The sequence below is a fragment of the Vulpes lagopus genome, chromosome 23 (genome assembly GCF_018345385.1).
Source record: "Vulpes lagopus strain Blue_001 chromosome 23, ASM1834538v1, whole genome shotgun sequence".
NCBI classification, from domain to species: domain Eukaryota; kingdom Metazoa; phylum Chordata; class Mammalia; order Carnivora; family Canidae; genus Vulpes; species Vulpes lagopus.
Genome location: NC_054846.1, coordinates 47,404,532 through 47,891,685, shown reverse-complemented (window position 1 = coordinate 47,891,685; position 487,154 = coordinate 47,404,532). Strand labels below are relative to the sequence as shown.

The 487,154-nt window shown below is 47.1% G+C and overlaps 12 protein-coding genes, 1 long non-coding RNA gene and 2 pseudogenes across 36 annotated transcripts; 4 read left to right on the top strand and 11 right to left on the bottom strand.

The window, feature by feature from the left end:
* Positions 1-12,269: 12,269 nt before the first annotated feature.
* Positions 12,270-13,274, top strand: LOC121481035 (annotated as a pseudogene).
* Positions 13,275-50,855: 37,581 nt separating this feature from the next.
* KLF17 (Kruppel like factor 17) lies at positions 50,856-55,226 on the bottom strand. Its single transcript, XM_041738000.1, has 3 exons — positions 55,215-55,226; positions 51,452-52,310; positions 50,856-51,100 (listed from the first exon to the last, which is right to left on the bottom strand). Exons 1-3 carry the CDS (start codon positions 55,224-55,226, stop codon positions 50,856-50,858), a joined length of 1,116 nt encoding a protein of 371 aa, XP_041593934.1.
* Position 55,227: 1 nt separating this feature from the next.
* Positions 55,228-55,503, bottom strand: LOC121480892 (small nuclear ribonucleoprotein E-like). The gene has a single exon (XM_041737785.1). It carries the CDS (start codon positions 55,501-55,503, stop codon positions 55,228-55,230), a length of 276 nt encoding a protein of 91 aa, XP_041593719.1.
* An 80,019-nt stretch (positions 55,504-135,522) lies between these two features.
* SLC6A9 (solute carrier family 6 member 9) lies at positions 135,523-167,321 on the top strand. 9 transcript variants are annotated; one of them, XM_041738547.1, is made up of 15 exons: positions 146,871-147,028; positions 148,838-148,851; positions 152,366-152,463; positions 153,115-153,329; positions 153,919-154,050; positions 154,418-154,688; positions 161,158-161,290; positions 161,499-161,633; positions 161,719-161,822; positions 162,160-162,397; positions 162,811-162,945; positions 163,038-163,137; positions 163,235-163,335; positions 165,764-165,934; positions 166,033-167,321. In XM_041738547.1, the coding sequence occupies exons 1-15, from the start codon at positions 146,920-146,922 to the stop codon at positions 166,222-166,224; spliced, it is 2,148 nt and encodes a 715-aa protein (XP_041594481.1). In that variant the 5' UTR covers positions 146,871-146,919; the 3' UTR covers positions 166,225-167,321. The 9 variants fall into 9 exon arrangements, with proteins under 9 accessions (XP_041594478.1, XP_041594474.1, XP_041594476.1 ...); XM_041738544.1 differs by lacking the exons at positions 146,871-147,028; positions 148,838-148,851; positions 152,366-152,463 and adding exons at positions 135,523-135,741; positions 141,188-141,304 and having other exon boundaries at positions 153,173-153,246; XM_041738540.1 differs by lacking the exons at positions 146,871-147,028; positions 148,838-148,851; positions 152,366-152,463 and adding exons at positions 135,523-135,741; positions 141,188-141,304 and having other exon boundaries at positions 153,173-153,329.
* Positions 135,823-137,379, bottom strand: LOC121481033 (translation initiation factor IF-2-like). Its single transcript, XM_041737999.1, has 3 exons — positions 137,370-137,379; positions 136,537-136,715; positions 135,823-136,407 (listed from the first exon to the last, which is right to left on the bottom strand). Exons 1-3 carry the CDS (start codon positions 137,377-137,379, stop codon positions 135,823-135,825), a joined length of 774 nt encoding a protein of 257 aa, XP_041593933.1.
* On the bottom strand, positions 167,305-171,284 carry CCDC24 (coiled-coil domain containing 24). 2 transcript variants are annotated; one of them, XM_041738551.1, is made up of 9 exons: positions 170,981-171,284; positions 170,451-170,623; positions 170,063-170,238; positions 169,818-169,928; positions 169,255-169,329; positions 168,706-168,760; positions 168,142-168,211; positions 167,951-168,029; positions 167,305-167,868 (listed from the first exon to the last, which is right to left on the bottom strand). In XM_041738551.1, the coding sequence occupies exons 2-9, from the start codon at positions 170,574-170,576 to the stop codon at positions 167,631-167,633; spliced, it is 930 nt and encodes a 309-aa protein (XP_041594485.1). In that variant the 5' UTR covers positions 170,577-170,623; positions 170,981-171,284; the 3' UTR covers positions 167,305-167,630. The 2 variants fall into 2 exon arrangements, with proteins under 2 accessions (XP_041594485.1, XP_041594486.1); XM_041738552.1 differs by lacking the exons at positions 170,063-170,238; positions 170,451-170,623; positions 170,981-171,284 and having other exon boundaries at positions 167,447-167,868; positions 169,255-169,381; positions 169,818-169,893.
* A 153-nt stretch (positions 171,285-171,437) lies between these two features.
* Positions 171,438-181,786, bottom strand: B4GALT2 (beta-1,4-galactosyltransferase 2). Of its 3 annotated transcripts, none has more exons than XM_041738548.1 (7): positions 181,507-181,782; positions 179,634-179,989; positions 179,167-179,402; positions 175,463-175,653; positions 175,157-175,279; positions 174,935-175,039; positions 171,438-172,326 (listed from the first exon to the last, which is right to left on the bottom strand). In XM_041738548.1, exons 2-7 carry the CDS (start codon positions 179,935-179,937, stop codon positions 172,176-172,178), a joined length of 1,110 nt encoding a protein of 369 aa, XP_041594482.1. In that variant the 5' UTR covers positions 179,938-179,989; positions 181,507-181,782; the 3' UTR covers positions 171,438-172,175. The 3 variants fall into 3 exon arrangements, with proteins under 3 accessions (XP_041594482.1, XP_041594483.1, XP_041594484.1); XM_041738549.1 differs by lacking the exon at positions 181,507-181,782 and adding an exon at positions 181,014-181,155; XM_041738550.1 differs by lacking the exon at positions 171,438-172,326 and adding an exon at positions 172,701-172,846 and having other exon boundaries at positions 181,507-181,786.
* Positions 181,787-182,629: 843 nt separating this feature from the next.
* Positions 182,630-185,936, bottom strand: ATP6V0B (ATPase H+ transporting V0 subunit b). The gene is made up of 8 exons (XM_041739227.1): positions 185,759-185,936; positions 184,993-185,041; positions 184,685-184,768; positions 184,498-184,575; positions 184,218-184,287; positions 184,040-184,091; positions 183,637-183,827; positions 182,630-182,940 (listed from the first exon to the last, which is right to left on the bottom strand). The coding sequence occupies exons 1-8, from the start codon at positions 185,823-185,825 to the stop codon at positions 182,914-182,916; spliced, it is 618 nt and encodes a 205-aa protein (XP_041595161.1). The 5' UTR covers positions 185,826-185,936; the 3' UTR covers positions 182,630-182,913.
* Positions 185,937-188,540: 2,604 nt separating this feature from the next.
* DPH2 (diphthamide biosynthesis 2) lies at positions 188,541-191,379 on the bottom strand. Of its 2 annotated transcripts, XM_041738531.1 has the most exons (6): positions 190,903-191,379; positions 190,587-190,699; positions 190,100-190,323; positions 189,226-189,903; positions 188,966-189,142; positions 188,541-188,884 (listed from the first exon to the last, which is right to left on the bottom strand). In XM_041738531.1, exons 1-6 carry the CDS (start codon positions 191,047-191,049, stop codon positions 188,760-188,762), a joined length of 1,464 nt encoding a protein of 487 aa, XP_041594465.1. In that variant the 5' UTR covers positions 191,050-191,379; the 3' UTR covers positions 188,541-188,759. The 2 variants fall into 2 exon arrangements, with proteins under 2 accessions (XP_041594465.1, XP_041594466.1); XM_041738532.1 differs by lacking the exons at positions 190,100-190,323; positions 190,903-191,379 and having other exon boundaries at positions 190,587-190,665.
* A 2,077-nt stretch (positions 191,380-193,456) lies between these two features.
* On the bottom strand, positions 193,457-213,916 carry IPO13 (importin 13). The gene is made up of 20 exons (XM_041738530.1): positions 213,094-213,916; positions 210,623-211,359; positions 204,960-205,100; positions 204,712-204,853; positions 204,458-204,624; positions 204,129-204,249; positions 203,901-204,048; positions 203,286-203,467; positions 203,153-203,179; positions 202,838-202,972; positions 202,494-202,637; positions 201,074-201,154; positions 200,141-200,278; positions 199,870-199,966; positions 196,894-196,946; positions 194,602-194,668; positions 194,455-194,513; positions 194,212-194,301; positions 193,723-193,904; positions 193,457-193,631 (listed from the first exon to the last, which is right to left on the bottom strand). Exons 1-20 carry the CDS (start codon positions 213,175-213,177, stop codon positions 193,535-193,537), a joined length of 2,892 nt encoding a protein of 963 aa, XP_041594464.1. The 5' UTR covers positions 213,178-213,916; the 3' UTR covers positions 193,457-193,534.
* A 257-nt stretch (positions 213,917-214,173) lies between these two features.
* Positions 214,174-245,492, top strand: LOC121481116. Its single transcript, XR_005985190.1, has 3 exons — positions 214,174-214,314; positions 241,364-241,508; positions 243,024-245,492. It is a non-coding gene; the product is annotated as an uncharacterized LOC121481116 (long non-coding RNA).
* On the bottom strand, positions 216,295-222,151 carry ARTN (artemin). 4 transcript variants are annotated; one of them, XM_041738153.1, is made up of 7 exons: positions 221,486-222,151; positions 221,138-221,286; positions 220,882-221,045; positions 220,396-220,499; positions 219,744-219,954; positions 219,218-219,356; positions 216,295-219,128 (listed from the first exon to the last, which is right to left on the bottom strand). In XM_041738153.1, the coding sequence occupies exons 5-7, from the start codon at positions 219,801-219,803 to the stop codon at positions 218,677-218,679; spliced, it is 651 nt and encodes a 216-aa protein (XP_041594087.1). In that variant the 5' UTR covers positions 219,804-219,954; positions 220,396-220,499; positions 220,882-221,045; positions 221,138-221,286; positions 221,486-222,151; the 3' UTR covers positions 216,295-218,676. The 4 variants fall into 4 exon arrangements, with proteins under 4 accessions (XP_041594087.1, XP_041594086.1, XP_041594089.1 ...); XM_041738152.1 differs by lacking the exon at positions 220,396-220,499 and having other exon boundaries at positions 219,744-219,981; XM_041738155.1 differs by lacking the exons at positions 220,396-220,499; positions 220,882-221,045 and having other exon boundaries at positions 219,744-219,981.
* Positions 224,978-421,085, bottom strand: ST3GAL3 (ST3 beta-galactoside alpha-2,3-sialyltransferase 3). 2 transcript variants are annotated; one of them, XM_041738151.1, is made up of 13 exons: positions 398,352-398,464; positions 393,167-393,269; positions 382,177-382,234; positions 342,244-342,291; positions 323,571-323,613; positions 300,052-300,144; positions 250,630-250,724; positions 247,705-247,768; positions 246,744-246,839; positions 246,247-246,433; positions 230,637-230,783; positions 230,299-230,445; positions 224,978-225,210 (listed from the first exon to the last, which is right to left on the bottom strand). In XM_041738151.1, the coding sequence occupies exons 3-13, from the start codon at positions 382,193-382,195 to the stop codon at positions 225,121-225,123; spliced, it is 1,029 nt and encodes a 342-aa protein (XP_041594085.1). In that variant the 5' UTR covers positions 382,196-382,234; positions 393,167-393,269; positions 398,352-398,464; the 3' UTR covers positions 224,978-225,120. The 2 variants fall into 2 exon arrangements, with proteins under 2 accessions (XP_041594085.1, XP_041594084.1); XM_041738150.1 differs by lacking the exons at positions 382,177-382,234; positions 393,167-393,269 and adding an exon at positions 420,952-421,085 and having other exon boundaries at positions 398,352-398,496.
* LOC121481723 lies at positions 361,038-361,153 on the top strand (annotated as a pseudogene).
* Positions 421,086-422,953: 1,868 nt separating the features above from the next.
* On the bottom strand, positions 422,954-471,764 carry KDM4A (lysine demethylase 4A). 8 transcript variants are annotated; one of them, XM_041738145.1, is made up of 22 exons: positions 471,649-471,764; positions 468,950-469,126; positions 468,098-468,273; positions 463,714-463,828; positions 462,275-462,468; positions 459,604-459,653; positions 458,543-458,646; positions 458,001-458,138; positions 456,886-457,133; positions 455,851-456,050; positions 454,353-454,729; positions 441,661-441,781; positions 436,148-436,329; positions 434,524-434,728; positions 433,978-434,054; positions 433,018-433,073; positions 431,008-431,116; positions 430,500-430,685; positions 427,113-427,283; positions 424,781-424,900; positions 424,401-424,493; positions 422,954-424,269 (listed from the first exon to the last, which is right to left on the bottom strand). In XM_041738145.1, the coding sequence occupies exons 2-22, from the start codon at positions 469,085-469,087 to the stop codon at positions 424,129-424,131; spliced, it is 3,201 nt and encodes a 1,066-aa protein (XP_041594079.1). In that variant the 5' UTR covers positions 469,088-469,126; positions 471,649-471,764; the 3' UTR covers positions 422,954-424,128. The 8 variants fall into 8 exon arrangements, 7 of the variants coding, with proteins under 7 accessions (XP_041594079.1, XP_041594078.1, XP_041594081.1 ...); XM_041738144.1 differs by having other exon boundaries at positions 471,618-471,745; XM_041738147.1 differs by lacking the exon at positions 471,649-471,764 and adding an exon at positions 471,352-471,465.
* Positions 471,765-487,154: the final 15,390 nt, after the last annotated feature.

Below are 487,154 nucleotides of genomic sequence, written 5' to 3'. Positions count from 1 at the left end.
GCCTGGCCTCGGGCTCTGTGCTGGTCATGGAGCCTGCTTAAGATTCTCTCTCTCTCCCTCTGCACCTCCCCCTGTCTGCTGCTGCATGCACTCAGGCACTCTCTCAAAAAATTATTTAAAAAAAAATAATGAATATGTATCAATCTAAATTATATTAATCATTTTAAATGTTTAAATATGATGGTTTTAATAAATTCAATACCCCTTAGTGATCTAACGGAAAAAAGTCTCCTAGCAAACTAGGAAAAGAATAGCCTTAATTTGATACATTATTTATTTCTAATGAAACAATGATAAAAACCTACAGCAAATGGGGCACCTGGATGGCACAGTTAGTTAAGCATCTGCCTCTTGGTTTTGGCTCAGGTCATGATCTCAGGGTCATGAGATCAAGTCCCCTGTCTAGCTCTGCACTCAGCATACAGTCTGCTTGGGATGCCCCTCCCTCTCACTTGCCTGCTTTTTCTCTTTCTCTTTCTCTCTGTCTCTCTAAAAATAGATAAAATCTTTAAAAACAACAACTACTCCACAGCAAATGCCACACTTACTGGTGAAACAATAGATACATTCCAATTGAAGTCAGGAATAGGACAAGAATGACCTTTATCACCATTACTATTTAAAATGGTGTCAGATGTTCTAATTGAAGAAAGGAAGAAAAGCAATAAGAGGTATAAACATTAGAAAAGAAAGAGGCAAATTGTGATTATTTTCAGATGACACTATTGCTTACGTAGAAAAACCTAAAAAAAAAAATCAATTGACAAATTATTAGAACGAATAAGAGAATTTACCAAGGTAACTACATACAAGATCAAAGTGCAAAAATCAATAGCTTTCCTATATACCAGCAATAACCAATTAGAAAATGTAATAGCAAATAAAATTACATTCAGAATTGCAACAAAATCTATTAACCACCTAAGAATAAACCTAAAAAATAGAATTTATCTCAGGCCAATAAAGGGAGTACAAAATTAGAAAATCCATCAACCCAATTAATGACATTAATAAAATCAAATTCAAAGTTATACAATTATATAGCAGCTGAGGAAATTCAAGAACCATTTCTGGAAAAAACACCAAGTAAAACAAAAGACACAGGACATTCCCTAACTATGATAAATAGTCAATTTTCCTTTTCCAAGAAACAAAGAGCAAACATCATATTAAGTGGCTAAATGCACTGCCATTAAAGTCAGGAACAGGAAGGCAGCAATTATCACTGCCCCTCAAAATTTGTTTTGTGTAAAAGTGAAACAGAATTTGAAAATGGGAGTAACAGGAGAGCCTAGGTGGCTCAGTCGGTTGAGCATCCAACCGACTGGAGGGTTCAGGTCATGATCTCATTGGTTTGGGGATCAAGCCCTGTGATGAGCTTCATGCTCAGTGGGGAGTCTGCTTGAGATTCTCTCCCTCTGCCCCTCCCCACACACACATGTGCCCTCTCTCTCAAATAAATAAATATATCTAAAAAAGAAAGAAAGAAAGAAAGAAAGAAAGAAAGAAAGAAAGAAAGAGAAAGAAAAAAAAGAAAGAAAGAAGAAAGAAAAAAAGAAAGAAAGAAAAAGAAAGAAGAAAGAAAGAAAGAAAGAAAGAAAGAAAGAAAGAAAGAAAGAAAATGGGAGTAACAACCTAACCAGATCTCATTCCAGAGTCTGACAAAATATACAGGGGAATGCCCCCTTTGTAAACAAGACTACTTTGGTTTCATATTATACAAATAGGATGTAAGTTGAAATCACACTCAGATATAGATACTGATCAAAAGAGTCTTACTTTCTTTTTTTTTTTTTATTTTTTTACTTTTTAAAAAGATTTTATATTTGAGAGAGTGAGCATGTGAGCAAGAAGAGGGGCAGAGGAGCAGGGAGCCTAACACAGGGCTTGATTCCAAAACCCTGGGATCATGACCTGAGCTGAAGGCAGACACTTAACCAACTGAGCCACCCAGGTGCCCCCAAAGGGTCTTATTTTCTTTTCTTTTCTTTTTTTTTTTTTTTACCTATCAAAGCCATTGCCAAGTACTATCCAGATTTTATTCAGACTGTCCCTATCCTCTGCTTGAGGGAGAGATTTAAGACCCAGAGCTGGTTTTGGCAATGGGGAAATGGGGGCAATGAACTAATAATGGGGGCTGGTGGCACAAAGGAGGGTCTGAGGGACAGCCACACCCTAAGGGCACAAATGCTGTCATACCAATGGCTCTGGCATCTTTCACTACTCTCCTCATGCTCAGAAGTGTTGGCATCTTTTGATATCCTATCTCAATTTTACCTTGTTTTAGATACTGAAAAGTCTAGGTTTATTCCTTTTTAAAAAATTTTTAGACAAGACAGAGAGAGTGGGGTGGAGGAGGCAGAGGGAGAGAGAGAGAGAGAGAATCTTTTTTTTTTTTAATTTTTTTTTAAATTTATTTATGATAGTCACAGAGAGAGAGGCAGAGACACAGGCAGAGGGAGAAGCAGGCTCCATGCACTGGGAGCCCGATGTGGGATTCGATCCCGGGTCTCCAGGATCGCGCCCTGGGCCAAAGGCAGGCGCCAAACCGCTGTGCCACCCAGGGATCCCGAGAGAGAGAATCTTAAACAGGTTCCAGGCTGAGCACAGAGCCCATTGCAGGACTCTACCTCACAACCTTGAGATCATGACCTGAGCTGAAATCAAGAGTCAGACAACTGACTGAGCCACTGTGCCCCAATTCCTTTTTTTTAAAGAAGAAAGGAAACCCCACCCAGATGAGTTCTAAAGAAAGTTGTGGTTTAGCTTTCTCTAAGAAAGAGCAAACACAGGTTATTTTAGAGCAAATGAGCAGAGTAAGTTGGAGGTGTGATGAGGGGCTGTTTTGAGTCTCTGCCTCTCTCCTCATAAAAACAGTACTATTAAGGTCCTTGAGAAGCATACTCTGGAACAGAGATATTATATCTCCTAGATTGTACTCTTGGTACCAATATCTGTAGAGGGAAAGGGGAAAAGCAGGTTTGGGCTTTTCTATTATTAATATTATTGTACTAGTCTGAGGGAGAAGTTGGACTATGATAAAATCCCAGCAAGTCCTCAGCTGGCACATGAGGTGCTCTGAAGGTGAGATGACCCTTCAGAGTTGTCTCTAGATGGAGTGAGGAGACCAGGCCTTTGTATTCCCATTCCAACCAGTCATCAGATGTGGGCTATCCTGGGGAGGGGATTGACCTTGAGTGAAGCCAGAAGACTAAATTACTTATAAATTTTTAAAAATCAGGTTTTTTAAAAAAGATTTTGTTTATTCATTCATGAGAGACATAGAGAGAGAGGCAGAGACACAGGCAGAGGGAGAAGCAGGCTCCATGCAGGGAGCCCAACGTGGGACTTGATCCCGGGTCTCCAGGATCAGGCCCTGGGCTGAAGGCAGTGCTAAACCACTGAGCCACCCAGGAATCCCAGGATATCAGTTTTGCATCAATGTTTTCATCAAAACACTTCATACCAGAAGATAATAAAGTAATAACCTTAAAATACTCAAGAAAATATGGACCAAACATTTTATATCCAGCTAACATGACCAGAAAGTATAAATGCCATAGACAAGTTGTTATGAACATGTGAAAACTCAGCAAATGTTGTTCCCATGAGATCAATCCTGAGGAATCTACTAGAGAATGGACTTCAACCAAAAAGAGAGAGAGAGAGAGAGAGAGAGAGAGCATGGACTTCATATAACTGTGAAATAATTAGAAAAGCTTCAACACAGGGTTGGCAGTAAACACTGAATGTATTTAGTTGTAGAACTAAAAGCAAATGTCGAGAGTAAGGATGATAGAACAGCATGTAGTTGTTATGTGCTCTGATGACGTATGTAAAGTGCAATATCAAAAATGGGGGAAAGGGGGCACCAGAGTGGCTCAGTGGTTGAGTGACTGCCTTTGGCTCAGGGCATGATCCCAGGGTCCTGGGATGGAGTCCTGCATCAGACTCCCCACAGGAAGTCTGCTTCTCCCTCTGCCTGTGTCTCTGCCTCTCTCTGTGTGTCTCTCATGAATAAATAAATAAAATCCTTTCCAAAAATGGGGGAAAGGGAGAATATATGAAAAATGGGATAAACTCACCAATTGCCTTATAGTTATTAAGAGTGAATAATAATGTATCACTTTAACTAGATGTCAGGCAGAGGGAGCAGAATGTGAAAAACGTGTTGCTTATTAACTTTAATATTGCTCAAAGAAGAAGACCAGTGGACTATTACCTAAAAAAAGAAGGACATAGTATTTTGCAAAGGTATTATTATGAAAATAACAGGACAAAATGTAGAACTCCCTAAATTCCAAAAGAAATATTTTTTGAAGCTCAAGAGAGAGAGAGAAAGAGAGAAAACAGGTGACAATATAGTGAAATATTTTAAATTAAAAAAGATGTCAGTCTTTATCAATAATATAAATGAGGCAAACTCACTTATTGAATGAAAGTATTTTCAAATCATCAAATCATCAAACAAAGCAAAGTCTAACCCTGTTCTGTAGAAGACACCTGAAAACAAAGATACTGAGACTGTTTAAAAATAAAAGAATGGGGATCCCTGGGTGGTGCAGCGGTTTGGCGCCTGTCTTTGGCCCAGGGCGCGATCCTGGAGACCCGGGATCGAATCCCACATCGGGCTCCCGGTGCATGGAGCCTGCTTCTCCCTCTGCCTGTGTCTCTGCCTCTCTCTCTCTCTCTCTGTGACTATCATATATAAAATAAATAAATAAAAAATAAAAATAAAAGAATGGACAGGCAAATATATACCAGGCAAAATATAAAACACAGAAAATGCAAGGGTCAGGTTAGAATTCTGACCTCCACCTATCTATCAGGTTAGAATTCTGACCAAGAAGCATTAAAAAGAAAAAGAAGGGCTTTTTATAATGCTACTGGCTGAATTTAACAATGGATACATATATCTGTTTCACAACCCAGCAAGACAAAACTACAGGAGATGCAGATGAACTAGAAACACATCAATAAGAGGAAAGTTTAACACATTACTCTCAGTTGAAGACAAGTCAAGTGGACGAAGAAATGAATAAGGATTTAGGAAACCTAATCCAGTGCCACCAAAAATGTGGTTAGAGACAGCTTCGAGTTCATGAACAGTGGTTACCAGATGCAGTCAGATAGGAAGCTTGCCCCAGAATATAAATCAACACACCACTTCCTTCATAAAGTCTTGCCACCAAAGCAGGGGGATCAGCTGAACTGTTATGTGCTTATGGAGACACAGTAGACTGGCCACTTTGAGCCGCATTGACCTAACGACATAATCAATCAATACATACCAAATTCTGAATCCCAATACTAGGGAATATGCCTCATTTTGAAGTGCACTTGGAATGTTCATATGGATGTGTCAGGCCATAAAGAAAAACTGCAATAAAATGCAAATAACACAACAGTGCTGTCTGACTACAATGCTAGGAACTGATAGAGCTGATAATCAAGTTTCTTCCACTCGAATTTTTTAATGCACATACTTTTAAGTATTTCCTGCAAAAAAAGGGAAAATGAAAAAGTAGAACTCTTGGAAATACTACTACTAATAAGGAAATCATCACATCTGAATAAGCAATCTACAGTAAAAATCATCAGAGGGAAATTCATACACTAGATATCTATATCAATGAAATGAAGGTAAACAAATGAAATATTTGATTGAAAAAGATCAAAGGAGGGCAGCCTCAGTAGCCCAGTGGTTTAGCGCTGCCTTAACCCCGGGGCGTGATTCTGGAGACCCGGAATCGAGTTCCGCGTTGGGCTTCCCTGCGTGGAGCCTGCTTCTCCCTCTGCCTGTGAATTTGCATCTCTCTCTCTCGGTGCCTCTCATGAATAAATAAAATGAAATCTTTAAAAAAAAAAAAAAAAAGAAAGAAAAGAAAAAGATAAAAGGAAAGCATAAGGAAGGAATTGTTAAGATAAGAGTGAAAAATTAGTGAATTAAAAAAACAAACAGGGTAAAAGTAGTACATACATAAGAAGGCTTATTATTTGAAAACACTAATAATATACACAAACTATTAGATAACTTTTTCTTTAAGAGAGAAAGTACAAATATACAAGCTAAATGATAAGGGATAGTGGCCACCAAAACATAGTTTACTAAGTTGTATAATTTTATGCAAATAAAGATGAAAGTCTCAATGAAATGGATAACTTGGGATCCCTGGGTGGCGCAGCAGTTTGGCGCCTGCCTTTGGCCTGGGGCGCGATCCTGGAGACTCAGGATCGAATCCCACGTCGGGCTCCCGGTGCATGGAGCCTGCTTCTCCCTCTGCCTGTGTCTCTGCCTCTCTCTCTCTCTCTCTCTCGCTGTGACTATCATAAGTAAATAAAAATTAAAAAAATAAATAAAGAAACAGAACCTATTTAAGTCTCTTTTAAGGGATCCCTGGGTGGCGCAGCAGTTTGGTGCCTCTCTTTGGCCCAGGGCCCGATCCTGGAGACCTGGGATCGAATCCCATGTCCGGCTCTCGGTGCATGGAGCCTGCTTCTCCCTCTGCCTGTGTCTCTGCCCACCCCCCCTCTCTGTGTGTGTGTGTGTGTGTGACTATCATAAATAAATAAAAATTTAAAAAAATAAATCTCTTTAAAAAAAATGAAATGGATAACTTTCTAGGTAAATATAATTTACCAAAATTGAACCCAGTAGAGACATAGTATGTCTCATATGTAGAACTACAAATTTGTAAAACAGAAACCCAACAAAAAGTTATCAGACCAAGGCACCTGGGTGGCTCAGTTAGTTAAGCATCTATCTGCCTTCCACTCAGGTCATGATCCGAGAGTCCTGGGATCAAGCTCCTTGCTCAGTGTGGAGTCTGCTTCTCCCTCTTCCCCTCACTCTGTTCATGCTTTCTCTATCTTTTTTTTTTAAGATTTTATTTATTTATTCATGAGAGATACAGAGAGAGAGAGAGAGAGAGAAAGAGAGAAAGAGCGGCAGAGGGAGAAGCAGGCTCCATGTAGGGAGCCTGACATGGGACTTGATCCCAGGTCTCCAGGGTCAGGTCCTGGGCTGAAGGCAGCGCTAAACCGCTGAGCCACCGGGCTGCCCTGCTTTCTCTATCTTGTCTTTCTCTCTCTCCCTCAAAAAAAAAAAAAAAAAAAAGTATCAGATCAACATGACTTCACAGAGGATTTATACTAAATCTTTAAAGCAAAGATCATCTGAATGTTACTTCAACAATTCTAGAGCATAGAAGGTGAAGAAATACTTCCAATTTATTTTTTGTGAAACAAAGTATAACATTGATAGTAAATTAATAAAAAGGGTAAAACATTAGCAAACATAACTCAGCACATTTAAATAAATACATTAGTAGGGTTTATTTCAGGAATACAAAGATCATTTAACATCAGGAAATCTGTTAACATAATGTATCAAATTTATACATGTAATGAGTAAATGAACTGATCAACTCCACAGACCCTGAAAAGGTATTTGACAAATCCAAAGCCCATACATGTTAAAGACTCAATGAAACAGAAATTGAGGGATACTTCCATTATATATCTTGATTCCAAATTTGGCATCAATATTAATGGGCAAACACTAGAGTCTTCCCTGTTTGTGATCTAATAAAAAATAAATTTGGTGTTTTTCCCAGGTTCCTGGTACAGAGCTTCAAAAAACCTTGAAATTTCCCGAATGATAGGAATGTCTTGTTATTCATGAATCTCTTGATAGTTGAGTTTATAAACTCAATACTTTATAAGCTCAGTACTTGAGTTTATGAGGATGAGATGATTCGTGGTAATGATTGATGGGGGGGGATGGGTTTGATAGCTTCAGAATGGGGGCTAGGGCCAGAGGAACCAACCATGTGATTAGAGGGTTGGAAAATCTCAGCAACCTGCCATCCAACATACACATACACCAACTTGAGGAAAGGGAGAGGGACTGGATATAAGTCATGAAGACAATGACTTTTTTTAAAAGATTTATTTATTTATGATAGACATAGAGAGAGGGAGAGAGAGAGAGAGAGGCAGAAACACAGGAGGAGGGAGAAGCAGGCTCCGTGCCAGGAGCCGGACGCGGGACTCGATCCCAGGACTCCAGGGTCGTGCCCTGGGCCAAAGGCAGGCACCAAACCGCTGAGCCACCCAGGGATACCCATGAAAACAATGATTTAATAATCCTGGACCATAAGGGAGCTTCCCCAGTTGCTAAATACTTTGATAGGCTCAGAGGGTAGCAGGCTTAGATTCTGTAAGGACAGGGCATGGGAACTCTGGTCAAGCCCTTCCCTTCAAGATCTTGCCCTATTCCTCATTTGGCTGTTCAATAGTATCCTTTATAATCAAATGATAACTGTAAATAGTGAATTACCAATCTGAGGAGGTTTTAAGAAGCCTCCAGTTTGTAGTCAGCAAGGCAGAAGCACAAATGGCTTAAGAACACCATCTAGGATTTTCTTTTTTAAAGATTTGATTTATTTATTCATGAGAGACATAGAGAGAGGCAGAGACACAGGCAGAGGGAGAACCAGGCTCCTCGCGGGAGCCCGATGTGGGACTTGATCCCGGGACCCCAGGATCATGCCCTGAGCCAAAGGCAGACACCCAACCACTGAGCCACCCAGGTGTCCCACCATCCAGGATTTTCAGCCAGCTTCTGATGCAGGGCCATGATGCTGCATGTGCTATCATGACAGAGAATTTTAACCTGTCGGGTCTTCACAGACCCCCTGTAGGTAGTTACTGTCAAAACTGAACTGAATTGTAGGACACTCAGTATCAGATAATTGGTGTTGGAATTCACTGCAAAAATCAGAAACAAGACAAGGGTGGCCACTATTTTAATACAAAAAAAAGCAATTAGAGGCATAAGAATTTAAAAAGACAAGATAAAATTACATACATGTGCAGATGATATGTTTCTAGGAAACCTAAAATGACAACCTCCTATGAATAGTAAAACCATTTTGTAAAGTAGCAAGATATAAAATTAACATATAGAAATAGTTTTCATAACCACTTAGAAGAAACAGTAACCACTTGGAAGAAATAACGGAAAAGATCCCAGATCCCATTTACAATAGCAGAAGCAAAATAAAACAAAATGTAGGCACAAGTTTTTTTTTTTTTTTTAAAGATTTATTTATTCATGAGAGAGAGAGAGAGAGAAAGAGAGAGAGACAGAGACAGAGACAGGCAGAGGGAGGAGCAGGCTCCCTGCAAGGAGCCCAACATGGGACTCAATCCCCAGACCCCAGGGTCACGCCGTGGGCCAAAGGCAAGCGCTAAACCTTTGAGTGTAAGTGCAAATTTAATGAGAATTGTGTAAAACCTACATGAGAAAAACTGTAAAACATTCTTACAGGACAAAAAGTAGACTTGAACAAATGGGAAAAGATGCCATGTTTTTTATCAGAAGAATCAATATCGGAAAGATATCAACTTTCTCCAAGTTAAAATTTACAAACTTAATGGGATTCCAATAAAAATATCCAAGTTAAGAAAAAAAATATCCAAGTTATTAATTTTTTTCTGGAGCTAGATAAGTTGATTATTATTTATTTTGGAAAATAAATGCAAGACTAGCCAGGAATCTCCCCCTACCCCAAAAAAATAGCAATGGGGGGACTACCTACACATTGAAACATTTATAAAGCCCCTGTAATTAAAACATTATGCTATTGGTACATAAATAGACAAATGGCTAATGGAAGAGAACATAAAATCCATAGACTCCAAAGGCATATGGAAATTTAGTGTTTGATAAACAAATAGTGTTGGAACAACTGATAGCCATGTGGATAAAGATAAAATTGGATTCATTCTTCACACCTTACACTAGGATAAATGCCAAATGGATCAGATACCTGACTGTAAAAAATAATGAGTCATACAAATACTAGAGGAAAATATAGGTCAATTTCTTTACGACCTAGGAAGGAGGAGGACTTTCCTAACTGTGATTCTATATCTGGAATCAATAAAGGAAAATGGGAAAATTTGTCTGTCTAAAATTCTTTTTAAAATTTAAATGCCAAAAAAAAATAAAATAAAATAAAATTTAAATGCCTACCCAACATACCATCAAGAATATATGTATTAAAAAAAGAATATCAAAAGTTAAATTAAAAAATGGGACAAAATTGTAATTAATATCACAAAGGGCCAATATCCTTAATATACCCAAATTTTCTAAATATTGAAAAGAAACTCAAATCCTAGTCTAACAACCCAGTAGAAAAATGTAAAAATTATAGAAAAATAAATGCTAATAGCTCTTAAATATGTGGAAAAATGCTTAACTTTGCTCATAATAAGACAATTGCACATTAAAACTAAACTGAGATCCATTACTTACCTATCAGATTGGCAAAAATCCCAAACTTGACAATGCACCAAGTTGGTAAGAATGCAGAGAAGCATGTGCTTTCCTGTGTTGCTGATGGGGATGAAAATGGTACGACCCAGGACAGGGATTTGACAATAGCTAGCAAGATTACCTGTGCATTTACCCTTTGCCCAAGCAACCTCCTTTCTAGGTAAATATACTTGAGATACAATGGTAAAACCTTGAAATGATGGAAGCTTAAGGTTATTTATTGTAGCACATTTTGTAATAATAAAAGGCTGCAAACAGTCAGCATTATCTTTCTTTTTTTCTTTAAAGTAGGCTTCCCATCCAACCTGGGGCTTGAACTCACAGCCCCAAGGCTAAAAGTCCCATGCTCTACCAACTGCCAGCCAGGCGCCCCCTGCATGTCTTTCCATAGAGGATGGGACAGGTGAATAAACCATGGGACATACATGACCTGGAATACTATTAAACTCTAAAAAGAATGAAGAATATCTCTCTATATTGCTGAAGAGTGATCTCTAGAATAAAGGTGAAAAAAGTAACATGCGAAAAAGGTGTGTGTAGTATTATATTTTTTATGTAATAATGAAAGGAAAATAAAAGTATATAAATATATTATACATACCTTTATATATAATTTTTTAAAGATTTTATTTATTCATGAGAGACATAGAGAGAGGCAGAGACACAGGCAGAGGGAGAAGCAGTCTTCACATGGGGAGCCCGATGTGGGACTGGATCCCAGGACCCTGGGATCACGCCCTGAGCCAAAGACGCTCAACCACTGAGCCACCCAGGCGTCCCTTATATACAATTTTACATACAATTTCAGCATCAAGAAAACTATTGACTACAAAGAATAAAAACACATGGAATATATAAACATCCATGAGTTCATAATGATAATAATTTTTTGAAACATCATTGCTACATGCTAACCCTTTGTCTCATACCTACTGCTGCATAATAAGCCCACCTCAAAATGTGATGGCTTAAAAAAACAAAACCTCGTTGATCACCCCTGGACGTTGCTAGAGTATGATCTCATTATTCTGAAAGTTGGTTTTTTTTTAAGATTTTATTTATTTATTCATGAGAGACACAGAGAGAGAGACAGAGACAGAGACACAGGCAGAGGGAGGAGCAGGCTCCCTGAAGGGAGCTGATGTGGGACTCGATTCCAGGACCCCGGGATCACGACCTGAGCTGAAGGCAGGCGCTGAACTGCTGAGCCACCCAGGTGTCCTGTTAATTTTTTTTTTTTTAAGGAAAAGATCCAGGTGCCTTTCCTGCATGTCTTGTATTTCAAACTATCAGAATCAATGGTGAGAGAAAATAATTTACAGAAAAACCACAGCTAACAAACGCAAAAAAAAAAAAAAAAAAAAAGGTGGAAACAGAAAAATCACTACTTTGCACTCCTTTATGAAATAATGGATCTACGCAATCATCATCAATTATTATTAAAATTTTGGGGTGGAAAGTTGATGACAAACTTTAAACCAGGCTGGAAACTCCTGAACCCACTGATTAATCTCAACATCACTACAAATTGGACCACGCCCTGATCTGATGCAGTGGAGCCTAGAGAGCACTGCTCACAAAGTATTGAGTGACAAAAACAAAAATTATCAAGCCTCTAGATGCAGTTATCAGTTTATAAAGAATATGGAGGTTAGAAAAATGTTAAATGACATCACAAGATTACAAACCCAAATCCATAATGTGAGAAATCCCACATGACAAATTACCCAGTTACTTCAATAAATCAATGGCATAAAACAAAACCAAAATGAAACCAGTAACAAAGACAGAGTAGCCACTCTACTGATTGAGAGAGACTTAAAAGTGGCAAAGTTCAGGCCCAGCAAGATGGTGGCTGCCTTGGAGCTCAGCTGCTGGGGAAGTGGGGGGAGGCTCCCATTGTACACAGTGGTGTAACCTGGTGGTGATGGTTTAGGCCAAATTTTCTGATGCACTCTTGGACATCAGTGTCATAGATAATATGCTGAGAGGTTCAAGAGGAGCGGTACCAACATGATTTCTCAGCTGACAAAAACACTAAATTTTTTAAGAACGCAAATATAGGGGCACCTGGGTGGCTCAGTCGGTTAAGCATCTGCCTCCAGCTCAGGGCATGATCCCCAAGTCCTGGGATCAAGTGCCTCATCATGCTCCAGGCCCAGTGGGGGACTGCTTCTCCCTCTCCCTCTCCCTCTGCCCTGCTCATGCTTCTCTCTCCTTCTGTCTCAAACAAATAAATAAAATATTTAAAAAAAAAAAAAGGGGGGGGGGACGCCTGAGTGGCTCAGCAGTTAAGCATCTGCCTTCATTTCAGGTGGTGATCCTAGGGTCCTGGGATCAAGTCCCACATGGGCTCTCCAAATGGAAACTGCTCCTCCCTCTGCCTGTCTCTGCCTCTCTCTCTTATGAATAAGTAAATAAAATCTTTAAAATAATTAATTTTTTAAAATTCAAAAAATTAAAAAAGAACACAAGTACAGTTCTGACTATGAATTCTTGGCAAAACAGATACACTGGCTTACATTGCTCTCCTAGAAAAGGCATTTGATTGAGAGGCACAAATTCTTTACTGTGACAAAATTATTGGGTTTGCTTCACGAATTCCTTTTCTCTTTGGTTTGATCCTGCCTCGAAGGATGTCTTAAGGAGCACTGAACATAATTTTCTCCTGATGGGAGGAGAATCTCCCCTCTGAGAAGTGGAAGCACATACACACAGACATGCCAGGGGGTTCCTAAGCCTTCTGGCAAACAGACTGGGGACACGTCCATTTTCCTTTGGAGATATGCCTACTTTGGATGCCTGTGTGTTTGGTTTTCCTGCACCTCTTAATAAAGTGCACTCTTCTAAAGTTTGGTTATAAGAACATTTGAAACAGCTCTCCATCCTATGTTGCTTTTGTGAGGACATCCTAAAGTTATTTTAGATGTGGCCCCTTGGAGACGGATGACAATCTCCGCCAAAGCCTTCCACTTCCTCCTCGGTGTGCGCGAGTGGCTTCTCCCACAGGAAGAAAGCAGTTCCATACAATGACAGTCACCCTGCTCGGTGCCCAAGTGTTTGCCTTGGAGTCACACGATTGTGCAGTAATATCTTACACTAAGTATGTGAAGGCAAAAAGGAAACCCTGCTGATATGTACAAGGAGGACTTTTTTTTGTACAAGATTTAAACCAAAGAGAAGGGATCCCTGAGTGGCGCAGCGGTTTGGCGCCTGCCTTTGGCCCAGGGCGCGATCCTGAAGACCCGGGATCGAATCCCACGTCGGGCTCCCGGTGCATGGAGCCCGCTTCTTCCTCTGCCTATGTCTCTGCCTCTCTCTCTCTCTGTATGACTATCATAAATAAATAATAAAAAAAATAAACCAAAGAGAATTTTCTATGCCATCTTTCTTTAATTGCATTAAATATTTGTTAAATTTGTTTTCAAAGATTTTATTTATTTATTTGAGAGAGAGAGAATGAACATGAGGCAGAGGGAGAGGGAGAAGCAGATTACCTGCTGAGCAGGGAGCAAGGTCAGGGCTCGACCCCAGGACCCTGAGATCATGACCCCAGCCGAAGGCAGCAGCATAACTGACTGAGCTACCCAGGGGCCCCATATCTGTTAAATTTTTAAACTGTATTTAAAAGCTTGTGGGACAATAGCCAAACTGTGGAAGGAGCCTTGGTGTCCATCGAAAGATGAATGGATAAAGAAGATGTGGTTTATGTATACAATGGAATATTCCTCGGCCATTAGAAATGACAAATACCCACCATTTGCTTCAACATGGATGGAACTGGAGGGTATTATGCTGAGTGAAATGAGTCAATCAGAGAAGGACAAACATTATATGTTCTCATTCATTTGGGGAATATAAATAATAGTGAAAGGGAATAGAGGGGAAGGGAGAAGATTGTCAATCAGAGAAGGACAAACATTATATGTTCTCATTCATTTGGGGAATATAAATAATAGTGAAAGGGAATAGAGGGGAAGGGAGAAGAAATGTGTGGGAAATATCAGAAAGGGAGACAGAACATAAAGACTCCTAACTCTGGGAAATGAACTAGGGGTGGTGGAAGGGGAGGAGGGCGGGGGGTGGGGGAAATGGGTGACGGCACTGAGGGGGGCACTTGACAGGATGAGCACTGGGCGTTATTCTGTATGTTGGTAAATTGAACACCAATAAAAAATAAATCTATTTAAAAATAAATAAATAAATAAAAGCTTGTGGGAAGGCAGCCTGGGTGGCTCAGCAGTTTAGTGCTACCTTCAGTCTGGGGTGTGATCCTGGAGACCCGGGATCGAGTCCCACGTCGGGCTCCCTGCACAGAGTCTGCTTCTCCCTCTGCCTGTGTCTCTGCCTCTCTCTCTCAAGAATGAATAAATAAATAAAAAATCTTTAAAAAAATAAAATAAAATAAAATAAAATAAAATAAAATAAAAAAATAAAATAAAATAAAAGCTTGTGGGATCCCTGGGTGGCCCAGTGGTTTAGCGCCTGCCTTCGGCCCAGGGCGTGATCCTAGAGTCCTGGGATCGAGTCCCACATCGGGCTCCCTGCATGGAGCTTCTCCTTCTGCCTGTATCTCTGCCTCTCTCTCTCTCTCTCTGTCTCTTGAATAAATAAATAAAATCTTTTTAAAAAAATAAAAGCTTGTATTCACACTATATAATATAAAGATGAACACAACATGAACTTGGAGGGAAAAAAATAAAACATGTAGTGTTGTATATGTTTTTAAAAAATAAAAGACATTTCCTCTTCAAGGAGATGGCCTTGTGGCAGACACAGAGTTGCAGATCTTTGTGAAGACCCTCACCGACAAGACCATGACCCTCGAGGTCGAGCCCAGGGACACCACTGAGAATGCCAAAGCCAAAATCCAAGACAAGGAAGGCATCCTGCCGGCCCAGCAGCATCTGATTTTTGCTGGCCAACAGTCAGAGGACAGCCCCATTGTCTCAGACAACAATAGCCAGAAAAAGTCCATCCTGCACTGGGTGCTTCACCTGAGAGGGGGCATCATTGAGCCTTCCCTCCGCCAGCTGGCCCAGAAATACAACTGCGACATGATTGGCCACAAGTGTTAGGCTCAGTGCACCCCGGCACTGTCACCTGCCAAGTAGTGCAGCCCCACCAACTACCTGGCCCCAGGAAGGTCGAATAAGGCTCCCGCACCAGCTCTTCCTTGGCTGGGGGTGGCCTCCTGCCAGAGCCCCAAGGCCCTGGGGCCTTGGTAAAGCTTTCCTCTCATTGACTGGAGCAGTAAAAGAAAAATAAATAAGTAACAATAAGAAACCTGCCTTAATCTTGGCAGATTTTTGCCTTTGGTTCGGGTGTCTCTAACTAAAGGCTACGGTTCTGTTGTGAAAGTTCACCTTAATGTATTCAAATTCATTTATTCTTATCAGTTTTCTTGGGCCAGTCTGAATGTCTCATACATGGCTCTTCAGCTAAGGCTTTTTTGTTGGGTTTAGAAATGTGATGTCTATTTTAGGAAACAGGAAGAAATATAAATTACTTCAGCAGAAAGCCTGTATTTAACTTTTTTAAAAGAGAAAGAGGCTAAAGATACCTACCAACCAAATGCAATATGTAGATTATGTTTAGATCTTGATTTAAATCAGCCAACTATAAAAAGGCATTTTGAGACAACTGGGGAAAACTGAACACGGACTGATTTTTAGATGAATTAGGAATTATTAATTTTGCTGGGTATGATAATAAAGTTATGGTTATGTTATGGCTATAAAAATTTGTATGTGTTAAGAGATTTTTATTGAAGTATTTACAAGTGAAATGATATGATGTCTTGGATTGTTTTAAAATACTCTAGCAAAAGAAAAAAAACTCGTGGTGGGAAGGACAAAATATAAATAAGAGGAACAGAGTGTTGATAATCACTGAAGCTGGGCGATGGGTGTATAGAGGCTTAAGATTCCATTCTCTCTATGTATGTTTGAAACTTTCCATAATAAAAAGGTATGAATTCCCTCACTCACATCTCCCCTGGTGAAGCCATTGAACTCAAAAGAGCAAGATAAAGTGTTAGATCGAATAAAAGTTTTATAATATAAATTGCTTTCTTTAAGTTGCTTTCTTTGGTCTTGAAAGGCTTTTAACAGATAGAAGTTAAAATATTATGGAAAAATAAAAGACTATTGTCACAGTCTGTTAATCCCATATGCTTCCCATGAGAAGGATAAATACTTATATGGCAGTTTTATGGGATCCAGAGCCCAATATAGGAAAATTTCCCAAAGGGCTCTCTAACCCTCCATACTTTATTTCTTCCTCATTTTTTTTTTTTAATCAGTAGGTAGGAGGAGCAAGTGGGAGAAAATTTGAGGTATAAAATAATCTCTTATTTGACCAGTTAGAGCAAAGCAAAGATGGGGGCTCTTTGGTTTGAGATACACTGGTATGATAGAAACATATGTACATTAAGGCCAGCAGGATAAGCATTTGAAATTGCCAGGTGAAGCTAGCTTTGCCCTAACAGAGTATCATTGAGAAAGCATTTCTTCAGCAAATGGCTCTTTTGAGAAGCTACTGAACTCCAGGACAGTATAAAAACACTCAGCCATGAAATACTTGGTGACTCCACAGCCCAAACTGATCCCAAACCATAAAATAGAGAGTACATCACCCATTAATTACAAGTGGTACTTATAAGACCAGGCTCAAGTCTAACTATATAAGTAAGCCACATGAGCTGCTTCCATTCCCAGTATGTCTACTCCTATCTTGTGTCATCCATGCTCAGCCTATGCCTAGGACCTCACGGAGAGCTTCCTATGATCAGTGAGCTAAGAGGGAAAGCTTTTAGCCTTTATAGGCTACTAGGAGACTGGCAGTGGTGAAAAGTATACTGTTATACTGTATGTGCCATTATATTATATTCTGTAGAGAAGAAAATTCCTTCTAGTGGGTAGAACTTCAGGTAGCACATCTTGTTGTCCACTTTCCCTATTAGGGGAGCTGGGTTGAGATAAGGTCCCACAGTGACACAAAAAAAGGAGGCCAATTGTTAGCTGTATGGTCAGGGACTTGGAAGGGGCAAGGTAAGAAAATAGATGACAAGGAATATAAGAGATATGTGGATAGATTTAAGATCCTCTTAAATTGGGTCTAGACTATGAAAGTATTTATGCATCTTGTGAATCTTCAAAATGAAGGAGACTTTCTACCATCTGGACCTATTCTGTGAGTGCTGGTCAGCTTCCTCCCCCCATCACCCCAGAACTTGCTCAATGGATTCATAAATAAAATGGGCTCAATGACATGGATTTCCCCTTACTAATGTGCTTACTGACATCACTATTACCCGATGTACCAGCAAAGTGGCTAATCTTTAGCCACATGCACTTGGGGACAGCCAGGCACCTTGGGGCAGGTTGATCATACCATAAAGTGGTACTGACCTGCCTCCAATGCAATAGACACTCATTCTGATGTTGATTTGTTTCCCCTGCTCACCATGTCTCTGGAAGCATCACCAACTAAGGCTTGTTAAGTGCTGTATGTAGTTCTGGTATCTCATACTTACGGATAATGTTAATTTAAATACAAAAAAATTTTTTTGAATATAGAATTCCATTAGTCATAGATTTGTCTTATTTCTCTTATTCTTATTCATGAAAGGAAAAGAGAACATATCTAATCATACCCAGTAAAAAGTACATCTGTGAAATTGTAGTATGTCTGGAATTCTCGAAAATAGCTGTTTCTTGGCTCTTATAGATATTATTCCCATGCAGAGATATTATGTTCCAGGTAGTGGACTCAGGGCATCAAAACTGTAATTTTTTTTTTTTTTTTCAAAAAAGCAGTATGGCTTGTTTAGGCTTTACAGGAAAGACAGTTGTTCTTTTGCAGGCATCTACTGAAGGAAGAGCAATAGATCATCATTATGTTGAATGAGACTAAGCAATCAGGAAACATGATATTATTTAAACCTTTTAAAATCATTTGGTAAAATACATAGGCCTTGGAATGTCTTTTACGTAGGTTGGAGCAAAGAAGGTAGAATCAAGCTATATAAGTTATTATAAAATACTTAGCAGTAATTGGCATGTTGGACAGTGTTGTGGCTGAATTAGGGGCAACTGGAAATGAAGGCAGTAAGATTTCATTAAGAGAGTAGAAATATTGAATTAAAATATAAGTATTTTTACTAACTTTGTGGCCTTCCTACAAAGTATCCAGGTACAGAAAGGCTCTTGTTGGATGTCTGTTTGTTAAAAGTGATATAGTTATAGAAGGGATACCTTCTTCTGCTTCTTGATGCAAAGGATATATATTGGTTTGCTAGGGCTGCCACAGACTGAGTGGCTTAAACAATAGAAGTTTATTTTCTCATAGTTCTAGAAGCTAGAAGGCTGAGATCAAGGTGTTGTCAGGATTGGTTTCTTTTGAAACCTCTCTCCTTGGCTTGTAGATGTCTCTGTTCTCCTTGGGTCTTCCCACGGTCTTCTCTGTATATCTGTCTGTGTCAAAATCTCCTTGTCTTATAAAGATAACTGTCAGATTGGATTAAGGTTCATCCTAATGTCCTCATTTTAATTTAATTACCTCTTTAAAGACCTAATCTCCAAATACAGTCATATTCTAAGGCCAACTAGGCGTTAGGAATTCAGCATACGAATTTGGGGGAAAAGCAATTCAGCCCGTAACAGGTACTTTGAGAAAAGATTCATCTGCAAGAAGTGGTCACTGCAGGGCTTCCCCCCACCCACCCATGTTCTCAGTTCCCACTTATCAGCTTTGTACACCCTTCCTCCAGCTTCTGCACGCTCTGCTGCTACAAGCTTACACTCACTTGCAGCTTTCTGAGGATTGCCCTTGAGCATTGGACTCCTGCTGCTCCTCGCCTTCCCCCACCCCCACACACCATTGAACTCCACCTCACAGTGCAGAGGGTTGGAAGTGCCTGGGAGTATTACAAATCCACTTGACCTCCCACCCCAGCCCTTGAGCAGTCATTGGCTAGGAGTACAAAAGCCTCTGTCTTTAGGACAGGACAAACTCTGAAGCCTAATTGTTACCCTAGAGCTCCCAGCAGGTCCAGGTGTGTCTGGGGCATCACACGCAATCTGACTCTGGTTCCTGCCCCTTTGGGAAACTGCCTCACCACTCCCTCACTTGTTCTCCTGAGGATTTCCTTACTAAGCCACTTCCATATGGGTCCTTGCCTCAGAGAGGGCTTCTGGAAGGATCCTACACAAAACCTATTTTAACTGGTAAAACAGAACAAATAATTCAACCTAATATGTCAAGACCAGAAGGAAAGAGGCACAGAAGGAGGAGTTCTTGTTGTTTAAAGGTCATTGAAATAGGATTTTCAGAAGTAGACACTGGAAATTTAGTCAGAGTTACTAACACAGAAGTTCCTGCCCTGTGGGTGTGGTGTGTCTTCTAGAAATTCTCCACCAGGTCACCTGATGGAGATTCTTTTGTTTTAAGATTTTATTTATTCATTCATGAGAGACACATAGAGAAAGGCAAAGACATAGGCAGGAGAGGCAGAGTCCCCACTGAGCAGGGAGCCTGATGCAGGACTCGGTCCCAGGACCCCGGGATCATGACCTGAGTCAAAGGCAGACGCTCAACCACTGAGCCGCCCAGGCATCTCCAATGGAGATTTTTAAAGGGAATTATGACTCAATAGGTTGATAGTAAAGGAAGGATTTAATTAAAAGCAGAATGGGAAAAAAAAAAAAAAAAAAAAGCAAAATAGCCCTAAGGTAATATTTGCATTGGGAGAGGTAGAAGTCACAATTTATTTTTTTTAATTTTATTTATTTGTTCATGAGAGACACAGACATAGACAGAGACAGAGACACAGGTAGAGGGAGAAGCAGGCCCCACGCAGGGAGCCTGATATAGGACTCCATCCCAGGACTCCAGGATCACATCCTGAGCCAAAGGCAGATGCCCAACAGCTGGGCCACCCAGGTGTCCCCAGAAATCACAATTTAATTAGAAATTCCCATAGCATTAAAATTTTCTGAAGAGGGATGCCTGGGTGGCTCAATCAGTTAAGTGTCTACCTTCACCTCATGTCATGATCCCATAGTGCTGGGACTGAGCTCCACATTGGGCTCCCCGCTCAGTCGGGAGTCTGCTCCTCCTTCTCCCTCTTCCTCTCCCTTAGCTTGTGTTCTCTCCTCTCTTGCTCGCTTTCTCTCTCTAATAAATAAATCTTTAAAAAAGCTTTTTTCTGAAGAGACACCTGTCAAAACTTATCAGAAATGGAACATGAGGATAGACCCTTGACTTGGGTGCCACCTAGTATATGAAAGACATGAAAAAAAAAAAAAAGAAAGACATGAAGACCAGAGTGACCTAGGGTTCTTGCCATGTGGAAATAACCTTTCAAATAAGCAGATCCAGGGATGTCTGGGTGGCTCAGCCGTTGAGCATCTGCCTTCAGCTCAGGGCTTGATCCTGGAGTCCCAGGATCAAGTCCCACATCAGGCTCCCTGCATGGAGCCTGCTTCTTTATCCCTCTGCCTATGTCCCTCTCTCTCTCTCTCTCTCTCTCTCTCTCTCTGTCTCTCTCTCTCTTTCTGTCTCTCATGAATAAATAAATAAATAAATAAATAAATAAATAAATAAATTTTAAAAAGGCAGATCCAACACATCCATAATTTTTTTTAAGATTTTAATTATTTATTTGAGAAAGATAGTAAGGGCAAGCAAGGGGAGGAGCAGAGGGAGAGGGACAAGCAGACTCTGTGCTGAGCCTGAAGGCCAACATGAAGCTCAATCCCACGATCCCAAGATTATGACTTGAGCCAAAATCAAGAGTCAGACACTTAACTGAAAGAGCCACCCAGGCAGCCCTCATTTATGATTTTAAAAAATATATTCAGGATAGAAATATTATCACACATCCCATCCTGAACTTAAAAAAAACCAACTATATACTTTATCCATGAATTTTCCTCTAGAATAGGTAGTTTCCTAATGATGAAGAAAGGCAATGTGCTTCTTGCCAATAGGTTTCCCTCTGACATAAATCAAAGATCCACTTTGGTTTACCTGTAGTCTGCTAAAGCATCTGACATGATAATTTAATTTTAGTTCTTATAAGGAAGAACCCTCAAATTAATGATCAGTAGAATTTTACCATATGATGGTGGATGCTGCCTAGAACTGATATTTGCCACATCTCCTTCTAACCATCAAATAGAAAATTGAGAGCAAATAAAAACACCCAGAACTTATTCTCATAGTATAATTCACAAACAGGAAAGACTGCACATTCCAATTCAAGAGAAAAGGAGGGAGATAAATGCCAGAGACTAGCAGAACTGGGGCTGGAGCCCAAATAGATGTGGCTGTGCAAGAGTGGAGAATGTGGGTGGTCCTACCAGTGGCAGAACATAGGTAATATCAACAAGATCCACCCCTCAAAGGAAAGGAACCCATCCTGAAGGGAACTACTGAGAGCAGATCTGAGACTGATGTGTTAAAGCACTAGCAATAGAGAAGTCACAGGAAGTGGCTTGGAAAGTGCCTGTGACCTTTGGAAGTACTACTTCTATGGGAAAAAAGGGAGGCACCCTGAAAGATAGCAGTGGCCCCAAAAGGTTTCCATAGATGATGAAGAAAAGGAAAGAAGTAGCTCAGAATAAGGATTTTTCTTAAATAGATGAGATCAGAGAAAGCTTGACTAGAAATAAAGGTATCCTACATTAAAGAAACAGCCCGGGATCCCTGGGTGGCGCAGCGGTTTGGTGCCTGCCTTTGGCCCAGGGCGCGATCCTGGAGACCCAGGATCGAATCCCACGTCGGGCTCCCGGTGCATGGAGCCTGCCTCTCCCTCTGCCTGTGTCTCTGCCTTTCTCTCTCTCTGTGACTATCATAAATAAATAAAAAATTTAAAAAAAAAATAAAGAAACAGCCCTACAATGTGGCAACAGAAGAGGGAACTCTTGAACTGAGCATTAGTAAAAATACTTAAACCTTCCCTCTTTACCCTCCAGAAATTCCTCCTTCAAATGATTAATCCAGAAAAAAACAACACATTCCAAATACGAACAAAAAAATTAAAATCAAGCATCAAAGATATAAGTGTTAAAAATGAGAATCAATTATGTTTGTCAGATGAAAACACTCAGAAAAATTCCTATCATGAGGCAAGGGAAAATTGCAAAATAATGATCCAACCTGAATTTAGAATACTTGAAAAAGCAATTGTAGATATGGCCAGGGGGTGGGGGTGGGGGTGTTGTTGGATCACAAGAAACAAAAATGCAAAAATAGAGAACAGACCAAACCAGAAGATGATGGAAAATGTAGCTGATAAGTTTAGGAAAGAGACTGAAAAAGGTAAAATTATCTCAGAAATGAAGGTTAAATTACCAATGCCCAAGGGAGAATAAATTAGCTGAAAATACAGTAAAGGATACAGAGAATATAAGTGAAAGAAGCCAAGAAAATGATTCAAAAATAAGGAGTTTTTTTTTTCAAAGATCATAAAGCAATAGATACAGAAAATAGGCAAGGAGGATCAACGGATGTATAATTGGAGTCTCTGAGAAAGAAAAGCAAAACAGTGGAATGGAACTAATTTTTAAATTCCAATTCAAAAAAGTGTTTTGAAATTAAATAGGATCCAAGCATGCATATTTTATTATCTTTTAAAAGCACCACATTTGCCTGGAGAAATCAACTCAGGACAGGTAGAATTTTCAGTCTTTAAAGATTAAAAAAATTCTTAGGGACTCTAAGCAGAAAGACCAAGTCACTTAACAAGGGGAAAATCAGTACAACATTGTATTCCTGACATAAACATTCAGTACAAGAAACAGTGTAATAGCATCTACAAAAGGAGTTGTGGGACACTTTACCTATAATACCAAGGCTGTAGGAAAGCAAGTTCAAACATGCCCCCAACTCAGGCAATATCGTTCTTGCCAGCTCTTTCTGAAAGAGGAATAGAGTTGCATAGGAGCTCAGTTTGTATATGCTATTGAAGTTAAGCTGGCATAAATTCAAATTAGAGCATTAAAATTTTGAGATGTGAAAGATAGTCCCTATGGTAGCCACAAAGAAAATACCTAAACAATATAAGCAAAAGGAAACCAGAAAGAAATGAAAACCTACAAAAAACCAACTAAATACAAAAGAAGACAGTAGTGCAGGAGATGAGGGGGGAAGTCCTATAAGGCATATAGAAAACAAATGGCAAAACGGTAGAATTAAATCCTTTCTTGTCAGTAATTACATTAAATGTAAATGGATTAAACTCTCCAAAGACAAAGATTAGTAGAATGGATTTAAAACACATGATCCAACACATGCTGTTTATAAAAAACTTTCACTTTGATCCAAAGACCCAAATAGGTTGAAAGTGAAAGAATAGGAAAAAGACATTCCATACAAGTGGTAGCCAAGATGGAGGAGAAGTTGCTAAACTAATACCAGACAAAACAGTTACAAAATGGGATGCCTGAGTGGCTCAGTCAGTTGGGTGTCCAACACTTGATCTCAGCTCAGCCCTTGATCTCAGGGTCACGAGTTCAAGCCTACTTTGGGCTCCATGGTTACAACAGACAAAGAAGGATGTTGTGCCTTAATAAAAGTTTTGATACACCAAGAAAATATAACAATTATAAACATCTGTGTATGTAATAACAAAGATTCATAAAGCAAAAACTGAAAAATTGAAAAGAGAAATAGAATTTTACAGTAATTGTTGGGAGACTTTAATACCCCACTCTCAATAAACAACCAGAGAATAAGTGAGAGGACTTGAACAACACACACTAAAAAACAGTTCTAACTATCAAACTTTTCACCCAACAACAAAATATATGTCTTTTTCAAGTGCCCGTGGGACATTCTCCAACATAGACCCTATATTAAGCCACAAATCAATTCTTAATAAATTTTTAAAAAGTAAATATCTTCAAAGCATTTTCTCTGACCTTGACAGGATGAAGTTAGAAATCAAGAACAGAAGGGAAGTTTTAAAATTCACAAATTTGTGGAAATCAAACAACACATTCTATTTTTTTAAGTCATGTAAAGTCAATCCATGTCTTAAAATCATTACCTTAAAATAGTGCATCTTTGGGGCACCTGGGTGGCGTGGTCGGTTAAATATCTGCCTTTGGCTCAGGTCATGGTCCCAGGGGCTGGGGATCCAGCCTCACCTCTGGCTTCCAGCTCAGTGGGAATCTGCTTCTCCCTCTCCTCCTTGCTGGTGTGCTCTCTCTTGCTATCTCTCTCCTTCTCAAATAAAATCTTTGAAAAAAAATAGTGCATCTTTGCATTAGCTTTATTATTTATAAGAACCAACTGGTGAGCTTATTAAAATACAGATTCTGGGGCCCACCTCCAGAGATTCTGATTCAGTAGGTCTCGGGTAGGCCTGGAGAACCTGAACTTAACACACTCTGACATGATGCTGCTTCTGTCAACCAATAGACTATTTTGTGTAACTCTGTCCCAGAACAAAACATAGTAGTTAATTTTGTTTAAAAACAATTTAAAGTTCTGGGATGCCTGGGTGGCTCAGCAGCTGAGTGTCTGCCTTCAGCTCACAGGATCCAGGATCGAGTCCCATATCGGGCTCCCTGTGGGAAGCCTGCTTCTCCCTCTGCCTGTGTCTTTGCCTCTCTCTCTCTCTGTGTCTCTCATGAATAAATAAATCATTAAAAAAAAAAAACAGTTTAAAGCTTTGAATAATATCTTTATTTCAAACCTATTGTTTGACGTGACTGTATAAATACACACAGACATACATATACAACTGTCAATGTATAATGAAGTTAGAAATTATAAGAAATGTATGAAAGAGAGAGATTGGTAGCTCAAATGAAAAAGAATTGGACTCTGGGTACAGAACTGGTGCTCAAAACTTGGTAGAAAAATGCTCTTTGGCTTTCATCTCTCCTGCCTTGACCTTACCCAAGTACCTCTCCTAGCCTCAAGCGTGTTGCCATCTGGACTGACTGGCATGACATTTTTGGATAGTCCAACTTGAGACATTGGTGAAAGAAGAAGGCTTCTCCTGCTTGAAAGAGTGGAAGTGTCTAATGATCTTGTCACTTTCTGCCTGGATATAATAAACATTGATGTGACGAATAACACGGGCAAGGGTATAGCCATTCCTCAGTCACCTTTACTCTCTGTTGTGAAGTTGTGAACTGGCCTTTTTTTTCTTGGTGACTTTTCTTTATCCAGGCTCTCTTTTGCTTCCAGATTATTTTTTGCCCGTGCCCCCTGCCTAGACAGTCACTGAATATTACCAAAAGTTTGCTCCTCCTCTTGCTTGGGTGTCCTAAGGCAATGTCTCCTCAAAAACATTTTAGAAAAAAAAAAAATGTGTTTTTAGAAGAAAAAAATTGCTTTGCTCCTAATTCTTCTGGTGTTGTTCAACAATGCAGCAAAAACTGCCTTGTTTGCCATTTCCACAACGTGGGGAAAACTGTCAGGGCAAAGAGATAAAGTCCCACATTACCATAATGTAATTTCCACCCCAAAGAGAAATAAGTCATGTTCATACCGCGTACCTCTGATAGGGCACTTCCCCTCTGTGATCTTCTCAGCACAGAAGTCTGATTGAGATTCTCTCTCTCCCTCTGCCCTTTTCCCTGCTTGCAGACTTTCCCCTTCTCTAAAAAAATAAATGAATAAATCCTAAAAAATAACACAACAAAATTTATGCTATTAGTATAGTTAGCATTATTCCATAGGCTCACATAATTTTCATTTTTTGTCTGAGATTTACAAGGATAAACTTTATAAAGATACCAGTTTTGCTTTAAGTATATAATTGACACACAATGTTGCATTAGTTTCTAGTGTACAACATAGTGATTCAGCATCTCTATACATTATGCTATCCTCACCACGAAGTGTAGCTACCAGCTCTCCCCATACCTATTACAGTATCATCCACCATATTTCCTGTGCTGTGACTCATTCCTGTGACTCATTCATTCCAAAACTTGGAAGCCTGCATCCCCCACTCCTCTTCACCTATTTGGCTCCACCCCTCACTTCAGCCAGGGTAACCCCTCTGGTAACCAACCACCAGTTCTCTGTATTGATGGATCTGATTCTGCTTTGGGGTTTGTTCATTTGTTTTTTAGATTCCACATATAAGTGAAATCATATGGTATCTGTCTTTCTCTGACTTATTTAACTTAGCATAATATTTTCTGGACCCATTCAGTTTGTCACAAAGGTCAAGATCTTTTTTTTTTTAAGATCTTTTAAAAAAAAAATCTTTTTTTAATGGCTAGTAATATTCCATTGTATGCATATGCCACATCTTCTTTACCCATTCATCTATGATGCACACTCAGGTTGCTTCCATATAAACGTACTGTCTATTTAAGTTATAATTCAACGTAATTGTACACCTGTGTTTACATTTAGGATTCTTACATATTAGTGTAAATAATAATAAGCTATTTGCCTCACAAGGCAATTTTAAAGAATTTAGGTGATTCTTTTAATCTAGCCTTTTGATTGAAATCAAATAGAGTCTTACATAAATCAGGCTGTTTGCATGTTTATTTACACGCAGTTGAAATCTAGGAGTCATACAGCCATCCTTTAAACCCCAGACTCTCCAGTTTAACTTATCAAAGAGTTTGCCTTGATTGAATATATTTAATTAATAGTGATGAAATTTTGATTACCTTGATTTCATTCACTTCCTGAATCTCAATTAAAAGTCTTAGTAGAAGGGCGCCTGCCTGACCGGCTCAGTCGGTAGAGCATGGGACTTTGATCTCAAGGTTGTGAATTTAAGCCTCACATTTGGTCTGGAGCTTACTTTTAAAAAAAAAAGTCTTAGTACAAAAGACTTTCTTAAAACCTTTCTTATGACTCGTAATTGTTGATCTGATATCAACTTGCACATCTTCACTCTGTATTTCCAACCCAGCAGTGACATGAGCGCCAAAGGCGGCTTAACTTTTCTTATCAGACACATTCTTCAGGCAAAGGAATTAGGTGAATACTATTTAACATGTTTCTAATAACTTTGTTGTTTACACGGTTATTTACATGAAGTTCCAAATTTTTATTAGAATGTGATGTTTACCTTTTAAACAAAGTTTTATTTATTTACTTTTAAAAGATTTATCCATTTGGCAGAGAGAGAGAGAGAGAGAGAGAGCAGGGGGAGGGGCAGAGGGAGAAGCTGGCTCCTGCTGAGCAGGGAGCCCAACCCAGGGCTCCAACCAGGACCCTGGGACCATGACCTGAGCCAAAGGCAGACACCCAACTGACTAAGCCACCTTTTGGGTAAAAGTGCCCCTTACCCAAAGTTTTAGAACTCATTCTAGTCCAATTTACTTTTTTCACTTGCCTGGGACTTTTTTTTTTTTTTTTTTTTTCTGAAACAGAAAATCGCCTTAGGATTCAAAGTACTAGAGATTAACTTCTTCAAACTATTTGCTGCACTCCTTTAATAGATCAATACGAATTCAATCAGCGACAACAAATTTGAGGGGTTTACACCCTTGACTTTCCAGGCATCTATGAGGGTAGACTGGCCTCCCTTATCCAACGGTAATTTCCCAACTTCTTCGAAGGTAACCTCCAGAGGAACCGCCTTTCCTCTGCCTTGGTGGTTGTGCTCACACCAAACGCTTCCCTACTTGCCTTGCTTCAGAATCAGAGAAGCCAGTCTCTCTCGTGAGGGCCCTGAGACCCCTTGGAGGCCCCTCCTCATTTCTACAAAGGGCAAGAGCAGCAGTTAAAAGGCTAATTCCCTATTCACATGAATGGATGTCAAGACCTAACATCCCGTGAAAAAAGGCAAATTTCTGAATAAGTGGTGAATAATGACACTTCTATGTATTTAACAGCACATAAAAACATTAATATCGTGGGAGAGAGCAGATTAGTAGTTGCCTGGGGACGGAGCGGTGGAAGTGAGAAATCAGTAGGGATTACAAATGTACCCCACGGTGGCAGCTCCTGGGGCGGCCTTCCAGCAGCCGAGAGCCCCAGCCAGGGTCTGGGTGGGAGTCCCTGCTGCTCCTCTCCCCGCACCTCTCAACCCATCCCAAGCCCCAGGCAAAGGGGCGTGGGCCACTTGGATCAAAAATTTTAGAGACCTGAGGCTGGAGGGGGTGGGGGTGGCCCTAGGGCGGGACTTTCTGGGGATCGCTAAAGCCCCAAGGCTAGTTGGTGACAGTTAGGCCTTCGGTGGTGGGGGCCAAGCGGAGACCTAGCGGCGAGTTTCGGGGGGGGGGGGGTCAGGAGGTCAGGAGTCACTCGTGCGACCCCAGACGTGCGTCCCTTGGCTGGGGGCGAAGCCGTCCCCGGGATCTGAGGAGTGGAGGAAGGAAGATGGGCCTCGAGAATGCCATTACCATTCCCAGGCGACCTGATGGAACCCGTTGAGTTTTACCCTGGAAGTAATCTGATTAAATCCACAGCAACGAGACGGCCTCTGCGGGCCCGAGCGGCTGATGGGATCTAGGACCGAGGCCCCGTAGGCCCAGGCGCGGATTCCCAGCTCGGAGTCGATCCTCGGAGTCGAAGGCCCGGGCCTCGGCTCCGGGATCGTCCGGCCGCGGCCAACCACTCGCCTGAACGTCTCGGAGCTCCAGTTCTCACGTCGCAAGACCCACCTCGGGCCCGCCGCGGGGTGAGGGGGCCGGGGCGCGCCACGCGCCGGGCGCCGGGTGGCGCCGCGGGGGCCGCCTCGCAGGTAACGCGATGGGCCGCGGTCGCGAGAGGTCGAGCGCACAGGTGGCGGGATGCGCCCCGGCTCCGCCCCGAGGGGCGTGGCCGGCCGAGGGCGCGAAGCTAAGGGCGCGGCGCATCCGGCGGGCCGCACATGGAGCCAGGCCGCGCTGCGGGCGCCTCGGAGCCGCCGCGCCCGGCCTCGCCCCGCGTCCTCGCGCCGGAGCCGCCGATGGTGAGGTCCGGGGGGTGCGGGGGAGCCCCGGGCCCCCAGGTGGGCCGTCGAGAGCCGCAGCCCCGCGTGCGGAGGCGGGGGCCGGGCCTCCGAGAGGGCTCCTTCCCTCGAGGGCGTGTTCGGGGCGCCCCCAGCCCCCCGCCCCGTGCCCGGCCTGCCCCGGGGGCGCCCCCCTCCCGGGGACGCGGCCTGCAGCGGGGGCACCGAGGGCTGGGCCTGCTGCTCGTCCGTCCGCGGCTCTCGAGGGCCTGGCCGCTGCCTGCCCGGAGCCCCCCGGGGGCCCGCGGCCCTGGGCCCGGCCACGCAGACGTCGCGGGAGGGACCGCGGGGGCGGGGGGGGCGGGGGGGCAGGGGGGGCAGGCGAGGCCGGGGGCCGGGCGGGCCCGGCTGGCCCTGCTACAAACCAGCCATCTGCAGCCGGACCTGGAGCCGGGGACGCGCTCCTTCCTCCTCTCCCTCCTTTCCCGCCATCCTTCCTTCCCCCTTTTTTTTTCTTTTCTTTTTTTTTTTTTCGGAAAAGTCTCTTTCTTTTCCTCCCCTGGCCTCATCGAGGTGAACTGACAACCGCCCAGGCGTTTGAAGCGGACGGCAGGGTAATTTGATGTGTGTACAGGTTGTGGATGAGCCCTGCCATCAGGGTAATTAGCACATCTATCACTCACGTGGTCCCCTTAGTTGTGTAGGTGAGGATGCTTGCGACCTACTCACTCTCTTGGGAAATTTCAAGCCCACCTACCGCGATCTCGAGCCCAGTCACCTTCTCGGAGCTTATCCCCTCCAGTTGGTGCCCTGGGACCGACCTCTCCCGCTCCCCTCCTCTCGGACTCCTCTGCGTTTGGACTTCTCTTTTCTTATGTTCCACGTAGAAGTGATACAGTATTTGTCTTCCTCTGGCCGATTTCCCGTAGCATGATGCCCTTCAGGTTCACCCCTGCTGTCAGGAATGCTAGAATTTCCATCTTTTTAGTGGCGCAATAATATTCCCTCGTATGCACACACACCCCCATTCTCTTCCTTTAGCCATTCGCCCTGGTCACAGACCCTCGGGTTGTTTCCATATCTTAGCTCCAGTGAACGTGGATGTGCAGATATCTCCCGAGATCCTGATTTTATTTCCTGCAGATAAATACGCAGAAAAGGAATGACTAGGTGGTAGCTCCACTATTTCTTTTTTGAGGAACTTCCATACCATTTTCCACAATGACTGTCCCGGTTTAGGAATTCCAACAACAGTGTGCAGGGATGGGCGGCGGGGGGGGGGGGGGGGGGGGGGGGGGGGGGGGGGGGGCGGTGCCTGTGTGGCTCAGTCCATCCAACATGGGCTTTCGGCTCAGGTAAAAGATTCCCAGGTCTTGGGATTTGGGGGATCGAGCTCTATATGGGGCTCCCTACTCAGCGGGGAGTCTGCTTCTCCCCCTGCCCCTCACCCTACTCATGTTCTCTACCTCTCTCTCTCTCTCAAATAAATAAGTAAACAGAGTGCATAAGGATTCCCTTTTCTCCACATCCTCCCCCAAGTGTGTTATCTCTTATCTTTTTTGATAATAGCAGTTCCAGCAGTTAATGAGGTGCTGCCTCATTGTGGTTTATATTTGCATTTCCCTGATGATTAGTGATGATCAACACCTTTTCCTATAATACCTGTCGGCCATTCTGTGTATCTTCTTTGGAAAAACGTCTTTTCAAGTCTTCTATTTTTCAATTGAATTGTTTGTCTTTTTGCTATTAAGTTGTATGACTTTTCCATATATTTAGATATTAACCCCTTATCAGACAAATGGCTTGTAGATATTTTCTCCCATTCCACAGGTGGCTTATTACTTTGTTCATTATTTCCTTTGCTGTATAGAAGTGTCTCCCTTTGATATGATCCCACTTGTTTATTTTTGCTTTCGGTGCTTGAGCTTTTGGTATCAAAAAAGTTGTTGCCGAGACCAATGTTAAGGGGCTTTTTCACTATGCTTTCTTCTATTTTTTAAAAGATTTTATTTATTCATGAGAGGCACAGAGAGAGAGAGAGAAGCAGAGACAGTCAGAGGTAGAAGCAGGCTCCCCTCCAGGAGCTGGATGTGGGACCTGATCCCTGAACCTCAGGATCACGCCCTGAGAGGAAAGCAGAGCTTAACTGCTGAGCCATCCAGGCGTCCCTCAAGTAAATTTTTTTTTTTTTTAAGATTTTATTTATTCATTAATGAGTACACACACACACAGAGGGAGAGGCAGAGACACAGGCAGAGGGAGAAGCAGGCTCCACGCAGGGAGCCCAATGTGGGACTTGATCCCGGGTCTCCAGGATCACACCCTGGGCCAAAGGCAGCCACCCAGGGATCCCTCAAGTAAATTTTTAAAACAGATTTTGTTTATTTGGCAGAGAGAGAGAGAGCAGAAGGAGGGGAGCAGCAGGCAGAGGGAGAGGAAGAAGCGGGCTCCCCTCTGATCTGGGAACCCGATGTGGGGCTCAGTCCCAGGACTCTGGGATTATGACCTGAGCAGAAGGCAGATGCTTAACTGACTGAGCCACCCACGCACCCCATTTCAAGTAAATTTTTGGACGTGGTGTAAGAAAAGGGTCTAGCGTTGTTCTTTGGCGTGTGCATACCCAGTTTTCCCACCATTATGGAAGAAACCATCCTTTCCCCCATTGTGTGTTCTTGGCACCGTTGTCAAAGATTAGTTGACCTATAGGTGTGGGTTTAGCTCTGTGTTTTCAATTCTGATTTCTTGCTCTGTGTCTGTTTTTATGGCAGTACCGTGTTATTTTGATTGCTAAAGCTTTTTGACATAATTTGAAATCAGGAATGGTGACGCCTCCAGCTTTGTTCTTCTTTCTCAAGATTGCTTTTGTTATTTTGAATCTTTTTTTCTATTTTTGTGAAAAATGACATTGGAATTTTTCCAATGTCATTGGAATGACATAGAGATTACTTTGAATCTATAGATCCTTTGAGATAGTATGGACATTATAACAATAATCCAGGAGCAGTCAATGGCTTTCTGTTTGTGTCTTCTTCTGTTTCTTCCTTCAATGTCATACGGTTTTCAGGGTACAAGTTTTTCACCTTTGGTTTAATTTATTCCCAAGAATTTTATTGTTTGTGAGGTTTTTGTAAATGGGATTGTTTTTTAAATTTTTTCTTTCAGTAGTTTGTTGCTTGTGTATAGAAACACAACTGAGGGGATCCCTGGGTGGCGCAGCAGTTTGGCGCCTGCCTTTGGCCCAGGGCGCGATCCTGGAGACCCGGGATCGAATCCCACGTCGGGCTCCCGGTGCATGGAGCCTGCTTCTCCCTCTGCCTGTGTCTCTGCCTCTCTCTCTCTCTCTGTGACTATCATAAATAAATAAAAAATTAAAAAAAAAAAGAAACACAACTGATTTTTGTGTATTGATTTTGTATCCTGCAACTTGATTGAATTTGTTTATTAGTTCTAGCAGTTTTTTGGTGGAGTCTTTAGGGTTTTCTGTATATAAGATCATCATCTGTACAAAGAAATTTTTACTTCTTCCCTTCTGAATTGGGTGCAATTTATTTCTTTTTCTTGCCTAATTGCTCTGAGTAAGACTTCCAGTACAGTGATGAATAGGAGTGGTGAGAATGAGCACCCTTGTCTTGTTCTTAATCTTTGAGAAAAAGCTTTCAACCTTTCATCATTCAGTATGATGTTAGCCATGGGCTTGTCATACAGGGCCTTTGTTATGTTGTGGCATATTCCTTCTTTTTTTTTCAGATTTTATTTATTTATTAATGAGAGACACACAAAGAGAGGCAGAGACATAGGCAGAGGGAGAAGCAGGTTCTCCACTGAACAGGGAGCCCAATGTGGGACTCCATCATAGGACCTCAGGATCATGACCTGAGTGGAAGGCAGATGCTCAGCCACTTAGGACGCCACCCAGGTGTCCCTATATTCCTTCTTATTTCAGACTCAGGAAGACCAATTGAGAGGCAACTGCAGGGATGCCTGGTGGCTCAGCGGTTTGGCGCCTGCCTTTGGCCCAGGGTGTGATCCTGGAGACCCAGGATCGAATCCTGAGTCGGGCTCCCTGCGTAGAGCCTGCTTCTCTCTCTCTGCCTGTCTCTCTGTATCTCTCATTAATAAATAAATAAAATCTTAAAAAAAAAAAGAGAGAGAGGCAACTGCAGGCTTTTAGGCAAGAGATGATGGTGGGGCAGACTAGGGTAGAATCAGCACAGATGGAGAGGAAGGTATGTGGAATTGGGACTCAGTAAGGTAAGAACCCTGAACTTCTAACTTTTTTTCCAGGATCCTATGACTGAAGATCTAGTTCAGTCATCCTGCAACAGCAGAGAGACTTCCATGGACTCTTTGCCTCAAACAATTGAGGAAATTGAGGAATTTCTCAAGGAAGTCTCTGAGTCCTATAAGGCAAGAACCGCAGCTGCACCAGAACCACAGACACCTCTGACTGCCTATGGTGAGGACAACCAAAATGAGTCAGCCCAGAGGGTGATGACTCCTTTGAAGTCCACAATGATGATTTCTGCATGTTCTAACAACCCTGGGACAGTCCTTGTTCAGAACTCAACAACACCCACCGTTAAAGCCCTTGATATGCCCCCTGGAGACCTAAGTGAAATTGTTTTCATGAACCGAAAGGTGATGTTTGATGAGCGAAAACCCACAACAACCTCCTGGATGACAGATATTACTGACAACCCAAAAACATTCACCGATTGCCAAAAGATAACTATCACTGCAAACAAGATGGCAATCCCCAATGAAGGCAGCCAGATGAAGATGATGACCAGTGATGACCAGATCCTCTATGAAAGACAGGTAATAACTCTTAAAGAGGGCTACATGATGACCTTTAGTGGTAACCAGACCTTCACTGAGGACCGTAAAATTACTTCCAGTAGTAACTATACCCTGAACTGGAACCAGATGGCAACCCTGTGTGAAGAGCAGATAATGACCCTCAGTGATGACCAGACCTTCTATAGAGACCAGATAACCTTCAGTGGGGGCCAGACCCTCAATGGGGGTCAGATGGAGACCTACATTGGTGACCAGACCCTCTATGGAGGCCAAATGACCTTCAGTGGGGACCAGACCCTGTATGGGGGCCAGATGAATACTCTTAATGATCAGACCCTTTATGGAGAACAGATGACCTTCAGGGGAGACCAGGTCCCCTATGGAGGTCAGATGAAGACCCCTAGTGGTGACCAGACCCCCTGTGGAGGCCAGATGACAACTCTTAAAGGGGGCTATACGATGACCTTCATTGGTGACCAGACCTTCCCTGGGGGGCAGATGACAACATGCAGTGGTGTCCAGACCCCCTATGGAAGTCAGATGATGATGTATAAGGGAGATCATATGAGAACCTTCACTGATGACTACAACCTATATGGAGATGGAGGCCATATGATGCCACATCAATCCTCACCACAGCCATACCCGGGATTCGTGTACTTTTCAAGTTCCCATTTGACCCATGGACAATACCTAGAAGAGCAGAAATGCAACATCAAGACCCAGAAAAGTAAATTCCAGAAGAAGCCTGACATTTTGAAGACCTACACTTGCACATACCAGGACTGTGGGAAATCCTATACCAAGCCTTCCCACCTCCGAATCCATGAACGCAAACATACTGGTGAGTGAGGGCTGAGGGATAGGGATGTGCTTTTATAAAACTTTGGGATCATTGAGATTGTTGACACCTCTCTCTAAGCCTGGGAGCTCAGAAGACTAGAAAAGGCTGACCTGTTTGAAAGGGTGGATAAAGCAGTTCTAGAAGGAGAACTATATAGTTCTGGGGGAGAGCCAACCTGGCTGCAGCCTTTTGTGTTGTTAACTGTGCTGAGATGATGGGAATAAGTGGAAGGGTTTTGACCTTCTAAGGCTGGTCTTGACTCTACCTCTCCTGGGACTGACCTTTCATGGACCTCTCCTAAGGCCCAACAGATGCCCACTCCCGACCTCATTTATTCCCCCACTGACTTTCCTGCTGACCCTTGCTTTTCCTATTTCTCTTTTTCTCTTCCTTTCCCTCCTTCACAATTTTTCTTTCATCCTTCCAAGCTGCGCTGCCTTTCTAGTCTTCCTCTTTCACTCACCACCTCCAGTCTCCTCTCCTCTGGCTTTCCATCTCCTACTCCAACATGCTTAAACCCTTTATCTTCTCTGTTCACTTTCAGCTTCCCTGTCCCATGCTACCCAGAAGCATGACAAATTTCTCTTTTTCTGATCCAGGGGAGAAGCCATACAAATGCAATGTGAAAGGATGCACATGGAGATTCCCCCGTTCGGATGAGCTCAACAGACACAAGAGAAAGCATAGTGGGGAGCGGCCGTACCTGTGTACTAAATGCAACAGGAATTTTGCACGATCTGATCACTTGAAGCAGCATCAAAGAATCCACAGATAATGTTCACCCGTGACTACGTACTCATCAGGCTATGAAAAACGGGTACAGCTGAACAATTCTGTCTACTAAGCCTTTGTTTGCTCTGTACCTAGCACGGTCACAGCCTATAATAAGTGCTTAATATTATCTGTAAGGTTTTTGTTTATTTTTTTCTGAAACACACAAGGAACACATATATGCATTTCAATAGAATCAGAAGCACTTTTCATTCATTCCCCACTCCAACTTTAACTTTTTATCCTGTGCTATCAATCCTTCTAGATCTTGCTCTGCATTTGCCTCTATGTGTACATGTAAAAGTGGACATATGTAGGTGATGAAATTTATACACAGTTCAGATGTGTAAAGAATGTAACATTCTGTATCTGAGCTCATATTTCTCTGGGTATCCATTTTAATGTGGTTAAGAGAAGGGAGACCCTTGGTCACTTCTAGTGTAAGATGGTCTACAATTAAATGAAATTCATTTGGATGAGTACTAAATCTATTCAAAAGTTGAATCTCCTGTCATGACTGTTTCTTCTTTCAGGCAAAGTGTCTCTTTTGCCCCCTACCTTCTCCATATTCTGTCAGGATACAGGGAGTGACAGCTTTGGAACAGGGGTGGTCATGTGGTGGCTATCCTTGCCACTGGGCCTTGGGCCCTTTGGTTCATTGCTTCTGCAGGTGGGGTGACCTGCAGTCTGTATTTCTCTGTGTGGGCATGATTTGATAACTGCTTCAGAGAAGCTCTGTCATTTTCCCTACTGACTAGTCCTTTTCCAGCTCTTAAAGTTTCTGCGCTCTTAGGGCTTGACTCCCAGCTTATAGAATATCCCCCTGGCAAAAAGGTCTGGGTAAAGTCAAGGATGTGATATTATCCCACTCCTTATTTCCAAAAGGAGCACTTTGAAAAGCACTTTCTACCCAGAGCCCTAAAAGGGAAGTGGACCACAAATCCCCCATGGCTTCCGATTGGCCCTGCTGCGTTTTTTAAAAAGACTTTATTTATTTATTTATTCATGAGGGACAGAGAGGCAGAGACAAAGGCAGAGGGAGAAGCAGGGTCCCTACAGGAAGCCCGATGTGACACACTCGATCCTGGGACTCCAGGATCATGCCCTGAGCCAAAGGCAGGTGCTCAACCACTGAGCCACCCAGACATCCCAGCCCTGCTGTATTTGAGGTGCTTCTTCGTTCACCCACTTTCACCTCACCCCCAGACACTAGATCCCTGAGTCTTTAAGGGACTCGGACATCATTTTTGAAGTTATATCTTAATGTTGTGTTTGGTATTATATGAAATAACATATGTAAGTTGTAAGTATAAAGTATAAAAAAAGTGAACATCTGTGAGAGCCCATCACCCAGTGGTATGCAGTCAGGTGTCAAGCTGGCCAATTAGGACGAGCCAAACTGAAAGTAACAAAAAGTTGCTTACTTCCTGCTACAGAGAAAGAAAGATGCAAAAAGACAAGGTGTCAGCTCTCCAGTGTCCCATCTTTCCCCATGAAACAGCACCGGACAAGGGCTAAGGGATATGCAGCACAGATGGGGGTAATTCTCTCACTGCCCTAAACAAAAAGATTCTCCTACCTTTTTCTGGAAGGGGTAATAGAGGAAGAGAGGAAAGTGCTAGGGTTGGAAAAGTAATGAGCCAGATGGGGAAAAAAAGTACCTCAGCAGGTCCCCCAGTAAGGAGACTTCTGAATAGAGATGCCCAGGTTTGGAATCCAGATATGCCTAGGAGCAGGCCTGGCCTGTGTAGTGACTTCTTGACAACAGCTCCCTTCAGAAAATTGTAGTCCACCTGCTGTGCACCAAGTCTGGTGTGGGGAGGGCAGCCAAGGTCTTATAATTATCTATGGTTAGACCTGAAAGGTCACAAATAGGATGTTAGCCTTAGACTGGACTCCTCAGCTGCACCCCTTGATCTTTCAGGGCCCTAGTGGGAAGCATAGACTATAACGGACTAAGCATAGTCCGTTATAGACTCAAATGAGCCAGACATTGCAAGAAGTCTGGTTAATCAGTCTGAGGGCCATGATCAAAGTCCCTCTAAGTAGCATATCAGCCCTGCCCAGAGGAGTGAATAGCTCCAGCCCCAATAGCTGCCAAGCCAGAAAAAGATACATAGCTCATTAGCATCTACCCTAGAGAGCCAAGAGGCCTTCTGTCTAAGCCACCTAATGTTCTGTTTTGCCAGATTTGTTGATCCAAATGTTGGTAATTACACAGACCCTCCTTGACTAGCCAGCAGAAAGCCGAAGGCGGTGTGGTTAGCCAACACTACTTGGGCCGATGAGTTGAGGTTGAGATCTTATGAGTAATAATCTTAACGAGGAGCAAGGACAGATAGTATATAACCTTTTCTAATTGGAGGACAGTGAGAATAACCACACAGCCTATATAGGGCAGGAGTGAGTAGAGAGAAGAAGGCCACCGCCACTGTAGACAAAATAACTCTGATAGCAGATCCTGCACTTCTCTCCCAGATGTTCTTGTTGCCTCCTTCTCTGACAGGAGTGAGTTTACATTTAGAGAGGTATTTTGCTCCTGTAGAATCCAGTCGTAGCAATGTATCATGTCCACATTAATAAGGCTGGTGCAGTTGAGGTACCAGAAAGACCCTAACCAACCAATAATTGCTTCTCAAAGAGTGTGTACCTTTCAGCCATCTCCAGGAGTTTATGGATTCAGAAACCAAGTGGTGTGACTAGCCCATGGCACTGTTCTGCCATAGGCTGTCATCAGTGAGCTCAGAGTTTGCTGAGACCTGTAACTCAAAGGTAAATGTGGATCCATGGGGCCTAAGGGAGGGTCAACTAGGGTGGCCCACTGGAGGGCCTCTAGGTATCTTGTTAAAGGCCCTACTCTAAGGTAGCGTTCTTTCTGGTAACCAGTAGATGGATGCCACCAAGATCCCTACATTGGTTATGTGAGAGCACCATTAGTTATGTATCTTTTTCTGGCTTGGCAGCTGTTGGGATTCATGGCTATATTCACTCCTCTAGGCAGGCCTGATACACTACTTAGAGTGACTTTGATCACTAATCACTAGGTCTCCTTTATGTTTGTCAGGGCAATCATCTCTGGATTGAGACATGACACCCTCTCCCAGATAACACTTACCGTTGGGTACTAGATCATTGTGCCTTGCCTGTGTTAATGACCTCTGCTTGTGTTTTTACATGTTGCTCAATAGGGTATCCAGTTCTTGGGGGTGGTGCCCTTATGTGGGCCCACTAGGAGGATGTTTTCGATATAACAAAGGCGAGTACTCCTTCCAGGAGCAGGACTTTTTTCCAGATCACATTGATGGCAGAGAGCTGGAGAATTTAGGCAGCCTTGTAATAGAACATTAAAAGTGTATTGCAATGTGTTGCACACAAAGACGAATTTGATCTGGATCATCTGGGTGGAGAGAGGGTGCTAGAAAAAGTGTTTTCTAGAAAAAGTGGTTGCTGCATACCAAGTTTCTTCAGCTTGGGCAGTAGCCTCTGTGACAATCATGATACCAGGTACTTCCAGGACTGGCACTGAACCTCTTCTAATCAATGATGAGTCTCCAGATACCTGAGGCCTTATGTACAGGCCAAACTGATTTATTGAATGAAGAAATCATCTCACGGAATTTTGGCTTCCCTGAGATCGGCAATGTGGGTGGTTTATTTTTCTCCTTCATGCAGCCAGTATTGTCTTGGACAGACAGTGGTACTAGGCACTGGTTGGTAATTGGGTAAGTTCATTCACATGCCCCACTAAAATGCAGCAGTTCTTATCAGGGATTTGGGGCAAAGGCAAATCATCTATAGACATAGACAACACCTAGACAATACTTCTATACTGATAATACATTCACTAGTGAGTCATATAGCAAAGGAAGTTTGTAGGGACCCAAAAGGACCCACCCATAGCTAGGCTTGGACAAGGGTCCCAGTAGTAGAGCTTTATGTTTCCCCCTTATCCTGGAGCTAAGATTTTGGGGATCACAGTCACCTGTTCACCAACATCCAAAGACCCAAGAACTTTCCCCCACATCCCTATTGAACCTTGACCTTGGTGTAGGGCCTCTGATCCCTCATGGAAAGAGAGGGTCCTTGGACTGTCCCAAAGTCTTGTTAATTTTGAATGCCAAGAGATCTGGGTAAGATTCGTGGCACTTCCCCATTCATCTCTAGGCTCACTGGGAGGAAGCTGCTAATCAAGTACCCCATAGGCCCTGAACTCCTTGCCCTATCAATTTCCTCCTTTGAGACTGTCACAAAGTAACCAAATTCAGAGATCTTTCTGGGAAGGCCTTGCCCAGGCTGTCCAGGAGAGGGCGCTAGGTTATTATTCTTATGCCACTCTCCTGGTTAATCTTTGCTTTCTAGCCCCTGGCTGCTTTTTCCATGTCCAGGAATTTGTCAGTTAAGACTTGGACTATATCATGGGTGAACTGACCTGATCTCATGAAGAGGTTTAACTAGCCCTGGTGACCAGTGCCAGCAGGGGTAGCATGGACAAACTTGGAAATTTGAGTCTGGCTAAAAATCTGACCATCTACTGTCCTTAGTCCCTCATTGCAAATAGAAGCACAAAAATGGTTTGCAGGGACATTAGAGCCTCTGCAAGTGTGGTCCAAACAAGGAACTTATAATGAGTGGGACAATCTGTTGGAGCCAAATAGTACCCATTGAGGAAGGAAGTCTCGGATGTTTGCCCACTGTTAGGATACTTCAAAAGACCAGTCTGTGGCAATGCACCCCACAAGGCACCACTCTCCATCACTAAGTTTAACAAGATGATTTGTTCATTGTGGAGGCTAACTAACCAAGTCTCTAGATGTCTGAGCCACAGAGCAAAGGCCTCTACACTCTCACTTGAAAGCATGAGTCTCTATAACACACTACACTGCAGAATGTCCCTTGGCATCAGCAATCTGCTTAGAGCCTATAGTTATCAGGTGCAATTCAGCATGTATGTTCTCTGACAGTTTTTAGTCCTATTTCTGAAGGACCATGAACAGTAGCTTGGGAACAGATTCCCTAGCTTTCCTAGAGTTCCCTTTGTTGAATTTCAAATTTGTGGGCAAGTCCAGCCAGAGAGTGGAGGGCTAAAAGGGACCAATGATTTCCCCTTAAAACTGAAAATTTTCTGTAAATAATCCACTAGCACCCCCAAGTCCTATTGGTATGGCCACAGAAGTGCCCATGGGACCCTCAGTGTTTTATTCTTCCAGAAAGGCTTTGTGCTCAGTCGGCCATCCATCTTGCTGCATCAATTTGTTGAATTGCCAAGGTGCCAAGATGGTTAATCAGGATAATGAGACAAACTGCAGGTAAAAATCAAGGCTTTATTTACTTACTGTGATAGTGCAAGCAAGAGGTGGAAAGGAGAGGTGCTGACTACCTAAAGCTCCCAAGTAAAGTCAGTTGGATACAGACAGGAGAATTAACTCACTGCCGAGGAGCCCCACACTGAAAGGTTCCTGCCTTTTAATGGATCTGGGGAATCTGAGGGAGGAAGGGGAGGAGGGCTTGGAGTGGAAAAGTACTGAGTCAGATCACTAGCACCCCATAAGGAAGCCTCTGAATGGAGGCCACTGGGCTAGAAATACATATGCACATGGGCATGTGTGGCCCATTACCAACACACTGGGGTGTGAAAGGAAGAGACCAAAGAGCTATGAAAGTGTACTTGGATCTTATGTTAAATGCATTTGCTGGAAATGGTACTTTACACCTCTGTGGTCTTCCTCCTAAAAACACATCATTTACCTCTAGCCAAATCATGCAAAACAACCCAGATCCCAACCAAGGAACATTCTACAAAATATCTGACTAGTGCTTTTCAAAACTGTCAAGGTTGCCAAAAACAAGGCAAGTGGGAGAAACTGTCACTGCCAAGAGGATGCAAAGGAAACGTGATAACTAAATGTAATGTGCTTTCCTGGATAGGATCCAGAACAGAAAAAGGACATTAGGGGGACGCCTGGGTGGCTCAGCAGTTGATTGTCTGCCTTTGGCTCAGGGTGTGATCCTGGAGTCCTGGGATTGAGTCCCACATCGGGCTTCCTGCAGGGAGCCTGCTTCTCCCTTTGCCTGTGTCTCTGCCTCTCTGTCTCTCTCTCTCTGTGTGTCTCTCATGAATAAATAAAATCTTTTTAAAAAGAGAGAGAGAGAAAAAAGACATTAGGAAATCTAAATAAAGTATAGCCTTTAGTTAATAAACATGTATCAGTATTGGTTTATCAGTTGTAACAAATATATCATACTAATATAAGATGTTAATAAGGAAAACTAGGTATGGCATATAGGAGAACTCTAGATACTATCATTCTAATTTTTCTAAAACTGCTCTAAAATAGGGGCACCTGGGTGACTCGGTTAAGTGAGTTGGCCCAGTTGAGTATCCGACTCAATTTCAGCTCAGGTCATGATCTTAGGGGTCATGAAATTGAGCCCCGAGTAGGACTCCACACTGGACATGTAGCCTGCTTAAGATTCTCACTCTCCAGGGGTGCCAGGGTGCCTCAGTCAGTAAAGTATCTGCCTTTGGCTTAGATCATGATCCCAGAATCCTGGGATGGAGGCTGGCATCAGGCTCCCTGCTCTGCAGGAACCTGCTTCTCCTTCTGCCACTGCCCCTTGCTTGTGCTCGCTCTCTCTCTGTCAGATAAATAAAATCTAAAAAAAAAAAAAAAAAAAAGATTCTCTCCTTTCTCTCCTTTCCCTCTCCCCCCATGCCCTGCACAAGCTCTCTCTCAAAAATAAGTAAATAAAACTGCTCTAAAATAGTTTATTTAATGCTCTCCAAAAGGCAATAGAATAAATCCATAAGACCAAATATTTATATAATTGCAATGGTAATACATTTATCTATTAAAAGAAAAAAAACAACTTTCTCAAGATTATAGCATTGTTTCGTGGCAAATGAGCTGAACATCCTGCAGTAGAAGATGGATGAAATAAATATGGTACATCCATACAATGGAATTCTATGCATCCATTTAAAAGATTCTAGTAGTTCTCTATTTGCTTACACAAAAGTCTCCAAGATGTACTGGTACGTGAAGACAGCAAGAGAGCCAACAGTGTGAATAATCCGCTGTTTATGTATTACAGATTGGTCTGGAAGACACATAACCAAAAGTAGCATCACTTCCAAGGAGAGAGGCTCAAGAGCAGTAGGAGGATTTTTCACTAAATAATATGTTCTACCTTTTGAATTTTGTACTTACATGTACATATTATCTATTTAAAATGTTTTTTATGAACCAGGCAAAGGAAAAGGAGGAAGGAAAGAGGAAACTGAAAGTTAGAGGCCCTGTTTATCTTTTATCTCAACACTTAACACAAGTATGATTCATTGCTTGAGGTATGAGTCAGCAAGGGAGACTTGAGTGAATGAATGAACACCTGAAAGCCAAAAGAAAAAATTTATTGGAAAAGCCACTCTTATCTTGCTATGTCACATGGGAATAGATGTGCCACTGTTTTCTAAAAGCCTGTTTACGTGTCATCCCTCCTATCACTTCCCCACCTGACCTCTCACACCTTTTCTGTACCCACTCAGGGCTTCATTTTGCAGGAGGCTCCCATCCCCATTGCCCCAGAACCTAGGAGTCTCTTTAAAAATTGTATCCCCAGTCTGCAGAGGGTGGCTGAATTTACGTCAACCCAGAGGTAGGAGGGTGCGTTCTCCTTTGGACCCAAGCCGCACCCAGGAAAGTTGCCTTTGGGAAGGCATTAGCTACAGCCCCAGAGCCTCAAGCCAGGCATCCCCAGCACCTTCCTGACAAAAGCAGGACCATCATCAAATGCACCCAAGGGCAGGAGGAGTTGTCAGTACAGCCAGCCACCAGCAGTTGTGGCGGGGGTGGGGGTTGGGAGGTGACCTATAGAATGAAGTCAGAAGTTCTTTTCAGCTCATGTACCTTATATCCCAACCAGTTCTCAATAATCTGCTTACCTGTGCAAACCACTATCCTCCACCTTCCCCAAATGCAAATAATGCTCTTCAACCCAAATAATGCTCTTCAACCCAGAATAATCCATTCATTCTCCACCCAAGACAAACAAGATGGGCCTTCCAAATGCAATTGTAATCATCTGTTTGAGTCAGTGTTTCCTGCAATTAGCTTAGAGCTCCAGGAGGAGCGAAGATCCAGTTGACCATTTTGGCCACAGTATCCCCATCACTGAGGCCCCTGGGCACCCAGTAGACACCCAATAAATTTGATGAATGAAAGAGAGTGAATACAATGCAAGTTCTAACAGTGTGCAAGGACAGTGTCCCAAAGACCTTTGGAAAGCCTTCCCCCATCTTATTTTTTTATTTCCCATCCTTCCCAAACTAGCCCACTATACTCTCTGAAATTCGTCCATAATCTGGGAACTCCCCTACATCCTCCTCCTCCTCAGAGAAGCTATCTCTTCTGCTTGCCTCCATATCCTGCCACCTTGTGAAGACATCCCAACCCATCCCACTTACCTTAGGAATTATTCTCCCATCCCATCTACTTTAGGATCTCTCATTACAGTGCTACTTAAAAAAAAAAAATGGATTATTCTCCCAGATATTTGCAAATTATATATCTAATAAAGGGTTAATATCCAATATATAAAGAACTTATACAACTCAACACTGGGAAACACAAATAATCGAAGAATGGGCAGAGGACCTGAATGGACATTTTCCTAAAGAAGATAACACAAATGGCCAATAGACACATGAAAGACACTCAACATTACTAATCAGAATGGCTGGAATCAAAAAGACAAAAAAAAAAAAAACTAGTGTTGATGAGGTTGTGGGAATGTAAATTGGTACAACCACTGCAGAAGACAGCATGGAGTTTCCTCAAAAAATTAAAAATAAAAATACCATATGATCCAGTAATTCCACTACTGAGCATTTACCTAAAGAAAATGAAAACATTAACTTGAAAGATATATGCACTGCTATGTTTATTGCAGCATTATTTACATAGTCAAGATATGGAAGTCATCCAAGTGTCCATTGATAAATGAATGAATAAAGAAAATGCAGTGTATATATATATATATATATATATACAATGGAATATTACTCAGTCATTGAAAAAATTGAGATTTTGCCACCCGCAAAAACATGGATGGATGGACCTAGAAGGTATTATGTTAAGTGAAATATGTCCAACACAAGAGACAAATACCGTATGATTTCATATGTGGGATGTAAAAAGCAAAACAGAAGCAGAAACAGTTCCATAAGTAGAATGATCTGACTGGGGCGGTGGGGGGAGGCGGTTGATGTGGAGAACAAAGGGCTCAGCGGTTGAGCGGGCGTCTGCGTTTGGCTTGGGGCATGATCCCCGAGTCCGGGATCGAGTCCCTCATCGGGCTTACCTGCATGGAACCTCCCTCTCCCTCTGCCTGTGTCTCCGCCTCTCTCTCTCTGTCTCTCATGAATAAATAAAATCTTTAAAAAAAAATAACTCATGGAGATGAAAGGTACAGCATAAAGAATATAGTCAGTGGTATTGTAATAGCATTGTGTGGTGACAGATGGTAGCTACACTTGTAGTGAGCATAGTGTAATGTATAGACTTGTCAAATCACAATGTTGTACACCTGAAACTAATGTAACATTGTGTATCAACTATACTTTCAATTAAAAAAAAAAAATGAGAAGAGCCTGGGTGGCTCAGTCAGTTAAGCATTGGACTCTTGGTTTTGACTCAGGTCACCATCTCAGATCAAGCCCTATGTCAGCCTTCGTCTATTAATCAAGGAGCTTACTTGGGATTCTCTCTTTCTCTCTGCCCGTACCCTCTTACCCCTGCTCATGCTCTCTCTAAAAAAAAAAAAAAAGAAAAGAAAAAAAATTAAGGGCGCCTGTGTGGCTCAAGATCCAGAGAGGTGTCGTGTCCTTTTGAGTCTTCGACTAAGTACTGATCAAGCATGAGAAGATTTTACTCAAGGCTAGAGGGGGAAAACACTGAAAAGTAAGCAGAACTATTCCTGGATCTCACACAGAATGGGAAATAGTCTGTTTTTTTTTTTTTAAGATTTTATTTATTTATTCGTGAGAGACACAGACAGAGAGAGAGAGGCAGAGACACAGGCAGAGGGAGAAGCTGCCTGAATGTCCCCCTGACACGGGACTCAATCCCGGGTCTCCAGGATCCCACCCAGGGTGGAAGGCAGCGCTAAACCGCTGAGCCACCGGGGCTGCCCGAAATAGTCTGTTTTCACCGACCAGAAAGCAAAAACATACAATATAGACCAGGAAATATCCTTAGAATGTTGCCTTAGTGATGGGGTTAAATTAGCCCTAGAAAAAAAATGTAGTTCTGGGATGGTCCTAAAGAATCTTAAACTGTGAGTCTCATATAAATAAAAATTCCCGAAGTAAAAAAAAAAAAAAAAAAAAGTAATCCTCAGAGAGATCCAACTAGAAAGTAAAATGCATGCCAGAAATAGAAATCAACAATATGTAAAGGAATAAAACAAAATCCAGCAACCAACAATGTAAATTCACAGTTGTCTGGCGTCCAGTATAATTTTTTCTTAAAGATTTTATTTATTGGGGATCCCTGGGTGGCTCAGCAGTTTAGCGCCTGCCTTTGGCCCAGGGCACAATCCTGGAGCCCCGGGATCGAGTCCCACGTCGGGCTCCCTCCATGGGGCCTGCTTCTCCCTCTGCCTTTGTCTCTGCCTCTCTCTCTCTCTATATATATATATATCTTTCATAAATAAATAAAGTCTTAAAAAAAAAGATTTTATTTATTTATTCATGAGAGGGGCAGAGATACAGGCAGAGGGAGAAGCAGGCTCCCTGCAGGGAGCCCAATGTGGGACTAGATCCCGGGACTCCAGGATCATGCCCTTGGCCAGAGACAGAAGCTCAACCGCGGAGCCACCCAGGCGTCCCACCCAGTACAAAATTATCAGCTATTCAAAGAAGCAGGAAAATAAAGACAATTATCAAGAGAAAAATCCATTACTACAGACTCAGAAATGACAAACATGATGGAATTAGCATAGGAGGACATAAAACAGGTATTTTAACTATACTTCATATGTTCAAGGGAGAGAAAAACAGGAGCATTATAAGGAGAGAATCAGAAGATTTTAAAAAGATCCAGATGGAATTTTTAGAGACAAATTACAGTATCTGAAAAACTGAGAGCAGATTATCTTGCAGAAGAAAAGATGACTTAGCATGAAGATGTCTAATATGAGAAGGAAAAGATAGAAAAAAATGGACATAGCATCAGTGGCCTGTGGGATTATAGCAAACAGACTATCATATGGGCAGATTGCATGTCAGGAGGAAAAGGGGAGGAGGATAAAAAAATTAACAAAACATGGCCAAAAAACTCTAAATTTTATGAGAACTATAAACTTTTTGATTGAAGACGCTCAATGAACCCCCAACAGAATAAACAAAGTTCAAAAGCACATAAAATAAAATACGGTCCAAGAATATATACATAGGGTAAAAACAAAGAAAGCAAACACAAATTAACCAAAATTCAGGTTAGTGGTCACCTCTGTGGAGGATGAGGAATGTGGTCAGAGGGGAGCACAAGGCTTCAAATGTATTAGTATGTGCTTTTTTTTTGAAGTGGCATAAAGGGTAAATACGTTACTACTTCAAACTGTATATGAGCCAAACTATTTTTTGCAAATGATGGACATTAGCAATAAAAAAAAAAAAGGAAAAATTAATGACTTCATCCATTCTGTCTGTGTCACTTAGAACCAAGCTATAAACCTGGGAGTTATCCTTGACCACTCCCTCACCAACCCAATCTAGCTATCAGCAGGGTTGATTTTATCTCTTAAATCTTTCTGCTACTCTCCACCTACACTGCCACACCCCATCCAAGCCACCTTCCACTCTCACCCAGAGCACTCCCTGTCTCTGAAGCAGAAGAAACCGTTTTGAAATGTGACTAATTCTCTCTTCAGCTTGAAGGTGTCAATCTTGCCGGCTTGCCCTCTGACACAGAGATAAGCAAATTGCCCAAGGCCACATGGCCAGGAAATGGCAGAGGCGGGATTCAAAATCTATTAGTCCTACTTGGGAGCCCACAAGGTCTGACCCCACCCACTATCCTGCCTGGTGTTGAACAATACTGGGGAAGGCTTAGCCATGGCCTGCCATAAGGTAACCTCTAAAGGATAGACATTATCATGTGATCTCACTCATGTGGCATTTAAGAAACAAAACAGAACATCATGGGGGAAGACAGGAAAAAAATAAAACAAGATGAAATCAGAGAGGGAGACAACCGTAATAAGAGACTCTTAATCATAGGAAACAAACAAATCATAGAAAAAACAAAAAGAGTCGCTGGAGGGGAAAAGGGTGGGGGATGGGGCAAGTGGGTAATGGCATTAAGAAGGGCACGTGATGTAATGAGCACTGGGTGTTATAAAGAATGATGAGTCACTGACCTCTACCTCTGAAACCAGAGGTAACATTATGTTAATTGAACTTAAAAATGAAACACACAAATATTTGTGATTTATATATACTTTGTTTGAATAAGCAATACACAAATATTTACGATTATATATAGTTTGTTTAAAATAAATATTAGACAAATTTTTTTAAACACAAAAAATATAATAAAGCATAGACTGACTTTTTCTCTTCAATAACTTCCTTAACCTCCTTATCTGCCTAACTCCCAGTTAGTCCTCACCTCTGAGCTCAAACCTTATGTCCTGAGGAAATGCCTTCCTAACCCCCTTGTCCTATTACAGCAAGTCCCTGATATTTGTCCTCACTGCACTCTACATATTTCTAGTGTCCTTCCTCCACTAGATTGTGATCCCCACAAGGGCAGGGGCCTGTGTTGCCCACCACTGTAAGGCATGCGGCACACCCCTTGCCCACTCTGGCTCCTCCCAGTTCCAGTCCTTGGTGAAAGTAATGAGTCACCAACAGACCTCTCTCTTATGTCCCAACAAGCAATCTGGCCTTCTGACCCTACCAGCAGGGATGTGTGTGAGCAGGTAGGGCAGGGGATGGAGACCAGTGCTGGCGCATCAAGCTTGAGATGTCCTGCTTCACAGGAGGGCCCTAGTGCCCAGGTGGGAATGAAAGAGACCTTGGGCCACTCATTGGGTCACAATATAGTACCCCCTGCCCTTATTTATCATCTCAACTCCCCTCGGAGTTTAGGTGGGAAGGCACTTGAATGCCTGCCCAGGTACACTGGGGCCACTAGGGGAACAGACCAAGATGGCCATGCAGGAGAGGGTGAGGGTAAGGGATGGGGGTGACAGGTCATCAAATCTGTGGGACTTTCACAATGCCCAGAATAAATGAGCTCCCCAGAAGTTTGGCTCCTCTTCTTGGCAACACTGAGCGCTTTCAGAATATTTGTCTGTGGTCTTAATGGACAGACCAAGGCATTGTTATGCTCTAAGTCCTTAGTGTCCAACACCGGATATGACCAAGGGTAGACTTCCAGGAAATGGAGGTCTGATTAACCCCCATGAGTCCTTCAGCTCTGACTCAAGCACCTCCTTAAGAAGTCTTTCTTCCCTGACAAACCCTTCCATTGTCCTTGCCCCCCACCCCAGGAGTCCCCACAACTGTGATGCTTTTTGTAGTGGGCTCAAAGAACATTTGTCGAATGAATGGAAGCTTCCTGGTTGACTCTCTTCTGAGCAGTTGTGTTTACTCTGCAATCTGTCTGGAATTCTTTCCTCTTCATTCACCTGCTCAGTTTATCCCAACATTTAAGGGGTTACTAGATGTTACATATACTCACTTAGCTCAAGGGTGACCTCCCCCAGAAAACCTTTCTGACCTTCCCTTTAGGTGCTTCCTCCTCTCCATGACCACCACACCTAGGTGGACTTCTCAGCCCCTAGACCAAGATGATCCCTTAGCCATAGGAACTGGACCTGATTCATCTCTCCGTGGCCATCACCTGGCAGTGCTTGGTAACACCTGCAGAAGGTATCATTTCTAGAAAATATTCTGGTTGAAATCCCAGCTCTACCACCTGAGTTTAGGCAAGTTCCTTTCTATTACTTTGCTGGTCAGTGGAATGGCTGGCTGAGACAGAAGTACAGGAAGGAGATTCAAAACTACCTGATTACCCAGGATAGTCATCACGCTCTCAACCCTAGGGAAGGATCAGGGCAGAACAGGACCTTTAGTACCTGGTATTTGGTAGTACAGATACCTGGGCTCAGTTAAGGGAGGAGAGAAAGTTACAATAGGCTTTGTCCTTCTCTGCCCCAGTCTAATGTCCTCCACCACCAAGTCACCTAGAAAACAGAGCCTACAACAAGAACTAAGTACTGAAGTTTTATTTGAGAGTTACAAACCCAGGGCACTGGGTGAGAAAAGGGAAGAAGGGCAGGGAAGAACTGGCAGTAATGCAAAGTGATAGCAGTTGGGTCCTGCTTCAGGACAAGCCTTGAAGAAACACAGTAGTTGTATCCAATGGCTACCTGGGTGATCTCCCCATTGGTGGAACTGTTTGGAGAAACAGTGCCTTGCAGTAATTGAGGAAAAGGAGGGAAGAAGGAATTTATCTCCCTGACTTTCTCCCTCTCCTATTAGTCAAACATTACCCCAGGAGCATTAACTCCCCTACACTTCTGGGTTGCTAATAGCAACTTGAGATGCCAGATTCCATGCCCGACAGACTTGGCATTCCATCCAAGTCTGGAAGATACAGGAGAGACAATCTCTAGGAATGTGACTGATGAGTGCCAGAGAGAATCTGATTCAGTACATAAGATGTGTCCAAAACAGTCCAATACTTTTTCTCATTTACCAGATGAAGAAACATGGCATAGTTATTATCAAGGATCTTTCTCAAGGTCACATGGCTAATAAGTGGTAAATTCAGGATTTGAACAGTCTGGCTCTGGAAACTATATAAGTTGAAGATAAGGAAGTTGGATTTTATGTAGCAGGCAAAGGAGAGTCAATTAAGAGTTTCAAACTGGGGAGAGACACAAGACAAACAGCTTTTTGATAAAGCTCCCAATCTCTACTTGCCTCCATTTTCCCATGTGGCTAAACTTGGCAAAAGTTGGCAGCCCCAGAGAGGCAAGGGGATGCAAGACAGTTTTGAGGAGCCTCTGACTGGGTCCAGAGCTCATGTAGGCTTTAACACCACCTCACAATCTTTCTCTGTCTTCATCTAAGCCTGCACCTACCAAAGACTAGCTGGTCAGAGGCAGGCAAGATCTGGGTAGAGAAGCCAAGATGCGAAGAGGAGATTGGCCTAAAGACCAGGAGCAGGAGGACCAGCCATCTGTCCATTGTTGTCCTGTGGGTCTGGGGGTCCTGGCACCCGTAGATGAGTCTTTTGGTGTTGCCGGAGATGGTCAGATCTCATGAATTGTCGGCCGCACTGATCACATCTATGTGGTCGATATCCGGTGTGTATCCGCATATGTCGTCCAAGCTCATCAGAACGGAAGAAAGACCATGTACAACCTTCCCACATGCATTTATAGGGCCTCTCACCTGGGGGGGGGGGGACAAGGAACAGAAGAAATTAAGTAGAAGAATATGCCAGCAGGTGCATTGAAAGGGGTCTGACTCTATTAAAGAAGAGCAGTCAAGGTTGAGAAACTAAAAGAAAACCAAGGGAAAGTAGTGAGGAGGCAAAACAATCAGCAATCCCCATGATTTTGGCATGGTTGCACTAGATGGTGGGAAAGTAAATATTGGGGCCAATGTATCTTTACCCCAAGCTTGAAGGATGATAAACTAGTCCCAAGCCATTACAAACCCGTGGTCCAGCACAAATCTAAAACCCAGAAACTCCTCTACCCTACCCAATCCTATCCCACTTATCTTTGACACCTTATTCACCTGTGTGTTTGCGTTGGTGACTCACAAGGTGGGAGCGCTTAGTATAAGCTTTTCCACAGCTCTCATATTGACAGCAGTAAGGCCTTGAAACAGGGAATCTTCTCCTGGAAGCCCTTTCCTGGGCCCTGGAGTACCGCTCTGCTTTCTGTGAAGCACGCATGGACTGCTGGGGTAGGAAGGGGTCTTCCTGGGATCCTGGCTGGCTGAGAAAGTCCTGGGATTCTAAAGCCAGAAATGATGGGGACCCAGCTGGGTTCATCTTAAAGTCACGGGGGTTTTTAGGCGGCAGCATCTGACTCAAAGAAGGGAGCATTGCCTGGGCCTCAGTAGAAGGCACGGTGGGGGCCAATAACATTTTAGGTGTTAAAGAGTCTCTATTAGAAGGTACCATTGGGGGGCCAGAATAAGGCATTGCTGGCACATTGATGTGGGATGTCATTGAGATTCCACTGGGAGCTGAGACTGGCAGCCCACTGGGGGGCATCCTTAGATTCCTACCAAAGGTGATGTCCACCCCTGGAATACTGGGCTCTCCTAAGGGCATCATCTGGGGCCCCTTGAAAATCATCATTCCTGGCTGGGAGGGAGCCATTCCCTCACAGTAAATCATCTGGGAAGGAGTGTGAGTCACTTGGGGGCAGTAGCTCACACCATGCTCAGGCAGCGACATACTGAACTGTGGCCCCATTTCACTTGCATTCTGACTGGGTGCCTCAGCTAAGGCCAAGGGGACCCTCGCCAGCTCTGTGCACTGGTGGAAGTGTTGAATGCCTGGTGCGCCATCATTCCAAGAGGTGTGCACTCCACTGTGTCTAGGAGATGGAGACATGTCCAAGACGAACACTGACTTCTCAGTATCCTTGAAGAGAGAGAGAGAGTCAGGTGAAATTCACCCTAGTTCAAATTCCAGTTCCACACGTCCCTCCTTCCCATCTCTAGACCCCACCCTAATCCAGCCTCCAATATATCTTCCCTGAATTGTCCTGCCTCCAGGCCATTCGGTTCAGGCTTTCTAGGATGCAGGTCTGGTTGATAGGAGCATAATGGATGCCTAGATGTGACTCATGCCATGTTTCCTCCTTGCCATGTTTTTGTTTATTTCATAAAAAGCAACCAAGGGAGCAAATAAAATATTCGACAACCTTCACCTTCAGTAAAACTCTGAGAAAACCTTCAAAGATTATCTTTAAGCATGAGGGTGAAAAGACATCCAAAATCAGCCTAAGTGCAGAAAGTCACAAAAGTAGGAAGGATTAAGGTTTCAAAGAGTCATGGCTCTGCAAATATTTACTTACTTAGAGGGTCTCGGTTGAGTTGGAACTACTGTGGACGAGTCTGAGATCAAGTATTGGAGGAGGTGAGGAAGAGAGACAGACTTTTAACAAGGGGGGTAGATTGGCTTGGAAGTCAGAGGCAGTATTCCTGGATGACTAACTGGTGTGAAGCGAAGTGAGGAAGAGATTGGTAGTAGAACTTCTTGAAACAGGACAGGATCCAAGAATCATATTTTTTAAAGCTGTCCAGTACTGTAGCATCAGAGAGAGCTCTTGAGCTGAGAAACTGAGAAAGCGAACCCATAACCTCCCATCTGCTCTTCCACTGTGACAGTTCAGAAAAGACCAATCCATTCAAATATGAAAACCAAAATGTAAGTAAAAAATACAGTATCCATGAAAGATACTATGACACCAAAACAGAAATTGAAGATTGCAATCTCAAAAAACAAAAACAAAAACAAAAACAACAACCACAACCAAAAAAAACCTCAGGGTTCCTGGGTGACTCAGTTGGTTAAGTGTCTGCCTTCAGCTCAGGTCATGACCTCGGGATCCTGGGATCAAGCCCTGCATCAGGCTCCAGGGAGCCTGCTTCTCCCTATCCCTCAGCCCCTCCCCACTGCTCATGCTTTCTCTTTCACATGTACTCTGTCTCAAATAAATAAAATCTTTAAAAAAAATTTCACCAGTAAAAATGTTGCCACAGATCAAGGAAAAATGAGCAACATTCATACACACACACACAAACACACAAAAAGAAAGCAAACTTAAAGCAATGTCAGCTTTTACACCAACTACAGAAATATCACAGAGCAGAAATAGAGGAATTCAAAGAAGTTGCGTCCAGATTACAGGCTACAGCTTATATTAGAAAGGAGGGAGGGAAGCATAAGGGGCCCTGAAAGAGCTTCTGTGGTAGTGGCAATGTTTCATAGATCTTCACTTTGTAGTAATTCATTAGGCTGTACATTTATATTCGCTTCTCTGAGTGTTATTTTTCACTAAAATAGTTTCAAAATAATATTGTGAAAGATCACGATTTTTAGCAAGTGAAAAATTCTATCATAAAAATCAGAGTAAAAGTCAGTAAAAGTCATGGTGAATTTAAATAGGAAACATTCTGTACATTTTCCCTAAGAGGGAATTTATAGCTGTAAATACTTATAATAAAAAAAAAAAAATCTCAAATCCACAACTTAGCTTTGCACCTTAAGGAACTAGAAAAAGAAGAATGGCTGATCCCAAAGCTAGCAGAAGGAAGGAAATATTAGAAAAATATATCCATAAAACCAAAAGCTGGCTCTTTGGAGAGATTAACAAAATTGCCAAAACTTTAGCTAGATTGATCAAGAAAAATATGAAAGTGAGGACATTTCTACCAATTTTACATAAATGAAAAAGATTATGAGAGTACTATGAACAATTTCATGCCAATAATTTGGATAACCTAAATAAAATGGATAAATTCTTAAAAAGACAAAAGCCTACCAAAACCGAATCATGAATTAATAGAAGATCTGTACAGACCCATAACTAGTAAAGAGACTGAATCAGTAATCAAAAGGCTCTAGGACAAAGAAAAACCCTGAACTTGATGGCTTAATGGCTTAATTATAAACATTTAAAGAAGAATATCAATGCTTCTCAAATTCTTCCAAAATATTGAAGAGGAGGGTATACTTGCTAACTTACTCTAGCATTGCCTTGATACCAAACCCAAAGACACAAATAAAGCAAAGACACCAACATCTTTCATGCATCTTTCACGATGCAAAAAAATACTAAAAAAAAAAAAAAAAAAGCAAACCAAATCCACCAGCATATTAAACAGATTATACAACATGACCAAGTGGGATTTATCCCAGGAATAAACAAGCCTGATTCAGCATCTGCAAATCAAAGCAAAATAAGGGGGTAAAAAAGCAGAAAAAAAGCATTTGAAACAATATCCTTTCATGATTAAAAAAAAAAAAAAACTAAAAAAACAAAGAATAGAAAAAAACTTCCAAATTGATAAAGGGTATTTATGAAAAACCCATAGCTTACATCATACTCATGATGAAAGACTAAAGACTTTTCCTAAGATCAAGAAGACAGGGATGCCCACTTTTACCATTTTTATTCAACATTGTATTGAAAGTCTTAACCAGAGCAAGAATAAGAAAATAGAAAATAAGAAAAAGTATAATAACTGTAAAAAGTACCTGTAGCAGGGGAAAAAGGTAAACTATGTTTCCAGGTAATACAATCTTATATGTAGAAACCCTAAGGATTACACATACACACACACGTGTTAGAACTAATAAATTCAGAAAAAGTAGTAGGATTCACCTTATTTTTAAATAAAAACAATCCCACAGCATTTATTGTCCTCTGGTAATAACATAAAGGTAATCAAAACAATACAAATAAGGGTTTTAGAACTATATTCCCAACAAAGGACATCTAAAAAAACAAGCTACACGGCCTATTCAAGAATTTCTCACTTCATTGATCATTCTAGTTGGAGACACTTTGGAGCAGGGTAATATCTCCTTCTAGCATGATCCGACTCAGTTGTTTTCTTGACTTTGTTTTAGAATGAATCCCTTTGGCATCATCTAATACAAGGTTCATGTACTCATCAAAACCAATGATACAGCCCTCTATCCTCATGTTTACTCGCTCATAAAGCCACACCTGAATCCGAGATCTATTTTGCAAGTATCTGAAGATGAGGTTGATTGGCTGAACTATCACCGTCTGCACTTTTTGGCCTTGACCACAGTACACCATGGTGGAAGCTGACAAAGACCGCATGGTAAGATTGATTGATTGATTGATTTTAAGATTTGTTTTTTAAAAATATTTTATTTGAGAGAGAGTGCACTTGTGTGAGCAGCAGGGAGAGGGAGAGAATCTCAAGCACTGAAGAGGAGCCCAACTCAGGGCTTCATCCCATGACCCTGAGATCATGACCTGAGCGGAAACCTAGAGGCAGATTCTTAACCAACTGAGCCACCCCACTACCCTAAAAGTAGTAAGATTCAAATTCAAGAAATGAATACTTTTCCAAAAAAGACATCCAGAGTGCTAACAGACACATGAAAAGATGCTCAATATCACTCATTATCAGGAAATACAAATCAAAACCATGATGAGATACCGCCTCGCACCTGTCCGAATGGCTAAAATTTACCACAGAAGAAGCAGCAGGTGTTGGCGGGGATGTGGAGAAAGGGGAACCCTTTTGCACTGTTGGTGGGAATGCAAACTGGTGCAGCTACTCTGGAGAACAGTATGAAGTTTCCTCAAAAAATTAAAAATAGAACTACTCTATGATCCAGCAATTGCACTACTTGGCCTTTACCCAAGAATATAAAAATACAGATTTGAAGGGGTACATGCACCCTGATGTTTATAGCATCATCATCAACAGTAGCCAAACTATAGAGAGAGTCCAAACGTCCATCGACTGATGAATAGATAAAGATGTGGTATATATATATATATATATATATATATATATATATATATATATATTCGGGCATCAAAAAGAATGAAATCTTGGGGGTACCTGTGTGGCTCAGTCAGTTAAGTGAATGACTTAATTTTGGCTCAAGTCATGATCTAACAGTCATGAGATCAAGCCACACATTGGGCTGGGTGTGGAACCTGCTTAAGATTTTCTATTTCCCAAAAAAAATAAAAAAATAAAAAAATAAAAAAATAAAAAAAATAAAAAAAAAAGATTTTCTATTTCCCTCTCCTTCTCTTAAAAAAAAAAAAAAAAATCTTGCCATTTGCAACGATGTGGATGGAGCTAGAGTGCACTATGTTAAGTGGAATTAGAGAAAGACAAATACCATATGATCTCACTCATAGGTGGAATTTAAGAAAGAAAACAGATGAACATATGGGAATGGGGTGGGGGAAGGAGAGAGGAAAACAAACCATAAGAGAATCTTAAAGATACAGAACAAACTTAAGGCTGATGGAGGGGAGGTGGGGGGGGTTGGGTTAGATGGGTGATGGGGATTAAGGAGGGCACTTGTGATGAGCACTGGGTGTTGCATGTAAGTGATGAACCACTGAATTATACTCCTGAAACCAATATCGCACTGTATGTTAACTAAAATTTAAATTAAAAAAAAAAAAGATTCAAATCAGACACACAAAAATCAGTTGTTTCTATACATTGACAATGAGCTATATGTAAAAGAAATTAGAAAAACAATTCAAGGGGATCCCTGGGTGGCGCAGCGGTTTGGCGCCTGCCTTTGGCCCAGGGCGCGATCCTGGAGACCCGGGATCGAATCCCACATCGGGCTCCCGGTGCATGGAGCCTGCTTCTCCCTCTGCCTGTGTCTCTGCCTCTCTCTCTCTCTCTCTCTCTCTCTCTCTGTGACTATCATAAATAAATTAAAAAAAAAAAAAAGAAAAACAATTCAATTTACAATAGCATCAAGAAGAAATACTTAGAAATAACCCAAGAGGTTAACTTAATCACCAAAAACTACAAAATATTACTGAAGGAAATTAAAGACATAATAAATGGAGAGACATTTTAACGTTCATGGATTGGAAGACTTTAATAGTTATGATGTCAATGCTATCCAAAGTGATCTACAAATTCCATACAACCCCTATCAATATACATTTCCTGCAAGAATAGAGAAATTAGGGATGACTGGGTGGGTCAGCAATTGAGCATCTGCCTTAGGCCCAGGGCATGATCCTGGAGTCCCGGGATCAATCGGGCTCCCGGATCAATCGGGCTTCCAGCATAAAGCCTGCCTCTCTCCGTGTCTCTCATGAATAAATAAATAAAATCTTTAAAAAAAAAAAAAAAAAAAGAAAAGAAAAGAAAAGAAATCTACCCCCTAAAATTCATATGGAATTTCAAAGGTCAAAGAGCCAAAAACAGTCTTGAAAAAGAACAAAATTGGAAAATTTACACTTCGTGATTCGAAATTTACAAAGCTAAATCATCAAAACAGTGTAATATTGTCATTAAGCATAGACCTAATTCACCAACAGAAAGGAATAGAGCCCAGAGATAAACCCCCACACATACGGTCAAGTGATTTTCAACAAGGGTGCCAAGATTGTTCAACGGGGGAAAGGTCAGCCGTTTCAATAAATCGTGCTGGTATACACATGCAAAAGAATGAAGGGCCCTCACTTAATATCACATACAAAAATCAATTCAAAATGGATCAAAGAAAAAAACAAAAAACAAAAAAACAAAATGGATCAAAGACCTAAACATATGAACTAAACTATAATACTCTTAGAAGAAAACAAGGGAAAAGCTTCAAGACATTGGATTTGGCAATGATTTCTCAGATATGACACCAAAGGCACAGGCAACAAAAGAAAAAAGACAAAGTTGGGCTTCATCAAATTAAAATCTTCTGTGCATCAAAAGACACCACTAGCAGAATATAAAGGCAACCCACAGGATGGGAGAAAACCTTTGCAGATCACATATCTAATGGAAATACCCAGAAAATATAGAGAGCTCCTAAAACTTAACATAAAAACAAACAACTTGATTCAAAAATGGGCAAGGGACTTTACTAGACTTTTCTCCAAAGATACACAAATGGCCAATAAGCAAATGAAAGATGCTCAACATAACTAATTAGGGAAATGCAAATCAAATCCACAATGTGATACCACTTCACATCCATTTAAAATGATTGTTATCAAAACAACAACAGAAACAACCAAAGGGTTGGCAAGATACGGAGAAATTGGAATCCTTGTACAATTCCACTTCTGGTATCTACCTATAGAACCGAAAGCAGGGACTGAAACAGATATTTGTGTACCCGTGTTCAGAGCAGCATCACTCACAGTAGCCAAAATGTGGAAGCAACCCAAGTGTCCATCAACCGATGAATGGATGAACAAAATGTGGCATATACCTACATTGGAATGTTATTCGGCCTTACAAAAAAAAGGGAGGAAATTCGGACACATACTGCAACATGAATGAGTCTGGGAGATATTAAGCTAAGTCAAATAAGCTAGTCCCAAAAACAAATAATGTATGATTCCATTCATATGAGGTATCCGAGGAAGTCAAATTCACAGACAGAAAGTAGAATGGTGATTGCCTGCCAGGGGTTTGAGGAGATGGAATTGAGAAGTTACTTTTTATTGGTTAAAGAATTTCAATCAGGCAAGATGAAAAAAGTTGCAGAGATTAATAGTGGGGATGGTTGCATAGTAATGTGAATATGATTAATGCCACTAATTATATACTTAGAACGGTTATAATATTTTTGTTATATGGATTTTACTACACTTTTTTTAAATGTCTAAAAAAAGGACACAGAAGGGGTTCCCACCACTGGGCACCTGAGTGTCTCAGTTGGTTTAAGTCCCTGCCTTTGGCTCAGGTCATGATCCCAGGAACAGAGTTCCACATCCGGTTCCCTGCTTGGGTGGAGAGTTAGCACTCTCCATCCCCGGACTCGAGGATCGCACCCTGGGCTGAAGGCAGGCGCTAAACCGCTGAGCCACCCAGGGATCCCCTCTATGACACATTTTTACCAACAATCAGGAATACAGTGAAGCAGGACACCTGGGTGGCTCAGTGTTTGAACATCTGCTTCAGCTCAGGTCATGATCCCAGGGTCCCGAGATCAAGTCCCACATTGGGCTCCCCACAGGGAGCCTGCTTCTCCCTCTGCCTATGTCTCTGTCTCTGTGTCTCTCATGAACAAATAAATAAATAAAACCTTAATTTAAAAAAAGGAATACAATAAAGCTTTAAGGTCTAACACCAGTTTAGAAGTAATACAAGAGCCAGAAGCTAAATTATACCGTAAGAACACAATGTGATGAATCCAGAAGAAGGAATGATCTACTAGACAACTTAGGATCATGGATCATGAAAAATGGAAAGTCAGTTGGGAAAAAAAGAAAAATATTCTAATTTCAAAAAAGGTCAAGATGTAACAATCAGATGCAGCTGCGAGCTTAGATCAGATCCTGGTTTGGACATATTAGCGTAAAGAACATTTTAGTGACAACTAGGGGAATCTGAATAAGAATGACATTTAAGATGATGTTAATTAGAATTTTGGTAGGTCTGAAAATGTTCTGATTATGGAAGAAAATTTTCCTTCACCCTAGGAGGACTGGGGAGATCCTATCTGCTGTATTCACCACTCCATGAAGTAGCATGAAGTAGGCACACAACAGGCTCTAGATAACTGTCGGTCGGATGGGTCTTTCCAGGTGACCCAGCTCCTCCTACCTCTGTCTCAGTGATGGCCCTATTTTCCTGATCCTTCACAAGCAATTTCTTTGGAGATGTCTAGAATATACCCCTTCACCACTACCGTATCTAATTATCCCCCCAAATTCAATCTGGCCCCCATTTCTCCGCAGAAACAGCTTTCATAAAACTCATCAACGACCTTCTTGTCACTTAAGTCCAAACACTTGTCAGACCCCTTCTTGCTTGACTTCTCAGGAGCTCTGGAGATGACTAACCACATTCTTCTTGAAACATCTTCTTCCTTTGCCCTCAGGAACACGTTGTCACACTTGCTTGCCTTTTCTCCTTCCCTTCTCCCTGGGAGAGCCTCTGCCTCCTCTACAGTTTCCCCTTACTTGCACTTACTAGGCAATCTTTCTCATGCTAATGATCCATTTCAGTTTATATTCCACCTTTTCTTAAACCAGTAGCTCCAGGGTAGACTTCTGAATCTTCCAGCTGCCTACTGCTCAGTCCATTTGGATAGCCCAAAGGCACTTCAACGGATTGTATCTAAAAGTCCTGCTCATCCTTACTCGCCCACCCACAGGAGTAAAAAACAAGCCTGTTCCTTGTCATCCTTTGCTGTCTCACAAAATGTCACTCTTCTTGCCCAATTGTGCAAGCCAGAAATCTGGGAAGGTGTCCTGGCTGGCTCTCACCACCTACTTGTAGGTTAATTACCCATTCTTGTGGTGTCTACCTCCAAAACACATCCAAGATCACCAGTTGGTGGTCACCATGCTCACCTCCCTAGTTAGGCTGCTGTCTTAGTTCTCACCAAATGAGACCCCAATACCTTCCCAACAAATCGCCTTGATTTCTGCTCACTTCTATCAGGGCACTCTTGACTCAAAGCAAATCTAATCATAACTCGTGGTATTTAAATTCCTCAGTGGCTTACTACTGGAGCCGGGAAATCCCTGTCTCTCTCCCCTGGGGCCACTCACTCTCCCATCAGGCTCTTGGCCTTAGTTCTAGGTCCATCTTTCGCTTCCTCCAAGGGAGATGCTTACTGTGTCCGGCCTCAGGTCCTGCAAACGGTTCACCCAGCCAGTTCTCAAGTCCCTCGACACGGCGTTACCTGGGCCCTTTTTACCCCCAGAGCCCAGCACAGGTTCTCAGGCTCGGTGAATATTCATTGCATAAACGACACCTGATTTATGTCCTCGATTTGCCACCCCTCCCCTTCCCAAACCTGTCCCTCACACTTCTGAAACCCGCATTTCTGCTTCCCTCTGCCAGCCTGCACCCACCCCGCCCCGAGCCCCCCACGCCCGTCCCAAGGGCTGACTTCTGGACTCACCTGCACCAGCTGGGGCTGCCCCTGCTGCCCCTGGCTGAGCCTCCGGGCCTCCTGCTCCATCTCAGCCTGGGATGGGCTGCACATCGGGACCGCGTGGGGGTCCAGGCCCACACCGGAGCACAGCTGAGCCGCTGGGCGTCGCAGGTCTCGAGTACTGACACCACCACGCCGCAGTCACAATTGCCTCGCTCACCTTCTACTTCCCACCCTGCGGGGGGCGGAGCCAAGGGCCGCACCCACCGCCCCGCCCACAGCAGCGGGCCCCCCCCCCCCCCCCCCCCCCCCCCCCCCCCCCCCGGCCCCGCACCCGGGTCCTGCCCAGCCACCGCAGGGTCATTAACAGGGGGCCTCAGACCTTCAGCACATCTTGGGTCTTACATCTGCCCCCCCCCCCCCCCCCCATGAGGCCATCCACCCTTCAGTCAGAGCATCTCTGTCTGGCCCAGATAGGGGTAAGGACACCGGGGTTTCGGACCCCAGGCCTTGTAGACCTCAGGGTGGAAAATCCAGGGCAGGAGGCCCAAGGCAGCCACAGACAAGGGGGTAGGTGACAAAAGAGCCTCCACCGCCACCCCACCAGGTCAGGGTCCTTTGCCATGAGCTCCCAGAGGCCTGGATCTTCTCTGCTATAAACCAGGTACCTCTGCCCCGTGTTCGAACCGGATACTTGGGAGCTCCGTGGCACGGGGCCTTTATTCCAGGTACTCACTAAGTACCTCCTGGGTGTCTGCACTGCTTTTTGGAACTAGGGATTCAATGGCAAACAGGACAGAACTAAGGGTCTTCGCTCTCAAGGAATTTTCATCCAAAATAGGCAAGTGGATATAATCAAGTCAAGTTAATATAATTTTCTTTGGTGGTGAGTGCCACAGAGAAAACGAAATACGAAATGGGAAAATGTGAGCTGAGAACTGAGTGGCTGGAAGAGACCTCCTCATAGGAAGATTGGAGGGATCTGGGACAGGAGAGGGCTTGGCCCGCTAGAGGAAAAGTAGAGGGACCAGTGACCTCCACCAGGGGAGCACAGTGGAGAGTGGAATGACGTGATAGGGATGGTCTTGGAGACCTTGGCCAGTAGTTTGAACTTTATCCCAAGTGTGATGGGAAGCCACTGAAGGATTTTAAATAGGAAATTGATATGATCTAATTTTTTAAATCAATCATTAGGCTCCTTTGAGATTTATGGATTATAGGAGATGAGATCAAAGAGGAGACATCAGTCACAAAGCTAAAGGAGCTCTCCAAGAAAAAGCTGTTAGTATTTGTGGGGCATGGTGATGGCGATTAGAGAATATTTTAGGATTAAAAAGGGAAAGGACTCGGTAATGGATTGGGATAGTAAACGGCTGAGAGGAAAAGAGGAATCAAAGATGACCCCTATGTTACTGGCTTGAGCAATTGAGTGATGACTGCACCATTCTGGAATATGGAAAGATAAGAAGAAAAGCAGATTTGGAGGCAGCTAAAACAATCCAATTTTAGACATACTGACTTTGAATTGCCTACTAAACGTGCTCAGAGAGAGGTTAGGGCTGTAAATGTAAATTTGGATGTCGTCTGCACAGAGATGGTGGTTATAAGGCCAGTAGAGTGAATGATGTCAACTAGGGAGCTGGTTAGGGAAAGGGACTGGGGACAGAACCTGAGGACCTCCTACATTTAAGGTTTAGCAGAACAGAAAGTTCACCCAAGGAGACTGAGAAGTAACAGATGGAGAAGTAGGGGGAAAGTCAGGAGATTGTATTTCAAGAAGCCAAGAGAAGCGTGCATTCAAAAGAGGCAACTACATCAAATGTTGCTGAGATAAGAATCAGGATTTGACAAGATGAAGGTCATTGGTGACTGACAAAAGTGGGTAGAGGGCAGCCCAGGTGGCTCAGGAGTTTAGCGCCTTTTTAGCGCCTACCTTTGGCCCAGGGTGTGATCCTGGAGACCCAGGATCGAGTCCCATGTCGGGCTCCCTGCATGGAGCCTGCTTCTCCCTCTGCCTGTGTCTTTGCCTCTCTCTCTCTGTGTGTTTCTCATGAATAAATAAATAGAATCTTTAAAAACAAAACAACAACAAAAAAAAGTGGGTAGAGCCTGGGCCTTCTGATCTTGGAGTCAGGAGTTCAAGCCCCATGTTGGGCATAGAGTTTACTAAAAAAATAAAAATTGTAAAAATACGTGTATATATAATATTTAAAAATATAAGTATATATAACACATATATTTTTTTAAAGTTTAGCTATAATTGAGAGCAGAGAAATGAGATGGTAGGAGGATTATAGAGGCTGAATGAGGATCCACCAATAAACAGAAACTTATATTGAAGGAGATAGCTTAATGATAAGAGCAACATTGATAATTCAAGTAAAGACAGGACCCAGAGTACAAATGGACAAGTAGGACTTTGGTGAGAGTAGGGACTTTTGTTCCATTGTAACAGGTAGGATAACAAGAGTTTAAGTATCAAAAAAAAAAAAAAAAAAAAAGTCTTAAGTATCTTAGTGTCTCCAGCTCCTAGTATGTGGTGGAGCTGAGAGCAGGCCCTTGAGAATTAGCCGCTGTGCCTCTAACACGAGCTCAGGTTTCAGCTCAGGGGTCACTGCCTTCTGAGGCCATCTCTGACTCCTATGTGATGCCTCTTTCATTATCAGAAAGTGGTGTTTCTCCCAACATGGCATCTAGAATATGTCTGTGGGGGCACCTGGGTGGCTCAGTTGGTTAAGCATCTGCCTTTGGCTCAGGTCTTGATCTCGGGGTCCTGGGATCGAGTCCCGTGTGGGGCTTTCTACTCAGTGGGGAGCCTGCTTCTCCTCCCTCTGCCTGCAGTTCTACCTGCTTGTGCTCTCTCTGTGTGTTAAATAAATAAATGAAATCTTAATTAAAAAAAAAAAAAAAAAGAAGAATATGTTGGGGCACCTGTGTGGCTCAGTCAGTTGGGCCTGGGATCAAGCCCCATATCAGGCTCCCTACTCAGTGCGGAGTCTGCTCCTCCCTCCTGCCTGTGCTGTCTCTCACTATCTCTCTCACTCTCAAATAAATCAAGTCTAAAAAAAAAATAGAATATGTCTGTGGAGTGAATCATATTTGACACATGGAGCAGACTGTTTATTAACCTCATCCACTATAAGATAGAATTATTTTCATAATTCAAATTTCATATTTTCAAGTCCCCATAAAATTAAAATAATAATATGCAGCAAAGAAATGCAGGAGTGAAAATTTTCTTTTACAAGGTTTATATGCATATTCATGCCAGTAAAACAAATACATATATACAATTAATATTTTGGTACAAAAAAATGAAATAAGTACAGCTGTTTACTTCAATCATTTTCACATCAACCTGTTTGAATTTTGATCCTTTCATTACTTATGTAAATGATCATTCAGTAACTAACAAGTGATTTTAATAAAACCAAAACTGAAAAAAAAAACAAAACAAAAACCAAAACTGCTAAATTGTACCACTGATGTAACATTTACTTCCCTGATTCATCTTTCATTTTATTTTATTTTATTTTATTTTATTTTAAAGATTTAATTTATTTTATTTTTTTAATATATATATTTATTTTTATATATTTTTTATTTTTTAAATGTATTTATGATAGTCACACAAAGAGAGAGAGAGAGAGGCAGAGACACAGGCAGAGGGAGAAGCAGGCTACATGCACCAGGAGCCCAACGTGGGATTCGATCCCGGGTCTCCAGGATCGCGCCCCGGGCCAAAGGCAGGCGCCAAACTGCTGCGCCACCCAGGGATCCCAGATTTAATTTATTTATTCATGAGAGACACAGAGAGAAGCAGAGGGAGACCAGGCTTCCTGTGGGGAACCTGATGCAGGACTCAGTACCAGAACCCCGGGATCACAACCTGAGCCACCCAGGTGCCTCTCATCTTTCATTTTAAAACAGCTAATAATTTTTTAAAAATAAATTTCCATTTTATAAGTATGATTTAAATTCAGTAAAATATTTCATGTGTAAACTAAAATTTGCTTTTAACCAGGGGCACCTGGGTGGCTCAGTCAGTTGGGTGTCTGGTTTTGGCTCAGGTCATGGTCCCAGGGTCATGGGATTGAGCCCTGAGTGAGGCTCCCTGCTCAGTGGGGAGTAAGCTTCTCCCTCTCCCCACTAGTGCTTTCTCTCTCTCTCTCTCTCTCTCTCTCTCTCTCAAATAAATAAAAATTAAAGGAAAATTTGCAGTTAACCAAACCAAAGTATTTTTCCTCTCCTTTACATTGTTTCACTGTTCTAAATTTTAACTCAAAACTCCAACTGGTTACATTGAAAGATAGAATTGAAGTAAATCAAGTTCTGTTTCTTTGCCTTTATAATCATCGACTATAAATCTTTTGAAGCCAATGTGTAAACACAGGCATATCTAATACCACAAGCGTTGGAGACATGACCCATGCCTAAAGTGAGTTCCAAACACATATAACTGTGCGCTCTCTGTATTAACTTCCACATTGAATGCAATGTTTCTTAAAAGCTCTGTAATAGGAGCGCCTGGGTGGCTCAGTAGGTTTAGCACCTGACTTTTGGTTTTGGCTCAGGTCATGATCTCAAGATCTTGACATGGGGCCCCCACGTCGGGCTCCTGGGCTCAGCACAGTCTGCTTGTCCCTCTCCCTCTCCCTCTGCTCCTTCCCCTCCCTACCTCTCTTTCTCTCTCAAATAAATAAATAAATAAATAAATAATAAATATTTTTAGACACCTGTAATAAAAATATGCTTATGTAAACTTATATGATTTTTATGAGTTTTTTTCTTTTTTATTGAGATATAATTGACATATAACATTATATTAGTCTCAGGTGTTGCAACGTAATGATTTGACATTTATATATATCGTGAAATGATGACCACAAGAAGTGTAATCAACATCTATCACCACCACTACAATTTTTTTGTGTGCGACAAGAACTTTAAGATCTATTCTCTCAACAACTTTCAAATATACAATACAACGTTACTAACTATAGTCACTATGCTGTACGTTATATCCCCAGGACTTATTTTTCTTACAACTGGAAGTGTGTACCTTTTGAAGACCTTCACCCATTTTGCCCAGCCGACTCCTCCTTACCGCCTCCCCCTGACTTTTGACAACCACCAATCTATTCTATCTATGAGTTCAGGGCCTTGTTTTGCTTTGTTCTGTTTAGAATCCTCATATAAGTGATATCATATTTGTCTTTCCCTGCCTGACTTGGTTCATGTACATACTGCCTTCAAATTCCATCCACGTTGACACAAATGGCAGGATTTCTTTCTTTTTTATGGCTGAATAATGTTCCATTGTGTGTATCTGTATGTACATTGGATACACCTGTATATATACAGCAGTGACCAATGTTTTGTAAACTTCCTGGTTACTTTTTTCTTTACATACAAATATACATGTTATATCTCTAATGTTTGTGCTACAAATAAAAAGGAGTCATTTTCAGACAAAACAAAAATCAGGACAATTTTCTAAAAGCATCATCTGGTTAAGAGGTGATATCTGGAGTCAGGGCCTGGGTTTCAATCCTGGCAATGGCTCTGGTTCTGAGATTTGGAATGTGTGATTTAATTTTCCTGATTCTCCTGAGGGACACCTGGTTGGCTCAGTCAGAAGAACATGAGACTCTTGATCCCAGTGTTGTAAATTCAAGCCTCATGTTGGGTGGGGAGATTACCTAAAAATAAAATCTTTAAAAGGAAAAAAGAAAAAAGCCAGCACCTGAGAGGATAAGCTTTGTGACTTATCAATGTTCCATTAGTGCATTATATCCTATCAACAGCCCCTCAAGGCAAGGCAGGGCAGGACAGAGCCAGCACCACCCTTTAGCTTTTTATTTAGAGCCTGTTTTTGTTGTGAACATCTAGAAGACCAGAGACTTGTGGGAAAGAGGCACTTACTCTGGGGGTCCTGCTTCCTGCCCCAACCTCAAACTACACCCCATCATTGGCTGACTGTCCCGGAGTCCTGCCCCTCTGATTTCCTTATCACCCCTCAAAATCTGGGTTATTCTAGGCTTCAGTCTTGAGTTAATGAGCTGTGACCCAACCCACTGTACCCCACCGCCTGAGGCAGCTCTGATTCTTGTGCGTATGTACCCCCTTACGTACAACACAGCATGGGCCAAATGTCAGGCTCTATTGTAGGCACTTTTCATGGCTTCTGTTCTGTCATTTAAAGAAAGGATTAGCAGATCCACCTTACACATGTGGAAATGGATGCTGACTCGGAGAAAAGCAGCCCCTCAAATCATAAGAAAGGTAACTCCCAAACCATATGCTATTTAATGCCTCCAGAACCTGTTTCTCTGCTGGGAGCGCCCTGCCCACTGGTCACCAGAGCTTTCTTAACTGGACTAACTCCTACCTCCTATAAGTTAGCCTATCCTGATACACTGGGTTAGGGGGTCTCCTCTATGCTCCCACTGCCTGGCACAGATAACCTATTGCTTTTGTTGTTGACAGTGTGGTTGGTATTTTGGCTCAAGAATCTTTTCTGTCTTTTCCTTCCCATCTCTGAGGCCTACAGATGCACACCCTGTTCTGCACTTAACCTCTCTCTTCTGTGCTCCCAAAGAGCAGGTCTTGGGTGACCCCAGTTTGCAAACTTAACCAGTCTGCAGCGAGATAGGTTACAGAAATTGAGTGGAACATTTAAAAATTTTCGGGCAGCCTGGGTGCCTCAGTGGTTTAGCACCACCTTCTGCCCAGGTCATGATCCTAGAGACCTGGGATGGGATCCCTGCAAGGAGCCTGCTTCTCCCTCTGCCTGTGTCTCTGCCTCTCTCTCTCTGTGTCTCTCATAAATAAATAAATAAAATCTTTTAAAAAAATTGTAAATGCTAAGATTTGGCAAACCTGGGAACCAAGTACATGATAGTCGTTATTGGGGTTTTTTTGAGAAAGGAAAGGAAAGGAAAAAAAGACTAGGGGGCTTTCTGGATTGTCAAATTATATAACTATAGAGCATATATTAATTTCTCAGGAATGTCGTCTCAACCCCAGATTCATGCTAATTCTATCATAGAATTTTTTAAAAGTTTTTTTTCAAAGTAGAATTTTTAAAATGTTAACTCATTAATCAGAAGGTTTGGAAAGCTGATTCAAAGGGCATTTTAGGAACAGAGATTTACATGATTTCATAGGAAGGGGATACTTTAGTAAGTTTGCTAAATGAGAGACTGTTGTGGACTGAATGTGATCCCCCAAAATTCATATATTGAAAGGTGATGGTATTAGGAGTTGGAACCTTTGGGGAGGTAATTAGGTCATGAGCCTGAATGGGATTAGTGCCCTTATAAAAAGTACCTCAGCAAGCTCCCTCACTTGATTTCTCACCAGAATCTGGCTGTGCTGGCACCCTGACCCTAGACTTCCAACCTTTAAGTTCCTTTTTTTTTTTTTTTTTTAAGATTTTATTTATTCATTCATGAGAGACACAGAGAGAGAGAGAGAGAGGCAGAGACACAGGCAGAGGGAGAAGCAGGCCCCATGCAGAAAGCCCAATGTGGGACTCGATCCCAGGACCCCAGGATCATGCCCTGAGCCAAAGGCAGGCACTAAACGGCTGAGTCACCCAGGGATCCTGGAAATTTTAGTTCTTTATAAGCCACCTAGTCTAGGGTACTCTGTTATAGCAGCCCAACCTGCTAAGACAGAAATGAAGCTAGTTAATGAAGCCCAGAGAATTAAAAACAAATATCAACAGATCTAAAGGAGAAATAAGCAACAATACAATTGTGGGAGAATTCAATATCCCACTTTCAACAATGGACAGACTCTCCAGATAGAAAATCAGTAAGTAAACATTAGACTTAAACTGCACTTTAGACCAAATGGAACCAATAGACATATGCGAAGCATTCCATCCAACAATACACAATACACAGAATCCACACACGCACACACACACATATTATATGGTGCATATATGTTATTATGTATATTATCACATGTAATTTGTTATTATTATGTAACATTATATATGTTATGTATATTAGCCATAAAAAAGGAATTCTTGCCATTTGCAACATGGCTAGATCTTGAGGGCATTCTGCTAAGTGAAGTAAGTCAAACAGAGAAAGACAAATACCGTATGATCTCATTTGTATGTGGAATCTACAAGCTGAACTCAGAGTGGAATGGTGGTTGCAATGGCCTTGGGTGGGGTGGAGGTGGGGAGAAGTGGAGAGAAGTCGGTCAAAGGGTACAAAGTTTCAGTTATAAGATGACTGAGTTCTGGGGATCTAATATACAGCTTGGTGACTACAGTTAACAATAGTTAATTATACATTTAAATTGCACTGAAACTAAATCTTAATGTTTTCATCACAGACACACACAAAGGTAATTAATTATGTGAGGTGACTGAGGTGTTAATACAGTGGTTGCAATCATTTTGCAATATCAAATTATCATGTTTATTTTTTTAATTTTTTTAAAATTATCATGTTTATACCTGAAACTTATACAATGTGGTGTGTCAATTATATCTCAATAAAGCTGGGGAAAAATAGAAAGTTGAAGAAAAGAAATAATGAAAAAGTCAGAAATAATGAAACAGAGAAAAAGCATAAAACAATGGAAAGCAACAAGCCCAAACTGATGTTTCAAAATGATTAATAAAAAAATTTGGGGAGGGGGGGGAAGCCTGGGTGGTTCAGTGGTTTAACATCTGCCTTTGGCTCAGGATGTGATCCCAGGGGCCTGGGATGGAGTAACACATGGGGCTCCCTGTGGGGAGCCTGCTTCTCCCTCTGCCGGTGTCTCTGCCTCTCTCTGCATCTCTCATGAATAAATAAATAAAATCTTAAAAATTAAATTTTTTATTAATAAAATTGATCAACCCTGAGGAACCTAGCTGGTTCAGTGGAATATGTGACTCTTGATCTCGGGATTGTGAGTTCAAACCCCATGTTGGGTGTACAGATTGCTTAAATAAATTAATTTTAAAAAAAGAATTGATCAACCCTTAGAAAAACCAATCAAGAAAAGATAACTGAGAATGTTATTCTATATGTGCAATTAAAACTTAAGGAAGTGTATGGAATTATAAAAGCCACCTTAAAGGGGTTAATAATGTTTTCTGGATTTATAAATAGAATAATAAGAAATTAGAGTGATATGAATTTAAATGTAATTATATGAATATGAAATAATAGAAAAATTTTAAAAGAATAATATAATCAGTAAATGAAATAGAAGCTTGAGGAAGAACTGGGCTACTTATCATTATAGCTTTCAAGAATAAAATATTAACTTTAAAAAAACTAAAAAAAAATGTACTTGGTTACATAAGCTATTAACCTTGTGAGATGCTGGGTGACAGGTATATGAGAACACTTTGCACTATAACTGAAACTCTCTGAAAATTGAAAATTATTTCAAAATAAGAGGTTTAAGGGAAAACTTTTTTTTTTAATTTTTTTTTTAATTTATTTATTATAGTCACAGAGAGAGAGAGAGAGAGAGGCAGAGACACAGGCAGAGGGAGAAGCAGGCTCCATGCACTGGGAGCCTGACGTGGGATTCGATCCCGGGTCTCCAGGATCGTGCCCTGGGCCAAAGGCAGGCGCCAAACCGCTGCGCCACCCAGGGATCCCAAGGAAAAACTTTTTAAAAAAATATTTTATTTATTTATTCATGAGAGACAGAGAGAGAGAGAGGCAGAGATACAGGCAGAGGGAGAAGCAGGCTCCATGCAGGGAGCCTGACTGGGACTTGATCCCAGGTCTCCAGGATCACACCCTGGGCTGAAGACGGCACTAAACCACTGAGCCACCAGGGCTGCCCAGGAAAAAATTTTTAAAAAGATATGTAGTCATCCTTTTGCCTTATTACCAATTTGATATGATTTTTCCTAACCCCTGTTGTGATCATAACTGTTCTCCAAAGATTATTCTTGATCATGGCAAAACTCTGGCCTTACAGTGTTTGGCCTGATTCATTTACGTCAAGCAGCAGTAAGCCTTCTTGTAGCCTTGTCAACAGATCTAGGGCAACATGATACTGAGCAACTACTCAGGCCAGCGAAGTTACCTTTGTCCAGAGATTTCATAAAGAACCTAGGATTCAACTTTTAAAGACTTTTATTATTTGCTCTTCCATTGCATGGCTAGGAAACCCCCAAAATTTATTTCTGCTATGTTTTACCTATAGTAGCTATCAATATGGTGAATCCCTTCTTTTCGGGGTTCCCTAAATATGCTGAGGCTTGCTATGGCAGGAAGTGACCTTCCTTGCTACCTAAAAGGCTGTAACACTATAAACCATAGCGCAGGTAAGATGCTTCTTCAGGATCCTGGGATGGCTTTATGGGATTTGCTTACACATAAGAAATGAAACCCTTGCTCCTTAATCAGGTTTGCCCAACGAAATGAGACTGATTCTCAAGTATAATATTCTAGGGATGGGTATCACTGAGCAATAGATTTTTCCAATTACATGCTGGTAAAAAGGAGGACAGATGCATATGGAACCATACCAACAGCACTGCCGTATGATATTTAAAATTAATAAAAGCAGGACTGACTCAGAGAGATGCCTGTACATTGTTGATGTTCATAGCAGTTATTCACCTTACCCAAAAGGATGAAAACAACCCAAGCATCCATCAAAGGATGGATAGATAAGCAATGTGATATGCGTGCAATGGGATATTATTCAGCCATAAAAATGGAATAAATTTTTTTCTTTCTTTCTTTCTTTCTTTCTTTCTTTCTTTCTTTCTTTCTTTCTTTCTTTCTTTCTTTCTTTCTTCTTTCTTTTTCTTTCCTTCTTCTTTCTTTGTTTTCTTTTCTTTCTTCTTCTTCTTCTTCTTCTTCTTCTTCTTCTTCTTCTTCTTCTTCTTCTTCTTCTTCTTTCTTCTTCTTTCTTCTCCTTCTTTTTGGTGGGCAGCAAAACAAAGTTTATTCCGTGATAGTAAAGTTTATTGAATGATGGAGTACAAATCTCCCGAAGAGGGAGGGGAGCCAAGAGGGTTGTCCAAAAGAAATAAATTCTGATACTTGCTACAACATAAATGAACCTTGAAAACATTATAAGTAAAAGAAACCAAACCCAAAAGGACAAATGTTGCATGCTTCCACTTATATATCTAATATAGGCAATGTCATACTGATAGAAAGTAGACCAGATGCTACCTGGGGCTGGGGTTGAAGGGGAATGGGAAATTGCTGCTTAACAGTTACAGTCTTTTGAGGGACTGATAAAAATTGTGGACATAGTGCTGATGATTAAACAACATTGTGAATGCAATTAATGCCACTGAATTGTACATTTTAAAAATGTGCATAAAAATGGCAATTCATATGTTAGATATATTTTACCACAATTTAAAATAATTAATAATGTAATATACCTAAACCATTGAATCGTATACCTTAAATGGGTGAGTTGCACGGTACCAACAAAGCTGTCTTTATTTTTTTTAATTTAAAAAAAGTTAAAAATAAATAAAAAATAAATTAATTAATTAAAAAAAATTTTTTTCAAGTAGTCTCCAAACCCAGCCTGGAGCCCTCACCACAGAGCCCGAAATGAGGTTTGAACTCATGACCCTGAGATCCAAACCTGAGCTGAGACCAAGAACTGGATGCTTAGTGAGCTACCCAGATGCCCTTCAACAAAGCTGGAAAGCTGGTTTTTTTTGTTGTTGTTGTTGAAGATTTTATTTATTTATTCATGAGAGACACACAGAGAGAAACAGAGACACAGGCAGAGGGAGAAGTAGGCTCCATGCAGGGAGCTGACATGGGACATGATTCCTGGTCTCCAGGACCACACCCTGGGCTGAAGGCGGCGCCAAACCGCTGAGCCACCTGGGCTGCCCAACAAAGCTGTTTTTAAAAAGGATTTCTTTTTTAATTTTTTTTTTAAATTTATTTATGATAGTCACACACAGAGAGAGAGAGAGAGAGGCAGAGACACAGGCAGAGGGAGAAGCAGGCTCCATGCACCGGGAGCCCGACGTGGGATTCGATCCTGAGTCTCCAGGATCACGCCCTGGGCCAAAGGCAGGCGCTAAACCACTGCGCCACCCAGGGATCCCAGGATTTTAAAAACATGAAATAATATGTTCCATTAAATTGAAGTACAATTCTGACAAACTTTTGGATATCAACAGTAATTAGGTTCTGTAATATGTCCACTTAAATAAAATTCCCAAGATCCTTAGTTAACTCCAAAACCAAGGATAAATATTAAGTAATGATTTTTAGATGCCTGGATAATTTCTAAGTAAGATAGAATGCTCAAACATTGGTCACCAAGTATAGTATATACCTAGCTTTGTTTCTTATTTTTGTTACACAGCAGTTAAATCTTTGGGTCATTTTAATGATCATTTTAAGAAGATGTAGAACGGAGGTGTATGGCAGTGGGGGATTATTTCATGTGTTCATACAAACTCTGTTGGCTTGTGTGATGCTATGATTTACAGTAAAAAAATATATATATTTGGTTTTCCTCCTACTTGTGACCTAGAGGTCCTAAAACCCTTGGAATTTCTTAACTAAAGGAAGTGATCGAGGTGTCTTTGTTATGTTAATAAAGCAGCTTTTGTAAAAGCCCCTAGACCACCTAAGGATGGGGGCTGGTCCTCGAGGAAACAACCATTGTGGTCAGAGGGTTGAAACTTTCAGTTCCATCCCCCTGACTTCCTGGAAGGGGACCGAGCCTGGAGGTTGACTCAATCACCAATGGCCAATGATTTAATCACTTATGCCTATGTAATGAGTCCTCTATAAAACTCCAAAAGGCCTGGGCTCAGAGAGCTTCTGGGTTGGCAAACATGGATATTTGGAGAAAGCAGCATGCCTGGAGAGGGCATGGAAGCTCGCCCTATGCATCTTTTCCATCTGGGCTCTTCCTGAGTTTTTATCTTTTTTACAATACACTGGTGATCTGGTGAGTAAAATGCTTTCCTCTAAGTTCTGTGAGCCATTCTAGCAAATTAATTGAACCCAGGGAAGGGATTGTGGGACTTCTGATTTATAGCTAGTCTGTCAGAAGTACAGGGAACCATTATGGACTTGGCAACTGGCCTCTCAGGTTGGGGTTGGGGGATAATCTTGTAGGACTAAATCCCTAACCTGTGTAATCTGATGCTGCTACCTTTGGGTAGATAGTATCAGAAATTCAGTTGAATTTTTGGACATCCTGCTGGTGCCCAATAATTCCTTGTTGGTTTAGGGAAGCTGTCCTCCACCCCCTACACACAGAAGTATTGGAATTGGGTCCAGGCACCTGAAAGAATTGATAAAATACTTGTATTTCAGGATTTCTTTTCTTTTAGTGCCTACAGTTCTTGGTCACACTGCTTTGATGAATGAAGAGGTAGACCAGATGAAAAGGGATGGGCATTTATTGAGCAATAGTACAAAGCTCCCAAAGAAGGAGCAGACCCAAAAGGGTTGCCACTGGAATTTCAAGTCTACTGGTTTGGTTTCTATGAGAATGTTGGTGGGCTGTTTTAATCTGATTAACCCTCCATGAACCTGTCACCTCATCAGGTTTTTGTCCACGTGCTCATGTGCCTACCAGGTGGTTGTTCATGTGGGAAAGGGTGGAGGGCTCCTTCCAGGGTGGTGTACAATAGCTATAATGGGATGGGGACTTTTTCTTTCTAAGGGTAGTTTCCTTTTAGGACAGGACCCTTTGCCCCTGCCTGCCTTTCTTCCTACTCTCCTCCATTATTTGTAAATGATGGATGGTACTCAGTGTCCTGCCTCCCTGTTCCCTCTCTGAAGCAGGACCTAGATACTCCATAAAAGTAAAAGTAATAATAAAGATGATTGAGGCTATACCAGGAACAACAGTGACAGAGGGATGTTCAGCCCACCAATTGTCTTCCTGAGAAAATGAAAACGAATCTTAAAAATTAAACTAGGAAAAAAAAAAAAGAAACAAACAAACTAAGGGTGCCTGGGTGGCTCAGTCGGTTGAGCATTCAACTCTTGGTTTCAGCTCTGGTCATGATCTTGGGGTCATGGAATTGAGCCCAGCTTTGGGCTCTGTGGTCAGTGGGGAGTCTTCTTGAGATTCTCTCTCTCTCTCCTTCTGCCCCTGGCCCCATTTGCAGCATATGCACACATTCTCGCTCTCTTAAATCTTAAAAAAAAAAAAAAAAAAAAAATCAAATAAACTAAAATGCATGTTTATATTATATTCTACACTGGTAAAAATCAGGAAAAAGACAAAAAAAAATTTAAAATATTTTATATATTGGGCAGTCCCGGTGGCTCAGCGGTTTAGCGCTGCCTTCAGTCCAGGGCGTGATCCTGGAGACCCAGGATCGAGTCCCACATCGGGCTCCCTGAGTGGAGCCTGCTTCTCCCTCTGCCTGCGTCTCTGACTCTCTCTTTGTGTCTCTCATGAATAAATAAATTCTTTAAAAAAATAAATAAATAAAATAAAATAAAATAAAATAAAATAAAATAAAATATTTTATATATTTGAGGGCAGCCCGGTGGCGCAGCAGTTTAGCGCTGCTTGCAGCCTGGGGTCTGATCCTGGAGACCTGAGATCGAGTCCCACCTCAGGCTTCCTGTATGGAGCCTGCTTCTCCCTCTGCCTGTGTCTCTGCCTGTCTCTCATTCTCTCTCTCTGTGCATGTCTCTATGAATAAATAAACAAAATCTTTAAAAAAAAAGATTTAATATATTTGAGAAAGAATGTGAGAAAGAGAGAGGGCATAAGCAGGGGGAGGGGCATAGGAAGAGGGTAAAGTAGACTCCCCACTGAGCAGGACCTGGGTAAGGGACTGGGTCCCAGGACCCTTGGGATCACCACCTGAGCTGAAAGCAGTTGCATAACCGACTGAGCCACACAGGAGCCCCCAAAGACAAATTTTTTAAGGTAAAATTTCAGGTCAGTCTGACTTGTCCAAGCATTCAACCTTCCTCCATTGCATAAACTTGGATTTTGCATAAAATTGCTTCTGAGGCAGCAGTTTCTATGAGAAAAGGTTTTGTTTTGTTTAACCCATTTAAAATATTAGAAGTTCAGTTTCTTTGTTTTCAGGGGGTTTAAGAAATATTGGATTTATGTAAGCTCTTATTAGTCTTTATAAACCAATCAGAACAAATGTCCTTTAATTTGAGTCTTTATAATCTAATTTGTTAATACCCTTAGGACATAGGAAAATAATCCACACCCACACAATGGGATTTAAGGCTTTTCTCATTTGTAAGCCTACAGACATGGAGAGTTTGCAGCTTCAGCTTTACCTGTCACTAGTCAGAGTAGACACAGAACCACAATAACTCACCAGTCCTGGTCTCAAAGGGCTCTTCTCTTTCCCAGTGGGCACGAACTATTTTAAGTGACTTGATCTCACAAATAAACTCTCAAGACCAACAAACCAGATTCTCTGTTATCTCTCATCCAACAGAAAGAGCATCAGTGCATCCCGTGGGGAAAATGCACCACCCCTGCACAATCAGACTCTTGTGTACGCACTGCGCTCTCAGGGATGCCGTCCAGCTTGGCCTAGGGGTCTGATACCTTCTGCTTATGGACCAGCTATGAAAAGGGACAGAGCCCCAAAACAAGCTAGACAAGTCGCAAACAGACCTGGCCAATAATCAGAAAGAAAAACAAAGAGTCAAAAGTTAAAAAAGAGAGAGAGACAGCAAAAGTGAAGTCTCAAGGCCTCTTGGAGTTCACTCCAGGAGTCATGAAAATATATGATTAGGCTTAACCCATGGGTTTTTACTGCTAAATTCCCAACACGAATATAAGGGAAGAAACCTTTTAGCATCTCTGAGCAAGGCTTTCCTAGTATGGGTTTATCTGACTCTTGAAACCTCCAAGCTCACTCTTAGGTAAGGTCAGAAGAACACACAGCAGGGTCTTGGGAAAAGAGGCTCTAAACAGTGTTAACCTTAAAAATAAAACCGTGGGGACCCCTGGGTGGCTCAGCGGTTAAACCTCTGCCTTTGGCTCAGGGCATGATCCCTCAGTCCCTGGATCGAGTTCCTCATGGGGCTCCCTGCATGGAGCCTGCTTCTCTCTCTGCCTCTGTTTCTGCCTCGCTCTTTCATGAATAAATACATAAAACCTAAAAAATATAAAAACAAAATAAGTTTACTCTTTAAAAAATAAAATAATAAAATAAAATAAAATAAAATAAATAAAATTAAATAAAATTAAAAAACTGCCAAGGGGTGCCTAGGTGGCTCAGTGGGTTAAGCATCCAACTCTTGATCTCAGCTCAGGTCTTGATCTCAGAGGCAATGAGTTCAAGCCCCATGTTGAACTCCTCACCAAGTGTGGAGACTACTTAAAAAAAAAATTAAAAATAAAAATAAGTAAATTGATAAAACTGGCAAAAATGGGTTTATTTGGGAATAGCAGAGAATTGCAGTCCAGGACAAACGAGCTACCATATACAACCACAGGCAAGGCCAGAGAACCAAATGGAGGAACACTCTCACAGGGGAGAGGAAGGCTGTTGGAATAAACTGGGAGTTCAGAGTATATGGTGGCTCTTCATTGGCTGTGTTGTGAGTCTTTCATTGGCCGGGCTGTTGTCAGGGAAGGAGGAAACCTTTCTTCCTCCTTCTAGAATAGTCAAGTGGCAGCTAAAGAAGTGCAGACTTGCAAGGTGCACCTCTCCCTGTTGGGTCTGCTATGGACCGAGGCGGACTCCCAATCCGGTGAGTGAGAGCTCCCCCTTCTGGTCTCTCAACTCCCCTCTAGAGGAGGTTTCCCTTTATTAATTTTCACAGCAGGTAACTGGCTGGTTGGATGGTCTGAAACTCACTCAGGGTACAAACATAAAACTGTTTTATTATTTTCTAATCACTGCCTTCTACTTTACTTGTCACATTTCCCTTTCCAGTGCCTTAACAATATCTTGAGCAGGCTCGTTAGCTTCCAGTCATTCAGTATAATTTAAAACTCTAGACTCATATTCGTCAACCCATCACCATCATCGTTACAGTTCCACCTCTGTTCCCATCTCCATCATGCCCCACCCTTCTTCCTTTTCTGCATAAAGAGGATCATCTCTGCGGCCAGATAAATCAGAAGTAATTGTCCATTTCCAGCTCCTTTCTTCTGCTTCATTAGAATAAAAAAGCCATGCTGCACAGATAAAGGATTGAATGAAGGTGCAGACCACACCTTTCCCCTTCTCTAAGTATCTGTGGTGAAATCTGACCTGTGGGGGGAGAGTGGGAGGAATGGGAAAGAGGTTCAGATTGACTGGACCTGAGCTGTTACTCCTAATTTTTTACTTTTCTGCCTCTTCTGGTCTCTCACCTCACCTTAGCTTCTCTCTTTGTGTTTAATCCTCGTGTCTCCCCCAAGGTTCCTTTATTTCCCTTCTACTCTCCATCCCAGGCTCTATAATCACCTTGAATGGTGGACAAGTCCTATCCAGAATCTAACTTGAGTGACTTCTTTTGAAGTTTCATACTTGGAACTGGGAGGTAGGGGGGATTTGTATAGAGGGTCATCAACCTTGATAGTCTGTAACATTTCCCCAAACTTAGAGTTCTTTGTGAATCTTCCTCAACTTTTACCCTGGAAGAAGGTGAGGATGGAAAGGAATCTGAAAAAAGAAAAAAAGAAAAGAAAGAAAAGAAAAGGAATCTGAAGGATAGGGATGGGGGGTTTTGAGAATAGGATGAAAATAGTAATGAGGATCAAGGGGCACCCAGGTGGGGATTGGGATGGGACAGGAACAAACACTGGGAAGAGAGGCTGGTGATAAAGACGGATGGGAATGGAGATCAGAATGAAAATGGAGATGATGGAATGGAGACCAGTTGGGCATGGGCATGGGATAGAAGCAGAGGATGGACAGGAGAATGGAGAGGGGGATAGGAATGGAGATAGAGGGTAGTCCGGGTGGCCCAATAGTTTAGCACCTGCCTTTGGCCCGGGGGCGTGATCCTGGAGACCCGAAATCGAGTCCCATGTCGGGCTCCCTGCATGGAGCCTGCTTCTCCCCCTGCCTGTGTCTCTGCCTCTCTCTCTGTGTGTGTGTCTCTAATGAATAAATAAGTAAAATCTTAAAAAAAAAAAAAAAAAAGGAATGGAGATAGAATGGAAGTGGAAATGGGAATAGGATGGAATCATGAAGTGTGTGGCATCAGGTTGGAGATAATGATTCAAATGAGTCAGTAGCTTCAATTTAGTTATCTTCCTTGGTAGCCACTGACCTACAGGTAACTCCAAATCGTGGGAGTACATGGTGCACTCCTTGGTAGCACCCTCTTGTTACCCTGCCATCTCTCTAATCTGCTTTCTTTCTGTTCAACTAAACCCAGATGGCTTACCAAATCCATGGCATGTGCAGCATGGGATACCAGTCTCCTTGTGATCACTTCCAATATCTCTATTGATGATCCTTGGCCACTCCCCCTTGGGGAAGGGTATGAAATCTCCTCCTCCTCCCCCTCCCTCCACCACCACATGAAAGGGATAAAAAAGCCATAGCTCTTCTCCCTACACCACTCACAACTCACATCTCTAATTCCCCTTTCCCTCTCTCCTTTCTCCCTTTTCTTCTGCTTATGTGGAGAGGGGTGTTCGGAATGATGGTTAGGAGTAGTAGAGCTAGTTTGGTTACCCCTCAAGTCCTCAAAGGGGTGGCTCACCCTTAACTATTGGAGCACCTGCTGCTGCTTTGTCCTCAGTTTTGGTCCTAAGGGTCCCTCTAGAATAACAGAATCCCTTTCAACACGCTTTTATAACCATGGTCGTTGAATTGGTTGAGTTGAGATAGTTACATCAGATTTAGCTGAGATGTTCTTTTCTCCTCATAGATGTGGTTTTTTGTTTGTTTGTTTGTTTTCCAGCATGAACTGAGAATTCATCAGAACAAGGTATGCTCTCGTGAGTACAGTCATGGGTAAAGCCCTATTGACTCAGTCTCAGTGTGCTCCTTGTAGAAACTGAGTTACTAAATCGCCTAGGACAATGTCCCCAGAGGCTTGTAGCCTGAGGCATTCTTTCAGCTTTCATTAAGGGTACTTCTTCCAGCCATTGCTACACTTGAAGGAGACTCTGGCTCCAGACTTTGGAGATTAACACTTCTGAGGAAGGTAATGATTTATACGAGGAGATGCCCAAGGCTGACTAGTCCTCTTGACTAATGGGTAGGTATGTGCTTCCTTTGTGCAAACCCATACTTTTGCTGTGGCCAGTTCCTGCATCAATATCACACTGACTTGGGGCACCTGGGTGGCTCAGTGGTTGGGCATCTGCCTTTGGCTCAGGGTGTGATCCTGGGGTCTTGGGATCAAGTCCCACATTGGGGACTCGAGTCTCTGCCTCTTTCTGTGTGTCTCTCATGAATAAATAAATAAAATCTTTAAAAAAAAATACCATACTGACTTAATTACAATAGATTTATAATAAGCACCCGTTCCCTGGTAGTATATGACATACACATTGTTTTTCTCAGGTAGTAATTGGTAATCCTTTTTTTTTTTTTTTAAGATTTTACTTCTTTATTCATGAGACACACACATACACAGAAGCAGAGACACAGACAGTGGGAGAAGCAGGCTCCTCACAAGGAGCCCGATGTGGGACTCGATCCCCGATTCCAGGATCACGCCCTGAGCCAAAGGCAGACGCTCAACTGCTGAGCCACCCAGGCATCCCAGTAATTGGTAATTCTTAATAAAAATAATCCTTTTTATTTCCACACATATTTTACAGTATTCTTGTCATGTTGGGAATTTTTTTTTGCAATGAATTGTAGTGAATCCATAAATCCACTTGGAGAAACTTGATACATTTACACTATTGACTCTTCCAATCCATATTATGTCTTCCATTTATTTAGATCCCCTATAATTACAACAGATAACTCTAAACAGAGTTTTAGAATTTTACATGAAAAGGTCTTACACATATTTTGTAGACTTATTCCTAGGACTTCTTCTTCTTCTTCTTCTTTTTTTTTTTTAAAGATTTTATTTATTTATTCACAGACACACACACACACACACACACACAGAGGCAGAGACACAGGCAGAGGGAGAAGTAGGCTCCATGCAGGGAGCCCGACGTGGGTCTCGATCCTGGGTCTCCAGGATCATATCCTGGGCCGAAGGCAGACACTCAAGGGCTGAGCCACCAGGCACCCCAGACTTCATCTTTTTTAATGTTATTTCAACTTCAATTCTGGTTTCTTGCAAAAATGTAGAAATGCAATTGATTTTTATGTTGATTTCGTCTCTAGCAACTATGCTGAATTACAATTGTGTATTTTGAGATTATTTAAGGTTTTTAAATACAGATAATCATAGCATTCTGTGAATAATGCTGGTTTTATTTCTTCCTTTCCAATCTTTTACCTTTAATTTAATTTTTTTCCCTTTTTATACCTCACAGGCTATGACCTCAAGCACAATGTTGAATTGAAGTAATGATTTTAGGCACCCACGGCGTGTTTCCATCTCAAAAATACGTTTTGTTGCTTGCTACAGGATTTTTGTAAATAGCTTTTATCAGGTTAAAGAAATGTCATTTTATTCTTAGTTTGCTAGAAGTTTTCATGAATACATATTACATTTTATCATATGTTTTTTCTGGCTATTGATATAGTGTAGTAATGAGGATAACATTTTTGTCTCTGTGTTTATGGGTGAGATTGGCCTATTATTTTCCTTCTTCAAAGTGTGCTTGTCAGGTTTTGTTATCAAAGTTATGTTGGCCTCATAAAATGACTAATGGAGAGCATTCCCTCTTCATTAGTTCAATGGAAACATAAGATTGTAATTGTGTCTTCTTGGATGTTTGGTGGCATTCACTGGTGGCAGTCAGTCTGCCATCTTGAATCTGTTTGGTAGGCTTAACAGCTGCACTGATGCAAGCTTCCTCCTACAGTGGCTGTTCTCCTAAAAGCCTCCTAAAAGCTAGCAGTAACATCCCCTAACACCCAGAAAATCAGATATGAAATCTCTCTTCTTATAATCTTATGATCCTTAAAAAAATCCCTCTGTTAAATCCAGCCTGTTTTCAGTTCCAATAATGAGAGAAGCTCATGATAGCTTTGAAGTCGTTACCAATTTAATAACATTTTCTGTTCATTTCTCCCCAAATACCAATCTTGACAGGTCAGTGAGATTCTCCTGGCAAGTTCCACATAGGAAGTTTTGGTTTCAGCAGGAGGTTGTAAAGAGGTTCCCTCTGCCTTACACTGTGCACAAGAAAATTGAACTTGCTAGCCTTGCTCTAGCTTATTCCTTTGCTGCTTATGAATCTGTTATGATTTATATTTATTCTTTTTTCTACTTAAAGTGATGCATAGGGATGCCTGGGTGGCTCAGGGGTTGAGCGTCTGCCTTCAGCTCAGGTCATGATCCCAAGGTCCTGGGATCGAGCCCCACGTGGGGCTCCCTGCTCAGTGGAAGCTCTGCTTCTCCCTCTCTCTCTTCCCTTTCCTCCCCCCACTTGTTCTCTCTCTCTCTCTCTCTCTCAAATAAATAAATAAATAAAATCTTAAACAAACAAAAAATAAACCCACTTTAAATATAATGACACATATGGGGCACCTGGGTAGCTCAGTCGGTTAATTAAGTGTCTGCCTTCTGCTCGGTCCTGATCTCGGAATCCTGGGATCTAGCAACACGTTAGGATCCCTGCTCTGTGGGGATCCTGCTTCTCCCTCTTCCTCAGCTGCTCCCCCGCTTGTGTATTCTCCTTCTCTCTCAAATAAAAATAAATAGATAAATCCTCATAAAAGAATAAATCCCTTAATAGCACTATTTGTTTTAAAAACTCTTTTATTGTGAAATGTAACAGATACATAAAAGTGCATAAAATATGAATGTAAAGTACAAGGACTAATTCTAATGTGAACATGCATTTAACTACCACCCAAATAAAAAAAAAATTTGAATTTACCTAGAATCCTCAAAAGCAGCTCCTCATCCTTACAAGATTCTTTCCAGATCACATGACCCTTTCTATCCTTAGAGGTAACTATGATCCTGAATTTTATGTGGATTACTTGCTTGTTTTTCTTTTAGTTTATGTTACGTTTTCTTTTAGTTTAGTTACGTACGTATATGTCTCTAAACAATATAGTTTAGTTTGGCTTGTTTTTTGAACTCTATATAAATGGAATCATGTATAAAGTGCTTTATGCAGTCAATCTGTAAGATTCATTTGTGGTATTGTGTTTCATTTTATTGCTGAATAATTTTCCATAAGAATATGAATATATTTATCTTCTGCTGTTGATGTACAATAGGGTTGTTGAAGTTATTGTCAAAATGCTATCATGACTGGTTTTATACAAATATTCTGGTGAACATGTGCACAAATCCTCTATGGAAGTGATTCCAAATTAATTTCTCACTCACCCCTAAAGACTTGAAAAATGTATTCATTCTCTCACACATTTTTAAAACATTTTTATTTATTCATGAGAGACACAGAGAGAGAGGTAGAGACATTGGCAGAGGGAGAAGCAGGGAACCCGATATGGGACTCAATCCTGGGATCCTGGGATCACAACCTGAGCCAAAGGCATATGCTCGACCCCTGAGCCACCCAGGTGCCTCACACATTTTTTAATAGACTTTATTTTTTAGAGCAGTTTTAAACTCACACACACACACACAAAAATTGAGCAGAGAGTAGAGTTCCCATATACTTCCTGCCCCTACACATGTACAACCTCCTCCACTATAAACATCCCAAACCAGTGATAACATTTGTTACGACTGATGTACCTCCATTGACACATCATTATCACCCAAAGTCCGTAATTTACATTAGGGTTCACTCCTGGTGTTGCATGGTGTATGAGTCTTGACAAATGTATAATGACATGTAACTAGTATCGTAGTATAGAGAATGGTTTCACTATCTTAAAAAATGTCACATATTTTTAAGTTGATATCAGAAATGTTCATGGTAAGTTAAATAGTTGCAAATGATTTAATTTTTGAAGTACTACAAACATTGATATTTTTTAAAAAGCTATTATAGCACTCTTTTTTTGAAAGATTTTATTTATTTATTTGACAAGCAGGGGAAGCTGCAGAGGGAAAGGGAGAAGCAGGCTCTCCACTGAGCAGGGAGCCTAACATGGGTCTCCATCCCAGGACCTTGGGATCATGACCTGAGCTGAAGGCAGACTCTTAACCTAATGAACCACCCAGGTATCTCTTATAGCCACCCCCCTTTTTAAAAAATATTTTACTTATTTATTCATGGGAGACACAGAGAGAGAGGCAGAGACATAGGTAGAGGGAGAAGCAGGCTCCTCGTGGGGAGCCCCATGTGGGACTTGATCCCAGGACTCCAGGATCACGCCCTGAGCCAAAGGCAGATGCTCAACCATTAAGCCACCCAGGCATCCCTATAGCCCCCCCCTTTTTTTTTAAAACACCATCTAAATACCCGTAAACTAAACACTATTGCAATTTTTTATTTTTTATTTTCAAATAATTTCATATTTACAAAAAAAAAGTTGCAAGAACAATGCAAAGAATGCCTATATACCCTTTACTCAGATTTTTCAGACATTAACACCATTTGCTTTAACTATCTATCCCTAAATACTTTAGTGTATATTTCCTAAAGATTAAGGACATTCTCATATATAATTACAATATAAATATCATAATAAGGAAATTAATACTGAAACAATACTAAATGGCCCTGTTCCAATTTTACCAATTATCCAAATAATATTCATCAGAAGCAAAGAAAATCTGGGACCGTGAACCACAATTTAGTTGTTATGCTGCAAAGCCTTGTTCTGGATCAATTCCTCAGTCTTTCTTTGTCCTTTATGCTCTTAACATTTTTCAAGAATACAATCGTTACTCTGTGGAATGTCCTTTAATGCGGGTTCCTTTGATGTTTCTTCGTAATTAGGGTTATGCATTTTTTGGCAGGAATACCAGGTAAGAAATGTGCCCTTCTCACTGCATCATATCAGTAGATATCTATTTGTCCTTTTACTAGAGGTGTTAATGTAATCATACATTTCTCCACCATAAAGATAAAAAATAAGAATATAATTTTATTGATATACCAAAAAATATTTTGATTGATATACTAAGAAAGGGGAGAAAATGAAATCACTTAAAGTGCTCAGTAAAACCACACAGGGCAAAAAAAAGTGGAAGACAAAAATAGGAACAAAGAACAAGGGTGATGTATAGAAAACAGTAACAAAGATGGTAGATACAGGGACGCCTGGGTGGCTCAGCGGTTTGGCACCTGCCTTCGGCCCAGGGCGTGATCCTCAGGTCCTGGGATCGAGTCCTATGTTGGGCTCCCTGCATGGAGCCTGCTTCTCCCTCTGCCTCTCTGTGTCTCTGCCTCTCTCTCTCTCTCTCTCTCTCTCTCTCTCTGTCTCTCGTGAATAAATAAAATCTTTTAAAAACCCCACAAAGATGGTAGATATTAATCCAACTATGTCAATGGTCTAAATATATCAAAAGAGATCATCAGACTGGATGGAAAAAAACGAGCCCTACCTATACACTTCTCTAAGAAAGCCACTTTATCTTTTCATGGTATATAATACTTTCATTTTAGCAAGAGAAAAGAAGTGTGAAAACTTTTGAAGAAGGTCAGAAGTTCTGTTCTGTACTCTAGCTTCGTTTGCTCCAACTGGAGGGTATTAAGAAACCCACTCTGAATATAATGACACACATGGGGCGCCTGGGTGGCTCAGTCAGTTAAGCATCTGCCTTAGGCTCAGGTGATGACCCCAGGGTCTTGGGATCGAGCCGCACACATGTTGGGCTCCCTGATCAGTGGGGAGTCTGCTTCTCCCTCTCCCTCTGCTCCTCCCTCCTGCTTGTGCTTTCTCTCAAATAAATAAAATCTTTTAACAAAATAAATATGATGACACATGTAGATTAAAAGTAAAGGGGTAGAGAAAGATCTACCATGGGAACACTAAACAAAAATCTGGAGCAGCTACATTAGTTTCAGACACAGGAGACTTTAGAGCAAGAAAAATTATCATGGATAAAGAGGGGCATTACATAATTATAAAAGGGTCAGTTCTCTAAGATGACGTAACAATCCTTAATGCTTACGCATCTAACAACAGAACCTAATAGGTGGGGCAAAATATAACTGATAGAACCGCAATGAGACTAACTGAATCCGCTACTATAGTTGGAAACTTCCATACTCCGCAATGAGAGTAACTGAATCCGCCACTAAAGTTGGAAACTTCGATACTTCTTTATTAGAAATGGACAGGTCAGCAGGCAGTGAGGACATAGTTGAACTCAACAGCACCATCCATCAACTGCATATAATTGACATCCTATAGACTATTTCACCCAACAGTAGCAGAAAAGAGATTCTTCTCAAGTTCACATGGAACAAGACAGACCACTTTCTAGGCCGTAAAACACACTTTCACGAATTTAAAAGACTAGAAATCTTAGAATATCTGCCCTCAGACAACAATGGAATCAAACTAGAAAGCAATAACAGAAGCATAGCTGGAAAATCCCCAAATACTTGGAGATTAAAGTTACTATTTTTTCTTTTCACAATCATTAAGTATTTTGTGGGGAGAATTTTTGAGACTATGCTAATTCACCCACTAGTTTTAGTATCCATCTGTGATTCCTGCCTGAATCAATTGTTACTAGTAGTTGCTAGACAGTAATTTCCTTTTTTTTTTTTTTTTAAGATTTTATTTATTTATTCATGAGAGACACAGAGACACAGGCAGAGGGAGAAACAGGCTCCATGCAGGGAGCCTGACATGGGACTCGATCCCAGGTCTCCAGGATCATGTCCTAGGCTGAAGGCAGCACTAAACCACTGAGCCACTGGGGCTGCCCTAGACAGTAATTTCCTAATCCTATGTTTATTTATTATTGGCATCCTACTGTATGGAAGAGCTTCCCTTTCTGCCTTGTTTATTTATCTGTAATGGTATAGACATTTCCATCTGACTCAATGGATTATAACCCATACTCATTATGTTTTTTAAATATTTTGTTTATTTATTCATGAGAGATTATAGAGAGACATAGACAGAGACATAGGCAGAGGGAGAAGCAGGCTCCCTGTGGGGAGCCTGATACAGGACTCCATCCCAGGACCCTGGGATCATGACCTAAGCCAAAGGCAGATGCTCAACCACTGAATCACACAGGCCCCCAATTCATACTCATTATTCATTTTCATACTCAACTGGTCCCAGATTTGGCCAGGAAGAGCCACTTCAGTCTACCACCTATGTGACCTTTTGACATGTCACCATTTTTCTTTGGGTACTAACCTTAATTTCTGTTACAAGATATTCCTACCTCATGTACATTTTCCCAATCTAGCCTTAGAGCCTTGGTTTCTTTTTAGTATGAATTTAAAAACCAAGATCTAGACACTAGAAGAACACATTGCTATTTAAGTATTATTCTTTTCAGACCCTCTCAGTGGCCCGAGCTAAGAAATAGGAATATACCTATACACATGCATGCATGAGTACAAAGTATGAGTTATGTTAACATTTCCAATTCTAATCCAGTTCCACAGGGTTCATCCCAGCCTTCCCTCTTGCCATGTTTGTAACTTCCTTGTCCAACAGTGATAAACCTGACTCATAGTTTCAGTCCTGGAATACATAGGGGGGGCGGGGAAAAAAAGAAAAATCTAACTTATACCATTGCAAAAAACAAACCGGATCTCAATATTAAGCAGACCTCAATATTTCTGTTTTTCTTTCACTGGAGAGAGTACTCACATACTTCTGCATTCAAGAGTGATTTGAATTGGCTCTTCCCCTCCCTTCAGTGTGGTTGGTTATGTTTTCCATTTGAAATACGCTTCGTTTCATTTGTTTCTTTATATTCATTCCACTGTAGGCTTCCCTCATTCTTGTTTTTTTTTTCTTTTTTGTTTTACTGTATAAAGCATTAGCATGATTCTGAAACTCAAACTCAGACCAAGGTGGCTCAGCAGTTGGGCATCTGCCTTTGGCTCGGGTCGTGATCCTGGGATCTGGGATCAAATCCCACATCCGGCTCCTGTGAGGAGCCTGCTTCTCGCTCTGCCTGTGTCTCTGCCTCTCTCTCTCTTTCAGTGTCTCTCATGAATAAATAAATGAATCTTTAAATAAATAAATAAGTAAATAAATAAATAAATAAATAAATAAAATAATAAAACTCAGAACTGTACAAAGGTCTACTCAGCAAAACATCTCTCGCCTTTCCCGTTCTCGGTACCCCACTTCCATCCTCCATCCTTTCCACCCCAACCTACTCAGTGTGGGTTAGTCTCATTTATTTCTGATCTCCATTCTGTGCTGCTTTTGCACAAATGAACAGATGCATGTGTTATTTTCTTATTTTCTCTTCCTTCTTACATAAAAGGTAGCATATTGTAGTTGCTCTTTTGCACTTTGATTATATTTTATTTCCTTAACAATATATACTGCAAATCACTCGGCATCTGTTTACATAGATTCTTTCTTACAGTGCATAGTACTCATGTGTATGGATGTACCACAGTTCATTCACCTCCTGTATCTGCCATTGAGGTTGCTTCCAATGATTTGCAATTACAAACAATGGTGCAATGAATAACTTTGTCCATAAGTATTTTTGTATTATTGGAGGCATATCTTCTGGAAGTGGGATAGATGGATCAGGAGATAAATGCCTATGCAACTTTGACAGATATTGCTAAATTCCCCTCCAAGAAGTTTGTGCCACTTGTGTTCTCACCAGCCATGCGAGAGAGGGTCTGTTTCCCCACAGCCTCGCTTCACCAACAGAAGGCGTCACAATTTAAAATTTTTACCCATCTGATGGGTGAAAAATGGCGTATCAGAGTAAATTTACTTTGCTTTTTTTTCTTACTATGTGTGGGGTTAGACATCTTTTCATATGTTTAAGGACATTTTTATATCTTTTTTGTGAATTGTCTGTTGATGTCTCTTGCACATATTTCTGACAGGTTTTGGTCTTATTTCCTTAAATTCGTTTTCAGAAAAAAAATGCATTTACTTTCTAATAAGATGTTAATGATAACTACCATAGAAACCAATGTTTCAAAAAAAAAAAAAAAGAAACCAATGTTTCTCCTCTGATTCATCTTCATTTCATTTTAGATGAAATGTATTTAAGTTTTCAGATTTAGTAAATTATTATAAAGTTAAAATAACTATTTCCAACTGCATATTGTGATTTACAATAAGAAATATATATTTGGTCTTCATCATAGTTCTATCACTGAGTGCCCTTGGAATTTCCCAAGTGATGAGACCAGAAAAGGTCTTTTGTTAGGTTAATGAGGTGATTTATGGACTGCTCCTACCAGTGGGGAATGGTTGTCTGAAGGACCAATCATGAGATTAGAGGGTTTGAAACCTTCAGTTCCATCCCCCTGACCTCCAGGAAGGGGTCATCCCTGGCCAATGATTTAATCACTCCTGCATATGTAATGAAGCCTCCATAAAACCTCAGAAGGACTGGGTTCAGAGAGCTTCCAGATTGGTGAACACGTGGAGGTTCTGGGAGAGTGGTGCACCTGGAGAGGGCATGAAATTCCAAGCCTTTTCCCTCTATATTCCTTGCCTAATGCACATTTCCCAAATGACTGTTCCTTCCTGAGTTACATTCTTTTACAACAAACCAGAGATCTAGTAAGTAGAATGTTTCCCTGAGTTCTTGGAGCTGTTCTAGCAAATTAATCAAACCCAAGTTGGGGTTCATGAGAACCTCGGATTTATAGCGTCAGTACCAGTAACAACCTGTAGGAACTTCTAATGCATTGCTGGTCGATCAGAAGCACAGGTGATAATCTTGGTTTGTAATTGGGGTCTTGAGTGTGGGGTAGGGGGGACAGTCTTGCAAGACTGACCCCTTCACCTGTGGAATCTGATGCTAACTCTGGACAGATAGTGTCAGAATGAGGTTAAACTGTAGGACACCCAGCTGGTGTCCAGAGAATTACTTGGTGGTGCTGTGATGGGGAGCTCCCCTCTCACCCACAGTGGAATTGGGTCCAGAACCTAATTTGCCAACTTAAGTCTATGAAACATTTTATTATCAAAAAAATATTTTAAAATGCTTGGGATAATATGTTTGGAGAGGAGTGATCAGTAACAAAGTCAATGCAGTGACAAAAGTTCTTCAGAGAAAACTGTGAAACTGGTCATTCCTTCAAATAATAGCATAACTTCTGTATCAGAGAGATTGAAATGAGGAAAGAAAGAAGAAGAAAGAAAGAAAAAGAAAGAAAGAAAGAAAGAAAGAAAAGAAAGAAAGAAAGAAAGAAAGAAAGAAAGAAAGAAAGAAAGAAAGAAAGAAAAGGAAGAAAGAAAGAAAGAAAGAAAGAAAGAAAGAAAGAAAGAAAGAAAGAAAGAAACTAACTACAGGGCACCCGGCTGAATCAGTCGGAAGGAGTGTGCAACTCTTGATCTCAGGGTTGTGGGTTCAAGCCCCATGTTGGGTGTGGAGATTACTTAAAAATTAAATCATTTTTAAAATTATTTTTAAAAAGATTTTATTTATTTATTCGTGAGAGACACACAGAGAGAGAGGCAGAGACACAGGCAGAGGGAGAAGCAGGCTCCAGGCAGGGAGCCCGATGTGGGACTTGATCCCAGGTCTCCAGGATCAGGCCCTGGGCTGAAGGTGGCGCTAAACCGCTGAGCCACCCGGGGTGCCCAAAAAAATAAAATCTTTTAAAAGAAAAAAAAAAAAACATACACACATGGGCACCCACCTCACTCCCACTACAGCAATTTTCTCTTCTTCATTTTGATTCCAAAATGCTTCAAAAGAAAATCTGCAGACTTACCCAATCTCCTTTGCCAACATCTTTTGTGTCTTCTTTACAACCTGACTTACTTTTTTTTTTTTTTTTTAAGTAGTCTCCACACCCAATGTAGGTCTTGAATCAACAACTTTGAGATCAGGAGTCACATGCTCCACCAACTGAGCCAGCTGGTCGCCCTCTGACTTGCTGACTTCTCCCAACATTGTGTAAGCGCCCTCTGCCAACTGTCAGTCACGGGCAGGGTACTGGTACCAGAGCGTGCGTCAGCAAGCCTTCTAATACTTTGTCAAGGAAGAGTACAAGCACATGGCTACCAAGGCAACCGGGAATTCAGATAACACAATTTTTGTTTTTTCTCTTAAAGACTTAGCTTGGCATACACAGGTTAAAACTGTGACAATCTTTCTCTCTTTCCAGACCTAGCCAAGCAGGGGGTGCCATCATGGGAGTGGACACCCGCTTGATATGGGAACGAAATGGCATTGTTGGTGATCAGGATGGTGTTATTATTAATAATAGCACTTCAGTAAGCCACGATGAATTTGGTAGACCTTCAGTTTCCATATTTCATCCAGCACCCTACAAAATGTGTGTGTAGGAAACAAAGTTCTTACTTTAACATATGGCAAAATATGAAAGACGAACAGAGATGACTCCCATCTCTTTCTCCCAACTCTTTCTAGTTGCATATATGTGTACACATATAAACGTGTCCTCAATTTCTCTTTCAGGGACAGAATATGGGACACTTGCTGATTAAACCAAGTGCTTTTGGAAACTAGGTACCAGTGATGTTGCTGCTGCTCCCCTCTAGTCATTTAGACACTCGGTTTGCAAGCCACTTTTTGCCTGAGACTGTGTGCACTCTGACCTTTAGCTGCAAGCCAGGCATCAGCTTCCCAAAGAATAGCATTAGTGGGAATCAGGAAATAAGAGGCTTAGTTTCCATTAAATATGTCCAGGAAGGGACACCTGGGTGGCCTCAGTGGTTGAGTGTCTGCCTTTGGCTCAGGTCATAATCCTGGGGTCTTGGGATTGAGTGTCGCATTGGGCTCCCCTCAGGGAGCCTACTTCCCCCTCTGCCTATGTCTCTGACTCTCTCTCTATGACTGTCATGAATAAATAAATAAAATCTTAAAATATATATATATATGCATGTTTGGGAAATAGAGATTGAACAATTGCACCATAGTTTGTATAGAGAACAATTTGATGTTCTTGCTAGCTGGTTTTGTCATTGACTTTAACTTGTGCATACATATTTATATTATTGCTCAGTAACTTATTTTTAAATTTTTCCATAAATCCTTTCAACAGCAATGACTTTTTAAAAAGTGCATGTTTCATAAAAATTCATGTATTTCATTTCTGGAAAAAGTTTATGTAGATGTGTAAATTGCACAAAATGTCTGCTGACATTTACCATTCACTTTGGAGGATATAGTGAAATCACTGGCTGCATAAAAAACTAAGACATTAGCAGCTACATTTAAAAAATGGTCAGATTGGGGCACCTGGGTGGCTCAGTCAGCTAAGCATCCGACTCTTAATTTCAGCTCAAGTCATGATCTCACAGATCATGGATCTTGAGTGAGATTGAGCCCCAGGTCAGGCTCTGTGCTCTTGGGGAGTCTGCTTGAAATTCTCTCCCTCAGCCTCTTCCCCAACTCGAGCTCTTGAGTTTGCACATGTGCACACTCTTTCTCTCTCAAAAATAAATAAATATATTTTTTAAATCATCAGATTTAACTTGGGTCACTGCAGAAGGTGATTTAAAAATCATTCTGGGGATCCCTGGGTGGCGCAGCGGTTTGGCGCCTGCCTTTGGCCCAGGGCGCGATCCTGGAGGCCCGGGATCGAATCCCACGTCAGGCTCCTGGTGCATGGAGCCTGCCTCTCCCTCTGCCTGTGTCTCTGCCTCTCTCTCTCTCTGTGTGACTATCATGAATAAATAAAAATTAAAAAAAAAAAATCATTCTGTTAGGGACACCTGGGTCGCTCAGTGGTTGAGCATCTGCCTTCAGGTCAGGGCGTGATCCTGGGGTTCGGGATCCAGTCCCACAACAGGCTCCCTGCATGGAGCCTGCTTCTCCCTCTGCCTGTGTCTCTGCCTCTCTCTGCCTCTGTCTCTCGTAAATAAATAAATAAAATCTTTTAAAAAACAACAACAGGGCAGCCCTAGTGGCTCAGTGGTTTAGTGCTGCCTTCGGCCCAGGGCATAATCCTGAAGACCCGGGATCCAGTCCCACATTGGGCTCCCTGCATGGAGCCTGCTTCTCCCTCTGCCTGTGTCTCTGCCTCTCTCTCCTTCTGTGTCTCTCATGAATAAATAAATAAAATCTTTAGAGAACAACAACAACGTGATTTTAATCTGGGTCAAATGCTTGTTCTCAATTTCTCTTGTTTCAATTTTTTCAGTTTTCTTGTGCAAAGCAACAGTTTTTAGGTGTTAAAGTGTTGGCTCCACCAGTAAAAGAAGTATAACAACAGTGTAAATTATGCCAATTTGATATCAGCATCATATGCATCAAAGAGAAAATCAGTGATATAAATGTCAATAATGGGTAGATTATTTTCATTCAATTCATTATTAAAGAAAAACTTTTGAATGGTCCTACTCTTAAAGGTTAAATACCTGACTTTCCCATTAGAGCCCTGTAAATTCAGTTGAAGAATTTAACACTGGAGGCATATTTATTTGCTTTTGTATTAACAACACAAGTATAAATTTAGTAGAGTACACATTAGGCTAAAAACATTGTTTTTTACTAAATTAATAAACTTATATAACAGATTAAAAAAAAAACAACAAAACCATGTCTACCTCAATCCATAAATCTGCCACAGTTTCTCTGCATTAATTTCACTATGATTCTTCAATGACATCAGATGCTAAATTACTCTGAAAGCTCTGGCTTATCTATCACAACTAAAATTCAGAAGTGATTTGCTGAAACAAATAAAATACATAAGTTAAAGCTATCTTGTCAGATTATAAAACCTGTCTATCAAAACCATAGGACTTGGGATCCCTGGGTGGTGCAGTGGTTTGGCGCCTGCCTTTGGCTCAGGGCATGATCCTGGAGACCCGGGATCAAATCCCACATTGGGCTCCCAGTGCATGGAGCCTGCTTCTCCCTCTGCCTGTGTCTCTGCCTCTCTCTCTCTCTCTGTGTGTGACTATCATAAATAAATAAAAATTAAAAAAAAAAAACATAGGACTCTTGGGGCACTTGGGTGGCTCAGTTAAGTGTTGGACTCTTGTTTGTTTTTAAAGATTTTATTTATTTGTTCATGAGAGACCCAGAGAGAGAGTCAGAGACATAGGCGGAGGGAGAAGCAGGATCCTTGCAGGGAGCCTGATGTGGGACTCATCCCAGGACCCCGGGATCACGACCTGAGCCGAAGGCAGACGCTCAACCACTTAGCCACCCAGGCATCCCAAGTGTTAGACTCTTGATTTTCACCCAGATCATGATCTCAAGGTCTGGAGATCAAGCCCTGTGTTGGGCTTTGCACTGGGCCTGTAGCCTGCTTAAGATTCTCTCCCTCTCCTCTCACTCTCTCTCTCTAAAACACACACACACACACACACACACACACACACACAGAAATGTTAATAGGAAAGACACAAAATAAATCAACGAATTACAAATCTTATTGATTTTTTAAAAATTTCAAGTAACATCTACACCCAACCTGGGGCTCGAACTCACAATCCTGAAATCAAGAGCTGCAAGCTCCACCAACTGAGCCAGCTACCCCTAAATCATAATGATTTTAGAAATTACGCATTGCCTGCAAAAGTAATCCAGTCTTATCTTAATTAGAGAGATCTAAGGAATGTGTTTCTTTTTTTTTTTGCGTGTGTGTTTTTTTCCTAAAAGATTTTATTTATGTATTTATTCATGAGAGACACAGAGAGAGAGAGAGAGAGAGGCAGAGACACAGGCAGAGGGAAAAGCAGGCTCCATGCAGGGAACCTGATGTGGGACTCGATCCCAGGACTCCCTAAGGCAAGCACTCAACCCCTGAGCCACCCAGGGGTCCCTCAAAATGTGTTTCAATTGATTTTAATTACTGATAGACTTACCGCCTCCTCATACGTTTCCAGCCTGTTTTTACATGTTTATTTTTCTTATTTTTTTATGTCTATTTTTCCATAGGAACTTTAGTACCAACTTGTTGACAGTTTGGGGGTCACAATTAGATTTATAAGCTAACCTAGGGAGAACTGACATGTAATTATGTTGAATCATCCTGTACAAAAATAAGGGGCATCTTCCCATTTCCTTATGTCTATTTTTGTGTGTTTCAGGAGTGTTTTCAAATTTTCCTCAGCTTTTGCACATTTCTTTTTATTTTATTTTATTATTTTATTTTATTTATTCATGAGAGACGAGGCAGGGGCAGAGATACATACAGAGGGAGAAGCAGGCTTCCCTCGGGGAGATTGATGTGGGACTCAATCCCAGGATCATGACCTGAACCAAAGGTAGATGCTCAACTGCTAAGCCACCCAGATGCCCCTAGACTTTGCACATTTCTTAAATTTATTCCTAAGTGTCCTCTCTGTTGTAAATTGGCTTTTTCTCTACCATCATATCTACTGATTATGAGTTACATACCTGACAGCTATTTACTTCTGCCTGTTAATTTTGTACCCTGCTATTTTATTGAATTCTTTCACCGAGTGAATTTTATTATTCTGTTTTCATATATAATTTAATATTAAATATTGATAGAGGTAACCCCATACAAAGCTCTTTAGGGTACTCAATTTTTTTTTAACTAACATATAGCTGACACACATGTTACATTCATCCCAGGTGTACACTCTAGTGATTCAACATCTCTCTACTTTATGTTGTGCTCACAAGTGTAGCTACCATCTGTCACCATACAACACAATTACACCATTACCTATGTTCCTTATGCTGTATCTTTCATTCCTGCGACTTATTCATCCCATAGCTGGAATCCTGTACTTTCCATTTGCCTTCTTCCATTTTGCCCTATACCTACTCCCCTCCCCTCTGGCAAACACCAGTTAGTTCTCTGTATGTGGGTCTGTGTCTGCTTTTGTTTGTTTTATTTTTCAGATTCCATATATAAGTGAAATGATATCATATTGGTCTTTCTCTGACTTATTTCACTTAGCACAATACTTTCTAGGTCCATCCATGTTGCTATCTAGAATATGAAAAGATTCAGATTTGGGCAACCCCTACTAACCTTGACAACCTAGATTTCATATTATTTGGTAGGGGTTTTTATATTTGCCAAAATAAAATACAGGTGTCCTCATGGTAGACGCAGAGAGGCAGCACTCAGATGCCTCTGCAGGGAGAGCTGGTTTTCCTTTAGGATGTTAACTAAAGACTTATTGTAGTGATCACTCTGAAATACATACAAATATCAAGTCACATAGTATATCTGAAACTAATATGTTATATGTCAACTATACCACATAAAAAATGAAGAAGAAGAGGCACCAGAGAGCTCTCTCTCCTCTGTGTCCATACATGTGGGAGAGGCAATGTGAGGACACAGCAAGAAGGCGATTGTTTGCAAGCCAGGAAGAGAGGCTTCACCAGAAACCAACCCTGCCGGCACTTTGATTTTGGACTCCCATCCTCCGGAAGTGTGCACGGAAAATGTCTGTTGTTGAAGTCACCCAATCTGTAGGATCTTGATAAGGCAGCCTGAGCTAATGCACCTCCTTAACCTGGTAACATTTCAGGATTAATCACAATGAACCACTGCAAATGCTCTCAACTCCCTGGGCCAGATCTCAATCTGTATTACTGGCTTGGCAAAACCCAGACCTTGGCTACTCCACATCTGCGTCAACGCTGCGGAAAAACATGGCTGAAAAAAAGCTGTGTTGACCAGACTACTTCACACTCATGACCACTTAACCTCCAGGAGGCACTTAACTTCCTAGCAATTATTCTACATTTGTCTAGTCCATTAACTCTCTTACTCTCATAATTATTTTCCATCTTTTCCTCCCTCTTCATCCCTAACTCCCTGTGATGACCTTGCCCTTTGGCTCAGCAATAGAGGCCACTAGGAGAGAATCCCACAGCTCGGGCTAGCCGATCTGCCAGCATCTCTCCCCAGGAACTCTGTCTTCTCTCCTTCTGGTTGTGCCCTCACTTTGCTCCCACAATTTCCTTACAGCATTAATTTTTACTTGCTAGTGGATGATTGCCCCCCCCCCATTCAGAGATGCTGCATTATCTTCCAACCTCCCCCCAGAACCAGAACACAGTAAGGTAGAGACTTCCCTTTACCTATTATGCTGTCTCTCTGCTCCCTGTCAGAGCAAAATCCCTCAAAATAATGGTCTATTCTTATGGTTTCTAATTTCTCTCCATCTGTTCTCCCCTGAAGCCATGTTAGGCAGGTTTTCACCCCTGTTGCTCCTCCAGAGTTGGCCCTCTCCCTGCCTTCCTCTTACTCAACTACCAAGCAGCATTTGGCAGAGCTGGTTACCATCTCCTTTCTGAACACATTTTCTTTACTTGATTTCCAGAACAACATGGTCTCCTGTTTACCCTTCTACCTCGGAAGAACTTCTACTGTTCCTCATCTCCTTTTATGTCCTTCTGGCTTTATTCAAAGGTCTCCTTCCCTGCGAAGCCTTGCCTGGCTACCCTATCTAAAATTGCAATCCGGGATCCCTGGGTGGCACGACAGTTTGGCGCCTGCCTTCGGCCTAGGGCATGATCCTGGAGTCCCTGGATCGAGTCCCACATCAGGCTCCCTGCGTGGAGTCTGCTTCTCCTTCTGCCTGTGTCTCTGCCTCTCTCTCTCTCCCTGTGTCTCTCATGCATAAATAAATAAAATCTTAAAAAAAAAAATAAAGTAAAATTGCAATCCTTTTCCAACCTACCACATACATACTTTTTATCCTCTTTCCTTGTTTCATTTGTCTCATTAGCATTAAGTACATCTAACATAATCTATTTTACCTTCATACTGTCTTTGCTTTCCGTCTTCCCACTAGAATGTGAGCTCCATGGAGAAGGGGAAGGAATTTTTGCCTTTCCTTATTCACCACTTTATCCCCAGGTTCTAGAATCGTGTCTGGGGATCCCTGGGTGGCTCAGCAGTTTAGCGCCTGCCTTTGGCCCAGGGCATGATCCTGGAGTCCTGGGATCGAGTCCCACATTGGGCTTCCTGCATGGAGCCTGCTTCTCCCTCTGCCTCCCTCTCTCTCTGTCTCTCATGAATAAATAAATAATATCTTAAAAAGAAATTCTTAGAATCGTGTCTGGTATGTAGCAGGTACTCAATAAATATTCATTGAATGACAGTAAAGCCAACTTGCCCATAAATATGAGTTGCTCATCTTCCACCACAAGGACATTTGTAAATATTTAGGTTTCTACCTAGGCCAAGAAATGTTGTTCATGTGATTATGTCTTGGTAATTCAAGTATGTTTTTAGCAACGACCAAAGTCTTACACAGTCACCATTCATCAAAGACTTCTAAAGAGCTCCTTTCCCAGGTTGAGGCAATTTTATCCTTCAGCTGTGATCGGGTCAAACTGTAAAGTGGGCAAAGCCTCACTGAAACTAATACTTGCACTGCTCACATCACCCACAATTAGCTCAGGTGGTAGAGAGCCAAAATGGGGTTTCAAAAAGGAAATTAGCCAAAATGTACAGACCAAATGGTCAGGTCTGGCCCATAAGTCTCAAGATCGTAAAAACTATAGCCAACAGAAGAACTAGATAGGCTCATAAAACTTCTTGTTGCCCTTCCAGTGGCCATCCACTTGAAAAATGTTTATGTATTCAATGGCATTTTGGTACATTCTTACAAAGCACTACTGAGGTGTGTCAGAACTTCTATTCCCAGGAACAAGAGGCCTGAAAGATCACCCTGGTGAAACTGAACTGTAATCGGGGCACCTGGGTGGCTCAGTGATTGAGCATCTAACTTCGGCTCAGGTCGTGATCCCAAGATCCTGGAATTGAATCTCGCATCAGGCTCCTTGCAGGGAGCCTGCTTCTCCCTCTGCCTGTATCTCTGCCTCTCTCTGTGTGTCTCTCATGAATAAGTAAATAAAATCTTAAAAAAGAAAAGAAACTGAACTATAATCTACAAACTGAAGATTGAATATACTTTAAGATGCATCAGAGGAAAGAAGCATCACTCTAACTTCCCTGGAGGGAACCATCCTAGCTTGTACTTATCACCCACATATCCTGCTCCAGTCTTCCCACTTCAAGAAGACATCCAAGCAAAAGTCTTAACCTTAAGAACAACTTGGTGGGGATGCCTGGGTGGCTCAGTGGTTGAGCATCTGCCTTTGGCCCAGGATGTGATTCCGGGTCCAGGGATTGAGTCCCACATTGGGCTTCCTGCAGGGAGCCTGTTTCTCCCTCTGCCTGTGTCTCTCATGAATAAATAAATTAAATCTTAAAAAAAAAAAAAAAAAAGTAAAGACACAGTGAGTGTAGTCCCCTCTCTTTTGACCAAGAGATCAAATGATGAAGTCAGTTCTGCTAGGTCACCACGGCAGTGGTCCCACAGTCCCTTCTGAACACTCAGGTTTGGTTTGGGTTCTTGCTCATACAGTACAGAATATGTGCCATTCCAAAGTGAAAAGGATGTTCCCCTCCAGAGGGAAAAGGGCTATCTAAAAGATTAGAAAAAAAATACAAAGTCATTGATGGGCCTTTGTCTGACTATTGTTGTCTGGCTTTGGTATGTCAAAATCCAGAAATAAAAATACTATACTTTGCTTAAAACTGATCTTTCTATTCATAAAGAAACTTCATATCTCCAAGTATTGGGTCAGTTCTCCTGGGATACCCAGGATACTGACGCCCCTCCTCTAAGAAGACTTTTGAAGTCTAGGGATGCAAAATAGTTGTGTTTGATTGCTACAGGAATAGGACCAATAAAGCCCTCCAAATGCACTGTCCTCAAGTGTAATTTCCCCTACTTCGATACTCTTTCCACAAATAGCCATCACCATTAAAGTGTTTCAATGTTTCATTCAAAATGGATTAGTTCCTGTGGCCAGTGGCCAATGTAATGATAATGAATGTTGTATTAATCCTTATGATATTTCCCTGAATTCAATACATCACTGTATCTTAATCTTCCGCTATTCAGTTGCTCAATTGCCCAATTAGACTGTCGGTGATCATTTATTGGTGCTTATTTCATCTGTGGTACATGAGCTGACTTTTGGCATCCAAGGAATTGGTCTGGCGTACGTGATTATGGGGATATTATCCTGGTTATGCACCACTTCTAGTCTCTCCCTTAAGCAAAATTATAGAATCTCAGAGAAATAAGTGAAACGGAAAGGCTTTGGACATTAACTTTCCAAATATATGGTGTTGCCAGGTCCATTAAGAAAAATTATCCAAGATTTTAGAACAAGTTGGTAATGTCACATATAATAACACTCTGAAAGGTATTAGAACAAAAAGACTTCTGCCATCAGTAGTATGGTTCACTGGAAGATGACCTTCTGTGTAAAAACACTGATACAGATACATTTCAACAAATAGATATTCATACACTTCACTAGGACTTCAAGACACCAAGGAAAACCTCCAGGGGCCTGAAACAGATAGAGATTGCTGGAATTGGTGATAGGCCAACATAGAAGCTAGGTTATCATGGGGAAAGTATCAATATCAGAAACCTAAAGCTTTGGGGGGTAAAGAAACATTATGGGGAATAGGAGATAAAGTTTGGGGCTCGTATAAGACAGGGCAATAAAATAACAAGAGAGAAAAAACTGTTTCTGTTGTGACTCTGAGTGAAAATAATAATAATAGCCTATCCAGAGTTCTAACCATGAACCTGCCCTCTCATAAGTCTGGGGTTCAAATTTTATCATTTAATCTTACAGATTGTTTAGCCCAATACAAGCAAGCAATTAAAAAAGAAAATCCACCACATGAGGAAATAAGCCACCATGAGATAGAGCCAGCAGAAATAGAAACAATAAAATAGTTTAGAGTTTAACATTTTTAAAAGATTTATTTATTTTGGTAATCTCTACATCCAAGGTGTGGCTTGAACTCACAACCCCAAGAGATCAAGAATCACATGCTCCACTGACTAAGCCAGCCAGGGGCCCCCAGAGTTTAACATTTAAAAAGCAATCAATGTGGGACACCTGGGTGGCTCAGCAGTTGGGCGCCTGCTTTCAGCTCAGGGTGTGATCCTGGAGTCCTGGGATCCAGTCCCACATTGGGCTCCCTGCATGGAGCCTGCTTCTCCCTCTGCCTGTGTCTCTGCCTCTCTCTCTCTGTCTCTGTGTGTGTGTGTGTGTGTGTCTCTCAGGAATAAATAAATAAAATCTTAAAAAAAAAAAAAAAGCAATCAATGTGATTTGCCATAGATGAAAGAAGAAAATTTAAGATTATCTCATAAAAAGTAGAAAAAAAAAACATTTGATAAAAAGCCAACATAATTTTGAAGAAAATGATAGTTGTGGAAGGACATGCTTTACTAGATACCAACACGTATTATGAGATATGATTAAGACATGAATGCATTAGTACAGGTACAGACAAACAGAAAAATGGGGCAAAACATACATCCTAGAAACAGACACACCCAGGGACTGTCGCTCTATGACAGAGTTGTCACCAAAGAGCAATGGAGGAAAAGAAGTCTTTTTGCTAAATGGTGCCAAGACAATTGGCTATCTGTATGGAAAAAGTGAATTTGGGCTCCTGTCTCATATCATATACTAAATGATTTCTAGGAAGACTAAATACTTTGTCAATCAGGATCCGGTCAGGCAAAAGAAACCACATGAGTTATGTGAACAGGAAATTTTTAATATAAAAAATTACTAACTCTTTACAAGGGGATTAACTGCTTAAAGGAGTAGAGAATTACAAATAATGCAGGCATAGCAGATGCAGGGAGCAGCCCCACCTCTCTGGTTACAGAGCACCCAAGAGAGGAACACATTTGGAAGAGTGTCCTCTCCCCACCCCCAGGCTAAGTTGCAGACCTCATTGGAGAAGATGTCCATTGATTGAGAGAGAAGGTGCCTCAGGCTGGCTGGCCCCCCCCCGTGGGCAGGAAACAGCCCACGGGGGGGGGGGGGGGGTGCTGGCCAAACTGGCTAGGAAATCACCTCTGGGGTACCAGCAAAACTCAGTGAGAAGCATCCAATGCCATGGAAGCCACTTACTGGCAGCCATGCCTTTGGAACCAGAAGAGAGAGCCCCAGGACCAGGAAAGGTCCCCTCCTCTTGCAGTGTCTCTCCAGCATCCTCTTCTGGCAAGATTCAGCATTGTGTCAGAGGACAAGGGGGAACCATTCAGAAGGTCCAGCTCCATGATTACAAAGTGGGACCAAAGAGGGTGGATTTCAATAGTCAAACTGTGGAAGGACCCAAGATGTCCTTCGCCAGATGAATGGATAAAGAAGATGTGGTCTATATACACGATGGAATATCACTCAGCCATCAGAAAGGATGAATACCCACCATTTGCTTCGTTGTGGATGGAACTGGAGGGTGTGATGCTGAGTGAAGTAAGTCAACCAGAGAAGGACAATCATCATATGGTTTCACTCATATGGGGAATATAAGAAATAGTGAAAGGGACCATATGGGAAAGAAGGGGAACTGAGTGGGAAAAATTAGAGAGGGAGACAATCCATGAGAGACTCCTGACTCTGGGAAATGAACAAGGGGTAGTGGAAGGGGAGGGTGGGGAGGAGGTTGGGGTAACTGGGTGACAGGCACTGAGGAGGGCACTTGATGGGATGAGCACTGGGTGTTATACTATATGTTGGCAAATTGAACTTCAATTAAAACAAAAAATAAAAAAGCAAAGAGGGTGGATTTGAGCTGAGCACTAATAAATCGATAACTGTGTAAATATATAAACATGAAAAGCAAAATCATAAAGCATTTAGAAGATACTATAAACTAAGAGCTTCATGGCCTCAGTGTCCCGGGGGCATTTACACAGCAACCATAAAGGAAAAGATCTATCATTTGGCTAAATTAAAATACTACTCAACAAAAAAATAAATAAATAAAATAAAATAAAATAAAATAAAATAAAGTAAAATAAAATACTACTCAACAAAAGATACCATTGAGACAGTGTAAAACGAATCCTCAGAGTGGCAGCACATGTCTGCAGCATATATAATCAATAAAGGACAAGTATCTAGAAAATGTAAAGCACTCCTGTGCATGCCAAATGGATTTTCCAAAGATACTATCTCCCATCTGTGTGCTCTTATACAGTCTAGTTTCTAATCCTCCAGTAGTTAAGTGAAACATCTTACAGATGAATAATAAAAAGAAAAAGGACATACCATCCAATAGCACATTGGATAAAAGTATCAAATGGGTGCTTCACCAATGAGGAAATACAATGGCCAATAAACGTGTGAAAAGTTGGTTAACATCATTGGATTCAGGAAAATGCAAATTAGAACCACAGTGAGATACATCCAACGGAGTGGCATATTTGTTTAAAGTCTGACAATCTCAAGAGTTGGTGAGGAAGTAAGTAATGAAAATGTTCTTAGCCTGGACCGTCTAGAAAGCAGAGCCTGAGACAAAGATTAAGACAAGGACTAATGTTCTTTTTTAGATGTGCCAGCTGAGGGCAGCGAGGTGAGGAGGGAAGGCAAGGAAAGCTAGGATGCGGTGTGATGCTTTACTGACCACCACTGATAATGCTGCCAGAAACTTGGTTTCTGTGACCTGGCTCACATGTGTGCAGATTTTTGATTAGTGCTTTGCAACCAACTTCAAAGAGACACAGTAGATTGTTCGTTAAACCTGGTCATTCGTCATGTGAGAAAGATTACAAGATGAACTAAGAAGCTTCAGAAGAGAGAAAGAAGGCTCTTGGCTCCTGGATTTTCTTGTTTCTGTTAATCAAGGTTTATGTCACATAGAGCTACTCCCCTGCACTCCCAGGCTGCTTCCCAGGGCTCTTGGGCCGAGCTCTGCGGTGTGGATTTCAGCCAAATCTGGAATTGGCCAGGTGACTAGGGCAGTTTGAGTGCTCAGGAAGAGAAAGGGGGGAAAGGAGGCATTTGAGGGAATCTGAAGGCCCACAAGGTTTGTGTTGTCACAGTAAAAGATACTCGCATACACTGCTGATGGAGTATTGAATGGGCACAACCACTTTAGCAGTAAAGTTTACGACACATGTATCCTACAGCCTACCAATGCTCAGGGTCATACCTTTTTGAAATCTGTGCACATGTGAACCAGATCACACAAACAGAAATGTTTATAGCAGCATAGTTTGTAGTAGTCATAATCTGGAAGTAACTAAAAAAATGCCCATCAGCAGGAGAATGAGCAAATAGATGGTTGTTTGTTCTTACTGTGTCATACCACACACCCTGAAAAATGAACAAACTGTGATTACACATAGCCATATGGATAAACTCAAGAACAAAACGTGAATTGAAACAAGTAAACCACTGAAGTATAACATGCATTATGAAGCCCTTCATGTAATACTCAAAGATTCATAAAATATATTTATTTATTTATTTTTAATTTTTAAAAAAATTTTTAGATTTTATTTATTTATTCATGAGAGAGAGAAAGAAAAAGCAGAGACACAGGCAGAGGGAGAAGCAGGCTCCATGCAGGGAACCCGACGCAGGACACAATTCCAGGTCTCCAGGATCACGCCCTGGGCTGAAGACCACTGAGTGTAAACCACTGAGCCACCAAGGGCTTCCCAGATTCATAAACTTTAATAACACACTCTTTAAGGTCACGTACATAATCTGTAATAAAATGATAACAAAAAGCAAAGAGTTCATATCCACAAAATTGAGAATATCCATTATCCCTGCAGAGGAGGGAGAGGAATGCAATGGGAAGGATCTTCTAAAAGGCTTCAAAACTAGGATGAGGCTCTACTCCTCAAGCCGATGATGGGCACCCAGGTGTTCATTTATGCCAAATAGTCCACATACATTACCATTCCCTATGGTGTTCTTATTTGTTGCATTACTCTTTGGGATGCGAAAAATAATTTGCTTTATGATTTATAAGAAAATAAAATGTGTCAGTCTGAAGGGTCTTGGTTAGTACGGACCTCAAACAAAATAGGATTCTCAGAGGTGAGAGTTACACGGCGATGGTTACCCATTATGTAGAAGAGAAATTGACTTGGTCATGGCGTCCATGTGCTTGATCTATGGCAATAGGTCCCTACTTGAGGAACATTTATTTAATCCTGAGTCAAATAAACATTCTTATATGTTAAATTTATATACAACAGTAATGGCAGGAAATTCCACCATGATGTTTACAAAATCACATGTCTCTTGATTTTATTCTAGCCAAGAAAAAGGGGTTTGTGTGCTCATTGGTAAAGAACACTAATATACAGGGTGTGCCCGAGTCTCTAAATCAGTTAGGCTTCTGACACTTGATTTCAGCTCAGGTCATGATCTCAGGGTCCTTCATTGCAGAGTCTGCTTGAGACTCTCTCCCCCCTCCCTTCCTCCACCCTCAAGTAAATAAATAATTTTTTTAAAGATTTTATTTATTTATTCATGAGAGACACAGAGAGAGGCAGAGACACAGGCAGAGGGAGATCCAGGCTCCCTGCAGGGACCCCAAAGTGGGACTTGATCACGGATCCTGGGATCATGCCCTGAGCCGAAGGCAGATGCTCAACCACTGAGCCACCCAGGTGTCCCTAAATAAATCTTTCTTTTTACAAAAAGTATTAAGCACCAGATTGAGAATTATGAATTATGATCTTGGGCTGGTATCTTACTAAAAAATCTAGGAATAAAATTACATAAGGAATCATAATTATATCAGAAATAATAGTATTATTAATATGTGACAGTAACTAGTTATATAGTAAGTAATTTTAATAATATATAATTATTATAGTATCTCTATATTATATACAAGCATACCTCAGAGATATGGCAGGTTCAGTTCCAGACCAATGCAAAAAAGCAAAAATAGCAATAAAGTTAGTTAAATGAAATTGTTTCCCAGTGCATAGAAGAGATATGTTGACATATAGTCTATTAAGTGTGTAACAGCATTATGTCTAAAAAAAACAATGTACATATCTTAATTTTTATATACTTTATTGATTAAAAAAATGCTAACCATCATCTGGGCTTTCAGTAAGTCATCATCTTTTTGCTGGTAGAGGGTCTTGCCCTGATGTCGATGGCTGAAGCCTGGTCAGAGTGGTGGGTGCTGAAGGCTGGGGTGGCTGTGGCGATTTCTTAAAATAGGACAACAAGGAAGTTTGCCACACTGATTGATTCTTCCTCTCACAAACGATTTCTCTGTAGCATGTGATGCTGTTTGATTGCATTTTACCCACAGCAGAACTTCTTTATTTTTTTTTAAAGATTTTATTTATTTGTTCGTGAGACACAGAGGGAGAGAGAGGCAGAGACACAGGCAGAGGGAGAAGCAGGCTCCATGCAGGGAGCCCGATGTGAAGCTTGATCCCAGGATTCCAAGATCACACCCTGGGCTGAAGGCAGGCACTCAACCGCTGAGCCACCCAGACGTCCAGAACTTCTTTCAAAATTGGAGTCAATTCTCTCAAATCCTGTAGCTGCTTTAGCAACTAAGTTTATGTAATATTCTGAATTCTTCATTATTTCAACAATCTTCACAGCATCTTTTACCAGGAGTAGATTCTATCTCAAGAAACCACTTTCTTGGGGGCACCTGGGTGGCTCAGTGGTTGAGCGTCTGCCTTTGGCTCAGGTCCTGATCCCAAGGTCCTTTGTTCATTCATATATTGTAACTCCTCATCTGTTCAGTTTTTATCATGAAATTGCAGCATTTCAGCTGCATCTTCAGATTCCACTTTATTTAGAACTATAGAACTTTATATAGAACTACTAGAACCTAGTAGTTCTCTTGCTCTTTCCATCCCATCTGTAGTTACTTCCTCCACTGAAGTGTTGAACCTGTCAAAGTCATCCATGGAGGTTGGAACCAACTTCTTCCAAATTCCTGGTCATCATAATATTTTGACCTCTTCCCGTGAATCATGATTATCCTTAATGGCATCTAGGATGGTGAATCCTTTGCAGAAGGCTTTCAATTTACATTGCCCAGGTCCACAGGGGAATCACTATGGCAGCTATAGCCTTAATAAAGACTTAGTAAAAGTCTTATTTTTTAGATAATAAGACTTGGAAATCAAAATTAAACTTTGATCCATGGGCTGCAGAATGGATTTTGTGTTAACAGGCATGAAAACAACATTAATCTCATCCTATGTCTCCATCAGAGCTCTTGAATGACCAACTGCTTTGTCAAGGAGCAGTAATATTTTGAAAGGAATATTTTTTCTGAGCAGTTTTCAATAAGAGGCTATTCAGTAAAGTATGTTGTGAACAGATGTGTGTCACCCAGGCTTTGTTGTTCCTTTGATAGAACACAGGCAGAATAGATTTAGCATAATTGTTAAGAGCCCTCGGCTTGGAATGGTAAAGGAGCATGGACTTCAACTTAGCCACCAACTGCACTAGCCCCTAGCAGGAGAGCAGGCCTGTCCTTAGAAGCTCTGAAGCCAAGCATTGGCTTCTCTGTAGCTATCAAAGTCCTAAACCACATCTCCTTCCGGTATAAGACTGTTTTGTCGATGTTGAAAATCTGTTGTTCAGTGTAGCCACCTTCATGAGTTATCTTATAGCCAGACCTTCTGGATAACTTGCTGCAGCTTCTACATCAGCTTTTGCTGCTTCACCTTGCACTTTTATGTTATGGGGATGACTTCTTTCCTCCAGCCTCATGACCCCACCTCTGCTAGCTTCCAACTTTCCTTCTACAGCTTCCTCACCTCTCTCGGCCTTCATAAAATTGAAGAGAGTTAGAGCTTTCCTCTGAGTTAGGGAATGTTCCGATCTTCTATTCAGACCACTAAGACTTTCTGACTTTCTCCATATCAGCAATAAAGTTGTTTTGCTTTTTTTTTTTTTTTTAATCATTCATATGTTCACTGGAGTAGCACTTTTAATTTCCTTCAAAAACTTTTCCTCTGCAGTCACAACTTGGTTGTTTGGCTCAAGGGACCTAGCTTCAGGCCTATCTTGGCTTTCCACATGCCTTCCTCACTAAGCTTTAATCATTTCACGTTTTGGATTTAAGTAAGAGACATGTGGTTCTTCCTTTCACTTGAACACTCAGAAGCCATTGTAGGATTATTAATTGGTCTTATTTCAGTACTGTTGTGTCTTAGGGAATAGGGAGCCTGAGGAGAGGGAGAGAAATGGGGGAATGGCCTGTCAGTGAAATAATGAGAACACACATAATATTCATTGATTACGTTTGCCATCTTCTGTGGGTGCAGATCATGGTTCCCCCAAGCAATTATAATAGTAACATCAAAGATCACTGAGCATGGATGGCTCAGTCAGTTAAGTGTTTGCCTTCAGCTCAGATCATGATCGCAGGGTCCTGGGATTGAGCTGCATGGAGTCCCTGCTCAGCGGGGAGTCTACTCGCCACCCCCCCCCCCCCCCCCCCCCCCGCTCCTCCCCCACCAGCTCCTGCTCATTCTCTCTCTCTAGCTCTGCTCTCTTTCAAATTAAAAAAAAAAAAAAATGTTGGGATGCTTGAAGGGCTCAGCAGTTGAGCGTCTGCCTTTGGCTCAGGGCGTGGTCCCGGATCAGGGATGAGGTCCCACATTGGGACTCCCCTGGGGGGAGTCTCCTTCTCCCTCTACCTGTTTCTCTGCCTCTCTCTCTCTCTGTCTCTCATGAATAAATAAATAAAATCTTTTTTTAAAAAATCCTAAAAAAATATTACTGATCACAAATCACTATAAATATAATAGTAATGAAAAAGTTTGAAATATTTTGAGAATTACCAAAATGTGACACAGACACACAAAGTGAGCAAATGCTATTGGAAAAGTGGCTCAACATGGGGTTGCCACAAACCTTCAATTGGTTTTTGAAAAATGCAGTATTCGAGAAGTACAATAAAGCCAGGTACGCCTGTAATTAATTCATTCATTAATTTTAATATATACATATTTTGGTCCAGCCTTGATGACAAGGAAATTCTAGGTCACAAATTGGGATGAGGGGAAAGACTTATAAAACAAAAGTCTCAAGAAGCCAGAAATTTAAAAAAAATAATTAAAAAAAAGAAAAATAAAAAAAAAGAAGCCAGAAATACTGTGTTTTTTCAGGTGCTGGGCTGATAATTTCTCTTGAAGTTAAAGGAAGACAAAGTACTTACAACCCAGTGAGTGATACAAAAAGGTTTGTTAGGGATCCCTGGGTGGCGCAGCGGTTTGGCGCTTGTCTTTGGCCCAGGGCGCGATCCTGGAGACCCAGGATCGAATCCCACATCGGGCTCCCGGTGCATGGAGCCTGCTTCTCCCTCTGCCTGTGTCTCTGCCTCTCTCTCTCTCTGTGTGTGACTATCATAAATAAATAAAAATTAAAAAAAAAAAAAAAAAGATTTAAAAGGGAAAAAACTAAAAAAAAAAAAAAAAAAAAAAAAAGGTTTGTTAGCTGACTAGTCAGTCTGGGGCAGAGACCAGAGTGCCGAGCAAGATTCAATTGGAATTGCTCTGTTTTTTTATCCTTACTTACAGACATTCTCAGAAATTAAGGGAGGGAAAAGCCCTCTGACAAGTCATATTGTTTTTACCACAGAGTTTGGCTTAATCTCTCAGGCTCAGAACCCCTTAGTCCGAAGGCTTGTGATAACGCCAATATTTGTAAAACATGTTCTAGAAAATTTCATTCAGAAAGTCATGTATTATGCCTGCTGTGGGGAATAATGCTAGTTTGTAAGACAGGCTTGTTAATATTTATCTAAGTCACTCTGAGAAAGAATTCATCAGTCTCTCTTCCCACAGACTTGTATTAACCACGGCCCTGGCGATCCAACCAGGGCGAGGAAGTGGGTTGGGTGGTGATGGTGTTGGCAGAAGGGAATGGGGGAGAAACAGTGATGGAGGCAGAGACCCCGTGTTGGTGGCAAGAGAATGAAATGGGAGTGGGGGGAGCAGAGAGGGTATAGGCAGTGGAAACCCGGATGGGGGTAGCCTTAGTGATGGGATCAGGATGAGGAACCCAACTGGGTAGGGCTAGAGCTGAGACTGGGGTCTGAAGGGGAATTAAGATGGGGAGGGGTGGAGGAAATCAGACCTGGAGGAGGCGGGGTACACATTGGATGGGGGAACGATGGCATGGGGCAGACAGGGGTGACAATGGACACGGGACTGAATGTGTTCCTGGGTGAATGGGGGAAGACATATGGGTTACAGAAGAATGGAATAAAAATAAGAATGGAGTGAGAATTGAGTATGGACATCGGGAAAGTTTCACTTGTTGACTTGTTCCTTCATGCTCAACTGTTTATTGGGCACCTACCGTGCAAGCCACTGTTCTGGGTGCTAAGAATACAAGGGTGAACAAGACCAAGTCTCTTCCCACATGGAGCTTATATCCTAGTGAGGAAGATGGAAAATAAACCAATGTGTTTTATATAATATGATTATGAGAAGTGCTCCAGATAAAAGCAAAGCAAGATGAGAGGATAGAGTGATGGGTGGCACTTTTCCAGAAGAGTGGTCAGGAAAGGCTTCTCCAAGGAGCAGACATTTGAGCAGAGTGAGGGGAGAGAAGAAGCCATGTGAACAGCTAGCAGGAGCTGATGTCCAAGGCCAACCTCTCTGCTGTCAATAGGTCCCTTCCTCTCTCAGCCCCTCAGGATTCCGTTCTTCCAACATTTCCCTCTTCTTTCATCAATATTTTCCCATCTACAGGATCAATCTCCTAAACCAAATGATATAATGTGCTGTTATTTTTCCCATCTTTAAAAAAAAAAAAAAAAGCCTCTCATGTCCCTAACCCACCCTCCAGCTAGCACCCACTTTACCTTTCTACAGCACAATTCCTTCAAAGAACGGTCTATCCACCTGACTCCCACCCTTCTCTGTTCTTTCCCAGACACGCTGCCCTAAGCTTTCACCCACACCATTTCCTGAACTGCTCTTGTCAGCGACATCAGTGACCTTCCTGTTATGAAATCCAGTGGTTGATTCTCAGACCTCTACTTATTTGACCTTTGACACAGTTGACCGCTCCCTCCTCCATCAAATCCCTTTTCCACTAGGCTTCCAGGGTGCAGCACCCTCTCACTTTTCCTCCTACATATCTTTTCCTTCTGAAGCTCATCTATCTGCTCTCTTAATGTTGGGAACCGTTGTGCCCCCTCTATTTTCAATCTACTTTACATCTTCAGTGTTCTCATGGAGTCTCGTGGTTTTGTTTATTTATTTATTAATTTTTTACTTATTTGAGAGAGAGCGTGCAACAGAGAGCACGAGCAGTGGTGGGGACAGGGCAGGGATGGGGAGGGAGGCAGAGGGAGACTCCCCGCTGAGCTGGAAGCTGGATTCAGGACTGGATCCCAGGACCCTGGGATCATGACCAGAGCCAAAGGCAGATGCTCAGCCGACTGAGCCACTGAGGCATCCCCACACTATTTCTTTGCAGTGTCGCTCTTCCTTGTTGGTGCCTCCAGCACATGCCTGGTTTGTCCACTTTGTGACCCAGCAGTGTTTGGCTCTGACCCAGACAGGACAGAAAGGAGAACACGGAGCACGATGTGTGGTGGAAACAGAGTGGGGCCATTTTTTTTTTTTTTTTAATGAGGGAAGTTTTTGCATGTTGCTAGGCTACAGATAGAAACCCATATTCTTGAAGGCTAAAAATGCAGGAAGGGCTAATCAATAAATCAAGAGGGTTTAAGGTGGCAGGATCTGGAGCACAGGAAAGACAGCTGAGGAAGTAGAGTCCCCACCCAGGTGCTACCAAGGCAGGGTGAGCCCCTGCCTGCAGTGGCCACAGCTGTGAGGGGCCATGGGGCACTGGGTCTGAAGGAGGGGACAGGCATTGACAAAACAGGCCAAGAGCCAGGAAAGAGAAACGGGGAAGTCAGTGCCTTTGGGGTTGGAGTAATTGGACCCTGACCCACCCAAGCAGTGGGGCTAAAAAGAGATGCAGGTTTTCCCCAGGCACCCTCAAGATGAGAGCAGGCTAAGGGGAAAAGGAGAGACCAGCCTGGGAAGAGCCTGCTGAGCCTCCTCTGGCCAAGACCCCTCCGGGAAAGCTCTCCCTCCCTACCCAGGCCCCCATCCCACGCCCACCTACCAAGATGCCCCCTATCCAGCAGCAGGAAGGATGGGAGGACAGAAAGTCTCCCACCCAGGCCTGTCTCAGCCTCTGAATTTCTGCCACTAGGGTGTGCTGGCTCTGACTTTTTGTGTAAATGCTGCTAAAATACACATCTCTGCTAGAGATGGGGCCCTGGGCACTGAGAGGAGGGCCTGCTCCTAGGGGAGGGAGGATTGAAATGTGTGCAGAAGGCACGGGTGAGGCCACTCGGTTCGTGACATCACAGCAGTGACCCCAGAATGTATAAACAGAAGGGCAGAGGGTGGCATTTGTGCTGAAAAGGGGGGTTGGCCAGGGGACACACTATCTTTCCCCTAGATGAGGTGTTTCTCGGATGGATGGAAATGAGAAGTGTCTACAGCCCTCTACCAGGCTTCCTTTGGTGCCTCCCTGGAGAAAACAATTTTCAGAACCCCAGGTATCTGGCCTTGGGGAATCATGCTGGCAGATCAGGAGTTAATGCCCTTGGGTTTGCCCTTCAATGAGGCCAGAATGTTCCACTCCAGACTGAGACAAGAAGCTTGGGAAAAAACTGCCCATCACCCAATGAATCAGATATCACATTGAATCCAGTGCTGCTGGAGCCGGAGGTCAAGGAGAAGGCCCGGGTGGGGTGTAGGGGAGCAGATCGCTAGGAGAGAAGCCTGCCTGTCCAGATGGAAGAGAGGTTACTCTCTCTGCCTGAGTAACTGGGAGGGCGACAGTGACGACTGGGGGGAGGGGGTGCTGCTCTGGGGACTCCTCAGCCTGGTTCCCAGGGGAGCATTGGAACATGAATCGTACCATAGAATACCATAGGTCAGGGGCTGCTGGAGCCGGAGGTCAAGGAGAAGGCCCGGGTGGGGTGTAGGGGAGCAGTTCGCTGGGAGAGAAGCCTTCCATGTCCAGATGGAAGAGAGGTTACTCTATCTGCCTGAGTAACTGGGAGGGCGACAGTGACGACTGGGGGGAGGGGGTGATGGTGTGCTTGGGCCTCACTGGAATGAAAACCTAAGGAGAGAGCTTAGCCTATCTTTCCATGTCCGGATGGAAGAGAGGTCCCTGCTGCATGAGGCCAAGGCCCCAGGGTCTTAAGGAACCCAGGGCTGATACTTCCAAGGTACAGAGATGCCCCCTGCTGTTCCCCCCACCCCAGCTCACTGCCCTCCTCCCCCCACCACCTCATCCTAATCTGGTCCCACATAACTCCCCTTTCCCAGTGAGCTTTGGGTTGGCATTGGGTCACTGTAGTGCTGTACCCTGGTCCATGCACCCAGCCCTCGTTGCTGTGAGAGCTGGTTGCTTCTTCTCTAAATAATATCCCTCAGCTACGTGGGAATCAGCTTCCCCTGAGGTTAGGCACCCTCCCTGGGGTGCAAAGGGCTGTCCTGTCCCACTTGCCTGAAATAGGAGCCAATTCGATGGTACGATTCATGTTCCAATGCTCCCCTGGGAACCAGGCTGAGGAGTCCCCAGAGGAGACCATGTCCACATCCTTGCTCAACTTTCTCCCTCTGACCTCTTCTGTTCCTCTCACCTTGTCCCACATGAACACATCCAAGAAATCACTTAAACAGAGATCTCCATGCCAGACTTTGTTCTAGGGACTCCAGCCAGTCTAGAAAGCCCCATATCGTTCATAACCAGCATCACCCAAGACCCCATCTCAGCCGCAACCCATTGTCTCTCAAAATTCAGCTTCACCTACTACCTTATACCTTGTAATAAGTCCCTTCCTGTTTAAACTGAATATTGCAGATTCTGCAACTTTGACCAATACAGTGATTCACATGAGAAGGGATTAACACAATTATGCTCAAGGGACCAGGGAGTCTGGTCTAGGGGTAGGATTGGTCATTGGTCATCTGACCTGGTTGGGGTTTTAAGGCAATGAAGACCCTTAAAAAAAAAAAAGTTTTATTTAATTATTCATGAGAGACACAGAGAGAGGCAGAGACATAAGCAGAGGGAGAAGCAGGCTCCATATAGGGAGCCTGATGCAGGACTCATCTCAGGACCCCGGGGTCATGACCTGAGCCAAAGACAGATGCTCAATCACTGAACCACCCAGGCAGCCCAGCAATGAAGATCCTATTAGTAAGAGAAGATGAGATACTGAGGATTATTTATCTATTGTTATTATTTTTTAAATAATATAATGAACACCCATGAGTTGAACACTCATCCAAAGTTACAATATTATCAGTAACTTAGATCTGCCAATGTGCTCCTCAGGACCCGTGTCACTACTCTCTGAGGGTTTTACCAAATATGTGGATGGCTAAGTAAGATACTGTTTTTGCTTTATTTGTCTTTGAACTTTATGAAAAGTATAGTCATTTGAAACTTGCTTTTTCACTCAGAATAATGCTACTCAGGTTTACCCGTGTTGTGGCCTATAAAGGAATATCATTCATTTTTACTGCTGTACAGTATTCCACGTGTGAATACACCACAATTGATTCATTCTGGTCGCTAGGCATTTCAATTGTTCAATTTTTTTTGTTCTTACACAAAGTGCTACTGGCAACGTTCTTGTCACATGTCTTCTGATGTACGTGGCAAAAATTTCTCTTGGGTATATACCTAAGAGTTGAATTTCTAGGTATATGATTATTCAATAGCATAAAATGAAACCAAATTGCTTTCCAAGTAGTTATTCAATTTGCACACCTATCATCAATATGTCAGAGATCTCATTAATGAATGTTTTCTTCAGAAAGTACTGTTCTGGGGCACCTGGGTGGCTTAGTCATTGGGTGTCTGCCCTCAGCTCGGGTCATGATCCCAGGGTCCTGCGATTGAGCCCTGTGTTGGGCTCCCTGCTCAGTGGGGAGTCTGCTTCTCCCTCTCCCTCTGCCCCTTGCCGCTCCCCCAGCTCATGCGCTCTCTCTCTCTCTCTCTCTCTCTCCCTCAAACAAATAATAAATTAAATCGTAAAAAAAAAGAAAGTATTATTCTTAATTTTTGTCAACTGGCTGTATATAAAATGATATCTCATTCTGGTCTTGATTTCCTGATTATTAATAAAGTTAAACATTTTTCATCAATTTATTGACCATACATGTTTTCTTCCCTAAGAATGTCTTTTGTCCATTTTTTCACTGAATTCCTTCTGTTTTTTTTTTTAAGATTTATTTATTTATTTAAGAGAGAGAGAGAGAGAGAGCACCCACAAACACAAGTGAGTGAGGGGAGGGGCAGAGGGAGAAAGTCCTGAGCAGACTCCCTGCTGAGCACAGAGCCTGACTTAGGGCTTGATCTCACAACCCTGCTATCAGGACTTAAGCCAAAACCAGGAGTCAGAGGCTTAACCAACTGAGCTACCCAGGCGTTCCCTGCCGACCCCCTTTTTAAAGATCTATTTATTTATTTGAGGGGGAGGGGGTACACAAGTGTGCCTTCTCTTTTTCTTATTGTTTTATAATAGTTATTTACAGACACTAGATATTAATCTTTTGTTGGTTATGTATGCTATAATTATCTTCTTTGCTGTGGCTTATATTTTTATTTCTTCTGAGGTGTCTTTTTATTAAATGAAAGTAGTACAGCTGGTAAAGATTATTTTGATTAAAGTTATGGATACTATTGGAACTCTCTAAAATTGGGATTATGATAAAATCTGATCACTAGTTCCTGATTTGTATTATTTAAATTGTTATAAACAGTTCTAGACTTTTTATTTTATTTTATTTATTTATGATAGGCACACAGTGAGAGAGAGAGAGGGGCAGAGACACAGGCAGAGGGAGAAGCAGGCTCTATGCATCGGGAGCCTGACGTGGGATTCGATCCCGGGCCTTCAGGATCGCGCCCCGGGCCAAAGGCAGGCGCCAAACCGCTGCGCCACCCAGGGATCCCTTAGACTTTAAAATAATATAAAGCTTGGAGCACCTGGCTGGCTCAGTCAGTGGAGCATGCTACTCTTGGTCTGGGGGTCATGTTGGGTGTAGAAATTATTTAGAAATAAAATTTTTAACCCCCAAATAAATAATTCAGTTAAGAAATGGGCAGAAGACAGGAATATAGACATTTTCCCAAAGACACAGATGGCCAACAGACATGTGAAAAGATGCTCAACACCACTGATCATCAAGGAAGTACAAATCAAGGGGCACCTGGGGAGCTCAGTGGTTGAGCGTCTGCCTTTGGTTCAGGTCATGATCCTGGGGTCCTGGGATTGAGTCCCATTTCGGGCTTCATGCAGGGAGTCTGCTTCTCCCTCTGCCTGTGTCTCTGCCTCTCTTTGTGTGTTTCTCATGAATAAATAAATAAAATCTAAAAAAAAAGGAAATACAAACTAGACCACAATGAGATACCACCTCACACCTGTCAGAATGGCTAAGATTAACAACACAGGAAACAACAGGTGTTGGTGAGGATGCGGAGAAAATGGAACCCTCTTGCACTGTTGGTGGGAATGCAAACTGCTGCAGCCGCTCTGGAAACAGTATAAAGGTTCCTCAAAAAGTTGAAAATAGAACCACCCTACCATCCAGCAATTGTATTACCCAGTATTTACAAAGGATACAAAAATACTGATTTGAAGGGGCACATGCACCCTAATGTTTATAGCAACATCATCAACAATAGCCAAATTTTGGAAAGAGCCCATATGTCCCCTGATGAATGGATAAAGAAGATGTGGGGGATATATACACAGTGGAATACTACTCAGCCATAAAAAAGAATGAAATCTTGCCATTTGCAACAATGTGGATGGAGCCAGAGGTATTATGCTAAGCGAAATAAGTCAGTCAGAGAAAGACAAATGCCATATGATCTCACTCACATGTGGAATTCAAGAAACAAATGAGCATAGGGGAAAGAAAAACAAAGAAGGTGGCAAACTATAAGAGACTTTTCTTATAAAATATTTTTTTTATTTATTTGAGAGAGAGGAGAGCATGAGTGGGAGGAAGGGCAGAGGAGGAGGGAGGCACAGACTCCGCACTAAGCAGGATCCTAACCCCAGGACCCTGGGATCATGACCTGAGCTGAAGGCAGATGCTTAACTGACTTAGCCACCCAGGTGCCCTACAATAAACAGACTTTTTTCTCCATAACAGACTCTTAACAATAGAGAATGAACTGAGGGTCGCGGGAAAAGAGGTGGGCAGGGGATGGGCTAGATGGGTGATGGGTATTAAGAAGGGCATTTGTTGTGATGAGCACCGGGTGTTGTATGTGATGAATCACTAAATTCTACTCCTGAAACTAATATCACACTATTTTTTAACTAACTAGAATTTTAAATAAAAACTTGAGACATTAGGGATCCCTGGGTGGCGCAGCGGTTTGGCGCCTGTCTTTGGCCCAGGGCGCGATCCTGGAGACCGGGATCCAGTCCCACGTCGGGCTTCTGGTGCCTGCAGCCTGCTTCTCCCTCTGCCTGTGTCTTTGCCTCTCTCTCTCTCTCTGTGTGGCTATCATAAATAAATTAATTAATTAATTAAAAAAAAAACTTGAGACATTAAAAATAAAGAAATAGGATCTTTAAAAAATAATATAATAATAATAATACAAAGTTCTTCCTAAAGGCATCCAGTTAACACACTTTTTCTTGAAAATTGCATTAACTGTTAATCTACTTCCATATTTAATTAATTGAAAGTTCTTAGTCATTGCTTGTGTACAATTAGCAGCTTTCAAATCATCAATTATTACAGCATTTTACTCATGAAATATTAAATATACATTTGTACTTCAACTGGCTGATAGAATTTCAGCATCTAAAGCAAAGAAGGCTATTTTCACCAAGTTGCATCTGGAATGGCTATCCGTATTTGAAAGCAAATATTCAGATATTAATAATAAACCCAAATAACATGGCTTACTTACATTTGCAAACATTGTTACCTTGATAAGGTGTGATGGAAGTCATGATCGTGGACCACACATAAGTTCAAAGACGTCAGAAATGATGCTGAAGTGTTTGGCTAGTCAACTTTCTGAGAGTTCAGGCCAAAATCACAGCCGAATAGCACATATGAGCCAAAAACCCAGCCTGCAGCTGATCGCTGGCACAATTCTAACACAAAATTATTTTACATTGTATGTCATTAAATGATTTCCATCTAACCTTCTCTATATATTGTGTAGAAAGTTGCTCAAATGATGATCAACCACGGTTGAAGATAATTATTTTGGGGTAGTGGCATTTGGGGTAATTAAGAACCCTCCCTGCCTGGGATGGCCCCCAGGTTCCTTTGGGGTACATTTCTCCCTGCTGCAGCAAACCAAGGAAACCTGCCTCGGATGAACTGCTGGTGTGCTCCTGGTGGTCTTTTGCTCGCGGATCTTGACACAGCACACAACCTATGGCCGAAGGAGAGAAGACTGCAAATTAAAAGCAAGTATTATTATTCTCAAGCTGTGTCTAAACCGCATAAGCAAAGAGCCAGAATACATCTAAGTGATGATTTTTTTAAATGCCATTTAAAAAAGTGGCAGCTGCCAAATCTTATGATTAATGAACTCCGGAACCGCCTAAATGAAAAGTACACCCAAATATAATTTTTAATGATTTTATTTATTTATTCACGAGAGACACAGAGAGAGAGAGAGGCAGAGAGAGACATAGGCAGAGGGAGAAGCAGGCTCCATGCAGGGAGCCTGATGTGGGACTGGATCCCAGGTCTCCAGGATCACAACCTGAGCCGAAGGCAATCGCTTAACCACTGAGCCACCCAGGTGTCCCAGTACACCCAAATATTGCGGAAGAAACAGCTTGGTTCTCAGGCACCTGGGTGGCTCAGTTGGTTGAGCATCTGACTTGGGCTTGAGTTGTGACCTCGGAGTCCTGGGATCAAGTCCTGCATCAGGATCCCTACAGGGAGCCTTTTCTTCCTCTGCCTGTCTCTGCCTCTCTCTGTGTCTCTCATGCACAAAAAAATACAATCTTAAAAAAAAAAGAAGAAACCAGAGACAGTGTTCTCTCTCCCGTGTTCGCACTTCCTCTCTCCTCCCCTCTCTCTCTACAGTAAAGAGAGGCCAACTTCTGGAAGCCAGGAAGAGAGCTCTCACCAAGAACTGATCTTGGACCAATCTTGGATCACCAGGCTTGATCTTGGACTTTTCGGCCTCTGGAACCATGAGAAATAAATGTCTGAAGTTTGACCCATCTAGTCTACGGTATTTTATTACAGCAGCATGAGCTGACTAAAACAATTAAGTTTACACAGAAGTGTTCAAGTTGAAATGATGTGTTATTTATTTATGATTTATGAATTTTTCTATGTGAGTTATTTCAATTAAAGGGTTATTAAGCTAATGCATTCAAGCATTATTTGCACGTGTAAAACCAAAAATCTTATTATCAGAATAAATTAACTTTCCAACATTTCTAATTCAAAGATAAGTCTTACTGTATTCATAAATTAAACAAACTATACTTCAGCCAAACCCACGGAGACCATTTCAGCAAAGAGAAATTCAGGCTCACCTTGAGGCCATTATTTACATACTTAAGAGAAGCCATTCAAGCAAAAAAGAATCTTTTCCCCATCCCCCAATACTAACTTTTAACCAACTAGTGCTAAATCCAATCATACCAAAGAAAAGTTTCTGGTTCAAAAAACAGAATGTGGTACCTTCTCAGAAGGAGAAGTCAAACACAGTTATCAAGACAAGGCGTTCTCCATTAAGGAGAAGCCTCTAGCTTGTCTGCCCTTATCTGCTTTCCCCCCAAACCTTTCCATTCCCCCCATTCTGACAAAAACATCCCTTTATTACAGGGTAGCTGTGATACCTCTGCTCCCCCACCCCCCCATCTGTTCTGGGTGAACCAAGGGAATCGGTGGAACCAGAGCATTTCTCAGTTTAACTGACATCCAGAATCACCCCAGGCAGGGGGCCAATTCTGTTGGAAAGTTACTGGCTGGGCCTTCTTTTCTTATTTAAATCACCGTACTTGGTCTACTTTAGGAAAGGGGAAAAGTTCCTATCTCCACAGCCTTTGGTTTTTCTCACATTTTTAAATAAAATCTTTGGACCCTTGCCAGGAGCTACTCCCACATTTTTCCTCTAGAGCCGTTTCCTGACGTCTGCACGGTGAGGTTAGGGGAAGACACACAGCCTCCAACACACACACGCACAGGGGCTTTGGGGGCCTGCTTTCCAATCCCCCCTGGAGCCACCCCCTGGTAAATCCTCCTGTCTTGGACGAGGGGAGCTGCAGGCCTAACCCGCACCTCGGAATCTGAGACCGCTTAAATTCCCGAAGTGTCCACTGGAGGGCACCACGACTCCACCTGTGGCGCCCTGTGCGGCCGCCTGGCCCCCGGGATTCCTCTTCCTCTCCTCCAGCCGCCCCCCCCCGCCCCCACCTGCGTGCTCCTTGTACTCAACTCCTTAGAAGGAACTAGGTGGAGTGAATAAGAAAGCAATGCAGCACCATCTCTCTGTTCTTGAGCCCTTGGTCCCAAGGCAGGACACGCTCACACCAGCCGGTCATTCTCTCCCCTCAAAATGTATGTGACTGACAGGTGCAGGTGTGTTATGAGCGCAGGTGATTTCACAGTGCTGGACCCCTGTCAATGCTCCAGGAGAAGTCAAAGGGTTGAGCTGGCTCTAGGGTCATTATGCAAACGTAAGGGACACCCAGGTGGCTCGGTGGTTGAGCACCTGCCTTGGGCTCAGGTCTTGATCCCGGAGTCCTGGGATCCAGGCCTGCATCAGGCTCCCTGCAGGGGAGCTCCTGCCTCTGTCTCTGCCTCTCTCTCTCTCTCTTTCTGTGTCTCTCATGAAAAAGTAAATGAAATCTTAAAAAATAATTTTTTTTTGATCATAAAAGATAAGTCAACATTATCGGCAGGCCTACCTCATGACCAGGCTGTTTCCTATCTAGACCTAGCTCTCCTCCTGGTCACCCCCACCTGCTTCCCCTCCTCCCTCTTACCTGACCCTTTGTCCCAGCACCAGCTGTTTCCTCTCCCCAAGGTTGTTATATCAAAAGTCAGGGGGCAGCCCGAGTGGCTCAGCGATTTAGCACCACCTTCATCCCTGGGCCTGATCCTGGAGATCCCGGATTGAGTCCCATGTCAGGTTCCTTGCTTCTCCCTCTGCCTGTGTCTCTGCCTCTCCCTGTCAGTGTGTGTCTCTCATAAATAAATAAATAAAATCTCTTAAAAAAAAAAAAGTCAGGACTAATCTCTCATTAGCTCCCCCCCCCCCAAGGGAATGGGTGGCTTAATGCTATTTGCACAAGTACGTTATCTTAGAAGAAACAAAACTGAGCAAACTTTTGTGTTGAAAACATTTTTTTAAAGATTTTATTTATTTATTCATGAGAGACACACAGAGAGAGAGAGGCAGAGACACAGGCAGAGGGAGAAGCAGGCCCCATGCAGGGAGCCCAACGTGGGACTCGATCCTGGGTTTCCAGAATCACGCCCTGGGCCGAAGGCTGGCGCTAAACTGCTGAGCCACCTGGGCTGCCCTTGTTGAAAACATTTCTATGGCTGAGCCTCCACAATGAGACATTACTTCTTCTTGTACGATTTGACAAAAATGGACATGTTTAAGCAGAAATGTATTCAAGCTTGGTGGCTCTCTTGAGGGCATGTTTTTAAACCAGCTCAAAGGCTTGAGTTGGTCAAGTCCTACGGTTTGCTATGGCCTAGCCATGTGGACTTGGGCAAGTGACTTCACCTCCATGCATCAGTTTCCTCTTCCTGTTGAAAGAGGAAGGTAAGAGTGCCCACCTACTCCACATTGGTGGTGTGAAGATGACAAGAGTTCGTGTTGTTCCTCGAGTGGTCACATGATCCCAGCTAGGCCAACGAGAGCTATCCTTGGGGATTTAGGAGTAGTAAAGCAGGGAAAACTTATCTCTGTTCCTCTGACACCACTAAGCCCATGTGATATAAGGCCTGAGCTGCTTTTGGCCATGTGGTTTCCTGCCATGGAAGTTTCCTGAAGTAGAAGCTGTAATGAGAAAGGGTGAGAATATCTGAGTCCCTGAGTCTAGATCTACTCTGTTCTCACTGGGCACAAGTCAATGAGCAAGACTCACTGAGTGCCAGGCGCTATTATGAATGCTGTCCGAGTTCGGGTTCGGTAATCCCAATAACCTCAGGAGCTCCATGTTAGAGATGAGGAAACTTGCCCAAGGTCGCAGACTGCAAGAGCTGGGATTTCAGCCTGGGCAGCCGTTGCTCTGTGTGTGAGCCCAGTAACTCTTTTTTTTTTTTTTTTTTTTAAGATTTTATTTATTTATTCATGAGACACACACACACACACACAGAGTGAGAGAGAGAGAGAGAGAGGCAGCGACACAGGCAGAGGGAGAAGCAGGCTTCATGCGGAGAGCCCAACGTGGGACTCGATCCTGCAACTCCAGGATCATGTCCTGGGCCAAGGGCAGGTGCTCAACCATTGAGCCACCCAGGCATCCCCAGCCCGGTAACCCTTTGTTGTGGAGGACTGCGGGGTGCATTGGGGGATGTCCAGCAGCACCCCTAGATGCTTAGCATACCTTCCTTCCGGTTGTGACAACCCAAACTGTCTCCAGACATAGACAATTGCCCCCGGTTGAGAACCACTGCTGCCACTCCTACTGCCTCCCAAATTCTTTCCGAATGGCTACCATAGCATCACCCAGGTCTTGTGTCAACCACAGCTCAGCGCCACCCCCCAAGGCAAGTGTCAAACACAAGCAATCTGATTTCCCTCAAACCCTGGGTCACCCACAACACATGGCCACCTAGACCCCCTTGTTGTCTAAAACCTCATGTCACACACACACAAAAATTAAAAATAATAAATAAATAAATAAATAAATAAATAAATAAATAAATAAATAAATAAAACCTCATGTCACCCAACAGTCTGTGTCCCCAAAACTCCCTGTCACCAGTCCTGTCGCTGAGTTCAGTGGAACCCATGACCTAGTACCCTCTGTCCTCAAGCAGAGTTTCACCGGGTCAGGGCCCCAGAGCTCTTCACAGAGACAAGGCACAAAATACACATCGAGACAGAGACAAGGAGATGGCAACACAAATGCACAACACAAGGCAGGAAGAGGCAGAGACGCTCCCAGAGACAGAGGCCCTCCAGGAGAGCCAGAGCTGGTCATGCTAAATGGGTCACCAGGGGCCCACCAGAGCCCTTCCCCCCACCTCAGGATTAGAGCTGGGGGTGAGGAGGCTAGATTCTGGGGGTAAGGAGCTTAGACTCAGTGTGACAGCTAATCGCCCACATGAGACCTCTGTCTAGGTCACCAGCCCTGAGCAGCCCCCGCCTCCACAGTCACTCCCTTGTCCCCCACCCCCCACCCTCAGGTACTCGAGTGACAAGATCTCACCCCTGAAACATCACAGCCCAGGAAGGCAGAGACAAGCGGTCAGAGCCTCCAGCCTCCCCTCCAGCTCTGCTACCAGAGTGCCAGGGGGCGGCAAGATCCACCAGCATCTGGAGCTTTGAGGGCTGGGGGCTGCACACAGAGCTTGGGTTTCCCACTGGGGTTGTCCCAGGCAGGACCTGGCGGGGTGCAGAGAAACGTGTTTCTGAGTTGAGAGACCTGGTGGGGGGCAGATGGTTCCTCCTATTCCTGACCCCTTAGCCACAGGGCCCCTGAGGATAACCAAATGAAAGAATCAGGCCTAATAAAAGTCTTTAAAGCAGCCCCACCCACACACTGGCCTAGCCTGGTTGCCATGGTGATACCCCAGTTGCTCCAGAGGCGGCTGCCAGTCCTTGAAGTGGGGACAGTGGGGGCAGCGGATCTTCGAACTGCAGCGGGTTGGGGTGAGAGGTCAGTGCTCTCTGGGAACATTTCTGACCGTGGCTGGGGGCTGCGTGCCCAGGTTTGTCCCCATCCCGGCTCGCTCAGCTCAGGCCCCATCCCCAGCCTCCGGCCCCTCTTCCTCGGCTGCTCCCTAAAATGGGCTCTCTCAGAGGCCAAATCCACCTGTAGTTCATCAAGTGCAGTTGTGAGGGCTGACCGGTGGGCTCAGGTATGAGGCTTGGGTGAGGAGCTCAAGCATGTTGCCCCAGGGTAAGGGCTCAGAGAGGTTCAGGTGGAAAAGAGAGGGTGTGAAGGCTCAGCATAAAGGTTCTGGAAACAATCCAGGCAAGACACAGGTGCAAGAGTTCAGGCTTGGGGCAAACATGTCCTAAATATGACAGGGGACTTCCGTGGAGGCTCAGGGACATGGACCCAGATGTGAGGGCTCCAACAGGGCTCAGGGGAGGATCTGTACTGATGTCTCCCTTCCGTAGTAGCTTGTTACTAAAAATAATTGTTAAAGCACTAAACTTCAAATGAATCTTTTTGAATGTATAAATTAAAAGGGACAGGGATCCCTGGGGGGCTCAGCAGTTTAGCGCCTGCCTTCCGCCCAGGGCGTGATCCTGGAGTCCTGGGATCGAGTCCCACACCGGGCTGCCTGCATGGAGCCTGTTTCTCCCTCTGCCTGTGTCTCTGCCTCTCTGTGTGTGTGTGTCTCTCATGAATAAATAAATAAATTTAAAAAAAAAGGGACATACATTATAAAATGTATAATATATATATACAATGGAATATTATTCCTCCATAAAAAAAGAATGAAATCTTGCCCTTTGCAACAACAGGGATAGAACGTCAGGGTATTATACTAAGTGAAATAAAGACAAATACCATATACTCTCACTCATACGTGCAATTTAGGAAACACAACAAATGAGCCTGAAGTGGGGGCGGGGAGAGAGAAATCCAGAAACAGACTCTTAACTCTATAGGAAAGGAACTGGTGGGTACCAGAGGGGGAGGGACGGGGGGGGTGGCGGTGAAATAGGGGGTGCCCTGGTGATGAATGATTTCAAAATGATTTTGAAGAAATTCTTGTGTTTGTTGGTTGTTTAAAAAGGGACTTAAATTGAGTTCCATTCCTAGAGGCTCCCCCTTAACCTTTCTGAGGCTGAGTTTTCTTATCTGTAAAATAGGAAGAATAGTATCTGGCTCGTGGAGTCATTGTCAGGACCAAATGGAAAGTGAATGTAAAGTTCTTACAGAGTGTCCTCAATAAATAATCGCGTTAAAAAAAAAAATGCGCTTAGAGACGGAAGAACCCAGGTGAAGCAAGAACACCGGGAATCACGCAGAACATTCTTCTGCTCATTCAGGGAGGCCAGGGGTGGAGGGTTGGGAAGAAGGGGCGCCCTGCAAGCGGGTGAGGGGTGCTGCCAACCACATCAGGAACATACTGGAAATCTGTAACTGATGTGCTTTGTAATGTAAGCAGTCAAATGAGCTGGCTTGCCAAGAGCACACTAATTATAAAGGTCTAGGGCAAAAGAGGGGGCTGTTTTTTTTTTTTTAAATCAAAATACAATTGACATATAACATTGTGTACATTTAAGGCAAACAACAAATTGATTTGCTATATTTATACTGCAAAGTGATTGCCATTAGGGCTTTAGCTAACCTCTCCCCGTCCCGTCATTAACATTTCTTCTAGCTCTGGGAACAATCACGGTCTAGTTGCTGAGCAATTTTAATGTTTATAATACAATTTTGCGGTCTTTTTTTTTTTTTCATAATAAAACTCCAGGGGCACCTGGGGGGCTCCGTCAGTTAAGCGTCTGCCTCGTGGCTTTGGTTCGGGTCATGATCTCCTGGCCTGTGGGATGTGGGCCCTGAGCCCAGTAGGGCTCTATGCTCAGCAGGGAGTCTGCTTGAGATGCTCCCTTCCTCCCTCTGGCCCTCCCCCTACTGATGTTCTCTGCACCCCCCCCAAATAACTAAATAAATCTTTTTTAAAAAATAAAAATAAAAATAAAACTCCAGGGGATCCCTGGGTGGCTCAGTGGTTTAGCACTTGCCTTTAGCTCAGGGCATGATCCTGGAGTCCTGGGATCAAGTCCCGCATCAGGCTCCCTGCATGGAGCCTGCTTCTCCTGCTTCTCCTGCTTCTCCCTCTGTCTGTGTCTCTGCCTCTCTCTCTCTCTCTCTCTCTCTCTCTCTCTGTGTCTCTCATGAACAAATAAGGTCTTTAAAAATAAATAAATAAATAAAACTCCAATTCAGTGGTTCTCAAACTTTTTTTTTTAAGATTTATTTATGATAGACAGAGAGAGAGAGAGAGAAAGAGGCAGAAACACAAGAGGAGGGAGAAGCAGGCTCCATGCCAGGAGCCCGACGCAGGACTCAATCCCGGGACTCCAGGATCGCGCCCTGGGCCAAAGGCAGGTGCTAAACCACTGAGCCACCCAGGGATCCCCTCAAACTTTTTTTTAATCTCAGGACCTCTTTGTACTTTGAAAAATAACTGAGGACCCCAAAAAGGTTTATTTAAGTGGGTTTTATCTATTGATATTCACTGTATTCAAAGTTAAAACTGAGAGACATTTAAAATACGTATTAATTCAAAATAACAGTATCAGGACTCCTGGGTGGCTCCGCGGTTGAGCGTCTGCCTTCGGCTCTGGTTGTGACCCTGGAGACCCTGGGTCGAGTTCCGCATTGGGCTCCCTGCATGGGGCCTGCTTTTCCCTCTGCCTGTGTCTCTGCCTCTCTCTCTGTGTGTCTCATGAATAAATCTTTTTAAAAACAAAACAAAATAACAATACCAACGTTCTGTTAACATGTTAACAGAAAAAATATGTCTATGAAAAATAGCTATGCATTTTCCAAAACAAAAACTTTAGTGAGAACAGTGACATAATTTTACATTTTTGTAAATGTCTTTAACAGTCTGACTTGATAGAAGACTGCTGGATGTGTTTTTTTTAAATCAGGAGTTTTTTAGTTAAAATCCAGATTTTAAAAAATATTTTTATTTATTTATTCATGAGAGACACAGAAAGAGAAGCAGAGACACAGGCAGAGGGAGAAGCAGGCTCCATGCAGGGAGCCCGATACAGGACTTGATCCCAGGACCCGAGCACCACTCCCTGAGCCAAAGGCAGATGCTCAACCGCTGAGCCACCCAGGTGTCCCAACTGCTGGATTCTTTTTTTTTTTTTTTTTTTTTTTTATGATAGTCACAGAGAGAGAGAGAGGCAGAGTCACAGGCAGAGTCACAGGCAGAGGGAGAAGCAGGCTCCATGCACCGGGAGCCCGACGTGGGATTCGATCCCGGGTCTCCAAGATCGTGCCCTGGGCCAAAGGCAGGCGCCAAACCGCTGCGCCACCCAGGGATCCCGCCAACTGCTGGATTCTTATATCTGTTTCTGCATTCAACTTTTTGCCATATGTGGGTTTGGCTGAAATATGTAAAGGAAATTCAGGCTCATAATGTATATAGTTGGAAAAGGGAAGCATTTGAATAGCCTTTTTGTTATGGATATTCTTCTTTGATACTACACCAAAACTCAACTGGTGTAGTTTCTTCTCTTTTTTTTTTTTTAAATTAAAGATTTTATTTATTTATTCATTCATGAGAGACAGGCAGAGGGAGAAGCAGGGTCCACACAGGGAGCCCGATGTGGGACTCGATCCTGGGTCTCCGGGATCATGCCCTAGGCTGAAGGCAGCGCTAAACCACTGAGCCACCCAGGCTGCCCAGGGACTGGTGTAGTTTCTTAAAGGTTCTTTGCAGTGAGGAATCTGAAACTCTATTAATGAGCTTTTCATACTCTGTTACGTGAAAACCCATTGGTCTGTCCCGCACCTTGAATGGATCTTTTATCCATGCATGATTTTTTAACATCACAAACTGGTCTCTTGGAAGATATTGGTTCACTGAGTTAGGCAGCTCTTCCAAATATTGACACATTTTATTATACAATACAAACAAGCACACAGAAAACCTCCACACATTCATTGATGTCATAACCAACCTTGTCAAAATTGATTTCAAACTCACGGTAGCAGATAGATATTTTCCAAATTCTAATTTTCACTAGAAAGCTCCAATTTTATCACTGGCGACAAGCCCTAAGAAGTTGTTTCCCTTGAAGTGACAGGCTCGTTTCATTCACTTTGGAGAAAGTGTATGCCAAATACCCAAGTCTGAATAACTATTTTTTGTCATTTGTTCTTTTAAGTAAAACCAGTGAGAAAAGTGAGTTTCAGCTCATAAGTCAATTGCATAAGTGCTTTTCCCCAAGATAACTATCATACGTCAGAATGCAGAAGATATGGGATCCCTGGGTGGCTCAGCAGTTTAACACCTGCCTTTGGCCCAGGATGTGATCCTGGGGTCCTGGAATCGAGTCCCATGTCGGGCTTCCCGCATGGAGCCTGCTTCTCCCTCTGCCTGTGTCTTTACCTCTCTCTCTCCATGTCTCTTATGAATACATAAATAAAAAATTAAAAAAAAAAGAATGCAGAAGACGTGCTTTATGTATGCTTCCCATGTGTCACAAAAGTATTGAAAAGACATGTGAGGGTTGAAAGTTTAAAGAAATTAATAATTTTACTGCTTCATCAAGTAATTTTTAAAAGATTTTATTTATTAGAGAGAGAGAGAGAGAGCACAAGCAGGGGGAAGGGCAGAGGGAGAAGGAGAAGTAGGCTCCCCAAGAAGCAGGGAGTCAGATGCGAGACTCGATCCCAGGACCCTGGGATCATGACCTGAGCCAAAGGCAGATGCTTAACTGACTGAGCCACCCAGGTGGCTCATCAAGACATTTTTAAGTGAAGTTGCCCCTTTCTTTCCTTTTTCCTCTTTTTTTTTTCCTGTGTATGTGTAGTGGCAGACAAAATACAAAGATGGGAGACACCCCCTGATTCCTACTTGGGCTCCAGGTTAGACCTGCCCACTGCTGCCCTTGCATCACCAACGTGAGTATCAATGTAGTGAAAATGGCAAATAATAATCGGTATTATTATGAAAATTGTTTTGGTCTTGTGGATCCCCTATAAGGGTCTTGGAGACCCCCAGAGGTCTTCGAACAACACCTTGAGAATCGGCGCTTAAATTCAAATTAAAGAATTCGAGTAGCTGTATTCACTTTTCTTTTTAAATGACTTTTTTTTGAGATATCATTCAAAGGTTTGTAAAAGGCTCTCTCAAATATCCCATGGAAAAAATGAAAGTCCATTCCATTTGTGGTACTATTTGCTTTACTTCCTCCAAAAAGGGGCGGGGAGAGGAATCAGAAGCGGGTTGGCCCATGGGAGTGTACCAGGCATGTGAAGTCATCCATCATGTGTGTCATGGTGAGCAAGACACAGTCCTGGGACTGCAAAAGCAGACGGTGCTGGGAACTCAGGGCCCTCTGTCACCTTCCCCCACATAGTCTCAGTAACCTAACCACCCATGCCTCCACAACACACACACGCACACACACACACACACACATGCACACACACACACGGGAGGACGAGCCACATGTTTTGCCATGGCTGATTTCACACAACATAAATGACAAGCCCGACCATGGTTATGCTCACACAATGCAATCAGCCACATCGAAGCCACACAAAATGTCCCAATAAGTCAATCACCCAACCTTATTGTTCTCAAAACCAATTCATGTTTTATATTCACAGTTGGAGAACTTCAATGGCCCTACACCCAATCGTGCTTACACTCAAACTGTGTAACTAAAAAACATCTCCGGTTGCCATGCAACTCTGTGTGGATATTGTTCACAAGGTGAGAGGGTAGGTTTGGGAGACAGGACAACGTGGGCTCAAGCTCAAGTTCAGCCATTTACTGATTCTGTAAACTTGGGCGAATTATTTAACCTTCCTGAGCCTGAATTCTAGAAAATGAGGGCAATTGCCACCTTGTAAACTTGAGGTGAGGACGACACAAAATAACCAGACAAGCGACAGCAGCACCTGGTCTGGCCAGATGTGCCCCGGGGAATCCAGCTGTAACTGCCGTGTATGGCTTTTGTCACCAGAGGGCACCAGGTCTCCAAGGTGTCCGTGGGGGGTGCAGGAAGAAACCAGGCCAGAAAGGCCGGGATGCCTGGGAACGATTCCTGAGGCAGGTGCAGACTAGGGAGGTGTGGGGGTGTGGCCAGGGATGCTTATGGGCCCTTAGGGCCCCCAAGTCCCAGACCCCAGCGAGGCCCGGGCCACCAGAATGTGCTGCCAGGTAAGATGGGCACCTCCTGGGAGGATCCTGGTGTCATCTAGGAAGGAGGATGAGCACTCACTGTATACCAGGCGCTCGTCACACATAAGTAACCCTCATAATATTATGATTGATCGTCACTACTACTAGTATCCTTTTTTTTAAAGATTTTATTTTATTTATTTATTCATGAGAGACACACACAGAGAGAGAGAGAGAGAGAGAGAGGCAGAGACACAGGCAGAGGGAGAAGCAGGCTCCATGCAGGGAGCCTGATGTGGGACTCAATCCCTGGTCTCCAGGATCATGCCCTGGGCCGAAGGTAGGCACTAAACCGCTGAGCCCCCCCGGGCCTCCCACTACCAGTATTCTTGTTGAGGATATTCTAGAAACTGAAGGCTCACCTTCCCCACATAGTAAGCTGGAGAGCTGGCTTCAGAATCTGGGTTTCTAACCACAGCTCTTCAATGGTCTCCCAGGGACCCCTCCCCTCCTCCTCCTGGGGCTCTTCCAGGACTCCCTGACCCCTGCCGTCTGTCCTGGAGCTCAGCCAGACCCAGCTGACCCTTTCCCCTCTTCCAGCCTCTCCCTGCCTGCTCCCTGGGCCTGCCCTGGTAAGAGGCTTATCAGGCATGTGGGGGGAACAGATAAGGCAAGGCCCCGAACACGGCTTTATCTGATCCCGCCATCCCCAGCTGCTGGGAGTTGGGGGAGCTGCCAGCAGATGGAACCCCACCCACCCAGGCAGCCGGACAGCACCCACACCCAGAGCCTTGTGTCCCTCCCTGCCATGTCATAGCTCCCTGTGATGTCATCATTTGCAGTGACATCATTGCTCCTTCCCTCCTTCAAGTCTAAGGGGGCCACTGAGATGCGAGTTGGGGAAGCAGAGTCCGACAAGAGTCCTAGCCAGGCTCCAGGTCAGCAGGGTGGGTTGGGCTGGTCTGGGAAGAGAGGGTGGTGTCCCAGGATCCTCCTGAGGGTGGGTGGCTATTTTTGGCATTGGCTGCTTCACTTATAGCCACCCCTCTTCCTGCCTTCTCGATCCAGACAGGCTCTGGGTCCAGCAGGGGCGGGAGCAGTGGGGGCAATCTCTAGGCCCACTGCAGGGTGGCTCTGGGTATCACCTCTAGCTCTCCCCCAGCGCCCTGCTCCCCACAGGGAGGCCTGCTCGTGGGGCACAGGGACCTTGCATCACTTCCCTTGGGCAGCAGTGAGGCAGGGAGGGACTGTAACGGATGGCCAGACAGACAGACATAGCCAGCCCCAGTTCTGAGAGTCACCTGCTGACACAGTTTATGTTCACAGCCTCTCACCAACACCATGACATGCCGACAGCTGTCGCATCTCACAGCCATGCCCTCAGCCACATGGGCCACAGATGGTGACCCACACCAACGCACTGGCACAAGCACATCGTCATACATCCCATATCGAGAGCAGGGACCCCTTTTCTCTCATGACTCTATTCCTAGAGATTAGCCAGTTCCCAGAGGATGCACACTCCTATGTGGTGAGTAAATGGACACTGGATTATATAGGCCCTGTGACTGGGAAAGCCATCCCTCCTGCTGTCCCTCTTGACCTCTCCAGACCCAAGATGGGGGCATCAGGGAAGCATTACTGCTGTTTCCACCACCACTGATGGCCCCAACTTCAGTGACAGCCACTCCCCAGGTTATACCCGTCTCTGGAGGGCCCTGGGCCATGTAGGCCCACTGCTCCTCCCCTTTGGGTGTGTTCCGGTGGGTTGGGACATTGGCGCTCAAAATTGGATATTAGGAATGTTGGGTGGTCTAGATGTTGGGTACCCTGGGCTGAGACCCCCTGGGTATTGGACCCACGAGGCTCTGGGAATTGAGAACTCTGAGTTTGGGTTCTCTATGGTGTTGGGAGCTCCGGCACCCTTGGCATTGGGGATTCTGAATTTGGGGAGCTCTATGGTGTTTCAGAATCAGAGCTTTGCATGCTCTGGACATTGGGGCTACCCCCCAGACAGGGCCAAAGCCAACGTTTCCAATCTATAGGCCTAATTTCACCCAGAGCTGCTATGATCCAGCCTGGCACCCTGCTCTGAGCCCATGATTGGCTCGTACTGCCCCCATGGACCAGGGCCAGAGGCAGCACAACAGAACAGTCTGAGGGACACATGGAACCCCACAGACATGGATCCCCCCTGGATCGGGAACCAATTTGGAGGTGCCAGGCACCGACCACTGGGCTCCAAGTTCAAGGGAGAAAGAATCTGAGAGCAGAGCCCATGCAGGCCACTCCCAGTAATCCTGCCCTGCCTCTGAGGCTGGGACTCCAAGGAGGTGGAGGCCAATGGTCGGGCCAGGCTGCAGCTCAAAACAGTGTCCACCCTCCCCCGACGTCTCGGCAGGGCCCCTCTGCACCCCTCCACCAACTCCCCAATGCCACCAGCTCCTTCAGTGCCCTTCAGAAGTGGCCCAAGTGTGGCCTTATTCCTGTCGCCGCACACATACACCTAAGCCAACTCTGTGTGTCCCGACAGAGGCCTTGATCCTGCGGGCTGACGACAACAAAGGAGGAAACCAGCCAGCACTGGGGGATCTGACGCTGGGTGCAGCCCTCCCAGGAAATGGCACAATAACTGGAGGCTTGGGAGACACACCTTAGCCCACAGTGGGTGGGGCCCTCTGCCGCCTGCCCTCTTGCCGCCCTGGCCCCGGAAGAAGCAGGTCAGCAGGTCCTCTGACCCCTTCGGTCCTCCTGTCTGTCCCAGGCCTGATTCCCCACTCTCCTGACAGCGGCCCAGGCTTAGCCATGCCCTTCCCACTTTGTGGACCAGCTGCCCCGGGCCAGGAGCTCACAGCCAGGGACAAGGCCATCCCAGTTTCTGACCTGGGCTCAGCCCAGACCTGTCTCCCTTGGGGCCTCATTCTAGTTGGAAAAAAAAAAAAAGCCAAAAAAAAAAAAAAAAAAACCAACAATAGCCGCTCTCCTCCCTGTCTCACGGAGCTGGTTTTTTTTTTTTTTTTTTTTTTTTTTAGCTGGCTTTTCAAACCAAAATCTTTCTCAAGTTTCTCCTCCGGATTCAACTCACTGTATAGCTGCCTGAAGTCCTTTCTAGATCAAGGCGGGTAAAATGTACACATCCATGAATCTCTCTACATGTGTACAAATATATTTTGTGTTATGTCATCTCTGTCTAGCAAAACCCTCAAGAGCAAATTTCCAACTTCCCTAAACACCCCAGGGAAAATCTTTTCTCCCCAACCCATGGACTAAGGTGATGACTGCCTCCTTGCCTTGGATTCATGCCAAACTATCTTCCAGATAAGGCCTCAGAGAGCTAAACCCTGAGCACCCCACCCTCCCCTGCCCCCAGCCCCCAGGGCCCCGGGGCTTCCTGGGCATCTGGCTCTGAGTATCCCGACCTCCCTTCACATGGATGCCTTAGTGTGAGGTAAGAAGTCCCGGTTTCCTTGGGTCACAATAATCATCAGAAACTTCAGATAGGCTTGGGCTTCTCTTCCTGTGCCCCTTTACCCTCTGTCTATTGCTTCAAGAGAGAAGGAGGCCATCGTCCTGCCCTCTCACACACTTCCTTGTCCCCACTCCCTACCGGTGGCCTTTTCTTTCTTTTCTTTTTTTTTTTAAGATTTTATTTATTTATTTATTTATTTATTTATTTATTTATTTATTCATTCATGAGAGAGAGAGGCAGAGGGAGAAGCAGGCTCCCAGCAGGGAGCCCAATGCAGGACTGGATCCCAGGACCCCGGGATCACGACCAGAGCCAAAGGCAGATACTCAACCACTGAGACACCCAGGTGCCCCTGGGGGCTTCTTCCAAGAGTCTCCACTCTGCCTTCCCCAACTGGTGGCCCTTTTTGACAAGCTTCAGGGGAGAGGGAGGGAGACCAGAAACAGAATTTGTCCTAGGCCAGAGGGTCAAGGAGGGCTTGGATTAGATGTGCCCGTCCCCGGAGTTGGGGACACCCCCACACTGCTACACAGAGCTGCTGCAGTGTGCCCACAGACACTTCTCCAGAAACACAGATCCACCTGCACAAATCCACAGGGGCAGGGGCATGACGACTGCCCCGGTAGAGGCACACTCAGCACACACACACACAAGACACTTGCGATTCGTTCATGGGAGAGTATAACTCCCAAACATGCTATACCTGCTAGGTTTGCGAACAAAGTAAAAAAGCAAATAATCTTGTGATGAGATAGTCTTTCCAGATCTAATCAGGTCTCCCAATGTAAATAGGTTGTAAGTTCAGAGCCTAGGGCCCTGGGGAAAGTCTGTGAAATGGGCTGTGTGCAGCCTGAGAGCGCTCCTGTGGTCAGGAAATGTCTGTGCCTGATACCTATTATCTTGCTCAGTGCCTCTGATTGTAAATTAATAAAGTGGAATCTCACTTCTGTGACTTTGGCGTGTGTGCATCAGCTTCTTGGAGGCTGACTGTCCCCAGGGAATAAAGCCAGTCTCCTGACCAGACAACAGTGAGGAATCAAGTCCAGGTACAGAGGGGGCACTATCTCTCCGGGCTGGGCCCCTTCCAGGCAGATGCCTCACTCAGGCTGGGCCAATACCTGTTTCTCTGACAGCCAGCACCAACTAGTGGCTCTTGCTACACTACGTAAGCAAACTCTGCGCCAACTGCCAGGCATTGCTGCCCAGGGAGGCGTCTGGAACAACGTGTCTTAGCTCATCCTCTCCATTTCACAGGGGAGGAAACTGAGGCTCAGCACACTGCTTTTGGCAAAGTCTCCTTTATCTAGTATTGGAACCCGGGTCTGTCCCCTCAGGGAGGGAATAAGGGACCCAGGTTGGTGTCTGCAGCCCCGTAACACAGCAGCAGAGTAGGGCTGCCCAAACCAGCGGTCCAAGGAGCATCCCTGGAGGAAGGATTACCCCCTAGACCTCCAGTTCCTAGGATCAGGACCGGGGCCTTACCCAGCTGTGCCCAGAGTCCCTAGAGGCACCGCTCCAAAGGGAATGGAATTTGCTCTGGCTTCTCCCCGGGGGCAACGCAGGCGCAGAAGCCCAGGGGCCTGGAGGGCCAGCTCCAGCCCCAGCCCCCCGAAGTGCCCCAGGTCTTCTGGCGTCACTCCAGCCTAGTCCGAAGTGGGCAACGACAACTGCTTCCTCCAAGGGCCCCAGGCGGCGGGCAGCAAGGCCAGGGCGAAGAAGGGGGGGTTCCTTTGCGGAGCCCACTCCCAGGGGTTCCTGGGGATCAATCATCCGAAAGCTGGAGAGCCTTGTAATTTTATTCCCTGGGAGGAGGAGCCTGAGAAGTCGGCCAGCGGGGTGGGGATGAAACGGGGAAGGGGGGGGGGAGCAGCCAGGGGAGCCGTTCAGGGAGGGGAGGGACTTGGCTAGGTCTCCCAAGCCTTCTCCACTCTCCAAACTTTCACCAAACTCTTGGCCCCCGCCTCCCCGAAACCAAAACACAACAAGCTCCGGAGGAGCCTCGAGCGGCGCGGCGGGGCGGGCGGACTCGCGGCGGCTGAGCCTCGGGAGGCTGATGCAACTTTCCCTTTAAGAAAGCCACCTGGGCGCACCGCGGTGCGGACCCAGCGCGCCCGGCCGGGGGCTGCAGCATGGTAAGGGGCTCGGGGAGGGCCGCGCCGAGCCCGCGCCTCTGTCGGTCCCGCCGTCCGTCTGGGTTCGGTGGCTCCGCGGGGCTAAGCCCCGGGAGCAGCGGGCAGCAGTGTGTGCGTGTGTCTGTGTGTGCGATCGCGCTTGCACGCGGGCATCCGCGGGGGAGAGTGTGGGCGCACGCACGAGGGTGTCTGTCTCGCCGCAGAGATCGGGGTAGGTGCGCGCGTCTGGGTGTCACCGCTGTCACCAAGGAGCTCCAGCGGGCGAGACGGGGGGGGCGCTCCCGAAGCGGGGGGGCGCTGCGTGCCGACGCCGGGGCGGTCGGGGGCGGCGGGCGCGGGCTGTGCGGGCAGCGCGGGAGCCGCGCCGCCGCGGTCCGTCTGGGGCGCCAGCGGGTCTGCGCGCCGGGGGCTGCGGCCGGCTCTGCGCCCCCGTGCGGGCTCCCGCTCCGCCCGTCCGCGCCCCGCAGGCCCCGCCGCCTCTCTGGCCCCTCCGGCCGGCCTGCCTCCCTTCCCGCCCGCCCACCCGCCCGCCGGGTCCGGGTTCCCGCGCGCCCGCGGTGCCGGGGAGCCGCGCAGGGGTCCCGGCGCCTCGGGATCTCTGTCCGCGCCCCCCCCCGGGCCCCCGCGTTGGGCAGGGACTGCGGCCGTGGAGTTCCTTGGGGGCGGCTACTCCGGGGAAAATCCGCGCCCTCCCTGCCCAGCCTCCACTCGGGCGCGTGCGGGGCGGGCCCGGGCGGCCACAGGTGAGGCCGGGGGCCCGCAGCCGGGCGCGCACCCCCAGCCGGCGCCCCGCACCCCGCAGCCGCCGCGGGCGCTGGAAGGCGGCGGGGCCCGCGCGGGCCGGGAGGGGGCTAGCGGGGCGGGCCGGGAGGGGCCGGAGCCGGCCTGGGGGCGGGGCGAGGGGGCGGGGACCTCGGCGCCCCGGTACTTTTCCACCGCTGGGGCCGGGGGCGGGGCCGCCGCCTCCACACCAGCTGAGAGGCCCACACGTGGCGGCTGATGTAACACCGCCCCCAACACCTCGCACCCCGATAAAAGCGGGCGCACCCCGCTTCGAGGAACCGGGGTGCTACGGGCGGTGCCGCAGCTCCAAAGGCGACCGCGCCCCTGCCGGCCGGCCGGGGGCCCCCTCGCGGTCCGCCGGCTGCTTCTTAAAGGAGCCGCGCCCCCTTTCGGGCCTGCTCCCCCAGGCCACGCCCCCTCGCCGCTCACTCTTAAAGGAGCCGCGTCCCCGGCTCTGACAGCTCCAAGCACAAAGCCCGGCTCTATTTCTATGCTGGAACAAGCTTGAGGCTGCGGTTGCTAGAAGATAAAGGCTGGGGTGGAGGTGGGGGGCCCGGGGGCAGGGCCGGGGAGTGGAAAAGGAAAGAAGGACGTGAGAAGTCCAGAGTGAGGGTGCATCGGAAGGTTGGAGAATAGTGGGTGAGGGAACTGGTTCTAGGAAGGGACCAATGGGCGGCACTGAGCATGCCCGAGTGTTTCCAAGGACCGCAGAGAAAACGCCCCCTTACTCGGCCTACACTGCGACTGCGGCGGTGCCCGCTCAGTGCCCAGCCCCGGGGACAGAGAAGAATCTCACGTTTGCCCTGGAAGAGCTCTCCAGGGCGTGGGGAGCCAGATCTGGGCACCGATGACCATGCCGCAACACTGTATGTGACGGGCGTGTTAATCAGATGTACTCAGCGTGCTTTGGGGGTACGGGGGCAAGGTGACAGCAATTGGAGGAGGAAGGTAGGCTTCTTGAAGAGAATGCCATTGGGACGTGACATTGAAGCTGGGTAGGATATGTACAGATGGAAATGGGGGCAAGGATGCTCAAGGAAGAGGGAGCCTCCTGCACAAACGCGGAGGCAAGAAGCCCTGGGAATGCTGGAGAGTCCCGCATGGCCACAGGTGGCTGCAGGTAGCTGACCTGGGCTCCAGGCAAAACTAGAAGCCCTCCCCTGCTCCCACAGCCCCTCCACTCCCTCGGTCACAGTGAAAAGAGTGTATGCTTCCTCCCCTCTCTTTCTCCTTAACTGTGAGGTCCTTTTTTTTTTTTTTTTTTTCTTAACTGTGAGGTCCTTGAAGACAGGGGAAGAGCCTGTCATCTTTCCATTCCCAGAGAGGACCCCAGGGCTTGGCTCAGATGGACCCTTACAATTGACTGACAGCCCTGTTTGGGAGAAGGAAGGACAGAGCAATGAGAGGGTAGAGGTAGTGGGGGTCCTGCGCATCCCCTCTCACCATCCACCCTTGAGCGGCTTGCAGGCCAGCTCACGCCCAGCTGGCTCTCTCCTCACTCCAAACCTGTTGCACCCCCACACTCCTGTCCTTGGGCCTGGCCCTGGCTTCTTCCTGTTGCACCAGCAGAAACCAGACACCCCTGTTTGTCCCTCACCTCTTGTGCTGCTCATCACGGAGTCCTGCCAGTGTTGCCTTCTCTATTTTTCTCAGGTCTGTATACCTCTCCCCATCCTATGGCCACCTTCCCGGTCTCTACCTTCTCCTCGCCGGCCTGGCCTCTTCCTGACTGACTTCTTTTCCACTAACCCCTCCCTCCAGTCCTTTCTCCACACTGTGTCTAGGGTGATGTTTTCAAAATGTGCATTCCACCAGTTGCTCCTGCCAGGTACAACTCTGCCTTAAAGCCTTTGATCACGGCCATTGCCCTCAGGATAAAAACCAAAATCCAGGTCCCAAAGGCCCTGACCCTGCTTATCTGTCCACCTTCATCTTTAGTCACTTTCTCCCTGGTGATCTGAACTCAGCCTCAGGGTCTTTGCACATACTACTTCATTTGCTTGGATCTCCCTTCCTGTTCTCTTCCTCACTATTGCCACTTTGCCTAGAGTAGTCCCTCTGACCCTATAACATTGCTTCCTCAGGAAAGCCCTCTGTGGCTATCAGACAAGGCCAGGTCCCCCTGCTCTAGACTCTCATAGAAGGATCTTTCTCCTTCACACCCTTTATCTCAGTCTTTGATTGTCTGCCTCTGAGTCATGAGTTTCCCCCAGCCTGTAAGATGCAGGAGGGTAGAGACCAATGACTTCTTGCTGCCCAGCACCAGTCTGGCCCAGAGCAAGCCTGAAATAAATATTTGTGGAATAAATGAATTGTGGCCAGCCTTAAATGCCTGCTAAACAATCTAGGCCATGTCCTGTTGTCTGTGGAGAACAATGGGGGGGAATTGGGGCCTTAGGGCTTTGGGAAAATTAATGGACTGGGAGGTAGGGACTTGCAGGAGAGTCCAAAATAAAGCAGAAACTTCAGAATTTACAAAGGAAGTGTTACTAGCCCCATCTTCCAGATTGAGTAAACTGAGGCTCGGAGAAGTTAAGTAACTTGCTTGAAGTCACATACAGAGTGAGCGGCAGAAGCAGAATTCCAGGCCAGGCCTACCAGAGCCCAGAGCCCAAGCTCTCTGTCACATGCTGAACCCACAGCTTGCCAGTGGTAGTCCGTATGGGGACCACTTTTGAACGGTTGGATGGGGCCATTTAACAGAAATGGCAGAGGCAGGAGAGGCAGCAAAGCTTTATACCCAACTCATTCGTTCTCCTGGAGGCCACCACCAGGCAGTCTTTGGGTCACTAACCAGTAAACGCTTTAAGCACAAGGACTGTATTTGCAGTAAGTATTCAGGGATAACCTGAGTGAGAACACTCTGGAGCCTAAGTCCTGGGCAGAGTGCCCTCAGTTTACTTACCTAACCAGGGGGCATAACAGTGACCAATCCACGAGGTGGCTCTTAAAAATGCCATCTGCTGTTATTACTGTTTGTTGGCTGAAGAGGGACAGCTTTGGGGAAGTCACATGGAGAGTTTACGGCTTAGGGAGAGGTGCAGTGAGTGAAGATAAGACTGTGATCTTCTAAGGGAGCACAACGTCCCCCCTTCTCCTGGCTGCCCCCAGGAGACCAAAACCATGTGCAGGGACCTCTTTAGGAGGACCCCTTTGAGAGTCAGAGAGGCCAACCTGGGTGAGTGACAAAAGGGAAATGGTTACAGGTCACATCTGCGCCTGCCTCTGCCCCGGGGAGAGGGACCCTGAGTGGCCAGGGCTAAGTCCTAAGGAAGCCAAGTGCTGATTTTCATAGGCGAGGTGCTCCTTCCTGGTCTCTTCTGGCCTTCTACTACCTTCCTGGACCTAGAGGAGAGAGGCGGCCCTTTACAGGAGGCCGTGGGTGGGGCAGAGTGGCACAGAACAGCCTTTGGAGTAGAGTCTGCTCCCTGGGAGGGGAGAGAAGGCCTCAGAAGACGAGCCCAGTCCCTCCAGGGACCAGGCACAATGGAAGTTGAACAACCTTGTCCACCGAATGCAGGGTTTCCCTCCCATGAGAGAATTCTTTGAGGCTCCCTGAAGGTGGAATCCTCTCCTGAGGCCTGTCAAAAACTACCCTCTATTCCATCTGGGTCTGACATTAAACCTGGATACAACAGCTTGGTGGTGCGGCCACTCCTTCCATTTGTCTGTGGCCTTCTCCAGCTCGGCAGGCCCACACTACCTCTCAGAAGCTTCCCACAAGATCTCTGGCTGACCTGGACCATCATTCCAGGACCTCAGTCTTACCCATTACCCTTCGAGTCAAGTCAAGCAAGACTTCCTGAAAGCACATACGGGGCAAGGTGCAGGCGTAGAGGGTAAATGAAACACGGACCCAACCCTCAACTCGCAGACTCATGGTTGATGGACATAAGCAAATAAGTCTAGAATGAGTTGATAAGGACACTAGTAGAAATCTGCCAAAAAAAAGAAAGGAGGAAGCAATTTGTTCACGCCAGCTGGGGAGAGTGCCAGGAAAGGCCACAGAGAAGAGGTGACATTTAAGCATGGTCCTAAAGGATTTGCAGAACTTTACAGGGTGAGCAGGAGGAAAGATGTTGCTGGCAGGGGACAGCCTGAGCCAACGGAAGGGGGGGCAGTCCTGTGCACGGTGTGTTTGGTGTTCACAGGACTTATGGTCCAGATTAGTGACAAAACAACATGTCCAGATGCCCTGGAGCCCAAGCCGAGCGGCGTCAGGATGAGGAAGCACTGTCCTGGCTGCCCGGCTGGGGTGATGATGGGGAGCGTGCACTGACCCCAATGGACTCCCCTTCAGGAGAAAGGTTGAAGCCATCCACATAGATGATGAAGGAATTGGACCCTGTCCCAGTTCTGTGTTCATTTTTTAATCTTTTATAGAATTGGGCATCTGGAGAGTCAAAAATAGACCTTTGCCCATTGGGACAGGAAGCCTGGAGACCAAGGGATCCAGGGGAAGGGTTGGAAGAAGGGCTATGAGGGAGCTGATTGAGGGGCATCCAAAGAGGACAAAGATGGGAAAGCCCCTGGCAGAGGGTGGGCTGGCCTGGGTGGGGCAGGAGCCCGGCAGGGACTGTCCTGGAGCACCCTGAGGGCCACACCTGGCCTGCCCTCACCTTCCCCGGCCAGATTCCCACCCTGCTCTCTGCTCTCTCTACAGCTCTTGAGATCTGTGGTCTGAAAGGTGCTGGAAGCAGAGTCTGTGAGTGCGGTCCAGGACTCCAGAGTCCCCCAGCCTGCTGCTGCCATGGTAGGAAAAGGTGCCAAAGGGATGCTGGTGAGTACAGGAACCAGACTGCAGGGAGGAAGGGGGGATGGTGAGCACCGCCCCTCTGAGGCCTTCTGCCGGCTGCTTGCCGAGGTAGGAGGGCCTAGGAGGCTTCTTGGGGCCCTGAGTCTGGCTCTGCCCGGGCTCCTGAGTGCTGAGGCTGTCCCAGGCCCCAGGCAGGCAGCCCCTTGCCCAGCAGGTTAGATGGTGCTGCAGCTTGGAGCCCAGAACGGGGCAGAGTCTGCTCCAGAGCCCACAGAGGCCACAGGGGCAGGAGCACACTCCCCAACGCCATCACAAGAGATGCTCGGGAGAGGCTGCAACTGGTCCTGCTGGGAGGCCAGTAGGACCCATGGTTGGCACCCTGGCACACCCCCCTGCACCCCATGCTCTGCCTGCAGCAGGAGGTATTCAGTACTTGCTAATCAAGGGGTCTCCAAACCTGTCTGGTTCTCCTCTACTTCCCTGGTTCCTTCTCAATCTGAAAAGTAACATTTCCTCCTCTGAGGCCTCGGAAAACTTCCCTCTCCCCCTTCCCCAAGCCATGGCCCTTCCTTTGCCCACTGCCCCGGAGCACAGGAGAGTTGGTAGAGAGGCACCGTTAGGAGCAGAGGGCAAGAGCCGGGCCTGGTCAGGGCTTGAAGGAGGAAGACTCCCTGACGGACAGAGCGGGTTGGCACTGGAAGCAGGAACCGGGACATAGATGTCAGATCCTATCCCAAGAGCAGTGGTTGTATTTCTTCTCTTGGGATCTTGCCTCAGGGACAAGCTAGGCCGGGCAGCTGTCAGGGGAGGAAGCCAGTGACCACACGGCCCTTGCCTGGGCACCTCTCTTGCCCACATCAATTCCTTCTGTTGCATTTCTCATTCTGTTAAGGATTGTTTGGGCCGGGATCTCTGCTGAGCTCCCCCACCCCCTAAATAGGCCCCGTCTCTCACCAAGGATTTCTGGAACTCAGAGTACTTGGTCCAAAGGAATGGTTTGGGAGAGGGAGATGGAAGATTTTGCTCCAGGGTAAGGACCCCCTATCCTGCCCCGTCCTGAACTTGTAGCATTCCGCCCCTCGGGCCTGCTCTGGCCCAGCTCCTACCTGGTTGGAACGAGCCTGAGTGAGCCAAGCTTCGGGAAGTATTCCTGAGCCAACCTGAACTCCGAGTGCTCATAAATGGGCAGAGGTAGACATCCCATGATCTGAACACTTGCTAGAGGTGATGCCGCAACACGGCCAAAAATGGGCTCCCTGTTCCCAGGGGAGGCTGGGAATCGCCACGGGCCTGTCGTCCGTGGGAAGCGGGGTGTGGCTCTGCCCACGCTACGTGGACAGTCTGAGCCCCATGAAACCCAAGAAACCCCCGAGTATTCCCTGGCTGCTCTTCTTCCTCGGGAGCGACCCGGGAAGGACTGGCACAGGCAAGCGGCCGAGGTGGGGAGCGTGGGGGCCACAGGGGGAGCGTGAATCACGAGGTCCGGTGACCCGGCCGGGGCTCCGCTTCCCGGACTTGGGCTCTGCGGGGCCAGCCTGTGTGCGGAAGGCAGCGCTGCCTTGGGACGCGCGTTCCCAGCCCCAGGATGTGCCTAAAGATAGCCGGGGCTTGGTTTCCTCCGTGCCCTCTGCCCTTTGGCTTCTGCCCGCCACTGCTTGTTTGAGGCCCATAACATCTGTCCCCTGGGCCCCCCCCCCCCCCCCCAGTGGTTGCTGGAGATTCTATTCCTGCCTCTTTCTCGGTTCTGCTGATGACCTTGGGCTACTCTATTCTCCGGCCCCAGTTTGGAACTGGAGCCACCTCCATTCAGTGCTCGTCTCTAGGAAACGGGCTCAGAGGAGTGCTAGCCCTCCTGGCTAACCTAGGCAGCTGAGCCAGCACTTTGTGAGGTGCCTGTGCCCCCCTAAAGGCAAAGCGCTGAGGACACTCCTTCCAGATATGCCCTTCTCTCCGTGCCACGGTGGGGGTAGAAGAGAGGGTACTTGAGGGCCATGCATATAAGCCACACGGACAGTCCAGGGCCTGTGGCTTCTTTGGCCATTTGTGCCCTGGTGTGTGGGGAGCGGACCGCTAGTCCCTGCCCTGGGCTGTCCCCTGCTCCCCGGGCTCTCTTGAGCATCCCCAGACACACTGCGTCCATCTCGGAGCTCTTGCCCTGCTCTTCATGTGGCAGGCACCCCATGGAGAAGCGAGCCCCTTTGCAGCACGTGCCCAGGCCCACATGCCCGCTGCACATGTCCCTCCCCCCACTGCCGGCCCAGATGGTCTCCGCCAGGCCAGCTCAGCTGCCTCCCTCACGCCTCAGCAGCTCCTAGGACAGGGCCATGCAAGAACCCAGCTGGCCGGGGTGCCTCCAAGCCTGGGAGCAGCTGGGATGCTGGGGGGCACCAGGGGTGGGTGGGGTGATACTTCTCTACACGTGTGGAGTGGGGCTGCCTGAGGCTCGGAGGCCAGGGTGCTGGAGGAGAGGAGCCCAGGGCCGGAGAGCCCCACTGGGTCAGCTTTAACCACACGGCCTCACAGCAAGGTCACAGGCTGGCTGATTCCCCTTCCCATGCCCGCTCCTCACCGGCAACAGAGTCTGGGGCAACAGAGGCCTTGGTGAGCCTCACTGGCCTCTCCCCATATTTTTGAGGACGCTGGTTGCTTCTGCCGTTGGGAAACCTTGTGATGAATAAGAGCAGAGTCACCTGGGCTAGGGCCCTGAGCGCCAGAGCATCTAAATCATCCCAGAAGGCTTTGCAAGCACCACAGGCCACCCCAGGCTGCCCCACCCTGACCTGTTGTATTACACTCTGATAGGAGGATGTGTACCCTCCTCTTATCTGCACCATCCATTGCAGGGCCTGGCACACAGTGGGTGCTCACCCAGCCCACATCCTGGCAAGTGGCAAGTGCTCAACTAGTATGGGCTTGGCCATACTGGGAGCTCAACAAGCACAGGGTTTGGCACACACTGGGCACTTCGCAGGTGAAGAGCCTGTCGATTATCAGGCACTCACCTAGCACAAGCCCCAGCACATGAGAAGTGATCAACTAGTGCAGACTTGCATACGTTGGGCACTCCCTTAGTGTAGAGCCTGTCACACATCGGGCACTGGTCTATCACAGGGCCAGGCAAACAGCGGGTGCTCACCCAGCTCCAGGCTGGGGATTCGTTGGGTCTTCACCTGGCACAGAATTTGGCATATGTCGGCTGCTCATCTAGTGCAGGACCTAGCACACTGCAGGGGCTCACTGGCATTGGGCTGATACAAAGTGGGTGCCGTCTTAACACGAGCCCAGCACACTCAGACTTTGTGCACAGTGGGCACTCTGCTAACTCAGGTCCCCGCACCCTGTGGGAGCTTTCCAAACCCCAGTCCTGGTAGTACAGTGGGTGCTTTCCTAGCACAGAGTCTGGCACACAACAGATTCTCTCCTAGCTCAGGGACCAGCACACAGTGGGCACTCTCGCTGTATAAGGCCTAGCACAGAAGAGGGGCTCCCTCAGCCGGGACAGCCTGAGCAATGACCTAGGTGACCAGCCAGGTGATTGGAGATGCACTACTACACCCTCCCAGTGAAAGGGACAATATCTAGATCCAGAGAAGGCCCAGCATTCTCAGACCTCCTCTCTGGACCTGAGACCGTGCCCTCCCTTCCTCTTTGGTCCCCATCCCCTCCTCACCTTCCCTGGAGCACACCTGCTCAGTCCTGTGCCCTCACCTCCCCTCACTCAGCTTCCCTGCAGGCCCCACCCCCCTCGGTTCTAGCTCAGCAGGACCTCCCCCCCTGGAGCCACAGGGCACAACAAAGCAACTAGATTCCTTGCCCCTCTGGAGGCATGCTCACTCTTATTAAGAAAAGTCAGAGGCGGGGGCTCGGGGAGTCGGCCTCCCAGAGTGGGGCTAGAGCAGCTGGATCCCACTAATGAGGCCTCATTACGGCCAGGGCCCAGCTGGGCTGCTGCCGCCTCCTGTCCCCATGGCCAGAGCCAGAGAAAGCCGTCCAGCCAGGGCTGCCTGTTCTGGGCACCCTGCCCAGGCCAGGGCAGTCAGAGCCCAGAGCCCACCCTGGGTGGAAGTGAGCATTTGGGCATCATGGGTGACTGGGCCTTCCTGAAGCCAGTGGCCCAGCCAGGGCCTTGGCCCACAGTCTGTGCGCACAGGAAGTCAGCGGAGCGTGTCTGGGGACCTGGCTGCATGAGGCTGGCCCGGTGAGAGGCTGAGTCAGTGGGGTCTGAGACCATTCCTAGGAGACTTGCTTGGGCCAAGGCTGATCTCCGTCTAACCCCAAAATGAGGATGATAATGTATCTACGTCAAGGCATTTGGGGGGGGAGGATTAAATGAATTAATATGCATAAAGTGTTTAGGACAGTGTCTGGCTCATAGTAAGCACTTAATATGTATTATTAATATGTATTACTATTACTGCTGATTCTCACTAGAGTCGATGATGGGTGATACCCTTATTTGAGAGACGAAGAAACTAAGACCAGACACGTTATGTGATTTGTCTAAGGCTTACATGGTGAGAAACTGGCAGTGCTGGGGTTTAAACCAGGCCTATCTGACTCTAGAGCCTGTGCCTTTTTTTTTTTTTTTAAGTCATCCTAAAAAAAAAAAAGCCATCCTGCCATGTTCCTTTTGAGTTCATCATACTTAACCAAACTAGTAGAAAACCAAGCTTTACATCAGAATTCATGCATGCTTCCCACTGGTGGATGCTTACTAAGACCCTACCACGTACCAGGGCCTCCACCCATCTATTCATTTCCGGAATATTCATGCCCACCTTCCTGACTGCTGGTCTGTGGTATCTCAGCACCTGCTGGAGACCCGACTGGTGAGCGGGGCCTCGGAGAAGTGGGACTGGATGGGTCTGAGCGCCATCTCGCCCCAGTTATGGTGACACCTGCTGGTCTGAACCCAGCCCTGGGCCATGCAGTACAGATCTCCAGGGGTCCTATTCCATGGCTGCGCCTCTGCCATCTGTGGTGACTCCGTGGTGACCGCTCTCTTAGCTCGTGACATCTTTCTTAGGCCAGGTGACAGTGCCATTCACCAGGCCAGGGCTTTCTTGCATGGTCAGCCACATTCTTCAGCGAGGGCATTCAATCATCGTGGCTGGCTGTGGCTCTCCAGCTCTTGTGAGGGGGCCGGGGACAGTTCCAGGGCCCACCGTCCCCCTGCCCGCACCTCTTTGAGCAGTCGAGGATGCTTTGGTGTTACCCTGTGGACTCTGCCCCCACCCTCTTCCTGTCCTGTCTCATGTCTGGTGCCCAATGGCACCCAACCACCCTACCAGGAGCCCACCAAGTGCCAGGCCCGTGAGCTCAGAAGCATCTGGGCCCCGAGGCCGCTCGCTCTCTTCCGCGCTCGCTCTGCCTCACTCTGTGGTTGTGAGTCTGTGTGTGTGTGTGTGTGTTTTCTGTTCCAGTAACTTGCTGGGAACAAGGGAAAAACACAACAAACCCCATGCCTCACTGTAGCTCGGAGCACCCGCGCTGGGCTGCATGGGGCCGGGCCGGAGGGGGAGGGCCGGGGAGGGGTAGGCAGAGCTTCGGGAGGAGATGAGGTGAAAGTAATTGTCGCTGGCCGCCACTGAGAGAGGCAGGGGATGCATCAGTGTCGCCGGGAGCTGGCAGAGGTGTGAATGAGCAGCAGGGACACGCGCTTCGCTCTGGGTGCTCATCCTGGGATGGCCTCGGCTCAAGGACCTGTGGCCCCCTCCTCCCCAGAGCAGGTCAGTCACCTTCCAGAACGTTGAGCCCCCTCCCTGGAGCCAGGCGGTCCCAGAGGCTGGGCTGGGGGTGGGGAGAGGGGCTGAGTGGTCTGTGCCAGGGAGGGGCAGGGCCGGCCAGCCAGGGAGACGGACACCAGCAGAAGTGACCCAGAAAGTCGCAACTGTGCGAAGGAGCGCAGGAAGAGTTAGCTGTGTGGTGGGGGCCTGGGGGAAGAGAGTGGGGGGGTGAGGGCTCCCCCAGCCCAAGGACCTGCTGAGAATCTGCTCTGTGTATCAAAGCTGCATTGTCCCAGCTCCCGGGGAGACGGGCCGGAGGTGCCCAGGAATTGTACTAATCAATACAGCCCTATTGTCCTTGCCACGGCAGTTACTCCTATGGGGAGAGTGAGTGAGGGGGCAGGGGGACGTGGTACATGGACTGGGCAGGCACGGTGGGGGAACAGGATGGGATGGGGGTCTCAGCTGGGAGGACAGAGACCCCAGACGACGTTCAGCAGTGTCCGCGGCAAGTGCCCGGACGGGGTGGGCACCAGTGGGGCTTCGTCCCTAGAAGCTGGGGATGTGGAAGGATGTCGGGGACCACGGGGCTGAGGGCAGCAAGCAAGGGTGAGGGGACAGGGAAAGCCATCCTCCCCACCCTGTAGAGCATCCCGATTTGACCTTCCGAAGGCACGAGAAGGAATGTCTCTGGGGAGACATGGGTTGGGTTTGGGAGAAGCATTATGCAGGGCTGCCCTCAAACCTCAGAACTGCCAGGGTCACAAACTGAAGCCACTTCCCCGAGTGCCAGCCCCACTGCCAACTGACTGGGGTAGAGGCTGCCCACAGCTGCTGCAGAATGAGGCAGGGCTGCCGGGCTTCTCCAGGGCAGAGGCAGGGCCCACCCGGTGTTCCCCATCACTGCTCCCCAGGGCCTGGAGCGGAGCCTGGCACGCCTGGGAGTGCCTCCTCGGTCTCCTCTCCACCGTGTTGGCAGGTCTCTTCTCTTTGCACCAACCAGGGCTCTGGATGAAACAGCACGGGGCATGCCCTTGCCTCTCGCACCTGCTACGTGAAGGTTTGGACTCCTAACAGGTGCCCAGAGCCTGCTCTGAAGTTTTCCTTGAGGCAAGAGGCGCTAAGAGCCCCTGGGTACTGCTCGGGCCTAGGGTGGACTTTCCCATGGTCTCGCTCCTCCACCTCTGGCCCCTGACTCTTTCCCATATCTGGATAAGCGAGGCCAGATGAAGGATGGAGGGCTCTGTCGCTGCAGGGCGGGGGGCTACCTAAGGGCCAGCCTGGCTCCCGGGGAGACAACTCGGGGGAGCAAGAATGTAGGGGTGCGAGGAGGTCGTGAGGTCTTTTGAGGCAGCCACAATTTACTGTAATGGCTCTTCTGCCTCAATTCCCCTATGGGGCTCAGAGAAAGTTGCCAGTGATCTGGATTTGGCTCAAGGTCAGTCTGGGGTGTGGGGTCTTGTCTGTCCTCCTCCATAAAGTTTGTCTTGGATGGGACTTCATCCCATGAGCAAACCCTGGGGTTGCAGAATCCTGAACAAGAGGCCTGCTGGATCCCAGTGGGGCCTGCCCAGCCGGGGCAGCCCCAGGATTCTTCAGCGTCCACTGAGAGCAGGAGGAGGGAGCTCACAATTCACGAAAATATCCAGTGGCCACTGGTCTTGGGAGGGTGGGAGTCAGGAACCAGAGGAGAGCCGGAGCCAGAGCCGGGGCTAGAAATGCGGGCTCTCTCTGAGTCTGGGCACAGGAAAGGAGGGGGTGCCTCCTGCGGTGCTGGTTACCTCGGGGAGGGGGCTTTGCAGCTTTGTTTCCTCTGTACTCTCCAGCGCAGGCTCCCGTTTTTTGGTGATAAGCTTATAATGCTTTTATAATTAGAGGAAAAACAATAACTTTTTTTTTTAACGATAACATTTTTAAAAGGCGTTTGGAAACTTAGTGGGAACTAATGGAGGCCACAGGAAAGAGTCGGAAGTAGGAAAATCCCAGGCAAGCAGAACCACAGATCAAATCAGTAGGCCTGCTGAGGTTGTCTAGCCTGTCCACTGACTTCACAGTCAAGGACGCGGCGTTGCAGGGAGTGGAAATGACTTGCCCGGAGTCGCTGGGGGCGCGGGCTCTAGAATGCCGGGGTTCTCACTCCCAGTGCAGGGTCCCGCCTGGCCCAGCTCAAGGTGTGCTTGGGGGGGATCTGGGTTCTGGCTGAACACCCCTCATCCCCCCATCCTGGGAGCTCATCCAGAGCAGGGAATAAGCAAGCCCGGTTCAGGGCGACGTAAAGGACTCCTGAGATTGCTCCCTAGGGCTCACCCGGCTAGGCGGGCTCGGGGTGGGAGGTCACCAGTGCTTGTGTGGGCCTGGCCTCCTGCCCCAAAGACTTCTCCTGAGGGGAAGGGGCATCTGTGCCTTGCTGGTCTTGTGGGAGGGGCTTATGCATGTGTGTCTGTGTGTGTGGGGGGCGTCATGAGGGTAATCAGCCAGCTGCCCCCCTCAACCAAGGAAAGAAAACCCCAGAGCCTTCATTCTAGCCCCTTGGGGAGTGCAGGCACAGGGCAGGGCTGTCCCTGTCCTGGAGAGCACCTGTCAGGCCGGGGCTGTGGAGTCACAGGTGAGGGTGGGCGCTCTCGGGGGAGCCCGGGGAGGAGGCACCAGGCCACCGTGGTTTTATTCATCACGGAGGTGTGAGCAGGGGAGGAAGGGAGAGCAGCGAGGGGCAGAGTGGAGGAGGATGGGTGACGGGCAGGAGACGGCTGGAGTCCGGCCAGTCGGCAGGGCAGAGCTGGGTGAGCCAGACGGGCATCCAGTCTGGGGGAAGCTGCGAGCACAAAGGGGTTCTTTCGTGGGCACCTGAGAGCCGACGTCCACGCGGGGACAGGTCTTATGGGTGACACGTGTGTCTACCCAGCAGATCAAGAAAATGAGAGGCTTAGGCTGGGGAAGAGGATGCAAGGAAAACATCTCAGGCAGGATGGCAGGAAAGGGCTCACCAGCTGTGGGCCTGGCTGCCCAGGAAGGCAGCGCAGGGAGTGCCCGACGGAGGGCAGAGAGGGGCACTGGAGCCCCCAGACGCCCCGAAGAGCATTTGGGGCTCCTTTCCGCTTGAGTACCTGGAGCAAGGTGGGCTCGCTCTGTCCTCTGAAGGGGGCCTGGCCCTCCCCAACCAAGTGCTGGGACTGAAGTCGGAGTCCAGCCGTGGCTCCCGGGTCACCCGGCTGCCGCTGTGGGAGTCGGCCCCCCAGTGCTGAGATGCAGGCTGGGGAGCCAGAGCCAGTGCTGCTTCCGCTGGGCGCTTCTCCCGCTGGCTGAGTGTCGCTGACCTCCAGCTCGCCCTGAACCCTTCCCCGAGAGCCCCGTCGCCACCTCTCCGTCCGCAGGCCTCTGTCCCAGGGCTCCCACCTCCCTGAGTTGTGGGGTGTGGCGCAGTGGCCCAAGCGGTCAGCGCGAGCCCAGCGGTGTGCCACTCGGTAACTGGGCCCCTGAGGACTCAAGTGGCCACCTGCGGTGCGGGGCTGGGGGAGTCCCCACCCTCACTGCCCCCTTGATGCCAGGGAAGGAGCAGACCTCAGAAATCCGACTCTGGTGCTGCTCCACTTGGTTGGGGGCCCAGGGCCAGGACAGAAGCCCCAGATTTCAAGCCTTGGGGACTTCAGTCCCTGCAAGGAGCCTTGCCTTTGCCCTGCCCAGGAAACCATCCTGGATGGTTGGGTGTCTCTTTGACAGCTGGAAGCACTGCTTTGTGACCCCACCCATGTTCTCTGCAGCTGTCACAGTCTCCCATTGTGCCCCTAAGTAAACAAGCCTTGGACAGAATAAAACTGTTATTGTAGGGTCAACATATAGGAGCCCTATTTGGCCGGGATTTGTTTGGGAATGCAGAGACTGCCCCAAGCAGGCCTCACACCCTCTGAAAAAATGCCCCCCTGGACCGTGTAGAATTGCTAGGCTTGTCCCAGAGAAGGTGGTGACAACCTGCAGCAAGATTCTATATGGGCCTGTCCCAGGGGGCACCCGGGGCTGTGAGCCACCCTCTCCCAGGGCCAGACTGGGCCTCAAGCCCCTTGGTCAGGGAAGCCTTCCTGACCTCACCCTGCGTGCCCCTACCCCCCCACCTGGCCTCCCTCCGTATTCTTATGACTTGAGAACCTCTGCTTTGTGGTCACTTTGCGGCTGCGATATAAAAATCCTGTATTTATTTCATCAGTGGCCTGCTGCTCCCCCAGATTTTGAGCTGCGGGTGCATAGGGGTGTCTGTTTAGTTCACTGCTGGATTTCCAACACCTGATGCAGGGCCGGGCGTGCAGCAGGTGTTCCTAAATCCCCATGCTTGCATGAATGAACGTACGCAGCCTCTTTCAGCCTGTCAGTTTGCTCTGGGTGCTCCTTGATGTGGACCAGACCACTGGACACCGCTCTTGGGCCTGCGCCCCCAAACCTCCCCAGAGGGGATGACAGTCGGTGTCTCCTCTGGGGCGATGCCTGACTGGGTGTGCAGGATGGTTGCTTCACAAGGGTGGCTGTGCGTAGTGCCACGGCACACGGCTAGAGCCTCTACTGGGCCCTGGTGCCTCCTGTGTCTGCATTCCTAAATGGGCCTTTCTGGAAGGGTCTCAATGAAGCCATTCCTCTCCTCTGCATTTGTCGGGTCAGTGTCAGGATCCGACAACATTTCGAAGCACCAGAACTCTTTGTTCATTGGCCAGTGTGACTGCTGTCCTTGAGTATGTCTCTTTCAAGCTAAGGGTCGGTGTCACTTCAGCAACGTCCCTCAGAAACCATGCTGCTCCGTCCCTCATCCTGGTGTCCTCCAGGGACCCCTGTCCGTTTCTCTCAAGGGAAGAACCATCTCTAAGAGGCTGTCCCTGTCACTTCTCTCTTGGTGATTCTCAGGGTCCCCATGTGTCTGAGTGAGGACCCCCCACCCCCACCCCTCAGGCTCTCGCTCAGGGTGGCTTGAGGGCCATGGCATGAGGAAGGGGCACAGTTACACTTTTTTTTTTTTAAAGATTTTATTTATTTATTCATGAGAGACACAGAGAGAGAGGCAGAGACATAGGGGGAGAAGCAGGCTCCCTGCAGGAAGCCCGATGCGGGACTCGATCTCAGGACCCCGGGATCATGACCTGAGCCAAAGGCAGATGCTCAGCTGCTGAGCCACCCAGGTGTCCCCAGTTACACTTATAAAGGGACTTGCCGAGCCAGTTCCAACTGTGGGGTCGGGGTTCAAACGGGGCTGTCCTCAGTGGGGCCTCAGGCCACCCGGCCCAACCCCGCAGCTCCCCCAGGCAGGCCTGGCTTCCTTCCTTTGGGGCAGATCCCCTCCTGGCTGGCCCCCTCCTCCGTAGCCCCCCGCCCCCCAGCTCAGAGACCTTTCTCCGAGTGCCTCCCTCTGTTTCCCCTAGCAGAGTCTGTCCCTCAAGTCTGGCGTGGTGCCTACAACTCTAGTCTCCTCCCCCACTCATGGCCAGCACCACCCCATCCATGTCAGCTCCAGGACCCGGGACCCCCAGCTATGGGCAATGTAGAGGCTCCCCCGGGCCCTCCCATCCTGAGTCCCAGGACCCCTCCCCGAGGCTGGCCCAGCTCGGTCGCTCCCCCCCAACACCTCCAGCCCTGGCTGTCCTGTGCCCCCCAGGAACGGGCCTTGGGCGGGGGAGGGGTCGGGCATGCCCTGCTCCCCGCACTGCCTGCCCGTGGGCAGCGTGCTCAGCCTGGTGATGCGGTAGCGGCGGGTGGGGGGGGCCGTCTGGACACAGGCCCCTTTGTGCCCAGCCCGACTTGGCTGCTTGGTATGAGGCTCAGCTGCTCCCAGATCCTCACCCAGAGGGGAGAGGGGAGGCTTTGGAGGGGCTGGGGCTGGGGGGCTCTGGGCCCGAGCTCCCCCTGTGCGTCCCACCTCTCAGATGTTGGCAGTGGCTCCTCAGGTGGGCTGGTACCCCTGGCCCAGGGCGGGGGACCCGGTGACAGACGTCCTGCTTGGCACCCTCTGGCCGCCACTCCTCCCTTCTCCCCTTCTCTGCCAGGGCGGCCAGTGCTCCTGCCAGCAGAGGGGAAGCCCGGGTGGGGGTGGGGGCTTGCAGGGTCCACGGTTGCCCTGCTGGGCGAGGCCCAGAGGGCCAGGCACGGGAGCACAACTGCCTTTCTGATGGTAGCTTCTCTCCTGTCCCCACAGAATGGTGCTGTGCCCAGCGAGGCCACCAAGAGGGACCAGAACCTCAAACGAGGCAACTGGGGCAACCAGATCGAGTTTGTACTGACGAGCGTGGGCTATGCCGTGGGCCTGGGCAATGTTTGGCGCTTCCCATACCTCTGCTATCGCAACGGGGGAGGTACCCAGCGGGCACAGGGCAGGGACCACCCACTTGGATAAAGCCTACCCACTAAGGCCCCGGCTACCCCGTCCCTGGCACGGTCCCCACCCCAGACAGGCTGGCCTCTGGCTCTCAGCTCCCCCGCCCCAGTCCCTGGCTTAGGTACCCTTTACCTAAGGCTCAGCTCACCCCTCGACCCTGGCTGTCTGCTGTCTGGGCCCGACCCTGCTAGCCTGCTCCTGTGGGGTCGAGAGAGGGAGAGAAAGGCACTCCAGCCTCCCGAGGTTGTTCCCTGTCTGATACCCACTGTGTGTTGACAGCCCCCTAAATGGTTCAGGGAATTTGAGGATCCCAGCGACTTCTGTTTGTGAATTTGCTGGGTTAAGCCATCAAATCCCGCCCTAACATGGTGGGTCTGGGGCCTGGGTTCTGCTTGGGGAGCGTCTGTCAAATTCAGAGACACACTGTGGGTAGGATACCTCAGACCCAGGCTCCTGCTCAGTGCGTGGTCTCAGCCGATCGCAAAGGTTTTGCTGTTGGGTTCTCAGCAGGAAGAGGGGGGGACCCCCCAGGCCCGCCCTGAGCCAGCCCTTTCCCTGCCTGCCAGGCGCCTTCATGTTTCCCTACTTCATCATGCTGATATTCTGTGGGATCCCTCTCTTCTTCATGGAGCTCTCCTTTGGCCAGTTTGCAAGTCAAGGCTGCCTGGGGGTCTGGAGGATCAGCCCCATGTTCAAAGGTGAGGCCTGGATGGGGTACACGCCTCCCTACACACACAGCACGCACGCGCGCTCGGGCCTCTGGGGGCCTACTCACCCATCTGTACAAACACTGCCAACCCCCACGGAGCCCTAGTGCTCCCCTCAAGCCCTCCATCAATGGCCAAGGCCACGGATGCATGCTGAGCCCCCTGTTTACTTGGCCTCCACTCTCCCCACCTACCATGTGTATATACAAAAGCCCTGGGCCCTCCAGCTCACCCCTGCTAAGGCCTTGACTTGTCATCTCTACGGGCCTCCCTAAAGCCTGCCCCGTGAGCCCTTCACAGTTAACCCTGCCTTCTCCAGCTAGAGGTCTGAGGCCGCTCCCCCGCCCTCCCCCCACAGGTGTGGGCTACGGCATGATGGTGGTGTCCACGTACATCGGCATCTACTACAACGTGGTCATCTGCATCGCCTTCTACTACTTCTTCTCGTCCATGACGCACGTGCTGCCCTGGGCCTACTGCAATAACCCCTGGAACACGCCCGACTGCGCTGGGGTGCTGGATGCCTCCAACCTCACCAACGGCTCCCGGCCTGCCACCCTGCCCAGCAACCTTTCCCACCTGCTCAACCACTCCCTCCAGAGGACCAGCCCCAGCGAGGAGTACTGGAGGTGAGGCCCCACTGGCCCGGGCTGGGGGGACACCGGGTGCCAAGCCGCAGCTCTCCCCCTAGCCATCAGGCAAGTCTGTGCTGCCCAGGTGGGGTGCCGGGAACAAGCACAGGGGCGCAAAGGTGCACAAGGAGTTTGCAGAGGAGCTCAGAAGAGGCTGACACCGTGGGGCCGTGGAGGGCAGGACGCTGAGTGAGGGGCCTTGCAAGGGGTGGCGAGGGAGCTCCCCTCCAGCAGTCGGGCAAGTCAGCAGAGCAGAGCCAGGGGGTGGGGGGATGGGGAGCAGGGTGGCCTCCTGGTGAGGTCAGTGGGAGCGGAGGCCTTAGGTCCCAGAGGAGCAGAGCCGGTCCTGACACAGGGCAAGCTGTTCTGATGAGACTCTCCGGTGTGTGGGAAGCTCATGGAGGCTCACGGCAGTGGGAGGGGGCCTAGGAGGGGCCCCCGGCCTTCGAGGAGAAGGCACATGAATTGAGCTTCGACTTAGCAGCAGAGCAGAGGGAACCGTAGATGCCTCCTGAGCCCAGAAGCTTTCCATCATCAAGCTTCGGAAAGACAGCCTGGCCCTACTGTGCTCTGTGGTGACAGACACTGGAGTCTCAGGGCTGGCTGCCCACAAGGTGCCGCTGGAGGTGTTCTGGAACACCTTGTCCCAACGGGCCGGGCGTGAGGGCAGAGTGGGGCTTCCCAAAGGAAACTCATGTCCTGTTGGGCAACCTGTGGGAAGAGAGTGTTGGGGGCCCGAGGGTAGGCCGCATGGATGCGTTCCATATCCACATGGTCTGCTCTGAGAGGCCCCGTGTGCCCATGGGGTCTGAAGAGCCTGGAGCCCCCTAGCCTGAGGAGTTCACAGTCCTGAGGGGGGGTCATATTAGGGCAGGTGCGTAGGTGCCCTGATGCCTGATGCTCAGGTGTGTGGTAGGGACACAAAGAGGAGGTGGCCACTTCTGAGTGGACGGGGCCAAGAGGAGGTGGCCCAGAGGGCTGCCCTAAGGAGGGAGGAGGGAGGCATAGCAGGGCTGGGAGAGACACCTGGGCAGGTGAGCCATGGCTGGGAGCAAAGTGGAGACGAGTGGAACAGGAGCCACGCCAGGCCGAGGTTCGACGTTTCACCACCACGTGGTAGAGAGCCGGGGGTGAGATGGCCAGCGTCCCGGGGAGCCTGGAGTCCTAGCAGGTCAGTAGCCTCCAAGCCCGGTGCCAGTGCTCCGACCCCACAGGGCCCAGTGTCCCTGTGCCAGCCTCTGGGCTGTGCCACAACCATCCAAAGACAGCTGAGATGTGGTCACTACCCACAGGGCTGGTGGTGTAGACAACAGCGCTGCTGCCTCCCAGCGAGGGGCAGGCACAGTGACCTCCAGGCCGACTCAGTCACTCAGTCACTGGACAGATCATTTCTTGAGCACCTAGTGGATACCAGACACTGCACTCAGAGGGGAGACAGCGTGAGGAGACTCACGGATCCTTCCCTCGTGGAGGTCCCGTCTACTGAGAGGACTAAGCAAATTCCTGCCCAGTTAGGTATTCAGCTACGTCTCAGGCATGGTGTGGGCAGGGCAATGTGATGTACACCAGGGACGGGGGTGAACCTGGGGAGGGCAAGGCCTCACCCACACCCAGGGGCGGCTTTAGAAGTTCCCACCCCAGGGGCTGTGGGTCAGGGAGTCCCAGCTGGCTAGGACCAGTCAGGGCAAAGTTCCTCAGATTTTACCCAGTGCGATCAGAGGGGAATAGCCCTCAAAGAGAACTGGTCATGGGTTGGGGGGCCCACTGGGGGACCCACTGAACTCTCCTCCACCGGCCTAACTAGGGGCAGTCCCAAGGGACTCCTTCCCTGCAGGATGGCTCCCTGCTGCCCCCTCCTGGGAAACCTGGGGAAATGACCCTTGAGAGGCCTGCCCAGGTTGGCTTTGGGCAAAGGAAGGGAGGAGAGCAAGCCCCCCCCATCTCCAGGGCACCCACTGTGTGCCAGGCCTATTGCCTATTTTCTCCTATAATATTATCCCTATTTTTCAGATTCAGGGACTGATGTTCAGAGGTTAAGGAACTAGGCAGCTGTCCCGGGGCAGGATATGTGCGTCCACTGTGCCTGGCCCGGGTACGAATTAGGCCAATGATGCTCTGCAGGTGCTCTTGGTCCACACTCTCCAAACCCCTTTGGAAAGCTGTGTGATCGCATTCGAGCCCCACAACAGCCTTGCTCGCTAGCTCGTGCAGGCAGTATGAAAGAGTCCCCTTTTACAAACGAGGGAAGCAAGTCAGAAAAAAGATTGAGAGACTCCTCTAAAGCAAGAGAAGCACGGGAGACAGATTTTGGAGCCCCAGTCTGCCCCCTGCTCACCCTCTGGCCCACGGTCTCCTTTCTCCCAGCAGCCCTGTGGCCTTGTTTTATGGTCATCTGTGTGCTGGTCTGATTCTGGCCCGGAGGCCCTAAGTAACGACCGCGTCCTCACCTCCACAGTGGTGCACAGTGAGACTCGGGGCCCCCCAGCCCGCTCCCCGTGTCTTCACGGCGGCTCTGGAGTTGCACAGACCCCTCTCACACCATGGCTCTGTGGCTTATCAGCTGTCTGGCCACGGGAGATCACCAAACCTAAGTCATAGCCTTTCATCCATTAAAATGGGGGAGGGGGGTTGAAACAAGCCAGATGCTTGTTGTTATGAAGAGGACATGAGATCACACAGCATCGCCACCAAGAACAGTGATGGGAGCCCAGGAAGCACAGTGATGTAGCCGCTGCTGAGATGCAAAGAAACAGATTAAGCTGTTCTATTCACGAGGAGTTGATCACTGGTTTGGGGCAATTAAAAAAATGATACGGAATAATTCCAGAGACATTATGCCTCAAGAACCAACTTGCAAATATGTTGGGTTCTAAGAGTTCTTAGGTTAATTGACCTCAAAAAGCAGGTAGTCCCAAAACAAAACGAAAAACTAAATACGGTGCCATAAAAAGAGGAGGAATTCAGGACTTGGTGACCAGGTTAGCATTCTAAACTTTTAACCACCCCCACCCCGGTTTTGTGATGCTGTGCCCTTGCAAATAATAGAAATGATTAAAAATAATCATAGAGGGGCACCTGGGTAGCTCAGTCAGTTAAAGGCCTGCCTTCGGCTCAGGTCACAAGCCCAGGGTCCTGGGTTCGAGCCCCACATCGGGCTCTCTGCTCAGCGAGGAGTCCGCTTCTCCCTCTCCCTGCCATTCTACCTCCTTCTATGCACGTTTGCTCCTCTGTGTCAAAAAAATAAATAAAATCTTAAAAAAAAAACACCCATAAAAAACACTACCAGTTTAGGGACGCCTGGGTGGCTCAGCGATTGAGCACCTGCCTTTGGCCCAGGGAGTGACCCCAGGGTCCTGGGATTGAGTCCTGTGTCGGGCTCCCTGCAGGGAGCCTGCTTCTCCCTCTGCCTGTGTCTCTGCCTCCCTCTTTGTGTCTCTCATGAATAAATAAGTAAATAAATATCTTTAAGCAAGCAAACAAAACTACTACCAGTTTAACATATATAATTAGACAAAGTTAAAAACAAATCCCTTGAATGAGAAATGGTCTCTACGTTGAATACCGTTGCTTGAGGTAAAGCAGCTCTGCGTAGCCACAGTAGCCACAGCTGTGGGGGCAGCGCTGGCCAGGGGGTACCCGGGGGTACCTGGTCGGCAGCCTGGAGTCCCCAACACGGTGACCTGGTCTGCTTACCCCAATGGCCCTAAGATGCTTTCTCTGTGTGCTCTGAAGGAAAAAAGATTGGAAGGCACTGTTGAAGGGGAGCAGGTGACCCTTCTGGGTGGTCCCAGGGCTCCTGAACTTCTGCTATCCCCTGGCCTTTGGCTCCCCCACTGACTAAGAGCCCAGAGGGGGTATAACGCAGGGCCAGGCGCTGAGGCCTGTTCAACGAGGGTGTCAGTGCTAGGAGTTGGGCAGGAGAGGGGCGTGTTGGACGGTGCCCTCTGTGGGTCCCTGTGCAAAGGGCGGCCTCGAGGGAAGGTAGGAGGCGGAGAGGAGGCAGCCCCCAAGCCAGCACCAGATCCCAGGCCTGGCAACATTGTCCCATGACGCAACAGAGAAACATCGCATCACAAGGTGTTAAAAATATTGCCATGAGGTTTGAGAACTGACTTGCAAAAGATAGAGCAGCTGAGAATGATAGAGGACGGCCTGCGAGCTCTCCCGAGAGGGCCTAGCCGTAAGAGGACACAGAAGGAAGCCTGTAGATACCTAACTCCATCTACACATTATGCTAGGTTGGTGTTATTGTGCCCATTTTACAGATGAGGAAGCTGAGGCTCAAGAGCTAGTAGTCTCTTGTTCATCACTTCCAGCCTGGACAGCGGCAACAGCCAGGCTGGCCCCCAAGGTTCTCTCCTTTCCACCTCCGGATCCATTTACCACAATGTTCACTTAATCACTCATTCATTCATTCATTTGTTCAAGAAATACCTATTGAGTACTGCTCTGTGCCAGGCACTTGGCTTGGCACTGGGGGCACTGGGTACTCCTGCCTTCCTAGAAAATGGATGGCAGGCAAAATAAATAGGTTAAAAGACAGAAAAAGGAGACGTGTGCGTGTGCTACCCCTTTCTAGCAAAGAAGGGGGTAAGGAGTGCTGGGCTGCAGTTTTAAGCAGGGTTGCCAGAAAAGGCCCCTTTGCAAGGAGGGTACCTGCAACAAGTACCTGAGGGAGAGGGGGGAGGATGCCATGCTTGACAAACCCGGCTGCCTCGTGTGTGGGGCCCAGTGTGAAATGTTCGAGTGTATTAAGAATTTCAAGATGTCACTGGCAGAGCGGCAAGCCCAGCGCAGGACCCTCCTAAGCCTGGGGCCCTGGGTGACTGCACACTTGTCCCCACCCCCCCACCTGTGTACATATGGATGTTCGGGGAAAGGGCACTCCCAGTGGCTGGGTGTGATGAAGGACCTACAAGGGGCCCCTGCGAAGCTGGAGCAGTGGGCGGTGCAGAGGGAGGCCAGGAGAGCAGAGGGGGGCAGGTAGAGGGCCACAGGTCACCCACAGCCTTGCAGCCACAGTGAGGACTCAGACTTTGCGTGCTGAGACCAGGGACCCGCTGCAAAGTTTTGAGCAAAGCAAGACCTTGAAAGGGCTCTTAGAAAAACCCATCAGGGGGGCCCCTGGGTGGCTCAGTGGATGAAGCTCTGCTTTCAGCTCAGGTCATGATCCCAAGGTCCCAGGATCCCTGCGGGGAGCCTGCTTCTCCCTCTGCTCCTCATCCCGCTTGTTCGCTCTCTCTCTCAAATAAATAAATAAAATCTCTAAAAAAAAAAAAAAAGGAAAAGAAATGAAAGAAAGCAAAAGAAAGAAAGAAGGAAGGAAGGAAGAAGAAAGAACGAAAGAAAGAAAAGAAAGAGAAAGAAAGAAGAAAGAAAAAGAAGAAAGAAAGAAAGAAAGAAAGAAAGAAAGAAAGAAAGAAAGAAAAAGGAAGGAAGGAAGGAAGGAAGGAAGGAAGAAGGAAGGAAGGAAGGAAGGAAGGAAGGAAGAAAAAGAAGAAAGCCTTCAGAAGCTTCCCATTGCTCTTAGGATAAAATTCAAACTTAGCAGCCTTGCCTTCGTGGCTTCTTATAATCTGGCTTCTCCCCACCCTTCATCCTTCTCTCTTCCAGCCTTGCCGAGCCCCCCACCAGCCCGGGCTGGGCCGCATTATTCCATGATGCCCTGGCCTGCTGCATGCTGTTGCCTCAGCCTGCCACCCGCTTCCCCTTCTCTTCACCCTCCTGCTCCCCTTTCCTCAAACCTGAGCTCAAGCCTCACCTCCTCCAGGAAGCCTTCCAGTGTGCCCCTCCGCCCGGGATTGAGATGCCCTTCCAGCGGTGCCCGCATGCCTGATTCAGGTCTCTGTGCCCAGCACCTGGCTCAGAACCTGCCACATAAGTGTCCGGTTGATTGAAAAGGCTGTTGGGGCGGCGAAGGGGGCCAGATAGAGCTGCACACACGTAGGAGAGGAATTCAGGTTGGAGCCCAGGCCTGCGTGCTCTGGAGCCTCCAGTCCTTCCTCGACGCTCCAACACCTCCCTCGGTTCGTCGGAGATGGAGAAGACTAATGTGGGTGAAAAGTTCACAAAAGGCTTCCTGGAGGAGGTGCCACTGGATAGGATGTGCCCCGTCTAGAGGAGAGGGCGTTACTAAGGGAGAGATTCACAACCCGGGGCCTGATGGGCCCGCGTAGAGACAGGGAGACCTGCACAGCCACAGGCCGGAGGAGGCTGGCCCAGGCCCTGCGTGTCACCTCCAGGTGCCCTTGAGGTCCTGGAAGAAGCTGCAAGCAGCGGAGTCTCAGGGCAGCAGGCAGAGGGGTGCGCTGGGGCCAGCCGGGCCCAGGGCCTCACCAGGCACCCTTCTTACGCATGCTGGGACCTCACGAGAAAGAAGGGACCTGCCAGGCCGCGCCCTGGGCCTTGGGAATCAGGTGCTGGGCGTCAGGGCCCGGCCCTTACTGACGAGCATCCCTCTCCCCAGGCTCTACGTGCTCAAGCTCTCAGACGACATTGGGAACTTTGGGGAGGTGCGACTGCCCCTCCTCGGCTGCCTCGGTGTCTCTTGGGTGGTAGTCTTCCTCTGCCTCATCCGGGGGGTCAAGTCTTCAGGGAAAGTAAGTACCCCTCCCCCGGCAGGGTCTGCACCCTCCCTGGGAGATCCGGCCTCCCTGCGGGGCGTGGGAGTGGGAGCTGGGACAGGCGGCGATGAGGGGGCACAGAGGGGAGGAGGGTCCGGAGGGCCCGTGGGGGTGTCAGGGAGGGGGCGCCAGGGCCCCCCCCAGGGAGAGCTCGGAGGAGTCCAACGGAGCCGGTCTCGTGCAGGTGGTGTACTTCACGGCCACCTTCCCCTACGTGGTGCTGACCATCCTGTTCGTCCGAGGTGTGACCCTGGATGGAGCCTTCACGGGCATCATGTACTACCTGACCCCGCAGTGGGACAAGATCCTGGAGGCCAAGGTGGGCCGTGGAGAGTGGCCTGGAGGGGTGGGAAGGGCCGAGGGGCGCTGCCTCTGACGCCTGCCACGCGCCTCCTGCCCCACAGGTGTGGGGCGATGCTGCCTCCCAGATATTTTACTCGCTGGGCTGCGCGTGGGGGGGCCTCATCACCATGGCTTCCTACAACAAGTTCCACAACAACTGCTACCGGTGAGCCTCTCCCTGCCAGCCCCCGGCTGCCCCTCTACCCTGCAGCTGCTCCCCAGCTTCCCCGGAGCCCCGGATCCAGTGCGGCCTCCGGGACCTCCCTCCAGGGCCCTGGGTTCCACTCGTGGCCTTGAGGTTCTGGGCGCCCTGGGTCTGGATCCGGTCACTGGAGAACAGAGAGAAGAGGGTGGGGAACAGTGATGCCCAGGGGTCTGAGGCTCAGCCCACTGAAAAAGGCCCTAGAAAAGAGGTGGGGGGTGAGGGGGAAGCTCTGTTCCTAGAACTTTCCATCTCAGGTCTTCTCTCTGCCCGCCTTGAACCCTGTTTTCCTCCCTGTCAGGGACAGCATTATCATCAGCATCACTAACTGTGCCACCAGTGTCTATGCGGGCTTTGTCATCTTCTCCATCCTGGGCTTCATGGCCAACCACCTGGGCGTGGACGTGTCCCGCGTGGCTGACCACGGCCCGGGCCTGGCCTTCGTGGCTTACCCCGAGGCCCTCACACTGCTGCCCATCTCCCCACTCTGGTCCCTGCTCTTCTTCTTCATGCTCATCTTGCTGGGGCTGGGCACTCAGGTAGGGGTGCTGGGGCTGGGCACTCAGGGTACGGGCATGGGCACTCAGGTAGGGGTGCGGGTATGGGCGCTCAGGTAGGGTTGCGGGCATGGGCACTCAGGTAGGGGGTGCTGGGGCTGGGCACTCAAGTAGGGGTGCTGGGGCTGGGCACTCAGGTAGGGGTGCAGGCATGGGCACTCAGGGGTGTGGGTATGGGCGCTCAGGTAAGGGTGCAGGCGTGGGCACTCAGGTGGGGGTGCTGGTGCTGGGCACTCAGATAGGGGGTGCTGGGGCTGGGCATTCAGGTAGGGGTGCGGGTGTGGGTGCTCAGGTAGGGGTGCTGGGGCTGGGCACTCAGGTAGGGGTGCGGGCATGGGCGGCCTGCTGGGGGAGCAGGTGGGTGGGAGGCCAGGCTCTGACGGCCACTCCTGCAGTTCTGTCTCCTGGAGACACTGGTCACGGCCATTGTGGATGAAGTGGGAAATGAGTGGATCCTGCAGAAAAAGACCTACGTGACCCTGGGTGTGGCTGTGGCTGGCTTCCTGCTGGGTGTCCCCCTCACCAGCCAGGTAAGACCTGGAGGAGAGGCTGGGTGGGAGGTCCGGGGGTGGGGGAGCCTGGCCCCGGGGGTCCCCCCAACTCAGCTGCCCACGGCCCACAGGCAGGCATCTACTGGCTGCTCTTGATGGACAACTATGCGGCCAGCTTCTCCCTGGTCATCATCTCCTGCATCATGTGCGTGTCCATCATGTACATCTACGGTGAGTGCACGTCCCCCGCGTCCCCACGTCCCTGCGTCCCCCGCCCCTGGTCCAGCGGCGCTTGCTCGGCCGGGCCGGCTGACCCCCCTCTCTCCAGGGCACCGCAACTACTTCCAGGACATCCAGATGATGCTGGGGTTCCCGCCGCCCCTCTTCTTCCAGATTTGCTGGCGCTTTGTCTCTCCAGCCATCATCTTTGTAAGTTCCCGGGCCGGCGCCCCCTGGCAGGCGTCCTCGTCTCCCCACAGGCGTCTGCACCCACAGCTCTGGCCGGGGGGAGTCAGAGCCATTGCGCAGACGCAGGCGGGGCTCAGAGGCGGCTTAGAGCCCCGTCCTGGAGCTGCCCGCCAGCTCCCCCAGAGGGACGCAGGGACAATTAGCCAGATGGGCGTCAGCCTCCTGTCTCCAGTCCCTTAGCCCAGGTACTCGGGGCGCGGGGTACGCCACGCAATTGCACGTTCCAGAAGCGGGTGGTACAAGTGCTATATCAGCTCCGGGGATGGAGGCAGTCTCCTAAGCCTTCCAGGCCCTGGAGTGGCCCGGCTCCCCCCAGGGAAGGCTCCCCAACAGGGAAGGCTTCCGCCCCACGACATTCAGACATTCAGCCCCCGGGAGCTCCCAGGGGGACCCCCCCACCCGCCCGGCACCAGGCGCTTTCTGCACGTGGCTCATGTATCAGCTCTCGGGATAGGACTCTCCACGGGGTGTCCTCACTCCCGCTTCAAGGAGGAGGAGACAGGAGGTCACAGACCCAAGTTTCCGCGGCTCATAAATGACAGAGGCCCCGCTGGCGGCAAGGGGGTCCAGGGTGGAGCCTGCGTGCGGCCCGGGCTCCACCAGAAACGCCGCAGGAAGCAGGACTGGTCCGTGGACTAATCACCCGAGTTTGCTCCTCTGTGCTCAGGGCGGGAGCAGAGCCACAAAGCGTTCCTCGGGGTAACGGAGGCTCCAGGGGAAGAGGAGAGGCCAGGCCGTCTGAGGGACGGAGGGGCCAGCCTAGTGGTAAGGGCAGCGTCCTGTCATGTTCCTGTCACGCCCAGCTTCTCTGGGCCACACGAAGCTCAGCACCGGATTTCCACGTTGGCTCCTGTTTCTGGGGGGGGGGGGGAGGCCCCCCCAGGGCTGAGGCAGCCACCACCTGGGCAGTGGGGTCTTCCCCGAGGCTGGCACAGACCCCAGCTCTGGCCACTGGCCCAGCTTTGAACAGGAGCAGCAGAAGCGTTGTGTAGGTGGAGGGAGGCCAGGCCAGGCCTGGGCCTCTGGGGGTGCGGCCAAGGCCCGGGGCCCTTCGGAGGGAGCTCACCCTCCAGAGCCCCAAAGAGTCTGCCCCCCGGGCAGAGACCTGGGGTACCAGCCCAGGCAGAGCGGGAGGCGGGAATGAGGCAGGTACAGGGGGACTCGCAGGGGCAGCTTGGCCTGGCTCCCGAGTTTCCGCGCGATGGAGGCTGCGTGGGCAGCGGCCTCTCCGCGCTCAGAGAGCCAGGCCGGAGTCTCCGAAGCTCACGACTCCAGGCCCCGTGGCCCCGTGTTTCTGGAATGTTGTGTCTTTTGGGGGGGGGCTTTACCTCTTTAGATTTCTGCAAAGCTCTTTTGGACAAACCATCTTTCTGTCCGCTGGAAAAAGGGATCTGTTTACGACTTGGTCAGCATCTAGTTCCACTCAGGAAACTTGTTTCACGTGCAGCATCCCAGGAGGGGCCCCTAGTGCGTGTGGGTCTTGCCCTCCTGAATTTGGTCACGAAGGAGACGCAGCTGAGGGCTCAGGAGGCGGACACAGAGCCCTCCTGGGGAGCGCTGCACACGCCAGGCCCCTGGGTGGCCCGTGAGCCACCGGCCCGTCTTTCTGCTTCCTGAGTTTGCTGCTGTCGCTGTGGCCCCGGGCTTCATTTCCCGTCCCACTCCTGTCTTTCCGAAACGGCTCTGGGTCCCCAGCCTCCCCTGTGGCTCCACAGCCAGACAGGCGGGGCCTTGCCCTCTCCTCTCCCGCATCACTCCCACCTCTCTGCACAGGCCTATTCACATCAGCCCATGAGACTGAGACCCTGCTGCAGCCCCAGGAGGTCACGGCCTGTGGGAAATGTTTAGCGGGTAGAAAATGCCCTGGAGAGGCCTTTTGGGAAGAGGGATGAGAAATCTGGAGAGGCTTCTTGAAGGAGGTGGCATTTGCATAGGGTTTGACAGAGGAAAGTGTAGAGGGTTCTCCAAAATTGATGAAGAGGAAGGAGAGACCAGAGGGCTAAGTGAGGTGCAGTGTGCAATGCTAACAGCCCTGAGGCCAGGGATTTGGCTTTACTTACTTCAGCCTTGGTCAGTGGGGAGGAGGGAGCCCTTGTGAGTCTTTGAGCAGGACCGACTGACCTCAGAGGTGACGTCAGTTGCTCCCGGGCTGGCTCAGGATTACAGCAAAGACAGACCTCCCTGCCCACCAGGCTCTGGACCCCTGGCTCCGTCTGTTCTTTCCACTCCCCAACCTTGACATTGCCCCAACCTGCCCACGATGCTGCCTTGTAGCCCTGGAGACTGGAGAGGAAGGGACGGGGTGCTGGGAGGAGGACGGGACCCGGGGAAGGGCGGCTGGGGTGGTCCTGGGCAGGCCTCAAGCGCGCTCATCCCCTGCCCCCTGCAGTTCATTCTTATCTTCACGGTGATCCAGTACCGGCCAATCACCTACAACCACTACCAGTACCCGGGCTGGGCCGTGGCCATCGGCTTCCTTATGGCTCTGTCGTCTGTCATTTGCATCCCTCTCTATGCCCTGTTCCAGCTCTGCCGCACAGATGGGGACACCCTCCTCCAGGTGAGGGGTAGGTGCACCCAGCGGGAGGGGGCAGGTGGATAGGGCTCCCCGGCTCCCTCCTGAAGTGCCCCCCACCCCCATGTCTGCCTCTCCCACAGCGTTTGAAAAATGCCACAAAGCCAAGCAGAGACTGGGGCCCTGCCCTCCTGGAGCACCAGACTGGGCGCTATGCCCCCACCATACCGCCGTCTCCCGAAGATGGGCTTGAGGTCCAGCCGCTGCACCCGGACAAGGCCCAGCTCCCCATGGTGGGCAGCAATGGGAGCCGTCTGCAGGACTCCCGGATATGAGCACAGCTGGCCCGGGGAGTGCCCGCCCCGCCGGTGCTCCCACCACAGAGACTGGGGAGGCAGGCGATGGGTGTCATCACCTGCCCCTGCCACGCCCTGGCCAGGGCGGCTGCTGTCCCCTTGGTCGCCACTGGTAGCGTGGTCATTTGTGCTCGTGTCCCCAGTGTTTACAGGTCCTTTGGATGCCAAGACGGCAGCTGGGGATGGGTGTGGGCGATGGGGGGGTGGCCGGGGGGGCGGGGGGCGCTCAAAGCACTTTGGAGGGGGGTCTCAGGCCAGGTCCCCAGAGATCTGCTGGGCTTTACATGGCCTCTGATGCCCCCACACTCTGCCCTGAGCTGAGGTTCTAGGTGGGCCCCTACCTGTTCCCCTCCTTGGGCCTCCACCTCCTGACCAGTGTTCCTGCCCTCAGAGCAGACCCCGGCCTCCACCCGGGCAGATTTGGGTCTTCCTATCTGGGGCCAGGGTGAGGGGCTGAGGGGGCTGTACAGTATTACTTGTCAGGCCGTGCCACCCAGCCCTGTTTGTCTGTGTAATTATTTTTGTAAAAATCGTATTCTCTGTGATTGCCATTCCCATGCCCCCAGCCGTGAGCCCCGTTTGTCTTCCAGGCCTGCCTGCACCTCACTCGGCTGCCCTGGGGTCTCTGCGCCTCATTCCAGCCCTGGCTGTCAGGCCCAGCCAGCAGAGGCCCATGACCCAGCAGCCTGCCCAAAGCACTAGTTTCTGGGGGGTAGGGGTGGGATGCTCCTCAGCAGGAGGTTTGAGCCCAGAGCCCCGGGGAAGGGGACCTTACATGAAACCCCCTTGCCCTCCCTCCACCAGGCAAAAGGCCCAGGATTCCCAAACTGGGCTGTTCATGTGCCAAATGGCCCCAGCCCGCGTGCCCCATCCCCTCTCTGGAGCCCGAGCTCATTCCCCCCAAGCCCTGCAGTGTCCGTTTGTCCGTCCTCTGTGCCCCTCTGTGCCATGACAGCCCCGGAAGAGCCGCCTCTAATCCTCTGTAGCAATAACGGTGCACCACCCGCCCCTACCCATCCGTGTGCACCACTAGGATTTTAAAGTCCATAGATTTTAATGAAATTTCTATTCCTGTCTCTGAGCTGCTGCTGTGCTTTGTCTGAGTCCCCCAGGGGGACAAGAGTCGGGGCTGGGATGAGACCTCTGCCTGCCAGGCCTTTGTGGAGAGCTGGGAGAAGGAGGGCCAAAGGCTCTGATTGTCAGAACCAGGCACTAGGGACTTGGCGAGGGGGGTGGGGGGCAAGGGCCAGACAGACAGACAGTGTCGGTGTCCTTGCAAGCGTCCATCCGAGACCAGATCTGAAGCAGGCTGGGCCATAGCGGCGGAGAGGCGGCAGCTGGCGTGAGGTCCAGCAGAAGCCGAAGCCTCCCTCGTGACCAGCCCCTCAGGTGGGGGCCTGGGCTGCTGCGCTGGACACTGGAGCAGAAGCTGGCTTTGTCCACGGGCCGCACTGAAGCTGCCGTCCCCAGCGGCAGGCAGTGGCCAGGCCTCGGGGTTGGGGGTGGCGCCCCGGAGGAGGAGCGGGCCGGCAGCACTGGAGAGGCCCAGCCCAAGCTCCTGAAGCTCCATGGAGGCGAGGCATGGGCCCGAGACCCCAGCTGGAGGACCCCATGGGCTGCTGCCTGGACGGAAAGAGCAGCGGTGAGCCAGCAGCGGCCTGAGCCTCAGCCCACCCTGTCCAGCCAGCCAGGTGCTCTGGTTTACCTACGGCTGGAGGAGGCACAGGGGGGCCTCAGAGGTGCCTGCAGCTCCTGTTGCATGGCTGCCTTCTGTTCCTTTAGCTCTGCAGCAGAGAAGTATCTCTGAGACACAACTCGTAGCAGTTCCAGGGCGTGTACAAGTGTGGGGTGGACAGTAGGAGGCTGGGTGCTCTGGGGCCTACGTGGGGTCCTCACCTGCCAGGGTGGGCTCTAGGGTTGCCTCAGAGGGCTGGGGTGCCCCTGTATACTCCTCTTCCAGGCAGCGCTGCAGGGAGAGCTGGCTCAGTGCCCCAGCCTTGGATGCAGAGGCCAAGATCCCCATGGCAGGACCCCAAAGTCTCTGCGGGAAGCACCAGTCCCCCCGCCCCCCTGAAAAGCCCCGCTGGGTGAGGTGGTGGCTGGCTTGGCAGTCTCTGGGGGGAGCATCAGTCCCCCCGCCCCCCTGAAAAGCCCTGCTGGGTGAGGTGGTGGCTGGCTTGGACTCAGACTTAGGGCAGGTAAGGAGGCAAAGACGGGGCAAGTTCAGCAAATTAATCTAAAGTGCTGACCTTGGACTTAGGGGCTCACCAGAATATTCTGGATTCATACACACAATAGGGACTATGCACATGTGAGAAATGGCCTCAGGACTCACACACCTTTACATGCACATATGCACACAGACACACATGTATGTGGGCCTCACACACCAGTGAGAGGCAGCTGCGTCTACACTCAGCAGAAAGCCTCTGGGCAGGGCAGCCCACGGCTGCAGCTCACCTGCAGGATGGGGACCATCCTCTCCAAGGTGTGACACTCCTCCTCCAGGAGGCTCCTGGGACACACGCAAGTGTGGCAGCCGGGACCAGCACCGCAGGACCCAGCCCCACCCCCACCAGGCCCTCCTGCCTCACCCACCCTGCTCTCGGCCCCAGCCTTCCACCCCCCACCAGCCTCTTCTAGGGCAGGATGTGTCCTCCCTGCACCTCCCACACAGCACCCACCATCCTCTCTTCTTATTGCAGGGGCCTCCTCTGGCCTCCCTCCTCCCCCACATCACAGCCCTTCCTCTGCTTGAAACCCTCCCACGGTGCCTCCCCTCAGGATAAAAATCCTCAGGCTGGCTCCCTGGCTTGACCACTTCCTGGCAGCAGCCACTGAGGCCCTGCAGCAACCTGCCCTTTCCACCTCTCAGCCTCCCCGTCCTGGCCTCCCACCAGGTGTGTGGCCTCCTTCCCCTCTCCCTGAAGCTCAGTCTCAGTACTTCAAGACCTGCCCCAGCCCCATCCTCCCTGTGTCCACCCCCCATGTACACTCGGGGGGCCTCACCGCAGGTGTCCAGCAACCTGGTCAATGCTGGACACGTTCAGCTGGTCCTTGATGACGCTGAGGTCCCTCTGACCGCTGCTGGCAGAGGAGGTCAACATCACTCTCCCCAGGTTGCCTCACCCCAGGCCTTCGGGACACAAATGCCACTCCTAGACAGTTCTGTTTCTTTTCTCGAAAAGGCAACATATAGAGCGCAAAGGAGAGGAGTCCTGGAGCCTGGGTTTGCAAATGGGCTCCCTCACCCTTCAATGTGTGTGACCTTGGGCAAGTTGGTTACCCGTTCTGAGTTTTAGTTTCCTTCTCAGTAAAAGGGTGCTGTCACTCCCTCAAAGGGTTGTGTGAGAACCAGAACTAAGTGGCTGCTGCCATTCGCTTAGGAACACCCTCATTTGTCTCATTCGGTCCCCTGGGCTCTCTAGCCCAGCTCCTGTTGACCCTCACATGTGGTTATAGGGGGTCCAGCTCCAGGCCAGGAGCTTCTCCATGGAGCCAGGTGGAAGCCACCAGCTGGCTGGGCCCCTGCCAAGTAGGGAGAGATCCCTCCTCTTCTACCACCACTTCACCTGGGTTCACTCCTCATCTGGATTTTCTGTTCTAGCAAATCACACCTAGGCTCCTCCAAGGCAAAGCGCAGGACTCTGGGGCTGTACTGGACCCAAGCCTGGGTCTGGTCCCTGCGGAAGGTGCACAGGAAAGTCAGGGGCTCCTTCCTGGGGACCACCGAAGGCAATCCTGGCCCCTTTTCAGGCACAGGGCAAGCCCCCCTTAGCCCCGCTCCGGGGCCTCGCCCTAGGTCCGAGGTTCCCACCTGCCCTCGCGGATGGCCTTCTGGCGGAGACTCAGGAGCAGCTGCCTCAGCTCCTGGCGCACGAGGTCTCTTAGGAGGGGCGGCGGTGCCAGAAGCGAGGAGGGCTCAGAGGTGGGGCGGGAGCCCGAGGCTCGGGAGGCTCGAGCCTCCCGGAGCAGGGCCTGTAGCGTCACCACCTGCAAGGAGAGCTGGCACACCTTGCGACGGGGAGAGCAGGGACGGGAGTGGAGGGGGCTGGGGGACCTCATGAGGGGCAGAGCGCAGTCTAGAGGGCTGGGCGGCCGGACCTCGGGAGTTCTCGGGCAGGACGGGGGGCCCGAGGGGAGGTGGGGAAATCACCCGAGTCTTGGGACAGGCCTGGAGTGTGGCCCCTCCGCCCACGCCCCACCTCTGCCCGCAGCTCCAGGCTCAGGTCCACCGTCGTCTCCCCCAGAAGCCTCTTCACTTCGGGCCGCTCCGGGAGCGGAACGTGCTCCTCCACCAGCTCCCACAGCGACGGGGAGTCCCGGAGCATGGCCCGCCCGCGCCGCCGCCCCCCGGCGAGCGGCCCCAGGCTCGCACCTGCGGGACAGCGGGGGCCCCCGCAGCGTTACCGGGAGAAGGCGGGTGGCCGGGGCTGGCCCCGCCCCTCCCGGACCCCAGAGCCCCGCCCCCTCCCGGCCTCCGGGCCCCGCCCCTCCCGGGCCGCGCCCCTCCCCCGGACCCCGCCCCTCCCGGCCTCCGAGCCCCGCCCCCTCCCGGCCTCCGGGCCACGCCCCTCCCCGGCCCCCGCCCCTCCCGGCCTCCCGGCCCGCGCCCCTCCCCCGGACCCCGCCCATCCCGGCCTCCAGAGCTCCACCCCTCCCCGGACCCCCAGGGCCCCGCCCCTCCCCGGGCCCCGCCCCCGTCCCGTCGCGCTCCCCGGCGTCTCCCAAGTACCCCAGCTCCGCCGCCAGTCTCGGCGACTGGAATCGCCGGGCCCGGAGCCGCCTGTCCCTGGCGCTGTCCCTGCTGCCCCGCTTCGGCCGACTCTCGCGGGCAGCGGCTCCCGGTCACCGCTCGCCCTGGCCCCGCCTCCTCCGCGCGGCCGTCACCCGGGAAACCGCGCCGCTCCGGGCCCCGCCCCCAGTCGGCCCAGGCGGGTGGGCGTGGCCAGCCTGCGGGTGGGCGTGGCCAGCCTGCGGGGAGCTCCGCCGCCAGGCGCTCCCGGCTCCTCTCCCGGCAGCTTTGGGGCGGGTGGGAAGAACCGAGAAGCCGGGGCCCACTGGGGGGACTGCTCGCTGCCTCTCCGGGCCCGGCCCGCCCGACGGCCTAGGCCAGTGGCCCTCCCGCCGCACACGCGGGGTCTGGGACCCGGGACCCAGCTTCCCCAGCGCCAAGCAGACAAAGGGGCTGCTCCATTCACGTTTTTTACTAAAGCACCCACACAAGTTTCTGTGCAATGTACAAACACCGAGCCGGCCCTGGGGCTGCTGCCTTCTCTCTGAGATAGGGAGGCGGGGACCAGACTGACGGATCCAGGCCCCCTCCCCCGCCCCCCATGCAAAGCCCAGCCCCAAGATCCCAGGCAGCGACACAGCACCCCCTCTGGTCCCCTCCTGGGGCTTCTCCTCAGCAGGGGGCGCACCAGAGTTTGCCCCTACAATGTTGAATGAAAAAGGTTTCCCCTCCCCTGGGAGCGTGGGGGATCCCCAGGTCTGAGAATTCCCCCTGGAAGCCACACTGCCCCCTAGTTGTACCTCCTACTCTTCCAGGCCCTAGGGGACTCGAGGGGGGAGAAACTGAGGCACAGAGAGGTGGAGTGACCTAGCCCGGGCCACTCGGTGAGGCAGTGCAGGGGCTGGGCCGACCCTGACAGTGATGGAGGGCTGGGCTGGAGAGGGAGGAACGGGACGAAGAGTTGACCCCAGAGAGGGCCACACTGGAGGGGCTCGCCCAGGTTGGAAGTCCCCCAAAGTAGGTTCTGAAACTTCCAGGTGCAGCTGGGGGGGCCTGTGGAAGACCCTCCGAAAGCAGAGCCCACAGTCTGAGTCCTGGGGGATCCCCCACAGAGTAGCTGCCAGCCAGGCTATATAGTATATAGGTCAGTCCTCTGGCAGACAATCCTTGGCACTGGGAGCCTTTACCCATTAGCTCAGCCCCGAGGGGGCCATGACGGGGGCCGCCCAATGTCCACTGTGATATTGGTGAAGAGTGGTTGCCGAGACACCTCCAAGACCTGGTACCGCACTGACCCGATGCCATCCCGCTTCATGGTCAGCTTCGTGTTTTGGATCTTGGTAAACCTAGATAGGATGGAAGTGGGTCCAGATCAGGGCTACCCAATAAACCCAGTATGGGGTCTCTGGGGGTAAGGCTCAAGCCACCCTGGCTTCTTCCAGGGATGACTCAGTTCTCCTCACCAAACCCTCTGCCCGTTACCTGCTTGGAGCCCTTTTGCTCTGGCATCTGCCTTTAAAACAGAGATCTCCCCTCGAGTCCAGAATTGGACACCCTCACAAACCTCTCTCTGATCTCAGGCTCTTCTCAGCCTTAGACCCAGACACGGGCATCCCATAGGCACCTCAAAGGCAACTTGTCCTGCGTCGGGTCATCATCTGTGCTCCCCAAGCCCCTCTTCTCTCTTCTTCTCCCCAAGCTATCTCCTCCGTCCCTCACCACTTACTTACTGAGCAGTCTCCCCAGTGCCAGGCTCTGCTCGCAAGTACTAGGGACACAGTCAGGGACAGGGCACTAAGTCCTTCCTCTCATGGCAAGTCTGTTCCACCAGGGAGACAGGCAACCGACAAGGGACGCATCAGAGTGCTAAGGGAGACAGGGGAGGGAGATGAAGACGGCTGCCTTGGAAGGGGTGAGCCTGTGACACCAAGCTGACAGCAGGGGGGAGAGCATTCCAAGCAGAGGTCAGCACACGCTGACCCTAACCTGGAAATGAGAAGTTGCACAGCCAGTGGTTAGAGCTTCATGGGCCAAGGGCTTAAGAACAGCTTGGAGGCTAGAGCATGTCAGGGTGGTCAGGGTGGGGCTCTGTAAGTCAGAGGATGCAGGTTTTTTATTCGAGGAGTGAGAAGAGAGGGATTTTTTGCCCAGTGGGAGGCCAGCGGGGACAGCCAGAGGACACCAGCCACAGGAGGACAATGACGAGGAAAACAGGGAAACTAGTGAGAGGCCACTGCAGCAGTCCCGACAGGATGACAGAGGCTGTACTAGGACAGAGGTGGTGAAGGGAAAAGCAGATGGGCTCAGATCTGTTTTGGGAGTGGCACTGACACCACCTGCTGGTGGTATAGACATGTAGGGTCAAAGAAGAATCCAGGAGAACTAGATTTGGGGCAAAGGCGCCTAGGTGGATGGAACCAGCACCCAGAGAGTTCTTCAAGCTAGAAATGTCTTGCCGTCTGGCCACTTCCTCACCCAAGGCAGATATCACTAACTCATGATGACACCTTGGCATGTGCTTCTAGAGCTCCACTCCCACCCTCATCCCAAGTGTTCTGATCCTCCCAGTCCTTCTGAGCTCGGCTCAGATCTTCCCCCCACCCCCCAGGAGCCATCCCAACACTGAGCACGCTCCCTCAGATGCCCTGCAGCCCCTCTTCTCCCTGCTCTGCTCACCTCGGTTTCTATCTGAACTGCTTTTTCATCAGCTCCCTGGATGCCCAGGGCTTCGTGCTCCTGCCAAATGCCGGTCCTCCGCTGCTGCTGCAGCCCACCTCCCCACCCTTACACACTGTTCCATCCGGGGACACGGCAGCCTCACACCCAGCACACCCCAGGGCCCCCAATTCCATCAAGCCTGGTCAGCTTCCTTCCAGGCCCACCAGCCCTTCACCTTCTTCGCACTCACAGGGTGGTCCTTTCAAACCCAAATCTGATCCTTCTCCTTCCCTGCTCAAAGTCCTTCCACGACTCCCCGGTGCCCTGGGCACAAAAGTAAAACTCCCAACCTGGGGTTTGACACCCCAACAGCCAGCACTGACCCCTCTACGGTCACCCCCAGCCTTCAGTGACTGTAAAACAGAGTTTCAGACTCTCAGCGTATAGATCATGCAAGTTCACATTCCAGACTCCTGCAAATACTATGCCTTTTCTCCAAACTGGCCTCCTCCACTAGCCTGGTGAATACAGCACTGTGCCCCAGGCTGGTGGGTGACAAATACTTGTCCAGTGGATCATCTTCCAAAGTCTAGTTTACCATCACCTCCTCCAGGAGGGCCTTCCACCATCACTCCCTCTTCTGCGAGGACAGCACCTTGCCCTGATCACCTTGTGCTACAACTGCCTGTCTCCCTCTCTGGAGTGAACCTCACCGTGGGATGTCCTGCAGGGACTGGCTCCTGGCTCCCCTCATCCCCCACCTAGGTTAGAGCAGTGCCAGGAAGCCCTGGTCTACACTGCACATGCCCCAGGTGCTTCTTCCAGCCAGCACCGGACACCAAATGTTGCTACACCCCCAGGGACAGAGCGGCCTACTCTGGTCTCAGAGGGCTCAGCACTGTCTTTCGGCGCCCAGCCCCATGCCACTCAAGGCCACCTCTGTTGGGTCCCCAGGCCCTGGAGCTGTGCCCAGTGTCTGCTAGCTCTTGTCCTATCTGCTCTGGCACGAGGGAGGTCTGTGAGGACACTGACAGGAATGTCATTGACTCGTGATGATTTGAACCCTTACATTGGTTCAATGTAACCTAGAGGTTACATTGTTGTCACCTCTAGGAATGAGGCCAAGGATGATAGAAGTCTGGGGTGAGGCTGAGCTAGGGGCTGGGGAACAGGGAGCAGGGGCGTGGGGGCCATCTCTAGGAGTCAAGGGTCAGGGGCCTTGGGATCACGTCTGGGGATCAGTGGCACCGGGGAGTCACTTCTAAGGAGCAAGGGAATAGGGGCGCTTGGGGTCACCTCTGCGGGTTGGGCTCGTTATGCTTGTCCCGGTCGTGCTTGATCATGCGGTAGCGGCCTATGCGGATGTCTGGGCGCGAGATCTTCATCCCAGTCAGGGAGATCCTGGGGATGGGGACAGATGGGCTGGAGCAGGCACCAGGAAGGGCAAGGAGCCTCGCCCAGTCTGTGCTGCACCTTCTGCACCGGGTCGACTCCCCGCCCCAGCCCACCCCTACTCACCGGTTGAATATGTCGTCATCCTCGCCACCCCAGCCCCAGTACTCATTGGGGAAGCCGTTGATTCTCAGAAACTGGGCTTTACTCAGGCCTGACACGCCTCCAAAGTAGCCAGCATAGGGCAGCCTGTGGCAGGGGAGGGCAGGTGTCAGTGAGTGGCCTGAGGGGACTCCAGAGGGAAGGCCAGAGATGGGGGGGTGTGGGGGAGAGTGTGCTACAGGGGCCGGAGGCAAGGGGGCACTGGGTGTGGCCGGGGCGGGGGTGGTGGCGGCAGGGGAGTCTGGATCTAGCTGAGAAGGGAGCCCTCACCGAAAACCAAACTTGTCCATGGCAATGGCAAAGTGGCGGGGTTGGTCACCACAGCGGTACAGGTTGCGGTCATCCATGGGGACCAGGTCCACGTCACTGAAGATGAAGCAGTCGTAGGTGGCATCCTCCTTCAGCGCCTCTAGGAAGCCTACGTTGAGCAGCTTGGCCCGGTTGAAGGTGTCCTCACCGTGCTGGGGTCGGTGCAGGGGACAGGTCAGCTCTGGGCCTGTGACTGGCAGGCACCTGCCACTTTAGCACTGTCCAGAGTGGTCCCCAAGGGCCTGCCACTCCCCTGCCTTCCCCACCCCACTCTGAGTGGCTCCCCTAAGTCCCGCCTGCTAAGGCCTTCCATGGCTTGGCTCCAGTCTCCTCTCCCGCCATCGCCCTCAGACTCCAGGGCCCAGCTGCGCTATGTTCCTCAGCTGCTCTGGAACATGTCAGGCTCCTTCCTGCCGTGAGACCCTGGTGTTAGCTCTGGAATGCTCTCCTCTGATTTGATCATCAAGTTTATGTCTGGACAGGCATCCCTGACCTCCCTGCCTCCAGGTCATCATTCACTCTGTCCTGTGAGCTTCACTTATGCCAGAGTCCGGTTAAGCTGGGACTCAGAGTGCTCCTGTCGCTCATTTTTTCACCCCTTCTTTCCAGCGTGCCTTGTAGCCGTGTCCCTTGTGCCAGGAAGAGCAGCCCTGAGACGCTGTATCCCCGCTGGGCACTCACAAAATGAGATGAACGATGCACACCCCAATGCCCAGTGTCCAAGATCAAGAACCATGGGGATGATGGGATCCCTGGGTGGCGCAGCGGTTTGGCGCCTGCCTTTGGCCCAGGGCGCGATCCTGGAGACCCGGGATCGAATCCCACATCAGGCTCCCGGTGCATGGAGCCTGCTTCTCCCTCTGCCTGTGTCTCTGCGTCTCTCTCTCTCTCTCTCTGTGACTATCATAAATAAATAAAAATTAAAAAAAAAAAAAAAAAAAAGAACCATGGGGATGAGCCACCGAGCCTCAGCCACCTAGCCCTCTGGCTCATCTGGACCCACATCCAACTCCCTGGGCAGCCTCTGAGACCGGGACAGGATGGGGACAGGAACAGGACAGGATCTGGCTAGATTCACTTGTCTCCCCAGGTGTACAGGCAGTCGCAGTCCAGTGAGCCTGGGGTCCCCTTAGAAAAGGGGCTGCAGGGCCAGGCCTCCTTGAGGCTGGGTTCCTGGCCACGCATGCCCAAGCTCCAAATTCTAGCCAGGGCAAGGAGGATCTCATGGAAAGAGCTGGGCCCTCTGTCCCAACCCACCATCTCCAGGCTGGAGCTGGCCAGGCCCTTGAAGGGGTCTTGAGGCATGCCCCTCCCACCCACCAGGCAGCCTGGGCCCAGGCGAATGGGAGCTGCTCCCCTAAACTGCCCAGCCCTTGGGATCCCTGGGTGGCGCAGCGGTTTGGCGCCTGCCTTTGGCCCAGGGCGCGATCCGGAAGACCCTGGATCGAATTCCACGTCGGGCTCCCGGTGCATGGAGCCTGCTTCTTCCTCTGCCTGTGTCTCTGCCTCTCTCTCTCTGTGACTATCATAAATAAATAAAAAATTAAAAAAAAAAACAAAACTGCCCAGCCCTACTTGCTCTCTCTCCTCCCTGCCCTGCACCTTCTCTCCCACCAGCCCTTGCAGCAGTTGTGTACTTTCTCCTGCCTCATCGGCTCTCCTTTCTGACCTTTCTCCCCAGCCAGGAGCCTCGAGTTTCTCCCACACGGCTCATGAACATGCCCAATTTTACTCCATCTGAAAAATAAACCTCTCTAGCCACCGCCCTACCTTTGCCTCCCCTTCTCGGCAGAGATTTTTCTTTTTTTTTTAAGAGTTGCCTCCAATTGGCTATTTCCATTTTGTCAAATCTGATTCCTTCTTCAACCCACTGCAATCTGCTTCCGCCCCCACCATGCCCCTGAAATGGTTCTTGCTGGGCCCACCTTGTTACTAAATCCACTGGACGCTTCTTGGTCCATATCCCTACTCCCCCAGCAGTGCTCACGTAGCTGCCGTGCTTCCTTCTGGACACTTATTCCTGGGCTTCTGGACACCACCCTCTCCCAGGACTCCTTGAGCCTTTCTGGCCAACCTGCGCAGTGTGTGCTGCTGTCCCTCTCTCCACCTGTCCCTTACGCGCTGGCTTTCTCCTCTCGGGTCCTGTGCTCCCTGGGCAGCCTGGACACTGTTGGGCTTAGGGCCCACCTGCATGCCGGTGGCTCCCAGATGCCTCTCCGCACCTCAGACCTCATTGCTCGCTGGACTCATTGGTCCAACTGCCGGCTGAACACTCCTCTCATACTTCACCCGGACACTCAAACTCATCACATGCAAAAAAGAATTCCGAGTCACGCTCTCCCCCAGCCCTGGCCGGGCTCCTGTGTTCCCATCTCATTCACAGGCACAGCCAACCACACGGCAGATGGCCAAGGAGAAACCCTCGAGGTGTCCCCGTGTCTCCCTCTCCCTACTCCCTACTCTGTCACATCCCCCTTCGTGGCCACAACCGCTACTGACTCACATGCAGGTTCACTCTTTTCCTGAACATTGTAGCCTCTTCCCAACTGGTCACCCCACAAGTCTCCCCCTCCAGCCCCTCCCCCACATGCAACCAGAGCCATCTTCCCAAAAAGCAAACGTACATGCTACTCCTCAGTTAGAACCTTCGAGTGGTGCCCCACCACCTCCAGGCTGGAATTCAACTGCCTGACATGCCTCCAGAGACCCTTCTGGATTTGGGCTCTGCCAGCAACTCCAGATTCATCTTTGCCTGCTTGCTGGATGCTGGACACCACACCTCGGCCACCAGTTCCCAAATACACGAGATGGTTCTCTCGACCCCTAGGGCCTCCAGCCAGTTAGCCGGCTGATGACTGTTCATCCCTCAAGACCCATCTCTAGGGGATCCCTGGGTCGCGCAGCGGTTTAGTGCCTGCCTTTGGCCCAGGGCACGATCCTGGAGACCCAGGATCAAATCCCACGTCGGGCTCCCGGTGCATGGAGCCTGCTTCTCCCTCTGCCTGTGTCTCTGCCTCTCTCTCTCTCTTTCTCTCTCTCTGTGACTATCATAAATAAAAAATTAAAAAAAAAAAAAAAAAAAAAGACCCATCTCTACCGCCACTTCTCAACTCCCGGGCTGGCAAGGCCCTCTGTGGCCAACTAGTCCCCGGCCCCAAGTCAGCCTGCACCATCAGCCCAGAGGTGGGGATCTAGTTCCCATACTTAGGAGGCCCAAGTCCCACAGCAGATCCTCCCTGGGGCCCAACAGCCAGGCCTTGCCAAGCTCATGGCAAGGCTTAGACATGGAGCTGAGTTCCCAGGCCTCTGCGGTGGCTGTGGCCCTCAAGCAAGCTTCATCCCTCTTTCAGGCTCTACCTCTCTCTCCTCACCCCGGTCTCCACCCCCATGGGGAGGGGTCTCTAGGGAGCGACAATGGGGCCCATCCCGAGGCCATGCACACACCCATCAGTGCAGCCAACACCCGCGTGCACATACTCCCCTATATGGGCATGCAAGCCCTCCTGGGTGCACATGGATATCACGCAGCCTGGGGCTGTGCATCCACACAACCGGCGGCAGACAAGATCCCGCAAATGCTCCCAACCCCACGTGGGTGCCCATACCCACAGGTGCTCAGGGGTCCCCCGGCAGCTAGAGCCAGCCCGGGGCCACCGGCAGCGCACCTGGTTGATGACGTAGACGCCGTAGCGCAGCCTCTGTCGCCGCAGGATGGGGTGCAGATAGTGGAGCCAATAGCGGAGGTGGTGCTCCCGGTGTCGAAAGGGGATGATGACCGCCACCGTCTGGGCAGGCGTGCAGTCGGGGGGCGCATAGCGGCCGCCCAGGAGCACGCCCGGGTTCTCCCTCTGCACCCGCTCCAGCGGCATGGGCGTGGTGAACTCGATCAGCAGCCGGCCCACTGCAGGCAGGGCGGTAGCAGGCATCAGGCCCTCGCCACCATCCAGGGGCACTAGCCCTCTCCCTCAGCACCCCCCCCCTCCCAGGCAGGCCCCGGGTGGGCCGATGGCCCCAGGAGCGCCCTCTCGCAACCGGCCCAGACCCCTGCACCCCCAGGGCTCCTTCCATAAGTCAAAGCAGCCGGTGGGGTCTTCCACTCACCCCTAGGGGCAGGCCCTCCCCCCAGGCTCACCAAGACCAGGCGGCAAGTCGGGACAGGGAGGCAGGACGGGAGCTGTGGGGCCGGGCCGGGCGCTGGGAGCCTCGGGGAGCCCCGAGCTGGGGGCCGTGGCGTTGGGCCGGGAGAAGTTGGTGCTGCTGCTGGCAGCTGGGTGGAGGGCGCGGGCAGGGCCACGGGCGCTGAAGCGGCTGAAGAAGGCCAGGTGCTGGGCGTAGACGTCAAAGTAGAGGATGACGGCCACGAGAAAGTGCAGCAGGCAGAGAAGGAGCACGGCCTTGCACACGCGCTCCAGCGTCCCCCCAAGCAGTCTGCTCATCCCGCAGGCGGCCGCCGGCCCGCCCAACGGGCCCGGGCATCCGGCTGCCGGCCTGGGCAGGGGAAGAGAGAGACAGACCCAGCAGGTCAGGGCCGGCGGGGTGAGGCTACCCGCCCACCCCTCTCCTGCGGCTGCTCACACTTATTACCTGCTCATCCCCCGTGATGCTCGCAGACTCCCAATCTACCTGCTAATGGACACGCAGACACAGTCCTTGGCCATTCACTACTCACACATCTTCACGCACCTGAGGACTAACCACGTATGCAGACATTCCTCCTCCTTGCTCACACACACACACAAGTGCAACCTCATGCACCCGGCACTCAAGGTGCACGCCTGTGTATCCTCAGAAACACCAACACAGACCTCTGATCACAGTGGTTTATAACTCCAAATGGAAGCACGTTTACCTGCAGACCCACACGTGTACCTGTGCCCCAGAGAACAGACACCCCGCAGGGCAGCATCCTCAACCCAGGGCTGGGGAGGGGAGACCACTGACTGAGTACCTACCATACAGGAGCGCTTGGTACTCATGACTTCAGTTAGTCCTCCCAGGAACATGGTGGGCACTGGTTTGGTTGGACAGGTACCAGTGACAAGTAGGCCAGGCCAACTAGGACCAGGCTGGGAAGTGGCCCTCAGCACCCAGGAGGCCCAAATATGATCAAGATGTTTATGGGATTCCTTCTGGTTGGAGCAAGAGGTCAAAATATAGGGTGGGGCAGAGGATGCCCCTCCTCTAAGACCTCAAGGATTGGCATGAACTTTCTGGAGCCTGCCCAGCACTCCTGGTCCTGGTTCCCCGGGAAGAAGGAAGGTCCGGGCCCTGGACACTGCTCCCGCATCGGCAAGGCAGGCGCGGGTCCTTCCTGGGCCACGGCTCCAGCTGCGGTTCCAGCAGCGCCCCAGGGAGCAGGCTGGGTCTCACTCAGATACAGGGCACCACACGGCAACCACAGACACCCCGGGTCCCAGCTGAAGTCACCTGCACTCAGACACCCCAGGAACTACGTACAGAGTCGCAGACACGCCCCAGTGACAGTAACAGTAACGCAGAGTCACACACTCACAAACAAAGCGGCGGCTCCTCGAGGTGCACAGCCACGCATGCAGGCTCCCGGGCGGGCGCGCAGACGCCGGGCCCCACGTGCAAACATCCCTCCCGCCGCCCTCCCAGCCGGGCTTCTGGGTCAGGCCGAGGTGCGTTAGGGCGGGGCCGACACGCAGGCCGGCGGGGCACGTGGCTCCCGGGACGGGGGCGGCCCGAGGACCCGGTGGGTGTGGAGCCGGGGAGCGTCCGTGGGCCGGGGGCGGGGGCCGGGCCGCGGGGAGCGTGAGTGGGGCGCGCCTGCCGCGCGCGAGGACAATAAGGGCGGCCGGCGGGGGGGCGCGGGGGGCGCGGGGGGCGCGGGGGGGGCGCGGGCGGGGGGCGGGGGCAGCCCCGGGCCGGGTCCGGCCGCCCGCGCCTCTCACCGGCTCCGGGGCGGGGATCGCGGGGCCGCGCTCGGGGCGCTGCTCGCGGGCCGGGGTCTGGAATGTCGGGGCGCTGGGCGGGGGGCTCACCCGGCGCTCGGGGCTCAGCAGGGGGCGCCGCTCCGGCTCGGGCTGCGTTCCCGGCTCCCGTGGCTGCGGCCGGCTCCGTCCCCCATGGCCCGGCCCCGCCGCCTCCCGCCGCCCGGTCAGCGGCCCCCGCGGCCCCCGGGCCGCCTCCCGCCGCCGCCGCGGGCCATGGAGCCGAGCCGCCCCGGGGGGCAGGGCGGGGCCGGGCGGCCGGCAGACCCACGGACCGCGGACCGACGGACCACAGCGCCGCCTCCCTCCCGCGCTACGGCGCCTCGGAGGGGCAGGCCTGGCCGGCGCGCCCGCGCCCGCGCGCGCCCCCGCGGCCCCCGCCTCCAGCGCGCCCGCGCCCGCCGCGCGCCTCCGCCGCCCGCCCCTGCCGGCGGCCCAGCGCGGCGCACGGGGGCCGGGGCCGGGGCCGGGGCCGGGGCCGGGGCCCGGGCCGGCGAGGGGAGGCGCACCCGGGGGCTGGCCTCGGGGTGCGGACTGGGGAGGGCGCGGGTGGGGGCTGGGGCGCCAACTCCGCCAAAGAAGGGCGCCTGGAAGTTAGGCGACTCCAGCGGGGAGGTTAGGGATGTGTGAGCTCGTTGATGGGCACAGGATTGTCTGCCCGCGGCCGCGGACAGGGCCGCCAGCTTAAAGGCATGAAGAGGGATGTGGCCGGGGCTTCTAGGGTAATAGGAGGTTGGCAAAAGATGGCACGGAAGTGGGAGGAGCTGGACGGGGCCCCGGGAACAAGCGCTCAGGTTAGGTACTGGCAGGGCAAGTGATGGGCTCCAAGCCCCACAGGGCTGGAGGCTGATGGATGCCACGTAGTAGAGCCAGAGCCAGATAGGAGATGTGGCCCATCCGGGCTTAGCAGACAGAACCTTGAAGAAGCCAGGGGAGGAGAACAGCCCCCTCCCCTGCACAAACACCTGGGTCCATATCCCCAGACTCTCTTGTTCCCTCCAGGAAAGATGTTCAGCATCCTTCCTCTCCAACCCAGGAACCAGCTCTGTCCAGAGCAGAGACAATGTGTATGAGACAGAAATGTGCCAAGAGGGTGGCATAAGGTTGAGGCCTACAGGCCCGTTTACCCTCCCTCCATGAAAGAAAGTAGCAAAGAAGGGCAACAGAAGCAGCATTGACCCAGACGAAAACCACGTTTATTTCACAAACACTGGGAAGATGGGTTGGGGGCAGAGGTGGGACACCGGTACACAGGTGCACGCGGCCATCAGTGGCCCACTCCCCACACTGAGGGTCCAGCCAGGCAGTGCCTCCAAGTTGACAGGCAGCGTGCGCAGCAAGTGCAGGTGGGGCCCTGAACACCAAGCCCCCTGAAAGGCCAAGGATGACAGCTCCAGCTGTCCCGGGAAAACCACAAATAAATAAAGAGTGGGACACGGCCCCACCCAAACAGATCATCTAGTCACCCATCTTCACTCTGGAGGTCTGCAAAAGAAGAACAGGAGAAATCAGGCAGAGACAGAGGAACAGATTAAGACAGGGACAAATGACAGATCAGCTCTAGCAAACCCATGGTGGGATGGGCAGACCACAACAGATGGATGACTGGACCAAGATGGACATGGTGTGACAAACACAGGGACAGTCAGACAACTGCAGAGTCAGGCTGTGGGACACAGAGACGGAGAAGTGGCAATATGGACAGGACCAGTTACCAAGTGTCAACCCCACTTAGCACACAGTCACGTTCAGACCATCAGGTTGATCCTCAGCCTCCCTTACACACTGTTGGACAAGACACACACAATACAGACATGCTGTCCTACTGACAGCACACATGCACACAGACCCTGAGATACACAGTCACATCGAGACAAACTGACACAAGACAAGATCCCAACCTCGTCTAGACTACAAACAGAAACAAGAACTAATGGAACAAAAAGCCTCAACGGAAGACCTATAGGCACAGAACAACAGGAAAATACACATTACACTTGTCAACAATACCAGATTGGAAAGCTTCAAAAGGAAAAAACAAAAAAAAAATGGGAATGAAGTGGTGGGAGCTGTTCAGGGGTTCTCTGGTTACAGATGGAGAAGGGAACACAGTGGCTCCTCTGAAAGGAGGGTGAGGCTGGGATAGGGACAAGGACAGAGACTCCCCAGGGGATTCATCACCTGAAGGATTGCAACAATGACCCCAAAGAGGCCAATGGCACTGCCAAAGATCTCCACGATGAGAATCTTTACAAAGAGGCTTGGGTTCTGTGCATCCGCCAGGGCGGCTCCACTGCCCACGATGCCCACGCAGACTCCACAGAAGAGGTTAGACAGGCCTACTGTGAGGCCAGCTCCGAACATGGAGTAGCCTGAGAGGATAAAGAGTATTGAGGCCAAGCCAGGCACAGGGGGAGAGAAGGACAAGGGCCCAACATGGACTAATGGGGATAGTCAGCACTCCAACTAGGCCAAGCAGGCCAAACAAAGGGAGTGAATATTGAAATAATGAGTCTAAGCTGAGGCATGCAAGTGGGGAAGCAGATGTGAAGCCCCAACCTTTTTCCTTCACACATCTACCTACCTGCGTGGTAGTTTCGATGTCCAATGGCTTGGGGGTCAGTGGCACTGAAAGGCTGCAGGAGGCAGAGAAATAATCAGAATCCCCCCTCCCCCTTATGCCACTCCCTCTCCTCCAGCCTCACTAAGCACTGAATAGAACACATTGGAAGAGATGCCCACACCACCCTGGTTCTCCGTACCTCAGCCATGTTGCTAATCACAATTGCCATGATGATGCCATAGATGGCCACAGCCTCACAGAAGATGATGCTGGTAGTGGTAGTGGTGGGCATCAGGGGTGGAGAGGAGAAAAAAATGAGAAAGAAATCAACCTTCCTCCCCAGAGTCCTCAGTCACCATTTCCCCCACTGACATCTCACCCCACCAGGAGGCTGGTCAGCAGCAGCATTATCAGTTCAAACAAATAGGCAGCTCCCAATGCAGCTGCTTCTGACAACCCTCCAAAGGCCCTACATTTACCTGACCAGGTTCTTGGTCTTGATTCTGGGGGCCTTCACTCCTCCCCCAATGATAGAAGAGCCAGTAATATAGATACCCCTGGTGGAAAGGTAAGAAACGGATGAGCAGAGCCTGTCACTGCCCCCAGGATGACTAAGGACCCAGTGACACCTGCTATGACTCACACCCCCCCCCCCCCAACACTCACCATGCTGCCCCAACCACAGACAGGGAGATAGCTAGACCAATGCCCAAGTTTGACCACATGAAGGGGGAAGTCTCAGTCAGGAACCTGGTGTGGAAATAGGGAAGAAAGCAATTTCAGCTTTGGTGGAGAAGGGAGCACAAAATCCGTCCTCCGACCCTCCAAGCCAGTCCTGGATGCTGAGATAAAACACGTCACATCTCCCAAAGGTCTACACCGCAGACAGCTGGGGATGGGGCGGAGTAGGGGCTTAGATCAGTGAAGAGGAGCTGCAAAGTTCTTAGGGGAATCCTCTCTCCGCTCTCCCTTACCAGGCCACATCAAAGCGGAACCCCAAGTCAAAAATGGTGTAGCAGATTCCTGCAGCGGTGAGGCAAAAAAAAAAAAAAAAAAAAAAAAAAAAAAGAGTTAGAGGCGGCTCTCTACAAAGAAACTTCCGAACTTCGTGGAGAAACTGCTGCTCGGCTGACATGCCCGTCCCCAAAGGCCCGCCACGCTAAGTCAAGGGAGACTCCTCGGCCGGCCTCCGTGCGGAAGCGCGGTATCTATTCAGGCTCCTCTGCTCAGACCTCCATTTTCCCCACTACCTCAGTAACCGCCCCCCCCCCCCGCCCCAGGTCACCACCTCCCAGCCCGAGCCCCAGCCCAACCCCCCCCCCCCCCCGCGGCCAGGCTCGTGGGCCTGAATCCCCTGGAGCCCGGGAGGGTGCACCGGACCCCACCAGCCCAGGCTGAGCTGCTGTTTACCCAACAAGCTGAGAGGGGGGGGGAAGGGCAAAGGACCCGGTAAAGAGGAACCGGAACAGCCGGCTCGTGACCCAAGCGGGCCCCTCTGGAAGGAGCGACGGACCGCGGCAGTGAGACGGGGGAGGGGCTGCTCTCGGCCCCCTCCCCGCCATCCGCGCTCCGCGCCACGGGGCCAGAGACCCGGGTCTCCCCCGGCAGAGTCACAAGAGCCGCCGGGCCGGAGGCCACGTCCCGAAGCCCCGGGCACAGGGCCCGCGCTGGGGCCCAGCACTCCTGGGACCCCGCTGCTCCCGCGGCGTTGCAGCCCCGCCCGCCAGGGCCCGGCCTCACCCACGACGACCATGCAAGCCCAGAAGGCCACGAAGACCCCGGAATAGAGCAGCGCTAGCCCCGTCATGGCGGCGACGACGGCGGGGCTCGGGTCAGTGGGGCCACAGCTAAACCCGCGTCGCTGCGTCCACCGTCCGCCCCGCAGTCTGTCCGCCCGCCCCGCAGCGTCACCTGACTCACCCACGTGACGCGCCGGCACCACGTGACCCCAGGCCAGGCCTGGCGTCGCGCCGCTGCCACCCGGCCAGAACTCGGCGACGCCGGAACTGGAGCCTGGAGGATTGTGGTTGTTGTAGTCTCGCGCTTCCCGAGAGGCTCCGGCGTCCTTCGGCCCCCGACCTCTGCCTGGTCACCCGCGCTCCTCGTCTGCCCCGCAGCCAGCCCCCCTTGGGCCCACCAGCCCTGCTTCACACGGAGCCCGCCCGCGGGCCTCCCTAGCTTAGCCTCCAGCCCCGTGCTATTCCGTGGGCCTCCTCCGTTGCTGTCCTTCCCAGTCCAGCCAGGGGACTCTCCCTCACTGTGCTCTTGCTGTTTCCTCTCCCTGAAGCATCTTCGTGCTCACCCCGTTGCCCAGCTAACGCCCATTGGTCCCCAGAAAGCACTCCTCCAGGGATCCCTCCCTAACGCAGAGGCAGATGATGGGCCTGCTCTGGGCTAACCCTGCTGCCCTGGTGATCCTTATGAAACTTAAGATCATGTCACTCTGGTTTAAAATGCCATTTCGGGCAGCCCCGGTGGTGCAGTGGTTTAGCGCCGCCTGCAGCCTGGGGTGTCATCCTGGAGACCCCGGATCGAGTCCCACGTCGGGCTCCCTGCAAGCAGTCTGCTTCTCCCTCTGCCTGTGTCTCTCTGAATAAACAAAACCTTAAAAAAAAAAAAAAAGCCATTTCATTCAGAATAAAAGCTAAAGTCCTAATAATGGCCAACGAGGTCTCTTCCGATGTGGCTTCCCATGCCCCTGACCTGACTTCATCTAATACACCCCTACCAACTGCACTGGCCTCCTTGCTATTTCTTGAACACACCAGCCATACCCCCACTACGTCACCCTTGCACTCGTTCCCTCTGCATCTACTCATCCATGTGGCTCACTCCATCACTCCCTTTCAGTCTTTGCTCACCCTCTTCACAAGGCCGTCCCTAGCCGACTTGTTCAATATGGCAATCCACTCTCCTCCCTTACACTCCCTCCCAGCTTTATAGCTCTCCGTAGTACTTGCTTATTACTATTGGGCATACTAATTGTTTTACTTTGTCCATCTCTTCCCCCACCCCCCAAGGGAATGTAAGCACTAGGAAACGGTTTCTGTTGAGCTTACTATTTTATGTTCAGTGACTGGCACACAGTGGCTGCTCCATACCTATTTGTAAAATAGACGATTGGTGTCCACTTTGTCTGCTGCCAGAGTTAGTTTACAGATCTGCCTCTACCAATAGACTGGGCACTCCCTGAGAGCCCGGACCTCATAGCTCCCTGTGTACCTGCTTCTTCAACACCTTGGACAGGGCGAGTATGCCAAGATTCTCTGCAAACGTGGAGATGTACGCCCTGGGGGCTTCCCTCCTCACGGAAAGTACCATTTCACTGTGTGGTAATTGCTTATATAATTGCCTCTTCCTAACTACACTGTGAGGACGGGAATCCAATTAAATACAATTCAGATCTCCACTCAGGACCTGTAGTGTTTGATGAATAAAAAGAAACAGAAGGAAAAAATGTATCTAGTTTATTTAAGTTTCCCCCCTCTCCCTGAGAAACAAAGTTATAGTCCGTGTAGACCAGCACTGTTCAATACAACTTTGTGCAATAATGGAAATGTCCTATAGATACACTGTCCTCTCCTGTGGCCAAACGAGCACCAAAATGTGACTAGTGTGACTGAGAAACTGAGTTTTTATTTTTAAAGGTTTGTGTTGTTTTTTTTTTGTCATCTTTTTTGTTGTTTTTGTTTTGTTTTGTTTGTTTTTTTTAGTAATCTCTATACCCATCATGGGGCTTGAACTCATGACTCAGATCAAGAATTGCATGAGCTGGCCAGGCACCCTGAGAAACTGAGTTTTTCAAATTGAATTTAAATTAAAAAAAAAAAAGTAAACGAGCAAACAAAAACAAATTGAATTTGGGACACCTGGGTGGCTCAGCGGTTGAACATCTGCCTTTGGCTCAGGGTGTGATCCCGGAGACCAGGGATTGAGTCCCACATCAGGCTTCCTGCATGGAGCCTGCTTCTCTCTCTGCCTGTGTCTCTCTCTCTCTCTGTGTCTCTCATGAATAAATAAAAAATCTTAAAAAAAAAAAAACAAATTGAATTTAAAATAATAAAAAAAGAAACCGTTTTTAATTTTAACTAATTTAAATTCATGCTTAAATAGCTATATGTGTCGAGTGGTTACTTTTTGGAGAACACAAGTCTAGACTAATGGTTCTCAACTAGGGGCAGTTTTGCCCCCATTGGAGACATTTGTCAATGTCTGGAGGCATTTTTGGTAATCACAATTGGGAAGGGGTATGTTGGGGGGGGGGGGCATCTAGTGGGCAGAAACCACAGACGATGCTAAACATACTACAGTGCACAGGACAACCCCTCACAGCAAAGAATTCCGTGGCCCAAAATGTCAATAGAACCAAAGTTGAGAAACCCTGGTCTAGACCACGTAGAACCTTTGACAAGGGTAAACTGTCAATTGCACATCAGAAACTGGGACTGGCCAGAGGTCCTGGGCTGTTCCCAGGAGGACAGATGAGCCAATAAACCTTCAGGAAAGCCTCAAATCAATCCCATCAGTCCAAAAGGCATTTATTAAGCCACTATATGCTAAGCCCTGTGCCGGTGCCAGGACAGGACAGAGCTGGACTCCCTTCCTCAGTGAGGGGCTATCTGCCCTTCCCTGCAGCCAGGCTCTTTCAAGGTTCCTGGCAAGGAGTGAGGTTGATGCAGGGAACATTAAAGGTCTTTGCATCAATTCTTAAGTCCATCTGTGTCTCTGGCCTCACATGGTATCAGCTGTTTCCCTCATCCTCATAGGCGATGGCAATCCCTCGTCTTCCGCTCACAGCTCCTGTCACCGGTGTCTGACCCAGGCGGGGCTCCAAGCCTCGCCAGCTCCGGGAACTAAGGAACAAGGCTGCAGAGAGAGGGGACTGAGGCCAAGTGGGCCAAATCTGGGGAAAGAGTTCAGCTGGGAACAGAGACTTGGCACACTTACCTGCAGGGCTGCTCTCAGCCAGCTCTAGCTGGGGCCGCAAGTTCAGGTCCAAACATCCAGGATCATTTGATGGCTTCCATGCAGGTTGGGGTCGGAGTTCCCCAGTAATGAGTGACACATCTGGGATGTCCCACAGTTCTGAGTCAGGTGGTGGGAGGGGCACATGGAAGGGAGAGCCTAGGAGGGAAAAAAAGGGGATCCATACCGGCTCAATTCCATGCCCCAAGTGTTTCTACCTCAGCCAGTACCCCAGTACTCACCAGGCAATAAATCTGCATAATGTGTGAGGTAGGGAGCCAGGCCTGAAGGTGGCCAGGCGGGGTTGCAGGCAGCTTCTAGCTCACACGGTGCCAAGATAGGCCGGAAGAGGCCACCAGGAGGCTGTGGAGCTAAAGCACCAAGAGGGCAGGCCAATAGCACAAAGACATCCACCTCAGGGAAGTTGGCGAGCTTGGGAGGCGTGGGTCGCCCCAGGGCCAACACATAGCTACGCTTGCCTGCAGCCCGAGTCAGGTTCCGCAAGTGTGCCAGTGCCTCACGGTGTCGGGCCACACCCAATGTGCCTGCCAAGAGCCCCACCACACGGGCATCTCTGGCCCTCTCTACCAGATAGTGTCTACGTGCCTTGAGCCGCCCAGCCCGGACACCTTCATCCTGAGTCTGCCCTGTATCCGGGCAGCAGGTGAAGAAAGGCTGCCCTGGTGCCCAGCCCAAAAGCAGCCGGCTCAGGTCCGGGTCTAGGTCAGCACTGGCTTCAGAGCCCCCCACGTAGAAGGCACCATATTCTTCCAGACACCTCCCTGGAGCAAGGGGGAAGCGGCGGCCAAAACGCTCTAGGGGCTCAGGCTCTGGACTACAGGAGCCCTCTGGCAAGGGAAGAGCTGGGCTGGAGACAAGCAGGTCCAGGTACCGTGGGCGCAGGAGAGTGGCCAAAGCCTCTGGAAGGAGGAGGTGGTGTCAGAGTTGGGGTCTGCCTAAACAGGAACCCCTTCATCCCCAAGAGACTGAATGTGACCCAAAAGACTGGGATCAAGCCCATATCCCGAGATTTCTCTGGGAGTGTACTGAAGCGGGACTATCGAGGAACAAAGTAGTTGGCCTACCCTTCCTGCATGCACAGGCAAAAACCCTCACCCAAAGCGTGGGCACAGGCCGGCTCACTTAGCAGCACCACCGGAGCTTTGGGGTCTGGGTTCTCGGCCTCAAAGGCCTTGGCGCAGAGCTCCAAGTGCACAGGACGCTGACCGAGGACAAAGGCCACAGGCAGTGGGCGGGCTGGAGGGCTTAAGCAGGCAGGGCCAAAGTGTACAAGGGCCTGAGCTCCAGCTTGCTCGGCGCCCAGCACATCCACACAGCAGCTGCAGGGAAAATACAGTGAGAAGAGTTCACCGTCCTTCTTGGAAGTGTGAAATGTCAGTGGGGAAAACGACGTTAGAAAAAGAAGACACTGTCTGTCATCCGGCAGAGCAAGTATCAGAAGAGGAGGGAGGCATTATCAAGGTAAAACACAGCCACTGGGGGCACACAAGGTCATAGAAGGGAAACACCCAGAGCCTTGGGTCACTAGACCTACACCCTCCCCCCACCCCCCACCCCCCAGTCCTCCAGCTCAAATCCACACCTGCCGTAGGCCGTGTCGCCCAGAATGAACATCTTCGACCCCGTGGTCCCCTCCAGTCGTGCAGCCACGGCCCCAGCATCTCCCAGTAGCTGGTCAGGGAACTGCAAGGCCACCTGTAGGCACAAGCCACGGAGTCAGGAACAGCCTCTCCTCCAGAGCGCCTCTTCAAGAAAACCTTCCCCGAGTCCCTACCTAGCCTTCAAAGCCCCTCCTCTCAGAGGAACAACGCCCCCGCCCCCCCCGCCCCATAAAGTTACCCCAAGATCCGGCTTCCCGACTGCCCATCCCGAGGGGAGCCACCCTTCCCTGCCCTCACCCGCTGACACCCCAGGTCGCGGACAAATCCAGCGACTCGCTCCAGCTCGTACACGCGGTCCAGGTCCTCGGGGGGCGTGAGCAGCCCCGGGGCGCCCGCCTCCCGCTGCAGCGCAGCCTCAGAGGGGCTGCTGAACGTAGACTCCATGAGGCACAGCCGGGGTGGCGGGAAGCAGCGGGGACGTCCCTCGGTCAGCTTCAGGCCCCGCGTCCTCGAAAGCAGCCCTCGCTGAGTCACAGTCACCCAGTGAGGGCAGCCCTCGGACCTCGCCTGCACGGGTCCAAGCTCACATTTCTCCGCTACGAAGGTGCCCACGCGCCCCGGGATCACTTCCGGGTTCTTGAGGCGGGGTCGGCGGCAGCCTCGCCAATCGTAAGCCAGCACTGCTCCCGCCCTCCAATCCCCGCCCGGCCTACCACAGAGAACCAATGACGTGCCTCGGAGCCCGAGTCCTTCCCCAGAGGAAGGCGCGGAGCCTTGTGGGTGTTGTAGTTCCCCGGGCCTTCTTCTCCAGCCTCTCGTGTCCTGGTTCAACCCCCCCCCCCCCCCCCCCACGCTTCCAAGCGACTCTCCGGGCGTCTGGCTGGCTCCGTCAGAAGAGTATGACTCTTGACTGCAGGGTTGTGAATTGGAGCCCCACGTTGGGGGTTGAGATTAAGTTAATCAACTTAAAAAAAAAGCAGAAAAAAAAAAACACGACTAAGTATAGTCGTTTGAGCTCTCATCTGCCGTACACTGTTAAGCGCTTCACGTGCACTGCATAATTTTCAACTCAGGTGCCGAAGTGCCTGGCTTTGGAAATTGTGCTTACTATTTACTCAACATCTCTGTGGCTCTTTCCTCATCTGCAGGGTGGGGGTTGTAACAATAACATTCCTAGGATTGCTGTAGGATTGCTGGATCGGGTTAATCTAGATATAAAACTTCACAAAGTAAGTCTTCGAATATCATGTATACTGAAAGCATTTGCTGTTATCCTCACAGCAGTCGGTCAATCAGGCGAATATTGAGCACTTACTGTTCACCAGGTACTACATTCTTAAAGTTAACAGTCTTTGGAATAAGAATTGTCCCAGAAGCACCTGGCTGGTTGTCGGTAGAGGGTGTGTGACTCTTAATCTCAGGGTTGTGGGTTTGCACCCCACAGTGGGTGTAGAAATTACTTTTTAAAAAATCTAAAAAAAATTTTGTCTTATTTTACGATGAGGACACTGAAGTCCTGGTGAGACACAGCAAGTCAGTGGCACAATCAATATCAAACCCAGATCTGACTTCAGAAAGTAGGCTTCAGCTCCCTCGTTCTTCTAGCTTACATATGCCACATTTGATCATAGGGGATGGGGGAGGAAGAAGACGCTTGGATACCATATAGTAAGAGTAAAGGACTCAAAAGAAACATTTCCACATACTCCAGAAGTGAGAAATCAAGGATAAGGTGAGAATGGGACCAAGGAGGGGCAGGGAAAAGGGACAGAGTGGCCTCAGGGGTGATATATGGTATATAAAAGAGGGACTGATGCTGGCTGACATGGGGGGAAAAATGAATGTTCCTCCATTTTTGTGCAAAGATTGGGAAGTGAACAGGGAAAGAGACAAACGTGGGAGTAACCAGTTTTCCTGTCCCCACCAAGAAGATGCAAGGTTCAGGAATGGAAATGGGGAGATCCGAGTCCTGCTCTTCAGATCTTACTGAGGAGAAAGCTGGGATGGATAAGAGGCAACAGCGGTGGAGTTATGGCTAAGGAGACGGAAAGGAGGGAACCCTGCTCAGGGAGGGAGAGCAACAGCCATCCAGGAGCTGTCCCTGGTCCTGACTGAGCTCCAACCAAGAGCGGGTCAGGTACCACAGAGGTGGGCAGCCCTGGGTATGAAGACAGTTCTAGATCCTGCGTTCCTCTTCCTCTGGGGGCTGCCACGGTTCCTCTCACACATGTTCAGCCCCACTTTCTATACCTTTCCCCAACCCTGTGCAAGTTTGGTCTCCAGAACCCCACACAAGAAACCCATCCTGGGACTTAAAACCACTCATCATTTCTTCCCTCCTAGCTGGATCCCGCCCCACCTCATTTCTGGCCAAAAGTCCCAAGTCCTCTACCTAGGAAACCTTCCATTTCCATCAGAAATGAAAGTTCCTCCATGCATCCTTCCCTTACTGGTCCCATCCTCCGAGTTTAACATGGTGGCTATGGACTAGATCAGCCTTTGTTCAGACAGAACAAAGCAAGGCAGAACTAGGGGGCTAACACTCAGCATTGTTGAATGTCACATAAATCAATGTATGCATGCATGGATGCTGGGACTAATTTAATGGGTGGCAGTAGGGGAGGAGGTGGCTGATACTACTGCAGTCCCACTCCAACCCAACGGCAATGGCAGTATTATGAATGGCTCCAGCCTAGTAGGCTTGGCTACAGGGAACCCCTTCCACTCTAGGATCTAGAAGTTGGCCCCGTAACTCCCTATTAAGGCCTGGATCTAAAAATCCTTCCATCCTTCCCCCAGACCTTCCCACAGTTATGTGACGGTGGCAGAGGAAAGGAAGCAGAGACAGCAATGCAGTGAAGATCCAGGTTTACTCTTTGGGGATAGGGAGGGGTGAGGAGGAGGTGTGGGTGGGACAGGGGGGTGCCCCTCAGTAGTCAGCTGTATAATCTGTGCCATGTAGCCCCCGGCACAGCAGTGTGAATTCCTTCACCATCTCCTTCACCCGCCTCTTGTTCACTCGCTCACTGAAGAAGGGAAGGGAGATCAGGTTAGTACCATCCACCAGCACCACCCCCTCCTCTGCACCCAAGCCCAGGCCCCGCCAGCTCTGCTCACCGAAGGATCTGCTGGCTGAAGGTATCCTTCTGTTCAGGACTGAGGCGGGCAGAGGGAAAACCAGGTGGCTGCAGTGCCTCCTTGATCCACATGCTCAGGAGGCTGAAGCAGTGTTTGTTCAGAGCAAATAGGATGTCGGCAAAGCAGTCCATGAGGCTGCGGGAGGCCTGGCCCCCAATGGCCTGAGGGAGATGGGTTCTCAGTATACCAGGGCCTTGCCCCTTTTGCAGCAAAGGTGCCTAGCCACACCCCACCCACTCCTGGACAGTTCCTCAGCCAAACTGCACATGGCAAGTGAGTGCTGTTTTCTGAGAGCCAGCTGATCCTCACAGCAACCCTAACAACTGTCAGCTATTTAACTGATGAAGAAACAGAATCAGAGAGAGTTTAGGGAACCAAAGGTTCAAGCTTCCCAGAAGGGCAGCTGCCTCAGCAGTGAGGGCTACCCCACCCCCCTCAAGCCCCCACCAAACACTGGCTCCATCTCACCTCCAGCACTGCTATGAGCAGCATACGGCCATCCTCCTGAACCACTTTCCCCACAGGTTCTACTTCCCCACACCGAGGCAGCAGCTCTGTCTACAGAGGATGGAGAGGCCAGTCAGCCTCAGCTCTTCCCCCATTCTCCCTGGGGACAAGACCTGCACACCACACCCCTACCCTCTGGAGTCCTGAGCAGGGCAGGGCTGGGTATAGGGGTGGTGGGGGCTCAGGACTCAGCATGGGACTCACAAAGAAGCCACAGGAGGCCTTGACAGTAGGTGCCTCGGGGAACTTGAGGGCCAGCACAGCTGTGGGAGAGGCAGAGGCAGATCAGATGGGGCCTAAGGATCCTTCTGAGGGGGCCCCAGGCCCTCCTGTCCACCTGACCCCACTTACCACACTGGAACACAGCTTTGACATCCAATCGTTCACACAGGAACAAATCTGGCTTCCGCTTCAGAGCCTGCAGGAGGTGGAGCTGGTAAGCCCAGCCCCAACCAGCTCCAAGGACCATCCCCCCTACCCCCCACTCACCTGCCACCCCAGGCCCCAACTTCACGCACCATAGGTACAGGCTGCCAAAATCAGCCACCCAGCCATCTCTGGGAGACCCAAACCACCCCACAGTTCAGTCAGCCAGGAGGGGAGCAGCCAGGGGATGCTATGTACATGTATGTGTACATGAATGCACAAGTGTGTGTGAGAGGTTGGAGAGGGTGTCACAATACAGAAAGCTTGGGTCCCAAGTCACTCCCTGAGAAAACACTTTTATTTTCCCCTCCATCAAGGCCAGACCTCCTGCAGGCTCCAGATAGCCAGCAGTGACTGCTTTGATTCAGAGGCAGTCAAAGCCCTCTGGATTTGTTAACAGGACAGCAGGAAGAAGAGATGGCAGCTGGATGCGGAGCCCAGTCCAAAAGCCCCCCTCCCACATCCCGCCTGCATTCCTCAGACACCCTCCAGCTTAGGAAGAGGAAAAGTAGGGTAGGAGCCTTGGAGCCACGGCCCCACCATTCAACCAGGATACCCTGTGTCCAGGCCCTTCTCAGCCACACCCAGCCCAGGAGTCAATGCTGCCATGTGGGGGGAATGGAAGGAGTACAGGGGGCAGAGAGCCCACCCCAAGTGGTACCAGGACACGAATGGCACATCCTCAGGTCACAGGAGATGCTCTGCACAGCTCCAGCAGTCATCAAACACTGCTGCTCCCCAGCAGCCCCCCAATGCCATAGCATGTAGACCCCTAACCGTCCAGCCCCTTACATACCTTCCACTCCCCCATGTTCACTCATGCGCAAACACCGCCACAAGCACTCTCTCTGGAAACACCCTACTTACCCTCTAACACACCTCTATCACATCCTTTATACATACTTTCCCACATTCGCAACACACTCTGCTACATATTCAGGTCCCCAAACCTCCCCAATCCCCCAGCCACATCCACATGCCGACACCTTCAGACTACCCAGCTCTCCAGCACATGTACTCTCCCGACACACCCATCCACAAACACACACGTCAACGCCCTCACCCCTAAAGATGCACCTTCACAGATACCCACACACGTGTCCATCCAGGCCCAGAACATACTCCCTATTCTCCCCTCCTCCTGCACCCCATCCCCCCACTAGACTATAAGTTCTAAGAGAGTAAGAACTGTGCCTGCCTTTGCTTACCATTACATCCTCAGCATCTAGCAGATACCAAACATGTATTACACACCCAATAAATATTTGTGGAATGATTAAGCAAAAAACACATCATTTACCCCAACCCACAGGAACCCCCCATTGTCCCCCCACTAACCCCATGGCCCCACAGCTCAACACATGTATCTTCCACAACATACAACCTCTAATACAGACATAGTGATACCGTAATATATACTCCTCCACCAAAATACACACTCCCACAGTCCAATACACACACCTCCAACACATATCACTGTTCAAGCCCCATTAATGCCTAGTGCACATCAACATACAACATTCATCAATGCACGTGCCCACACTTAACACATTTATCCCAATACAACACACATGCCACTTAGAGCAGCTACATGATTTGTTTCCAGACCAAACTAAACTCAAAACACAAATAAGGTCCAACACACTTAAACACACACCAAACACAAACACATCCCAACGCAGTCTCACAATGGAGCCAGCACCCTGCCCCCCAGCAGCAGCAAACCCATCTGACAGCCCGACTCAGGGCTCCACCCCAGCACATTCATCTTCAGCCCCTCCCTTCAGAGCTCCTCCTGGCCACCTCTTCAGAGCAGGCTGGGGGCACTGAGGCAGGCAGTTCCCGGCAGGAGCACGGGGACAATGAACCCCAGGCCCTTCAACTCCAATCTTACCCCTGAACTTCTCGGGCACCCCAACTGCACAGGAGCTGCTGGGCACAGTTACTCCCCCTCCCCCGCCCAGGCCAGCCCAGCTCCCTCCCTTCGGGATGGCCTCTCCCTGGTCTTGGTGGAAGAATGAGCTAGTTGAGGCAAAGGGGCACTAAAGGAGGATGTTGGGTTGTCAACTTCCACGGAAACAGATGAAGAAACTCTATTCAACTGAACAGAAAAAAAATTTGTCAACAGAAAGCTAAAAATAGGCTTAAATTGAATTTCAACATAAGAGAAAGAGAAAGAGAGAGAACAGAACGTGAATGAATAAAACTAAAACACACCTGTGCCAGGAGTTGCATAAATGAATCAACAATATCAGGATGATCCCTGGGCCCTAAAATATAATAAAGATGGAACTTAAGAAAAAATTATACAAACAGCAACTCAACCTCATATAGTTATGTGGGACTGAGAGCCTGCAGGGAGACAGCGTGGGGGCACATGAGCAGCAGGAAGCAAGATAAAGAAACAAAACATACAAAAACCATGAACTGGGAGAAGCCCAACAGAAAGAGACGGCAAAGTGAAGGACGGGCCTGCCCCAGCTCCCTCCCAAGGGGCCTTCCACCTACTCCCCACTCCTCCTCAGGCCAGTCCCCCAAGTGATCCTTTGGTGCTGGAGCAATGTTGGACTCCACAGAGCTGAAGAGACAACCCCTACACTCTTGCTGCAGCCTCTGGCTGGCTGGGGTGCCCCTATACTGCCTCCTGGCACTTATCTCCCCAACACTAGCCATCAAAGAGGAGAGCAGGATGGTGGGAGGCAGTCCTTGGTAACTCCCTCGGACGCCCCACTCGCCTGAAAAGGTGAGGTCATTAGGGCCTGAGCACGTGCCCTCTCGCTTTGATGGCCTTAGGGCTCTTGGTCTGGCCAGGGAAAGGAGTCACTTGGGTCCACTTAAACCAGAGGACTCCTCTCTGGCTAGGCAGAGCCCAATATGCGGTGGGGATGGTTGGGCAAGCTGCCGGCAGGGCCTAGGGGAAGAAACTGTATCATGAGGCCAAAAATGAGAGCCCCACCCAGCAAAGTCCCTCCACATGAACACCGACTCAGCAGAGAGCCAGGCTCAGGGTTGAAGACCAGCTCCCCCAATCTGGACACACAAAGAAAGAGGGAAACCAGTCAACATATCACCCCATGATGTAGTGGGAGGGCAGAGGCTGAGAAAGGAATGGGAAGACTGGGACAGCATAACAGGTAAGGGGGCCATCCTGTCCTGCAAGACAACCAACAAGCCCAACAAATATGATTGCTGTTGGACACTACTCTGCCTCCAGTGCTGTTGACACTTGCAGCAAGGACAAGGTATGTGTCTGGAGCTCCTGCTTGGGCTGTTCCACTTTCAGGAGGAGGCGCTGCACAAATATCTGTCTGAAACACCACTAAGGAGCTGTGTGATCTTGTGCAAGCCACAAATGCCCAGTTTCCCCAACTGTAGATAATGATCTCTTTCCTGCTTCCTTCTCCAGGCTATGAGGAGCCACTGATAAAGCCCATCTCCTTCACATCTGAGCCCTGAGTTACTCAAGTCCTGGAGAGTGAGGCCCAATGTGCCCCATGCCTGGGGTCCCCCTGTGGACAGCATGTTTGATGTCCAGCAGTCACCCTGCTCGCAGTGGGCCCCAGACGGTGAGGAAGAAAGGTTCTGAGGGCAGAGGCCTCACTCTCCTCTCTTCAACAGCGTCTGATATCTGCTCTATGCTGCCCCTGTTCTGGGTACCGAGGATGCAGAAAGAAGAGACTCAATCCTGCCTTTGAGGGGCTTAGTCTAGGGAGAGAGACAAACACATGAAAGCTAATTACTGAGTATGATTGGTGCTATATCAGCAGGGCGTATGTGATGCAGTTTCAGCACGAAGTCGGTAGCACCCAATTTGGCCCCAGAGAAGCCTCTCAGGGCTGATGCATGGGTAAGGCATGGAGGAGTGAGAGCTCACCCATTAAAGGGCACAGGGCATTCCAGTCAGAGGATCAAATGGGACACAGGAAAGGAGAAGTCAGTGTGGCTGGACTGCTGGTATCTTGGGGATGCTGGCAGAAGACACTGAGGAGTATGCAGGAGCTGCATCATGTGGGTGGGAGTGGGATGAGAACCTGAGGCAATGGAGAACAATGAAAGGGTTTCCAGCCAGGGAGGGAAAATACTCAGATGTGTGTAGTCTAAAGATCATTACACCTGCAGGGTGCAGAATGGCCTGGGGAGAAGGGCAGATGTCAGAGAAAGCAGTTAGAGGACGGCTGAGGTGATCCAGACACGCTACACGGAGGTGTGGTCATGGAGGGAGGGGAGAGGTAGGCAGATGGAGGGATAATCAGAAGCCAGAACCATCCAGACTTGCTCCTGACTGAGTATGAGGAGTGGGAGGGGTGGAGTTAAGGATGGCCACATCCGGTTTCTGGCTCAAGTTTCTGCCCACTTTGCACCTACCCATGGCCCACTGGAGCAGAGGCCAACATCATGGGACCACACACTTGAGGACAGAAGCAGAGAGCACTCTGGCTCCAGCTGAAATCCCTGGTAAACTCCCAACCCATGACTACAAATCCAGGCAAGACTCATGAGGCTGGTGAAGTAGCGCCATTTCTTTTCCAAGTTAGAAGCCTGGAGCCCCCTGCTCCCAGCTCTCTCAGGCAGAGGGCCACAGAAAATAGAGTGCTGGGGCCTTAGCCATAGGGTGTTAGCCTAGAATGTACGGAAAGGAACCAGCACTCCCTGAACACTTCATGTGCAAAAACCCCAAGCCAGGGGACCAAAAAAAACGCTACTTTTATACCTATCACAATTCTATCACGTACATGAAATCTCCATTTCATAGACATGGAAACGAAGGCTCTGCAAAGGTAAGTGACTTGCCCAAGGTCACACAACTAGTTGGTGGTGATGAGCTTAAAATCTAGGTCTATCTGACTCCAAAGCCCATGCTCTTTCCAGTTTCATTATATCCCAAAGAAAAGGAGCCAGCCTAGTTCCCCAAGTCCCTCAGAGCTCTGGCCCCACCTTCCCCCACATCAAGACTGGCCCTGAGTCCAGGAGGCCAGTAGAAGACATCATTCACTCTCTTATCCACTTCAACCTAAGGTGTCAGCTATTTGTAGGGTGACAGTTGTGCTGTGCTTGATCCCGTAAGTTTCCCACCAAGTCCCATGTGCAACTCAGGGGACAGAGGAGAACAGAGTGGGCAGCTTTGGCTCCCCAGTCAGGGAAGCAGAGGCAGTGGCAGTGGCGGCAGCAGCAGAGACCCTGGTCAGGACCTACCTTGCTGGAAGAGAGTGAGTGTGACGGAGGTGACGAGCAGGAAGAGGGCCTCGATTGGGGGAAAGTGGGCAGGTTCATGAGCAAAGATGTGGACCAGCTACAACAAAGCAGGGAATGCTGGTCAGCTGAGGCCCTGTCTCATCAAGAACTGGCCAGCATCCCTGGAATGCAGGTCAGCCCTTCACCCCACTCTACCCACCCACCCATCCCCGGGTCAGATCTCTAACTAGGATGAAATCTAGAACACTGCTGCCTCAGTCAGAAGGCCTACCTGTCGAGTGAGGTCAAGAGCAGAGGCCTGGGGTATGGTGCTGTACATCCGGCCCAGCATCTCACACAGCTGTGGCACCATGGGGGCAAAGTCATCCAGCAGCGTCTTAACGGACTTCTCAAAGATAGCGCACACCGCCTTGGGAAGGAAGCAAAGGGACAAATGAGATAAACAACACTATTACGATCATCAAACTTGCCAAGAGACTAGATCTTAATTATTCCAACCACTAAAAAGAAATTATAATTGTGTGACTTGATAGGGGTGTTAATTATCATACAGCGGTAATCATATTATAATGTAGAATTGCATCAAATCCACATACTGTACACCTTGAATTTAAACAATGTTAAACATCAGATACATTTCAATTGAAAAAAAAAAAAATAAAGAGAAAAGGAAGAAAGCAAAGGGACCTTGGTTAGCAGGTCCTAATCAGCTGGAATAGAACTGAGGCCCTGCACAGAGGAGGCCTAAGGAGGAACCCTTACCTATAACCCTGGCCTGACCCTGAAAGGTAAACAAGTCTGACCCTCACCCTGAAAGGCAGGAGGCAAAAATGCCCTTCTCACAGCGGCACAGGATAGAACTTTGCAATTCAAGTCTTGCTACTTACATCTCCACCATTTCCTCTCAGAGAGCGGCAAAAGCAAGAAAATCCTGAATTGAAAAGGGACCAAAGGCAGGTCTCTGATTACAAAGCGGACCCCTGACTGTCATAGACCCAACATCACAGTTCTTCAGTGAAGCATTTCTTGTGATATTGGGAAGTTCTGAATGTCTTCCCAAAAGATTCCTTGTACCTGTAGGGCAGGATTCACTTCCTTTATTTTCTCCAGACCATTGCAAGCCAAGCTGGAGCAGCAACACCTTCGTCCTGCTCCATATCTAAGCAAAGTCACCATGAGGACAGAGAGCAGGACTGAGGCTTACCTCCACCACCTGGGCATCATTCAGCCATTTGCTCAGCACCTTCTGGATAAGCTGGAAGACCTGCTGCAACACCACAACCACCTGAAGACACAGAATAAGTGAGATGCCCCCGCCATCACTCTCACCTACCCATGATGGACCTGATAATACGAAGCAGGCCAGAAGTTCAAACCTATTACCCTAGACTGGACATTGGGGACTCAATGGATGGGACCTTGGGGGAAGGAGTGGTTTGTTGAAATCCTCATGAATGAAAGAGGATATTCTGAATTCTAGGGATCATTTTATAGGAAGCGTCAAAGTGCAAAGCAGGGATACTATGAGGGCTTCAGAAAATTACCAAAACTGTAACCTTTAAAAAAAATCACTCCCTATCCATTTCTGCTCAGAAAAATCCTTTTAGTGCCAAAAGCCTTTGGGTTAGCCCCTGAAGAAGTAGAGATGCTGTGTCATCTAGAGACCCTAGGCCTAAGGTGGAGAGTCCAAAGGGATGCACACATATGGTAGCACATATATGGTAGCACATATATGGTAGAGGGAGCAGAGAGCAGACTGAGGTCCTAGGAGGTGAGGGAAGGCAGGACAATGACTACCATGGAAGGAGAAGGGGCTCTGTTGGGAGGACGCTGGCCCAAGTTTGGTCTAGAGCCAAAAGGGCACGTGAAACTAAGGTGAGGAGTCGAGGAGAGGAGCCAGGATACTGTGGCTTCCTTTTCTCTAGGAGAAACTGTGGGAACAGTGATCCAAACAGTCTCTCACTTTTCTACAGAACTTTACAGTGTGCCAAGTACTTTCACTCAAGACCACATATGCCATCCAGCATAGTTCTACGAGATGAACAAGCCAGCCAGTCTGACATTCATAGTTTTGAAAGGGAAGCTGAGGCTTGCCCCGGATCAAACAGCTTGTAAGTGGCCACCCCAACACCCCTGTGCTTGAGCTTACCACAGTTCTTATCACATTGCTTTGTGACAATCTGTTTATATGTATTTTCCTCTAGACAGGGAGCAACTCAAAGGCAAGAACTATTACATGTAGAGCATGTAAGCATTCCCAGTGCCTGCTGGGGACAGTGAATAGTGAAGTAGAAGTAGGGGGTTAAACAGGGGCCCATAATTACATCACTTAGGAGGCTGAAGGAAAATGCCAGTGTCTCCCATGGGGTGGAGAAACCACAATGACATTACCCTGGTTGGACTGGGGACAAAGACCATATCATCCACAGGGTTGGATGAGACAATGACATCACTCCCTATAAAGTAAGTGGCAATGATAAGGTCATTCAGGGGTCAGAGGACTAAATGTATCATGCCCCATGGGGCCAAGGGAACAATGACAATATTACCCATAACGTTGGGGAGAAACAATGACATTCCCACAGGGTGTGTGGTGGGGGTGGGACAATGGCAACATCACCCACGGGATTGGGTCCCTGCGGCACTGGCAGCTTCCGGAGCTCAGAGCCTTCATGATCATCTTCATGATGACTGACATCCAGTGTGGTGAAGAGGTTGGAGAGAAGCCCCAAGATGTGGACAATGGCCAGCTTGTTGGAAGGATTAGGCTATGGGGAAAATCAAACCAAGCTCTGGATCTCCCGGCCCCAGCTTGGCCCCTGACCCCAGCCCTGACTGCCAACTCCAACCCTATGCCCTGACAGCCACAGCCCACACAAAGGGGAGCCCACCCCTGCCCTCTGGTGACACATACACACACACACACACACACACACACACACACACACACACACCCCAGCTCACTCACTATCTCCTCTGCCAGCTTCTCCAGTTGCTGGATATAGGGCGAGATAAGTGAGTGCAGATTCTTAAGGATCTCCTCCACCTGCAGGGCTGACAGCAGGAAGCCCAGTGCCTGCATCAGCCACATGCACTGGCTTGTCTGTGGAGCAGAACATGGAGAGTCAATCCTGGACACATCTCGTCATGGGTAGGAAGAATGAACCTCTTGAGGGAAGGTTCCAAGAACAGAATAAAAGACAAGGGGTAGAAAAAGGCAGAAAAGGATTTCCGCAGATTTCCATAATATCCCCAAGGATCCTCTAGAAACTTTTGGGCTCACCTTGTGGATCTGTTTCATCAGCACATCCTGGAGGTAAACAAAAGGAATATGGTACCAGTGGAGTCAGGAGAGGAGCCCTGACTCCACATGACAATGTGCCCTGAGACCCAGCCCCACCGCAGCCCCTGCATACCTGGGAGACAGCCACGATGTTAGCAGCATAGGGTGGCAGGTCATACTTGCATTCTCGGCAGATCTTCTTGAGGGTGGATACAGAAGAGACAGAGAGCTCAGGATTGCCTAGGGCATGCAGTACGAGGGGCAGAACACTGTTGATCATGACAGGGTGGTCAGCCAGCCATTCAGACAAAGCTCCTGGAGGAAGAAGGAAGATGGGAGATATTTGAGGCAGGCCAGGCTGGCTTTGTACTATGTCCCTGTGAGGTAGGCAGAGCTTCTGGCAGGATCAAGTTATAGCCCTCGTACTGAATAGGGAGATATGCATGCACATGCTTAAATAGGAGCCTTATAGCTGAGAAGCAGGAATGAGTTACTCAGAAGAGACCTAGTGCTGCTGTTCCATTGACAGCAAACCAGCCTCACTGAATTGCAGCTCAGAACACTGTGGGAAGGACCCCTAGATGTGCCAGGACAGTCAGTTGGCTGCCATGCTGATTGTGTGTGTGTGTGTGTGTGTGTGGGCATGTGTGTCTTTCCCATTTTGGACAGGAACCAGCAGGCTGACTGTGGCTGGGGATGGGTGCCTGTGGCTCTGGAAATGTGCTCATGGGTATGTGCCAGGTCTCACCAATGGTGAACATGACAGTATCCGCCAGCTGCACGTTGCTGATACTGATCCGTGGAATGAGGCCAATGAGCCCAGGCACCACATCAGAATAATTGACATCGATGGTCTCTGCGATGGATTGGAAGCCATAGAGCAGGGCCTCTGTGTGCTGAGGAAAGAGGGTGCCACTGGCTTGCCTGAGGAAGGGCAGTTTGGGGGAGGGCTAAGGGAATCAGGCTTGGGAAATACCTGCCAGGAGTAGGGCTCCTCTGAGCTGGTGAGCAAACGGCCTAGCTTCTCATAGAGGTTGCTGAGCAGCTCGGCCCCCAGCATCTCATACACATACATGAGCGTATCTGAGATGTCCACCCTAAGAAGTAGATGAAGACCTTATATAATGCCCGGATCCTGCCCCCAAGCCCAGGAGCCCACCCAGTTCCCTCACAACCCTGTAAAAGTGCCTAGAGAATAGGGAAAGGAGCCCCAGGATTCAGGAAGCCTGGCCTTGGGCTCCTCCTCTTATTGACTTCATTATTTCAGGATTCTATTTAGAGGTAGGACTGGCCTGCTACCATCACCTGTAAATTCGGAACTGCTCCTTCTCGTCTGAGGACCAGAATCCGTATTCCTCATCAGAAGGGAACTGAGCCTTGTGCAGAAGTACATCCACCAGCTGGAAGTAGACTGGCCGGTACACCTGCTGGTACACAGCCTGCTTCTCTGCCTCGAAAGACAGAATGTCATCCTGAGAGAGCCAGGGAAGGAAGTTAGCCATCGAGGCACTAGGCCCTATCATTACAGCTTAATCCTACTAGAGCTCACACAGACACACCTGCAGCGTGTACCAGAAGGTGAGGGTCAGGGAACTGGTGGTCTCGTTGACAGGATAGTGGCCAGGGATGCCAGTACAGAACATAATCATGTTGACAAGGGCTAGGAAGCTCTGCCAGTGCTCCACTTGGTCCAGCAAGGCCCTTGGAAGGAGGAGGTATAGTAAGGTCATTCCACCTCCCCCAGTAGGACTCCATAACTCTACCTCTTAGAGGACCCTATCCCACCCTCAGCTGCCCCACTCCTTACCGGGAGTGGTTCTCGCCCAGGGCCACAGCAATGCGACAGATGCCATGGGAGGTCTCCATGTCCCCATTCTGCACTGCCTGTCGCAATTGATCTTGCAGTCCCAGCACCAGTGGGATGAGTTTCAGGAGTGTATTCACATACCTGGAGGCATGAGGTAAGGAGACTCATCAGAGCCCTCTGCCTATCCCCCACCAGCTTTGAGAGAGAGGCACGTTCTCTGTCTGCCAGCAAAGCACCCACCCCACATTAAACCCAAAACAAAAAAGAAGAGGTCAGGGCCTATAGGGCAGCTTTGATGCTGCCCATATCAGGAAAACCCTTAAGTCAGGGACCTCCAGGAGAACTCCAGGAAGGAAGTATGAGAAGGCCAGCGTTGAATGGGTTGAATTATGTCCTCAAATTAGACTTATAGTTGATGCTAGCATGGCTTAAGATTTCTGGGGAAGTTGGAATGAGATATACATATTTTGCATGTGGGAGGAACATAAATTTGGGGGGGGGGGCAGAGGGCAGACGGTTATGGGCTAAACTGTATCCCCAAAAAAGATATGTTGAAGTCCTAACCTCAGAATGCAATCTTATTTGGAAACAGGGTCATTGCAGATGAGGTCATGGCAGGGTGCGGGGAGTGGGGGGGAATCTAATACAATATAACAGGTATTCTTTTTATTTTTTTAAAGATTTTATTTATTTATTTATGAGAGACAGAGAGAGAGAGAGGCAGAGACACAGGCAGAGGGAGAAGCAGGCTCCATGCAGGGAGCCTGATGTGGGACTCGATCCTGGGACTCCAGGATCAGGATCACGCTTTGGGCTGAAGGTGGCGTTAAACCACTCAGCCACCCAGGGATCCCCCTATAACAGGTATTCTTATATGAAAACAACCATGAACACAGACTCTTACAGGGAGAATGATATGTGATCACAAAGGCAAAGATTGGAGTCATACAACTGCAAGCCAAGGAACAAGACTGCCAGCAAACCAGCAGAAGCTAGGAGGGAGTGAGGAAGGTTTGGTTCTCCTACAGGTTTTTAGAGGAAGCCAACACCTTGACTTTGGACTTCTAGCCTTTGCAACCATGAGGCAATAAATTTCTGTTGTTTAAAGCTACCCAGTGTGCAGTACTTTATTATAGGTCCTCTAGGAGACTAACACAGATGCTGTTAAGGGAGACTGAACAAGGATGGGAGACAGAGAAGTTAATACAGACTTAGGAGCCCTAATAAAGACATCAGGAGGCACTGACAGCAATCCCCACAGTCCACTCCATTCCCTACCACCAAATCCTAATTCCTATGTACTCCGGTGGCAGTACGAAGGGAGAGCAATAGATGATGAACCTGGAGACAGCTAAGAGGCAAAATGGACAGGACTTGATGACTAACTGGATATAACAATGGGGAAGAATTAAGGACACCTCTCAGGTTACTGGCTGAACAACTAAGTAGATGATGGAGCTATTTACTGAGGTCAAGAGGAATGGGTGGAAGGTGAGAGTAATAAATGTAATGGGAGGCCAGAAGGTGCTAAGTTCAGTGTCAGGCATGTTGAATCAGAGGTACCTGGTGAGATCTGCAAATAGAAGTGTCCAGAGAGTTGGATATGAAAACCTGAAGCCCAAGGGAGAAGTCAGAGCAAGAGACACAGTCATGGGCAAACAGCTGGTAATTGAAGCTATGGGAGTAGATGAGCATTGCCCAGGAAGCAAGCACTGAATGGGAAAAAGGAGGGTCCAAGTCAGAGTCCTGAAGCACAATGATTTTAAAGGGGGAGCAGGGGAAGTGAAGTATACAAAGGAGATGGAGAGACTGCTACCTCAATCTCTCTGTACCCCTCCCCAGCGGCCTGCTCTGTGGAGATCAGACTAGTCAGAGGAAGTGATGCTCTTAGGGGGTGGCAGAATCAGATGCTTGAGACCCCTCTGCTACCAATCACAGTGTCACCAGAGCAATCTGTGGAGAGGCAGGGGGACTGATGGGCCAGAGGAGTTCTATCTGCATTTGCCCTAAGCAGAGTGCTAGGCAGATAGCCTCATAACCTCAAGGGTAGGATGAAAACAAGAGGCAAGCAGCCAGGGATAATGGCTTTCTCCAAATCTCTATTCTGGTGGGACAAGGTGTCCACACCAGGACACCCTCAACCCAGAGACAGCCCTAGAGTGTGCTGCCTGGAGACAGCTGGGATAGCTTCAGTCTCATGACCCTGACACAGGCCGCACCACCAGACAATGGGCACCTTCAGGCCAGACTCCGGCACAAAGAGCAGGGGCAGGGCCAAAGCCATGGCCTGCGAGCTCCCCAGCAGCTGAGATGGGGGCAGGAAGTAGTGCTCTATCCCCAACGCATCCCTACCATGGCTCCTTCACACCTGCCAAAGTTGATGTACACAGCAGGTACCCCAATCTTCACTGGGTTCTTGATTTGTCACGTTTGAGTTGCATAATAGGCTAAATTACAGACAATATGGTCCAGAAGGGCTCAGAGTATTACTCAAGGTCATATAGCAACTTAGAGACAAATTCCAGGCTGAGGTAGCTGCTTCTGCTGCAGGATTGCTCTTTGAGGGCCCAACCTGAATTTCCCCAAAGGATCTATGCAAATCTCAGTCCGTATCTCAAATTCTAACTGATGGGAGCCCCCCAAGAGCCTGTTTAATTCACCTTCTTTTTTCCCCCAGCCCCCAGTGAAAAGCTTTTCCAAGATTAAAAACACATTTCAAGAAAAAGAAAACCAACGGAGAGGGAGCTGCGCAAGCAGCAGCAGCTGTGGAAGAGCAGGGATGAGGGGCCCTGAGTGCAAGCTTAGCCAAGGGGAGAGCCAATGTCAGGACACCTGGGGAAGAGAGTGGCTGGATGCCCCAAGACTCAAAACCACAGGTGACTTTCTCAAGCCAAAGTCTAGGAAACTTGACTCAACAGAGCAAGGCCCAAACTCTGACACCAGGCTAGGTGCAGCCCACCAATAGGAGAAGCCCTTGTTTAGATTTCCTACCAGCTGGGCACCTGCTCCTAAGAACTGTGAGTAGACAGAGGGCAAGTCTGAGGCTTCCAGAGGCTTCTAGGTTTGGGGGAGGGAGATAGCGAGGATGTCTTTTAAGGCCGTGGCTGAGACTGGGTTCAAGAGGCCTAGTTCCATTGGTCAGCTCAAGCTGCCAGGGCAGGGCTGCTGGGACTTGCTGGCTGCCACTCACACTGAGCTCAGCCCAGACCTGCAATTAGAGCTCCGGGAGGAGAGCTGAGAAAATGGGGAGAGTTGCTAAGCAACCATGGGGGCTGCAGCCAATGGGCGCTCAGGAGGCTGTGGGTTCCCTCACTGGCTCCTTGTTCGCTCATTCGTTCAGCGGAAAAGAGGCATCAATTACCTGCCAGAGCCCTCAAGACTGGCTGGGCAGGTAAACCTGGGTGTATCCAAGGACACCCCATATCACCCATTCAGTGGCCCTGGGCAATCCCCCCTTGGCCACCAACTGTCCGAGCCCAGCTGGCACTCGAGCTTCAGGCTGCCAAGGAAGGCTAGACCTCAGACTTGGTACCCACCTTGAGTTGGAAAATCTGGGAAACCACAGGAAAGATACACTAACTGCCAATGCAGTAACAATACCAAATACTAGCAAGTGCTGTTTATGGGGGGTACAGGAACCACACGAAACCTTTCACAGACCTTCTCTTCTTTGATCCTCATACCAAAATATTCTTTATAGAGTACCAGGGGCCCTGTGCACACTATCCTATTTAAGCCTTTACAGCTCTGTGAGGTCAATATGATCACACACATTTTACTGATGAGGAAACTGAGGTTTAAAAGTAACTTATCCAAGGTCTCAGATGTAGTGAGTGGACCATCTGGGATTCAAAAGTCAGAGGTGACTAATGCCAAGGCTGGAGCCATTGACCACTCTTTGAAGCTATCTCTTTCAGTGTTTTCCCCTCCAACTCTATTAAGGGTTTCTGAAGCCCCATCTCTCATTCCTTTTTTTTTTTTTTTTTAAGTAGGCTCCTTGCCCAGTGTGGAACCTAACTCAGAGCTTGAACTCATGACCCCGAGATCAAGACCTGAGCTGAGATAAAAAGTTGGGCACTCAAATGACTGAGCCACTCAGGCACCCTATCTCTGAAGTGTTGGTGTCTCCAGTCCTGCCCTGGCCAATCCAACTTATACTAAAAATCTCATTATGCCATTTTCTCTACTTAAAATTCTTTAATAACTTTAATCCTCCTCAGGATGAAGACCAAAATCTTAAGCCTGGTTGACAAGGTCTTGCATGATCTGGACCCAAACCTCCCACAACTGGCCCTTAAACCATGCTGTTTAAGCATCACCACTCACCAGGCCCTCTCTGTGCCCTTTCCTTGCTCAGGCTCCTCTGGGAAGCCTTTCACGACCCTAAGACGGGGTTAAATGCCTCCTCTGGGCTTACATCTCCCCACTTTCTCCATTATAGCACTCATCTCATTGACCATACTTGCCCTTTACATGTCTATTATTAGACTGTGACTTTCTGGCCTGCTGAAGTCAACCCATTCAACTTTGTGCACCGGGCACTCAACACAGGTGCTCAACAAGCGTTTGCACAAACACCTCACCATATTCACCTTCTTTCAGGTCCTTGTAGGTAACTATGGTGCTGCCCACCAAGGCCATGCCCCTGCTTTAGTTCCTGAAGCCTGGAACACTCACTCCTCCCCTGGTCTCTCCCACCCCACTCCCACCTCTCGCCACTCAGGCAACTCCTACTTTTCATCTGTTTGAAAAATACTGAATGCTACCAAATGCTGCCAGGCATAATGTGACAAAATAAAATGACACAGTGCCTGTCCTCACAGAGCTGAGAAACCAATGGAGAAACATACACTAATTTACAATGAAACTGTGTTATGGGCTAAGAAGGAAAAACACTAAGAGCTCTGAGATAAAATAATAAAAAAGACCAAAGTTGGTCTTAAAAATCATTGATGGCTTTCCCAAGAAAGAGAAGTTTCAGCTGAGGTAGAGATGATATGTCAAGTACATGTGATGGTTCAGAGGCTAGGAGGAACATGGGACATTCGAGGAACTGAAAAGATTGTGTGAGAGTAAAGAAAGGAGCATAGCATGAGAAGAGGCTAGAGGTTAGCCATACTGTGCAGCTGCTTTGTGAATCACATTAAGGATTCTGAACTTCATCCTAAGAACTGTGAAAAGCCACTGAAGAGTTCTGAACAGAAAGGACAAACTCGCTCATTTCCAAAAGATCACTCCAGCTGCTGGGTGTGCAATAAAGGGTACAAGAGTAAAAACCAGGGGACTAGTGAAAAAGCTCTGCAGTAATTTGGGGAGAGAGATGATGACAGCTTGGACTAGGGTGGTGGCAGTGGAGATGGAAAAAATAGATTTGCAATATGGTCAAGAGCAGAACAGCCAGGACTTGGCGACTGATTGGTTGAGAGAAAAAGAAGAAAGAGTCAAATACTGTAATGAATAATTCGTTGGATGGTTAGTTGTCTGTCTCCCTATTTGAACCATAAGGACCGTGTCTTGTTTGCCTCCTTGTGTATCTCCAGCATAGGACCTCATATGCAGTAGGCACTCAATTAGTGTTTATTGAATGGATGGATGGATGGATGGATGGATGGATGGATGGCCACACAAGCTGTCCTTCTCTGGGAAGATGGGGACCAGCTCACCTCTGGGCATCAGGTTGCGAGATGGCATTGACAATGGCCTCCACACTGCTGTCGAAGAGCTCCGAGTCCTGCAGAGCAGCAAAGGCAGCCTGAATGAGCGCCTCACAGTCCTGCAGTGGTACCTCCAGCTGCACCCAGCTGGAAAAGCACTTGAGCACCTTCTGACGCACACAGCTGGGTGAGCTGGGCTGCTGTAGCAGCTGCTCTAGCAATGGGAAGACAGCCCCACACTCCACTGCCAGGCTGGCCCGCACCAGGCCTTTGCGGTACTGGGGCAGACGGCTTGTCTGGAACTCCTCTGGCAGCACTGTCAGCAGCTCCAGTAGGGCTAGGCATCGGCCCTGGCCATCCACCGGTGAGTCCTCAGCCTGGAAGAGCCGTACCATATCTGCGACAGCACATGGCCAAGCGTCAGGCATCATACTGAGAGCCAGGGAGGCCAGCGCCACACACAGCCGAGTCAGCACAATCTTGGAGCCACTAGCAAAGTGGGTGATCTGGGTGAAGAGCTGTGCCTTTAGACTTTCATACTGGTCAGTGGGAATGTCACTCCAGTAGCGAGAGATCTTGATGTGTAGGGCACTGGCCCCAAAGTACTGGATCTCAGGCACCTTGTCGGGCTGCAGTAGCTGCCAGCTGAAGTGCCAGGCCTGTGGGGAGACCTGGGCCTGCATCAGCCACTTCTGAGCCAGGTTCTTGTTCTCAATGTTGGGATCGTAGTAGAGCTGGTGCAGCGCCTGCAGGACAGCACAGGACTGAGCAAGTGCTGGCCACTCTGGGTCCTGCCAGAGCCCAGAACAGAGGGCATGACTTGGTCCTGCAAGTCTGCTCTCTGTTTCTGACCGAGGGGCTCAGCAGGAAGGGCCCAGGGTCCTACTGACATCTTGAGAGCCTGAATTCTGCCCACGCTCTGCCATATTCTCTTCCTCTTATAGCAAAACACTATGGGCCAGAGAGTGAACCTCCATAGGAAAGCAGAAAAAGTGGAGGCTGAGCTCTCCAAAGGGGAGGCACCTGAGGTAAAGGATAAGGCCCAGGTTGAAGGAATGGCTCCAAAGGGATGAAGCTAAGCCTGAAAAGAGCATGGAACAGCCTGAGGGGCTGTGACCCTCCCAGGCACAGCTGCTCCCATCAACTCCAAGAGTCCTATTCAGCTCCCCCAGGATCATCCCTAGGTCACTCCAGATGCTGACACCAAAGCCAGTGTGAAATCTGAGCAGGACTAAGACTTTGCCAGGCGGCCGTAGGCCAGAGACGTACTGGAAGGGAGGGTGAGGACACCCCTCAGAGAGCATATGTGAGGGTCCAAAAAGCTAGTGAAGAAGTCTTGGCCGGGAGCCCTGGCAAATGTCTTGTCTGGAGCTCTCAACTAGCCAAATCTCCAGGGTCCCAATTCCACAGGGACTTCACATGGCAAGAACACAGTGGTTTGTCTCCCTGGTAGCACATGGAAGAGAACGCCACCATGCCAACACCGCCCAGTCCCAGGGGGTGGAACAGCCAGGTCAGGACTCTGACTCCCTAAGCAGGATCCATCCATGTAGGCTTAGCCATATCCATACCTCTGACGGCAAGTTACAGCTACTGTCCCTTGTCTGGCCCCTCGGGGATGCTGAGGCAGGCAGAGCAAGGCAGAAAGGATGCATTCCCATCATGTGGTATGGCAAAAAGGGCTCAAGAATAACAAATGAATATCTGCAACCATTCCTTGCTTTCCTGCGCGGTACCCCAATCTTCCCATTCATCCCAGTGGGGAGGCATTTCTGCATCCCAGGCCCCCCTGGGGCAGAACACAGAAAAGAGCCAGAGAAACAGTTCAAAGAAGACAGCCTGGGCAGTGGGAAAGCCTGGGGAGGCCATGACAGGAGGCTGTGTGGGCAGGAGAGCAGGGAAGGGACCCTGAAGCTGCCAGCAGGACTGAACCCCCTGGACCCAGCACAAAACAAATGGGGCCAGCCCTTCCTGCCTGCCCAGGACTGGTCTGGCCTCTATCCAACACAAGAAGGACCCTTCCCCAAGAAAAAGGGAAAACAGCCCAGGCTGTTTCAGTCTCGGGTTATCTCCTGAGCCGCTGGGTCACAACACAGGTCCAGGATGGCTCAGCATCTGTATGGTTCCCGGGGACTGAGCTGTAGGTCTCCCGGGTTCCCGGGTTCCTACTGCGCTGCTCATGCAGTTCCCATGGAGCTGGAGGACAGCCAGGCTGGCTGTAGGTCTGGGCTATCCGCACCCTGGAGGGACCATCCCAAGACCCTAGAGTACCCACAGGGAACCCATATCTAAGGAAAGTCAAAAATAGCCCATTCGGAGGCCACCACACTGCTGTCCACCCTACTCAGAGAAGCAGCAAGTGCCAGGTGCCCTGGGGCACCAGCCCAGCAGGCAGCCGGCCCAAGCCTGGCTCTGGCATCCGAGCCGGGCCCCAGGACTTCTGCTCTGTCACCAGACGGCCCACCCCCGGGCCCTCGTACCTTCTCCACGTTCTCCACAGTGAAGTCCAAGGCTGGTGCTGCTCCAGCCCCTGCAGCCCCCGGCTGCTCCTCCCGCCGCTCCATCTTTGCTCCCTCCCCGGCAGGGAGGTGGACCCCGACCTGCCTCCGGCCCCAGCCCCTTGGCTGCTGGCCCCCTGCTAGACCCCGGCTTGGGTGCCCAGGAAGCGGCGGCGTGCCAGGGGGCCCAGGGCGGGCATGGCTGCCGAGGCCGCCCCACCTCGGGCGGGGATGGGGGGCTTGCCAGACGCCCAAAGGGGTGTTCGCAGGGGGAGGCCAACCGAGGGGGCCTGGGGGAGGGGCCGGCAGTGAAGAGTCCGCAGGCGGGGTGTCGGCGGCAGGTCACGGGTCTGTCCGCACAATCTACGAGGCAGGAGTCCCTGGGAAGGCAGGCCGGGGTGGGGGGCGAGCCCCGGGCCCGGGGGAGGTCACAGGGTCGACGGCCTGTACCCACAACACCCTCGTGTGAGCGGGCTGCCGGGTCCTGCGAGGAGGTCACGGGGCGGGGGTGACGGGGGAGCGAGCCCTCCGCGGGTTACGGAGGCGTCCGACGGGGCGCAGGGCTGCAGCCTCGCGAGTCTGCGGCGAAGAGTCCGTGGAGTTGAGGGGCGGTGGCAGGTCCCCTCCGCCCGGCCCGGCCCGCGCTCTCCCCTCCGCCCGGCTCCGGCCCCGCTACCGCCGCCGCCGCCGCCCCAGTGACTGACAGGCGAGCCGGCCCGGCCGGGACGGGGCGGGGACCTCGGCGAGGCGCGGGCTGCCCCCGGCGCCTGTCCCCCGCACCGCCGCCTCAGGCGCCGCCCTCCCCCCGCGCCTGCCCTGGCCCGGCCCGGCCCGGCCCAGCCCGGCCCGGCCCAGCGGAACTGCGCGGAAACTCATTCCGGGTCCCTGGTCCCGTCCCCGCGCCGGCCCGCGCGCCCCCGCGCAGGCGGCGGACCGGCGCGCCGCTCGAGGCCCCCGCTGGGCCAAGGCCCCGCCGCTGAGTGCTCTGGGATATGTAGTCCGCGCTGGGCCCAGCGGGAGGGCGGCGCCTTGCGGCAGAGGTCGGGAGCACGTGGGCTGGGGACCCGCGGGGAGCCCCGCCTGCGCGGACCTGCTGCGGGCCGCGGGGTCGGAGCCGCGGGCGGCGCCGCAGAGCAGCTCCCGAGGAGGGCGTGACCGAAGGGGCCGGGGGACGGAGCTGGGAAGGCGGGCCAGTGGATGAAGGTGCGTGTTGGCGGGTGGCGGAGAGAAACAGGTCACTGCGGTGCCGCGCGGCCGCCGCCACCTGGGGCGCAGGAAGGGGGGTTCTGGGGAGGAGGCAGCGCCCCGCCCAGAGAAGCGGGGGGGGGGGGGCTCGGCGCGCCGCTGGAACGGGAAGGGACGGCTCTCGGGACTGCCCGGGGAGCCACCGGCAAACCCCATACCATGGACAGTACTCGGAGACTTGGGGAGGCGCTGGGAAGCAACTTGTCTTTTATGAGTGATCAGAGTAAGAAGAGCTCACATTTAAGTGCTAGGAACAGTGCTTTGCACACCTTAGGTCCGATTCTCTGGACAACTCGGGTGGGATTTTTAGTCCCCGTTTTCAGAGGAGGAAACCGAGGTTGGGGAAGGTTCGTTCAGCTTGCCTTGTCCAGAGACACAGCTAGTGTAGCGGAGACCAGCCACAGATCTGGCTCCCGCAGACCCCAGCAGCCCCTACCCCTTAAACTTCCACTTGTCCTTTTATTAACTCTTATTTTTAAGGTTTGTTTATTATTTTTAAAAGATTGTATTTATTTACTCATGAGAGACACAAAGAGGCAGAGATAGGCAGAGGGAGAAGCAGACTCCCTGCAGGGAGACCGATGCGGGACTCAATCCCAGGACCCCAGGATCACTACCTGAGCCAAACAAAGACAGGCGCTCAACCGCTGAGCCACCCAGGGGCCCCTAAAGTTTATTTATTTAAGTAATCTCACGTGGGGCTCAAACTCACAACCCTGAGACCAAGAGCCACATGCTCGCTCCTGACTGAGCCGCCAGGTGCCCTGTCCTCTCTGTCCTTTTATTAACTTTTGCCAGCTATCCCAGCAGGGGAAAAAATAATAATCAAAAGGGAAAGGAGGACCTCTGTACCTGGATTCAGATGGAAGAAGCTGACATTGGCAATAGCTGCTAAGGCCAAAGACGATGAGTGTAGGCTCCCCTGAGGAGGAGAAACCTAGTCTGAGCTTGAAGAAAAGAGAGACGCTGGTGAGGTGGGGAGCTTGATTAAGTGCGGAAGCAAAATCCTGTGAGAATCTAGTTGTTCAACAAATACCTATCTGTAGGACGTAGGATAAATTGCAGGAATGGTCTTTTCATCATTGGGGGGGGGGGGCGCAGGGAGAGAATCCCTGGCTGTTATCAGATTCTCTAAGAACTCTACAGCCCCCAAACAGGTTAAGAACCACTGCTGTGAATAATAAAGGGGATCTCATGTGGCACAGACTCTCCGACATCTTTTCTCTGATCCCTCAGTTTTCTACCCAGCCTCTCCTTTTCTGGAGGTGACCTCAGGGAGTAGGCCAGCGCACCGACACTCTGCCGCAGGGGTCTCGAGCCAGGGTAAATAGGGCAATCCTTGGACAAGAGAGGAGGAAAGCCGTTGGCAAGTTCAGGAAAGCATATGGAACCCCAAACCTCGATTCCTGGATGAACCAAATCTAGAGGGCAGTTGGGTGCTCCCTGAAGCTGGAAAAGCTGCCATTTCAAAGCTGCCTGTAGTTTTTCGTCTTACAAGAGGTGGTGACTTGATGGCCCTTTGGAGGAGACCGTACCTCAGTTCTGGGAAGACCACTCAAAGGGGCAATGTAGCTTTGCAAATGTGAAACGAAGACTGCAGTCAAAAATAGAGCTACCAAAAAAAAAAAAAACAAAAAAAAAAACACAAAAATAGAGCTACCAGAACCACCTGTGACTCTCAGGAGTGGAAAGTGCTCTCCTGGTCAGGTCGTAGGCAGAGAACTATAGCTCTGGGGCTTCTTCCTTTTGGGGGGAAAGTGGCTTTATTTACTTTTTTTTATTTTTATTTATTTTTATTTGTTTTAATTTTTATTTATTTATGATAGTCACAGAGAGAGAGAGAGAGAGAGAGAGAGAGAGAGAGAGAGGCAGAGACATAGGCAGAGGAAGAAGCAGGCTCCATACACCGGGAGCCCGACGTGGGATTCGATCCCGGGTCTCCAGGATCGCGCCCTGGGCCAAAGGCAGGCGCTAAACCGCTGCGCCACCCAGGGATCCCTATTTACTTTTTTTAAAGAGGGATTTGGGAATGTGTTCTTGGAAAAGGTTCTGTTTCATCTAGGACTTTGTGAGATGTTGGGCACAATCTCTCTGGGGCCCAGAATGCAGTTGGAGGGACCCTACTGGCTTAAGGACTGGCAGTCTGGGGACAGTTGAGAACCAGCACCATTGGCTTGGGGTCTGACCTGGCTCTCTTGCTGTGAGCATTGTCAGAGGTGGCCTCAGTCGGCCTCCTTGGAGGGCTTGGGGGCTAGGCTAGGCTTTCAAGTCTTTCCAGCAGGGGCTCTCTGGGCCCAATGACCCTGCTCAACAGGATGGCCCCTCCATCCTCAACCGGGGCCAGGGCCCAGGCCTCCACGAGGCATCTGCAAACTGTATGGCACTGGTGCCATTATCTTCGGGTGGGAGTGGGAGGGCAGGAGACTGAGGATCCTGAATCAGTTTGGAGGCAGAGAGAAGTACCAAAGGAGGGTTTGAAGGTGGTGTGAGCACCAGAGTTTTGGGAGCATCTAGAACTGGGCCAGTGAGCACAGAAGACTAGAAGCCCAGACTGGTTTCTCCTTGACCCAGAATGCACACAGCCCTCACTTTTGCCTGCTCCTCGCCCTGTCCTGGGTGACGGGGGCACCTGTGCCAAAGCAGGCAGGCGCTTAGACAGTTTGCAAGGAATTTTGGTTAGCAGTGGCAGATGGCTGAGGGGTCCCAGCCTCAGCCGGCTCACTCCCATGGTGCTCCCACGCACCTCGGCCGCAGCTACTGCCCTTGTGCTCACAGCCGCCAGCACAGTCTCCAGCCCAGACCTCCCTCCTCAGCTTCAGGCCAGCGACAGGCCACCGACAACCCCTCTATATGCCTGGTGGTTCCTCTGAGTCGGCATCCTTTCCAAACGCATGTCCTCATCTTCTTTCCAAAGAACATCATCATATTGGACAAATTCATAGGACCCAGGAAACAGGATTTCACAGGACATGCAGGAAAGCTCAGAGGGGTTGCATGGACTTTTGAGAGATGACTTGGGGACACTGTGAAGGCCAGGGTCAGCACTAACCCCTCCTTCCTTCCAGATGAATGTGTATACCTATTAGTTTCTTGTCCTTTTTCATACGGTTTGTCAAATTGAATTTGTCTCTCCTGACTTAAGCTTCAGGGCAGGGATCTTGGCCCTTTCACTTCTGTATCTCTGGGGTCTCCCTAGTGTCTGACATATAGGTAACTAATCACTGTTTGTTGAATGAATAAATATCCTTGTTCATCACTCAAAATTGCAGATTCCTCTTGGGGTCTCTCAGTCCTTTCCTGCCTTTCTATTGCCTTGACACTCTCTGCTTCGTTCCTCCAGAAACCAGCCTCCCATTGCACCTTCTTCCCCAGCCCCAGCCTTTTCTGCAGCTCTTTTACCCTGGGCTGCTTCATGGAACGCGGGTAGTGAGCGCCCCCCATGCTGGATTGTCTACAAGCAGAGGCAGTGTATGCGCATGTCAGGGTGCCCTGGAGGGTAGGACACAGATTAGTGATAGTGGGATGGGGCAAGGTGTGGTTCACTGACTGTGTCATTACACATTGAGGCCTCCAGAAAGCCTGGGGTCTGTCCCAAGGGTAGGGTTTTCTTGTGTAACTCCAGATCCCGAGCACCGGGGACTGTGCGTGCGTGCGAGAGCTGGCCTGTTGGGCCAGAGAACACACCTGTGCCACCCGCTCTGCCTGTGTTCAGTGCCCCATGTCCCAGAGCTGCAGGATGGAGGCGAGCAATGGAAAATCCGGGCCAGGCCCGATTGCTGACTCAGCCTGAGGCCAGGCTCGAAGGCCATCAGCGGCTTTGACGCAGCCAGCCCCACTGCCCGGGAAAGGATCCGACACAGCACGGAAGTAAATAAATAACTTAAGAGTAATAAATAGGGGTCCAGCTCCCACCAGTGGGTACAGGCCCGTGCGCGCAACGCAACCGCGCCTCCTCCTCCGGTCCGCGCCCCCCAGGCCTAGTCAAGGCTTGGCAGCCCGGCCACTGCAGGGGGGCGGGGCTGGCTTCGGGGCCTGGTCCGTGGGGCCTGGGGGAGGCTTGGCGCCCCGGCCACTGCAGGGGGCGGTGCTGGCTCCGGGGCCTGGTCCGTGGGGCCCGGTCCGTGCCAGTCCGTGCGCAGCGCGTCCTACGGGCTCCAGAGCCGACGTGTCCGTGTCTGCGGGGCGGGCACCCGGGGGGCGCGGGTCCCTGGGCCCTCCGCGTCTCGGGGCTGCTGGCATCACTCACCCGCCGGCGCCGGCTCCGGCTCCGAGGGGGCCCCGCGGCCGAGGGTGCAGTCCGCCCGGCCCTGGGGCGAGGCCTCAGCCCAGGCAGCCGCAGGCGGTGGCCGACAGGCGGTCCACGGTCCTCCAGGTGCTGTTGACGTCCATGAAGGAGACGGCCTCGTAGCGCGTGGGGCGGCAGCACGGCTGGCTGGCGGGCCGCGAGCCCGGGGGCGGCCGCAGCGCCCCGGCGCCCAGCAGGCTGGCCAGGCTCAGGTCGTGCGCGGAGCGCGCGCGGCGGCACGAGCCGCTGCAGAAGCGGAAGCGCACCAGCTCGTCGGAGCTGTGGCCCAGGCCGAGCGCGCGCACCGGCACCAGCTGCGAGCGCAGGCGGCAGCCCCGCGCCCCCGCGCGGCCCCCCCGGCCCCCCGCCCGCGCCGCACGGCCCCCGCGGGAGGGCGCGGGCGAGGGCGCGGGCGGCGGGGGCGCGGCCCGGGGCGGGGGCGGCGGCCGCCGGGCTCTTCCGCCGCACGTGCGCGCCGCGCGGCCCCCTGCAAGGAGACGGAGTCACGCGCCGGGCCCCGCCACGCCCCCGCCACGCCCCCGCCACGCCCCCGCCACGCCCCTCGCCGTCACCTACCCGGCAGGTGGCCGGTGGGGGGCGCCGGGGCCGGAGCGGGGCCGAGGCGCGGGGCGGGACTGCGGGGCGCGGGGCCCAGGGAGGCCTCGGCGACGCTGCTGAGCAGGGCCAGGGCGGCCAGGGCGGGCCACAGGGCGGGCTGCGCGGAGACAGGGTGTCTGGAGCCCGTAGGACCCGCTGCGCACGGATGGCACGGACCAGGCCCCACGGACCAGGCCCCGGAGCCAGCCCCGCCCCCAACCCGCAGTGGCCCGGCTCGGGTGGGGGCAGCGCGGGAAGGGATCGGAGAGAGGCTGCGCGCCTGGCTGGGTGCGCGGAGCCCCCTTAGGATGCAGGGCGGGGGAGGGCGGGGGAGGGCGGGGGAGGGCGGGTCCGCTGCCCCCGGGGCGCCCAGGGGCGAGCTCACACCCTGGCGAGGACGCCAACTTCCCTCCTTCTGCGGCCTGCCCAGGCCAAGCCCTGTGCTCCCTCCCCGCTCAGACCACTTCCCTCCATTGGGGGCGGCGGTGCCGGGAGGGCCGCTCACCTGCCGCCTAGGCTGCGGCCAGGGGGGCAGCACGGAAGGGCTTCCGCATCCGGACTCCATCTCTGTCAGGACCAGCTCCCATCAGCCGCGGCTGACCTGGTCGCCGCCCCTCCTCTCGAGGCAGCTTGGAACATTGAGAGAGGAGTTATCCTTTGGGCAGGTCATCCCTCCACTTCGGTGTCTCCAGACGAGGTCCAAGGGGCTCGGACAGCTGGACTCAAGCCAGGAGGAGAAGTAGCTGCATTGAGAACCTAACTATGAGTTGGTGCTTTGCACCTGTCCCCGCTTGCAGTCCTCACAGCTCCAGGCCGTGGACGGCATAATCCGCATTTTCCACCCAAGCAAATAAGACTCAGAGAAGCTCAGCGGCTGCCTGACATCACAAGGCCTCTTGCCCCAGGACCTCCCTGCTCGGCCCTGCCCCGGAGCTGCCAGCAGCAGCTGGAGAAGGGACTAGTTGGACATGTGTGGTCCCACCTACAGAGAGCTTCGTCTCCATGTCCCAGACAGGGCCTAGGGAGGATTTGGAGTTGACCTATCTGACATCAGCGACGCCCCGGCCTCAGCCTGTGTTGCCCACCCAGCGCTGCTGGCCCGGGCTCCCCGGCCAGCTCTGCCTGGGTCCAGAGCCGCCAGGGTGCTCTCATCTCACCGCAGATGCCCCTCAGGAGCGCGCCGCCCTTGGGGCTGAGGGGTCCTCGCACAGAGGGCCTGGGCCTGGCTCCCCGAGGCCACCAGGGGGCAGCATTGCCAAGCCTGCAGACTCAAAGGGTGGGTGGGGGGTGGGCTTTCCACTCGGCTCAAATAGACTCCGCGGTGAGCAACTCCTAGGAGGGCCAGCCAGGCCTCCACTGTAGCCAGGTCTTGGAGGGCTGGCCCAGGTCTGTCCACCCTCCAGCTTCCTGTGCACCTGGGAGTCTGTGCCCCCCCCCCCCCACATCAGGTTCCCCCACGAGCCATCCTTCCTGAGCCCAGCCAGCCTTGCAGAGCCCCACCAACTTTTGGTGAACCCGCACTGGCTGGCATTCCTCCCTCTGGGGCCCTGGAGCCCTCCCTGGCTCGTCCGCCCTTAGGTCCCAGGTGTCACCCTCCACTCCCCCCTGCCCCCCAGGCCACAGCACACAGGACGTCTGCATACCTGTGGACCAGACCTCCCCTGGCCTCCCAGGTGTGGTCCTCCAGGGCCAGGTGTGCCTTGCTAATTGAATGAGGCCTTGAGGGGCTGTTCTCGTCGCTGGAGGGCGGGCGGGGCTGGGCAGCCTCAGTGGCCCCCTGCGCTAGGGGGAGCTCAGGAGCAGGTCTCTAGAGGGCAGGGCAGACCCAGTCTCCCTCCTGGCAGCCTGGGGCCACTTGGTCCTCCAGTCCTCCCGCCTGCCAGCCAGCCGGATACTCACCGCGGGAGGGTCCTCCGTGTTCTTCTAGGCACCTTTCCTGGGACCAGTGCTGGCCTTTCCTCCGCAGCTGAACAGGCTCATGCCCAGGGCTGTGCACCTGGCAGCGCGTCTCTTAGCCAAGAGTGTGGCCTTGGCAGCCGGTGTGCACCCTGTAGCGGCGCGGGAGCCTCACATTACAGCGGGCGAGCGCAGTCCGGCCAGCGACAGGGGGACTGAGGGCTGGGAGGGGCGGAGAGCCGTGCCTCCAGCCCAGGAGAGGGAGGATGCGAGGGGGAGCGGAGGGGGGCTATCCAGCCCGCGCCCCCTCGCCCCACGGCTGGGACGGGGTGGGCCAACAGGTCGGCTTACCGCAGTGCAGGACTCTGGATCCGGGACACAGTAGGGCTGGCGCCCGAGGGACCTGCTGCTGGCGGAGCCCGTGGGCCGTGTCTGGGGGCCGGGCCCAACTCCATCCCTCGGCAGCCTCCTGCCCGCCGCCATCCGGTGTCAAATTCCAGCCCCGGCGTCACCGGATCCTGGGGTGGGGCCCGCAGCGCCCCCGCCCAACCCCACCTTTCAGGGCTCACCTGGCCGCTCCACTTGCTGGGATCCGGTCTCCCCCCCCACCCCCCCCAATCCCCGGGCTATGCTAGGTGCCCCGAGCGGGGCGGGGAGGTGGGGGGAGGAGACGAGGGGAAGGGACCCGAGACGCAGGGTGAAGCCGGCGCGGCGGAGAGGCGCGGGAACTAGGCGTTCAGAGTTTGTAGACACGCGAAGTACGGAGCTGGGAGGCTGGGCTGAGGGCGGGCGGGGAGGGGACGGGCAGGTCCCTGCCTCGGCCGGGGGATGGGGGCGCCGAGATCGGCGTGGTGTCCGGGGTCCGGCACCCGCAGGGTCTGGCCCACCGCTAGCTCCTCTCCGCAGACGCGGGGAAGGTGTCCAGGCGCCGGGGTGCTGCGCTGGCCTCTGGGAGCCTGACCCTGCTCCAGCTGCGCCTGGGGCTTGGGGACACACCCTGGCAAACCCCGTGCTCCAGCCTCGCCGGGCCAGCGGCCGAAGGGAGGGTCACAGAGGAGAAACTTACTCGAGGCTCCTAGGTAGGAGCTGGAGGCTAGTATTTCAGGTGCCTAATGACAGCAATTTGGCAGGTGGGGTGGAGGTGGCGTGAGTAACGCGGATAGAGGTAAGGAAAGGCCAGGTGCCGCGCGTCATGCTAGGGGGTCTGGACTTTATACCAGTGGCCCTGGGGACCACCGAGGGGTGTCAGGCAAAATGTTGTGACCAGACACACATCGCAGTGACTGGCTGCGGCCGGCTGGATGGTCTGGGGAGACCGAAGCAGGCTGCGGGGAGAGGGGAGTCTGAGTTAGAGACGCGGGGTGAGCAGGGGGCTGCAAGGCTCTTCAGACCACACCTGCTGGAAAACTCAGTTGGTGCCTGATTAGATGGGGTGAAGTGACCAAGTGGAGGGGGTGCTCGCTGGCAGCTGGGGCTCCCTCCAGGAGGACAAGCTGGAGACGGGAGCTCAGGGTTGGACGGGTGGAGTTGGAGGGGCCTGTGGATCACCCCCGGGGCAATGTCCAGGAAGTGTCTGAAGCTGTGGCCCCGAGCAAAGTGGAGAGCTGGGCTGAAGATGGCAATTTGGGAACTGTTGACCGACCGACAACTAGAAGCCGTGGGTGGGGCCCAAAGTACTCAGGGGACGTGTGTGGACCAGCTTTACCTTGCCAATGCATCGGAATCACCCGTGGACCTTTAAAAACCACCCACGTCTGGGCCCCACCCCAGACCTGAATCAGAATCTTGGGGTAGGCATGTGCAGTCTTTCCAGCCCACACCGGTTTATCCTGGTGGATGGCGGCGGCGGGAACCACAGCTTCGTAAGAGCAGCTTCCGTGCAGTACAAGCCAGGCCTCAGAGCAATGTGGGGCCGGGGGGTGGCAAGGGGGGCTGTCCGCAGGCTTGACAGGCCCCCTGTGGGACAGGGGACCAAGCAGTGAGTAGCTCCTCGCTTTGCTGCCTCCTGCAACCTGGGGCTTGCACAGCCCCGCTGCCTCCTGCAGGCATGCAGCCTGCGCCCCGTGACTCCAGGGGACGGCATTCCCGTAGAATAGGATGTCCGTTGGAGTTGGAGTCCTGCCCTGTTTCCAGCAACATCCCAAGGGAGCCCTGGGTGTGCCTGTCCCTCAGGGCCTTGCTTTCTTTCCAAACCTCAGCGGACACTTCTGCCTGAGGACAAAGCACAGCAGTGCAGGGGCATTGGGAGGCTGGTGGTCATTGGGATGGCAAGGACTCTAGGATTGGGGCGGCTGCCTCACTCTGCCCCAGTGGCAGCTCTGGCAGGAAGCTCACTCGCTGGCCTCAGGTGCACGTGGGTGTTGGCCCCAATCTCAGGCTCTGGGCATACCGAGAGGGTAGAGATCAGATTCTAGGGCTCTCCAGGGTTGGGGTCCGGGATGTCCTTTCTCGGGTTCACCTGAGGGTGCCTAGAGCTGGGCTGTGCCTTCCTGTCCTGTGTAGGTTAAGGGGAGCTGAGGGAAGAGGGAGAGGGTGTGCCTTTGTGCTCTGGGGGTGGGGGTGGGGGTGGGGCACATTCTCCAGAGTTCGGCCTGGCCAGGAGCAAGTGTGGCCTGTGAGCCTGTGTCGGGGCTTGGCATATAGCTTTTCTGTGCTTGCAGGAATCTCTGCATACCGAGCTGGGGCTCTGGGGACCCGGGGGCGCTGTCCTAAGGCTGTGGACTTCAGCCCCCCGCCCTGTGGCTCCTTTAGGGTAGGAGAGACTACCCTATGACTACCCCTGCCCTCATACTTCTGGTCTGCCTCTTAAGGCCAAGAGGGTGCGGCCCGTGTGGGATGGGAGAGGCTTCCGAAGGCCCCCAGGTGGCTCCCAAGCTACCCAGGTCCTGCGGTAGAAGAGACAGAAGAGACAGGGACCCAGGAGTCTGTGGGCTAGAGAGATGGCCCTTGGGTTTAAGGTAGTAGCTGAGGCCCCAGGCTCCTGCTTCTTCCAGGAAAGTCAGAGAAAGCAAGAGGAGGCCAAATTCAGGGAAGAGCTTTATTGCTTCCAGGATGGCTGCCACAGCCTGCGTGAGGTCCTTGAGCCTCGCTTCCTTCTGGTCCAGGCTAAAGGCAGAACCCAAGGACGTGACAGTCTCATTGCTGAAATCCAGAACAGCTGCCAAGTTGGTCAGTTCAGGCTGGGGCACTGTCCTATGGATCAGCGGCTGCTGGGGAGGGGGGGCGTTCCCACCGCTTAGGCCGGGCCTCACCTCCCGAGCTTTGAAGTCCTCTCTGCTTAACCCAGGGTCTGTCTTGTTGGCTTAAGTGATGGCTCCAGGGTTTCCCTGTGCGGTAGTTAGGGGCTGGTGAATGGGAATACCCCATCTTCTCCTCAAGAAAGGCCAGTATCATGAGCTGGAGGGCGCTGGCGGGAGGCCCTGCCCACATCCCTGTAGCCCCGAGCAGGGCACAGGTGAGTCAGGGCACCCCCACTCTACAGGGAGCCCGCTGGTACTACTACCCGGTGGGCTGCCTACGGGGCCTCTTTCTGCACGGCAAGTGGACCAAACTTGACATCTCCAACCTTATTTAAAAATAAATTATCCCTACCCTCCCCCCTACCCAAATTCACAAAATGATAATACACCAAACACTGATTGGAGAAATGATTCCAGCAGCAGCCCTGCGGCCTGATGTCTACTTCCTGCATGCTGGGCCTGCTGGGCACGGCCGGTGGCCTCCTGGCCCTCTGGCTTCAAGGACCCAGGCTGAGAATGAGCCTAAGTGCTGGTCTCTGAGGCTGGCCTCTGGGCAGACACAGCTCTGGCTGCCCTGCCAAGGCCTCGCCAGCACTGGGGCCCCTTGGCACTGTCCTTCTCTGGGTCTGAAGACTCCTGCGCCTTTCAGGCAGAGCCAGACCGAGGCCAATGAAGTGGACAGGTGGCAGTGGCTGCGGCTTCCTCTTGGCGGTGCCAGGACCTCCGTGGCCATGTGCTGGGCCCACCTCAGATGCCGCTGGTTAGGTCGGTGATGACGCGCGCCTTCACCAGCTTGCGCAGAAACTCTTTCTCTCGCTGGATATTGTGTGTCCAGGACTGAAAGGAAAGGCACGGGGAAGTGATGAGTGGAGCTTGGCACTCTCTTCTGACCACCACTCTCCCAGCGCCCTGTGACTGTGGGAAATCTGCTGAGTCCCAGGGCTCCTCCTCCTCCCTTCCCAGAACCTCTTTCCACCCCCCTACGAGAACTACGCCTCTTTCCTTCTGAGTCTTAGGAGATGTAAGACCTTCTGGCCTTGTTCCCACAGACTTGGCCTCGTCGCAGTACGTCCAGGGCACCTGGGTCCTAGATACCCTGAGGATAGGCAATGTGAGTCAGGGAGATGTGGCCCAGGCCTGGGGGGTGGGCCCTGCCGGAAGGAGAACCGTGTGGGGTGGCTGAGTCATCCTCGGGCCTGATGCAATGCAGTCTCCAGGCTGATGAAATCCTGCCTCTCAGATCAGAGGAGCCAGGGGGCCTGAGGACAAGAGGCTCACCTTTCTGCTAATTTGGAAATCACAGGGAACATGCCGCCTTCTGGGGCTTTCCTGGGTGAACAGTGCACCCAGGCTCGGGCTCTCCTGGTCCCCCGTACTCAGACCAGGAGGCTCTGGTGGCTAAGTCTCTCAGAATGAAAAAAGACTGGTGGCCTGACTCAGGGAAAGCTGACAGCCTCTTGGAGGTCTGTCTGCACCCGTGTGCTCCGCTCTATGTCAGCACTGAGCCTTACCGCCTTGTTCACGGGCACTGCTGACCTACTTGGTACCGACGGCTCTGTCGTGGCCCTGTTCTCATCCAGTCACCTTTCTCCAACCTGAGGCCAGAGATCTTTTCAATCTGAAACTCAGGCAAAATTCCCTATATCCTCTGAATATCCCTTTCAGTATCTTGGGCTGACCATGAACCCGGCTACCCCAAGGACAGTGTCCCCCCGACACCTCCCCAATGTGACTGTTTCTTCTCTCCCGCTCCATGCTCCATGGCGCCTGGAAGGTCTACAGGGTTTTCCTCTCTCAATTGCTGCGTCCACACCACTGTCTCTCCAAACTCCCCAAAACCTCTGGCCCCCCCTTGAGGCTCCTGTCATGACATTCTGCTGTCTGTGAACTGCTGCAGACCCCCAGCGCGATCTGCCCTCCTCCCTTGAGGAGTCAATCATCCAGCACACAGTCTCTCTTTGAAGGAGGGGCCTGTTTGGCACACAGTGGGTGCTCAATAAAGATGTGCCGATGGAGATTAGATTTGTGGGTCAGAACACAGAGGCTTGGAGGACTGGCAGAGCCAGGATCTGAACAAGTGTGTAAACTTGTACTGCTCTTTCCTGCTTGCCCAGGAAGAAGCAGTCAGCCTGATGGGTTAGTTTCAAGAACACCCACTGGGAGTCACTGATGGCTAAAAGCTTGGTGGAAGACTGGACCTTCTTTTTTTTTTTTTTTTTTTTAAAGCTTATTTATTTTTTTTACTAATCTCTACACCTATCACGAGGTTCACACTCATGAACCTGATACCAAGAGTTGCATGCTCTTCTGACTGGGCCAGCCAGGCACTCCAAAACTGGAATTTTTTATGATATTAAGGAATTATTAATTTAAAATTTTTTAGGTGTGATAATGGTATCATGACGGTTTTTTGGAAGTTCCTGTCTTTTGGAGAAAGTTACCGAAATATTTATGCCTGGAATGATATGGTATCTGAGACTTGTTTCCAAATAACCAGTGGGGAGGGATGCATGATGGGAAGAACAGATGAACACCGGGCAGGTACTGATACTTGAGGGAGTGAGTGACAGGTGCATGAGAGTTCATTATATTATTTTCTACATTTATGAATAGGTTTGACAGTGTCCATGATAAAATAGTAAACAAAAAGGTCGGCCCTGGGCTGTAGCTCTCTGGGGCCAGGCAATGCCTCCTCATTCCCCCTCCGGTGCAGAGGGCGCAGGAGCTTACGAGCGGGCTACACTATGCTGTCTATACTGTCTCCAGGCAGTCCTGGGTCCCCGGGCTCAGCGGGACCCCTGATTCTGGATGTACCTGTCCTTCTGACACCTCTTTTTCCATCTTTATCTCTGGCTCCCCATCCTTGGTCCAGTCATTAACCACTGGTGCTGCCCTGACCACCTGCACTTTGTACTCTGGGCTCCCTGGGGTATGCCCTCCAGGCGGGCCGCCTATCTGAACAGGCAGCTGGGCTCGCAGTGCACTAATGGACATTTCCAGCCTGAGTTTCCCTGCTGAGTGGCACAGTCCTGTGTGAGCCCCCTTCGGCCTTGAGCGAGCTGCTGCTCCGTCCCTCTCCTCATCCTCCTCCCCCCTTCTGGGGAGCACGTCCTATGCACCATGCCCGCCTCTCTGCACAGCCTCTACCCACTGCTCAGCTAGCAGTCTAGCTCCTAGCCACTGGCCATTTCCCACTACTCCTCTTACTGGACTCCTGGATGGCACCTGGCATGGTGGACAGCACGTGAATGCCCTTGGTCTCTGCAACCCCGCACCTTAGGAACTCTTCCCTACTTTGGCTCTGTCTCCTCTCTAAACTCCCTTGAAATCCCTTGTACATCCCCCAGCCTGTGACCCTTGCTCTGCTTGTCTCCACAGCCCGCCCACTTCTGCTGGGTCTGGAGAATGGACCCGTGGGTCGAGTGCAGGGGAAGTGGTGCTGGGGCCAGGGTGCTGCATGGTTAAGTTGCTTCCTGGAGACACTCAAGGAAGAGATGCAGCAGGGATCCTAAACCCAGGCATTTCCAGGGAGTCCTCATCTAGGATATTGGGAGGTAACAGTGATGAGCACGGATAAAACATTAGTAATAATGGCTAACATTTATGAGTGCTTACTATGTGCCAGGCCTTTCTTTTCTCACACATCATTGTGTCTAATCTTCCCCAAACCTAGGCGGTAGGTGCTGTCATTACCCTTTTACTGGTAAGGAAAGAAAAGTACAGAGCCAGGTTCTAAACCCAGGCCATTTGATCTCCTGGTGTGAAGTCCCCAGCACCCCGCATGGAGGGGGTGCAGCAGATGCCAGAAGCCTCAAGCCAGCCAGTGTCAGAGGATAATTGGGGGGGGGGTGGGCAGCCTGGCCTGAAAACTGAGATCTTTCTTTGGCATAAGGAAGGGAACGGGCTCCACCAGAGGGCTTCAGGGAAGGTGCTGTCCTCCCTCATTCCTATATCGAGGCAAGCCCGGGCCCTGCTGATTTAAAATTCCGTTTTTCTCTGTCTTCTCATCAACACTGAGCAGTTCCTGGTCAGGAGTCTTCATCTCTTGCCTAGACTGCCGTGATGCCCTTCCAGCTAGTTTGACCTCTCTGCCTTGTGCCGCTCTATTTGATGCTGCGGCCACAGTGACCTGCTACACGCTGATCTACAGCCTAAAACCCCTCCATGGCTCCTCCTGGCCTTCAGAGTCAAGTCCAAACTCTTCACCATGGCTCAGAAAGCCCTGGGTGAGCTGGCTACAGCTTCTCATCCTCTGCCTGAAACTCTGACACAAAGTTTACACAAAAAGAGTTTGTAAGAGACCAAAGATACAAGGAACCAGAAACCAGAAGACAGGAAAGAGCTGTGCTAGTGGTTCAGAGGGGGTGGTGGCAGGGGACAAGAGAGCAAGAAGATATACAGGAGAAGAGACACAGATGGAAAGACCACTGGGCTCCTGGCAACAAGGAGGCAGGGCCTGGAACCACTGCCGAGGTGGATGGCATCAGACAGTTCTGGAGCTGACCTAGACCCAGGATGGGCGCCCTGCTCCTGAACCCCGCTCCAGGCAACAGGAAGGCTGCTTCTGGTTTTCCAAGGCTCTCTCTTAAATTCCTGTAGTAACTTCCCATCACTTGAGATGTCCTGAGTGAACCAACAAATGCGAGACCATACAGATGGTAACTCAAGCTACAGGTGGGGATGCCAATCTCCTGGAGGATGTGGAGAGTGAGAAGAGAAGGCGGTCCAGGATGGAGCCCTAGCGAACACGGACCTTTGGGGGGTGGACTGAAATCAAGGACGCCGAGAAAGAGAAGGAGAGAGACTGGTGTGTGAAATAAGAGGAACACCAGAGACTACAGGCTCACCAGTCTGAGCAGGAAAAGTTTCAAAGAGGAAAGAGTGGTCAACAGAAAAAGCGTTTCTGGGAGTTCAGGAAAGATGAGGCTTCCATGTGTCCACTGGATTTGGCAGCCTTGAGCTGAGTCGCTGGTGACCTTAGTGGGAGACATGGCAGGTGAATGGGGCAGCCAGGGAGGGCGGAGGGCAGATGGGGCGAGTCCTTCCTGCAGGGAGGGTCGGGGAGCTTTCAGAGAGTACAGGGCTCTGGGTTGGAGAAGCACATGTGAAAGGGTAATGAGCAGGAAGGAGGGCTGGCTGAGATGGGAACACCTATATTTACAGAACTAGAAATCTGCACAGATGGGAGGCGTCCTCAACACCCCGTCCACCCCATCCCCTCATGTGGGAGCAGAGAAGCTGCTCAAAGCGCCGGTTCACGATGTGCTGGTCCCAGGCTGGCGTCAGTGGAAGGCTGACAGTGGAAGTGGAGAGAGTTGTAAGAGGGGCTCCCACGGTTCTGGATGTGAAGGCAGAGATGCTGTCAGAAGTAGCTGATGCCAGCCCAGAGAGCCTCAACGCTGCTGAACATAAGGGCAGCTGGACGTATGGATCACCCAGGAAGCAATTCTGGGTGATAAAGAGCTTCAGCTCTTCAGTGCTCCCCTTCACAGGGGAGGGAAGAACAGGTACAGGGACTGTCCCCGCGCTGACAGGCAACGTCTCTGGGTGGTTTGAGGGGGCATGGAAGTCTTCTGGGGGAAGACAGGACTTGCAATAGAGAAGATGGCCCTGAGCTGGAACCAGGATTAGCGTATGACATTTGGGAATAGCGAGGATGAGGCAGGTGCAGGACCAGGGCAGGGAGAAGGCCAGGGAGGCAAAGTTTGGGGACCAGGGATGGGAAGGGGGCACAGAATATCTGGTGATCAGACCCAAAGGCAGGGAGGGACCTCCAGTGACCCAACCTAGCTAAGGGCAGGGCGAGCCTTCTTGCCAGCTCCAGGCAGCCAGACTAGCCACTGGCTCACCCCTTTCTGTTCGTTTGTGCTGCGTGCACCCCTCCCCCGACCCCTCCCAGGGACTGCCCCCCGCCCAGCCTGGCACCTCTTTGATGGCTGCCATGCGCACGGTCTCATAGTAGTGCAGGGGCGCGTTGGGCGTGCTCATGTCGTAGCCAAAGCCTGCGACTGCCACCTCATCACAGCCGTGTAGCGCCATGGTCACTGCCACACTGCCAAGGGTCGGGATGTTCTGGAGGGGATGGATGTGCAGAATTCAGCTGGAGCACCGAGTTGGGCTGAGAACCTTAGCCACACTCCCCAGAGCTGAGCTCCATGCCCGAAGACTAGGCCCCCTGCCCCTCACCCTGCTGCACGGTCCTCCCCTCCCAGGGCATCTCTAAACCGGCTCCCCCTGCCCTCCCCAGGGCCCCGTCCCCTCACCCCGCGGCCCATGAGGCCGTTGTTGAAGGGCAGTCCGATGAGGGTGAAGGCGGCCTCCTGGATGAAGTACGGGTTGAGGATGCGAATCTCAGGGGGCTCCTTGGGCACTCGCGTGGCCACGGATTTCCAAAAGCCATCTGATGCACTCTGCGGACGTAGCATAAGGGGGCATGAGCTGGGCACACAGCTTGTGATGGGACTGCATGCATGGCAGGGCCCCCGGTCTGTGCAAGCTAACAAGAAACAAGGAGGGGGCCCATGGTAGAGGGATGAGCTGGTGTGTGTTGGGGTGGGGTGGGGAGGGGCTGGGGATGTAGGATGTAGGACAGAGGGACAAGAGTACGTGGCAGGGCCACAGTGTGCAATGGAGGACACGGGGTGAACTGCCCACAAAGGTCAGGGGCACACCGTGTGGGGCCTCGAGGTGTGCTGCTCTGGTCGGAGGGGGTGCTTGGGTCAGCAGGAAGACCCGGTCACCCAGCTGTCCCCTCCCATTGGCAGCTAATGGAGGGGCCTGCGAGGAGCCTGCCCTCTCTCTATCTGCTCTGCTGGGCTTGCCTCCTGTCCCTTCTGCTGTCTCTCCTTGCTTTCCAGTCAACTGTTCTAAAGTGAACCTGAAAAATAAGGATAGAACGTGAGCTAGTAAGGCACAGCAGACCACGGTAAGCCACTGATCAGCAGTGGGGGACTTTAGACAATGGACAAGCTCTCAGAGCTCCAGTTTCTGTAACTGCAAAGTGGAGATCTCAGGGAGCTCGGGCCCATACGGAAAAGGCATCAGCTCTGAAACCTGCCATCCCAGCATCCATTCCAGGGCCACAACATCCTCTCCCGGTTCTCTCCCTCCCTCCAGTTCCCACCCCTACGTGTCTGTTCAGCACATGAGCCCTTCCTCGTCTAGTCCCTGAAGCAGGTCACTCTAGGGACCTCTCAGGAGCATTTTACCCCTTGCCCTGCTATGGCCCCAGGCTAGGGAACCCCTGAACTTGGGCTCAACCCAATCAGCCACTTTTTCTACCCTGGGTTTTCTACTGGGTTCCGAGTACTGCTGGAGGGAAAATCTAACCACCCCTGCAGACTGGTGGCATTACCAAGCCATGGACTCCAACCTGGTATTTCAGGGCGTTTGTTATTTGCCCAGGAAACCTAAGAAAAATCAACTAAACTTAGAATGGACAGAATAATTTCATACTGGGATCTGTACTCCAACAGGAAACAGTCACTAGAAATAATACAGATCCCAATTGCAATCCTAATGAAAATATCAAATACTGACTGACAGACTTAAAGATACGTGACCTCTAAAAAAAAACAAAAACAAAACAAAAACCCCTACAATCCTTTATTGATAAATATTTAAAAATGACTTTAAAACAAAAACAACAGGAGAGGATCCCAGGGTGGCTATATATATAGATATATATATAGTTATGCTAAAGGAAGATTCACTGTCAGTGGGTACAAGATGATTTTCTCAGCAAGTGATATTTGAAAATTTGCTTTTTAGAAAAGAAGATCCTTTTACCTCCTTTCCTCGTACCGTCCACAAAATAACTAAATGCTGAAAAAGCAAAACTAAAAGAAAACTGAGGTATATATTTTATCACTGAACTTTCTACATGTTAATACAATGTTAGAAATAAATTTTTAAAAGATTCTGACATGGTAAACATTTTTAAGGGCTTTGGTATATCAAAAATAAAATAAGTAAGACTAAGAGGGGAAACAAAAAAGTGAGAAACATTTTGTCACAAATAATAACTACATATTTTAAAAATTCATGAAAGTTAATGAGACACCGTAAAAATAGGAGAACATAAAATAAGGTTAATAAGCATAAAAAAACTCAATAGTGACAGAGATACAAATTAAAATAAGATGCTATTTATCCTCTAAAATACGTGTATGTGTATGTATGTGTCTCCGTGACCGGATCTTGGTGCTTGTGGTGGGAAGTACACCCAGGTGGAGTTCCCTGTACTGCTACAGGAGTAAAATTGGTAGAGCCTTTCTAAAAAGCAATCTGACATTATGTATCAACAGCATCAAGGCTGTTTTTATACCTGACGGCTGCAACATTTCTCTTCTAAAAGTAACCAGAATGGTGAAGACCTTTGTAAAAAAGCTGTTTATCCCAGTGTTCTTGATAAAAGTGAAATTCAAACCAGAAAATACCCCAGAAGCATACAGCAGAGGTTTGGTTAAATGATAAATCTATATAACTGAATGTTAGATATCAAAAGTATGTTTTCTTGAACACCTGGGTGGCTCAGCAGTTGAGCGCCTGCCTTCGGCCCAGGGCCTGATCCTGGAGTCCCGGGCTCGAGTCCCACATCGGGCTCCCTGCATGGAGCCTGCTTCTCCCTCTGCCTATGTCTCTGCCTCTCTCTGTGTGTCTCTCAGGAATAAATAAAGAAAATCTTAACCAAAAAATTTTTTTTTAATTTGTATTTATTTATTTAATTAAAAAATGTTTTCTAAGAACCGTGTCACCAGGATATATCATAGCTTAGTTAACCATCTGCTGTTGCTAGACATGGTTTCTGGTTTCCCCAGATCTGTTCTGTCCCTCTTCTACTATCTATATGCTCTTCTCTCTCTTTTACTATTTGTCCTCTCTCTTCTACTATCCACCCCATCTTCCAAACCAGAAACCCGGGAATCCACATTGGATTTTTGGTCTCTCCAGCCCACCCTGGCTTACTGGTCATCTGCTTTTTTCAATTCCTCTTCTCAGATTTCCACAGGCCCTAAGGCAGGGACAATAGGACCCAGTAGGAAAGGGAAGGGCAGGGATGGCTGAGATCTTATGCAGACCTGGGGAGGAGCCCCTCCTGAGAAGGCCAGGTGTGGACTGAAAGGAATGCAGGTGCCAGCCTGTGCCAGGCCCCTGTCCCTTCTGCGGAGCCTGGCAGGCCTCAACAGTTCCCCACCTAGGGTTCCTGCCCATGCCTGCCCCCCACACCTGAAGAGCAGAAGGCGGAGGGGCACAGCTAAGGGTGTGCAAGGCTCCTGGCTAGTTTTCAGAAACATTACTTGATTTCTATGTCCTCCACTTTCAACCACTTCATAGGTACAGACTCTAAGATGAGGCAATATGCTCAATCAAGGTCACGCAAGTGGCTGGGCCAATAATCAAACTTGAGTGCCATGATGCTAAGATGGTCAATGGACTACCGTCACTACTGTTCCTGATTTAGGAATTCTAGGGCCTGGGGTTAAGGATGAATGGGACCTCCCCTCTTCCCTCCAGCAGCTCTGAGGTGAGTTGGGGTCACCTGGTAGGTGCCCCATATCCCATTTCACAGAGGGCCCTGGGGATCAGAGAGGCTAGGGGAGAATCTGGCTGGTCCAATCTCAGAATCTGGTTCTCTCCATGACACGAGATGTCCTCTCTGAAACAACGTCTGAAGTCCCGTATGTGACCACTATGCGAAACTGTTGGAAATTGGCTTATTAGCTCAAACCCTCTGTGAGATTCTGACAAAGGTTCAGTGGGGAGGAGAAGCAGCTGATCTGGCCACTTAGGTACGAGGGTACTGCGTGTGTCACATTTACTGGGATAAGGCAAGAAGTCTTTCTCTCTCACACCCACACACACCCCTCTTTTTAACTTCCTGCTTCCACGCAGCATGGGCCCAGCCTCTGCTCCCGGCCTCCGGGGAAAGGAGCCCTGTGCTTGGGTCTCGAGTCCCAGAGAGCCCTGTACGAGAGCGCTGGGAACTGGCACACTGAACAATTCCGTGACTCTTTTATTCTTCCCATCTGTCACTGTCCTGAGGCAGAGACTCCTCAGGAATTTCAGGGAAAGGAGGAGTAAGACCAAAATATGATTTGGGGCATTTCGGGGTTTCCCCAGCCATAAAAATATCAAGTACCAACAAAACCCCAGCCTAGCTCCTAAAATAAAAGCTATGGCTTCTCTTCTCAGAAGACCCTACACATGATATTTTGCATACCACTGCGGAGGGTCGCAGGATCCCCGAAGCCAAGGGCTCTGCTGACTTCTGATTAAGAATCTCTGCTATCGGGGCAGCCCCGATGGCCCAGCAGTTTAGCGCCGCCTTCAGTCCAGGGCCTGATCCTGGAGATCTGGGATGGAGTCCCATGTCAGGATCCCAGCATGGAGCCTGCTTCTCCCTCTGCCTGTGTCCCTGCCCCACCCCCCTGTCTCTTGTGAATAAAAAAAAAAAAAAAAAAAAAAAAGAATCTCTGCTATCAGGATGGGTGAACTAGGTGATGGGGCTTAAAGGAGGGCACTTGTGATGAGCACCAGGTGTTATAGGGAAGCGCTGCACCACTAAATTCTACACTGGAAACTAAATAGACACTGTATGTTAACTAACTGAATTTAAGTAAAGACTTATTTAATAAGGGGGATGGCTCAGTGGTTGAGCATCTGCCTTTGGCTCAGGTCATGATCCCAGGTCCTGGGATCGAGTCCCACATTGGGCTCCCCAATGGGAGCCCACTTCTCCCTCTGCCTATGTCTCTGCCTCTCTCTGTGTCTCTCATGAATAAACAAAATTTAAAAGAAAAAAAAAAACCCTTGGAAAGGGAAAAAAAAAAGAATCTCGGTATTGGGTAAGAAGGGAAGAGAACCCTGTAACCAGCTCTACTGATGGGGCAGGTGGAAGCAGCGGTGCCCGGGGTGGAGGTGGGGGGACTGGCAGGAACCAGGGGAGAGATGGGGAATGCGGTAGAGTAGCGGAGCCCTGGAGTCCACAAAACTGAGATTCACGTCCTGATTCCACACGTGTGTGACCTGGGGTAGAGGAGTAATCTCTTTAAGCCTCAACTTCCTCGTGCATAACGGGGATGACAGGACCCTCTGGCAGAGGGCTGGGAGGGCTATCCCAGAGGCCCGGCCCGTCGGCACACAGCACAGGCCCCCTAAGTCTGATCTCCTAGGACTGTGAACCAGGGTCACAGAAGTGGAGAGTGAAGTAGAGGGTGTGGTCGGCAGTGCTGGATGCCACACAGGCAGTGCACAGACACACAGATGTTCAAATGGATGGGGGGACGCTTTGCCCTGTGGTTCCCTGCAGGAGGGCAGTGGGCGTTGGAGCTGTCCCTGGCTGGGTGACACTGCCAAGCCCGCCACCAGAATACAGCCATGTCCCTGAGGGCCTACCCAAATTTGGCCCTGGGGCCTCTCACGGCTCATTTCCTTGCCCCACAGGACACAACCCAGAGGCCCATAGAGCCAGCCCATGACACTGGCCCCAGAATGGTCAAACCTCTCCCCACGGCCAGCTGTGGGCTGCATTCCTTGTCTAGTCCCTCCCCCTCCAGGAATGTCCCTGCCTCAGTCAAGTCTGGACCCAGCTCATCAGTGTGCCCTGCTCTTCAGAACAGCCAAGAGCAGTGGGGAAAGCTTCTGGGAAGAAAGCGCCTCCCCAGCCGAGCCCCTGCTGTTTGCCTTTGCAGGGTCTCCTCCCCTCCCAGAGGAGGTGAGATGTCTGGGAGTAGAGGCACTCACTGTGGGCTGGCTTTCTGTGGCCCAGAGCAGGGCAGGCGATCTCCCTCCTGCTCCCTGCTGCTGCAGCCTTGGGACAGGCCACCACCTCTCCCTGGGGGTCACCCCAACAGCCACCAGGCCTCCCAACTCCCCTTCCAATTCCTTCACTTTCCTATGCAAATCAGATCTGCACACTCTCAGGACTAAAATGTTCAGTGGCTTTCCACAGCCGACTGAGACAGCTTGGCAGGGTAATTAAGAGTGTAGGTCTGGTTTTTGTTTTTGTTTTCCTAAGCCAACAGGAATCTGAAATGCAAAAAAAAAAAAAAAAAAAGGAATCTGAAATGCAGTGGAAAAGATGGGGTTGTATCCAAATACCTCACTATATGGTAGGGTTAGGGTTATTATAATGCGAGAAAGAGCCAGAGAGAGGTTTAAAATATCTGCTATACTTATTTAAGTTATATACAAAGGAGACATATCCAAAAACATTCATGTGCATGGCACATAAAATGGAAGGGCATGGTGACACACTAACAGAACCATATAAGCAAAATGAAGAGCTCAAGGGGCACCTGGGAGGCTCAGTCCGCCGTTAAGTGTTCAACTCTTTTTTTTTTTTTTTATTAATTTATTTGACAGAGTGGGCACAAGCAGGGGGAGTGCAGGCAGAGGGAGAGGGAGAAGCAGGCTCCCTGCATAGCAGAGTGCCCGATGCGGGGCTCCATCCCAGGACCCTGGGATCATGACCTGGGCCGAAGGCAGATTCTCAACTGACTGAACCACCCAAGGCGCCCCAGGGTCCAGCTCTTGATTTTGGATCAGGTCATGAACTCAGGGTCGTGAGATCGAGCCCTGCATTGGGCTCCAAACTAGGCTTGTGGGATCTGCCTAAGATTCTCTCTCTCTCTCTCTCTCTCTCATTCCCTCTGCCCTTCCCCCTCCCTTTCTTACAAAAAAAAAATGAGCTCAAAAAGAAGGCTATTTATAGTTGCAAATATTTCAGAGCTAATGAGTACCCTGGATCAACCAAATACCTGCGTGCTTGTTATATATAAATATATTCTTTAATATCTCAGACAACCAACAACCCTCAAAGCACGGATTTCAATCACACAAAAAGAGACATTGAACAGCATCTGGTCCGGTCTCCTGCTAAAGAAACCAAGGCCCAGGAGGATTGTTTTCTTATCCAATCTATTTTCCCGAAGGATCCACCACCATCATTCTTCCCCAACAGCCCAGGCGTGAGTCCTCCATCTCCCTTGACCCTTCCCCTCTCCCTCACCCCCAGGAACTAAGCAACTACCAAACCTTTGGCTTCTGGGCAGATCCATCACACAACCATATGCCTCCCACCTTCAAGCTCTCTGTCCGCCCACCCTGGCTGGCGGCCTGGGTTGCCTCCATGATTCCATAGGTCTGTCTTTGAACCCTGACACCCTAACTACCAACTCTGTGTCCCAACCACGTTATTTGCCCCTTGTACGTCACCTTATCCTCATCTACAAAATAAGGAAAATGGGTGGCTCAGTTGGTTAAGCATCTGCCTTTGGCTCAGGTCATGATCCTGGGGTCCTGAGATCCAGCTCCCTCTGCTCCTCCTCCTGCTTGTGCTCTCTCTCTCAAATGAATAAATAAAATCTTTAAAATAAGTAAATAAATAAAAGTGAACTTATCCCTTTAAAAAAATAAGGAAAATAAGAATAGTTCCTCCTGCATAGTGGTTTTGTGCTATGACATGTAAGTCCTGCATGCAGTGTTTGGCAACAAGTCAGCTCGCTGGCCTTTGCTATTATTTCTACCTCAGGATGAAGTCCAAGCTCCTTGATGTGACCCTTTTCTAGGGACCCATTACCAGACCCTTTACCGTCTGTCCCCTGTCTACCCAGCCTCACCTGCAACCCTTGCCCATACATCCACACAAGCCACCCCCAATGCTTGTGAGCCAGAGACAAAATTACAAACGGAAACCCACATACCACACTTCTGAATTTTAGATCCTAAATATTTGAAAGTTACAGATCAAGACCTCAAGCTGTTCAATAAGATATATTCTATTCTCCCTTGAAAAACCACCTGGAAACCCAGGTTTGAATTTAGAACCCGGACTCCTGCAGATCTGTGCCAGGCTGGGGTGGTGTCAGGAGAGCCAGCCCCAGCCTCTCCCTTCCCTCCCCACTCCAGCTCCCACCCCACACCATGAGAAGTGCTGTGCACACATGAGCGGACTCCCCAGCCCGCACATCCGCCTTCTGCTCCCAGCCTCTGCAAACAGCCCTCCTTGGTCTACACAGCGAGGTATACAGTGTCTTCAGGAGGATGGAAGTGGACTTGGCACCACCGCTAACACAAGAAATCCTGAGGTCTCTAGGAGCTGGTGACAGTCTACCCAGTGGGGATGGGCCCACGTGGGCATCTCCCTCTTGCCTGCATATTCTTTTTCACACCAGAGCAAACAATGTGGCTAGAGGAGAGCCAGGCACCCTCTCAGCCAGGTCTAAGGGCACTACTGCACTCATACCAGTCACACTGGATTATTTTTAATTCACCAAATATACCACGCTGGTTACCAGTGCTCCTCTCTGTGCCCCAAACTTCATCTAGCACCTACAAGAGGCCGGGGCAGGCAGCTGGGTAGGGTCCTGAGTTTATTTAAGTGTCTTGGACACCAAGAAGAAATGGGAGTGGCGGGACCTTTTCCGGCCAGGTGGCACTTGCCCTGTGCCCAGGCCCTCTTGCCCTCCCTGACACACTCATCCCTGAGCCCCGGCCTGGCTGGCTCTCACTGCGGTGATTGTCAGTGATCGCAGGAAGAGCACGGTGTGCCCAGTGTTGCCATGTGCACTGTCTCGCTCCCTCCTGAGGGCAGTGTGACAGGGAGCCACTCAGGGAAGCTTTTCGAATCCCCAGTGTACAGAGGAGGAAACTCAGAGATATGGGCCGAGGCAGAGGAACCATCCGTGCCCAACGCAGAATCCAGCGCTGCCTTGCGGATCTGGCTCACGCTGGAGGAGCACGGGCTGGGGGTTGGGTGGTATGTGGCTGTGACAGCAGCTGGCCCAAGCGCCCACCCCGGCTGTGGGGTCGCCGCACTGCTGCTTCACACTCCTTCGTGTCACTGAACTATACTTTGCACAATAAACCCCTCAGGTGATATTTGGGTTTGGCCATTATAAATAACACCATAATAATAATCTTTGTGTGATATTTGGATTTGTCCTATGGGTGCCAAATGTCATTTCCTTGCCAAAAATCTTGTCCCCATTTACACTGTGACCAGTAGCCTCTGAGAGCACCTGTCACTGCCCTCTTGCCAGAATCACGTATTATGATTTTATTTTAATCTTTTTAAAAAGATTTTATTTATTCGTGAGACACACCGAGAGAGGCAGAGACACAGGCAGAGGGAGAAGCAGGCTCCACGCAGGAAGCCCGATGCGGGACTTGATCCCAGGACCCCGGGATCATGCCCTGAGTTGAAGGCAGACGCTCAACCACTGAGCCACCCAGGGATCCCACATATTATGATTTTAAACACATTCTTTAAAGATGTGGCAGGTGATAAAGGCATCCTGTTGCCTTCACACGAATTTTCTCTGCTGCAAAGTTGAGCATATTTGTGTTGTTCCCAGTTGTAGTTCTTCCTGTGTGATCTGTTCGGTCTCCTGCCCTTCTCTCTGCTCGGGTCCTACTGGCTTTCTTGTCAACTTCCGTAACAATAACCAGTGATCTGTCGTCTTTCCCAAACACACTTTTCAAGGTTTTGTGCTATCTCCCGTCTTTTCGTTGTTGTCAATTCAGTATAAATTTTCATATGTTATTAATCTGAGCTCTCCTAGCATGCCTATCCCTTGAAAGTTCTTTTCCCTCCAGGGATCTGATTTCTGTTCTACTCACTTTAAGGTTCCCTTTGGTCGTATTTTTTTGGGAATATTTTTACTTTTTAGCCCGTTTGGGATTTACCTTGGTGTGCGCTATGAGGAGAGGGTGAGAAAACCCTTTTGAACACTGTATTTGGAAAAAGCGGCGAACAGAAATAGCTTCGTGAGGCTAACAGACAACTCCAAGAGGAAGGGCGCCAGGGAGATGGGGCAGTTCTCACCTCTTCATCGAGGACAGTGATCTTGACCCGCAGAAGGAAGATCAAACGTGGCTGAGGGAAAAGACGCCCAGGGGAGGCAAGAGGAGAGCCGGGGTCTGGATCTAAAAGAACGGCCTCCCAGGGCCATGAAAGAGGGAGGCAGCCCGGCTGAGAGGAAAGAGCCCTGACTGAGGGGCTGGAAGACCTGGGTTGGAATCCTGGCTCTACCAGAGCTTCCTGCCCTACTCTGGGCCTCAGTTTCCACACGTATCTATTCGTTTGTGGGTGGCTGACTTTTGTTAAAGACGCTGCTGGAGGTGATAGGCCTAGAGAGACAAATGCCACTGTCCCTGTCCGCCAGGGCCTTGTAAGAGCTGAGAGGGACGTAAACCCTCGTGTAGGACAGAGGGAGGAGTGTTCCGGTGTGAGGGCGGGAAACAGGATACCTATTCCGCCACAACTAGAGCGGAGGGTGTATGTGGGTGCAAGAAAGAGGGGGCGAGGACAAGGAAGGGGCTGGGGTTGGCAGGGGCCAGGTCGCGGAGCCTGGTTTTACCACAGCTGAGCCTGTGTCCAGACCTCCTGGGGGCATCATTACAACAGGATGTTGGGCCGGCCCCAGACTTTCTCATGAGGCCAAAGATGGAGCCCAAATGCATTTCTGACACGTTTCCAGGTGAGGCCCACGCTGTGGGCGTGAGACGTGTAGGCCGTGGGAAGCGTTAGGCAGAAGGAACCAACCAGACGGACACCCCTGGGGAGGATTCTTTTGGATACAGAGGTGGAGCATGGACTGCAGGCAGGGGGCTAGGAAGCTGCTGACACAGTGCACGCAAGGCATTTTTAAAGGTGCGAATCCCAGATTTGGAGACTGGATGAATACGGAGGGTGAAGGAGAGGGGGAGTCAAGCACGGCCCCCTGGGTGTTTAGGCAGGAGCTCAGAAGACCACGGGCTGTCCCCGCTACGCAGCCCTGAGCCCGGTTCAGTGCTCCCTGGGGGTCGGCCAACAAGGTGTTCCCGAGAGAGAGGAAGAGGTTGAGCCCGCTGGACTTGGAATCAAGAGAAGAGAAGGGAAAGATGGAGAGATGAGTCAGGGACAGGTGATCACTCTTTCCAGACACCTGGAGAAGGAGGGAAGGAGAGGGAGGAACACAAAGTAAAGAGCGCTTCTGTTTGTAAGGCGAGAGAGACCCGATCGAAATCACGTCCGTGAGAGGAGGATCCAGGAAGAGGTGAGAAGACAGACCGTCCCTGAGGAGGCAGGAGAAGATGGTGTCTGCAGCCTGAGAGAAGAGCGAGCTTGAGCGGGAGGCACAGGGAGGACGGTGAGGACGGAAGCGGGATGGACGGGGCTGCAGCCAAGTCGGGAGGGGGGAGCCTGGAAGGCCAGAGCTGCTGACTGCTGCTGACCTGGATCTTCCCTGGGGAGCGGGGTGTGAGACTTCTGCTTAGAACAGGGGTGGAGGAGGGGGCGTCACGCAGAACTGCAGACCATGGTCGGTAGGTTCTGAGAGGAGCAATGGCCAGGGACAGGACACAGGCTGGCGAGCAGCATCCAGATGCTGGTAAGGTGCTAGGGCATCTGGATGGCTCAGGGTTGAGCGTCTGCCTTCAGCTCAGGGCGTGATCCTAGGGTTCTGGATCGAGTCCCCCATCGGGCTCCCTGCAGGAAGCCTGCTTCTCCCTCTGCCTGTGTCTCTGCCTCTCTCTGTGTCTCTCATGAATAAATAAAATCTTCAACAAGGCCTCACATACAGGGACCTGGTGGCCCTGTGTGTCCTGGGGACTCCCCGGGCTATTAGCCCACCCCTGCTGTCTCTCTCAGGAGGCCTCAAGTCTCCTTCCTCTGGGCCTAGCCTCTGATTCCTGTTTTAGGTCACCTTCTGGGTCAGACCCTACAGCATAGACAGACGATCCTTCATTGCCTAGTGCAACTGGGCTGTTCTAACAGCACCACCACCAATTACAACAGTAATCATAAAATAAACAGCATTAGTCATTGCCACCGACAGCGCTTACCACGCCAGGTGCTTGTATATTGCACGTGCTTTAATTTTTAAAACAACCCCGAATGATGTGTAAAACGAAAGAGACTAAATCTAAGGGGCCTGGGTAATTTGCCCAAGGTAACTCAGCCAGCAAGTGACCGCCTCCATTTAAACCCAAGTCCAGGGACGCCCAGGTGGCTCAGCGGTTAAGCATCTGCCTTTGGCTCAGGGTGTGATCCCAGAGTCTGGGAATCGAGTCCCACAACGGGCTTCCAGCATGGAGCCTGCTTCTCCCTCTGCCTATGTCTCGATCTCTCTCCCTCTGTCTTTCTCATGAATAAATAAATAAAATCTTTAAAAATATAAACCCAAGTCCACATGATTCCAAGGCCTGATCTGCTTTCTCCTCCTAAACCATGTTGTCTTCCCAAAGTTGGGGCCCAGTGCACTCGCGCTTGAATGCAGAGTCCCAGCAGCCTTATGCCCCTCCCTCCTTCCCGAAGGCCTTGAGCTACCACTGGGAGTCAGGCCTGTGTCAAGGTTGTCCAGGGGCTGCCCACCGTAGCCCGTCTTCTCCTGTCCCCCAGCCCAGGCCACATCTCAGGGCCTCATAGAACTGACAGCTAGTCAGGGGCCCTGCAGCGAGGCCAGCCTCCCAGTTTCCGTAGTGAGGACGAGGTGGGAGGAGGAGGAGGAAGAGGAGGAAGTAGCTAAGAGGTCTAGGAAGGCTGCTCCCTTCTGGGTTACCAGGCATCCTGGGGCATGGCGAGGGGAGGCTGGCAGAGGTGGGAGGAACAGGGCCTGAGTGGCTGCACGGGAAGCCCTGTCTCTCACGTGTCCTGTCCTCTCCAGGATGGAGCATCTTCAGCCTTCAGCAAACACCAGGAGGAGGATGCTCAGCCACAGCACCTACCACGCTGCATTATAGCTCTAGTTTCGGGACCATCACTGCCACTAGACTGTGAGACACTTGGGGACAGGAACGAGTCAAGAGCAGCACAGTGCCAGCACCTGGGACACCTCACTGACGCCTGGCAAATGAGTGCGTGTGTGGCGATATGAAGCGGGATGTGCCTCCGAGGATTCCACGAGAACTGGAGGCTGCCCTGGCCTACCGTGGACTTCCATACACCTCCACCCCCAACCTTGGCAGTCCACTGGTGCTCCTCTGAGCTGCCCCCAGCACACATGGCCTGCTGGGAACTCCCCCAAGCTTGCTGCCTAGCACAGGGCTCCTGGGGGCTGGGAGACAACGAGCCTTTGAGTAACTTGTTTGGAGTTATCTGTGCAGCTGTCCAGTGATCGGGGAACCAAATGGCCACAAATGGTGACAAGAGCCTCCATATGGATGAAGGAAGTATGGCTGGCTTTAGCACCAGCTGTCTTTTGGGTTGTTCAGTCTTCCTGTCCCATCTTTCCCCTTTCTAGATCCCATCAAGGCTCGTGGGTACCAGAAAGTTACACCCAGTGGGCAACTGTTCACATAGCCAGTGGCAGGTGGCAGCCGTGAGTGAGGCCCAGTAACCTTTCCAGCCCTGCTCAGCCAGGTCTTGGCTCCCAAACACAGAGCTGCCTCCTGCCTGCTGGAATTCTACAGGTAAGCCTCTGGGCAGGTACAGAGAGCTCCCCAGCAGCCAAGAGGCTGCACGGTTGGAAACATCACTGTAGGAGCAGGACCAGCCTGTGGTTGGCACCAGAGAGGAAGGGCCTTCCCCACATTTACCTGGGTCTCAGATGCCAGAGAAGTGAAACAGCATCAGCCCTGGACTTGGGGTAGGGAAGGGTTCTAAAGGAGAGGCTTCCTGGATCACCAGAGATGGCTACAGTTGGGGAGGCATTGCTGGCTCTCCTCCAGCAGCTCACTCTAAAGGCCTGAGCTATCTCTGACTTGGGGGCCAGGGAAGGCTTGTGGAACTTCAAAGGAGTCCTCCTTGTCCCCTCTCTCTCCTCACTTACCTCTACGAACCCTGGGAATGAGTTCTCCCTAACACAAGGCTGGTCCTACAACGCTGGGCATGGCCAGGCCGAGACAGACATCCACACGCGTGAGCGTGTGCCCGAGCACAGCCCACACTTCCTCATCCCAACTGCTCCGGTACCTTCGGTCAGCCTGCAGCCAAGGCCAGGCCAGGTGGGAGCGCCTTGGAATCTTCCTGGGAATAGTGAGGCCCTGCTGTCTGCTTCCTGAATGGCTGGAGCACAGTGAGTCTCCTGATGCTACCTGGCTGTCCTCCTTTTTTGCCTTCTTTCCTGATTTCCTTGGATGAACTCTAAGAGTCTTGAGTGAACTGACCTTGGTGTTCTTGGAGGGAACCTATGATGACAACCACCTGGCTGTCCTGACCCACCCCCTTGGCCTGTCTGTTTGATCCCAGTCTGCTCAGCAGGAAGCAGGATCTGGTGTTTGAGCCAAGTCCAGATCATTTATGATGACCGGGCATTGAGGGGTTTAAAAAAAAGCCAATGGGAGCAGGGCCCTGCCTTCCAGAAGCTCCTCTGACAGGTGTCTGTGCGCAGAGGAGAGGACGTGCCAGGAGGGGACGGGCAGGTGGGCAAGAGGCCAGGGGGAGGAAACAGCCCTCAGGCTCCCCAGAGGTCATCAAGGCAGATCCAATTCCCTCCCTTTTGCCCTGAGAAGTGTCTACCTGTGGTCCCAGTTCTGCTGCCTTCAAGGCAAAAAGAAGAACCCTGAGGACACTAGTATTCAGGCCGTGGTTCTAAAAACAGAGGGGTGCTCCCCCAGCCCCCATTCTCTCCCTGGTTTGCAGGGGCAGTGGGCCTTCTTGCAACTGGAGCTGGCCAAAGCCAACCCTTTTCCTCCCCTGTGGGAAGCCAGGCTGGGCCTGGTGGAGCCTGGCTGCCACGTTCAGCTTGGCTCTGGGTGGGTTCCCCTTCCCCGCTGTCCCACCTACCTGCACTTCTGGACCTGCCTTCTGTCTTCTCTCTCGCTTGCTACCTACGTGACACTGCCTGCACTTGGCATTTCTTGGGAAAGGGCTGTGGATTTAAACCAAATTGCACTGAGACCCCCACAGGCAGGTTAAGCTGCTCCCACCCCCAAACTCGCCTGGAAACCTCCAGAAAGAACAATTAGCTTCTCACTGTCGCCAGAGGCTGTCTGTCATCATTCTCCTCCAGTAGGAGGCTCGGGTATTGGAAGAAGAATGGCCTGAACTCTACAGGACCCCTCCCCTGGGGTGGCTGGTGACAGCTGGTGGAGGGGAGAGGGGGATGGGCCCAGACAGATTGGCAGGTATCCCTGCGGGCCCAGAGCTGAGAAGAAGAGAACAGGAGGGGACTCAGTGGGTGGCCTACCAAGGAGCAGTCACCTAGGTCACTTGGCCACACAACGTCCCTAGAGAAACAGGCCCAGGCCCTTGCCCGCCTAGAACAAGGAGTACAGAATCTGATCATTCCTGGAGTGGAACCCCTTTTCGGTGGCAGCTGGGGATCCCGCGGCAGGTCAGCGGTAAAATTATAAAAGTAGGGGAGAGGCTAGGATTTATGGGCTGGGGAATGGGACCCCTCAAGCTCAGAGAGGTCTGTTATCCCTGTGGGATGGGCCAGGGTCCAGATAAGGCCTTCCTCCCCGGGGCTGGGAATGAGGGTAGACCCACATTAGAGTCAGAGAGTCTTCACAGAGGGTAAGGGGCTCAGAGTGGGGGGCACTACAAGGTCAGGGCAGGGGAGGAGGAAGAGTAGGAGTGAAGCTGGGGCTAGCCAGATAAAAGCAGTCCTTCCAGGGGGACCTGAGGCCAGGGAAGGGCCTGCAGGGGCTGCTGGGAGACACCCATGGTCTGGCTAGGGAAGGCTGAAAGAGACCTTGCACTCTGGGCATCCGGGCAGGTGGCAGGTATCAGGCTTAGCAGCTCCTGGAGTCCACACCAGTGCCCGCTGGCATCCCCTGGCCTCTCTGTCCCTTGGTCTGAGTTTGGGTATCTTTCAGCTTTGGGTCATTAATGCTTCTTTTGAAAGGTTCCTACTGGTTCTTTGTGGGGTTCAGGGGAAGGGGCTGACCTGGAAGCCAGGCAAGGACAGGGCAAGAGGGGAAGGAGCTGGTGCATGGGGAGCTCACCACTCTCTCCTTGTAGACGATGTACTTCAACCACTTGAAGTCCTGCCACTTGAAGCCAGCAAGGACAAATAGAGAATCGCGTTCATATTGCTCGGGCCGCTGCATGGCGCCCTCAGGGTAGGTGATGCGCAGTGTAGTTTTGCTGCCCACGTCCTTCTCAAAGCCTTTCACTGGTGCGGAGTTCAGTCTACAGAGAGTAGGCCCAGTCAGAGCCTGCCCTGGGCTCGCTGCGTGTAGTCTGTGGGCTTGTGTTTGGGGAGCCACTCTGACCCCAGAATTCCCCAGGTGCAGAGAATAGGGAGCCAGGTCACCTGAAGCCACCAGGTCACCTGGAGCCACCTAGCTTTCTACAGCCCTCCGACCAGGGTTCTTCTCTAGGCTTCTGATGACCTCCAGTCCGACTAGCCAGATGGACAGACAGTTCTCAGTGGACTCAGGGACGAGGGTTCGGGCCAGGACTCTCAGGTGCCTGAGGCACTGCTGTTTGGGGAGCTCACCTGACCACAATGTCATAGTCATCAATTCGTGACCCCAGAGACTTGTTGGCTAGGACACCTCCGTTGCCCACGATGATGCAGCGGCGGCAGCTGAGGCTGAGGGGAGAGAGGCAGAGACCTCTGGAGAGCTGTCCACCAGGGCTCCTTCTCCCTACCCCTTGGGCCCATGACCTCAAGCCTTTGGCTGGGATGGGGGAAGACCAATGGGCTTCGGGCAGCATTCTGAGGCCAAAGCCATACTGTGGTAGCTGGGCCACTTGGGACTCTCGGACAACCCTAGTCCCAGAGATTCTCCAGGAAAGTGTGGCTGTGGAAGGGGCAAGGACATTAGTTCTGGGGTGGTGAGGAAGGGGCCTCTGGTAAGACGGCATTCTAGGCTCAAGGCTCCCCAAGAGTTAGTGGAGTTCAAGAAAGAGGGCAAAGTGGGCTGATTTGAAGGCTGTGCCAGAGAGGGAAGCAGAGAGGACAGGCCTGGAGGCTCCAGGACCCAAGGGTGGGCTTATTTATATTCAGCTCAGAAGCCCCCAGGCTCCCATTAGCCACCAGAGAGCCCTACTTATTTTGCTTCTCCCACCTGGGGCTTCCCGCACCCAGGGGCCATGGGCTCCTCAGCTGTCACCGCCTCCTGCGTGTAAGCCCTGCCCCCTCAGCTGCCTCCTCCACCCTGTCCTTCAGCCCCACGGCTGGGCTGATCTCAGCCCAGTGCCTGGCCTGTCCTTACCCTCAGACCTCTGCTGGCTGAGGACTGAAACACCTTGCCAAGTGCTGATGGTCCAGGGGGTGCAGGACAGCACCGGATGGCCCCACTGATCTGCTCACCACCCCAGCATGTGTGCTGTGTGTGCACGTCCGTGGACATGCTGGAGAATGTGCTCGTGTCCATGCTAAGCCGGCAGGGCCTCGGCACCTCTGTGCATGCCAGGCAGCTGAGGGGCGGGAGGGTGGGTAGGGAGCAGCTCACCTGTCCAAGGCAGGGGTCAGGCGGTACTCTTTGGTGACTGACAAGATGGCTTTGATCAGATTGTCTGTGGACAGAGGAGGGAGGTTACTGTTAGAGGGTCACGGGCATCCCCATGAAGTGTTTGCGGATGACGTTCAGGAGGCACATGCTCCCATGTAGGGTGCAGGTGGAGGTGAGGGTGGGGAGAGGGAGCTCTGGCACAAGGTTGGGCTGGGCCACTAGCCCAGCTTTCTCCCTGAGGAACGAGATGCAGGCAGGGGAACCGGCTGGTGCACTCGGCTCTGCCTGGAACCAGTTCCAGCATGGACGTGCACTTTCTCCTCCAGGGCTCCCCAGCCCTTCCTGGGATGCCTCCTCTGGCTTCTGGAGGCTTGTGGTCAGGCCCCAGGACACGGATCCCCGGCCTGTCCCTGCTCAGGGAGAGAGACCATGCTCGGCTCGCCTCCGTGCCCCCAGTGAGGAGACACCAGAGAGCGAGTGAAGAGGCCAGCAATGATGAAGAGCTCAAGTGGGCCCACCAGTTCCCGAGTCAGACCCCTTTGCCACTTTCTGATACCAGCTTCCCCTCACTTCCCCCTCTAGCACTGCTCATCTTCAATCTTGGCCTTGCCCACCTGTCTCTGCCTCCTTCGCTCTCCAACCCAAGGCCTGGGATCTGCCCACCTGCACTCCACTCAGGCAGCCCTCAGCAAGGGCCCAGGACCTCTGTGTTCTCAGATCTGTGACCATTAGCCAGACCTCCTACTTCTTGGCCTCAGGCTTTGCCTATGGTGACTTACTCTTCTTTCAAACTCAGGTATAAGGAGAACATTGTAATATAACGTGTAAAGATACTGGCTTTGGAGTCAATCCTAGCTGTGCTACCTCAGAGCTCCGTGACCTTAGATAAATCATGTACTTTCTTTGCGTTTTAGTTCCCCATCTTTCAAGTAAAGATGGTAATTCCTATTCTGGCAGAGTCATTGGGAAGATAAAAAGATAATATACGTAGAGATCTAGAGGTAAAAGTAAGTAAATCAGTGCAACCATAGTGGAGAGCATCTTAGTAACACTGAGCAGAGATGTGGATGTGCACAGACTAAGATCTTGCAAGTCTCCTCCTAGGCAGATAGCATCTGAATGTTCCCACATTTGTTTAAGGAAACTTGTGCAAGAAGGTTCGCTGTGGAGCTGTTCATAATAGCAAAATGCTGGAGGCAAGCTAAATGTTCACCAAAGGAAGACAGATTAAATGTGGAACCCAGAGTACTATGCAGCAGTAAAAACAAATAAAAAAGTGACCTTGGGCCACATGTACTAATACAGATAATCTTGAAAAGCATAAGCAAAAAAAATTAATTTGAAACACACACACATATACATATGTATACATATAATATTATTTGTAAAATGTAAAAACATGCAAAAACAATGCCTTATTTTCAATGGACATATAAATATGTCACAGACATAGATTAAACAGGCTTTGTAATAGTAACCCCCCCAACCAGGCCAATGGTCTCCTGAGAAGGAGGGGCAGGGAATGGGAAAGGCCACACAGCTTTGATTGTATCTCCTGTTTTATTCCTTAAGCTGGGGACACAATACGTAGTTGCTCACGGTTTTCGTCTTCATTCTTTTTTATATGACTGAAATATTCCACGCAAAGAAACACTGACTCCCAACTTAAAAGAAACAACCCTGTGATTTTTTTTTACAAGGTGGGGCCACAGACCCCCTCCTTTTCCCACCTCCCATTCACCTCTAACAAAAAAGCAATATTGCTACTAATTGGCCAAAGTCGAGGATATGGCTTGGGTTTTTGTTTCCTAGGAGGGGACTTTAGCAGAAAGAGTATGAATTAGTAGGTGCTCTCCTCTTGCTGGCCAATGGGCTGTGTACCAGCCTTCTCAGGCCTTCATAGTTTAACAGGATCAGAGTGAGGATTTAGGAAAAGAGTAGGCTGCTGAGACACCTGTGCCCAGTAAAAAGGAGTTCTACCCATTAGATTTGTCCTTGGGGATCTGAGATTGAAATTCCTATTCTTGAGTGTCCTTTTGCTGGTCACTGTCTTCTTTTCAGGGAGGGGTGGACTGACTAAGTGGCAAATTCAGGTATGTTTGAGTCCCCTGGCCAAATGATATCACCTCTTCAACAGTGCTCTTATGTAAGTCTGGCCACAACCTAATACAATGGGATTATTTTCCCCCATGTAACTGATGAAGACACTAAAGCACAGGCAGGTTAAGGAACTTGTCCAAGGTCACAGCTAGTAAAGAAGTAGTACTGAGATCTGATCCTTCAGTGTCTGACCATAAGGCCCAATCCCTACCATGCAGGAACTTGACAACAGAACTGTCAAACTGTCAGGGCTAGAAAGTCTTCAGTCAGGAGGGAGCTGCATGGCCAAGGTCCCTAAGGCAATGGAAGGGGACAGTCCTGAGGGCACAAGGGACAGGTGAGCCTTGGACAGGGTAGGAAAGGACTGGAGGGGGTACCGGGGTAAGGAGGAGGTGATGGAGGAGCCTGGAGTCTTTGTGGGGGATGGCCTCTGTCTTCTCAGGGATACTCCAGCACGGATGTCCCTGGCAAGCTGTGATCTCATTGTGCTCTTTCTGTGTCAGAGCCCTTACTGTCTTGCACTCTAAGTATCTGTGTCTCTACTAGACTGGAGCTTTTTTTCTTTTTTTTTTTTAGACTGGAGCTTTTTTAAGGCACAGGACTGTGTTGTCCGCTCCACTGTTGTGTGCCTGGCTCTGGCCGAGTGGTGGGCTCTGAGTAAACAAACAGTCCATTGAAGTTTAGAAGAAAGGAAGGTGGAAGAGAGAAGGAGAGGGGTGGATCCCCAGCATGGGGACTTCTGAGGGTATAGCCTTGCCCTGAGTGCAGGGACACAGGCTGAGGGATGACATGTTAATACAGAGTGGGCCAGGGTTCCCAACCTACCTTGACCTTTGATCCCAAAAGGCGGCACAAACTCCCGAATCCTAGCCCACTTGCGGAAAGAGTCATCCAGGAACATGGGTGCTGGCTTGGAGAACCTGGAATAAAATAGGGCTGTTGAGGATCCCCAAATACAACAAGATGGAGTTCAGATGGGCTCCTCAGTACATCTGTGTGGGCAGTGGATCTGCTGGGAGCACCTTCACAGTCCAGCATGCCCTCCCTACCCTTGGTCTGCGGGAAGCTGCGGCGTCTGACCCATCTTGTCCAGTGGAGCCTGAGTTGAAGGGGCAGGTCTGGCCGGTCCCTCCGCGGCCAACTACAGGGGTGGAGAGGCAAGCTCCCACTCGGCCCGGATGGAGTTGCACACTGCAAGCTCTCTGGCAGGCGACCTAGGCACATACCCACCAGCCACCGCTGCCCACACTGTGCGGGCAGTCTGGGAACCCGGGGACAACACGCTGGCCAGGTGAGAAAGAGACCCAAAGAAAGCTGGTGCCTGGGAATAGAGTTTTGGAGAGAATTCTGGGAGGTGGCCACCCAGCATGAGGAGGAAGGAGAATTCACGGCTACAGTGGGAAGAAGAACAGCCACAGGAGCAGATGTTTGGTAGAGAAGAAAAAACCCGGAGCATCCTGTGCCTGGGAGGCAGGCCTGAGAGGAGGCCTCACACGGATAGGAGCCTGGCAGAGACAAGGATGAGAGAATGCTACCCTCCTCAGGAGCTGAGGGAGGGGTATGTGAATAAAAGGAGGGGGTATCTTGCACGGAGATGCTGAGTTGAGAAGGGAAAAGAAAGTTTCACTTTTCCGGGGAAAGCCAGGGCGTGGGCAGGCCGGGGTGCAGGCTTTGGCAAGTAAGAAGGGACAGAGAAGGCAGTGAGGACTGAGGGGAGAGCAACAGGAGGCAAGCTCTTCAGGGATGCTCGGACAACGAGCCTCGCATGGAACCTGGCATCCTGGTTTTGAGGCCTTTTCAGGAACCCTGGAGGCCCTGAAGATGGCAAGCACCTGATAGTCTACTGTGTGTTGATTCTTCTGAGGAGCCTGGTTGGGGCCTTGCTGGCCAAGGAGGAAGGTGCGGAGGCCTAGGCCTTGGCTCCGTCTCTGCATTTCTAACTCAACCTGAATCAGCCACTGAAAACCTGAAGATGGGAAGAGAGGCCTCCAAGCCCTGGACCTAGAACTGAGCCCTCTGAATGTACTCCGACTCAAGCAAACCCTTCTCATTTCCATCCCACTAACCATTATAATCACCCTACCCAGGAGGAATAATATTATTAGATTTTGAAGGGAACTTGAAGGAGGCAGAAAACTTGCAGTCCTGCTCCCTCTCCCATCACTCACGGCTGGGAAGAAGTTGTCAATACCTGATAGCATAGAGGCCACTCCCCGCCGAGCAGCCCTCCTTTGGACTTAGGAGTTAGCACGCTTCCCTTCTGTGTACGGGGGTCACGCATGTTTCTCATACCTGGTATAACAAATCTAAGTACATTAATATATTTGATGTTTTCCAGAGGCGCTGAGGATGCTGGCCACAGCTTAGGTGTACCAGCAAAGGAAACCGGTCCCTGGATAAGCCCACACCAAGAACCTTTCCTCTTGTGTCAGGACTGAGCTGATGAAAAATGTTTACAAAGTCTCTCAGCCAGACCTGGACAGGATTTTATCTGCTTCCCAATATGTACTGGATGTTATATGCTAATAAAATCTCTTAAGATCTGGCCAAACGTTCTCAACATATTTTTTTTTCCTTTTCTTCTCCTTTCCCTGTGTTTTTCAGTTGATGAGAAAGTTCATTACATTAATTTTTACTTTAAAAAAACTCCTTATTGGGGATCCCTGGGTGGCTCAGCAGTTTGGCACTTGCCTTCGGCCCAGGGCGTGATCCTGGAGACCTAGGATCGCATCCCACATCAGGCTCCCTGCATGGAGCCTGCTTCTCTTTCTGCCTGTGTTTCTGCCTCTCTCTCTCTCTCTCTCTCTCTCTGAGTGTGTCTCTCATGAATAAATAAAATCTTAAAGAAAAAACCTTATTTTTGGTGTAGCTTGTAATAAGTGTTAATTTGGGGGAAAAAATACTAAGGGGTGCACACACAAACACAAGTAAATAAAAAATACTCATAATCCTAAAACACAAAGGATTGTGTTTGTGTATATATCTGCACTGAGCTCTGTAGACTCTTCATTCACTTTATAATAATGAGAACATTGTTATGCAAATGGACGCAACTTTCTCCTAACACACAAAGACTAGATCAAACAACAAAAACAGTAAGCTGCTGGTAACTGACCCAAGTTGACTCCCAATGATTGAATGTACAAGGACACACAAGTGAAAATAGGACCAAGAAAAAGCGTTAAGTTCCAATATTAGTGTTACACGTTGAATGCCTGTGATCCCTCAAATTCATATGCTGAAATTTCATCCCCAACATGATAGTGTTTCCTGGTAGGGACCTTTGGGAGGTCACTGGGTCATGACGGTAGTCTTCATGAGTGGGGTTAGTGCTCTTATAAGAAGAGGCCAGAGAGCTAACCAGCTCTCCTTCCACCATAGGAGGATACAAGGAGAAGCCAGTCATCTGAACCTGAAGACACTCTCACCAGGACCTGACCACACTGGTACCATGATCTCAGAGTTTGGCCTCCAGAACTGTGAGAAAATACATTTCTGTTGTTGAGAAGCCCAGCCTATGGTAGTTCGTTACAGCAGCTAGAGGTGATGAAGTCAGTAAGTAAGGAGAAAAAAAAAAGAAAAAAAAAATCGTGGGAGAGATCCTGGCAAAAAGCATTACAGGAGTCTGATAAGCATTTCTTAAAAACCTTTGCCTCCAGTGTAGAACTCATTTATTTATTTTTATTATCTGGTTTTAAACATTGTCCTTTTCACCTTGTTCTTTTATTGGGTCTTCATGTTTCAGTTGCTTATTTTGTAGACCTTCTTTATTCTTTGACAGATGGAGCCAGCCTCCTCTAACATTTCTTTCTGCTTGTTGGGTGCACCTTTGTGCAAAGGGTATTCTTTTTTCCTCCTGGGGATATATTTTTAAAACTTTGTATTATGGGAGATTTCAAACATGCACAAAAGTTGAAAAGAGAAAACAGTGAACCTTCATGGATGGACGTGTTACCCAGATGCAGAATCAGTGGTCATGGTCAATTTTGTTTCTCTTGTACTCCCTCTATTCTCTTTCTGTATTATTTTGGAAACTCCCAGAGATCCTGCCATTTCATCCATGAAATACTTTAGTATTAGTTTCTAAAAGATAAGGCCAACCTTAAAAACCATAACCACACCTAAACAACTCCTCTTAAAACCATTATCACACCTAAAACACTACAATTTCTTTTTTTTATTTTTTTTTATTATTTATTTATAATAGTCATACAGAGAGAGAGAGAGAGAGAGAGGCAGAGACACAGGCAGAGGGAGAAGCAGGCTCCATGCACCGGGAGCCTGACGTGGGATTCAATCCCGGGTCTCCAGGATCGCGCCCTGGGCCAAAGGCAGGCGCCAAACCGCTGCGCCACCCAGGGATCCCAACACTACAATTTCTTAATAGCAACAAATAGTTTCAGATTTCTCATTACTGTTTGCTGTTGTTGCTTCTTTTAATAGTTGGTTATTTAGATCAGAATGAAAGCATGATCCACACACTGAATTGGGCTTGTCTCTAGTCTCTTTTAAATCGATAGATTTGGGGATCCCTGGGTGGCTCAGCGGTTTGGCGTCTGCCTTCAGCCCAGGGCGTGATCCTGGAGTCCCGGGATCGAGTCCCACATCCGGCTCCCTGCATGGAGCCTGCATCTCCCTCTGCCTGTGTCTCTGCCTCTCTGTGTCTCTCATGAATACATAAATAAATTCTTAAAAATAAATAAATAAATAAATAAATAAATAAATAAATAAATAAATAGGTTTCCTCCTCATTCTTCTTCTCTCTTTGGCCTTTTCATCTTGGCTCTTGAATCCATTTGACGACACACCCCAATAATATGAGAAAAAACCCTTGCTGCCCAGTATGTAAAGATGTCCCAAGTTCATCCTGTACATTTCTTTTTCTTTCTTTTTCTTTCTTTCTTTCTTTCTTTCTTTCTTTCTTTCTTTCTTTCTTTCTTTCTTTCTTTCCTTCCTTCTTCCTTTCCTTTCCTTTCCTTTCCTTTCTCTTTTTCTTTCTTTCCTTCTTTCTTCTTTCTTTCTTTCTTTCTTTCTTTCTTTCTTTCTCTCTCTCTCTCTTTCTTTCTCTCTTCTTTCTTTCTTTCTTTCTTTCTTTCTTTCTTTCTCTCTCTCTTTCTCTCTTTCTTTCTTTCTTTCTTTCTTTCTTTCTTTCTTTCTTTCTTTCTTTCTTTCTTTCTTTCTCCTTCTTCTTCTTTCAGATTTTATTTGGGACGCCTGGGTGGCTCAAGGGCTGAGTGTCTGCCTTCAGCTCAGGGCATGATCCCAGGGTTCTGGAATCGAGTCCCGCATTGGGATCCCTGGATGGAGCCTGCTTCTCTCTCTGCCTGTGTCTCTGCCTCTCTCTCTCTATCATGAATAAATAAATAAAATCTAATTTTTAAAAGTGATTCTTCTTTTTTTTTTTTTTTTTTAAAGATTTTTATTTATTCGGGCATCTTGGGTGGCTCAGTGGTTTGGCGCCTCCTTCAGCCCAGGGTGTGATCCTGGAAACCCAGGATCCAGTCCCATGTCGGGCTCCCTGCATGGAGCCTGCTTCTCCCTCTGCCTATGTCTCTGCCTCTCTCTGTCTATCATGAATGAATTAAATAAAAACCTTAAAAAAAAGAAGAAAAAAAAGAATCACTTAAAAAAATCACTTTTAAAAAAGTAAAAAGAAGAATCACATTTTATTTATACATGATAGACAGAGAGAGAGAGAGAGAGGCAGAGACACAGGCAGAGGGAGAAGCAGGCTCCCTGCAGGGTGCCCAATGTGGGACTCGATCCCAGGACCCTGGGATCACGCTCTGAGCCGAAGACAGACACTCAGCCCTTGAACCACCCACATATGCTGTCCTGTACATTTTTTATTTAAAGACCTTATGCATTTATTCATGAAAGACATACACAGAGAGAGAGGCAGAGACACAGGCAGAGGGAGAAGCAGGCTCCATGCAGGGAGCCCGGTGTGGGACTCGATCCCAGGACTCCAGGATCATGCCCTGGGCTGAAGGCAGATGCCAAACCGCTGAGCCACCCAGGGATTCCCATGTCCTGTACATTTCTTGCCTCCTACCTGGAATTGGTCATTTTCCAAGGAACCCTGGTTCCTTTTCATTGGAAATGGTATTTAGAGACCACCTTCTCAATGGCTAGGTCACTCAGTTGCTAGGGTTAGTCATTTTCCCCAGACTTTTTCAGGGGGACAAAGCCAGGAAATAATTTTTTAAAGAAAAAGTGCATCATGCATTTATACTAATATTCCAGTCCAAATTCAGGATGACAAGATTTGTACTTTCTTTCTCTTGTTTAATAGCTTCACTGAGATAGAATTCATATGCCATAAAAGTCATCTATCCAAACTTCCTTTATTTTATATTTGTATCTGTTTTCAATTAAGTAGACATTCTTGTTTATAGTGACATTAACACAATTGCTTATTTGCTTTAATACATACACACATACAGGTACATGTAGAAAATATAGTAGTTTCAGAATAACATTACTAACACTATCATTACTAAAAATAATTTAAAGTTTCTTTACAATTCTTTCTGCTTCAAGTATGCCCTACTAGAGAAGTACAGACAAATGACTTTGCTTTTGCCACTTGAAATAATTCTGCTGAGTTTAATTCACCAATGATACATAGTTAAGTTCATTTGTTCAATTTTGCTTTTGCTTCTAAGGGGTTGCTTATACTTCACTTTAATTTAATTTTGTTTTACGATGATATAAAACTTTACACAGTGCCAAAACTAAATTCACAAAACAAGATATATTCAGAGGAATCTAACATTTATCTCTGTGTCTGGCTCCTGTTGCTTCTATTCCCATGTAGTATTTATATTTTATTATTAAACTCACTTTATTTTTATTTTATTCAGATTAGTATTATTCCTATAATGAATTCATTTTTATTTTATCCTTCCTTTGTCATTTTTTTGATGTAAGCATTTATCATAACACACGTGTGTGTGAATAGTGTATTTTACTATTCCCTTCTTTATTCGATAAAATGAGAGCCTATTATATATACTGTTTTGCCTACTGAGGGTTTGGGTTGTTGTTTTTTTGTGTTTTTTTGCCCTATAATATATTGTGATGAGCACTCCGCAGCAGCATATAGAATTACAGACTTGATAATATTATTCAGTTAGTCCCCTGGGTTGAGGCAGCCTTTTGTAAAGTGGGTTCTACCAACAGCAGTTACAATGAATAACTTCATGTATATGTCTTTTCTCTTTGCCAATTTATCTTTGGAATGGATTCCTTGAAGTGGGTCAGTCAGGTCAAAGGGAAAATGCAATAAGTAATTTTGCTCCATATTGCCAGATTACCCTCTGTGGGGATGGTGCTGTGTCGCAGTGCCCACCAGCAACAGTATGAGAGCACACTGCCAAACATTTCAATTCTGCTTGGCTGATAGGAGAAAGTATCTGTGTTGTTTTAATTTGTATTTGTTTTATTGTAAGTGAAACTGCACATCGTTATATATAGAAAGAGGTCATCTACAGCTCTTACTTTTACTTTTGTTCCTATCTTTTGCTCATTTTTCTACAGGGTTATCAGTCTCTTCTTTCTTTTCTCCCAGCTTTTTTTTTTTTAAGCTTCAATTTATTTATTTGACAGAGAGAGAGAGAGAGCAAGAGCATGAGTGCACAAGCAGAGGGGAGAGGAAGAGGCAGGCTCCCCGCTGAGCAGGGAGACTGATGCAGGGCTCGATCCCAGGACCCTGGCTGGGATCATGAACTGACCTGAAGGCAGACACTTAACCACTGAGCCACCCAGGCGCCCCTCTCCCAGCTTTTTTGACATATAATTTATGTCATTGTGTAAGTGTAAGATGTACAAGGTGTTGACTTGATACATGTCTATACTGCATTATGATCACCACCACAGCATTAGCTACCAATCTTTTTTTTTTGCATATATCAAATATTAAACCTCCGAGATGCAATTACAAATATTTCTCCTACTTTGTTTGCTTATTTATTTAATATTTACTTGGCGGGATCCCTGGGTGGCTCAGCAGTTTGGCGCCTGCCTTCAGCCCAGGGCGTGATCCTGGAGTCCCGGGATCGAGTCCCACATCCGGCTCCCTGAATGGAGCCTGCTTCTCCTTCTGCCTGTGTCTCTGCCTCTCTCTGTGTCTCTCTGTGTCTATCATGAATATTTTTTTTAAAAAATCTTAAAAAAGGGGATCCCTGCGTGGCAGAGCGGTTTGGCGCCTGCCTTTGGCCCAGGGCGCGATCCTGGAGACCCGGGATCGAATCCCACGTCAGGCTCCCAGTGCCTGGAGCCTGCTTCTCCCTCTGCCTATGTCTCTGCCTTGTCTCTGCCACTCTCTCTCTGTATGACTATCATAAATATATAATAAAAAAAAATAAAAATAAAAATAAAAATAAAAATCTTAAAAAAATAATATTTACTTGGCTTAAAAAAATAATATTTCCTTTCTTTTTCCCTCCACATTTTTTGCAATAGATTTAAAAAAAAATTTTTTTTAATTTAGTCACATTTATTAAACTTTTACCTTATTGTTTCTGAATTCTGAGTCTTAGAAAAATTCTCTTCATTCCCTGGTTATATCTCTTTCCTGGCTAGAATCCCATCCATTTTTTACCACTTTCTTGCCAAGACCCCATACCCTCAGTCCCACTGTCTTTCTGTCCCACTCATTAGGCAAATCCCAGAGATAATCTAATCCTACAGCCTTGTATTCTTTATACATTAAGTGCTGCAAGAACACACACACACTGACACACTCCCATGAATTGACTTGAACCTTGGACCCTCACCTTTGCTCAGTTGCTATCCCAATTCTTCTCCAAGTCCACACTCTATCCTTTCCAGCTTTCTCGAAACAGATTACCTCTTCTCTCACTTCACAGCCCCAACCAGGACACTCAGATAGGAACTCACTAGGCTTCCTGCTTCCTTACCCCATCCCTTGGCTCACCCAGGCTGATCTCTCCAGCAGGCTATGGTTCCCTTTGCTGTGTTTCCTCCAAGCATAAATCAAGCTCAGGTCTCTCCTATGGGAGAGACACACAAACCCACTCAACAAACCTTCCTGATCAGATACCCCTTTAGCTACCCACCTTTCTCTCTCTCTCTCTCTCTCTCTCTCTCTCTTCCTGGCAAAACCTCCAGGAAGACCAATGGATGTGCTATCTCAGGTCCCTCATCTAGTTGCTCCTCAATCTAATGTAACTGGGATTTACTCTTCTGAGACTACTGCTATGTTCCACGGCTGGCACCCTATTTGTGGCTCCCTGAACATGCTGGTCTGCGAGCATTCACACAGGCAGTGCCACTGCCCGAAATGTGCCCCCCACCCCAATTCACACACACTCTATTCCCCGATCACCTGCCATCTCTCTCTGCCTGGAAAATCCCTTCTTATTCTTTCGGTTCACATCCTATTTCCTCGGGGACAGCCTTCCCCGATGCCCCCAGGTAGGCTCGTACTCTTCCTGCAGTGATTCCAGGGCACGTCGCTCAGCCCCCATCAGGTGGCTCAGTGCCCTCAGAGGCCTTGGAAGCTGAGCCAGGGGCCATAAACAACAGGAAATGAGGGCGGGGTGATAGCAGCGGTGATGTCTGTGTGTGTGTTTGTGTCAATTCTACAGGTGGCCTGGCCTCATGCTACACCTGGAAGAGAACCAAGGGCTTCTGTCCAGAGACTAGTGTGCCAGTTTGGGGGTCTGGCCAGGGTGGAGGTGGCCTCTGAGGTGCAGAAGGACTGGTCAGACTAGCAGGGGGTGGTGTGTGGGACGCCTGACCTGCCTGCCCTGGCCTAGGGGGTAGCAGGGGAGGGTGGGGCCGGCTCCAGGCAGACAGGTCCCAGCCTGCCAGCCCAGGGCTCCAGCACACGAGGCAGCCTCAGGATCCGGTTTCAGGAGGGTGTGTGAGTGCGTGAGAAGGAACAGGGGAAGGAGGAGAGGGAGGCAGCGCTGGAACGTGCTCCTCCTTCCTCCTTAGGTCCCAGAGCACAGTAGTTTGGAGACTTGTGGCTCTAGGAGGGCACGTGATAAGGGTGGGTCTGACCCCAATGCTCTCATAGCAAGGCTGTGACCCCAGGACCCACAAGCTGTCCTATCCACAGACTCTGAGCAGCTGGAAGGGCATTCCAGGACCCTCTGAAGATACCTCTTGGCTCATTTAATGGCCAGCGGTGTGACTGAGGTGCAGCGTAGAAGGTGAATGACCCCAACTCTGGCTAAACAACCTAAACCACTCCGGGAAACCCAGCACTTTAGCCTGTACCCAGAGACCAGCAGGAAAGGCGACTGGGTCTATCAGGGTGGGGGAGTAGTTTTACATGGGCACCAGCAGACTCAGAGTATCATCTCTCTCCTCCTGGTCCCATCAACCCAACTGAAAAAGTGCCTCCACAAGTGGGTTTGCTGGATTAGGGTAACGCACACTCTTAGCTCTCCATCTGTGCCCGTTTAGCCTGGTAGCTACTCACCCAAGGAACTGTGAGCAGCTCAAACAGTCTGGGGGACACAGGGAAGGCAGATCCCAGTAGTGGGTCCTGAGGACCAGAGGCCGGAACACATCAGTCCGTTAGATTCAGCCACAGGCCTTGGCCCCACAAAGTGAGACTGTCATCCAGCAGGGTGAAAGGAAAACCCCACAGACTCATCAACCTTGAGCCTGTTCTGGGAAGTGGTGAGGTGGACAAAGCAGAGGGACACTGGTTTTCTATAATTTACCTGGTCTTGTTTGGGATCTAGCTACAGCAGCCCCACCACAAATGACCCTGCACAGTGAGACCTTGGTATACATCTGTGCAGGCAAGACGCACACTTCTCAAACGCCTTGCTAAAGTCTTCCTGAGTATCTCCCTTGCTCACCACCTGAATGGGTCCCCTGAGAAAGCGGGAGAAGAGGAGGAGAGAGGATGGTAAAAGTCTGTAGAGCTGGTGGACATAGGCACAGGGAGAAGCAGCACAGAGACGAGAAGGTGAACACCAGGTAGCAACCCTGTTCCAAGCATCAGCACGAAGCTCTGGCCTCCATATCGTGTGTGGGACCAGACGAGAGTGGAAAACGCAGCCCTGTCCAACACCTACTTGCCTACTGAGTGCCAGCTCCTGTGTTGAGAACTGGCTCGGGACCTAAAGGAAAATTAACTCTGGTATTTCCCTTCAGGAGGTAATCGCAGACACAGGTAAATAAAAAATAAAAAAATACATCTGCACACCGTGTGTTTTGTAACAGGCAGGGGTACAAAGGTCTTAGACCGACTTAGGTCTAAGAGAGGTCTAGGGTACAGGAGAAGCTTTGTGAAGGAGATGACAATGAAACTGAGCTGAGCCTTGAAAGACCAGTAAATGAGCCTGGGAGATAATGTCGGGAAGGCTGTTCCAGGAGAAGGGTGGTGTAGGCAAAGGCGTAGGAGAGAAGAGAATCTTCCCTTCAAGACAAGGCGAGGTACTGCTGAGGCCAGAGAGGGCAAAGCAGAACCCACCCTGGCCAGAACAGCTCAGCCTGGAACCTCCTCCCAGGGAATCTGCCCTCTGGTCCCACCCAGGAGGTAGGGCAGCGTGTGAGGAAGGAAGGCCCGGGCAAGTGCATTCCGACCAACCGGTGTAAATAAGGCAGCTGAGGTGCAAACTCTGCGTGGAACGAAAAGGCCAGGGCAGGGCGGGCGTCAGCAGCGTCAGAGTTGGCCTGGTGCCCTGACGCTGTGTCAGGACCAATTTCAAGCTGGATCATCACTGGTAACTTCGGGCGCTCAGTTCATGCTCTTTCTTGTTGGCACCTTGCAGTGGGTATCTGCATCCCTTCCCCCTTTTTCCTGGAAGCCCATCTGACGGTTCATTCCGTATGGTCCTACTGAGCTGACCCCATCACTGCTACGGGGACGAACAAGTGCATGTCCTAGGCTGGCCAGTCAGGGTACTTCACCCCCTTGAACCACAATAATGTGGAATGAATCAAATTCTTCTCTGGAGTCTAATATGTGGACACTGGAGGACAAGGGAGTTTCTTTTTTTCTCTGAGATAGTGAGTTGTCATGACCATGTAAGCCAAGAACACGGTTTGCAAAGGGACGCCTGGGTGGCTCCGTGGTTGAGCATCTGCCTTTGGCTCAGGGCGTGATCCAGGGTCCTGGGATTGAGTCCTGCATCGGGCTCCCTGCATGGAGCCTGCTTCTCCCTCTGCCTGTGTCTCTGCCTCTCTCTGTGTCTCTCATGAATAAATAAATAAAATCTTTTTAAAAAGAAAGAAAGAAAGAAAGAAAGAAAGAAAGAAAGAAAGAAAGAAAGAAAGAAAGAAAGAGAAGAGTCTATAGAACAGGCCAACTGAGATGAACATAGGACCAAAACATTGGGAGAAAGACACTGTTTGGGTCCTATATTCACTTGGGCCCAGAGAGAGTTCAGTCCCTGAACTTAATAGTTACATAGACCAATACATTTTCTTTGTGCTTCAATTAGTTTGATCTGGGTTTCTCCCGACAGTAGGTGCTAACTAGAGGATAAATTTTAACCAATTTGGTCTGGTTTCTGAAACCACTGTGATCCGGCTCCTGTCTACCTGCCTCAGATATCCCCTCTTTCCTTCTCCCTTTCCTTGAGCACTAGCCCTAACCACCTATGTAGAGTTTCTACAACCTGCCAGGCTTTTTTTTTTTTTTTTTAAAGATTTTATTCACTTATTCATGAGAGACATGGAGAGAGAGGCAGAGACACAGTCAGAGGGAGAAGCAGGCTCCATGCAGGGAGCCCGATGTGGGACTCAATCCTGGGTCTCCAGGATCACGCCCTGAGCTGAAGGCAGATGCTCAACCGCTGAGCCCCCCAGCCGCCCCCCTGCCAGGCTCCCGAATGCCTCCGTGATTTTGTAGACTCGCTATTCCATTTGCCTGGAACTCTCTTCCCCTTCTCATTCACAGGCTCCATTTCTGCTCCTTCTTCAAGCAGGGCCCAGCATCTCTACCTCCTAACAGTGAGAATCTTCCCTGAGCCACCCGGAGCTGATGGAGGCCCCTCTCTCTGGTCTCCGTGGCTTTGTGTGTACTGTGTCTTCAGGGTGCTCTCTGCACGCTGGTGTCGTTGCCTGGTCCCCCCCACCCGCCCCGGACCATGTGGCACCCCTAGTGCTTGGCCATGCACACAGTAGGTGTCCAGCAGATGCCTGCTGGTTAGAAGCGGGAGGAGCAGCTCAGGTGGCAGATTCCACAGTGTACATCCTGCTGGGCCAATCAGGCCAAATTTCTGCTCCTTCATGGAGGCCTGCGGGGCTGCCTGCCTTCTTGGGGCTCCTCATGGACACTTGGATCTCCCTGCTCCAAAGGGCCAGGCTTCCTGCGACGTCTCTGTTGTTCCACGGCAAACCCCTCCCGAGTCTGAAATACTGCCAGCGACTGCCCCTCAGCCTGCTTAGGGACCGCGGCCACAGACAGCCTGGAGCCACACGCAGGACATGTCTGACAGGCAGGGAGGCCCACACTGAAGGAGGAGAGGAAAGGCTGAGGCAGGGGTCCTCCAGGGGGCAGTGCCCGGGCTTCTGCTGACAGGCTCTCACTGGCCGTGCTGACAGCCTGGGCCTCCTGCGGATGAAGGAGGGAGGGAGGGAGGCACGGGGAGCCAGAGGGGAGGACTTCGAGCCGAGAAGCTGCTAAGAGCAGCCACTCCTCCCTGTGAGAGCATGGCTGCTGGCCAGACTGCACAGAGGCCACCTAACCCAGAGCTGAGGGCGCAGTCCCAGGTGTCCTCGGTATCCCCTCTCCAGCTCAATGACAGGGGCTAAGCCCCGCCCCCCCAGCCCCTGCGCTCGTCACTGGGAGCGTGACCACACACAGTTGAGCCTCTGCCTCTGAGGATGATGGGTGAAGCAGCCAAGCACATGCAGGCCCCCGCGCAATACCTGGTAAGGGCCACGATGATCACTACAGCAATGACGGAGACTTAAATGTTCCAGACACTGTCCTACATGCTGTGTGCACGCGGCCTCGCTTCATCCTTACAAGCACCCCATGGACAGGCACCACCCGCACCCATACTGATCACACTGCCTTCGGGAACACACGAAGGCCACTTGCCCCTTTGAGAGAAGCCTGTTGTCGGGGGGATGGGGTGGCCTGTGGTGGGGAGAGAAGTGAAAGTGTTCGGGAGAGCTCAGGCAGTCTCTATGGAACCTTGGTGGTGGAGGAGAGGATGGAAATGGAACGGGAAGTGGGGAAGCTGCAGGGTCAAGGTGGGGAGCTGGCAAGCAACATGTCTGTACTTGGGCTGGAAGGAGGCAAGCAGAAGTGGGGGACGGGGAATGAGGCCCAAGCAGGGACAGGGGCAGGATCCAGAGTAGGAGGGAGGGACACAGGAGGCAGGACACCTCCCTGGTAATGCTGGTAATGGGGTGGGGTGAGATGTGACGCCGGCTACCCTGACAGGTGCGGCTGGAGGGAGGAGGACCCAAATAAATGTCCCCCAGACAGAAGCTCTGATGCTGAGCACTGAGCAGAGACGCAGACCACGGCACGCCGGGGGGCCAGTGCGTGTCTTGGGTTCTCCATCAGCAGTTCAGCGGCCCAGAGGCAGAGAAGCGCCTGCAGGAATTCAATCATGGCCATCGCTGTATTTGGAACCTAATGGGACTCGGAGAAATGATGAGAGCACCCATGATGCCTAGGACTCCGAAGCTGGGTGGTGGTCTTTGGCTTCAATGGTGAAGAGGGCAAGTCCAGGCCAATGCAGCCCCCCAAGATAAACCTAACATTTCCCCATTTTCCATTCCGGTGCCATTTACCTAGCATCAGCACCTTCTACGAAGGGGAACACCTATTTCACAAACAAATCTCTATCTTGCCGACTGGATGGTATCCCTCGGCAAATCCTATTCATCTCTGAACATACTGGAAATCTATCCACTTCTCTCTATCCCCACTGCTGCCATCTGGGGCTAAGTCATCACCTCTTGACTACTGTTGATGGTCGGCGACCAGCTTCCACTCTTGCCCCTCAATCCATTCTCTAGAAAGGCCAGAACGATAGTTCTCAATTATCAGCCGTATCATGCCATTCGTCTGCGTAAGACCTTCCCAGTGCCCTTTGGATAAAACCAAACCAGGGGTGACAAGGCCAAACCCTCACCTGCCTCTCACTCCATTTCAGGTCTTCTCCTTACTCACCCTCCTTCTGTGGAGCCGTTGAAAACAACCTAGTTTTTTCTTTGTCTGGAATTTTCCAAAAACACTCTGGGCTCTTCCCAAGGCTGGCTCTTCGTTTTCACTCAGCTCTGTTCATATGCCACCTCCTCAGGGAGGTCTTCTAGGACTCCTCCGTCTAAGGGGTTTCTCCTCCTGCCACTATCATTCACTTGCTGGATTTTCTTCTTTCTTTCATTTAGCACTGTATAAAATTATCTCGTTATTTGCTTGTGCTCTCTCTCATGTACCAGTTTCTCATAGCACAGAGAATGCAAGCTCTATGGGACGAAGGATCTGCCTATCTCGTTCACTACCATATCCCCCGGCACCCAGAACCATGTCTAGCAGAGTAGGTGCTGAATAAACATGTGCTACGTGAGATCAGCGGTCTGCCTCCCTCCCAGTCTACAAAGCCACCTGCGTCTGTTCCACCACCTCTTCCATCCTTCGTGATAAGGCTGAGGAAGTGTCCGTTTTTTCTATCAATGATCAATCTCCCCACGCCCCACCTGCACAACGTCTTCCCATCTCAGTCACGGTAAAGAGTGATGTCCCTGCAATGGCCTAGAGGTCAGCCCTGATCCCTGACGCCCCTCCTCCCCCACTTCCTCTCCTGCTACTTCGCCCCCCTGCTCATACACCACAGCCATACCCCTTGCTGCCTTAGGGCCTTTACTCAGCTGTTTCCTCAGCCTGGAACGTTCTTCCTCCAATAGTCATTTGGTTTACGTCCTCACCTCTCTCGTCTTTATTCAAATTGCACCTCTCCCAGGAGATGAACTCTGACCACCCTATTTACACTGCAACCTCCTCTTACCCACCCTGGCCTACCCTTTCTCTTTTCCCACAGTATGTATCTTGTTCTGATTTACTAAATACTTTACTTACTAGTTGTTTAGGGTCTGTGCTTCCCTGCTAGAATATAAGCTTCATAAAGGTAGGCTTTTGAGATGAGGAAATTATCCTAGATTATTCAAGTGGGCCCTAAAGCATGCACAGGTGTCCTTCGAGGAGACATGGAGACAGATTTTATCACATACAGAAGAAAAGACAAAGTGACCAGAGGGGCAGAGATTGAAGTGATGTGGCCACAAGTCGGGGAACACCAGCAGCCACCAGAAGCTGGAAGAGGCAAGGAACAGATGATCTCCCACAGCATCCCGAGGGAGTGTGGCCCTGGTGACTGATTTGGGCCCAAGGATGTGGATTTTGGACTTCTGGCTTCCCGAATGGTGAGAGAATCACTTGTTACAGCAGCTACAGGAAACTCATACAGGTACGTTGTTTTCTGAGCCCCAACGGAGAAATGAAAGAAGGCTGCAGCCATCTCTCCCCTCTGCTTGGGAATGAGACATGACAGTGAGCGAGCAGAAGTGGTCTTGTCAGATGAGACCTTGTGCCTTCAGCAGAGAGGGCTGGGGAAGGCAGCCCAGGCTTGGGAGGGGCACAGGGGCAGTTGTTGCTGCCCCCCAACTACTCTGCATCGCACCACCACTTACAGGCTCAGGAAGGACTAGAAAGGAAAGACTGGACAATATGACTGTTTTGACAGGGTTCAAGTTCCAAACACCCAGATGCTTATGCCCAACGGGTGGCTGCCAAATGTCCATCTCAAATTCAGACCTAAATCCTGGGCTCAAGACTTATTATCCAACTGCATCTGGAGCATCTTGGCCACGATCCCTCACTGGCATCTGGGTTCAACATATTTTTTAAAAGTAACCCCCCCCAAAATAAATAAATAAATAGAAATTAAAAAAAAAAATAAAAAGGAATCCATGATCTCCTCCCAAATCTATGCCTCCTCCTTTTTTCCCTCCCCCCAGTGAAGAGCACCCGAGTCACAGACAAAGGGACAACCTATCAGGCTGCTCGCTGCCTCTGGGGCCTGAGTGTGGCCCCACTGCTTCTTTCTCAGGGGCCAGTCCCTGAGACTTTCACATTCAGCGAAATCTACACCACCTTCCTTAGAGGGCTCAGGTCCCCTCAACTTCAGTCTCAGTCCAAAATAAAGTGTGGAAGAGAAGCCCTAAAGCAGTTATCACCTGTCTAAACACCTGTAGCATCTTCCTTCCTCACCAAGCAGGGAACAGGGCAGATGAGCTTCCTTCTAGAAGCTGCCTTGCCCTCCCCTCCTCCAGTGATCTTATTCTCTACCCTTCCTCAGTTATTTGCTCCTACATCACACCGTGGACCGGGTCATTACTAACAACGAAAGCCCTGTCCTACCCCAATCTCAGACAGGTTCTCCGGCCACCTCCACCTACTGAAGTATCTACGGCTCACCTACTCCTGTAGCTAAACTCCAAACCTTCAACTCACTAGATCTTCAGGCCACAGATCCTGTTGTCTTTTTACTATCCTTCACCTCCTTCTGTTCGTACTACCATCCTCACCCATCTGAAATCCATCATAACAATCTCTCTTTTTTAAATATTTTGTTTATTTGACAGAGAGAGAGAGAGAGAGATCAGGCACACAAGTAGGCAGAGCAGTAAGCAGAGGGAGAGGGAGAAGCAGGCTCTTTGTGGGGAGCCCAACACAGGGCTCAATCCCAGGATCCCGGGATCATAACCTGAGCCGAAGGCAGAGCCATCCAGGCGCCCCACACTTCCTTAATTCACTCTCAGCTTCTTCCCTCCTCTCTCATTCAGCTAAAACACAACCGTGTCCATTTCCTGCCTACTCCGGGCACGTGCCTGCACAGAGAAAGGATGCAAGCCAGAGAGGGACGCACGCCGGTTCATCTCATCTGAAATGCCAGGGAGTGAGGCCTTTGTGTGGCCTGGGCCACCGTACTGTACGTTACTAGCTCAGCCACTCTCCCATCCTGGGTAACTATTCACACCTTCTCCTCTCCTGATGTCCCCCACCTCTCCTCCCTCATCCCTACTGTCCCCAGGTGGCCCCGCTGACCATGGCACTGAAGGAGCGGAGACGGTGAGAACAGAGCTTCCACAGGCTCCAAACCACCACGTGCCTGCCCTTGTGCCCATCGTTTCTACTGTCTCTACTTTCTTTCCTATTTGAACTGTCCATACTCATCACTGGGCCAACTTTTGTTCCCTCGACCTTATCCCTTCCCATGTACTACAGGACACAGCTCCGGGAAGTCTTCACTCCTGCACTGTCTCATTTCTGGATTGTTCCTGTCAGCATACAGACATTATCTTCCCCACAATGAACTGTCCCTGGCCTCCTCTTTCTTCTAAAGCTTTAACATTTTTGCTTTTCCAACTCGGTATTAGGAAAAAATTCAAACATACATAAAAGTTGAGAGACAAGTACAATGATCCCCTATATATCTGCCACCTAGATTCAGCTACTGTGCATTTCTTTCTTTCTCTCTATGGAAACACACCTTGAAAGGGTTATCTACACTTGCCCTCTCCTGACTCTTGATTTCCACTCAGGTCATGATCTCAGGGTCGTGAGATGGAGCCGAGATGGGCTCCACATGGGGCATGGAGCCTGCTTGGGATTCTCTCTCCCGCTCCCTCTGCCCCTCCCCATCTTCCTCTCTTAAAAAAAAAAAAAGTGTCCTAGTTTGGACAACTTACAGGAGCACCCTACCTACAAGCAACACATTACACAGTTAATTGTCCCTCTTAAAATACTTTAACTTGGCTTCCAGAACACCATATTTTCCTGGCTTTCCTACTATCCCACTGGTCACTCTTCTGTTTCTTTCTCCTTTGTGGAAGGTGTCTCCTCATCCCACAGGACTAAATGTTCGTTTGCCCGAGGGCTCGGTCCTTGCTTTTCTTCTCCCCCTACCTTCACTTATTTGGCGGTCTCTTCCGTTTCCATAGCCTGGACCTCTCCCCTGAGTCCCAGGCTCCTTGACACCTCCATTTGAAGGTCTAAGAGGCCTCTCTCCCTGTTGAAACTCGAATTCCCCATCCTCCCCCTAAAACCTGCTCCTCTTGCAGACCTTTCTCCAGCTTGGTAAAGGGCGCCTTCTTGGTCCTTCTCGTTGCCCAGGCTAAACACCGAACGTCAGCCTCCCCTCCTCTCTTTCTCTCACACCCACATGTGAGCTGCTGGCACGCCTGTCACCTCTGCCTTCAGATAATATGTCTCGTCTGACCACCTCTGCTGCTTCCACCATGGCCTGCGTCACCACTGTCTCTCTGGTAGATGATGACAACGGTCTCCTAGGTGGACTCCCTGCCTGGCAACAGTCTATTCTCATCAAGACAGCCAGAGAGATTCTGTAAAGCCTGTGATAACGCCTCTGCTCAAAATCCTCCAACCTTATAATGACCTACAAAGTCCCCATGCTTTAGACTTCTCTTTTTCTCTCTCTCTCTCTCTCTTTTTTTTAAAGATTTTATTCATTTGTCAGAGAGAGAGAGAGAGAGAGAGAGAGAAAACAAGCAGGGGGAGAGGTTGGACACAGAGAGAAACAGGCTCTCGGCTGAGCAGGGAGCCAGACATGGGGCTCGATCCCAGGACTCCAAGACCACAACCCAAGCCTAAGGCTTAACTGACTGAGCCACCTGGGTGCCCCAACTGCTGGACTTCTCTTAACTCCCTGACTTCATCTCCCATTACTTCTCACTCGGGGAACAGAGGCTCCCCTCCCGTTCTGGGATCCCACCTGAGAGCCTTCCTCTCTGGGCAAGGCTCTTCCCTCGGCAGCAGCACGGCCCCTCCCTAACTGCCCTCAGGGTTTTACCTGAGTGTCACCTGCCCAGGGAGGGCTTTTCCAGTCACCCTATCTAAAGTGGCAGCCCCCAGCCCAGGTGGCTCAGCAGTTTAGCGCCGCCTTCAGTCCTGGGGGTGATCCTGGGGTCCCGGGATCGAGTCCCACGTCGGGCTCCCTGCATGGAGCCTGCTTCTCCCTCTGCCTGTGTCTCTGCCTCTCTCTGTGTCTGTCATGAGTAAATAAATGAAATCTTTAAAATAAATAAATAAATAAATAAATAAATAAATAAATGGCAGCCCCTCCCTGACTTTCTAGTCACTCCCCCGCTCCATCTCACGTCCTATACTTTTTACTTCTATGTCTTGGGTTTTTTTTGCCTGCTTCCACTAGAATATGAGCCCCGGGAAGGCAGGGACATTTGTCTCTTTATTTTGCTCACTGCTGTGTCTCCAGCATCCGGAGCAGCACTTGATGCCTAGCAGGCCCTCCATAAATATTTGTTGAATGAATGAATGAATGAAAGACGGAGCTAAGGCCTCCACCTCCACGGATTACCAAGTGGAGGAGATGAGATAAAGCATGCAAAGTTCCTGGCACACCATGTTGCTCAATAACTGTCAGGTTCCTTCACCTCCCTGCCTCCCCTCCCAGTTTTGGTATCAGCCATGCCCTCCCTCTCCCTCGGGGAGTGCCGGCTTAGAGGTAGGGGTGATGCAGGAGCTGCCCTACCAGACTCCAGGACTCCCTCAGCCCTGAGGCCCGGCTTGGCTCCCAGACATTGGCTCCTCTGGCTGGATGCAAGCTACGTTGCTTTAACTCAGGAAGCTGAAGGCTCCAGAACGATTGAGTGAGGCTTTCAGAAGTCCCACCTGCAAGCAGATCTGTGTATCCAAGGCCCAGGGACTGTTGTACCCAATACCCCAGCCTCTCACACACACACATCAACGCTGCCCCTCTCCAGAATGCTCTCCCACAGTTCCTTGGGCCCCTTCACGTTACAGCGTACAACCTGCCCGACTCCGGCCACCTCACTCCAGGAAGACTGGTGTGTTCCATCCCCCAGAGACTGCTGCTGTTCCCCTACACAGGACGGGGCCCTGGGAACTAACCATCCTCGGCCAGCTACTTGCCTGGCACAATCCATTCTGGCCATGGCTGCTCCCTTCTGGGGTGGCCTGAGACCCAACCCTGCCCTAACTCTGGGCGCCTTTCTCTTCACTTTGGGAAAAAGGCTGTTTCCTACAGACGAACCCCTGGTCTGGGGATGCCTCTCTTGGAGTCCCTGCCCCTATATTTGGATGACTAAGCCCGCTGGAGAAAACCCTCACAAGCACACCAGCTGGTGCCACTATGGATTCCCTGTTCCCCATGAGGCCTACTCTGCTGCTTGGCAGTCTCTGGGTTGTCCATTCTGCAGAGTGGCCTCATAAGCGCCTCCACTCGCCCCGAACCTCCATCCTAGCACCCCGCCTTCCCATGCCACACGGGAACCCCTCTTCTGCTTTCTAGGGAAGATTAAAGGGAACCCCTTCACCCTGTACTGCACTTCTGAGCCCGTCTAGATTTCTAGCAACCCCCCCTTGAGATCAAAGGCCAGTCCCTCCCCTCTCTGTCCTCAGGGATCTTGCGGTATCACCCACCCCGTCCTTCCTTCCTGTGTTCCCACCACTCCTCTCTGTGTACAAGACTTTCGACACTCTCTTCACTCTCGTGACCACACCCTCCCCAGCTTGACGCACCTGTCCCCTCCCTCAGGAGCACAGCGCCTGCAAGAGTCCACACACACTGACCACAGGGCCCGTGTCACAATTCCGCCAGATGTGTGGCTCCCCCCAGGTCCTCCACCCCGAGACACAGGTCTCAAGGACGCCTCTGTCTCTGGTTCCAAACGCTAAGGCCCCCCCTTCCTGCCTTGACTCCTGCAGGTTTTAAGCCTCGTATTCTCCAAACATGTGTTCAGACCCTGGACCAGGCTGAGGGAAGGCCAACTGTTCTCAGCCTGACCTCAGACCTTCCTGGGAAGCCCTTCCTCTGCTTTGTCTCGGGTCCCTAGGCACTGACTGCCCCAATCCCAGGTTCGGCAACCTTGTTTCCCACGTGGCCCGTGAGTGCCCCGGGCTGGTGGCATGCCCAAACCTCCCGCTGGATCAAACTTCAGCAGGACTCGTGTGGTTCCTACTGTGTCACACACAGCGCTTACAGATTGGTAGGTCTCTGATATGTGTTTAGGAAATAATAATCATCACCTTACTTTTAGCTATTGTTTTGCATTGTAACATAATCCTTTTCTCCTCACAAAAGCCACCTGCGGTAAGCGAGGTAGGCATTTCCCCTCATTTACAGATGAGGTTCAAAGAGTTTAGGTAATTTGTCCAAGGTGAGAAGATGCTGAGCCAGGTCTGAAACCTGGGATTTCTGGTTTCAACGTCGGTGTGCCTCCTAGGGCTCCGCAGTGCTCATTTAAAGGATGAGTCTTGTTTTTTTTTTTTTTTTTTTTTAAGGATGAGACTTGTGCCTGGAGCTCCCAGACACCAGAAGTGACAAGGTCCCAAAAGAGCATGTGGCCAACGTCCTCTCACGTGGACTCAGCAAGGTATAGGAGATGGCTAGCAAAGCGGGCTAGGTGGCAGGATGGTTCAAGAGGTTGGTAGCTGGTGAACAGCTCTGCTCATGCCTACCACGTCAGTGGCAAGGTTCTGCTGTAGGCTTATCTTGATCACTGTTTTTATATATATTGTTCGGCACGGGGATAGAATGGCTTAATCATCAAATCTATGGAAAACGGGCAGCCCGGGTGGCTCAGCAGTTTAGCACCACCTTCAGCCCAAGGCCTGATCCTGGAGGCCCAGGATCGAGTCCCACATCCCTGCATGGAGCCTGCTTCTCCCTTTGCCTGTGTCTCTGCCCCCCCCCCCCATTAATAAGTAAATAAATAAAAATCTTAAAAAAAATCTATGGAAGACAAAGAAAGGAAAGAAACAGCTTATGGTGGAGGTCTAAGGAGGATCCAAAAAGCTTCGGACAGGCAGCTACATGGGCAGGCCTGGTTTGGGCCCAGAAATTCCCTCCCACACGCCGAGTAGGACAGGGATGGGGACTTGGCAGCAGCACGTGCAGCACAGGCTTACAGCCTGTGAGTCGTGCCCATAAAGCAGTGTCTTTTGGAGGTCAGTGTCCACGAAGAGCATCACTAGGGAGGTGCTCACCCTTCTATCCTCTCTGCCTACGCGCCTACCTCTGAGGAAGCCCGAGCCCCACTCTGGGTGTCTCCCAGGGGAACAGCAATGAAGTGGACCTGCCTGAGAGAAGAGGATCGTCATGATAGCGAGGGACCTTCAGTACCTCGTGAGAGTGGAGCTGTTGGGCTAGAGAGGACAGAGTGCACATGATCAGTGGCTTTGAATCTCTGACCATCTGATAGAGGGGATCAGATTTGTTCTGTGGCTCTGGCAGTCACAAGAGGTCCCTGCACAGACGGAAGTTACAGAAAGGAAGATTTTGCCTTTTCTTAGTTTAAAACTCTCTAGTTACTGAGTATCTTGGAGTGGATGGGCTGTTTCTGCAGGCGAAGAGCCTCTGGCTATTGGGAATGGGGGATGGACCAGGTAACCTCCAGGGTTCAGAGACACTGGGGCTCTAGACGTGCCCCCCCACCCCAAGCCCAGCAAAAGGACAGGAACCATGGAAAGGAAAGGAAAGGCCCCCCCGGGGCTGAAGTTAGGTGGGAAGGGGTGGCAGGTCTAGTGTCTGTAGTCCCACTTCCGTGGCTCAGGCTGCCAGTCCAGTCACTCGGTGCCAGAGTCTGGGGACTTTCTTGGTAGGGCTGTCTACAGTTTGGATAACTTGTTTTCTCTCTTTAAAAGGAAAGACTTTGGAAAGGGGGGAGGCTGTGGGAGACTATTTCCATCTCGGGTGTCTATTCCAAAGTGCTGGTGTTTTGCCAGGATTTAAGCATAGTATACACAACACCGTTAAAAATAACCCCTTGATTGAACAGAAGGCGTGGGAGAGACGGGACAGCCAGGCAATCCTACTAGAGGGTCTGGAGGTGGATGCGGAGATGAAACTTGTACCCGGAGACCCTGGGAAGGGTTTTATTCCAGAAGAGTCATATCGACTCTAAGGGCCTAAGGGCCATCGAGATACTCTCCCTAAGTGCTCCTTTCCAGAGAACTGCCCAGTGAGTGCCCTGCTTTGGGCGTGCCTGGGACATAAACAAGCTGCCAGTTTTGAAAGGCTCTCCCAGGATCGAGTCTGCCATTTTTCAGTCCCGATTGCCAGCCTGAGACAAAGGTCAGGGAATAACAACAAGGAGAAAGAGCCAAGAAAGGTTAACCATGTCAAAAGCCACAAAGAGGTCAAAGCCACAGAGGCCAGAGAAAGGTCTACTACACTTAGCTATTGGGAGATTCTTGTGATTGTATGTGAAGCCTTCCAGACTTTTCCTTCTATAACCAGACATTTAAACACACACGGAAAAAAATAAAAATAAAAAAATAAACACACGGGATTATCTCATACATACTATTCCACAACTCGCTTTTGAAAAATTTCACAATAAATTGTGGGGTCGTGACATTAAAGCTGACATCATTTTTTATGACTACATAATATTTCATCATGTGGACATACTGTATTTACTTAATCATTCTCAACTAGGAGACACTTATGTTGTTTCCAATTTTTTGCTATCATAAACATGCTGCAGCAAGCATCATATGATAATAACTTGCATGCACAGACATGATTATGTCCTTATGTTAAATATTTAGAAGTGGAATTGTTGGATCAAATGGAATCCACATTTTATATTTTATTACACATTGCCTACATTGCCCTCCAAAATTGTGGAGAGAGCAAAATGCTGTTCTCACGACTTCCTCCAGTCTCTTGGGCCACTCTTGCCCCTATTCATCCCTTATGTGTTGGTATTCCCCAGAGTAATGTCCTTCTGTTTTCTTCTTCCTCTCCAAATTACAAACTCAAATGCCTATGAAAGCCAAGAAGGTGCCATAAATACATTAATTGGACCAGATGTGAAACAATAAGAAGCAGCATGGTTATACTGAGGTGGAATATACACACCAAGCATTCACATTACCTGAAAACCCTGTGCCAGCCACACAAAGTGTGTCTGCAGGTAGATTTAGCTGGTAAGCAGCCAGTCTGTGACCTCGTCTACACACTCATCTTACACTACCTCATCCACTGCCAAAACTCCGTCTATATGCTAATAGCTCCCACTGCATCATCTCTGGCCCTGACCTCTCCTCCTGGACTCCAGTCTCATGCATGCAAATAATGGCTCTTCATCTCCCAAGTGTCCTCAAGGCATCTTAAAGTCATTGTGTCCACAACCAAGTTCATGATCTTCACCCTTCCCTCTCCTCCTGACAAAGGCCAAGAAATCCAAAGCCAGAAACAACTGTCCTTCTTTTAGGCTCCCTAGCTCGATGAATGGCACCCCTCATTTTTCCTATCTTTGAAGCCAGAAACTTGGGAGTCATTCCAGATTCTTTTCTCTCCCTAGCCTTCCAAATTACCAAATCAATACAATAGGTTTAAATAAGCATTTACTTGAGTACCTCATCAGTGCCAGGTACTCTTAGGGTTGGCCACTCAGAGGGATGATATGCAGACCCCGTCCTGGAGGGGGAGACAGATAACAATGTCACGATCAGATGTGGTGGTGGCGGCAGTATGAGAAACGACTTACAAGAGGTTCTGGGATAAGAGATGGGACACTTTGATTCTGTTTCCTAAGTGTTCCTCAAACAGTCCCTGTTCTCTGTCCTCACAGGATTGTCATTAGCAGCTACTGCAACAGTGTCCTAACTGATCTCCATGTTCCCAAGCTTCCTCCTCCAATTCATCCTCCACAAGGGGTTAGAGCGATCTTTCCAAATAGCAAATCTGACCATGTCATTCTCTCGTCTCTTGTCTAAAACATGTCAATAATTCCCCATGTTCTTCAGGATAGAATCAAAATCCTTTCAGAATGACTTGTACGGTCTCCCAGGATCTGGGCCTAGATGACTTCTCCAGTCTGTCTTCCAGCATTCTAGGACGTAACGCTACACGCAAGCCATACCAAACCATTCACAATTCTCTGAATATCCTTCTTGGATATCATGCTCTTGGTTTATGCATTCCCTCTGTCTAGAACACCTGTCCTATCATTTCTCAATTGCCTAATTCCCATACAATCTTTAAGACTTGCATAAAATATCATTTCCTTCAAAAACCCTTTCCTGATCACTTCACCCAAAAAGATGATTTCTCCAGGTGTTTCCTGTTAGAAACCCTCCCAGGACTGCAGGCTTATGGCAGGGGAAAGAAAGGAATTTCTAAGACATTTTGCCCAGGCTGCTGAAGGGGACCACATGTCCTTATCTGGAGGTCTTTGAGAACAGACAGTGTTAAGAAAATACGGGAATGTGGGGTAGATAGTGAGTGATTCCAGGGGAGGTCAGGAGACCAGAAAAAGGCACAGCTCTGGCTCTGGTTGGGCATGGCCACAAGGGTCCCATGAATGTTTCATGTCTGTAGACCACATAATTTGAGGAGCTGCAGACATGATCTATCCCATCCACGAACACTTAAGGCACCCCCTTGCCAAATACAAAACAACACAAAACAAAACAAAAAAAGAAAGAAATGTTTTCAACTAAATGACAGTAAGATACCACTCACCAATGGACCCATGAGAGGATCATCTCTGGCTTTTATTTTATTTTTTTAAAGATTTTATTTATTTATTCACAAGAGACACAGAGAGAGAGAGAGAGAAAGGGCAGAAACATAGGCAGAGGGAGACACAGGCTCCATGCAGGGACCCCGATATGGAACTCGATCCCAGGACTCCAGGATCATGCCCTGGGCCAAAGGTAGGCACCAAACCGCTGAGCCACCCAGGGAGCCCTCATCTCTGGCTTTTAAATGCTAGAAGCAAATTACTAGAACTAAGGCCAAGAAGTACTGTAAATAACAGTGGTAGAAGAGAAGTGGACCCAGAAATCCAAGCCTCCTCTGACCCCCCTCAATTTAATTAGGTGTCTCCTCTCTATGTATCCATAGCATCCTATGCTTTCATCTATCATAGCACCAACACTCTATATTATAATCATTTTGTGTTCATGCCTGACTCTCTCTCTAGACTGAATTCTAGGCTGGGAATTATGTATTACTCTACATTCTTAGTACCCAGCATGGTGCCCAGCACGTGGAAATGCTTATAAGATATGTAACAGGGGAAGGAGTCAAAGGAAGCTTAGGCAAACAGATTTCAAGTGGAGAAGTCTGGTGATAAAAAGGGAAATATACAATGAATCAGTGCAATATTAAGAAAAAATGTCTTTTATTATGTCAGAGGGATGAGGAAATTGTCAAGGAACCACATAAAGATTTTGTTACAAGAATACTGTCCACAGCACTGTTGTTTATAATAGAAAGGAATTAGAAAAAAAGAAAAACAGGAGCACCTGGCTGGCTCAGTCCATGGAGCATGCAACTTTTGACCTTGGGGTTGTAAGTTTAAGTCCCACATTGGGTGTTGAGATTATTTTAAAATAAAATCTTGGGGTGCCTGGGTGGCTCAGTTGGTTAAGTGCCTGCCTTTGGCTCAGGTCATGATCTCAGGGTCCTGGGATCAAGCCCCACATTAGGCTCCCTGCTCGGTGGGGAGTCTGCTTCTTCCTCTCCCTCTGCCTCTCCCCACTGCTCATGGTCTCTCTCATAAATAAGTAAATAAATAAACAAACACATAAATAAAATCTTTAAAAATAAATAAAATCTTGAAAAATAAAAAGCTCCACATCTCTACTGGATGTTCCACTGAAGTTCAAGGTCAGCATTTTCCCAAATAAACTTAAGAGCTGCCCCCAAGCCTGTGTTCTCTAGGTTAGAAAGTGGTGCCAGCGTCTCCCCTTCTGCCTGGAGCAGAAGCGAGAGCTATTTTCACTCCTTCCTCTACCAGCCACCTAACAGCCCCATTGCTGCTCCTCTAACATCTCACCAACCACTCCCCCACACACCCCTTTTGTCCTATCACTGCTTCCAGAGTGTTGCCCTCCTCATTCTCACCTCCTCTAACCACTCCACTCCACCCCCATTTCCGGTAATGATCTTTTTTTTTTCTTTTTTAAAGATTTCATTTATTTATTCATTAGAGACAGAGAGGCAGAGACACAGGCAGAGAGAGAGAAGCAGACTCCCTACAGGAAGCCCGATGTAGGACTCGATCCCAGGACCCCAGGATCACATCCTGAGCCAAAGGCAGACGCTCCACCTTCTGAGCCACTCAGGCATCCCGATGTTTCTTTTTCTTTTTCTTTTTCTTTTTCTTTTTCTTTTTTTTTTTTTAAGATTTATTTATTTATTTGAGGGAAAGAGAGAGAGAGAGAGAGCGAGAGTCGGGGGAGGGGGCAGAGGGACAGAATCCTCAAGCAGTCTCCCTGTAGAGCATGGAGCCCACTGCGGGGCTCGATCCCAGGACCCTGAGATCATGACCTGAGCTGACACCAAGAGTTGGACACTTAACCAATCATGGGCCACCCAGGCACCCCAGGTAATGCCCTTTCTAAATCACAAATCCAATGCCACCCTTCCCTCCTTGCCTTGGAACCTTTACTGACCTTATCATAAATTCCTTGGCATGGCATTCAGGGCCTGTTCCCACCCCAGGTCCTCTACTCTAGGCAGCCCAAGTGATTTGCCAGGGTGAGTGCCTTTCCCAGACTCTGGCCAGCTGTGAATGTCCTCCAAGAGTCACCACAGGTGGCATCTCTTCTAGGAAGCTCTTCCTGCCTCCCTGCCCATTTGGTAAGCTGTCCCTAATCTGCTTGGCTTGTTCATTCCTTGCAGTCGCCCCATTCTCCTGCTTGTCACCCACTTACCATAAGCTCCCGGGTGGCAGTGACTCTTTCTTACCACTGTCCTCCAAAGCTCTGCACAGGCTTGGCAGAGAGGGGGTGCTCAGGGGTTGGGAAAGGGGGTCAGGAGTGGAGCAAGAAGCAGTCTCCATGGGCAGGGTCCAGAGGGAGCTCTGTGAGGCCTGGTCTGGTCTGCACAGAGGTGGAGGATGTGGGAAGCTTTCTTGCACGCTGAGGGCACTCCCTGTCCCGCTGGAGCCTCTGCAGGGGGCTCCGAGGATTGAGAACACATGCTGTGCAGACATGCCCAATTTCAGAGGGTGACGGTGACTTAATGATGGAGCCCTGCTTTCCCCAAGCCATTCTTCATTCTTTATGGTCTCTGAATTGCAGAAGCAGAAATTGCTCACCCTTGGTCTGAAGCTTTTCGTGACTTGTGCAGAAGAAATGTCATCAACAGCCTTTTGTTTAGGCTTGACTTGGGTGAACATGCCAAGAAGACTGGCTCAGAAGAGGCTTTTCAGATGTCATTTCTGTCTCCTTAAAGCCCTGCTCCATGAAAGCCATTCACAAGCCAGTTTTTCTGCGGCTCCAAAACTGTCATCCCCTCAGCTCTGCCACAGCTCACAGAGCTACTGTGTGACACTCACTCTGCAACGGCCTTTGCTGTCACCACACCCTGGCCCGGTGCAGGGAGGCTCTTAGACCAGTGCCTCACTTTCAACCCGGTCTGAATGTCACTAGCACCCTGAGGTGCAACCCCAACTTATATCCCCCAGATGGTGACCTGGCACCATGCCTGCATTTGTCAAAACCATTTTTTCCAATGCCCAATGCAGGCACGCAATAAAAATGCATTCAATGAAGAAATAAACAAATATGCAATTCTCAAGTATTTGAGCTAATTGAGGGAGCCCATCATACTCAGTATTTTGAGGGGGGGAATTATCTAGAAATTAATATATTCTTAAAATCATTTTAGACTCTTCCCACTACTGATGCTGGCAGTGTGGCTGCTGAGACAGAAGCCCAGAGCATTGGGTCCAGTGACACAGTGGGTCTGGATGTAGCGCAAAAAGATCGGCAGGATTCCCTTGCTTCCATTTCCCTCCCTGAGCCAAAGCTAACTGTGACAGCTGTGCTGAGGACAGAAAAAGGCAGGGGAAGCTGTCCCCGATTCATTCCCAGCTAAGTGGTGACACAGAGTGGATTAAAGGTGAAAATGAGACGAGGATTAGTGGAGGACCCAAGAGAGAACTATGAAACGATGTGTGAAGTGTTGCAAAGACACACAAAGCCATGGGAGCCCCAAACCAACTCTGCCTGGAGATCCAGGGAAGAGCTTGTCACAGAGGAGGTGACATGTGAGTTGGAGTTTGAGAGGTGGAGGCCGTGAGGAGGGACCCTCCAGATAGCAGGTACATGTGGCCAGCCCCCCAGGCTGAGAGCACACCCAGTCCAGGCCCCTTTGGCAGGAGAAGCTGCCACAAGCAGCTCTTGGAGTAGAGATTACCCTGCGCTGACCCAGGCGACATTTGGACTGCTTCCTGAAGTGAAAGGAGTGGTTCTGAAGGCAGAGAATTTGCAGGAGAGCGTTCCAGGTTGCAGGAGATGCGCACAGCACAAAGGTGAAAAAGGCTACGGCTCCAAAGGGCAAGGCCACCCGAGGGTTATGGTTCCAGGAGGCAGCAGTTCCCTGGTTCTCCGACAGCTCTGAGAAGCCTTTTGATTAAATTACAAGTTATCAGTTGCATCCTGTGTGGCTGGAGTTGCCCAAAGCCATACTTCCCGATCCGTGGAGGCATTCCTGTATCAACAAATGCCAATCACCTGGGTTTGTATACACAGTCGGGACAAGTCCTGACGGCTCCCAGCCGAGATATGTTACTGGAAGGGTTCCGGGAGAGCTGAAGCATCCAGGGTGTGAGGACAGTGCAGCAGCAACAATTACCACCACGGGCCGGGTGTGCCCACACCAGCTGCTCGCTGCTGTAACGGCCAGCACCAGGCCCAAGCCTCACGGATGTGGAGTCCTCCTGTTACAGGACTGCGTGCTCCCTCGGCAGATGAGGGAGCCGAAACTCGCACGACTGTGGAACTTGTCCAAGGGCACACAGCGAGCTGAGTGGCAGAGCTGGGATTCAAACCCAGGTTTGCCTGATACCCAAACCAAGCTCTTTTCACTGGCGCAGCCTGAGGACGGGGATCCCCAGGCCCTATTCAGTCTCTGTTAAGATGAGATGCCGTGAATGTGGCACAGTCACTGACAAGGCCCGGACCTCAAGGGATCACTGACGCAGTGGTGAGGTCAGATGGCAAAGACGCCCCCTCCTAAGGTCCCTAACCAACTTCACTCCAGCACCAGGCGATGACAGTCTGGCTGCGGTGGGACCACCGCATCCCAGCTACAAAGCCCTCTGCTTACTGAAATCCAGGCCAACGCTCAGGAAAAGGGCTGAAATACAGCCAGCAGTTCAGTTCAGTCATGGCCTGGGAGGAAAACAGGCAACCTCTGGATACAGGGAGCGTGGGGGCTGCAGCCACGGAGCCCGTCTTCTTGGCCTCCTCTCTCTGCTGCATCAAGCCTCCCAGGCTCCTGCTGGCAAGGGCTCATGGCTGGACAAGGACGAGAGCTGCAGCTCACAGGGGTGGGCCCCTGGGCTCCAGAGGCAGCACTGAGAAGAATAGTCCTTCCTCTCTTCCTTGAGCAAGCGCTCCTTCACAGAGTCTTTGTGTGAGCCCCAGAACAGATGGGAGGCCCCAAACCCTTGGTTTCTTCCTGATAATCTGAGCAGCAAAGGAATGCATTTCCATGAGGGTCAGGGACTTTGCTGGAGGCCACTGGAGACAGGGCTGGGTCAAAGGCCCCATGGTCCTGGATGAGCAGTCCTTCCCTACAGCCTCGAAAACCGGGGATAAGGTTTGTGGTGCTCTGGCCTTCCGCCTCTTGCACTGCTCTTCACTCAACCTCAGGAGGACAAGGCTGCCAGCAGGACTGGCTCCACCAGAGAAAGCCACTGGCCATATTTTTTTTTAAAAAAGGTCATTGCTTCTGAAGGCTTCTTATCATCAGTGGAACCACATTAGCTCCCAGGACCTAATCAAACCAGCGGTCATTCTTGTTGCTTCCTCTCCCAGAGGTAGAGGCAGAGTAGAGCCAAGTCCACTGAGGAAGGAAAAGGACCTGGATTTCAGGGGCACTTGAGCATGTGTTAGCTTGTGAGCAGGAAGAGAAAGGCACAGGTGCAGACAGCAGCTTAGAGAGGGTCCTATGGGCAAACACACAGCTGGGCAGGGTGCTGCCCTTAATACCCTTTGCAGGTCCTGGGGGTGTGCAGGATGAGGGTGAGGGGAGAGCAGGACTCAGGTGGAGACAGCCCTTTACCTGGCCGGAACTGCACTGATCACAGCCTCCCCTTAATCCATGGAAGCAAGGTCAGCATGGGCAGCAAGCACGGAACCATCACTAATTAGGCTCCACGGAGCTCGTTTCTGCATCCAGGTCCCAGGCCCCGTATGGGGGTCTTGTTTCATTTGGGGGTATGCTTCCCCGGCAAGCTCTGCAGCCGGCCACTGGCCTAGACCCCCCTTCTTGAGAGGCTGAGCAGCAGAGTGCAAAGCATCCTTTTGTTTTTTCCAGCCATCTGTTTTCAAACTGTGTGTTCTCAAGTGCTCCTGCCGCAGGAATCTTCCCTATGCTAGGCCCCCCGGAATGCAGGGAAGGAGGATGGGTCTGTCCCAACACAAAAGGCCCAGAGATATCTGGGGGTCCGCTGTTAACAGACCTGCTTTCGTGATGCTGCCAGGAGCCAGGCTGGTGTTATCTCCATCAGGGTCTCCGCAGAGCAGAGACCATGTTGCCCGATACCCTCCATACCATCTCGGACAATCTTGTCCACCTTCCAAGGTTCGTATATAAGTCACCTCCAAATTGTTCCTCTGGACCAGGCCTCTCCCCTGAGCAATTCACTGAACTCCTGCTGTGCGGGGCTGTGGCTTCCCTCTGGCTACTTCATTTGCCTAGGCCTGGACTCCCCACATGGCAAAGGGGCAGAGAGTAGAAAGATCTCGTGACAGGGGTGCCTGGGTGGCTCAGTAAGTTAAGTGTTTGCCTTTCGCTTAGGTCCTGAACCCAGGGCCTGGAATTGAGCCCCGCATGAGGCTCCCTGCTCAGGGGGGAGCCTGCTTCCCTGTCTCCCTCTGCCCCTCCCCTCTGTTCATGCTCTCTCTCAAATAAACAAATAAAATCTTTTTTTTTTTTTTTTAAAGAAGGCTGTCGTGACACGCAGGCGGCACAGGCTGGTGTCCTGCCTCCGCCTGGGGGAGGTCAGTCTTCAGCACTGCTTCTCCCCTCTACCTCTGGCTATTTACTCTGAGGGGGCCAGTCACACAGTGACCATCCCTACTCCCTGAAATCCAGCCAGGGTAGGAAGGGCAGGACCAGTCCTCAACACGCCAGCACCGCCTCTCGGCCCACCTTCTGCCCTGGGTCGTGTGTGAGTGGAGCTGGGACGAGAACCCTCCCTCTCGCTGCAGAGCCAGAAAGATGAGCCCTGCAGGGCTGTTCCTGGCCCGAGCCTCTTGGCTTGGGAGAAGGGCCAGGATCACGTTTTGTGCTTTCACCAGCTTTTGCTCTTCACGAGCAGCACAGCTCCCCACGTGGGGATCTTGTACCTCAACCAAGAAAAGCAAAGCTGCTAATCTGACAAGATCAATCCTCAACTACCACAGGAATGCGGCCTGCCTGCCTGCTCTCACCAGGGACTGCGCTGCTAAGTACCTCGAGGATTCCTGCTGCCCCGCAGAGCCTGGAGCTCGGTCTGCAAGGGGGGAAGCTGCTCCACACCAGTGTGTTCGACCTTGCATCCTTCCAGGCACAGCTCAGGTGTCACCTGCACCAGGAACTCCCCTCACTCATCTCTCGCCAGCTCTCCCCACCTAAGGGCCTCCTCTGTGCCTGCACAGGCCTCTGTTCTCACCGCTCTGAGAGCGCATATTGCTGCGGATCTGTGTGTGTGTGTGTGTGTGTGTGTGTGTGTCTGTGTCTGCGTCTGCGTGTGTGTGCTGCCCCCCTTAATCCTGAGGTTAGGAGGTACAGACGAGGGAGGGAGGTCCAGAGTTTCAGCCACCCCGCCTTCCTCCCTAGGCTCTTACCACTACACACTGGTGCTTCTCAAGCCATCTGGGAAGAAGCAACAGTTTGTTTTGCTTTTGAAACCTCCAGTCTGTTACAGCATGATACTGTTGATTTCGGCTCAGGTCTTGATCTCAGGGGCGTGAGTTCAAGCCCCACACTGGGCACTGGGCTCCACGCTAAGTGTGGAGTCTACTTAAAAAAATAAAAATAAGGGCGCCTGGATGGCTCAGTCGGTTAAGTGTCTGTCGATGGCGCAGGTCATGATCTCAGGGCCGGAGAATTAAGCCCTGAGTCGGGCTCTCTGCTCAAAGGGGAGTCTGCTTCTCTCTCTCACTCTGTCCTTCCCCCTGCTCATGCTCTCTCTCTCTCTTTCTCCCTCCTTCCCTCCCTCCCTCCCTCTCATAAACAAAAAAAATTTTTTTCACCCTTAAAAAAAAAAATAAGGGTGCCTGGGTGGCTGAGTTGGTTAAGCATCTGCCTTAGGCTCAGAGCATGATCTCAAGGTCCTGGGATCCAGCCCCACATTGGGCTCTCTGCCCAGCAGGGAGTCTGCTTCTCTCTCTATGTTCTCTCACTCTCTCAAATAAATAAAAATCTCTTTAAAATAAAGAAATAGGGACACCTGGGTGGCTCAGTGGTTCAGCATCTGCCTTTGGCTCAGGACATGATCCTGGAGTCCTGGGATTGAGTCCCACATCGGGCTCCCTGCATGGAGCCTGCTTCTCCCTCTGCCTGCTTCTCTGTCTCTGTCTCTGTCTGTCTCTGTCTCTGTCTCTCTCTCTCTCTCTCTCGCTGTGTCTCTCATGAATAAATAAGATCTTTGAAAAAATAAATAAAATGAATTACTAGAAAAGTTAAAATACATATAAAACATAAGCTCCATTTTTAAATGATTAGATTCACTTGGCATAAACTTACTCTAGTTGCTACAGACATTTCTAAGACTTTATTACCAATTTCTCAGAAATCTGGTGGCAGACCAGGTCACATCGCTTTTGATTCCATAGCACACAACAAGCTTCCTGATTGATGCCCAAGGGTTTTGCCCAGCATTCGCCTTCTGGAGAAGTTGGAGAGAGGCCAAGACACACATGGCTCCTCAGGTCCTGAATCTGGCAGAAGGACACGCCGGCATCATCAGGGGCAGGCAGCAGACCGAGGCCTAGCCCCACATCTGTAGCAGATGAATTTAGAGCCAGGAAAAAACCAACAGGTTTTCTGCAATGTTCACCAGCTCAAAGAAGTAGGTAGGGGTCCCCAATCATGTAGGGAAGGAAATTTTTCCATGGAAACAACTTCTGGCCATTTACCACAGACTCACCTATAAGGGTTAGTGTACAGAGCAAAGAGGAAGGAGATGGAATGCCCAGCTCTAAGGCACAGGGCGGGGAAGACAGGGCTGGGGGTGGTGGAAAGGGGAGGCTGAGACATGAGCAGTGTTAATTTAAAAGCAGATCATGGACTGGTTCCCAGAGGTCAGAACAGACACAGCGAATACATGAAGAAAAAACTGCCAGCGGAGAAACCAAGAGGACACAGGTGGCAACTCCTTTAGCTTCAGGCTGGAGCCCAAGTCAAGGCCAGCTGTTTAGCCTGTCTAGAACCTGCAGGGCTGTAGACCCTTGGGCACTGGGCAGCCCCAGTGGTGCAGCGGTTTGGCACTGCCTGCAGCCGGGGGTGTGATCCTGGAGACCTAGGATCAAGTCCTGCATCGGGCTCCCTGCATGGAGACTGCTTCTCTTCCTCTGCCTGTGTCTCTGCCTCTCTCTCTGTGTCAATGAATAAATAAATAAAATATTAAAAAAAAAAAAAAAAAAGACCCTTGGGCACTATGCAGAGAAGCCTGAGTTCCTGAGTGCTCTGCACCTCCCAGAAAGGCCCAGCCCCCAGGGATTTCCTTGCAGGGGTACCCACTGAAAATATTTAAAACACTCTCCAATTAAAGGAAGGAAGGAAGGAAGGAAGGAAGGAAGGAAGGAAGGAAGGAAGGAAATAAATGGAATTTACATTCCCCTACAGGCTCATGGTTCACGGCCAAGACTCAGGACATAAGGTAGGGTGGGTGACTTTGATTCCTGGCTCTGTACTACTGTGACTGTGGCCAAGCTATAGCTAAACAACACTTATTCCAAAGGGTCACTGCACAGAATAAATCAAGTAATGAATATACAATGATTAGCACAGTGGCTGGTACGTAGTAAAACTGTGTGACCTTTTATACACACAGGCTGTGTATGTCTGCCAATGGAAAGTAAGGCCTCTGAGGGATGGATTACATGTATCTTATACAATGCTGAGGCTCTAGCACCTGGAGAAGGATCTAGCACCCAGGAGGTGCTCAAAAAACATCTGCTGAACAAATGAAATGGTAGCTATTATCATTAGGTCTAAAGGATAGTAGAGTCAATGTGGCAACTACTCTTTTTTTTTTTTTAAGATTTATTTATTATTTTAAAGAGACAGTGCTAATGGGGACAGGGGTAGAGGGAGAGAATCTTTAAGCAGACCCTCAGCTGAGTACAGAATCTGCTGCCGGGGTGGGCCTACAACTCACAAGATCATGACCTGAGCTGACACCAAGAGTCAGATGTTCTACCAACCGAGCAACCCAGGCATCCAACATGGCAACTTTTTAAGGGAAACCAGAGACCTCAGTATGATTAAATACTGGTATGAAGGAGACAGTAAAGAGAATGAAGATCCAGGTTCCTGGGTCTTTAGGTCCAAGATCCAGGAGAGGTTGAAGAGCCAGGGCACAAGAAAGGATTGACCTCAGAGAAGAGATATTCTAGAGGACAGAAGTGTCAGGACTCAGTGACTAACTGGATATTTGGTTGAGAGAAGGAGAAAGAAGAACTCTCAGATTTCTGGCTCAGGCAACACTCTCAGGTAGATATTGGTGTCATTTACTGAAATAGGCAATAGGGGCTGATTAGATTTAATAGAAATTCAGTGAGTTGGTCACATTGAGTTTGAGATCCTTGAGTCATCCAAGTGGAGCTGTCCAGCTGGAAGTTGGGTATCTGGGTCCAGAGACCAGGAGCTGAGAGTCATTGGCACATAGGTGTTAGCTGATAACAGCCAATTAAGAAGTGAAGAGGACCGTAACTGAGCCCTGGCACACATCAGCATTTAAAGGTGGGCACAAAAGAAGAAGGCTGAAGAGGGACTGAAAAGGAACAATCAGAGAAGCAGGAGGAGAACTAGAAGGGAGTTTGGCCAAAGAATTACTGAGAGGAGAGAGTTTCAAAATGGAGGAAGAGATCAATACTGCCAAATACTTCAGAGAGGTCAGAAAAAGAGAAGCTCTACCCTTGGGTTTGTCAGTTAGTCCTTTCAAGTGATCTGAGCAAGAACATTTCAGGGAGGGAAGTGGTGGGAGTGGAAAAAGCAATTGTAATGAGTCTCTGCACACTCTTGGTTGGGAGGTACTCAACTTGCTCTTAGTCTGGAAGGACAATAATTTTGTAGAAGTGGATGGTGCTCTATTCTCCTCTATAATTTAGGACAAAGTTTAGTAAGGATGACTTTCAATCTTACCATCCCTCCCTGGTATTGCAGTGATAAGAATCCCAGGATCCTTCTTGGAAGAGCAGAGGGGGAGGATCTTTGGGATATGGGGATACCACATTGCCCTGGCCAGGAGCCCATAAGCTTTCAAACCCCCCGAAGGCAGTGCAATAGGTCTCCTCTGCCTTCTCACACAAGGGTCCCAAAACACACAGCTGGGACTCTGTCAATATTCCAGACTTCCTGCCTCAGAGAGCTCGGCATGGTTTCAAAGGCCATCCCTACATTCTCAGGAATTCAACCAGCTTGGACCATGGCAATAATTCCTTAACGGTATGAAAATCACAGATACACACAGTCACAGATAGACACCGTGCTCCTTGGCCTTTGTAAAGCCAAGTGGATCTCAAGAGAAGGGAGGTTTTCCTCTGTAGAAATGGACAAGAAGGAAATTTCTACACCAGTATCTCATCAGCCACCACCAGACACCTGGTAGACTTCTGTACTATGGCTACTAGCCAGCCTATCCATGAGACAGCCTCTAGGAGAGGAAGCAGCACGTGGCAGGTAAGCTGGAGGGCTCTGTGGTGCTTGGGTTCAAAACTCAGCTTCATCGCTTCCAATCTTTATGACTTTAAGCAAATCGATCGATTCTCTCCACTTCCACTTCTCATACTTAAAACTGGCTCAATGACAACACCTATCTCATAAGATTGTTGGGAGGATTAAACCAGAAAAGATAGGAAAAGGTCTCAGCAGAAGACCTGGCACACTGAGAAGTATTAGCTATCACTGCTGCTGCTGTCTGGCTCTGCAGCATGGCCACAGCCTGGGCTTGGATTCTGCTTTCTGTGAAACTGCTTGACCCACACTTAGCCTGTAGATGCTATGCCTGCTCCCCATGCTAAGTGGCTCCACTGGCCACCATCTAAAAGACATTAAATTAAATCTTTCACCAAGGTCTGCCTGGGTGGCTCAGTTAGTAAAGTATCTGACTTGATTTTGCCTCAGGCCATGATCTCAGAGTCATGAGATGGAGCCCCACATCGGGCTCCATACTAGGTGTGGAGCCTGCTTAAGATTCTCTCTCTCTCCCCTCTAAAATAAATAAATAAGTAAAAAGAAATCAATCTTTCACCAAAGCACAAAAAGTGATTCAAAAGTAGGTAGCGAAGTATTGCCAGGAAAACTGAGAGTGTCAATTAAGGTTTCATCAGCTATACTTTTTGCTTTAAAAGCTTACACTCCTTCACTCCACCCCTAAAAATTACATTTTAAATATTTATCATGATCTATTCTGGGAGCTTCCTTCCTGAAAAAAAAAAAAAAAAAACTTATCCGATCATAATAAAAGTCATTGAGAAAACAGAATTCACTTAGTAAGTGTCTAACATTAAAATTTTCTGGAATGATCAACATTTGTAGCCCCAAAATAGATCATCTCATTTCATTCTCTTGACTAATGAGATAAGTAATGCCCAGACTTTTCCAAAATCACACAGTATGTTAAGTGAGAAATTTGTGAGAACTTTCTGTCTCCAAATCTCATCTCTTTCCAATCTTTCATGTATTAGTATATGACAAAATAATAAATTTTCTACATCAAAAAAATTATTTTCTTCACTCTTTCCATTAGAAGAGTATTTTACCAACATCCCTCACACCTTAAGCCTCTCCATCTCCTACGGTCAGAAATTAATATCCACTCATAGAACAAATATTAAATGCCTACTAAGTGTTAAAGCCTCTATGTTAAGTGTTGGCAGCCATGGACAAGAGCACATCTCTATGCTGAGAAGTTCACAGTCTACTATGAAAGAAATATCAATAATTTTAAGTACAATGACAGAGCTATGTAGGTGACACTGTGGTGGTATAGGTTGAGGAAAGAATAACTGAGTGGGTGCAGAGAGATGGAGGTCAGTCAGAGAAGGCTTCCGCTTCCGTGAGACCAACACTGCTCAGAGCAGAGCAGATGCTCAATAAATCTGATTTCCTTTGGGCCTTATTCTCCCCTCTTCCCTGTCTCTCTCATTAGAAGAAGATGTCTCCAAGCAGGCAAGTCTCAGGAAAAGAAAGGCAGACTTCCCAGCAGACAGCACAAAGGGTGAAAAAGGGAACAAGCTGGCTTCCTGAGAAGCAGGACTCTGTAGGCAGAACAGGCTGGCACATTGGCATCCCTTCCATTACCACCGCCTGCTCCTCCATATGTACCCCAGTGTGAGAGTCAGTGACAGGGTGGGCTCCACAAGGAGCAAGGCTTAGAAATAGAGTAAGAATGTATGTTTCACAGAGCACTCAGTGGAAAAAAAAAAAAAAGATAAAGATTTATGGTTTATTTTTATTAGACTGTGTCATAACTAACACATCAAAACTGCATTAAGACCTTCTGTGTCAAAATGTTGATGCTATAAAAATCAAAATCCTGATTTTACTTAGTACATTTGGTCAAAATAATCAAGAAATGCTAGCTACAGTGTTCCTGGGTGGCTGTCAGTTAAGCATCAGCCTTTGTCTCAAGTCATGATCCCAGGATCCTGGAATGGAGCCCTGCTTAGCAGAGAGCCTTCTTCTCCCTCACCTTCCCACTTGTGCTCTCTCACTATCTCTGTTGTTATCTCTGTCTCTCTCTCTCTCTCTCTCTCTCTCTCTCTCGCAAAACAAAACAAAACAAAAGGTGAACTACCCACAGGGAAAAAAGTAAACAAACCTAAATTACAACATCACTCCTAACACCACAAACAACACAAAACCAAACAACAAAACCCCAGATGGATTAATAATTCAAATATAAATAATAAAGTCATAAAAGTACCTGAAGAAAGCATAGAAGGAGGCACCTTCACAGACTACTATGTGCAGATGTAAATCCAAAAACTGCTTGCAGAAGGCAATCCACCAGGAACTTTCAAAGTTTCAAATGCTTATAATTGTGATCCAGAAATATTATTCTTTATTCTCGATGATCTTAAATGTGTAGAAAGTGACGCACAGAGAAGATTATTCAATGGTGTAATAGTAATAGTAAATGATGTAATTTGTGATAGTAAAGATGAGAAATTACCTAAATGCCCATCAATAGGTAATCACCTAATAAACTATTATACATCTGTACAACCGAATGCCATGTAAAACAGAATAAGGGACTTCTGTTTCTAGCCATGATGGAATAACAGGGATGAGGTTTAACCTCTTACCTTTAACAAATAGAAAACAAGCTAAAATACATGAAAACACACACACACACACACACACACACACACACACACACACACACACAATTTCAGACCACTACAAGGGGCCAATGGTCTTTCTGAGTTGAGAAAACAGGTCACAGTTTAGAAGACCAAAGAGGCTAGAATTTGTGGAGAAGACTAGGATAGAAGATAGAGCTGTATAGAAAGCTCTAGAGATCTGCAAAGGGGTTCCCTTAGATCTTTGGCCAAGCACTCATCTGTATATGTGAGAGGAAACTCTGAGGCTGAGGGAAAACCACCAGGAAGCAATTCCTGATGCTCATATAGGGCTGGGAAGTGTTAGTGTTCACACAAACCCAAGTGGAAATAAGTCCGTCAGAGTGGAAATATCTCATAAAGCACAAGGAATGGGTCAAATCCTCAGAATGGTACCACATGAGAAATGAGGATAAATTAGCCCCAGACAAAAGACCACTCACAACCTGCACTAGTGGTGTGAAAAGGCAGCATCACAAGGCTACAACTGATTCCAAGTAACTCAACCCCATGCCCAAGCAAAATCTAGCACTCTTTAAAAGAATATGACAAAATCTAGCACAGAAAAATGTAAACTTTGCAATGTCTGGAATCTAATAAAAAATTACCAGGCAAGGAATACAAATAGCCAAAAAATAGGGGTCATAACCAGAAGAAAAATCATCAAGAGAAACCACCCCAGAAATGACAGACATGATGGAATTAGCAGACAAGGATGTGAAAACAGCTATTGTAAATATATTCCACATGTTCAGGAAGGTAGAGGAACACATGAGCATACCAAGGAATGAAATGGAAGATATAAAAAGACCTAAATGGATCTAGAGAGATTAAAAACTCAATATCTGAAATGAAAACATACCAGATGGGATAAACGGCTGACTGGACACTATAAAAGAAAATTCAGTGGACAGGAAAACACAGCAATATCAACTATCCAAATGAGGCACAGAGAGAAATAAGATTGTGGGGGTAGGGAAGGGAAAAGCATCAGTGGCCTATAGGATCCCCTAGAATCCAGGGAAGAAAGGTAAGGTAGAAAAAATATTTAAAAAAAAACAAGGATAAGAAAAAAGTCCAAATCTGATTTTTAAAAAGTCAACTATGAACCCATAGATCCAAGGAGCTAAAAAAAAAAAAAAAAATCCCAAACCAAATTAAAGAAAACCACAATAAGCCACATCATAATCAGAATCAGGTTACTGAAAATCAGTGACAAAGAGAAAATCTTAAAAAGCAAGCAGAGGAAGATAAAGACATTAAGTATGAGGTAAAACAAGATAAGAATGACAGAGACTTTCATTGGAAACTATGCAAGCCAAAAGAAAATGAAGTTCTAACTTTGAAGTACTTGGTATGTGTGAAACTGTCAACCTAGAATTGTATACCCAGTCCAAAAAAACAAAACAAAAGAAAACAAAACACTCTTTCAAAACTTAATGTAAAATAAAGATTTTATCAGAGAAACCAAGGCTGAAAGACTGCATTACTGTCAAATCTGATTCATAAGAACCATTAAAAAAAGTTCTTCAGGCAGAAGAAAAGAGAAACCATATGGAAATATATATCTCTACAAAGGAAGAAAGACCAACAGTAAAAATTAACTTGTGGGTAACTATAATAGACTTCTCTCTCATTAAAAATTAAAAAGAGGGCAGCCTGGGTGGCTCACCGGTTTAGCGCTGCCTTCAGCCCCGCGGTGTGATCCTGGAGACCCGGGATCGAGTCCCACGTTGGGCTCCCTGCATGGAGCCTGCCTCTCCCTCTGCCTGTATCTCTGCCTCTCTCTCTCTCTCTCTGTCTCTCGTGAATAAATAAATAAAATCTTTTTTAAAAAAAATTAAAAAGAAATTGGGGGCACCTGCCTGGCTCATTTGGTACAGCATGCATCCAACTTAGTCAAAGGGTTGTGAGTTCGAACTCCACATTGGGTATAGAATTTACTTAAAAATAAAGTCTTAAATTTTTTAAAAATTAAATTGTGGTAAAATACACATAGCATATTACCATCTTAAACTTTTTTTTTTAAGATTTATTTATTTTAGAGAAAGAGAAAGAGCACACAAGGAGAGAGAATCCTTAAGCAGACTCTCCACTGAGCACGGAGCCTGACGCAGAGCTCAACCACAGGACCTTGAGATTATGACTCAAGCCAAAATCAAGAGTTGGACACTTAACCTACTGAGCCACTCAGGTGCCCCCATCTTAAACATTTTTTTAAAAAGATTTATTTATTTATTTATTCATGATAGACAGGGAGAGAGAGAGAGAGAGAGAGGCAGAGACACAGGCAGAGGGAGAAGCAGGCTCCATCCCGGAAGCCCAACGGCAGGACCCGATCCCGGGACTCCAGGGCCGCGCCCTGGGCCAAAGGCAGGTGCTAAACCGCTGAGCCACCCAGGGATCCCCATAAACATTTTTTCTTTTTTTTTAAAGATTTTATTTATTTATTCCTGAGAGACACAGAGAGAGAGAAAGAGAGGCAGAGACACAGGTAGAGGGAGAAGCAGGCTCCATGCAGGGAGCCCGACATGGGACTCGATCCCAGGTCTCCAGGACCAAAGGTGGCGCTAAACCGCTGAGCCACCTGGGCTGCCCTACATTTTTTTTAAAGTAAGGTCTATACCCAACGTTGGGCTCAAACTTATGACCCCAAGATCAAGAGTCACATGCTCCACCAACTGAGCCAGCCAGGTCCCCTCCATCTTAAACATTTTTAAGTGTACAATTCAATAGTGTTAAAGTACATACATACATATCATTATGCAATCAATCTCCAGAACTCTTTTCATTTTGCAAAACTGAAGCTCTTTATCTATTTTTTCCCTTTGCAAAAACTTGGCATTTACTAGAAAATAAAGTTAATTTTATTTATTTATTTATTTATTTTTAGTCTTTATCTAATAAACAACTACTTCCCACTGCCCTTACCCCCAGTTGCTGGCAACCATGATTCTGTTTTCTGTCTCTATGAATTTGGCTACTCTATGTAGCATATAAGTGGAATCAAAGGTATTTTTCTATGACTGGCTTATTTCACTTTGCATAATGTCCTCAAAGTTCACACATGTTGCAGCATATTAAAATTTCCTTTCTTTTTCAGGCTAAATAATGCTCCACTGCATGAATGTACCATATTTTGTTTATCCTTCCATCTCTCGATAGACACTTGGATTGCTTTGGCTATTGTAAAATAATGCTGCTATGAACATGGGTGTACAAATATCAATTTAGGACCCTGCTTTCATTTCTTTTGGGTATATACCCAGAAATGGAATTGCTGGGTCACAGAGTCATTCCATTTTCAATTTTTCTGAGGAATTACCATACTGTTCCCAAACTGACTGGACCATTTTACATTCTTTTTTTTTTTTTTTTTTTTAAGATTTTATTTATTTATTTGACAGAGAGAGAGCACAAGCAGAGGGAGTGGCAGGCAGAGGGAGAGGGAGAAGCAGGCTCCTCGCCAAGCAGGAAGCCCAATGCAGGGCTCAATCCCAGGACCTCGGGACCTTGGGACCCCGGGACCATGACCCTAGCTGAAGGCAGATGCTCAACTGACTGAGGCATGCAGGTGCCCCTCATTTTACATTCTGATCAACAATGCACAAGGGTTCCGATTTCTTTGTTGTCTTCATCAACACGTTTTTCTCTTTCTTTCTGTCTATCCTTCCTTCCTTTCTTCCTTTCTTCTCTCTCTCTCTCCCTCTCTGGATAGCAACCATCCAGTGAGATGGTTATTTATTCATGAGAGACACACACACACACACACAGAGAGAGAGAGAGAGGCAGAGACTTAGGCAGAGGGAGGAGCAGGCTCCACACAGGGAGCCTGATGTGGGACTTGATCCTGGGACCCCAGGATCATGCCCTGGGCCAAAGGGGGTGAGATGGTAGCTCACTATGGGGGTGAGATGGTAGCTCACTATGTTTTTGATTTGCATTCCCTAGTGATTAGTGATGTTGTGTTTGTTGGGTCCTTTGTATATCTTCTTTGGAGAAGTACCTATTCAAATCTTTTGCCCATTTTTAAATCAACTGTTTTGTTGTTGTTGATAGGTGTTGAGCTGGAGTTCTTCATATATTCTAAATATAACTCCACATCAGATGTATGTATGATTTGGAAATATCTTCTCCCACTCCGCAGGCTGCATTTTCCAGTTCATTTCTAAATCACTTTAAATAGCTGACTATTTAAAACAAAAATAAATAAGAACAATGCCATGTGGATTTATAATACATAAATGTAAAATGTATGACAAAAATAGCACAAAGGACGGGGGTGGGTAATGGAACTATACTGTTGTAAGGTTCTTAAACTCTAGATGAAGTCCTGGAATATTATATTAGAGTAGATTACAGGATTGCTTGAGTGGCTCAGTCGGTTAAGTGTCTGCCTTCAGCTCAAGTCATGATCTGGGATCATGACATCATCAGCCCTGAGATCAAGGCCTATATCAAGCTCCCTGCTCAGCAGAGAGTCTGCTTCTCCCTCTGCCTCTCCCCCTGCTCATGTTCTCTCTCTCAAATAAATAAAATCTTTAAAAAAAAATTAAAGACAGATTGTAAACACTAGAACAATCATGAAAAATATAAAACAAAGAGGTATAGATAACAAGCCAACAGTATGGGTAAATTGAAGCCATAAAACACACATTCAATTAGTCCAAAAGGAGGCAGAAAAGGAAAGAAAAAAAGAACAGAAAATGGGTATCAAGATAGTAGATTTAAATCCAACCCTATTGGGATCCCTGGGTGGCGCAGCGCTGTGGCGCAGCGCTTTGGCGCCTGCCTTTGGCCCAGGGCGCGATCCTGGAGACACGGGATCGAATCCCACGTCAGGCTCCCGGTGCATGGAGCCTGTTTCTCCCTCTGCCTATGTCTCTGCCTCTCTCTCTCTCTCTCTGTATGACTCTCATAAATAAATAATAAAAAAATTTAAAAAAAGGAAAGGCGAAATAACATATAAAAAAAATAACCATAAATCCAACCATATTGATGACTACATTAAAAGTAAATGGTATAAGCACTGCAATAAAAGGCAGAGACATTGCCAGGTTGGATAAAAAAGCAAGACTCGACTATGTGCTGTCTATAAGAAACCCACTTTAATTATAAAGACACGGGATGCCTGGGTGGCTCAGTGGTTTAGTGCCTGCCTTTGGCCCAGGGCATGATCCTGGGGTCCCAGGATCAAGTCCCACATCAGGCTCCCTGTGTGGAGCCTGCTCCTCCCTCTGCCTAAGTCTCTGCCTCTCTCTCTCTCTCTCTCTCTCTCTCTCTCTCTTGCTCTGTGTGTGTGTCTCTCATGAATAAATAAATAAAATCTTTAAAAAATAATAATAATTATAAAGACACATATATTTAAACATAAGAAGACCAGTTCTGAATTGAACCAGCCCTGAGAACCAACTTCTCTGAGGCTCAAGGGTAAACAAAAAGATATGCTGCCCCCCAAACACACACAATAGTAAAAGCATGGGGAAACATCAAGCACAATGAAGCTAACTCTAAAAAGGCTGGAGTAGTTACATAAGTATCAAACAAAGAAGATTTCAGAACAGAGATTATTATACCAGAGAAGAAGGGACATTTCAAAATATTGAAGGAATCTATTCACAGCAAGGGAATATAACAATCCTAAATGTATAAAAACTAGTGGCACAGCCTCAAAATATGTGAAGCAAAAACTAATAAATGAAGACTTCAACATCCCTTTGTCAATAACTGACAGAAAAATCAGTAAGGATGTAGGAAACTTGAAATAATCAACCAGTATAATCTAATTGCCATTTATAGACTACTCAATCACTGCAGAAAAATTTTTAAATGCACACTGAATATTTATCAAAACAGACCATAGTTTATCCCACAACTCAGGTCTCAATCAACTTCAAAGTGTTAAAATCATACAAGAAAATATTCTGATTACAACAAAAGTAAACCAGGTATCTGTAACACAAAGATACTTGGAACAACCTCAAATATTTGGAAATTAAGCAAAACACTTCAAAAGAACCCATGGGTCAAAGTAGAAATCACAAGTGAAGTTAGAAAATATCTTTAATGCAAAGAAAATAAGAATATAATATCAAAATTTGTGGGATGTAGCTGATACAGTTTATAGAGGGAAATTTATAGCATGAAATCAAGGAATCAAGAAATCAAATCAGTGGTCCTAACTTCTATCTCAATTAACAAAGAACAGATTTAACCCCAATAAAGCGTATGGTAGGAAAAAATAAAGGTGAGAGCAGAAAACAATGATCATAGTGAAAAAAATGAAAAGAGAAAAACCAATGAACCCAAAAGCTAGTTCTATGAGATCAATAAAAATGATAAACCTCTAACCAGAAAGACTAAGAAAAAAAGAGAAAATATATAAATTACCAATATTAAGCATAGTAAGCCAATACATTCAACAACTCAATGAAATCCACAAATTCCTCATCTGGCACAACTACCAAAGAAGAAACAGGAAAACCTGAATACAAATAAGAAAGCTCTAGATCTAATAAGGAAGTGAAATTCTTCATCTTTTTTTTTTTTTTTTTTTAGAAATGTAATTCTTAAAAAGGCTTCCCACGACGGGATTTTTTTTTCTAAGATTTATTTATTTATTTGAGAGACAGCATGGGTGAGTGAGAGGAGTGACAGAGGGAGAGGGACAGAAAATCTCAAGCAGACTTCCCAATGACTGTGGAGGCCAGGGCTCGATCTCAAGACCCACAAGATCATGACCCGAGCTGAAACCAAGAGTTGGGAGCTCAACCACCTGAGTCACCCAGGTGCCCCAAAGGAATTTTCTTAATACAAAACCTAGGTAGCCCTAGATATTTTTGCTGGTAAATTCTATCAGTCATTTAAAATATAAATATAAAATAAAACCAGTACTAGTTCTGTACAAAACTTTCAGGAAACTGCAGATGAAGGAGTATTTTCTCACTCGTTCTATGATGTCAGCATTACCCTGATGCCAAAACAGAACACTGTTCAGCAATAAAAAGAAACAACTGGGGGCACCTGTGTGGTTCAGTCAGTTAAGCATCTGCCTTTGGCTCAGGTCATGATCCCAGTGTCCTGGGATAGAGCTCCACACGGGGCTCCCTGTTCAGCAGGGCGCTTGCTTCTCCCTTTGACCCTCACCCCACTTGTGCTCACACATTCTCTTCTCTCTCTCTCTCTCTCAATGAATGAATGAATGAATGAATGAATGAATGAAATCTTAAAAAAAAAAAAAAAAAAGACCAAGAACACCAGAACGCAGCTCTGGTAAAGAAGATGCCTATATCCAGCCCTGTGTGTTTCAAGTGCCTCCTGGACGCCAGCGTATGTACCCAGCATACTGTGATTGGGGCCCAGGAAATGCAAATAAAGGCGACACAAGATACCAAGCCTCAAGGAGTTCCTGGCCCAGCAGGGGGCGGGGGGCTTGATGTGCACAACTCAAGTCTCTGCCCTTTCCACTACTGTCTTCTCTCTCATCCCCAGCTCAAGCTCTCTCTTGCTGTCTCTCTCTCAAATAAATAAAACCTTTAAAAAAAAAAAGACAAAAGATACACACGATACACATATGAATCTCAAATGCATTCTACTAAATGAAAGAGGTACACTCAAAAGGCTTCGACTGTATGATTCCATTAATATAACACTCTGAAAATACTACAGGAACAGGAAATGATCAGTGGTTGTCAGGGGCTGGGGGTCAGGAGAGAGGTTAACTACAAAGCAGCACAACGGAACCTTCGGGAGCCGATGATGGAAACGTTCTATTGGACTGCTGTGGTAGTTGCTCAAAGGTATGCATTTAGCAAAACTCCTACAACTACACCAAAAAGTAAATTTTACTGTATGCAAATTAAGCTTCAATAAATCCTACTTTAAAAAAATTATAATATATCCATACAATCATATGTTACACAATCATTAAACAAATAAGATTATCATATATGCTGATAAGAGGATAATCTCCAACATATATTGTTAGGAATAAAAAACAAGATACAAAATAATAAGTATGTGATGTTTCTATTTATGGTACTACTGGCAGTCTCTGGGGCAGGGATCTGGAGCAGGAGTGTATGCCCTTTTACATATTTTCAGTTATTATTTAACCATATGCTTGTATTACTTTCAATTAGAAAAAGCCAAAAAAACAAACCACATCTATATCCAGGTCAAGGAAAACTCACAGGCATCTGGTCCAGGGGACTGAGTCAAGTAAGCCCTAGAAAACATGTATAAGGACATGGAACATAGCACCAGATACTTTAGAGCTGCTCAATAAATAGCTGGGGGAAGAAAGTTATTTGGAAGCAAGTAGGAAGGCAGACCTTAGACAAAGAGATCCCTATCTGGAAACCAGATATTCAGCCAGCAGACCCCCCCGTTTTTGACAAGGAACTAAGCTTGATCACTCACATTAGAAAAAGAAAAGGAGTGGGGTGCCTGGGTGGCTCAATAGGTTAAGAGTCTGACTTTGGCTCAGGGTCCTGGGATTGAGCCCCGAGTCAGGCTCCCTGCTCAGTGGACAGTCTGCTTGCCCCTCTCCTGCCTCTCCCCTGGCTCATGCCTTCTCTTTCTCTCTCAAATAAATAAAATCTAAAAAAGAAAGAAAAAAGAAAGAGAAAGAAAGAAAGAAAGAAAGAAAGAAAGAAAGAAAGAAAGAAAGAAAGAAAGAAAGAAAGAAAGAAAGAAAGAAAGAAAGAAAGAAAGAAAGAAAGAAAGAAAGAAAGAAAGAAAGAAAGAAAGAAAAAGAAGCATAAAAACCACATATTCTGGATTTACTTTCAGGCAAGCTGTTTCTCAACACTCCTCTGCAAGCACACTATGTGCCCTAACCTCACCCTGCTCAGGCATGGATGCAAGCTGTTCCCCCAGTGAACAGATCCCACCCCAAGAGGCCACTTCCAGGGCTCCTCTGAGGTCTGAGTCCTACATCCCATCTCCCAGAGGTTCCTGGGCAGTCTTTCCTCCAGCCCCTCTAAGTCAGACACTACAAGAACTTTCTGAAGGAACAAAATGACCCCGACAGTCTCATTGCACTCCAGGCTGCAGACAAACCCATCCTGGCATGTCAGAACCTTCTCTACACTACGGCTTCATGGAAAGAAAACTCGAGAGGAAAAGGCAGATATGTAAGCAAGGCCCCTCAGCAGTGGTAAAAGGAACTCCCGGGGTTTGGAACAGTTTCTCTCAGCAGGCCCGGTATCAGGAAATCAGGAACTCCAGAATGCAAGATGGACAATGAGAGAAGGTGCTGGAACAGACAGCCTCTGAAACTCTTCTTTGTTTCTTGCTTTATTTGGGTATGTTTCCCTGAAGCTGGGTAGTTCTGATACTACAGCTTGGCTCAGAGCTTCTGTGCTGGGTAGCCTTGTCTGGCTGCCTCCGGGTACCTGGCTTCCAAGGAGCAACCACATAGGTTCGACCCGTTCCCTCCCCTCCAAAGAAACAGGCTGGCAGGTGTAAGCTCCCAGAGGCAGGACAGAGTATGGTAGAGCAAGGACATAGAGTGGGACTGAGGTAGGAACCAACCCCAAACAAGTCCTTTCCAGGCACCCCTGGACTCAAGGACACAGTGAGTGAGTTACAACAGAATCTTGCATGCTCAGAGCACATCACTTATGCAGCATTGGGGTTCTGATTCCTGGGCCATGGACCAGGCCGTCTGGGCGGTGGAAAGAAACAGAAGCACTTACCGGGGAAAGATGGCAGTCATCAAGGCCGAAGCATAGCCAGGCTTGCAAGCTCCCTCTGAAAAGTTTGCGTACTTGGTGGCTAACTCAGCAGGCCTATGGGGAGAGAAGGAAAGTCACAGCTTGTCGGGCACGGAGCAGTCAGTGGTGTCCATTCTTGAAGAGCTGTAGGTAAAGAGCTTGAATAAAGCTTCATTGTCTACAATCAGCCTTTCAGACCCTTTTCCACAAAAAGGGTTCAGGGGGAAAAAAAAATCCCAAACCAAAAAACCCTAAAGGAATAATAGGTAGATAAATGAGCAAGGCTCCTCTGTAGAATTTGGTCAAAGGGGGTGCCTGGGTGGCTCAGTCAGTTGGGTGTCTGCCTCGGGCTCAAGTCATGATCCCAGAGTCCCAGGATCCAGCCCCAGGTCCGGGCTCCCTGCTTCTCCCTCTGCCCTTCCCCCTGCTTGATCTCTCTCTCTCTCAAATAAATAATTTTTTTTTTTTTAAGATTTAACGTATTTATTCATGAGAGACACAGAAATAGAGAGGCAGAGACACAGGCAGAGGGAGAAGCAGGCTCCACGTAGGGAGCCCGACGTGGGACTGGATCCCGGGTCTCCAGGATCATGCCCTGGACTGAAGGTGGCGCTGAACCACTGAACCACCGGGCTGCCCTCAAATAAAAAAAAAAAAAATCTTAAAAAAAAAAAAAAAAGAATTTGGTAAAAGGAACTCACTGGGTTTTGCACAGATCCCTTGCAGCAAGCTCAACTCAACACCAAGGACGTGAGGAACTCCATCAGGCTCCTGGACAAGGCACATGGAGCCTGGAGACCCAGGGAGAGAGCCGCCCAGGCTCTGACAGTCACGGGCACTGCCCTTCCAAGCCTCATGGGGGGACCAGACATGACACGCCGGCCACGCCTGCCTCTGCTCTCTCCACACACACACAGTGGCAACCACTCTCAGGGGCCTGAGCGGAGTCAGACAATGTTGGGGCTGTTGCAGTAACAACTAGATGTTTAGTTGAAGACGCTCTCCTGCTCTCCTATCCTCTCTGCCTGGAACGTTCTTCATTATCCCTCACCACCTGGCTCTGCCTACCCGTCCTTTGCAACCGAGCTCAGATCTCACCTTCACTGGAGTCCTGCCCTGACCCTCAGGTGGGGTTAAGTGGCTCCCCGTGCCCCATGGCCCATGCCCCTGCCCCCCACATTACAGGCCCAGCCCAGAGGCACTGCCACACGCTACTGTAATTGCCGCTAGTACGTCTGCCCCCCTACACTGTGCATTCCCACGGCCGGGGCCTGGTCTGACCCTGCATCCCCACGACCTTGCACAGAGATGGGCCCACAGAAGACGCCGAGAAAGTTTTCTGAAGGAACAAAATGACTCTGATACAGTCTCAATGCACTTGTCCTGAAAAACAAGACCACCCGGGGAGCCCACAGTTCAGAGTGTTTGCTGACCATCTGCGGGATGTTTTTCCGAAGACGTGGGTGTTTTAGCCCTGGCTTTGTGGCTGTGACTACAGTCATGTCACTAGGGCATCAGTGTCCTTATGTGTTTGATGAGGGGCTGGAGTCATTGCCGTGCGGCCCAAACCCCTGCCAGTGCAGTCTGGAGAGAAGCACACTGGGACAACAGGACACACGCAGGGGCTGTGAGGCTGGAGGCCATGCGTGCTGGGGCACCTGAGGGAGCCCTGGCGGGGTGCCAGTCCCTGGGCCCATCCCCCTACCCCCCCTTGGGCCTGTGGCCAATGCTGCTCTGCGGCACGGGGTTGGGGGGGGGGCCCTGGTAGGTCTCCCTTCAGGCCTGCCTTCTGCAGGAACTGGGTGCGGCAGGGGCAGGGCCAGCGGGGAGGGGGCTGCCGCCCACACTGGCTCTCCAGAAACCACAATGTGTCTGTGTGATTCACTCATGTGCCCCTGCGGGTCTAGCCCAGGGCCCTGCGCAGAGTAACTCCTCACTCAATGTAGACAAACTCTTCTGCATCCCTGTGCCCCTGCTTCTAGAAATCTACTTTTTTTTTTTTTTAAGTCTTTCTTACCAATGAAATGTAAAGCCAGAAATGCAAATGCCAATGCCAAGGGCTAAGCCAGAGTTAGAGACTTTATTTGGTAGGCAAAAGAAAGTCAAAGGTAGGGATCCCTGGGTGGCGCAGCGGTTTAGCGCCTGCCTTTGGCCCAGGGCGCGATCCTGGAGACCCGGGATTCCACATCGGGCTCCCGGTGCATGGAGCCTGCTTCTCCCTCTGCCTGTGTCTCTGCCTCTCTCTCTCTCTCTCTGTGACTATCATAAATTAATTAAAAAAAAAAAAGAAAGTCAAAGGTTTAACAAGAGAATTTACGTAACAGTACTCTCTTATGTAAACAACTGTTATTTCCGAAACAAAATACAAAACTTCGGGACAATTCATGAACTTGCGGGAAGCCCTCAGACAGGGCACTGGTGACTGAAATATAGGTGACTGAAATATAGATTTTGTTACTTCTTCAGCAGCCATGTGAGTAGGTGGCCATGAGTTATCAATTTACACATGAGCTCAGGAAAATGAAGAGACCTAACCAAGATCAGAAGGCTCGTCAAGTGGCAGCCTTGGTAGATTTGTGCAGTGTGGATCACAGAGGGAGGCACGGAGTCCTCGGCTAGCACAGAAGTGGTGAGGGCTGGTGGGGAGGGGCAGAGAAGAGGGCCACGAAGGCCTCACACCGCGCTCTGAAAGTACGCCCCAAGCACTGAGGTGTCCTGAGTCCTTCATATCCCTGTCTCCCAGTCCCCCACCATCTGTGGGCCTGCCTTCTAACTGTGGGTTTCTGTGTTCTTTCTGAATTCCAGAAGTTTCACATTGAAGACAGAAATGTATATACAACAAGAGAAAAGCCTGTGGCCACATCTTTCCTCTCTCCAGTTTATACCATCAACCTGTGGCAAGGTGCTTCAAGGATTAAGGGCCATGGGCAGTGTTGTGCCCAAGATTGCGAATCCGAGAAACCACCAAGGAGCCGACACCGATGCAAGCGCACGAGGGTTTATTAGCAAGCTCGAGCTTGGGTCCAAGTGTACCCGACACCGTGGAGCAGGGGCTTGGACCCCGAGGTGGGTTACAGCTGGGTTTTTTATGGGCTGGTCTAGGGGATTTTCAGAAGGGGTGGAGGAATTTTTTTTTTCCATTCCAATATGGGAGCAAAGGGTGGGGGAGTCTCTTAAGATCTGATATGGGATTCTCTGAGTTCTGTTGTCTTTCTGATATGGGATTTCCTGCCGAGGGCATTCTGAGCTTTGTTCTCATTCTAATATGGGGCTTAATTGAAGTAAGGTAAAGTTCAGCTCTTATTCACAGGGCCTGAGATGGCTGTACTTGTGCTAACGCTGAACTTAAGGTGGAATGGCCTTAATTTTTCTCGGCCTCCACAGGCAGTCCAAGGTCCGAGGACTCAGGTAATCTCTCATGGGGAAGAGGGGCCACTGGTCAGATGGGGCACGGGGAAGCCAGAACCCAGCCGGGAAGGCTCTTCCCATGAGAGCGCAAGGTAGCCAGATGTGGAGGATGAGCAGCTCTAAATCAACCCCCCATTGAGAAAGCAACAGTAACTCCTAAAACATACAGCCCCGGGACAGTGGGCCAGGTCAAGTTATTACCAAATTAAAATGCCTTAGCAATGGCCTCTGACTACCCCAGGGAGAGAAGAATAGGGGGAGTGTTGGGGAGTCTGAGTCATCCAGCAGGCTGGGACCTCTGGGGCAGTTAGCGGTCAAAACCACCAAGATTAACAGTCGCCAACTCCCTCAGGCCAGAATAGTTAGTTTCTCTAAGGCACTCACACTCCAAATGCCAGGAGGGCCCCACAGATGTCTGATCAAATCATTCAGCCCTTGTTCTTCTCATACTCTCCAGCTGGCCTTTCATTTTGGGAGATTTAGCATTTCAACGAGTAAGAGCACCCATTGTCCTGCAAACGTGACTACCAAGCCCCTGGGGTGAAGAGTGTGAACCACTGCACTCAAGAGGAAATCCAGATAGACAGACTGGAACCCAAGAGAAGGAACCACACTTCCACTCAGCTGCTGCAGCCAGGAGCACGGGGTTGAAGGATCAGGCCAGGCAACGGGTGGCAAATGGGAAGAGCATAGAATCTGGAATGAGAAACTTTCACAGAAGATACTGGCACGTTGTGTGACCTTGGGCAAGTAATGGAAAATCTGATTCTCAAGCTTCCTCATCTGCAAATGGGAACCACTTAATTCCCAGGGATCTTGGGAGGATGTGGTGAGAAAGCACACTTGGAGGGGCTGGCTGTCCTCTAGAGCACCACATGAAGGCTATGTGAACCATGAGGTGGAAGAGGCAGGCATCCAGATCACGGAGACTGAATGCTTCGCTCCAGTTTGGATCCTGTCTTTGCAGAGGGTCACTGAATGATGGCCAGTGGGAGGGAGCATTTAGGGATCAATGTTTGGGAGGTGAGGAGGCTGCGAGAGGCTGGAAGGGGCAGTGCATGGGACAGAATACTCTTCTAGAGAGAGTAAGTAGGTGCTCTGTCAGTTGCCAAAGGTGAGGAAGTGTCCCAAGAAGGACAGAGGAACCAACTGCAACAACACACTGGAGGGCCTGGTAACATGTGGCCACTGGCTTGAAAGCTGGCTTTGGCAATGGGGAGGTCACTCCTGACCTTGACAAGAGCTGGTTCACTGGAGAGTGGGGGTGAAATGCTGATTTCATTGGCTTTAAGAGAAAACAGAAGAAGTGGGGTCATGGAATAGAGACCATGGTTTTTGCTATAAAGGGAGACAGAGAAATGGAGCAACAGCTGGAGGGAGGAAGCAGGGAAAGATGTTTTTGAGGTTAAAAGACAGTTGAGCATGTTTGTAAGTTGGTTGGAATAAGAGGGAAACTCCTGATGTGGCAGAGATGGGACAGTTGTAGGACAAATGTCCTCGAGGAGGTGGCAGGGGGGTGGGGGTGGGGTGGAGAAAAGGACCCAATACAAAGTAGGAGGGCTGGCCTTCCTCTGCTCACCCTCCACCCTGGCCATCTTTGCAACATTAGGTTAAGCACCATTCCCATCCCCAGCAGAACCAACCCACCTGCCTGAAGACCCCATTTCGCCCAGCCAGCTCCACCTTAGCTTGCTTGTTTCCATGTTCTCTTTCTCTCCCGCCTCCTTCTCTTCCTCCTTCTCATTCGTTCGTTCGTTCATTCATTCATGCATTCACTCGACAAAACATTTAGAGGCAAAAAAGTCACTCTGCTTGGATTTGTGTCCTGGCTCCACCCCTTCCTAGCTGTGCGACTTTGGGCACGTTATTGAATTGCTCTGTGCCTTTGTTTCCACATCTTTAAAAACTGGGATGATACTCATACAACCATATTGAAAGTTAGGTTGAGAATAAAGTACTTTTAACTAACTAGAATTAAAATTTTTTTTAAAGACATGACAAATAAACACAAAAACAAAACAACAAAACAACCAAAAATAAATTGCATCCAGGTCTTTGTGTAGCCTAAAGTTCATTTGTTTTTATCACTGAATATTAGTTAATTGTATGGATGCCCCAAACTTTGTGCATCCATTCACCTTGACAGATATCTTGGCTCCTTCCAGTTTTGGGTGATTTTGAATAAAATTGCTATAATTACTCATTTAAAAAGGAGAGAGAGAGAGAGAGAGAGAATAAAGTGCTTAGTATAATGCCTGGCACTTAGTTTTCTCTCAATACATGGTGACTGTAACAGCCTTGCTGTTGTGTGCCAGACACTGGCCTGGGATTAGGGACCCAGCGATGGCCAGGACCTGGTTATGGCCTCCCACTGGTTACACTGAACAGGAACTGTCCTTTTAAATGATCCTTCTATCCTAGACCATGGTAACTAAGCATGGTGCATAGCAGAACGGTGCAAGGCATAGAGTACATAAGCACCCAACAAAACCTTTGTTGGAGTGAACTCAACTGGTTACCTTGACTGGCTGGAAGTACAATTAACAAAGTGTGAGGGAGAGATGGTGATGGCTGGGGGGAAATGGAGATGGGACTCTGAGGGTTCTCCCTAGGCTTCTACAGGCCAGTGGTGGGCATCTTGTGAGCAATAATCTAAGTTCTAGAACCTTCTTAGAGAGGACTGAAATCAGATCAGCCCCTGGCTGTCTGTCTCCTCATTCATTCAGCCCCTAGTTCACCAGTTCAGGAACTGGTCTTCACAATGAAACAAGACCACGCAGGTAACACCTGACACACTGCTTGATAAGCAGTGTGTTAATAAATATTAGTGTCCCTTCAAGCAAGTATAGTAATTTAATCAGAGATAGCCAATATTATTGTCAGAGGGAACTGCCTGAACACACCAATAAGAATCCTCAGCCCAGGGCTGGTCCCACCACTGCTTCTTCAGTGCTATCCTCTCTAACTTCCCTGATGAAGATGTATTTCTCCAATTACTAGAGATCTGTTTCTGGAACATGACTTGGGAAATGGCAGATGCAGGTTAGGTTAGCTTTCATAACCCTATTCTGTTGTTAAATACTTTCATTTTTATTTCTTTCTGAAGTAGACTAACAAAAGAAAGGCTACTAACTATGGCCATAGGTCCTTTCAAGCTCTGAGATGAAACTCTTCTCCTTAAGGATAATTTCTCTCTCCTCTGGCTGCCTCTTCCATCTGACTTCATAATTACAGATCTGCTGGCTCTTCGCATCGTTAGTCTCTTAATTCACCCACACTTGGCGGTTGCCAACCCATCTTGTGAACTCCACTGCAGGCTGGGGCTTCCATACGGTTTTTGCCCCACTTACGGTGATCTATAATAAACTTGGCAGCATTGTCCTATGTCTCTTTCATCGCTTTAAGGCAGAGAGACTGCTTGATCTGAGACATCTGGAATTTGTGATATTTCTCAGCTCTAGAGGACTTGCCTTTCAGCTCTTGCTACTTACTGTGCACTGTAATACCTTTTCAACAAACCAGGCCATTCTGCTATTCCATCAGTGATTCTGGACCTGATGCTACTGCAGTTTATCTTTGTCTCCAGAATCATGTCATTTATTTCATTTTGGCCAAGAGGATGCTCTCCTCTCCAGCAAGCTCTTGCAAGTCCTTTAGCCTGAGCTGTATAGGCAAAGCTCACAGTGATTCTCTATCAGGGGTCTGTTGCAAATGCTCCAATTCAATTGTGTTTGTATATTTCATTTCTTTTTTTTTTTTTTTTTAAGATTTTATTTATTTAATCATGAGAGATCCACAGAGAGAGAGAGGGAGAGAGACACAGGCACAGGCAGAGGGAGAAGCAGGCTCCATGCAGGGAGCCCGACATGGGACTCGATCCTGGGTCTCCAGGATCTGGCCCTGGGTCGAAGGTGGCACCAAACCGCTGAGTCACCAGGCTGCCCTACATTTCATTTCTTTAAACACACACACACACACACACACACACACACACCCCACATCCTCTTTCAGGGTGGTAGTGGGAAGAACAGGGAAACTAACATTTACTGAGCATAAACCATATGCTAATAGTTGACCTAATTATTTCATTTAGCTTTACAATAATTCTCTAAGGCAGTAAAGCCCTGAGATCCAGGCATGCAGGGTGTAGAGTCCAAGAGAAGACATGGTTGGAAGATGTGTTCTATTTTTAACACTATAAAATTTCAAATGATAAATTCTGACAAGGATTGCATTGAATCTGTAGATTGCTTTTTTTTGTTTGTTTGGTTTTTTTTTTGTAGATTGCTTTGAGTGGTATGTACATTTTAACAATATTAATTCTTCCGATCCAAGAACATGGAATATTTTTCCATTTATTTGTGTCTTCTTCGACTTCTTTCATCAAAGTCTTATAGTCTTCAGTGTACAGGTTTTTCACCTCCTTGGTTAAATTTATTTCTAGGGGTTTTATTCTTTTTGAGGCAACTGTAAATGGAATTTTTTAAAAAATATTTATTTATTTATGATAGACAGAGAGAGAGAGAGAAAGAGGCAGAGACACAGGAGGAGGGAGAAGCAGGCCCATGCCAAGAGCCTGACGTGGGACTCGATCCCGGGACTCCAGGATCGCGCCCTGGACCAGAGGCAGACACTAAACCGCTGAGCCACCCAGGGATCCCCTGTAAATGGAATTTTAAGGAATTTCTCTTACTGATAGTTACTGCTGTATAAAAATGCAATTCATTTTTGCGTAATGACTTTATATCCCGCAACTTTACTGAATCTGTTTATCAGTTCTAATGGTCTTTGGTGGTCTTTAAAATCTTCTCTATATATCATGCCATCTGCAAATACACATACTTTCACTTCTTCCTTTCTGATTTGGATGCCTTTCTTTTTCTTGCCTGTTCTGGCTCAGACTTCTAATACTATGATGAATAAAAGTGGTGAGAGTGGACATCCTTGTCTTGTTCCTGATCTTAGAGGAAAAGCTTTAAGCTTTTTTTTTTTTTTTTTTTTTTTTTTTTTTTTTAGCTTTCAGCTTTTTACTGTTGAGGATGATGTTAGCTATGAGCTTCTCATATATGGTCCCATATATATATGCAAATGCTCCAATTCAATTGTGGAGCAATTCAATTGCTCCAATCCAATTCAATTTCTCATATATAGTTCCCCCTATACCCACTTTGTTGAGGGTTTTTATTATGAGCAGACATTGAAGTTTTTCAAATGCAGGTTCCTGGGTACCTTAGTCAGTTGTGCAGCTGTCTCTTGATCTCATGTCATGATCTTGGGGTCATGAGATCCAGCCCCATGTCAGGCTCCATGCTCCTTAGGGAGTCTGTTCAAGACTCTGTCTCCCTCTCCTTCTGCACCCCCACCTTCTCCACCCGCCCCCACGCCGGTGTATGCATGTGCACTCTCTCTCTCTCAAATAAACAAATCTTTAAAAAAAAGAAAACCCACAAGTTCCAGAGAGCTAAGGCACTATGAATAATAATAGTATTATTAGTTTTTTTTTTTCTTGTGGTAGGAGGTGTGAAGTAGCCAGGAGTGATGCCCTGGACAATAAAATCCACAAAGAGAAGCCTGAACCAGAACAGAAAGAGGTGGCGTCTGGATACTGTGAAGAACTTTCATGTGTACTGAGCGGATAATAAACAAATACATAAGCATGCCCACTAAGCACCAAGCCTTATATACATTATCTCTTTGAGACCACATCTAGTTTTCTCATCTTCTTTCCCCACTGTTCTAAATCTTAATCAGTAAATCATTACATCTCACATGGGCCCATCAATGTGTTTATATACCAGAGGTGCTACTTAAAAATATTTAGCCAGGCCTCTGCACACCCTTGGTGCAGCCCTACTTTAAGGTAAGTATTATTCTCATTTTTGACAAGACAAACTGAGTCTAAAACTCATCCCCTGCTCTCACCAAAGCCCTTGCTTTCTTTGGTATGAAGAACAATGGTCATAAAGGTAAAAAGACTTGAGTTTAAGAAGCTAGCTCTTCCACTTACTAGTTAGTTGTATAACCTCCAATAAGAAGTAATTGGTTTCCTCAAGTCTTACAATAGCTATAATAATACATATTTTCTAGAATGGACGGAAAGACCAAATGATTTCCTATAACAATGTAGGTTAAAACATTCTTTGAAAGGTTACAGAAATGCCAGTTAACTACTACTGTTTTTTGTTTTCTGGGTTTCTTTTTACTCCTACTGTTTTAATGCTTGATTTCTGCTTTTACTACTTCTGGATCATCTGAATTATTATCATTTTACTAATCTAATGAGGCAAAAATTGTTCCTTTTATGTTTCTTACTTGGATTATTGTCTCCAACTCCCCTGGCTGTCTCCAAACCTCTGCTAGTAGGTGTGTGTGTAGTTAGACTTATACCAAAGTCTTTCGTTGCGTGAGTATGCTAATATAAATGATACTATATTTTTATATATTTTTTTACTTAAAAAAATATATTATTCATGTATTCATGAAAGACACAGAGTGAAAGGCAGAGACATAGGCAGAGGGAGAAGCAGGCTCCCCGCAGGGAGCCTGATTCAGGACTTGATTCCCAGACCCGGAATTACACTGAGCCAAAGGCAGACGCTCAACCGCTGAGCCACCCAGGCGTTCCTACTTTCATTTTTTTTTTTACATATGAGCTATTCTTTTTATTTTCCCAGATGCAGCAATTCTTTGAAGGCTTGAGGTTTTACTTGCAAAACGGATAACAATGGCACCTACCTTAGAGGTGAGGTCTCAAAGAGATAATGTATATAAGGCTCGGTGCTTAGTGGGCATGCAGTATACTATTAGTAATTAACATAGGTTTCATTTGTTTCTGCTAATCCAAATTTTGCACTGGAACAATTAAAGCACAGGACTTCACTGTCCTCTAGAGGTTCACAGTCTAGTATTATGGCGTATTAAGAAACAAATACACGTCATACTTGTCATAACCATATTAAACATGGGTACGAAAAAAAAAATAAACATGGGTACGCAGGTCTGGGCATCTCTGATGGGCAATCTTCATCTAAGGCAGAGTAGACATCCTGACACCCCCAGGACTGTGCCAGCTGGTGCCCTGCCTGGCACTTCTTTTCTCCCACTATTAGGCTCCTGAGGCTGCCACCACAAATTATCCCAAACCAGGGAGCCTAAAACAACAGAAATTTATCCTCTCACAGTTCAGGAGGCCAGAAGTCTAAAATCAAGGTGGTTCCCTCAAGTGGTTCCTCCTAGAGGCTGTAAGGGAGACTTTGCTCTGTGCTCCTTTGTAGCTTCTGGTAGCAGCTGTCAATCCTCAGCGTTCCTTGGCTTGTGGGCACATCACTCCACTCTCTGCCTCCACTGTCATAGTGTTTCCTCAATGACACTGTTTTTAATGCCAAATTTCAGTTGCTTATTCCTGGAATATAGGAAAACAACTGACTTTTGTATATTATTAACTTCGTATCCTACAACCTTGTTAGAATTGCTAATTTTAGCTCCAGGAGTTTTTTGGCAAGTCTCTGGGTTTTTCTAGATAGACAATCATGTCATCTTTGAAAAAAAAGACAGTTTTATGTCTTCATTCCCAATCTCTAACCCTTTTAGTTCCTCTCCTTTTCTTTCTTTCTTTCTTTCTTTCTTTTTTTTTTTAATTGAATTAGCTGGAGCTTATAGTATATACTGTCAAGGAATGGAGAAAGGGGACATCCTTGCCTCTTCCCAATTTGGAGAAAACACATCTAGTTTTCTCATCATGAAGTATAATGTTAACTGCAAATTTTTTGTAGGTGGTCCTTATACTTTTACTAGCTTGCTGATAGTTTTTTTTTTCCTAAAATCATGATTGGATATTGGGTTATATCAAATGCTTTTTCTGTATCTAAGAAATTTGACCATATAATTTTTCTCCTTTAGCCTGCTGATGGGATGGAATACATAATTTTCTAATGTTGAACCAGGCTTGCATACCTGGAATAAATCCCCTTGGTCGTAGTGTTGATTCTTCTTACACATTGTTGGATTCAAAACGCTAATATTTTGTTGAAGATTTCTGTTATGTTCACAAGAGATAATGGTCTATAGTTTTCCTTTCTTATAATATATATATATTTTTAAAGCAATCTGTACACCCAATGTGGGCCTTGAACCTCATGACCCTGAGCTCAAGAGTCTCATGCTTGGGATGCTTGGGTGGCTCAGTGGTTGAGAGCCTCCCTTTGGCTCAGGGCGTGATCCTGGGGTCCTGGGATCGAGTCCCACATGGGGCTCCCCACAGGGAGCCTGCTTCTGTCTCTGCCTCTCTCTGTGTCTCTCATGAATAAATAAGTAAAACCTTTAAAAAGAAAAAAAAAGTCTCATGCTCTACCAACTGAGCTGGCCAGGTGTCCCCCTTTCTTATAATGTCTTCATCTGGTTTTGGTGTTAGGATAATACTAGCTTCATAGAACAAGTTAGGAAGTGTTCTCTCTCTCTCTCTCTCTTTTTTTTTTTTTTGTTCTCTCTGTTTCTATTTCCTGGAAGAGATTATAGAGAACCCGTGACATCTTTTCCTTAAATGTTTGATAGAATTTACCAGTGAAACCAACTAAGTATAGTATTTTCTGTTTGGGAAGGTTATTAAATTTCGATTCAATTTCTTTTTTTTTTAAATTATTATTTATTTATGATAGTCAGAGAGAGAGAGAGAGACAGACAGTCAGAGACATAGGCAGAGGGAGAAGCAGGCTCCATGCACTGGGAGCCCGACATGGGATTCGATCCTGGGTCTCCAGGATCGTGCCCTGGGCCAAAGGCAGGCGCCAAACCGCTGCGCCACCCAGGGATCCCTCAATTCAATTTCTTTAGATACAGGCCTATTCAGATGATCTACTTCTTCTTGTGTGAGTTTTAGTAGTTTGTACCTTCCAAGGAGTTGGCGCATTGCACCTAAGTTATTAAATGTGCCTTTACAGAGTTGTTAATTATATTCCTTCATTATCCTTTTAATATCCATGGGATCAGTAGTAATAATGCACCTTTTATTCCTGATATTGCTCATTTGTATATTCTCTCTTTTTTCTCGGTTAGCCTGGCTAGAGATTTATCAATTTTATTAAGATTTTTCAAAGAACCAGCTTTTGGCCTTGTTGATTTTTCTCTACTGATTTCCATCCTTTACTTTTTTACTATGTACTATCTTTCTTTATACTTCTGTCCTCTCCAATCCACCTACCCTCCTGCAGCCAAAGTCATCTTCCTACAGGTCAAAACTGATACGTTTTTCACCTGCTTAAAACACTTCAATGGCTAAATAAATATAATCTTTAAAAAAGGGTGTGGGGCACCTGGGTGGCTCAGTGGTTGAGTGTCTGCTTTTGGTTCAGGGTGTGATCCTGGGGTCCTGGGATCGAGTCCTGCACTGGGCTCCCCACAGGGAGCCTGCTTCTCCCTCTGCCTGTATCTCTGCCTCTCTCTGAGTCTCTCATGAATAAATAAATAAAATCTTTTAAAAAAAGAAGTTCAATATCAAATAGAAGCCTAGGGATCCCTGGGTGGCGCAGTGGTTTGGCGCCTGCCTTTGGCCCAGGGCGCGATCCTGGAGACCCGGGATCGAATCCCACGTCGGGCTCCCAGTGCATGGAGTCTGCTTCTCCCTCTGCCTGTGTCTCTGCCTCTCTCTCTCTGTGTGTGACTATCATAAATAAATAAAAATTAAAAAAAAAACAAAAAAAAAATAGAAGCCTAAACTTGTACTGTCTGCCCTTGAGATGAAGCCTAAACTACTGTTCTATAGAAAGCCCTGCACGGGGTTGCCTGGGTGGCTCAGCAGTTGAGCATCTGCCTTCGGCTCAGGGTGTGATCCTGGGTTCCTGGGATCGAGTCTCACATCAGGCTCCCTGCATGGAGCCTGCTTCTCTCTCTGCCTATGCCTCTGCCTCTCTCTCATTCCGTGTCTCTCATGAATAAATAAAATCTTAAAAAAAAAAAAAACCCACATGATTTGGTCTGCCCATTCTTCCAGACTTAACATGTCTCACCCTCAGACCTCCTGGGGATTTGACAGCAGAGCAAAGACAGATATTAAGTCTTTACACAAATATTTATTTCAATTACAGATAAGAGATACTTAAATAGGCCAATAAAATGCATAGGAAACCCTTCAACTGATTCAGATTTTAAAAGGCCATAAAGAAAAAGCTAGAGAAAGGACTGGTAACCAAAAATTAATATAAAATAGATTTTTGAAAGTAGTGTTTAAAGATGTAGAGACCGTTGTGGAAGTTAGAAAAAAAGTTACAGAAAAGAATATATTCAAATATGTCTTTTCATTGTAAATGTATATGAGGACAACACAGGAAATGTAAACTCAAAGGAAAAAAGGTACCCACAATGCCACTATCCTAATATAACCACAGCTACATTTCGCAGTAGTTAGTACAATATTCAGATTTGACTACAGTGACGGGCTTAAAGGCTATCTCCCATAGTTCTCAACATCCTGGGATGTTAGAATTACCTGAGAGAACTTTTAAACATTAAAGCACCTATGTCTGATTCCTGATTTGCTAAATCAGAAGAATCTCTGGGTGATGAGGACCTGGGTTGAAAGACCATGTATGCAGACAGACTCCTGTGTGTCGGCAGGGCTCTCCTCTCAAACCTGAGTTTATTCTTGGTATCAACTACCTAGGAAAGTGGAGAGTTCCTCAGACAGAGAACAGTTATCTTTCAGAGCAGGGAATCTCAACTTGGAACCATATCAGACTCACCTGAAGAGCTTAAGAAACCCTAATACCCAATCTACACCTCAACCCCATGACTTCAGAGTCTATACAGGGTGGGATGCAGGCATGGGTAATTTCTTAAGCTCCCCAGGTGATTCCAATCTGCAGTCCAGTTTAAGGGGCTGAGAGCTCCAGGTGAGCTACAAAGTAGGAATGTGGCTCTTTGGGTCTTGATCACATAGGTATTGAGATGTGTAGGAGGAAGTCTTTGAACCGTGGGTTGTGAACAAGCTACAAGTTGTGAAGCAAAGAGCCCCATCAAATTCTGCAATGCTGTGCTCTCCTGCTGTGAACTAAGTATGGCTCTGGCTTGAGCCATCAAGAGAAGAAACAGAACTCTGTAGTTTGCAGACCACAAACTAGAGTTTTATGGGTTTCTTATGCTCTCGGGGTTTATTTCTCTATTGTCTCCCTTTTCATCTTTAGTGAAATATTTTTAGCTTTGCTTAAAGGAACCAAGAAAACAGGTTTTTGTTGTTGTTTTCTCTCCTTCCTTTTTAAAGCATTAAAGAGAACCTGTGCTCTCTAGAGTCATCGTGATGGTGGCGGCAGCAGTCTGGAAGTGAGAGACCCTGAGGGAGACGGTGACACTCGGGGCTGAAGACAGGGCCACGTGGCAGTTCTCATCACTGTACTTCCCATTCCTCCAAAATCTTCCAAAATTGAGACCTGGGGCCTGGGTTTTGTTATTAAAGATGGTGTTAGTCTGTCTTACATTCTCTTCCTCTGTCCTTAACTGAGTTAACACTTACTGATTAATTAGTTCCTGGGCACCAGGAACAGTGTACGAGGCACCTGGGAATACATCTGTGGGCAGGACATTCATTCCTCCTGCCCTTATGAAGCTCACTTAGAATTTGGGGGGAAAAAGGGGGCAGTGGGGGTGGGAAAGCTCTTTAGAATAGTGGGACGGGTAGGAAGTCAGGAGCCAGGGAGGAGAGGGTCTGAATGCTGGCTTGATCACCCACAGTTCTGTAAATGCAGGGAAATTTTATCTACGGTGATGCTGTCATTTGTTAAAATGCACTTAAATACCACCTACTTCATAGAACTGTCCACCAATTCATTCACTCATTAATTTAACAAATATTTACTGAGCAATCACCAAGAGCTGGGCACCGTTTTAGGTGCTAAGAAATAATAGTGAGAAAAAAACAGACAAATTCCTTCCACCTGCCCTCCCTCTAGTGGGAGGGAACAACCGACAATTAGGCAAAACATAGATAGCTGACAATGAAAGACACTGGAGAAAAATGACACAGTAGGGGGGGATGGGGAATGCCAACGGAGGTTAGAGTTATGACCATAAATGGCACAGGCAAGGGACATTTGAGCTAAGGTCTGAAAAGGTGAGGCAGTCTCCGCAGATGTCTGAGGAAGAGTATCCCAAACAAAGAAATGGGCAAATGCCAAGAGGCTGAGGTGGGAATATTTGGAGCATTTGAGGCACAGCAAGGAGCCCAGTCTGGCATAATAAACAAGGAGGGGGTAAGAAAACACAGGTCGGGACTATGGAAGGGCCTGGGTGAGTGTGATAAAAACTCTGGCCCTTATTCTAAGAGAAATGGGGAGCCATTGGAGAGTTCTAATCACGGGAGAAACAAGGTCTATCTTGCACTTAACAGGATCATTTTGGCTTCCGTGTGGAATTGGACCACTGGGAAACAAGCGTGAAAACAACCAGGAGTGCAATAATGTTGGGGATGGTGGCTGTCTGGACAGCGTGATGGTGGGAGAAGGAGAGAGAAGCAGCTGGATCTGGAGATATTCAAGGTAAAGCCAATAGGCTTTGCTGATGATTAGTGTCAAAGATGTGATGCTAAGGTTTTTGACCTGAGCAACCGGAAGGATGAAGTCACCATGTACTGGGGCAAGGGGTGTGAATCAGGAGTTTGGTTCTAGATATGTGAAGTGTGAGATGCCTAAACATCCACTTTAAGGAGGCATCTGGATAAACGTGTCTGCAGTACAGGCAAAGAGGACTAGGCTTGCATGACATATTTGGGAGTCAACAGCTTCAGATGACACGGTATCTAAGCTACGGGACTGGTGACATCTTCCAAGTGGCTGTGGTAAGGACAGGTAATGCAGAAAGCACCAAGCACAGCACGAGGCATATAGTAAGTGTTCAATAAACACTTGCCCGGTGTAGCCACAGGGAACTTGGCAGGCTCCTCGGGAAACAGAAAACTAGGTCTTGGGGTCTATTTTAGGCTGCCCCAGGTTTATGGGCTTTTCAGAGTTGGCTTGATTTTCACAAGCCTTTGGGGGTTAAAAATGGTTGGTTTTGGCTTTTGTATCTGTGTCTTCACAGAGAATGCCTTATGAAAGTAGGCTGAGCACTGCAGTCCCCAAGCTCTCGCCCACATAGTGACTATAAAACACCACACTGTGGCAGCAGACAGGAGCTTTCCCAGAGCACAGAGCACCTGCCCACACTCAGCTGAAACAGACGGAACCTCCATTTAACCAAATCAGCTCCCCGAAGGCTGACGTGAGCTCAGGAAACACACACACCTGGACACCAGGGGCTGGCTCCTTCAAGGCTCCAGGTGGCTCTTCTCTCCACCGGACTAACGGGCACATTCCCGGCTCCTGGTGTCACTGCCATCCATTCCTCATAACAGATTTCCTCAGGGTCCTGTGCTGAATGCTCTGCACCCCCATACTGGTGGGCCTAACCCCGTCTCTTCCTTTGAAGCCTGACTCAAATATCACCTTCCAATGAGGCCTACCCTGAATACCTCAAGTTCAAACTTAAAATCTCTCCTCCAGCATTCGCCTATCCTGCTCTATTTTCTTCCAGGCCACCTGTTAATCTTCCAAGATATTGAAAACTTTACTTATTGGTTACACGTTTGGTTCAATGACCATCGTGTTCAACCGGGATACTCTCAGAGCACAGAACACCGCCTGATGCACTCAAGTTGCTCAAGAAATTGGCTGAATAAGTGAAGAAACGCTTACCCCACTGTTGGGGCAGCAGCCTGTAGCCCTGAGCCTTTCCCCAGCACCCTCCAGAGGAGAACCTGGAGCCTCCCCAGAAACCAGACTGCTCCCCCTCCCCCACCAGAGGTATCATCAACCCAGCCGGAGTTGAGCGCACTGAGAGCCTCCATGGCCCCCCTCCCCATTCTGGGGACAAGGTGAGATTAATTCTTGGGCAATCTTGGGGCAGCCTCACATCCTGGATATTCTTGTTCAGTCCCTCAATTATGTCCTTGTTGGTCTCCTCCTGCTCAAGTCACCTCTCTGCTTGCTTTTCTCGGCCCCATCCCTCATTTCTCCCGGCCTCACTATTCTAACTTTCCACTGGGTTGTCCCTTATACATCCTTGGCTTCTTCAGTGACCATCACTTCCATCTGCTGCTGTCATGGAAACTTGGGTCTCTTCTGAAAATTCCATTTCCTCTCCAGCCCTGTGTGATGGAAGGGTGCTCTTTCTTGTGTTCCCCACGCAGCCAAGGATTCCTTGTATCCTCTTGGTACTCCATTTATGCTTCTAAGCGACAGCTTATGTCCTTCTTTTTTTTTTTTTTTAAAGCTTATGTCATTCTTATTGGACAAAATAAAAAACAAAAACCTGCTCATTGTTCATACTCTCCAGAAATACTACCTCCTACCCTCCCCTGAGGCTCTCATCTACCCCCTTCCCATTCACTAAGCCTCTGGCTCACAGGAACCCTTTCCAATCAAGCTTGTAAGGTCATCCATTTGGCTTAGAATTTCATTTTATCCCAATTACAAAGAGCATAGTTGGTACTCAAGAAATATTTGCGGGGTGCCTGGGGGTGTTCACTCAAGTCGGGTGAGTGTAGTACTCTTGGTTTGGGTTTGGGTCATGATCTTGGGGTCATGAGGTCAAGCCCTGAGTCAGGCTTCACACTCAGTGGGGAGTCTGCTTGGGATTCTTTTCCTCTCCCTCTCTGTCTGCCCCTCCCCCTGCTTATAAGCGCAGGCACACACTCTCTTTCTCTCTAAAATAAATAATCTTAAAAAAAAATACTTGTTAAATGTATGAGTTAAAAAATGAAATCTGAGGCACGAACAGGAGGCAAGCTGAGGCTCAAGTCTCATTTTTGGGCTATATCCTTCCCAGTTTAGCAAACACTGATAAGGGTAGGCTGAGTCTCATCCTTGGATGATTATTATCATTCCCATTTTATAACTCACTCAAGATTACAGTTAGTAAGACGTGGAACTGGGCCTTAAAAAATCCACATCTGACACCACAGTCCACGTTTTTAACTGCCAAAAAACACTGGCCTCCTGAACATAGTTTGTAGTTAAAAGACAAGGTTTCGTCGTATAGCTCAATGTATATAAGTATTCTGAATAATTTTCAAAGTGTTGACATATGATTTTGTCATATAGATACAAGCAGCAAGGAATTCTCAAAGGAAAGAGGAGACTATTTTTCTTCACAGGGATATAATTAAAATAATATAGTAAAGACCAAAAAAATCCAAAACATCTATTTCCAGATTTGGGGAGAATCACTGGATCTAGAGACATTATTTAATTAAGACTATTTGGGCAGCCCCGGTGGCGCAGCGGTTTAGCGCCGCCTGCAGCCCAGGGTGTGATCCTGGGGACCCGGGATCGAGTCCCACATCGGGCTCCTTGCATGGAGCCTGCTTCTCCCTCTGCCTGTGTCTCTGCCTCTCTCTCTCTCTGTGTGTCTCTCATGAATAAATAAATAAAATATTTTTTAAAAAAATAATAAATAAGACTATTTCTGGGGTAGCCTGGGTGGCTCAGCGGTTTAGTGCCACCTTCAGCCCAGGGTGTGACCCTGGAGGCCTGGGATGGAGTCCCACATTGAGCTCCCTGCAAGGAGCCTGCTTCTCCCTCTGCCTGTGTCTCTGCCTCTCTTCCTCTTGGTGTACACCTCTCATGAATAAATAAATAAAATCTTAAAAAAAAAAAAAGACTATTTCTGCGTATTAGGATTTCAAGAATGGAAAGCACCTGAGGTGGGGAGACAATTTTCATGTAGATATATCTGTGCAGAACTCTCAATGAAGGCAACTATGATTCGTGGACCAAATCCAACCCACTATCTTGTTTTTCTTATGGCCCATGAGTTAAGAGTTATTTTTAACAGCTGAGAAAAAAAAATCAGGACTATTTCATGATACATAAAAACTATATTAAAATTTCAGTGTCCATAAATGAAATTTCATTGGAATACAAACTTACTCATTTGTCTACGTGCTGTCCCTGGCTGCCTTCATGTTATGGCAGTAGAGCTAAGGAGTTGCAACAGAAACAATAAAGCCAATGTTGGCTAAAATGTTGATCATCTGGCCCTTACAGAAAATGTTGGCTAACCCATTACAAATCATTTCTTCTGACTTATCTTCCAGTTCACTAACATGGTCTTCTGTTGTATCTAATCCTGATCAATCCTATTGAGTTTTTAATTTTACTAAATGTGTTTTTCAATTCTAGAAGTTTTATTTTTCCAATATTTTGCTTTTTATAATCCCCTATTCCATGTATGTAATATATAATTCAACCTTGTCTGTGTTTCCTTAAACATAGTAAATCTAATTGCTTTATCAATTGTGTCTGGTAATTCTGATTTCACAAGTCTTTATGGGTCCCCCTCTGTTGTCTGTTGTTTTTCATGGTTCTCACTAATGGAGCCTTATTTCCTTTTGCGCTTAGTTATTTTTACTGTTAGCTGTTCATTTCCTTGAAAGGTTATTTGCAAGGAGTTCATGTCTATCTCCAGAGCAGGTCTGCATTTGCCTCTGCCAAGACCTTGACAGGCACTGCCAGTCTGGAGTACCTTAAACTCTCATATACTTGAAGTTCATAGCTTGAGGTTCCATAGCTCACCAGGCTGTGAATATCAAGTGTTGCTTTTTTTTCTTTTTGAGTGTTGTTTTACTAACTTATTACCCTGGGACGCCTGGGTGGCTTAGCCGTTGAGTGCCTCTCTTCAGCCCTGGGCATGATCCTGGAGTCCTGGGATCGAGTCCCACGTTGGGCTCCTTGCATGGAGCCTGCATCTCCCTCTGCCTGTGTCTCTGCCTTTCTCTCTCTGTCTCTCATGAATAAATAAAATCTTAAAAACAAACAACTTATTACTCTGATCCACTCAGATCCTGGCAACCTTTACTGCAGTCCTGGTTTAGGGGTGCAGGTTTCCTTCTAGGTCATCCTATGCTGAGTCCTTTGGGGTTCCAGTTTAATGTGGAAAGGATCAAAAGATGAAAAATATGGAAGAGATGTTAGTAGACTTGGAGGCTAGAATGAAAGGTCTAACATTTAAAAACTCTGATTAAAAGGGAGAAGAGAGAGAATGGGCAGAGGCAATACTTAAACAGATAATGGGGGTGCCTGGGTGGCTCAGTCGATTAAGTGTCTGCCTTTGGCTTAGGTCATAATCCTGGGGTCCTAGGATTGAGCCCCACATCCGGCTCTCTGCTCAGTGGAGAGCCTGCTTCTCCCTCTCCCTCAACTGCTCCCCCTACTTGTCCACTCGTGCTCTCTCTGTCAAATAAATAAATAAATAAATAAATAAATAAATAAATAATAAATAATCTAAAAAATAAAAATAAGTAAACAAGTAATGGCTGAAAGATTTCCAAAACATATGAATTCCTATACTCCAGAAGTACAGCGACTGATAGCAGCTACACCTGTGGTGAGCAAAGCATTACGTGTGGACTCTTTAAATCACTATGTTGTACACCTGAAGCTAGTGTAACATCGTGTATCAACTATACTTCAATTTTAGACAATTCTGTTTAAAAAACTGTTCACTTTAAAAATTAAATAAATAAAAATTTAAGAATCTAAATTAATCCAATCAAGATAAAAAGAAATTCTTACATTTAAATTTATTCATATTTATACAACCCTTTCTTCTATTCTTCCTAAAAACCTTGGGAGGTATGTATGTACTACCACCTACATTTTTCATAAGGAAAAACTGGTATTCTGAGAACTAAAACAAATTAGCTAGTCATGTAATCCTAAGCAGCAGGGGCAGGATTCAAATCCAGTTCTTGAGTCAGAACTCAAGTTCAGGTTATTTCCCGTAGGCTGGAAATAGAATACGATACAGCAGAAGGCGACTTCATAAGAGGAGATCTGGAAACTGCTAAGGGATTATATCAGAACTCTTAATTTGGAAACTTCTTCCTGGAAGCAGGTAAAAATCATTCCCACATTATCTGTGCTTTCTTCTAAAGATAAGCACTCGGGATCCCTGGGTGGCGCAGCGGTTTGGCGCCTGCCTTTGGCCCAGGGTGCGATCCTGGAGACCCGGGATCGAATCCTACATCGGGCTCCCAGTGCATGGAGCCTGCTTCTCCCTCTGCCTATGTCTCTGCCTCTCTCTCTCTCTCTCTCTCTGTGACTATCATAAGTAAATAAAAATTTAAAAAAATAAAATAAAAATAAAGATAAGCACTGGACTGGAAAAGCCTTTGCAGTAAGAAACAGGAAGAGTTCCAGCTTATACCTTAACTTGTGAGTTATTCCCTGAGCTAAAGACCAGGTTGAGGGCAGCCTGGGTGGCTCAGTGGTTGAGCGCCGCCTTCAGCCCAGGGCATGATCCTGGAGTCCCAGGATCGAGTCCCAATGTCGGGCTCCCTGCAGGGAGCCTGCTTCTCCCACTGCCTGTGTCTCTGCCTCTCTCTCTGTGTCTCTTGTGAATAAATAAATAAAATCTTAAAAAAAAAAATCAGGTTGACTCAAATGGCTCATGGGTCAAGCCTGGTACATCACAGAAAGCTGCACAACAGCCTGCTGGGTACCACCCAACTGTCAGGACAGCAGGACAGGAGCGCCCTCCTAATTCCCCTCCTTATGCCGCTGGAGACCGTTTAAATACTGTAGTTAACGTGTCTCAGATAACATGCCTTTTGTTCATCAATGTGATTTGACTTGGTAAATTACTACATCTCTTCCATTCTGGTGGCATTTCACTTGTTTACAACTTATCCTGGATTTCTTTTCTGCCCAGAGCACTAAATTAAGAATTTTCCTAAGAGTGAGGTCTGTGGCTTTCTAGCATAATTGGGCCCCAGTCCTCAGATGTTAACATGTGGCTGACATCTCTCTACGGGCCTGATATCAAAAGTGGACCATCTTTCCCTCGTGGCTGCCTCTGTGATGTTAGGCAACTGGGAGAATTACGATGCCTGAACTCACAGCCTGAGGCACAAGAACCACAAATCAGGAAACAGGCCTAGGCTCTAGACAATTCAGTGGGAAAGCCAACCAGCCCTAGGTTCGGTGCATCGTGTGCAGGCGCAGTCATCACCATCACAAGCAGCTCTGGCCAAGGCCTCATGCAAGAGAGCATAGAAGCCACAGGCAGTTTTGCAACCATTTCCTGCATATCAACCATGTGGGAGGTGCCGGGCAGGGCATGAACACACAGGATGGATACAGCCCAATCTCAAGGCATCTTAGGTCACCCACCTCTCCTCCATGCATCCATCAAGGGGCCACAGTGGTAGGTGCTAGGGAGACCAAGAAGGCCAGGACGGAGGGAGGATTCTGAAAGGATTACATACTCTGTACTTGAAAGCCCCTATGAATTAATGATTTCAATTAAATCCTTACAATAACCCTGTGAGGTAGGTATATTGGTGTCCTCATCTTACAGATGGAAGTGAGGCTCAGTGTGGCTAAGTAGCTCGCCCCCAATCACCAAGACAGTAAATGGCAATCCGGGATTCGAACCAAATCAGGTCTGGCTCCGAGCCCACGCTCTTAATAAATTGATAATTATTACACAGTTAATTATAGTACACGGAGATCGTGGGTGACAGAGGGCAAACATTCACAGGAAGCATGGAGAAGAGGTCATGAATATTGTGTAGGGAAGAGGTGGTCTTTGAGTTTTCCTAGTTGACCAGCCAGCCAGGAAAGGGAAGTGCAAGCACCAGTAAGGAACACATGTAGAGGCAGAGGGGGAGGGAGGCTTTGCCTGTGGCAGAGTGACAGGAGCTAATGCGGGACAGGAAGTCTGATCACGGAAGGCTTTGCACACCAGGCTGCCAAGAATCTTCGTGAGGTACTGCTTCCTACTGCAAAAGCCTTTCCAAAGGCCTCCTTCTTCCTCAAAGCCGGCAGTGGCTCCTTGTGTACGGAGCTGCCTGTACCAGCCAAATTGAAGGTTTTATGTTTGCACCTACAATCCCATCCTCTCTGGGCCCCTGCAAACCGCAACATGCTCTAAGAGTCAGCTGACTAGGCTGGAGACCCCAGGGAGTCCCACAACAAACACAGGGCTGAGGAGGTGAGCCTTTGAAGCTGGACCCCAGCTCCCACAGATGTCTCTAACACAGAGTCAAGGCACTTTCTCATTCTACTCACAGTTTAGAGTCCAGCTTCAGGAGGAAACCCAACCGATCATACTCTGAAAAAGAAAACCAGAAAATGTCGTTGAAGTCAAGCCACTGTTGACACTAGCAAACTGTATTATTCCCCAGACATAGACCATGGGGACAGACACCTGCTCAAGGAACAGACCCAAATACATAAGCCATGATTAAATTTAAGTCATGCTGAACACCTGTTTATTGAAGGACCAGGTTCAATGCCAGGTGTTTCCCAGACCCTCTAGGCCAGCAGTCCTAGCTGGCATGTAACTGCCTTCCTGTTTAAATGTGGTACTTGACTAAAATTTACTTAAACCACAAAACCAGACCCCCAGAAGTAATAGGGCCAGAAGCAGTCTCTGCTTCCTCTAAGTTCTAATCATAATTTTTTGCTGAAGCAGCTATGTTCACTATGAAGACTTGGAAGCCAAGGGGTCTTCAAATCCATAGCCATGATCCCTTCTTCTACATGACAACCACAAAGAGCTGACATATCTGATTACATAAAGGACAGGAAATTTAAAACAACATCTAAAATTAAGTTGTAGGATGTTTACTGCAAATGATAAATCATTAAGAGTTTAAGTCCTTTATGTCTTGCCTCATCCTAAAGTGAAGTTGAAGCAGTCTTACAAAGTTGATGAAGTATAAGATTTTTAAAAAGAAGATATCTGGGACCAAAGGGGAAAGAAGCACAAGAAAAATAGTAAAACGCAGCCAGGATGAGAATTCCAAAATCAGATGACCTATAAGGTCCTATATGCTTGCTAGGGGATGATTATAGATGTACCCCCAAGATTTCTCATAGCTAAAGCTAAATGCAAAGCACTGATAAAATGGTTTACAGTGTTCATAAATAAACCAGGAGAATCACAGCTATTCCTGCGACTAAGCCTTGAGAAATGTCTTAAGATTATTTCTTATATCTTTGTTCAATGATTTCAAGGTGTGTGTGTGTGTGTAGAGTGACTACATCAAAACAAGGCAGTCTATGAATGCAGTTCTCAGTGAGCCTGGCTTCACCTGAAGGTAAAACAGAACACCAGGACCAAACAACTAAATGGAAAAGACCATGCAGCAAGGCTTTGGGGGAACTCAGTCTTTAATAAGCAACAATGGGCCAAGAGAAGGACGTTACACATAATAGCAAGTACCTCACAGGAGCCATTCTGCAAGGCCAAGTAAGGCCCAGATTTGTACTCTTTCTTAAGCAGCAGAGCTGTAGTAGGAGAGTAATTCCTCTTCTTAAAACTGAAGCTATCAGCTAGGACATACAGCCCAACAGAAGCTGGCCTCCCAGGAGAATACACTTGAGCAGTCAATGCCTTTCCTCAAAATAACTCTGCTTTTGCTCCAACTCAGATAGATGGATGAGAGATTTTGCTTAATATATCAGGAACTTCTAAAAGTCAGTAAGGGGGGAAAAAAGGCTTTAATTTTAAAAATAAATCGAAAACAAAATTCGCAAAAAGGCTTGGTTTCAAAGGTTAATACTCTTTCAACAATCCTATTTATCATTCCGTAAAAAAAAATCATTAACTTGCCCACACCTGTTGCTTCTCCCCCATGTGGTCATAACCTTGGGGCAACTAGCCTGCTACTGCTACTCAGACCTGAGCTAACACTTCCTTGGACATAGAGTGAATCCATGCTTTGGCTGCTCCCTTCCAGGGACACCAAAGAATGTTTCCCCTCGTTGCAAATTCAGATGTCAGGGCCAAGCAAGAACATAACCCAAATGAAGGGAGAAGGGGGGAGAATATGATACTCTCCCACAGTAACTCATACTACTAATTTCAGTTGCATTAAAAACAAATCCGGTTGAAATGTCTTTTGTTTTTCACTCTTCATTTTTGTACAGTAGCCACAATGATATCTATCGATTATTTTCCAGTGGCACCTTAAATTTGGTTTTATACAAATATGTACTAACTGCATTTTAAATAGATAAGAACTCTTTGCATTTCTAAAGATACTCTCTTCATGGCTCTCTTTGACTGTTGTTTTCTCTCTTTTGTTAAGAGACAGGAGTACCAGAGATGTTTCACTTTACTCTGTAATTTAAGGAAAGGTAATTGTGTGAGCCCAACAATGATAAATGGCAACTGACATTGCCTTTGGGTCACAGAGCCGAGCGGATTGGAGCCCATCTGGAGACTCCATGCCCTGCCAAAGGGGGAGCCTCCACCAGCACCAGCTAACAACGGCAGTCAGCGATGCAGGCCCAGCACTGCCATCTTCTAATTTTTTTTTTTTTAATTCAAGAATCTGGATCTTTTAAGGTAAAACTTCTCAATGCGTAACTATTAGCAATAGATTCAAGAAAATTTTAAAGATTATGAAAGTTACCCAAAATGTGTCCATGGGCAATATTCAGCCTGTGGGCTAACAGTCTATAAACCCTGTCCTAGACTGGCAGCCCATGAGGACTGGAAGCGACTCTCTTTCATGGCTACAATAGTAGGTGATCCATAAATATCTGTTGATAGTTATTACCAAGATTATTTGGTCACGATGGTCATATATGCAAATCAAATTAGTCTAAGAAGATGCTAATGAGAGCATTTGAGGGGTACCTGGGTGGCTCAGTCCGTTAAGTGTCCAACCCTTGATTTTGGCTGAGTTGTGAGATACAGCCCCGAGTCAGGCTCTGCACTGGGTGTAGAGCCTGCTTAGGATTCTCTGTCTCCCTCTCCCTCTGCCCCTCCCCACCCCCTTGCTCATTTGTGCTCTCTCTTTTTAAAACAAAAAAGGGTATTTCAGGCAAGACTCCGGGATGAGAAATCTCAGGCACTAAGGTGAGGTTCTAGACTGAGATGTAAATTTTTAAGGGAAATATCTGAAAGCTTGCTATGTAATTCAAAAGGCCCTCCCTACCTCAAATATAAAAGTAACTGGCTATGAGAAATTAAGGACAGAGGATTCGAACAACTTCCCTGGAGAGGGTAGTGCTATGGACACCATTTCACTTAAGAGGCAGAACGAGTAGGACTTGTCTGCCCCTCACTCCTTGTGAGGGAAGCTTAACATTGAGCCTTAAATAATAGGGAACATGGTGGACTTCCAGGGGCCTGACTTCCATCTGACAAGTGTAAAAGGACACAAGATGGGCTGGATGCGAAGGAGAGCTGCATTAGAACCGGTCTCCACGCCCAGAATTTGTTGTAGAAAAGGATGTGTGAATGAGCTAGTATGGGTTTGTTCTAGGTCCCTTCCAAAACACCTGTCCAGGGGGTAGCCAGGGCCTCAGCAGTTCCCTCAGTGGAAAGACAGTGGTAGTCCCAGGAGCTGCAGAAGGAGTGACGAGGTTTCGGTGAGTGCATTACCCCCATCAGGGGAACTGCACAGAAGGTCTCCAAAATGCCTACCAGAGCATCTCACAAGCATTAGCCTTAAACACTCAACAGTTGAGACAGTGCTAACAGGATCTTATGTCTTTTATGCTCACACTCTCTCTCTCCATTCCCCACCGATTCTAGAGAGGTCAGAAACTACAGCCAGCATCTGGGGAGGAGTGGCAGGAGAACGCCAAGCAGGGCACATCTCCTTCCCAGGGGCAGGCACCTGCTGGTACGAAGCCCTAAGTGCAGGGAGGGGAAAAGTCACTGGAGCTTTGAATGAATTGAAAGCTATGGCTATTACATAAGGCTGGATACTCTAATTTTGGAATTGGTGACTCAATGTGACCATGGGATTTTTATTACTTCAGCGGTATCAAAAAGATTCTCCGGACCTCCCACACTGAAAACATTTTAAGGGGACATGGGGAAACAAAATGATGTTGGCTTTGATTATTCCCTGATGTGTCTTGAATGTGCAATATCCTGGTTGTACTAATTAAGGCAGAAAGAGCAATTTAATGGTTCACACAACCAAAGCGTAGAAAGGGACTCAGTCTCTCTGCTCCTGATAGCAAAACTCCCAGGAAGGGCCCAAACGGCCTAGTGTGCATTCGTTCCTCACACCTGCTCTAATCACAGCGACAGGAGACAGGGTTGTAAAAAATTATGATTCCCACATGACACATGTGGTTGGGAGCATTTACCAGAAGAAGGAATGGGCGGTCCTGAACAAAGGCAGGGTCTCGGGACATAGGAAGTCTTTGGAAAACTTAGAGCTAGCTTCATCTCCCAGGTACAATAGGTGTGGCCACGCCTACGTCAAATGGGCCACTGTTAAAATGGGCGGTAGACTGTTTTCCCTTCACCCTCATTCTGCTGTGGGTTTTTCTTCCCTCACCAACCTTCCTTTTAAAATCTTTCTATAGGGGTGCCTGGGTGGCTCAGTAGTTGAGCATCTGCCTTTGGCTCAGGTCATGATCCCAGAGTCCTGGGATGTACTCCCGCATCAGGCTCCCTGCAGGGAGCCTGCTTCTCCCTCTGCCTACATCTCCACCTCTCTCTCTGTCTTTCCTGAATAAATAAATTTTTTAAAGCTTTAAAAAAATAAAATAAAATCTTTCTAGAATGTCCTCTGGCTTACCTCCCTCTACTTCCCAGCAGACCGAAGCCTTGCTCTGCCCTGCAAGACCTTGCTTTTCCTGCAGCTCTCAATGGGAGGCCACTTTTCCTCTCAAATGCCAACTTCCCTCAGACATGACCAGAGAGTACTTATGAAGTGCTGTGGTGCAGTTTTCATCACCTTTCTTATGTTTGGGGTTCACTGAAGATTCTTGGATCTATGGGTTTATGGTTTTAATCAAATTTGAAAATTTTCTGGCCATGACTTCTTCAAAATGTCTGCTCTCTCTTTCAATGACACAGTATTAGTCTGCTTGACATCCCACCAGTCACTGATGCTGTCAATTTTTTTTTCCCAGTAATTTTGCTCTCTGTATTTTATTTTAGGTAATCCCTATTGAAGTATCTTCTAGCTCACTACTCTTATCTTCTGGAGTGTCTAATTGGCTGTTTACCCATTCAGTATATTCTTCATCTCAAACACTATTTTTAAATCTCTGTATTTCTTTTTTATATCTTATATGTCTTTCCTTAATATTGCCATATTTTCTTCTACCTTCTTGAAGATACATGTTTTAATGTCTTTGCCTACTAATTCCACCCTTTGCATTATCACTAGGCCCATTTCTTTTATTTAATAATTTTTTAAAAATTATTTATTTTGAAATTAATTTAAAATTAAATTTTTTTTTAATTTTTAATTTTTTAAAATAATTTATTTATTTATTTGAGAGAGAGAAAGCACGCATGAGAGAGAGAGTGCGCACACACGACCAGGGGGACCAGGTAGAGGAGCAGCAGACTGCCTGCCGAGCAGGAGCCCAATGCAAGACTCGATCCCGGAACCCTGGGATTGTGACCTGAGCCAAAGGCAGATGCTTAACTGACTGAGCAACCTAGGCGCCCTCTAGGCCTATTTCTATTGATTGTTTTTTCTCCTTATTATGGGTTGTATTTTCATGCTTTTCTGAATTGCCTGGTCATTCTTTATTTATTTTAAGTTTTTGATTTAATTTAAATTTTTAAAAGATTTTTCCTTAAGTAATCTCTACACCCAACACGGTGTAGGCATCACAACCCCAAGATCATGAGATCTCACAACCCCAAGATCAAGAGTCACATGCTCTACTGACTGAGCCAGCCAGACACCCTTACACTTTTTATTTTATTCCAGTATAGTTAACAGAGTATTGTATTAGTTTCAGGTGAGCTTGGTTGATTGGATGCCAGCCATGTGAATTTTACTTTGTTGGGTGCAGGATATTTGTGCATTCCTTATTTATTTTTGAGGTGCAGTTAAATTACTTAGTACGTTTGCTCCTTTCAAGGCCTGCTTTTAAGCTCTGTAGGGTTAAGATCAGAGGCAAAGTGGACTTTAGTCTCAGTCTTCAGTCACATACTGTTTCCTGAGCTCCAGACTTGTATACCCAGCTGTCTGCTGGACATTTCCACTTCCTACAGACACCTGAAACTCAGGCTGCCTCACACAGAGTTCTCTTTCACCACTCTCACATGTGCAGAACCTGGTTCTCCTCCTGTAGTCCCTAGCTTAATGAATGGTACCACTATTCACCCAGCTCCTGAGCTTGAAACCTGAGAGAATTCCTTGATTCCTGTTTCCTTCTTACTTAATTACCATGTCCTTTTTTTAAAAAAAGTTTCTATTTAAATTCCAGTTAGTTAACATATAGTGTAATATTAGTTTCAGGGTACAGTACAGTGATTCAACACTTCATTCCTCACCTGGTGCTCCTCGTGACAAGTGCACTCCTTAATCCCCGTCCTCTATTTCCCCCACCTCCCCCACCCACCTCTCTTCTGGTAACCAGTTTATTCTCTGTAGTTAAGAGTCTGTTTCTTGGTTTGCCTCTCTCTCTCTCTTTTTCCTCCTTGGCTCATTTCTTTTGTTTCTTAAATTCTACACATAAAATCATGATATTTGCCTTTCTCTGACTGACTTATTTCACTTACCCTAATACTCTCTAGCTCTGTCCACATCCTTGCAAATGGCAAGGTTTCATCTTTTTTATGGCTGAGTAATTTTCCATTGTATACACACCACATCTTCTTTATCCATTCATCAATTGATGGGACACTTGGGCTGTCTCCATAATTTGGCTATTGTAGATAATGCTGCTATAAACATCGGGATGCATGAACTACTGAGTTCTTTTAATTTCATCTTCTAAGTAGATCTCAAACCCATTTACCTTTGTCCATTTTTACTATCGCTGACTAAAAAGCCAGCTTCACCTCTCATTTGGATTACCTGCCTCCTGTCTTATTCCTATCAAAGACTCTTCCTGATGTGACCAGAGCTACCTTTCTATAGGATAAATGTGGTTATGTCATATGTCTGCTTAGAACCTCTGAATGACCACTATTGTTCTAAGAATGTATCTCGGTCTCTTGGCTCATAAGGTCCTTCAGGATCTGACCTATAGAGACCATTTCAATTTTACTTTTGGAGTCCCTGCATCACCCCCACTCTGCCCCTGCCAAATTCTATGCTCTGGCCAGACTGAGCTACTTTATTTTCCTCCAAAGTATCTTTACCATCTCCAGGCCTTCATACATGCTTTTCCCCTCACTCAAAACATTATTCCCAACCCATTTCCACACTGGTTATTTCCTACACATTGCTCTAAATAACCCACAGTCGCCTCAAACCCAAAATGCTACAAATCAGACTTATCTGCACCCTTTTTTTTTTTTTTAAAGATGTATTTATTTATGACAGACAGAGAGAGGCAGAGACACAGGAGGAGGGAGAAGCGGGCTCCATGCCGAGAGCCCCACACGGAACTCAATCCCAGGACTCCAGGATCGCGCCCTGGGCCAAAGGCAGGTGCTAAACCGCTGAGCTACCCAGTGATCCCCCAACCTACTTTTTTTTAATGTTATTTATTTATTCACGAGAGACACACAGAGAGGCAGAGACACAGGCAGAGGGAGAAGCAGTCTCCTCGCAGGGAGCCCCACGCGGGACTCGATCCCAGAACCTGGAATCATGCCCTGGGCCGAAGGCAGATGCTCAACCGCTGAGCCACCCAGGCGTCACTGCACCCTACTTTTTGGTTTGTTTCATTTGCTAGTGCCATTGCCATTCAGTTCTTCAGGAAAGACATGTTTAGTGTACCCTCTCTCATTTCTAAATACAGATCCTCTTCCCTATATCATGGTCACTGCTTTTGCGGGATCTGCGCTGCTGCTTAGGCCATGTGGCAAGCTCTTCATCTGCCTGTACCTGTCCCCCTGGCCTCACCCTCTGCCACTCCCCTTTGGGCAGCCTTGCTACCTGAGAGCTACTGCAGACAATGTTCCCTCTATTTGCAATGCCCTCACTCACCTGCTGACTTGGCAAATGCCCACTCATCCTTCAATACAGTTGTCACCAAAGCACAATCTAACAGGTACTCCTGTAGTGCCATGAGGGCCTTCATGGCTTGGCCTTTACCTACCTTTCCATCTCCATCTTACACTATTTTCCCCACTGTGCTCTCTGCTCAGGCCTCTCCAGCTTTCTTTCAGGTCCCTGAATGAGCCATGAGCTGTCTCAACATAAGAGTTTTTCTTAGAAACAGTTTTTTCCTGTCTGAAATGTCTCCTCACCTCTCTACTTGGTTAATCCCTGCTTATCCTTTAGACTCTAGTTCGAATGTACTCTCTTTCACTTCAAATGTACATCTTTCAAATGTACCCTCCTGCCCAGGTTGCGCCCCCTCTTACATGTTCCTCTAACACCGTGCTAGAGCATCAACAAAGTTGTCCTCCGGTCCTTCTGTCCTCCTCTGGAAACAAGCCCCTTGAATTTCTTTTAAGGAACCATCCTTCTCCTACTGCAGGCAAGTGGTGAGACTGTCAACAGGATTTGCCTGCCCAGACTGGAGCCACTTGACAAAAGCTAGGTTAGTTGGACTCTCTCTCTTAAACTAAGTGGCACCAGGCAGTAAAACAGGGTGCTGAAGAAATGGACCATTTGTTGTAACCTAGATTTCTGGCACTGCCCTTTATGTCCTTTTGGAGGGCCAGCTGGTTGACATTTAACTTGACTATGGGTACCCATGCCCTTCCAGTAAATTCCTTTTAAGTTAGTCAGCTTCAGTTTCTGTTGCTTGCAATTAAACAATCCTAACTATCTGTATCTCATATAGGGTCTGACATAGGGGTTGGTATTCTTTTTTTTTTTTTTTTTAAGGGATTGGTATTCCATGGACGTGCTAAACAAATGGAAGAATGCATGGAGTGACCAAATGACCAAGAGAGCCTAGTGAGTAGCCCTAAGACTTGGGTTCCTTGTCTTCTTCCACCCCTTGATGCCAGGAGAAACAATGATTGTGCACCAATGGTGGTGGCAGTAGCTGCATCTACCTATCAATAGCCTGACCACCTTTTACTGAGCTTGGGCCATTTCTGGCTCCCAGTGCTCCCAGCTAATTACATCATGGTCACCGGCCCATAGAGAGCCTGCCCTGGCTCTTCGTAGACCCCGCTTCTGCCATTTTGGTTTCTGGCTTTTACTGTGAGGCTCCCTTTCAAAGGCTCCATATTTGCCAATGTAATTCCCTCCTGTCATTTATAAAAGCTGAAAACTTAACTTTATCCACAAAGACTTTCTGAGGCTCCTGAGTGACTACCCCATTTCCAGCACAGCCAGGGATCTGACCTGACAGGCACCACACTCTCATATTCATCAGCTGGTTACTGGTGATCTGTTCTGTGTCCAGTTCCCCAACCGGCAGGAAAGCTTAAGTCTAATCTTCAGAAAATGTAAACCAGAATAGAAAGCAGTCAGGAAGGCAGAGGCATAAAGCTCTTGGACACAGGAGCAGGGTTTCTTACTGTCGGATTTGGGCAAGGCTGCAGATCCCAGGACATCTCACTGTATGCAAATGTGTTTTTGAAGTTGGATGTGAATTCAGCTTAGACAACGGAAATGCTATTTTGAGTGTACCAACTCTTCAGGGTCAGTTCATGTCTGGGGAATCTGGCAGTAAAGCTTGGGTCTCACTGTCAGTCCACTGATGCCAAATCTGCAGTAACTATAGAAGACTCTAGGACTCGCAAGTCAGCCAGGTACAATGTAGGCTGATGTGCATAGACAGCCCCCCACCCCCAGTGCCTGAAGGTACCCTCTCCTCAGGTGTCAAAGCAGCAAGCCCACAGATATGCAGTGAAGGAGAGATGTTTAGTCTAGTGGTTTGGGCTTCCTGCCTTAGCCAGGCTGCAAAGCTCAGCATTATAAAAATGCCTGACCAAGGAGCACACGTGTGTCCTTTGCCAGGCTCCAGGGGGGAAGTGGTATGGATAATGCAAATCTCTGCTCTCCTCCTGCACCTGTACCACATCAGACCTGTGAATGTACACAGACGGTGCTTTTTCAGATGCCCACGGTCTTTGAAATTAACCATTAACTCTTCTGCTGCCATTCCAAAGGACCAAGTCGATGTTCTGAGCTCAGGCAAATTCCTAGAAGGTTCAGAAGCTGGAAAGAAACAAAAGAAGGCCATGCACTGACATGTATACGTGCCTAGTGATGAAACCTCTCTCTCTGTAGGACAAAATTAATGAAATTACAAGGAGAAATATACAATATGTTTCCTGCCATCATAATGGGAAACACAAGAAGCATTGAAAAACCAGGTTCACAGAGTCAGTGAGAATTCAAAAGACCTGAACAGAACAACTAATAGAGTTGAACTGATATAAACCCAACGAGTAGAGAAAGCACATTCTTTTCAAGCATATATGCAATATTCAGGAAAACTGATGAGCTCTAAGGCATAAACCTTGATATAAGAAATTATGAACACTGAAACGAACACAAGCTTTTCACTTAAAAATTTGAAAATGTGGGCAGCCCTGGTGGCTTAGAGGTTTAGCGCCGCCTTCGGCCTGAGGTGTGATCCTGGAGACCTGGGATCAGGTCCCGCATTGGGCTCCCTACATGGAGCCTGCTTCTCCCTCTGCCTGTGTCTCTGTCTCCTTCTCTCTCTGTGTGTGTCTCTCATGAATAAATAAATAAAATCTTTAAAAAAATTTTTTGGAAAATGTTTGTGTTTTACAGCAATTTGGTATTTAATGTAGTGCATAATACTTTGTATTTCATTTTGTTCATGATTCTGTAAACAAAATTATAAATGCTTTCATAACACGCACTTTAGATAATCCTAAGTCCCCTCCTGTTTATTTTAGGGTAGTGTACAAATAGTATCATTCTCAACTTCTGCTCTCACGTGTAAAGAGCCAGGAGCATTGCACTAAACTGCGAGATCCTATTCTAGGACGAAGGGAGACCTCCCTCAAAGTTCCCCAAGCCAAGTATCCTACCCTAGCCTCATCATCAGGCCAGTGAGCCCCAGAATGCAATTTCTGGGAATACAGGTACACATCATGAGCCAACTGTACGACTGGCATTTTGGTCTCCAGAGACCCCCATCCCTTTTTCATTCTAAAGAATCACCACAAATTCCCACCAACTGTCCCTATAATCTGCACAACACAGATGTTTATTAACTAACAGCTGCTGATGATATCAGCAAACATTTCCCATGAAGACCAGTTTGAGGAACACTATTAAGATATATAAAGTTTAGTTTACAGGATAAAAATATGGACTTCATTCTATCAGAAAAACTGCAGTGCTTCATATTGGAATGCACACAAGCCAGACAGACAGGGCAGGCCAACAGGCAAGAAAACTCCGACCACCAAAAAGAAGAGGCTCTGCAGCCAGATTTTCTCTAAAGGAGTCGTCTTTGGTTCCAATCTCTGAGCTACAATAAATTACTATGTGCCAAGGGCTAAAGGATAATGGAATGAGGACCTACCCTCACTGAAATAGGTCTCTCATTTCCAAAGGAATGGCATTTCACAGTCTCTGATAAAAGTCCTATACTATATTAAATATAAGTAATATATGTCATGGCGTGGGTGAAGGAGAAGGTTGGCAAGAGTAGCAAATGGACTGTCAGACATGAAAGGGAAAAAGTGAGGGGAATGATAGCTTATCGAGCACCCACTGTGTACTCTCGCTGCTATCCGTATTTTACCTACACTCTCTATTTAATCTCATGGACCAAAGGGGCAGGCACTGGCTCCACTCTACAGATGAGAGAACAGAGGCTTAAAGAGCAGAGATCACGTGTTCAAAATCCCCAACCAGTAAGTGGACCAGCTGAACCAACCCAGGTCTGACTATAAAGCTTCTTTTCTTTAAATTATGCCACGCTGACTCTTCGAGGCCACAACAGCAGACCTGCATATTAAGAGAACAGCTGCTTGGAGGGCAGTTATCTATTACCTCCACCCCTCTGCCCCAGGGTGGTGTCAAAAAAGCCCTAGCCATGCACCCCCCCAACCTGCCCATGAATCATGGGAGTCAACAAAAGCCCAGAGGGGTTGGCCAAAATGCAAACAGCTCCCACACATCATCTCAAGTCAGGGAAATAAATCATAATGGAGGATCAATTAATCAAAGACAAACTAAAATAGGAAAAGCAGTATTATAAAAAAAAACACAGAAAAATTCACTGACCTAGACTAAATTAAGTGACCCAGTAAAATAACTTAGAAGTTCACAAACTGAAATCCCATCCTAAATGGTGCACATTGGTATGGGGAGGAGAGAGGCCTTGTGAGAAGCTCCTGATAAGTCGTGGTCCCCTGGGACTGTGTCCCCTCCATCCGAGCACAGCATAGCTCTTCTCCAGTGTGTCACACTTGGCGCCAATGGAAAGTGGAACCTCAACTGGGAGGCAGAAGCCCCAGCCCAGCCAATGGAAGCAAAGGGGTCATGCACCTATTTCCCCTCTGTCCTGGGGAAACAGCAATGCCCAGAGCAAGGCATCCAGTGATTTCAGCTCTATTCTAGCAAGTTGTGTCCAGACCAGGGCATCTCGAGTGAAGCTACAGGAGAATTTTGGCGGACGACATGTCAAAAAGAGCAGCTGGGACAAGAGAGAGCAAAAATGGCTCACTCTGCAGTTCATATCTCAAACTTCATGGAGCTTACCACCTACTAGGGTAGATAAGGACAAATAATCACCAAACAATTATTATTTGAAATAAGACAGTCCCGGGATCCCTGGGTGGCGCAGCGGTTTGGCGCCTGCCTTTGGCCCAGGGCGCGATCCTGGAGGCCCGGGATCGAGTCCCACGTTGGGCTCCCGGTGCATGGAGCCTGCTTCTCCCTCTGCCTGTGTCTTTGCCTCTCTTTCTCTCTGTGACTATCATAAATAAATAAAAATTTAAAAAAAATTAAAAGAAAATAAGACAGTCCCTCTCTCCAAACAAAAATCATTTTCTTTTTTCCCAGTTATGGGATTAACACATGCTATTTATTTATTTTTTTTTAACACATGCTATTTATGAACCACATAATAATTTTTTTACATTTGGATTTTCAAAGAATGAAGAATCATTTGAAATTCTCATAACCTAAAGTTAATTGCTGCAAATATGTTGGTGAATATCTTCCCAGAAATCTCTTTTTCCATAAATACATGTGTGACTATGCATATATAATTTTACTAGAAGGCCATGGCCTTAGTATACATGCTCTTTGTTCCTGTTTTTGCTCACTCAACAACATCCTCAACATCTTCTGTGTCAATAAAAATTAAATTGTATTATCATTTTTAGTGGCTATCCAGTATTCCACTATATAGATGTGCCTTTTTTTCAACGTAATCCTTAAGTACGTATTGCATCATGGACATTACCACTTCTATTTTTCTACTCTTCATTCAACACATATTTACTGAGTGCCTACTATGTGCCAGGTACTATTCTCTTAGTACCAGGGACACAGTGATGACCAAGACCAGCAAGGTCCCTGCCAAATTCTACTGGGGGAGATTGACAGTATGCAAGTAAATAGCAGATAATTTGAAGTAAGGATGAGTGCAAAGAAGAAATAAAGACATATCTTCTTAGAGAAGGACTGGGTGTCAAGAGGGCAGACTACTTTAGGTGCAGTAAAGGTGCCAGAAGACCTCCCTGCAGAGAGGACATGTGAACACACACCTGGGACAGTCACGTAAAGCAGGGGTAAAGCACTCTAGGTAGAGGAGACACTGAGCACAAAGGCCCTGGTGCAGGAAAGGGCCTGGCATATTCACGGACTCAGGAATGTCAACGTGGCTTCAGGGCAGGGAGGGACAAAATGGACATACACGCAAGTGTTGTGATAATTCAAGAGAAAACGAAGTGGGAGGCAGCAAGTTGGACTCTGCAGGTCATGGAGTTTGGACTTTATTTTAAGTGCATTATGAAGTCAGCAGACAGCTTTCAGTGGGAACAAGATATGTCCTATCTACATTTTAAAAGATCATTCTGGCTACAGTGCAGAGAATAGACTACTGGGAGGGCAACCAATGAGCAGGGAGACCAAGAGATGTTTCCTTACCCAGGAAAGAGAGGATGGTACCTTGGACAGAGCTGCTAGAGAAAGGCTGGACAAGAACACCCCGAAAAGACAGAAAAAGTGAGAAAGGGAGAAAAGACAGGCAACAAAGTGGTTTCCAGGGCTGTGGCTTGAACGCTGGGGTGGAGGGGGACGAACAAATGGAAGAGGAACAACTTCGAGTGCACAGCTCCCATACATGTTCCATTAGGTTAATACATAAGTATTTTGGTTTGGAGAGGGGCTACTATTAATTTTTTATTTTTTTAAGATTTTATTTATTTATTCATGAGAGACACAGAGAGAAGCAGAGACATAGGCAGAGGGAGAGGCTGGCTCCCTGATGTGGACTTGATCCCAGGACCCCAGGGTCATGACCTGAGCCAAAGGCAGATGCTCAACCACTGAGCACCCAGGCATCCTATACTGTTAATTTTTAAAATTATTTTTATTTTTATGTATTCATTGCTAGCATACAGAAATACAATTAATTTTTCATGTTTTGATCTTATATCCCATCATCTTGCTAAACTCAGTTATTAGTTCTAGGAGATTTTGTGTGTGTGTGTGTGTGTGTGTGTGTGTGTGTGTGTAGATTCCTTGAGATTTTTCTACGTAGGCAATCATGTCACCTATGAGAAGGGTCAGTTGTATTCCTTCCTTTCCAATCCATATTCTCATCGTTCCTTTTTCTTGCCTTACTGCATTGGCTAGGACTTGCAGGAGTGGCTCCGGATCTCTGGGGAAGGGCAGTCTCTCACCATGAAAGCATGATGTTTGCTATAGGTTGTTTGGAGACGTCTCATATCCAATTGAAGAAGTTCCCTTCTAAGTTTACTGAGAGTTTTTCTCAGGAGTAGACGTTGAATTTTTGTCAAACGTTTTTTCTTCACCAATCAACATGAACATACAGTTTACCTTCCTTAGTGCACAAGGCAGACTACAGTGACTGACTTTTGAATGATGAACCAGCCTTCCATTTATTTGCAGGATAAACCCGGCTTATCCTGGGGAGGGGTTATCCTTATCTGGGGAGCTTTAGCCATTATTCCTTTGAGCGCCTCTTTTCCTCTTCTTCTGGGACTCCAACGGCAGACAGTAACCTTCTGGTATTGCCCCACGAGTCACTGAGGCTCTGCTCAACTTTTTAACTCTTTTTTCTTCTGTTGTTCACAATGAATACTTCCTATTGCTTTACTTTCAAGTTTATTGATTCTTTCCTCTTCATCTCTATTTTGTTATTAAGTATTTTTTTTTTAAATTTCAGTTACTGTATTTTTTCCTTTATCTCCACTTAGTTCTTTTTTATATCTTTTTTTTTTTTTTGGCAGGGGGAGGGCTTAACAGTTTCAATCTTTTTTTTTTTTAATCTTTTTTGTTTCAATATTGTCTGTTCTTACTGTGTGAAGCGTTTTTGTAATAGCTACTTTAAAGTCATTGTCAAATTATTCCAACATCTCTGTTGAGATTTTCCTGGTTCTTCACATGATGAGTAATTTCGGATTATATCTTGGCTATTTTGAATATGAAGTTATGAAACTCTAGGTCCTGTTTAAATTCAGTGGAAAGCCACTCTGTCGGCTTATGTGTTGGACTCTTGATTTCAGTTCAGGTCCTGATCCCAGAGTCCTTGGATCAAGCCCCATATCAGGCTCTGCACTTAGCAGGGAGTCTGCTTAAGGATTCTCTCTCCCTCTGCCCCTCCCCCTGCTGGCGTGCACGCTCTCTTTCTCTCTCATTCTCTCTCCCTAAAATAAATAAATAAATCTTTAAAAATAAATAAATAGATCCAGTGGAGAATGTTGAGATTTTTGTTTTACCAGATTCTCAACCAGGCTGGATTTAGGTGGCAAGTTCTGACCAGCCTTCCATGGGTTGTGGTTTCAATGTCAGTTCCAGTTTTAAAGCCTACTCAGGTGTGTCCTCTGTGGACGCCACCCCATGTCCAGTCTGGGTCTTAGGTGGTGGTCTACCTTTCAGATCAGTTCTCAAAGTCTTTGGTAGGTTGGTTAGAATCAGACACATGCTGGTACAGCTCAGGGGTTAGCTCAGAAGGTTGTAAGTAACTTTCTGCAGTTGCTTTCTTGAGTTCTTTCCTCTCTGCTTTCTCCTTGTAGCTTCCAGTTCCTTGAGCCTGCCCTTCTTGGTTCTCTGGCCTGAAAGCTGGGATCTTGGTTACCACATTCTGCTACACATTTTCTGAACTGTACCCAAATCCAATCAGCAGGAAGTCAGAGGGGGGGGAAAGCATTAAAAAAAAAAAAAAAAGACTTCACCCCACCTTCTTGGAATTATACCTCCTCTGACCAGAGAGAAAGGCTTTACTTTTTTAGTTTTAGGTGCCTGAAGACCCGACTTCTGCCACTGAAACCAGCACCACCACTACCATGGGACTTTCTGGGGACTAAGGCATCAGAGGACAGAGGAACAGATAATTCTTGAGATTTCCCCCTCTGCCTGAGCCTTAGAGCCCCTTCCCCACCCCAGAGCCCTGAGTAGAGGTCTTCTGGAATTCCCTCTTGTTGTGCCCTGATGTGCACTGCTGGATGTAGGGCTCTAAGTCTAGGACGTGGAACATCAAAGGAAAAATGAGAAATTCACTGCCAGTATGGCAGTACTTTTAATTCTAGTCTTTTCCCCCAATCTGTCTGCTACCATTTATATTTCAGAGTCTTCAGATAGCTGCTAAATGCATCGGTCCAGGCCATTAGCTGCATTCAATGATCCAGAGAGATTCTTGTGCATGTATCTTATACACATATTCTGGTATCTACAGAAGCATCCGTTTATGTAGGGAATATAGTGATGAGAGGAAACGCCAGGTCATGAGGGATGCGGATATTTACATTTTGCTAGATACTATGTGGTCTTTTCTACAGGGGCTGTAACCAACTTACCCTCTGGCCAGTAAAGACTCAGTCTCCACTGTACACTAGCCTCACCGACACTGAAATAGCAAGTTTTTCTAATTTTGCCATTTTGGTAGAGGTGCTGTGGTATCTCACTGTAGTCCTAATTTGCCTTTCCCTAGGTAGCAATGCAAAATGCCATCAAACACCTTTTCACAAGTTTCTTGGCCTTCTGGATTTCCTTCTTTGTGAAGCGCCCACTCAGGTCTTTTGTTCGTTTCGATAATGGGTTGTTTCCTTATCCCTATTGATTTTTTGTAGTTCTTCACTCTGGAAAACACCCCCTGTTGGCTGTTTGTGTTATAAATATATTTTTTCTGTTCTGGATTGCTTTTCACTTGCTTAATGGTGTCTTTTTGATGAATGAGAAGTTCTTAACTTTAATGTAATAAAATTGATCATTCTTTTCCCATAGATACAACTTTTGTGTCTATATAAAAACTTTCTATTTGTCTACTCTGTCTGAAAGTGATCTCTCTTGGGCAGCCTGGGTGGCTCAGCGGTTTAAGTGCCTGCCTTCCACCCAGGGCGTGATCCTGGAGTCCCAGGATCGAGGTCCCACGTCAGACTCCCTGCATGGAGCCTGCTCCTCCCTCTGCCTGTGTCTCTGCCTCTCTCTCTGTGTGTGTCTATCATGAATAAATAAATAAAATCTTTAAAAAAGAAAGAAAGAAAGAAAGAAAGAAAGAAAGAAAGAAAGAAAGAAAGAAAGTGATCTCTCATGTCTTAACATCTGGGTGGAATACATCTCAAGCCTATGAGGTATGAGACAGCAAGATCACAAGGGGGACAGTATGAGCTCCAGAGGTAGAGAGATCTGAGTGGCCTCAGACAGGTTCCTTTATCTTTTGGAGCATTAGTTTCTTTTACCTTATCAAAGATACACTCTCTACCTACAAGATGTGTATAAAGCACCTACCATGGCGTTGGTACATAGTAAGCCCTTAGTAAATGATGGTAGCCATGACTACATTCTCCGAATTCACCTTTCCCCTTGTCCACATTGCCACGACTGCCTGAACCTCATGGCTGCTTTGTGAAACATCAGTCGACTGCATTCAAGGACAACTAAATGGATTAACTGCCCTCAGTAGGCCAGCAGTCTCTCGCAGGCAGCACCCACCATACAAGAACCACCATCTTCAACTAAAAATGCAGGCCTGACACCCGGAGGTGTCCTTCTCACAAAGTCAAGTCATCCTGGGGCTCCCATGCAAACCTAATGGCTGCAAGTTGAAGAATCAAAGTAACGTGTCTCTCTGCTCACTGCCCACAGCACAGTGATACGCAGCAGGCCAACTGCCTCAGACATGGGAGAGCCAAGCTCCACCGAGCCTGGCTGATGTGGTGTCAGAGGTGCGGGTAGGTCAATCTGTGTCCTTCATGTGGACACAAGGAAGAGAGGGAGCATGTTGGCCTGCACATGGGTTGTCATCCTGGAGGACGTGTGTACCTGAGCATATGGGATGTCCATGTAAACGTGCAATGGTGTATATTCCCAGGAAGCTATATCTTGCTGGAGAGCTCTGATGATTACCTACTCTAGCATACCCAGAGTTTGGGGTCTCTTCAGGCTCTCTGCCCCGCTCTCTGGGCCAGGATATGTGCTCAGAAAATACACACCCTTTATACGAACCTGGAACACTCTGAATAAGGAGGGAGCATCTACCCAAACCTCTTCAGTGCCCACTTTTAAAGCAACTGACAAAATCTTCTGGATGTTGCATCCCACTTTGTAGGCCATGAGTCCCCAGAAAAGTTGAAGACTTTCCCACAATTCTGAGGTATGCCACTGCCCTCCCCAGATACCTCCCTCGCCCAACCTCACCAGGCTCCACTTCAAATGTGGCCAAGTGCTGTGTGCCCAAAGGATAGAGGTGGAAGGATTGGTACCTGAGCCTAGTGTTTGTCCAGCGGAGTCAAAGGAAAGAACCACTGAATCTGCAACACAAGAGGACAAGTTCATTTTTTCTCCTTCTTAGAGGGAAAAACAAAAACAAAAACCAAAAACCAAGCTCCCACCGACTCTGCCCAAACCCTCCCCGGAGGGAAAGTCAACTGGATGGAAACTGAGCTGCATAGACAGCTTCCACGGGTCCATGCCCACCCATCCACTGGGCCAGGAGGCCCTGCCGAGCCCCACCCCTCGCCTCCTGCCACTGGGAAGAACATCTCAGGGCAGAGACAGGCCCCACATTCTTCAGAGGTATTTCCTGCCAAATTAGGGGAGACATTTATATTTTTTTTCCTTCTTACAATGAAAATAAAATTAAAGCAATGCAAAAGAAAACATCTCTCCTGCATCTGGTTAAAGGCACTAACATTCCCCTTTGATTCTCCCTTTCTTTTCCTCCTCTTATACCCAAGTGTTGATTATTTCTTTCCCAAAAGGACTTAGAGTGGCCTACAGGAATTTATAGTACACACTGGAACTTAAAAATGAAGAAGTCAAGAAAGGAAAGATATGGTCAGGGGAATGTTAGTACACAACACGCATGCCATGAGGACACATACGCCAGAAGCAGGATCAGGAAGGCTGGAGCTCCCAAACCACCAAAGGAAAGGAGAAAATAAACAGCTACAAGATTTGGTGCCCACCGTGCACTCATTTGGCCATTCAGTAAATATTTATTGGGTGCGATATCAGACAATGACTTTGAGATACAGCAGCTAGCAAACAAGCATGCTCTCTACCCTCACAGATCTCCCTGCGATTAGTCTAAGAGACAAAAAAAGTTGCCAAACAACAAAAGCATCTGATTAAAAGCTGATGAAGTAAAAAAGGGTGCTGTGAACATTCCCATTAAGAACCAGACCTAGTGGGGATCCCTGGGTGGCGCAGCGGTTTAGTGCCTGCCTTTGGCCCAGGGCGCGATCCTGGAGACCCGGGATCGAATCCCACGTCGGGCTCCCAGTGCATGGAGCCTGCTTCTCCCTCTGCCTATGTCTCTGCCTCTCTCTCTCTCTCTCTCTCTCTGACTATCATAAATAAATAAAAATTAAAAAAAAAAAAAAGAACCAGACCTAGGGGGCACCTAGAGGGCTCAGTCAGTTAAGCGTCCGACTCTTGGTCTCAGCTCACAGTCTTGATCTCAGGGTCGTGAGTTCGAGCCCCGCGTTGGGCTCCATGCCAGGTGTGGAGCCTACTTAAAACATAAAAATTAGAACTCACAGGTGAAGGGAAGTAGGGATTAAACCTAACAAGAATGGAATGACACATTCAGGGGGATCCCTGGGTGGCGCAGCGGTTTGGCGCCTGCCTTTGGCCCAGGGCGCGATCCTGGAGACCCGGGATCGAATCCCACATCGGGCTCCCGGTGCATGGAGCCTGCTTCTCCCTCTCCCTCTGCCTATGTCTCTGCCTCTCTCTCTCTCTCTCTCTCTGTGACTATCATAAAAAAAAAAATTTTAAAAAGGAATGATGCATTCAAAGAGAATGCCATGTCTCATGTGTGGAGACCTGAATCACAGCAGAGCAGAGCAATTAAAAGACCAAAATACTCAACAGTATTTAGCAAATACTAAACAGTCGTCAGAAAGAAATTTCTCTTGTGGGTCCTAATAATAAAGGGGGCGCCATATGATGTTGAAGACTGTAGCTTCTACAGCATGTCTATAATAAGTAAGTGTGAATCTTGTATGGCTATTCCTTCCAACAGGGGCTCATACAAAATGATGGCATAAAGCCAATGAACAGTTCAATAAAAGCAATTATAAGGAACACCAAGATAATTTAAGGCCCAAGACAACCCCAGATACCCCAGACTCAAAAGGGATCATATTCCAAAGGTTCACTCACTACCAATGAAAGCCAGCTGGATGCATAGAGGACCAGGATCTACAGCCACACTCCCACCCTAGCATTATCCTTCAGATCTTAGGTTGATGTCATTTTCTCTCATTGTACAAGGAAATCCAGTGCAATAGTTATCTTAACTGTAAGTAACATCTGTGCCCACTGCTGGACTATCAGCCCCATAAAGGCAGACACTCTGCCTGCTTTGTCCCCTGCTCCATTACCAGCAGAACCCCTGGCACTCAATAACCATTGACTGAATAACCGTGCCCAGAGAAATGAATGGGCCACAGATCGTTTGGGCAAGCCTTCATAAAATATTTTGTCTTGCAGCCAAGTGTTTACAAAGAAAAAGGGTGGCAGAGAGCTGGAGGATACGGCTTTTGATAAGGATCCAGAGGCAATATTCTGTACTGACAGTTAAGGGCAGATCCACATGCTTTGAAACCTACCAAGTAGATGGTAGGGTTGATTTTTTTTTTTTTTTTACAAAACTGCAAAAGCACAGGTAGGTCACTTGGCTGGTCAGACAGGTGACCATCCTATCTCTGTGAGGTAAAATCAATGTCTCTTACAAATTCTACTTCTTTTTTTTTTTTTTTAAGATTTTATTTATTTATTCATGGGAGACACAGGCAGAGGGAGAAACAGGCTCCATGCAGGGAGCCCGATGTGGGACTCGATCCCGGATCCCAGGATCAGGCCCTGGGCTGAAGGTGGCGCTAAACTGCTGAGCCACCAGGGCTGCCCCCAAATTCTACTTCTTTATCAACGTTTCTTTTTTTATTTTATTTTATTTTATTTTATTTTATTTTATTTTATTTTATTTTATTTTATTTTATTTTATTTATCAACGTTTCACACATCTGTCTTCTCTCAATGCTACTGCCCTTCCAGAAGAGAACCCTGTATTTCTCTCTTTTTTTTTAAGGCGCTTTATTGAGATATAATTTACATACTATTACATACTATAAAATTCACTCATTTAAAATGTACAATTCAGGCAGCCCCGGTGGCTCAGGGGTTTAGCGCCGCCTTCAGCCCAGGGCCTGACCCTGGAGACCCAGGATTGAGTCCCACGTCAGGCTCCCTGCATGGAGCATGCTTCTCCCTCTGCCTCTCTCTCTCTCATGCATAAATAAAAGTCTTTTAAAAAAATAAAAAATAAAAATAAAATGTACAATTCGATGACTTTTAGAGAATTTACAGAGCTATGCAACCATCACCACATGCAATTTTTCGACATCTCCATCACTCTAAGATCCCTCATGTCCATTTACAGTCCCGCCCCGTTCCCACCTCTGGCCCCAGGCAAACACTGACTGGTTCACTTACTGTTTCTATAAATTTGCCTTTCTGGACATCTGCTTACCACTTTTGCTGGGTTGTTCTGATAGCCGCTAACCACACCCCTGCCCTCAATGTGGCCCACTTCCATCAGCCTTTGTACCGCTGCTATTATTTCCAAAGGAAAAATATACCTCACTGTGGCTTTGCTCCTGATTAAAATCCCTCAGAGGCTTCCCAGTGCCTATAAGATTAAGTCCAAGCTCTGACATTCCTTCATTTGCCATTTTTAATATATCTCATGTTCTAGATGGGCCAAACTACCTCTACTTCCCCAGAGGTATCCATCTGCGTGTCTTCACACATCAGACATACTGTGCTCACTTCCCATTTGCATGCGAAAAATCTCCAACTTTTCCATTAAGATCCAACTCAATTATCTCTTCTTCTTTCTTCTTTTTCTTCTCCTTCTCCTTCCCCTTCCCCTCCTCCTCCTCCATCTTCTTCTTCTTCTTTTTTTTTTTTAAAGTAGGCTCCATGCCTAGTGCAGAGCCCAACACATGGCTTAACTCATGACCCTCAGGTCAAGACCTGAGCTGAGATCATGAGTCGGGACCCTTAGCCAACTGAGCTACCCAGGCGCCCTAATCATCCCCTCTTCTTGATGCCTTCTCTAATCAGTTCTGGTCATCCCCTTTGGGACATCACTGTACTGTTATGTCATTTATTATAATCCCTGGTTACTTCTCTTTTTCTCTTATTAAGCAATTCAAGTTCCCTGAGGACAAGAAGTGTGTATTTTTTTGAGGTGGTGATGCCTAGCTCAGTGATTAACACACAGAAAGTGGTCAATGTGTTTCTTAAGCAAAAAAATAGGGCATATGAGTGGCTCAGTCAGTTAAGCATCTGCCTTCGGCTAAGGTCATGATCCCAGGGTACTGGGATCAAGCACCACATTGGGCTCCCTATTCAGAGGAGAGCCTGCTTCTCCTTCTCCCTCTCCCTCTGCCACTCCTTTTGCTTGTGCTCTCTTGCTCTCTACAAATAAATAAAATCTTTTTTAAAAAATGAGTGAAGGATGCCTGGGTGGCTCAGTGGTTGAGTGTCTGGCCTTTGGCTCAGGACGTGATCCCCAGGCCAGGGTCTTGGGATCAAGTCCCACATCAGGATCCTCACAGGGAGCCTACTTCTCCCTCTGCCTATGTCTCTGCCTCTCTCTGTGTTTCTCATGGATGAAGAAATAAAATCTTTTAAAAAAATAATAATAAAAATATTAATGAATTAAACAAATAAACAAAGGAATAAATCATTAAATGTCCTTGCTTGCTTTCAAAGGTGATGTGATCTAAATGGTATTTCACAAGCTGGAGGGGAAAAAAAACTCCATTCTGCATATAGATTTTCATTCAATTCAAGTCAACCTAACTGTCCCTTGGCAGTGAGGCTTCAGGGGTTCGAGTGTGGCCTCCTCCTAGTAGGATAAAAATATGTACGTGAATTAGCATAAGGAGAATAAGAAAAGAGGCCTCACAGCTTCTAGGTTAGAGGCTGCAGCCACCTGGAGAAGATTAGGACCAGCTTCCTGAGGAGGTGATTGCTCACATGAGCAACAATAAAAACAGCATCTCAAATTTTTATTGCATTTAACAAGTACCATTCCAATTGTAATTCACGTTCTTTGTACTCTCAAGCAGTCCTGAAATAATCTCTTTTAAACTTTCCAATATAAAAAAAATAATAATAAAATAAAATAAAATAAAATAAACTTTCCAATATAAACCAAGAAAAATAGCTTAAGAGTTAAGTAAAAGACTAAAACTTAACTGAGCCTAAAAGTAGTGAGATGAAATGTTAACAGTGGCTGTCTCTGGTGACAGAATTAGAATAATGTTTTTTATTGTGTTTTTGCAAAATTTCTGCAGTGAACATGTATTGCTTATATCATCAGAATAAAAAAAACTGAAAAAAATAACTCTAACCCATGTGTAAGATTTTAACCTCTAATTCGCTGGTACCAATGCAAAAGGATGGAAGGTTCTTGATTGTCTTCGTTTTTCACTGTACATGCCAAAAAGCTGTTCAGCTTTTTCCTGTAGTTACTGAGGTCATCCTTATATTCCAATTCCTAAATAGAATGGGCTTTTTATTGTTATTATTCTTTTTATCTTCCCTCCTCTCCTCCCTCCAAATATCATCAAATGCCTATTATGTGCCAGGTCCTGTGCCAGATACCAGAGACAGGGAGCCAAATAAGAGACTGTCTCTGACTATCTTGCAGCCAAGGAAGATGGACAAGCTAATTGGCACCTAAAATAAAAATAAAGTAGATAAAGATGTGCAAAAAGTAAGCAGTAAGCAAATGACAGTTTTACTGGAAAGAAAAAGTCAGGGTTTTTGCAGCTATTACTTCCAGTGGTAGTGGCCTGCCCCCAAGAGCAGCACACCTCTGTACTGTGGAAGATGCAAGTGACAGGGTGGAAATTTCAGGAGGAAGTTAGTGACATATTCATACTTTGTGTAAGTTTTGATGGATTTTGCTTTCAGCATGAAAGGCACAGACTTGAGAATCAGTTTGGTCATTCGTTACTTGTGTTTATTCTAAAGGATGTAAGATCATTTTAGTCATCAACCACTGTGACAGCGAAAGCGAAAACTCGGTATTCAACGCATCAAGAAGTTTGTTTTGCGAGAAACAGAGCAAGAATATCCAGACTTCTCCCTCTCAAGCTAACAAATATGTCATTTTTATTTCAAGCAGCCCAGGCTCCAGCTGTTCCTGGCTCCCAGGCCAGAGGCAGCCATGTGGTGTGCTACACAAGTGACCGAAGAGAATTCCAGACCAAGGTACAACAGAGCTTTGCTGTGCACAACTTTGTTCAATGAGGACCTAGAATTTACTGGAAATCTTTTATTATAGTCAGATGTTTCCTGTGTCTGGTTTCTGAGGTGGATAAAAGGAATATAAAAGCACTATGAAGAATGGGGCTCAGTTTTTCCAGTCGCTGGAGCGGCTTCCAAAGATCAAATTACGTGAACACGTATGTATTCGGGTACATTGGGGTAGTTGTCACAGTGCACACTCAACACATATCTTCTGCTATCTCCCATGTGTAAGCCCTAGAGATGTAAGAGTGATCAAAAAAATCTTGCACGCAGGTGAAATAAAAACACATCCCATACTATACATGTGATATTTGCTACGAGAGTGGATCTTAAATGTTGTCACCACACGCAAATACACACACAAAACTAGGATGAGTTGATGGACGTCCTAACTTGCCTTGTTGGGTGATCATTTCAAATCATCACATTGTACATCTTGAACTTACACAAAGTTGGTGGTCAATTCTATCTGATTAAAGTTGGGGATAAAAGGCTAAGCAATAACACAGAGGGATGGAAATAAGAGTAATGAGGGAGATGTTTCACTGTCTGTTAATTTAGCAGGTATTTATTAAGCAACTCCTCTACACCAGTCTTAGGGATAAGCAAGGACAAGAATGTTCTTATTCTCAAGGAATTATGTTTTAGGCAGGGAGATGAAAAAAATGAGTAAGCAAACCTGTGGTATGAGGAATGTTCAGTGATGTGACAGTGGCCAAGGGTGAAGCAGATGGGGTGTTTCGGGAAGGCTTCTATGAGGAGGTGCCATTTGGGCTGAGACCCAAAGACACAGGCCAGCCAGGAGAAGACGAAGGGTACAAAAGAGCACTTGGCCAAAGGAAAAGCAAGTATAGCACTCTTAGTACATTTAAGAAACAGAGAGAAGGCCAGTGTTGCTGGATCACAGAACACGGAAAATTCAAGGAGGGTGGGAAATGAGGTCAAAGAGGAAAACAGGAACCAGATCCTTGGGAGGCCCTATGTAGGAGGCCACAGAAAGACTCTGCATTGTATTTCAATACTTTTAACCAGTGGAGTAACATGATCTGATTTATTTTTTAAACATCAACTTTGACTGCTATGTGGGAATGAAATGGATTATTCTGGCAAGGGAGTAAAAGACAGATTAGGGCAGAGAGCCTGAAGGCAGGGAGATAGATAAGGAGGAGAACACTCATCCAGATAAGAGGACGCGGCACCCTGAACCAAGGCAGTGGCAACAGGAAGAGAAGGATGGATGCTAACTATGTTTAAAAGTGACTGGTGGGACAAGACGGAAAGATGAGGAAGGAGAAGGATTATTTCTACATGTGGGGCTTGGGCAACTAGACGGTAACTGTGGCTTGACTGTCTTCATCTACACCATGTGACCCTGCCTCTCCTCTGGCCACTGACGACTGGACCATAGTGGGAACCTGACCCAGGGACAGGCAATCCACAGATTGATCATCATCTATCTATGAGGCAGACAGGGTCTACCTTTGGTAGTTCAGAGAGTTAAGGAGACACAGCAGACAAATAAGAGCAAAGACCAGTAGGCCATGAGCCAGAGTTCATGCTGGGCCCTAGAGCCCAGCCCGCCTTAGAGGCAGAGTACAACCCTGCCATTGAGGGCAACAAGACATCTTAAAGAGCTATCTTGGGGGATCCCTGGGTGGCTCAGTGGTTTGGTGCCTGCCTTTGGCCCAGGGCGCGATCCTGGAGTCCCAGGATCGAGTCCTGCGTCGGGCTCCCTGCATGGAGCCTGCTTCTCCCTCCTCCTGTGTCTCTGCCTCTCTCTCTCTCTCTCTCTCTCTCTCTCTCTCTCTGTCTATCATAAATAAATAAATACATACATACATATATAAATAAATAAATAAATCTTAAAAAAAAAAAAGAGCTATCTTAAATCCAGTGCCAGTGCCTGTGGCATTCAACTATACCATGGATCACACTTCCACTAGACCTTAGGGTTCAGCTTTTCCTTGGTTCCTTTGAGGCTTACCCTATAGTTGAGATTCTCCTTTTTGTGTCTCTTGCTATCTGTCATGGAATCATCTATAGTCTGAGTGGGCTCACTTACTCTACCTTCCAGTCCTCACCCTTTAATACTCTAAAGCACATTCCACCTTCCTGATGACTGGGTATAACATGCAGATCTGACACTAGGCTGGACCTACACCACTCACCCCACAGGGTCTGAATCTCAGAAGTAGAAGGCCCCTCTTGGACCTTGGCTCTCAGCTGTGTTCTCCAACTGAGCTTTACAGAAGAGCCTCAACTTTAAGAGTTTATTGGTCTATTAGCAGAACCCATACTTTAATGGCCATGTGGCTATTTCTTATTCTAGCTTCTCCTTAGCTCTTCTCCTGGGCAGAGGGTTCTAACCTCCTAGCCTTGGCTGCTAAATTTCTACCCTCTCTCCCCAGTCCCAAACATACAAAACCTGAATAAATGAGATTCCTGAAGATAAAGAAAAAAGAAGATAGAGAAAAAAGGTCTGAGGACAGAAAATAAAACCCACCCATTAATTTAAGGGCACGTGGTATATGGAAGAGAAATCAGTGAAATAATCAAAGAGACAGGAGTGACAGGACAGAGCAAGCCATAGGAGGTAAGAGTTGGTTACAAGAAGAAATATTGAAATGTGGCAAGAGGTGGAAGAAACTGATGGATGAAAAGATACAGCAGAATTATTCACTGCAAAGACACCTGTAACCTCAGTGGGAACCATTTCTGTACAATGATCTGCTTGCAGACTCGGCTGTGAATAAGCAGAGTAGATATAGTAAACTTATTTCAAGAAGTTTCTTAGATCTATTTCATTAATTTAACTTCTCAAACACACATAATAGGATTCTTACTAAGCTCGAAAGAGGAAAAGATTAGACATGGTCCCTGACATGGAAGAGTTTATGAACGAACCATCCATCAGGAAGAGAATACAGAGATGTTGCTATAGGAGTTCAGAGGCAAGAGGAAGAGTTTTTGCTGGGAGAACCTAGTAAGACATGGAAGAGATAGTGTTCGAGCTGGTATGAAATGACCTTATAGGACAGGCTATGCTGGTAGGGTGGGAACAGCTTAGGAAAGGCACTGAAGCATTGCAAGTGAGGGGTGTGTGGTTTCAGGAAGCTAAAATCATACCTAATTAATATATTAGGGTTTCTTTCAGGAGGTAAAAATGCATGTGACTAAAAGGGAACTCGTCAATACGATCTGTTTAGACTTTCAAAAAAGGCTTTGACACATCAAAGACTATTTTTAAAAAGTGAGTCACCACAGAATTGAGAAAGAAAGTGCTATATCATCCAGGAGACAAAAGGCACTTGGCTGAGGAGCAGGGGCAGGACGCCCCCTGGGGCATCAGCACCCACAGGGAGACCAGAAAGTCTAGGAGGAGCTGGAATTCTACTACCTCTGTGAGGGTGGGGGAAGGGAAGGAGGGTAGCACTGCTTATAAACCCCAGAGTGGGCAACAGAAGCAGCTGGAATGACACCAGAACTAGGCATGTGCTGAAACTGAGTGAGGTGTCAGATGAAGTCTGGAACTGCAGGGGCACTAGAAAGCTTTAGTCCTAGTGCCCTCAAAATAGGAAAGAGCTGGACTGGGTGCGGGAACTACAGTTTGCTGTACTCTGGCTTCAAGTACCCACATAACTCCACTCCCTTCTAAACCCCTCTAAGTGACATAAAAGATCATTTGTTGTAAAGCAGAAAGAAGTACACAAAGACAAAGAAAACAGGAGAGGAGACACGGTTTTTGCAATAACGGTTTTTGAAGCTGGAAAGCAGGTAAACAAGAACTGATGCAGCAAACCCCCTGAAAGCTAAATCCTAGGCTAGTAGTGGAGAAAGCTGACATAGAACCTGAAATACCCCACAGAACCCCCCAAAGGCTCAATCGTTGAGCACAACAGGTACCACTGGAAGTGGGAGAGCAAACAATACTAAAAACAAGACACCACACTCTTAAGTACGGACTGAGATCACAAGGCATTAGAAAAAAGTATCCAATGTAAAGAACAGAGACCAAAACAATTGGAAAACAACTGCAATGGTGGAAAACATAGAAGATACAAATGGAGATGAAAACTCAGTGAAAAAAAATTATTAAAATCCTCAGAGAGAAGATACTTTATTCATGAAACAAATGATGTCAATTTTTCAAAAAGGCACGTTTAGTGAATAAAATGAAAATAATAACTCTCAAAAATTAAAAAGACGATAGTAGAAATGAAAAAGATTGGAAAATAAGTTGAGGAAATCTCTCAGAATGTACAGTGAAAAATAGTTGGAAAACAGGAGAGAAAAAAATTCTTTTTAAATTAGAGGGCCAGTCTAGGAGACATGACATCTGAATACAGGAGTTCTAGGAAGAAAAAATAAGAAAAAAATGAAAGGGAGAAAATATTCAAAGAAGTAACTCAATAAAATCTCTCCATAATTAAAGGGCTTGGGGGTTTTCTTTTACCTCTGAAAGAACTTCTGAGAGTAGAGCACAATATGAAAATCACCCTCCATCAAGGTACAGCATCATGAGATTTCAGAACAGCCAAATTCCAGAGGTTTTATGCAAATAATAAATCAGAATGGCATTAAGACCCCTCAACAGAACAGAGAAAGACTAGAATGCAGTGGGACAATATCTTCAAAATACTAAAGGAAAATAATTTCCTTCTTTAGAGTTTATTCATATGAGAGAGAGAGAGAGAAAGCACGTGAACATGAGCAGGGGGAGGGGCAAAGAGAGAAAGGCAAGGAGAGAGTCAAGCAGACTCCCCAATGAATGCAGCGCCCAGACGCACACTTGATCCCAGGACCCAGAGATCATGACCTGAGCCAAATTCAGACATTTAACCAACTGAGCCACTCAGGTACCCTTAAGGGAAAATAATTTCTAACCAAGAATTCTATACCTAGCTAGACTATCCATTAAGTATGAGATTAAAAACACATTCATACAGGCAAGGTCTCAAAAATTTACCTCTCATGCATCCTTCCTCAGGAAACTATTAGAGGATATGTTCCATTAAATGAAGAAAAACAACAACAACAAGAAAAACAACACACACACACACAAAAAAAACCCATGGGATCCAGGAAGCAAGACACACCAGAAGAGTATGACAGTGGAGAGTGACTCCAAGACACAGCCCAGCAGTAGGGATAAAGAGCAAACGGTCTAGAGTAGTGCCCATCAGAAGGCTCCTAGAGAGATTTTATTCAAGAAAATGAAAATGATAGACCACCTAACATGTTTGAAGGTATGGAGAATAGATTCATACAACTGAGGAAGAATTTAAAATTGAATTAGTGATAAATACACAGAAAACTAAGCAAAACAAAATGTGCAGTGAAAACACAGTAACCTTGTTATCTACAGATAGCATTTTCATGGTCATAGTATATGGACTGAATGCTGTTCTAACTGTATCAGAAGAATGGGAGGATGAACTTCCTATCTGTGGTGGAGAAGCAGTGAGTGTGATCAAGTACCAAATCTTCATCTTCCATTGTAGAAAGTCAATAGGTAATACCCAAAGCAAAAGTATTAAGAACTAGCAATATAAGTATGTTATTTAGAGATTTAGAGGTAAATACCAAGCACAGTACTTAAAAGAATTGAAAGTGGATGCCTCCAGAGGTAGGAAATCAAGTAGTGGTGGTAATAGAGGAGGGCTTTTCTTTCTTGTCCATTTTTGTTGGTAACAAGCCTTGCAGAGGTGTCTTTCTGAACTATGTACATGTATAATTTCAGTAAGAACAAATACTAAATTAACCTGCACAGGATTACATAGCCTACAGTGGTAGGAATGGGGCTTCAAATCTAGTTGATCTGGTTCTCTAACCTATTTGTCATATATCTACCAACAAGGCCAAGGAAGAGTCTATTAGAAATCTGGGTGACTCATATTTGACCACATCCTACTTACTTAATGCCTTACTAGATACTGTCTTATGTCATTTCATGATTATTTATCTAAACTTGATTTATCAAAAATAGTTTAGAATAAAAGGCAATCAAAAGACAAACAACCAAATACGTGAACCTTGTTCGGGCCCAGATTAAAAAAAACAACAACAACAAACTACGAAATGGCATCTCTAAAATAATTAGAGACATTTGAGTATGGATTATGTATTAGAAGATTAATTAAAGAATTAGATTAATGTGAGGTAATAACATGATAGCTATATTTTTAAAAGTCCTTCTCTTAGAGATGTATACTGAAATATTTATGGGTAAAACGACATAATATCTAGGATTTGCTTTAAAATCCAATATAATTTTTTAAAAATCCAATAATAAAAGAGAAATGAATCTCTGTGAGAACAGGGCCTGCATTATTCACATGTACCAGAGACTCTCAGACAGGATGAGACTCTAGTCATTTGCTCTATGACATTCTGTTCTTCATCTGGAAAAAAGATGTACTTGGTAGGCTGTCATTAAAAGAAGATGATCCTGGGATGTCTGGGTAGCTCAGTCAGTTGAGCATCTGACTCTTCATTTTAGCTCAGGTCATGATCTCAGGGTTGTGGGATTGAGCCCTGAGTCAGTCTCCCTGCTCAGCATGGAGTCTGCTTGAAATCCTCTCTCTCCCTCTGTCCAAGCCCCCAGTCTCTCTCTCTCTCTCTCAAATAATAAATAAATAAATCTTTAAAAAAGAGAGAGTATGGTATTTGGGGCACCTGGCTAGCTCAGTGGGCGGAATATGTGATTCTTCACTTGATCTTAGCCAAAAGGCCGAGAAGCAATGAGTATATGACTCTTGATCTCGAGATCATGAGTTCAAGTCCCTTGTTGGGTGTGAAGATTATTTTAAAAAAATAAAATTTTTTAAATAAACAAATAAAAATAAAAAAGTATGATGCCATTCTATTCTCCGGAGATAACTTAGTTAAGGCAAAGGGAGGGGATAGAGTAAAAAGGTTGCTCAACAAAGTTTTTATATTCTGTCGTGAGAAATTATGTGTATCTATGACTCTGTAATATTTCTATATAAGAAGGGAGGGTATGCACCAGTCAGTACTCCAGTTGAGAAATGAAAAGCTGTACCTTGTTGCCATCACTATTGTTCATCTTAAGTACTGAGAATGGAAGGTAGGGGAGAAATGGAATACATCATGGGTGAGAATGTAAAATGATGAAGCAGCTCTGGAAGAGTCTGGGATTTCCTCAGTAGTTTTTTTTGTTGTTGTTGTTGTTGCTTTATTTTTTTTTTTATTTTTTTTTTTTAAGATTTTATTTATTTATTCATAGACACCGAGAGAAAGGCAGAGACACAGGCAGGGGGAGAGGGAGAGGGAGAAGCAGGCTCCATGCAGGGAGCCCAGTTGTGGGACTCGATCCCAGGTCTCCAGGATCACACCCCAGGCTGCAGGCGGAGCCAAACCGCTGTGCCACCGGGGCTGCCCTGTTGTTGCTTTAGTTTTTGTTTATATACTTATCTAAGTAATCTCTATACCCAACATGGGGCTCAAACTCATGACCCTGAGATCAAGAGTCACCTGTTCCTCCACCCCAGTCAGCTGGCCCTCCGCACCCCCCTCAGTAGGTTAAATATAGTTTCTATATGACTCAACAATTCTACTGCTAGGTGTATACATACCCAAGAGAATTTTATGTCCACACAAAAACCTGAACATTAATGTTTACAGCAGTATTACTCACGATAGCCAGAAAGTGGAAGCCACCTAAATGTCTATCAGCTGATTAGTGGATAAACTAGATGTGGACTATCTATATCATGGATTATCATTCACCATAAAAAGGAATGAAGTATTGTTACATGCTTCAGCATGGATGAATCTTGAAACATTATACAAAGTGAAAGCCAGTCACAAAAGACCAAATACTGTATGATTCCATTTATACGAAATGCCCCAAATAGGCAAATCTATCGTGGTAGAAAGTAGATTAGCAGCTGCCTAGGGCTAGAAGTGGTTGGGGGAAAGTAGAGCATGACTACAAATGGGCAGGGTTTCTTCCTAAAATAATGAAAATGTTAAAAAATTCATTGTAGTGATGTGTACACCCTCTAAAAGGACCAAAAACCATTTGATTGTGCACTTTCAATGGGTGAGCTGTATCTGATATAAATTATAGTTCAAGAAAGCTGTTACCTAAAGAAAAGGGGGAGGAGACTGAAAGACACATCATGTCCCCTCTAGGGAAACATGACTCCTCTGAACACAGGGAACTTTATTGTTCGGATTTTTTTTTTTTTTAAGATTTATTTATTTATTCAGAGAGAGAGAGGCAGAAACACAGGCAGAGGGAGAAGCAGGCTCCATGCAGGAAGCCTGACATGGAACTTGATCCCAGGTCTCCAGGATCACACCCCGGGCTGCGGGCTGCGGGCTGCGCTAAACCACTGCGCCACCAGGGCTGCCCTTTTTTTTTTTTTTTTTTAACAAAAGCAAGAAAGAAACCTCAGCAGAGGGCTAAGAAATCAGTGAAGGCAATCATTATTTATTACTTAATTATTATAGCGAAGAGAAAATTAAAAGGACCTAGTTTTAAAAATCCTCTTTTGGCTTCTGTCCTTAGTATTCTGAATCTCTTATATAGCAATTTTTTAAAGGATTTTATTTATTTATTCATGAAAGACAGAGAGAGAGAGAGAGAGAGAGAGAGGCAGAGACACAGGCAGAGGGAGAAGCAGGCTCCATGCAGAGAGTCTGCCGCGGGACTCCATCCCGGGTCTCCAGGATCAGGCCCTGAGCCAAAGGCGGCGCCAAACCGCTGAGCCACAGGGGCTGCCCCACATACTCTTTACTTAGCACAGTACCTGATGCACAGCAGACATTCAGTAACTATTCTTTTTTTAAAGATTTATTTATTTATTCATTAGAGGCACAGACTGAGACAGAGGCAGAGACACGGGCAGAGGGAGAAGCAGGCTCCATGCAGGGAGCCCGACATGGGACTCGATCCCGGATCCCAGGATCACGACCTGAGCCAAAGGCAGGCGCCAAACCACTGAGCCACCCAGGCGTCCCAGTAACTATTTATTGAATGATAAATTTAAAAAATGAATGAACAAATGATGTGGAATCTGAAAACAGTCAATCTTTAGAAAACAAAAATCCTACCATGTCCTTTTTCACTATAAAAGAGTTGAAACTTACATAGCGTTACTGTAGATTTTTTGAAGTCTGTGTTTTAGAATATCCACAGGATGCTTGATTCCACCTCCCTCAGAGAGAGGAATAACGTATGCCTTCATGCAGGGCTTTCCCTTACTTCATACAGGGCTTTACTATTCTAGTCCTGTCTCTGGCCCCTAAGCTAAAAACTCGTGATCATGGTCAGCAATGCAAAGGTCCTGAATCTGCCAGAGAGAGGAGCTCACTCAGTGGCCCACATACCTGCACTTATAGCAAGCTGCAGTCTTCTGGAAACATTCACTGCAAAACTCTCCACCAGAGACTGGCACAGAAAACAACTCTGATTCTTTTTTTTTTTTTTAACAGCTCTGATTCTTATTAAAATATATAATAAGCTATATGGCCCCATTTGCTCAGTGAAACTATAATAAAATATCAAGAGAAAAAACCAAGTTAGAACTGGAATCACCACAGCCTCTAACACTGTTTTATATAATAACAACGATTCAGTGTCATCACATACAGTACATATTAAGATCTAACCAACTGCCCCCCAAATGTCTTTTACGGCCTTTCTCTTCACATGTGGGTTCCAATTAAACTTCACCCATCCCATGTGGCTATTTTGTCTCCTTAACCTCTTAATTTAGGAACAGCCCACTTCCTCTCATTTTTGTTTACTCATGTCACTGACTTTTTTTTTCAGAAGAGTCCAGGTCAATTGGTTTGTAGCATGTCCTACACATTGGATTTGTCCGATTATGTCCTCAATATCAGATTCAGGTTAAATATTTTTGGCACACTCTGTAGATGATGGGGATTTACCTCTGCATCACATTAGAAGGCATATAATGTCAGACTACCATACTGATGATGTTATACTTGATCATCTGATTAAGATCACCTTTTCTCCCTTGTGATTAGTAAGTTAATTATTAAGAAATTAATGAGAATTAATAAGTCAATTTTCTTAGTGTGATAATGGTACTGTGGCTATGTAGGAGAAAATGTTTGAGGTTTTTTTGGAGGGGAGGGTTGGGGCTTTTTTGAGGGGGGGAGAGGCACAGAGGGAGAAGAAAAGAGAGAATCTCAAGCAGGCTTCACACCCAGCATGCAGCCTGATGCAGGGCTAGATCTCATGACCCTGAGATCATGACCTGAGCCAAAATCAAGAGTGGGATGGAAGGCAGCCAGGTTGGCTCAGTGGTTTAGCGCCCCCTTCAGTCCAGGGCCTGATCCTGGAGACCTGGGATCAAGTCCCACGTTGGGCTCTCTGCGTGGAGCCTGCTTCTCCCTCTGCCTGTGTCTCTGCCTCTCTCTGTGTGTGTCTCTCATGAATAAATAAATAAAATCTTAAAAAAAAAAAGTATCAAAAACTGCAGCTTACTTTTAAATAAAGGAATACTATGAACAACCCTAGGCCTACAGGTTTGATAACCTAGATGAGATGGATTAATTCCTTGGAGACACAATATGCCAAAACTCACACAAGAAATCAACAATCTGAATAGGCCTGTATCTATCAAAGAAATTGAATCAATAATCAATAGCCTTCTAAAACAGAAGGCACCAAGCCCAGATGGGTTCACTGGTGAATTCTACCAAACATTTAGGTAAGACATTAAACCAATTCGCTATTATATCTTCCAGAAGACAGAAGCAGAGGGAATGCTTCCTCACTTATTCTAAAAACCTGGCATTATTCTAATACCCAAACAGGACAAAGACATTACAGGAAAAGAAAACTACAGACCGATATCTCTCATGAACGTAGATGTAAAAATCCTCAACAACATATCAGAAAATTGAATCCAGCAATGTATTAAAAGAATCATATACCACAACCAAGTGGGATTTATCCCAGATGGAAGGCTGATTTGATATTTGAAAATCAATTAATATAACACATCAATATCAGCAGGCTAATAAAGAAGAAAAAGCACATGATCACATCAACAAATACAGAAAAAACATTTAACACAATCTAACACCCAGTGATGATAAAAACTCTCAGTAAACTAAGAAAAGAGCAGAACTTTCTCAACTCGATAAAGAATATCTACAAGAAAACTACTAATACTATCACTTAATGGTGAGAAACTAGAAGTTTTCCCACTATTATCAGGAAAGGAACAAGGCAAGAATGTCCCCTCTCACCACTCCTTTTCAACATTGTACTGGAAGTCCAAGCTAACGCAATGAGGGGGAAAAAAGGAAATAAGGTATACTGATAGGGAAGACATAAAACTGTCTTTGTTCACAGATGACATGACTGTCTATGTAAAAAATCTGAAAGAATTGACAAAAAAAAAACCTCTTAGAACTAATAAGTAATTATAGCAAGGGTGCAAGATACAATGTTAATATATAAACGTCAATCACTCCTATAAACTAGCATTGAACGAATGGAATTTGAAATTTAAGACAATACCATTTACAGTAGTACTCCCCAAAATGAAACACTTAGGTTTAAATCTAACAAAATACAAGATCTATATGAGGAAAAATGTAATTTCAGATGAACGAAATCAAAGCAGAATTAATAAATGGAGAGACATCTCACATTCTACTAGAAGACTAAATATTGCCAAGAGGTTAGTTCTTCCAAACTTGAGCTATAGATTCAAGGCAATCCCAACCAAAATCCCAGCAAGCTATTTTATGAATACTGACAAACTGATTCTAAGGTTTATATGGAGAGGTAAATGACCCAGAACAGGTGACATAACACTGTAGAAGAAGAACAAAGGTGGGAGACTGGCATTACCTAACTTCAACACTTACTATAACACTACAGTAATCAAGACAGTGTATTGGCCAAAGAAGAGACAAACAGATCAATGGAACAGCACAGAGAGTCCAGACACAGACTCACATAGAGTCAACTGATCTTTGACAAAGGAGCAAAAGCAACACAGGGAGCTTTCAACAAGTGGTGTCCTTTCAACAAGTGGTGCTGGAACAATTGGCCATCCACATGAAAAAGAAAGAAAGAAAGAAAAGAAAGAAAGGAAAGCAAAGGAAAGGAAAGCAAAGGAAAGGAAAGCAAAGGAAAGGAAAGGAATCTAGGTAGAGACCTTTCAAAAAACTCAAAATGGATCACAGACCTATTTATAAAACAGAGAACTCTTTAGAAGACAGAGGAGAAATCTAGATGACCTTGGGTTTGGCGGTAACTTTTTAGATACAACACCAAAAGTGTGATCCAGGAAAGAAAGAACTGTCATATTAGACCTCATTAAAATGAAAAACTTCTGCTCCAGAAAGACAGTGAAGAGACAAGCACAGTTTGGGAGAAAATAATTGTAAAAGGCAAATCTGATAAAGGACAATTATCCAAAATACACAAAGAACTCTTAAAACTCAACAATAAAAACAGACAACCCAATTTAAAAATGGGGTAAAGACCTTAATAGACTCCTCACCAAACAGAATATATGGATGACAAACAAACCTATAAAAAGACATTCCACAGGGCACCTGGCTGGCTCAGTTGGTAGAGCAGGTGACCCTTGATCTCAGGGGTTGTGAGTTCAAGTCCCATGGTGGGTGTGGAACCTAATTAAAATAATAAATAAAGTAAAAACTTCCCCCCAAAATAAATGCTCCATATCATATGCCAACAAGCTTTGCACAGTGACAGTATCATAGCCAATGAGGTTCATCTGAGGTGTGATTATTGGCAATTGAAAAATTTTCCCATATCATATGCCAACAGAGAAATGCAAATCAAAACAATGACATACTACTACACATCTATTAGAATGGCCAAGATCCAGAACACTGACAGCACCAAATACTGACAAGGATGTGGAGCAACAGGATTTTTCATTTATTGTTAGTAGGAATGCAAAGTGGTACAGCCATTTTAGAAAACAATTTGGCAGTATCTTACAGAACTAAACCTACCCTGCTATACATTCCAACAATCATATTCTTTTTTTTTTTTTTAATTTTTATTTATTTATTAGAGTCACAGAGAGAGAGAGAGAGAGAGGGGCAGAGACACAGGCAGAGGGAGAAGCAGGCTCCATGCACCGGGAGCCTGATGTGGGATTCGATCCCAGGTCTCCAGGATCGCGCCCCAGGCCAAAGGCAGGCGCCAAACCGCTGCGCCACCCAGGGATCCCACAATCGTATTCTTTAGTATTTATTGTAAGGGACTGAAAATTTACATACACACACACAAAAAAAAAACCTGCATACAGATGTTTATAACAGCTTCATTCACAATTGCCAAAACCTGGAAGCAATTGAGATGTCCTTTAGTAGATAAATAGATAAGTAAACTGTGGTAGATCCAGAAAATGGAATATTATTAAGTGATAACAAGAAATAAACTATCAAGTCATGAAAAGACATGGAGGAGCCATAAATCCATATTACTGAGTGAAAGAAGCCAATCTGAAAAGGCTGCATACTGTAGGATTCCAACAATATGACATTTCAGGAAAAGGCAAAACTATAGAGACAATAAAAAGATCAGTGTTTACCAGGGGTTGGGAAGAAGGGGAGAGATGAACAAGTGGAGCACAGGGGATTTTTTTAGGGCAGTGAAACTATCCTGTATGACAATATAATAGTGGATACATGTCATTACACATTTATCCAAAGCAACACACAGTGTAACACCAAGAGTAAACCCTACTGTAAACGATGGGCTCTGGGTGATAATGATGTGTCTGTGGTTCATCAACTGCAACAATGGGGATGGTTGGGGGTGTTGATAGTGGTGGAGGCCATATATGTGAGGGGACAGAGGGTTTATGGGAAAAAACTGTACTTCCCCCTCAATTTTGCTATGAACCTAAAACTGCTCTAAAAAATGAAGTCTTAAAAATAAAAACTCTGCAACTTACTTTCAAATAGTACAGAAAAATGTGTCTGTCCATCCGTCTGTCTACAGAGAAAGAACAGATGCGGCAAGACATTAAAATGTTAACTAGAAAATCTAGCTGAAAGGATCCTGATGCTCACTGTACTGCTGTTTCAACATTTCATTGGTTTTTTTTTTTTTTTTTTTTTTTGGTAATTTTTCTAAAGCAAAAAACTGAGGTGAAACAAACAAAAAGGATTAACAGTGGGTCAGAACCGAAGTCCTGAGACAAGAGCGTGTAGTAATCTCCATTGGCTAACACTAAGATGCCAAAGAAGGTTGAGCTAGAATCTCTCCACTCCTTAGGGAAAAAGAAAAAACAAAAACTCACAGGTTGAATGTCAACCAGAAGCCATAATCACAGCCACCAGAGGTGGGTCAGATGCGAGCCTACGGAGGTAATTGAGAAGTAAGTCACTGCAGTGACAATACTCAAAACCCTTCACTTCTTACTGTCTCACTCCCATGTTCCTACTCATGAGAGCACTCACAACCAAACTAAGAAATTCATTAGGGACGCCTGGGTGGCTCAGTGGTTGAGCATCTGTCTTGGGCTCAGGGCGTGATCCCGGAGTCCTGGGATTGAGCCCCACGTTGGGCCCCCCACAGGGAGCCTTCTTCTCCCTCTGCTTGTGTCTCTGCCTCTGTGTGTCTCTCTCACGAATAAATAAAATCTTTAAAAAAAAAGAAAACTTAAAATTATATCTATACACCAATGTGATTATATACAACAAGGAAAAATGTTTGGGACACAGGAAGCAATTCAAAAAATATAGAACAAAAAATTACTTCAGATTGCCTCTGAAGTATGCATCAGAAGTATTGCATACTTCAGATATGCCTCTGACAGAAGTATATAGAGGTGTTCATTCTAAAACGAGCCTTATTTTTTCGTGACTCAAACACACACACACACACACACACACACACAATTTTATGAAAAATTCTAATTCCTGAGTTCTGGTCTAATTTTGAGATTTACTGCATCGAAAGTGGTTTCCAAAAAGATCCAGTCTCACTTATTTAAGTAAAAATGAGGATTTCCAAGAATCTGTATCACAGTGCATGCAGAAAAGGTCTCTAATTCATGTTTTCCAAACCAGTTTGTTTATGGCAGACACATTCAAGCACTCATTTTAGATATAAAATGCGTTCAAAATTTTTATGTACATGTAAATAAGCAGGCATGCTGATTGCCCAAAGGGAGGGAGCCAGGGGAAGGTGGGTGCTGGGAACCACAGAGAGAGACACCAGGGTCGACCCCAGGTGACACGGGAAGAGGGAATCCCACTGGATGTGGCAAAACCGGAATGAAGATCGGATTCTGGCAGATGCAGGGGGGAGGCCCCGGGTCACAGGAGATGCCAGCCAGCCTTGGCCTTCTGGCAGACGAGCTGCGAAGCCGGTGGCCCATCAGGGCATGCAGGGCTCTGTACACCCTGCCGGGGAGTTTTGAACACATCCTGCCCGGGACCAGGGCGCAGTGCTTCCCTCCAGCTCCGAGCCGGGACTTCATTTGATTTAATATCCCAGCCATTTGGCAAAATATCTGGCCTGCAGCAGGAATTCAGCAATATTCGCTGAACTGAATGAGGTCTTCTCCCTTCTGAGCAATGAGAGGTCAGGGGAGCTCTGATCAGAGGCTTTGCTTCTCGCATGGACAGTTGAGAGCGGTCCAGCTAATTTTCATCCCTGTCTCGCTTCCAGGACGGCTTGTTGCTTTTCCTCTGATCAAGGTGGTCTTTGGACAAGATGTGCCTTTTTTAAAAAAATATTTTATTTATTTATTCATGAGACACAGAGAGAGAGAGAGAGAGAGAGAGAGAGGTAGAGACACAGGCAGAGGGAGAAGCAGGCTCCATGCAGGGAGCCCGATGTGGGACTCCATCCTGGGGCTCTAGGATCACACCCTGGGCCCAAGGCAGCGCTAAACTGCTGAGTCACCTGGGCTGCCCAAGACATGCCTTTTCATTATGATTTTTGTCACCAGCTCGACAATGAGCTTGCACCTCCCTTTTTGCACCAAAAGCTCTAAGTGTGCTCTGTTCCTATTCGTTAATCTATGCATACAGGTGGGGGCCTGAAGGCCAGTCACGGGGAAGAGGTTCTCTCTCAAAACTTCTTGTATAAAATTGCTCGTAATACACTGTTTTTAAGGTCTTCAGCTTCTCTCGCACAGTCTCTCCTCCATTCCTGGCGTTGCTCATTTGGCCCTGGTGTTCCCACGCTCCCCCCCCCAACCCATCCATCCTTCTATGCTCAGCCCTACCAGAGGTCTGTCCATTTTATCACTCTTTCGAAAGGACAAACTTTTGTTTTGTTTTGTTTGTTAATTCTCTATATTCTGAGGTGAGTTGTGTTTTTGTTTTTGTTTTTTCTCTTCCAACTCTCTTTATTACTTTGGCTTCCTTCTTTGGGTTTAACTTGCTGTACATTTCCTAACTTCTTGAAACACAGGTTCAGATCTCTGATTTTCAGCCTTTGTTTGTTTGTTTTTTCCTAATATACGTACTTAGGTCTGATTTCCCAGGAAGCTTGGTTTTAATAGCATTACATATGTTCTAACGTGTTTTTAGTATCGTTTAGCTCAAAATACTCTCCAGTTTCCGTTATGATTTGTTTTCATTGACATGACGGTTATTTACAAGTTTACTTCTTGACTTCTAAACACGTGATGATTTTCTAGTTATCTTTCTGTTACTATTTCTAGCTTAATTCCACTCTGGCCAGAGAATTTATTCTGTATGCTATCAATCCTGGGAAATTGGTTGAGACCTGCTATGTGGACAGCCTGGGGCCTCCTCTTCATTTACCTGGTAGAGTCTAAATTTTTCAGTGCAACCTGAGTCATGACCCACCCACCTGGTGAGGGACATGTCCCCATTAGAGGCCTGCCGTGCTGGCCATGCTGGCTTCCCCATAGTTGTCCAAAAATGCCAGGCTTTCATATTCTGTCACTTCACCTGTAATCTTCACTTTGCCAGAGATGCCCCAGTGCCACTGTCTGCTCCTCCTTAGGATCCTTCTCTATGCAGCTCGGATCACCTCCCACCCTCCATGCGGCCTTTCCAGTCCCTGCCCCATCCCTGAACTCACAGAGGCAGCTGGTACCTACACCTCATCTCCTTTCTGTCGTTACTGCTCTTCCACGCTGCTGCCAGAGTTACCTTTCTAGAGCACAGATCCAACCATTTCTCACTCTGGCTTACAATCCTCATCAGACCCCTCTACCCAAAGCCTGAAGTCTGTGTTCCACACAGGAGTCTCTCCTGGCCTTTGTCCAGGTCCCCACACCTGTGTTCATGCTATTTCCTACCTAAAATGCACTTCCCGCCTCATTCCTGCAGCTTTCAAGTAAAGGCTCAGGACTTGCTTCCTCCACAAAGTCCTTGCAACACCCCCATCCCCTAACACTGCACTTCCAGGGCAAAGTAATCATTCCCTGTATAACGGTCATCATCAAGGGCAGAGGCGGGAGCAGGGGAATTTTAATTATGCTATTTCTTTTATTTCAGGGAGATTTTGGTACTTTCACAGCAGAGTGTGGGCTTTGCAAAAGGTTGGCCTGCACTGTATACCCAGCCATATCTCCCTCCATCTTAGCACGTGTCACACCTAGGGCACTAATTTTTTAAAGTATGTCTTACCTACCAGAGTATAATTTCCTTAAAAATAGGGAATGAAGCTTATTTAATTTTGTTCTTCGGAGACAAGCACAGTAACTAGCTTAATAAGTACAACTAAATGAACTTCACTGAGGGAATTAAAGGAAGACAATTTTAAATTCTAGGTACTCAAATAGAAATTCCAGAAGAAAGCTCTGCGCTCTGTTAATTCCTGAAGTCCAGAGCACCATGTTTCCACCAGGTATTTCCATTCCATGTAAGAAACTTTAATGGCCCCGCTGCATTAAATCTAAATTTGCAGAGCTGGCACCCAGGCCTCCGTAATGGGACTCTGCCCCCCATTCCAATCTTCTGTCCCACTTCTGCGCCCCACCCCACCCCCTGCCACCATTATTCACAAATGACTCTCAGCAATCACTGTTGCTTCAGAAATATTGCTAATGCTCTACTTAACGGGAGCACTTTCCCCAGGTCCCCTAATGTCTTACCCCACCCATCAGGGTCCCGGCTTCAGAGAACACTTAATCCCACCTGTCTTAGCCTTGGTTCCTTTCTCTGAGCCTCAGCTTTCAGGCTGCAAACTTGTCAGGCCCTGGTGCCTCTCATCCTGTGTGCCCACACAGTACCTAGAACATGGCTAGAAGAGGCCCAGCTGTCACTTGGCAGTAACACCTGTTGACGACAAAGTCATTGATCTCTCTACCTTGGCTTCCCTCCTGCGATTCAAGGGCTACCTGGGTGGTATCCAGCAAATCCCCAGGAGCTATCAGTGCTATTTGTGTGAATATTTCCTTGTAATTCTATACCTCCCGACTATCTCCTTGGCACCCTGCGGAAGATATTTCTGGATAACAGAGAGAAAAGCCTGTTTCCATAGCCATGGAGTAGAATCAGAGGCTTTTCCATTTTCTTCTGCACCCCTAGAAATATATACACATACACACGTGCACACACAACTGCACTTGTTTTACCTCTTTTTGCCTTTCCAGAGCAAGCAATCCTTAAATTCTCGGCTCTGTGTGACTTTGTTCTATTTCCACCATCTGGTAAAATTTTGCTTTCCTGAACCTTTTAAAAATACCCCCAGGTAAAAATAAAACTGTGATATGATAGTTTGGGAAATTTAAATATGTAGCTCTAAGAAATTAAAAGCACAGTTTTGAAGCATCTTTCATCTACCAATAGTGCTGAAATCCAGCCACAGCAGGGTATGGGCAAAATAATACTGGAGCGACGAGGGTTCCATGTCTGTCCTTTCCCGCCCAGGCACATAACTCCTCTAGGTGCCAGCTTCCCTTAGTCAGTGACCGGGGTCTGGTCAATGGGATGTGGGCTACAGAAGCACGTCACCTCCAGTACTGGCCCACGGAGACCTATAGAATCTCAACGTTCTCACCAGTTTCTCCTCTGTGGACTGGATCAGGACCAGAGGAGGACTCCAAGGCCCCAGGGGCTGGTGGGGTCACTAGATAGGAGGAGACTGTGGCTCTGAGCCAATGAGGTAGAACAGAACTCTTCCCCCCAGCCCTGCACTAGAGTGTGATAAGAAAGAAATAAACCTTCACTGTGTTAAGCCACTGCAATTCAGGGGTGGTTTGTAATAACAGAAAGTCCACCCTAAAATGATATTATCCTGAATTCTTAAAGTTAAAAATTATTATTATCCCTGAGAATTACTTACAAGCAACTCTGTCTAAAGCTCTTTTGTCACTATTCTCCCTGTGACTTAGGCGCAGGGGGGGAGTTGTAGCATACCCCTCAGATCCCCCCACCACCCGGCAAGGAGGAAGACTAGTCCCCATCTGCTGGCATCACGGTGAGCAGAAAGACCCCAGATGTCAGGCATCTTCAGGAAATGGTTTAGTTGAAAAGAGCTGCCTGCCCAGGGTCATGCCATTCCTGGATTGGCCTTCCAAAGATTAGTGGCAGTCTATGACCAGTTGAGGAGAAACGATAAAGGCACAGCCCCTTCACCCCAACTCTGAAGGGCTGTCCCTACTTCACAGTCCCCATGGCATCAGCTGAGGCCTTTCCTGGGACTGAAGTACAGCCCAAATTCTCCCTCTGCACAATCCCGCTTCCCTTTCCTCCCTTTCCTTTCTTTGCCTATCAGGGCATTAACCCCAAAACCACTCCCCGGTAAGCTTTCTACACACTAACTCTTCTCTCAGAGTTACTTCCCTGTGATCCCAACCTGAGACAGGCACTGTGTTCTTGATGCAGCGTCACGTTGCCCAAGCCTGCCTCAGCATATGGCACAAATACCATGTTTTTCAATCAAAAATGAAAATACACAAAGTCACAATGGGTCAGAAGCTCCAAAATTGAGACGCTCCAAAATTGAGACTCTCCAAGATGGGTTAAACAGGTGATGGGGATTAAGGAGTGGATCTTCTGTGATGAGCACCCAGGAAGGTACAGAAGTGTGGAATCTATACTATGCACCTGAAACTAGTATTACACTGCAGGCTAACTCGCTGGAATTTAAGATTATTATTATTATTTTTTTTTTTTGCCCAGAGAAAAAGAGTACAAGCAGGGGGAGCAGCAGGCAGAGAGAGAGAGAGGGAGAAGCAGGCTCCTGGAGGAGCAGACAACCTGATGCAGGCAGAACTCGAGCCCAGGACCCTGGGACCATGACCTGAGATGAAGGCAGACACTTAACCAACTGAGCCACCCAGAATCTAAATAAAAACTAAAAGAAAAAAGAAAAAAGAAAAAAAAAAACCCTGAGTATTATAGTATTATACCATTAAAAGATAGATTCTTTGCTAGGAAATGAGAGAAACCATAAACATTTGAGACCCCCGTCGGGAAAAGGAGCTTTGAAATTTCCCAAAGAAAACATCACTACCTGGCTTGTCATCCAATAAAGAAATTATTAAATACATAATAAAGAGCTACATTACAAAAATTATTGAGGATCCATTATCCACCTGTGCAGGTATTTGGTATTATTATTATACTTGCAGCAGTTACTTTTTGAGCTAAGAGCTTTATGGACACTCATTACCTCAATAAATTCTTCATACATTTGGCAGGTGGTAAAACTCAGGTTCACAGTGAGTAAATAAATTACCTAAAGTCAGGGATCCCTGGGTGGCTCAGCAGTTTAGCGCCTGCCTTTGGCACGGGGCGTGGTCCTGGAGTCCTGGAGTCCTGGGATCGAGTCCCGCGTCGGGCTCCCTGCATGTGGCCTGCTCTGCCCTCTGCCTGTGTCTCTGCCTCTCTCTCTCTCTCTCTGTCTCTCATGAATAAATAAATAAAATCTTTAAAAAAAAAATTACCTCAAGTCCCAGAGTTAGGGCTCAAAGTCAGGTTGGGGTTACTCCAAGCCTCAACTCTGTGGTATGTCTTGCATATTCAAGCTACTATAAGGAGTTCAGTAAGTAATTTGCAAGGGGGGAGGGAAAGCAAAAGGCAAGTATATATGATTCCAAGACCTGTTCTCTTCTCTTACCCCGTCTCAACTGACAATAGGCAGTCACTGCCTTTTAGGTACACAGATGCCAGACATGAATTAAAGAATTATTCCACACACAATTTTGCCAAAAGAAGATACCTTCCCCCCCCCAAAAAAAGAAAGTGGATCCCTGGGTGGCTCAGCGGTTTAGCACCTGCCTTTGGCCCAGGGCGTGATCCTGGAGTCCTGGGATGGAGTCCCACATCGGGCTCTCGGCATGGAGCCTGCTTCTCCCTCTGCCTGTGTCTCTGCCTCTCTCTCTATGTGTATCATAAATAAATAAATCTTTTTAAAATATAAAAAAATAAAAATAAAAAGATACCCAGCACAAAACTGTTCTATGGCGATTCAAAAGGTTCTCCTGCCCTCTTGTGGCTCAAGGAGACGACTACATATCAAAGCTCCATTAAAAAGCTAAAATACCATATAAAGGCAACTGGCAGTCACATAAAACAGCAGGAGGCAACTGAGATGGGCTCTAAATGAAGCCGATTCAGTGACTCAAAAATCTGATTTTTTTAAAAAAAATTATTTGTCCATGAGAGACACACACAGAGAGGCAGAGACACAGGCAGAGGGAGAAGCAGGCTCCATGCAGGGAGCCTGACATGGGACTCGATTCCAGGCTGCCTCGGGGTGACTTTATAAGCAGCAATCACTTGCTGTTCCCCCACCCTTAGTTATAAAATCCTCCAGGACTTGGTTCTGGGTCCTCTTTCATCCCATGTCCTTTCCCAGCTATCAGTTTTCTTCCCTGAAGGCATTCAATGTTACTATTTGGGGGGTTTATGCTTCCAAAGTAATCTTATGCATATCATGCAAATCTATATGTTATATATATATATATATATATATATATGCCTGTGTGTGTGTACAAATATGAATGTACACGCACAAGACTTTTCCTCTTCCCGTCTATAAAAATGTCAGCATTCATATTCATATGCAAACTGAAGGAGTTCTAAGGGGATATTGCCAAGCAGCAACTTTCATAAGAAATGAAACTGTGACCCCAAACATTTTGCAACCCACAGTTATGTGGCAGACAACTGGAGTGAATCCATAGGGGAAGATCAAATTCAAGTACTGTCTCCCACCCTAGTCTACTGTTTGAAAAGGTTTCACAAAGTAGCCACAAATTAATTCAAGGGAAGGATAGAACACAGATGCTGATAAATCAAAGATCAGAGACTACATACGATCTTTCACATCTATGGTTATTTACCTATGAAAAATATTATATTTTATTTTTTTTTAAGATTTTGTTTATTTATTCATAGAGACACAGAGAGAGAGAGAGGCAGAGGGAGAAGCAGGCTCCATGCAGGGAGCCCGACGGGGGACTCGATCCCAGGTCTCCAGGATCACACCCCAGGCTGCAGGCGGCGCTAAAACTGCTGTGCCACCGGGGCTGCCCCTTTTATTTTATTTTTAATGAAAGTTCTCTAACTACATAAAAGTCAAGAGAAGAGTGAAATGAACCCCATCCTACAGATTAAACAATTAAAACGTTTCACTACTGGTTTTGTGGCTTCATTCCTTTCTTCTGTCTCTCTTCCCTTCCCTCCTGGGCTGGGCCGCTCCTTCTCTCTGTTTTAGCTATATTATTTAAAAATAAGTCCCTGACATCATGCTGTTTCATCCCTAAATGCTTTGTCTGGACATAATTATAAAACACAAAGACATTTCCTTATATGACCACAATATCATTATCGCATCTAACAAAGTCAATAATTTCTTGATATCATCAAATGCTCAGTCCATATTCATACTTCTACAATTATCTCAAGAAAATCTTTCTACAGCTGGCCTCTCAAGTTTCAAAGGAACTGTACAGCCAAAGAAATTCCAAGGCCAGTCTGCAACGGCCCATGACTATTAAATCTTGAATCTCCAGGTTTCCAAACCCCCACCAACAGGAAATGAACTGCTAAAGCTCCCAGGAACGGCATTTCTCCCAGTGCCCATTCTGACGTGGCCTTGGGAACTCTGGATTAAGGAAGAACCACTCTTTACCCTTTAGCTACCATATTCCCAGACCCCCGGTCCTATACAAAGACTATTTTGTCTCTATAGATTTGTCTAATTTGGACATCTCATACAACATATGGTCCTTTGTTGGGTTCACATGCTTTCAATGTTCATTCATGTTGTAGGATATATCAGTACCTCATTCCTTTCCTAATATTCCATTCTATGGATATACCACATTTCATTTATCCACCCATCAGTGGATAGACATTTGGGTTGTTCACACTTTTTGGCTGTTATGAATAATACTGCTATGATCATTTGTGTATAAGTTTTAATTTGGACAAATGTTTCCATTTCTCTTGAGACTCTGGGTCAAATGGCAACCCAAATTCTAACTTTAAGGAACTGCCAGACTGTTCTCCAAAGTAGCCACACCATTTTATATTCCTTGCAGCAGTGCATGAAGGCTCTAATTTCTCCATGTCCTCACCAACACATATTGTTATCTATTGTTTTGATTAGAACAACATTAGTAGGTGTTAAGTGGTGTCTCAATGTGATTCTGATTTGCATTGCCCTGGTCACTAATGATGTTGGACATCTTTTCATGTGCTTATTGACCATGTATACAGGTTCCCTCCATTATCCAAAAGTGGAATGTTCCTATGAAATCTTTCATAAGCCAAAATGGCATACAGTGAAGAAGCACTTAACCATTAATTTATATAGAAAAATGTTTGAGCGTCCCCGACCCAAAAATATAACCCCTCTAGGCCTTTCTGACACCTTAGGGCACATCTTGCTAAAGGATGAACAAAATAAATTGAGCAAAAGTGCAGATGCTCACAGACACAGTTCAATGCTATAGGCGGCTTGATGATGACACACTGAAGGAGCTTGGAGGTGCCACTCTTGTTGCTTAGAGTTCGCGCTGCCTTTATAATAGTTTGCTGCAAAACACTGCATGTCTTTTTCTCTTTTTGTCTTTTTTTTTTTCCCATGAAAGCAAAAATCCTCTTCAGAGTTCCCTCAGAGAAAGCAGGTACTAATAATGTAGGTCTTTCGTAAAAGTGAAGTGGCTAACACGAACTTTTGAAAAACCAGGAGATACCTGTATCTTTGGTGAAATGGCTATTCAGATCCTTTGCCCATTTGAAAAATTGGTTTGTCTTTTGATTATTGAGTTATAAGAGTTATACGTTCTATTTTTTTCCCCATCTTTTCCATTGAGAATAAAAGGTTTCCAACCACTTAAAAGAGTATTGATTGTTCTTTTTTCTATAGCAAAAAGTAACCACCAAAACTAGTTTCAAGCTTATCCAAATCAATGACAGATTCACACCATAATACAGGCTTTTGAAAAGCCAGACAATCAACAACAGCTTCACTTCAATGACTATGCTTCTGAAAGCCATCCCATTCAACAACAATCTTACTCAGACAACTGAGTAAAGGTCACAGCGAAAGGTCAACCAATCCCTAAACGCTCTTACTTCTGAAAGTCTACCATGGCCTGAATGCCATTCTTTTGAAGACTCTAGAATAAACCACTGGTTCTTAAATTTCTGGTATCAGGACCATTTTACATCCTTAAAACTTACTGAGAACTCTAAGGAGGGTCTATATGTGTGGGTGAATAATATTTACTATACCAGAAATAAAAAGAAATGTTTAAATACTAATTTAAAATTTATAATAAGCCCATTAAATATTATCATAAACAATATAATTTTATGAAAAAAACTTTCTAAAAATATGAGTAGGAAAAGAGTGGCACTGTTTTACATTTGTACAATGTCTTTAATTTACAACTTTATAAAAGTGTGGATTCTCATCAATTTCCACCTTCAGTCTGTTGTGAAACATTGTTTCTTTTTTTTAAAGATTTTATTTATTTATTCATAGACACAGAGAAAGAGGCAGAGACACAGGCAGAGGGAGAAGCAGGCTCCACGCAGGAAGCCCGATGCGGGACTCGATCCCTGGTCTCCAGGATCACACCCCAGGCTGCAGGCGGCGCCAAACCGCTGCGCCACCGGGGCTGCCCGAAACACTGTTTTAAATGCATGAAAAAAAAATTCTGGCCTCTCACAGATACATGATTAGAAGAGGGAGAGGTGAAGAAGGAGGAGGAGGAAGAGGAGGGAGAGGTATTATAATAACCTTTTCAGATGTTTATGGATATTCCTCTTTGATGCTATACCAAAAGTCAAAAAGTGGTAGTTTCTTAAAGGTTAGAGGCAATACTGAATCTGAAACCATACCAGTAAACATTTTCATACTTTATCACATTAACATCCACTGGTCTCACACTTTGAACAAAGCTTTTCACCATGCATGAACTGTGAGCATCAGAACAGCGGGCTTTTGGACATTATTAGTTCACTGAGTTATATAGAACTTCCAATGCTTTCATATTCATTAATCCATATTTTTAAAAAATCACATTTGTAGGGCACCTGGGCGGCTCAACATCAATGCAAATGTCAACACGGTTCAACAGCCAACCAATATTTTATCATCAATGTGAGAATACTTTTTTTTAAAGACTTCTTTTTTTTTTAAGATGTATTCATTTTAGAGGAGAGGGGCAGAGGGAAAAGGAGAATCTCAAACAGACTCTGTGATGAGCATGGAGCCCGATGTGGGGCTCGATCCCATGATCCCGAGATCACAACCTGAGCTGAAACACCCAACCGACTGCACCACCCAGGAGCCCCAACATGAAAATACTCTTGATAAAAAAAAAAAAAAAGAAAAAAGAAAATACTCTTGATCAAACTCTGAAAATTACTGCTACAAGACAGCTCTCTGCTTTGTCTAGAGAGACTGTGTCCCACACAAGCACAGTTCTCCTCGCTCCAACTACCAGTACATTCAACAATTTTGGTTGATGTTAAGTGTTGGCCTCCTCGGGCAAAATCATTTGTTTGACTTTCCTGCCTTCTGTTTATTCTCATTACATTTTTCCTTCTGTTGGCTTTTGAGTCATGCACTTTCCACACTCTATTTGCATGGCGGTTAACCTAGAAATCTTACCTGCATGTAAAACTTAAAATTCTAAATTTATCAATATATTTAACCCTCCTACTAAACAACACAAGAAAAATACTTTAACTCTTAACATTTCTCAGATACGCTATTGCTGGCTAGTGGTAGAGTTCTCTCCCTTTGTTCTTATAATGCCAAACACTGTGCAATACTGTCATTTCTTTTTCTATGGCCATCTTGAACTTCAATTTCCCCACATGCCTACTGTTCCCTTTGCTCACCATTCCCCCCTGCACCTTCCTTCTAGGATCATTTTCTTTACTCTGATGTTGATACTCTCCAAGTGCCTTTACTGAGTATCTGTTAGTGTGAACTTCCTTCAACATTTGTCTCATTCTTGAAACATGGTTTAGCTGCAAATACAAGTTCTAGGCTGACAGTTGTTTTCTTTACACACAATAAAATAGCTCACTGTCTCTGGCTTTTATTGCTACTCTTGAGGAGACAATTATCAGTCCAACTCTTGTTCCTTGGACGGTAATCAGTCTTTTTTCTCTGGCTATTCTTAAAAACAGTATCACCAAGGTATAAACTAACATACAATAAACTGTCCATATAGAAAGTGTACATCATGAATTTTAACATTAACCCATGAAATCATCATCACAATTACAATAAATATATCAACCCCCAAAGTTTCCCCTTGCCTCTTTACTTCCACTCCTCACCCCACCCCATTCCCATGCTACCCTTGGTCTGCTCCTTGTCACTATAAATAAGTTTGCCTGTTATAAATAGAGTCATATTTTATGTACTCATCTGTGTCTGGCTTCTTTCACTCAGCACAATCATTGTGAGATTATTCCATGTTATTTGTGTATCAGAAGTTCATTCCTTTTCTGTAACTATGTGAGGTGATAGATGTTATGTAAATTTATTGTGATTACTTCACAATATATACATATATCAAGTCATCATGCTCTACACCTAAAACCAATACAATGCTGTATGTCAATTATGTCTCATAAAACTAGAAAAAACAGCTCATTTTTTCAGGTCATTCCTTTTTAATTTATTTATTTATTTATTTATTATTTATTTATTTATTTTAGGTCATTCCTTTTTAATACTGAGTTGCATTCCCTTGTATGGATGTACCACCATTTACCTACTGATTGATCTTTGAGTTATTTCTAGTTTCAGCTTTTACAAATAAACCTGCAATGAACATGCATGTACAAGTCTTCGTATGAACATATGCTTTCACTCCTCTTGGATAGGAGTGGCTGGAGGTGTTTAATGTTTTAAAAAATTGCCAAACTATTTTTCCAAGCAGTTATACCATTTTACATTCCCACCAGTAGGTGTTATGGTTGTTCCAATCCTGAACACCTGATATGGTCCATCTTTTAAATTTTAGCCATTCTAAAGAGTTTAGAGTAGGAGCACCTCGGTGGCTCAGTGGTTGAGCAACTACCTTTGGCTCAGGGGGTGATCCCGGGGTCCTGGGATCGAGTCCTGCATTAGGCTCCCTGCAAGGAGCCTGTTTCTCCCTTTGCCTGTGTCTCTGCCTATCTCTCTGGGTCTTTCATGAATAAATAAAATCTTAAAAAAAAAAGTTTAGAGTAATATTTCATTGTGGTTTTAATTTCCATTTTCTCCTAATGACTAATCATGTTGAGAATCTGTCCATGTGCTCACAATGCCATCCACACATCTACGTTAGTAAAGTGTGGATTCACATCTTTGCCCATTTTTAACTGGCTCTTTGTCTTATTACTAAGTTGTAAAAGGTCTATAAATTCAAAATGCAAGTTATTTACTGTACGTATGGTTTGTAAAATTTTCTCTCAGCCTGTGGCTTGCCTTTAAATTTTTGGAACAATGTCAGGGCACCTGGGTGGCTCAGTCGGTTAAGTGTAAGACTCTCGATTTCAGCTCAGGTCATGATCTCAGGTCATGAGGTCATGCCCTGCCTCAGGCTCTGCACTCAGCACAGAATCTGCTTGAGGATTCTCTCTCTCTCCCTCTCCTTCTGCCCCCCCCTTCCAATCTCTGTCTTTTTCTCAAATAAAATATTTTTTAAAAATCTTTTAATGTTTTTAGAAGAGCAAAATTTTTTACTGTTGATGAAGCCCAATTTATTAACTTTTTTCTTTTTTTTTCTTTTTCTTTCTTTTTTTTTTTTTTTTATCCTCCTTAAGAAATCTTTAGCAAACCTGGGTGGCTCTGTCGGTTGAGCATCCAACTCTTGATTTTGGCTCAGGTCATGGTTTCAGGGTTGTGGGATCAAGCCCTGGGTAAGGCTCCACACTCAGTGAGGACTCTGCTTGGTTTTTCTCACCCTCTGTCCCCTCTCCCTGATCACGTACTTTCTCTCTCTCTAAAATAAATAAATAAATATTGTAAAAAATCTTTAGCAAACTCAAGGTTACTAAGATTCTCCTCTATATTTTGTTCTAGGAGTTTCAGTTTTAGCACTTCCATTTAGATTTGTGATACATTTTAAGTTAATCTTGTATATGGTGAGAAACACAAGTCAAGTTTTGCCTGTTTACTACCATTTATTGAAAAAATTATACTTTTTCTATTGAACTGCCTTGGCACCTTTATCAAAAATCAATTGGCTATTAAATGAATAAGTCAGAGGAATAAAAGGCACAGCATAAAGAATACAGTCAATGATATCGTTACAGAGATGAAACAGGACAGGTGGTATCTACACTTGTGGTGAATACAGCATCATATGTAAACTTGTCAAATCACTAAGTTGCATACCTGAAGCTAATGTAACATTGTGTCAACTATGCCCAAATTTAAAAAAAAGTTTTTAATAAAAAAAATTCCATTGGCCATATATGTGTGGGTCTATTACTGGACTGTTTTCTATTCCATTCGCTTTAATACCATCAGCATTCTATTGTGATTATTGTAGCTTTATAAGTTTTTGAAAGCAGGTAGTAAATAAATCCTGCAATTTATTTATTTTTTTCTAGTATTTATTTTTAAGTAAGCTTTACACCCAACTTGGGGCTTCAACTCACAACCCCAAAATCAAAAGTCGAATGCTCCACTGACTGAGCCAGCCAGGTGTCCCTGTTATTTTTTAAAACTGTTTTGACTATTTTAAATTCTCTGTATTTGCATATAAACTTTAGAGTCAGTTAGCAATTTCTACCAAAAAATAAATTAAAAAAAAAAGCCTACCAAGCCTTCTGGAATTTTTTTTTTTAAGATTTTATTTATTTATTCATGAGAGACATACAGAGAAAGAGAGGCAGAGACACAGGCAGAGGGAGAAGCAGGCTCCACGCAGGGAGCCGGATGTGGGATTCAATCCCAGGTCTCCAGGATCAGGCCCTGGGCTGAAGGCGGCGCTAAACTGCTGAGCCACCCAGACTGCCCTGCCTTTTGGAATTTTTATTGGAAATGTGTTGAAGCTTAAAACAAACTGGGGAGACTCAGTATCTTAATATCATGCCTTCTGCTCCATGAATACAGTGTATCTTTATTTCAATTTTCTTTCATTTCTCATGCAGCAATGTTTTTCAGTGTACATACTAGCTATTTGGCTCCCTAGAGGGTCTTTTCATTCTGCACTCAGGCTATCCTCCTAACCATCACAGAATGTACAGGCACACAGAAACAAATATCGAACCACATTGAGGGAATGCAAGGAACCCTATGGAAAATAGTATTAATCAAGTCATAAATTATATTCCACTTTTTTTTCATTTCCTTCCTCCTACAGAGGCATACACTCTATTACTTAATATATATATTTGCTGATGTTCTTTTAATATGTATGTTTGATATGCATTTACTTTTTCTTATCAACTTTATCCAGGAATAATTTATATACAATAAACTGCTTTAATTTACTGTATACAATATGAAGAGTATTGACAGTTGTATACATTCACAAAACCACTGCCATCATCAAGACACAGAACATTTCTATCAATCCCAAAAAATTCCTATACCCTTTTGCAATCCATCCCTCATTTCACATTTCATCGAAGGGAACAATCTGCTTTTAATAACTAATAATTAGTTTGTATTTTATATAAATGTAGTCATATAATATGTACTTTTCTTGGTCTGATTTCCTCTGCTCAGAGTACTGTTTGACATTCATCCACGATGTTGCATGTATCAAGGCTGTTCCTTTTCATTGTGAAATGGTACTTCACTGTGTAAATATACCACATTTGTTTATCCATTCACCTGTTTATAGACATTTAGGTTGGTTTCCAGTTTAGAGCTCCTGGGAATAAACCTGCTTTGAGCATTCACGTACAGATCTTTATGTAGTCATCTGCTTTTATTTTTCTCAGGTAAATATTGAAGAGTGGAGTACTCTGTCATTTGGCAGGTATATGTATAACTTTTTAAGATACTGCCAAACTGGTTTCCAAAGTCGTTGAACAATTTTACATTCACAACAGTAACAGGAGAGATCCATTTATTCCATATTCTTGCTAACACTTTATCTTTTTCTAAAATTGAAGTCATCTTAATTGGTATCTAATGTTACCTGTGGTTTTAATTTGTATTTCTATAATGAGTAACAATGTTGAGAATTTTTTCCTGTGTTTATTGGCCATTCCTACATCTTCTTTTGTAAAGTGTCTCTTTAAATCTTTTACCCATTTTGATTAAGCTGTTTACCTTCTTATTAACTTACGAGAATTTTTAAATATATTTTAGATACAAACATAGGCATGTGCTGAATATTTCATAACTGAATATTGTATGTACAAGTACTGAATATTCATTCCCATTCTATGGCTTGTCTTTTCATTTCCTTAGTGGTGTTTTTTAAAGGGCAAACATTTTTAATTTTGATAAAGCTTAATTTATAAAATTTTAATTTTATGGCTCATGTTTTTTGTACCCTAAGAAGTCCTCGTATGCCTGTCTTTTTAATTTATAGAAAAATGGCATTGTGTTGTTTCAGTTTTTACTTAAACTATGTTTTTAACGTCCCATCCATGTTGTTTTGTGTATATTGGATCTGTTATTTCTAACAGCTGTAAATCATTACATGATATAAATACCCTACTTTTTGCCTATTCACCCCTACCCCTAGGATGGAAGCACACTCATTTTCCAACTCCCTGGACACACAAATAATGCATGTAACTGTTAAGTGCCATGGGATGGATGGATGGATATATATATATATGACATATATATATATATCCATATATATGGTATATATACATATATATCATATATATAGACTTGCTGAGCTAAATGACATGTTGATTAATTATTACAACTGTGCTCCAGAATGGCTTTGCTAGCCTACTTTCCCTCCAGCAAAGAATACTGGTTACTATATTCTCACATTCCTACCAACACTTGCCATTATCCAGCTAACTATTTTTTGTCAGTCTAAGAGATATAAAGTAGTATCTTGTTAATAAATATTTTAATATTTGTTATAGCCCACAAGTTTGAATATCTATTCCTATGCTTAGCCTATGGGTTTCTTATTCTGTAAATTCTTTGTTCTAATTCTTTGCCCATTTTCTTTCCTTCTTTTTTGTTTTAGATTTATTTGAGGGTGGGAGCAGAGGGAAAAGGATAAGACTCCATGCTGAGCACGGAGCTGCAGGGGGCTCGATCTCACAACCCTAAATTACAACCTGAGCCAAAATCAAATCAGTGGCTTAACTGACTAAGCCACCCAGGCACCTCCTCTCTGCCCATTTTCCACTGGAAATGCTGCCTTTTTCTTCTTAATTTGCAGGAATTCCTTGTGTATTCTAAATATCAACCCTAGCAATTTTTTTAAAATTTTAGTTCCAGTACAGTTAACATACAAATATTGAAGTTTTTGGGGCGCCTGGGTGGCTCAGTTGACTGGTCATCAGCCTTTGGCTCAGGTCATGATTCCAGAGTCCTGGAGTCAACCCCCACGTCGGGCTCCTGCTCAGTGGGGAGTCTTCTCTCTCTGCCTCTCCTCCTGCTTGTGCTCCCTCTCTCTCGAATGAATAGATAAAATCTTTAAAAAAAATAATTAAAATGCTCTTCTCCCAGCATATTATCTGCATATTAACTGTCTATGATGTCTTCAATGACATAAAAATCTCAATGAACATTCTGTGCACACTTGGAACAAATGTATAGTCTGGCATTATTTTGTAAAGTGTTCTATAAATGTCAATTAGGTAAAGGTAGTTGCTTAGATCTTCTATATCCTTACAGATTTTTGACCTGTTTTATTAATTACTGAGAGAAGGGTATTAATATACTTGAGCATCACTGTGGATTTGTCCCTTTCTCCTCCCTAGGCTTAATTAACAGTTTTTGCTTAATGAAGTTGGATACTTTCTGAGTAGGCACATACATATTTATGTATGTCTTTCTGATAAATTGCTTTTTGACCATTATGTAATGACACTCTGCAATCTCTTATAATACTCTTGCTTAAGGTATGTGCTGAAACTAATATAGCTACGTCAGCTTCTCTATGCTTATTGTTTATTTTCCTTCCTTTTAATTTGAACCTGTTATGGTATTTGGTTTTTTGTAAGATTTATTTATTTATTTTCAAAAGAGAGAGCATGTGGTGTGGGGCATGGGAGCGGAGGAGAGACAGAGAGAGGGAAGGAGACACTCAAGCAGACTGGGTGCTGAGTGCAGAGCCTGATGCAGGGCTCAATCTCACAACCCCGAGATCACAACCTGAGCTGAAACCAAGAGTAGGATGCCCAACCAACTGTGCTCCCCAGGTGTCCCTACTTTGACCCTTTTTTTTTTTTAAGATTTTATTTATTGAGGATCCCTAGGTGGCTCAGCAGTTCAGTACCTGCCTTTGGCCCAGGGCATGATCCTGGAGTCCCGGGATCGAGTCCCACATCGGGCTCCTGGCATGGAGCCCGCTTCTCCCTCTGCCTGTGTCTCTACCTCTCTCTCTCTCTCTCTATCATGAATAAATAAATAAAATCTTTTAAATATAAGATATGTTTTAAATATAAGATTTTATTTATTTATTCATGAGAGACACAAAGAGAGAGGGAGAGACATAGGCAGAGGGAGAAGCAGGCTCCCAGCAAGGAGCCAGATGCGGAACTCGATCCCAGGACCCCAGGATCACGACTTGAGCCAAAGGCTCAATCACTGAGCCACTCAGGTGTCCCTAAGCCTGTTTTTAAACTTAAAATATAGGTCTCTTATATCAAAACATACATCATGCTTTGTTAACAATTTTGACAATTTCTGGCTTTAGCTGGAGCTTTAATACATTCACATGTAAATGTAACTGTTGATACTCAAGAGTAAGTCAACTATCTTACCATTTGTTTTTCATTTCTCTCATCTGTTTTGTGCTTTTATATTGCTATTTAATTGCTTTCTTTGGGGTTAACTAAATTTTTTTTAGTGCTTTTTATTTCTTCTTCGGCTTCTTAGATATATATTTGGGAGGGGATTGTTGTTGTTTTTATTAATTTTTTTTCTAGTAGTTGTTTTACCAAGGAGTTCTATTAAGGAATACACATCTTTACCTTATCAGAGTCTATGTAGAGTCAATATAATACCTCTTCATATCGGACAGTTCATTCCTCTTATTTTAACTCTTTCTTCATCTTACACACAACATTCCTACTTCCCACTTATTTTTCACAAATGTAATAACCTTACAACATAAGGTTCCATTTAGCTCCTCTCTCCCCATTCCTTGTGCAAATTTTGTCACAGCTTACTTCTACATATATTCTAAACCTCATTCTATGTGGTTATTATTTTTGCTTTAATCAACTGTCTTTTAAGCAAATTTTAAGAAAAAACAGAAAAGAGCCTTTTGTATTTGCCCATTATTTACCTTTTCCAGTGATCTTCATTTTTTCCTATAGATCCAAGTTTCCATCTGGTCTCCCGTCCTATTGTCCCAAAGGACATCCATTAGTATTTTTTATAATGCTGTCTGCTAACAACCAATTCTCTTTTATTTGAAAAAATACCTTCATTTCATCCTTGTTTTAAAAGGATATTTTCAACAGATAAAGAATTCTGGAACAACAGGTGTTTTGGTATTTTTCTTTCAGCACATTAAAGATCTTCATTGTGTTAACTCCACTATTTATGATGAAGGGTCAGTGGGATTTCTTACCCACATATATAACGTTTCTTTTTCTCCACTTTCAAGATTTTCATGTTAGATTTCAGATGCTTGACTATGATAAACCTAGATTTTCCCAATATTTATCCTTTAAGTTTGCTGAGCTTCTTAGATCTGTTAAGTCAATTGTTTTCACCAAATTTAGGAAGTTTCCAGACATTACATCTTTAATTTTTTCCTGTCCAATACTCATATAGATCAGATAATTTTATATTGTAACACAGCCCCCTGAGACGATTCATTTTTCTTCAATATTTTTTCTTTCTGTGATGGGATAATTTTTATTGCACTCCAGTTCACTGACTTCTGTTATATTCAATCTACTGGTACATGAAATCTTCATTTTCCGTTCCTATACTTCTCAGTACTATAATTTGCTCCCTTTTTAATGGTTTTCTCTCCTGAGACTACTTAACTGTTCACTGTATTTTTAATTCTTTAAATTACTTATAATAGCTACATTGCTATGTCCAATATCTGAGTCATCTCATCTATAGACTTTTTCATGAATATGGGTCACAATTTCCCGTGTGTTTGTATGTTTGGTAACTTTTAACACTGACCACTGTGGATATCGCTTGAAGAAACTATGAATACTGACCACTGTCAGTTTGTATTTTAATAAGAATTTTAAAAATCTTATTTAAATTCAATATAATTACCAAATAATGTATTATTAGTTTCAGAGATAGAGGTCAGTGATTCATCGGTTTTATATAACACCCAGAACTCATTATCTCACGTGCCCTCCTTAATGTCTATCACCCAGTTACCCCATCCTCTGACCACCTCCCCTCAGTTTATTTCCTATGACTAAGAGTTTTTATGGTTTGTCTCCCTCTCTGATTTCATCTTGTTTTACTTTTGCCTCCCTTCCCCTATGATCTTGTTTCTTAAATTCCACATATGAATGAGATCATGATAATCGTCTTTCTTTGATATACCTTTTTCACTAAGCATAATATCCTCCAGTTCCATCCACATCATTGCAAATGGCAAGATTTCTTTTTTTGATGGCTGAGTAGTATTCAACTGTATATATACCACCTCTATATCCATTCATCTGTTGATGGACATCTGGGCTCTTTCCAAGTCTGGCTATTGTGAACATTGCTGCTATAAACACTTAGGGTGCAGGCACCCCTTCAAATCACTACATTTGTATCTTTGGGGTAAATACCCAGTAGTGCAATTGCTGGGTCATAGGGTAGCTCTATTTTCAACTTTTTAAGGAATCTCTATACTGTTTTCTGGAGTGGCTAAACCAGCTTGCATTTCCACCAACAATGTAAGAGGGATTCCTTTTCTCTGCATCCTCACCAACATCTTGCTTCCTGACTTGAGAGAGAGAGAGAGAGAGGCAGAGACACAGGCAGAGGGAGAAGCAGGCTCCATGCACCGGGAGCCCGACGTGGGATTCGATCCCAGGTCTCCAGGATCGCGCCCTGGGCCAAAGGCAGGCACTTAACCGCTGCACCACCCAGGGATCCCTCATTGTGGTTTTGAATTGTATTTCCCTGATGCCAAATAATGTTGAGCATTTTTTTCATGTGTCTGTTGGCCATTTGCATGTCTTCTTTGAAGAAAGGTCTGTTCATGTCTTCTGCCTATTTCTTGGTTGGGTTATTTGTTCTTTGGGTGTTGAGTTTGAGAAGTTCTTTACAGATTTTGGATAAGTAGGGCAGCCCAGGTGGCTCAGCAGTTTAGCGCTGCCTTCGGTCCAGGGTGTGATCCGAGAGATTCAGGATCGAATCCCATGTCAGGCTCCCATGGAGCTTGCTTCTCCCTCTGCCCGCCCCCCCACCGCCTCTCTCTCATGAATAAATAAAATATTTTTTAAAAAGGATTTTGGACAACTAGCCCTTTATCTGATGTGTCATTTGTAAATATCTTCTCCCATTCTGTCAGTTGTCTTTTGGTTTTGTCACCAATTTTCTTTGTTGTGCAAAACCATTTTATCTTGATGAAGTCCCAACAGTTCATTTTTGCGCTTGTTTCCCTTGTCTCCATTTCCCTTGCCTCTGGAGACGTATCTAGCAAGAACTTGCTGTGGCTAAGGTCACAAAGGTTGCTGCCTGTGTTCTCCTCTAAGATTTTGATGGATTCTAATCTCACAATTAAGTCTTTCATCCATTCTGAGCCTATTTTTGTGGATGGTGTGAAGAAATGGGCCAGTTTATTCTTCTGCATGTGGCTATCTAATTTTCCCAACACTATTTGTTGAAGAGACAGTCTTTTATCTATTGCAATAGATATTCTTTTCTGCTTTGTCAAAGATTAGCTGACCATAGAGGGTCCTTTCTGAGTTCTCTATTCTGTTCCATTAATCTGTGTGTCTGTTTTTGTGCCAGTACCATACTGTCTTGATGATTACAGCTCTGTAATGGAGCTTGAAGTCCAGAATTGTGATGCCACCAGTTTGGGTTTTATCAACATTCCTTGGTTATTCTGGCTCTTTTCTGGTTCCATACAAATTTTAGGATTATTTATTCCAGCTCTGGAAAATAAGTTGATGGAATTTTGATAGGGATTGCATGGAATGTATAGATTGCTCTAAGTAGCATAGGTATTTTAACAATATTTGTTCTTCCAATCCATGGGCATGGAACGTTTTTTCAGGTGTTTGTGTCTCCCTCAATTTCTTTCATGAGTGTTCTATAGTTTTCTGAGCACAGATCCTTTGCCTCTTTGTTTAGGTTTATTCCTAAAGTCATCTTATGGTTTTGGGTGCAATTATAAATGGGACTGACTCATTAATTTCTCCTTCTTCTGCCTCATTGTTAATGTACAGAAATGCAACTGATTTCTGTGCATCGATTTTATACCCTGCCACGTTGCTGAATTCCTGTGTGAGTGCTAGCAATTTTGAGGTGGAGTCTTTTGGATTTTCCACATAGAGTATCATGTCATCTGTAAAGAGTGAGAGTTTGACTTCTTTGCCAACGCAGATGCCTTTTTATTTCTTTTTGTTGTCTGATTGCTGAGGCTAGATCTTCTGGTACTATGTTGAACAACAGTGTTGAGAGTGGACATCCCTGCTGTGTTCCTGACCTTAGGGGAAAAACACTGTTTTTCTTCATTGAGGATATTTGCTGTGATCTTTTTGTATATGGCTTTTACGAGATTGAGGTATGTTCCCTCTGTCCCTACACTGTGAAGAGTTTTAACCAAGGAAGGATGTTGTACTTTGTCAAATGCTTTTTCTGCATCTATTAAGAGGATCCTATGGTTCTTGTCCTTTCTTTATTAAAGTAGTGTATCACAGATTGATTTGCAGATGTTGAACTACCCTTGCAGCCCAGGAATAAATCCCACTTGGTCGTGATGAATAATCCTTTTAATGTACTGTTGAATTCTACTGGCTAGTATTTTAGTGAGAATTTTTGCATCCATGTTCATCAGGGATATTGGTCTATAATTCTCCTTTTTGGTGGGGTCTCTGTCAGGTTTTGGGATTAAGGTAATGTGGGCCTCATAGAAAGAGTTTGGAAGTTTTCCATTTCTTTTTTTGAAACAGCTTCAAAAGAATAGGTATTCACTATTCTTTAAATGTTTGTAGCATTCCACTGGGAAGCCATCTGTCCCTGGACTCATTTGTTGGGAGACTGTTTTAATACTGCTTCAATTTCCTTGCTGGTTATGGGTCTGTTCAGGTTTTCTATTTCTTCCTGTTTCACTTTTGGTAAATACATCTCTAGGATGCATCCATTTCTTCCAGATTGCCTAATTTTTTGGCATATAATTGTTCATGATATGTTCTTATAATTGTTTGTATTTCTTCAGTGTTGGTTGTGATCTCTCTTCTTTCATTCATGATTTTATTTATTTGGGTCCTTTCTCTTTTCTTTTTGATAAATCTGTCCAGGGGTTTATCAATCTTATTAATTCTTTCAAAGAACCAGGTCTTAGTTTCATTGATCTGTTCTACTGTTCTTTTGGTTTCTCTTTCATGGATTCTCCTCTAATCTTATTTCTCTTCTCCTCTAATCTTTATTATTTCTCTTCTCCTGCTGGGTTTAGGCTTTATTTGCTGTTTCTCCAGTACACTTAGGTGTAAGGTTAGGTTGTGTAGTTGAGACCTTTCTTGTTTTTTGAGAAAGGCTTGACTGCTAAATATTTTCCTCTTAGGACTGCCTTTGTTGCATCCCAAAGGTTTCAACAGTTGTATTTTCTTTTTCATTTGTTTCCTGAATTTTTAAATTCTTCTTTAATTTCCTGGTTGATCCATTCATTCTTTGATAGGATGTTCTTTAGCCTTCATGTATATGAGTCCTTTCCAAATTTCCTCTTGTGATTGAGTTCCAGTTTCAAAGCATTGTGGTCTGGAAATATATAGGGAATGATCCCAATCTTTTGGTACTCATTGAGGCCTGATTTGTGACTCAGTATGTGATTTATTCTGAAGAATGTTCCACGTGCACTTGAGAAGAATGTGTTTTGTTGCTTTAGGATAGAATGCTCTGAATATATCTGTGAAGTCTATCTGGTCCTGTGTGTCATTCAAAGCCCTTGTTTCCTTGCTTATCTTCAGTTTAGGTTATCTATCCACTGCAGTGAGTGGGGTGTTAAAGTCCCCTACTATTATTGTATTATTATCAGTGTGTTGAATTTTGCTATTAATTGCCTTATATAATTGGCTGCTCCCGTGTTAGGGGCATAAATTTTCATAATTGCTAGATCTTGTTGGGTAGAGCCTTTAATTATGATATAGTGTCCTTCCTCATCTTTCACTACAGTCTTTGGTTTAAAATTGAATTTTTCTGATATATGATTGCCACTCCAGCTTTCTATTCATGTCCATTAGCATGATAAATGGTTTTCCACCCCCTCACTTTCAATCTGGAGGTGTCTTTGGGTCTAAAATGAGTCCCTTTTAAAAATTAATTAATTAATTAATTAATTAATTAATTAATTAAAATTAGTCTCTTGCAGACAGCATATTGATGGATCTTGCTTTTTTAATTCAATCTGATAACCTGCATGTTTTGATTGGGGCATTTAGTCCATTTACATTCAGAATATGAATTTAGTGTCATTGTATTACCTGTAAAGTCACTGTTTCTGTATGTTGTTCTGTTCTTTCTGGTCTATGTTATTTTGGGGCTCTCTTTTCACTTCACCTCAAGGATCCCCTTTAATATTTCTTGCAAGGCTGGTTTGGTAATCACTTTTTTTTTTTTTTTAATTCTTTTAGTTTCTGTTTGTCCTGGAAGCTTTTTATCTATTTTGAATGACACTCTAGCTGGATAAAGTATTCCTGGCTGCATATTTCCCTCATTTAGCACCCTGAATTTATCATGCCAGTCCTTTCTGGCCTGCCAGGTCTGTGGATAGATGCTGCCAGTCTAATGTTTCTATCCTTGTAGGTTATGGACCTCTTGGCAAAGCTGCTTTCAGGATTTTCTCTTTGTTTCTGAGATTTCCAAGCTTCACTATTATATGTTAGGGTGCTTATCTATTTTTATTGATTTTGAGGGGGGTTCCCTGTGCCTCCTGGACTTGGTTGGATACCTGTTTCCTTCCCCAGAGTAGGGAAATTCTCTGCTATAATTTCCTCCAATCTACCTTCTGCCTGACTCTACTCTTCTTATAGGATCCCAATTATTCTAATATTGTTTTATTTTATGGTACCACTTATCTCTTGATTTCCTCCCTCGAGATCCAGTAATTGTTTATCTTTTTCTCAGACAGCTTCTTTATTCTCCATCATTTTGTCCTCTATATAACTAATTCTCTCTTCTGCTTCATTTATCCTAGCAGTTAGAGCCTCCATTGTATATTGCATCTCACTAATAGCCTTTTTTATTTCGACTTGAGTAAATTTTAGTTCTTTCATTTCTCCAGAAACGGATTCTCTAGTGTCCTCTATGCTTTTTTCAAGCCTAGCTAGTATCTTTATAATCAATATTCTGAACTCCAGTTCTGACATCTTACTTTTGTCCATACTAATTATATCCCTGGCAGTCAGTACTGCTTCTTGTTCTTTTTTTAATTTTTATTTTTTTTAAGGATTTAATTTATTTTTTCATGACAGACACAGAGAGAGAGAGGGGCAAGGACACAGGCAGAGGGAGAAGCAGGCTCCATGCAGAGAGCCCAGCGTGGGACTCGATCCGGGGACTCCAGGATGATGCCCTAGGCTCAAGGTAGTGCTAAACTGCTGAGCCACCCAGTCTGCCCTCTTGTTCTCTTTTCTGAGGTGAGTTTTTCCATCCTTCATTTTGTCCAGAGAAGAACAGATGAATGAGAGAACAAAATACTGAAATGGCAACAACCCCAGAGAAATATACACTAAGCAAATCAGAAAAGACCCAAAATTGAAAAATAAATAAATAATAAATAAAAACAAAGAGAGAATATAATCAGACAGAGGAACAGAAACAGGAGCAATACACTGGTTCTCATGTGTATTTTGGCCCATTTATTAGAAAACTAGATCCCAAAATTGTAACAAAAGAAAAACCTGTATGTACCCCCCCCACAAAAAAATTTAAATACAATGAAAGGATAGTCTGTAACTGTAAAACTAAAGAGTAAAAGCCAAAAAAAAGGAAGTAGAAGGAGATCCCTGGGTGGCTCAGCAGTTTAGTGCCTGCCTTTGGTCCAGGGCAGATCCTGGAGTCCCGGGATCGAATCTCACATCGGGATCCCTGCATGGAGCCTGCTTTTCCCTCTGCCTGTGTCTTTGCCTGTCTCTGTGTCTCTCATAAAATAAAATCTTTTTTAAAATACATAAATAAAAATTTAAAAAACTCTGACCTAGCTACAAAAGCCAAAGTTGATTTGACTAATGCTCCATTTAGATAATGTCAAAGCAAACACAATTAGGTTTAAGATGTACAAGACTGACTTAGTAATACCCCAAGAGATCCCTGGGTGGCGCAGTGGTTTAGCGCCTGCCTTTGGCCCAGGGCGCGATCCTGGAGACCTGGGATCGAATCCCACGTCGGGCTCCCGGTGCATGGAGCCTGCTTCTCCCTCTGCCTGTGTCTCTGCCTCTCTCTCTCTCTCTCTCTCTCTCTCTCTCTCTGTGTGTGTGTATGACTATCATAAATAAATAAAAATTAAAAAAAAAAAAAAGAAGTAATACCCCAAGAGTTTCTTTCCAGTCACTGTATTTAAAATTTGGGTCATTTCTCTCAGAGAAAGCATCTGACAAAGTACAACAGCCATTCATGATAAAAAACCCTCAACAGGGCAGCCCAGGTGGCTCAGCGGTTTAGTGCTGCCTTCAGCCCAGGGCGTGATCCTAGAGACCCCGATCGAGTCCCATGTCGGGCTCCCTGCTTGGAGCCTGCTTCTCTCTATGCCTCTCTCTCTCTGTCTCTCATGAATAAATAAAATATTAAAAAAAGAAGAAGGAGGAGGAGGAGGAATATAAACAGACAAGTGAGCAGAACAGAGCAATACACCACATCTTGAGTGTATTTTGGTCAGTTGGTTAGAAGAGACTACATCTCAAAATTGTAAAGAAAGAAAAAGATACATGTATACAAAACAAAAATTAAATACACTAAAAAGACAGAATGTAACTGTAAAGATGAAAATTAAAAACGACTTTAACAAAAAAAGAAAAAGAAGAAGAAAAAAGAAAAGAAGTGAATATGATTAGATAAGTGAAGAGAACAGAGCCATACACTAGATTCTGGCTGTATTTTGGTCTGTTAGAAGAGCCTGCATCCCAAAATTATAAAGAAAAACATATATATATATTACATATATATATGTTATATACATATATATACAAAAATAGAATTATTTTTTTAAATGATTTTATTTATTCATAGAGACACAGAAAGAGAGAGAGAGAGGCAGAGGCACAGGCAGAGGGAGAAGCAGGCTCCATGCAGGGAGCCTGATGTGGGACTCGATCCATGGTCCCCAGGATCAAACCCCGGGCTGCAGGCGGCGCTAAACCGCTGCGCCACCGGGGCTGCCCACAAAAATAGAATTAAATATAATGAAAGGGTAGAACGCAATTGTGAAGTGAGAATTTAAAAATATTTTTTAAAAAGAAAACAGTTTTATTTTGATAAAATAAGAAATTGGTTGGAAAAGGAACGAGAAATAGAATTAAAATTGGAAAACTAAAGAATCGTGGGGGACCATTTGCTTCAACGTGGATGGAACTGGAGGGTATTATGCTGAGTGCAGTAAGTCAATCGGAGAAGGACAAACGTGTATGTTCTCATTCATTTGGGGAATATAAATAATAGTGAAAGGGAATATAAAGGAAGGGAGAAGAAATGTGTGGGAAATATCAGGAAGGGAGACAGAACATAAAGACTCCTAACTCTGGGAAACGAACTAGGGGTGGTGGAAGGGGAGGAGGGAGGGGGGTGGGGGGGAATGGGTGACGGGCACTGAGGGGGACACTTGACGGGATGAGCACTGGGTGTTATTCTGTATGTTGGTAAATTGAACACCAATAAAAATTAATTTATTAAAAAAAAAAAAAAGAATAGTGGGGGAAAAAAACCCATAAATTCTATATGACATATACCCGTAGCACTGGAAATTTAAATGTTTGAATGGTAAACTTGGCCTTGGCTGGATGTTCTTGTTGATCTTCTGGGGAAGGAGCCTGTTGTTGATTCTTAGGTGTCTTTGCCCCAGGCGGAACTGTAACTTGCCAGGGGGCCAGGCTAAGTAATAGGTTTGGGATTGCTCTATGTGGCTTTTGTTCCCTGAAGGCTTTCCACAAAGCTTCAGAGGATGAGAATGAAAAGGGCAGCCTCCCAATCTCCAGCCCCAGAATCTACAGCTCAGGGCCCCACTCCTCAGTGCACCCTCAGGGAAAAGCAGTCAGTCACTCCTGTCTCCCGGGTCTCTGTCCCTGCTCACCCAACCTGTGACCCAGCATCTCTATCTCAGGCACACAACTCCATCTGGAGTCCCCAAACCCTGCAGACTCCTGCAGCACACTCTCACACTGCTCCTCCAGAGGGAAGAAGAAGGGGTGGGGTGTCTCCCTGCTTCTGCTGCCAGCTGGGCCCCTGCTCAGACAGCAGTTCAGTTCGTGGTTTATGCTCCACCACCCCCGGCGCCCCCCACTGGCTGAGAGCCCACTCCTGGGCTCCTTGATTGCAGCTAGCTTCCCAACCCGGTGCCTGGGAACTTGCTGCACTCAGGCACACCCCCACCCCCGTCTTCCTATGACCTCAGGGATCTTGAGACCACACTGTCCCACCTAGGATTCCACTCCCGCTTCACTGCCTGAGCACCTTCCAGGCCAGGATGTCCTGCACCAGAGCAGACTTCTAAAAGTTCTGATTTTAGAACTGGTGCTCCGCTGCCAGAGGCTCCCTCCCCTCTGCGGTTTACCTTCCCATATATCGCCTGAGTCACTTCTCTGCACTTCTTACCTTGCAGAAAGAGGTCGCTTTTTTATTTGTAGAGTCCTAGCTATTCTTTTCTTAGATCTTTGGTTGAGTTCACAGGTGTTCAGAATAATTTAATAGCTATCTAGCTGAATTCCTGAGACCAGATGGAACTAAAGTCTCCTACTCTGCCATCTTGGACTCTCTCCTTTTGATGTGTATTTTAACAGGTTGTTCAATTACTGCCTGACCACCTTGAATTTGTGTAGGAATGAGTCTACGCTATGTTTTTGTGTATCTGAGGAAATCCATGGTATTTTTTACTTCTCTAACTTGATGGGACCCAACATTCAAAATCTGCATTGCAGGGGCTTGGTTATACTCTTGTTAGGGTGAGTCTTGAGTAGATCTTATTCTTTATTCTTAAGGCCTGGCCTTTCTAGCACCTTCATGCCAGGAGTAGTAAAGTATTAATGAGATTTCTCCACTCTGCAGGGCTATCACTTCAAAGTCCCTGACTCTTCAGCTGCCCACAACACTGCTTGACCTCCACTCCCATTCTGTGTGCATGGTTATACTCAGATGGTTTTGCCCTGTGCATATTATACAGCCCAGTCCCCAGCTACAGACTCCAAGGAACTGCCTCTGCCCCCAGACTTCCGAGACCCTGTCTCTGAGCAATTTCCTACTCAGTGATGACCCATCTCATGGACTCCAACCACTTCAGCTGCCCTGAAGTCTGATCTCTGCCTTGTTAGCCAAGTGGAAACACTGCAGTGTTTAGATTCCAGCTCTCTGAACAAGGTTGGGAAACTGTTCCGCCCCCCTCCAAAGAGAACCGTGGAGCTCACCTCACAAGTTTCCTTTCCTTAGGGACTAAATTTTATACTGCCTACTGTCCACTACTTGACAAGAGTTGCTTCATTTATTTTGTCCAGTTTCAGAACTATAGAGAGGCTAGCCCAATACCAGTTATGCCTTTATCAATAAGAAGCAGAGGGTTACCCTCAGCTACAAGCTAAAAATGCCAGCCTCTATTTCATTTTTAAGATGGAAAACTAATAGTTAATATAATTTCTTAGGTCTAGGGATCCCTGGGTGGCGCAGCGGTTTGGCACTTGTCTTTGGCCCAGGGCGCGATCCTGGAGACCCGGGATCGAATCCCACATCAGGCTCCCGGTGCATGGAGCCTGCTTCTCCCTCTGCCTATGTCTCTGCCTCTCTCTCTCTCTCTCTGTGACTATCATAAATAAATAAAAATTTAAAAAAAAAAATTTTTTTTAATAAAAATAAATTTAAAAAAAATTTCTTAGGCCTATTAAGTTAAACTGAATCTACCCTTCTCCCAATATCAGATCCAAAATTCAACTTACTTGCCAGATGGTACTCTCCATAGTAATCAGATCAATAATGCATATTTTATAATCTCTCCAATTATGATCTTTTGTAAATATAGGCAAGAACACAGAGGAGTTGCTGTAATGATAAACATGATAGTATGAATTTTTAAAGGTCTCATAAGAAATTAATCCTACTCCTATAAAATATCCACTTTATGAAATACAAATAGATAAAAATAGTAAAATACGTAAAGTTTCCATGAAATGGACCACAGGTATTAAGTCTACTGATAGGAGACAACTGCCCAACTCTCCTACAAGGCCTGACCTGAATAAAGCATCAGATCCAAGGGAAATGTCAGTATTTTGTCTCCATTTTGGAGATGAAGAAACTGAAGTACACCCAATTCCTTCCAAGACTGTGTTGATTTGTTCATTGAGTTAAAGATATGTACATATATTTTTTATCATATTATGTGTGTTTACATGTACACACATACATAAAATATAATTTTACAGTACTTTTTTATTAAGACTTTAAGATTTTATTTACTTATCTGACACACACAGAGAGAGAGAGAGAGAGAGAGAGAGAGAGAGAGAGTGAGCACTCACAAGCAGGAGGAGCAGGAGAGGGAGAAGGAGAAGCACGCTTCCCATCAAGCAATGGAGCCCGATGTGGGGCTCGATCCTAGGACCCTGGTACCATGACCTGAGCTGAAGGTAGATGCTTAAGCAACTGAGCCATCCAGGTGCCCCAAGACTATTTTTTTTTTAGAACAGTATTAGGTTCACAGCAAAGTGAGGGGAAAGTACAGGGATTTCTCTTATATCTCCAGCCCCCACATATGTATATCCTCCCCCATTATTGATATCCCTCATCAGAGTGGTATACTTTTAAAAGTGATGAACCTACACTGACACATCATAATTACCTAAAGTCCATAGTTTATGTAAGGGTTTATGCTTAGTGTTGTGTATTCTATGTGTCTGGACAAAAGTACAAAAACATATTCATCATTATGATACCATACAGATTGATCACTCTAAAAATTCTCTATGACTTGCTTGTACATCACTCCCTTCATTGCCAACCATTAATCTTTTTTACTGTCCCCATAGTTTTGCCTTTTCCAGAAATGTCATATAGTTGGAATCACACAGTATGTAGCATTTTCAGATTGGCTTCTTTCACTTAAAAATATGCATGTAAGGCTCTTCCATAACTTTTCATAACTTGATAGTTTATTTAGTTTTAGCACTTAATAATATTTCATTGTATGGATCTATCACAGTTTATCCATTCAACTACTAAAGGACATCTCAGTTGCTTCCAAGTTTTGGCAATTATGAATATAACTGCTATAAACATCCGTATGCAGGGTTTTTTTGTGAATATAAGCTTTCAATTCCTTTTGGTAAATACTAAGGAATGTGACTGCTGGATCACAGAGTTATCTTTAGTATTATAAGAAACTCCCAAACTGTTTTCCAAAGTCACTGTACCATTATGCATTCCCACCAGCAATGATTGAGAGCTCCTGGTGCTCCAAACCTTGCCAGCATGCGGTGTTATCAGTGTTCTGGATTTTGGCTATTCTAATAGGTATATAGTGGTATCTCAGTGTTGTGGTTGTTTTGTTTGTTTGAAACAGGCTCCAATGTACAATGTGGGGCTGAACTCATGACCCAGAGATCGAGACATGTTCTACCCACTGAACCACCCAGGCACCCCAAGCTACAGGACTTTTAAAAACAGGTTGAGGGGTGTCTGGGTGACTCAGTTGGTTAAGCATTCAACTCCTGATCTCAGCTTGGGTCTCGATCCCAGGGTCATAAGTTTAGGCCCTGCACTGGGCTCCATGTTAGGCTTGGAGCCTACTTAATAAAGAAAAAACATTTTTTTTTTTAAAAATTTGAAAACAGGTTAATAACTAGATCAATCAAAGCCTTTCATGTTGAGCATCTGACCCAAGTCCTAGCAATCTGACCAAGACTTAATCACACATAGCTAGCTCTAAGCTGCTCAAAACAAAGCAGTTTGCATCCTGCCACAGTATGTCTCGGGATTAACAAAATCATAAAATTTTCCATCTGGAGGGGACTCCATGCTCCAACATGGCATTTCATACAGACATCTGCTTTAAAACACAACACAGAAGTGCTATTTTATTTCTTTCTCATGTTATAGGGCTACAAGTACACAGGTCTACGTCCATCTTACATGCTGTTTACACAGAACAGCACATGGACCATAACAGGAATAAACTGCTTAGAAAATGAATAATTTAGTGATAGAAATCTCTAGACCCCTACCACCACCGCTATGAAGGAATTCTAATACATGAATTTGGTAAGTCATAAAAAGTATAAAAACTAAAGAAATGTAATGCTAAAGACATTTATTTTTCAAACTTGTAAATGTCCTCGTGTGAAAGGCATAAACACTCTTACTGAGCCTCTCTGAAGCCTCAGCTTCCACATCTGTGGGGCAGGACAGTCATGGTCAGTCTAAAGTCCGAGGACCCAGTGAAAGTTGGAATGTGTATTGTTCCCATGACAGTGCGGACACAGAGTAGACACTAAGTCACTATTCCCATTATTGGCAGCAGCACCAGTATTAACCACAACCTAAATCTCCCTCCACAACAGGCACCTATCTGCCTTAGGGAGCACCCTCCGGCTGACTCTGTGAATGGAGTAAAGGTCCCTTCTTCGCCTTGGTAAGCCATCAGAGTTAGTCATATTACCCTGCTTTCTGATGTGACGGCACAGGGAACAATGTGCTACAGTAAGATAGTCTAAAACAACCTATTCAAACTCAAGTATCTGAAAGGCTTGGGAGTCGGAATAAGAGAAAGATGCAAATGGTGGTTAGTCAGCTGATAACTCACTCAAAGGAAAGCAGACAGCTGTTCAGGAACTACTGAGGCAAGCCTACAGCCCTCGTGAGTGGATCACCTCCAAGGTCATAAACCCCTCTGTCTTCTGGAGCACTTTCTTGCCATTCCCCTTACTTTCCTTCCTTTTTCTTTCTCCACCGCCCTCCTGATGCTCTTCACTATTTCTTCTGAGTCCTTCTCATCTCTTTTTACCAATCAGAATTCAATCCAATTCTTAGTCTTTGTACTTACTGAACTTTTCAACAACATAATGATACAGGTTTTAAAGACAACAGGGGGGTGGGGGATGTGGGGGCAGGCACCAGGGCGGCTGAGTCATTAAGCATCCTACTCCTGATACTGGCTCAGGTCATGAACTCAGGGTCGTGAGATAGAGCCCCACATAGGGCTCTGTGCTCAGAGTGGAATCTGCTAGAGATTCTCCCTCTCCCTCTGCCTCTCTCCTCCCTGCTCACTTGCGCACACATTCTCAATCTCTCTAAAACAAATAAATAAAATTTCTATAAAAATTTGTAAAAATAAAGATAAACCAAGATTCAATTCTGGCTCTAATAATTAGCTGTGTAACTTAGGTAAATTAATTAAATACTTCAGTTTGCTCAACGGGAAAACAAGGATAACTGCATTTTGTCATGGCTAGAGTGAGAAGTAAATTAAATTTGTAAGTTGGCTAGCTTAAAGTCTGACATCTAATAGGTCTTCCATAAAGTTAATGTCCTTCTCAACTTTCTCCAGGAAAACATTATCTAATTCTTGGTTATGTTGTCTACAGGTCAATAGTTCTCGACCGAAAAGGAGACAGCTGTTCCTCGAATGTAGTTTTATCTATTTTATGGATACAGACGAATCTATCCATTATGGACACAGACAATGCCTTTCACTACAGAATTTTGCACTGCAGTGATACAAACACTTTATTTCGGGTAGTCTCCTTGATTTTAAAAATAAGCGAACAGAGAAATTTAAATAACTCTGGAAACACAAAGTAATTAGTAAAAATTATAAGCTGAGCATTTAAGAGGCATGTAAACATTAAATATAAAACAAAAGAGGTGCCTGGGTGGCTCAGCTGGTTAAGCAACTACCTTAAAATATAGTGTTATAGCTTTAATTTATTGTTTTATTTTTATTTATTTACTTATTGTAAAGACTTTATTAAAACCCAGGACCTCTGGGATCATGACCTGAGCCGAAGGCAGACGATTAACTCACTGAGCCATCCAGGCCCCCCATAACACTACATTTTAAAAAATGGCTTGACACTGCTTCAGGAGTTTGAGCCAGGTAAGAAATAAATGAGCCTATTTCATAGGAATGGTTCCCTTATTACAGTCTCAATACACTCTACCAGGCAAACTGCCAGCTGCCTCTTCTAACTCACTCTAGCTCATTTTAACCTCACACCTAGAGACTGACTCTACTCTTGGGTAAATTCTACACTGGTATCCAATTGTTATTTGTAAAAATAAAACTATTTTAGAGAAATCACATTCACTGGGAATCAGGACCCACTACCCAATGTCTCCTGCACCTAGCTCAGACAGCCACGAGACAAAAGAAGCCAAAGGAAAACTACTTATGGCCGCTGTGTGATACTTCGAGCTGCATCCAAGAAGAGAACAAGCCAAGGTCAGTGCCACCCAAAGTGAGCCCTTCAATCACAAGCCTAAAACCACAATACAGAAGCCAGGCTGGATGAATCGAAACTAAGTCAGAAGGGTGCAGAAAGCTATGTAGGAAACACTGTGTAACACAGAAGCCACAGGTACTACAAGCCAAATAAAGGGATTAGGAGTTACTGGGGATGAGGGGTGGGGAAAGCCATTATTCTATTCAGAGGGCAAAATAATTAGGTGAACTTTCTTTAGGGAAAACAAAGCAAAGACAATATCAAATTAAAAACTGAAAATTCAAAGAATAGGTAAAGGTGAATGTTTTAAGGGCAGAAGAAAACCAACTTCAATCCCAAGCCCTAAGGCAATGAATACAAATGGGAGTGGCAATACACTACAGTGATTAAAAAGAACTGCATTCAAAAACTAGAAGTACTGGTAGAGTTTGGGGGTTTTATTGCAGATTAGCATGTTTTCACTGGGATCATAAAAGGATATGCCATGGCATGCAGTTTTTGAAAAACATCAAAGTTCTCAACCTACAGCAACAAAAATGGCAGGCAATCTGAGCCAGGAGCATGTGGCTTCCTCTCACTGCCAGTCTCTGAAGAATATGAGAGCACTGCAGCCCCCTGAACCCCCAGTTACTGCCCGCTCCACGACGGGCTTCTCCTGGGGGCAGGCTGGAGCAACCATACTTACTGGAGTCCTCCCACTGGAGTAAATGCAGCTTCCACGCAGAATAATACAAAAATCCCAGTACCAGAAAAAGGCAGAGGGCTAGCAGCAGATTGCGTACAAATACCAAGAGTCCCATCTTCACATGATTTATGATTTCCTACATGACCTAAAATCAAAAAACAAACAAAAAACCAATTTAGGTCTTAAAGGATAAAGCAATCATCTTGTTGATATACTCTACCTTAAAATAAGCGTGCATAGGGGAATTTGCAAATGAAGAACCACCTGAATTCCTGACATGGTATCCTCCAACCTGCTAGTCCTGGGTCTCAAGAAAACAGCTTCACCAGTCACTCACCAGTATCCAAGCCAGAAATCAGCAATCACCCCAGTGTCCCTCCTCTCCCTCGTTCCCAGCAGCCAATGACCAAATTCTGGCAATTCTAACCCTGCCAGATAAACCCTCAATCACACCCCCTGCCCGCCCATCACTACCCTAGTCCGTGCCACCACTGGGCCCCAAAGACAAGCTCCCCCCATCTCCAAACTGCGCTCTTCCAAATCCACTTTCCACACGGAAGCAGGACTGGTCTGTTAGCAACACAAAATCTGACATTCCTCTCCTGCTTAAACCCCTCTCCACTGCTGCTGTGACAACACCACAACCTCGGTGGCTGAAAACATGAACATATTATCTCAAGTCCAGGTGTGGTTCAGCAGGGTCCTCTACATGGGGTCTCCCAGGGCCAAGACCAAGGGGGCGGCAGGGCTGTGCTAGGCTCTGCAGACTCCCAAGGCCAAGCCACCTAAAAGCTCACTCATTCCAGCTACTGGCCAAATGCAGTTCCCTGCATCTGCAGAGCCGGGTCCCATCTCCTTGCTGGTTATCACACAGTCTCTGCTCCTGTATTTCCTTCTCATGTTTTCCAAGGAACCCCCTTCATCCACAATGAGTCTCTCTACCACATTTTGCTTCTGTGTCCGGCCAGAGAAATTTCTTTGCTTCTCAGGCTCATGTGATGAGGAGGTTGGGCCCTCTTGAAGAATCCAGAATAATGTCCCTATTTTAAGGCCTTATAGCCTTAATTGCATCTACAAAGTCCCTTCTGGCACATAAGGGAATATATTTTTGGATTCCAGGGATTCAGGTATGGACATCTTTGGGGTGCCATTTCTCCTCACACACCTTTCAGTAAATCCTCAATTCCTTTAGAATAAACTAATTACCCCTTAGAGTCTAGCAGCTTCTGACTGCACCCCTACTTTACTCTCCAAGCCACCTCTTACACTCCCAACCTTGTCTGTGTCCCGTGCCTGTCTTCTTCCAATTCATAGGAATGTAGCCTTGTTATTTCTCTCTCCCCGAGGCCTGTCTGGGACATTCTCTGCCACACTGCTTGCACCTATGGCACATTATCTGATGGATGCTCATCTGAAATGGAACATCAGCCAAGAAGACTTTCCAGGATCACCCCCAACCCCAATATTTTCAATAAAGTGATAAAAAGTTACCATTTGCAGATTTAACTGTCCACCTAGAAAAGCAAAGAGAATCAACTGAAAAACCATTAGAACTAATAAGTAGGTGATTATTAAGATTAATTTACAAATTTTTTAAAGTTTTATTTATTTAAGCAATCTACACCCTACATGGCACTCAAACTTACAACCTTGAGATTAAGAGTCACATGCTCTCCCAACTGAGCCAGCCAGGTGCCCCACAAAAACCAACAGCTTCTTAAAAACTATACCAGCAATAACTGATGAGAACACATAAGGGGAAGAATTCCACTCATGATGGCAACAAAATCTGTAAAATATCTAAAAATGAACAGGAGGAAACGGGCAAGATTTTCACCAATGAACGTAAGAGATCTGAATAAATAAAGACACATAATAAGCTCCTCAGTGAGAAGTTTCAGCACTGGAAATAATATATCAGTACTCTATAAATTCAATCTGACTCCAGGCAAAACCCATGTTTGTTTGTTTAACTTAAATCTAAAGTTAATCCGAAGATTTCATGCCCAAGAAGAGCCCAAAAATTAAAAAGAAAAAAAAATTAGATGAGGATTTGCCTTATCAGATATGAAAACTGATGCAAAGGATGCCTGGGTGGCTCAGCTGGTTAAGTGTCTGCCTTCGGCTCAGGTCATGATCCCAGAGTCCTGGGATCGAGTCCGGGAGTCCGGTATCGGTATCGGACTCCTTGCTCAGCAGGGAGCCTGCTTCTCCCTCTGCTTGCCACTCCCCCTGCTTGTGCTGTCTCTTTCTCTCTCTCTCTGACAAATAATAAAATCTAAAAAAAAAAAAAAAAAAAAAAAAAAACTAACTCAAAGCTGTAATTCTTAAGATAGATGAGTACTGGCACAGGAAAAGACAAATAGATCAATAGAACAGAGTAGAGTCTACAGATGCACTCGCAAAAGAGACAGATACACATATATATAAATGAATTTACCTTATCTATATATGAATTTATTCTATGATAAGCATATAAGTTTCGCAAAGAAAAAAAACATGATAGGCTACGTAGCTAACTGTGATGTGGTTATCTCCAGGAAACACGATGAAACAATGGGAAGTACTTTTCCTTTTATATATGTCTAAAATTCAATTTATTTGTTTTAAGTCGCAAGTATTACTTCTATAATTTTTTTTAAGATTTACTTATTTGAGAAAGAGAGAGAGAGAGTTGGGCAGCCTGGTGGCTCAGTGGTTTAGAGCTGCCTTTAGCCCGGGGCGTGATCCTGGAGTCCTGGGATGAAGTCCCGTATCGGGCTCCCTACATGGAGCCTGCTTCTCCCTCTGCCTGTGTCTCTGCATCTCTCTCTCTCCCTGTGTGTTTCATGAATAAATAAATAAAATCTTAAGAGAGAGAGAGAGAGAGAGAGAGAGAGAGAGAAAGAGAGGGCATGAGCCAGAGAGGCAGAGAGAGAGGGAGAATCTTAAGCAGACTCTGCACTCAGCACAGAACCCTACATGGAACTCAATCTCATGACCCTGAGATCATGACCTGAGCTGAAATAAAGAGTCGGACACTTAACTGACTGTGTCACCCAGCCACCCTATACCTCTATAATTTTTTATATTAAAAAAAAATCAAACAACACATTGTAGAAATGTAAACTGGTAAACTCCTGAAGGAGCAACTGGGAAATAGCTACTGAAATTTCCAACATTCATGCACCTCCACCTGCTATTTCTACTTCTGTGATTTTTTTCCTACAGGAACATTCCAACAAATACTTTACAAGATATGTATATGACTATTCATTAGCAATGCTCATTATAAGAACAAAATATAAGAAAAAAATTTCAAATGTCCATCAATAGTGAACAAAGAAATGAATTACGGTACGTCTACACAATGACATCTCTATCAGTGGGTGTCTTGGCAGGAAACAGATGGCACTTGCAAAGGAATTAACCAAAGGAAGTTAATGATGGGACTTTTTTATAGCTGTGTGATTAGAGTTAAAGGAACCAACCCGGGGTGCAGGGGTGGTGAAGCACCCAGGGACCATCAACAGTAGGAAGCTACTCCTGCCTTCGAGGTAAAAGAACAAAAGACAGAAGGGTTCCAGTGGAAGAGAGCCTAGCCATCAGGAGCAGTGCTGGGGCGGGGCGGGGCGGGGGGGGGGGGGGGGTGGACGACGGGGACAGCCACTCCAGGGGGCAGAGGGGGATATGAAATGCTCTGACTTCTCTCATCACTTTGATCTCTGTCAGTGTCTTTTATCAGCTGATTCCAATTGGAAGCCAGAGGGCAAGGAAGCTGGGATGATGCTGTCTGTAAAGGTCAGTCACCAGCACAGAGGATACAGGTGGGTAATGGATCAATGAGGGGAGGAGAATAACAAGCATAGAGCATGATGTATTGGTTAGAGAGAGTGAGGCACCGCTGTATGTCCTGACACAGGGGAAATGTCTAGTATATACTGCTAAATGAAAAAAAAAATCGAGTTGTAGAATAGTAATATACATCTACGTAGGGCCTCATACTGGTGGTAACAAACAAGGGCAACAGTAATACTGAAAATTAAGGCTACATATTAAGTACATACTTAATATGCATAGACTGAAAAGTAGAGGGGGTGTTTTATACAATCTATTTATTAGTATATTTATTATTAATTTTAATTTTTATACTTATGCAAATAACAAAGTTTTCAAATTGCAAATGAACTCAGAGACTTGCAATTCTAGCAACACAAAGGACTATATATCCAGTGCTCCCAATGAAGACAAATTTAAAGTATAAGTGGCCTGCCTACAAAAGCAGGTGCCTGTTGGAAAGCCTTTCCCTTCAGAAGGTGGCTGGTACCAGGCCCTCCTCCTTCTGTCTGTCCAGAAAGCAGATGTGATACCTGAACTGCCACAGCCACACAGTGACTCCAACCTAAGGCTCCAGCCGACATACAACCATCAGTCAGCCACCTGACTTATCTGTCCATTCAGCAAATATCAAATATCACAGAGAAGGCTGAACTAATTACCTATTTTACGTCTATCTTTTCCATTATGGAAAAGGATCTTCAATGAAGAGTTAGAACAAACACCCAAAGAGGAAACTGATTTCTAAAAGTAGATGACAAAAAAAAAAAAAAAAAAGTAGATGACATACAAAGAAGAGCTTAAAATAAGTCAAGACCTTCAAGACAAGGAAAAGAACAACATCTCGAGATTCTTAAAGAGATAAAATTTCAAACTCATTGCTAGGACAAAAGCTTGAGGCTGTGAGAGGAACCGGTCCTCTCACATACTGCTTGGCAGTGGAAAGGAAAAGACCACATCTAACGAAATTACACATGCTTTTACCCTTTACCTCAATAACCTCACTTTTAAGAAACCATCCCAAGGGCACCTGGGTGACTTAGTACAGTACGTTGAGGGTACTACTCTTGATTTGGCTCAGGTCGTGACCTCAGAGTCATGAGATCCAGCCCTGCATCAGGCTCTGCACTCAGCACGGAGTCTGCTTGAGATGCTCTCTCTCCCGCTGCCCTTCCCTCGCTTGTACTCAATCTTGCTCTTTCTGCGTCTCTCTAAAATAAATAAAGAAGTTAAATATAAAAAAAAAAAAATCCCAAAGATACACTGACAAAAATTCAAAACAACTTATGCACATAGCTGTTCACTACAGCACTATTTGTAATATAAGAGAGTAAGTCAGTCCTTCACTGGGATTGAATGAACTATATAACCACAAAACGGGAGGATTATACAACCACAAAAAGGCATGAGCTCTCTCTCCATGTTCCTTTCTGAATAATTTAATCTAAAAGCCATTAAGCTTCAGGCACCAATCAAGGCAGGCATGCATACCTGGAATGAAGGGACATGTGGGGCATCAGTCCATCGTGACTGGTCCAGGGGTGTGGCAACAGGCAATACTGGGATTGACCAAGTAAGTAAATATACTGACGCTAAGAGGAGCCAGATTTCTCAATGATGGAGAAGGGAGGTGCAAACAGGAAAACTGGAATAAATTTGGGGGGTGTACTGAAGTTGAAGGGATTGGTGTAAATGGATGGCTTTTGATATATAAAAAAGATATAGGGCAGCCCGGCTGACTCAGTGGTTTAGCGCCGCCTTCAGCCCAGGGCCTGACCCTGGAGACCCAGGATCGAGTCCCACGTCAGGCTCCCTGCCTCCTTCTCCCTCTGCCTGTGTCTCTGCCTCTCTGTGTCTCTCATGAATAAATAAATAAAATCCTTAAAATAAAATTAAATTTAAAAGATATAAAAATAGAAGTAAAGATAGTGTGTGCCTTTGTGTGCAATACATGCATAAATTCCCAGCTCTGGTCACTGAAAAGGGCCTGGCAGCAGTCATGCTCCGATTACAGGGAGATGTACATCTAGCAACTAGGTCTTGGTTTTTATTTTATTTTTTTAAGATTTCATTTATTTATTTGAAAGATAGAAAGGGAGCATGAGCAGAGAGAGGGGCAGAGGGAGAAGCAGACTCCCCACTGAGCAGGGAGCCTGACGTGGGGCTCCATCAGGTTCCTGGGATCATGACCTGAGCTGAAGGCAGATGCTTAGCAGACTGAGCCACCCAGGTGCCCCTAGACCTTGGTTTTTAAATACCATTCTTCCCTAATGGGTACCAAGGATCCCTGGAAGAATGGCCAATAGCAGGGCTGAAGCAAAGAAAGTATAAACAAGCCGAGGCTGGAAACTTCTAGGTGCCTAGAAGTAAGAAAAGTCTCAGAGTAAAACCATGTCAGAAGGAAAAAGGAGCCAGCTTGAGGGGCTCCTAATGGCCAGCTAAGGAGCAATTCAGACCAATAATAATAGATTATAACCTATTAACTAAGAACCTAATGAATGAGAGGAGAAAGCTCTCCCTCAGAGCAGAATGCCCACTAATGAATGCAGAAGGAATAGTGTAATTAGAAAGTCACCATTTGGTGACCATTTCAGTAATAATTTGGCTAAGAAGTATCAAAGGATGCTAAAATTAATGGGTAGACTTTTGAGAAATGGGGTATTATACAGTCTTCAAGTATCTGCCCACAAGATGTTTCTTAATTACAGAGGGGAGAAGAGTTGCTTCACAAAGGAGAGACCTGATAGACCCACCATAAACTGGCTGAAGGCTATAGGGGAGTTCTCTGTAATATTTTTTGCAACTTTTTTGTAATTTTCAAATATTTCAAAAGAAAAAAGAAACCAAATGCTCAAGTAAGTGTTTGAATGAACATCCAAATGAGACATTTGGCAGCCACGTGAGATGTAACTGATGAAAAAAAAAAAGATGTAATTTATGTCTTTAAAAGATTTTATTCATTTGAGAGAAAGAGAGAGTGTGCACACACAAGCAGGAGGAGTGGCAGGCAGAGGCAGAGGGACAAGCCAACTCCTCACCAATGCGGGGCTCGATCCCAGGACCCCGGGATCATGACCTGAATTGAAGGCAGATGCTTAACCGACTGAGCCACCCAGGCGCCCCAAAAGGTTTTATTTTGTGAAAAAAACTGTAATGACATAGGGAAATGCTGATGACATACTACTGGGTGAAAAAAAAATTGACAATGATGTACCCAATCATTAAAAAAAAGAAGAAAAAGACTAGACTAAAACATAAGAACACTAACACTAGATTAATACTGAAGATTGTTGGGGCTAGAGGAGCTCACGTGGCCTCCCTGCGCAGGTGAACAGCTGCAGTAAGCTGGCTTCAGCCGTAGAGGGAATGCGGCGATCCGGGCTCTTGCCCTTCCCCTGCAGTCATCTTGGAGAAGGAGGTGTTTCTCTTCTGTCCAAAGCTGATACAACACTAAGTGCCAGGAGTTATGCAAAGCATGGGGGACGCTAAGACAATCAAATTCATACCCTGCGCTAGAGGGTCCCCAAGTGTGCCTCTGACCTAGTAACTGTCAGGCCTGCTGGACGTTACTGTCTTCCCATGCCTTGACCTTTCTACAGCATCTGAAACTGGAGGAGGCAGCACAGCAGGTGGGAGAGACCCTTCTCTGCCTTCTGTGCCTACCAATGCCAGCTCATCTTTAGGGCTCCGTTCAAGTCTTACCTCCTTCAGGAAGCTTTCCTTCATCATAGCCCTATACTCTGTGTCTGCTTCCATAACCTCCCATGCTTACCTGTGTCATAGCATTTATAAAACATCCTGCCTGTTTTTCTGCCTCGGCCAAGAATAAGTACACAATTTGAAAGCAGAAATCTGTAACTTAGGCCTGTGAATCACCTGCCTTTAACAGCACAGCACCACTGTTTAAAGAATAAACTATTGTATTTCTAATAATATGCCCCAACTCCAGACACGGTATAGTAAGTTGTACACATTCCAAAACATAAAACATCCTGAAGGTATGATTTGTGTGCATGTACATATGCACAGCAATTTTTTAATCAGGAGAGAAGCTTGCGGTAATGTGTGCAGCTTAACATTTCCATTCTGCAGACATCCCCAAGGCAATTTCGTTCTGCTTCTGTGATTTAATTTGCCATCATTATGCTGACCATCCCAAACTTGATCTCTTCCATCTAGATAACTACTTCTGAATTTCACGTCCGTGTATTTAACTTCCCACTCGACAGCATCATCTAGATGTTTCACAGATGCCCCAAATTTCCTCTTTCTCCACTGGTCCCCATCTCAAGTAAGAAGCAACAGCCTCCCAGGTGCTTCTGTCAGAGACCTGGAAGTTATCCTTGACACTACCCTCCTCCTCACTCTCACCTCCACATAAAGTCAATCACCGAGTCCTGTGAACTTCACCTCTGAAACCCTTCCTGAATCCATCCTCCCTCCCTCCATCCCATTTCAAGTCGCTATCATCTTTGGCTTGGACTCCTACTACAGCCCCAGGTTAGCCTCCCATACCCACTCCCGATCCTCTCCAACTCATTCTCCACACAGCAGCCGATGTGAATTTATCTCACTCCCAGGCTTTAACTGTGCAAATGTCCCACCGTCCTTAGGGTAAGGCCCCATTCCCTTCACAGGGCCTGTAAGGCTCAGGTGCTCTGGCCCCTGCCGTCCTCTCCCCACACCTCTTGCCATCCCTGACACCTCGGCCCGGTGGGTCTGCAACACCGACCACCTCTCGGAGTGTTCCAGGCCCCATGCTCCCTTCCCAGGTCAGGATGACACTGTCTGGACCCTCCCACTTCAGCTCACCAGGTCCCACTCAGCCTTTAATTCTCAGCTTAAAGGTTAATTCCACAGAAAAGCCTTACCCGGCTCCACACTTTAGTTAGGTCTCCCTGTTATAAATTCCCACAGCAGCTGTTTATCCTCATCCCAGTACCCAGGGCACTTGTAATCTTCCGAGTATTTACAGTAATTTGTTTTAACATTTATACTGCGGCTAATCCAGGCAGGGAGTGCGTCTATTTAGTCACCACTGTATCCCTAGTAGGTATTCAAGAACTATCTGCTCACTGACTGAAGATTCATTCAGTCAATGATAATATGCTCACAAAAGAAACAAAGAAAGGTACAAAGGGTATATAATGCTAGGTTATTTTAATTGAACCATCAAAAGAAAATCATATAAAAATCTGAGCTCACTGAAACAAACTGCACCAAACTCCGTCATTTCTAAAACAGCCTACAATACGGTTATTTTCTCAACTCTACCTGGCAACATTTTTTAGTCTAAAATGTCAGAATTTTGCTGACCTTCAAATATCAGCCATACTGGATATAAACCCAAGTATGACGAAAGTATGCAGAGCAAAAACCGCTAAGTATTTCCTGAGCATGTCCCCTGTGAATATTTTTGAGGCAAGCTAATCAGAAGTTATTATATGCAGTATTATTTATCATCCAGCTTCCCAAAAAAAGTCACTGAAAAGCTCATCAATTTTTTTAACAAACATTTTTGCTGAATGCACACCTCCTATTCAGACATTATGCATGACAAGGAGGATTTAAGTAGTTAATTAATATGCAATATGTTAAATTATTCTATGCAGAAGAACTGCATTTTCTAATTGCAAGTCAATGTGCAGGTAAGTTTATATTGTTAATATTCATATAGCACTTACTGTGGACCAATCACAGGTCTAAATTTTGAACAATTTAATTCACTGAATCTTCTCGCCAATCCTAAGGTTATTATTCCGATTACATACAGAAAAAACTGAGGCACAGAGAGGTTAAATTATCTTGTTTAAGATCACAGAGCTGGTGGAGTGCCTGGGTGGCTCAGCTGGTTAAAAATCTGCCTTCTCAGGTCATGATCCCAGGGTTTTGGGATCAAGCCCCACATCTGTCTCTCTGCACAGCAGAGAGCCTGCTTCTCCCTCGGCCTGCCACTCCCCTTGCTTGTGCTCCCTCTCTTTGTCAAATAAATAAATAAAATCTTAAAAAAAAAAAAATCATTACCGAGGTAGTAAGTGGCAAAGCCAGGATCCAAATCCCAATGATCTGGCTTCAAGTTACAATACTTTTTCATCTGAAGAGGTTCTATAGAGTATATCAAAACAAAACAAAAAAATCAGTATGGGGTCTAAACAAAAATGCTGCAACCCAGTGGAAGAAAGAAGTAGGGAGGGTTGAGGCAAAACATGGTAGATGAAGATCCCAGGACAGAAAAAAATGCTGTCACAGAACAGATTAAAGATCCTTAACAAAGATTACCCAAGCCCCCACCCACTCCCAAATGGCTCACAAGAGCTAAGAGCAGACATTAAAGGGAGAGCTCAGGGAAAAAATACTAAGAAACACCATTTTTCTAAATAAAATAAAATTAGCATTCGGGCAGAGTGAACAAAGAAAAAAAAATACCATCACGAAAATGAAAATCTCAGTGGAAGAGAACAAAGTGGTCACTGCTGAAAAAACAGTTAAGAGTCATGAAAGCAACAGTGGGCAGAGGGTGTGGCTCTTCATCTCCGGATGGTGAGTTTGAGCCCCATGTTGGGTGTGGAGTTTACTTAAAAAAAGTAAAATCTGGGCAGCCCGGGTGGCTCAGCGGTTTAGCGCCGCCTTCAGCCCAGGGTGTGATCCTGGAGACCTGGGATGGAGTCCCACATCGGGCTCCCTGCATGGAGCCTGCTCCTCCCTCTGCCTGTGTCTCTGCCCCTCTCTCTCTGTGTGTGTCCCTGATGAATAAAAAAAAAAAAAAAAAAAAAAAAGTAAAATCTTGGAGGGAGGGAGGGAGGGAGGAAAGAAGGAAGGAAGGAAGGAAGGAAGGAAGGAAGGAAGGAGGGAAGGAAGGAAGGAAGGAAACACTGGTGGTTAAAAAGCAAGATAAAATGAAAAACAGGAGCGCCTGGGTGGCTCAGCCAGTTAAGCCTGGGCTCAGGTCATGATCCTCACTCTAGAGCCCAGTCCCTCCTCCTCTCATGCTTGCACTCTCTCTCCCTATCAAGTAAATAAATAAAATCTTTTTTAAAAAGAAAAAGAATAAAAAACGTAGGATTACTAAAACAAATCCAAACAACAAAACAAAAACATGCAGCAGCAGGAGTTAGAGGAGATCCACTGTACTCATAGTTGCTATCTGAAAAAAAGAGAACCAAGCAAACAGAACAGAAAAACATATGTAAAAATGGACTAGAGAGAGCTGGGCTGAGGGCGAGTTGTCCCAAAGATATAGTATTCTGGCTTCTCTGAATCACAATGGCCTAGAGGCAAGGATAACCTTGAGACCCCCAAAGGGAATGAAAAAGCTGGGGGGATACTGAGGTCCCAATGACTCCTGTGTGGGTTACTGACTTACTGCCCCTCAGCTCCACATTCACCGTGTTTGCTTGCTCTGTCAAGATGGATCTACTCCCGCTAAGTACTTTTCTTGCCAGGAGGCAGGATATTGAGTTCTATCAGTAAAAGGTGAGGGAGGAAAAACAGGGTTTTGTTTCTGGGTTCCAGTGTGTTCCTCTGGGTAGGCTCCTCTAGCACACCTGGCTTTCCCAGTGCCCAACCATGTGCAATGAGCAGCAGCCAACAGCTGCCCCAAGCACCCTTCTTGGGCAGTTTTGTAGCAGAGCGCCTCTGGTGAGACTTCTCTATGCAAACAGCTTCCTCCCAACACCACTGAAGGCTGATTTCCAGCCAATTCCAGCACGCAGCATCATAGGAACTCATCTGCAACCCAGCAGGCCATGGTCCTGTCCACTACACCCCAAAGTCTGTATCTTGGCTTGCACCAGGTGTACGGTAGACCGGGGAGCTCTTCAATGAACCCTCTCTCTCAGCCCTGGGGTGGTGGTTACTCCTTACAAGGTGCTACATCTATATTCTTTAGAGTTCTCTTTATTTCTTTGAAAAGCTTTATTGAAGTAGCATTCACGTACCGTACAATTCAACCATTTCACATTTCAATGGCTTTTAGTATTTTCACACAGTCGTGCAAACATTACCACAATTTTAGAGCATTTCCATTACCCCAAAATGATATCTTGCACCCCTGAGCTGTCACCCCCCTGCCCAACCTCCCATCCTCTTAGCCCTAAGCAACTACTAATCTACTTTCTGTTCTACAAAATAGGCAAATGTCTACAGACACTTCATACATATGGAATCATAAAATATGTGGTCTTTTGTGACAGGTTCCTTTCACTCAGCCTGATGTTTCCAAGGTTCACATATGTTCACATATGTAACAGGGATCAGTATTTCATTTCTTTTTAGTGCCAAATAACATTCCATCACATGAATATGCCACATTTTATTTATTCATTCATCAGCTGATGGACATTTGGGTTGTTTCCACTTTTTGGCGAATGATGCTGCCAGGAACACTGATGTACAAGTTTTTATAAGGACATATATTTTATTTTTTTTTTAATTTTTATTTATGATAGTCACAGAGAGAGAGAGAGAGGCAGAGACACAGGCAGAGGGAGAAGCAGGCTCCATGCACCGGGAGCCTGATGTGGGATTCGATCCCGGGTCTCCAGGATCGCGCCCTGGGCCAAAGGCAGGCGCCAAACCGCTGCACCACCCAGGGATCCCAAGAACATATATTTTAATTTCTCTTGGTTGTGTGTGTATACACACACACACACACACACACACACACACACACACACCCCTAGGGAAGGGCTTGGGTATACACCTAGGATATATACCTGGGTCATATGGTGACTATGTTTAACTGTTGGAGGAAATGCCAGCTTGCCAGCTGTACCATTTTACATTTCCATCAGCAACATGAGATGAGAGTTCTGATTTCTCCACATCTGTGCCAACACTAGTTATTATCTTCTTTATTACAGCCGTCCTAGTGGGTGTGAACCAAGCAAATGGATCAATATATATATATATATATATATATATATATATATATATATATATGCAAAAACAGATAATCAGAGAAACCTGGGGTGAGGGCAAGTGTCTCATTCTGGTTTTGCTTTGCATTCCCCTGATGGCTAATAATGTTAAGCATCCTTCAATGTGCTTATTTACTTCTTACTAGCGGATCTCATGTTGCTCCAAATCCCCGTTATAGTTAATTTTTTTTTTAAGATTTTATTTATTTATTCATGAGGGACACAGAGAGAGAGAGGCAGAGACACAGGCAGAGGGAGAAGCAGGCTCCGTCCAAGGAGCTTGATGTGGGACTCCGGGGCTCCGGGATCACACCCAGAGTCAAAGGCAGACACTCAACCGCTGAGCCACCCAGGCGTCCCTAGTTAATAATTCTTACATTAAAGTTTATCTGCTCAGAGTACTGTGTGGTTTCTCTCTCCTGATGAGACCCTGATTCCTGTAACACAGGTGGTCAGTGACTTTCTAAGTAGAAATCGGATATCCACCAAAGTTATAAAAATAGAAGACTGAAGAGGAAAGCTGAAAAATGTTTTGTCCCTGGTCAGATGCTCCCTTCAGAAGTAGCTGAGGAAAAGCTGGGGCGGGGGGAGGGGGAGGGTTCAAGGGAACAAAACTTTCAGCTCATCTTTGCTTTTATCTAAAAAACAAATAAGTAAAACAACACTTTCTGAATAGGAGCTGTTATGGTTTGCTTTTTGGGTTTTTTGTTTGTTTAAAGATTTTTATTTATTCATGAAAGACACACAGAGAGAGGCAGAGACACACAAAGGGAGAAGCAGGCTCCATGCAGGGAGCCCAATGTGAGACTCATCCCAGGATCCCAGGATCACACCCTGAGCTGAATGAAGGCAGATGCTCAACCCCTGAGCCACCCAGAGGTCCCTGTTAAGGTTTGGTTTTAAGGGGGTTTTGCTTAATGGTGTTTTAATGGTGTCTGGGGGACAAGGTTATAGACATAATGTTTTATTTAGAAAAGATAAATTCTCTGTGTAAGAGTAAAAATGCTGAATGCAATCAGTCTTGAGAAAATTCAACTGGAGGCAGCCCCAGTGGCGCAGCGGTTTAGCGCTGCCTGCAGCCCAGGGCGTGATCTCCCGGATCGAGTCCCACGTGGGCTCTCGGTATGGTGCCTGCTTCTCCCTCTGCCTGTGTCTCTGCCTCTCTCTCTCTGAATAAATAAATAAAATATTTTTTTAAAAAAAGGGGAAAAAAAGAAAATTAAACTGGAATGTTTGAAAAGGTGACCCTCCTTTGCCTGGGCCAACTGAGATCAAAGGGTGGGGGCTGGTGTTGAAGGGGGCTGGGAGATGGCCATGTACCCAGAAAACTAGAAACAGAAAACTGTAGCCTGAGAGCAGTCAGTAACGATACTCACACATGGGCATGGATGGCAGTGTCCCAGTAAAACCTACAAGCTCATTTGCCAGCCCCTGTTGGGTGCCTTGTGTGTGGGCATGTAACATGTAGCAAAAGCATAAAAACACGTATGGGAATTTAAAAACTTTAAATTCAAGATGCTGCTTTCTCTGGTGAACAAGGAAAGAGACTAGGGAAAAAATACATAGGAGGCATTTACTGGAAATGTAACATTCTATTTCTTTTAAGCAAAATGAAACAAAATAAAACCCCTGAAGCGATATGGCATATTAAGACTTAGAAACAGGGATCCCTGGGTGGCGCAGCGGTTTGGCGCCTGCCTTTGGCCCAGGGCGCCATCCTGGAGACCCGGGATCGAATCCCACGTCGGGCTCCCGGTGCATGGAGCCTGCTTCTCCCCCTGCCTGTGTCTCTGCCTCTCTCTCTCTGTGTGACTATCATAAATAAATTAAAAAAAAAAATTAAAAAAAAAAAAAGACTTAGAAACAGACATCATTATACAGTTCTGGTGTTCTAAGTGTAAAATACATCATTAGAAAATATGGGGGCGCCTGGCTAGCTCAGGGGGCAGAGCATGAGACTCTTGATCTTGGGGTAGTGAGTTTGAGTCTCTACACGCTGGGTGTAGAGATTACCAAAAGTAAATAAATAAACTTAAAAAAAATAAAAATAAGAGTAAAATCTTTGGGATGCCTCGATGGCTCAGCGGATGGGTGTCTGCCTTTGATTCAGGGCGTGATCCTGGGATCCAGGATTGAGTCCCATATCGGGCTCCTTGCATGGAGCCTGCTTTTCCCTCTGCCTGCCTCTCTCTCTCTCTCTCTCTCTCTCTCTGTATCTCTAATAAATAAATAAATAAATAAATAATCTTTTAAAAAAATAATAAAATTAAAAAAAAAAAAAGATGCTTGCTCCCTCTCTCTCTGCCTCTCACCTCCTCCCTCTAAAAACAACAACAAAATCAAAACCAGAAACTGATGTTTAGGGACGCCTGTGTGGCTCAGGGGTTGAGCGCCTGCCTTCGGCCCAGGGAGTGATCCCAGAGCCCCGGGATCAAGTCCCACATTACGCTCCCTGCATGGAGCCTGCTTCTTCCTCTACCTGTGTCTCTGCCTCTCTCTGTCTCATGAATAGATAAATAAAATCTTTTAAAAAATTAAAAAAACAACCTGATGTTTGGTAGTGTTCCCACCTTATTTCATTTTGTTGTCAAAAAGATATAAAAGTGTCATGTATAAAAACTCTCATATCTATGTCAGCAGTTCTCAAACTGATCCAGGGACCTATGAGGGTCTCCAAGGCCCTTTCAGCAGATCCACAAATTTAAAACTATTTTCAAAATAATTCTCAGACATCATTTGCCTTGCTTACTCTCACTTTCTCACAGGGGTCCAGCAGATTTTCCAGAGGCTACATATCACAACATATCACAACATCACTGTCCTCACACCTAATGGAATGTATGGTTGTATTCCTTTGATTTAAATGTTCTCGGTGGGGCACCTGGGTGGCTCAGTCAGATAAGTGTCTGCCTTCAGTCTCTGGTCATGATCTCAGGGTTGTGGGATCCAAGCAGGGAGCCTGCTTCTCCCTCTCCCTCTGCCTGCCACTCCCCCTGCTTATGCGCATTCTCTCTCTCTCTCTCTCTCTCTCTCAATCTCTGTCAAACTTTAAAAATAGGGACACCTGGGTGGCTCAGTTGTTGAGCATCTGCCTTCAGCTCAGGGTGTGATCCTGGAGTCCTGGGATCTAGTCCTGCATCGGCCGCCTGCATGGAGCCTGCTTCTCCCTCTGCCTGTGTCTCTGCCTCTCTCTCGAATAAATAAATAAAATCTTTTTTAAAAAATTTTAATAAATAAAATAAAGCAAAATTTTCTCAGTAAGTTTTAATATCTTAAATCTCAATAGACAAAGCCCATAAAAACAGAAGTTCTTTGGGGTTTCAATAATTTTTAAACTTTAAAGGGGTCTTGAGACTAAAAGCTTTAAGAATCACTGCTATGTAATTTATCTTTTATATACTTTAGAAACTTAGTAATAAAGCATCAATTATGCTTCAATTAAAAAAAAAAAAAAACTCAGTGGAGGGCACCTGGCTGGCTTAGTCTGAAGAACATGTAACTCTTGTTCTCAGGTCGTGAATTCGAGCCCCATACTGGGTGTAGAGATTACTTAAAAAATAAAATCTTTAGAAAAAAAAATTATATTGCTAAGTTCTTTCCTTTAATTAATTAACTAATGAATTAATTAAAGTAATCTCTACACCCAACATGGGGCTCGAACTCATGACCCAAAGATTAAGACTCAAACACTCCACTGACTGAGCCAGCTAGGTGCTCCAGTCATAGAATTTTTTAACCTGTTCAACATATTTCTCTTTCTTTTTAGATTTTATTTATTTATTCATGGGAGACACAGAAGCAGAGACACAGGCAGAGAGAGAAGCAAGCTCCCCTGCAGAAAGCCTGATGCAGGACTTGATCCCAGGACCCCGGGATCATGACCTGAGCCAAAGGCAGATATGCTCAACTGCTGAGCTGCCCAGGTGCCCCTGTTCAACATATTTCAAACAAAAGGTCTCGGTGGATTTTTAAGTCATGTCAAAAATACACAAACATGCCATCTTTCCATTATTTTGTAAGAAAAACTGACATCAAGGAAAAGGGAAAATGCACTGACATGTAGTCAAATAATGATAAGACAAGAAGATAGTAGATGACATTTAATCAGAGTAACATAAATTACATTGTACAGGAACTCAGAGAGGAGGAACTCCCATCATCAGCCAGGATGACCAGGGAGGAACCTAATAGAAAGCAAATATGATTAGAGCCCCATTATCATCTTTAAAACCATGCTCAAAAGAAGAGAGGAGCAAAACTTCAGAGGGAAGCAGTCGATGACGAAAGACCAAAGAAACACACAATCTTTGGCTGCACGCGCAGTGCTCACGTTACAGGGCCAAGAGTGTGTGCACTCTGCACACACGGCTTCTGGGTGAGGGCTGGAAACAGCTGAAGAGCCATATATCATTTGTTGGCATTGAAAGAATGTTTATGCTGGTATGATATCCGTATCAGTTCTTTCCTTCTGGATTTCAGAAGAATTCCCCATGCCTATCACTCCCAGACCAGAATTTGCCAATCACTTAAGATATAGAAATAAAACCACAATGTTGACAGTGGCTATCTCTCTAGACCAGGGGATGTAAGGCTCTCCATCACCCACCATGAACTAGGTAAACGTCAGAAGTCTTAAAACTATTATTTTTACTTTAAGAGGTCCTTTATGTTATCTAATAGCACCAGGCTTTCTATTTGCTTGAATCCCCAGAGGCAGCAACCTGGCAAGGTAGGGACTTTTTCACCCCATTTTACAAATTTGGAAACCAAGAAGATACAAAGGTTCTGAGGCTTGCCCAAGGTCATACTGCAGACACTAGGGAAACCATGAAGGAAATCCTGGTCTGCGAACTCCTGTATATGATGCTCAAATCCACCTCCAGGAAGGACCTGGCCTCCACCCCTCACATCACTGCCCTAGTCTAACTGGTGCCTCCCCCCACTCACCCCACGCTCCTCTCTCCCCACAGATAAATATTCTATGACTCTTGTGTAGCAGGCACAGAACTATGGCTGCAAACCTCAGAACCTCCCGTGGCAAGGAAATGGAGTATTTACTCCTCCGCTTCCTCTACATACAGTGATCTTCCAAAAAAAAAAAAAAAAAAAAACCAAAGTTGATTTCCTACCTTTAAATCCTTCAGTGGCTCCTAATGATCTGCAGGATAAAGCTCTGACTCCTGAGCTCACAAGCCTTTGCAAGCTGCCTTCTGCAGCCTTCACATGCTCCCTTTTCTCTCCTGCCACTCAAGTGTCCTCAGGACACAGCCACACTCTCTTGTGTTTCTAGGCCATTACACCCATCGCTTCCTGTCAGAAAGCCTTTCAAACCCACATGCAACGAGCTTATAATTAGTGACTCTTCCAGACTTAGGTTAGGTGTGAACTTCTCTGGATAACCATTATTTGTATTCCCAGAGCCACACCAGGTCCCCTTTTAGGAGATCCCATGGGACCCTCAAACACAGCCCTTGTTACCATGTATTTTAACTGCTGGCTTACTGGCTTCTGTCCTACCAGACTATAGGCTCCTTTATTAAGGCCAGGGACACCTCATTCTTATTTACAATGCCATGACCCAGCACAGTGTCTTGCACACAGCACCTGTTCGGTAAATATTCATGGGATGACTGGAGTGGCCCATGTGATGGGGGACATATAAACATGCACATGACTAAGTAAAATAAAACATGACAAATGTGAAAATTAGAAAGTTGGGAAGGAAAAAAAGTAGGGAAATCTGAGGGAACCCATCTACTTACATTCCTGGGGTTTCTCAACATTTTTTCAAATCCTGCTGCTGCTGCTGGTCACATTCATGAACATGAGTGCTTACTCTGAACCAGGTACTATGCAAAGCACTTTACCAGTAAACAAACCCTTCTGATTCACCCTATGTGTTGAAAACACCCTATGCATTTTACTGATAACCTTGGACTCAAAAATAAGACACTTGCTCAATGGCAGACAATTAGCGGCAGAGACAAGATTTCAACCCAGATCTTGTCTCCCGAACCATCGCTCCAACCAGCAGTCTAGGCTTCTATTCCTTATCGAAAGTGAAATCTCAGGGCTCCTGGGTGGCTCAGTCGGTTAGGCATCCAACTCTTGGTTTCATCTCAGATCATGATCTTGGGATCAGAAGATGGAGCCCCAGGGCAACCTGGATGGCTCAGCAGTTTAGTGCCGCCTTCAGCCCAGGGTCTGATCCTGGAGACCTGGGATCGAGTCCCTGCATGGAGCCTGCTTCTTCCTCTGAATGTGTGTGTCTCTGCCTCTCTCTCTCTCTCTCGCTCCCTCTCTCTCTCTCTGTGGTCTCTCGTGAATAAATAAAATCTTTTAAAAATTTTTAAAAATTAAAGAATAAGATAGAGCCCCACGTCGGGCTCCACACTTACCGCAGAGTCTCCTTGAGATTCTTTGCCCTTCCTCCTGCTTGCTCCCTCTATCAAATATATAAATAAAATCTAAAAAAAATAAAAGTGAAATCTCTTCCCTGAATACCAAAGTTCGATGGCCTCAAGGAAACCCAATTAAACCAATGTTAGACTAAGATTCCTTCCTAATTATACAAGGGAAAATGTACCTTGAGTTATTTCACTCTTCCCAGCTAAATAACTTGAATATGTTTGAGCTTTTTTTGGATGCTTCAGGACCATTCCCATGTTCATTATTGAGGGTACTGTGAAACAGTGGTGCCCTTAGGCATCACTATGCTGGGACTAGGGTGCACCAGACAACCCCTGTACCAGCAGCCCTGGCCTGTGGGCATGTACAGTGCCAATCCACCCTCATCCCATGCCTAGTTAGAGCTCCTAGTTCTTGCTGCTGTCAACATGCTCATCTCTAGCAGGCCTTTTGATTTTGTTATCTCCAATCTTTTACGGACTATGATACTCATAAAAGATGTAGTAGTCCTTCCTGCTGCGTACCAATTAGGTCTGGCTCTTTGCTTTCTAGGCACACGTTAAGGTGCAATTCCCTGGTCTTCTTTAAAGTTAGGCATAGCCATGTGATTTGCCTTAGCTGATGAAATATGAACGCAAGTGACATGTGCCATTTGGGAACCATACCCCCTGACCACCATCTTTCACACAATCAAAATGATCGTGCAAACACTATATTCAGATAGAGTTTCCAAAAGCCTGGGTCCCTGAGTGACTGACTGTGAGGCACACAGTTCCCCACACACACACGCTGGCCATGTGGCATGAATGAGAAATCATTTTGTTCTGTTAAGCCACTTAAGTCTTAATGGGTTTTTGTTAATGCAACCTAATCCAAGCTATCCGGATCAATACATCAGATCATCAGATCTCTCTCTCTCTCTCTCTAAGATTTTATTTTTAAGTAATTTCTACATCCAATATAGGGCTCAAACTCACAACCCAGAGATCAAGAGTCACATGCTCCACTGACTCAGCCAGCCAGGCAACCCTCATCAGATCTCTTAGTAAGGAATTCTCTCACATAAGTAACTTTCTTTACAGACTTTATGATCAGCATTTTGTTTACACACAGAATTTTTTTTTTGCATCCATCTTGGTTCAAAGCTATGTTCAGTATAAAACAAACCTGTCAAGAACCTACTATGTACAAAACACTATGCAAGATGATGAAGAAGACCTGAGTCTATGTCTCAAAAAAATCTGTCTTATGTTGACAACTGTGCCAAAAAGGCAGACTCTAGTGTTATAACAGTCTAAAGGAAAGACAAGTCCCATCTAGACAGGAAGAAAAGTACAGGAAAGTCTCACGAAGGAAGTTCCATATCACATGGCCCTGAAACATGGGTAAGAACCAACAATTAAAGATTCAAGGGGGTCATTTAAGATAGAAAAAGCAACATAAGCAAAGGTATGGAACACAAACAGCAAAGCACAAAAAGCAAATAGTTCTACTGACCTGGAAAAAAAAATCATAAAACCTAAGGGGATGAAAAGCAATGAGCTTACCCATAGTGTCTGTGCCAGGCTGGTCTGAGCTTAATTCAACAGACAGTGGGGAACTGTTAAAAGTCTTGACTGGGGAAGGGAGACATCTGGAAGTGATAGAGGTACACAGAATAGATGGGAGGAAAGGAAAAAAAAAAAATTGGGTGGGGGGTTCCCACAATAATTCACCAGAATGGTATCGATGATCCAATATAAGCCTGAATACAGTAGAAATGGAAAGAAGCAAATGCAGGAGTCCATCAGCAAGGCCCTGCAGCCAAGTGAACACAAAAGGCGAGAAGGAAGGCAAGAGGTGCTGATCCCTGGGCAGCCGCCAAGGATGGTCAGTCCATGCAGCTGAGATTAATCAGAAAAACGACAAGAACAAATAAAGTGCTACTGTATATTTTTCTAATGGCTAGCTGAAGTAAATGCTACCACCTGCCCGAGACAAAGTACTTTGTCCAAAGTACAAAGACATGCAACCCACCCACCTTTTTTTTAACCTCTCAGTTTCTCTAACAAGAACCCAGAGGAATCACTCATGAGCATTTCGGGTTGTCCCCTGCCCCACTGGCCATCCTCACTTTCTCATTTCTTCCCTTCTTCATCCCCCAGGCTTACCGAGTCACTGCTCAAGGCAAGCCTCAGCTTCCCTGTGAACCCTTCCTCTAACACCTGGGTTTCTCCTTTCCCCAGATCCTCATGCCTACTGTCGAGGAATCCTAGAGGCAAGATCATCGGTTATCAGATTCCTGTGTGCCCTTTAGTCCCACAGCTATCTCCTGGGCTCATCAGAACAGGACTCTTAGGTTACGGGTCTTCCGTTGCCCACACTCTTCACTGCCTTGCACACAGTATGTATTCATTAGGCACTTTATTGATGATCCTAAGCCAGTCACTCTAAGAAAATGCCTGTCTTATTCCCTCTTTAATAATCTACTTTTATTAAACCACGACAAAACATTCAGACACGCAAAACCGCGAGACTCATCATTTCATACTTCAAGATGTCCTTGGGTAAAGAATCTTTCATCTCAGGATGAGACACCTTAAGAGATGATCTGAAAACACCCACTTGGTCATACGTGTTGGTGTGCCAGCTTCCTTTCAATCCTTGTGACTTGCAGGTAAACCAGACGGCTCCACGATCATCGTTCCAAGGTGACTGTGACTCCGAAACAACCTCATGTTCCACGAGGACACGTTTAATTTCAGGAACCTAGTAAGTGCTTCTGTTCTACCTTCAACCGGCTACACTACAGACAACTCAAACCCTGACCACAGAAAAGTTCCCAGGTTTTTTTTTGTTTTGTTTTGTTTTGTTTTACCAAATAACAGCCGCTTTGGTTGGCCTGTCTCTCTCTCCCAATTAAGTACTAGGATTTAGTTCACGCATCTCACTCTTTCCTCGGGAGGGAAACGCAAACAGAAATGAAGTGGACTGAGGCATCCTAAAAATGAGCAGCGGTAAAGAAGAAATCCCAAATATTCGTGGGACAGCATCCTCCCCAAACCTGCTCTCATCACGGAGATGCCTCCCCTTGCAAGCAAGACCCCGGAATCAACAGTGGGGATGGTGGGGGGCCGGGGGGGGCCGGAGGGAGGGGAGCGGGAGGCCAAGCGTGCGGGCCCCAGCGACCGGACCCGAGCGCGCGGCTGCCTGAGCGGCGAGCAGGGCGGCCGCGCGCTGCGACTCCCGCTCCGCCGGCGGAGGCCCGGCCGGCCCTGCTGGGCGCCAGGTGCGCAGCGCGCGGGGTCCCGCAGCCGGCTGCAGGCGCCCTCCCCGGGCCCGGCCGCAGCCGCCCCTCCGGGCTGAGGTCGCCGGGGCCGGGCCCCAGGGCTCGGGGCAGCTGGGCCGTGCCCACCCCCCCCCCCGTCCCCGGCGCGGGCGGGGCGGCCCCCGTTAGCCGCGCGCACCGCGGGCCTTACCGCAGCGGAGACGGAGGCAGCGGGGAGGCGGCGCCCGGGCCGGCGCGGGCGGGGAGGCGGAGGCCGGGGCGCGGGCGGCCGCCACAGCCGCGGGGGACCCCGGCGGGCGCCCACGACGCGGTGGGCTGCACGGGCGCCGCCATGGTGGGGACGCAGCGGCGGGCGGAGCGCGACCACCAATCCCGCTCTCCGCCTCGGCGCCCTCGCCGGGGGTCGGGCGGCGCCGGCCAATCGGGGCGCGGGGGGCGGGCGGGGCGCCGCGCTAACCAATGGGGAGCGGCGCTGCGGGCCGTGGGCGGGCGCAGGCTCGCGGAGGCCCAATCGGCGCGGGACCCGGGCCGCGGGGCTGCGGGGCTGGGAGTGGGCTCGGCCGCCGGCAGCAACCCCCTCCCCCGCCTCTCGCCCCGCAGGAGCCCCGCGGCCGCGACCCAGCCCCTCGGGACACGTGTCCTCGCCGGCGACGGCCCCCCGGGGCCCAGGGCTTGGGGGGAACTCCACGGGCTGGGCGACCCGGCCCGACCCTGCGGCGGCCGAGGGCACGGGGTTCCCTGCTACCGGGGGGACGGCTACGTCTAGCGCGGACTCAGGACCCCCGCCCTGTGCAGCTCCCGAAGTCCCAGCTCCCTCCCACCCTTCGCTCCCGCAGCTGAGCCAATAGCAGGGACGGGGCTGCGAGCCTCGGTTGCCCACCCGGGGTACCACCTTAGCCGCCGGCAGTTTGTCCCCTACAAAAACCCATCCCTGCAGTCGGCTTCCAAGGCCTGGGCATGACCGCACGGGCAGGCAGGCGGTGAGGACGGACGCAAACCGACGGCCTGTTCCGTGGGATGCAAGCAAATCTCATCGCCTCTTTAAACTTCGGTTTCCCCAGTTATTACTTGGCCAAAATGCAAAGGGCGGTATTTCTAGAAAAAGTCAGCTGTTAAGAACTCTGCTGGAGTTAGACCAGGCACCTCATCCCTGCAGGGCTTTCAGCAAGGACCAGGATGATGGGGTCCATCAGAGGAGTAGGGCCTGGGACCCTGCCAAGTCTGGAGAAGCAGTCCTGCTTATCAAGGAAATGCGCTCCCAGGGCTCAACAATCCATTAAGCCTGGTCGCATCTCCCAAATGAACTCTTGGATGCTGGACAAAAAAAGTCAACTTCCTTTTCTTGGCCCCAGGGAGGAGAAAAGTATCTTTGAAACCTGCCGCTTCTCTCTTTCTCCTACAATCAGACACCAGGTAGCAGCCACCTCCAAAGCCCCGGGATACAAAGAAGCATTGAGTTGCTGAAATGACCAAGCCTCTCTAGCACCTGGACAGGGCCATGAAACAAGTGTCCAGTCATCCAAGGGTCAGCTGGAGCAGCTGCCCAAGTCCTGCACCTAGTCACTGGCCCCTCCCTGCCCTGCTGCTGCTCTATCCTCAACCACCAATAGCCCAGGAACCCACCAGGCAAAGGGACAGATTTTCCCCAGGGAAGTTTCTCACCAACAACAGGCAGCTCACAGTAGCTTCAAGCCCCCACTGGATCCCACTGGGGTGTCGAGTCCCTTGCTCTTAAAGCATCTTTATGCTAGCCCCACAATTTGTACGAAACACAGATGATGGATGACGTGGACTTAGACCAGCTCCATGAAGATAGGAAGATAATGAAGTGAGAGCTCAAACCCAGTTTGACTGGGAGAGTGGTCCGGTCCTCAATCCCCTCCCTTCCTACCCTGGAAGACAAAGGAAGCAAAACAAAGAGCTCATAGCCATCAGTGCCTCTGCTCCCCAGGTCTCCCCCTGCCTGGTCTAACACACAGCCCACAGGACCAGGACTTGACAAGGAACCCATTGCTTTAGGACAGCTTCCTAGATCCTGCCCGAGTGGTGTTCTTAAAAGAGCTGGCCCTGCCCCAGAGCTTATAACTAGATCTACCCCCAGCCTGACCCTGGGCCATTCAGGCTCCGTGGGGCAGACACAGCAAATCCTCTGCTCAACACATTTTATTGCTAAGGACAAGGTGATGCACCAGTTTTCAAAATAATTTGGTTTATAGCGTTCATACGTAACAAAAAACAGGGAAGTATTATAAATCTGATTCTTGTATACACAAGGGTATAGGTGTGAAGCCCTCCAATCCTGGGCCCAGGCAAACAAATTCATGAGGAGCAAAAACCTGTTTAACCCCTTCAGCGTTGCCCTCCAGTCCCAGTCCCAGTCCCACCCCCACCCCCAAATCAGCTCCCTCCCACCCCCAGACCAGGGGCATATCTAGACCTGCCCCCCAGTCTCCAGTGGCCCCAGTTCATCTTAACCCTCCCAGCCCCTGCATGATTGCAATTTTCTGTTGCCAGAATCACCCACCAGGCTCTGCCTGCTTCCATCATTAAGATCCCCCTTCAGGTACTCCCCACCTGCACCCTAATACTGTGCCAGAGAGGTCCTGTGCCGAGAGTGATACGGGCACAGCCCCATGTTACCTCCTATCTTCTCCATCAAAATAGGACAAAGAGGTGGCATTAACTCCCTAATATCTCAACACTGCAGCTTTGCCAGCCCTGCCTTGAGCCCGTTCCAGGGACACAGATGCCATACTTATCTCCAGCCAACCCCCAGGAGCCTTTGCTCAGCTCAGCTGAGGGCCAAATTTCACATTCTGTTTGCCCTGGACAGGCAAAGAAGGAAGTAAAGGCCAAGGGCTGGCAGAAGCTGGTCCAGACCAAACATCCACACATGTGCACACGGACACACACACACACACACACACATATACACGCAGGCGCGCACGCACACACACACACATAAATACAAAAGGGGGGAGGAAGGAAGCACCAGCACCTCTGCCTAGTTGGTGCAGGTGATTGTTAGGAAGCTAAGTCCTAGGCCAGGAACAGGGCAACCAGCCCAGCCAGTACAGTCAACCCCGCTGCAGACTGGGGCCAGGGCAGCCCCAGCAGTTCAGTGCACAGCCCTTCAGCTGGGAGATCAGTGGCTGCTGCCACATGTCCAAGGAAGGCTGTCCTTTCACTACAGCGGAATGAGACAGGGATGGGGGTGTGAGAAGACAATGGGGTCAGTTATTCCATTCCTTTTCATTGTACAACTTCACTTTCAAAGCCTTCAGAGTTCCAAGGGTCTGCGCTGTGCTGTGGAACCCCACAGTGCTCTCGCCTTGATGGCTGGGCACCGGTTGGCCCCTGGAAGCACCTACTCCATGATGGCTCGGTATAGTGCAGGCTCGATGTAATCTTCCCGGTATCTTGAGTTGATCACTCGTTGCCGTTTCTTTTCCTGCTTAACTTCCTTCTCTGTGAAAATCTCGTTGAAGCGCATGTCTGAGGCTACAGACTGTAGAGGAATAAGCAAGCCCAGTGAGCACTTTGTGGCCAACCACCCCAGGGAAAGAACAAAAGGACACACCCTTGCCTTGTTCCCTCCCTCCCAGACTGGAACCATGAACACACAGAAAACACACTCACCAGTCTAGACTTGACTCTCTTGGGAAGCTCTTCATCCAGCGTGTACACGTCATCTCTCTTAACCACAAGCTGTGAGCCATCCTCAAACTCCACCTACCGAATAAACAAAGACCTTTGGCTAAGAGATCCCTTTCTCCCTGGTCCACTGTGCACAGTGGCAATTTCCTGCCATCACAGGAAGGATCCAGAACACTGAATGAAGGACTGCCAAATCTGAAGCCACCTCTGGCAGACTAGACACAGAGCAGCCCCAAGCTCTTAAAAGGTTATTACTGACCGCCGAGCTCCCCCAAGAGCAAAGATTCCCCTCCAGCCTAAGAGGAAACATTTGAATTAATCAAGTGCTCCCCAGCCCCCGACAAAAACCTTTGGCTGGCTACCTGGTACATCTGGATGGGGTGGGAGGCCACAAATTTGGCTCCGTAGACTTGGCCATCTGTCCATCTCACTTGGACCACTTCTCCTTCAGCAGGAGGACCCAACTGGAGACAGTCCTGACTCTGAGGGAACAGTAAGGGAGAAGAGTGAAAGGAAGATCCCTCTGCGTGCAGGGGTTACCACCACCTACTTAGGGAAGAATGAACTGGGACAAATTCCTGCTCAGGCATACAGGCCAGGCAGGCTCTCCCTGGGCTGAAAGATACCCTAGTAGTTAGAGATCTGCCTGCTGAGTCCAAGTCAGCCCCATCTCTCTGCCCCTGTTGCTCTGAGGTGACAGAGCAAACATAGAGTAAATTTAATAAACATAGTGCCAAGATCAAGAATCCTTCTCACATTGCTTTAACCGTCCTGCTAAAGGTCAAGGGACAGGCCCTGCCCCAAGGAGACAGGAGACAATGACGAATTCTGAGTAACGTTAAAACATTATTAGCCTCTTTCTTTGTGCTGTATTTTTTCACCACCGGGAGCTTATAATTGAGGGAAAAGAGAAAAATGCCTGGTTTCACATAATAGTGTCTCTTGATGAAGCAGAAAAACTTAACTTGTCAAACCTCAGTCCTGGAGTATGCATGTGAGTACTTGGAGACGGACACTTCTACTGCAGGCTGAAGGAGGATGGTTGTCTTGAGGGAAAGCATTGTGGAACCGAGTTGTGAGCTGCTTTTTATCATGGAGCACTAGGTTTGTTTGAAAAACTGGCTGACAGACAAACTATGGTTATTCAGACTTGGGTTTTGGCAGACATCTTCTCGGAAATGAATGAAATAAGCTTGTCACTTCAAGGAAAATAAAAGACAGTACTGCCAATAAAAAAACTTCAGCCTTTAGAAAAATCTGAACGTCAGAAAAGTTGTATCACCACAATAAGCTTCAATAAGCTTGAAGCTTTGTCAAATTTAAACATATTTCTGAGGGGCACCAGGCAGGCTCAGTTGGTAGAGTGTGTGACTCTTGATCTCAGGGTCGTGGGTTTGAGCCCCAAGTTGGGTGTAAAGGTTATTTATAAATAAATAAAATCTTAGAAAAAAAAAAAAAAAAGATGTGCAGAAATGTAGAAAATGGCATTCTTCCCACTAATATTTTATTTTAAAAGTTATCTTTAAAAACCCAGATTATATTAATCTCCATTTTAATTCTAGTAAACATGGGCAGACATTACCCACAAAAAAGCTCTATGAGGTCCTCAGTAATTTTTAGAAAACAGAGTCCTGAGATCATGGATCGAAGTTAGAGATAGCACCGCTTGCTTCTCAGAAGTGACAGAGACACCTAACATGAAGCATTTAGTACAGGGCCTGGTGTGCTAGAAAAGCTTAGTAAATTATACCTCTACTGCTGCCACAAACACTATTAATATCATCTTTACTATGACTCAAGTCTACCTTGTAATTAACGTTAGGTGCTTTTAGCAACTAGATTGCTAATACAGGATAAAGATGGGAACTACTGGATTCCTTAAGGCAGAAGTGGCTTCATCCACTACTTTGGTGCTTAGGAAAGGGCAGAGTGAGAGTAAGGGAAACTCAAACTAAGTCCTGAATACTGAGCCAGGAAACCTAGAAGTGGGTCCAGGCAGAGCTTCCAGTGTGTCAGGTGTCAATAACATAAGCAGGCCAGGGATGTCTCCAAGCAGTGTCTACTCAGCCCCAAAGCCTTCACCTGTAAAGAACCAAAAGCAAATTCCATACATCCACTAAGAGGGCATGACAGGAAAAGAAGGTGGATAATTCTTCCAAAATCACACAGCTACTAAGCAAAGGAGCTGGTATTGGCACACTGGTCGGATTCTACTGCACTAGAACACCTTTCATGGGTAGTTTGACTGAAATAGAAGCAGGCTTCAAAATACTGCAGAAAACACGGATTCCGGGCACCTGGATGGCTCAGTGGTTAAGCACCTGCCTTTGGCTCAGGTCGTGATCCTGGGGCCCTGGAATCGAGTCCTGCATCAAGCGCCCCACAGGGAGCCTGCTTCTCCCTCTGCCTATGTTTGTGTCTCTGTGTGTCTCTAATGAATAAATAAATAAAATCAAGGAAAAAGAAAAGAAAACACGGATTCCTGTGAGCGTCTAGGGGAAGCAGGGTAGCCTAGCAGCACGCAGTTTTCTTCACAAAGAAACACCAGTACAAAATGCTTCTTTATGTTCAGGGAAAGACTGATGGGACTGTGGGCCCAGCTAGAAATGGCAGGCAGGCCCACAGTCAGTCTGCCAGCCGGCCCCAGAAACACCCCCATCCCAAACTGCCCAAGAAGCTCCTTGCAGACATTACCACTATGTCCTCAGGATAGAGATTGTCACTGAAGGAACCATCATCAAAGTTGACTTCATAGAAGGTCTCAGTGGTGAGCCTGACCACCTCACACTGGTAGAAGCGCCCATTCTTGTGCTTGCTAATGACCTTCTGGCCTGCAGTGATGCTCTGCAAGGCCCCCTTGGCACGCTGGAAAAAAATAGAGGCTTGGGTTACTCCCACATGATTTGACAAGCCTGAAAAATGTGGACCAAGACCAACTGGTTTTCCTTTCCCAGGGAAAGACGATGGAAATGGAAAATCAAGAAAGACTAGGGGGTGGGAGCTGAACCAGGTATTTCCAGGTACTCAAATTCCAGCAGGGAGGCTACAAGAAACCAGCAGCATGTTTCCCTTCATAAATGGAGCACCTCAGGATCCCTGGGTGGCGCAGCGGTGTAGCGCTTGCCTTTGGCCCAGGGCGCGATCCTGGAGACCCAGGATCGAATCCCACGTCGGGCTCCCGGAGCATGGAGCCTGCTTCTCCTTCTGCCTGTGTCTCTGCCTCTCTCTCTCTCTCTCTGTGATGACTATCATAAATAAATAAAAATTAAAAAAAAAAAATGTAGCACCTCCCTAGTTCCCAGTCCACAGTGGGTCCTTCTACCATACTATCTCCCAGAATAGACTCTTGTGACTTCCCTATTGTTGCCAGGAACTGACCAAATAGCACCTACGAATGCATACAGCTTAGATACACATCAAGGAAGACACTCAGTGGGGGCTCTGAGCCCAGGGCCCCAAACAATGCACCATGCTAATCTCAGCACTAGCTCTACACTCAGGGCTAAAGCACAAAGACTGAAGATCCCTGAATGTCCTTAGCCGCATGTGACCAGGAGCTCCCATTCTAAGGGCCCTATAGTCTCTGAGACACTCACACCACCCTCTCATCCTGAACTTACCCCTGATGCAAATGGATCACAGAGCATCTGGTGGCACTAGATCCAACCACTCCTCCCCAAGTTCCCCCAAGCATTGTACTCTGTCACGCTGGCCCCCTTACTGTCCCCTGAACATGTGTGCCAAACACATTCCCCACCTCAGAGTCTTTGCCCTGCTGTTCCCTCTACCTGAAATGCTATTCCTCAGTCATCTGCACACTGGCCCCCTCACATCCAAATGTCAACCTATTGACACTTCCTTAATATTCCTCTTCCATTCCCCTTATCCTGCTACATTTTCATCCACCGCCCCTCTGGCCGTCTGACATACCGTACATTTACACGTTTCAATGGGTTTTCCAACTGCATGGAGCAAGAGGACAGGCACGGTTGGGTCTGGGTCACTGGTATACTCCCAATGCCTAAACCTGAGCCTAAGATGTAATAGGTGCTTAGTAAGTATTTGAAGAGATTATGAAAGAAATACTCAACAGTACCCCATGTTCTCACAGGGTCAGCAGCCTACAGCTGCCAATTTAAGGATCTGGAGTGCTAGGGATGCCTGGGTGGCTCAGTGGTTTAGCACCTGCCTTTGGCCCAGGGCATGATCCTGGAGTCCAAGGATCAGGTCCTGGGATTGGGTCCCATGTCGGGCTCCCTGCGAGGAGCCTGCTTCTCCCTCTGCCTGTGTCTCTGCATCTCTCATGAATAAACAGATAAATAAAATCTTTAAAAAAAAAAAAAAAAAAAGGATCTGGAGTGCTGAGGACAATCCCCGTAGTACTGGCCTGGCTCCATAAGCAAACTCCTGCTTCCCTGATCCTTGGGGCTCAGCACTACACCTCATGCACCGCCCCTCCAGTCTCTTTCTCACAAAGACTTTCCCCTCTTCCTGAGCTCCTAACCCACCTGCCCACCTGTCATGCTTAGTCAAAAATCTTTATGAAAAAGAAGAATCCAGTCAGCCAACAAGCCCTATGCCAATGGTAATGACAGGTGTGCTCCTCTAGAGGAGCCCTCTATTGTGTTCTTCACTACCATATTCATCATCTTTATAAGCATCTCTCCTATTTGACTCTAACTCCCCCAACTAGAGTCTGGCTTCTGACCAGAAGACCCCATGGCAACTCCTCAGTGTGGGCACCAATGAGCACTATGCCAGACCTGCCAGCCCCAGAGCACACAACCTCCTGATCCCCCTCCAGTGGCTTCCATCTGTACTTTTTCAGCTACTTTTGCTGGCTTCTGCTCTGCCATCTGCTCCTTATATTAGGAATCTCCAGAGTCCAGTTTCTAATGGCAACTGGATTGAACTACCCTGTTAAAGACTGCTAAGATCCAAATCTTCACCCTCATAGTTAAAGCAGCCTCCTTTAGAAGCTCAATCAGAGTGCTCCAGCAATCACCTCAATGTCAAATGTCCTATCCTCTTCACTTCTCTCCCTCCCCACCTGGGAACCAGCCCTACTCTGAATCAGTTCCGGCCAGTTAATAGCATCATCGAATTTGCATCCCTTCCATCTTTCAGGGGAAGAACATGAGCCGTCTTAAATAGACACTCCCTTACACCTTCCCCATGTTAATCTCTAAGGCGATCAACAATCCTTGTCAATTCCACCCGTCGTAGGAGCCCATGGTTAGATGTGACCCCCAAAGCTCTACCTCCCTCTATGTTCTCACTTCAGACCTCACTTTAATCCCAAACTAACTAGTCCCCCTGCCTTAAATTTCAATTTCGAGCCTTTGAATCCACCACTAGAGTAACTGTTAAGAAATATGGCTCAAAATCAATTTTTGAAAAGTTCTCATCTAGTGGGAGAGAGATCAAATTCCTAAATGGGGCAGTCCAGGGCCTTAACCGCCTGGCGCCACTCATCTTTCAGTACCTACCATATTCCCACAACCAGCCTCACATGCGCCTTCTCCTGAGCCTTGCTCGTTCTGCTTCTGAAGCCCTGAATGCCCTCCCTCTCACAATTGCTACTTATTGTTTAAGTCCCAATTCAACTGCCACCTTCTACCCAAACCCTTTCATAACTTGTCTAGCTAAGATGACATGTAATTTTCTCCAAGCTTCACTATTTAGAGAAGCACAAAAGTCAACTGTATGGTGGTTAACAGTTAACTCTTCCGAGCACTCTCTACCAGCTGACACTATCTGCAGAGCTCCTGCTACATCCTAGACACCGTGTTAGGGAAGAGGGGCACTCATGTTAATAAGCTAGGGCCCCCTCAGGGAGGGGTGGCAAACAAGTAAACAGATAATCACAAAGAATCGACCACAAGCAGTTTGATGCTGATTAGGAGGTACAAGGCAGGGAGCAGAGATGGATGAGGGCCACCTCTTCATCCCTTCCACATTGGCACTCTCCATAAAGCAGGACTCTGGAAAGAATACTTGCTGACACAATAAATGGATAGCCTGCAGAGAAAATGAACCTAGAAACTGTCAAGAGGATTCTAGAATGGCATCCTCCCTCACCTCCAGATTAGGGATCTTGTGTCGAAAGCAGGTAATGAAGACAACAAAAGGCCAGTCATCGGGCTGCATCATCACCCCAGCAGCCTGGGCACAGCTCACATGGAAGGCAGTTGGGCAACGGCCGTGAGAACACTGCACACAGCAACCAGCGGTTCTTTTCCTCCGCTTCTTGCAGAAGACACATTTCTACAACACAAGGGAAGCAAGCCAGTGATTCCAGCAGCTACCACTGCAGTCTCCTCCACTCTTCCCCTGCCCAAATGCACACAGCCAAACCAGCAACCTTCTTCCTGAAACAAAAGGGTACATACACCTCTTTCAACCTCCTATCTGAATACATGTGTCCTCAGTAAGTAGTTTTAACCATATGGTGCCTCACAAACCTTGACCAAAACCAAGGGTAAAAGATGACCACTGGGCCTCAAAAACGTTATGTTCTCCTCCACCCAGAGACGTGTAAATGGGGCAATGACATAGAGAGTCCCCAAGCCCATTTCCTCTTCCTTACCAGTTTGAAGCGGGGCAAGGGAATTTTGCTCACATCCACTGGACTTCTTTCGGCAATGTTGACAAACCTTGCTTCCAAAATTGCCACAGCACATGAGACGTGGACCCACCTGCCAAAAGGCAAAGGCTACCTCAGTCACCTCTGGCTGTAAGGCCCTGTTGCCCTTTCATCAAATCTATCAATTCGGGGCGGGGGGGGGGGGGGTTGGCGGACACAGTGCTCCCTCCCTAGCCAAACATGGCCTCTTCCTTCCACCTGCAAGGTCCAGGGACTTGGCAAGGTAAGAACCAGGAGTGTTCACACTGCGTACAGAAATGGGTCCCTACTATACGGCCCTGCATTAGCACAGGGTTGCACTTCCTACACGACAAACTCATATAAAATCTCTTGCAAAATGAGCAGAAACACAACTGATTGAAAGGGGTAGGTTTCAGGAAGTGAGAATAAATCAGAGAGCTCTATATAGACCTCTTTTACCACAGAAGCTGGGTGCTTCCTCAAAATGTCTCCATCTGTCCCCTGTCTGCCAGTAGCCACAGGTCTCCCCTCTAGGCCTTCACCCAAACCTTTCCCCTGGGCTGAAATGACCTCTCTTTCTGATCCCTGCATCCACAGCAAGCTCACTCGTTAAGGTCTGGCACAGGCCCCACCTACTCTGACAGGTCTGTTCAATGGACATTTTGAGAAAATTACAGTTCTGGGCATTTTGAGAAATTGATAGGAACATGATGAGACTCTTAACATCAGGCCAGATAAAAGCTATCACAGACAATGTGGGGCCCACACAGAAGCTGTCTATATAGTATTGGTGGGGCTCCTCTGCAACTGTGGGAACAGACTTGTTTGGCATGGCCCCACAGGAGCAGAACTAGAGACATAGGGTTAAGGTGGGAGGCTCAAGGAGAGCCACTTCTGCTCCAAGTAAGGAAGAACTTTTAACAGCGCTCTCCCACAACTATGAGGAACACGATGACCTCGAATAATGGCAGCAAGTGCCTTTGAAGGCCTGGAAGCGGGCAGCCCAGAGTGGCTCAGCGGTTGAGCGCCACCTTCAGCCCAGGGCGTGATCCTGGAGACCAGGAATCAAGTCCCATGTCAGGTTCCCTGCTTGGAGCCTGCTTCTCCCTCTGCCTATGCCTCTGCCTCTGTGTGTGTGTGTGTGTCTGTGTCTCTCATGAATAAATAAATAGAATATTTAAAAGAAAAAAAATAAAGGCCTGGAAGCAGCAAGCCGAAGAGCCGTCTATATGGAACAGCACAAATGATCGGGGAGGTTCCTGTATTGCAGGCAGGCTCCAATTCCCACAGGACGTTAACTGGAAGCAGGATATTCACCACCGGCTGCCCACCAATCTATGTGCACTACAGCCCCTCGACAGCCAGCTTTTCCAGAGCAAAAACTTCATCCGCCTCACACTTCTACCTCAGACAAAGTAAGCTAAGACCAGGCACAAAGGGTCAGCTCAGAAGAAAAGCTGCCTGCCCGCTAGGATGCCCAGACTTCTGTAGGTCTGACTCCACAGCAGGTGGGCGAGGCTGAGCTCTCCTCCATGTCCCACTCTGCTCCCCAAGGACACTCACCCTCCTTCCAACAGCAGGCCTGAGCCAGGCAGAGTGCGCCTGTGGACAAGGGCTCACAAGCCCATGCCCATGGCCACCTCTGCACCAGCCCCAGCTATAATAAGGTAACTGTCTCACTTCTGGCCCATGGGGCCTCTACATGGTCTGTGCAGGATCTCCACACCCTCATGCGCCTGTCTTAGCTCCTCCAAAAGGAAGACATCACTTATATCTCTGCCTCGGAGGAGAAGCTAGATTGGAAAGGTCTAGAGCTGCTTGGCTCCCCTTGGCAACCCATTTTCAAAATTAGTCTTGGAGATGCTATTCCAGCTCCAACAATGTGCTTCCCAAACCCTCCATCAGTCCTTTTGATGAACGGCCACTGCCCTCTCAGAGCCTCTGCAACGCTGCTCCAGAGCTGAGCGGCAGAGCCACTGCTCAGAAACTCACCTGTCATCATTGGCTCTCTGTAGGGCTCCCCCTCGTAGTGAGCACAAACAGCAATCCTGCCAAGAAGGGATGGGGAGGAAGGGCAGTTACCACCAAGTCATTAACATCCAATCTGCTCTCTCCTTGGCCTCCTTTGGGTAACTGCAGCCTCCACATAAGAAAGTGGCTTAATGGCATGTGGGGCCTCGCCTACACAGTCCACATAAGCAGGACTCCCCCACAGGAAGACAAGGAGATCACCCAGAGCTAAAGTATACCAAGTATTTGCCTGACTTAACATAATCCTCTTAGTTGTTAATAGTAACAACTGTAAGTGGTCACCAAGAACGCTCTGCCCAAACTGAAGGCATTACAGGTCTCTGCCCACCTCCTACATGGGGTGCTGCCAAGGTTCCAGGGCAGGGGATGAAGAGGAGAAAGCTACTAAATGAAGCATCTGAGCCCCATTCTGATGGCCCAACCCAATAGCTAAGTTCTTTAAAGGGGGTTATAGCTGGTTCACAGGGGGACCTACTTGGTCCAGATACAACGTAGCAAATACAACTTTCAGACTCGATACATGTCCTGCCATAGCTGAGCAGCAACCAGGCTATGGGGATTTATTCTGACAATACCCACTCTGACATCACTGTGAACCAGGCCCTGTGCAGACTGCTGGAGACAGAAAGCCCACATGAGGGGCACCTGGGTGGCTTAGTTAAGCATAGGCCTTCAGCTCAGATCATGATCTCGGGGTTCTGGGATCAAGCCCCATGTCGGACTCCCTGCACAGTGAGGAGTCTGCTTGTCTTCCTGTCCCTCTGGCCCTCCCCCCATTTGTGATCTTTAATAAAATAAGTAAAATCTAAAAAAAAAAAAAAAAAAGAAGAAGAAGAAGAAAGTAAGTCCATACAAAAAAACCTGGCCCTGAGCAAACCCCAAGTCTCACGGGCAAGACAGCAACACTGTGGACACACTCACCTCCTCCAGGGCATTGGCTGAACATCGAGAACACATCCAGTCTTCAGAAGCCTTTGTCGGGGGGACCCCATAGCAACCTAACAAGGACACCAAGATGAGTAAATTAAACCCAGAGACCAGAGTAAGAATATATACTTGCAACTCTTTTCCATATACCACCAGTCTAAAAGCTGTAACCAAATCTTACAGAAAACCTCTGAATTCTAGAGTCAGGGGCCCCAGGATTCACCCACACGGTATGGCCCAAGGTCTCAAAAGTCAAAGACTGTAGATTCCCTGGTACGAGCACGCAGAGAACTAATCCCCCACCCCCCACCCCTGGTATGTGCAGCCCAGAGAAGAGTACAAGGTTGACTACACAAGCGAAGACCCCAAAATCAATGGAACTCCAATTATCAGCAGCGAACTCCCCCAACAACACAAGAGCAATCTTTGCTCTTGAGGGCCTGGGAAGGCCCCTGGAAAGCTGTGATGAGGCCAACATGGGGTGAGACCACAGTGAGCAGGCCTCTGGGTCAGGCCGTAGAGCAAAGGTGAACCACTCACTGGCATGGACGCGGACACTGCACTTCTTGCAGGAAACCAGAAGACTAGTGCCGTCCTCCTCAAGGTAAGGGGTAGAAAGGTTGATGTCGGTGCTGCAGCCAGTGGAGGTGAAACACATTTCTGGAATCAATGGCTTGGTCCTCTGCTTCTGGGGGGCCAGAGCTGAAGTGTTTCCACAGCTCTGACTAAGGCCTCCAAACTCAACCTAAGGAGAGCAAGCAGGGGCAGCCCTCAGTGAGCATGTGCCTGTATTCCCAGCTTCCCACCTGCTCTGTCAGCAGAAAGCTGCCTCTCTTACTGGTAGGACTCTGGCTACAGTTCCCGGGTGGCAGCTATTATCCCAGAGCTGCTAATTGAAGTTACCTCTAATGACTCAAATTCAATTTCCCACAACAGCATCAAACAAAGGCCCCTGGGGACAACTGAGGAAACGGAGCGAGGTAAGAGGCAACTGGGATTTCAATCTTTCCAAACCAAGTGGTAATAAAACGCGCTGAGATGTTAGCAAGGTTGCTCTCGTGGGCTCCCCTATGTGCGGCACTGCATGGTGGCCCCGGCCCAGGGAGAGGACCCAGAGCTGGTGCTCCTAATGGACTAGCGTGATTTCCGCCAGGGGCCAACGGCAGTGAGACACCTGAGCTGCAAGCACTGCCACATGGCTGGAGCCCCACCTGTGATTCCTGGCTAGGGGTCCCTTCAGAAAGAATGGTAGGTCCATGTACTTCCCTTAACAAATATCCTAACTGCAAATATCTGCTGGCACTACCAGCATTTCAAGGACAGGGCCTCAAATATGTCAACCCTAAGTACATGCCCCTCATGAAAATAGAGACCCACTTGGTAGGTCTGCTAACAGTACAACCAGGCCATGGTTGTACTTGTCTCACAGGCAAGGACACATACAATTCTTCAGTTCTGCTTTTTTTCGGTCAATGGAAAGAAGCAGTGAGCTACTAATCCAATGTATGGTCTCACAGTTCCATTCTTTGGCAAGTATGAATCTGGGGCCATGCCAGGCTCAGTGCAGCCATGCCAGATCACCCTGTGCAGGTCCCAGCTGAGACCAAGCTCCTCACCTGGCACATGCTGGATGGCCAACCCAAGGATGGCCATCAATGCCCCAGGGACCCAAGAGGCACAGATGAACTCAGCCCCAGTGCCTCCCCCTCCTGCACACCTTCTACTCCTACCTCCCCACCCTAGTTTCGCCAACACCCACTGTAGCAAAGAGAAAGGAAAGACCGTACTGGAGGCTCTGGCAGACTAAAGAAATGCACAGTGCTCCAGCCTGGCCAGGACAAAAAAAAAACACCTGGAAGGAACAGTTTCTGACTAGAAGGATAACAAGAGATTTCTCTGCAAATGGTGTAAATGCCACAGGATGCAGGGAATCCCCCCAAGGCTAAGCCACACCCCAGTTCTGCAAACCATTCTCAGGTAAAAACTCACATTGCTGGATTATCTGCCTGGAGAAACCTGACTACAGTACATGGATGGGGCAGTGAACACTAGAAGAACATGCCTTTCCCAAGACAACCAGTGACAAGCTCTGTACCCACAATTAAACCTCGCTTCCCTCTGGACTGCTGGCTCTGAGTAAAAGGAGAGGATGAAGTGGGCTTACCTGATGGTAAGTCTGAAAGATCATACAGACAGCGCAGTGAGGGGCCTGCTGGGCCATGGTCTCATTGAATTCCTTTTCAGCCTCAAAGTTCGGGGGTCGGTTCTGCCATAGTTGGCTCAGGGGCTTGGCCCAGGCCTCTGTCTCCTCAGCCTCCTCCTCAGGGGTCAGCTGTTCAGACGACTCTGGAGCAGAGAGCAGAGCACAAGTCAGCACCAGCCCCGTACATGTGTAACTCTGCCTAGAGAGCAGATGAGCTCAGCCTGATTCCAGGCTGGCCTAAACCTAAGACCCTACAGGTGATAAAGACAAAGGGCAGAAGCAATTTTTAACAGACTCCTCCAATACGTGTATGATACTGCAGATGGTCCTGCCTGTAGCCCCTTCTCTTCTTACCCACAGAGTCCAGCCTGCTCCTCTCCCCTAACAGCTGCCAGCGTTCAAAGCCTGTGCCCAAGGGCAGCACAGTAAGACACAGTCTTGCCAGAAACCACGTTACTTGTTGTCTCTGGTATGTTAGCATGTTGAGTTCCTACCTTTTAAGAGTTTTCTCTACAGTTGCACTGAAGGGAAACAAGGGGAAAAAAAAAACAAAAAACAAACAAACAAACAAAAAAAAAAAACAAGGAAATGGCAAGACTTAAAGGTTTTTATGTCATGTGCGTTAGTCAGAACTTTCTAGTTCCCTCTGCAAAGGTCGGTGGGACAGCTGCCTTTTCTGGACAGGGATCCCCAACTGTCCTGGCTCTGCTCAGAGGAAGGTAGAGCGTGACCAAGACAAACCCTCTTTCCCACACCTTAAGTCTAGGCCAAGGCCTAACACACATTGATGCCCCACAAGACAAATGCAATCCACTTGGGGGGCCAAGAACTGTTTTTACATTTTTAAAGGATTAAAGGGAAGAAAGAGAGAAAGAGAAAGAGAGAGAGGAAGGAAGGAAGGAAGGAAGGAAGGAAGGAAGGAAGGAAGGAAGGAAGGAAAAGAAAAGAACAGGACAGAGAGAGAGAGAAAGAAGAAAGAAAGAAAGAAAGAAAGAAAGAAAGAAAGAAAGAAAGAAAGAAAGAAAGAAAGAAAGAAAGAAAGAAAGAAGAGAAAGAAAGAAAGAAAGAAAGAAAGAAAGAGAAAGAAAGAAAGAAAGAAAGAAAGAAAGAAAGAAAGAAAGAAAGAAAGAAAGAAAGAAAGAAAGAAAGAAAATAAATGTGAAGCCTATGAAGTCTGAAATATTTACTATCTGGTCCTTCACAGACCTCTGGTCTAGATGATAAATTTGTGTCTCTTCATTACTCTAAGACAGCAGAGCGTAGGATTCATTGGGCCCCAGCACTGCCTGAGGAAGGAAAACCCCCTCCAGGTGCCATCTTCCCAAAAGAAAGGGACACACTGCTGAATGGAAAACAAAAAAACTAGGCTCAAAAAACAAGATGGATGTGATACGGTAAATCAGTGAGATGGACATAGCCCATTGGATTCCAACATAAACCATAAACGAGGGAGGAAAATATCACAACTCTAATATTATGGGTCAACGGAAGCAATCTCTGGTAAAAGGAGCAACAAACATCAAAATAAATGAAACAGTGTTTCTCCAGATGCTCCCCCAAGTGAGGGAAATATGAGAGGTCACATTTGGGATGTCCTTCTTTGGCAAGTGAGTCCAAAAAAAGGTCCAAGTATGACACATCTTATAGGAGATCGGCTCCATGCCAGTGACACCACATGAAGCCCTCATTGGAGTTGCCATATCTATCTATGTAGAGGCATCAGGAATCCCCAGCTAGGATCTCACTTCCCAGACAGAACCACTATGAAGAGGCCCTACAGATCTAAGCAGAGCAGCCCAAGGAAGGCGCTGGTATGTACTTGCACTAGGTGCCTATTTATTTGTTCATTTCTAGCAACTCCAGCTCAGTGCGAATAGTTACCTACTCTGCCTTAAGTCATGTTAAATGACCCCTGGCAGCTGCCATGTGTGTGACCTCAGTCAAGTGTACTGTTAACGCAGTGAGGTAATTGCAGACAATTATTTTTTTTAAAGGTAGATTGATTGATTTATTTATTCATTCATTCATTCATTCATTCATTCATTCATTCATTCATTCATGATAGACATAGAGAGAGAGAGAAGCAGAGACACAGACAGAGGGAGAAGCAGGCTCCATGCCAGGAGCCTGACGCTGGACTCGATCCCAGGACTCCAGGATCGCGCCCTGGGCCAAAGGCAAGCACCAAACTGCTGAGCCACCCAGGGATCCCCATTGCAGACAATTAAAATCAACCTATACAAGCCCTATCAACCAGGCCGACCAGGAACCATGGTGCCAAAACCAAAGCAAGTATTTTCCTTATCCTGGGCAAAACAAGAGTGACCAAGATTGAATAGAAGAAACAGAAACAGACAGCCTCTCAAATCACAAGAGAAAAATTAACACAGGGATATCTGCTCTGTTTACCAAACCATAGGTGGTAAAACAAAACAAAACAAAAAAACAGGCAGCCCTGGTGGCCCAGCTGTTTAGCGCTGCCTTCTGCCCAGGGTGTGATCCTGGAGACCCGGGATTGAGTCCCATGTCGGGCTCTCTGCATGGAGCCTGCTTCTCCCTCTGCCTGTGTCTCTGCCTCCCTCTCTGTGTCACTCATGAATAAATAAAATCTTAAAAAAAAAAAAAAATCACTCCACTTATAACCACTGTAATGAGAAGGAAAAATGTTCACTATGTTAAGTGAAAATTGCAGGAAATTTACAATTTACATGTACAAACCATCACTGAGATGCACAAAAAAGATGTATTTCATTGAGTATTTTATTCCTAGATTAAAAAAAATTTGGTAAGAGGGGGACGCATGCTAGACTAAGAGACTAAAGAAACAAGACTGAAATGGGTGACCCCGGTTTGGTTTATACTGGTTTAAAGGGAAGAAGCTATGAAACACACTTTTGGGATAAGCAGGGAAAAATTAACATGGACTGAGATAGGAGAACATCATGAAACACTGCCTATTTTCCTAGGTGTGGCAACAGCATTTATATGAGTCTTAAGGAAGTGCCTCTCAGTGCACTTTAAGTGACCTGATGAGGACAACCCACTCTCATGTGGTGGCAAGTGTATGCAGCATGTACCCCAATAACACAAGCAGAGCGAGCGCCCACGGCAACATGGCAGCGGCTGCTGACAACAGGAGGCACGCACAGGGCTTCCATCCCTTCAACATTTCCACATTTGAAATTGATCATGAATAGCTGTGAGGTCATATGTTATTATCTCAACGGCATCATTATAAAAAGACATACGTGGATATAATCTAGTATCTGGCTAGGAAAATCAGGAAGATTAACACATTAAGACATGCAAGTGGTCACCTTTGCAGGGTAATTCTGTTGTCCTCTCTATAAATGTTTTCTGTTCCAATTTCCTACAACCTCTATTTGGAGCCTTTAGAGCACCAGGGGGTTGGGGGTCAGGGGATCCTGAAGCTAGGCTGCTGCTACCCAGAGAACCCAAGCTCCATCTGGGCCAGAGGAAGAGCAGAGAGACTTCTTAAGACTCTGACACAGGCTCTGGCCTACTTTTGACTAGAAGATCTCAAGACTTTCCCTACTTGCTTATTACAATCCTACTACCAAGGAAAACAGCAGAGATAGGGATCAGAAGAGAAAGGGAACATGGGGCTTGCTTCAGGAGCAGAGAGGCTAGTGAGAGTCTGGGCCTTCTCACCCAGTCACTGGTGCCAGGAAGGGCAGGGCAGGGCAGGAAAGGGCCTGGCATCAGTCAAGAGTAACAAAGGACCTGCTCACTGCCAAAGACTTGGCCACACTCATGTTCCTGGAACTCGAGCTCCAGGCAGCACAGGAGACCGCGCTGCACTGAGGCCAACAACTCTTGAGCTCCAGCGATAGACACAGTTCCCATTTCTGCTCCAATCTCTGCCTATTTCCCTTCTGTCTCCTTCACCAGCTCCTCTTCCTGTCTTTCCACCCCCAGCTTCTGCCCTCTCCCAAGTGGCCTCATGTACTCTAAGTAAAGGTTATCAAACCGATGGTAGCTACACTCGTGGTGAGCACAGAATACAAGAGCTGTCCAATCACTATGCTGTATACCTGGAAGTAACGTAATAGTGTGTAAACTACACTTCCGCTTAAAAAAAAAAAGTTTGATAAAAATTTTAAAATTATTTATTTACTTTAGAGAGCACGTGGGGGTGGGGGGGAGCAGAGGGAGAGACTCTCAAGCAGACTTCCCACTGAGCCCAAAGACCACAACCCATAGGACCACGACCTGGACCCTGAGGATCATGACCTGAGCTGAAATCAAGAGTCTGACACTTAACTGAGCCACCCAGGTGCCCCATTTTGGTTAAATTTTTTCAAAAGGTATCAAACACTACCTCTGCTGAGCCCCAAATCTACATTCCCCACAGACACTGAACTTAGGTTTCTAATCCCAACCAAAGCTAGAACGCAGGGAGGCACTGAACTCAGGCTTCTACATGCCCCACACTCACAGCTCTACACCCAACCCCCAAATCCAGCTGACTTTAGGCTCCCAACACCTGTCACTGAATCCCTCCCCCATCCTTACCACCATCATCCTGCTTCAGACCCTCCGCTCACAGAGACCAAGGCAAAAGCCCATCTGTTGCCTTCAAACCCATTCTCTAGATGCAGTCGCTAGGAGCAATCCTTCTTTTTCTTTTTATTTTTTTTTTATTTTTTTAAGATTTTATCTATTTACTCATGAGAGACACAGAGAGAGAGGCAGAGACACAGGCAGAGGGAGAAACAGGCCCCATGCAGGGAGCCCAACGTGGGACTTGATCCCAGGGTCCCCAGGATCACACCCTGGGCTGAAGGCAGCACTAAACCGCTAAGCCACCCAAGCTGCCCAGGAGCATTCCTTCTTAAGTACATCTGGTCACTTAAAACCCATCAAAGGAAAAAAAAAAAAAACATCGAAGGCTCCTGAAGGCCCACTATAGAAAGGCCTCCCTCTCAGCCTCCCCCCACCTCACTCTGGCCCGCCCATCACACCCTGGCCTGGCCCTTTAACTGAGCAGCTCCCTCTGAATCGATCTTCACGCTCTCCCTTCTGCTGTAGATTAAAATCTCCTCTCTTTAGATCTGTTTACCTGTCAGTTTGCCCAACTACCTTGTGAGCTTTTTGAGGGCACGGACATATCTTAGTTATCTCTGTAGCTACACATTCAGCATTGGGCTTGGCATCATTGACAGAATTGCTATCCAGAAAAATCAGCCTGTACCTCCTAGTAAAGAAAGAGAAGAACCTGCATGCGATCATCCTGTATTAGGTACATTCCAAGATACATAGACATACAAAGAAATATGATTATAAATTAAGTATCAAATGAGATCCTGTTCTCTTTGTGGAGTATCTGGGAGAACAGTGAAGCATGGGCCCACCCCTGGCACTTAGCTGGGCCTCCCAATGTCCTGTCAGAGCAAGTCCTAATGGGGTAAAACACTTTCCTCTTCCTGGTCAAGAGGGAAAGCAACACTTACCATCATCACTGACGCAATCCTGCAACACGAGTGGGTGATGGCGGGGGAGCTTGCTTAAGGGCTGACGACGGCCCTTGGACTTCTTATTCTCCTCCAGGGAAAACATGTATTCATCTGCCACCTAGGCAAACCACAAGAAGAAATCAAATTGGTCTTGCCTCCACTTAGGGATACAGCAGAGGTTGGTCTTACAGTGAAAACCAACAGAAAGGACAGGCCTACAGAGAAATATAAAACCAAACACAGAATACACCTGCCTTTCGATAAACCAAAATGACAGTACCACACAAATTAATCTAAACTAGGATTATGTAAACATTTTAGGGCAAAATTTGTGCCTAACAAGTATAGCTCCTGTTCTCAAAAGCAGCCTGAAACAAATCTACCAAAAATAAATGTACTCTACAGGAGAGCCATGCCCCCTCCCTTAAGGTCTGGGTCATGAGATTGTATCTCAGAAAACCCCAGAGAAACCAGGTCCCCCTTTTCATGGACCAGAAGGGCAGGAACACCTGTTACAAAGAGCCAGGCAGCTGGGCCATCGGACTTGAAATGCTAGAGGACGTCCGAAGGGGTGAGGAACAGCTGACCCACTTCTCACGCACTGTCAAGCCCTCAGCTCTAGTTGATACTATTTATTTGTCAGCTAGTTTCCTCATCAGACAGGACAGAGTATTTAAAACTGTGACCTAATGGAACGCCTGAGTGGCTCAGCAGTTGAGCGTCTGTCTTTGGCTCAGGGAGTGATCCTGGGGTCCCGGGATTGAGTCCCACATTGGGCTCCCTGCAGAGAGCCTGCTTCTCCCTCTGCCTGTATCTCTGCCTCTGTGTTTCTCATGGATAAACAAATAAAATCTTTTCAAAAATAAATAAATAAAAATTTAAAAAACTCTGACCTAGCTACAAAAGCCAAAGTTGATTTGACTAATGCTCCATTTAGATAATGTCAGAGCAAGCACAATTAGGTTTAAGATGTACAAGACTGACTCAGTAATACCACAAGAGTTTCTTTCCAGTCACTGTATTTAAAATTTGGGTCATTCCTCTCAGAGAAAGCATCTGACAACATCCATTCATGATAAAAACTCTCAACAGGGCAGCCTGGGTGGCTCAGCGGTTTAGCACCACCTTCAGCCCAGGGCATGATCCTGGAAACCCAGAATCGAATCCCATGTTGGGCTCCCTGCATGGAGCCTGCTTCTCCCTCTGCCTGTGTCTCTGCCTCTCTCTGTGTCTCTCATGAATAAATAAATAAAATCTTAAAAAAAAAAAAAAACAAAACTCAACAAACTAGGTTTAAAGGGAACATACCTCGACACAATAAAGGCCATTTATGAAAAACCCACAGCTAACATCCTCAATGGAGAAAAATTGAGAGCTTTTTTTCTAAGGTCAGGAACAAGACAAGGATGTCCAGTCTCACTACTTTATTTAATAGTACTGGAAGTCCTAGCCACAACAATCAGACAAGAAATAAAACGTACCTAGATCGGTAATGAAGAAGTAAAACTCTATTTACAGATGACATGACACCATATATAGAAAACCTGAAAGACTCCACCAAAAAACTGCTAGAACTGATAAAGGAGGGGATCCCTGGGTGGCGCAGCGGTTTGGCGCCTGCCTTTGGCCCAGGGCGCGATCCTGGAGACCCCGGATCGAATCCCATGTCGGGCTCCTGGTGCATGGAGCCTGCTTCTCCCTCTGCCTATGTCTCTGCCTCTCTCTCTGTGTGTGTGTGTGTGACTATCATTAATTAATTAATTAATTAATTAATTTAAAAAAACTGATAAAGGAATTCAGTGAAGTCTCAGGATACAAAAATCAATCTCCAGAACTCTGCTCCATTTCTATACACCAATAATGAAGCAACAAAAAGAAAAGAATCCCCTTTACAATTATACCAAAAATACTAAGATACCTAAGAATAAACCTAAACAAAGAGGGAAAGACCTACACTGTGAAAACTATGAAACACTGATGAAAAAAAAACTGAAGACGACACAAAAAAATGGAAAGACATTCCACACTTACGAATTGGAAGAATAAATACTTTAAAAATGTCTACAGTACTCAAAGCAATGTACACAGTTAATGCAATTACTATCAAAACAGCAACAGCATTTTTCACAGAAATAGAACAAAGAATCCTAAAATTTGTATGGAACCACAAAAGATCCCCAAACACCCAAAGCAATACTGAAAAGAAAAGCAAAGCTGGGGGATCCCTGGGTGGCACAGCGGTTTGGCGCCTGCCTTTGGCCCGGGGCGCAATCCTGGAGACCCGGGATCGGATCCCACGTTGGGCTCCCTGCAGGGAGCCTGCTTCTGCCTGTGTCTGCTTCTCTGTCTCTCTCTGTGTGACTATCATGAATAAATAAATAAAATCTTAAAAAGAAAAGAAAAGAAAAGAAAAGCTGGAAGCATCACAATTCCAGACTTCAAGTTATGTTACAAAGCTGCTGTGATCAAAACAGTATGTTAATGGCACAAAGACACACAGATCAATGGAACAGAAAACCCAGAAATAAACCCACAAGTATAGAGTCAATTACATTTAACAAAGCAGGAAAGAATATGCTGTGGGGATGAGAGTCTCTTCAACAAGCCGTGTACAGAAAACTGGACCGCTACATGCAAAAGAATGAAGCTGGACTACTTTCTTACACCACACACAAAAATAACTTCAAAATGGATTAAAGACACCTAAATGTAAGACCTGAAACCATAAAAATTCTAAAAAAGATTTGCACAGGCAGTAATTTCTGACATTGGCCATAGCAACTTTTTTCTAGATATGTCTCCCAAGGCAAAAGAAACAAAAGCAAAAATAAACTATTGTGACTACATCAAAATAAAGGAACCCTTTGGCACTCCTGATGGGAATGCAAACTGGTACAACCCCTGTGGAAAAGAGTATGGAGGTTCTTCAAAAAATTAAAAATAGAACTGCCATACAACCTAGTAATCACACTAACTACTGGGTATTTACCCAAAGAACACAAAAATACTACTTGAATAATGCACCCCAATGTTTATAGCAGCATTATTTACAATAGCCAAATTATGGAAGCAGCCCAAGTGTCCATTTACTGTTAAAAGGATAAAAATGCAGTATGTGTGCATATATATAGATATATAACAGAATATTGGGGATCCCTGGGTGGCGCAGCGGCTTGGCGCCTGCGTTTGGTCCAGGGCACGATCCTGGAGACCCGGGATCAAATCCCACATCGGGCTCCCGGTGCATGGAGCCTGCTTCTCCCTCTGCCTGTGTCTCTGCCTCTCTGCCTCTCTCTGTGTGACTATCATAAATAAATAAAAATTAAAAAAAGAAAAACAGAATATTATTCAGCCGTAAAAAAGACTGAAATCTTGCCATTTGCAACAACATGGATGGAGCTCGAGGATGATATTAAGGGACATAAGTCAGAGAAAGACAAATACCATAGGATTTCATTCATATGTGGAATATTTTTTTTTAAGATTTTATTTATTTATTCGTGGGAGACACGAGAGGCAGAGACACAAGCAGAGACAGAAGCAGGCTCCACGCAGGGAGCCCGATGTGGGACTCGAACCCGGGTCTCCAGGATCAGGCCCTGGGCTGAAGGCGGTGCTAAACCGCTGAGCCACCTGGGCTGCCCTCATATGTGGAATTTAACAACAAAAGGAGCAAAGGGAAATAGAAACAAACCAAGAAACAGACTCTTAACTATAGAGAACAAACTCCAGACAGGAGGTGGGTGGGGGAATGGGTGAAACGGATGGGGATTAAGGAGTGCAACTTAATAAGCACCAGGCAATTTAAATAAAAACCTAAAAAAACTGGGATGCCTGGGTGGCTCAACAGTTGAGCATCTGCCTACAGCTAAGGGCATGATCCTTGAGTACCGAGTTTGAGTCCCACATTGGGCTCCCCTCAAAGAGCCTGCTTCTCCCTCTGCCTACATCTCTGCCTCTCTCTCTGCAATCTCTCGTGAACAAATACATAGTATCATTAAAAAAAAAAAAAAATCTTGATCATCCTACATTTAGGAGAAATAGAGTTAGCTAAAACCATTAAGCAAGGAAACAAGGCCCGGAAGAGGGCTACTTTGCAACTATGAAAAAAAACAATTCATCAGCAGTGCTAGAGAGAAGTGGTGGTACTGCAGGGCCACTTCAGAAGTCACACTAGGCCTACAGGCTTCATGTGTTAACTACACAGACCAGATAACTCGAGGCCTGCACTTGGAATGCCAAGAAAAACCAAATTCTGAGCAAGCTACGTCCAGGGAGAATAGAGCCAGCCAGGCACCCCAATGATCACAGACTTTTAATCAGATCTGAACTATACTGACAGGCTATAAACCAGCAATTTCCAAAGTGCACAAGAAGGCCCCTCAAGAGCCTCCAACCAAAACAGCCCTGCTTTTGATTTATACTTTTCAAATGAGAAAGATTTCACTTAAAGAAAGGGTTCTTTGGCTAAAACAAACTGGAAAACAATACTCAAATGTATTTCACAGTGCAACCATGGAACTAAAAAACTTTAGGGACATGCACCCCCATCATATGTATACTTACTAACAAATTACATACACCAATGTGTTTATGCATATTTTAAAAGAAGAATAAGCACCTGAGTAGCACAATGGACTAAGCATTTGACTCTTGGTTTCGGCTCAGGCCATGATCTCAGGGTTATGAGATCAAGCCTGGAGCTGGGCTCTCTGCTCAGCGCAGAGTATGCCTAAGACAATCTCCCTCAGCCCCTAAATCTCTCCCCCCACTGCCCTGCAGGTGGACATGTACGCTCTTCCTCAAATAGATAAATCTTGGGACACCTGGGTAGCTCAGTGGTTGAGCGTGTCTGCCTTCGGCTCAGGGTGTGATCCTGGGGTCCCGGGATCAAGTCCCACATCGGGCTCCCTGCAGAGAGCCTACTTCTCCCTCTGCCTGTGTCTCTCATGAAAAATAAATAATCTTAAAGGGGGGGGGGGGGGCAGCCCAGGTGGCTCACCAGTTTAGCACTGCCTTCAGCCCAGGGCATGATCCTGGAGACCCAGGATCGAGTCCTGTATCAGGCTCCCTGCATGGAGCCTGCTTCTCTTCCTGCCTGTGTCTCTGCCTGTGTCTCTGCCTCTCTCTCTCTCCTGTGTATTCTCATGAATAAATAAAATCTTTTAAAAAAAAATCTTAATTTACAAAAATAAACTATAAAAAGATAAAGTTCCAGGCAGCCCAGGTGGCTCAGAGGTTTAGCGCCGCCTTCAGCCCAGGGCCTGATCCTGGAGACCCAGGATCGAGTCTCACGTTGGGCTCCCTGCATGGAGCCTGCTTCTCCCTCTGCCTGTGTCTCAGTCTCTCTCTCTCTCTCTCTCTCTCTGTCTCTCATGAATAAATAAAATCTTTTAAAAAATAAATAAATACATAAAGTTCCATTATTTCTGCATCCAGATAACCTTCTTGCATTCCTCCTTTGAAGACCACCTGTAAATAGGCCTAAATCTGGGATATGGCAGTGGCAAAGACTAGGAAGTAAGAAAAAATAAAGGAACCAGAAATGGCGGGATTTCCAGTCTGGATCACCAAGGCGAGAGGGACTTAAGAGGATTCATGCAGATGAAGGGGGAGTAGAAACAAACCAAGCTAAACAGGATAGGCAGGTAACACCCACCCTGTTTCTGTGGAAACACCCAGAGGGGCAAGAAGAAATTAGCCTGAGGGTTCAGAAAGCAGGTCAGAGCAAGAGCTGTAGATTTAAGGATACTTAGCATCAGGTTGAGAATTGAAATCGTGGGAGTGAATGACATTACTGGTGAAAGATACACTGAAAGAAGATCAAGCCTTTGGGAATAGGAGGAGGAAGAGAAAGAGAAAAAAAGAGATCCTGCCACAGAGTACAGGAGGAATAGAGGGCAAGGAGGGGAAAGCCGCAGTGTCAAGGGATGCCAACAGCTGAGCAGGAAAGTAGCCAAAGGACTGGGCAACTGGGAGGCATCAGGACTTTGCTGAGATAGTTTGTCTGCTAGAACTTAAGGAATAAATGCATCCAAAACTCTTTTTGAGAAGATTAAGAAAAGAAATGAGATCATGGGGAATTCCCTCCAACTGTATTTGAAAAAAGGGGCTGCATAGGGTTTTACGGGCAGAGAGAAAAGAAACCTGTGAGACGAGAGGTACTACACATGTGGCAGACAGAAAACGGATCCCAGAGATGTGCACTTCTAATCCCTGTGAATGCTATGTTGACATGAAAAACATTAAGTTTGCTCATCAGATAAAAGAGTAAGATTATCCTAGATTCTCTGGGCAGGCCCAATGTAATCAAAGTGTTTAATAGTGAAGACGGAACCAGAAGACTCAATGTCTATGTGATGTGATGTACGCAAGACCTGGCCAATGTGGCTGCTTTTGAAGATGAAAGAAAAAGGCAAGGACCAAGGAACATAAGCAGCCTGAGCAGGACAAGGGGGGGGGCTTGGTGTGCGCGACTTAAGTCTCTGCCCTTTCCACTACTGTCTTGTTGCCTCTGACCGAAGTAGTCTAGTCAAGTAAGTATCTTTACAGATTTTCTCATCTTCCAGCCTAAGTACTCCTGCTCCCTGGTCTCCACACGGCCTTCATGTGCTCACTTCTAAATTCCCTCACAGCAGGTAGCAGAAACGGCTGAGTTCCAATCCTAGTTCTAGCAACTAGCTGTGTGAGCCTAGGCAAGTAGCATCCCACTCATCAAGTGGGAGGACTGAATGCTGCGCCCTGCCCAGGGCGCTGTGAGGATGGGGTGTGATAGCAGGTAGGGTCTCCCAGGCCTCTGCCTGCAAGAGAGCTAGAGCTCAGGCTCCTGAGTTCTCTGTTCCCCAACTAACATCAGGCCCCCAAGTCAAGGTCAGTGTGACTAATGGACTGTATAGAGAAGAGCCAACTGTTCCCTCCTCGTTTTGGGAACTTACTTTTTCAAAGCAGCTTAAACTAACACGAAATGTTATAACAGACACATCACTGGAGCTCTGTCTGCAGTTAAGTGAACATCCTAAAGCTTGGGTGCTTCTACAGTCCGTCAACCTGGGTGCTTTTACTAAGGCCCTTGACATAGAGGAGCACATAAACTGAGCAGCAAGAGGCCTGAATTACAGCATGGGGAATGCAAAAGGGGGGCAGGAGCGACACCAGGGTGCTCTTCAAAACCCAGCTATTTCCAAATACAGCTACAATGCCATTAGACCTCCCCAGGGATCGGTAAGGTGCTTCAGCTTCTGCCCCAAGCAGTGACTATCACTCCCCCATCCCACCCAATTAATCCTGCTGTCAGCTTCCTGGTAAAACTAAACTTCCATTCCTTCCTTCCACGTTTACAGAAGGTTCATGGGCTGAGTCCCAGGACCATGTCGGTGCGTGAAGCAGCAACGCGGATATGGCACAGGGCCTGGCTCCCTCAGCAACCTGGGACAACTGTGCAGAGTGACACGGACTGTGGTGAAAAGGGAGCAGAGTGCTACAGGTGTTCCAGGCAGGAAGGAAAGTAGATTGGAAGCAGTGAACGGGTGCTGGGAATGGTGATTTTTGCAAAGGACTGGGCTCCAATAAGCAAGAAAGTCGTGTTCCAGGAAGAGAGGTGTGCTGAGGACTGACTCCCTGGCTCCTCCTACCTCAAAACCTTCTGTAGCCTGGTGATGGCTGCACGAGTGAGAAGGCATAAAAGGTCAGAGAACTGTATGCTAAAAAATGTTTAAAATGACAGATTTTACATCATGTATACTTTACCACAACTAAAAACAAATCAACCCAAAATTTCAAAAATAAATATAATAAAAGGAGTTAATTAAAAGTGAAAAAGGAAGGGGGTAGCTGACTGGCTTAGTCCAAAAGGCACGTGACTCTTGATCTTGGGGTCGTGAGTTCAAGCCCTGCATAGGATGTAGAGATTACTTTAAAAAAAAAAAAAAAAAAAAACAAACTTAAGGTACACCTGGGTGAGTCAGCAGTTGAGCATCTGCCTTCAGCCCCGGGCGTGATCCTGGAGTCCTGGGATGAGTCCCACATCGGGCTCCCTGCAGGGAGCCTGCTTCTCCCTCTGCTTGTGTCTCTGCCTCTCTGTGTGTCTCTCATGAATAAAGTCTTTTAAAAAATTAAATTTTAAAAACTCAAAATTGTCAACCCATATATAGCACTCTACTCCTCATCCAGCTGTGCTGGAGCCCCACACCCACCCCTGGGTATTTGGACCTGCAGGATCCAGTCCTCCCCCCTTACCCTCATGACTTCCAATAACACAGCCACACTTGCCTGTTGCTCCCAGGTCTTCAGTCCTTCGCCCCTCGCCCTGGACACACTGCCCTTCTCTACTTCCCCATAACCTTGGGCTGCTCTACCCTGGCCTCTACTCCACCCCATTATGAAAAGTATTCTCCACACTTCGCATGCTCCACAGGTAAGCTCCTCCACGCCCCCCCGATACCTCCAGTGACTGCCTCCTACCCAACCTTCCTGAACTTCAGGTCTGCGCACACACATCTCCATCCCCTACCTCACACACGTCACTCAGCACGCCCCAAACTTGAACTCCCCACCTGAGCCACACTCAAATACCCTTTGGCTTTTCCATTAATGCACCCCCATCCATCCAATAACTTAAGTCTGAATCCGAGTCAACTCCCACCCACCCCACCCCTACAGCCAGCCCCCCCAGTCCTGTGCTCCCGCCCTCAGGGGCTCTCAGGTCCACCTCCTGCTCCTTATCCCTGTCACCACCACGCAGCCCAGGTCCTCACCACGTCACTTTTCAGACTAAACAGGTTCCAAAATGATTTCCCTATTGCAAATCTTTCTTTCTTCCTGAAGTAGAAGTATTTGACTATATGTGGTTAATCATAAAAATATTCCAATTTATAAATGTAGAAAGTGAAATATCCATAATCCACCTTCAGGAGAACCTCTGCTATTTCTGCTTTTGCCTACTTCCCCACCCCCAGCCCCAAAATCCTTTATACTTTTTCCAAAATGATCTTTCAAAACATCAGTGCAGAGCTAAAAAACCCTTCACCAGACAACCTGAAGAACTGGCATTGTTTCTTGAGTAAGCTAGGAGGCAGGGGGAGCACTGCCCTAAAATGAGACAACAGAAACAGAAGGTGTGAGACTAGACTAAATCCTGATTCAAATAAACCTAATGTAAAATCAAATTTGTTTAGACAACTGGAGAAACTGGATTATAGGCTGGATATTAGATGATGCTAAGGAACTCTCCTAAATTTGCTAGGCAGAATGACGGAAATACCCACAGTTTTTGGAGGTCACAATGAGTGGGGAAGAAACAACACACCTGTGATTTGCCTTAATGTGCTTCAAATGACAAAAGGCTAGGTGAAGTAAATGTGGCCAAGTACTGACAACCGTCAGACCTAGGTGAGGAGCATTTGTGGGTTCACGTTAGTATTCCACATGCAACTTTGTGCATTTAAAAATGTATTCTGGGGACGCCTAGGTGGCTTGGTGGTTGAGCTTCTGCCTTTGGCTCAGGACATGACTCCAGGATCTGGGATCGAGTCTCATATCGGGCTCCCTGCGAGGAGCCTACTTCTCCCTCTGCCTATGCCTCTGCCTCTGTGTGTCTCTCATGAATAAATAAATAATTTAAAATAAAAAATAAAAATGTATTCTGAAAATCTTCAATCTCCAAAAACACATGGCGGTGAACCTTCCAAAGTCAAACTGCTTCATGGCACACAGGCAGACTGTGATGATCTGACTCCTCACACCCTCCAGCAACAGTTCCCAAGGCTCTCTCCAGGCCCATAGGCCTGAGACTAACACAACTCTGCAGGCCCCCATGTGCTTTGACCTTGGCATGTGCTACTTAAGTCTCTGCCCTTTCCACTACTGTCTTGTTGCCTCTGACCGAAGTAGTCTAGTCAAGTAAGTATCTTTACAGATTTTTACAGAGGAACAGGTTCCTCTCCTCGATTCCCTTTCCATTTTCCCTCAAGGCACTGGGCATACTTCTGCAAATCTTCAGCCTAGTTATAATGCCTGCTTCTCTGCAGTCTCCTCAAACTCTATACCCCAACCCTAGGCTGAGCCACTAACTCTTCCACTTGGACTACAACACTTATCCCTGAGGAGTAGACTAATTTGCTTGCATCTAGACCACGAGCTCCCTGAAGGCACAGTCCTGGCCCCAAGTAGGCATGCCGTGTAATCACGGAGTAAAGCAAAGAGGCAGAGCAGCAAAGATATTTTTTCAAAGATGCAGCACATCTAGGAGGTTGAGGGCAAGGGGCAGGAAGGCAATGCCACTGAGAATGGTATTACCATCAGACTACTAGCTAAGACCATACAGAAATAAAAATGAACCAAGAAGGCACTCCTGGGGGTTTTTTTGAGGAGTAAAGATTCATGTCAGAGAGAAGCCTCCTTCTCCCAGCATATTCCACATGGCTTTTCTCCTCAACCTCTGGATGACAGTGAGCTTCACTTAGCTGGGATCTGCCTTTTGCGGAGGGAGTACATTCAGATCTGTGTCCACCACCAAGAAAGGCAAGTGGACAACGTTCAGCCACCATGACAGGCCTGTGTCCTCTACGACTGCCTGCTGACTAGGCAGGTAACTTGTCTCACTGAAGGTAAATGAGCAGCAAAGCCATTTGGCCATAGGTTAAAAGCCACTCTCTCCAATCAATTTAACTGGTAATGAAGCAACATTCTTAACTCCACATGCTGACTCCTGTATCCATTCCATAACTGGTTCTTAATTTGGAGAGGAAAAAAGATGGGTGTCATATGTTGACTCCTCCTACCAAACACACACAACTTGACTATAGTAAGATTAATTTAGCAGTAACATATAGTCTGAAGAATGCGGATAAAGTATTTAGCATGTAGTAACTCCTTGCTTGATTAGCTGCTTTTGTGGTTGTGACTGTAACCAGAGGTAAGAAAGTCAGGAGGATGCTGCAAGAGGACAGTGGGCCCTGTAGCATGATAGCAGGGTCAATGAAGACCCGAGGGCTCTGTGAAGAAAGGCTCCAATGTGGCAACAGGGACCATAAAGGGATTCTGGTGTCTAAGATGGAAAGCCACCTCTTGTGGAAGCTGCCACAGGACAGCAGACAGCAGCCACCAGAAGTGATGGGAAGGAGACATAGCTTCAGGCTCATCAGCCTGCACCCAACCGGATGGAAGGAAGAACATGCAGCAGAAAAGTACACCTACAGAAATCGAGCCCTGAGGGCAGCCCCGGTGGGGCAGCGGTTTAGTGCCACCTGCAGCCTGGGGCGTGATCCTGGAGACCCTGGATGGAGTCCCACATCAGGCTCTCTGCATGGAGCCTGCTTCTCCCTCTGCCTGTGTCTCTGCCTCTCATTCTCTCTCTGTGCCTCCATGAATAAATAAATAAAATCTTTAAAAAAAAAAAAAAAAGAAAGAAAGAAAATGAGCCCTGAGACTGAGAGACGGGAGAAAGAAAAGTGATGTGGGTATTCAAAACAAGGAACAGACCAACCACAAAAATGCACTACTAGGGAAACCAGAACTGTAATATGGACTCAGGGTTAGTACTTTAGCCCAAAACACAGAAAGCCAAAAGGCTAAATGTTAACATACGGAGAAAGTGAGCACACAGGAGGGGCTGGTGATGGTACTCATATGTACTTTTAGAACATTTCATAATAAAAACTCCTTGGGCAGCCCAGGTGGCTCAGCGGTCTAGCACCACCTTCAGCCCAGGGCCTGATCTTGGAGTCCGGGGATCTAGTCCCATGTCAGGCTCCCTGCATGGGCCTGCTTCTCCCTCTGCCGTGTCTCTGCCTCTCTCTCTCTCTCTCTCTCTCATGAATAAATAAATAAAATCTTTAAAAAATAATAATAATAAAAACTCCTAAAAGAGCAATTTTTCAAAGGTAAAGATAAGGAAATGGGAAATAACTCAAAAGTCTCTGTGCTGACTTCTATCAGTGACCCCACCCTAGCCCCACTCAAGGCTGCAACTAGACCCACATAAGCTGTGAGGCTGAAAATAAGACCAGGTCACTTGGGTAGGCACAAGTCTGTATCCATTCAACACAGCTCTACTGGTGGCCCCCTCGGGTCCATCAGGAGCCTTTTTACACAAAGCAGAGAGAGAACAGCTTTTGGTGTCAATAGGTTCTAGAAGGAAGCCTGGAAAAACGTTCACATTTATGGCTTCGGGAATTCATTCTGGGCTCCAAAAAGATGCTCTATCAACAATGTTGTACTGGAAGGTGGAAAATGTATGGGGAGGAGTAGAGAGAGAATTCCCATGGGTGTCTACAAGGCAGTCAAGATTTTTAAGGGAAAAAAAAAAAAAACAAAACTGAATTTTAGGTAAGAAGAGCCATCTCATTCCCAAACCACATCTAGGCTAAAACCACTGCCACTCTAACCTTCATGCCTCTAGGGCAGGTTGGGTCAAGGGTACATCCCACAGCTAGAGCTCTGCAACTGTCACTAAGGCTACAATGCAATTCTCTGGAACAGTCACACAGGGGCCAGAGAAAAGGAGCTCCCAACAAAGAACAAGCTAGAAGTGAACCAATGGTACTAGCTTTCTGCTTGACACTGCAGGTCCATTCTGCTGGTCTCCTGCCACCCTGCACACCTGCAGCAAGCACACTCACCCTCCAGACGACCCCCTGCCCCCAGGATCCCAGCCAGGCAGCCACCCCCCCAGCACTGCCCAGGGCCCATACCTCTGCCAGCTCCCGCTCACTGATACTTCCGGTGGCGCCCCCTTTCTTCCTCGTGCAGGGCTCTCCCATGGCGACCCTGCCGTCCCCTTTGGCATAGCTGTGTACAGTGAGAACTCCCGACTGCCCTTGGGCTCGGCAGGACAGAGGCTCACTGGTTTCTGAATCGGAAGAAATAGAATCCCGAGAAGAACTGGAGCCCAGGCTAGAAGAGGATTTCTTTTTCGAACCTGAGAGGACAAGGCGTCCCCCTATAGAAGCAGGATTCACAGAAAGATCCAAGGCGGCTGCTTCTTGTTCCTCCTCTTCCTCCTCATCCTCCTCTTCAAGTTTGACATTTTTAAGCTCTTCAAATTTGACTTCAGAGGAGTCAGAATAATCTGAAACACACACACACACACACATTGGCCAGAGTCAACTTCCTCCAGCACATCTGAAGCAAATGAAAAGCAAAGTGGCGAAGCAAGAGAACACGGGTGGCGAGTGAGGTATGGCTTCCAATTCCAATCTTATCCCTTATCCCTTACAGGTGCTTGTGGGCTGATCCCTTAGCAGCTCCAGGCCTCCACGCTCATCCTATGGACTGCAAGCAGCCTACCCCCTATCTCCAGGGTTCTGTGTCTGCGATGGAGCACAGCCTGGCACACAGCAGACACTCATTAAGTGGCCACCGTCATCTCCCCAGAAGTGTCTTACAGGAATGAAGGCCTGAGCTCGGCAGACCCGGTGACCCCTAGCTAGACAAGCTGCTAGACAGAGGCAGCCAGGCCCCCGGGCCCCAGTCCACAGGGCCGTCCAGCTGTCTGTCAGCAGACGTACCATGGCACTCTCAGTACAGATCCTCCACGCCTCACCCAAGACTGCCACCAGCCCCTCCCTAACAGATCTACTCTCAATAACCCCTTGAGCGGGTTGGAGTCAGTAGAGGGGGAGGAGGGAACAGCTGCCCCACCACACTGCTGGACCACACCACTTACTTCCTAAAATCCAAGTGGCCCCTCAAGCCCTCTAGTGAGCAAACTCTAAGATGGCAGCCAGTCCCCCAACCATCTCATTCCTGCTTCTCTAGCCTCATTTCCTGCTAGCACAGCTGTCTTCTCCCCTTCCCACCCCACTATGTTCAAATTACAGGAAACTACTACAAACTCTCCAAATAGCTCCTGTGACTTCACATCTCCATGCCGTCACCCCTGTACTCCCCTCTGGGTGCCCAACCCTCTGCCTGCCTGGGAAATTCTGACCTCTCTTGTAAGAGTTGGTTTAGCGTCACTCCACCAACCCTCAGTGTTGCCCTGACCCCTCCCCAGGTGGTGGAGGGGCACTTCCACCCAGCATGTCCCCCTCTGAAGGACTCCTCACAGCCACTCTCACACTCCACTTACACTCTCTGCTCAGACCCACCTCCCCCCTTTTTCCTACCCATGACCCTGAATACAGCACGGCATCTAATGTAGAACAGAATACAGTTAGGCATGTGGGGAAAACACTGTAACCAACTAACCTGGGAAGGGAAGATTGTCCTCAACTTGCCGCACGGAGCTATGGGTGGGCCTCACGGGAGCAAGGGCGGCCTGGCACTCCGTCATGTCATACTGTCCAGTACTCAGCTCCTCCTTGGGGAAGAGCTCACTCTGACTCACCTCCTGTGGTATCTCAAGACACACTCGGTGCCGTTTTGTCCCTATACGGTGCTTGGCGAGGCTGCGAGGAGAGCAGATGTTTTAAGGGCCCAGGAGTACATTTATGGACACACATGTTCACACACATCCACACACATAACCCAAAATGAACGAGTGGCCAGAGCCTGCCCAGGCTCCACACATCGGCCCCACCTCCTATTGGTGGAGAGACAAGGGACTCCACCTCTCTGAGCCTGTCCCACCCAAAGGAAAATAGGAATTATCACCATCCACGTCAAAAAATTTGATGTGAAGCTTAAAAGGTGTGCAAGGTACCTGGCATACAGTAGGCACCCCATAAATACTCTCCTTTCTTCTCCACATGGCCCAGGATCAACTCACCAGGACAGATCCTCCAGCTCAGACACCAACGATGCTGGCCAACATCAATCACGCACACCCCCTGCCTCTGTGAGTTTCATTCCCACCCTCCATTCTCTTTTCTAAAGAACATCTCATATGATAGGGCGCCTGGTTGGCTCATTTAGTAGAGCATGCAACCCCTGATCTCAAAGCCGTGAGTTTAAGCCCCATGTTGGGCATGAAGCCCACTTACAATAAAAAATAAATAAAAAATGTCTTATGTGGCAATGAGAAAATGACTTCTCTGGCTGAGGGAGCCACGCTCTCTCGTGTGTGTGATCTTCGTTCCAGATACGGATGTGGTCATTCCTGGGCGACAGCCACAAGGAAGAGCCTGAATGCCCTTGCTCTGGGCATTCCAGAGCCTTTACTGAGAAGAAAGTTCCCTCAGTTGTGGCTAGAACCCCTCACTTTGAAAGAGCCCCTTGACAGGTTATGGAAGCTGCCCAGGTCCCCCAACACACACAGCTGGGCCCAGAGGGCCGCTGCGTTACCTTCTCTTAAAGTCACCCTCCTCTCCATCCTCAAGCCCTTCCATGTCATCCTCCTCTGGACACTCCTCGTTTCTGGTTCTCGGGGCCAGTTCACTCTCCTTAAGAAACTCGGCTGCTTCTGGTGTGGGCAGGGTATGGTCAATAACTGTGCTGTCCTTCCCAGCTTTCCAAAGTTTGTACCTTTCTGGCTGGAACTTCCTCACAAACACATCCATGGAGATCTTCACCATGTCCTTCCTACAGGAGCACTGTCCCAGGGAACCAGAAAAGCTCCAGTCAGCACTCATTAGTGGCTTCCACGCAACCCCTGTATCCCCTCTCCTCCCTCCAAGTGAAAAAGACACAAGACAGTTTAAAGCCAAACTGCTTGTGTTGATAGGCTGAGGGCATACTGTCATTGCAGAGCCTTCAGGCATTGAAGGAAGCAGGGAAAACAGCAGGGAGGTATGTGTGGTGCTGGGGTGCACCCACCCAGGCACTAACTAGGCTACATAGAGAATGATGCAATGAGGGTGTGCCTGTGTGGCTCAGTGTGTTAAGCATCTGCCTTCTGCACAGGTCATGATGCCAGGGTCCCGGAATGAAGCCCCACCAGGCTCCCTGTTCAGTGGGGAGTCTGCTTCTCGTGCTGCCCCTCCCCCACTGCTCGTGCTCACTCTCTCCCCCCCAAAATAAATAAAATCTTAAAAAAAAAGAAAGAAATGCTGCAATGAAGTTCTGCACTCAGAACCAGGACGGTCAATGTCCAACCTTCCCTCTGAGATCTAGCCAAGCCAGGACCACAGGAGCAAATGTCAATGTCCAGCCTTGCCTTGCTTCCCTAATCCTAAGAATTTCTCAAGAGAAATCCCAGAGTGGCCAGAGCAAGAAATATCAATGTGTGTGGTTTTCAAGCTCAAAGGACATAAGCATGAAATCTCACTTTATGCACCCCAAACCTGAACAAACTTTTCACAATTCGGTATGAACACACTATGCTGGCACATTTGCACATCCCTGCCACCCCGTTTCTGAATTCAAAGAATGTTCTAATCGCCAGCCAGTGTATCTAGCAAGAATTTGGTCAGCAGACATTTTTAGTCATGGCGTTATCCAAAGAAACCAAACGGACTTACCAGAACGGCTTGTTTGCCATACTCAATCCACCGCCGGGTAGCAAAATTGGTAGACTCCGCACAGTTGAAACCATGGTTAAAGCCGGCATGGTAACCGTAAGGGAAAGTGATCATGAATTCTCCAGCTTCTTGAGTTACCTGAATGAGAGGAGACTTGACGCAGCTGCGGCAGATGGCTCAAGTCTACAGAACTGGGCCTCTGAGCTCCAAGTCTGCCATAGCTTGGCTGAGTAACACAGGAGAAGTCCTAAAACTCACAGGGACCTTTATAAAACACCCAGCCCCGTCATATCAGACCCCCTCACTATAAATGACCATTCATCCAAATCAACACTGCCCAAGGGGATGTGACTCTGCTCTGGCACCAGGAAGCTACAGTAGCTCCACCTTTAATATCCTCAGATCAATGTACTGCCATACAGGTTAGCCTTGGCCCATCCCTGGAACAGACCGATGAACGAGATTAAAGGTCCTTGTGACACAGACCCAAAAGGGTGGCTTCCTTGTAAGCCAAAGGGCTTCTGCATGTGAAATCATCTCACCTTGTCAAAGGGAATTCCGTATTTCTTCAGCATCAAAGGGGAAATCAAGGTCATCTTGTGGCGGAGAAAAGCCTCACAGCTTTGAGCACTTCCAGGGAAAAAACCTGTTTCATTGAACACGGGCACGAGTTAATGCACTATTCCACACTAGCTCTGCAACCCTGGACTTGCTGCATGCTCATGCATCATCTGGATGATAAGGAGGATAAACCACCACAGACCCTTCTAGCTTCAGGCCAATCCTAAGATTCTACAATGAGCCTCTGGGCTCTCTCCCATGTAAGCTGTTATGTGAGTAAACAAATTGGAAGAGTGACATCACCCGAGCTGCCCTGTCCTTATAAAAAGCTTTGAAACTATTTGGGACCTTCCTCCATTAAACCTGTAAACCTCACTCTTTTGTTGGTAACACCTCTACAGCACAGATTACCCAAGCTCTCCTGAAATGGGCTCTCTAGAGGTACAAATCTATTAAAGTCCACTTAAAAAACAGAAGCACAAAAATTCCATTTTCACATTTGGATTTCTGGCAGAAGAACCAGACCCAATATGCCTGGTATACTATCTGTGGTCAAATAAACTCATACCTGATGGGCAGCCCAGGTGGCTCAGTGGTTTAGCGCTGCCTTCAGCCCAGGGCATGATCCTGGAGACCCGGGACTGAGTCCCACATCAGGCTCTCTGCATGGAGCCTGCTTCTCCCTCTGCCTGTGTCTCTGCCTCCCTCTCTCTCTCTCTCTCTGTGCCTCTCATGAATAAATAAATAAAATCTTAAAAAAAAAAAAAGAATAAACTCATACCTGATAAAACTGAGGCAAAAACTAAGCATTACTTAGTCCAAAAAAAAAAAAAAAAAAGAATTACTTTGTCCCTTCCCAGGACAGAGAAAGCTTCCAACTTTAACTGCTCCACTGGGGTGACCAATCTGGCCGTTTAGCTCATCCCCTACACAGAGGCCTGAGAAAGGACACTTAAGAGTCTGACCATAGGGAATGGACATTTCAGACCAATTAGCACAGCTCACAGAGAGTCTGACCCAGCACAGGAAGAAGAAATAGTACCTTTGGCAAGGCGCTCCAACCGCTTTCCATGCTCAGGGGGAACAGAGTACCTGCAATCATATAAAAGCGTTGGATGCTGAGCAGAGGACACTATAGGAGCCAAGGGGCTCGTACCCATTCTCTAAACAGCTCAAAATACCAGATTTTTCATCTGCCCAACCACAAAAACTGGAAAGAAGTCTGGAGAAATGTGTTAGACTATCTGGAGAGAGGAGGGAGGAGCCCATGAAGAAGTATGAGTAAATTTATTTCTCTTTATGTTCACTCATTTACCAAGACATTTGCTGAATACTCACCACGAGCCATAATTTATGGTATGTATTCAGCATGTCTCTCCTTAATAATGTTCCAGCAATAAAATTCTTTTTAAAAGGATAGGATTAGGGGACGCCTGGGAGGCTCCGTGGTTGAGCACCTGCCTTTGGTTCAGGGCGTGGTCCCAGAGTCCCAGGATAGAGTCCCACATCAGGCTCCTTACAAGGAGCCTGCTTCTCCCTCTGCCTATGTCTCTGCCCTTCCCCCCAGTCTCTCTTAAAATCTTTTTAAAAAATAATAAATAAATAAAAGGATAGCATTAAAGTGCTCCTGAGAGGCTGGAAGGCCTAACTAGGATAGGATAGAGGAGGAAGAGAAAACAAGGTGAAAATGGGATTTGATACTAGAAACCAGGCCCTATATATGCTGCTGACCCCATTTTTCTCTTCATCTCCATTAACAGCTACAGTGATTACCCATTAATTACTCCACCCCACAGAGTAGTCAGAGAAACTGCTCTTCATCAAAAAAAGAAGCCACGTAACTACTTAAAATTTTTGCAAAACTGTTAAAACTCGATATTCTGAAGCTCCCAGCAAGTCGATTTTAACCTTTATAATTGATTCTAAAAACTATCCCACAACAACAGAAATCTCTCATTCCAAATAATTTCATTATGAAACAAAACACATGGGGAATAAAGGAAAATGTTGGTCACCCAAAGGACCTTGGTATCCATCAGGCAACCTTGCCCAGAAGTCTCTGGAGATCCCACTTCCAAAGACCTAACGAGCATGTGTAATAACCAGAAAATCTTCTCTCTCTACAGAAAAATTAAAACCCAATCTCAAGGAATTTAGGAGTAAACGGGAGGAAGGCTCAAAAGCTACATTTATAGATTCTAGAAGTCTATCCATCTAAAAAAGGAAATGCCGGGGATCCCTGGGTGGCGCAGCGGTTTGGCGCCTGCCTTTGGCCCAGGGCCCGATCCTGGATACCCAGGATCAAATCCCACATCAGGCTCCCGGTGCATGGAGCCTGCTTCTCCCTCTGCCTGTGTCTCTGCCTCATTCTCTCTCTCTCTCTCTCTCTCTGTGAATATCATAAATAAATAAAAATTTAAAAAAAAAAAAATTTAAAAAAGGAAATGCGGGACACCTGGGTGGCTCAGGGGCTGAACATCTGCCTTTGGCCGGGGTTGTGATCCCAAGGTCCCGGGATTGAGTCCCATATCCGGCTCCCCACAGGGAGCCTGCTTCTCCTTCTGCCTGTGTCTCTGCCTCTCTCTCCGTTGTCTCTCACGAATAAATATATAATCTTAAAGAAAAAAAAAAAGACTAGAAACTGGAAAGCATCTGGGAAAGGAAGTGGCTGAAGACGCTGGCAAGGGAAATGAAGATGCTTGGTTCCACAACTCCTGGACCTGGCCCAAGGTGTCCCCACCAGCCTCTTCCTCACTCCTCCGTCCTTCTACGAGGCACCCAAACCATAGGGGACTTCCTCTAGTTCCCGGAGATCTCATGCTCTCTCTCAACCGAGGCTCTCTGCACATGCTGTTCCAATCACCTGGGCACTTTCCTCAGTCTTCTCTGCCCAAAACCGGCCACCTGCCCAGCAGCTAGGCCTCACGTTAGGTCTCAGCTTCATTGTCACCTCTTCCAGGGAAGCCTTCTCCAATCCTCACACCACCTTCACATGCCCTTCCTATGTGGCCCTAGGGCACCCATCAGAACTTCTCTCACGATGGATTATTATTTCCTCACACATTCTATCTTCTGACCAGTCTCCTGTGAGGAAACCTCATCTGTCTTAGTCACAGTCGTCCAACACAGTACCTTCACTAAAATGTGGAGACTGAGATGGATCAGCCCAGGGAGAGAGGAGAGAATAGATCTTTGTCTCCCCAACTAGATGGAGAACATCCTGGAGAGCAGGAAGCAGATGCTGAATAGCCTCCATCCTCTCTTGGGTCAAGTACACACTGCTGCTCACCAAATATTTTTTCCATGAGGAAAAGATAGCTTTCTATCATCTGAAAGAGTGACTCCAGTCTTGGAAGTCTGCCTCTAAGAAATGCCTCAGGCCTATTCAGAAGAAGAAATCAAAAAGCAGTAGGAGAGCCCGGAAGAGCCTTGGTGGCTCTCAGTAACTTAGCCAACTTAGCTTTTCATACAATAGTGCTAAATGCCCTGCCCTCTAAAGCCTTGCTATTCAAAGAGGAGTTTGAGCACCAGAGCTCCAACAGCATCTTCCTGCTTAAACACCTGGTGAAAATGTCAAATGCCAGCTTCGGCCCAGGCCTACCAAAGCAGAATCTGCATTTTAACCAGATCCCAAGGTGCCGTGTAGGCACCTGAGAGCTAAGAGGCCTGCAGTGGCCCAAGAAGCCCCAGGGCCAAGGGCAGCCCGGCTTTACCAAGACTTTGGCTCTCCAAAGTGCAGGTAGTTAATGCTGTACAGGTCCATGTCTTCGGTGTGCCAGGCAAAGGAGGTCTTCCACATGCCAAAGTACAGGTACGGGGTGTTCACACCCTCAATGGTGATCCCACTCTCCTTTTCCACCAAGTCCAGGATTGTTTTCAGCCGGCCAATATTCCACTCATCAACATGCTGCAAAGGAAATCAGAGTTGAGAGCAATTACAGTAAATATCAACTAAGGCTCTGCACCTACAAATCAGAAGAGGTCACAGGTGACTTGTCACCTCTAACAAAGATGTGGAATAATGTCAAAACAGCCTGGATCTGAAGACCGCAGCCCGCCTCACTCACTCTTCACATGGCCACCACTGGAATGGGCACCATTAGACCTCTGAAGGGCAAATACCACTTGGTAAAGAAAACCAATATATGACAGGTGAATGAGGAGAAACAGCCAGCCTCCTGTTCTCAACCCCTGGAGGCAGAGCTTGATCTAAAGCTAAAGAAACTTAGGTCAGAATAGGAAAGGACTCCTAAACTACTGAATATATAACATGGAAGTTAACTATCCTGATTTGTGACTATTTGATCTCAATTTCTACTGGGCAGTGTCTTCAGTAAAAAGTCGACCATGTCACCCAACTCCTTTTCCTGAATTGTAACAGTCAGCTGCTTTTGTGCCTCCCCTGTCCAGATCCTTACAGTATCTCCCTGCCATTTACATCTCTAAGTTTCACTTTCTGCCTTACTCTAAGTCTCACTTTCTGTTCTTTTCTGACTTAAAGAACTTGTCATCAACAAACTTGGAATCTATTTAAATCAATTCCTTACTCCCAATAATTTATAAAAACATTAAATCAATCAGAGTGATAAGACCTGAAATACTCTACAGCGTTTTTAATCATCCAAAAACCATCCCAAATATTCCTTCCTTAGACCGTATCTAAGGCTGTTCTTTATGCTGAAAACGCTACACCCCAATCCAATGCAAATTGTTACAATAGCTTCGGCTAAAGAATCTTGTTTGAAGGTGCTGAAAATCTAAATATGTTTCTCTTCTTAAATGTATATACCCCTTTCGGTAGATTAGTCAGTGATCTTTTTTCTGCAGGAACCACATTGCCTCTCCCCCAACATTTCATTAATGGTGATCCCACCCTTTCCAAGAACTCATTGGCTACCACCCACAGACTATTCTACCAGCCCTTGCAAAGAAGGCCACATCCCCCAATTCACATGTAGAGTGAGAGAAATAAAATTCAGTCACATGCAAAAACCCCTACAATTAAGTGAGCACAAGGGCATCAGCTGGTGGTGGATCATTCCTTTGTTCAACCACTCATTCAGCAAGCAGCTTTTAGATGCCTACTAGGTGCTGGGCAGATAAAAAATGGTATTAAATTACAAAACTCAATGATGTTTCCAGCAAGTCTCACCTTTTCATAGAGAGTGCCATTCACATCTGCACCATAGATTGGGGGATTAAACGTGAGATTTTTCCAGTATTTCCGTTCAAGCTCTTCAAACTCACTGTACCGTGGGGTACAGTACCTTTCAAAAGTAAACAAAGTGTTAACCCACTTACGAGGACTAAATTCATTAGGCATTATCAACAGCACAAGACACAATCCCTTGTTCTAGGGAAACCAAGCTATTTCAAGGCCTTCAAAGCTCCAATCCAGAGTAACTTCCTCAACATCCCTTCCATGAGCTCTGGGCCTGAGGAAGGTCATGTACCTGAAGATGTGAAGCCCATCTTCTGTATGAGGCATAATACCCTCAACGCTTTCAAGAGCCCACTAAAACTTCATCTTGCGGGGATCAGGGGATCAGGGGATCAGGAGTGGCCTTGCCACCCAGAGCGAAAATAGGCTTACAAACTAGTGAGAACCAAGAATACAAATCCCTATATATCCACAGACAACCAAACCCCCGCCAGCATGTGAAGAGCTGGGACCCTAAAACAGCATTTACTTCCCCGCACTCTGTATCGGAAATGGCTCCAAGAGGGCTCACCTGTATAGTCATTGCTACATTCGCAGCACCCTATGTAAATGGGTAACTCAATAAATAATCACATCTAAAAACTAAGTATTTTAATAAAAATATAAAATATTCTCAGGTGCCTGGGTGGCTCAGCCAGTTAAGCATCATGCCTTTGGCTCAGGTCATGATCTCAGGGTCCTGGGACTGAACCTGTATCAGACTCCCTGCTCTGCAGGGATTCTGCTACTCCCTCTGCCCCTCCCCCTGCTTGTGCTCATGTGCACACTCTAATAAATCATATGTAAAATATATTCCTAAAAATATTAGATTTTTAAATATCAAATGTTTTAGTTAGGAAAAAAATCTAATTTTACATATGCATTCATACACATATAGGTGTCTGCATGTCTCCATATAAAAACATTAAAAATGGGGCACCTGGGTGGCTCAGTTGGTTACGCATCTGCCTTAGACTCAGGTTATGATCTCAGGGTGTTAGAATCGAGTCCTCTGCCAGGCTCCCTACTAGGCAGGGAGTCTGCTTCTCCCTCTCCCCCTGCTAGTGCTCTTTCCCTCTTTCACAAATAAATAAAATCTTTAAAAAATATATTAAAGGGCAGCCCAAAAAAAAAAAAAAAAAGGGCAGCCCAGGTGGCTCAGCAGTCTAGCGCCGCCTTCAGCCCAGGGTGTGATCCTGGAGACCCAGGATCAAGTCCCACGTCGGGCTCCCTGCATGGAGGCTGCTTCTCCCCCTGCCTCTCTCTCTCTCTCTCTCTCTCTCTCTCTCTCTGTATCTCTCATGAATAAATAAATAAAATCTTTTAAAAATAAATAAATAAAAATTAAAAATATATTAAAAATACCTATACTCTTTAGCTTAATTATCACCTACTAAGAATTTACTCCAAAAAAATCTTTTAAAAAATTCAACCACTCAAAAAGTACTAACACAGCAATTTAAAAGAGTTATGTTGGGCAGCCCCTGTGGTGCAGCGGTTTAGCGTCGCCTGCAGCCCGGGGTGTGATCCTGGAGACCCAGGATCAAGTCCCGAATCGGGCTCCCTGCATGGTGCCTGCTTCTCCCTCTGCCTGTGTCTCTGCCTCTCTCTCTAGCTGTGTCTCTATGAATAAATAAATAAAATCTTTAAAAAAAAAAACAAAAGAGTTATGTGTAGGGCAGCACTGGTGGCTCAGCAGTTTAGCGCTGCCTTCAGCCCAGGGTGTGATCCTGGAGACCCCGGATGGAGTCCCATGTCCGGTTCCCGGCATGGAGCCTGCTTCTCCCTCTGCCTGTGTCTCTGCCTCTCTCTATATATATAATAAATAAATAAAATCTTTAAAAAAAGTTATATGTAAATTGAATAAATATTTGAAAATGCACATTATAATTCAAAAGGGAAAAAAACATTATGAATGGATAGAAAGGAAGCAAAGACCCAAAACAAACTGTGTGGAGACAATGGGCTGAAGGGGGAAAAAAAAAAATCTTACTTTAAATACGGCCATACCAAAAAAAAAAAGGGGGGGGGGATAAATAAATAATAAATAAATAAATAAATAAATAAGGCCATACATTTTAATGTCAACCTATTGAATAATAAAGTCTAGGACTCTTAAGTTCCCTTTGAAATATAAGTAACTCTTCCACCTCCAACTGATCTGCTTCATAAATTGCGATTTTTACCTGCTGGGTTTTCTTAAAGCTGGCTGACAATGCACATAGAAATTAAGGGGAAGAATTTATTGCATTTCAGACAAAGGGGAAAGACACAGGACTGGCTAATTGAAAAGAAGAGGTATCTTTAAAGAAAAGGACTACTATATGTTGAGAAGAGAAACCAGCCAGAGAGCGAGGCCTCTGGCTGAGCCCCATGTGAGCTGGAAGGCAGGCAAGCCTCTCAGCGCATAGCTAGAAACCAGACATAAAGGATGGCACAGCCTTTCACCTGCAGAGCATGTCACACTTCTTGTACACACTCTTACATAAATTTGCTCTTTAGACAGCAGGTTGGTCAGCAATGCAGATGTTTTAAGAGTTAAGCTGTCAATAAAACTGGAAAACAACATTCTGAACTGTGATAAGTCAAAGGAAAAGATGGCAAAACACAGAAATAGAACAAGATCTGATGTGAGAGAGCAATGATAAAGCACATGAAGTGGTGGTGCCCCCAGAAGCGTGAAAACTGGTGAGCTAAACATCCAGCTCTGGGGTCATTCACAGCAAACACACAATCTAACACATCTGATTGGCTGAAATCAAGACGTACGTAGATCAAAAGGGCACAGGGAAAAAAGCAAGAGAAAATAAAGGAATCCCTCGTGGACACTAAAAAATCAAGGAGTAACACGGGAAGGGAGAAAGTCCAAGAAAGGATTAAGTAGGAGCAGTCAGAGCTCAATGAAGGAAACCACAAAATCACACTCTGTAAATCTGAGGTCAAATGAAAGCTAAATATGAAAAACAACAGACAAGAAACCATGGAAAACAGCAGACCTACAGACCTACACAAAGATGTGTCTAACAGAGATAAGGATGTATGGATGAAGAGGAATGGAAGCAAAGGAAACAGCAACCAGGGGATCCCTGGATCCTGGTGGCTCAGGAGTTTAGTGCCTGCCTTTGGCCCAGGTCGTGATCCTGGGGTCCCGGGATCGAGTCCCACATCGGGTTCCCTGCATGGAGCCTGCTTCTCCCCTCTGCCTGTGTCTCTCAGGAATAAATAAATAAAACCTTTAAAAAAAAAAAAAAAAAGAAAAAGAAAACAGAAAAAAAAAAAAAAGAAAGAAAGAAAGAAAAAGAAAACAGCAACCAGCTTGGCAGTTTGATCACACTTTTTTTTTCTTTTTTAAGATTTTATTTATTTATTTGAGAGACAGAGCAGTGAGAGAGAGAGTACATGAGTGGGGTGAGGGGCAGAGGGAGAAGCAAACTCACCACTGAGCAGGGAGCCCAATGTGGGGCTTGATCCCAGGACTCTGGGATCATGATCCAAGTCTAAGGCAGACGCTTCACTGACTAAGCCACCCAGGTGCCCAGTCATATTTTAAGTCAAAATAGAAGGGGACAACTGGAGGGTATTATGCTGAGTGAAATAAGTCAATCGGAGAAGGACAAACAGTGTATGTTCTCATTCATTTGGGGAATATGAATAATAGTGAAGGGGAATATAAAGGAAGGGAAAAGAAATGTTGGGAAATATCAGGAAGGGAGACAGAACATAAAGACTCCTAACTCGGGGAAACGAACTAGGGGTGGTGGAAGGGAAGGAGGGCGGGTGTTGGAGGGGAATGGGTGACGGGCACTGAGGTGGACACTTGACGGGATGAGCACTGGGTGTTTTTCTGTATGTTGGTAAATTGAACACCAATAAAAATTAATTAAAAATTAAAAAAAAAAAAATAGAAGGGGACAGTGGCTAGTAGTGAGTAGTTTGAGCATGAAAAGACAGGAGGACCCAGAAGGAAGAGAAAAAACCACTAAGGCAACCTTTCGATAAGCTGGTATTATCAACACAGCTGACCAAAACTCTTTTTGAACCAACTCCTAACTTTCTCCTTTACAACTCTACAATTTACCAGGGTCAGAGAATGATTCTGCCTCTGATGGAAGAACAATGAGATTACTTTAGGGAAGACTTATGGATGCGTTTAGACTGTGACACAGTACTGGGAGTAGTAAGGATGCTTCCATAAAAAGAGCAGAAAGGGAGACAGAGCTAGGGCTGAGGAAAGCATCCTTCAGTGGCTCGGCAGCGACCTTAGGAGACAGCTATAAAGATCAGACGTTAGCTCCTAGGTGCTACTGCAGGCGGGAAGGGACGGGTTTTCACTCACTTATCACTATTGGCTATCTTGCGGAACTCTCGAACAGTCATGGCTTTCTTCTGGATGTTATACTGAGTGAAGAGGCCAGACTGCCCTGTCACTAGCTGCTGGATGGGGGCAGGAATGACCAGATCATCAATATCATCATAGGACGCTCGAGGTTTCCACTCCTTTGGAGGAACGACCTGTAGGGAACACAAGAAACAAAGAGATCAGAAACCTAGCAGGCCAGGTCCCAGCCCAGGTTGGGGATAGGCCCCTATCCAACCGAAAGGTCAATTTTACTATAAAGTGACTCTGATTTAACCAAATATACCCAAACATAGCAAGTCACGCTGTTGTGCTAACCCTGATCCAATTCAGCCACCAATTGGCTGCCTTATTGCATTGATCAAAATAAGTAATACTCATTCTAAGCTCAGTATCTTATCTGGACATCAAGACAAAAGCTGATTCTCATAATCTAACAGAAAGTGCACATAAAGTGCACATAAAGAGCCAACTTGCTAACAGAGTGCTAGATGAGACTGAAATGGGAACAAGGTGGATGGTATAAGCCTCAGTGACAGGTACAAACACTAAAGCACACATCTCTGCCATGAGAATGGAAGCAGCACAGCAGCTGGCCCTGGGACACTGGCTCTTTACTTTGCTTAGGCTCTTTATTTCTCTTTAAAGACTCCAAGCAGCTCCCGCCCTACCTAAAAGATGCTTGCTTCAGATGTTAACGAAAGGAATTAACTTACAAATAGGACAGTATATACTCAACACCCAGCCTGGCTTTTCGTGAAACTCAGTTCTTTCACCCACCTTTTAGGAAAAATTCCTGCTGCCCTAAGGAACAACCCCACCCACCCTCACCTTGGCCAGCCCAGCCCGATGAGCTCCTTGGGATTCAATGTAGGCCATGTATCTACTGAAGTTCCGGAACTCCTCCATGGTTGGGTAAAACGTCATTATCCGAGCACTGGGATTCAGAGTTTCAGATTCAGAAGCCATCTTCCTTCCTTTCTGAGGTCACTTTGGTCAGACAGGAATCTGAAGAAATACATGAAGAGCATAAACTGTAGGGACACCTGGGTGGCTCAGTGGTTGAGTGTCTGCTTTCAGCTCAGAGTGTGATCCCGGATTCCCAGGGCTGAGTCCTGTATTGGGCTCCTTGCATGGAGCCTGCTTCTCCCTCTGCCTCTCTTTCGGTGTCTCTCGTGAATAAATAAATAAATTCTTTTTTTTTTTTAAGAGCATAAACTGTAATTTGAATTAAATGCTGGGTATATCAGGGCAGATGGGTAATTGAGTGATGGATATTAAGGAGGCAGGGCACTTGTGATGAGCATGGGTGTTATAAACAAGTGATGAAATCACTAAATTCACACCTGAAACTAATATTTCACTGTATATTAACTGAATGGAATTTTTTTAAAACTTGATAAAAAAAAAAAAAGGCTTGGAATGTCAATGCTGAAACAGCAAAGGATGTAGAAATCCTGAAGTTTTAAGACCTCACACCTTGAATCTGCCTCTAGATAGGTTACTTAAGTAAACAAAAACAGAGTGAGAATCCAATGTATCAAAATTGTAAGTATTCAAATCTCATTTAAATGGAGACACTGTTTCAGCTAAAATCTGTTACTAGATTGTTGTACTTAACAATACTAAAGCTGCCCTGCCCTACTTTATCTTGTCCAATTGCTCCCTTATCCACCTTTGATAACTGCTTCAGGATGTATTAAACAATGTATTAGTCAGATTTAAAAAAACAAACTATGGCTCCCTTTCAGGGCACAACCTAAAACAAGATTCTAGATTCCTAAGGCAAGTTACTTGGCCATAAAATTATAAAGTTTTAAGAGTTAAAAAAAGCACTCTGATATTTGTATTTAAAACCCCTAAAATGAGATTGTTCTCTAAACCAAAACGTCATTTCAGCAATACATGAGGTCAAGCTGGAGACTAGTTAACTACACAGTACCCAGAATTCAAAGGACAAAATTTAAATGGGCGATAAACTGGCAATACAGGGCACACTTCAAACTGACCGGAAGAAAAGGTGAAACACTGTGCTCCTAGATGAGGCCTTCGACTAAGTGGGTGCATCCCCATTGCCTGATTAACACGATAGATGATTTCAAATGAGTAAGAACCAGGCACAAGATCTAAAAGAAGCCACTTTAGGAGCAAACATTTCCCTCGACTCCTCCAGTCTGGGCCCCAAAGCCATGGCAGTTCAGCTCCCAGGGTTCCCTTGAGAGCTGGAGAGCTCAGAAGGAAACTACAGCACCTCCAACCTGCCAGCAACCTACTAACACACTGGGAAGCCAGGATGACACAAAACTGTCTAAGCCCCATTACCCACATCTCTCAAGCTTCCATTTCACCAAAAAATAAAGTGTTCTTGGCCAGGAGCTTTTCAGGCGCCTCCCCAAAACTTTACAGAACAGCTAGACTGTTAACCCCATTTTACATAGCAGGACTTTCCCCCCACAGCCCTGCGACTCATCCCCACTGCTTCTTCCATTACTCTGTGCTGCCTACTGTATAATTTCCACCTAGAAGCAGCCCTTTGCAAGGGCAGATCCAAGTGTGGAGGAACCTCAAGTTCGATCAATTTTAAAGACTGTCTTATTCAGAATTAAAAAATCTTGCTTCAGCCTAATTTGATGAAAACATCCTAATCGTGTGAACACAGTGCTAGGCCTGGAACGGGGCTTCATCTGCCTCTGGACTTAGTCATCTTTGTACGCCTGGAACCTAGAACAATGCACGGCTCGGCGCAGACACTCCGTAACTGTTGAATAACTGATTCCCTCGCCCCCACTTCGCTCGCTCATTGCCTTTCTCCGACCCTAGGATTCCCTTCCCCCCACCTCCCCCCTGGGGGAAGCTCCAGTGCCCCGACTCTTTCATGTCCCCCATTCAGCAACAAAGCCTGGTGTGGTTCAAGAGCACCGGCTCCGGAGCCCGAACAACTCTGGATTCAGATCCGGTCTCTGCCATTCGTTGGCTGTGTGACCTTGGCTGTGTGAGCTGCCCGAGTCTCAGTTTCCCCACCTGTAAAATGGGGATCCCCACCTCCTCGCCCAGCAGGGCTGCTCCGATGAACTCAGATGATGCAAGCGAAACGCTGAGCACTAGGCCCGGCACTTAAGAACTCAATAAAGGTCGCCGCCGCTAACACCCGCCTCTAACTGCCGCCCCGCCCCTCGAAGCTGCCCCCCACGGCACCCCCCCAGGGCAGCCCCCTGCTCCCGGGGCCCCCCCACCTCACCGCGTCGAGGGCCAGCCCCTCCCGGCCCCGCCGCCTAGGCGAGTGAGGCCCGGCCGCAGGAAGAAGAAAATAAGGCCCAGGACACCCGCCTCCCTTCCCGACGTGCATTGGCCACAGGAGATTAGAAAGGACCAATCTCGGGATGCATTTCGGAGCCGCGGTCCGCATTGGGCAAGGAGCACGCCTATCACTCGGCGCTGACGGCAAGCCCCCGCCCCTCCCCCACCGGAGCTCACGGTCACAGGGACGGCTGCAACGCACCCGGAGCACTCGGAAGCCGTACGGTCCTTACCCGCCAGCCCTCCGCCCCTGCAGGGCCCGGGCCTGGCTCCCGCGGTCGCCGGCGGCCGCGCGCTCCACTCCTCCAGCCGGCGGAGGACGGAGCTCCGCCTCCCCCAGAAAGTCGGCCCTTGCGCAGCCGCGCGGCCCTGACCAATGGGAGCCCGCTGGCGCTCGGCAAGCAGCCAATGGGAGCGCGCCTATGATCTGCTCCGCCAATGAGCGCCGGGTCGGGCTGTTGCCAGGAGGAAAAGCCGCGCCGCCCGGCTCTGCGGCCACTGAGCACCTTGGCTGAGCCGCGGGGCGGGCCAATCACAGGCGGCCATCCCCCCCCCCCCCTCCCCCGGCTCCCCGGGGTGGAAAGAGGCGAGTGCCTGGAAGTGGGACGCTCGGCGAGGGTCGGGGCCGCGGGATGCTCGTCTGGTGCTCGCGGGATGCTCGTGGGATGTGACTAGCGAAGAGTCTAGGGGCCTCCCCAAGGTGGGGCCTCCCCAAGGTGGCAGTGCGCTGGGAGCCCTTGGGGGCCGCTTCCGAGATCTGATAGGGTGACCAACTTGGCCCTTTTTGCCCGAGACTGCCTTGGCTTTTCTTTCTTTCATTCTTTATTTCTTTTTTTTTTTTTTTTTAAGATTTCCTTTATTTATTCATGAGAGAGACAGAGAGAGAGGCAGGCTCCATGCAGGGAGCCCGACGTGGGACTCGATCCCGGGACCCCAGGATCACGCGCCCTGGGCCGGAGGCAGGTGCTCAACCGCTGAGCCACCTGGGGATCCCTGCCTTGGCTTTCAAAACTGGAAGTCCCGTGCCATGGGAAACCTCCCACTCGCCGGCAGAACCAGACATTTCCTGAAGGGGAGACAGCTCTGAAGGGGGAATGTCCTTAGGGTCATTAAGAGAAGAGTTGTTCAATGAGCGGGGATTTGGGGGTCATTAGGAGCAGCTCTTGGGGCGTGGGAGAAGGTCCTGGGAGTCATTACACATACTTCTGGAAAGTTGAGGGGGTGCCTAGAAGTCATTAGGAACTTCCTAAGGGGCACTGAGGCACCCTAAGGAGCTCCCAGATTATCGCGGATGGTGGGCCCGGAAGCCTACCGAACGCTCTGATAGGCCCAATAGAAAAGTAGAATAATCACAACCAGCATCATAAAGTGGCCACAATTACCCACGGGTGAGCTATGATGCAGTGCCCTGTAAAGAGCTATGGAGTCAGATCTGCGTTCAAAATCCACCCCTCCTCTGAGCCTGGGTTTTCCCATCAGCAAAATGGAAAAGATAATACCTGCCTTGCGGGATTGTTGCAAAAAGGAGGGGTAATAAATGTTGGCCAAAAGGATGGTATTACCTAGAGTGCCAGAGGTAGAACAATTATGATTTATCCCCCTGAGGCTGGGCACGTGCACCCAAAAAAACCCAAACCAAACCAAAAAAAACAACAAAGCAGAGTTATATTGGGGGAAAATTTTTAAAAAGGAATGATCATTGATAGTTGTTGGGCAATCAATAGTCTTTCACAACAATTAAAGTTGTTCTCTCCAGACCTAGTAAGGTATTAGCTACTAGATTATACTGGGTAGCTCACAAAATTGTTAAGAGCCTGAAGAATCCAACCTGGAAGGTTCTTAATGAGGAAAACAACCCCAAATCATGCCAAAGAATTCATCGGCCGGTCTCCTTGCTGCTGCCACGAAGTAAGATGCTGTAGCGGGCCTCCCCAGCTCCCCTGACCTGAGCATGGATACAGTTGTTAGTGCTGCTGTCACTGCCAACTACTTTGTGAATGTGATCTTGCTACATTTCCCAATGTTGCCAAAGAGGAGTTTCCAAGAGTCACTGCTACTTTGTATCACCAGCTTCCAGTTGGTGTGTGCATATGGTAGTTGAAGCCTGGCTCTCTGGAAGTCCTCCCATTTCCCTGACCAGTTTATCTCAGTCACCTTTTTAAGCTCATCTTTACTGTCCCACCTCTTAATGTTGATATTTACAGCAAAACTAATCATGGTAAAAGAAGCCAAAAGTGGGGTTACCTTTGAGTGGGGGACAGGGAATGATGGGGGAGTAGCATAAAGAATGCTTCCAGAAGAAAAGAAAGTTTCTGGGGCGTTAAGGTGTTAGTAATGCCAGGGGAATTTTTGGGGTTTGGGGTGGGGGCTTTTAAATTTTGGGGGGGAGGGGGCAGCCCTGGTGGCTCAGCTGTTTAGCACCACCTTCAGCCCAGGGCCTGGTCCTGGAGACTCAGGATCGAGTCCCAGGTCAGGCTCCCTGCATGGAGACTGCTTCTCCCTCTGCCTGTGTCTCTGCCTCTCTCTGTGTGTGTATCTCATGAATAAATAAATAAAATGTTTTTTAAAAAAAGTAAAATAAAAATAAAAAATAATTTTTTGGTTTTGGTTTTGTTTGTTTTAGTAGCATTCTAAAGTAGTTTCTTGATCTGGATGGTGGTTATTACACTGGTATGTTCATATTTTAGATTTTCTTTGAGCTGTACACTTATAAGTTGTCCATAACATTTAATGTACACAATACCTTAATTTTTTTGATACCTTAATTTTTTAAAAGATTTATTTCCATGAATGGGTGATGGGCACTGAGGGGGGCACTTGATGGGATGAGCACTGGGTGTTATTCTGTATGTTGGCAAGTTGAACATCAATAAAAAATAAATTTATTATTATATAAATAAATAAATAAATAAATAAATAAATAAATATTTCCTTCCAAGAAGAAAAAAAAAAAGATTTATTTATTTTCTCCCTGTAAGGGAGAGGGGGTAGTTGGAGAGGGAGTGAGAGTCCCAAGCAAACTCCTCACTGAGCGCAGAGCCCCAACTCGGGCTTGATTCCACGACCCCAAGATCACAACCAGTGCTGAAACCAAGATTCAGACACATAACCAACTGAGCCACCCAGATGCCCCATGATACCTTAATTTTTTTTTTTTTTTAAATTCATGATAGACACACACAGAGAGAGGTAGAGAGACAGGCAGAGGGAGAAGCAGGCTCCATGCTGGGAGCCCAATGCTGGACTCAATCCCAGGACTCCAGGATCATGCCCTGGGCCAAAGGCAGGCGCTAAACCACTGAGCCACCCAGGGATCCCCTACCTTAATGTTTTTAATTACAAAATTAATCTTTAATTTTAAAAAAAACTAAAGAACTGAAAATATGTTTCTGTGCTTGTGGCTCTCTGTCTCTTGCCCTCTTCTCTCATTCTACAAGCTCTCCTTAGATGTTTCTGATTTCACAAGTCACTAGCAGTATGACCTGGGGCAAGTTACTTAATTTCTCTAATCCTCAATTATAACTAAAATTGGAACAGTGCTTCTTTCTTGGTTGTGAGAGCTGAACAAGATAATGCAGGTAAAGTACTTAGAAGTCAAACTGGCACATATTGAGTGCTCTGTAAATGTTAGCTGTGGAATGGATGGTGGTGGTGGTGGTAATAATACAAAGCACTTAACCTAAAGCCTGAAGCAAGAGTTCAAAACACTTAAACTCTCAGGCTTCACTCACGTGCACACTGATGAAACCCATTCCGTACTCCAGCACGATCTTCTCCCCTGTGCTCAGATCCAAGCATCCTCCTACCTCTGGATCCCTCCTGCTGGATTCCTACAGGTACCTAAAACCCACATGCTCAATTAAGAACTAATGTATTTGCCCCACAAATGAGCTCCACCTTTTAGGTTTTCTATCTCAGTTAGTGGGGCAGTCATCCACCCAATCGCCTGAGCCAGGAACCGGTGTGTAAGCAGGACTCCTTGATGCAGTCTATTGCCTCACCCTGCACAGAGTTCCACAAACAAGTGTTCTGCAAGTGCCTGGATTTGTTACGTGTCCATCTTCCTCCACTAGGCAAAATCTCTCAAGAGCATCACTTCAGTCTTATTGATATTATCATTTATGAATGTGTTCCATCACCAAAAATAGAAAACCCTAGCAACAGTGGCTTAGATAAATACAGAGGGTTTTTCCCCCTCCCGTGTAATAAGAAGGCTGAAGGGAGGTTTTGTTTTGTTTTATTTTCTTTATAAATGAAGGGAGGTATTTATTGGCATTCGCTCAATGCTCAATAAAGTCACCAAAGAGTCAGGCTGCTTCCACCTTTCTCTATACTTCACAACCTGGCTTTGGCCCTCAGAGGTGTGCACCTCATGGTTGGAAGGCGACTGCTGAAGCTCCAGATATCCCATCTCCTTCATGGGGATAAGGAGGAAACAGTACCAGCAGCCGGGTGTCCCGGAGCACCTGACTCCTAATCGAGGGTCATGAGTTTGAGCCCCACGATGGGTGTAAATATTACTTTAAAAATTTTGGGGGGAGGGTAGATAGGGTGGCTCAGCGGTTTAGCACCTGCCTTCAGGCCCAGAGCATGATCCTGGAGTCCCAGGATGGAGTCCCATGTCGGGCTTCCTGCATGGAGCCTGCTTCTCCCTCTGCCTGTGTCTCTGCTTGTCTGTCTCTCTCATGAATAAATAAAATCTTTAAAAAATACATATATTTTAAAGATTTTTAAAAATTTATTTATTCATGAGAGACACAGACAGAGGAAGAAGCAGGCTCCATGCAGGAAGCCTGATCTGGGACTTGATCCTGGAATTCCGGGATCACACCCTGAGCCGAAGGCAGATGCCCAACCTCTGAGCCACCCAGGCATTGGCAGTAAATTAAAAAAAATCTTGAAAACAAAAAACAAAAAACAGAACCATATAAATAGAACCGTATAATATACGCTCTTTGTATCTGGCTTTTTTTCCCTAAAATTTTATTTAAATTTAATTAGTTAACATATAATGTATTATTAGTTTCAGTGGTAGAGGTCAATGATTCATCAGTCTTATACAACACCCAGTACTCGTTACCTCACGAGCCCTCCTTAATGCCCATCATCACCCAGTTGCCCCATCTCCCTACCCCCTTCCCTCCAGTGACCCTCAGTTTATGATTGAGTCTCATGGTTTGTCTCACTCTCTGATTTCATCTTATTTTATTTTTTCCTCTCTTCCCCTATGATCCTCTGTTTTGTTTCTTAAATTCCACAAACGAGTGAGGTCATATGATAATCATCTTTCTCTGATTGATTTATTTCACTTCACCTAATATCTTCTAGTTTCATCTATGTTATTGTAAATGGCAAGATTTCATTCTTTTTTTTTGGTCGGCTGAGTAGTAGTAGTCCATTGTATAAATGTGCCACATTTTTATCCATTCATCTGTCAGCAGACATCTGGGCTCTTTCCATAGTTTGGCTATTGCGAACATTGCTGCTATAAACATTTGGGGTGCAGGTGCCCCTTCAGATCACTGCATTTGTATCTTTAGGGTAAATACCTGGTAGTGCAATTGCTGTGTCACAGGGTATCTCTATTATCAACTTTTTTTTATTTTAAAGATTTTATTTATTCATTTGATACAGAGAGAGAGAGAGAGAGAGAGAGAGAGAGAGAGGCAAAGACACAGGCAGAGGGAGAAGCAGGCTCCACACAGGAAGCCCGATGCAGGACTCAATCCCGGGTCTCCAGGATCACACCCTGGGCTGAAGCTGGCGCTAAACCGCTGAGCCATCCAGGCTGCCCTATTGTCAACTTTTTGAGGAACCTCCACACTGTTTTCCAGAGTAGCTGCACCTCCTTGCATTCCCACCAACAGTGTACGAGGGTTCCCTTCTCTGTGTCCTTGCCAACATCTGCATTTCCTGACTCGTTATTTTTTTGGCTTTTTTTTTTAAGATGTTATTTTTATTTTATTTTTTTAAAAGATTTTTAAATTTATTATTTATTCATGATAGACGAGAGAGAGAGAGGCAGAGACACAGGCAGAAGGAGAAGCAGGCTCCATGCAGGGAGCCCGACGTGGGACTCGATCCCAGAACTCCAGGATTGCGCCCTGGGCCAAAGGCAGGCGCCAAACTGCTGAGCCACCCAGGGATTCCCTTAAGATTTTATTTTTAAGTAATCTCTACACCCAACCTGTGGCTTGAACTCACAACCCCGAGATCAAGAGACCTGCGTTCTACCTACTAAGCCAGCCCAATGCCCTCTTGTTATACTATTATTAGCTAGGATGCCATGGGAAGTTACGCAGCAGAAACAGGAGGGGAAGGGACAGAAGCAGGGAAGGAATGTGTTTTGTTTTGCAGAACCAACAGTTCCAGCCAAGGAGACACCCAAATAGTTTTTTCACCTGATAACCTCTTGCTAGGTACGTCTCTCCCAATAGCCCCTTACATGAGCCAGTTCTGAGATGGGTTGGAGCTTCAGACACACACAGAACCACTCCCCCCCCCCAGTTGTCCTGAGGTTCCCTTTAGCTCATTATAATACTACGATCTTCTCCCTTGTGTGTTTTATTTGTTTTCCTCCATTTTTTGGACATAAAATGTATGCACCAGCATGTTGACATATTAGGAATGCACAATTGAACAGAAAATGCTTACACAAGCTCCCTGACCCTGTCCCCTATTAAACTGAATAAAAATGTCTTCTGCTAATCCCATGGGGAGACAGTGTTTTAAGCACATCTCTCGGGGATCCCTGGGTGGCGCAGCGGTTTGGCGCCTGCCTTTGGCCCAGGGCGCGATCCTGGAGACCCGGGATCGAATCCCACATCGGGCTCCCGGTGCATGGAGCCTGCTTGTCCCTCTGCCTGTGTCTCTGCCTCTCTCTCTCTGACTATCATAAATAAATAAAAATTAAAATTAAAATTAAAAAAAAAAAGGCTGAGGGAGTTCAGCCTTGTATTAAAAAAAAAAAAAAAAAAAAAAAAAAAAAAAAAAAAAAGCACATCTCTCCGTCTCCTTACTTGTAACAAGTAAAAGTTATTTGCCTTCCACATTTTCTTGGGTTGTGTTTAATTTGATGTACTCCGAGGAGCAAACTCTCTGAGTTAGGTTACAGTATTGATTAACTGTAATTTGGGCTGTTTCCACTTTTTGGCTATTATGAATAGAACCTCTATAAACATTTATGTGCAAATCTTTGTGTTGAACATGTGTTTTCCTTTCTCTTGGGTAGATAATTAAGGGTGGGATTTCTGTGTTGCAAAGTAAATTTATATTTATCTTTTAAGAAACTACCAAACTGTTTTCCAAAATGGTTGTACCATTTTACATTTCCATTAACAATAGACGAGGATCCCCATTTCTCCGTATCCTTGTCAACATTTGTTATTATCTGTCTTTCTGATGATTATAGCCATTCTAATGAGTGTAAAATGGTGTCCTCATTAGGGATTTGATTTGCATTTCTCTAATGATTAAGGACTTTGAACATCTTTTCATATGCTTATTAGCCATTCATATCTTCTCTGGTGAAATATCCATTTAAATCTTTGGTCCAGGGCAGCCCAGGTGGCTCAGGGGTTTAGTGCTGCCTTTGGTCCAGGGCCTGATCCTGGAGACCCAGGATTGAGTCCCACATCAGACTCCCTGCATGGAGCCTGTTTCTCCCTCAGCCTTTGTCTGCCCCCAGCACCCTCTGTGCCTCTCGTGAATAAATAAGTAAAATCTTTTAAAAAATAAATCTTTGGTCCATTTTTTCCTTCTGCCCATTTTTTAATTGAATTTTCTTAACATTGAGTTGTAAGAGTTATTTATATATTCTGGATACAAGTCCTTTATCAGATATAGGCTTTGTAAATATTTTCCCTTATTCTGTGACTTGTCTTTTCATTTTAATAGTGTCTTTTGAAGCACAAATGTGGTTTATTTTTATTTTTTTAAAGATTTTATTTATTTATTCATGAGAGACACACACAAAGAGAGAGAGAGGCAGAGATACAGGCAGAGGGAGAAGCGGGCTCCATGCAGGGAACCTGATGTGGGACTCGGTCCTGGGTCTCCAGGATCACGCTCTGAGTCAAAGGCAGGCACTTGACTGCTGAGCCACCCAGGCATCCCAGCACAAATGTTTTTAATTTTGACAAAGTCTAATTTACTGAAAAAAGAATATATGAATTGTGCTTTTAGGGCATTGACATTAACATTCATATAGTTCTGCTCTGCCTGTAAAATATATCCCAAATCCAGCTCATTCCTCCAGTTCCACATTCCTCCAGGTGTTAATGCTTGCTCCTTCTTCTGCTTCAGAGCCTTGCCGACATGTCACCTCCCCAGTGAAGCCTTCCTTGACCACCACTATATGCTTTATTTATTTTTCTATCACCTCTCCCCATTAGAACATCTGCCATGGGAATCCCTGGGTGGCTCAGTGGTTTCACGCTTGCCTTTAGCCCAGGGCACGATCCTGGAGTCCCGGGATCAAGTTCCGCGTCGGGCTCCTGGCGTGGATCGTGCTTCGCCCTCTGCCTGTCTCTCTCTCTCTCTCTCTCTCTCTGTCTATCATAAGTAAAAATAAATCTTAAAAAAAAAAAAGTCCGTTCCACGAGGGCGGGGATCTGTGTTTTGTTCACCACTATCCTGAGCATTTAGGTCAGCCCCAGCCCTTCGTGCTAAATATTTGTTGAGTGAATGGATGATAGTTCTTAATTTCATCATCATAATAAACTTCTGAAGAAGGCTTTGGGACTGTTCCCATTTTATAGCTGATGGATTTAGGATGCTGGGAGTTTCACTCACTGGAACACTGGACCTGAGGGTATTTGCTGAATAGAGGACTGAGAAGGCTGCAGGAGTAAGCCGACAGGAAGGACTGTTTGTATGCTAATGATGCTTTTGGTCTTCACCTCTGGGTCAAGTCTTCTTCCAACCTTTGCCTGTGGGCACTGGTTACTAAACTTAAAAAACCTTTCTCTCCGGAGCTTTGGAGGCTCTGGGCAAAGCGCCTGACACTAGCTGCTCGGAAAAGAAGCCTTGATCCGTGAGCAACAGGAACACGGTGACTCAGCCTTGACCTGCTCAGCCCGGTTGGCTGGGGGCGGGCCTTGAGGGTCTGCAGCTAGGTCAGTCCAGGTAAGTAAAGAGAATTCAGCTTTGCAGACAAGATCAGCTGGAAAGACCGGGGCCTTCTAGCCTATGAAAAATAAAAACATTGGGGCACCTGGGTGGTTCAGCGGTTGAGCATCTGCCTTAAGCTCAGGGGGTGATCCCGGGGTCCTGGGATCGAGTCCCACATTGGGCTCCCTGCATGGAGGCTGCTTCTCCCTCTGCCTGTGTCTCTGCCTCTCTCTCTCTCTCTCTCTCTCTCTCTCTCACGAATAAATAAATAAAATCTTAAAGAAAAGAAACATAAGAACACAAATATAAAAATGTTTCGAGGCAGACACATACATACCCAGAAATACACCCTGGATTCCTCCATTTAATAAAACGTGATTTTTCTTCTTAGCCCTGACCTCTTTTCCTGCTCTGCAGAGGATGCCTCAGTGTCAGAGGCAAAGGCACAGAAAGCCTTGGTGAGCACCCGGGACAACAGGCACCCCAGGAGCCACTTCCACCTCCCTTCGGCCCTTTATTCTTTGCTTCCGCCAACTGTTCTATTTTGTTTTTGTTTTGATCTCAGGCACCAAAATGTCTTCATCTCAAGGCCAGATCCCATCCATTCTTCAAGGCGTGACTCCAATTCTACTTCCATTTGTGCATTTTTTTTTTTTTTTTTTTTTGTTCACAGCTTTTAAAATAAGCACCAATTTTGTGCTGATTCTAGGGGCCCAAAGATGGAGACAACTCTCATGGTCCACTGGGAAGGCATCTCAAACTCAACAAAAGCAAACTCTTGGTTCTCCCCTCAGCCTGCTCCTCCCTCAGTGGTCTCATCTCAGAAAAGGCACCTTACTCCTCTAGGTGTCCAGCCCCTCTAGTCTTCTCTTGCGGCCCACCCTCAATCCGACTTGCCTTACTTTCAAAACTCCATCCCACATCCCCCCTTCCCTCCCCACGCCCATCACTGCCGTCCCATGTCAAGCCGTGGGACGGTAACCGTTGCCCCTTCCAATGTGTTCTCCACATGGCAGCAGAGTGATCTTTCCAGAAAGCAAGTCTGACCTCACCATTCTATTGAAAACCCTTTGAATCTTCCTAAGTCCCTTGCCTTGGCCGACCAGGCCCTGAGTGCACAGGCCCCGACCCACTCTCCCCTCCAACCCTGCACACTGCGGTGCTCTCTGGGCTGCAGGCCTGCTGGCCTTTGCCCCGCTTTTCTAAAGCACTCCTTCAGGGAGCTGTGTTCTCTCCCACCTCGGGGCCTTTACTAAAGACCACTTCCTCACAGAAGCCTCCCCACGCCGGTCCTGTGCTGCTTTCATTGCATTTGGTGCTTTGCCCACAGAGCACGGCATCCGGGAGAGTTTGTAATCATAGGATTTCTGGGACTGGTGTCTGCTTCCCACAAGACCAAGCCTCTAAGGGGAGGGACTTTGTTTTCTACCACTGAATCCCATCACTTTGTGCAGAGTCTGGCTCAGGTAACATCCTGGAATATTATTTCTGGAAGGGATGCATGAATGAAGCCACATGGACTGCAATTTGCATAGCACGTAAGCATTCCAGCTCTGGAGTCGCACAGATCCAGGTTTATTTTATTTTACTCATTTATTTTTAAGATTTTTAAAGATTTTTTATTTTTATTTATTCATGAGAGACACAGAGAGAGGCAGAGACACAGGTAGAGGGAGAAGCAGGCTCCATGCAGGGAGCCTGACCTGGGACTCGATCCTGAGTCTCCAGGACCAGGCCCTGGGCCAAAGGCAGGCGCTAAACCACTGAGCCACCCAGGCATCCCTACTCATTTATTTTTTTTTTTTAATTTTTTTTCCTACTCATTTATTTTTAAAGATTTTATCTATTTATTTGAGAGAGAGAGAGTGAGAGAACACAAGAGGTGGAGAGGGAGAAGCAGGCTGCCCATCGAGCAGGGAGCCCGACGTGGGGCTCAACCCCAGTACCCTGGGTCATGACCTGAGCTGAAGGCAGCCATTCAACTGACTGAGCTATCTGGGCCCCCAGCTCCATTATATCTAGGTTCTATTCCCTTCCTGTGTGACTTAGGGTGAATCGCTCCATCTCTCTGAATCTTAGCCTTCAGCTGCAAAAGGAGATAATATACAACCAGCTATACAGGGCTGTTGCAGGAATTGAATTTTAGCAACATATGGGGTGGCTGGCTCAGTCAGGGAAGCACGCTACAACGCTTCATCCCAGAGTTGTGAGTTCAAGCCCCATGTTGGGCATGGAGCCTACTTCAAAAAATAAAAACATAAATTTTAACAACACAGAGTGCTTGTCAATTTAAGGGGTTAGTAAGGTATCAGGTATCATTACAGCAGGTGGTAAATGTGTAGCATGTTTGTTGGATTTAAGTGTTCAGGACCACACAGAAGCTCAGACAGGAGCTGCTGCACAGGCTGCCCTGGGGTGAGGCTGGAAGAAGCCTTCCCTGCAGAGGGGGTTTGGGCCACAAGGAAACTGAGGGGTACCCCCAGTTCTGGGGTCGAAAACCTCCCTGTGGCTTAAAGTCTAGTCCAGATCCTAAAGAGTCTTATTGATTTATTTATTTTTTATTTTTTTATTTTTTTAGTCTTATTGATTTATAAAATAAAATACTAGGGGGCAGCCTGGGTGGCTCAGCAGTTTGGTGCTGCCTTCAGACCAGGGAGTGATCCTGGAGACCCAGGATCGAGTCCCATGTTGGGGTCCATGCATGGAGCCTGCTTCTCCCTCTGCCTATGTGTCTGCCTCTCTCTGTGTGTGTCTCTCATAAATAAATAAAATATTTTAAAAATAATAAAAAATAAAATAAAATACTGGGGACAGCGGGGTGGCTCAGTGGGTGAAACATCTGCCTTTGGTTCAGGTCTGACCTCTAGGTCCTGGGATGGAGCCCTGTGTTGGGCTCACGGCTGAGCAGGGGAGTCTGCTCCTCCCCACTCTCATGTACTCTCTCTCTCTCTTTATTTATGTATTTATGTATTTATTTATTTTAATGCACTCTATCTCTAATAAATAAAATCTTTAAATAATAATTTTTATTTCTTTTTTTTTAATTTTTATTTATTTATGATAGTCACAGAGAGATAGAGAGAGGCAGAGACACAGGCAGAGGGAGAAGCAGGCTCCATGCACCGGGAGCCCGACGTGGGATTCGATCCCGGGTCTCCAGGATCGCGCCCTGGGCCAAAGGCAGGCGCCAAACTGCTGCGCCACCCAGGGATCCCTAAATAATAATTTTTAAAAGTCCTGTTGGGGCCTCAGGGTGGCTCAGTTGGTTAAGTGTCCAACTCTTGATTTTGGTTTAGGTCGTGATCTCAGGGTCTCGAGACAGAGCCCTGGCATTGGGCTCCATGCTCAGCGGAGAGTCAGCTTGAGGTTCTCTCCCTCCACCCCTCTCCTAGTACTCTCTGTCTCAAAGAAATAAAGAAATCTTGAAAAATATATACTGTTGCTTGGTAAATCTCCATTTGAGCCATTGGTGCAGTTGGCGTGGGGGAAGGGAAGCAAGCAGCTCATCAGGGAGAGGGCGGTCTGGTGTGATGGATACAGGCCCTTTCTTAGGTGAGGTGGTTGGGGGATGAGAAGTCCTGCTAGGAGCTGACGAGGGTGTGTGCTCAGAGTGGGAGCCGAAGGAAGGCCTTGGAGGAGGGGAGAGAGGAGATTCTGAGTGCAGCCCCAGCCAGAATTCCTCCTGACATATCAGATTTACTTCTTGCCTCAGGCCAGGGCAAACACCTTCCCTTTCATCCACTTAGCAGACTTGTATTGAGTCCCTACTCTGGGCCAGACGAAGCTGGGAGGCAAGTGAGACGTGGTCCTTGGAAGTTCACAGTCCACTGGAGGAGACAGATGAATCAAACCATAATTATAATGTCAATTTGCATTTCCTTTCTGCACTGCAGCCTGGATAATTTCTTTGGTATTTTTTCCTATTTTAGTTTAGTGAACAGCTGAAGAAGCAAGAATAATAATTTCAGCACAGTGCTATGGTTACTGGACCAACAACACAGCTGGATGGGAGGCTGTCTGGTTGGGGGTGGAGGAGGAAGGGGCTAAGATTGGGATTTCTTTCTTTTTTTTTTTTTTTTAAGATTTTATTTTATTTGAGAGAGAGTGAGAGAGAGCACAGGAGGGGGAGTGACAGAGGGAGAGGGAGAAGCAGGCTCCACGTTGAGCGGGGAGCCTGACATGGCACTCCATCCCAAGACCTCGTGATCAAGGCCTGAGCCAAAGGCAGATGCTCAACTGACTGAGCCACCTAGGTGTCCCTAAGTTGGGATTTCTTAGAGATTTCCTTAGGTCTTGGATGAGGTGCCAGGAAAGGTGTCCAGGCATATTCAGCCATGGAGTGATATGTTCTACAACTGACACATTCTTATGAAAACAGTGCATGTCAGAGGTAAAAAAAACTAGCAAATGCATTTAAAACAGGGAGCATCGGGATGCCTAGATGGCTCAGTGGTTGAACATCTGCCTCCGGCTCAGGGTGTGATCCTGGAGTCCTGGGATGAGTCCCACATCAGGCTCCCTGCATGGAGACTGATTCTCCCTCTGCGTGTGTCTCTGCCTCTCTCTCTCTCTGTCTTCCATGAATAAACAAATAAAATTAAAAAAAAATAAAAAAATAAAACAGGGAGCATCACTCCCTGAAAAATCACCGCTAACATTTTGTGGTATATTCTTGCCATGCTTCTCTAATTTAAATGCTCATACAAATACCCCAAGGGATTGTCAGAATAAAAACTGTTTCAGTAGGTCTGGGGTCCTGGGACCTGTTGAGACTGTTTCTAAAACGTCCTCAGGTGATACGGATACTAACAGTCTCCAAATTCACTTGAGCAAGATTGAAGACTACATATGTATCGGGGTGTGTCTTTTGGTTGTTTCCAACTTTTTATTTTTATTTTTTAATTAAAAAAAAATATTTATTTATTTATTTATTCATGAGAGACACAGAGAGAGAGAGAGAGAGAGAGAGATTGAGAGAGAGAGAGACACAGGCAGAGGGAGAAGCAGGCCCCATGCTGGAAGCCTGACGCGGGACTGGATCCCAGGTCTCCAGGATCACACCCTGGGCTGCAGGCGGCGCTAAACTCCTGAGCCACCTGGGCTGCCCAGTTTCCAACGTTTTAGTATTATAAATGATGCAGTAGTGAATCTTTGCCCATGGGTTTTAAAAATATTTGTCTGATTGTTTCTTTTATATAAATTCCTAAATGTATATCAGCGGGGCAAGGGTAAAGCATGTTTTAAGGCGTTTGATACGGTAAATATTCCTCCAGAGAGGTAGAACCAGCTTATATCCCCACTAATAATATGAGTGTCCAGTTCCTCCCACCACGTTAACATATAACTTTTGCCAATCTGATAGTCAAACAATAGTAACTCTTTGTTGTTTCTATTTGCATTTCTTTCCTTTTTTTTTTTTTAAGATTTTATTTATTCATGAGAGATAGAGAGAGAGAGGCAGAGACACAGGCAGAGGGAGAAGCAGGCTCACACCCTGGCCCGAAGGCATGCACTAACCCGCTGAGCCACCCAGGGATCCCTCTTTTTTTTTTTTTTTTTCCAATTTGCATTTCTTCCATAGTGAGGCTGAGTATCTTCCACATTTTTATTGGAATTCCTGTGTCTCACTTTGTAAATGGCCTATTTGTGTCCATGCCCATCTTTCTATTAGGCTATTAGGGTGCTTTTGTTTTCATTGATTTGAAAGAAGCATTGGATTTAACACTTTCCTTGGTACAAATATCAAAGTATAAATGATGTACTTAGGGGGATCCCTGGGTGGCTCACTAGTTTAGCGCCTGCCTTTGGCCCAGGGTGTGATCCTGGAGTCCCACATTGGGCTCCCTGCATGGAGCCTGTTTCTCCCTCTGCCTGTGTCTCTGCCTCTCTCATGAATAAATAAAATCTTAAAAAAAAAAAATAAATGATGTACTTAGGAAATGACAAGTATTTGGAGCACCTGGGTGGCTCACTGGTTGAGTGTCTGCCTTTGGCCCAAGTCATGATCCCAGGGTCCTGGGATCAAGTCCTGCATTGGGCTCCCCACAGGGAGCCTGCTTCTCCCTCTGCCTGTGTCTCTACCTCTCTCTGTGCGTCTCTCATGAATAAATAAATAAAATCTTAAAAAAAAGAAAAAAAGAAACAAGTATTTAGATAAGCCTGGGGTAAAGGGCTTAGGGAGAGATGAGCCACATGTTGAAGAAGAGCATGACGGTCTAAAGTGCCAGGCTGTTGACACTGGGGATGTTGAGAGGTTGCAGGCACATTACAGCACTTGCTCTAGAAACTGGGATGACTCCCTTTCAGCAGTATTATAAATGCTATAGTCAGTAAGCAGTGCTGGATGAGCACAGCTTACTTTTAATCCCAAATTCTAGGTTGCATCGAGGCTTCAGCCTTTCTTTGTTTTATGTTTACACATGTTCTTCAGATACATTGCTGTTGCTTTTATTGATTGAGATACAATAAAATCTGCTACCTACATGGAGGGAGGGGAATTTTCCAAAAACAAGCTAGAATCCAGTTGGAAGCAAAACAGGGGGATAGCACTATTTTTGAAAAAAAAAAAAAGATAATGATGGGGGTTACTAGCTGTGTCAGGTAATAAAACAAAGCCACAACAGTCAAA

Bases quoted from the DNA above. Each gene is read 5' to 3' on its own strand.
- ATP6V0B (XM_041739227.1), bottom strand. From the start codon at position 185,825: ATGACGGGGCTAGCGCTGCTCTATTCCGGGGTCTTCGTGGCCTTCTGG. The intron at 185,042-185,758 runs GTGAGGCCGGGC...TCACCGCTGCAG, and splicing joins GGCTTGCATGGTCGTCGTGG to GAATCTGCTACACCATTTTT. The intron at 184,576-184,684 runs GTGAGTGTTGGG...CCTTTCCACCAG, and splicing joins TCTGTGGTTGGGGCAGCATG to GGGTATCTATATTACTGGCT.
- ST3GAL3 (XM_041738150.1), bottom strand. From the start codon at position 398,466: ATGGGACTCTTGGTATTTGTACGCAATCTGCTGCTAGCCCTCTGCCTT. The intron at 342,292-398,351 runs GTAAGTATGGTT...CTTGTGTTGCAG, and splicing joins ACTCCAGTGGGAGGACTCCA to ATTCAGTGGTTCTTTCCTTT. The intron at 246,840-247,704 runs GTGAGCTGCTCC...CTCTCCCCTCAG, and splicing joins CTGACCCCTGCCTTGGACAG to CCTCAGCTGCCGCCGCTGCA.
- LOC121480892 (XM_041737785.1), bottom strand. From the start codon at position 55,503: ATGGTGTACTGTGGTCAAGGCCAAAAAGTGCAGACGGTGATAGTTCAG.
- KLF17 (XM_041738000.1), bottom strand. The intron at 51,101-51,451 runs GTGAATAAGGTG...CCCCCCCCCCAG, and splicing joins TCACCAACGCAAACACACAG to GTGAGAGGCCCTATAAATGC.
- IPO13 (XM_041738530.1), bottom strand. From the start codon at position 213,177: ATGGAGCGGCGGGAGGAGCAGCCGGGGGCTGCAGGGGCTGGAGCAGCA. The intron at 204,250-204,457 runs GTGATGGTAGCA...TCTACTTCTTAG, and splicing joins GAGCAGTTCCGAATTTACAG to GGTGGACATCTCAGATACGC. The intron at 194,302-194,454 runs GTGAGTCCCATG...CATCCTCTGTAG, and splicing joins AGGCCTCCTGTGGCTTCTTT to ACAGAGCTGCTGCCTCGGTG.
- DPH2 (XM_041738531.1), bottom strand. From the start codon at position 191,049: ATGGAGTCTACGTTCAGCAGCCCCTCTGAGGCTGCGCTGCAGCGGGAG. The intron at 190,700-190,902 runs GTGAGGGCAGGG...TTGTGCCTACAG, and splicing joins GCGACCTGGGGTGTCAGCGG to GTGGCCTTGCAGTTCCCTGA. The intron at 189,143-189,225 runs GTGAGTACTGGG...TTTCCCTCCTAG, and splicing joins TTATGCAGATTTATTGCCTG to GCTCTCCCTTCCATGTGCCC.
- B4GALT2 (XM_041738548.1), bottom strand. From the start codon at position 179,937: ATGAGCAGACTGCTTGGGGGGACGCTGGAGCGCGTGTGCAAGGCCGTG. The intron at 175,280-175,462 runs GTGAGGGCTCCC...CCCCTGCCACAG, and splicing joins ATGGACAAGTTTGGTTTTCG to GCTGCCCTATGCTGGCTACT. The intron at 175,040-175,156 runs GTGAGTAGGGGT...CCCCATCCCCAG, and splicing joins GATGACGACATATTCAACCG to GATCTCCCTGACTGGGATGA.
- SLC6A9 (XM_041738547.1), top strand. From the start codon at position 146,920: ATGAGCAGCAGGGACACGCGCTTCGCTCTGGGTGCTCATCCTGGGATG. The intron at 152,464-153,114 runs GCCAGCACCACC...CGAGGCCCAGAG, and splicing joins AGTCTCCTCCCCCACTCATG to GGCCAGGCACGGGAGCACAA. The intron at 161,291-161,498 runs GTAAGTACCCCT...GGTCTCGTGCAG, and splicing joins GGGTCAAGTCTTCAGGGAAA to GTGGTGTACTTCACGGCCAC.
- ARTN (XM_041738153.1), bottom strand. From the start codon at position 219,803: ATGGAGTCCGGATGCGGAAGCCCTTCCGTGCTGCCCCCCTGGCCGCAG. The intron at 219,357-219,743 runs GTGAGCGGCCCT...GTCTCCGCGCAG, and splicing joins GGCCGCAGCCTAGGCGGCAG to CCCGCCCTGTGGCCCGCCCT. The intron at 219,129-219,217 runs GTAGGTGACGGC...GTCTCCTTGCAG, and splicing joins CCCCACCGGCCACCTGCCGG to GGGGCCGCGCGGCGCGCACG.
- KDM4A (XM_041738145.1), bottom strand. From the start codon at position 469,087: ATGGCTTCTGAATCTGAAACTCTGAATCCCAGTGCTCGGATAATGACG. The intron at 462,469-463,713 runs GTGAGACTTGCT...TTTCCTTTGCAG, and splicing joins ATGGCACTCTCTATGAAAAG to CATGTTGATGAGTGGAATAT. The intron at 424,270-424,400 runs GTGAGTGTGTTT...ATTCCTCTACAG, and splicing joins AGAGAGTCAAGTCTAGACTG to TCTGTAGCCTCAGACATGCG.
- CCDC24 (XM_041738551.1), bottom strand. From the start codon at position 170,576: ATGCTCCGGGACTCCCCGTCGCTGTGGGAGCTGGTGGAGGAGCACGTT. The intron at 168,761-169,254 runs GTGAGGCCCCCC...CGTGTGTCCCAG, and splicing joins CAGGTTGCTGGACACCTGCG to GAGCCTCCTGGAGGAGGAGT. The intron at 168,212-168,705 runs GTGAGCTGCAGC...CTCTCCCTGCAG, and splicing joins GGATGGTCCCCATCCTGCAG to CGCTGCCTGGAAGAGGAGTA.
- LOC121481033 (XM_041737999.1), bottom strand. The intron at 136,408-136,536 runs GTGCGGGGCGCC...TCCCCGGAGTAG, and splicing joins GCGCCCGCGGCGGCTGCGGG to CCGCCCCCAAGGAACTCCAC.